Consider the following 576,716-nt stretch of genomic DNA (forward strand, 5'->3'; position numbering starts at 1 on the left):
AATGGAGACGTGTCGTCTTCAGCGATGAGAGTCGCTTCTGCCTTGGTGCCAATGATGGTCGTATGCGTGTTTGGCGCCGTGCAGGTGAGCGCCACAATCAGGACTGCATACGACCGAGGCACACAGGGCCAACACCCGGCATCATGGTGTGGGGAGCGATCTCCTACACTGGCCGTACACCACTGGTGATCGTCGAGGGGACACTGAATAGTGCACGGTACATCCAAACCGTCATCGAACCCATCGTTCTACCATTCCTAGACCGGCAAGGGAACTTGCTGTTCCAACAGGACAATGCACGTCCGCATGTATCCCGTGCCACCCAACGTGCTCTAGAAGGTGTAAGTCAACTACCCTGGCCAGCAAGATCTCCGGATCTGTCCCCCATTGAGCATGTTTGGGACTGGATGAAGCGTCGTCTCACGCGGTCTGCACGTCCAGCACGAACGCTGGTCCAACTGAGGCGCCAGGTGGAAATGGCATGGCAAGCCGTTCCACAGGACTACATCCAGCATCTCTACGATCGTCTCCATGGGAGAATAGCAGCCTGCATTGCTGCGAAAGGTGGATATACACTGTACTAGTGCCGACATTGTGCATGCTCTGTTGCCTGTGTCTATGTGCCTGTGGTTCTGTCAGTGTGATCATGTGATGTATCTGACCCCAGGAATGTGTCAATAAAGTTTCCCCTTCCTGGGACAATGAATTCACGGTGTTCTTATTTCAATTTCCAGGAGTGTATGTACTGACTTGGCAGAAAATCCTAAGAAATTTTGGTCTTATGTCAAAGTGGTAGGTGAATTAAAACAAAATGTCCAGACACTCTTTGACCAAAATGGTACTGAAACAGAGGATGACAGACTAAAGGCTGAAATACTAAATATCTTTATCCGAAGCTGTTTCACGGAGGAAGACTGCACTGTAGTTCCTTCTTTAGACTGTCGCACAGATGACAAAATGGTAGATATCGAAATAGACGACAGAGGGATAGAGAAAGAATTAAAATCGCTCAAAAGAGGAAAGGCCGTTGGACCTGATGGGATACCAGTTAGATTTTACACAGATTACGCGAAGGAACTTGCCCCCCTTCCTGCAGGGGTGTACTGTATGTCTCTAGAAGAGCGTAGCGTTCCAAAGGATTGGAAGAGGGCACAGGTCATCCCCGTTTTGAAGAAGGGACGTCGAACAGATGTGCAGAACTATAGATCTATATCTCTAACGTCGATCAGTTGTAGAATTTTGGAACACGTATTATGTCCGAGTATAATGACTTTTATGGAGAGGTTGTAACAATGGAAAATTGTACTGAAATTCAGGAGGATCTGCAACGAATTGACGCATGGTGCAGGGAATGGCAATTGAATCTCAATGTAGACAAGTGTAATGTGCTGCGAATACATAGAAAGAAAGATACCTTTTCATTTAGCTACAATATAGCAGGTCAGCAACTGGAAGCAGTTAATTCCGTAAATTATCCGGGAGTACGCATTAGGAGTGATTTAAAATGGAATGATCATATAAAGTTGATCGTCGGTAAAGCAGATGCCAGACTGAGATTCATTGGAAGAATCCTAAGGAAATGCAGTCCGAAAACAAAGGAAGTACGTTACAGTACACTTGTTCGCCCACTGCTTGAATACTGCACACCGGCGTGGGACCCGTACCAGATAGGGTTGATAGAAGAGAGAGAGAAGATCCAATGGAGAGCAGCGCGCTTCGTTATAGGATCATTTAGTAATCGCGAAAGCGGTACGAAGATGATAGATAAACTCCAGTGGAAGACTCTGCAGGAGAGACGCTCAGTAGCTCGGTACGGGCTTTTGTTGAAGTTTCGAGAACGTACCTTCACGGAGGAGTCAAGCAGTATATTGCTCCCTCCTACGTATATCTCGCGAAGAGACCATGAGGATAAAATCAGAGAGATTAGAGCCCACACAGAGGCATACCGACAATCCTTCTTTCCACGAACAATACGAGACTGGAATAGAAGGGAGAACCGATAGAGGTACTCAAGGTACCCTCCGCCACACACCGTCATGTGGCTTGCGGAGTATGGATGTAGATGTAGATGTAGATATGAGTGCGTCCCACCCTTAGTTGTGCAGGAATACTAAACACTGTAACAACATCACAATGGTACTGAAACAGAGGATGACAGACTAAAGGCTGAAATACTAAATATCTTTATCCAAAGCTGTTTCACGGAGGAAGACTGCACTGTAGTTCCTTCTTTAGACTGTCGCACAGATGACAAAATGGTAGATATCGAAATAGACGACAGAGGGATATGATACTATGATACTGTTGTGAATGACGGATGAGAAAACTGTCAACGTTGGAGCTCTATAACTGCGATAAGCTTTACATTCTTCTTAGCTAAAGAACATTGTATTACCAGCTTGGGGACTGTAATATACAACTACAGAATGAATTGTGTGTTTGACCCTGTGCAAGACCATTTAATTGTTTAAAACTCTAACAAACAGCATTTACATTGTGCTTCCCAGCCCTGTTCTATCCTCTCGCTGGCAGTACACAAAGGGATTCATATGCTGGCGATGATCTGCTTTGGTCGGTGTCGGATTCACAATGATATACTGTTTCAGGTCTGCAGAAGTCAAACGTATTCTAGAAAATGCTGACTCCTGGAACAAGAGCGAAATAGTTAACTATTCGTCAACAGAACGGCCAGTAGCATGCTACGGCCATAGGCAGCACTTGCCAGGCGGGTGGACATTATGTGACCTGTTGGGCGCAGTGACAGGCGGCTGCTGAAGCCGTTGTGGGCGGCCGCTATTCAGTATGCTGGTGCCGACCAATCTACTGCCGCCGTCCGCTCCAGCAGTCTCTCATTGCCCGAGCACTCAAAGTTAGTGTCTGTGGACGTCACGTACACAAATTGTCATGCAAATGGATATTACTTACATTTTAGACGCATAAATATCACTACAGAACAGCTGTTTTCATGCTATCTATTCACAAGTTGGAAAAAAAACCAACAGTAATTTTTAAACCTGACAGCAGGCTACAATTCGCATCCATCCCTCCTAGTTATCTCGTAACATCCAAACTAGAAACTTGGTCTATGATACTGTTGTGAATGACGGATGAGAAAACTGTCAACGTTGGAGCTCTATAACTGCGATAAGCTTTACATTCTTCTTAGCTAAAGAACATTGTATTACCAGCTTGGGGACTGTAATATACAACTACAGAATGAATTGTGTGTTTGACCCTGTGCAAGACCATTTAATTGTTTAAAACTCTAACAAACAGCATTTACATTGTGCTTCCCAGCCCTGTTCTATCCTCTCGCTGGCAGTACACAAAGGGATTCATATGCTGGCGATGATCTGCTTTGGTCGGTGTCGGATTCACAATGATATACTGTTTCAGGTCTGCAGAAGTCAAACATATTCTAGAAAATGCTGACTCCTGGAACAAGAGCGAAATAGTTAACTATTCGTCAACAGAACGGCCAGTAGCATGCTACGGCCATAGGCAGCACTTGCCAGGCGGGTGGACATTATGTGACCTGTTGGGCGCAGTGACAGGCGGCTGCTGAAGCCGTTGTGGGCGGCCGCTATTCAGTATGCTGGTGCCGACCAATCTACTGCCGCCGTCCGCTCCAGCAGTCTCTCATTGCCCGAGCACTCAAAGTTAGTGTCTGTGGACGTCACGTACACAAATTGTCATGCAAATGGATATTACTTACATTTTAGACGCATAAATATCACTACAGAACAGCTGTTTTCATGCTATCTATTCACAAGTTGGAAAAAAAACCAACAGTAATTTTTAAACCTGACAGCAGGCTACAATTCGCATCCATCCCTCCTAGTTATCTCGTAACATCCAAACTAGAAACTTGGTCTATGATACTGTTGTGAATGACGGATGAGAAAACTGTCAACGTTGGAGCTCTATAACTGCGATAAGCTTTACATTCTTCTCAGCTAAAGAACATTGTATTACCAGCTTGGGGACTGTAATATACAACTACAGAATGAATTGTGTGTTTGACCCTGTGCAAGACCATTTAATTGTTTAAAACTCTAATAAACAGCATTTACATTGTGCTTCTCTGTAGTCTCTACCAATCACAATCATGCAGTGCCATCTAACAAATACCTTATAGAACAGCTGCTGCATGGGTTTCAATAACATTCTGCATTATGTCTATTCAGGTAAACTGTCTGCTGTCTTGAGTGCTTTCATGGAAAGAGAACTAGCAAAGACAACCATCTGCCTCTAAATTGACTTGGATCTGTGTTGAAAGATAATAGAAAGTAGATGGAGTAATTGGTTGAGAGGGGATGTAACAAGATAGACTGGTGATGCATTCTAGGGAGAGGAAGATGTTGTGGCAGGTCATTTATTACTCATTTAACCTTCTTTTCTGTTGTTCTCTTGGGCTGTATCAGGTCTGTGGTATAACCTGCATTCGACTCAGATACAATTAATTTCTTTCTTCTGGGTGTTACATAGAGCATTATCAACCTGCAATTGTTAACAGTAAATCTCCTCCATATCACAACTGTCAGAGGACTTACAACTCATGTGTGATGAATCATGTCCACTAAACCGATGGAAAACCTCTTTTGTTACCCTCCTCTAGATGAATGAAGATGCATGCGAAGTACACTATTTCCCCACTACATAAGAAACTATACTCTTTTTGTGTAGAATGTAGTAGTTTTTTTATCACCTTTAAGTTTGTCGCCATAGTGAGTGGGATGAGTGGGATAGAAAACCTGCAGGTTTAATGTATGTCAGGAGTTGAAAATATATTTCCTGCATTGCATTATTAGCAGTGCTGCAATTCTATAACTAATATATTGGAAACCACATTACTTTAACCTTATAGCATGTTTAAGTGCAGAACAAAGTAGCATTAGGAGTGTGTGTTTACGTTCAATGATCATTTCTCTCTTTCCAGTATCTTCTTGGTATGGAGTCCAAACACTAGAACAATACTCCAGAATTAATAGCACAAGTGATTTACATAAAATGTTTCGAACTCCTTGTTTCTAGAGCACCATCATGCATAAACCATGTTTTTCTTCTTCTTCTTGAGCATCTGTTATATCACCACAACACTCTCAAACATATCAGGCTCGTATCAACAGTCTTTTCAGAACGGCAGTAATGGTGTTCAAATAAGACTATCGGTCTATATCACTAGCATAAGTTGGTTGTACAAGTTTGGAACACATCTTATATTATTTCCAAACACCAAACATTGAAGTGTATTGATTATGTGGAAGTCAGCTTGTTCTGTTCCTTCATGAGACCTCGAATGTAGTGTGTGTAGTACCCTCCTACTTCTGGTCAGTTCCAAATTAAATTGGATACAATGTTCCAGGGAGGGTTGGTTAATGACAGAGGAAAACTTATGAGATGAATAGATAGATACCACCTAGAGTCTTTCCAGGATCCTTAGCCCATAGGTTCAATGAATGGGCAACTCGTTTCTAAATAGAGGGCAGAGAGCTGCTATTGATATGATTCGTTTATTCCAGTGATAATCATCAAACGTTTTGGTGAGATCTTTCAATCTCAGTCTTTATCCTACAAATGCGACAGTACTTTGAGATTCCCATCCACATAGGCAGAGATGACCAATCGTAATAAAATGAAATGTTCCAAAAATGGCTCCAAACACTATGGGACTTAACATCTGAGGCCATCGGTCCCCTGGACTTAGAACTACTTCAACCTAACTAACCTAAGGACATCACACACATCCATGCCCGAGGTAGAATTCGAACCTGCGACTGTGGCAGCAGAAGTGTTTCAGCTAATGGTTGTAGTTTTTGGACATCTTCCCTGCTGCTGGCTATTTCCCATGCTACGAAACAGTATTTGTGTAATTGTTATAGAGCTCCAACCTTGGCAGTTTGCTTATCCATCATTGACAATAGTATCATAGGCCTAGTTCGTGGCTTGACTCAGCTGGATGTTACGAAATAACGAGGAGGGAGAGATGCGAATTATAGCTTGCTGTCGGGTGTAAAAGCTACTGTGTTTTTTTTCTGACATGCAGATAGTGTGTGTAATAGCTGGTGTTCTCTATTGACATTTATAAATTTGAAATGTATGCAAACGCCACATGCATGACAGGTTATTTGCATGACTTCCACAGACACTAATTTTGAGTGCTGAGACTACGAGAAGCTCCTGGAAACGGATGGCGGCAGGAGTGTGGTCAGCACCAATGTACTGAATAGTGGCCGCCCACAGTGGCTTCAAGGCCGCTGGTCACTGCGCCCGCCTGGTCACAGCATCCATCCATCTGATGGATGCTGCCTCTTCCCACCAGGAGACATAGCCGAGGAGCCTTCTTTTTTAACATTACACAACACTTCATTAGCAGAGCAAAGACAGAAAAATAGATGTAGCATGCTATCGGCTGTTCCGTGCTGAGTAGTCAAGTATTTCGCTCTTGCTCCAGGGGTCAGCATTTCCTAGAAATACATTTGATTTCCGCGAACCTGAAACAATATATCATTGTCAAGCTGTTACTGACCAAAGCAGAGCACCTGCAGTGGATTGAGTTCTTTGTGTACCATCAGTGACATGATAGAACAGGCCTGGAAAACCAGTATACCTACCTATGGGAGGTGGGAACGGGGAGAGTGAGGGAGTAGGTGAGGTAAGACTTGATCTAAGCTGCTTAATCTCTGTCCATACATCGAGCTGAAGACGTGTGCAGTGTTCTGGGAGAATTTTTTTTTCATTAGTTGTGTGATGTTATTACAGTGTTTAGTCTTCCTGTAGAAGCAAGGGTGGGATGCACTCATAGCATAACATAGTTGTGCTACTGTGTTTTTTTTAACAGCTGCACACTTACAAGGGGCTTATGTCTTTCTCCTCCTAAGACACAGTGGTACCACTCATGAGAAAAAAGTGTCTATCCATCACACAATCTTCGCTTAATGTTAATTATCATGTTGTTGTTTGGTCCTACCAGCATTATGTTATTGGTTAAGTCTTCGACTCACCACAGGGTGTGGAAATTGCAAGCTGAATGTACGTTTAAGGACTGCTGCATTCTGTTAAGTGCCTATTTTGTAGTATATTCAATGCAAGATTCAATGCTCTTGGTTCAATAATAGTTGTAGCAAGCATAAGTTCATAGCATGAGTGTGAGTTTACTTATATTTTGCTGGAGATTTAACTGATTTAGCTGGAAACTTCATTGATGGTATTGCTATATCCGCTATTTGCACTTTTGCCACCACAGTATTCATTTTAGAAATGTAAAGCTACATCATTTATATGATGTGGGGGTTATCTTGTGAGTGTAAACCGACTGCATAAAAATAGTTACTTACCCTGCAATGGGACTCTCACGATTAATTTAATTAATTACTCAATCAGTTCGATGTTAACGACATGCTACCAGGTGAGTGGAAGTGAGGGCGAGAGAACCTATGATTCACGAGTTGGAGTGGTAATGAGACATTTTTCGTTCCGGTGAAATCTTTTAACGAAATTTCCATCTCCCACCTACACAGGCAGAGATGACCATCACATTAAAATCAGTTATATCAGCAAATTTATAATTTGATATGTAGTGTTAACCTGATATTTAAAACTCCTCTGTACTGCTACCTTGAAAGACTTTATAGGCGACAAGGCATCTGGCCATGTTAAGAGAGACTGAAAGTGAGGAGGCATCCTATGACAGAGCTAGAGCATGCTCTTAGCACTCCATCATGAGCCAAAAATGAGTTTAATATTCTAGTCCTGTGATGCAGCATGTAACAAACAACAAGCTGATAAGAACAGATATCATTTTTTAGCTGATGAGAGAATACTTAGAGGAAATACAGGCTATGGTATATGCTGTACAGAAGTTTCAGAACAAGTAACGAAACTTTAGCAATGTGAAAACATGTGTATGCTTTGATTTCTTCTGGCTTCAAAGATAACTCTAGAAGGATGAATCTACATTTTGCAAGATCAATTCGGGGTGTACTGACTACAACATTCCTGTTTTGGATTGGGTAAAGTGGATTTTTTAAACTGCAGAGAGTCTATGTTGGGGTTAGAAGTACAGTTAGAACTATATGTCCAAGTCATGTTACAGTGGCATGGCCAGCTGCTGACCAGAAGCCACAGCTTAGCCTGGGGTGACTGGTGGGCACAAGGAATGTTACTCACATCTGTGTGGGCAACACCAGGTGGCAGCCCTCATGGTACCCTCTGGATAGCTGAATAATGAACTAGCCAGTATGCTGGTTGAGCAGCGACAGAAATCGGTGCATGTATTATGTGAGAAGGTTTAATATGGGCAAGTATTTGTGCAGGAAATTTAATTACTTGATTTGCAAAATGTTTGCATCTGATTCTCAAATGCTGAAAATATGTTTTATTATGAAGAGGAATCATCGTAAGATGGTGTTGAGCGTTTTAAGTGATCTGCTTGACTCCTGTAAATTTTTAAACAAATAATTTGATAGGGTAATGCAAATGGACTATTTTGTGCTATTTTAGATATTGCAATTGCACAAGCTATCCCTTTGTCCCCAGCCTATGAGAACACAGTATATTCTGAGCAGGGATGAAAACCTCCGTCCGCATGTTTGAACTCATGGGTTCATGCATGTGTTCACACGAACAGGAAGTAACCACTTTAAAGAGACAGAGACAGGTAGCGAGTCTGGAATTTTCCGATCAAAGGAATGCTGCCACCTGTTGCTAGGGTCCATGAGATCAAAGGAGGCGTACATCAGGTCTGCAGTCGGTGGTATTTAGTATTGTGATTTGTAATTAGGACATTGGGCGTTTTTCAGCCTTTGTGCTGGCCCCTGGATGACAGACACACGACAATTTTTTCGCATGGACGAACCAGTACACCACATTTCATTCCACTCCTCAATGCTCACAATTATTATGTTATGGAAAGTGCAGATGTGATTTCTACCAAAGTGGGGATAGCCCTGTCTCCTTCAAACTGATTGAACAAAGAATATGCAAATTCAATTGAACAATATATTTTTGACTTTAATTTGAATTTTGTGTTATGAGATCCTTCCTCTCCAGCACAGACTGATACTTTTTCCCACAAATTCCGAAATGGGCAGGGGGGGGGGGTGGCGATGGCAAGTGGGGGTGTATGTAGGACAACAGGGTAATACACAAATGAACACAGACAATACCTTACATCAAATGGCTCTGAGCACTATGGGACTTAACATCTGAGGTCATCAGTCCCCTAGAACCTAGAACTACTTAAACCTAACTAACCTAAGGACATCACACACATCCATGTCCGAGGCAGGATTCGAACCTGCGACTGTAGCGGTCTCGCGGTTCCAGACTGTAGCACCTAGAACCGCTCGGCCACTCCGGCCAGCGACCTTACATCCTTCCTGTCCAGTGGCTCAGCACAGACTGTCTGTTTCTCACAAATTTCGTGGTGGGGGAGGGGACGGGGAAGTGTGAGAGGGGAGAGAAGGGCTGGGAGATTTCCCAGGAGGGTGAAAAGAGGCTCGGAATGGGGAAGGGGGTGGCCACAAAAGTGTCCCTTTTCCCGGAGAGGTTGGGGTGGAGGAGAGGGAGGGGTGGGGGTTTCTCAGAAGGAATATCCCCTGGGGTCATAAATCAATTAGCATAATACTAGGTATCCCCAGGGAGTCATAAATCAGTTAGTATAACAATACGTAAAGGGGAGGAGGAGGGGGTAATTTATCCCTGAATATATGTTTGTCCCTGAATGTATGCAAACAAAAAGTCCTGGAAATCTCTTTGCTCCACTACTCATGTCTCTCTTCTTCCTTCAAGGATGGCAACAAACAGTTGCCAATTCGGTGGGGAAAATGTGTTGCAAATTCAGGAGGCTATGCAGAAATGTGAGGTGGGTGTATTTTTGGTTTGGTTGATTCAATAAAGTTAACAGAAAACAAAACTGGTTTAAATTTGACCTTCTGTTGTACAGTCCCTGGTGAATACTTCTTTCCTTATTACTCTTGCATACACCTCACTTACTTCCCCCATAAACTAGAAGTTTTTAGAGAAATGGACAGTCTGTGATAAACAGATCTACTTACGCCGTCCTTTTGCGAACAATGGAGTTAGACCGATGTAAGTTGGGCCACGGAACTGACAGCCTTCTCTGTCTTTTCATTTCATCTTCTGCTGAATGTGTAGTTATTGGAAGTAATATGTCTCCTGTCTGAAAGGATACAGAAGCAGAGCTGTATTACCACTTTTGTATTTTTGATTGCATATTTCTGTTTTGATCAGTGTTACTAAGAAACGGATATTTTCATTACAGATCTTCAAACCAATGTGCCATGGAAGAAACATAGCTTACATCGAATTATGAATTTAAAAAATAGTAATCTGCTTACTTTTCAGTACCTTTGTGGATTTCTTAGAACTTTTATTCAGCCCTGTTGTGCTGTTCACATCTGGGAAATACTGAAACTGTCGTTTATCACTATGGGGCAGCTCCGTTATGTGATTAACAGATCCTGAAATTGTACATACATTTTTTAATATACTGCAGCTTACTGTAATGTAGCATAGCGCAGGCAATCTTTATTCACATTCTCAATAAATATAAAGTGAACACCATAATGTACTTCTAGTGAAAGAGCTAGAATCATTTTATATATGAGTTTTTGTGGTACAGGTTATGATGTAGAAGTGTATAGACCCCTCCAGCCATTATTTTGAGTACAGTTGATCAAATTCTACTTCAGACATAGAATACATATGTTATTAATATTTCTGTGCTTACACATAATTGTGGTGTTAAGATGGTGACGCAGTGAATAAGAAAGAAGGACCATTAACGGAGTTGTTAGGGGTGGAACACAAGCTTGGGGATGGAAAAATGCAGGAGGGTATTGTCTGTGTCCTTTTCAAATGAAACATCTCAGCATTCAATGTAATTTAGATCAAGGATGGAAAAAGTAAGATTATGTACATTTAGGGGGTAATGTGTGAAGTAGGTACCGATTTACTGAAAGGGGAAACTGAAAGGGGAAATGGAATCTAGAAGCTATGTGAGTGTTTCTCTGATAGATGAAGAACATATGAAAGTTGAGATGAGGATCCCGAACTAAGATATCAGAAAAAATGGGTCTGAGGAGTGGAACTCTGATGTAAGAACAAAAGTCAGAATATTTTAAATGTGAATGATATGGAGATGTTCAGACAGATAGCGAGAGGCTACTAAACATTTATAGTGAGGTGATGTGGAATGTGTGTGAGCAGATATAATACTGAGGGAGAGTACTTGTGCAGGCATGGTGAAGTCGTCCCTGGAAGTAGTCGGAATATGACTGAGTTGTTGGCATCAAGTTTGTCAGAAGAGTGGGATAACTGTAGACATTTAGTGGAAAAAGGAAGGGAGGAGGATTTTGTACTTTGGTAGAGGATCCATGTTGTGGTGGGCAGGTGTGTAAGGGAGGAAATCAAGACACAGCACGTGACATTTTAAGGAATTACAGTGTTTTAGGAAAGCTCAAATCGAGGCAACATTTGCATTAAGGAGGAAAAGTTTTATCAAGCCTTCGTAGATATCGAAGGTATTGGAGGGATCCAATCCCTTTGTTCGGATTATTGCTAATTTTATTTTATTGTGGGCCTCTTTCTGGATAGTTAGTAGATGGAGTGGAGGGGATGTTATACCACCGTTTATTATCAAAGATATTTAAATGTGAAGTGTTTACCCTTCATACTTTAAAATTTAGTTAGTTTGTTGTTTATGGGCATCCAACCACGACATTATCAGCGTCTCAGAGTTTTCAACAAGCGAAATCTTATATATTCGGTTATTGCACACGCTCTTGTCAGATTATAAGTGTCATCTTTTTCTTTCATTCATTATACACAAGCTAATCTCTGGTCGATGTTACTGCTTTCTTATAAGTGGCAGTCAAATGAAAACGAGAGAGACGGAAAAGACGCAAGGAAGTTCTATTATTTCAATGTGGTTCAAGTGGTTGAAATGGCTCTGAGCACTATGCGACTTAACTTCTGAGGTCATCAGTCGCCTAGAACGTAGAACTAATTAAACCTAACTAACCTAAGGACATCACACACATCCATGCCCGAGGCAGGATTCGAACCTGCGACCGTAGCGGTCGCTCGGTTCCAGACTGTAGCGGCTAGAACCGCACGGCCACTCCGTTATTTCAAAAGTAATCGCTATGACTGTTTATACATTTATTCATGATTGTTTTTAGCTGTGTTTTCTTAGTATTATACACTCCTGGAAATTGAAATAAGAACACCGTGAATTCATTGTCCCAGGAAGGGGAAACTTTATTGACACATTCCTGGGGTCAGATACATCACATGATCACACTGACAGAACCACAGGCACATAGACACAGGCAACAGAGCATGCACAATGTCGGCACTAGTACAGTGTATATCCACCTTTCGCAGCAATGCAGGCTGCTATTCTCCCATGGAGACGATCGTAGAGATGCTGGATGTAGTCCTGTGGAACGGCTTGCCATGCCACTTCCACCTGGTGCCTCAGTTGGACCAGCGTTCGTGCTGGACGTGCAGACCGCGTGAGACGACGCTTCATCCAGTCCCAAACATGCTCAATGGGGGACAGATCCGGAGATCTTGCTGGCCAGGGTAGTTGACTTACACCTTCTAGAGCACGTTGGGTGGCACGGGATACATGCGGACGTGCATTGTCCTGTTGGAACAGCAAGTTCCCTTGCCGGTCTAGGAATGGTAGAACGATGGGTTCGATGACGGTTTGGATGTACCGTGCACTATTCAGTGTCCCCTCGACGATCACCAGTGGTGTACGGCCAGTGTAGGAGATCGCTCCCCACACCATGATGCCGGGTGTTGGCCCTGTGTGCCTCGGTCGTATGCAGTCCTGATTGTGGCGCTCACCTGCACGGCGCCAAACACGCATACGACCATCATTGGCACCAAGGCAGAAGCGACTCTCATCGCTGAAGACGACACGTCTCCATTCGTCCCTCCATTCACGCCTGTCGCGACACCACTGGAGGCGGGCTGCACGATGTTGGGGCGTGAGCGGAAGCCGGCCTAACGGTGTGCGGGACCGTAGCCCAGCTTTATGGAGACGGTTGCGAATGGTCCTCGCCGATAACCCAGGAGCAACAGTGTCCCTAATTTGCTGGGAAGTGGCGGTGCGGTCCCCTACGGCACTGCGTAGGATCCTACGGTCTTGGCGTGCATCCGTGCGTCGCTGCGGTCCGGTCCCAGGTCGACGGGCACGTGCACCTTCCGCCGACCACTGGCGACAACATCGATGTACTGTGGAGACCTCACGCCCCACGTGTTGAGCAATTCGGCGGTACGTCCACCCGGCCTCCCGCATGCCCACTATACGCCCTCGCTCAAAGTCCGTCAACTGCACATACGGTTCACGTCCACGCTGTCGCGGCATGCTACCAGTGTTAAAGACTGCGATGGAGCTCCGTATGCCACGGCAAACTGGCTGACACTGATGGCGGCGGTGCACAAATGCTGCGCAGCTAGCGCCATTCGACGGCCAACACCGCGGTTTCTGGTGTGTCCGCTGTGCCGTGCGTGTGATCATTGCTTGTACAGCCCTCTCGCAGTGTCCGGAGCAAGTATGGTGGGTCTGACACACCGGTGTCAATGTGTTCTTTTTTCCATTTCCAGGAGTGTATATCTTAAATTTCATGTACGTGTTTTTTATTTGAGAGGTTTAGCGTTTTGTAACTAAAGTGTAAATTCATTTAGTCTGTAGCGCAGTAGTTGCTCATTGTGTGTTTTGAAGACAAGCGACCGTTCGTTCAGCACAGTAGGCTAGTCAGTCAGGGTCCAGCTGTCGCCTGTTACACATCTCCACAGCGACAAATTACGTATTTATCTTTTCCTGTGTTTTCCTGGTAGTATCTTTCTTCAGTTTCGTGCGTGTTTAAAATTTAAGAGGTTTAATCTCGCGCTTTTTAATTGTAAGTGCACATTCAGAAAGTCTTTAGCGCAGTTTTCATTTCTTCTGAGCAGCTAGCTACACATCTCATTAAGGCGTCAGCGTCCATTGGTGAAACGTCATTAGGGTATCAGGTTGCATTTCTAGGTTTCTGTCTGCCTTAATTATTTATTCCTTCAACTAATCTTGCTAGGATGGGTAGAATGTGCGCGTGCTGTGTGCGGATGCAGGAGGAGCTGGCCGCAGTTCACGAACAGCTGAATGCGCTTTCTGCTACTGTCAGCCGTCATCAGGCTGCTGCTTCGGGGTGCAGCGGTGGCGGAGAATCGGCGCATCGCACCGGACACCTCAGCACTCGTTTGTTTCGCCCGCAGGCTCTGCTGCTGAGGCACCAAGGCGGTGTACCTGCCCTCAGAACAGGGTAAGTGGCGGGTGGTAAGGCGTTCGCCTCGCTCGAGGTGGAGGACCAATGTGGAGGATGGGTGTCTGGTCTCGCATGTTCGCCCTGTGAGCGAACAGGTGGCCGTTCCTTCAGCAGGGTCCGAGCAGGCACACGTGGGCGGGGGTTTGCTAATTTTCGGGAGCTCCAACGTTAGACGCGTTGTGGAGCCCCTTAGGAAGATCGCGTTTAGGGCTGGAAGGAAAGCCAATATGCACTCGTTATGTCTGCTTGGGGGCAGAATCCGAGATGTGGAAAAGGCCGTGCCTCTGCCTACCGAGCATTCAGGGTGCAGTTGTCTGCAAGTTGTGGCTCATGTCGGCACTAACGAAGTCTGTCACATGGCTTGCGAGGCCATTCTCAGTTCATACAGGCGGCTGGCGGAAGTGGTGAAGGCTGCTGGCGGCCTCACGCATGGGATGCAAGCAGACCTTGCAATTTACAGAGTTGTTCCCAGAGTTGATCGGGGTCCAGTGGTTAGGAACCGAGTAGATGGTTTCAACGAAAGGCTTCGTCAGCTCTGTGACGCTTGTGGTTGCACAGATATCAGGACCTGCGTTATAGGGAAGGGAATTTTAGGACTCTAGGAACCTCAGACTGCATCCAGAGTAAAAATATTTCGACTTTAAAATTTTATCAGTAAACTGTCGAAGTATTCGTAAGAAATGTCCAGAATTTTACTGCCCTCCAGGAAAGTTCTCAGGCTCAAATTATTCTTGGAACCGAGAACTGGCTGAAACCCGAAGTAGAAAACTCTTGAGATATTTAGCGAGTCATGGACAGATTAGACGCCATAGGCGTGGGAGTGTTCTTCGCAATTGACAAAAATATTGTAGGACTCTCCTCGACAGGTCAGGGGTGCACTATACAAAGGAAGCAGCTACTCGGGTAGCAGAGTACTTGTGGAATGCCATGGACGTTTTTTAGGCTAGGCGGTAGTGTAAGGTACTCTGATGAACACTCGCCAGGCGGCACGCAGTTAGCGAAATCGGACAGCGTTCAGTGTAAAAACACTTCGACTATCAAACTTTTATCAGTAAGTTCCCGAATTTACTGCCCTCCGGAAAGTTATCGCGCTCAGATTATTCTTGTGACCGAGAGCTGACTGAAACCCAGAGCAGAAAGCTCTGAGATATTTAGTGAGTCATGGAAAGTATATTGGAGAGACCGATTAGACGCCAAAGGAGCAGGAGTGTTCATCGTAGCGGAAAAAAAATATTGTCCCTAATTAGGTCTAAACTGAGTGTGAAAGCGAAGTTATCTTGTCGCGTATAACAAGTGTAGGTGAAATCAAGTTAATTGTTGGATGTTTTTACCGGCTGCACGATTCCGCTGTGACAGTTTTGGAGTCATTCAAAGAAAGTCTACGGTCAGTAACGGCTAATTAAACAGATCATGCAACAGCCGTTGGCGGCGACTTTATCCTACCGAGTATAGACTGAAACGTCTATGGATTCATTGAAGGGGTTACAGACAGTCTTGCGAAGTACTTTTGAAAATGTTTTCCGAAAATTGTCTTGAGGTGCTAGTTCGACAGCCCACACGCAGCGAAAATATTTTGACCTTGTAGCTACAAACAGGCCTGATCTTATCGATGGCATTAGTATAGAGACGCGGATTAACGATCATGATGTCATCATAGCGACTATGGTTGGAAAACTTAATAAATCAGTCAAGAAGGCTAGGAGAGTGTTTCTGCTAGAAAGAGCAGATAAGCAGTTGTTAGCATCTCACTTAGACAAGGAACTGACATCATTTATTTTCAGTATGATGGACGTAGAGTAATTAAGAGCGAAGTTTAAACAGATTATAAATCGTGTTCTGGAGCAGTATGTGTTTAGTAAGTGGATTAACGCCGGAAAAGATCCAGGAATTTGCAAAATGCTGAGGAAGCAAAGACTGTTGCACTCTCGGTTCAAAAGAGAACGCGTAAAAGACGACAGTCAAAGGATAATAGAGATTCGTTCGTCTCTAATAAGATCTATGCGCGAAGAATACAAATATCACCGTCATACCTCAGAAAAAGACCTGGTCGAGAACCTGAGAAAATTCTGGTCCTCTATAAAAGTCTAAGGCTTCTATACAGTTATCCAGTTACTCGTTGAGCAGTCTGGTGTTCAAAAATTCAAATGGCTCCGAGCACTAAGGGACTTAACATCTGAGGTCATCAGTCCCCTCAGCCTGGTGTGGCAGTAGAAGACATCAAAAGGAAAGTCGAAGTTTTAAACTTCGCGTTTAAAACATTGTTCACGCAGGAGAATCGTACAAACATACCGTAGTTTAACGATCGCACAGGCTCCCGTATAAATGACATAATCATAGGATTCCCTGCTGTAGACAAACAACTGAAAGAGTTAAAAACAAATAAGTCGCCAGGTTCGTAAGGAATCACAATTCGGTTTTACTAAGAGTACTCCACGGAATTGGCCCCTTACTTCGCTTGCATTTATCGCGAATCTCCCGCCCAGCGCAAAGTCCCAAGACACTGAAAAAAACCGCAAGTGATTCCTGATATTAGAAGGATAAAAGAATGGACGTGCACAATTGCAGACCAATATACTTAACATCGTTTTTCTGCAAAACTCTATTCTGAGTTCGAATATAGTAAATTTCCTTTCCAGAAAAGCTTCTGTCCAAGAACCAGCATGGGTTTAGAAAACATCGCTCGTGTGAAACTCAGCTTGCCCTTCCCTCACGTGATATATTGCGAACATTGGACGAAGAGCAACAGGCAGATTCCCTATTTCTAGATTTCCAAGAAGCATTTGACATGGTGCCCCACTGCGGACTGTTAACGAAGATACAAGCATATGGAATAGGTTCCCAGATATGTGAGTGGCTCGAAAACTTCTTAAGTTATTGAACCCAGCATGTTGTCCTCGACGGCAGGCACTCGTCGGAAACAAGGGTGACGTCAGGAGTGCCCCAGGGAATTGTGATAACATTTCCAACATACAAAAATTATCTGATGGACAGGGTGGTCAGCAATCTACAGCTCTTTGCTCATGATGCTGTGGTGTACGGGAAGGTGTTGTTGCGTGACTGTTTTAAGATGACTTAGACACAATTTCTATTTGGTCTGATGAATGGCAGCTAGCTCTAAATATAGACAAATGTAAGTTAATGCAGATGAGTAGGAAAAACAAATCCGTAGCGTTCGAATATAGTATTAGTAATGTGCAGCTTGATAGAGTCACGTAGTTTAAATGTCTGAGCGCAAAGACTGCAGAACAGTTCTACAACCCCCAACGTACATTTCGCGTAAGGATCAGGAAGGTAAGATAGAAGAAACTAGGGCTCATAGGGAGGCATACAGGTAATCGTTTTTCCATCGCTCTATTTCCGAGTGGTACACGAAAGGAAGTGGCAAGCAGTGGTACAGGGTTCCCCCCGCACGCATCGTGCTGTGGCTTTCGCAGTATGTATGTAGATGTAGATGTACACACCCGTGCATCTCTTCGTCCGAAGGAAATCGACGGCCAGGAATGTCTCTCTTCAGCGCCCCAAAAATATGGAAATCATATGCGGAGAGATGAGAACTGTATGGAGGATGTGTAAGGGCTTACCAGAGAAACGTCTGCAGTGTTGTCGAAACAACTTTGGCAACACGTGGGCCCGCCCATGAAGGCATTGACCGTGTTGTCTCACAGTGGGACAAATAAATTAACAGTTACGGCAATTACGTTTGAAATAGCAAACACGTTACTTCTTTTTTTATATCTGCCTCGTTTTCATTTGACTGCCCTTGTACATAAAACAGGACATAGCTATAAATTACAATTTTTTTCAAATATTCCCTTCGGCATCTTTTTATAACACACTGGCGACACATTTCTTGTATATTTAAAGAACGTCATGATGGTAGCCACCAAAAGCTGCTGTAATGTGTATTTATTCACGGACAACAAAATTTGGTGAAGCGACCATCTTCAAGTCGCAGATGAGCGTAACGCGTCTTATCCATAATTATTATCAGTTGCAGCATAATGATTATGTTGACACAAAAGAACCTTCCATGAACATGATGTGTTGTTCATCCGTGACTTGAAGATAGTCGCTTCACCGAAACTGTTTTTAAATAAATCCGCATTAGAGCAGCTTTTACGCCAACGGCCGTACCTCGTTGAATGCACGGGTTCTCATCACGTCGCCAAAGTTGGGCTATGTTGGGCATGGTCAGTACTTGGGTGGGTAGCCGCCTGTGTACACCACGTGCTGTTCCCTGTTTTCCCTTCGAAAGTTTGTAAAGCATTCTGTCAAAGGAGTATAAACAGCGATAGTAAAGAATATTAAAATTCAGTAAAACAGTCTGTACACATCCTCGTACCGTAATTATACCCATTGATGGTGACTTGCCGTCGCCGCGCGGTATTAGCTGAGCGTTCTAAGGCGCTGAAGTCATGGACTGTGCGGCTGATCCCGGCGGAGGTTCGAATCCTCCCTCGGGCATGGGTGTGTGTGTTTGTCCTTAGGATAATTTAGGTTAAGTAGTGTGTAAGCTTAGGGACTGATGACCTTAGCAGTTAAGTCCCATAAGATTTCACACACATTTGAACATTTATTTTGTGACTTGCCGTCGAGGACAACAAAAAAACGGTTCAAATGGCTCTGAGCACTATGGGTCTCAACTTCTGAGGTCATTAGTCCCCTAGAACTTAGAACTAGTTAAACCTAACTAACCTAAGGACATCACAAACATCCATGCCCGAGGCAGGATTCGAACCTGCGACCGTAGTGGTCTTGCGGTTCCAGACTGCAGCGCCTTTAACCGCACGGCCACTTCGGCCGGCGAGGACAACATACTGGGTTCTTTCCACCAAATATTTTAGGATTTTGATATAAAATGGTTTGACAAACTGTTTTCTGTCATAGCCATTCATTCTCTTACTGGCGCTTATTTTACATATACCATACGTGATTCTTGTATTTACGCGAGATATGTCGGTAGTTAACGTGGTGACAAATTTATATTTTTTGGAGTACCTTATATTCATGTTATTTCACACACAATTTATTTATATTACCAATGTATTATTATACTGTACGAAATATTTCGTCAATGCTTAATAGTACACAGAGATTTTGGAGCCAGAATTTGTCCAAGTTTATAACTAGGTTCTTTGACACTGATGTACAAAAATGAGCACTATGGGACTTACCTTCTGAGGTCATCAGTCCCCTAGAACTTAGAACTACTTAAACCTGACTAATCTAAGGACATCACACACATACATGCCCGAGGCAGGATTCGAACCTGCGACCATAGCGGTCTCCCGGTTCCAGACTGTAGCGCCTAGAACCGCTCGGCTACTCAGGCCAGCAGTGATGTACAGTCCATGCGAGTGATCACTCCAGTGGTTTGTTCTGACCACTGGAGACCGAATTGTGGCAGTCAGTCTCTTCGCTACTATCGTGTATCAAAGCTGAAACACGACGTTCGACATCAGACAGTGGCTGCCTCCTCTCTGCCATGGTACCTGTGGTGGGCCTCGCTGGAGAGTAATATCGATACCAGCAAGCCATTGATATGGTAACCAAATACAGCTATCTGTGCTACTACTACTTTCCACGAGTTCATACAAATGCCCATAGAGGGCGGTCTACACACAAAAACGATCAAATAATGTCTGTTAGTTTCCTTCTTTTTTAAATTAATTACGATAGGATTTGTCGTGAACCTTTATGTGTTTAATTTTTGTATATATTTCTATATCCATTCCTCTTGTAAATTCGAATACACCATTCAAATTCACCTCACGTTCGGGGTGACAATTATTGAATTATATGAAATAAAATGGCGTAACTTCTGAATGGTTTTCGCTAGAACGTTGAATCTGCACGGTTCGCCGCGGGGCATGATGGGAATTAGTATGCGCTGTATGGTTTGGTTTAGCGACGAAGCCCAATTTCATTTGGATGGGTTCGTCAATAAGCAAAATTGGCGGAATTAGGGGACTGAGAACCCGCATTTCGCGATCGAGAAGTCCCTTCACCCTCAACGGGTGATTGTTTGGTGTGCAATGTGTGGTATCGATAGCCACGATGCGACGGCGTAGGTGCAAGTTCGTAGGTTGGCACTACGACACCGACACAGACAACATCGCCCTCTAGCCGTCGCTGTGCAGCTCTACGAGAGCCGCTCCAGATTGAGCCAATTTGATTCCGAGTAGGACAAAAAATGGCTCTGAGCACTATGCGACTTAACTTCTGAGGTCATGAGTCGCCTAGAACTTAGAACTAATTAAACCTAACTAACCTAAGGACATCACACACATCCATGCCCGAGGCAGGATTCGAACCTGCGACCGTAGCGGTCGCTTGGTTCCAGACTGTAGCGCCTAGAACCGCACGGCCACCGAGTAGGACACCAAGCAACATTGTTTCTATTCCGTAGTGGGCGAGCCTCTACAGATTTTGCCTTTGAAACGTCTAGCCGATGTTAGATCTGACTGATGTATAGCTTCGCACCTACGTCTTCATCTCAGCCAAAGTTAAGTTACAATTTATGTATTGACATTCTTCCTATAGTAAAGGTGCTTTCAATTTAAACGCAGTACCGAAGCATTTCACCTTTTCCTGCTCCTACTCACTTCCAACATTCGGCCTACCCTTCAGTTTACATGAGCAGACCCACGCGCCGCCTCCCAGGCGGGATACAAAACAATGTCCAGTCACGGAATAATCGGTGCGATATTCCTTGATGGCACCGCGACTACCGAACAGTACATGAAGGTTTTGGAAGATGATTTCATCCCCATTACCCAAAGTGACCCTGATTTCAACAATATGTGGTTCATACAAGACGGAGATCGAACCCACCGAAGCAGTAGAGTGTCTGATGTCCTGCAGGAGTGCTTTAGGGACGATATTCTGGCTCTGGGGTTCCCAGAGGCCACTGGCTTGGTCCTTGATTGGCCGCCATATTCTCCGGATCTGAACACACGCTATTGCTTTTTGTGGAACTGTATTAAATACAAGGTGTACATCATTAACTCCAAAACTATTGCTGAACTAAAAACAGCCATTCAGGAGCTCATCGTCAGCATTGATGTTCTGACGCTTCAGCGGGTCATGAAGAATTTCGCTATTCGTCTGCACCACATCATCGCCAATGATGGCAGGCATGTCGAACACGTCATAAACTAAATCCGAATATCTGTAGTGACGTTTACACGTTGAATAAAGTGTGCACGCCGTAGTTTGTTACTAATTTCTGTTTTTTTCATATACTTCAATAATTGTCACCCTGTAAGAGGTTCATGATTGGTTGTCAATGATGTAATGATGTATGCGATGGGCGGAGCTTGCATTAATACAGGGTGAGTCACTAACTGTTGCCACCTAGAATAACTCTGAAAGTATGATAGTAGCTGAAAAGTTTGTGGGACAAATGTTGCATGGGATAACAGGGGCCATAATATGGCGGTTTTTTGTTGGTAGGTGGTGTCGCATCAGAAATATGAAGATCAACTTTGTTTTTTTAAGTGGGATGCTATAGTTTGGTACTTATTTTCTGACAGCTGCTATCGAGACGAATTCAGTTACGGGTAACAGTAAGGTCTTTGAAGGCCAACGAAGATCAAAAAGGTGGCATGAACGTCCATTTACAGAAGGTGTTCGAAGTGATGACCATTGGTATCAATGCAGTGCTCCAATCTTCTTATCATGGATTGCGTGGTATTCCCTATCACTTCGGCACTTATCGAACCACATGCTCTGACAATTCTCTCTCGTATATCGTGCAAGTAGTAAATATTCGTCGAATACGGCGTATCCATCAAACGTGCCATTGACATGTAAACACCATTCTAAAGTTTCACAATACAACACTAATAGGAACGGTAAGACTAGTATCGTCGAATCAAGCGAATGTGAATGATGTATTCCTTCGAAGAACAAGATGATATGCTTCTCATTTACGAAGGATGCCAACGAAATTCAGTGAGAGCTAGAGTCTTATGCGCTGAAAGATATCCTCAACGTACTCATCCTCAAGTCGTACATTTAAATATGTGTATGATAAATTGAGAACAACTGGATCTTTAACGCATCGGAAACATATCCGGCAAAGGAAAGTTACTAAGGAGGAAACGGAAACTGGTACTCTTGCCACTGTGGTTCGAGATCCTTGTATTAGTCGCGTCAAATCGCAAGGGAATCTGGCACGAGCAACAGTAGTGTTGTTCTACCATATCAGTCTCCACCAAGAATTAACTGGTACGGATTGTATGCGTCGTATTGAATTCTGCCGATGGGCTCAACTTCGGATTCAGAAGGATGACAGCCGGCCGCGGTGGCCGAGCGGTTCTAGGCTCTCAGTCCGGAACCGCACGACTGCTACGGTCGCAGGTTTGAATCCTGCCTCGGGCATGGATGTGTGTGATGTCCTTAGGTTAGTTAGGTTTAAGTAGTTCTAAGTTCTCGGGGATTGATGACCTCAGATGTTAAGTCCCATAGTGCTCAGAACCAACGTGGTATCAACACTATGGGTGTCCGGCGCAGTTTTCGCTGATGGCTAGAAATGAGTTGCAGAGACAATTCCGAAATCGTTGGATTGGACGCGGAGGAGATGTGTCGTGGCCGGCTCGTTCGTCTGACTTGACGCCTCTGGATTTTTGCTTTGTGTAAAAGACATTGTTTATAAAGACGTTCCAACTACACCTGAAGATATGCGAGAGAGAATTGTCAGAGCATGTGATTCGACAAGTGCCGATGTGATAAGGAATACCACTCAATTCATGATAAGAAGAGTGCAGCATTGCATTGGTACCAATGGTCATCACTTCAAACAACTCCTGTAAATGGACGTTCATGCCACCTTTGTGACCTTCGTTGACCTTCAAAGACCTTACTGTTACACATCATTGAATTCGTCTCCATAGCCGCTATCAGAAAATAAGTACCAAACTAGAGCATCCCATTAAAAAAAAACCCACACAAGTTGACCTTCATACCTCTGAAGGGACCCCACCTAGCAACAAAATACCAACGTCATATTATGGTCCTCGTTATCCCATACAACTTTTGTCCCACAAACGTTTCAGTTCCTGTCATACTTTCGGAGTTATTCTTCGTGGCAATAGTTTGTGACTCACCCTGCATATCCTCGAGTGTTGCTGCGTCACTCAACAGTAGATGTCCATGCTGTTACGGATAAAGCTCCTTCCACTAGCCACCAGCCGGCATCATGGGTAGAAAAACTTACTTTGTTATTATTTTAGCTTTTATTTCAGAGGTTTTTTTTACCCATATTACCATATATTTGTACAGAAATCCCTCTGAATATGTATTGCTATTGTACTGCAGTAATTTCGGCCTGAAGATAATCTAAACTCTAGACCGAAATCGGTTACCAACCAAAATAAACATTTGTTGCAATCGAGACTGTTTTACTGAATTTTAATCTTTACCCTTTGCCTTTACGTCAAAGTTGAGGAGAGGTGATGGCGTAAGGTCACTAGGCTTTGCAGAAATGTCTTGGATTGAAGTCCAAACCTCTCAACAGCATCTCGTGAAATGAGGGCATGTAACAATGTCGATGGTGATCCATCCGTCGTCTGGGCACGTTAAGCACGGGGGCTATTCGAGAGGGACAGGGTATGTGACGGCACTGGGTTTCACCCTCTCCCTTCTCTCATCATCATCCAGCACAAAAATGACACCACACTACACACACTTACACTTGTGCTGTACACTTATACATACAACTCTCATAGTTCCCGAAGGAAAGGTGTCATTGTGAAGGAAGGACAGAAAAACCTCTCCAGTTTAGACGACTGAACCTGCCGTTCGGAACGCTTTCGACACAAAATATTTTCTCATGTATAGAAGATAAAAAAACGATAACTGACAACGTACCACTGTGGTGAAAGTGAAGTCGAGAAGAACAAATTGACACAGGACACTTACGGTTCATCAAATCGGAAAACAGCATCAAATTGGTCACGAAAGCCACGTGACCTGCACCGCATGCGCGCCGGCCAGATTTCAGCTAAAATCGTCCTTGAATACTGAAAACCCCTTGTTCTTTCACTTACAAAATCTGATTTTGACGTTTGGGTAAATCTTACCTCAACATATAGCGAATCTTAACAGGGTACGATCAACAGGTAAATGGTTTTGTTTGTCAGGTCTTCTAACTACGATATTGTCCGCCCCCGGTAGCTGAGTTTGTCAGCGCGACAGAATGTCAATCCTAAGGGCCCGGGTTCGATTCCCGGCTGTGTCGGAGATTTTCTCCGCTCGGGGACTGGCAGGGACTGGGTGTTGTGTTGTCCTCATCATCATCATTTCATCCCCATCGACGCGCAAGTCGCCGAAGTGGCGTCAAATCGAAATACTTGCACCCGGCGAACGGTCTACCCGACGGGAGACCCTAGTCACACGACTACTATCTATATTGCTGCGCTCGTAAGGGAGAAGTTTAGATCGAATGGTAAACGTAATTAGTTTTTGCATAACATTTACAAAAGTTGTTTTTCTTTCGTTACCGTCAGGGGAAAGTTTAAATGAATAATTTTAACGAAGTAGCCGACTACGCCGGTGCCATAATAGAGCGAGAGGATATTGAAAATCTTGCGCGGTGCTCACGTACTGTAGCTTAGATGGCTTTTGTGGACGAATTTGAGATTATTCCCCAGCTTGGAACACCACAAATATCCTAAATCAAATTCTTTGTTTCGACTTTCCCTGCACCACTGTGATACGTTGTAAACAATTACCGTTTATATCCTGTATCTCGAAGCAACTGACGCCATCTTGCTTTCCCGGGACTTTATTGTTATTACTTACAAGGGAAACTCCCCATCGCACCCCTCTCAGATTTAGTTATAAGTTGGCACAGTGGATAGGCCTTAAAAACTGAACACAGATCAATCGAGAAAAACAGGAAGAAGTTGTGTGGAACTATGAAAAAAGAAGCAAAATATACAAACTGAGTAATCCATGCGCAAGGTAGGCAACATCAGGGATAGTGGGAGCTCATCAGTGCCGTGGTCCCGTCGTTAGCGTGAGCAGCTGCGGAACGAGAGGTCCTTGGTTCAAGTCTTACCTCGCGTGAAACTTTAATTTTTTATTTTCAGTTTATGTGACAAACTTTTATGTTTTCATCACTTTTTGGGAGTGATTATCACATTCACAAGAAACCCTAAATCGGGTACGGTAGAAGAATCTTTTTACCCATTCGCCAAGTGTACAAGTTAGGTGGGTCGACAACATATTCCTGTCATGGACGCACATGCCGTTACCAGTGTGGTATAGAATATATCAGACGTGTTTTCCTGTGGAGGAATCGGTTGACCTATGACCTTGCGATCAAATGTTTTCGTTTCCCATTGGAGAGGCACGTCCTTTCGTCTACTAGTCGCACGGTTTTGCGGTGCGGTCGCAAAACACAGAAGCTAAACTTATTACAGTGAACAGAGCGTCTTTGAACGAACGGACAGATCATAACTTTGCGAAAATAAAGAAAGTAAACCTGTCCATTATAATTATCCGGGCTGTTATGCCGTGGTCGGTTGATTAATTTTGTCTCAATTCCCAACGTTTCGTCTCCGACTGCGGGAGACATCTTCAAGGGGGTCCGTAGGTCGATGGAAGGTCCAACACACCCACTGGCTCGCTACTGACTGCCGCTAAATTTCGTGTCCGCGCGCTCCCGCGCCGCGGTGTGACGTCACGTGTTTTGAAAACGTCAGTGCAATTGGCCGCTGTCCGTCGCCGTCGATCGCCGTTGCCATCACCCAGTAGTGGACGGGTGGTACACATCTTCTTTAACACCGGCATCCATATACCGTTTAATTTCACGCCCTCCTCCTTTCGGTTGAAATTATTTTGGTGTTTAGCGATTTCGATTGCCTCCCTGTAGAGCCTTTCGTAGTATCCGCTTGTGGCCGCTAGTACTTACGTCTCCTGGAAACGAATATTGTGGTTCCCTGGCTGGAAAGCATGCTCCGCAACAGCTGACCGATCCGTTTATCCTCTTCTGCAATTTCCCTTGTGCTCTTCCAAACGTTTAAAAACATTTCTTTTAGTGGTACCCACATAAACATCACCACAACTGCATGGGATCCTATACTCTCCAGCTTTTTCCAAAGGTTTGCGAGCGTCCTTGGCAGGCTTAAGGTATTCCTGTATCTTCCTGGTGGGCTTGTAAATTACGGTAATATTCCGCTTCGTCAAGATCCTCCCTATTCTTTCCGTTACATTTTTAACAAACGGCAGGAAAACCTTAGATTCTTCAGTAGCCTGTACGTCAGTATGATTTCTGCGTGGCTGCCTCAACGCACGTTTTATTTCGGCGGACGAATATCCGTTCTTCATTAGTGCATTGTGGAGATGTTCCATCTCAGCATCGAGCAACTCAGGTTCACAAATATTTCTAGCTCTGTCCCCTAACGTCTTGATAACACCCCGCTTCTGTTGTGGGTGGTGGTTCGAATCCCGGTGCAAATAACGGTCCGTGTGCGTGAGTTTGCGGTATAATGAGTGGCCCAAACTATCATTTTCGTTTCTAAAAACAAGCACATCGAGGAAATGTAATTTGCCGTCTACCTCCTCCTCCATAGTAAACTGAATTCTCGAGTTTATGCTGTTCAGATGTTCGTGGAACCGGCTTAGTTCCTCCCTACCATGTCTCCACAGCACAAACGTGTCATCCACGTATCGGAACCATACATCTGGGTTTTTGCTGGCAGTACCTAAGGCCTGTTCTTCGAATTTCTCCATAAAGAAGTTTGCAATTACGGGACTTAGGGGGCTTCCCATAGCCACGCCATCCGTTTGCTCATAAAACTGTTCATTCCACTTGAAGTATGTGGTCGCCGGCCGCTGGTGGCCGAGCGGTTCTGGCGCTACAGTCTGGAACCGCGCGACCGCTACGGTCGCAGGTTCGAATCCTGCCTCGGGCATGGATGTGTGTGTTGTCCTTAGGTTAGTTAGGTTTAAGTAGTTCTAAGTTCTAGGGGACTTATGACCTAAGATGTTGAGTCCCATAGTGCTCAGAGCCATTTGAACCGTAACATAATGGCGTGTTTCCGATAACGGCCACGGGAGGCCATTTGAAGTATGTGGTCGTCAAACAACACTTAAACAGTTCTGAAATATCGGCAGGAAAAATTCGATCCAGCTGTTCCAATACATCATTAAGTGGAACCATGGTAAACAGCGATACCACATCGAAGCTGACCAATATGTCCTCCGGCTGGACCACTATGCCATTCAATCGGCTGATGAAATGTGTCGAATTCTTTATATAAGAGTCCGAACGGTCCACATGTGGTTTCAACAGCGTAGTCAAAAAGTTGGCTAACGAGTAGGTTGGCGAACCAATGGCACTTAGTATCGGTCTTAACGGCACATTTTCTTTATGAATTTTGGGCAATCCATAAAGCCTCGGTGGTAGCGCAACCGAATTGCAGAGACCTTTCTGTACACTCTCTTCAATGGAGGACTTTTTTATTAACCACGACACAGTTCTGAGAACGTTGTTAGTGGGGTCTTTATTCAGCTTCCTATATGCTTGCGGATCCAGTAGATCAGTAATTTTACTCTGATAGTCGGCCACATCCATAACCACCGTTTCGCTTCCTTTGTCAGCTGGGAGAACCGAAATACTATCGTCGTCATTCAGGATAATTATAATGGACATGATATTTCCGGCCGTGAAAGTCTACATTTTAGAAAGTAAACCTTTCACTCGAGGGAAGACTTGAACCAAGGACCTCAAGTTCCGCAGCTGCTCACGCTAACCACGGGACCACGGCACTGCTGGGCTCACACTATCCTTGACGTTGCCTATCTTGTGCAGGGTCTACTCAGTTTGTATATTTTGCTTATTTTTTTCATAGTTCCACACAACTTCTTCCTGTTTTCTCGATTGATCTATGTTCAGTTTTTCAAGGCCTATCCACAGTGCCAACTTATAACTAAATCTGAGAGGGATGCGATGGGGAGATTCCCTTGTTAGGTCTCTTGCTTTCCACTCGCTACGGACGTCTTATGTCGGAATGCAGCATCTCGCCGAAGCTATGCGCAAAATTACGGCCAGAATGGTAATAAATAAGGGAGTAAAGGAGGAGGAGCAGAAAGGAGGCGAGTTACGTACGCTGAGCGCGGCTGCGCAGGGTGAGCGTGAAGCGCGGCTGGCTCGGGGGCAGCGCCGGCGGCGGAGGCTGCGGAGTGGCGACGAGGCAGCCGCTGTTCTCCTCGCCCACGCCGGAGTCCGACTGGCTGGTCACCGCGCTGTGCACGCACGCCGGGAACGACAGCCGCATCTCCAGCTCCTCGGACTGGTGCAGGTTGGCCGCCACCGTCACTGACCATCCTGCGGCACAAACTCTGCCTGTAGTGGTCAGCTGCGATTGGGACGGGCTGCCTCATTAATACCAATAAGGTCTCAATGACTTAATAAACGTATGCAGAATATTAAAAAAATGCACGAGCGCACTACAGAAGTCCATGTATCGAGTAGAATCCTGCGGTTTACCTTTTACCAAGCTACAGTTGTTACGATGAACAGAGGCCGAGTGCTTCGCTCGTACAGTCCAACTCGAAAGCGCGTGGTAAATTCGCTTGAATGTAAAATGACTTTTTTTTATAATAAAATCAATATTTATATATGTGTTTGGAGAGAGAGAGTGATTGATTTTTGATTGAGATTTTTACTTTAAGTCGAAACTGGTACCTGAATTTTGGTTGCTGCCTCCTTGAATCATCAGTTTCTGCACCAGTTGTTGACGTATTGCAATTTGGAGGAAGTTATTGTTCTTTGTGGTTTAAAATACGACTCTGTTAGTTACTTGGCCGTATTGCGGATAGCTCTGACCCCAAGTTTTCGTAGCTTTTCGTACCTAAGGGACCACTGTTGTAAGCAAGTAAGATCGAACAGCAATCTGCTTTTCGTGAGAAAAGGAGATTCTTTGGCACACAAACTTCCTTCAAACTACACGTCCTGCTACATCAAAATTGGTCAGTGGAGTTCAGCACCATACTATTGTACAAGAACATAATCCAATTACTGTAATTAAGAAATTATGAGAGGTTGTCACTTATTGAATGAAAACTATAGAGAATGCATTTCTTTTCCTGTGTTTTAGTGAACTTTGTACACTTACAATTCTGTCGACTGATAGAATTCCATGTAATTTTTCTCCCATCGGAGAAGTATTGTAAACTGTGCTAAGCTACTGCAAATGCCGTATTGCGTGTCTCCATCTTTTGCTATGCCTCATCTCTTGTGGTTATTTGTAAATGCTAACTTACCCGAACAATGCTATTCACCGAGATCACTTCTAAACTAAAACAACTTGGTCACTTTCATGAAGAAACAACGGAAGTCCCAACCGAACCCGGTATCGCCAGAACATTTTAGCGTAACAGATAAAACCAAATCGTAAATTTGTTTGCTTATGCTAGAAAAAAAAATGGCTCTAAGCACTACGGGACTTAACATCTGTCATCAGTTCCCTAGTCTTAGAACTGCTTAAACCTAACTAATCCAAGGACATCACACACATCCATGCCCGAGGCAGGATTCGAACCTGCGACCGTAGCAGCAGCGCGGTTTAACACCGACGTGCAGGGAAAACAATCGACACGACATGGTATCCAGGCAGGAGTACCCCAAGGAAGCATCCTAGGGCCCTTACTGTTTAACCTCTACATTAACGACCTCCCAGCTACACACAACACAACGGTGGCAATCTACGTGGATGACACTGCCATCCTTGCACAAGACTGGAAGCCGTCTAACATTAACTCACGACTACAGACTGCATTAAGAGCGGCAGAGCCTTGGCTGGTGAAATGGCGTGTTAGAGTAAACGTCGACAAGTGCGTAGTCGTTCTGTTCACTAGAAGACCGAAACTACTGCGCAGACATCAGCACTGGAACCCAATAATACTACATGTACGCCCAATACGTTTCCGCGAGAAGATCAAATACCTCGGTGTCTGGCTGGACCGGAAACTACTCTAGGGGGGGGGACCACATTCAACACATGACCAACAAAGCAAACGCGAGGCTCAAACAACTCTACCGTGTGCTTAACAGGCGTAGCACACTGAATAGGAGGGTGTCTAGATCGATGTACATGAAACTTATCCGACCACTGATGACGTACGCAGCCCCTGTCTGGGGATACGCTGCGCCCACACGCCTGCGCCGTCTGCAGCTCATACAGAACAAAGTACTCAGAATCATAAGCAACGCTCCGCGCTACACACGTACCGCGGACCTTCACCGGGAGTACCGGCTACATACCATCTTGCAGGTATTCCAAAAACTCTCTACACGACTGTACAATAACGCGAGAGACTCGTGTAACCCGTTTATCCGTTCTCTGGGTAACTACGACCACAACCATAGGTGGAAACATAGTAGACCTAAGACACTATTGGCAAGAAACTAAACATCTATGGTCCAAAGCACGCCAACACGACAGTACTGGCCAGCCCCTGCAACACAGCTACTACTGGTAACCCCAGATGCTCGACCCGCCGAAAAACAGGCAATCGAAGGGAAACCGTACTGTACTCAGCACGCAAACCAGCCACCCCCCCCCCCCCCCTTACACTGTGTGCTGATCTATGACCGATCGCCCACTAATGTATGACGACCTTGAACTGTTACAGGGACGCAGCAACTGCAGCAAGCCCTACAACGAGCTTCCGCAATGGCAAAGGTAACGATGCACGATAACTCGCACTAACACAACCACACCTTGCATGCACTGTCGCAGCTAGCAAGCCGCTACTGCCCTTACTACCCGTCCTACCGTCGCAGAGGTTTTGTTCCCTTGGCGCTTGCCCTGGCGCCAGTGACAGTAGAACCTTTGGTTTGGTCCCCACGTTGGTGTGGGCGTGGAGGGGCCCCATCCTTTCTTCTAGCGCGGTTCCAGACTGAAGCGCCTAGAACCGCTCAGCCACAGAGGCCAAACTAGAATAAACGAAGCAACGGTGCACTAACGATTGTTTTAGTGTGTGTGTGTGTGTGTGTGTGTGTGTGTATGTGTGTATTGGAGAGTGGAGGGAGCAATCTTGTTCAGTGATTCCGTCTGAATCACGCATACATATTAGGCAGTCAGTGCTGTGTTGTTCTACGTATACACTGTCCAGTCAAATTAATGTGACCACCTGTCAAGCCGGCCGCTGTGGCCGAGCGATTCTAGGCGCTTCAGTCCGAAACCGCGCTGCTGCTACGGTCGCAGGTTCGAATCCTGCCTCGGGCATGGATGTGTGTGATGTCCATAGATTAGTTACGTTTAAGTAGTTCTAAATCTAGGGGACTGATGACCTCAGATGGTAAGTCCCATAGTGCTCAGAGCCATTTGAACCATTTGAACTACCTGTCAAAAGATCTAATAATCAGCTTTTGCAGCGCGGACCACTACGAGACGTGCAGGAGAGTGTCAATGAGTTTCGGGTAGGTGCAGACGGGGATGTGGAGCCATGCCGACTTCAGTGCCGTAGCCGGCTGCGCTAGTTTTATCGGTTGAGGATCTGTGGCACGAACAGCCCGCTCAAGGTTGTTCCAAAGATTCTCGATTGGGTTTTAGTACAGGGAGTTTGGTGGCCTGCAGAGTAGAGGTAAACTGTTCCTGGTGCTCACGCCACGTACACTGTGAGCTGTGTGACATGTTGTAGATGCCATCATCCCGAGAAACAAACTGCATGTAGGGGTGGACATGCTCCCCAAGGATGGATGCGTACTTACTTTGATCCACAGTGCCTCCCATAATGATGAGATCGCCCAGAAAATTCCAAGGAAACATACCACACTCCCTCCTCTGGCCTGGACCCTTCTGGCGACAGTTGCAGGGTGTTTGCTTTCAGACGTTTCACACCGTACACGCCAAAGGCCATCTGTCCAATGGAGCATAAAATGTGACTCATCTCAAAAGGCCACCTATTGCCATCCAGTGGATGTCCAGTTGCGATATGGGCTTGCAAATTCCAATCTTCGTCGCCGATGAAAAGCAGTGAGCGCACGAACCAAGAGCCAGTAGCGGAGGCCCATACACAACAACGTTCGCTGAGCAGTCGTTGAAGAGACATTGTTGGCAGCCCCTTGATTCATCTGGGTGCTCAGCTGCTCAACAGTTGCACGTCCATTTGTCGGTACACACTTCTGCAGCCGTCGTTCACCCCCGCATCTATGGCCCATGGGGCCCAATATTCGCCTCGTCGCCGGTTTTGGATAGAGCCATTTTGCGACGCACGGTATACTTTAACCACGGAGGCACGTAAATAGTTTACAAACTTAGCCGTTTCGGAAATGCATCTACATCTACATCTACATCCATACTCCGCAAGCCACCTGACGGCGTGTGGCGGAGGGTACCTTGAGTACCTCTATCGGTTCTCCCTTCTATTCCAGTCTCGTATTGTTCGTGGAAATAAGGATTGTCGGTATGCTTCTGTATGGGCCCTAATCTCTCTGATTTTATCCTCATGGTCTCTTCGCGAGATATACGTAGGAGGGAGCAATATACTGCTTGACTCTTCGGTGAAGGTATGTTCTCGAAACTTTAACAAAAGCCCGTACCGAGCTACTGAGCGTCTCTCCTGCAGAGAGACCCTTGACCCTAAAACCAATGACGATGAATTTTTGGACGTCAGATAAATCGCTCCGTTTCCTCATCATGACAACGAATGCACTTATTTTTATATGAAAAAGAGGATGAAGAAAGAAAGGGTAAGGATGAGTGGGAAACTTCTGACTTCCAGCAGCACAGGGCACTGTGATAAAGCAATGCCGAAACTGAAAATTTGTGCTGGCTCGGGACTCGAACCTGAATTTACCGCTCATTAACCATTTCGGCCTTTCGGACACAGTACTTGACCGACTCAAATTTCCAACTATTACACGCTGCAGTGCAGGGTCCCTTGTCCATTAACCTTCTACTCGTAATTATTGATTTCCATAGGAGTTCCAACACTACCAGTGAATCCGCACTTTAATAATGTCAAGAATTTGTCGCGTTCTCACATTCAGGGTGTATCATAATTAATGGCATAAACGCGCACAGTTGAAAGTACACGATACTAGAAGCAAAAAGTATCAGTAAACATAGGGTCGAAAATGCATACCTTAAGAGCCACGAGCAATTTTTCATCTTCGATACTGTGAAACAAATCTCTTCTACTGCAAGCTCTTTGCTTACCATATTTTGGGAAGTGGCAGTATGGACCAAAACAAGAAAAAATGTCCAGTGACATTTCATTTCCGAAATCGTTAAGGAATTCAATATTTCGAGATCTACAGAGTCGAGAGTGTGCCGAGAATAGCATATTTCAGGCATTATCTCTCACGACGGACAACGCTGTAGCCGACGGCCTTCATTTAACGACCGAGAGCAGCGGCGTCTGTGTAGAGTTGTCAGTGCTAACAGACAAGCAACACTGCTTGAATTAACTGCAGAAATCAATGTGGAACGTACAACGAGCGTATCCGTTAAGACAGTGCGACGAAATTTGGCGTTAATGGGCTACGGCAGCACACGACCAATGCGAGTGCCTTTGCTGATAGCACGACATTGCGCGCAGCGCCTTTCCTATGCTCGTGACCGTATCAGTTGGACCCCTGAACGACTGGAAAACTGTGGCATGGTCGGATGAGTTCCGATTTCAGGTGGCAAGACGCCATGAAGCCATGGACCCAATGCACTCCGTCTTCAGGCCACAAGTGGCCCATCGGGACCATCCGACCGCCGTGTCATCCTCAGCGGAGGATGCGGATAGGAGGGGCATGTCGTCGGCACACCACTCTCCCGGTCGTTATGATGGTTTTCTTTGACCGGAGCCGCTACTAATCGGTCGAGTAGCTCCTCAATTGGCACCCCGAAAAATGGCAACAGCGCATGGCAGCCCGGAAGGTCACCCATCCAAGTTCCGGCCACTCCCGACAGCGCTTAACTTCCGTGATCTCACGGGAACCGGTGTGCCCACTACGGCAAGGCCGTTGCCCCATGGACCCAAGCTGTCAACAAAATACTATACAAGCTGGTGGTGTGGACTGCGTTTACATGAAATGGACTTGGTCCTCCTCTCAAATTTAACTGATCATTTACTGGAAACGGTTATGTTCGGCTACTTGGAGACAACTGCCGTGCGCCACGTCACTGGGTCGCAATTTTTAACGATTGGTTTGAAGAACAATGCTGTCAGTTTTCAGTTTCGCGAGAATGATTTGCTATCCATATCGCCGAAATAAAGTCCATCAATCGTATATGGAACATTTTCGAAAGGCCTGTTCGTGCACAGAACCCTGAACCGGCACCGGTTTCGCTACCAATATTTCTGCAGGGGAATCCCAACGACTTGTTGAATCGATGGCATGTTGAAATGCTGCACTACTCCAGCCAAAAGGAGGTCCGTCACGATATTAGGATGTATCCCGTGACTTTTGCCACCTCAGTGTATTTATCCAAGTTCCGAGAGGAGCCAAAGCTATTTTGAATGCCGACGGTTTCACTTCCTATGTTCGTGTTACCAGAGATACAGTTGCGTGTGATCGGACGTTTGGGTGGCTCGTTACAGCAGAAGAGGACAGCGGGAGGCGAGAACATGCCCAACCTGTGGCAGCTGCGCACGCCGGAGAGGCAGGAGAGGCGGGTCGCGGCAGCGGGGCGGGCTGCTGCCGGGGGCGGTGGCGGCGGCGGGCCGGCGGGGGCGGCGGGGGCGACGGCGGCGAGTCGCTGCTGTACGCTGGCGACGATTCCACGGCCGTCGCGGCCGCGGGTGTGGGGGCGGGGGCGGGGGCGGTCAGCTGTCGCCCGCCTCCTGCAAGATACAGACGTAACCAACAATACACAGACCAACAATATCCAACCTATAGTACACCCACACCTTCACAGTTATATTTATTTGCGTTAAACTAAACTAAAAATTTTTTTATTTCAAAAATAACACAAGAACTTAATCCAAAAATAATAAAAATTAAATTTCTTTTATTGAAAAGTAAGTGATGAAGGAGAAGTAAATATTACATACAAAAACGTATTTAAACATACTGTATAATCAGGCTTAGCTTAGCCGCTAACGTTTCGTGCAGGGTCTGTACTAGATTCTGAAAGACCTAGATAATGGCCTAGGAAGGTGGATAGATGAACTCTAGAGGTTCCCTTTGTCTGCAAATGGGTATCAAATGGTACATAACCATGATGGCACTGATGTACCATAAATAAGATCATACACTACTGGCCATTAAAATTCCTACACCAAGAAGGAATGCAGATGATAAACGGGTATTCATTTGACAAATATATTATACTAGAACTGACATGTGATTACATTTAAACTTAGTTTGTACGCATAGATCCTGAGAAATCAGTACCCAGAACAACCACCTCTGGCCGTAATAACGGCCTTGATACGCCTGGGCATTTAGTCAAACAGAGCTTGGATGGCGTGTACAGGTACAGCTGCCGATGCAGCTTCAACACGATACCACACTTCATCAAGAGTAGTGACTGGCGTATTGTGACGAGCCAGTTGCTCGGCCGCCATTGACCAGACATTCTCAGTTGGTGAGAGATCTCGAGAATGTGCTGGCCAGGGCAGCAGTCGAACATTTTCTGTATCCAGAAAGGCCCGTACAGGACCTGTAACATGCGGTCGTGCATTATTCCGCTCAAATGTAGGGTTTCGCAGGGATCGAATGAAGGTTAGAGCCACGGGTCGTAACACATCTGAAGTGTAACGTCCACTGTTCAAAGTGCCGTCAATGCGAACAAGAGGTGACCGAGACGTGTAACCAATGGCACCCCATACCATCACGCCGGGTGATACGCCAGTATGGCGATGATGAATACACGCTTCCAATGTGCGTTCACCGCGATGTCGCTAAACACGGATGCGACCACCATGATGCTGTAAACAGAACCTGGATTCATCCGAAAAAATGACGTTTTGCCATTCGTGCACCCAGGTTCGTCGTTGAGTACACCATCGCAGGCGCTCCTGTCTGTGATGCAGCGTCAAAAGTAACCGCAGCCATGGTCTCCGAGCTGATAGTCCATTCTGCTGCAAACGTCGTCGAACTGTTCGTGCAGACGGTTGTTGTCTTGCAAACATCCCCATCTGTTGACTCAGGGATAGAGACGTGGCTGCACGATCCGTTACCGCTATGCGGATAAGATGCCGGTCATCTCGACTGCTAGTGATACGAGGCCGTTGGGATCCAGCACGGCGTTCCGTATTACCCTACTGAACCCACCGATTCCTTCTGCTAACAGTCTTTGGATCTCGACCAACGCGAGCAGCAATGTCGCGATACGATAAGCCGTAATCGCGATAGGGTACAATCCGACCTTTACCAAAGTCGAAAACGTGATGGTACGCGTTTCTCCTCCTTACACGAGGCATCACAACAACGTTTCACCAGGCAACGCCGGTCAACTGCTGTTTGTGAATGAGAAATCGGTTGGACACTTTCCTCATGTCAGCACGTTGTAGGTGTCGCCACCGGCGCCAACCTTGTGTGAATGCTCTGATAAGCTAATCATTTGCATATCACAGCATCTTCTTCCTGTCGGTTAAATTTCACGTCTGTAGCACGTCATCTTCGTGGTGTAGCAATTTTAATGACCAGTAGTGTATTACGGCAGGGGCTAGCCAAACTTGTGTCTGCGTAAGCCTCACACCTCAGCTGACAGGGAATTTCGCTGTGTTTCCAATGAAACAATATGGAATAGCATTCCTGAAAAGCTTAGCATGACGCCGCGTGGCCCTTGAGTTTTTGTTTTTGTCTTTCCTCTTGCGCCCTGTTCGGTTACAATGAAAATCCAAAAAGATATACGCCTGATCTACGTAGACAGACACAAATATTGAGCATGAAGACATCGAATTTGACCGTTCCAGCAGGATTAATTTAGGAGTTGTCTCATAAGAAATAACCAGATTCATCACTAGTGAACTGATCAATAGGATGACTCAGTGAACACAAACTCTAGATGACAAAATTTCAATTTGGGGATCGAGTGAGGTAGCGTCGTGGTAAGCCACTCTGCTCGCATTCGGCACAGCAGTGGTTCGAATCCCTGTCTGGCCATCCACATTTAAGTTTTCCGTGACTGTCCTAAACGGCCTAAGGCAAATACTGTGATGGTTCCATTGAAACGGCGCTGACAAGTTTCTTCGTCAATCGGAGCTTGGGCTCCGTCTCTGATGACCTTGTCTACGACGGAGCTTTAAACCCTTATCTTTCTTCCCTTTCTCTAGTTTAGACTCAATGAACAGTTGTGTGTTACGCATTAAATAAACACTATCAAAGCACACCACAAACATAACCGAGCGAGGTGGCGCAGTGGTTAGCACACTGGACTCGCATTCGGAAGGACGACGGTTCAATCCCGCGTCCGGCCATCCTGATTTAGGTTTTCCGTGATTTCCCTAAATCGCTCCAGGCAAATGCCGGGATGGTTCCTTTGAAAGGGCACGGCCGACTTCCTTCCCCATCCTTCCCTAACCCTATGAGACCGATAACCTCGCTGTTTGGTCTCTTCCCCCAAACAACCAACCAACCACAAACATAAATAATAAATAGAACTGAAACTGTAACGAAGAGTGTATAGAAAAACAGTAATCTGCTTAATAACAGTAAACAGGTAAATTCAATTGCTCCATCAAATAGAATCCCTACGGGGTGCATCATTAATCCGCAAGCCCTTAACACTCGAAAAGGATCTAAATAACAAAAGAGACATCAGTTGACTAAGAGTGACTTCGCGAATTACGAGTGGCGTTAGTGCTGTAGGAGGCAGATTACCTGGACACCACATCTCGTGCAGTTAGTGACATATATTCTTCTGGGGATGCATATTTTGGTTCCCGTAATTATTCAAATACACTCTAAGACAGAAAAAAGACACATCACGAAGGAATTACCCGAATGGGATGGGAATTGGTAGATGTGACGTACGTGTACAAACAAACAAATATGTACAATTTCTGGAAAGATTTGAGGATTTATGCAAAAGAAAGAGCTTCATTATGAAGCAAGTCAGTAACACGTTGGTCCACCTCTGGCCCCTACGCAAACAGTTATTCGGATTGGCATTGATTGACAGAGTTGTTGGATGTATTCCTTACGCATATCGTGCCAAATTCTGTCCAATTGGCTAGTTAGATGGTCAAAATACCGAGCTTGTTCGGGGGTCCTGCCCATAATGCTCCAAACGTTCTCAACTGGACAGAGATTCAGCGACCTTGCTGGCCAAGGTAGGGTTTGGCAAGCACGACAACAAGCCGTAGAAACTCTCGCCGTGTATGGGTGGACATTATCTTGCTGAAATGTAAGCCTAAGATGGGTTGCCATGAGATGCAACAATCGGGGCGTAGAATATCGTTGACGTACCGCTGTGCTGGAAGGGTGCCGCTAATGACAACGAAAGGAGTCCTGTTGCGAAAAGAATTGGCCTCCCGGACCATTACTCGTGGTTGTCGGCCCATTGGCGTGCGACAGTCAGGTTGGTACCCTACCGCTGTCCGGGGTGTCCCCAGACACGTTTTCGCAGGGATCGGAGTTCAGTTCGAAGCCGGGCTCATTACTGAAGACCATTCTACTGCGGTCAATGAGATTCTAAGTTTTTTTCGATGTCATTACAGAAATCTCTGTGCTGGGAGTTAATCATTTCAGTTCTTAAAGGGAACACATACTATATATACCACAACAGATCCAGAAATTAACAGGGTATCAGCAAACTCTGTTCAACGTTATTTGTTTACTGTTCTGTACAACATTATACAGTCACAATGCAGCTGCACTGTGAATGCTGTTCTCGGGCATGGGATGAGTTAGTTCCTGCTCGTAAGCAGTTGGAAATCGTCCTGACTGCTGTCACTGCAAATGAGAGTGTTGGGAGGGCTACAGAGAGACATGTACCACGGATACGACAGGTATCACAGACACTATCCTCTCCTGTGGAAACTGATTCCTCTACAGGAATTACAGAATGTATGAAAATTCGTCCACTAAACTGTGAGTGACGTCATAGGTGCTATCGTGCAAATAAATTGAAACTGAGTAAGTGAGACATACTTCATCTGTTGGGAAACCTGCGATGTCCAACGTGAAGGGAAGCCAAACGCAGAAGAGCAGGGGTGTATTATTTGTCAGCGGCTCCAATGTACGGAGAATAAGTGTTCCTCCTTAGGAAAATGGCAGCAAGTGATTGGAAGAATCAACATTCAACATGTTGAAGAGATTGTTCCAGCAGCCATTGAGGGAAAAGGGGGCAACCAGTTGCGGATTGTGATGCACCTTGGATCAAACGATGACTGTTGTTTGGGCTCCAAAATCATACATGGATCACTCCAACAAATGGCAGAGAAGTTTGAGAAGACCAGCCTTGATCGCAGAACTTCATCCAAGCTCACTATCTGCAGCAATGTCCCCTTAACTGATGGTAGCCGGCTGGTTCTGAGTGTGTTGGATTACTTAAACTAGAGACTTCGGAGGTTCTGTGACAAGCTAGGTCGCGGCTTCCTAGGTTTGCTTCATATGGTTGAGAGCTGTAGGGTCTACTTAAATGGATTAGGAGTGAGGTACAGATCCGAGGTACGGAATGAGGGGGGTCGAGAGGGTCACGATCCTCCCCACCAAACAATAGCTTGCCAGAGTAACCTTATTTTTAGATATACCAATTTCCAAATTTTCAGCCAGCTTCTAGAAAATAATGAAGCAACATAAAATCCGTGACCCTCGAAAATGACAAGGAAGATCACTAGCACGATGCTGACTAAGTCAAGACAGAAAGGTAGAGACCCTCCACTAACATAAAATAACACAGTCTCAGCTTCCCGAATATATGTGGAAGATACAGCATTCCTCATAACCTCATAATTTACAAGTCGCATAGTCTTCGTCTGCAGACCTGTGTTCTCAGTCTCAGTGCTAAGTGAAATGCTGATAATGCTGAGTGCACATTTCGATGTTACGTCGTGTAAATTAAGACGTTGCAAAAGTTATGAGAGTTTTTTGCTATTAAAGCTCTTGAATCAATCGTGTGACACATGTAAACTTCAATTTTTTTAAAGTATGTTATTCAAATTATTATATTTAAATATTTTATATTGTTATACTATTAAAATCATAAACATCTGTGGAACATTAAACGTTAAGGCGTCGACAAGTTATATTAGCTTAGTGTGTGTGTGAAAGGGGGAGGGGGAGGCTTGTCAGGCCCAGTAACAAACTATTACCCCTCACTTCTAGATCCGGCGTCTGTCTGCCTGTCTGCTATTGTAGTCGACTAAGTCACTTTCCGGCTGCAGGGAGAAAGGGTTTTTTTGGGCATGAAATGAACTGGACTTTTCCTAATCCTCCTAAATGAGTGGCGGTCGGAGCTGACTAAGACTAGATTAGCTAGCCGGAGGAAGTGTTGGATGAAAGTGACGGATTTGGCTATGGTGCATTCATGTCAACAAATTTCATTTATTTCCATGCCAATTCGAGAGTAATGATTTCGTGTAATTCTTTCCCCATTAACTTGAAACTGTATTCCTGTTTTGCTGTTCTGGTGAATATCAGTGAGATCTGCTAATGGCCAGTTGGAGGCAGCGTATGAAATGTTAGTGGTACACTACTGGCCATTAAAATTGCTACACCACGAAGATGACGTGCTACAGACGCGAAATTTGAGCGACAGGAAGAAGATGCTGTGATATGCAAATGATTAACTTTTCAGAGCATTACCACAAGGTTGGCGCCTGTGGCGACACCTACAACATGCTGACATGAGGAAAGTTTCCAACCGATTTCTCATACACAAACAGCAGTTGACCGGCGTTGTCTGGTGAAACGTTGTTGTGATGCCTCGTGTAAGGAGGAGAAATGCGTACCATCACGTTTTCGACTTTGGTAAAGGTCGGATTGTAGCCTATCGCGATTACGGTTTATCGTATGGCGACATTGTTGCTTGCGTTGGTTCAAATGGCTCTGAGCACTATGGGACTCAACATCTGAGGTCATCAGTCCCCTAGAACTTAGAACTACTTAAACCTAACTAACCTAAGGACAACACACACATCCATGCCCGGGGCAGGATTCGAACCTGCGACCGTAGCAGTCACGCGGTTCCGGACTGAAGTGCCTAGAACCGCACGGCCACCGCGGCCGGCGTGTTGCTTGCGTTGGTCGAGATCCAATGACTGTTAGCGGAATATGGAATCGGTGGGTTCAGGAGGGTGATACGGAACGCAGTGTTGGATCCCAACGGCCTCATATCACTAGCAGTTGAGATGACAGGCATCTTATCCGCATGGCTGTAACGGATCGTGCAGCCACGTCTCGATGCCTGAGACAACAGATGGGGACGTTTGCAAGACAAAAACCATCTGCACGAACAGTTCGACGACGTTTGCAGCAGCATAGACTATCAGCTCGGAGACCATGGTTGCGGTTACCAAATGTTCAAATGGCTCTGAGTACTATGGGAGTTAACATCTGTGGTCATCAGTCCCCTAGAACTTAGAACTACTTAAACCTAACTAATCTCAGGACATCACACACATCCATGCCCGAGGCAGGATTCGAACCTGCGACCTTAGCGGTCTCGCGGTTCCAGACTGAAGCGCCTAGAACCTCACGGCCACACCGGCCGGCTGCTGCGGTTACCCTTGACGCTGCATCACAGACAGGAGCGCCTGCGATGGTGTACTCAACGACGAACCTGGGTGCATGAATGGTAAAACGTCATTTTTTTGGATGAATCCAGGTTCTGTTTACAGCATCATGATGGTCGCATCCGTGTTTGGCGACATTGCGGTGAACGCACATTGGAAGCATGTTTTCGTCATCGCCATACTGGCGTATCACCCGGCGTGATGGTATGGGGTGCAATTGGTTACACGTCTCCGTCACCTCTTGTTCCCTTTGACGGCACTCTGAACAGTGGACGTTACATTTCAGATGTGTTACGACCCGTGGCTCTAACCGTCATTCGATCCCTGCGAAACCCTACATTTCAGCAGGATAATGCACGACCGCATGTTGCAGGTCCTGTATGGCCTTTCCGGATACAGAAAATGTCCGACTGCCGCCCTGGCCAGCACATTCTGCAGATCTCTCACCAACTGAAGACGTCTGGTCAATGGTGGCCGAGCAACTGGCTCGTCACAATACGCCAATCGCTACTCTTGATGAACTGTGGTATCGTGTTGAAGCTGCATGGGCAGCTGTACCTGTTCACGCCATCCAAGTTCTGTTTGACTCAATGCCCAGGCGTATCAAGGCCGTTATTACAGCCAGAGGTGGTTGTTCTGGCTACTGATTTCTCAGGATCTATGCACCCAAATTGCGTGAAAATGTAATCACATGTCAGTTCTGGCATAATATATTTGTCCAAAGAATAACCGTTTATCATCTGCATTTCTTCTTGGGGTAGCAATTTTAATGGCCAGTAGTGTATATTCCAATCTACTGGTCGGACTTCGGATTCCCTCTGAATGTAGTTGGACTGATATAGCGGTTGATAATGGTATTGGAATAGTGAGGAGCTTAACCTTGTCTCACCTGTTAAAGTGAGGCTGGCGGCCACTATTTGGAGTGTCTGACAGTGCAGCAGAATAAATCAGGTGCCGCCAATAAACGTTTCCAATTAAGTCTTCGGTGCAGTGAGTCGCGTAATTTGTTTCGCGCTCTGCGTATCACCTAGAGGACGTCGATTCTTGCCGCGTCCACGAGTCTGACTTCGCGCGACGCCACGTAAACCCTGAGGCAGGGACGAAAGAAACTTTTCAGTACTAGCGTAAGATCCGCAGAAAAGTCCGCCACAGGCGAGAGTATTATTACCCTAGATATCAACTGCAGACCTATTCGCAAGAAGGTGTCGGAACTTGAAATGTCCCAAGAAATCAATGCAGCTCACATAGTAGTAGGTACAGAAATATGGTTAAAACCCGAAATCGATACCACTGAGGTTTTTGGGGGAAATTTAGATTCATATCAAAAGTATAGGCTAATGGGAAATGTAGGTGCTGTATTTATCGCAGCAGACAAAAAACTGAAACACACTGAGATAGAAATTTAAGCTGCCTGCAAGATTGTTTGGGTAATACTCAGTACCAATTGTGGACATAAAATTATAATTTAATCCTTTTGTTGACCACCTCAATTATCTTCAGATGTAATCAAAAGCTTTAGAGAAAACCTAAGTTCGCTAGTACATATGTTCCCCAATCACATTCTCGTCATCGGAGGAGACTATAATCATCCAACAATCAACTGGAATAATTACAATTATACAATCGGTGGGCGTGACAAGATATACTGAACAACTATAAAAAATGCCTTCTCTGAAAAATACCTGAAATAGGTCGTTCGAAAGCGCACTCATGATGGGAATATATTGAATCTAATGACAACAAATGGACCTGACCCCTTTGAAGATGTCCAAACTGAAACTGATATTAGTGTCCATGAGGTAGTTGTAGCAACTACGTATGATTACTAACGTACGAATGGCAACTAAATCTGGTAGAAAAGCTTATATGATCAGAAAACTATATAAAGAGACTGTGGTGTCATATCTCATTGAGAAAGTTGAAACAGCTAGCTGCGAACAGGTGCATGAATAAGAACTGTGGCTTAGGTTTTAAAAAATAATTGGCCATGGACTGGATAGATATTGTGCACCTGTGTATCTTGCCCTGGTACTTTAGTATCAGATATACTTGGTGGTTCTCATACTTTTTATAGATAGGTAATATACAACATTATGTTTATGCTATTTCAAAAGCTTAACTGAAAAGTGACGAAGTACTTACGTTCATCTAGTGGCGTGTCTTCCAGTCGATTCTCTTTCAGAAGGTAGAAATTGATCCATCCCTTAGAAATGGAAAGCAGGTCGTTCTCGTTGGAAAGAGCCTCTTTCCCCTTGTAAGATTCTATGTTTTCCAGCTCCTTCTTGGTGAGTTTGTTGCAGAGTGACGATTGCCTCGACCTGTCTGCCACGCTGCGGACCGTATCTTCGTTCGACGAGTCGAGAGAAGCGCTTCTCTCTTCAGGAATTACCTCGAACCTGTGGCAGTACGTGCTGGACAGCAAATTGTTGGAGCACGGTGAAGGAGCTGGTGGGAGTAGCCTCGAAAGCTTTCTAACGGGCAACCGGGACGGTTTGCGAGAATTTGGCCGTACGATCGCATCACTGTCGGGCACTTTCTTTCCGTACATTGTGCTCGTCCATTTCTTAACGGGAACAGCTGATTTTAACAAAGGTTTCGTGGGAATTACTGATTTTAACAAGGGCTTGGGGCAGTTTGTTCGATCACGTGTGTCTTCAGCCGGGGCTAAATTCCGAAATTTGTCTGTTCCGCTTACAGAATTCGTTTCTGGCTTGCATTGGCTAGTAACGCCTGCTGACTCCAAAGGCACTTCAATTTTCTCCTCTTTTTCATTGTAACTGTTATCTGGAATAAGTAAAGGCACATTCTCTTCCTCGATGACATTTGGCTCAAGTGGCTCAAGAGTATCTAATATTGGCGTTTCAGTTTTTGTAGGCGGAACCACAACTGCAGTATCTCTTCCATCTGCGGATATGGGCTTCGCGGTTTCATTATTGGCCCTTTTTATTTTCTGTATACTATCAGAAGTACGTCTAGAGGTCCTTAGTTTAGGTCTCGGTGATGCCGACATGTTATTGATGCATGAGTGTCTACGAATTACTTTGGCACTGTCTCTCTGGGAAGTCTTTGTGTCTAAGCGATGTCTAGGTGGAGGTAGAAACGTTGTGGCACAATTGTGGCGTTTCTCTTGAGTCTGTATTTCTGAAGAGACACCCATTTTTTTGGGGCTATCTTTGTCTGTCGTGGGTTGCCGGTCCTGAGGAAGTGGTGCAACAGAAGTACTTTTCCAGTTGGCTTCGGTGTGGTTACTTTCTGCCCTCTTGGCAGATTCGTTGTACACTAGTGGACTGAGTCTTCTGCAGGCACGCCTGGGCTGGTTGATATCTGGAAGACTGAGCGTCGGTTTTTTGTGCAAGTGCGCACTCGCGTTGAGTTTTGACGCCGGCCTCGCGTCCCGCTTTTCGGTAACTGGAGCGGAGAGCTTGTGCTGCTCTCTGCAGCGACGCTGCCTCTCGATGAGCTGACGGCGGCGCTCGGAGAGCTTCCGGTGTAAGCTGCGAGGCAGGCTGAGAGCCAGCGCCCTCTCCGTGGCGGGCCGCGGGCCGGACCCTCCGACTGGCACGAAGAACGCTTTCAGCTGCGTGTCTTCGAGGCTGTCCACCAGGCTCAGCCCGCTTTCCGAGTCCTCCTCGTCACTGCTGCTGCTACACTCCGCAGAGGATACATTAACCAACATGGAGACGGAGCGTGGCAAGGCGGAGTAGCGTGCAACGCAAACTTGCGCCCTCTCTCCCTCGCAGTAGCTACTACCCGCAATCACATCGCATCCCCCACCCACCTCCGGCAACACGTTGACACTGATGGCCTTGTCCGCTCTCGAAACACATCCCGACCCACCGGTAAAACTGTTGAACGCTGCACACGGATCCACTGAGTCTCTGCCGCTCACTTGGGCACACACCCTCGAGTCTCGTTTTGAGCACGCTGAAAACGTATCGCGTGCTCTCTGAACGTCCGTGATCGTCTTTACACTGGCGCTGCTGCTCGAGGAGGGCGTAGCTGGGCGATCTACGAACTGTAGATATCCGCCGTTGCTGCTGGACGACTTGCTCCTGGGATTGGACGTCGAGCAGCCACTGGTGGGGGTCAAGGGCTCCATGCCTTTATCTGCGCGTTCGAGAAAGCGGACACACTCTGCCAGAAAGGTGTCCCCGTTGTGCGACGCAGGCAGTGCTGCAGTTGCTGAGGATGGTGTTACGTCGCTCTCGGCGCAACAGTTCCGGGGCCCGACTTCGGCATTAACATTTATCGCAGTACGAAAACTGCTGCTCACTGTTGTCGACGGCTCACCACTCTGACAGCCCACCGAGGCTCGGCTGCTGGGACACGATACGCTGACGGGCGATGCTCCCGGGCAGCACGGCTTGCAGTTGATGACAGTTGGCAGCTCGGGAACTCTACTGTTGGCCTCAGTTCCCGAACTGGACGTACGGCCAGCGCTGTCCAGGATCTCGAGGTTGCCTTCGGAATGAGGGCTATTGTTGTACGGCAAGGTGGTACTCCGACTGCTGCCTGAGCGGCCGGTATTCCACTCGCTTCCTGTACAAAGTTGACACGTGTTGTACTTCCCTACTACATACAGATACGTTAAAAAATAAACGAGTAATATATGTCTTACGTTGGTGCATAAGTTCGTAGCGTTTTTCTATAAGTTTCATAAACAAAACAGATACACATAACAGTGACTTTAGTCATAAATACACTACTGGCCATAAAAATTGCAACACCACGAAGATGATCCCAACGGCCTTGTATCACTAGCAGTCGAGGTGACAGGCATTTTATCTGCATGGCTGTAACGGATCGTGCAGCCACGTCTCGATCCCTGAGCCAGCAGATGGGGACGTTTGCAAGACAACAACCATCTGCATTCTGCACGAACAGTTCGACGACGTTTGCCGCAGCATGGACTATCAGCTCGGAGACCATGGCTGCGCTTACCCTTGACGCTGCATCACAGACAGGGTGCCATTGGTTACACGTCTCGGTCACCTCTTGTTCGCATTGACGGCACTTTGAACAGTGGACGTTACATTTCAGATGTGTTACGACCCGTGGCTCTACCCTTCATTCGATCCCTGCGAAACCCTACATTTCAGCAGGATAATGCACGACCGCATGTTGCAGGTCCTGTATGGCCTTTCTGGATACAGAAAATGTTCGACTGCTGCCTTGGCCAGCACATTCTCCAGATGTATCACCAACTGAAAACGTCTGGTCAATGGTGGCCGAGCAACGGGGTCCTCATAATACGCCAGTCACTACGCTTGATGAACTGTGGTATCGTGTTGAAGCTGCATGGGCAGCTGTACCTGTACACGCCATCCAAGCTCTGTTTGACTCAATGCCCCGGCGTGTCAAGGCCGTTATTACGGCCAGAGGTGGTTGTTCTGGGTACTGATTTCTCAGGATCTATACACCCAAATTGCGCAAAATGTAATCACATGTCAGTTCTAGTATAATTTATTTGTCCAAGAAATACCCGTTTATCATCTGCATTTCTTTTTGGTGTAGCAATTTGAATGGCCAGTAGTGTATATCACCACACGCGGAGTTTTGTGATTTTGCCTTGGAGCTTGCGGTATCTATACACGCGATTTTTGAACCTGCATGAAAATGTCGCATGATGGTGGAATGATCAAAGTTCACATTTGCCGTTTTTCGGGTACACTGACGTGGATCATTATGGATTAATGCGTTTAACTGATCATCAAACCCCGAAAGTCTTCCTGAACACGGAGAGTCTCTGTAGTGTGTCGGTAAACTGAAGAGCGAGCGAGCGAGTCCCCACTCTGCCAACCCAGGTACGTCACAAGGAGCTTCTACAGGCTGTTTCACAACGTAGTACCGGCCCTGCCGCAGCGCGCGCTTCAAATGTGTGGCGAAGCCCTGTACGGATACGTCTCGGCTGCGTTTATTTTTAGACAAATGCATTAAGACCATGAGGAATACAAAAAGCGATAGCTTCTTCCGAAACACAACATTATAAAGTAAATAATATTAACATAAGAACGGAAGTCAGGATTCTACTACAAACATAGAACCAAATACCTGTTCATGTGAATGTATGTTCCTTTATTGCTATTCGTAAAACGAACCCCATCTAATGCAATCAGTCTGTAGAATTTAAGGCTTGTTCTTATTTTGTGTTTCTAATAAAAGGTAGAAATTTTCTTTGAAGGACTGCATTGAAACTTAAAAATTCTTGCAAGACAAAGAGTGTTTAAAAAGTAAGCAGAAATTTATAATTTTGTTTGTTGTGTTAGTCTGATTTGCACTACTTTTTTGTTACTGTCTTCGTAAACATGCCTCAAAATTATGTGTTCAGTGTTATGCATATTGGGTATTTACTCTGTTGTCAGCTGTCAGAAAGGTTACATGTGTTTTGGTAGCATCAACGATTATTTGTTTTGTATAAAAATAAATTATAGAATCTGTATTAAATTTTGTTGTGAGAATGGAATGGGCAACGGCCTTGTCACAGTGGATACATCGGTTCCCGTGGCCGGCACTTGGATGGGTGACTATCCAGCCGCCATTCGCTGTTGCCATTTTTCGGGGTGCACTCAGCCTCGTGATGCCAATTGAGGAGCTACTCGACCCAATAGTAGCGGCTTCGGTCAAGAATACCATCATAACGACTGGGAGAGCGGTGTGCTGACCCCACGCCCTTCCTATCCGCATCCTCCGCTGAGGATGACACGGCGGTCGGATGGTCCCGGTAGGCCACTCGTGGCCTGTAGACGGAGTGCTTTTTTTTATAAGAATGAAATAAAGTGTATGAAATTTTTAGAAATGGTAAATATTGCTTTTGGTAGGCCTGTTATGAGTAAACCAAGGGCTGACAAGTGGTATAAACATTTCAAAGCAGGCCTTAAAGGACAGCGGTTTTACTAGCATGGATGAGATTAAAAATGCACTGTTAAGAGACCTATAAACTATCCCGTAGAAACCGTTCCTAAAGTGTTTCGGGAATTGGAAAAAGCACTGGCATAAGTGTATAGTATGTGATGGGAATATTTTGAAGAGGTTAACATTTCTGTAGATTAGCAAATAAAGTTCTTATCAAAAAATAAAAATTAATATGTGAATGCACCTCGTATGTCAAGCTTTTTGCTTAGAAGTCCAGAATCGGTGTACATGTTTCGAAGGAAATTTCTGCAGTGTTTAGAATAGCTATTGCGCACATGTTTTAAGCAATATGTCTTAGAATCAGGTGAATAGTGACCGACACAGAGATTTAGTGTTCCATAAGCATCACAGGTTTTACGTGATTTTGAAACTGTCTATAACGATGGGTTTCCTCCCAAAATTATTAGTTTTCCTTCGTGGCGATTCCAGTAAACCATGCGGCTTATTTTTCCATTCCTTACTTATGCGTCCTATTAGGTGAGGCTGACGTTTGCATAAATTGCAGCCCTTTCATTGGGACTGGTAATATTAGCCAACAGTTCTTTTTGGGTCGCCTCTTTAATACACGCTGTAATAACATTAGAGACGATTGAACGCTCGTTACTCCCCAAATACCTCCTCTTCTTCGTATTCTGCACATTTTCTTGCGATGCTAGACGATTATCCATCACTTCCGGATATCGAAGTACATCAGTAAGTATACAAAGTTAGCTCACTGACACTGGCAACTAAGATCCCACGAACAGAAACGACGTATGTCACTGCACGCCGATTTACATTGCTAGACGGATAACGGGCTACAGATTTTGTGTACCCCTGTACGCCGGTGGCAGCGTTCTTCCGGGAAAGGCCACTTCCCCCACCAAAATCGTTGCTCGCTCTTGAGTTTACATACAGACTATAATGTCGAAACGATCCTCCTAAAAAACGAAAAACAATTTTCTTTCTGTGCTCTGCCCAATGGCATTATCCCCATACACGGCGCAAATGTTTATGGCTGCCTCTGCTGTTGTCACCCCTCTACTGAACTCAAACGGAAGACTACGACGGAAATGTTTCGATTTCTCCACTTGGCACTCCATTTTCTAGCGTCCACATCTCCATTCACTGGCTCCAAATGAAAAAATGACAATATGTAAACTCACAAGGCAACAGTTACTACAAATAAAAAACGACAGTCGATGAATAAACCCATAGCAACCAGAATACCAACATGCAAAACAAGAACCCTACGAACTTATGCACGAACCTACAAAATTGCATAATTTGCCTCATTTCAGTTAATTCTACAAAAGTAACTTGGTTAGAGACACAGTTCTTTTCAAGGTGTGAAGAATGCACCTCATACAGACTTCGTTGCTCATGAGCAAAAACTTGAAATCATTTAGAAATACTACACGTAAAAATAAATCCATGAGCCAGATCTCCGTGAGCGCTTACAGTCTTTCAAAGAGGACACATCCGAAAGAAAATATGACTTTCAGGTATCTTAAGGCGTGTTTCTCCATGTAAGAAGGGGCTGTACAATAGTTTAGTTACCATTCGAATCTATTGCCCGCTGTCACCAACGATAAAGCGGCACAAAATGACCTCCCTGGATAGCGAAAATCTCCTCTGTAGGATCAAAATGGATTTCGCAACCAAAGATCGTGCGAAAGCCAGCTCTGTTTGTTCGTCCACGACATCCAGAAGGCAGCAGATGTGGGGACGCAAATTGATGTCCTGTTCTTTAACTTCCAGAAGGCATTTGATACAATTCTACATGAAGAAACTACGAGATTTGTGATTGAATTCAGAAGTTCCCAGCAAACAGAACACGGTATGTCAGTCTCGACGGAGAGAATTCTTCAGAAGTAAAAGTAATTTCGTGCGGTCCCTTAGTGAATGTTATAGAACATCTACTGTTCACGATATACGTAAATAATCCAGTAGAAAACGTCGGAAGCTTCATGAACCTGTTAGGGGGTGATGGTGGTCTGAACAGAGTGGCCGGCCGGTGTGGCCGAGCGGTTCTAGGCGCTTCAGTCTGGAACCGCGCGACCACTGCGGTCGCAGGTTCGAATCCTGCCTCGGACATGGACGTGTGTGATGTCCTTAGGTAAGTTAGGTAAGTAGTTCTAGGTTCTAGGGGACTGATGACCTCAGATGTGAAGTCCCATAGTCCTCAGAGCCATTTGAACCATTTTTTGAACAGAGTGATTCATAAAGTTGCACACAAATTGAAGCAGCTAACAAAGGATTCGAAATTCAACAACTTTGCAGCAGGAACTTACGGTCCTGGGAGTAATCGTGATCCAGTGAAAGCTTCTGAATGTCAGGTACAACAAGGACAATCAATGCACATGCGCCTTAAGTTGAGCAAAGATAATGCACTGTTTCTGTGCACTTACAGCTCACTGTCGTTCAAGAAGATGTAGATGCAGCTACACAGAGTACCCGCACACGTTTCTGTGCAAGTATCTAACGTACTTGCACAGAGAAGTGTGCGGATACACTATGTAGCTGCTTCTACATCTTCTTTAACGACAGTGAGCTGTACGTGCACAGAAACAGTGCATTCTGGAAGTGGCAGGGGTAAAATACAGGGAGCGAAAGGCTATTTACTATTTGTACAGAAACCAGATGGCAGTTATGAGTCGAGGGACATGAAATGGAAGCAGTGCCGGCCGAAGTGGCCGTGCGGTTAAAGGCGTTGCAGTGTGGAACCGCAAGACCGCTACGGTCGCAGGTTCGAATCCTGCCTCGGGCATGGATGTTTGTGATGTCCTTAGGTTAGTTAGGTTTAACTAGTTGTAAGTTCTAGGGGACTAATGACCTCAGCAGTTGAGTCCCATAGTGCTCAGAGCCATTTGAACCATTTTTGAAAGGGAAGCAGTGGTTGGGAAGGGAGTGAGACAGGGTTGTAGCCTATCCCCAATGTTATTCAATCTCTATATTGAGCAAGCAGTAAAGAAACAAAAGAAACATTCGGAGTAGGAATTAAAATCCATGGAGAAGAAATAAAAACTTTGAGGTTCGCCGATGACATTGTAATTCTGTCAGTGACAGCAAAGGACTGGAAGAGCAGCTGAACGGAATGGACAGTGTCTTGAAAGGAGGATATAAGATGAACATCAACAAAAGGAAATCGAGGATAATGGAATGTAGTCGAATTAAATCGGGCGATGCTGAAGGTATTAGATTAGGAAATGAGACGCTTAATGTAGAAAATGAGTTTTGCTATTTGGGGAGCAAAATAACTGATGATGGTCGAACTAGAGAGGAAATAAAATGTAGAATGGCAATGGAAAGGAAAGCGTTTCTGAAGAAGAGAAATTTGTTAACATCGAGTATAGATTTAAGTGTCAGGAAGTCGTTTCTGAAAGTATTTGTATGGAGTGTGGCCGTGCATGGAAGTGAAACGTGGACGATAAATAGTTTGGACAAGAAGAGAATAGAGGCTTTCGAAATGTGGTGCTACAGAAGAATGCTGAACATTAGATGGGTAGATCACAAAACTAATGAGGAGGTATTGAATAGAATTGGGGAGAAGAGTTGTTTGTGGCACAACTTGGTTAGAAGAAGGGATCGGTTGTTAGGACATGTTCTGAGGCATCAAGGGATCACCAATTTAGTATTGGAGGGCAGCGCGGAGGCTAAAAATCGTAGAGGGAGACCAAGAGATACACTAAACAGATTCAGAAGGATGTTGGTTCAAATGGCTCTGAGCACTATGGGACCCAACTGCTGAGGTCATTAGTCCCCTAGAACTTAGAACTAGTTAAACCTAACTAACCTAAGGACGTCACAAACATCCACGCCCGAGGCAGGATTCGAACCTGCGACCGTAGCGGTCTTGCGGTTCCAGACTGCAGCGCCTTTAACCGCACGGCCACTTCGGCCGGCAAGGATGTAGGTTGCAGTAGGTACTGGGAGACAAAGAAACTTGCATAGGATAGAGTAGCATGGAGAGCTGCATTAAACCAGTCTCTGGACTGAAGACCACAACAACAACAACAACAACATCTAACGTACGCAATGCTACACATCTCAGACGGTGGACTGGAAGGGAGCATTGTATCCCGAACGTTAAGGCAAGGGCCGCTGGTGGCCGAGCGGTTCTGGCGCTACAGTCTGGAACCGCGCGACCGCTACCGTTGCAGGTTCGAATCCTGCCTCGGGCATGGATGTGTGTGTTGTCCTTAGGTTAGTTAGGTTTAAGTAGTTCTAAGTTCTAGGGGACTTATGTTCTAAGTTCTAGGGGACTTATGACCTCAGCAGTTGAGTCCCATAGTGCTCAGAGCCATTTGAACCATTTTTCGTTAAGGCAAGATTTTTGTATCTATTATATATCTGATTATTAACTCATGGTAACGGTGCTAGTAACGTATAAAACAAGATGGCTGTCATATCAGTCGTAGCATGATGTGTCTCCATGTTTAGGCATCGTCTTGTTAAGGGAAAAGTAATTACTGACTGTCGGTGTTTACTTTCGCAGACAGCAAAGGTGTCTAAACAATATACAGTGCAAATACGCAGTATTTTTACTTCAATTTTTGAAATGTAATGGTCCACCGCGTGCTAGTCGGCCGAGTGCATGTCGTGTTCCGGTGAAGCGTCAAGGCGGGTCCACACTGAGCGCGCCGTGCCTAGCCGCGCTGCGCTAAACGGCTCCGCGCGCTCAGTGTGGACGGCGAACGGCGCTGCGCCGCGTCGTGCCGCGCCTCGCAGTTTTCTGGCTGTTGTCGGTACATCAAAGGAAGTGGCGCGTTTGCGCGCGCTCAGTTAAGAGGGGGTTTCGACTCGCTCTATCTTCAGACCAAGCGCTCGCTCCAACTGGAGCGGCGCACTCCTCTCTGTTACAGCTGTGCGCGGGGTGCAGCAGCGCGGCGCGGCGCGCTCAGTGAGGACCCGCCTTTCAGGAGTGAGCACACATCGTCAGCTGCAGCCAGCAGTGTGAGGCGCTGCGTCCAGCAGACGCTTCACCTACCATGCCACCTGCTGTCTTCCCGCCAGCTGCAGCCAAAAAAAAAAATGGTTCAAATGGCTCTGAGCACTATGGGACTCAACTGCTGTGGTCATAAGTCCCCTAGAACTTAGAACTACTTAAACCTAACTAACCTAAGGACATCACACACATCCATGCCCGAGGCAGGATTCGAACCTGCGACCGTAGCAGTCGCACGGTTCCGGACTGCGCGCCTAGAACCGCGAGACCACCGCGGCCGGCAGCTGCAGCCACACCCGCTTCTGGCGACACTCCACGACTGCATTTTAAATTACAAGGGAGTCATCAGGTCTGTTAATAACGGGTTTCCATGAGTCAGGTGTATTGTAGAGCTGGGGTGCTCAATCATTTTAGGCTTGAGATCTACTATATGCAATTTAGTCCATTTTGATATCTACTGACTAAAAAATTCTCTCCTCTCACCGCAGCCCCTCTCACAACGCGAGTAGTAACCTCACCATCCATAAGGAAAGATTGTTGCTTGTGGCCAGCGTTAAAGACGATGAAATGCAAAAAATGGTTCAAATGGCTCTGAGCACTATGGGACTTAACATCTGTGGTCATCAGTCCCCTAGAACTTAGAACTACTTAAACCTAACTACCCTAAGAACATCACAAACATCCATGCCCGAGGCAGGATTCGAACCTGTGACTGTAGCAGTCGCGCGGTTCCGGACTGAGCGCCTAGAACCGCTAGACCACCGCGGCCGGCTATAAAATGCAGATGGAGACGAAATAGGCAGAGACGGTGTTGTCAGATTTACCGCCTACACATACGGTGCGAAATACTCATTGTTAACAAACTGCTATTTTATAAACAATTTCATGTAACCAGATTTCTTACAAAGGTTTGAAAGACCGACTCATAAAGCCATGGCGGTCTATGGGTTGAACACCTCTGTTGTAGAGGGAGTGTTCTGAGAACACTATGTGACCAAAACTATCCGGACACGCTCAAAAGCATACGTTTTTCATATTAGGTGCATTGTGCTGCCACCTACTGCCAGGTACTCCATATCAGCGACCTCAGTAGTCATTAGACATCATGAAAGAGCTGAATGGGGCGCTCCGCGGAACTCACGGACTTCGAACGTGGTCAGGTGCCTGGGTGCCACTTGTGTCATACGCCTGTCCACGATGTTTTCATACTCCTAAATATCCCTAGGTCCACTGTTTCCGATGTGATAGTGAAGTGGAAACGTGAAGGGACACGTACAGTACAAAAGCATACAGGCCGACCACGCATGTTGACTAGCAGAGACCGGCGACAGTTGAAGAAGGTAGTAATGTGTAATAGGTAGACATTTATTCAGACCATCACACAGGAATTCCAAACTGCATCAGGATCCACTGCGAGTACTATGACAGTTAGGCGGGAGGTGAGAAAACTTGGATTTCATGGTCGAGCGGCTGCTCATAAACCACACATCACGCCGCTAAATGCCAAAACGACGCCTCGCTTGATGTAAGGAGCGTAAACATTGGACGATTGAACAGTGGAAAAACGTTGTGTGGAGTGAAGAATCACGGTACACAATGTGGCGATCCTATGGTAGGGTGTGTGTATGGCGAATGCCCGGTGAACGTCATCTGCAGCGTGCGTAGCGCCAACAGTCACATTCGGAGGCGGTGATGTTACGGTGTGGTCGTGTTTTTCATGGAGCAGGCTTGCACCCCTTGTTGTTTTGCATGGCACTATCACAGCACAGGACAAACATTGACGCTTTAAGCACCTTCTTGCTTCCCATTGTCGGAGAGCAATTCGGGCATGGCGATTGCATCTTTTAACACTATCGAGCACCTGTTCATAATACACAACTTGTGGTGGAGTGGTTACGCGACAATAACATACCTGTAATGGACTGGCCTGCACAGAGTCCTGACCTGAATCCTATGGAACACCTTTGGGATGTTTTGGAACGCCGACTTCATGCCAGGCGTCACCGACCGACAAGTCTGAAACCGCGCGACCGCTACGTTCGCAGGTTCGAATCCTAACCGCGCGACCGCTACGGTCGCAGGTTCGAATCCTGCCTCGGGCATAGATGTGTGTGATGCCCTTAGGTTAGTTAGGTTTAAGTAGTTCTAAGTTCTAGGGGACTGATGACCACAGAAGTTAAGTCCCATAGTGCTCAGAGCCATTTGAACCACTGACCGACATCGATACTTCTCCTCAGTGCAGCAGTCCGTGAAGAATGGGCTGCCATTTCCCAAGAAACCTTCCAGCACCTCATTGAACGTATGTCTGCGAGAGTGGAAGCTGTCAGCAAGGCTTAGTGTGGGTCAGCACGATACTGAATTCCAGAATTACCGATGGAGGGCGCCACGAACTTGTAAGTCATTTTCAGCCAGGTGTCCGGATACTTTTAATCACATAGTGTACATGGCTTTTCATACAACGTCCCTAACGTCCGAGAAATCGATGTTGACGCTTTATAATTACCTTCTACACTGAAGCGCCAAAGAAACTGGTATAGGCATGCGTATTCAAATACAGAACTATGTAAACGGGCAGAATACGGCGCTGCGTGGCAACGCCTATATAAGATAACAAGTGCCTGGCGCAGCTGTTAGATCGGTTACTGATGCTACAAAGGCAGGTTATCAAGATTTAAGTGAGTTTGAACATGGTGTTATAGTCGGCGCACGAACGATGGGAGACAGCATCTCCGAGGTAGCGATGAAGTGGAGATTTTCCCCTACTACCATTTCACGAGTGCATCATGAATATCAGGAATCCGGTAAAATATCAAATCTCCGACATCGCTGCGGCCGTAAAAAAGATCCTGCAAGAACGGGGCCAATGACGACTGAAGAGAATCGTTCAGCGTGACAGAAGTGCAACCCTTCCGCAAATTGCTGAAGATTTCAATGCTGGGCCATCAACAAGTGTCAGCGTGCGAAACATTCAACGAAACATCATTGATATGGGCTTTCGGAGTCTAAGGCCCACTCGTGTACCCTTGATGACTGCACGATACAAAGCTTTACGCCTCCCCTGCACCAGTCATAACCGACACTTGACTGTTGATGACTGGAAACATGTTGCCTGGTCGGACGAGTCTCGTTTCAAATTCTATCGAATGAATGAACGTATACGGTGATTGAGGCAATCTCATGAATCCATGGACCCTGCATGTCAGCAGGGGATTGTTCAAGCTGGTGGTGGCTCTGTATGGTGTGGGCCGTGTGCAGTGGAGTGGTATGGGGCCCCTGGTTCGTCTAGATACGACTGTGACAGGTTCAAAAATGGTTCAAATGTCTCTGAGCGCTATGGGACTTAACATCTGTGGTCATCAGCCCCCTAGAACGTAGAACTACTTAAACCTAACTAACCTAAGGACATCACACACATCCATGCCCGAGGCAGGATTCGAACCTGCGACCGTAGCGGTCACGCGGTTCCAGACTGAAGCGCCTAGAAGCGCACAGTCACACCGGCCGGCTGTGACAGGTGACATGTACCAAAGCATCTTGTCTGATCACCTGCATCCATTCATGTCCAATGTGCATTTCGACTGTCTTCGGCAATTCCAGCAGGACAATGCGAGACGCCACGCGTCCAGAAATTCTATAGAGTGGCTACAGGGACACTTTTCTGAGGTTAAACACTTCCGCTAGCTACCAAACTCCCCAGACATGAACATTATTGAGCATATCTGGGATGCCTTGCAACGTACTGTTCAAAAGAGATCTCCACCCCTCGTACTCTTACGGATTTATGGACAGCCCTGCAGTATTGATGGCGTCAGTGGCCTCCAGCACTGCTTCAGGCGTCAGTCGAGTGCATGCCACGTCGTGTTGCGGCACTTCTGCGTGCTCGCGGGGCCCTACACGATATTATGCAGGTGTACCTTTTTCTTTGGATGTTCAGTATGTATCCGTAACGTTACTCATAGTTTGACAAAGCGAACTTAACGCAGTGTTTGATGATTATGGCTATCACGCTGGTGGTACCAGTTCAAACCTTCTCTGTGCAGTTTTTATTTTTCTCAGTTTCATGGTAGAGAATATCATTCCATAGTATAAGTCAGAAGTAGTCATTTTTGCTGTAGTTATTTCATTAATAAATCAGTCATTAAAAGTTTGTTACAGATTACAGAATAGCCTTAGTCCCTATCGCTGCCAATGTGTTCGAACAGAATTGTGGATGGTATTTGTTGTAGGAGCAACCGAAACACTAATTCGTAGAGCACGAAGCACATTTAATAAAAGCTACTGACCTGCAGACACACGGATTTTGTAGAATCGATAACCGAAAACAGCTCATTAAAATTCAAAAAATTGTTCTTTCTCCGATCAACTAAAACGCGAACCACGCGTTTTTTATCATTCCTGTAAAAGGACTTGCACTAAATACACGCAGAATTAAAGAATGTATCTTCCTTCGAAACGATTTATCTGTTAGTCCTTAGCATATCTGGAGCAGTTTGAACTGTTTTTGTGAAAGTTTTAACATGCCTGTGAAAGCAAGCCTGACAGGTTGGCGAATCCGCCGTACCGCCAGCGCGTCAGCCGTCAAGCTTAGCCACTGCGTTACGCTCAGTTGGTCGAAAGATGACTAACGTTACAGGTATAGGAGGTGCACATACGACTTCAACATCGATTTTGTCGGAAAATAGGGGCCTTCGCATGGAAAGCCGCTAGCATGGTACTCAGGACAGGTCCCTCTGCAACATACCGAAAGTCACCAAAGTCCGTGATTACCAGGTCTGATGGTCTCGTTGTTAGTTTCCGAGACGCAGAGCGCAGTTTCTGGGTGTGCCACAGGTCATCCTAAGTCTGGAATTTGATAGCGGTGACGTCAACTGAAGCAGCAGCTCTAAGTGTACTAATACAGCCAAAATTCTTTAATCTTAGAATTGTGGTAATACGGCCTTTCTAGAAGACGATAATGCCAGCGAAGGGGGACGATTCTCCCTGTTTCTTTGCCTAAGAACACAGTTCAATGCTATTGTCACGATCTCTTACAATTGTTGAAGATACTCTAGCAACTTTGAAAAAATCAGAGGACGTGAATGTGTTACAGAAACTCACAGATTGGGCACTATTTCAGTCCAGTTCGAAGGTCCTTTTCATTAGTATGTTTGCCATTCAGCAAGGGAAATTATGTAAAATAAATGCATAAAATCATACCAATAAAATAAAAGAGAGCACTTGCCCGAGAAAGGCAAAGGTCCCGGGGAGTTCGAGTCTCGGTCTGCCACACAGTTTTCATCTATCGGGAAGTTTCATATCAGCGCACACTCCGCTGCAGAGTGAAAATTTCATTCTGGAAACATCCCCCGGGCTGTGGGAAAGCCATGTCTCCGCAATGTCCTTTCTTCCAGAAGTGCTAGTTCTGCAAGTTCCGCAGGAGCGCTTCTGTGTAGTTTGGAAGGTAGGAGACGAGGTACTGGGGGAGTTAAAGCTGTGAGGGCAGGTCGTGAGTCGCATTTGGGTAGCTCAGTCGGTAGAGCACTTGCCCGCGAAAGGCAAAGGTCCCGAGTTCGAGTCTCGGTCTGGCACAAAGTTTCAATCTGCCAGAAAGTTTCATATCAGTGCACACTCTGCTGCAGACTGAAAATTTCATTCTGGAATCATACAAATAGTTAGGAATACGGGTGTGACACGCACGTAGTACAAAAAACTCGATCAAAAATTAAAGACAGAACACGTGTCCAACATATTCAGAATACAAGAAAGCTCAAAAGTCCCAAACCTACAAACATACACGACACTATCCGATGAAAAGTATCCGGACACCTTATGTACGAGGGCATTTCGAAAAGTAAAGATACAATGGCTCGCAGTCCTTAAATAGAACATTTATTTAAAAAAACGTCAGTTACATCTTATTAACTTGATAATTTGTTATTTTTCGACATAATCACCCCCGTTATCAAAACATTTGTTAAGTCGGTGCACAAGCTTTTGTATCCCGCAGTCATAGAAGGTTGCCACCTGTTGTCGGAACAACATTTCAACTTCATCTTTGATCTCTTCATCGTCGTGGAATGATTTTCCAACAAGATGTGACTTCAGGTAACGGAAGACATGGAAGCCGGTGGGCGCAAGGACTGGGCTGTATGGCGGATGGTCCAATACGTCCCATTTCAATTGTTTGAGTAGTGCTTTGGTTATGAACGCTGTGTGAGGCCGAGCGTTGTCATGAAGCAAGCGGACTCCACTTGTCAGCATTCCCCTGCGTTTTTTTTTTTTTTTTTTTTTTGAATAGCCCTTTGAAGATGTTTCAAAGTCTGGCAATATGCAGCAGAATTAATTGTCGTTCCAGGAGGCATAAATTCCAACAGAAGAATGCCTCGTCGCCCGCCCGGTTGGCCGTGCGGTTTAACGCACGGCTTTCCGGGCGGGAAGGAGCGCCTGGTCTCCGGCACGAAGCCGCCCCTCGGATCTGCGTCGAGGTCCGGTGAACGGGCCAGTCTGTGGATGGTTTTTAGGCGGTTTTCCATCTGCCTCGGCGAATGCGGGCTGGTTCCCCTTATTCCGCCTCAGCTACACTATGTCGGCAATTGCTGCGCAAACAAGTTCTCCACGTACGCGTACACCACCATTACTCTACCACGCAAACATAGGGGCTACACTCGTCTGGGTGTGAGACGTTCCCTGGGGGGGTCCACCGGGGGCCGAACCGCACAATAACCCTGTGTTCGGTGTGGGGCGGCGGAGGGGTGAAGTGGACTGCGGCAGTCGTCGTGGGGTTGTGGACCACTGCGGCTGCGGCGGGGACGGAGCCTCTCCATCGTTTCCAGGTCCCTGGTTAACATACAGTACAATACAATACAATGCTTTGTCTGTCCCAAAAAACAGAAGATATGATTTTGTTCGCTGAAATCGACGTTTTGCATTTCTTGGCTTTTGGTGAATTCGAATGGCGCCATTGCATTGATTGTTGCTCTAATTCAGGTGTATGGTGATAAACCCACGTCTCGTCACCTGTCACAATATGATCAAGGAACTCATCACCTGCTGCAGCATAGCTTGTGAGGAAGTCGAGTGCAATGCCCATCCTTTTCTTTTTGTGTTTCAGTTAACAGTTTTGGAACCCAGCGCGCGCACAATTTCCTGTACCCTAACTTGACAGTCACAACGTCATAAAGAGTTGTCACTGACACGTCCGGTATGATCTGATGCAATTCTTTCAATGTGAGACGTCTATTCGCACGAATTGCTTCCTCCGTTCTCCGAAGAAGGGCATCAGAGATCACAGATGGCCGACCTGTTCTTTGTTCGTCATAAACATCGGTCCTACCTTCAGAGAAATGACGACACCATTTCGTTACATTTTGTCGATTCATAATGTTCCCATAAACAGAAACAATTTCTTTGTGAATATCCGCTGGTCGCTGACCTTTGGATGAAGAAAACGTATGACGGAGCGCACTTCGCATTTGGCGGGATTCTGAATCGGCGCAGCCATTTTAAACACGACCTACTCCAACCAGAAGCAACGTTCAACTGCCGAACGACCGCGAGGAGAAAGCTAACGGTTCAAGGCTAACACCAGTCATGCCAACTTGGTCGCCAAAACTTTTCTGTTCCTCTGGCGTACGGTGTATCTTTACTTTCCTAAATACCCTCGTATTTCGGAACTGACCACTAGATATCACGAGAGGCGGACCCGCCACTGTAAAACGAGGCAGGGCGTACTGTGCCGTCAGTAGGGATGCAATAAGAACGGACTGGGTCTGTCAGCAGAGATTAGTGATTTCGAACGTGGACTAGTCACTGGATGTCACGTGAATAACAAATCCATCAGCGACATTTCAGCCCTTCTAAAGCTGCCCAAATCGACTGTTAGTGGTATGATTGTGAAGCGGAAGGCACAACCACACCTAAAGCAAGATAAGGCAGACCTCATGTATTGACGGACAGGGACCATCGAGCATTGCGGAGGGTTGTTGTACAAAATCGCGTCAAATCACCAGAAGGAAAGATTCGTGAGTTCCAAAGTGCTACCAGCAGTCGTGCTAGCACAATGACTATGCACAGGGAATTAAAAAGGATAAGGTACACTGGCCGACAAGCTCCTAATAAGCCACGCCTTTCTGCAGTCAGTGCTACGCAACGCTTGAGGTGTTTGACTGGAAACGAGTGATTTCGAGGCATGCATAAAGCGATGTCCTGTGGCAGTCCAATGGAAGGGTTTGGATTTGGCGAATACCTGGAGAACGTTACCTGCCATTATGGGTGGTACCAACAGCGAAGTACAGAGGAGGTGGTGTTACGGTATGGGGGTGTTTTTCGTCGTTGGCATGTGATACCCTTACGGAGCTTAAGAAAACGCTAAATACGGAAGGATATGAACACATATTACAGCCCTGTGTACTGCGACAGTAGAGGAACAACTTGGAGACGGTGGTTATTTGTATCAGCTTCGTAATGCACCCTATCACGAAGCGGCCTGTGCGAGGCAATGGTTTGTGGAGAATAACATTCCTGAAATGGACTGCCTACCCAGAATCCCGGCCTGAAATCATTGGAACACATTTGGGATGAGTCAGAACTTCGACTTCACTCGAGACCCCTCTTCCAGCGTCATTACCTTCTCCGGTTTCGGTTGTTGACGGAGAATGGGCTACCATTCCTCCACAGACATTCAGACACTTCATTGACTGTGTCTCCAGTAGAATTCAGGCCGTGATAAGGGAAAAGTGTGGACACACAACATATTAATGTCGACTGACAGGTGTCCGGATACTTTTGATCAGATAGCGTACACGATAACAGCACCAGACCGAACTAAGTACCTAGCACACTACGACTTACGACTCTTAAATTAACGCACAGAGTGACAAACGTACTGAAGAAACAGGGCCTCCTCAAAGCATATACAATTGCGCAAACTCTCAAAACAAACTTATGCAGCCAATAATCAAGGGAGACAAATTCCACGGATTAGCAATATACAAAGCTGAATGTCAAAGTTGTGACGCAGTTTACATAGGAATGACTTGCAGGCATTTTAAAACACGTTACAAAGAATATATCAGGTGTTGGAAGTATGAAACAAACCATCCGCATTCGCAGAGCACGTAAGGCAGCATAATAATCATCCTACCAACCTAGGACAAGAGGTCAGGATAAATAACCACAACATATTCTTTATCCCAACGCGGAAAACTAACACAACCGGAAAGCCACTGCACAGAAGAAACAGGTGATGCAACCTCAGGCATATTAACACAAACTCAAGGTAAAAAGAAACAATGTCCATATATGTACTCAACCACTCTAAAACCAATGCAAATTCTCTCTCTCTCTCTCTCTCTCTCTCTCTCTCTCTCTCTCTCTGTTACACACACACACACACACACACACACACACACACACAACAGACATCACAGATAACACAAACACATATTCCACATTCGGCAATGGGCAATAACATTCAACAGTTGGCATCAACATCCAAAACACAATATTAAGTCAATGTATATTGCTTTCCTAGTGGTGGGCAAATGAAATTTTGATTGGTAATAAGAAGAAGAACAGATCCAAAACTGGAACGAGAACACATGTAGTGCAGCAGCATACACAAAATTTGTAAGTAGAAATTTAAAGTATTGTTACGTCACTGAAAATCAGAAAGTCCCCGAACTGTTTATAAACTCAATGTAAATAATATAAAGACAAATATATATGTATTTCAGGTTCTTCTGATGCCGTTTAAACAATAAATGCGAAGCGCGTGTGACACAAAAAAATCGTTTTATTCAGTTGTAATTAGACGGATCTAAAGTGAATCTACCGTATCTACGATAAAATTTAATAGGTTACGTTTCATACTTAAGTTTCATATCATTGCAAGTACTAGTCATGATCAATTGACGACAGAGATTTAACTGCATAATGATTGTACGACAATTCTCTTACAAAACTCACTTACTTCTCAGGAACAATGGTTTTCTGATACCCCTAGCTGTAAACTCACGAGCGTGCAACTCTATTGGTGGGGGAAGTGGCTTTTCCCGGAAGAACGCTGCAGATGGCCTGCAGGGGCACCCAAAATCAGTGTGCTCTTAACCGTCTAGTGGTGCAGTTCAGCGTGCAGTGATTTACGTTGATTCTGTTCGTGGGATTTTAGTTACCAGTGCCAGTCAATTTACTTCGTATGCATTTTGGTATACTTAGTTATCCAGAAGTGATGCGTAAAAATGCTACATCGCAAGAAAATGTGCAGAATAAGAAGAGGAGGCTTTTGGGCAGTAACGACAGTTCGGTCGAATTTAATGTAATTGTAGCTTGTGTTAAGGGGCGTTTCGAAAAGAGCTGTTGGCTAATATTGTCAGTCCCCACCAAGGGGCTGCCTCGCCACAATAGGTCGCATCAGAAAGGAACGTGAAAATAAACCACATGGTTTACCGGAATCGCCGCAAAAGAAAACTAAGAATTTTAGGAGGAAACTCATCGTTATAGACAGTTTTCGAAACAGGTCATTTGGCAAACGATGGAGCACTTTTAAATAAACGAAAAAAATGGTGGCTACATTACAGACCTTATTTACTGCTGTAAAAAAAAAAAAAAAATTCCTTGGCATACAGATGTTCTACACAAGACACCTCGAGAAATGCGATTACCATGGAGAGATCTGAAGGTAAAAGATTCTGGTAGAGTGAACAGATATAACTGACTGGATATTTAAACACTTGATCCAGGTAAGGAAATTAAGGGAGCCGGTCAGTAAGTTCTCTTATACTGACGAAACTTGGGTGGACAACAACGTTACTTACAGAAAATGTTTCTAGGGTTCTGGTTAGTGGAAGCAACAAAATTATTGGGGTCAACATTGGATCCAAAGATCGATTTTCACCTAACACACATATCATTTATAAAGCGGGATGTGCAACAGAAGACTACCACAGCCAAATGAATTACGAAAATTTTTCAAACTGGATCTCGGCTTAAGTAATTTCGAATCTGCCATTCAACTGTGTTTGTGTTATAGACAATGCTTCATACCAGAATAAGGAGCATAAGAAAGCTCCAGTGACTGAATGGTTGTTAAAAGATAAAGTCGATGCTAATTTTTAATGAGAAAAATAAAATTATTTGACTTAATTAATTATACAACATAACCCGGAAGACAAAGTATTTGAAATTAATAGAATACTTGAAGCTAATGAACACACTGTGCAGCGGCGTCTGTTCAGTGATTCGGCGATCATTCCTAGTCAGTTATTTCAATTTTTCCGCGCTTTCATCGGTTGACGTGCTGGGCCTCCAGGTCGTTCGTCATTATCAACTTGGCTGCCTTCTAAGAAAAGCCTACGAGTATTCCATTCTTAAACCCCCGTTTTACTCATCGCAGACTTACTAAAACCGATATTTAACGTTTCTAAAGCTTTGATGTCTTTTGTTCTGTTCGTACAGCAAAATTTAATATAAATTTTCTGATCCACTTTTACAAAAAAATAAATAATCGCTGCTGCTGCGAAAACACAAGTAATATTTTTGACAGCTGTCAATAGACTAAATATCCGATATGGCTAACATTGCACAGATACTTTTCAAATTACAAATTCCCCGTTACTTTTCGAGCCTTCCTCTCATAATAAGAATTTTTGAGTTTCATCGTCGCCCATCGAAGAAAATTCTACCTCTTAGCGGGAACAAAAAGAATAAGCCTTAAAAAATTTCTGTAAATTGGAATATATACATCGGTTTATGAGGAGATAGTACTCGAACATGCATTTAGAGGAACATTCATTCTGTTCTATGTAGAGGAACATTCATTCTGTTCTATGTTTGTAGTAGATATATGTATCCTGATTTATGACTACCGTTCCTACATTAATGTAATTTACTCTATAATGTTGTTTTCTCTAAGAAGGTAATAGTCTTCTTTATTCCGTATGGTGTTAACTAATTTATCTATAAATAAACGCTGCCCAAAGTGTCTGTACACAGGGCGCGCATGGAAGGGCCGGTACGGCGTTGTGAAACAGCTTGTAAAAGCACAATGTGACGTAGCGGGATAGGCAGAGTGGGTCTCGCCTGCTCACTCATGAATTTACGGACAGACTGTACCTATACTGAGTCTTCTCATTGTGAAATTACAACTGCTCCGTTCGACGTAGTCAAAGTTGCGATGTTCCAGTCATCGGGACAGATCGTGTAAGGTTAAGATAGAAGAATGGGAACAGTTCCGGCTGAAAAGTTTATCAGTTTTCAGCTTCTCAACCATGATGCAGTTTGGCTGGTCCAACACTGTGTAATACCCCAGCCTATTAGCATACTGGCAGTGAAGACATTACATGAACGTTTATTTCAATTTTTACAAGCTAAGAATGCGACAGGGGACAGAATCTTGGTTTTTTTGAAATTTCGTAATTGATCGATAGCATAGACATCGTATTGTAAGGTCTTATGAGTGCACAAAATGCACAGAAGGAAAAGAAAGATATTGGTCAACTAGGAAACTAAAATCAGTGCATTATTTTTTACCAGGCCATGTGCCAGAGACAGGTCTTACAAATATCAAACTTCCTGGCAGATTAAAACTGTGTGCCGTACTGACTCGAACTCGGGATCTTTGCCTTTCGCGGGCAAGTGCTCTTTCAGCAGTGCTAGTTCTGCTAGGTTCGCAGGAGAGCTTCTGTAAAGGTTGGAAGGTAGGAGGCGAGGTACTGGCAGAAGTAAAGCTGTGATGATGGGACGTGAGTCGTGCTTGGGTAGCTCAGTTGGTAGACAACTTGCCCGTGAAAGGCAAAGGTCCAGAGTTCGACTCTCGGTGCGGCACACAGTTTTAATCTGCCAGGAAGTTTCATATCAGCGCACACTCCGCTGCAGAGTGAAAATCTCATTCTTACAAATGTCAACTGTATCTCTGCTGCCAAACACATCTTAGCCTTTTTCTTAGAAGAAATCAGAAACTGTGTCATACAATGAATCAATCGTGGCAGACCTGTGATATGATGCGCCTCTAAGCAACAACTGATAACTGGTATATTGTGGGATCGTTCTTTCTGATGGTAGAAATGAACTTGGTTTTGGCGCAGCGTAATTGTTACTCTTTTTGAACGCTAAACACGAACGAGTATCTCAGACATTGCACTGAACACGTTTTCAGAAGAGGAGTCCATATCCCTGCCGTGGTGTTGCCAATTAAGCTGTCCGTAGTGTTCCAAATCAATTTGAGACGCATGCAGGGACGGCTTCATAAAAACTACCGAAAGTCAAGGCTCGAGTTCCTGTAAACATATGAGGAAGTCGATCGATTTCGCATGCCGTCAGGTAAGACTGCTGTCTCATTGAGCTGATCTACCTATGAACTTCCACAAAATTTACAGCTGAAATCTGCACATCACATAATACCGTATGCTAGGGAGTACCTTTCATTCCATCGCGTAATAAGGGTTCTTTCCATACGTATTACGAGAGGTATGTTCGAAGGAAGGTATTTATATACCTGTAAGCTGAAACCTTGTAAGCTAGTCCTAGCCTTTAACTTATAGCAATTTTACTCTGAGCTTATGAAGAAATTAATACATATTCTGTCGCCGTCAAACATACAAAAGAAACTGCTCCTAGTGGCCCTGAAATTAAAAAAATGTTACCTGCGCAACGGTAGATAGCTCTGCAACAATAAGGCGCTCAGTCCGGAACCGCGCGACTGCTACGGTCGCAGGTTCGAATCCTGCCTCGGGCATGGATGTGTGTGATGTCCTTAGGTTAGTTAGGTTTAAATAGTTCTAAGTTCTAGGGGACTGATGACCACAGATGTTAAGTCCCATAGTGCTCAGAGCCATTTGAACCATTTTGCAACAGTACCTGAAGTATAATCATCTGCACCTGAAATAATTGACGCTGCTGCGCAATGCGACTGGGCTTGTTTATACAAGGTGATTTTTCAGTAGTAAATGGGAGGTATGAATTCGAAAGGTGCTGTGAACCACAGTTTACTTCAGTATACCACTTACATTGAAACTAGAAAAACATATCATGGTTAAAGGGCTCTATTTACATTTTAAGTTACAAGTGCATGCCTCTTTAGAAAAACTGTCATGACCACGTGGAGCCGCGCGGGATTAGCCGAGCGGTCTAGGGCCCTGCAGTCATGGACTGTGCGGCTGGTCCCGGCGGAGGTTCGAGTCCTCCCTCGGGCATGGGTGTGTGTGTTTGTCCTTAGGATAATTTACGTTAAGTAGTGTGTAAGCTTAGGGACTGATGACCTTAGCAGTTAAGTCCCTTAAGATTTCACACACATTTGAACATTTCACACACATCAAACATGAAATACAGAAGCGAAGCTACTATAACACCTCACATATTCATCGAAAGATTTATAGGTGAAACATGTTTCAATTCCCAGAAGGAATAGGATGAGACAACAACTTTCTGAATATCTGTGTGGCGAGAAATCACTGGCCGTCCGCTAAGTCCACAGCACGTAGCCACTATCTGAACACACCAAATCTCATCAGTGAGTGCTTAGAATGAAGGTATGACTCCAGGAAATAATTAACATGACAAAAAGATGATTTTCAAATAATGAAAGTCGGTCCACTCGAAGCGGCCTCCCGGAAGCAAGTGTGTTTCCCCGCCAAATTCTAACTGTCCGTTAACTTAGTCGGAAAACCTCTGACATCAGCTGTTACCAACCCCACCAAGTCCACACAGAGGTATACACCATGTGTGCGTTCCGAAACAAAGTTCTTCGAAAAGTGCAGCCACCTGTCGAAAGGGGCAGCTGTGGACCATATTTTATCGTCACAGGCGATACGCGAGTTTCTGATAGGGGATATAAGAATGTATGTGAATACTGACTTGGAATCCGAATCTTTGAAATTTATAAGCAGATTTTCATGAAATAGGCCACTTTCTTCAGACGTCCCGTGATGTAACAGGGATGCGGGTGATGTAACAGGGATGCGGGTAAAATATTGTGGTACCAGAAGTCACAGCGTGACGTGGTTTGCGGAGTACAAATGTAGGCGTGACATTCTTCTACTCGGCGCAAGTATCAAGTGAAACACTTACAGACCCCGTCCTAGCTCTCTGCCGTGTTACGAAATAGAGCGGAAGCTATTCGGCTAAGCCACCAAGACAGGGTGCTTATAATTAAACTTTCGCTACCCGAGCGGGTGTAGACGAAAATTATTTACCGTATGAGTGTCCTACTTTAGAGGGAAGACATTCAGACTGTGCGCTACAGGATTTTCGTTGTTAGTTGTATTGGTGTTATGAATTGCCGTTAGGCGCCGGCACCGGTACGGCGATGTAGCATTGAAACATAAGCATCAGAGTGTATTACAATTGCAGATAGCCAACATGGGTGTGGACAAGGTGAGTTAAGCTTTACTCGTGAAGCTGTTTCATCAAAACAACAGCAATAGTGCTCCTGCTCTTCGCGGGTATCGACGCGTTAAAGCATATGAAGAAGTCCTCTTTCCGAACCTAGGTTGAAGAACATGATTTGGAAGTTCGAAGTAACTGCCGATCTGGAAATAGCTCCTGGGAGAGGCCGACGACTAATCGCGAGACAAATTGTTGAAGAATTTTCTGTAGCTATGGCTGAGTATGCTGGACGTAATGTACGATCTTCAAGCAGTGCACGAGCTGTGTCACGAGAGCTGAACATTCCATGCTCCACCGTTCGAAAAGTGCCGCGAGCAATTGTGAGATGGTGCGTTTCAAGGCTGTCGTGGACGCAGATGGTCGTCACATTGAGCAAAGTTTGTATGCCTATGTGGTGGTCGAGATGAATGAAATCAGACTGCCAAATACTGAATGATTTGGAATATTCAGCTGCCCCACTGTTCTGTCAATGAAATGAATCTACGTCCATCTCTGACGTGAATTTCTCGGTAAAGTTCTACTTTTTATTTTTGTTCTTACTAAGGCGTGCGGAATTTCTCGAAGGTGTTTTAAGCATATTGTTCAGATGGTCGTCACATTGAGCAAAGTTTGTAACCTGGAACGTAAACATGTTACGCAGTTAACAAATGTTAACGTCACATGTGGAAATTAAAATGTATTTCTTTCAATTCTTTCTTCGTTATTACTCTTCCGCATGTCCTCACGAATGTTTCCACAGAGTTTCATTGCCTTGGTATCACTCGCTTGTCATGGAGGCCGTTTCAAGTACTTACAACCACCCTACATAAAATGGATCACTAACAGAACCATTCCAACCCGCGATAACTATATTTCACGAAATGAAAACAAACGTATAAAGAATAATGACGTTTAGGAAATGTTGAAGAAAATATATTAATTATATAACGTACCAATACACAGGGTGTCCCACGTGCTATCTACTCCTAGAAATATGTCTACCCTCTGTAAAATGAAAAGTGTGTGGCAGATTGCCACATGGTAATTTTTTTTTTTTTTTTTTTTTTTTTTTTTTTTTTTTTTTTTTTTTTTTTTTGCTTATTCATTCACACTCGGAGAGTCTGAAAAATGCTTGTACGCCTCTGCACGAGGTGTTGGTAATATACTTTCGTACCTATAGAGGAGTTGTAAAGTGTTGGAGAAAACAGGAAGAAGTTGTGTGGAACTATGAAAAAATAACCAAAATATACAATCCGAATAGTCCATGGGCAATATAAGGCAACATCAAGGATAACATGGGCACAGGAGCGCCGTGGTCCCGTGGTTAGCGTGAGCAGCTGCGGAATGCGAGGTCCTTAGTTCAAGTCTTCCCTCGAGTGAAAATTTTACTTTCTTTATTTTTGCATAGTTATTATCTGTCCGTTCGTTCATTGACGTCTCTGTTCACTGTAATAAGTTTAGTGTCTGTGTTTTGCGACCGCATCGCAAAACCGTGCGATTAGTAGACGAAAGGACGTGCCTCTCCAATGGGAACCAAAAACATTTGATCGCAAGGTCATAGGTCAACCGATTCCTCCACAGGAAAACACATCTGATATATTCTATACGACACTGGTAACGGCATGTGCGTCACATGACAGGAATATGTTGTCGACCCACCTAACTTGTACACTTGGCGAATGGGTTTTTTACCCATTCGCCAAGTCTACCTTGCCCGATTTAGGTTTTCTTGTGGATGTGATAATCACTCCCAAAAAAGTGATGAAAACATAAGAGTTTGTCACATAAACTGAAAATAAAAAATTAAACTTTTCATTCGATGGAACATTTGAACCAAGGACCTTTCGTTCGGCAGCTGCTCACGTTACCACGCGACCACGGCGCTCCTGCATTCCCAGTGTCCTTGATGTTGTCTATCTTCCCATGAACTACTCAGTTTGTATATTTTGCTTATTTTTTCACAGTTCCACACAACTTCTTCCTGTTTTCTCAATTGATCTGTGTTCAGTTTTTCAAGGCCCATCCACTGTGCCAACTTATAACTAAATCTGAGGGCGGTGCGATGGGGAGGTTCCCTTGTAAGCAGAGGACCCGGTAGAGCCTGGGGTTTTGTCTTGGTGAGAGGACTGCGACGGGATGCACTCTGGCTCACGGTGCCAACTGAGGAGCTGCTTGAGTGAGAACTAACGGCTCCAAGGTCTGGGAAGCTGAAAATGGCCGGGAGACGGGCAGAGCGGTGAGCTTACCCTTTAAAGCATTAGGATGACGTCATTGGCAGATAACAGCGGCCAACGGTACCGGATGGTCCGTCAGGGCGCTTACGCAAATCTGGTTACGAGTACAAGGAGCACCTCCATCGCAATGGCCTGGATACTTCTTCCCTTAGAGCGAGCGGAACAGAGGATATCAACGACTGTTTTTCCTTGCCTAAAAGCTTTCATCTTAATCGGTGCTGCGTACGAAATCTAGTGAAATTTCATTGCCAGTTTCCATAAAAACGTACAAACGTTGCTATCGGAACAGAACTGTAAATGTGTGTGTGTGTTTGTGTGTGTGTAGAGAGAGAGAGAGAGAGAGAGAGAGAGAGTGAGAGAGAGAAAGACTAGAAGTTAATAATAACATATAATTTAACAATATGTAATGCAATATATTGTGCAGTTGGCTGTAACAGCTGCTGTTCTGAACTTTTTTTTTTTAAGTAGGTATGCCAGATGGTAGAGCCTCGGTAGGGAAGTGCCTGCCGGTGGAAGAGGGCGAACCATTGCGTTGCGTGCAGGTATTTCGTTCAAAACCAAAAATAATTATACTGAAGAGATAAATAGTGTGATTTTGATAAATGACTGAAATAACAAAATTTTTACACCTGTTACGTTTCTACGTGCGTACCAAAACATGTTTCAGTACCTTATTCCTATTTTCCAGTACTATGGCAGTTACGTACCTTCAATTTGACGTCTGCGTTTTGGCTGTTCTGAGTCGTGTCACTGCAGTCGGCTTTCCATATTCGCACGGCATTGCGCGTTCTCCTGCACTCAGAAACTCGTGCACACGTAACACATCTTTCATAGCCCTTTTTTTACGTCACATAGACATTCTATTCAGGATTACTTAACTTCCACAACACTTGGAAACTGGAGTAAACGCCTCAAACGCATTGTGCTACGTACGAAAAAAACATGACGAGTGCTAGAACTTTGTTATTTGAAGCAGTAAAGACACAGTTGCAGACCTTCAACATCATTTAAGATGGATAAAATTAAATTTTCAGAAGCCGTTCGAAACACCACAAATAACGAATTTGCAAGCCAGTCACTAAAAAATGTTCAAATGTGTGTGAATTCCTAAGGGACCAAACTGCTGAGGCCATCGGTCCCTAGACTTACACACTAATTAAACTAACTTATGCTAAGAACAAAACACACACCCATGCCCGAGGCAAGACTCGAACCTCCAACGGGAGGGGCAGCGCAATCCATGACAGTGCGCTTGAAACCGCAAGGCGCCAGTCCCTAATCGTGATTGTTAATGCCCCGTATCATTATCTGATTTCATGATAAGTCACCACCGTTGGCAATAAAAAAAGGCAAAATTATTGAATAACTGAAGATACGAGATGCGGATTCCAAAGTAGATGTGAAGAAGGTTGGACTATTCGAAATTGCGGGACTAAAGAAGCCATAATACATCTTTGACGAAATTGCGAACGATACAAAGTCATGACATTTGGCTACCTCCATGTCACTGTCATTTCACACTATTGAGGGTCTAGTGCCACAAATAAAAAAAGTGCCTCACCATGTATAGAAATATGTTTACGATCTCCGAAGTTAAGAAACTCCTTGTGGAAACTGGACAATAACTGCACAACTTCTCAACGGCGGAAGAGTATAATATCCAACAGCATCTTATCAGATGGCAGCCAAGAACGGAGGCGTCGTCGAAGACATCTGGGAGGTAGCAGTAGTATTCCTAACCGTGCAGAAGAAATAGTCACAATCAGCAACTATGCAAATCGAGTGTTTCAACTACAGTAAATACAATACTGTCGTGATTTTAATGACGACTGGGCCGTCGATAAAACAGCGAATTGTGAGTGCGTTAGTGAGAGTGTAAGCCAAAGGATTATTACATCGATCTTGGGTAGATCAATTTCATTTTTGGCTGCTGTAATATATTAGGAAACTGGTTTCCGTTGTCGTTACAAATTATAACAAGTTACTGTAAGCTACTTCAGCACATTGGATATTGAATAGCCCTATGCAGGAGGACGATTACCTGTAGAAGGCGTCTTGGACGTGCTGGATGACGAAACAACCCCACTGAGTATTACACGTGCATTTAACTTGCATCGTCGCTGTGCGCTACGCTGTTTGCCACAATCGTCGCCAGGCGATATCAAGTTGGTGTATTATTGGAGCAGCGACCATCGCCGGCCGTCCTGAAACTTGACCTGCGATTGGCTGCTTCAGAGTCACGCTTGCCTGCCGTTGTTAAGATGAGAACTGCTCCTCGTTTAAGGGGAGCCGGATTGGTCAAATCCAAAAAATGACGATTTTTTTTTTTTGCTGCCGAAAATTAATTGGAATATTCCTCTTTAATGTAAACTTTGAATTATTGTTCTACTCGCCCTAGAAGTGGAGTTATTACAATTTTCCCCCACGCCTGCAGAGGAAATGGGCGGCCGCTGAATGCATCTAACACCCTCTCGTGACTTCCTGGCGAACTGCTTGGGATTTTCTCGGCCTGTTATGCATACAGCGCCTTATGTTACGCATACAGCGAGTGTGCAAGGGTTGGCTACATTGTTTTCTGTGACAAATGAAGCGCTAAGAGCGCGTAACACCGTCTCTTTGCTGTTTACCGTTTCGAATTAGTTCAGTGTTGCGCCTGTTGTTGGTAGTATTATACTTCTTGTGGAAAGCGTTGTTCTGGTTACGATGCCACGTTTTAGTAACCGTGTATATAAGACGAGGAAGAACGTAGGGAAAAGAAAATTAACACTAATACCAAGTTGCGATAATACAATTACTGAAACTGCGTTCTTCTGCTAAGCAACACATGGCCCGCCATAGCCCTGTGACATCTTCTAGCAAGAAGCTGACTGGTGGAAGTGACAGATTTCGTGAATATGTTAGTGACAGTGATGATATTAACGAAGTACTGAATAGTGGATTATTATCTTCTGTGCTGAAAGAAAGTGTTCTGTGCAAAATGTGTTCAAGTGTAGGAGTGGGACTAGAGATAACAAAGCACTTTGGTTTAGCTTGTGAGATGAAGATAATCTGTGCATGTTGCAAGTATCAAGTGACTTTCTACAATTCACATGCCAGTCTCTTTGGTGAAAATGGACGATCTAGAGTGTTTGATGTGAATGTTCGACTTGTGTATGGTCTTCGATCCATTGGAAAAGGGTCTGCTGCTGGTAAACTGTTTTGTGGTATTATGAACTTGCCATCGCCTCCAAGCAAATTTGGGTACTACTGTGAACTGGTAGGGCCCTCTGTTGAAGATGTGGCTTTGAAAACCATGAAGGAAGCGGTGGAGGAATCTGTAGAAATGAACGGTGATTCTAGGGATTTGGTAGTGGCATTAGATGGTTCCTGGCAAAAGAGGGGTCATAAATCCCTGAATGGGGTTGTAACTGCTACTTGTGGTGATAGTGCAAAAGTGATAGATGTTGCAATATTATCAAAACATTGTAGGTGCAAAAATAAAATCAAAGGAGAGCACAGTGGAACCTGTGAGGCAAATTTTAGTAGATCAAGTGGAGCAATGGAAGTGGATGGAGTGAAACAAATTTTTGGATGTTCAGTTCACAGATACAACGTTAGGTACAAATACTACCTTGGGGATGGTGACTCCAAAGGTTTCAAGACTATAGAGGAACTGAAACCATATGGAAATAAATTTGTAGTTGAAAAGTTGGAATGCATTGGACATGTGCAAAAGCGTATGGGTGCACGGCTTCGAAGGCTCAAACAAACTTTGGGTTCAAGTAAGCTCAGTGATGGAAAGACAATAGGAGGGAGAGGCAGGCTTACTGATGAGGTGATTGAACGTCTACAGAGATACTATGGGTACGCTATAAGGCAAAATACTAGTAATGTTAGTGACAAGCGAAAAGCAGTGTGGGCATTGTTCCTTCATACTGCCTCTTCCAATGAATACCCTCAACACAGCCTGTGCCCAAAAGATTCCTGGTGCAAATATAATGCAAAAAAGGACTATGATCACAAACATGGTTTGCCAGCAGCTGTGATAAATGCAGTAAAACCAATTTTTCATGACTTAGCACAGCCAGAATTGTTACACAAATGTCTACATGGAAAGACGCAGAATCCTAATGAGAGCGTAAACAATTTGATTTGTAAAGTGATTCGTAAAAGGGTGTTTGTAAGCATAACAACACTGCACTTTGGCATTTATGATGCAATAGCAACCTACAACCAAGGGAGCAGAGTGAAGTGTGAAGTTCTGAAGGCATTTGGATTTACAGCTGGGGTGAACACTGTACGAGCACTAAGAAATATTGACAGAGAAAGGATAAGAGGAGCAGAAAGAAGAGAAAGGCATATGAAGTATGATGGAACAACAGGCCAGAAAAGAAGACAGAAGAGGAAGCTTTTGGAGGATGGAGAAGAAGACCCTGATAATCCATCCTATAGTGCAGGAATGTATTGAGAAACTTTGATAGCCATTTCCCGTAAATTAGAATTTTTCGAATATAAGGAACATTTTCTCAAAATCCACTCAAGCTAGAGAGATGACATTTTTATACAGCACTCCTAGTGGTCAAACGTACATTGTACCACAGCCATTTGGCAAGATGTTCAGTAGTTTCAATTCAGTTTAATTATAAAGCAATTATTTGTAAAAAAATTTGGGTCATTAATAAAAAAAATAATTGGAAGGAAACTAGAAAAGATACTCCAAAATCCCTCTGTCATAACTGCAATACTAAACCACTCTATATGTAAAAAATATTCAAATTTTTCTATTTGGTAGTTTATTCATAAATGTTCCTCAAACTTAGTGATTTTAACATGGGCAGCATAGGCACCTCCAGCTCCCCTTAAGCGGTTCCTCTGGCGGAATACACCTAAATCTACATTCATACTCTGCAAACAATTGTGTAGTGCATGACAGAGTGTACGTCCCATTTTACCGCATGTTACCGTATTTTTATTTAGCGTATGGAGCGAGGGAAAGTGATTGCTTAAATGAGTTCAGGTTTTTCGGCAATTCCATGACGTTCTCCCATGTGTCACATAAATCTGTGATTATTCGTGCTACCCTTCGTTGTATAGCCGCTGAAAGTTTTATATGGTATGAATCCCACATACTTAGGCAGTATTTTAGAGTGGTTTGCGTGAGCAAGCGATACCTGCGGTAGACTGGCTCCATTTTCCTGGCATCTTACCAAGGAATCTATTTTAATCAGACAGTAGCGCTTGTTTTCAGTTTAGGAGATAATTTCAGTTGTAAGAAATACAAGTGACAACTGTGAAAACACACGCGCTTCAGCCGTTTTTCAATGCAAAGCTATCTGAGACCCGAGAATATAGATAATCATACCCTCTTCATAAAAGGGAATATTACACTACCGGCCATTAAAATTGCTACACCACGAAGATGACATGCTACAGACGCGAAATTTAACAGACAGGAAGAAGATGCCGTGATATCCAAATGATTAGCTTTTCAGAGCATTCACACAATGTTGGCCCCGATGGCGACACCTACAACGTGCTGACATGAGGAAAGTTTGCAACCGATTTCTCATACACAAACAGCAGTTACCGGCATTGCCTGGTGAAACGTTGTTGTGATGCCTCGTGTAAGGAGGGGAAATGCGCACCATCACGTTTCCAACTTTGATAAAGGTCGGATTGTACCCTATTGCGATTGCGGTTTATCGTATCGCGACATTGCTGCTCGCGTTGGTCGAGATCCAATGACTGTTAGCAGACTATGGAATCGGTGGGTTCAGGAGGGTAATACGGAACGCCGTGCTGGATCCCAACAGCTAGCAGTCGTGATGACAGGCATCTTATCCGCATGGCTGTAACGGATCGTGCAGCCACGTGATCCCTGAGCCAGCAGATGGGAACGTTTGCAAGACAACAACCATCTGCACGAACAGTTCGACTACGTTTTCAGCAGCATGGACTGTCAGCTTGGAGACCATGGCTGCGGTTACCTTGACGCTGCATCACAGACAGGAGCGCCTGCGATGGTGTACTCAACGACGAACCTGGGTGCACGAATAGCAAAACGTCAATTTTTCGGATGAATCCAGGTTCTGTTTAAGCATCCGTGTTTGGCGACATCGCAGTGAACGCACACTGGAAGCGTGTATTCGTCATCAAAAAATGGTTCAAATGGCTCTGAGCACTATGGGACTCAACTGCTGAGGTTATTAGTCCCCTAGAACTTAGAACTAGTTAAACCTAACTAACCTAAGGACATCACAAACATCCATGCCCGAGGCAGGATTCGAACCTGCGACCGTAGCGGTCTTGCGGTTCCAGACTGCAGCGCCTTTAACCGCACGGCCACTTCGGCCGGCCTATTCGTCATCGCCATACTGGCGTATCACCCGGCGTTATTGTACGGGGTGCCATTGGTTACATGTCTCGGTCACCTCTTGTTCGCATTGACGGCACTTTGAACAGTGGACGTTACATTTCAGATGTGTTACGAACCGTAGCTCTACCCTTCATTCGATCCCTGCAAAACCCTACATTTCAGCAGGATAATGCACGACCGCATGTTGCAGGTCCTGTACAGGCCTTTCTGGATACAGAAAATGGTCGATTGCTGCCCTGGCCAGCACATTCTCTAGATATCTCACCAACTGAAAACGTGTGGTCAATGGTGGCCGAGCAACAGGCTCGTCACAATACGCCAGTCACTACTCTTGATGAACTGTGGTATCGCGTTGAAGCTGCATGAGCAGCTGTACCTGTACACGCCATCCAAGCTCAGTTGGACTCAATGCCCTGGCGTATCAAGGCCGTTATTACGGCCAGAGGTGATTGCTCTGGGTACTGATTTCTGAGGATCTATGCACCCGAATTGCGTGAAAATGTAATCACATGTCAGTTCTAGTATATTATATTTGTCCAATGAATACCCGTTTATCATCTGCATTTCTTCTTGGTGTAGCAATTTGAAAGGCCAGTAGTGTATGTGCATATGGCTACCGCGTGACTTTGTCAGCTGAGTGTAATAGTGTTGTAATAGCTGTCAATCGCTGCCAGTCGTTGTTTCACAGCTCATGTAAACTGTCGGTGTTGTCCAGTGGGCTGAAAGGAACTTTTTTTGCAAAAATATACTATCCAACACAGGAGAAACACAGTTGACTAAATCTACGGGAATCTTGTTTGACTCCAAGACCATAAAAATTTATTTTCCAAATTTTTTTGGTATTGTGACTGCACACTCGAAGCGTTACCACTAAATTCGGTATCAAATGCGCAGGACAAATTAAGACGACTTGGAGAGCGAACAGTTTCAAACACTTGGGAGATCCATGGCGGTTACCTGGGTTGCAGGCGCTTGGCCTCCGAGAGTTGCATGTGGCTACATTTTCTCTACAAATGACTGATAGAGGCAAGCCTTCAAGTGGGCGAAACATTCTAAGGGTTTTAAGAAAAACGATTAAACGCGAAATACAAAGAAACGTGGAATGAGAGATAAGTTCATAAAATAAAACGATGAAGAGCGACATAAAAAAGAATCGTAAGAACATAGAGATAAATGTAATGCTCATTATCACACAATCAATTCATCAGAAACTTTCAGAAGGTGTCGCACTGGGGTCGAATTCAGGACAAACTCCGTCCGAACGGGCCTTGGGGGGGGGGGGGGGGGGGCAAACGGTACCGACCGACCCAGCGCGTCATTCTCAGACGATGTGCGTTATTGATGAGCATATAGCCGGGCACCCATCCAAGTGCTATCCTAGCGCGGCTGTGCTTAACTTCGGTGCACTGGTGGGATCTGTTGTTTCCACTGCGGCAAGGTCGTTGGCTGAATTCAGGAAAAGCGCGATTCAAATCCCTGGGTTGTTAAACCTCGCTCTTCTTTGAATCTTATCCATAGCGGATGCTGTTGAACTCCATGACTGTTTCTTTAGAGGGTGTAGAAAAATTTCCGCTACTAGTCACAATAAAAGGTTATTTATTTGTCACACGACCGGTTTCGGGCTTATGCCCATCCTCAGGTGTTTATACATTCATGTACATGTTTATATTGCTGGAGATCACTGTATAAATACAAAAGAATTCGACAAACGCTGCCTTCCACTTACAATTGCCCCCTTCTATCTGTTCAGCCACCAGCAAATAATTTTTTTTGCATTTATTCGGTGATCTCCAGCAATATAAACATGTACACGAATGTATAAACACCTGAGGAAGGGCACAAGCCGGAAACCGGTCGTGTGACAAATAAAGAACCTTTTATTGTGACTGGTAGCAGAAATTTTTCTACTCACTCTTCTTTCCTTCCTTTCTTTAATAACACTGCTGTGGAAGAAACGTTCAGCTCTAAGCTAAATTTTGTTTTTCCAAACTATAGTGTCCCTTAAAACGATGTGAAATTCTTAATGAAGTCCGTCACTTAGTCTCAGCATCAACCAATGAAGATCTCTAGGCTATTTTATACGTTCCTCAAGGGCAACATTGGCTAAATCACAAAGCTATTTAATGTAATTCCCATTCTGGGTATGATTCTCGATAATGGAATGATACTAAAAATATCATGTTTCCAAAAGTAAAAGAATCAAATAGTTCTAGAAAATAAAACCATTTCCGTTCAAAGAACTGAGAGAGCTTCTTGTTGAAAAGTTACTGTAATAATATCCGCCCACGAACGCAAAGGAAATGTGGGTGATACGCAGGTGATATTCAAGAACGCTCATGCTTGAAGCGACCCCTACTTTGTGTAATTTTTTTCTGTGAAACAGTTATTATTTGTAAACCAAAGTATCCTCTTGTTTCACAGATTATTGAAATGCATTTTGGTATGTATATTACTTGCAATTCACTTTAAATTTAATTGAAAAATTGAAGGTTAATCGAATCACTGTGAACGTGTTCTGCGACAGTAGCAGAAAGCCATATAATGGGAACGGTGACACCTCTCGTCAAGAACTGTAATGTTTTTTTTTTTCTTGATTCAGCTTTTTTTCCTAGAGGAGATATGCAGCAAAGTCTTAAAGCTAACAAATGAATCGAGAGTACACTTAGGCGACAATTGTCTGGCAATTAAATCATCATGGATTGTTAAACTCTGTGACCGTGGTTGCATAAAATATGATCACATTCTAGCAAACATAGTTATATATTTGTCTTTACCTAAACACATTTCATCACAGTTATGGTACACCCAGTGGCTGCTTATTTATTTCCTCTTTGAATTAAAGTATTGGACTGATGCCCTTAGATGTTTAAAGTCCCATAGTGCTTAGAGCCATTTGAACCATTTGATTAAAGTATTTCTTCTTTAATTCCCTCTCTGATCGAACCACAGATCTATAACAAACGCAGCACACCATTGTTGTTATAGTGGACCTGCTCTGAACCTCTTGAAAGAATGTCTTAGAGCGCCATTTGCATTTTTGGTAATACTCGTACTTGTTAATAGTATTATGGCTGCTGACCGTTTGACAAGACAATTACTGTAATAACACGAACCATAGCTAAGTAACTTGGAAAACGGCGAACTAGTGTTGAAAATACGTCGCCTAGGTATCTGAAGGTGTCACAAGGCTCAAAGTTTTGCAGAATTTCATATAAACCTGAGGTATTAATGGACAGAATGACACAGAATAAAGCTTAAAGTAATCTAAAAAGAAAATTAATTAACACCCACTCAGAAAGCAACAAACTTGTCGTACAGAATCTGCGAAACATTAATCGGCAAGATCCAAAAGTAATGGCAATGCAGTCAGATTTGTTGAGTTTAGCTGTGGACGTCAAACAAGTGCGAAGTTAACTCTTCAGGACACTTTGATTGACGGCGTCAAGCATCAGCACTTAGGGATCTGGGGGATGCTAACTATAGCTGGACCCAAAACTGTAAAAATTCGACTCTGAGATAAAACTATGAAATATTGGTAAAAGAAATGCCTCACTTTTTAGCGGCAACCTCCACATCAAATTGCTTCTACATGTATTTCAGATTTATAATTGCCTGTCCTCATGGGAAACACAACAGATTCTTAAAACAGAACGGCTCCAATAGCCTTAGGGCCTGTTTCGGAATTACGCTACTCATTGCTGTGCTCTTCCTGGGCGTGTGTATTACCTACGCAAACTCCCACAGGCGGAGTTTGAGGAAGGGAGACATATATGTCAACATAGTTCACCAACATTGTTTACCACAGCGTTTTGTTCCAAGACGAGTCAAGAGACTCCTTCAACATGCACCTCGATTACCAATACGCAGGGTACGCTCCACGGAGCATGGTTGTAGATTTATATTCTATTGACGTTCACGGAGAAGACATGGGAGATCTTCACGATTAGACTACTGACAATCATTCAGAAAACGAGACTTCAGTCTGAGTAGCTGAGAACAGGATTATATTTCCTCAAGAAGAGATTAGGCTAATTACAGCGCACATAAAGGGAGTATAAGCAACCATTTGTCCCAACGCTAGATACGTGAATGGGAAGAGAAGAAGCCCCAATAACTTATACAATGGCAGGCACCCTCTGTCAAGCACTTCACATCTGAGTGGCACGTAAACGAAAACTCTGCCCACAGACCTTGGCTGCCCTCTCGGTACCCACTGACCGCCGTCTCATACTCAGACAATGGCGTCACTGAATGCGGCATGGAGGAGTGTGGTGTCAGCACACGCTCTCCCAGCCCTTGTCCGTTTCCGTGTCCCGGAACCGTTACTTCTCAATCACATAGCTCCTCAATTGACTTCACCAGGCTTAGTGCACACCTTTTGAGTCCTCCCATCACGGAAAAATCCCTGGTAACACAGGAAATAGAACCCGAGTTCTCCGTATAGCAATCATCCGCGCTAACCACTAGTGATGCGAACAGTCGAATGAAAACAATCGACTCAGTCGGTTGTTGGCAACTGAGTTATTCATTCTTTCTTTTCAAGTGAAACCAGTCCTTAGTTTTTCCGTTGATTGAAGCGTTTATTTATTCGTTCATTCAGCTGAAACCGCTGTTGTTTAGTTTAGTGGTTTAGTTGGAGTTATCCCGCCGCGCGGGATTAGCCGAGCGGTCTAGGGGCTGCGGCTGGTCCCGGCGGAGGTTCGAGTCCTCCCTCGGGCATGGCTGTGTGTGCTTGTCCTTAGGATAATTTAGGTTAAGTAGTGTGTAAGCTTAGGGACTGATGACCGTAGCAATTAAGTCCCATAAGATTTCACACACATTTGAACATTTTTTGGAGTTATCCAGTTATTCTTCTAAGTGAAATCAGACTGTATGTTTTCATTAGGTGAAGTAAACCAGTGTGGTACACTATACAAACCGGAGCGCACATACCCCCAGAGCTGAGGAAGCACAGAAGTTCTCTTAGAGGGTCCTCACACGTTCAATAATATTGTCAAACTGTCAATATATTGACCCTCTGAGGGCGCCTATTGATATATTGTCAATACTAGAAATGTTGACGAGCAGTATTGATGGTCCTCAAAATATTATCAGTATTGTCAATACGTACTGAACGTGTGAGGTCAACTATTGTCGAGCTGACAATGTTTTCCATTCATAATCAGTACGAGCGCTAGATACGTGAAGACGATGATGAGGATATTATGGATGCTGTTCAACGTAGCCCGGGTACCAATACACGACGTATATGTCAACGATTAGGCATTTCACAATCTAAGGTATGCCGTATACTGAAGTATAATAATCTGTATCCGTACCATAAACAAAAAGTGCATCTTTTACATCCGGGAGATCCTGCCCTTCGATTGCAGTTGTGGTTCAAATGGCTCTGAGCACTATGGGACTTAACAGCTGAGGTCATCAGTTACCTAGAACTTAGAACTACTTAAACATAACTAAGCTAAGGACATCACACAAATCCACACCCGAGCCAGGATTCGAACCCGCGGCCGTAGCGGTCGCGCGGTTCCAGACTGAAGCGCCTAGAACCGCTCGGCCACACCGGCCGGCCATTGCAGTTGTGCAACTGGTTAAATACTAATCGGCAGTTGCACAAATATATTTTATTTATTGATGAGGCACAGTTTACTTGAGATGGTATCAACAATTTACATAACGAACACGGATGGTCTGAAGCAAACCCACATGCAAAAGAGCAACGCAATTTCCAGCAGCGATTTAGCACAAATGTGTGGTGTGGTGTAATCAACACACACTTTATTGGACCATTCATTTTCCCAGGACGTCTGACTGGCGAGACGTACTTACAATTCCTTCAAGAAGAAATGCCCCGCTTGCTCGAAGATGTTCCACTTGCTACGCGATTGCAAATGTACTTTCAACATGATGGCGCGCCTCCACATTTCACCATCGCCGTTTCTACACATTTAAATGAACATTTTCTCCAGAAATGGATTGGTCGTGGTGTTACACGTCTGTGGCCACCAAGATCGCCCAATTTAACACCAATGGATTTTTGTGTAAGGGGATGGATGGAAGACATCGTTTATGAGGACAAAGTCAATACACGTCAGGCATTAATTGCTCGAATTATGAATGCAACAGACGAAGTTAAGAACAACTCTGTGAAACTGAAACGAGCAACAAAATCTGTTCATGCACGTATAACTAAATACATTGAACTCGGTGGAGACATTTTTAACATTTATTGTGAATGTATTGTGAAATTGTATGTACACTGTACAACTTCCTTAAAACTGAGCTTTGTTTTTTCAGGTTTAACATGAATCCACGTGTGCTATGGTATTAATTAAAGCAGATTACCTAAGACATTAATACAGTTTCAGTTAGCGTTATTACCATCATTTTTCTAAAATTAAATTATCTGCAACTTCTGTTGAAAACTTTGTGCAGTTGTCTGGAATTTAAAAAAACAAATTGGGCCAAGTAATTAATAAATTAAAAATTTTACGAAATTACTTCTTTGCGTCTCTGGATGTTCTGGAAAACCACTGCAGATACACGTCTGGGACATGTTTTATTAGATTCACCTTTGCCAGGCGGATATAATTCCTTCACAAGTTTCCATAGAATTTTAGTAGCTGTGTTTGCTGATATTACAGAACTAGACTTCGAGCATTCGAATGACCTACATGTCGCCAGGAATCTCAAAGTTAGTCCTAAACTCTCGATGACTGCGACTGCCTCTCTCATTAACGTATCTCGCTTCTCTGTTTTCTCTCGTTTGCACATTAATAACTTATTGTACCGCTACAGTGTATGACTCATCGGAATGTTACGGGTGCACAGATCTGATTGTCAGTCAGTAAGTTAACATGTGGCCAGCCGCTCCTTTTTATCTGCCATTCTCAGACCCATTTCCTCTTTCTCGCTGTCTTCCGTTGCTTGCAAGCTATACCTCGTAATATAACTGCAGCACACGCTTTCTTTTGGGTGTTGACATCTTAGCCTTGCAAAACCGCGTTGTCGACTGACGATTTTTGTCAATATGATTTCTTGGGGTGAGGTCGCTTCAATGGTTTGACAAACTCATACTGTCAATAAATATTGGACTTTAGCAGGCCCCTTTCTTAGGGATACGTGACGAAGAAAGGAACATTGCCAAATGTTTGCGACTGTTTGCATTCCGTTTTACTGAAAAGGTGTGATGATGTCCATTCGATTAATTAAATTAATTAATTAATTAATATCCGCACGTCAGCGCGTGCTGCTGTTAGGACTAGGGGGGCAGACGACGCGAGGAGGTAGCTAGCACAGGTCCCGGCTGTACTGTGGTCGCACCGGCCACTGCGTTACCTCCTCGCGCCGGCTACTACCCTGGCCCTAACAGCAGCAGGAGGAGAATCAGCATGCTACAACAGAGCATGCATGTATGTGTATAAATTTAATGTATGTGGTTGTTTAATCACTACAACAAACCACTCATCTACGGAGACGGACTATTGTTGTCTATTATTAGCATTTGAAAATGGGGGTTCGATTGAATACGCGGTTGCGCGTGGGTATTGTGGAAAACGCGACATACAGGTATAATAAATAATTTGGCTCCGGTAAGAACTAGTAAGTAGTTAGCACTCACTATGCATGACAGTTGAATGTATGCATAGGCAGTTAGTTATAAAGCTGCAAAGCATAATTCATTTGTGAATAACTTTTATTTTGCGGATGCATACTTTTCGTGTAATACAGGCCTACTTAAAAGGAGAGAAAGAAAGAAAGACTCCTGCAACTCCATTGAGATAATACCCAGTCCCGTGGTCAAAACCAGCAAAATACTTGGGTGTCACCCTTGATAGGCGATTGACATGGCAACCTCATATAGAAGATACTCGAGAGAAAGCCAGGAGAAGAATGGTACAGCTTTACCCATTATTAAATCCAGCGTCAACACTACCATCAAGACTGGGGGTGATATTGTAACTTACACTGGTGCGACCAATTTTAGACTACCCCGCTGTCGTGTGGGGCAATGCTGCTCCAACCCACATACAACGGCTACAAAGAATTCAGAATCGTGCTCTGAAAAGAGCACTCCATCTGCCATACCGGTTCCCAACGAATTAACTTCACCAACTCGCAGGGGTACCCTATTTGAAAGACCGATTCAGAACCACTGCAAAAACCTTTTATGAAAACACACAACAGTCAGATAACGAAGATGTACGAGAACTTGGACACAGGGTGCACTACCTGGCCTCCACCAGATGGCCCGATGACCTACGCGAATAACAAGACTACACATCTTGTGTATATATTTTTTATATAATTTTAATAATTTTTAACAATTTTAATAATTTTACTTTTACTTTTTATTTTTATTTTTTAATCCTAATTTTATTTTAATTATATTTTAATTTTCTTTTATTGTATTTATTATTTATTTATTTATTATTATTATTATTTTATACAAAAAAAAGGTGAATGAATGAGTGTGAGAATGTGTTCACTGTAATATGGATGTGTGAGTACAATGTATATATTATGTGAATGTGTGAGCGAATGGAAAAAAAATAAAAAAATAAAAAAATAAAAATAAAAATAAATAAAAAAATAAAAAATAAAAAATTTACCATACAGCTAATGTATTTTTAAGTCATTTAAAAGCAGAAAAAAACATGACAACCAAAAAGCTATTGTTTTAATGTCAATTTTTATTATTGAAGGCGTAGCCGCATGGCTTGAACTTCTATTCTCAGACCGGGCAATCCTTGTTGCCCCAATATCTTCTGCAGCGCGACTCCTGCAACTGTGTCGGATGAATCTTGTCGCCCAACAGTAGTGAGTGAATGCTCACAGAAGACTGTTTCGGTACATTCCTTCCTTACTGCATCCCATTTCAATCGAGCGATTGCTGTAGTCTACTCGCTATTTTCTCGAATTCACCGGCCTGTTCGAAAATAGAAGATGGACTGCAAGTCCTCAAGCTGTATCTATTCTATTGCTTCAGCTGAAAACTCCTTGCTACGTAATAACCTACAATTTTATGTAATAAAAGTTGGTTATAATGTAATATATCAGACACTTATTGCCACAGCATAAACTCGGCCGGTCGTGTGGCCGAGCGGTTCTAGGCACTTCAGTCCAGAACCGCGCTGCTGCTACGGTCGCAGGTTCGAATCCTGCCTCGGGCATGGATAGGTTAGTTAGGTTTAAGTAGTTCTAAGTGTAGGGGACTGATGACCTCAGATGTTAAGTCCCATAGAGCTTAGAGTCATTTGAACCATTATGCGCATAAACTTGCTTGAAATCATCCGTCCTTTACCACATCGATCTTTTTAGTTGTATTTACATTGTCATTTTCATTTGTGTGGTTAAAATTTCCAGAAATTATCCCCACCTCAATAACATGTACTGGAAGTCAGAACCGCAGTGACATAACAGGTTTTCCTGGTGATGGCTTCCATGATCTCGTTCCATGTGGGAAATGCTAATCTTAACTTTGACACTTTTTTAGAAACGTCTTTTGAACCAACTGAGAAATTGCAATTAAAGCACGAGGTAAAAAATATCACCGTTTTGATTATCTTCAATTAAAATACATATTTTAAGTACCATTAATTAGTTAGCAAAGCAATAAAGATACATCTTTTACGGCCATAGTGCTTTACCTTGAGAAAATCGAATTTCAATGTCGTAGTACCCTGATTAAACGGAATCGTTGGATATACATCACAATAACACTGATTTTTATTTTGACATTTTTCTAGTGATTATTGTCTTTGTAGGGTTTAGCTTTTCCAGCCGCCTTTCAGCTAAACTCAGCCAATAAACACTCCTGGAAATTGAAATAAGAACACCGTGAATTCATTGTCCCAGGAAGGGGAAACTTTATTGACACATTCCTGGGGTCAGATACATCACATGATCACACTGACAGAACCACAGGCACATAGACACAGGCAACAGAGCATGCACAATGTCGGCACTAGTACAGTGTATATCCACCTTTCGCAGCAATGCAGGCTGCTATTCTCCCATGGAGACGATCGTAGAGATGCTGGATGTAGTCCTGTGGAACGGCTTGCCATGCCATTTCCACCTGGCGCCTCAGTTGGACCAGCGTTCGTGCTGGACGTGCAGACCGCGTGAGACGACGCTTCATCCAGTCCCAAACATGCTCAATGGGGGACAGATCCGGAGATCTTGCTGGCCAGGGTAGTTGACTTACACCTTCTAGAGCACGTTGGGTGGCACGGGATACATGCGGACGTGCATTGTCCTGTTGGAACAGCAAGTTCCCTTGCCGGTCTAGGAATGGTAGAACGATGGGTTCGATGACGGTTTGGATGTACCGTGCACTATTCAGTGTCCCCTCGACGATCACCAGTGGTGTACGGCCAGTGTAGGAGATCGCTCCCCACACCATGATGCCGGGTGTTGGCCCTGTGTGCCTCGGTCGTATGCAGTCCTGATTGTGGCGCTCACCTGCACGGCGCCAAACACGCATACGACCATCATTGGCACCAAGGCAGAAGCGACTCTCATCGCTGAAGACGACACGTCTCCATTCGTCCCTCCATTCACGCCTGTCGCGACACCACTGGAGGCGGGCTGCACGATGTTGGGGCGTGAGCGGAAGACGGCCTAACGGTGTGCGGGACCGTAGCCCAGCTTCATGGAGACGGTTGCGAATGGTCCTCGCCGATACCCCAGGAGCAACTGTGTCCCTAATTTGCTGGGAAGTGGCGGTGCGGTCCCCTACGGCACTGCGTAGGATCCTACGGTCTTGGCGTGCATCCGTGCGTCGCTGCGGTCCGGTCCCAGGTCGACGGGCACGTGCACCTTCCGCCGACCACTGGCGACAACATCGATGTACTGTGGAGACCTCACGCCCCACGTGTTGAGCAATTCGGCGGTACGTCCACCTGGTCTCCCGCATGCCCACTATACGCCCTCGCTCAAAGTCCGTCAACTGCACATACGGTTCACGTCCACGCTGTCGCGGCATGCTACCAGTGTTAAAGACTGCGATGGAGCTCCGTATGCCACGGCAAACTGGCTGACACTGACGGCGGCGGTGCACAAATGCTGCGCAGCTAGCGCCATTCGACGGCCAACACCGCGGTTCCTGGTGTGTCCGCTGTGCCGTGCGTGTGATCATTGCTTGTACAGCCCTCTCGCAGTGTCCGGAGCAAGTATGGTGGGTCTGACACACCGGTGTCAATGTGTTCTTTTTTCCATTTCCAGGAGTGTATCATAAACACGATTTGCTTGCGAACAGAACCTGGAATTTGTGACGGACTTCGACTGTCATTTAGATGCTGATTATCTATACAGGGTGTTACAAAAAGGTACGGCCAAACTTTCAGGAAACATTCCTCACACACAAATAAATAAAAGATGTTATGTGGACATGTGTCAGGAAACGCTTAATTTCCATGTTAGAGCTCATTTTAGTTTCGTCAGTATACACTGTACTTCCTCGATTCACCGCCAGTTGGCCCAATTGAAGGAAGGTAATGTTGACTTCGGTGCTTGTGTTGACATGCGACTCATTGCTCTACCGTACTAGCATCAAGCACATCAGTACGTAGCAGCAACAGGTTAGTGTTCATCACGAACGTGGTTTTGCAGCCAGTGCAATGTTTACAAATGCGGAGTTGGCAGATGCCCATTTGATGTATGGATTAGCACGGGGCAATAGCCGTGGCGCGGTACGTTTGTATCGAGACAGATTTCCAGAACGAAGGTGTCCCGACAGGAAGACGTTCGAAGCAATTGATCGGCGTCTTAGGGAGCACGGAACATTCCAGCCTATGACTCGCGGCTGGGGAAGACCTGGAACGACACCTGCAATGGACGAGGCAATTCTTCGTGCAGTTGACGATAACCCTAATGTCAGCGTTAGAGAAGTTGCTGCTGTACAAGGTAACGTTGCCCACGTCTCTGTATGGAGAGTGCTACGGGAGAGCCAGTTGTTTCCGTACCATGTACAGCGTGTGCAGGCAGTATCAGCAGCTGATTGGCCTCCACGGGTACGCTTCTGCGAATGGTTCATCCAACAATGTGTCAATCCTGATTTCAGTGCAAATTTTCTCTTTACGGATGAGGCTTCATTCCAACGTGATCAAATTGTAAATTTTCACAATCAACATGTGTGGGCTGACGAGAATCCGCACGCAATTGTGCAATCACGACATCAACACAGATTTTATGTGAACGTTTGGGCAGGCATTGTTGGTGATGTCTTGATTGGGCCCCATGTTCTTCCACCTACGCTCAATGGAGCACGTTATCATGATTTCATGCGGGATACTCTACCTGTGCTGCTAGAACATGTGCCTTTACAAGTACGACCCAACATGTGGTTCATGCACGATGGAGCTCCTTCCTGCACATTTCAGTCGAAGTGTTCGTCCGCTTCTCAACAATAGATTCGGAGACCGATGGATTGGTAGAGGCGGACCAATTCCATGACCTCCACGCTCTCCTGACCTCAACACTCTTGACTTTCATTTATGGGGGCATTTGAAAGCTCTTGTCTACGCAACCCCGGTACAAATGTAGAGACTCTTCGTGCTCGTATTGTGGACGGCTGTGATACAATACGCCATTCTCCAGGGCTGCGTCAGCGCATCAGGGATTCCATGCGACGGAGGGTGGATGCATGTATCCTCGCTAACGGAGGACATTTTGAACATTTCCTGTAACAAAGTGTTTGAAGTCACGCTGGTACGTTCTGTTGCTGTGTGTTTCCATTCCATGATTAATGTGATTTGAAGAGAAGTAATAAAATGAGCTCTAACATGGAAAGTAAGCGTTTCCGGGCACATGTCCACATAACGTATTTTCTTTCTTTTTGTGTGAGGAATGTTTCCTGAAAGTTTGGCCGTACCTTTTTGTAACACCCTGTATACAACCTGACAACTTGGCCTCCCGTGGCCGTTATCGGAAACACTCCATTATGTTACGTTAAATACGGAAAACGCATCGCATTGTGAATGATTTCAAGAGAGCAGTTCATATACTATCAAGCGGTTCAGCGTGTCCTTGTAAAACATCACGTAAAAGCTCACGACAAGCCGATCGAAGCGCCCTCATTCCCAGGTGCAATAATATTGTGGCCGACTAATAACTGGCCATTAGCGTGACTTAAAGTTACAATTTGACTCATACGACACGTCGTAATTGTATCATAGCACTCGTTTGACGCCATCGGAATGACGTCACAAGACATCAGATTAAGAAAAGCAGCCTCAGCTGGAAAGTGGGCAGTTGTGGTGCCGGCCATGGCAAGGTATCGACGGGAGAAGCAACTAGGCGCTTTGACAGCTACATGCGCATATTTTCAAGATGGTATTGCTTAGTATTTGCCTCGTGTGAAGCTGGCAGCACTAATGCAGGCAGATAGTTCAGTGGATATCACTAGTTTTGATGTTTATGCCTAGAAACCAAATAAACAAACATTCAGAAAAAATTTTGTTTACCCCGTCAGCCCCAAAAACTTTCGAAACTGGATTAACAAAAAAATAGAGAAAAGTGCATTTAAGGTTTCAGGTGTTCTACCATTTGAGTACAACGCACAGAACGCTCATACAACCATGCGAAACTGTCAAAATCTTTCTTTGTAATGTTGTTCATTTCGCGCGTCCCATTGACTCGAATGTCGGTTGCGTCGTGAAATCGTTGGCCCGTCATGTGAATTTGTGCGGTCTGTCGTTATGCCGTAGGTCCGTATTGATAATAGCAACTCTCGTAACCTGTGATGATTATTTCCAGAAAAAAATTATGTACGTTTTGCATTTCAGTCAAGTCGCGGTAGGCTTCCATGCGCCGTATTTGTTCGGGTTCCAAAGTGTTCAGGACAAACTTGGCACACACTTTTCTCGAACACTTGATTTAGAGATGTTGCTCCACTGTGATTTGTTGCCGGCCGGAGTGACCGAGCGGTTCTAGGCGCTACAGTCTGGAACCGCGCGACCGCTACGGTCGCAGGTTCGAATCCTGCCTCGGGCATGGATGTGTGTGATGTCCTTAGGTTAGTTAGGTTTAAGTAGTTCTAAGTTCTGGGGGACTGATGACCTGAGAAGTTAAGTCCCATAGTGCTCAGATCCATTTGAACCATTTTTTGTGATTTGTGACAGGACAGTGTTGACACACTGCGCCTGCACGTCCGCTACTTAACACTGGCTGGGCGAATGCACATAAGTGTTGCCAATTCTTACTCTGAAATAATTGATAGATGGTTTCTTTAAGAAGACGTGATAGTAACAAAAGAGGCTAGATATAATTGATAATAATTTATACGCTAGTGCTGCCAGGATTTGGTTGTGGGGCAGTTCTTCACTTTTTTAAAGACTTGATCAACTTATTAATACGAGTTCTTCTCTTCCACTGTCAGATATTAGAAGCACACCTATGTTACAGACTATGAAATAATCAAATAAAAGCTTATTATAGCCGCTGAACAAATATAATTGCACATATATATTTTTTAGCCTTAATATCACAATTGCAAAACGTATACCGGGCTTTTGAAGCATCCGAGGGAACTCCCAAAATCCAGTCCTCGAACTCATTGTTCGAAAGCCACTGTTTTCGAAACCGCTGTTGGTACTGAGGCGCCATACTAATGATTAAAACTTTTCTAATTGTCTGCAAAACAGAAAAATAGAATCCACTACATTTAAGCATCATTTATTGCACAATAAAATTATTATACTATGTTCACAAGATATTTCTCCACTAGATTGAGGAGAATCTTGCTTCTGTGTTCGTATACAGATTCATGCATTCACAGTCTAACTAGCAGTGTGTAAGTAGAGTAGTGAATCTCGTCGTAATTATTCGTTATCGTTGAGTTTTACCGTGTACGCGTATGTAAGATTTTTTCCCCCTTCTCCTTTTCCTGCAGAGTAAACGGAAATATAAGCACACACTGCAACCATCCAGTTAGTGCAACGCAGTTCAGTTTCAAATTACATGGGGAATAACCATAGTCAATAATCGTTGTCAGTAGATTCATGTTGCATAGTCAAAGCGTAGTTAAAATTATGCTATTTAGGCTGGACTTTGGCACAGTGTGTTATTTAAATAGGCTAGATTTCAGGCTATAGCCACGTTGTGAATTTGTATGGCTAAACGCTATTGTGAATATGCTAGATTAAGCTATAAAGTAGCTAAGCTGGCAACAGTGACCCACATTTGTTGTTTACAGTTGTTAGTTCATCTACATCTACATCTACATTTACACTCCGCAAGCCACCCAACGGTGTGTGGCGGAGGGCACGTTACGTGCCACTGTCATTACCTCCCTTTCCTGTTCCAGTCGCGTATGGATCGCGGGAAAAACGACTGCCGGTAAGCCTCCGTGCGCGGTCGAATCTCTCTAATTTTACATTCGTGATCTCCTCGGGAGGTATAAGTAGGGGGAAGCAATATATTCGATACCTCATCGAGAAACGCACCCTCTCGAAACCTGGACAGTAAGCTAAACCGCGATGCAGAGCGCCTCTCTTGCATAGTCTGCCACTTGAGTTTGCTAAACATCTCCATAACGCTATCACGCTTACCAAATAACCCTGTGACGAAACGCGCCGCTCTTCTTTGGATCTTCTCTATCTCCTCCGTCAACCCGACCTGGTACGGATCCCACACTGCCCGGGTTCGATTCCCGGCGGGGTCAGGGATTTTCTCTGCCTCGTGATGGCTGGGTGTTGTGTGCTGTCCTTAGGTTAGTTAGGTTTAAGTAGTTCTAAGTTCTAGGGGACTTATGACCACAGCAGTTGAGTCCCATAGTGCTCAGAGCCATTTGATTTGGATCCCACACTAATGAGCAATACTCAAGTATAGGTCGAAAGAGTGTTTTGTAAGCCACCTCCTTTGTTGATGGACTACATTTTCTAAGGACTCTCCCAATGAATCTCAATCTGGCACCCGCCTTACAAACAATTAATTTTATATGATCATTCCACTTCAAATCGTTCCGTACGCATACTCCCAAATATTTTACGGAAGTAACTGCTACCAGTGTTTGATGCGCTATCATATAATGATACAATAAAGGATCCTTCTTTCTATGTATTCGCAATAAATTATATTTGTCTATGTTAAGGGTCAGTTGCCACTCCCTGCACCAAGTGCCTATCCGCTGCAGATCTTCCTGCATTTCGCTGCAATTTTCTAATGCAGCAACTTCTCTGTATACTACAGCATCATCCGCGAAAAGCCGCATGGAACTTCCGACACTATCTACTAGGTCATTTATAGATATTGTGAAAAGCAACGGTCCCATAACACTCCCCTGTGGCACGCCAGAGGTTACTTTAACGTCTGTAGACGTCTCTCCATTGAGAACAACATGCTGCGTTCTGTTTGCTAAAAACTCTTCAATCCAGCCACACAGCTGGCCTGATATTCCGTAGGTTCTTACTTTGTTTATCAGGCGACAGTGCGGAACTGTATCGAACGCCTTCCGGAAGTCAAGGAAAACGGCATCTACCTGGGAGCCTGTATCTAATATTTTCTGGGTCTCATGAACAAAAAAAGCGAGTTGGGTCTCACACGATCGCTGTTTCTGGAATCCATGTTGATTCCTACAGAGTAGATTCTGGGTTTCCAGAAATGACATGATACGCGAGCAAAAAACATGTTCTAAAATTCTACAACAGATCAGTTCAAGTTGCCAGAGTTGCTACTGCGCTGACGTCAGTCATATGCCACAAATAAAATCAGTCTGAGAACCTTTTTTACGGACAATGTATTATATCCAGTCTCAGCTATCATTTCAAACATACGAGGGGCGTTCAACAAATATTGCAACACTTTTTTTCTGAAAGTAGGTTGGTTTTATTCAGGATTAAATGCACCATATTAATTGCCACTCTTTTGGCTAAAAAACCCTATTTTTCAGAATGATCTCCCTTCAATGCGACGGCCTTACGCCACCTTACTCGGAGGGCCTGTGTGCCCGTATGGTACCACTCTAGAAGTTGACGTTGGTGCCAACGACTTGTTGTGTCAGTAGCCTACCCATCATCCACGTACTGTTTCCCGAACATTGCATCCTTCATTGGGCCAAACAGATTGACTTTAGTGTTTATGGTCTTCTATTGGGCGGCGAGGAACGCAGTGGGCACTCACTTTTGAATAGCCCTACTGGTGGGTGAGTGTGTCAGCACTACCAAAAGCGACGTACAGATGAGCAGCGAGGTGTTTGTTTTTAATCCGTTGATCGCCTCGAATGAGAGTGTCCGCACGTTCCAACATTGCAGGAGCCACTGCTATGTGCGACCAGTCAGAATGCGGGACATCGGACAGTTTTCAAGAAAATGGTTCAAATGTCTCTGAGCACTATGGGACTTAACATCTGAGGTCATCAATCCCCTAGAACGTAGAACTACTTAAACCTAACTAACCTAAGGACATCACACACATCCATGCCTGAGGCAGGATTCGAACCTGCGACCGTAGCAGTCGCGCGGTTCCAGACTGAAGCGCCTAGAACCGCTCGGCCACCAACCGCCGGTTCGGACAGTTTTGCGCGACCTTGTTCCAGTGATGCCAGACGCCTCGCCCAACGACTCACTGTGCTTTTGTTCACTACCAGCTCTCTGTAGACCTTCTGTAAGCGCGTGTGAATATCTGCGATGCTCTGGTTTACTGTCACAAGAAACTCAGTGACAGCTCTCTGCTTGGGACGTCCTCCGTTACAGACGCCAGTTTGAAGGCTACATATAGCGCCACCCCTTATCGAAACTTCTTGAAACTATAGGGGCTGACGTGGAAATATTAGATGATGTCCCACAACAAATTTCGCATTTTTTCAGCCGAAACTGGCCGAGAAAAAATGTGTTTCATTACTTACTGAACGGCCGCTGTAAATGAATCGGTTGACCTGCAACTATGAATAATTTTTTTTTTCTTTATTGGATTTCAATTCTCTCCCCCCCCCCCAAGAGAGGGGGGGCGGGCTGGCAGCAGCGTAATATGCTGCTCTACAGCCTACAGAAAAGTTAAAAAACATAATGAGAATAGAAACATACAAGAAAAAGAAGTGATAAAACGGTGAAATTGTAAAAAACTGTAAAATTGCGGTAAGTTGTGGAATTTAAATTATAAAAACATTGCGGTGACGATGCGGATGAGGACACACCAGAAGTAGACAGGCACAACTAAAAAACACAGCAAAAGTCTGGTTTCTGTTCGCACGAGATAAAAAACACAACTAGCGATAGTATGGCGGCTGTTCGCAACGCTGACAGTGGACGCACATCACTGAACACTCACTTATAACAGCACTATACAGGTGACACGGCGGCATGTAGGGAGGGAGGAGGACCCGGACCTTTGAGGGGGAAAAGGGGGGAGGGGAGGAAAGGGGAGGAAAAGAAAAAAGGGGGAGCCGATGGAGGGAGGGGACATAGAAAGGGGGGGGCTGGGTGGACACGAGAAGGAGTGGGAAAGTGTTGTGTACATAGTTCCGCGTAGTCAGCGCGTACACAATTTTTCCACTAGAGCGCGCCCCGCTAAGCACAACAGCGCAGGCGCAGTGCTCGTCCGTCTCCGCACAACCACATGGCGCTGCCATAGAGACGGACCAAATTCTGCTTCCGCCGATCCGCATATTAATATGTAACGCAGCCAATGAGATTGCTGCTAACGTAGAACCTTATCTCCTCGCAGATCACACTCGCGCAGTGATACATGTACGCGCGAGGTATTATAACGAGTGTACAGACCTCTGATTAGTCAGTCTGCATTTGTCTGCATCAGTCTGTACGAGTTCTCCATTTGTCTATACCAGTCTATAGTCAAGTTTCAGTCTGCGCCTAATAAGATTACCATATTCCTGTACATAGCCATGAAGATAAATGTATAAACACTTTTGTCAAGTATCAGAGATATGTGAGAATAAGATTAACGTACCAATACCAAAGGAACTTCAGATTGTCAATTATAAATAGCATCCAGAACCAAGTTAAGTAATTTTTATGCTTGTTATTATTTTAATAAATGTGTGTGAAAATTAATCAAGTTCTGTTTAAAGTCGGTCACTGTCAATCTGCTACTCTAAGCATGCAAGTGGCATTTCTATCGTCTGACCTAACGGCAGAAGATAAACACGCCACGATAAGACCACGAGACATATTGCTGACACACGGCTACTTCGTTAGAGCGACAGGTCAAATAATCTGATGGTGTGTGTACTGAAGGTTTTACAGTACGCACACCACAGAAAGGCAGTGGAGGGGACAGCAGAAATGACTCAGGGGAGAGAAGGAAAACAGAGAGCGGGTAGGCGGGGAAAAAACAGGATGGCAGGGGGGGGGGGGGGGGAGAAGAGGCAGCCCCAGGGAAAGGACAGAGGAAAGGAGGGGGAGGTGAGGATCAGAGTTGATAGGAGGGATAAATGGAGGGAGAGAGGGCATCATCTGGGAGGGGGAGTTGATGGAAGCCACCTTGGGAAAGGAGATGAAGGGTGTAGAGATGGAGGGGGGACACAACAGTGAAGGCACAGCAGAGGATGGGGGTTGGAGAGGAGAGGAGCAACCAGGGGGTGAGGGGGATCAAGGCGGCGGGAGGTGTAGAGTATGCGGATATGTTCGAGGACTATAAATAACTAACGAGCAGGAGATAAAATTCTCCACAGTAGTTGTGGATTTGGGATCCGTCGTTATTAGTGTGGGCTCGTATTAAGGTCATTTCAGATCGACATAGATAGATGTGAGGTCGGTGTTACGAAAGCTGAGAGACCTGTGGCGGGCGGACTGGGCGCAGGCTCGGAGGCCCTGGCGTCCTCGCTGTCGTCGGACTGCGCCAGCTGCACGGCGTAGCGCCGCATCACCGCCTCGGGCAGCGACAGCCGCCGCTGCCACCGCGGGCCGCCAGCGCCGGCGCCGGCCCGAGCCATGCCCTGCTGCCTGCAACACCACACGCGCCCTGCCAGCGAAAACTAACCCCTACAACACACTTATAGCAGTTTTTGTATTAAAAAACGTTGAATGCAGCATTTATTAAGGTTTATTATTTAACTGCAAAAAGAATTATTATATAAGGTTGTTGCATAAGTTCGTAGCGTTTTTGGTTCAAATGGTTCAAATGGCTCTGAGCACTATGGGTCTCAACTGCTGAGGTCATCAGTCCCCTAGAACTTAGAACTAATTAAACCTAACTAACATAAGGACATCACACACATCCATGCCCGAGGCAGGATTCGAACCTGCGACCGTAGCGGTAGCGCGGTTCCAGAGTGTAGCGCCTAGAACCGCTCGGCCACTCCGGCCGGCGTAGCGTTTTTATTTTGCATATTGGTACTTCGGTTGCTAATGTTTTATCTATAGATTCTCATTTTTTATTTGTAGTCCACTTTGCTATTTGAGCTTACATATTGTCATTTTGAGATAGTGACTGGAGCAGTGGACGCTAGAAAATGGAGTGCCAAGTGCAGAAATCTGAACATTTCCGACGTAGTATTCTGTTCGAGTTCAATAGAGGAGTAACGGCAGCGGAGGTAGCCAGAAACTTTTGCGCCGTGTATGGGGATAATGCCATTGAACAGAGCTGGCAATAAAATGGTTTTCTCGTTTTAAGGAGAATCGTTTTGGCGTTAGAGACTCTCCATGTTCAGGAAGACCTTCGAGGTCTGATGAAGATCGTTTAAACGCATTAATCCACAATTATATACGTCTGTATACTTGAGAACTGGCAGGTGTGATTAACTGTCATCATTCCACCTTGTGGGACGTTTCCACGCAGTGAGGAAGGTTCATTCAAAAACCGGTTGTACGGGTACCGCTCGCTTTAATCCAAAATTACAAAAAACAGTAGGTAGCTACTTGCTCGCTATCAATTGGCTCCTGAACAAAACCGACCGTTCCTACCTTGTATCATTACTGGAGATGAGAAATGGTGTCTTTACAGTAACATGCCGGAAAGAAAGGAATGGTTGATCCCAAAAAAGCAGCAGCTCCCCAAACAAAGACCTGCGCACGTCCACAGAGGATAATGTTATGCATATGGTAGAACTGCGACGGTGTGGTTTACTACGAATTGCTTTCCCGAGGTGTAACCATCGCTGCTGACATTTACTGTCAACAACTTGTATACGTATTCCAAGAACAACGACCAGGAAGACTGCGTGAAGTGATGTTGCTCCACTATAACGCCCGCCCGCATTCTCCTAGACTGACAAATATTACTATACAGGAATTGGGTTTGGTAGTCATTCCCCGCACCCACATTAGTCACATGATATTGCACCCTCAGATTTTTACCTTTTCCGCTCTCTATCAAACAACCTCGACGGAACTTCCTTTCCAGATGAAAATAGTTCGACGAGTTCTTCGCTTCAAAACCACGTGATTTCTACTGTCGCGGAATCGAGAAGTTACCCCAACAATGGCAGACTACTGTAAATAGTGAAGGAGAATATATTATGAATGAATAAACTCTCTATTATGTTTATCTGTTGTATTCATTAAGTTTATGGAAAAATGGTACGAACTTATGCACCAACCCAAACAAGTTAAGATCTACACTCATGCTCATAAATTAAGGATAAATGCAGAATGTGCTGCCACACAACGTGGCACTACACAAAACTGGCGCTAATAGCATAGGCACATAGGGAACACGCACGACACAGATCTGTAAGTCCACGGTATTGGTGATAAGTTGAGAAAACCGTCGCGAAACGCATGTGCTACAAAACGCCACTGTTTCCTGCTCATGTACCCCGACATCAATATGGGATATGATCACCGTGCACACCTACGCAGGCCGCACAACGAGTTGGCATTCTCTGGATCAGGTGGTTGAGCAGCTGCTGGGTATAGCCTCCCATTCTTGCACCAGTGTCTGTCGGAGCTCCTGAAGTGTCGTAGGAGTTTGAAGACGTGCAGCGATAGTCGACCGAGAGCATCCCAGACGTGCTCGATGGGATTTAGGTCCGGAGAACAGGCAGGCCACTTCATTCGCCTGATATCTTCTGTTTCAAGGTACTCCTGCACGATGGCAGCTCGGTGGGGTCGCGCGTTATCATCCATCAGGAGGAAGGTGGGACCCACTGCACCCCTGAAAAGGCGGACATACTGGTGCAAAATGACGTCCCGATACACGTGACCTGTCACGGTTCCTCTGTCAAAGACATGCAGGGGTGTATGTGCACCAATCGTAATCGCACCCCACACCATCAAACCACGACCTCCATACAGGTCCCTTTCAAGGACATTAAGGGGTTGGTATCTGGTTCCTGGTTCACGCCAGATGAAAACCCGGCGCGAATTGCTGTTCAGACTATACATGGACTCGTCCGTGAACATAACCTGGGACCACTGTTCCAATGACCATGTACTGTGTTCTTGACACCAGGCTTTACGGGCTCTCCTGTGACCAGTGGTCAGTGGAATGCACCTTGCAGGTCTCTGGGCGAATAAACCGTATCTGTTCAGTTGTCTGTAGACTGTGTGTCTGGAGACAACTGTTCCAGTGGCTGTGGTAAGGTCCCGAGCAAGGCTACCTGCAGTACTCCGTGGCTGTCTGCGGGCACTGATGGTGAGATATTGTTCTTCGTGTGGTGTTGTACACTGTGGACGTCCCGTACTGTAGCACCTGGACACGATTCCTGTCTGCTGGAATCGTTGCCATAATCTTGAGATCACACTTTGTGGCACACGGAGGGCCCGTGCTACGACCTACTGTGTTTGACCAACCTCCAGTCGCCCTAGTATTCTACCCCTCATAACGTCATCAATATGTGTTCCTTGAGCCATTTTCAACACACACAGTCACCATTATCACGTCTGAAAACCTCTGTACACTTACTCGCTGCACCGTACTCTGAAATGCACCAACACACCTCAGCGTATGTGGACTGCAGCCAGGGCCACCGTACGATGACCGCAGCTCAAATGCACCGCATGGTCATACCCCGAGGTGATTTAAACTCGCAAACCGCCCACCAGAGTGTTGTTTCACCATGTATCAGCATTATCCTTAATTTATGAGCATGAGTGTATAAATGATGAAATAGAAAAAATCAAAGAAATTCCTCTTTCATTTTAATGAGATTAGTTTGCGGTTTATGACGGTACTTGTTCGTACAGTGCAATGCGCAGAGTGCTAGGTTACCAGATAGGCAGGGGAACCACACCCGGATCCTTCGACAGATTGACGACTGTGGCCGCTGCAGGAGCCAGATTGAGTGTGGTTTCTAGGCGGTTTTCCATGCTCGTCGAAGCGAATGCTGGGTTCGTCCCCTATTTTCGCTTCATAAAATGTGATACACAAACAGTTAAAATACGATGACACACAGAGCAAAGTTTACGCAGTTCACATGCAGATGACACGCATGACTTCCCTCCCTTAGGTTATTGACGACTGCGGTCACAGGAACGGCATCCGGCCGCAATTAATTAAAACAAATTTGCCAAAGGTGAGTATAGGAGTGTTCACAGCTAGATAGAATAATCGCTAACGAAAAGAAGAAGAATTTATTAGTTTACTGCGGACTACAATAATAGATTACCATTTTAAGATAATGTTAGTTTTACATTTGATTTTACGTTATTATTACACTGAAGAACCAAAGAAACTGGTACACCTACCTAATATCGTGTAGGGGCCCGCGTGCACGCAGAAGTGCCGAACGCGACGTGGCATGGACAGGTCAACTGTCTGAAGTAGTGCTGGACGGAATCGACGCCATGAATCCTGCAGGCCTGTCCGTAAATCCGTAAGAGTACGAAGGGGTGGAGAGCTCTTCTGAACAGCACGTTGCAAGGCATCCCAGATATGCTCAATAACATTCATGTCTGGGGAGTTTGGTGACCAGCATAAGTGTTTAAACTCAGAAGACTGTTCCAGGAGCCACTCTGGATGTGTAGGGTGTCGCTTTGTCCTGCTGGAATTGACCAGAGTGCACAATGGACATGAATGGATGCAGGTGATCAGATAGGATGCTTATGTACGTGTCACATGTCAGAGTCGAATCCAGACGCATCAGGGGCCCCATATAACTCCTACTGCACACGCCCCACGCCATTACAGAGCCTCCACCAGCTTGAACAGTCCCCTGCTGACATGCAGGGTCCATGGATTCATGATGTTCTCTCCATACCCGTACACGTCTATCCGCTAGATACAGTCTGAAACGGGACTCGCCCGGTCAGGCAACATGTTTCCAGTCATCAACAGTCCAATGTCGGTGTTGACGACTCCAGGTGAGGCGTAAAGCCTTGGATCGTGCAGTCATCAAGGGTACACGAGTTGGCCTTCGGCTCCGAAAGCCCATATCGATGATGTTTCGGTGAATGGTGACACTTGTTGATGGCCCAGCATTGAAATCAGCAGCAATTTGCCGGCTGGAGTGGCCGTGCGGTTCTAGGCGCTACAGTCTGGAACCGCGAGACCGCTACGGTCGCAGGTGCGAATCCTGCCTCGGCCATGGATGTGTGAGGTGTCCTTAGGTTAGTTAGGTTTAAGTAGTTCTAATTCTAGGGACTGATGACCTCAGAAGTTAAGTCCCATAGTGCTCAGAGCCATTTGAACCATTTGTCCAGGAAAATGAAATTTTCACAGAAGATGTTTGCCAGAACTCTATACTACTAAGGGCGCGTTTACAGTCATCACTAGACCGCGGATTTTAGGTAAAAACCTATTTTGTTCCTGAGTTCCTATTTGCATAAAAATTTGTACTTACGCGTTTCATGACTATTTACACTTAATAGCGTTAATTCTATAGGACCTAAAAAAGCCTATTTCGACGTTAGTGCCTATATTTGCCTATTTCGGCTTTAATATCCTAAAAAGTGCCTATTTCATTATATAAGACAGTGGCTCCAAGTTTTTCCACACTATACGACAGATGGAAAAAAATATTTTCTGGCCAGTGTGCAGCAAGGTGGCTAGTTGATATGCGCTCATGCTTCGTATGTGCCTAACACTTCGGTCATTTTTTATTTTTTTATATTGCTATCCCTGTTAATACCAAATACTCTTTATAGATGTTTTATTATTCATATGTAAAAAATAGGTAAAAAATAGATCACGGATCTTTAGGTTGAAACCTATTTTTTTTTTTTCCTAAGCTCCAATTTGCATATAAGTTGGTACTTCATGACTAACTAAACTGAATCCCCTTAGTTCTATAGGACCTAAAATTGCGTATTTCGACGTTGACGCCTAATTTTGCCTATTTCGGCATCAAAATCCTAAAAAGTACCTATTTCGTTAATGTGACATAGAGTTCTTGTGTTTTCAAAGTTTAGAAAAAGGAAGTAGACTTAGGGCTTTACGTCTGGTCGAAGGCGAAGGTCGTTAGAGACTGTTTACAATCCCTTTGCTTGCCTTACTACCAACAGCACTCGGCACGGTTGAACGGCCATCCATCCAAGTACGCGCCGAGCGCGACAGTGCTTAACTTCGGTGAGCGAATGGGAACCGGTCAAAGATTTGAGTTACACATTAGAATCGAACGAGGGAGTACTAAATGTTATATTTGAAAATATTTCGTTCGTAGGATTCTGGCCAGCTGTGTATTTTCGCAAAGAAACGGTTTCATAGGCCTCAAGCTGAGCACGGATTAAAAAATCACAATGTTAATCGTAGACGCCCTCTATAGCTAAATTACTGCCCTTCGCACATTTTCTCGCTGCTGTCTACAGGCAGTCCTATCAAACTGCTCTGTTTCGTGAAAGGTATTATACGTGAATTTTCCAGTTCGAAAAATAATTTGCCAGTAGTTTTCATCAGAAGCACCGGTAGATTCCATTCGCTTGTTCAGAAGGGGCGGCCATCTGTCAGGTGCCATATGTCCAGCAACGCTCCCATGCACCGCAGTAAAAATCGTTCACTTTTTCCCAGCGAAAACAAATCAGGACATTGTGTAGCGACCGACGTGTTAAGTGTTACTGACGTTCTAAGTGCAAAATAAATTCTAGTTTCTGTGTGAGAATACTACGCCATGCCGAAAACAGCTAGTTCAAAGTCTACTCATATAAGGCAGTCGCTGCAAGATTTTCCGCATTATACAACAGATGGGAAAATTATTTTCTACCAAGCATGCAACAAGGAGGTTAGTTGATGTTTTTCTTAGACTTCTTATTTTCCTGTCGCTTAGGATTTTTTTTATCGCTATCCTTTAGTAATACGAAATACTGTTTATATGCGATTCTAAACTGCATTTCCCTTTTCTCTCGTATTAGGTTTCGAGTGTCAAGAAATCTCACTTAACTCAGCATGCAGATGGAATCGCACATAAAGCTAATGTTGAACGAAAGTTAAAATTGAAGCAAACTCTTTTAACAAATAAATTTTTGTTAAGTCACAATCAAGAATACAGGCATTCGAAGAACAGCTTCCAGATGTCCCATTGCCGCCAGAGCCTGTTGTCACCCGCTGGGGCACGTGGCTGATAGCAGCAGAATACTATAGTACGCATCTCTCAGCTGTCCAGAAGGTGGTTGAAAATATACCGGAGGATGCTGCATCCGTAGCTGCAGCAGTGGAGTTACTCAAAGATTCTTCTTTAAAACTGCACTTATCTTACATTAGGGCCCACTACACATTTATGGCAAGAATAATTTCACAATTAGAAGGCTCAGGGAGACCGATCTACGGCAATATTTCTTTGCTTGGAGAAGCAAAATGAAAATTAATGAAGCAAACGGTTTTGCAGATGAACACTGGCCTGAAGGAGTTGTGTGCAGCTGCCGACATACTTAGTGGAAAATCCAGCACTCCTGACTGCAGCATTCCTGTCCAACATGTGCCGAAAATGAAGTATGCCCCTGTCACATCTGTTGATGTAGAACGTTCTTTTTCAGCGTATAAATTTATTCTGATTGACAAGCGCCACAGTTTTTCACTAGAAAACCTAGAAAAGATTTTGGTTATTTATCGTGAAGCCAACTATGGTCAGAATATGTGAAACTACGAATGTATTAATTAAACCATTGCCACATCTTTTTTACGGAGATCTTTATCTTGCAGGAACTCAAAAATATTTGGAGTTATGTTCAACATTAATGGTGTAGATTGCTGTGCTCTGTAACTGTGAAAATATTCATTCTGCTTGTTTTAATGACTAATAAGATATTCATACTATCAACACTGTGTATTTTAATTTTTTTTTATTTTCTCTGCATCATTTTTATTAGAGCCTATTTTAGGTTTTATATAGCCTAAATGAACTACTGAAGGTGCCTAAAACACACTTTTTTACGACCTAAAAATCCGTGGTCTAGTCATCACTCAGCGGCCGCTGAAGTTCTGTTCTCGGAATAGCACGGAAGACGCGTTGCACGAACACGTAATAACGCCTAACCGGAGAATAAATGCGAGGTAACTGAAACGGTCATTCTGGCAGGGTTAGTGAAGTTAACAGGAGAATAAGTTTTGACAATAGCAGGAATAGTTACAGAATTAGGGTGACAAGATTGTTTGTTAGAACGAGGAAGGAGAAGAAATTGGGACATCACACAAATTATATGGAATAATATGAGGATTCCAAATTTATACAATAATTCAGTATAATTACTACTTTTCGATCTCATGCTTGAGAAACTGGAGCATGAATGTGAAACTATTTCCTAATGTAAAACGTTTTGCTTGTAGTACGCCTAATAGGCATTTGATATTGGTACTTAGTGTCCCAAAACAGTCTCTCTTATTTGGCGTGTGTTACAATTGCTGCAATATTAGAAAGGCCTATTTCATGGCCGAGCTGTGTAGCCGCGTGGTCTCAAGCGCCTTGTCACGGTCCGTGAAGCTCCCCCCGTCGGAGGTTCGAGTCCTCCCTCTGGCATGGGTGTGAGTGTTGACCATAGCGTAAGTTAGTTTAAGTTAGATTAAGTAGTATGTAGGCTTAGGGACCGATGACCTCAGCAGTTTGGTCCCATAAGACCTTACCACAAATTTCCAAAACTTTGCCTAGCAGACAGTGACAAGATAGACGTAATCAAATCCTGGGTACTACTCGTATTAACGGCTTTTTCAGTAATAGACAACGATATTTTGTTTTTTGAAGTAGCAAAACGTTGGACGAACTTTTATGAGGTAATAGATTCTTTCGCAGGAAGGAAAGCACGCCGTGTAAAGCTGTAACAAGATTAGAGAGAAAAAATGCTGCGACCTAATGATTCAAGAAATGTGTATTGTCATGCATGTCTCTCGTCTTTACTGCTTTTATGTTTTCTATATTTAATTTTATGTCACACAAAAGAGAATCTTATTAGCTACTAGACAATAAAGAGTGCAAATGTTCTGAAGAGTTCTTATTCTCCCCGCCACAAATAATCCCACCCAGTGTTAATTGTGAGGTTTTTTAATTTTTTTAAAGGGTTCTGGATGTCAAACCGGCCCACTTGGAGCAGGAAAGACACCACAGGACATTTCAATTTCCACTGTCCTGAGTGTAGGTTTGATGGCCTCCATTGCAAAATGCACACTTTTGAATTCCACAGAACAAAATATAGTGACGTGTGAAAGAAGAATGCCGTTTGAAGGGGTGTGGCACTGCACTTTGCCACACTTAAGACCAAATAACATATCCTACATTTCCTCGAACGTATATGTTTTATATATCAAACTCTTCATAAAGATGTGCGCTAGAAAATGAACATGTTTTTGAAAAATCGGTTTTTTAAATTTTTGGCGTCCTATCCCGAATGCTCGTGGAAAGGGGGGGGGGAGGAGGGAGGGGCGCCACCATCACGTTTTTGCCCTGGTTCAGAAATATCGTAGATCCGGGGCCAGTTCTATCCAACAGTGTACAAGTATCTCTATCACACTGTATTGTAAACTATACATGCCTTTCCGGTCCATTTCTGTTTTTGTTTTCTACTTTCCATGCCATATGCTAGTCTTGCCTTATTAGGCAACTTCTCGCTTTTTTTCTGACCAATCAACGTCTTCTTTATGGGGTGGTTGTAATTAAACTTTCGCTACCTGAGAGGACCCCAACGAAAAACTAGAGATCGTAGTACAAGGAAATTTTGTGGAAACACTTATAAGAACATGCGGAAGAAAATTAACGAAAAGAACAATGAAAGAAACACATTTTAATTTCCGCATGCGAGGGTAACATTTGTTAGTTGCGTAACATGTTTACGTTCGAGTTTACAAACGTCACGCTACGGTCGCAGGTTCGAATCCTGCCTCGGGCATGGATGTGTGTGATGTCCTTAGGTTAGTTAGGTTTAAGTAGTTCTAAGTTCTAGGGGACTGATGACCACAGCAGTTGAGTCCCATAGTGCTCAGAGCCATTTGAACCATTTTTACAAACGTCACGTGCAGGAGTTGGTAATTTGAAGTTTTCATAGTTACCATTTCACAATATTTCTTAGCACTTTTCCAACAGTGGACAATGGAATGTTCAGCTGTCGTAACACAGCTCGTGCACTGCTTGTAGATCGTACATTGCGTCCAGCATTCTCAGCCATTAACAGTATAATTTCAACAATTTGTGCTGCAGTTGGACGTTGGCCTCTTCCAGGAGAAATTCGCAAATCGCCAGTATTCATTGGACAAATATATTATACTGGAACTGACATGTGATTACATTTTCACGCAATTTGGGTGCATAGATCCCGAGAAATCAGTACCCAGAACAACCACCCCTGGCCGTAATAACGGCCTTGATACGCCTGGGCATTGAGCCAAACAGAGCTTGGATGGCGTGTACAGGTAAAGCTGCCCATGCATCTTCAACACAATACCACAGTTCATCAAAAGTAGTGACTGGCGTATTGTAACGAGCCAGTTGCTCGGCCACCATTGGTGAGAGATCTGGAGAATGTGCTGGCCAGGGCAGCAGTCGAACATTTTCTGTATCCAGAAAGGCCCGTACAGAACCTGCAACGGGCGGTCGTGTATTATCCTGCTGAAGTGTAGGGTTTCGCAGGGATGGAATGAAGGGTAGAGGCACGGGTCGTAACACATCTTAAATGTAACGTCCACTGTTTAAAGTGCTGTCTATGCGAACAAGAGGTCACCGAGACGTGTAACCAATGGCACCCCGTACCATCACGCCGGGTGATACGCCAGTATGGCGATGACGAATACACGCTTCCAATGTGCGTTAACCGCGATGTCGCCAAACACGGATGCGCCCATCATGATGCTGTAAACAGAACCTGGATTCATCCGAAAAAATGACGTTTTGCCACTCGTGCACCCAGGTTCGTCGTTGAGTACACCATCGCAGGCGCTCCTGTTTGTGAAGCAGCGTCAAGGGTAACCGCAGCCATGGTCTCCGAGCTGATAGTTCATGCTGTTGCAAACGTCGTCGAACTGTTCGTGCAGATGGTTGATGTCTTGCAAACGTTCCCATCTGCTGACTCAGGGATCGAGACGTGGCTGCACGATCCGTTGCAGCCATAAGATGCCTGTCATCTCGACTGCTAGTGATACGAGGCCGTTGGGCCGGTTAGAGTGGCCGTGAGGTTCTAGGCGCTACAGTCTGGAGCCGAGCGACCGCTACGGTCGCAGGTTCGAATCCTGCCTCGGGCATGGATGTGTGTAATGTCCTTAGGTTAGTTTGGTTTAATTAGTTCTAAGTTCTAGGCGACTGATGACCTCAGAAGTTAAGTCGCATAGTGCTCAGAGCCATTTGAACCATTTGAACGAGGCCGTTGGGATCCAGCACGGCGTTCCGTATTACCATCTGGAACCCACCGATTCCATATTCTGCCGGCCGCGGTGGCCGTGCGGTTCTGGCGCTGCAGTCCGGAACCGCGTGACTGCTACGGTCGCAGGTTCGAATCCTGCCTCGGGCATGGGTGTATGTGATGTCCTTAGGTTAGTTCGGTTTAAGTAGTTCTAAGTTCTAGGGGACTTATGACCTAAGATGTTGAGTCCCATAGTGCTCAGAGCCATGTGAACATCCGATCAGGTCCACACAGCATATTATGACATGGCGGAAAACTGTTTCGTTGTGAAGTTTTTAGACCAGATACAACTGGAGAAAATTTTGGTGAATACTGGTGGGAAAGCAGAGTTCAGACATCGCGATCATATTCCATATTCTGCTAACTGTCATTGGATCTCGACCAACGCGAGCAGCAATGTCGCGATACGATCAACCGCAATCGTGATAGGCTACAATCCGACCTTTATCAAAGTCGGAAACGTGATAGTAAGCATTTCTCCTCCTTACACGAGGCATCACAACAACGTTTCACCAGGCAACGCAGGGTCAACTGTTTTTTGTGTATGAGAAATCGGTTGGAAACTTTCCTCATGTCAGCACGTTGTAGGTGGCGCCACCGGCGCCAGCCTTGTGTGAATGCTCTGAAAAGCTGATCATTTGCATATCACAGCATCCTCTTCCTGTCGGTTAAATTTTGCGTCTATAGCACGTCATCTTCGTGGTGTAGCAATTTTAATGGCCGGTAGTGCAGTTTTCCGTCTACACAGGCTCAAGTAGCGAAGGCTTAATTAGAAGCACCCTGTATACCGATTCCTTCTGTACTGCTACCACACACTTCTGTTACATGTCGCTACTCATATGTGACAAGTACATAATGGGAATATTGCTTAACGTAAGGGTAATAAGTTTTACATTTTTTAAATTCCATGTGCTCATTACTATATATATTTTCATTTATTATTATTATTATTATTATTTCTTTACTTTCTCAGACGTTACGTCTGGTTAAAAATGGAAAGTGACGCGGACCTTGATCAAGCGTCACTTCCTATTAACTGTACGGTATGTGTTATATTGCATTTAGGAACTTTCGGGTAACTGAACATGTATCAATAATTACGGATTTCTGTAGTTGTATATATATGTTTGGATGTAGCTGTATTGCATTGATGTACTGGTGGATATTGTGTGATATGACTCCTGTAGTTGATAGTATAATTGGTATGATGTCAACTTTGCCGGCCGAAGTGGCCGTGCGGTTAAAGGCGCTGCAGTCTGGAACCGCATGACCGCTACGGTCGCAGGTTCGAATCCTGCCTCGGGCATGGATGTTTGTGATGTCCTTAGGTTAGTTAGGTTTAACTAGTTCTAAGTTCTAGGGGACTAATGACCTCAGAAGTTGAGTCCCATAGTGCTCAGAGCCATTTGAACCATTTGAACCATGATGTCAACTTTATCCTGATGCCACATGTCTTTGACTTCCTCAGCCAGTTGGATGTATTTTTCAATTTTTTCTCCTGTTTTCTTTTGTATATTTGTTGTATTGGGTATGGATATTTCGATTAGTTGTGTAAATTTCTTCTTTTTATTGGTGAGTATGATGTTAGGTTTGTTATGTGGTGTTGTTTTATCTGTTATAATGGTTCTGTTCCAGTATAATTTGTATTCATCATTCTCCAGTACATTTTGTGGAGCATACTTGTATGTAGGAACGTGATGTTTTAAAAGTTTATGTTGTAAGGCAAGCTGTTGATGTATTATTTTTGCGACATTGTCATGTCTTCTGGGGTATTCTGTATTTGCTAGTATTGTACATCCGCTTGTGATGTGATCTACTGTTTCTATTTGTTGTTTACAAAGTCTGCATTATTTATCTGTTGTGGTATTGGGATCTTTAATAATATGCTTGCTGTAATACCTGGTGTTTATTGTTTGATCCTGTATTGCAATCATGAATCCTTCTGTCTCACTGTATATATTGCCATTTCTTAGCCATGTGTTGGATGCGTCTTGATCGATGTGTGGCTGTGTTAGATGATACGGGTGCTTGCCATGAAGTGTTTTCTTTTTCCAATTTACTTTCTTCGTATCTGTTGATGTTATGTGATCTAAAGGGTTGTAGAAGTGGTTATGAAATTGCAGTGGTGTAGCCGATGTATTTATATGAGTGATTGCCTTGTGTATTTTGCTAGTTTCTGCTCGTTCTAGAAAGAATTTTCTTAAATTGTCTACCTGTCCATAATGTAGGTTTTTTATGTCAATAAATCCCCTTCCTCCTTCCTTTCTGCTTAATGTGAATCTTTCTGTTGCTGAATGTATGTGATGTATTCTATATTTGTGGCATTGTGATTGTGTAAGTGTATTGAGTGCTTCTAGGTCTGAGTTACTCCATTTTACTACTCCAAATGAGTAGGTCAATATTGGTATGGCATAAGTATTTATAGCTTTTGTCTTGTTTCTTGCTGTCAATTCTGTTTTCAGTATTTTTGTTAGTCTTTGTCTATATTTTTCTTTTAGTTCTTCTTTAATATTTGTATTATCTATTCCTATTTTTTGTCTGTATCCTAGATATTTATAGGCATCCGTTTTTTCCATCGCTTCTATGCAGTCGCTGTGGTTATCCAATATGTAATCTTCTTGTTTGGTGTGTTTTCCCTTGACTATGCTATTTTTCTTACATCTGTCTGTTCCAAAAGCCATACTTATATCATTGCTGAATCCTTCTGTCATCTTTAGTAATTGGTTGAGTTGTTGATTTGTTGCTGCCAGTAGTTTTAGATCATCCATGTATAGCAAATGTGTGATTTTGTGTGGGTATGTTCCAGTAATATTGTATCCATAATTTGTATTATTTAGCATGTTGGATAGTGGGTTCAGAGCAAGGCAGAACCAGAAAGGACTTAATGAGTCTCCTTGGTATATTCCACGCTTAATCTGTATTGGCTGTGATGTGATATTATTTAAATTTGTTTGGATATTAAGTGTGGTTTTCCAATTTTTCATTACTATGTTTAGGAACTGTATCAAATTAGGATCTACTTTGTATATTTCCAATATTTGTAGTAACCATGAGTGGGGTACACTATCAAAAGCTTTTTGGTAATCAATGTATGCGTAGTGTAGCGACCTTTGTTTAGTTTTAGTTTGATATGTCACCTCTGCATCTATTATGAGTTGCTCTTTACATCCTACTCCTCCTTTGCAACAGCCTTTTTGTTCTTCATTTATAATTTTGTTCTGTGTTGTATGTGTCATTAATTTCTGTTTAATGACTGAAGTTAATATTTTGTATATTGTTGGTAGGCATGTTATGGGGCGATATTTAGCTGGGTTCGCTGTGTCTGCTTGATCTTTAGGTTTCAGATAAGTCATTCCATGTGTAAGTGTATCAGGGAATGTGTATGGGTCTGCAATGTAACTGTTAAATAATTTAGTTAGATGTGAATGTGTTGAGGTGAACTTCTTTAACCAGAAATTTGCTATTTTATCATTTCCAGCGGCTTTCCAATTGTGAGTAGAATTAATTGCTTGGGTGACTTCATGTTGCAAAATTATCACTTCAGGCATTTGTGGTATCATCTTGTATGTGTCTGTTTATGCTTGTATCCATCGTGCATGTCTGTTATGTTGTACCGGGTTTGACCATATGTTGCTCCAGAAGTGTTCCATGTCTGTTATGTTTGGTGGATTGTTTATTTTAATGTGTGTTTTATCTATTGTCTGGTAAAATTTCTTTTGGTTTATGTTGAATGTTTGGTTTTGTTTCCTTCTATTTTCACTTTTTTTGTATCTTCTGAGTCGTTTGGCTAATGCTTGTAATTTCTGCTTCTTTTCGTCTAACTGCTCTGTCGCTTCTTGTTGTGAGATTTTACCTAACCTTTTTCGTTTTTTTTCCGAGATTTCATTTCTTATAAATTGTGTTAGCTGTCCGATGTCTTTTCTCAGTTTTTCTGTTTTGATCTGTAGCCTGTGTTGCCATGCTGGTTTTGTGGGTTTCTTCTGTGTGTTGGTTGGTTCTGATCTCTGCCTAGTTTGTATATTTAGTGTAGTGAGTGCTCCTATATAAACCAGTAGTTGTAACTCCTCCATAGTTGTGTTTTCATTTATTTTGTTGTGTATGATTGTGTTGATAGTTTTTATTGTTGTTTCGACTTGTGGGTTATTTGGTGGTCTATGCAAGAATGGTCTAATGTCTGTATTTGTGTCTTTGTATTCTCTATATGTTAGCTGAAATTTTTCTTCTATATCTAACATCTGTGTCACTTCGTGTTCTATTTGTGCTTGTTCTGGTGGCTGTCTTAAGATTTCGTTTTCCTCTGATTGTTTAATTGGTGCGTGTTGTTCTTTGTTTGTTTGCTCAGGGATGTTTGAGTCCATTACTGTATTTTCTTCTTCTTCTGATTGCACATTATTTTGTTCCAGTATTTGTTGTACTTGTTGTTTGATGTTTTCTAATTCTGACTGGGGTATCCTGTTATTTTTGATTATTACACGGATCTGATCAGCTAGTCGTTGTTCTGTTAAAATTTTTAATTCTGGGTATCTGGTAATAAATGTTGTGTATACTTGTGATCTGTATCCAGTTGTGTTGGTTCCTAGGTTTGTTCAAATGGTTCAAATGGCTCTGAGCACTATGGGACTTAACATCTATGGTCATCAGTCCCCTAGAACTTAGAACGACTTAAACCTAATTAACCTAAGGACAGCACACAACACCCAGCCATCACGAGGCAGAGAAAATCCCTGACCCCGCCGGGAATCGAACCCGGGAACCCGGGCGTGGGAAGCGAGAACTCCTAGGTTTGTTGCTTGGTAATAACAGAACATGAGGTGTCGATTAACTTCATCTGACCATCTCATCCTCTGTCTTTGTTTTCCTTCTAGGGTGGTTGCAGGAAGCATATCCTGCAAAACACCTCTATTTGGATTTAAATCATTTTCCAGTTGGCTAGCAGTGTCGTTACCATTGTGGGCGGGCATAGGGTTCAAGCGTCGTCCCCGACCATGACGGCGCTTGTCCGAGGCTTCTTTAGTTCTGTCCTGAACCAACTAATCACACTAAAAGGGGGGTTAGCCCTATTAGTGGTTTGTTCTTTTCGTCGCCTTTTACGACTGGACGGCGCTTGTCCGAGGCTTCTTTAGTTCTGTCCTGAACCAACTAATCACACTAAAAGGGGGGTTAGCCCTATTAGTGGTTTGTTCTTTTCGTCGCCTTTTACGACTGGCACAACATATTATTATTATTATTATTATTATTATTAAATGTTACCTCGCTAAGGATGTCTGGTTAGTTGTGAAAGAGAGCCTGAAGGCCCTACTATTACCAGGTGAAATAATGCATAATTAAATAAGAAGTCGTAAGATAGGTAATAACACCAGCGCTGCAAATAGCAGGGAGAAATTTATTTTCCTTCTCAACATTCTCGCCCTGTAAATTACAACAGTTATCAAATCCCTTGACTAGGTCTTACAAGAATACAGCAAGGATTTCTTGTGGCAGCTGCTGCATCCGAGTGATCTCCTAAATTATTTGCTCATCGTCTACAAACTGCTGTGCACCCAGGTGGTTTTTAAGGGGCTCAGGCAGATGAAAATCAATAGTGGCTAAGTCGGAGATATATGGTGGATATTTGCAGTAACCTCTGGGTTTGTTTTGCTGCGTGAGGGTGGGCAGAAGAATCACGCCCCCTATCACTCTATCAAGGTCGTTTTCAGCGCCTGTAGTAGTTCACGCAGTGTGGCGCAATGGGAGCGGTGTTAAGTCTCAAGATGAAGCTGGAGTATCAGTAATAAGACACCCTGGATATCACAAAACACAGTCACTCTCGTCTTGTGTGCCGACGGATGTTAGGTGAGGTTTTTATTTATTTATTTACGCTCACTGACAAAAAAAGAGTACCCAGAAGACATGGCCGACTGTCAATGTAACTTCGTACACGTACACACCAGCGGCGAGTATGTAAATGATTAGAGTTTCCACTCTCTGTGACATGTAGAACGGCCACCAGAGTGCATAAATGTTGTTCACGTTTACTGTTGCTACCTGGCCTGACAGGGTATATAACGGACGTGCAGAGCGTCAGATGAGTGATTATTTTGAAGGACGCGGAGGTGCCGCATACTCGTGTGAGAGGGCGTTACCAGCTCCTGATAAGGTTTGAAAGATGCCTCATTGTTGGTCTTCATTTGGCCGGCTGGTCGAACCGTGCAATATCCAGAGCTGTGAGGCATTCGAATGTGACAGTGGCCCGATGCTGAACTTCAAATGGCTCTGAGCACTAAGGGACTTGTGAGGTCATCAGTCCCCTAGAACTTAGAACTACTTAAACATAACTAACCTAAGGACATCACACACATCCATGCCCGAGGCAGGATTCGAACCTGCAACCGTAGCGGTCGCGCGATTCCAGACTGTAGCGCCTAGAACCGCTCGGCCACTCCGGCCGGCAACTTTGAACTGCACGGAAACGTGAGAGCAGGCATTCTCGTCCTCAGCGTTCCGGTGGACCACGTGTGACCACCACGTGGGAGAACCACCGTATTATGCACCAAGCGCCTTTTATCGCATTCACATCTGCGCCTGCCATTCGAGAACAAATAATAGACTCCCTCCAACATTCTGTGTCATCTCGCGCCACTGGTCGAAGACTATCAGCAACTGGACTAGGGAATTAGCGTGCCATGCGTAGGCTGCCGTTAAAAGAACACAAACTGCTACGTTTGGAATTGTGCCGTGATCAGAAAGTATGGACTCTTGATGAATTCCGTCGTATTGGATTCAGCGATAAATCGTGGGTCTGTTACCACCAAGGATGACCAACGTTGGCCAGCGTGTCAGCAGCCTGGGGAGAGATCTCATTCCTCGAATGTTTTGGAGCGGTGCAGCGATGTTGCTCCTGGCGTTGTGGTGTGGGGAACCATCGGCAACGACTTCCAGTCACAGCTGATACTGATTAAGGAAACCCCAACAGAACAACAGTACATCACAGGCATCCTGCGCCCTTATGTGTGTAGCCGGCCGCTGTGACCGAGCGGTTCTAGGCGCTTCAGTCCAGAACCACGCTGCTGCTACGGTCGCAGGTTCGAATCCCGCCTCGGGCATGGATGTGTGTGGTGTCCTTAGGTTAGTTATGTTTACGTAGTTCTAAGTCTAGGGGACTGATGACTTCATATGTTAAGTCCCATAGTGCTTAGAGCCATTTGAGCAATCCTCATGTGTGTGACCTCTCATACGACGGTATCATCATGCCATTTTTCAACAAGACAATGTTCGTCCACACATAGCACGTGTCTCTATGCACTGTCTGCGTGATGTTGTGTTTCTGTGGCCAGCAAGATAGCCAGATCTGTCCCTGATAGAACATGAGTGGGGCAAGCTCGTCTGCCAACTACTTCCCAGTGCCAGTGTCCACGGTCTCAAGGACCAGTTATAACGGTTATGCTCCAGCTTGCTTCAGGAGAGACTACAACGAGTTTACGACACCCGTCCCAACTGAATAAGTGCATGCATCCAGGCCAGAGGGGCTGCAATGTCAAACTGGTAAGCAGGTTCATACTGCCGAGTTCTTTGTAAATTTGATTCGATTTTGTAATCACTGAAATAACCTCACATATGCCCTCAACCTATGAAGTTTCATTTCGTCTCTTCCTTCCCATATGACTGCTTCACTATCTTTGTCAGACAGTGTATTTTGCTGGAGAGGAGGGATGCTTCTATTCCATACCGTGGAGAATCACTATGTCTCGGGTTGGTACTGGTGGACACCTGAGTCGTCCCCTGTAATGATATGCGATGGGAAGTAACCTCTACCTCAACTACAGTGCGTGAGGCTCGACTTCGATAGGTCCATTCAGTTCCATCTGCGCTCCGAATTCAGAAGTGTAAAAACTTCACGAAAATTGAGCCGTTCATGAAGAACGTTGCACGCGGCTCTGCGAGAACAACTGAGAGCACGCGCCACGTCTCGATTTCACATTGCGATCTTCGCGGATCATCTCGTCCATCTATTTCAATGTCGGATCACTAATAAATTCCACTGGGCGACCAGGAGAGTTCACGTCTGTGATGCTGCTTTCTCATTCTTTGCTGAATTCTTGTGTCCAATTAAAAACAGCTTCCCTTGCAACGAAATTCTCGGCATAATAAGGAACTCATTTCACGAAAAACCCTCTTTGTGATCAGCCCTTTGGTCAAGAAAAATCGTACAGCTGCACGCTGTTCTAGTAGATTACATTCCAGCAACACAACTGTCATACAGAATGAGATTTTCACTCTGCAGCGGAGTGTGCGCTGATATGAAACTTCCTGGCAGATTAAAGCTGTGTGCCGGACCGAGACTCGAACTCGGGACCTTTGCCTTTCGCGGGCAAGTGCTCTGGTAGGAAATTTCATATCAGCACACACTCCGCTGCAGAGTGAAAATCTCATTCTGGAAACTTCCCCCAGGCTGTGGCTAAGCCATGGCTACGCAATATCCTTTCTTTCAGGAGTGCTAGTTCTGCAAGGTTCGCAGGAGAGCTTGTGTAAAGTTTGGAAGCATGGAGACGAGGTACTGGCAGAAGTAAAGCTGTGAGGACGGGGCCTGAGTCGTGCTTGGGTAGCTCAGATGGTAGAGCACTTGTCCGTGAAAGGCAAAGGTCCCGAGTTCGAGTCTCGGTCCGGCACACAGTTTTAATCTGCCAGGAAGTTTCAACACAACGGTCGTCTTGTACTGGAAGTTGACTGATCGTTGACTGTGGAACACCGTGTAGCGACTATTGTTCACCTCATATGTACTGCTATCTTCTAGAAACACACGGAATAGACATTTAAAACGGTATGCAGTATTCGGGCATCTGGTATAAACGGCTTAGGTAGGACACAATGTTCGTTTTTTCGGGCTGTCACAGAAGACGCAGCTGTATTGCGCAGTTAAAAAACTGTAATGAAGTGTAGAAAGGCAGGGATGGACAAAAATATGGAAACATCGCAAACGCAGCACATTACCATGTCTTATAGGGTGTAGGAAAGCCTAGGCATTCAAAACAGCTTCCAGTCGTGTCGGAATGGATAAATACAGGTACTGTATAGTTTTCAAGTAAATTTTATACCTTACGTCCTCCAAAATAGTGGCAGGTTTAGGTAACGATGAAGAGGAGGATAGCGATCGAGCATCCTTCTCTCCAAAGTACAGGCTCAGTAATACTGAGTAAGATAGAGAAGATTTCTGAACCGTTCAAGTGATTACTAACTTGTGTAACAAATCTAGGTCGGTCTGACCTTAAATAGTCTGTAACGACGCTTCTTCACAAAAAAGGAGAGATAGGTCATCTTGATACTAGAAGTCTGTATCACTGTTACTAGGATTTTCAAAAAATCTCGAAAGGCAATATATAATAGTGAAGTTACTTTCCCTGCAGTTCGATTTTAGGAATGGCCCTCCAATTTGTGAGACTACAGTTGAGCATTCAGCATTGCCCTGAATGCCAACTAAATCTAACTAGATATGACCATACAGTGAAAAGATCACACCGTAAGATCAGGTGAAGTGTTTAGACAAGGTCGCGAATGGAAACTATTAAACATCTGAATTTAAGCAGGGGTGGCCCAATTAAACGGGAAGTACTGGTACCATAGCTCACATAGCTATAATGACAAAGGGTTTCATCAAACTGTGGAACGCAATTAAAGATCACAATAAAATCCTGTTTCTTGCTAAGATGCATTAACTTGATTCCAATCACTGACTATGTAATATAAGTAATTACAGAGTCCACAAAGGTTCAAATTAATTGCTAATCAAATAAGAAAATACCCTGGTACAGGTGGTTGGAATGGAAATTAAATTATATAATTAGCTACGTCCGTGTAAAACGCCATTGATTACTGAATTAGTGGCAGGTTAAAGGAAAGGCCCAGAAAAGTACATATATCACAACGTATGCAAATGCGGCTTCTGCTTGCCACCGTTCTAAAACTCAAGTGCAGAGGCTGGCTGCAATGAGGCTGAGAAATATAAGTTCAGCCAGGCATCTGTGATCAGATCTCGGACGAAGTCCTCTCTCTCAAGATTCAAGACGAAGTGTCTATTAGCTTTCTTTCTCAAAATCTTGCTAGTTCTGCCAGCACCCGATTCACTTTAGTCGATCACTGTATATCTTCCGAGCTCAGACCAAGAAAAAAATTATAAAAATTACAACAATCTGCCTTACCCTAAAGAATCTGCTGTCATTAATCAGTAGTACAAATTTCTCTCTTAGACTGGGGCAGAAAGCAGAAATTCTCTTCCACTGTGAGGGTGGTCTCTTGTTTCAGCCAATGACAGCGGCTGCAGACACGCACTTGCAAGTCTTCATCCCATGCTGCAAAAATAATTTTGGTGAACCGATCCGGGACTACCTTACAGAATTTAATCATCAGTTACTGCTAGCCTCCTTGGGGTCCAACAGATTCTTCTCGCTCTAACTTGTGTTTTCCCATAACCTTTCAGATCTCTGTCTCTTTAGAAAGCATTCTTTACGCTGATTCTCACAATGGAAGTTTACAGCCTGCCAAATGATGCTGTCTCCAATCCCCTGCGAGGCTCTTATCCCTGACAGCGCCTGTCCCCCGAATGTATACCTAGCTCGGGACTCTGCCTTTCTGTGGGGGACAATTTTACAATTCGCTTGCATTTGTAGCCCTCCGATCCTCACGCTCTCAGTCGTCAGTGGACCCAGCTTACAGAAAAACATTACACAATCCTTTACCGTATAGAAATTAAATGAAGAACTACTTATTAAATTCGTAAACATTGGTGTTTGCTTCATTCATATCTGCACTTTCGTGCATCGTTACCAGTTTGAATTGATTTGGCAATCTAATTTTTATAGTGAGTTATAAATTAGGTTATGGAGCAGTTTCGGGAAATACTGGTGGTGGTGGTAAGTTCCTGTGGGACCAAACTGGAGATGTCATCGGTCCCTAGGCTTACACACTACTTAATCTAACTTTAACTTACGCTAAGGACAACACACACACCCATGCCCGAGGGAGATCTCGAACCTCTGACGGGGGGAGCGACGCGAACCGTAGCAAGGCGCCCGAGACCACGTGGCTACCCCGCACGGCGGGGAAATACTGTCCGGTAAGTAGTTCACCAGACAATATTGTCCTTCCTGCACGAAATGGCGGAAGATATTGATAATAAACTGCAGCCGTTCGAACGTCTGTGACTTAACTAAAGCTTTTAAGCGTGCATATCACGGTACATTGTTTAAAAGAATACTTATGCAACTAAACATAACGCTTTTGGTTGGTTTCTGTTGTATGTGAGTTGCAGTACGCGGAACAGTGTTATACGCTCTCAGGTAATTACAAATCCGTTTGGGGTACTGCAATATCGAAATGGGACAGGTCCTTCACAACTTGGATTCACTTTGTTTTATTTTGTTCTTTTCAGTCACACAGCGAGGCGACATAGTGAGGGCACTGTGTGGTGGGGCGGTTGTGATTGTAGTAGGGCATACTCATGAAATGCAAAACTGAAGTCCCCGTGAACGGAAAATGGAGTCAAGACACCAATGCACACAAGCAAATTTTCTTTTAAAAAGTAATGAAACAAGTCGCGCAAAGGATAAAGCCTTATTAAAACTGAATTTAACAGCTGTAGGACCACCTTCAAAAGTTAATATTCATGCATGAAATACACAGATCAACTACCACACGACACCACATATTTGTTAAGGATGGCATCTAACTACTGAATGAAAATGCATGTGCATTCAAGTGGGAAAACCTTCAACAAGATGACAATGAATGCAAAGGTAAAGAAACAATAACATTTAATTCAGATTTTGGTACCAATTTTGGGATCGCGTAAAGGATATTGCCAATGGTCAAGCGAAACACATCTCAGAAAGTGTTAATGATAAGTGAACGCGGAACAGCAAACAACGTTCAAAGATGCAAAGCGCATCCTGTAAATCAAACAATTAACTGCAGTCATCAGTTACCGAAGCGGCTAACTCCGCCAAGATGACAAATACCAGGCCCCTGAGTTATACCACGGAAAAGCATTGCTGCCCGAATCTTACCAAATAACTTCCAGTGTGCGCGTCGGCCGTGTCTGGCAGTTAACAGCGTTCGGTACCCATTTTCGGGTGCGCGGTTTACCATAATTCTGAAGTGTCTCTAGTTTTGGAAAAGCTCCAAGTCATCCACTAATGACAGTAATGGTTCCGAAAGACGTACAATCTGTAACAAAGTTTTGCCTAGATTACAACCACCGCCCTAATGAAATTTCAGTATTTCGACACAGCGTCTGCAAGGGAGAGGTTTTCTGTTTTATTTTCAGAAGGGGCAAGAGAAGAAGCTAGCCGTCTTTCTAGGCATGTCCCAAAGCAGCCATTGAGACGCCGTGTCTTTCAGTTCCCACAGCAGGCTTCCATCCGCCACTTTTTTAAGTAACGGAGAAATTCCTTCACGTAGCCCCCGCACCTTTGCACGAACGCCTGTCCCCCGTCGCGTTAACATGGCCAGCCCAGAGCCGGGCGAAACAGCGAGGGTGGAGGTAGCTTCGGCCCTGAAGCTACACATTTATGACTGGGCCGAAGGTCGCTTGCTTGCTTCCCACCGCCGCCTCTCTGCTAAGCTGATGTGCCAAATAAACGAAAAAATACAGCCTCTCACAAACAGAAATGAACAGCTAATTCGGTTTCTAGCTCGACCGTAGGCAATACGTGGAGTTACACATGCATTTTGCAAGTAATAAAATTAATTATGAAAAGAACATCTCAGTTACCCATTTATTTGTTAATAGACCTGGGGAGTACTATGAGAGCATAAAAGTATGAATGAAAATATGTGGGGTGGCGCTACATGAATAATTAAGCTACCTCACAGCAGGCGATTCCCTTTTAAGGGAAGTAGGGTTCAGTTCCCCGTCCAGCCATTCAGGTTTAGCTTTTCCACGATTTCCCTTAATCGACTGTGCCACTGAAACGAACATGGCCGATTTCTTTCCTCATCTTTGTCTAATGTGATCTTTTGCTCCGCTTCTAATGATCTCGCCCTAGTTAGGGATTAAAACACAATGTTTCATCCCACCTTCACTTCAGTAAGGGTTACCTCCTGGACGTAAAGTTTAAAATTCAGTTTTCAGCAGCAGTGAGCGCTACTGTAGCTCTAGTTCACTTCCAATGTTCATAGAAGAAGTTACTTTATTAGGAACATCCCATTTCAATTGGCTCAAGATAACAGTGCTTACATGCTGTACATATGACAAATAGAGACGGAACATGTATAATGCGATTTCTGTTGACGTCACTGTGGGTATTTGGTGAAGCTTTAATAAATAGAAACAACGCACTATTTTGCCAACCGCCAACCGCACGCGACGCTGCAAGCGCAACGCTTCGAATTCAGCCGAGTATGATTACTCCAGTCTGGGCGCTAGCAGACGCAGCTCCGTCAATCGCCGCAAGAACGACGGGTGGCCGCTAATGGCCATACCCACAACGGAGCAGGTTGTATCCTTCCGCGCCTCTTTATAAATCGGGGACAGCGTAAATACGACCGAAGACACGCAGAAAAAACGCCGAAGATACGCAGTACCAAGAAAGCCTGCTGTGGTGTCACCGCCAGACACCACACTTGCTAAGTGGTAGCTTTAAATTGGCCGCGGTCCATTAGTACATGTCGGACCCGCGTGTCGTCACTGTCAGTGATCGCAGACCGAGCGCCACCATACGGCAGGTCTCGAGAGACGGACTAGCACTCGCCCCAGTTGTACGGACGACTTAGCTAGCGATTCACACTGACGAAGCCTCGCTCATTTGCAGAGCAGATAGTTAGAATAGCCTTCAGCTAAGTCAATGGCTACGACCTAGCAAGGCGCCATAGCAATTGATAGTTATCGTATGAAGCATGTCTCATCAAGAACGATGTATAAAAATGATGGATTAAAGTTAAGTATTCCAGAAGCTACGTACTTTTCTTTATAGCATTCATTACGTATCCTGTTTCAGACCTCACGCCATCCTGCGTGAGCTTATAGCGTGCATTCGGCCTCCTCAACCAAGTAGTGTGCGTAGTGTTGGCTAACTGCTAACACTACACCTGCCATCGACGCCTGCGCCTCAGTGATCTGTTACTGGAAACGACTAATCAGGACCAGTAATAGTTTTACGCAAGACAAACCATTGTAAATCGCACAGAAGAAGGTAAGCACTTGCCTTTGCCGGGTAGGCTACATGTAAACATTGTAAATACGAGTGTGTGAGTTTCATCCATGGATCTGTGTGGCTTTGTGTTTGTAATACAAATATCTACATAGAATTCGCCACTAACAACTGCACACACCATATGTTTATGGAAGATGAAGACAATAAAACGACCATTACATGTAACTGCAGAGAAAATGATACCACAGTAACACAATTTAATGAAATACTAGACGAACTGGAGACGCCATTGTATCAGGAATAAAAATAACTTTGTGGTTAATAGATTGCCGTGGTGGAGAAATGTTAATGGCATTCCACTCTTGACAATGCTCTGCATGTACTTAGAAAACAGACAACACGGGGAGCACGTGAGACACGATAAAAGGATTACTATTGATTGATAGTTGGCCTCTATCAGTCTACTCGTCGAAACATCAATCACTAACTTATTTTAATCGTAGTATACCAAATGAGGTGATGTCTAAAGAAAATACGAAGTAACATATACAGCTACCACTGGAAAGTTAGAAAAGTAGACACTTTATGAGAGACTGCAGCTATACAAGATAACCGAACTTTACATGAATGTTCCATACATATATTTCTGTAATAAACTTGCTAAAACTGTACAAGGTGTCACTAAAAGAAAAAATGTATATCACTGTATTTGAAACAAAAGCCGGCCGCGGTGGTCTCGCGGTTCTAGGCGCGCAGTCCGGAACCGTGCGACTGCTACGGTCGCAGGTTCGAATCCTGCCTCGGGCATGGATGTGTGTGATGTCCTTAGGTTAGTTAGGTTTAAGTAGTTCTAAGTTCTAGGGGACTGATGACCTCAGCAGTTGAGTCCCATATTGCTCAGAGCCATTTTTGAAACAAAATAAATCTTACATAGATCAATGATACCGTATCAGGGAGCAACGTTACCCTCTAATGGCTTACCTATTCACAATACATGCTGCGCTCCATACCATATGTCATAATTCTTCAGCATGTGCAAATTAACTTCGGAACCTTACTGTAATGTTATGCATTTTCAACCATCTGCACCATATTCATGATTAAATACATTAAGATGTAAGCATTATAGCTACAACTATCCAGCCTTTAGTTCAAGTGTCCATTCCAAGCTGGCATTGGTGGTAAATTTAAAATTCCAAGATGGTGGTGGCGGAACTAACCCAGCTGTGTAGCTGAAAATTTAAAAAATCCAAGATGACAAAAGTTGCTTGTGTTAGCGGTTATTATGATACCATGTTCAAAAGTATCGGAACGAGGTGTATTATTTATGACAATATGTAAGCTTAACGGCCGGCCGTGGTGGTCTACCGGTTCTAGGCGCGCAGTCCGGAACCGCGCGACTGCTACGGTCGCAGGTTCGAATCCTGCCTCGGGCATGGATGTGTGTGATGTCCTTAGGTTAGTTAGGTTTAAGTAGTTCTTAGTTCTAGGGGACTGATGACCACAGATGTTAAGTCCCATAGTGCTCAGAGCCATTTTGTAAGCTTAACGTAAATTGCTGAAATTGGCGCCATGTTCTAAAGCATTTGAATGATCTGAATTTTGTGTCATGTTCGAAAATATCATAATGATATGAATTTTTACGCCATGTTCAAAAGTATGTGCACATCCTGATTTTGTGCCATGTTCAAAAATATTCGAACGATCAGAATTTTGTGCCATGTTCAAAAGTATCTGAACCATCTGAATTTTACTTCATGTTCATAGGTACCCAAACAACTTCAATTTTGTATCAATATACGTAAGCCTCACCTTGTTGTTGTTGTGGTCTTCAGTCCTGAGACTGGTTTGATGCAGCTCTCCATGCACCAACCACTTTCAGGGATCTACGCCGAATCGCCGTTGAGGAGTGGGACAATCTGGACCGACAATGCCTTGATGAACTTGTGGATAGTATGCCACGACGAATTTAGGCATGCATCAATGCAAGACGACGTGCTGCTGGGTATTAGGGGTACCGGTGTGTACAGAAATCTGGACCACCACCTCTGAAGGCTTCGCTGTATGTTGGTACAACATGCAATGTGTGGTTTTCAAGAGCAATAGAAAGGTCGGAAATGATGTTTATGTTGATCTCCATTCGAATTTTCTGCACAGGTTCCGGAACTCTCGGAACCGAGGCGATGCAAAACTTTTTTTGATGTGTGTATAATCCTACACGTGGTAAGACATTTATCCCACTGGTAGTCGAGACGATCAATTCCTGTTTCGTCTGACTGGCAGGGTTGAAGCGGACGTTATAGTCCGTCCGACAGCCCGAGGGCAAACGTCAAAGCCAACAGTGCAAGCATCCCACATCATTCCCCCCCCCCCCCCCAAAGAAAGCCAAAGCTGACCACTTAAATTCTGTAAGGTCATGGTGACCTCCTTCTTCGTCTGTAGGGTCTCTCTGCTTCGAGTTCGTGTTCGGGTGGAAGCACAGTCGATGCGCAGCGCTGTGAAGACACTTCGCTGAAACTGCGTCGCCATAAAGTCAGAACGCCCAGGAATGTTGTCAGAATGAATATCCTGCTACATGACAACGCCCGCCCCCAAACTGCCAATCGGACGAACGCTAAGCTTGAACGATTTGGTTGGGAAACGTTGCAATATCTACCGTACGACCAGGATCCTTCGCTGTGTAACTTTCACGACTCTGGCGACCTGAAGAAAGACATGCGTGGACGTCGGTTTCAGCTGGACGAGAACTGCAAGAGTGGGTGCTATTGTGAATCTGTGAGCAGTCGACCTACTACTATGAAACAGGAATTGATGGTCTCGCCTCCCAGTGTGATAATTGTCTTAATGCGTGTGGTGATTACTTTTGAATGGAACCATTCCATGGTCCCGTTGTGGCGGATGTTCGGTTTTCTTTTGGCTGCCCCTTATATAATGCCAGTGACAATACTTTGTAATACAAAATATCTGTTATGTAATACTGATACCGCCGACGATGGGCAATGCCCGAAACCAGTCTGGTAAAATAAATTACTACCAACAAGCGGCTTCCGTCAAATAATTAATGATTTATATGACATATTTACTATTCCTAAGCCGGCCGAAGTGGCCGTGCGGTTAAAGGCGCTGCAGTCTGGAACCGCAAGACCGCTACGGTCGCAGGTTCGAATCCTGCCTCGGGCATGGATGTTTGTGCTGTCCTTAGGTTAGTTAGGTTTAACTAGTTCTAAGTTCTAGGGGACTAATGACCTCAGCAGTTGAGTCCCATAGTGCTCAGAGCCATTTGAACCATTTTTACTATTCCTACAAGCTGCAGAGGATCAAATGTAGCAGACATTCTTGTATTTATATCACTGAGACAGATTGTTAAGGTATTTTCCATGTTATCCTCCGTTAACCTTGTCCTATATTGCATTTTCATGAGAGAAAAAATTGTTCACGCGTATATGTGCTTCCGAAAACACAAATTTTCTTTCTAGAAAATGATCTCAATCGTGGATTTTCAAAAGTTTAATAAGTTCCCTTTGAAACTTTACTGGGGCCTTTTCTACGTCTTATTGCATTGGGTTAGCAAATAAAGTAAAAGTGCTCTCTACATTCCTGAAATCACAATGATCTTGTGACAAACTGCATTACTAATTATATCCGTTCATCAGTATAAATAACACAACCAACATTTTCTTGAGATGACCCTGTCGGAAAATGGTAACAGTTTCCAGCTCTTTTCTGCTTTTCCCAAAGGCAGATAACAGCTGGAAACTGTTACCATTTTCCGAGTTCTGAAAAGCTGTCTGATGGCTTTATAATTCGTGAACTAACTGTCATTGTTTCTGGAGTTTGTAATTTAAGTCATTTAAATGACCTGTAATGTCCAAGAGAAATGCTAAATCACAAATACAATGGGGCTCATTTCCTTCGGCTAATGGTTTCTCATTAATAGCCATAAAATCTACTATTTATTTTCGAAGATCGTAACAACGTTTCAGCAGTTTGTCTTTGCTCAGACACCTTATTCTCCAATGATAAGTGAAATCATCATGATGGAAGCATAGGTCGTTCAAATTTCCTTGGCATTGGTGGTGATTTAGTGTGTGGTAACCACATCCATTAACAGTTTTCTTTTTAATTGATTTACTTTGTTGGTGAATAGATTGCCAATTTGGCTTTCTCAATATTTCATTCAGCAGATTTTTCATTTAATGCGCCAAAAAAACTCTTCCGTAAAGCGACCATTGCAGGCGTTCCATCAGAATAAACTCCTGTGAGCTGACTCCACCGCATATTGAAAGTTTCGATGACTTTTCCACTTCTTCAAAACTCACCAGTAACTGTGTCCGCCCCGATAGCTGAGTGGTCTAGCAGTTCCGCTTGGGACGCGACAGCGATCGGACATGTCGGTACTTCCGCGTAGTCGTAGCGCCGCAAGCCGTGTTTATAATAATTCTTGGATTGTGACCTGTGATATTCTCAGTGCTTCCTCACTACCGTCGTACACAAGCTTCTTAATTCACTCACAGCGGTCCCGACCGCTCATAAAGTGCAGTTATGGCTCCCAGTGTACCTCGTAAGAATACCCTGTGTTTTGCATTTGAGAAATCTTCCAGGAATGTGCAACCGAGTTCTCTAGAAATCCATGACTGGATAGTAGATATTGTTGGCATCACATCCGATCAGGTCCACACAGCATATTATGACATGGCGGAAAACTGTTTCTTTGTGAAGTTTTTAGACCAGATACAACTGGAGAAAATTTTGGTGAATACTGGTGGGAAAGCAGAGTTCCGACATCGTGATCAGTCGGTGAGTACAGTTTCAATAACTAACGCTGACATTGAGTATAAACAAGTGCGAGTGTTCAATTTGCCACCTGAGGTTGAGAATTGTTTTCTTAGAGATGTCCTCGCCAAATACGGTGACATCCGACAGATTAGAAACCAAAAATGGTAAACCAAAAATGGTCGAGCCGTCACAAACTCCAATGTTATAGAGGGGTTCGCTCAGTCGACATGGCCGTTAAAGTCAATATCCCATCCTATATAATGGTTTGTGGTTATAAAGCTCATGTCATTTACGAGGGGCAAGCAGGCACTTGTTTCATCTGTAACACGAGCGGCCATTTACGAGAGGATTGCCCACAGCGAGTTGTCGTACTTCGAAACAATCTGCAACAACGACAGAGATTAACATTGGCTGATGTCCTAACTCAAAATCAGACGCCTTCTGTGACTGACTCCCAACCGAGTGCATCTGTGTCAGAGGACAACGATCTCGGTAACAGCACCTTCCCACCCTTGCCTCAAAAACCCGTGGCCAGTCACCCCTTAGCCACCGGTGTTGCATTATCTGTCGGTAACAAACGACGACTTACTATAAGTGACGGTAGTGGTTCAGGCGACCAGGTAGTAAAAAATCAAACCGATGACGCGGAGCCACGGGTCTCCACACAGGAAACGCATGTGTCGGATGGCTCAGTTAAGACCCGCCAAATTCCCATTCAACCGCCCGACGCAGAAACTGTCAATGCGAGTGTAGCCGAGTGTTTACAGCAATCCGTTCCGATGCCGCTTGCCGACTCGCCGCAGGTGGCCAACACACAAGAGGCGGCAGTCAGTCAACTGCAACTCGTAAACACGGCGGATGAAGCACGCAGTGTAGAGCATAACATAAAACAGCCGCCACCTCGAAACTGCTTCCAAACAACACGAGGACCCGGACAGCTGTATACAAACAGCCAGTGCAGCTCCAAACAAACACAGCCGCGTCTTCAGACTTGCCGTCACCCGTTCCGAAGCAAGGACTTTCACATACTGCTTACAGCCATGACTCGCCGACTCCGCCGTCTTCAATGACACTTCGGACGACTTTGCGACGGCAAAATAAAGTTAAACCAAAGGACTCCGTGGCTGGAACTAACTCAAAAAGCAAAGTCAGCGCAAAAATTGGTACAAAACCTGCGGATGTAGGTTCGAAGTCCGACGGTGAGATGGACTGGGCTTCCTACGCTTCCCATCACCCACAAGTCTCGGACGATCATGAATCAAGCTTATAAGTTTTTGTCCCTGAATATTAATAGAGTTAGGACAGATTTAAAATTAGCAATGCTACGGCAGTTTATCTATGAGTCCGAAGCTGATATAGTTCTGTTACAGGAAGTGTCTATCTTAAGTTTTCATGTATCAGGATTTGCAACAATCGTAAACATCGTGGCGGACGGGGGTACAGGTACGGCCATTCTATCACGAGACGGAATCCCAGTGAGCAATTTCGAAATGTTGGACTCCGGTAGAGGCATAGCTTGCCAAATTTTTGACGTCACCCTCGTCAATATCTATGCTCCATCTGGAACGACCTTAAAATCAGAAAGAGCTAACTTCTTTAAACAAGACATCATATACTTGCTACGCCGCAATCCAACCCAGTTACTGTAGGGAACTACATGATCTGGTGCGTCACCTGCAGCTGAAGGATGCGCGAGAACTAAAATTTCCTACCCTGGTAAAGTACACGTACCTGACCACCACCGCATGTAGCCGTCTAGACCGTTTGTACATCTCTGAGAACATTTGCCAACATGTTCTGGACGCCGATGTCGTTCCGGCTAGCTTCTCCGACCACTGCGCCCTCTGTGTCACGATAAATCTGGCCAAACAGCATACTAAATGGCATAGGATTCCTTGGAGCCTAAATGTTTCTATTCTCGCCGATGCCTTGCTACAAGATGTCATCTCCACGTTATGGGCGGATTGTCTCAAGCAATGCTGCAGATATCCGAGCAAGATAGCCTGGTGGAATGCTGTGGTCAAACGATATCCTTAAGAAACTACAGTTGGCAACGGGCGCAAGATGTCAAACGCACGATTGATTTTTACCAAACAGTTCTGCGAGAGTTGTATGCGACTACGACACCAACCAACACACAGCTGACGACCATCAAACAAATAAAGGCGAAGCTTATAGGTATAAAGCGAACGCAGCTTGAAGGACTGAAGATCAGATCTAAAGCAAAATCGCTTCAAGAGGACGAACTTGCATCGCTGTATCACCTCATAAATCATCCTGCCCATCGCAAGCGAGCTTTTATCGGGGAGCTGGACACAGATGATGGACTCCGTTTGACCCGACAGTGTGATATTCTTACTGCAGTTTACCGGTACTTCACGGATCTGTACTCGCAATGCGATACATATGGTGATGACGGCGGCGATATCGTGAGTGCTCTGCCCACCGTAGTCACGCCTGCGGACAATTCGGCGGTCGTACACGATTTTGCTCCAGACGAAGTCCTTGAACTGATTTCTGGCTCGCCATCGAATAAATCCCCTGGCCCTGATGGTTTGCCACGGGAATTTTATGTGCGCTTCTGGCCCATAATCGGACACGCATTTACAGATGTTCTCAATGAAGTGATGCGAGGGAGTGACGTGCCGGCCGAAATGAAGGAAGGCCGAATTGTATTGATACCAAAAAGCAAACACCGAAAAACCTTAGATAACTTCCGACCTATTACTTTACTCAATTTTGATTACAAAACCTGCGCCAGAGCACTCAACAGCAGATTGTCTCCGTTAATGAAGCAAGTGATTCACAACCATCAATCATGCATCCCTGGTCGCACTATTATGACGCCCCTTTCGGAATATAGAGATGTAATAGCCATAGCGTCAGTCACTAACGTGAATCTCGCATTGCTGTTTATCGACTTTTGCAAGGCTTTTGATCGCGTCCGCCACGAGTACCTCCTACAGCTACTGCAGCGTGTGGTTTCATTTCGTCACGGGCATTAAAACCAGAATCAGCGTAAATGGACAGCTTACTCAACCCGTCGAGGTCCAAAGAGGAGTACCGCAGGGGAGCTCTCTCTCCATGATGTTATTTGTTTTATCGCTCGAGCCGCTCTTACGCTCTATTCATGACAAACTTGCAGGCCTTTCGATCGCCGGGACGTCCTTCGTGGTTCGTGCTTACGCCGACGACGTCGGAGTGTTATTGCGCAACGACGGAGACGTATCAACCCTCAAGACCGCGGTAGACGAGTACTGTCGTGCTTCCGGTGCTAAAATCAACGCCGGTAAATGCACCTTTGTCAACATTCGACGCAGTTAATATACCTTGGGCGAAGCATGTCGAAACCCACATCATTCTGGGGATGATTATCGACAAGTGCCCGCTAAAAATGAATGCAAAAAATTGGGAGCAGGTCACCAATAAAATGCAAGGGGCCATCTATGATAACAATTGGCGATCCGTTAACATTCTCCAACGCATACGACTCCTCAGCAGTTATATATTCAGTAAAGCGTACTATATGGCCCAACTATTTCCAGTCCCCAAGATGCAGGCCAAACACGTGATGAAACTCATTAATAGATTTATCTGGCAAGGGCATCTGTTCAAAGTGAAATATACCACGCTGACGTCTTCCAGACAGGCCGGCGGACTAAACATGCCTGACATTAACCGAAAGTGTACTGCGTTATATATTAAACGAATCACCCATTTGTTGGACAAGGAACCTCTCAACGTAACCAGTTGGCTCTTCCGAACCTCACAACCCACCGATATGCATCCACCCATTGATGTAGGTAAAATACATTACAAATTACGACATGTCAAGCAGTTTTTTCTTGAAGTAAGCTATATTGATGGACATTATTTCACGCAGGATTTACCGACGACGCACCTGTTATTAAAAAGATGGACATCTCCAATAGTCCGGAATCCCATTGAACTTAAATACCCGATTGTTCATTGGAAGGCAGTTTGGGACAACATAAGTTTAACTGTCCACACTGCTGAAGTGGCGTCCACATGGTATAAAGTGGTAAACGATGTTATACCCACTAATGAAAGGTTGCAGGGAATCGGTTTAAGTGACAGTGATAAATGCGTCCGCTGTGGTCTGATCGACACCTTACGCCATCGCTTTACCTGTGGCGGTCATCTCATTAACTGGAAATGGGTGCAGCAGAGGCTGGGCCTGATTACCCGCAGCAGCCCAGCCAGCCACTGCACCGACATCCTGCTCTGACCGGACGCGAAACATTTTCCCGCTACCAAGAACAACATCGTGATGTGGCTGTTAGGACAGTTTGTGACATATATCATCATCCACAATAGTGAAGATAATCTCATTAGTTTCGAGGCTTACATGAGAACGGCACGCTGGAAGATGAAACGTTACCCAAATTACAGGAAGATGTTTGCTAACATGTTAGACATAATTTTTGAAAAACAAGGCGTAGGGTAATTCTCGATGCCGGTAAGGACACAAATCACATGCAAGACTATGTAGCGAACAAAATACACAACGAATAAGGGGTTATACCAGTTCCTAGGACTACTCCCGACTTCTCAATGGTGTTATTAACTTCATTACGACGTTTTCATTAATTTATGTTCCTGTGCATCTCTTGTTATCAGTTTGTGTGCTCCAAATGACTTTGAGTTTTGGACGGTTATGAATCAAATGACAGAACTGTCATTCCAGTTAAGACAATCAATTATGTATATGTTTGCGTTTCGGATCTATGTCTCTGTCTGGATTGAAGAGGCTATTGTCAGTTTACTATTTATGTTCTATTTTGTAAGCTTACAAATGGCACTATATTGAAATGTATTCTTCAGTCTATTGTAGGACACAATTCGTGTTGAATCAGTTCCAGCACTTCAATATTTTGTTTTTGTGCTTATGTACATATATGGTTGTTTTAATAAAGGGAAAAAAAAGTGGTCAGCGTGACGGATTGCCGTCCTACGGACCCGGGTTCGATTCCCGGCTGGGTCGGAGATTTTCTCCGCTCAGGGACAGAGTGTTGTGTTGTCCTCATCATCATTTTATCCCCATCCGGCGCCCAGGTCGCCCAATGTGGCGTTGAATGTAATAAGACCTTCACCAAGGCGTCCGGACCTGCCCGACAAGGGGCCCCCCGGCCAATGACGCCAAACGCTCATTCCCATTTCCACCAGTAACGGTTCCCTTTAATGACTGCAATGCTAACAATTTTTCCGTTATGTTGAACTCCAAATCAACACCATGAACAAAACTTGCTAATTCAGCTGTGCTTGACAAAGTGCTCACACCCGAAGCGATCGCAAATGCTTCGAATGTGGCAGCACGAGCACACAAATTTATCGGGACATAGCATATCTGTGATGTCCAAGAGTCACTCTTTAAAGATTTGGCGATTTTTCACTCACTGTAAAACTTGCTTTAACCGAATTACCACATTGTGTCCTCGGTTTAGCAACCATTTACAGTTGCTTGTCCAAAATGGAAACCAATATTTTAATGAAATGATAATTAAATGGACACCCTAGCTGCAAACAGGCGTTGATGTACTTCATTGGGGACATGTTGAAAATGTGTGCCCCGACCGGGACTCGAACCCCGAATCTCCTACTTACATGGCAGACGCTCTATCCATCTGAGCCACCGCGGGCACAGTGGATAGTGCGTCTACAGGGACTTATCCCTAGCACGCTCCCCGTGAGATCCACATTCCCAACATGTCCACACCACTACATTCGTAGTTGCGGGACTTGGTAGATTAATCTGCCACGAGTAATGAGTATGATGGGCAAACATCTATTAGGCGCACTACGAATGTAGTGGTGTGGACATGTTGGGAATGTGGATCTCACGGGGAGCGTGCTAGGGATAAGTCCCTGCAGACGCGCTATACTCTGTGCCCGCGGTGGCTCAGATGGATAGAGCGTCTTCCATGTAAGTAGGAGATTCCGGGTTCGAGTCCCGGTCGGGACACACATTTTCAACATGTCCCCAATGAAGTACATCAATGCCTGTTTGCAACTAGGGTGTCCATTTAATTGTCATTTCATTTCTAGCAAAACTGCATGCATGGTCATCCACGGTAACTGTTCTTTCGGGAACAGATACTACCGTCATATATAACCAATATTTTAAATTTGTCTTTCGAAATTGCTCTCTGAGCTGTCGCTGTGCCCATTTATTTCGTGGAAAAGTACCTTCTCATATTATACTCCTTCCCAACAGAAAGTAGTTCACTAAACAACAAGCAAACAGATGTACCTTTGTAAATAGTAAAGAAATAATCCTCCGTCCATTTCTCCTGGAATTAGCGACATTCAGCATCTACTTTTCCCTTCTTAATCCGAGTCATTTTACGGATAAACTCAGTACAGACGCAAGGAAACGGCTGCATGAGATTAACAAACCACTAACACAGAATTTTACGCGCGAACCCACTGTAGATAACTAGTTTCTTCATTAAATAGTCACATTTCGCGAGTAGTCGGTAAACTTCGTGTCATTGTTGCCTACTACCGACGTCTGCGATCTGTCAATGTGCAGTACAGACGTGGACAGTAAACACTAAATAATGTTTGTGTGTCATGAGCACTGATCCAGAGACGAAAACACTTCTCCCTGCACCCGTTCAAGGGACGGAGCTGTTTCTCCCACTCTCCGCAACGCACATGAGTACATGGGCCATAACTCTGGATTCAGACTGCAAACCGGCCGAAGTGGCCGTGCGGTTAAAGGCGCTGCAGTCTGGAACCGCGAGACCGCTACGGTCGCAGGTTCGAATCCTGCCTCGGGCATGGATGTTTGTGATGTCCTTAGGTTAGTTTGGTTTAACTAGTTCTAAGTTCTAGGGGACTAATGACCTCAGCAGTTGAGTCCCATAGTGCTCAGAGCCATTTTGAGCCAGACTGCAAACGTGTTTCTGTTTGTTGTTGATATACAGCAGTGGCGAACTGGCATTGTGCTAGCGCGAAGTAAGCAAAACCTTCACTAGACTGCGTCATGAGGTGGTGAGCCGAGCATCGGTGCAAACATTAAAAATGCATCCCGGGCAGCATACCCACTCTCTCTCTCTCTCATGGATCACTTCTGCGGACTGATTATTATCGACATACTACAGCAGAACTGTAACAAATCATTCCTGTTATAGCACAACTGTAACAAACAGCTCGACTCATCGCTGTGTTACAGCAAAATTGTAACAAAATAACCCTATACATCACCATTGTTACACAAAATTATGGGAAATTAGGGCAATGATGTTCAGAATAGTTGACATATGGTGAGTAACATTACCCTGAACTTAGGGTTAATACAACTGTGCGGCAATAATTGGCAGTTGATATATTGTTACTGCTGTTACCAAATGGTTCAAATGGCTTTAAGCACTATGGGACTGAACATCTGAGGCCATCAGTCCCCTAGAACGTAGAACTACTTAAACCTAACTAACCTAAGGACATCACACACATCCATGCCCAGCGGTCGCGCGGTTCCAGACTGAAGCGCCTAAAACCGCTCGGCCACACCGGCCGGCTACTGCTGTTACCCCATGGACACACAATTAGGGCAGTGATGGTCAATTGACATGGTCATTTCTGTTACTCCAATCATGGTGACTACTGTCACATAGTGTTGTAACAGCAGAAGGTCAGTGCGCGCGAGTGTGTGTGTGTGTGTGTGTGTGTGTGTGTGTGTGTGTGTGTGTGAGCTAGCTTCCTGTTATGGAAGAAAAATAAACCGTTATAAATGAAGCCAAAAGGAGAGCCAGTATGAAGGACGATTATCAAGCCACCCTTCCCTTTTGCCACTGTGTGACACACATTAACTCATGTTTAGTCCAGCCACACAATGTCTTCAAATGAAACATTCCTCACGGCATGCAGATATCGGCCCTCTCCAGGCCACTATCCACTTCTTTCGGTGATAAATGTCGAGGACAAAACATTTTCGTGCCGGGAACCAAGTTCCTGAAGACAATTTTGAAGTGATGACTTACTTCCATCGAACAGCTTTCCTTCTTTGAGGATGAAAAGAAGTTTATTGAAAAAGGGGGGGGGGAGTATTCCTTATGTTGATAATAAGACTACACATGTCTGTGCATTGCATCCTGTTCTTACCTGTAACTTCCAGTACAGAATGAGCTGGTGTTGCTTCATCATTCACCTCTTCCTTTTCCTTTTTTTTTTTTTTTTTTTTTTTTTTTCCTCTCCAGTTCTCAGCACTATAGACAGGTGAGTATTAAGTGTAGCAGCTGTTCTGTCCATCACCCTTGTAGCATCTAATATCGGACTGCCATTTTTCCACTCTTGTTGAAAATAACTGCACATAGAGCACACAAATTCGTGGCCTTGTCCACGGATCGGAATTCCCCTTCCAACGCTTGATATCTTTGGAACCAGTGAACGTGTTCTTGGATGACTACTTTTATTGGGACTCTCTTGTTCATACATGCTGTAACGCAACACCGACACAAAATACTCGTTCACAACACCTGACAAAAGCAGAATGCTTCAATAGCACTTCACAACAAGAGCTGATGAACATGGATGCATCTAATTCACGACGCCACATGGTACTGTTTATTCAGAGTGTGGCGACAGGAGCATTTCATCAACCGAACCGCTTGGGACACGGTAAAGAGAGCCGGTTCACTATTGGTGTTACTGGTAAAACGGTGTTATATCCCACTTTGGTGAACCAAATGTCGAAAGTCTCAACTAATTTTAAATGCACTATTTGCAGGTTGAGATTTGTTCCTGGAAGTTGCGACTTGGTCCAACAAGCAAAGGTGATTAGCCAGAAAGCAGAGACTTGTCAGTGTCAGGAAGTTTGGACTTCATGATTTAAATAATGAAAAACTGCACTAGTTACTTGCTTTTTCATGCTTGGCACAAGGCGATTTCAGAATTTATTCTCATTTCCAAGAGCTTTTGTTTACATAAATATTTTTTCTGATATTTGCATGTGTGACTTTCTGCCTCTCTTGCACTGTAGTTACTAGTGCAGATTTCCATTATTTAACTCATGAATTACACAGTACATCGATTATGATGAACGAAATTAAGATAGGACTTGTTCCAACAAGCAAACCGTTTACTCAAATTTGTGATGTCACATGTACAGAAAGGTACCCTATCCAAGACATCACAGACAATGCCCAATTACTTTGATGTCATAATGACATTATGTGCTGGTCATTGCTTTGACCTCATGACATCAAAATTAGAGATGGCAGACACTTGTTTCATTTTAATGGTCAGTAAAAATATTATACTGTGCTGTGAATGTTTCTTGTTCATGGCTGGTATAATAGCCGCTGTTTTAGTCAGGCAGTAATTTCAATTATATTTTTCTAGTGTAAAACATCATGCTTATTTTCGTCCCCCTAAAATAGTGCTTCGTGAGGTGAAGCATTACTGAAAAACGACAAGTAATGAAAGTTCGAGACATGAAACCGCCAGTAACATAGCTTCAGATCGAAATGGCAATATCTTTATATATTTTGTTAAGTATTACAAACACTTTTAGAGCCTTGGGACCATTGTTCCAATCAGTAAATTCGCACCCATCGTTGGAAGTTCGTTTTTGTACCACTAATGTAACATAACCTCATGTATATATAGATCAAATATAACTAAAAGCAATATTAGTTAGTCAGTATCATCGATTCCATCTTTCTGCTTCAAAACACGATGCATTAGCTTCTTCTCGCCTAAAATGGTAATTGGTGAGGTGAAGCATTACTGAAAAACTTCTATAAATTTCAATGTCTCATAGTTCAATCTTTGTACCACGAGTAACATAGCCTCAAGAAAATCTATGACTGAAATGGCAACAGCCTTTATGTATTTTGGCAGATATTTGAGACACTGATATATCATTGTATCACTTGACATGAGCACTGTATCTGTTACTGACATATTTTTGACACATGTTTCAGTAATATAAATAATGTAAATTACAATCTTTACATAGACTGATGGACATTTTAAATGTGAAAATAACATTGTGACACTTTACATAAACATTGTGTTATATTCTTCTACCCTAAAATGATGTTTGGTCAGAATTGTTTTTGTGCATAGTCTTATTTAAGGCAAGGATAAAACATCAGCTGCCTGCTTAGCATGTTATTTTAGCAGAGCACATGTGTTTTGTCCAATTATAGAACAATCTAGATGTAGAAATACTGTAAATAACACTCTTTACATATTTTAGATGGGGAAAATAACACTGTGACATTTGACATAAACAGTGTCTTGCCAACATATTTTACACATACATTTTAGACATGGAAATACTATACATTACACATTTTCGATGAACAGTACAGGTCATTCAGATACTTTGAACATGACGCCAATTTACGAAGTTTGGGTGAGGCTTACGAATGTTTGATAAATAATACAAGCAATTCGGCTACTTCCGAACATGGCACAAAATTCACGTCCGTGTGTGTGTGTGTGTGTGTGTGTGTCGCTGAACGTTTGAACATGGTCCAATAATTCAGACCCCTTCGAACATGGAACGATAATGACTGCTAACTCGATATGAGATAGTTCCACTATCTCGAATTTTTTGAATTTTAAACTTTTTTGTGTTTCCCACGAGAACAACTGGGTTAGTTCCGCAATGTGGAATTTGCCGCCATTGCCGTATTGCACTGTTAAAATTCCAATCAGTACCATCTATGGTTTAGAATTTTCGCTAGTGCCGTTTTGGTTTGCGGGACTGCAGTGCTGACTAGCGGCGAATGTTTCAACTGTGTATTGGATAGTACGCACTGTACTGCTGATGTATACTGTTTATTTGAATCTTGAAAGTTACACATGAAACGTGTCAATGCTTTGTAATAAATATCGATCGAAGAAGAAACAAATTTTCTTTTAATCAAATGCTTTAGAGATAGTTCTGATTTTTCTTCAGTAGTTATGGACTCCCGGATGTAACTTGATTTTCCTCTTGTGTTCCTCCGCCACAGTGTGAATCACTTGGAACTGAGATTCGTTTAAGCTGAAGCTTACCTTGAATACTTGATTAGGAATCTCCATACACAGAATCTATTCACCAACCTATTCACCGTGTGTACTTCACTTTTCATGTGCATTCTTTACCATGGACACATCTTTCAGCACTTTTATATTGTCCACACTGTGGAACAAACAACGTTTCTGAATTGCGAAGCAGACTCAAAGTATTAATGCAACTATGTCGGTAGGAGCTACGTGAGTGCTGAGGCATTGTCCGCCCGATTGCAGAGGCACACTTGCTCTGCAATGCCTCTCTATCCCACTACGTTTACACCAACTCTGAAATCCGCTTTCCCGTAAACTGATTTCTCAGTACTGCTTCTCGCTGGTCATGTACGTGCTCCAACATCGTTTATGGAAATGCAGTTCTGGTTGTGGTATTTCAAATCTCAAGATAGATTTCATTCGATGTAAACGCTCTGCAGCACTTCAATCATATTTGTGTTGTCTGGTTGTTACTCGCTTTTTAAAATGTTAGCTAATATGGATGAAGTGATTTTATGTAGAGGGGGAAGAAAAGAAGTATTTCACAGAGCAAGTAGTTATTCATTCTGTTTTTTAATTGGCGAGAAGCTTATTTTATATTTTTTGACAGAGATACTTAATTGATGATATAGTAGCTGAATTAGCAAAATCGAAAGATTTAGTAGAAACCTTATATAGTGTGTAACTGATTAAATTGTAAATTGCTATGCCCATTCTCGCTTTTAGTAACAAAAGCTCTTGTAAACAATCAATGGCTGATGAAAAAATATTCGATAATTTTGTGCACAGGATGAAGAATGTGTCTTAACTAGTCATTCCAAGTTTTCAAAACATTAGAGTGCAATAACGTTCCAGCAGCGCTCACATCGCACTTTCTCCACAACATGTGTGATCTAGGTGGGTGTACAAAAAAACGATTTCGCGCATGTTAATTGTCAAGCATAAGGTTTTTAAATATCTTTTTTGAACGAGTTTTTAAGAGTTCATTGACGTCCGTAAGGATATCGTACTCTCTCTTTATTGTTATCGTTATTGACGTTTGATCCTTATTAGGACACAAGATGTACAGCAAAGGGCATTTTCAGAGTTTTGTTTGTACTATTCTTTGCGAGTTGGGCTCTTTTCAGATCGTCAGACCAATTTGTTCTGGTTTTCTTTGGATTTCTGACGAGCCAACTGTCCGGTAGTGAACTTTTTGTCTAAAAGTTTTTCTGTGGGATATATTAAATTTTGTTATTCCTGAATGAGATTTTCACTCTGCAGCGGAGTGTGCGCTGATATGAAACTTCCTGGCAGATCAAAACTGTGTGCCCGACCGAGACTCGAACTCGGGACCTTTGCCTTTCGCGGGCAAGTGCTCTACCATCTGAGCTACCGAAGCACGACTCACGCCCGGTCTCACAGCTTTACTTCTGCCAGTATCTCGTGTCCTACCTGGTAGAGCACTTGCCCGCGAAAGGCAAAGGTCCCGAGTTCGAGTCTCGGTCGGGCACACAGTTTTGTTATTCCTGTTTCCTTCATGTCTCTTTCACTGTACTGATCTATTTCATTTTTTTTTTCAATTTTTGCTTCACTGCGCCTTTCGTAGAATTCCACAATCTGTCTAGTTAATCTGGTGGTTCCATTCTTTTAAAACTCCTATAAAGTTTTAGCCTGCATTACTTTCATATTCACATATTTTTAATTTCTTTATTTGGTCTTAGTCTTGAATATAATTTGGTCCTAAAATTATCTGATTACTTTTCGTTCGATATTTTGAATTTCTTCAGTGATAATTTCACATCCTTTACTCTCTATATACGTAAATGATCTGATGGACGGGGTGGTCAACAATCTGCGGTTGTTTGCTGATGATGCTGTGGTGTTCAGGAATGTGTTGCCGTTTAGCGACTGGAGGAGGGTACAAGATGACTTGCGTAAAATTTTTAGTTGGTGTGATGAATGGTAGCGCGCTGTAGATGCAGAAAAATGTAAGTTAATGCAGATGAGTAGGAAAAATAATCCCACAATGTTCGAATACAAACAACATTGGTAGTGTACCATTTGACACAGCCACTCGATAGTTAAACATCTAAACGTAACGTTGCAGAGTGATTTGAAATGAAACGAGCGCGTAAGAACGTCGGTTTATTGGGATAAGTTTAGGGAAGTGTGGTTCATCTGTAAAGGAGACGGCGTGTAACACACTTTCTTAAACTGATCACAATAACCCGACATTCTTACATACTCGTTCCATTTCATATCACTTTGCTACGATACGTTTAGATGTTTAATGGACTCCAGTGCTACGCATTTTTGATTACTGATCGAGTGTTTGGGACCCCCACAACATCGATTTAAGGAAGACATTGAAGCACTTCAAAAGCAGACTGCTAGATTTGTCACCGGTAGGTTCTACCAACACGCGAGTAGTAAAGAGATGCTTTGTGAACTCAAACGGGAACCCCTGAAAGGAAGACATCTCTCTTTTCGCAGAACACTATTGTGAAATTTTAGAGAACCGCCGTTAGAAGCTGACTGCAGAACGATTCTACTGTCGCCAATGTACATATCTTGAAAAGTACCACGAAGGTAAGATAAGAAATTAGGTCTCATACGGAATCATAGGTAGTCGTTTTTCCCTCGCTCTATTTGCGAGTGGAACAGGAAATGAAATGGCTAGTAGGAGTGCAAGGTACCCTCCGCCACGCACAATATGGTCGTTTGTGGATGTAAGTATATGTAGATGCTACTTGATTATAAACTAGTTGCCTTCTCAGTGCTGTCATATTTATAATGATGCTTCGAAGTTATGTAACACATCCGTTTAATTCATAGTTTGCACTGAAAAATGGGGTAGCTGTTTACATTACGTCTGACACACTATAGATAATAGTTTCCTGTGTAAGAAGTGCAGTAAACTCTCTTTATTTCTTAGCGTTTATTCCGTTGTGTGTCGTCCGCTGTTTTCATGATTTGACATACATATTTCATTTTAACTTTCGTGCGTTGATGTCCTTCACGTGGACACAGTCGACATTTAGCCTAGGGCCCAATTCCACAGAAATGGCGTGGAGCGGACGCCAGGCGGTGGGGGGAGTTAGGGTCGTGGTGCGGACAGGACGTGACCAATTCGCACTGTAATGCTAGGCGCAAATTGAGAGGCGTATTGCGCGTGTGGCGCGACGCAGCGCAGCGCCCATTTTTGTAACTACACAGGTTCAAATGGGATCGCGGAAATTGCAAACGCGACGCGCCTGTGCCAGGTCGCGCGGCGTTGTTGTTGTGGCACTGTTTCGCGCGTCGCGCGTGCCTCGCTAGCACCGTGGGAAATTTGAGGCGGAGAGCGGAAAAGTAGCCCGGCCATATGCTCACATCTGAACGGCGCATATGAGCAGTGGTAGTATTGGCCGTACGATAAATTTTGCGTTACTGTATACTAAATTCTATTGCCTTTGGGTAGTGTTTGGTTTTTCGCCATTTAAACGCTTCAGCTTTCTTCGTTCGTACATTATACTTTTCTGTTATTTATATCTGTATAGTTTTGTTTTGTTTTTCTTCTGCCAAGAAAAATGCATACTTCAGTAACTGGTGAGCCGTTGGCCGCTGGAATTGTATCATATGCCTCGGCGATGTTTTCAGATCGCAAGAAAGGAACAGAGGGTTGCGAATAAGGAAGCAAGGAATATTGTAAAGTCATGTGATTAAGAAGCAAGGCAGGAAAGTGAAACAAGGTTATCTTCTCGCTGCCTAGTATGCTGGCGTATCTGTACGATCTGTTACAAGAATTTAGAAAGGGATAATCTCCACAGGTGTGATCCCTTTGTGCTCCTGGTAAAAAGCATCCAAGATCTGAAGTACAGAAGTCTCACTGTGATTACTTGGATATGGCTGTAATAATGTAAATGCGACAAACTGTACTACATGCATGTGAACATCATATTTCCACTACAATCTAGAAACAGTCGAAAAGCAGTCACAAATAACAAATTTTAATTGGTTCGCCGTGATGAGAAAAAGCGTTTCGTTGTTGCACGCACATTGTCAGCATTAATAAACTAATTATACAACAGCCCACACAAATGAAAAAAATTGGTCGGTATTATTACGAAAGTAAGAATATCCTAAAAGAGTGTCATGATTAGATATATTTAATTTGTTGAAATGTACTGCTGACAAAGGCAGATCTACTTTCATGACAATGTTTTTCGAACTCCAGCTCACAGGGCACACATGGCTAGCTTGAGTATTCCTGTCGCGCGCATTATGCTCCGTTCCTGACAGTACACTGACCATTGTGTTGTGCGACAGATCAATTGTTTATTTTTCTCAATAACAACTATTTTATTCGCGATCACACATTGTCAGTTTGGCAAGCCTCAGGTGAGTAACCAGTATCTGGCATGCGCCTAGCATTCCGCCTGAAGGAACGCTCGTCATTATTTTAATACTGCTCAGATCAAGAGAAGGAATAAAGTCCTTTGGTAAGTTTCCCTTCCAGTCGCACAGTGTTAAAATACGATGGGTTACGGGGATTCCACCAAAATTCCAACAGAACTGGCAATCCATTTTTGTGTGAGATGTTAACCTTTTCTCATTGGAAGAAGCATCACCGTTTGTGAGTAACGGCCACATTTCTCTTGGTGACTGGTTTAATTGTACTTCCTTTGTCACAGTGTAATTTGCCAAACTCATCTCACAACAGCCATTGCGACAGAATTCCGAAACGGAGTGCCTCATTAAACAAATAATTGGCAATCATAGAGCTCAATATCTTACGAAAAACCTCATAGTGTCGCTTTTCAGTAACATAAAAGAAGAAATTTCAAGTTTATTTTCATAGTAGAAAGCTCTTGTTTCGCTAGCTGTCGATAACGCTTAAAAATTGCAGTCACTGGAGTGAAATAAATAAAAAGGGAAGTATAAGTACTGATATATTGCCATAAATAAGAAAGTTTCGCGTTTTTAAGAATTGGCAAAACACTCTCCTCCTTGTGTGCTATCATTCGCCAAACGTTCGTCTCGAGCGGTTTAGGAGATGTGAGAGATGTTGCGAGTATTTCATTCTCGCGGGCGTGAGATCGGAAGTGAGCGCGCTACATAGGATCCATTTTCTAGAGTTCGGAGGCAGATAGAGACCTCCTTCCAAGTCTGAACAAAAATTCGACATGTTAGCTAAATTTCATACGCAGCAACATATGGTGTAATACGCACCAAACGCAAAATCATAGCGACCCCTAATTTTCGTTGCAAACTTTTTGAGTTTTGCGTAGTGTCTTACTAAAATGTGCACATCACAATAAGAATCCGAAAGGTCGTGCTACGAATGGATTACAATACGTCATTTTCATCGGACGAAGATACTGATGCATTCTATGTTTTGTAACTCGTAAATGTTGAGCAGCGAGTAACATATTCGTTACATCCGTTATTGTTGGAAAAAGGCAAAAATTTGACACATTCGATATAATAAAAAACTGAACACGTATCCCGCAAGTTTCCAGCGTTTTTACAGAATGTCTCAAAAGTGTTTTTATATTGCGTTAGACAAAGTGAAGGACAGCATTCAGAGAAAAGCAACGAATCTGGAATATTTTGATCATAATTCCTATTTTTCATGTGATTTTCATTTGTACAAAAGCATACAAATTGCTGATTTTATACAGATGCTCAAAAATATTAGGACACTTTGTAAGGCATCTGGATTTTACTGCCTTTGCATGAGCTTGATCCATAACGACAGTACGATACAGTATGAGATCCTCAGAAAATAATAATGATATTATATCAACAAAAGGGAACTGCAGTAACCTCATGTACCGAAAACCAGCAAAAAAATATCTACCAATATATGGAAAGAGGCATGAATAAACAAGTTAAAGTGAAACGCATTTTGCAAACGAACCGAGCAGGTCCTTAATGGCACCGGAAAACCCCACTTAACAAGAGAACGGCGAGCTTCGGCGCAGAAAGGGATAAGGCCAGAACAATACATTATTCCTTTTAACATAAATATGGCTGGGAATGACAAGGGGAGGCCGCCAATTGTGAAATTCAGATTCGATTCATACTGCGCATAATAAAACCTCATGGCGAGAGGTGTAATGTGGCAAAGCACCAAGATGCACTTCTCAGCCGTTGTCGAGAAAATCGACAGTTAAAAGAAACCGTTGCGGTGAAATACTCTCTACGAGTAACAATTTTCTACAGCGTCGTGGCGCAGCGGCAAGCGCTCGGGTTCGTAATCCGAAAGTCGCCGGATCGAATCTCGCGCCATTCAATTTTTTTATTATTAAATTTTTGTAATATATATATATATATATATATATATATATATATATATATATATATATATATATATAAACTATTAATGAATTGCTTATGCATCTTGGTGAAGGCGGATCGCTCTCCAATTGTACCGCCTCCATTTTTCCGTTTGTTTAACAGGGCGTACCAAAGCTCTCACGTCCGCACTGATTATATATATATATAATTCCCGGCAATCAGTTGCAACAATTATGCATATAATAAGTTGTTGAAAGTCGTTTGTCGTGGAAAAACTGGCGTCTTCGAACATCATTTGTATTTCACAAATGTTATTAATTGTCTTCATAATGTTAACCACGTATAGTTAACGGAAGACGTAGAAACGATATTCCGAAACGAATACGTATAGCGTAAGTCAAACATTCGAATTTGAATAGAGACCCCACGAACACAAATTTGCTGTGGCAGGTATGAAATATAAACTCCGCTACTCGCTCGTTACACTTGAAGGACAGATATTGAATGGGCCGAAACGAGCCGCCGCATAACAGCGTAGTTGCCTGCTAACTTCGAAAGAAGGTGGATGCGGTCCCTAGCGCAACTTATAACATCGTCGAAAATCAGTGCGGACGTGAGAGCTTTGGTACACCCTGTTAAACAAACGGAAAAATGGAGGCGGTACAATTGGAGAGCGATCCGTCTTCACCAACATGCATAAGCAATTCATTAATGTTTGAATTACAAAAAACTAATAATAAAAAAAAATTGCATGGCGCGAGATTCGATCCGGCGACCTTCGGGTAACGAACCCGAGCGCTTACCGCTGTGCCACGACTCTGTGGAAAGTTATTAATCGTAGAGAGTATTTCACCGAAACGGTTTCTTTTAACTGTCGACTTTCTCGACAACGGCTGAGAAGTGCATCTTGGTGCTTTGCCACATTACACCTCTGGCCATGAGGTTTTATTATGCGCAGTATGAATCGAATCTGAATTTCACAATTGGCGGCCTCCCCTTGTGAGTGTAAGTGGCTGGACGGCCTTAACAGGGCTAGTCTGCGACCTGGTCTAGGCGCTGCAGTCCGGAACCGTGGGACTGCTACGGTCGCAGGTTCGAATCCTGCCTCGGGCATGGATGTGTGTGATGTCCTTAGGTTAGTTAGGTTTAAGTAGTTCTAAGTTCTAGGGGACTGATGACCTAAGATGTTAAGTCCCATAGTGCTCAGAGCCATCTGCGACCTAGCAAGAAAAATAAAATTCACCTATAACAAACTGGGCGACGCAGATGTGACACAGTGGGAGATCCCCATTATATAAAAGCATTTTGAGAACTAAAATTTCTAGATACCTCTCTCGCCTCGCGGCGGATCGCTCAAGTGTGTGGAAAATAGCAAGGGTGTTACGAGCTTTGCTTTCTGCGAAGCGTGGACGATATGAGTCACGTATCGTGGCGACAGATAGCAAAGAGGTAGTTAATTATTCCTGCGGGAATTTTTTCAGGCAAAGAAATTGTGCACGTCGCTCCAAACCTTAGCGAGTGTGCAATAGCCATTACTTCGACAAGGGAAAAATTAACCTCGTGATGACTGGGTGTTGTGTGATGTCCTTAGGTTAGTTAGGTTTAAGTAGTTCTAAGTTCTAGGGGACTGATGACCATAGATGTTGAGTCCCATAGTGCTCAGAGCCATTTGAACCATTTTTTTTTTTTTTGTAATATTAACATTCTACAGAATGCAGGAAAGTTGAGACTGAGTGAATTCAGTCAAGGCCAGAGTAGGGAATTAGCGTTTAAGAGCCAGCATGGAGACAAGGCCGTTGCAGGTGCCGCTAGGTGAAGTATCATCATGCATTAGGTCACAGTAAATGTTGAGTCGAGACTTTTCTCACTCCAGCTTGTTTACACTTTGACCACTGAATATCAAAAGCTAGGATATTAACCTACCCTCACATTGAGTACATGAGAGTTTCTTCATTGGTTCAAAAAGTAAATTTATTCTCCACCAACTGAGTGCATTGAACAGCAACGACATCATACATGTAAATGAGCTAATGAAGATTTTTATCATTCTTTCCTGTGATAAAAAGTTTTTCATATGTAGAGATAACGATTTTAATAATCGTCAATTCAATATGTCCAAGAGATAAATATTTTGTTATTGCGTGTTGAAAGTAATTGAAGATGATTGTTGTGTATCACTTGACCCACGAAAGCACAGTTGATAAATTATATGTATAATAAAAAAGGTAATAGCTGTTTTGTCTTTCTAGAATAGACCCCAAACTTTCACTTTTATTAATTCATGCATTCTAGTTAAGAGACAGTAGCATTGCTAATGATTTTTGTTACAATCCACACATGATGTTAGCTGACATACAGGGCCAGGTTCATATTTATACAGGGTGGTCCATTGATAGTGATGGTGCCACATATCTCAGGAAATGAGCATCAAACGAAAAAACTACAAAGAACGAAACTCGTCAAGCTTGAAAGGGGAAACCGGAAACCAGATGGCGCTATGATTGTCCCGCTAGATGGCGCTGCCATAGGTCAAACGGATATCAGCTGCGCTTTTTAAATAAGTACCCCCATTTTTATTACATATTAGTGTAGTATGTAAAGAAATATGGACCACGTTTTTCGCTTTTTGATAGATGGCGCTGTAATAGTCACAAACGTATAAGTACGTGGTATCACGTAACATTCCGCCAGTGCGGCGGTATTTGCTTCGTGATACATTACCCGTGTTAAAATGAACGGTTTACCAATTGCGGAAAAGGTCGATATCGTGTTGATGTATGGCTATTGTGATCAAAATGCTCAGTATCCTGGACGACATCATCCAAGTTTCTGGACAGTTCGCCGGTTAGTTATGTTATTTAAGGAAACAAGAAGTGTTCAGCCACATGTGAAACGTCAACCACGACCTGCAACAAATGATGGTGCCAAGCAGGTGTTTTAGCTGCTGTCGCGGCTAATCTGCGCATCAGTAGCAGACAAATTGCTCGAGAATCGGGAATTAAAAAACGTCGGTGTTGAGAATGCTACATCAACATCTATTGCACCCGTACCATATTTCTATGCACCAGGAATTGTATGGCGACGACTTTCAACGACAGTTCTGCCACTGGGCACAAGAGAAATTACGGGACGATGACAGATTTTTTGCACGTGTTCTGTTTAGCGACGAAGCGTCATTCACCAACCCCGGTAACGTAAACTGGCATAATATGCACTATTGGGCAACGGAAAATCCACGATGACTGCGACAAGTGGAACATCAGCGACTTTGGCGGGTTAATTTATGGTGCGGCATTATGGGAGGAAGGATAATTGGCCCCCTTTTTATCGATGGCAATGTTAATGGTGTAATGTATGCTGACTTCCTACGTAATGTCCTACCAGTGTTACTACAAGTTGTTTCACTGCATGACAGAATGGCGATGTACTTCCAACATGATGGATGTCCGGCACATAGCTCGTGTGTGGTTGAAGCGGTATTGAATAGCATATTTCATGACAGGTGGATTGTTTGTCGAAGCACCATACCATGGCCCGCACGTTCACCGGATCTGACGTCCCCGGATTTTTTTCTGTGGGGAAAGTTGAAGGATATTTGCTATCATGATCCACCGACAACGCCTGACAACATGTGTCAGCGCATTGTCAATGCATGTGCGGACATTACGGAAGGCGAACTACTCGTTGTTGAGAGGAATTTCGTTACACGTATTGCCAAATGCATTGAGGTTGACGGACATCATTTTGAGCATTTATTGCATGAATGTGGTATTTACAGGTAATCACGCTGTAACAGCATGCGTTCTCAGAAATGATAAGTTCACAAAGGTACATGTATCACATTGGAACAACCTAGATAAACTGTTCAAACGTACCTACGTTCTGTATTTTAATTAAAAAACCCTACCTGTTACCAACTGTTCGTCTAAAATTGTGAGCCATATGTTTGTGACTATTACAGTGCCATCTATCACAAAGCGAAAAAAGTGATCCAACTAAAAAATTCATATTTCTTTACTTATTACACGAATGTGTAATAAAAATGGTGGTTCCTATTTTAAAAAAACGCAGTTGATATCCGTTTGATCTATGGCAGCGCCGTCTAGCGGGCCAACCATAGCGCCATCTGGTTTCCCCCTTCAAGCTAGACAAGTTTCGTTCTTTATAGTTTTTTCGTTTGACGCTTATTTCGTGAGATATTTGGCCCGGTTACGATCAATGGTCCAACCTGTATATAATGTCTGTTTAACAGCCTGGGGTTGAGAAGACAGTTCAGATGTTTTGTCCATTTGCGCGCTAAGTGGTGAGCTAAGTTTGCACACATCAGTTCACTCACTGTGCAGATACAAAGTGTGGGCAAACTCAGAACTTTTCCAAAATAAGATCACCTGTAAATAATTCACTGCTGTAGACAGAAATTAGCCATTACAGGGCATAGTTTACAACCATGTTATAGAGATTTCGCCCTTACAGAGTGGAACAAAATATTATTTCACCCTGAAACTGGCTTCCCCTCACTGCCAACGTCAAGAACAATGGATTCCTTATGTGCACGATGGAGCCAGAAGCTTTCAGGGATCTTAGCATACTGGACCCCGGGTTGCACAATGGCACATTCTAAACAGCTGAGTATGTCTGGCTACATATTTCATTTGACAACCCCACTACACTAAGGGCAAGGAAAAGTCATAATATCCAGAAACCATGGACTTGTCAAAGAATTGCAAAGAAGCTGCGAGGTACTGGGAAAAGAAATATGCCGCAATATAACATTACAGTTTTCCCTATCTGGTGTGATAAAATTCTGTCACGAAAAAGAGCCAAGAAGAAAGTCTTACTTGACAAGCGACCGTATACCCCAGATGAATAACGGAATTTCTGGGAGTAAGTACCAAGTGAATAGCGTATTTGCATATGCGTCAGGCAAAACCAGGACAGAAAACACAATGTCCACTGCACATGTTTGTGTGACTGTAACAGGAATGCTGTTAAATGTTTTCGTTTCATCTGATGCAGCTTATGCAGACATGTATTACAATAAACATTTTATGTTTTGACCTGTGCTGTTGTAGTTTCTCAAAATAAGATTTCTATATCTGCAATAAGTAACACAGAAGTACCGAAGTGTCTCAACAGCACAACGTTAAACTACGAAGTCAACATTGTTCGTCCAGAAAAATAAAATAGGAGTGTATCTTTTTAAAAATGGTTCAAATGGCTCCGAGCACTATGGGACTCAACATCTTAGGTCATAAGTCCCCTAGAACTTAGAACTACTTAAACCTAACTAACCTAAGGACATCACACACACCCATGCCCGAGGCAGGATTCGAACCTGCGACCGTAGCAGTCCCGCGGTTCCGGACTGCAGCGCCAGAACCGCTAGACCACCGCGGCCGGCGTATCTTTTTAAAAAGATGAAATAAGAAAATGTGTAATAACTGTTACAAAATCATGCAAAATAACATTTTACTTCATACACACTGTTTGCGTCAAGAAAGGCCAAAAACGTAAGCACAAAATAGATAAGGAAACAGGGGAGCATTAAAAAATCCAGAACAAAGAATACAGGGTGGTTACAATTAAACTGACCGTGTTCCGAGCGCTGCATTTTGGGCTGTATGCATCACAGGATGGTAAACGTTTTAGGTATGTTCATTAATGGGTGGAGTATACTGAAAAAAATAGTACTTCCAATTCTTTCTTTAATTACATCAACAGAAAAATCCCAGTCCGCATTCATTGACTGCTGGAACACAAGCAATTTCTTCGACAATATGCGAACTAAAACAGTTACTGAATATTTCGTGAATGAGAATGTTACTGTAGACAAGAAAAATTTTCGTATATAGTATATAGCCAACTCTGCCACTGGATCTACAAGTGTCTATCTCTAGGTTTAAAATGAAAATAACTCTTCTACGTCTACATCTACATCGATACTCTGCAAATCACACTTGAGTGCCTGGCAGAGGGTTCATGAAACCACATTCACAATAATTCTCTGTTATTTCACTCTCAAACAGCGCGTGGAGAAAACGACCACCTATATCTTTCCGTGCAAGCTCTGATTTCCCTTATTTTATTATGATTATCGTTTCTTTCTATGTGGGTGGCGTCAACAAAATATTTTCGCATTTGGAGAAGGAAGTTGGTGATTGAAATTTCGTGAGAAGATCCCGCCGCATCGAGAAACGCCTTTGTTTTAATGATGCCCACCCCGAATCCTGTACCATGATCGTAACACACTCTCCTCTATTTCTCGATAATAAAAAACGTGCTGCCCTTCTTTGAACTTTCTCATTGTACTCCGTTAGTCGTATCTGATAAGGATCCCACACCGCGCAGCAGTACTCCTAAAGAAAGCGGACAAGAGTAGTGTAGACGGTCTCTTTAGTAGATATATTGCACCTTCTAAGTGTTCTGTCAATAAAAAGCAGACTTCGGTTCTACTTCCCAACAACATTCTCGATGTGTTCTTTCCAATTGTAATTCCTAGGTATTTAGTTGAATTTACGGCGTTTAGATTTGACTGATTTATCGTGTAACCGCTCATGTGGATGACCTCACACTTTTCATTATTTAGGGTCAACTGCCTATTTTCACACCATACAGATATCTAATCTAAATTTATTTATTTATTTATTTACACGTCAAGTTCCTTAGGACCAAATTAAGGAGCAAATCTCCAAGGTCATGGAACGTGTCAGTACATGAAATAACAACATGAAAGTGATAACAGATAAAAATAAAATGTTTATGAACCCGAAAAAAGTCAAGCCATAAGTTTAAGTAAATGCAATCAACAACACAACAAGAGTGAGCTTAATTTTTCAAGGAACCCCTAGACAGAATAGAAGGAGTGACGCATGAGGAAACTCTTCAGTTTCAATTTGAAAGCGCGTGGATTAATGCTAAGATGTTTGAATTCTAGTATAAGCTTATTGAAAATAGATGCAGCAGTATACTGTATACCTATCTGCACAAGAGTTAAGAAAGTCCAATCCAAATGCAGGTTTGATATCTGCCGAATATTGCCGGCCGAAGTGGCCGTGCGGTTAAAGGCGCTGCAGTTTGGAACCGCGCGACCGCTACGGTCGCAGATTCGAATCCTGCCTCGGGCATGGATGTTTGTGATGTCCTTAGGTTAGTTGGGTTTAACTAGTTCTAAGTTCTAGGGGACTAATGACCTCAGCAGTTGAGTCCCATAGTGCTCAGAGCCATTTGAACCATTTTTGAACCGAATATTAATTGAGTGAAAGCTGCTTATTCTTGGGAATAAGCTAACATTGTTAACAAGAAACGACAGTAAGGAATATATATATATATATATATATATATATATATATATATATATATATAGGCCAACTTCAAAATACCACGAATAGTGAACAGGGGTCGGCAAGAGGTTCGTGAACTTACACCACTAATTTCCCGAACCGCCCGTTTCTGAGCCGAAAATATCCTTTCAGAATGGGAAAAGTTACCACAAAATATAATACCATACGACATAAGCTAATGAAAATAAGCAAAGTAGACTAATTTTCGTGTCGAACGATCACTCACTTCAGATACCGTTTGAACAATAAAAATGGCAGCATTAAGTCTTTGAACAAGATCCTGAACGTGGGCTTTCCATGACAGTTTACTATCTATCTGAACATCTAGAAATTGAACTGTTCAGTTTCACTAATCACATGTCCATCCTGTGAAATTAGAACGTCAGGTTTTGTTGAATTGTGTGTTAGAAACTGTAAAAACTGAGTCTTACTGTGATTTAGCGTTAGTTCATTTTCTACAAGCCATCAACTTATGTCATGAACTGCACTATTTGAAACCGAGCCTGTGTTGCACACGACATGCTTTACTACCAAGCTAGTATCATCAACAAACAGAAATATTTTAGAGTTACCCACAATACTAGAGGGCATATCATTTATACAAATAAGGAACAGGAGTTTTCCCAACACTCATCCCTGGGGCACTCCCCACTTGACCGTACCCCACTCAGACCCCACATAAGAGCCATTCTCAATCCTGTGACTAATGACCTTTTGCTGTCTGTTGCTAAAGTAAGAGGTGAACCAATTGTGAGCTACTCCCCGTAATCCGTAATGGTCCAACTTCCGGAGCAATATTTTGTGATCAAAACAATTAGATGCCTTAATTAAATCAAAAAATATGCCATGCGTCCGAAACCTTTTGTTTAGCCCATACAGTACCCCACAGAGAAAATAGAATACAGCATTTCCAGTTGTTAAACGACTTCTAAAGCAGAACTGTACATTTGATAGCAAATCGTGTGATATAAAATGGTCGATTCTCCTTACATACACAGCCTTTTCAATAACTTTAGCGAACACTGTTGGCATAAAAATAGGTCTAAAATTGTCTACATTATCCCCTTCTGCCGGCCGGTGTGGCCGTGTGGTTCTAGGCGCGTCAGTCTGGAACCGCGTGACCGCTACGGTCGCAGGTTCGAATCCTGCCTCGGGCATGGATGTGTGTGATGTCCTTAGGTTAGTTAGTTTAAGTAGTTCTAAATTCTAGGGGACTGATGACCTTAAAAGTTAAGTCCCATAGTGCTCAGAGCCATTTGAACCATTTACCCCTTTCTCCCTTTTTATAAAGCAGCTTTACTACTAAGTACTTAAATCGTTCAGGAAACTGATCATTTCTAAAGGAAAAATTACAAATATGGCTAGAAACAGAGCTAATATGTGCAGCACAGTACTTTAATATTCTGCTAGGCACTCCGTGATATCCATGAGAGCCCTTAGTCTTCACTGATTTAATTGTTGACTCAATCTCCAAAAAAATGGTTCAAATGGCTCTGAGCACTGTGGGACTAAACATCTGAGGTCATCAGTCCCCTAGAACTTAGAACTACTTAAACCTAACTAACCTAAGGACGTCACACACATCCATGCCCGAGGCAGAATTCGAACCTGCGACTGTAGAGGTCGCGCGTTTCCAGACTGAAGCGCCTAGAACCGCTCGGCCACACTGTCCGGCGACTCAATCTCCCCCTCATCTGTATCACAGAAGAGTATTTCAGACATCAAACTCAGAAAGGCATTTGCCAAGAGAGTTATATGATTTCCTGTAGTAACTAAGTCACCGGTAATGCTCAGAAAACGATTGTTAAATGGTGCACATAGCCTATATCTGATTTCTCAGTAACAGAAATATTTTTACAAGAAATTGACTTTATATCGTCGACCTTGTGCTGCTGCCGAAACACTTCCTTCACAACTGACCATTGGTTTCAATTTTATCCTGTGAATTAGCTATTCTATTTGCATACCACATACTCTTTGTCTTCCTAATAACATTTGTAATGGGCTACTGTAGATGAGTGTGACTACTTCTAACATTTTGATATCATTCCTGCTTTGTTCTACATGATATCCTTATCCCACTAGTCAGCCACCTGGGCTGCCTATTACTGCTAGTACCCCGTTTAGAACGTTCTAATGGAAAGCAACTCTCAAAGAGCATGGGTAATGTGTTGAGGAAAGCATTATACACTCCTGGAAATGGAAAAAAGAACACACTGACACCGGTGTGTCAGACCCATCATACTTGCTCCTGACACTGCGAGAGGGCTGTACAAGCAATGATCACACGCACGGCACAGCGGACACACCAGGAACCGCGGTGTTGGCCGTCGAATGGCGCTAGCTGCGCAGCATTTGTGCACCGCCGCCGTCAGTGTCAGCCAGTTTGCCGTGGCATACGGAGCTCCATCGCAGTCTTTAACACTGGTAGCATGCCGCGACAGCGTGGACGTGAACCGTATGTGCAGTTGACGGACTTTGAGCGAGGGCGTATAGTGGGCATGCGGGAGGTCGGGTGGACGTACCGCCGAATTGCTCAACACGTGGGGCGGGAGGTCTCCACAGTACATCGATGTTGTCGCCAGTGGTCGGTGGAAGGTGCACGTGCCCGTCGACCTGGGACCGGACCGCAGCGACGCACGGATGCACGCAAAGACCGTAGGATCCTACGCAGTGCCGTAGGGGACCGCACCGCCACTTCCCAGCAAATTAGGGACACTGTTGCTCCTGGGGTATCGGCGAGGACCATTCGCAACCGTCTCCATGAAGCTGGGCTACGGTCCCGCACACCGTTAGGCCGTCTTCCGCTCACGCCCCAACATCGTGCAGCCCGCCTCCAGTGGTGTCGCGACAGGCGTGAATGGAGGGACGAATGGAGACGTGTCGTCTTCAGCGATGAGAGTCGCTTCTGCCTTGGTGCCAATGATGGTCGTATGCGTGTTTGGCGCCGTGCAGGTGAGCGCCACAATCAGGACTGCATACGACCGAGGCACACAGGGCCAACACCCGGCATCATGGTGTGGGGAGCGATCTCCTACACTGGCCGTACACCACTGGTGATCGTCGAGGGGACACTGAATAGTGCACGGTACATCCAAACCGTCATCGAACCCATCGTTCTACCATTCCTAGACCGGCAAGGGAACTTGCTGTTCCAACAGGACAATGCACGTCCGCATGTATCCCGTGCCACCCAACGTGCTCTAGAAGGTGTAAGTCAACTACCCTGGCCAGCAAGATCTCCGGATCTGTCCCCCATTGAGCATGTTTGGGACTGGATGAAGCGTCGTCTCACGCGGTCTGCACGTCCAGCACGAACGCTGGTCCAACTGAGGCGCCAGGTGGAAATGGCATGGCAAGCCGTTCCACAGGACTACATCCAGCATCTCTACGATCGTCTCCATGGGAGAATAGCAGCCTGCATTGCTGCGAAAGGTGGATATACACTGTACTAGTGCCGACATTGTGCATGCTCTGTTGCCTGTGTCTATGTGCCTGTGGTTCTGTCAGTGTGATCATGTGATGTATCTGACCCCAGGAATGTGTCAATAAAGTTTCCCCTTCCTGGGACAATTAATTCACGGTGTTCTTATTTCAATTTCCAGGAGTGTATTATCGTCAATGTTATCGGCACTATAAACATCCTGCCACTCTTGTTCCATGACGAGTATAAAAAACTCTCTATTGCTGTTGGATTAACTTTCTTACATAATTTGTAATTATATGTGACATTTGTTTCAGTAAAAAGGCCTTCTAGTGTTAAAATTTGTGCATCATGGTCTGAAAAGCAATTCACCCTTTTACTAACAGAATGCCCATCTAGTAATGAAGAATGAATAAAAACTTTGTCTATGGCTGTGCTATTGTTCCCCTGCATCCTAGTTGGAAAAAACACAATCTGCATTAGATCATATGAATTTAGGAGATCTGCCAACATCCTTTTTCTTGCACCATCATATACAAAATTTATATTGATGTCACCACATATAACTAATTTCTGGTACTTCCTATAAAGTGAATCAAGAACCTTCTCTAGCTTGAGCAGAAATGCTCCGAATTCAGAGTTATGGGCCCTATAAACAACAATTAGAATTTTAGTTTCTCTAAATTCAACTGCCCCTGAACAACATTCAAATATCTGTTCAGTGCAGTGCCGTGATGTGTCTATGGACTCAAATGAAATACTGTTTCTTACATACATAGCAACTCCGCCACCCCGCAAGGAATTCCTTGAAAAACAGCCAGCTAATCTGTATCCTGCTAAAGGAAGCCTCTGAATTGTCAAATTATTTAAGTGGTGCTCCGGTGTACCAATAATTTCATAGTCAACGTCTATAAGCAGTTCACTAACTTTATCTCTAATAACTCTTATATTTTGATGAAATATGCTAATTCCTTCTCTACTTGGAAACATGATGTCCTCTGGAGGTGAGCCTTCCTTTAAGCAGGTATACATAACAGCTAACTTCAGTTTAAAAAAGGTGCAGCTCTAACACCAACTACTATAGGAATATTTCCATGAGTGATCCCACCACCACCTACTACGCTGTCACCTACCAGCTTTGCCAGCCTCCCCTTCCCATATCTATTGAGGTGCTGGCCATGCCTTGTGAAACCCGATCTAGTCATAGACTCAACTGGCACCACTGAAATATGGCCCATGCCCTCTGCCATCAGTGCCTTCTCCAGCCCCATGACAATGCGCCTAACTGCCGCATTAAGATGAGGCCGATCATGACGCTGAAACAGTTGCACGATATGCACATTAGTGCCACCAGTTTGAGTAGCTATCTTTACCAGGTCACCACCTACATCATATTCCCCGTCCCTATCAAGACTGTTCCCTGCTCCACCCACTATCACTATCTGATCCTCCTTCGTAAGATTCCTACATAGCTCCCCTGTGCTGTCAGTCACCTGAGCCAACCCTGCAGTGGGCTTCACAATGCTGGTTACCTGGTACTCACTCCCCAACACTTCCTGCAACTGCTGGCCCATACCTCTACTGTGCGAACTACTTAGCAGTAGAACCTTCTTCTTTCTGTTAGACTTTACCACTGACCTAGGCCTCCTAACTGCTGAGGACTGCTGCATGTTCCCTACACCTACAGCTACCAGAGGCTCCTCTCCACCAAACTCTGACACTTGGTCGAATCTATTGCATGTACGCAAAGCATAACTGTCATAATCCTCCTCCTAGCTGCCTTCTAGCCAACTGCTAGTTCCCATTCCCCAGCACCCTTCACCCTTCTCAACCTATCTAGTTCATTCATTGCGTGTTGTAATTGCACCTGGCACAGATCTTACGCTCCTAATCCTCTATCAACTTATTTCTACTACAGATTCTGCATTCCCAGGAGAGGATCTCGCTAGAATGACCACTGGCTTCCCCACTGCACTCCCCCCAATGAAAATACTTCGCACAAATCCCACACCGTAACCCACTACTCACAAACCTACGACGGAGCTCACACCTCTCACTCATGGTAAAATTTTACAGTTACTGAAAAAAAACTATACGTCTACGTTACCTAAATTCAGTTACACCAGTAGAACTGTTCATAGGACTAACAATAGCGTTCTCGAAATTCTCTGTCAACTAAGAAAGCAACTACTTGTATTAATACTACTAAACCAGAACTAATACCAATACGCGTCCGGCCATCCTGATTTAGGTTTTCCGTGATTTCCCTAAATCGCTCCAGGCAAATGCCGGGATGGTTCCTCTGAAAGGGCAGGGCCGACTTCCTTCCCCGTCCTTCCCTGATCCGATGAGACCGATGAACTCGCTGTTTGGTCTCTTCCCCCCCCCCCCCCCCCCCCGCCAAACAACCCAATAATACCAATACCAACAAAACCTCACAAAAAAATTCAAGCGGTCATTGGGACAATGACCGAAGTTAAAACTCTGAATGAAAATTATACTGAAATATTTCACTACAAACAATAAGAAACGTCAGCTGAAAGGTAAAGCACGAAATTTACTAAACGACTTCAACGCACAGAAGACCCCCCCAAAAAAAACCACAGCGAGCGAACGTTTCCAAAAGTTTATTAAGTCGTTATTTCCCCAGAAACAGCACGAAACACCGCTGAAAACTATTAAATTTAATAACTGTATAACAGTGCACAAATAACTTTGTCAGTACTTAGCTTTATAACCGTGATATAAATAAATCGTTTTGCTATTTCCCCCCCCAAGAGCCGTGGACCTTGCCGTTGGTGGGGAGGCTTGCGTGCCTCAGCGATACAGGTAGCCGTAGCGTAGGTGCAACCACAAAGGAGGGGTATCTGTTGAGAGGCCAGACAAACGTGTGGTTCCTGAAGAGGGGCAGCAGCCTTTTCAGTAGTTGCAGGAGCAACTGGATGATTGACTGATTTGGCCTTGTAACACTAACCAAACCGGCCTTGCTGTGCTGGTACTGCGAACGGCTGAAAGCAAAGGGAAACTACAGCCGTAATTTTTCCCGAGGGCATGCAGCTTTACTGTATGGTTAAATGATGATGGCGTCCTCTTGGGTAAAATATTCCGGAGGTAAAATAGTCCCCCATTCGGATCTCCGGGCGGGGACTACTCAAGAGGATGTCGTTATCAGGAGAAAGAAAACTGGCATTCTACGGATCGGAGCGTGGAATGTCAGGTCCCTTAATCGAGCAGGTAGGTTAGAAAAAATGGATAGGTTAAAGTTAGATACAGTAGGAATTAGTGAAGTGCGCTGGCAGGAAGAACAAGACGTTTGGTCAGGCGAATGCAGGGTTATAAATACAAAATCAAATAGGGGTAATGCAGGAGTCGGTTTAATAATGAATAAAAAAATAGGATTGCGGGTAAGCTACTACAAACAGCATAGTGAACGCATTATTGTGGCCAAGATACACACGAAGCCTATGCCTGCTACAGTAGTACAAGTTTAAATGCCAACTATATCTGCAGATGACGAAGAAATTGAAGAAATGTATGATGAAATAAAAGAAATTATTCAGATAGTGAAGGGAGACGAAAATTTAATAGTCATGGGTGACTGGAATTCGAGAGTAGGAAAAGGGAGAGAAGGAAACGTAGTAGGTGAATATGGATTGGGCCTAAGAAATGAAAGAGGAAGGCGCCTGACAGAATTTTGCACAGAGCACAACTTAATAATAGCTAACACTTGGTTCAAGAATAATAAAAGAAGGTTGTATACATGGAAGGATCCTGGAGATACTGACAGGGTTCAGATAGATTATATAACGGTAAGACAGAGATTTAGGAACCAGATTTTAAATTGTAAGACATTTCCAGGGGCAGATGTGGACTCTGACCACAATCTATTGGTTATGAACTGTAGATTAAAACTGAAGAAACTGCAAAAAGGTGGGAATTTAAGGAGATGGGACCTGGATAAACTGACTAAACCAGAGGTTGTACAGAGTTTCAGGGAGAGCATAAGGGAACAATTGACAGGAATGGGGGAAAGAAATACAGTAGAAGAAGAATGGGTAGCTTTGAGAGATGAAGTAGTGAAGGCAGCAGAGGATCTAGTAGGTAAAAAGACGAGGGCTACTAGAAGTCCTTGGGTAACAGAAGAAATATTGAATTTAATTGATGAAAGGAGAAAATATAAAAATGCAGTAAATGAAGCAGGCAAAAAGGAATACAAACGTCTCAAAAATGAGATCGACAGGAAGTGCAAAGTGGCTAAGTAGGGATGGCTAGAGGACAAATGTAAGGATGTAGAGGCTTATCTCACTAGGGGTAAGATAGATACCGCCTACAGGAAAATTAAAGAGACCTTTGGAGAAAAGAGAACCACTTGTATGAATATCAAGAGCTCAGATGGAAACCCAATTCTAAGCAAAGAAGGGAAAGCAGAAAGGTGGAAGGAGTATATAGAGGGTCTATACAAGGGCAATGTACGAGGACAATATTATGGAATTGGAAGAGGATATAGATGAAGATGAAATGGGAGACACGATACTGCATGAAGAGTTTGACAAAGCACTGAAAGACCTGAGTCGAAACAAGGCCCCAGGAGTAGACAACATTCCATTAGAACTACTGACGGCGTTGGGAGAGCCAGTCCTGACAAAACTCTACCATCTGGAGAGCAAGATGTATGAGACAGGCGAAATACCCTCAGACTTCAAGAAGAATATAATAATTCCAATCCCAAAAAAAGCAGGTGCTGACAGATGTGAAAATTACCGAACTATCAGTTTAGTAAGTCACGGATGCAAAATACTAACGCGAATTCTTTACAGACGAATGGAAAAACTGGTAGAAGCCGACCTCGGGGAAGATCAGTTTGGATTCCGTAGAAATGTTGGAACACGTGAGGCAATACTGACCCTACGACTTATCTTAGAAGCTAGATTAAGGAAAGGCAAACCTTCGTTTCTAGCATTTGTAGATTTAGAGAAAGCTTTTGACAATGTTGACAGGAATATTCTCTTTCAAATTCTGAAGGTGGCAGGGGTAAAATACAGGGAGCGAAAGGCTATTTACAATTTGTACAGAAACCAAATGACAGTTATAAGAGTCGAGGGACATGAAAGGGAAGCAGTGGTTGGGAAGGGAGTGAGACAGGGTTGTAGCCTCTCACCGATGTTGTTCAATCTGTATATTGAGCAAGCAGTGAAGGAAACAAAAGAAAAATTCGGAGTAGGTATTAAAATCCATGGAGAAGAAATAAAAACTTTGAGGTTCGCCGATGACATTGTAATTCTGTCAGAGACAGCAAAGGACTTGGAACAGCAGGTGAACGGAATGGACAGTGTCATGAAAGGAGGGTATAAGATGAACATCAACAAAAGCAAAACGAGGATACTGGAATGTAGTCGAATTAAGTCTGGTGATGCTGAGGGAATTAGATTAGGAAATGAGACACTTAAAGTAGTAAAGATGGACAGTGTCATGAAAGGAGGGTATAAGATGAACATCAACAAAAGCAAAACGAGGATAATGGAATGTAGTCGAATTAAGTCTGGTGATGCTGAGGGAATTAGATTAGGAAATGAGACACTTAAAGTAGTAAAGGAGTTTTGATATTTGGGGAGCAAAATAATTGATGATGGTCGAAGTAGAGAGGATATCAGATGTAGACTGGCAATGGGAAGGAAAGCGTTTCTGAAGAAGAGAAATTTGTTAACATCAAGTATAGATTTCAGTGTCAGGGAGTCGTTTCTGAAAGTATTTGTATGGAGCGTAGCCATGTATGGAAGTGAAACATGGACGATAACTAGTTTGGACAAGAAGAGAATAGAAGCTTTCGAAATGTGGTGCTACAGAAGAATGCTGAAGATTAGATGGGTAGATCATATAACTAATGAGGAGGTATTAATAATTTTTTTTAATGGTTCAAATGGCTCTGAGCACTATGGGACTCAACTTCTGAGGTCATTAGTCTCCTAGAACTTAGAACTAGTTAAACCTAACTAACCTAAGGACGTCACACACATCCATGCCCGAGGCAGGATTCGAACCTACGATCGTAGCGGTCTCGCGGTTCCAGACTGCAGCGCCTAGAACCGCACGGCCACCTCGGCCGGCTGAGGAGATATTGAGTAGGATTGGGGAGAAGAGAAGTTTGTGGCACAACATGACTAGAAGAAGGGATCGGTTGGTAGGACATGTTCTGAGGCATCAAGGGATCACCAATTTAGTACTGGAGGGCAGCGTGGAGGGTAAAAATCGTAGAGGGAGACCAAGAGATGAATACACTAAACAGATTCAGGAGGATGTAGGTTGCAGTAGGTACTGGGAGATGAAGAAGCTTGCACAGGTTAGAGTAGCATGGAGAGCTGCATCAAACCAGTCTCAGGACTGAAGACCACAACAACAACAATTGGTTTTCATCTTCTGATGACTTTACTAGACGATAAACGAGAGCAACATTAAGTGATTTAAGTTGCTTCACTACTCCGAGGATGTATACTTCTAAGTTACTCATGTTGGCAGTTGTTGTTGATTTCAATTCTGCGATATTTACTTCGTCTTCTTTGTTGAAGGAATTTCAGAAGCCTTAGCAGTACTGTCATCGATAGCATTTCCATTGCTACCGCGCAAGAGAAGGCATTGAATGTGTCTTGCCTTTACCATACTTTACATACGACCAGAGTCTCTTTGGATTTTCTGCCATGTTTCAAGATAAAGTTTCGTTGTGGAAACATCTCGCATTGAAGTTCGCGCTAAATTTCGAGCTTATTTAGAAGATCGCCGGTCTTGGGGATTTCACGTTCCTGTATATTTGCTTTGTTGTTTTCGTTGTTTCTGCAACAGTATTCTCACCTGCTTTGTGTACCATGGGGGATCAGCTCCGTCGTTTGTTAATTCATTTGGTATAAATCTCTCATTTGCTGTCGACACTATACTATTTTTTTGAACTGAAGCCACATCTGGTCTACACTTACATTGTTAATTTGGAAGGAGTGGAGACTGTCTCTCAAGAAGGCACCACACGAATTTTTACCTGCTTTTTCGAATAGATATATTTTTCGTTTACTTTTGTAGGTATTCAGTCTCCCTACGACAAACCTGTGCGAATTTTTACCTGCTTTTTCGAATAGATATATTTTTCGTTTACTTTTGTAGGTATTCAGTCTCCCTACGACAAACCTGTGTTCCCTAAACCCTGAATCCGTTTTGACACTCGTTATTAGCTCAGGATCATCAGCTGTATTTTCACAACCGTTTACCATTTGAATGGGCTCATGAACTAATTGCTCAAAATAATTTTCAGAGAATGCGTTTAGCACAGTTTCAGATGATGTTTCATGCGTATCTCCGTATTTAGACCCATATTTTCGCCAACATATCAAGGGTAAATTGAAGTCACCACCAATTATAATTCTTTGAGTCCGGTAAGTGTTTGAAATCAGTCTCAAGTTTTGTTTGAAGCTTTCAGCAACTGAATCATGTGAGTTCGAAGGTCGGTAAACGATCTAGTTATTATCTTACTCCGGTTGCCACTACCCATACAAACTCACAGAAACTATCTACTTCAATTTCGTTATAAGATAAACTACGTCTAACAGCAAAAAACATGCCAGCGCCAGCTATATTTAGCCTGTCCTTTCTGAACACCGTCAAGTGTTTTGCAAAACTTTCGGCCGGCTTTAGCCAGTTCTCACTGCCTATAATGATTTAAGCGTCAGTGCTTTCTATTAGAACGTGGAGTTCTGGTACATTCCCGACACAGTTACGACAGTTTAAACTGTTATACGGATGGTTCCTAGATCTACGTTCTTCCTATGTTCAATCTGCACCATTTGAGACTGAAGCCCTTTTTGTATTTCCACGAGACCCTTGAACCTAAAAGACTGCCCAGTCCACGCCACACAGCCCCTGCTACCCGTGTAGCCGCTTCCTGCGTCTAATGAATGGACTCCTGACCTATTTAGCGGAACCTGAAAACCCACCACCCTATGGAGCAAGTCAAGGTACCCGCAACCTACAGTCAGAACCGTCTGAGGGTCTGATGCAGACACTCCACTCGGCTCTGTACCAGAGGTCTGCAGTCGGTCCTGTCGACTACGCTTCAAATACAATATTAACTTAAAATGTGATTCTAACTGACTTGCTAGACCACATACGAAAGAGGAACATGAGCCACAACACCGCACAGCGTGTGGCCATAACGACGAGTGCTGAGCATCGTAGATCAGCGCGGCCAAACGTCAAAATATATCACTTATTTACTCGGGATTGGAAAGAGTTTTACCACTTTCCTTCCACCGATACGTTAGATATACTTCGTACACAGCAATCTATGTTCTAAAAACCCCTAAATGTAAAATAGCTTGCGAATACTTCGATATGTTAGATATGCAGGGTGGTCCATTGATCGTGACGGGGCTAAATATCTCACGAAATAAGCGTTAAACGAAAAAACTACAAAGAACGAAACTTGTCTAGCTTGAAGGGGGAAACCAGATGGCGCTATCGTTGGCCCGCTAGATGGCGCTGCCATAGGTCAAACGGATATCAACTGCGTTTTTTAAAATAGGAACCCCCATTTTTTATTACATATTCATGTAGTACGTAAATAAATATGAATGTTTTGGTTGGACCACTTTTTTCGCATTGTGATAGATGGCACTGTAATAGTCACAATCGTGTAAGTACGTGGTATCACGTAACATTCCGCCAGTGCTGACGGTATTTGCTTCGTGATACATTACTCGTGTTAAAATGGACCGTTTACCAATTGCGGAAAAGGTCGATATCGTGTTGATGTATGGCTATTGTATTCAAAATGCCCAACGGGCGTGTGCTATGTATGCTGCTCAGTATCCTGACGACATCATCCAAGTTTCTGGACAGTTCGCCGGTTAGTTACGTTATTTAAGGAAACGGGAAGTGTTCAGCCACATGTGAAACGTCAACCACGACCTGCAACAAATGATGATGCCCAAGTAGGTGTTTTAGCTGCTGTCGCGGCTAATCTGCGCATCAGTAGCAGACAAATTGCGCGAGATTCGGGAATCGCAAAAACGTCAGTGTTGAGAATGCTACATCAACATCGATTGCACCCGTACCATATTTCTATGCACCAGGAATTGTATGGCGACGACTTTGAACGTCAGTTCTGCCACTGGGCACAAGAGAAATTACGGGACGATGACAGATTTTTTGCACGTGTTCTATTTAGCGACGAAGCGTCATTCACCAACCCCGGTAACGTAAACCGGCGTAATATGCACTATTGGGCAACGGAAAATCCATGATGGCTGCGACAAGTGGAACATCAGCGACCTTGGCGGGTTAATGTATGGTGCAGCATTATGGGAGGAAGGATAATTGGCCCCCATTTCATCGATGGCAATCTAAATGGTGCAATGTATGCTGATTTTCTACGTAGAGTTCTACCGATGTTACTACAAGATGTTTCACTGCATGACAGAATGGCGATATACTTCCAACATGATGGATGTCCGGCACACAGCTCGCGTGCGGTTGAAGCGGTATTGAATAGCATATTTCATGACAGGTGGATTGTTTGTCGAAGCACCATACCATGGCCCGCACGTTCACCGGATTTGACATCCCCGGATTTCTTTCTGTGGGGAAAGTTGAACGATATTTCCTATCGTGATCCACCGGCAACGCCTGACAACATCCGTCAGCGCATTGCCTATGTATGTGCGAACATTACGGAAGGCGAACTACTCGCTGTTGAGAGGAATGCCGTTACACGTATTTCCAAATGCATTGAGGTTGACGGACATCATTTTGAGCATTTATTGCATGAATGTGGTATTTTCAGGTAATCACGCTGTAACAGCATGCGTTCTCATAAATGATAAGTTCACAAAGGTACATGTATCACATTGGAACAACCGAAATAAAATGTTCAAACGAACCTACGTTCTGTATTTTAATTAAAAAAACCTACCTGTTACCAACTGTTCGTCTAAAATTGTGAGCAATATGTTTGTGACTATTACAGCGCCATCTATCACAAAGCGAAAAGAGTGGTCCAACTAAAACATTCATATTTCTTTACTTATTACACGAATATGTAATAAAAACGGGGGTTCCTATTTTAAAAAAAACGCAGTTGATATCCGTTTGAGCCATGGCAGCGCCATTTAGCGGGACAACCATAGCGCCATCTTGTTTCCTCCTTCAAATTAGACAAGTTTCGTTATTTGTAGTTTTTTCGTTTGACGCTTATTTCGTGAGAAGTTTCCCCCGGTCATGATCAATGGACCACCCTGTATTTGTTATACAGCAACCTATGTTTTAAACCCTCCTCCCCCCCCCCCAAATTTAAACTAGCCTGCGAATACTTTCTTCACTGCAAACTGTACAAAAAATGCCTGGTGGTTTACTTATTTGGGAAGTATCACAATAACTATGACCAATAACGGGAACAAAACCAGTTTATTATCGAACCCTGATGTCGGACCACAAGATGCTGAAAAAATAATTGTTACCGATCAGTGTCCTCAAAATTCGAATGAAAAAGACTGCATAGCGGAGAACAGGCGCGAATCCAACTATAGTGTTTTTTAATTTTGTACGCGAAAAGTAAAAGTTTTACTGAGATACTACGGATGTACCTTTGTTTCATCTACATAAATAAGTTTTCTGGGTACGTCGAATGCCTTAAAATTAATGAAAACAGCAGCAAGCCACTTGAACATCTTCGCCACGTTGGCTTCAACGCACCACTCATGGCTGCAAACCGACGTGGCGAGGACCACGAAGCGACGCGTCTCCACCACGCCGCTTCTGTGTGAATTGCCTCATTTGTAAACATGAAGGTGCCGGGAAACATCTCTAGGTCCATAACAGACGTCCGCGCCACGCCATTTCTGTGTGAATTCGGCCTACGGGATAGAAGGTTCTTGTGCCATCTCTCTGTAAATCGTGTAAATCTTGTTCTGTTTGTGTATGGAATTTTTTGCGCCAGAGATTGACGACTTATCTAGCATTCTCCTAAACGAGGGTGGAAGATCGACTAAAAACCACCTACAGGGTGACTGATGTACCAGACAGACAGTCAGTCGTTAATCTGCCTCGCAGATTCAATCCGGGTATGGCTTATCTCGCAGTCTCGCAGTCCAGGGCGCTGCGCATTAAGCTGTACGAGCACGTCAAGAAATGTGTCTAAATCCCAAATTATTGCCGGCGGGGGTGGCAGAGTGGTTCTAGGTGCTACAGTCTGGAACCGCGCTACCGCTACGGTCGCAGGTTCGAATCCTGCCTCGGGCATGGATGTGTGTGATGTCCTTAGGTTAGTTAGGTTCAAGTAGTTCTAAGTTCTCGGGGACTGATGACCTTAGAAGTTAAGTCCCATAGTGCTCAGAACCATTTGAACCCAAATTATTCTTAAAGCTGAATTAACAGCCATATATGCAGGGTTTTTGAAGAGGAATGGCCAGTGTTCAAGGATATGACAGGAATGATCATTCGAAGCACAAAAGCCTAGTAAACATGGGATCTAAAATGTATACCTTGAGAGCTATGAGAACTACGAGGGCTGTTCGGAAAGCGAGGTCCGATCGGTCGCGAAATGAAAACCACAGTGACAATCAAATATTTTTTATTCGCAGCAGTTAGCCGCACCTTCCAGCTACCTCTCTAAACAGTCGCCGCTCCGATTTAGACATTTGTCTTGGCGTTGTACAAACTTGCCAGTACTCACAGAAAGCAGCCACCTGTGCTTTCCGTTACGCTGGCCTACCTTCCTTTGTTTGTGGCAAAATGTTGTCTTCGTAGCCAGCGGTTGATGTGAGCAGAGATGAACATCAGAGGCAGCCAATTAACGGTTGTATTGTAGGTGATCAAACACTCCTCATCGAAAACTCTGCAGGAGCGTCTTCATTGCCTCTGAAGGATGCGGCTGAAAATTGTCTTGAAGAAAGAAACGCATGAAAATTATGTTATATGGGCTGCATAGCTTCAGGCGAAATCTCTCACCAGATCCACGTACTTGGCGGAAGACACTGTTGTTTTAGGCATTTCTACGTGATCACTTTGCGCTCTGAACTGAAAAGAGCGACGTCAAGCGCTCGACAGGCACACTAAAGACACTGCCCAACACAACTGTGCAAAGTGCCATCGGATTTTCACAGTAGTTTCCATTTCGCGCCTAATGGGACCTTACTTTCCGAATACGCCTCGTACATCTTCATTACTGTGAAACAAATCCCTTCTGCTGCAAGCTCTATGCTTTCCATGTTTTTGGAGGAGGTAATATGGACTAAAACAAAAAAATAACATCTACTAAAAATGCACTTAGTACATACTTTAAGAAGTATGAGCACTTCTTCAGTAGAAGAAGTAGTAAGATGAACAAGTGCTCATTGCTCTTAACGTATGCGTTTTAGAGACCATGATTACTATTTACTACTTGATTCAACAAGTACGTTAGACAGTGCTAATGCAGCGAACAGAACCACAGAAAGCTTTACAGACATTTAACATTATTTTGTGATGTTTATAAATTTATACACATTTCGATTTTAAAATATGTAATATTTGTGGAGCTATGATTCGTGATACAAGCGTGTTAGGCAGATTAATAGCTGTTAAACCTTAACGTTGACGCGAGTTTTTCAGTTTCATAGGAGAAAAAAAAACCGTTCGCCTACATATATTGAACCAAACATTGAAATAACTTTAGCGAATGCTCTGTGCAATGGAAGATATTCCTCTTGGGGTAACATTTGAAAAGAGTCTTGTAAATTCCTGGACTGGAGAAACAGATCATTGTATGTCTATCAGCTCGAGTTCGACGTAACGAGGAGGTACGTAAGCAGCCAAAAGTGAGAACGGTCTAACAAATAAATCGAAACCAGTCTTCAATGTGCAAAATCTTGAAGTCTGAGAACTCATTAAGAAATATTTCAGTTATTGAAACGTAGTCATTCATGTCCGGTTCACAAATGACTGCCTTGACTTTCGGGAAATGTTCAACGTCACGAAATTGAAGCTAATTTTTCCATAGGATTAATTTCTGTTTGATAGCATCAATCTTGTCCGCCATATCTGTTACCAAATGTATCTCCCCTTGCATTAAAAGACTTCATAAACTCAAATTATTGGTTACGTCGACCATAAGATATTGTCACTGCTGTATTTACTCGTGATGTTTCTTCCTTAGTGGCTGCCTTAAGTTCAGCCGGCATTCAATGCCTTAGATCAATAACGTAAAGTACAACAGACTCATCTAAAAAGAAAGAACGAAAAATTCAGTCATTGTGCACAGTTGCAACGCACTGTATCGATTGTCTTCATTCGGATGCACCCATCGACTGACTTCACTCAAAAGAACTGAATGAGAAATAGTCTAAATGACACGCAATGCAACTTACTGATTGGATTGTATTCATTTAGTTGTTGCTTTAGACTGGTTCGACTCACAAGAATGAACAATTCAACCGACAACCGAATGAATCGATGTTTTTCCAAACAGCCGACCGAATCAACTGCTTTGATTCGGTTTTTCCCATCACTTCCTAACGCAAAATACAGGGTGTTTCAAAAATGACCGGTATATTTGAAACGGCAATAAAAACTAAACGAGCAGCGATAGAAATACACCGTTTGTTGCAATATGCTTGGGACAACAGTACATTTTCAGGCGGACAAACTTTCGAAATTACAGTAGTTACAATTTTCAACAACAGATGGCGCTGCAAGTGATGTGAAAGATATAGAAGACAACGCAGTCTGTGGGTGCGCCATTCTGTACGTCGTCTTTCTGCTGTAAGCGTGTGCTGTTCACAACGTGCAAGTGTGCTGTAGACAACATGGTTTATTCCATAGAACAGAGGATTTTTCTGGTGTTGGAATTCCACCGCCTAGAACACAGTGTTGTTGCAACAAGACGAAGTTTTCAACGGAGGTTTAATGTAACCAAAGGACCGAAAAGCGATACAATAAAGGATCTGTTTGAAAAATTTCAACGGACTGGGAACGTGACGGATGAACGTGCTGGAAAGGTAGGGCGACCGCGTACGGCAACCACAGAGGGCAACACGCAGCTAGTGCAGCAGGTGATCCAACAGCGGCCTCGGGTTTCCGTTCGCCGTGTTGCAGCTGCGGTCCAAATGACGCCAACGTCCACGTATCGTCTCATGCGCCAGAGTTTACACCTCTATCCATACAAAATTCAAACGCGGCAACCCCTCAGCGCCGCTACCATTGCTGCACGAGAGACATTCGCTAACGACATAGTGCACAGGATTGATGACGGCGATATGCATGTGGGCAGCATTTGGTTTACTGACGAAGCTTATTTTTACCTGGACGGCTTCGTCAATAAACAGAACTGGCGCATACGGGGAACCGAAAAGCCCCATGTTGCAGTCCAATCGTCCCTGCATCCTCAAAAAGTACTAGTCTGCGCCGCCATGTCTTCCAAAGGAATCATTGGCCAATTTTTCAGATCCGAAGCGATTACTGCATCACGCTATCTGGACATTCTTCGTAAATTTGTGGCGGTACAAACTGCCTTAGACGGCACTGCGAACACCTCGTGGTTTATGCAAGATGGTGCCCGGCCACATCGCACGGCCGACGTCTTTAATTTCCTGAATGAATATTTCGATGATCGTGTGATTGCTTTGGGCTATCCGAAACATACAGGAGGCGGCGTGGATTGGCCTCCCTATTCGCCAGACATGAACCCCTGTGACTTCTTTTTGTGGGGACACTTGAAAGACCAGGTGTACCGCCAGAATCCAGAAACGATTGAACAACTGATGCAGTACATCTCATCTGCATGTGAAGCCATTCCGCCAGACACGTTGTCAAAGGTTTCGGATAATTTCATTCAGAGACTACGCCATATTATTGCTACGCATGGTGGATATGTGGAAAATATCGTACTATAGAGTTTCCCAGACCGCAGCGCCATCTGTTGTTGAAAATTGTATCTACTGTAATTTCGAAAGTTTGTCTGCCTGAAAATGTACTGTTGTCGCAAGCATATTGCAACAAACGGTGTATTTCTATCGCTGCTCGTTTAGTTTTTATTGCCGTTTCAAATATACCGGTCATTTTTGAAACACCCTGTACTTGCTCTACAGCAGAGTAACAACCTACGCGCTTCTATTGAAGAACAGCGCAACTCCTGCAAAAGTACTTCACTTTAACAGTGTCAGCTTCACAATCCAAAGAAAATAACACACAACAGGGATGTTAATAATTAAACAGCACAACGCTACTTGTTTAATGACACACTCATTCGCATCATTCATTTACACTGCATTTTTGAACAAAGCACGTTACCAACGTCAAAACGGTATTTCACTGAATGTTCAAAGTGATCTGGGCGATCACTGCAGTAGCCGCTTTGATAACAAACGTATTGGAAGACTGTCCGAAACAAAGATACCCATAATTGTCTGTAAATAAGAGACTTCGTTTGATGGATGGTCTTACACTGGCCGAAGTTCATATCGACGCCCAGAAGTCGTGTCGAGATGGTAAACTTGCGGACAAAACCCAGATACATCCAAAGGTTGAGAGTATGTTGTTCCATCTGTTGATATCATCAACACGCTTACTGCAGGGCCTTCTTCTCCGTTCTCTTCATGCACTGAGAAGCTTCTGTGGCCGGAAAATGAATCTACGATTAAAAGTGTTCTGCTGTCATCTTGTACGATTTCAGAAAACACCTTCCGTCGCCACATCCATAAATGTTCTTTGTTGACTTCTCCAGTAAATGAGGTGACTGTTAAATTATCGTCGGCATGAAACAAACTTTGACTGATTCGCGGGCCAAACGCCGCGGTCGCCCTTTTAAAACTACAAAGACAGACAACAACAAGATACCGTTGGCATTTTTGTGTAGCTGTGCGTCGTGTTACTGACGGATTAAACGGCTCCGTCGACGTATTTCGGTCCTTTTTTGGCAAGAGTTCGACTGAACGTGATTTCTAAATTAAATCTGCTGTGACTTATATTGTGCACATTCTCTCTAGCTCACGTTTCAGTGACAAACGTTTCACAAGCAGTAAGTAGGGATGTCTCGTACCTTGCTTTTTAGTTGAAGCAAGATGGGTTATTTTTCGCGACACAATAACGTATTTCTTCTTGGAAGCGTGCATCCACCTATCAGATGTTCCAAAATAAATTTACTGCTACCTTCAGTGTAGTTCGAAGGCCCCACTACCGCATATTAACGTCATAGATCGTCATCATTTTGCTGTGTGCGTTATTAAATTTATGCAGGCAGTCTGTCTTGACCTTAGAAAGCTTTCGTTGATGCGTACCCTGTTTTTGTATAAATAATAGTACAAAATAAGCCCCATAAACTGTCGTTTGCCTTGTATAAAATTTAGGCAGTAGCCACATATAAAGGTGCTTACCAGTCACCATTTTCAGGAGTTCTCGTTCTTGGACGTTTAAGCGCTGCAATTTGACCGATATTCCGTACCGCCCTTGGAGGTGCTGCAATAACGCTGGTGGGTTCACGGGCATTATAACTACAAACCTCTACCCGCTCCACCGTCAAGTTAATCGTGTTCAGGTATGAAGCGGACAGAGTGGGGTGGAGCAGTGACAAACAAGCAATGCGTGCGTGTGTTCGAAAGTTGTGCTTTCAGGTCATAACTGTGTACGATCAGAATAATGGCCCACTTTTTCGGACGGGATCGATTGCTGGGGCTGAATTCTTGCATGTGTACTTTTTACACCTTAAAATAAGAAGTAAAGTTGGTGATGTTTCCTTGTTAGTCGATAATACCGGCAGAGCTCCAAGATTGTTCGTGGCTGTTCATGTTTCGTGTAGAGTGTTAATATCTCTAGTTGTGGTATCAGGAAGGACTTGACGTACAATAGACACCTGCTGTACGGGCAGGCAGTTCGGAAATAAAAGTTTACATAATACGCGTAACTGGACTAATGTCCATTTGCTATTTCATTTTAATATGAGGGACAGCTCTCTAGAGGCAACGACTTTTGAATGCCACGGCGCGACTGTTTGGAGCGAGGTAGAGCAGTATACCACATATGAATTTTTTTAGTAGGGAAAGTAAATGCACGACTCCGTTTCATTGGAAGACTGGTTGAGGTGATGCTTCCCGGTGAGCGAATTAGTTTACAAGATGGATTAAATCTTTCACTCTGCAGCAGAGTATAGGTAGTGAAGGTACTTCGTGACATCTCAAAACTGTGTACTAGGCCCAAGACTCGAATCTCGACCCTAAATTTTTGCGTGTAATGTTCTTACCAACAGAGTTGTCCTGGAACGAATCACGACCCGCCTCAGAGTTTCAATCTTCCAGCTGCTCTCTCCTAACTTCCAAATACTGCAGAAGTTCTTCTGGATACTTGCTGGACTAGCACGGCATACTTATAACGTTAGTGCATACGAAAGTATTGCACGAGCTACCAATTTTTATACGAAATTTTTTTCGGTTGAATTGGTTCAAATTTGTTATGAAAATGTTCACGAAACAACCCTTAAGTGACTATGAATACCGTGACGACGTCCGGGCATCGGTGGAGAGCATATTGACCTCCATGGCGTTAAGCAATGTTGGTCTGAACTCTAGAGACGTGATTCGATCTTGCCCTCCTCCGATCTGTTCTAGTGAGGTCTGAAGCTTAACCCAGAGGTTACTAACTGGACACTAACCAACATCTACTACGCAACTAGATTGTTGTTGTTTGCAGATGTGAAATAGCGATTAACGTCACTAAATAAAAAATCAAGTAATCGGCTAAGGCTGATTTTCAAACCGATGCAAGCTAAATTACATTCTAAGAATAAATAAATAGATAAATTTACGAATGGGACGGAAATCGGTAGATGTGATGTACATGTACAGACACGCAAATGATCTTAATTTCAGAAAAATTGAATGGTTTATTCAAGAGAAAGAGCTTCACAAAGTGAGCAAGTGAATAACGCGTTGGTCCACCTCTGGCCCTTATGCAAGCAATTATTCGGTTTGGCATTGATTAATAGAGTTGTTGGGTGTCCTCCTGATGTATATCGTGTCAAATTCTGCCCTGTTGGCACATTAGAGCGTCAAATTCTCAAGCTGGTTGGAGGGCCCTGCCCATAATGTTCCAAATGTTCTCAATTGGGGAGCGATCCGACCAACTTGCTTACCAAGGCAGGGTTTGCCAGGCACCAAGACAAGCAGTAGAAACTCTCGCCGAGTTTGGGCGAGTATTATCTTTCTGAAATGTAAGCATAGAATGGCTTGCCATGAAGGGTAATAAAACGGGGAGCAGAATATTGTAGACGTACCGCTGTGCCGTAAGGGTGCTGCGATGGTTGGAGGGCCCTCCCCATAATGCTCCAAGCGTTCTCAATTAGGGAGCGATCCGGTCAACTTGCTGGCCAAGGCAGGGTTCGCCAAGCACTAAGACAAGCAGTACAAACTCTCGCCGAGTGTGGGCGGGTATTATCTTGCTGAAATGTAAGCATAGGATGGCTTGTCATGAAGGGTAATAAAACGGGGCGCAGAATATTGTAGACGTACCGCTGTGCCGTAAGAGTGCTGCGATGACAACCAAAGGGATCCTGCTATGAAAAGGAAGAGCACCCCAGCCAGACCATCACTCATGGTTATCGGGCCGTATGGCTGGCGACAGTCAGGCTGGTATCCCACTGCTGTCCGGGGCGTGTCCAGACACGTCTTCGCTGGTCATCGCAGCTCATTTCGAAGCGCGACTCATCACTGAAGACAGTTCTACTCTAGTCTACGAGATTCCGGGCGGAAGACGTGTCTGGAGAAGCTGCGGACAGTGGTGAAATACGAACCTCAGCGTCGCCCGCCATACTGCCCAACAGCCAGGAGTGGTGATCTGGGCTGTCATTTCTTTTCATAGCGGGAGCACTTTGGTTGTCATCCGCCGCACCCTTACAGCACAGCGATACGTCGACGGTATTCTACGCTCCATTTTGTTACTTTTCATGGCAAGCCATCCTAGGCTTACATTTCAGCAAGATAATGTCCGCCGGACACTGCGGGAGCTTCTACTGCTTGTCTTCGTGCTTGCTACACCCTGTCTTGGCCAGCAAGGTCGCCAGATCTCTACAAAATTGAGAACGTTTGGAGAATTATGGGCAGGGCCCTCCAACCAGCTCGAGATTTTGACGATCCAACAAGTCAATCGGTCAGAATATGGCACGATATATCTCAGGAGGACATCCTACTAGTGATGGGCAGACTCGTTCATCCCCGGGAACTGGTTCACTGGTCATCGCTCATTTTTGGGAACGGTTCATTTTTACTCGTTCACCGTTCATTTGTGCTTGGTATACGGTTCTTATGAAAAACTGAAAATTAGTAGCATAGGTGACTGAATATGGAAGGCGCTAAGAGGGGGCACTTGCCTCCGCACTGGAGTACAGAATTTTTATTCATAACAGAATTCTCACACACTTTTAATTTTCGTGATTCTACAAAACCTCTCGTTTAGCCAACTGTAGCGTCATGTGGTTGATCGCAGTGAAATAATATAAGGTGGCGCACGAAAATCCGGCCACTCTGGCCGAGCGGTTCTAGGCTTTTCAGTTTGGAACCGCGCTGCTGCTACGGTCGCAGGTTCGAATCCTGCCTCGGGCATGGATGTGATTGATGTCTTTAGGTTAGTTAGGTTTTAGTAGTTCTAAGTCTAGTGGACTGATGACCTCAGATGTTAAGTCCCATAGTGCTTAGGGCCATTTGAGCGCACTAAAAACCGGCCCCGAGTACAGACTGCTCGCCAAATGCGCAGGATTTGTTGACCGCTACGAGCAGTATAGATAAACACGTAATAATTAGGCAGTGAAGAAATAAAAAATAAGCTAATGCAAACAACGACTTCGAAACAACAGATGACGATTGGTAGGCGACAATGAGCTGTCCAGTACTCGGGGCCGAATTTTCGTGCGCCACCTTGTACCACTGGAATAATATGTGTTTACAACATATGACACTAGACCCTCAATTATGGAACACGGACTTCATTCGGCTGTAAGTCGGTCTGCCTTCCATAACAATAAACATGCTTTTTTACCTTGTATCGAAAAAAGACGGAAAATGGCCACTCATGTGTGCCGTGACGACTTCCTTTGCATGTGTAATTAAAAAATCTTGCCTTTTTACAAGTATTTCTTCTGCTGTTTATCGAAATAGTGAAGTCTGATATGCCATTTTGTTACCTGAAAAGATATATGTATTACATACCACGTAATTATATGCAATTTACGTAATTATAAAATGCATTTTAATTACTGGTCATGGACGGTGAATAGAATACGAAAAGAACCAGAAGTTCAGAGTTCAAAAAAGGTGTGAAACAGATCTAGAATGGGCGTGCGCAGCGAACGAAACGAACGACTTTATACTGAACAAACTATGAGCAGTCGGCAGTGGAACTGCGACGAGTGGCCACGCAAAGAAGGACGAGTTCGGCCGAGCGAGACCGAGACAGGGTGGGAACGGGACCGAGGCTGGAACGAGACCGGCCGACGTGCCGTTGCGGGAATGATACCGACCGTTTCCCGTTCCCGGGAACTATAAGTAGAAAGCCGCGACCGAAGTGAACTATGAAAGACCGTTCCTTAAAATTCTTTCATCACTCGTTCCGTTCATCTTGATGAACCGTTCCTTTGGACCCGTTAGTTCGCGAACGACCCATCTCTACATCCTACAACTCTTATCAAACAGTGCCAAGATGAATAACTGCTTGCATAAGGGCCAGAGGTGGATCAACGCGTTATTGACTTGCTCAATTAGTGAAGCTGTTTCTCTTGAATAAATCATCCAATTTTTCTGAAATTGTAATCTTTTTTTGTGTCTTAGAAGATATGCTGAAAAACAGTTCCTACAAATATGAGCGGTTACGTAAATGGTTTTCTGATTAAAATACCCGTCGAGCTGAGAACGTTCAATTTATTATTTATTTATTTATTTAAATCCACTTGATTTCGTTAAGTGCCCATACAACCACCTCAACAGTGGAAAGACGATACGACAGTGTGCTTCGACAGTTCAGAATATTCATTAGGGTCGAGCCGTAAGCTGGTATGAAGTACATAGGCTTAGACTTGTCATGTGACTCCATGCCGTCGATTTTCGTGTCAGTCATGACGAGACGAAGATAAGAACAGCACAACACCCAGTCCCAGAGCAGAGGAAATCTCCGACCCGGCTGGGAATCGAACTCGGACCCCTTCGGTTAGCAATCTGTTGCGCTGATCCCACAGCTACCTAGGCGGAAATCTCAGATTATTTGAAAATATGTGATTAGCTAGTTCCACTCAGAGATAAATATTAAGAAGCTCAGGCATCTTGTCTACATTTGTTACACGTCCACCTACCAACTCTATTTTCTGCAAAGCCCGATTCTGATACTTTGGACGGGTTACGAAAGAGAGTGGTGGTGCTCCTGACAGAAAAACTGTATATGGTTTTTAAAAAACAAAAACAAAGAAACGTTTGTAGCTAGCATAGTGACGAAAGACTGTGAGGAGCTCAGTTGCTAAAACTTTTACAGAGAAAAATAAATACTATTTACCCGTTTTTATTTGTATATTGAAGCAAGTGTATTTAATGTACTTAATTGATGTTTATTTAGAAACCACAAGGATTCAGCTTCAGAGGCAAATAATTGGGGGAGGGGAGGGGGGAGAGGGAAAAGTGTAGATGTACGGTACAACCACAAATATATCATCTGAACGTGGGAAAACTGTTCATCTATTCAGCACGGGATACGAAAATAACTCAGCTGACATGCCTGTCTTTTAGTTTTCTCAGATTGTTCCAAAAGTGTGGAAGATGTGTTTGGAAGAGAGACCAGGTCAGAATTTTAGCATTAGTTTGACCTAAATGGAAAAATACAAACAAATATCTTTTACTACAGAGCGCTGAAACACATTCTGTGATCGGTAAGTGTACCTTTCTTTGGGTCTGATCAGCTTCTTTGTCTATGTCAAGCTTGCAACGAAGACGAGAAGTTACTTTGTTCATGTAAGATTATTCGTTTTTCCATGCCAGGAATAAACACTTACCTGTCGAGGGAGCTGGCGTCGGATTCCGTCCAGACTTCCCGTATGGTGCGAAGAACCCGGGAGAGAGTGGGACATCCGCCTCTACCTGTAACACACGACCCACATTTCTTACATTTAATTTCTTTTATCGCAAAATCATTTTCTTTAGCCAGATTTTGAGCATGTTACTTGTAATAAAATGACTGCTGAAAATGTAACTAAGCTTAATTTTTATTCCTCTCCGTCTTAAGCTACCGAGCTATTTGGCAGTTTAGTTGAGACACTGGCCTCGTATCCTCGAATCACCTTTAATGACATCGTCGTCGACTGAATTTTAAACTCCGATCTTCCATCCTTTTTATTCACAAGGAACAGCGTTCAAATCATGGTCTGACAATCCTGACTTAAGCGTGCCAGATATAGACTGGGACACTCAGATGTTTAGGACGGGTGGTAGGGACAGAGCATCGAGTGACATTATACTGAGTGCACTATCCGAAAATTACCTCGAGCAGTTAAACAGAGAACCGACTCGTGGAGATAACATCTTGGACCTACTGATAACAAACAGACCCGAACTTTTCGACTCTGTATGTGCAGAACAGGGAATCAGTGATCATAAGGCCGTTGCTGCATCCCTGAATATGGAAGTTAATAGGAATATAAAAACAAGGGAGGAAGGTTTATCTGTTTAGCAAGAGTAATAGAAGGCAGATTTCAGACTACCTAACAGATCAAAACGAAAATTTCTGTTCCGACACTGACAATGTTGAGTGTTTATGGAAAAAGTTCAAGGCAATCGTAAAATGCGTTTTAGACAGGTACGTGCTGAGTAAAACTGTGAGGGACGGGAAAAACCCACCGTGGTACAACAACAAAGTTAGGAAACTACTGTGAAAGCAAAGAGAGCTTCACTCCAAATTTAAACGCAGCCAAAACCTCTCAGACAAACAGAAGCTAAACGATGTCAAAGTTAGCGTAAGGAGGGCTATGCATGAAGCGTTCAGTGAATTCGAAAGTAAAATTCTATGTACCGACTTGACAGAAAATCCTAGGAAGTTCTGGTCTTACGTTAAATCAGTAAGTGGCTCGAAACAGCATATCCAGACACTCCGGGATGATGATGGCATTGAAACAGAGGATGACACGCGTAAAGCTGAAATACTCAACACCTTTTTCCAAAGCTGTTTCACAGAGGAAGACTGCACTGCAGTTCCTTCTCTAAATCCTCGCACAAACGAAAAAATGGCTGACATCGAAATAAGTGTCCAAGGAATAGAAAAGCAACTGGAATCACTCAACAGAGGAAAGTCCACTGGACCTGACGGGATATCAATTCGATTCTACAAAGAGTACGCGAAAGAACTTGCCCCCCTTCTAACAGCCGTGTACCGCAAGTCTCTAGAGGAACGGAGGGCTCCAAATGATTGGAAAAGAGCACAGGTAGTCCCAGTATTTAAGAAGGGTCGTCGACCAGATGCGCAAAACTATAGACCTATATCTCTGACGTCGATCTGTTGTAGAATTTTAGAACATGTTTTTTGCTCGAGTATCATGTCGTTTTTGGAAACCCAGAATCTACTATGTAGGAATCAACATGGATTCCGGAAACGGCGATCGTGTGAGACCCAACTCGCTTTATTTGTTCATGAGACCCAGAAAATATTAGATACAGGCTCCCAGGTAGATGCTATTTTTCTTGACTTCCGGAAGGCGTTCGATACAGTTCCGCAGTGTCGCCTGATAAACAAAGTAAGAGCCTACGGAATATCAGACCAGCTGTGTGGCTGGATTGAAGAGTTTTCAGCAAACAGAACACAGTATGTTCTTATCAATGGAGAGACGTCTACAGACGTTAAAGTAACCTCTGGCGTGCCACAGGGGAGTGTTATGGGACCATTGCTTTTCACAATATATATAAATGACCTAGTAGATAGTGTCGGAAGTTCCATGCGGCTTTTCGCGGACGATGCTGTAGTATACAGAGAAGTTGCAGAATTAGAAAATTGTAGCGAAATGCAGGAAGATCTGCAGCGGATAGGCACTTGGTGCAGGGAGTGGCAACTGTCCCTTAACATAGACAAATGTAATGTATTGCGAATACATAGAAAGAAGGATCCTTTATTGTATGATTATATGATAGCGGAACAAACACTGGTAGCAGTTACTTCTGTAAAATATCTGGGAGTATGCGTGCGGAACGATTTGAAGTGGAATGATCATATAAAATTAATTGTTGGTAAGGCGGGTACCAGGTTGAGATTCATTGGGAGAGTGCTTAGAAAATGTAGTCCATCAACAAAGGAGGTGGCTTACAAAACACTCGTTAGACCTATACTTGAGTATTGCTCATCAGTGTGGGATCCGTACCAGATCGGGTTGACGGAGGAGATAGAGAAGATCCAAACAAGAGCGGCGCGTTTCGTCACAGGGTTATTTGGTAACCGTGATTGCGTTACGGAGATGTTTAATAAACTCAAGTGGCAGACTCTGCAAGAGAGGCGCTCTGCATCGCGGTGTAGCTTGCTCGCCAGGTTTCGAGAGGGTGCGTTTCTGGATGAGGTAACGAATATATTGCTTCCCCCTACTTATACCTCCCGTGGAGATCACGAATGTAAAATTAGAGAGATTAGAGCGCGCACGGTGGCTTTCAGACAGTCGTTCTTCCCGCGAACCATACGCGACTGGAACAGGAAAGGGAGGTAATGACAGTGGCACATAAAGTGCCCTCCGCCACACACCGTTGGGTGGCTTGCGGAATATAAACGTAGATGTAGATGTAGATGTTTCTCTAAATTACTTTAGGTAGAAGGGGAGTTGTTGCTTAAATAAGAAGCCATTTATTACCTGATCTTTGTTTATTCGTTTTGTAATTAGTCTCTAATGACCTGAACGTCGTCAGGATGTCAAAGAGTAAACTTCCTTCCTTTCACGACGTTAGTTGTTTAAATTTTTAATGTGAATGGAAGTTTCTCGAAGACGCAATCTGACAGATATGACAACTACTTTTCTGTAGTATAAGTATGTTCATACTACATGATTCTTCAACGGTTTACAGCAACAGGTACGTTGAACTTGTTACTCATTAGAGCAAGTTTCACACAACGTTGACAAACTCCACTTTGCAGCGCCAGTCCTGAAGATGATCTGCAGTGCAGATTGAAACCGGTTGTCGGTAAATAAAAAGTTGTGATCCGGACGTTTTTTTTTTTTATTTACTACACCTTAGAACTTTTGAGCACACAGCTTATCACGTTACACGTTTCCTTTGCGTGAAAGAAACCTGTCTGCTGAATTTAAACTGCTGCATTATAGCTTGCTGGTACCGTGTATAAGAAGCAAGATGAAGTGACAACATACGTTACAGGGACTGAATGATGATCGTTGTTAGCGCTGATAATTTCGTTGAATAAAATTCAGCAAGAAAATCTACTTTATAGGTTTTAACGATCGATCAATTACATAAGCAATATTAACAAGTGTGAGTAATTTTTCATTATGAAGTAGTCAATAAAATGTTAGACGTTTGGGACACGTGCAATATGGCTACATGAGCATAACAAATATCAAATACGAGAAAGACTGGTGAAGATTCACGACAATTTTTGGTTCGTGTGTCATGAAACAAAGACATACGCAAAATCTACAGAAAACCGCTCCGGATTGGAATCTGACCGCACAGATCACAATAGGAGGCCTATGATACTAAAGATGGCAGCTATTTCACTTGTTTCGGCCCGCATCTCGTGGTCGTGCGGTAGCGATCTCGCTTCCCACGCCCGGGTTCCCGGGTTCGATTCCCGGCGGGTCAGGTATTTTCTCTGCCTCGTGATGGCTGGGTGTTGTGTGCTGTCGTTAGGTTTAAGTAGTTCTAAGTTCTAGGGGACTGATGACCATAGATGTTAAGTCCCATAGTGCTCAGAGCCTTTTTTTTCACTTCTTTCGAAGGATGGCAGCCATTTCGCTTCACAGTCTGAAGTCATGCATATCTCTCGTTACGCCGAATTGTGGAATCACGTATCGATATCACCCTACCGGCGTCAAAGTTGGCAATGGAACTGGAAGTTTCCGTCAGACGCTGATAGAGGCTGCGTGGGATTTGGCGGAACACACGCTGTGCGTCCGCTGAGCCACGCCTCCAGCGGCTCCGTACTATGAGTGCGCCTCTGCCACTACGGTATTCACTATGTGATAAACAGTACCGAGACACCTGGCTAAAAATAACTTTAAAGTTCGTGGCGCCCTTCATCGGTATTGCTGGAATTCGATATGGCGTTGGCCCACCCTTAGCCTTGATGACAGCTTCCACTCTCGCAGGCATACGTCCACTCCGGTGCTGGAAGGTTTCTTGGGGAATGGCAGCCCATTCTTCACGGAGTGCTGCACTGAGGAAAGTTATCCATGTCGGTCGGTGAGGCCTGGCACGAAGTCGGCCTGTTGCTGATTTGTCACATGAATTTTCGGGCTTTGGAGATTTATATATATAACTGGGTGTATATTTTGCCATTCGGAGGAATTTGTTTTGCATAATTTATGTGTTCTCGAAATTGGTAAGCGTAGCGGATTGATTGAGTGATTGATTGAGGGAGTTAGGGGACTAAACAGTGAGGTCATTGAAACCTGGTAGTCAAGGAAGGCAGGATTCGGTTACGATTGTGGACGGGGCCGTAATCAGTTGCTATTGGTTCCCTTTTGCAGTTATACACGTTTATTTTAAAACTCTAATTCCAGACTCAGCAATAAATAAAGATATCACACGTTATTAATGAAGGAATAAACAACTGTGTAATTAATGGTGCTTTCAGTGTGTTACAATTTACCAAATGAGCATATAATACAGACACAGCAAATACGTTTTAAAAACAAGCCAACGTGATCCCAATTAGAATCTTAAGGCAAGTAACCACAGTCACGGCTGAAGGCCTTTAACACCAAGAATGGCAATTATAAAAAAAAAGTTAACAAACATACTGTAAAGCAGCAATGCAATAGCAAAGGTTAATTTAAAAAAACAAACAACTGATCACCAAATGGGTGAGACAAAATGATGGCAAACTTGGTAGCAAACCATTTAAACCTGCTGTAACACCAAGAATAGCACTTGTATAAAAAAAATTAGAAACATACAATACCTTTAATGTAGGCATCTCAAGGTATTTCAGTAAATAATACAATAATAAAACACAAGGGCCAGTCACAGACGGTGCTCCAGGGAGCGACCTCTGAATAGGTCCAGCAAAAAACACTTTCGCGAGCGATAAGATAGGCAGCCAAGAGCTGCATTCACTTCAGAAGATGGTAACTCATGCTAGTGGCAGTCTAACGAATGACTAATGATAATCTTGCTGAAGCTACCTGACATCCAGTAAACCAAATGCAAAGACGTAAAATACGCCAAAGCCGGAACCGGCGGCCTGGATTCCGCCCGCAGAATACTGTGCTTAGAGCGCCCAGAACGAGAAAGGAATCACTACCACCAGAGTAGAAGAATCGCCAACCAACCTACAATCAAGAAGGCTGTCAAAACTACACGCCTCACCGGACAGCAGCGGCAGGGTGAGGAAACGTACACTGCCGTTACATACAATAACCCCCATGGCAGGTAAGTAGTGCATTAGCGGCCACGAGGCAGGAAAAATACCGCTGGTTGAACTTAACAAATAGTAATAAACTGAACGCAATAAACAGTAATTAGAAGTCCAGGAAAGCTAATCAGGTCCGCCTTACCCAAGCACTCCACTCGCTGCTCTTCGCCTCGGCAACACTGCGAGCAACAACACGAACCCAAGTCACTGGAGAATCGCAAGATCTCACAATGGTGGAGATTTCTCTACTTGAATCCAAATGCACTTAACTTAAAGCTTGCAGGATCCGGTTTACGACCAGATCGTGCACCCTCGTGACCACAGGCCTCCGATCCGGCAGTCCATGCACGCCGCCAGCGGTCCCGGCGTGTTCTTGCCCTGTGTGGACCTGGCTCCTCCTCAGTCTCCAACCGAACTGCACACTGACTAGACCCGGAAGAACCATGACGTCGCACCAGAGATAGGGCCACAGTCACTACATATCGATAACAGCCACTGCTGCCACTAGTGGACAAACAACGCTTGCGAAACCAAGTGACGCCATTCAACACGAGAAGAAGACAAACAACCGCAACCATGTCAACTAAACGATACGGTCTGGCCTACAACAGAGGACGGAAACCTACAAACAGCACTAACGCGAGCCGCGGTACGGCCCAGTCATCAGTCCCGAAGCTTACCAGACAAAAAATTAGTCACTCCAGTGCACATGCACAAATGAATCGTTAAGCTATATATGACGGTAGTATCTGTTCCCGAAAGAACAGTTACCGCGGATGACCATGCAGCTTTGCTAGAAATGAAATGATAATTAAATGGACACCCTAACTGCAAACAGGCGTTGATGTACTTCATTGGGGACATGTTGAATATGTGTGCCCTGACGGGGACTCGAACCCGGGATCTCCTGTTTGCACGGCAGACGCTCTATCCATCTGAGCCACCGCGGGCACAGAGGATAATGCGTCTGCAGGGACTTATCTATTGCACACTCCCCGTGAGATCCACATTCCCAACATGTCCACACCACTACAATGAAGTACATACATCAACGCCTGTTTGCAGCAAGGGTGTCCATTTAATTATCATTTCATTTCTAGCAAAGCTGCATGGTCATCCACGGTAACTGTTCTTTCGGGAACAGATACTACCGTCATATATAGTTAAAATATGACTTCCCGGCCATTGACCTTCTTGTGCGAACGCACACGCTGCCACGAGTAATGAGTATGATGGGCAAACATCTATTAGGCGCACTACGAATGTAGTGGTGTGGACGTGTTGGGAATGTGGATCTCACGGGGAGCGTGCAAGGGATAAGTCCCTGCAGACGCACTATCCTCTGCGCCCGCGGTGGCTCAGATGGATATAGCGTCTGCCATGTAAGCAGGAGATCCCGGGTTCGAGTTCCGGTCGGGGCACACATTTTCAACATGTCTCCAATGAAGTACATCAACGCCTGTTTGCAGCTAGGGTGTCCATTTAATTATCATTTCATTAGAATCGTTAAGCCTTTACAAGTCGGCTAGAAAACATCAAACGTGGACATTAGCCGACTGGCGAAACGCAGTGTGGCCTGACGAATCATGTTTTAACCTATTTTCAAATGACACACGTCGTCGCGTGCACCGAAGGCCAAATGAAGCATTTCATCGTAAATGTGTGAAAAGACAGGTTCAAGCCGGAGGTTGTTCTGTGACGTTTTTGGGATCGTTTTCTTATCATGAATTGGGGCTGCTCACTGAGGTGATCACCGACATGAACCAGAATATTTATTTAAACATTATGAATAATCAGATGTTGATTTTACAGCCAACATCGGCATGATGAGTATGCTATTGATACTCCTATTTTTCAAGACGACAACAGCAGAGTTCATCAGACTGGAAGAACGTGTGACTGGTTAGCTCAACACTCCTCCACCGTATTACATCTCGATTTGCCTGCAAAACCACGTAATTTGAAATCCATAGCAAATCAATGGGACATATTGGAGGAGCGGGTAAAATGCCGACATCAGCATCCCCACAAGTTGGATAAAATGCGCCACCAAATGCTCAGTGAGTGGCTGAACCTGGATGCTATGTACCTGCACAATCTTGTGGACTCACTTCCTAACCGAAGCCAGGAGGTTATCAAGTCCAGGGGCGGAATTACACGGTATTAAACGATACTAGGAATGACTAATTTTTTGTACGGTGAGGTTATTTGCTGTTACGGATTACATTTCGAGTCATCAGGCTCCTTTATGCACACAGAACACCCTTCACGTCACTACCACCTGATTGCGAGTTTCTTTAAATACAGGTTGTTCATTGATTCAAAAGTTTTCCAGTTACTGGGTTGCAGCCTGACGTAATTTTTTATTTGCCCTTACTGCCGTGTTTCGTGTGTCGGTGCTTACGAATTTTTCAGTGTTGGTTGCTATTTATATTTTTGTCAAAAGACTGAGTAAGGAATAAAATCGCCAAGAAACGGCGTTCCACTAATTCAGTCAATATTCAAAGGCATCGACACAGCAACACGTGAGGAAATAAGACAATAGGTCCACCAATGGTTCCATTAGTGGGGAAATCAACAACTACTTGGATCAAAAGCTCTCGGATCTACATTCACATAGACAACAACTTCATTTGCATACTTAAAATTAGTAAACTCACAACTTTGTAAGTGTTTCTAGCACAATAAAACGTTGGTGAAGTCAAACTCACGTCGATTTCTGCAAAATACAGCAAAGAACCAAAAAAACTGGTACACCTGCCTGATATCGTGTAGGGCCCCCGCGAGCACGCAGAAGTGCCGCAAAACGACACGGCATGGACTCGACTAATGTCTCAAGTACTGTTCGAGGGAAATGACACAATGAATCCCACAGGGCTGTCCATAAATCCGTAAGAGTACGAAGGGGTGGAGATCTCTTCTGAATAGCACGTTACAAGGCATCCCAGATATGCTCAATAATGTTCATTTCTGTGGAGTGTGGTGGCCAGCGGAACTGTTTAAACTCAGAAGAGTGTTCCCGGAGACACTCTGTGGCAATTCTGGGCCTGTGGAGTGTCGCATTGTCCTGCTGGAATTGCCGAAGTCCGTAGGAATGCACAATTGACATGAATGGATGCAGGTGATCAGACAGGATGCTTACGTACGTGTCGTATCTTGACCTATCAGGGATCCAATATCACTCCAACTGTACACGCCCCACACCTTTACAGAGCCTCCACCAGCATGAACAGTCCCCTGCTGACATGCAGGGTCCATGGATTCATGAGATTGTCTCCATACCCGTACACGTCCATCCGCTCTATACAATGTCAAACGAGACTCGTCCGATCAGGCGACATGTTTCTAGTCATCAACAGTCCAATTTCTGTGTTGATGGGTCCAGGCGAGGCATAAACCGTTGTGTCGTGCAGTCATCAAGGGTACACGAGTGGGCCTTCGGCTCCGAAAGCCCATATCGATGATGTTTCGTTGAATGGCTCTCACGCTGACACTTGTTGATGGCCAGCATTGAAATCTGCAGCAACTTGCGGAAGGGTTACACTTCTGCCACGCTGAACGGTTCTCTTCAGCCATCGTTGGTCCTGTTCTTGCAGGATCTTTCTCCGGCCGCAGCGGTGTCGGAGATTTGATGTTTTAGCGGATTCCTGATATTCACGGTACACTCGTGAACTGCTCATACGGGAGACTCTCCACTTTAAATCGCTACCTCAGAGATGCTGTGTCCCATCGCTCGTGCGCCGACTATAGCACCACGTTCAAACTCACTTAAGTATTGATAGCCTGCCATTGTAGCAGCAGATACCGATCTACACTACAGTCCATTAAAATTGCTACACCAAGAAGAAATGCAGACGATAAACGGGTACTGCTTGGACAAACATATTACACTAGAACTGACATGTGATTACATTTTCACTCAATTTGGGTGCATAGATCCTGTGAAATCAGTACCCAGAACAACCACCTCTGGCCGTAATAACGGCCTTGATACGCCTGGGCATTGAGTAAAACAGCTTCAACACGATACCACAGTTCATCAAGAGTAGTGACTGGCGTATTGTGACGAGCCAGTTGCTCGGCCACCATTGAAAAGACATTTTCAATTGGTGAGAGATCTGGAGAATGTGCTGGCCAGGGCAGCAGTCGAACATTTTCTGTAGCCAAAAAGGCCAGTATAGAACCTGCAACATGCGGTCGTGCATTATCCTACTGAAATGTAGGGTTTCGCAGGGATCGAATGAAGGGTAGAGAAACGGGTCGCAACAAATCGGGAATGTAACGTCCACTGCTCAAAGTGCCGTCAATGCGAACAAGAGGTGACCGAGACGTGTAAACAATGGCAACCCATACCATCACGCCGGGTGATACGCCAATATTGCGATGATGAATACACGCTTCCAATGTGCGTTCACCTCGATGTCGCCAAACACGGATGCGACCATCATGATGCTGTAAACAAAACCTGGATTCATCCGAAAAAATGACGTTTTGCCATTCGTGCACCCAGGTTCGTCGTTGAGTACACCATCGCAGGCGCTCCTGTCTGTGATGCAGCGTCAATGGTAACCGCAGCCATGGTCTCCGAGCTGATAGTCTATGCTGCTGCAAACGTCGTCGAACTGTTCGTGCAGATGGTTGTTGTCTTGCAAACTTCCCCATCTGTTGACTCAGGGATCGAGACGTGGCTGCACGATCCGTTACAGCATGCGGATAACATGCCTGTAATCTCGACTGCTAGTGATACGAGGCCGTTGGGATCCAGCACGGCGTTCCGTATTACCTTCCTGAACCCACCGATTCGATATGCTGCTAACAGTCATTGGATCTCGACCAACGCGAGCAGCAATGTCGCGATACGATAAACCGCAATCGCGATAGGCTACAATCTGACCTTTATCAAATTCGGAAACGTGATGGTACGCATTTCTCCTACTTACGCGAGGCATCACAACAACGTTTCACCAGGCAACGCCGGTCAACTTCTGTTTGTGTATGAGAAATCGGTTGGAAACTTTCCTCATGTCAGCAAGTTGTAGGTATCGCCAACCTTGTGTGAAAGCTCTGAAAAGCTAATCATTTGCATATAACAGCATCTTCTTCCAGTCGGTTAAATTTCGAGTCTGTAGCACGTCCTCTTCGTGGTGTAGGAATTTTAAGGGCCAATAGTGTAACTACTGTTAACATTTATTATCTTATATAGGCGTTGCCGACCGCAGCGCCATTTTCTGCCTGTTTATATACTCTATGTGATACGAAGTATCCGCACACCTGGCTAAAAATGACTTACAAGTAGTTCGTGGCTCCCTCCATCGGAAATGCTGAAATTCAGTATGGTGTTGGCCCACCCACACCCTTGATGATACAGCTTCCACTCTCGCATGCATACGTTCAAACTGGTGCTAGAAGGTTTCTTGGAGAATGCCAGCCCATTCTTCACGGAGTGCTGCACTGAGGAGAGGTATCGATGTCGGTCGGTGAGGCCTGGCGCGAAGTCGGCGTTCCAAAACATCCCAAAGGTGTTCTATAGGATTCAAGTCAGGACTCTGTGCAGGCCAGTCCATTACAGAGCTGTTACTGTCGTGTAACCACTCCGTCACAGGCCGTGCATTATGAACAAGTGCTAGATCGTGTTGAAAGGTGCAATCGCCATCCCCGGATTGCTCTTCGACAGTGGGAACCAAGAAGGTGCTTAAAACATCAATGTACTGTGATAGTGCCACACAAAACAACAAGGGGTGCAAGCTCCCTCCATGAAAAACACGACCACACCATAACACCACCGGCTCCGAATTTTACTGTTGGCACTACATATGCTGCCAGATGACGTTAACCGGGCATTCGACATACGTACACCCTTCCATAGGATCGTCACATTATGTACCATGATTCGTCACTACACAACGTTTTTTCACTGTTCAGTCGTCCAATGTTTACGCTGCTTACACCAAGCGAGGCATCGTTTGGCATTTAGCGGCGTGATGTGTGGCTTATGAGCAGCCGCTCGACCATGAAATCCAAGTTTTTTCACCTCTCTCCTAATTGTCATAGTACTTGCAGTGGATCCTGATGCAGTTTGGAATTCCTGTGTGACGGTCTGGATAGATGTCTATTACACATTACGGCTGTCTTCAACTGTCGGCGGTCTCTGTCAGTCAACAGACGAGGTCGCCCTGTAAGCTTTTGTGCTGTACGTGTCCCTTCACGTTTCCACTTCACTATCACACGGGAAACAGTGCACCTAAGAATGTTTAGGAGTGTGGAAATCTCGCGTACAGACGTATGACACCAGTGGCACTCAATCACCTGACCACGTTCGATGTCCGTGAGTTCCGCGGAGCGCCCTGCTCTGCTCTCTGACGATGTCTAATGACTACTGAGGTCGCTGATATGGAGTACATGGCAGTAGGTGCAGCACAACGCATCTAATATGAAATGAGTATGTTTTTGGTGGCGTTCGGATACTTTTGATCACATAGTGTATCTCCGTATTTGAATACGCATGCCTATACCAGTTTCCTTGGCCCTTCAGTATAAATTCCGTTCGGTGAGCTGCAATGTCCAATGACATTCCTCCGAATTTTCTAGATAAGCATTTTCTCCATGTTACGCGATTCATACAGGTGGTTCAAATTAGGGTCAATCTCTCACTATTGGATTCTCAAAAATACTAAGTACAGGTTGACATTTATTGAACCTTATGCAGAAAAATGTAAACTAGTTACAAACTACGGCGTGCACACATATTATTCACATCTAAACGTCCCTACAGATATTCCGATTTAGGTTGTGCCATGTTCGATGAGCCTGCTATCATTGGCGATGATGTGGCGCAGACGAATAGCGAATTTCTGCGTGACCCGCTGAAGTGTCGGAACATCGATGCTGTCGATGACCTCCTGAATGGCTGTTTTTAGCTCAGCAATGCTTTTGGAGTTATTTCGGTACACCTTGTCTTTACTATAGCCTCACAAAGAGAGTCACATGTGTTCAGATCCGGAGAAAACGGCGGCCAATCTATGCTCATGCCAGTGGCCTCTGGGTTCCTCAGAGCCAGACTGGGGTCCACAAAGTGCTCCTCCAGGACATAAAATACTCTCCTGCTTCGATGAGATCGAGCTCCATCTTGCATGAACCACATCTTGTCGAAATCTGGGTAGCTTTGGACAGCACCGATTATTCCGTGACGATATTGCACACCATGCAGTCACCTGTTAAGTGTGAAGAGACTTCTCGATCGCGAAATGCGGATTCCAAATGAGCCAATTTTGCTTGTTGACGAATCCATCCAAATGAAAGGGGGCTTCGTCGCTAAACCAAACCATACAGCGCATAATAATTCCCATCACGCCCCGCGGACAACCGAGCAGCTTGAACGTCCTAACGCAAACCGTTCAGAAGTTATGACGATTTCAGTTCATATAGTTCAACAATGTCAACAATTGTCACACTGTATATTAGTTCTGCTTTCCATTAAATAATGTCGGATTCTTCACAATTTAACATTTTTATTCTTAGTTTTTATGTACTGTTCGGCCACACTGCGCTGGAAACAACTGCAGAGTACTGTCCCTTTTCTGTCATTTCAGTGATTCCATCTGCGGTGTCGTCGATCATCGGTAATGTGACACCAGCAGTCGACCAAAGCATGGATGCTGCATGTTAAAGCAGCGGCACGGGCGGCGGCAATCCGGATGAAGTTTGACCCTCGCCTTCCAGGAATTGTGAGTCGCCGCCGCCGCTCAGCGGTTGTGAAATACGACCGCACGGGACGAGCGCCGCAGTTCCGTCTGAAGTTCAGATCGAATTTACTTCTGCTTCCAATGGAAACAGACCCCGTGTCATCACTCTGCCGACCTTATGTCAAACTTGTGTGTACCGAGTATCTAGGTGTTCCCAGTGGTCGAGTGTTGTAATAACTGTAATTAGAACGTTCAGAGTTCGAGACCTACAGACTTGCCATATAGCGCAGCCCAGTGTTTTCGGATGCTTCTTTGTCTGCTTGGCATTCAAGAGTCACATCTGCATACAATGAGATGACAAAAGTCATGAGATAGCAATATGCACATAGTCTGCCCCCGGTAGCTGAGTGGTCAGCGTGACAGAATGTCAATCCTAAGGGCCCGGGTTCGATTCCCGGCTGGGTCGGAGATTTTCTCCACTCAGGGTCTGGGTGTTGTGTTGTCCTAATCATCATCATCTCATCCTCATCGACGCGCAGGTCGCCGAAGCGGCGTCAACTCGAAAGACCTGCACCGGGCGAACGGTCTACCCGACAGGAGGCCCTAGCCACTCGACATTATTATAATATGTACATACACAAATGTCGGTATTATCGTGTACACAACATATAAAAGGGCAGTGCATTGGCGGGGCTGTCATTTGCACTCACGCGACTGATGTAAAAATGTTTCCAAACGCGGAATGGTAGTTAGAGCTAGGCGCATGGGGCATTCCATTTCGGAAATCGTTAGGGAATTCAATATTCCGAGATCCACAGTTGCAAGAGTGTGCCGACAATACCAAATCTCAGGCATTACCTCTCACCACGAACAACCCAGTGGCCGACGCCCTTCACTTAACGACCGAGAGCAGAATTCTCAGTGCTAACAGACAAGCAACACTGCGTGAAACTGCAGAAACCAGTGTGGGACGTACGACGAACGTATCCTTTAGGAAAGTGCGACGAAATTTTGTCGTTAATGGGCTACGACAGACGACCTACGCGGTGCCTTTGCTAACCTGCAGCACCTCTCCTGAGGTTGGGCCGTAGACGACTGGAAAACTGTGGTCTGGTCAGATGAGTCCCGATTTCAGTTGTTAATAGCTGATAGTATGGTTCGACTGTGGCGCAGACCCCACAGAGCCATGGACCCAGGTGGTCAACAAGGCACTGTGCAAGCTGGTGATGGCTCCATAATGGTGTGGGCTATGTTTACAGGGAATGGACTGGGTCCTCGGTTACGTTCGGCTATTTGGATACCATTGCCAGCATGTGCACCATGTTTCCAAACAGTGGAATTTTTATGGATGACACTGCGCCATTTCATGGACTTCAGTTGTTCGCGATTGATTTGAGGAACATTCTGGACAAATCGAGCGAATGACTTGACCACCCAGATCCCCCAACATGAATCCCATCGAACATTTACGGGACGTAATCGAGAGGTCAGTTCGTGCACAAAATCCTGCACCGGCAACAATTTAGTAATTGTGGATGGTTATAGAGACAGCATGGCTCCATATTTCTGCATGGAACGTTCAACTTGTTGAGTCTATGCGACGTCGTGTTTCTGCTCTACATCGGACAAAATGAGGTCCGACATTATATTAGGAGGTATCCCATGACTTTTGTCACCTCAGTGTAATTAGTTCACGCGTGTTTAATTCCGGCACAGGAATGGAGACCTATGAAAGTTATTGTGATATTTGACTGTGTGTATGTTAATTGACTGTCCTCTTTGTCCACATGCATATACAAAAGGGGAACACAACGCTTTCTTATCTAACACAGAGGCTCCGCCAATTTACGTGGAATGACATTTTATAGTTTTCATATATATATATATATATATATATATATATATATATATATATATTAACGCAGACAAAAAATTATGAGAGACGTATAAATAAAAATATGGATATTATGTGGCACATCTCTAAACCTATTTTATGGCTTCATATGTGGAGAATATGATTCGAAGTGTGAGATGATTCTTCTTCTGAGTTTGTAGTTCTTTTTCTAATGCTAGGAACGTTCGCTTAACCAGGCATTTTGAATGAAGGATAGACCAGCGGGTTCATCGTAAAACAGTAGAAGAATGTGCCGGTCACTGTATGGGCAGTAAGTAGGGGAAAGGTACTGTAGCAAGTGCTAGGAAGACTTCCGATATTGCTTCTTATGTTTCAATAAACAAGACGAGGTAACCTTAAACATGGCAGAGATTGTTGCTTATGATCGCCAGAGCAAGATAATATTACACGATGAAATAACTTCTGTTATCTTGAATTGTGTACGTATAGTGGAGTTTCCTTATCATTTATCAAATTGTCTTCATATTTCTTTCTCATTTCTACACGAAAGAGCTGGGTAACAGATCACAAACACTTGTTCCTGTAACTACAGGGTTCTCTTCAGTCCACCACTACCAATAGTCTAGGAACGCACTACCTTAGTATTTTGTTTTTATATTTATTTTAGCTTCCGGTTTTGATTTTATAGTACGGTAAGTATTAATTTTACTAGGAATACGCTAATTATTAACCACTCACTGGTCGCGCCAGTATTTGTCACATGAGCGGTCCGCGTTGCACAAAATACAGTACGTTGTCTTGATGCAATTATTGGTCTTATTTTAGATTAAATGTGTCGAGTAACATATTAACCATTTTTCATTTGAAGTGGAATGTGTTTTTGGGTATATAGTTGTATTAACAAATTGTATAATATTAAAAAGAACAAAGTTTCAAAAATACTTCATCTTGAGGTACGGAATTTCTACGTATTCTCTTTGCATCAGGTAAAATTTCTACTATATTTTTCTTAATTTTTGAAGATTTGAATAAACTTCATTTGCACCATTTCGTAACTTTATCCTTCCCAACATAAATATCTTCAGCCGAGTCCCATCATCGTCCTCTCCATCACTACCCTGAAGTTCAGCTTTGGAATTGTGGTCAACGTTTGTTATTTCTTTCTCACGCAATAGCTTTCCCCAACATTTCGAGCTGATTGCTTTTGAGTTTTTCTTTCATTCTCTGCTTCTTCTAATTCATGCAAAATCCTAGGAATATCTTCAAGTTTTACCGGGCTCCACCTAATAAAAACATTCTGAATATGTGCTAATCTACTCACTAACACTAAAAACAAGAAGAAACAAAAAAGAATTGTACTTATGTAGTGGACTGACAAGGCAGCCAGTCCACAGTGACGGGTAGCCGAAAGGGCGCACGTACACACACGCCGACTGGCGCGAAGTCTGGAACAGGATTCGTAATGAATGTGATAAAGAAAAGAACGTAGCTACTAGAACACTTAACTTTTATATCGTCCTTTGGTATACAGCATTCTTGATGATACAAGTGAGACTATCTTGAGATACATGCAATGGTACAAATGGCGCCTTGCTAGGTCGTAGCCATTAACTTAGCTGAAGGCTATTCTAACTGTCTCTCGGCAAATGAGAGAAAGGCTTCGATCAGCGTAGTCGCTAGCAATGTCGTCGTACAACTGGGGCGAGTGCTAGTACGTCTCTCGAGACCTGCCTTGTGGTGGCGCTCGGTCTGCGATCCTGACAGTGGCGACACGCGGGTCCGACATGTACTAATGGACCGCGGCCGATTTAAGCTACCACCTAGCAAGTGTGGTGTCTGGCGGTGACACCACAACTTACATTACGTAAGAAACTGTGTAGTGAGGAATAAAGGCGACGGAAAACACTCAGAACGAGAGCGGTCGCGCGTTGTATTCCATACAACATAAAAGCAGTTACTGGCTAAATTGTTTATGGGCAGTAAAGTAAGCGCAAAACGGGAGTGGAGAGGGTCAGACGGCAAGAACAGTATTATCGCGAGGAATAAGGAATAGCAGCCGCCAGTATTCCGAGAAGCTGACCGGAAACGATGGGAGTTAAAATAAGCCAAGTGTTGTACAAAATACAACGGCGCTGTTATCTGCATATACTTACTTCCCATTATCTTTTCGTCTTTAAAACCTTTAGTGTTTCCACTATCTCCAGGGTGGCTGTGGTTCACGTATTAATGTATTTAAGCAGGGAAACTGCCGTGTTTTCTTCCATTTCTGTTCCTACCGGCCTTTACCTTCGTGAGATGGGGTCTTCCACAGATTGTGACACTTTCTTTACTTCTAGCTCAGTTGAATCCAAACCAAAATTACTCGTTGCTTCCCAGTCTCTCGTCACTCAGCAAACAATCTCCTGAATATTCTTTACTGACAGACTATGACTGTACTGCATATGACCAACAAAGTTCATTCAGCACATTATTTAGTTTTACCAATCCCCTTCTCTTTTATTGTCGAGAAGTCGAATAACGCGCTTACCGTTAAGTTCATTTCTTGCTAATGAATCATGTACATACGTACATTCATAGCTCCAGTCACCACGGCAAAGGTGTGCACGTGGTGTCCTAGGTGCCTACTGCGTTGAAGAAGACTGTTAGCATAGGACGTGTCACCTGTGTTACAACGTAAACCTCGCACAACAAGGCTCACACCGATGGTGGAAATATGTGATATTTCTGATCACGCCTGTTACTTATTATTGTCGGACTGTGCCCAGTATGTAATTTATTAAGAGCTGTCGTCTGCAGGAAGTTTCTATTTCGATAGTACTGGTAGTTCTCACGCGAGAAGGGCTAAGCTGGACCGTCTGTCGCTGTGTGTGTCAGACCGGGAAATGGGGCAACTGCCAGTGTGAAGTCGGCAGCACTACAACTATGTGTCTATCAAATTAACTAACAGTAAGTGACTGACACTCGAGCATGGTAGGGGTGACGTTGGCAGTGCGCACAATACCGCTGCGGCAGCTACAGCTGTGCGCTTCAGTTCTAGAACGTCCACACGCTCCCCGTCAACGAGCGGTATTGGGTTTGATTGAAGACAATTTGTTCACGCGATGACTCTTTCCTCGTGAGCAATCGCAAACGCACGGGAACTGAAACGCATGCACCAAAATCAGTAGAAATAGCGCACGTGTTCTCGTGTCCACACGTCGCCTTATTGTTCAAACAGTCTGCTAAAGATGACTTAAGGTAAACAGTATCTAAATCACACAGATACGAGATATACAAAGTGACGGCCACGCTCTGTTCGCAAATTTCAGAAGAAGGTCACAACGAGATTTTAGCTTTTCTAGTGGAAAACTGCAGCGATGAGGCTAGCGTTCGCAAATTTCAGAAAGAGGTCACAACGAGATTTTAGTTTTTCTAGTGGAAAACTGCAGCGATGAGGCTAGCAATAACATATCTTTAGGTGCTAACCGGCGACTTATATACCAGTTCCAGCTATTTATTTCGCATTTCAAAACAAAGCGGCTCAGTGAGTATTCCTGAAACTGAGAGATACTTAAGGGAGGTTGTTCATCGTAATGTGAAGTGTAATTCTCTTTTAATACGTAATTTGCGTTTTATTTCACACAAAGTTGCCTCCACAACTTCAATCGGAAAAGTTTACGTGTTAACATCCTCAGACTCGACAAATTCAGGAATGCTGTAGACATCAGAATCCACTAGAACGGAGGATGTGTTTTCCAAATTGTGTATTTTTTCCGTTATCGATATCCTTCGTTTCAGTTTCTGGCAGTTTGTTGAGGAGCTCCACTTATCCCTTGTTTTCTTTTGTTCAGACGCCAGGCTCTTCAGTTGTGCTATTACGTTGACATAAAATGAACATTCGAATGCAATTTTAATGTGCACCTTTCATAAATTTCAACGCTTCTTCTTCTATGTTTTCCTACTTCGAGACGAATCGTATTCTTCACAGTAATATGATGGGAGAGTTCTTATCTAATACTCGTTCAGGGCACCAATTCTCAACCTTTTATTTAGATAATCATTCCAAACGATATGTCTTTGTCTGTGTATTGTTGTTGTTGTTGTGCTCCTCAGTGCAGCTCTCCATGCTACTCTATCCTGTGCAAGCTTCTTCATCTCCCAGTACCTACTGCAACCTACATCTTTCTGAATCAGTTTAGTAAATTTTCTAACCTACCTGCCCGATTAAGGGATCTGACATTCCACGCTCCGACCCGTAGAAAGCCAGTTTTCTTTCTATTGATAACAACGTCCTCGTGAGCAGTCCCCGCCCGCAGATCTGGATGGGGGACTATTTTATCTCCGGAATATTTTACGCAAGAAGACGCCATCGTCATTTCATCATTTAAGCATACAGCAAAGCTGCATGCCCTCGGGAAGAATGACGGCTGTAGTTTCCCCTTGCTTTCAGCCGTTCGCAGTACCAGCACAGCAAGGCCGTTTTGGTTAGTGTTACAAGGCCAGATCAGCAATCATCCAGACTATTGCCCGTGCGACTACTGAAAAGGCTGCTGCCCCTCTTCAGGAACCACACGTTTGTCTGGCCTCTCAACAGATACCCCTCCGTTGTGGTTGCACCTACGAGCGGGTCTGTGTAATGATTCATAAATTTCAACGCACTTTGTTTAGAGTCTGCAATTTACAGCAAATGGTTCAAATGGCTCTAAGCACTATGGGACTTAAGATCTGAGGTCATCAGTCCCCTAGACTTAGAACTACTTAAACCTAACTAACCTAAGGACATCACACGCATCCATACCCGAGGCAGGATTCGAACCTGCGACCGTAGCAGCAGCGCGGTTCCGGACTGAAGCACCTAGAACCGCTCTTCCACAGCGGCCGGCTAATTTATAGCACATAAATTGCCTTACAGCATCACTTCAACACAATACACTATGGAATACACTTGGGGCACAGATGGTGGTAGCCTGCCAAACAGGGCGCTATGACGCCCGCCCTCCAATTTGAGAAAAATGCGCATGCACAAATACGCGTACGTGCATAGACTGTTGGGAATGTAAGCGCATGCGCAAAGTCGAACAGTAATGAGGGATCGTGTGAACACACCTTAACGGGTTAGCCTTTTCAATTTCCCGCGCATTTTCGCAACCAGTTTCAGAGACTGTGTCCCGTAAAATTAATTGTCGCCAGGTAAACAATACAAACAACCAAAACAGATCACTGTTAGTTTACTGGCTTTAAAGCGTCGTCTGCAACTTACTGTCGTAACTATAGTAGCGTGGGTGAAAGAAGCTCGCTGACAGTTGCAGTGGGCCTGGCACGGCTGTTTTGCTCCGCTATCTCAAACAGCCACTGATAAAGGTGCCGTTTCTATTACACTGCTGGCGGCTGCGGCCATCGCAGTCAAAGAGCGGTTCCCGTGAAGCAGCTGTGGCTTGCGGCTGACAGCGGTACACACAGATTAAGACCACCTGTTCAGTATTGTGTTGTTCCATTTTTCAAACAAAACGCAAAAAGATTCTGCTTGGAATGAATTCTAAAAGTCGTTGACAGGATTCCAGAAGTAAATGGCACCAAACGTCTACACACAGGTCAAGCACTTCCCGCAAATTACGGGATGGTTGTTCACTCGCACACAGCTGGCGCCCGATATGTGGTCCAGTGGATACAGATCAGGCACATTTGTTGGCCAAGACATCAATGTGAGTTCACTATAATGCCCTTCAAACCAATGTAGCACGATTCTGACTTTGCCACATTGAGAGTTATCCTGCTGAAAGATGTCATTGCCGTAGTGGAAGACTTCAAGCATAAAGCGATGCAGGTGTCCGCAATAATGTTCACGTGGTTCAAATGGCTCTGAGCACTATGGGACTTAACATCTATGGTCATCAGTCCCCTAGAACTTAGAACTACTTAAACCTAACTAACCGAAGGACATCACACAACACCCAGCCATCACGAGGCAGAGAAAATCCCTGACCCCGCCGGGAATCGAACCCGGGAACCCGGGCGTGGGAAGCGAGAACGCTACCGCACGACCACGAGATGCGGGCAATGTTCACGTGGTTCACTGCTGTCATGATGACTTCGATTACCGCCACAGATCCCATGGAAGCCCAACTCAATGTACCCCACTGCATAATTCGGCCCTCACCGGCCTGCAGCTCTGGCGAGATGCATGTTCGCCGGCCGTTGTGGACGAGCGGTTCTAGGCCCTTCAGTCCGGAACTGCGCTGCTGCTACAGTCGCAGGTTCGAATCCTGCCTCGGGCGTGGATGTGTGTAATGTCCTTAGATTAGTTAGGTTTAAGTAGTTCTAATTTCTAGGGGCCTGATGACCTCAGAAGTTAAGTCCCATAGTGCTCAGAGCCATTTATTTTGTTATTCCGAATTACGATGCACGCATGTGCGAAGGAACTTTGCATCGTAGTTCGGGGTAACACAGGCACTGTAATACCATATTTGTCCGTCGTCACCGGGCAAGTGGCTTTCAAGTTACCGCTCGAGACATCGAAACGACATTTTGGCTAATGATAGCACACATGGAGCAGAGTATATTGCCAATTCGTAAACACAGGGAACGTTTTTATCTATGGCGATATATCAAAACTTATACTTCCTATTTAATTTTTTCACTCCAGTGACTGCAATTTCCGAGCATGAAAATAAACATGAAATTTCTTCTCTTATGATACTGCAAACCGACACAATGAGATTTTTATTGTCATGGAGTTATATTGTCATGGAGTGGTGTGAAGCAACGTTTTCAACCCGAGCGTGCAGCGTCGCACCGAAAAAAACAAAGCATGGAATCTGCACTTTCCGGTGGAAAGGATTCAAATCTTGTACCTTCGTCTCCGCCGTCTGCCGGTATTGCGGAGGGCGGAACGTGATGCTTAAATTCTTTTCTAGTTCTACTTTCATGCTTTAGGCTTAACGCAAATTAAGACGCGTATAGCATGTGTGACGTGACACGACACTACACGGCAACGCGCACGTTCCGTAAGTGGCGCGCTGGTCCAGGGCCGTAATGGGACGCGTACACATTCTTTGCATGCACAGGTTGGCGACGCTCTGCGCTGACAGAATCGAAGCGCGCGCACCCTGTAATCTTTCTGAAACAATTTTAGAGAAACTATTAAGTAAAAATATTTTAATTTTGTCTTACTTGTAGCGCGATATGTCAGCTTCGTGGTGAAGTGCCCATCATCTCGCTAATAGTCATACTAATTGTGATATACACATTTTAATAAGACGCTACGAAAAATTCGAAAAGTTTGCAATGAAAAATTGGAGTTGTTAGTAATTTGAGTTTGGTGCTTATTACACGATATGTTGCTGCTTATGAAATTTAGCTAACATATTGAAATTTTCGTTAGACTTGGGAGGAGGTCTCTATCTGTCTCCGGCCTCGAGAAAATGGATCCTATGTAGTGCGTTCATTCCCGATCTCACGCCCGCGAGAATGAAATATTCACAACATCCCTCATATCTCCTAAACCGCTCGAGACATCGAAACGAGATTTTCGCAAATGATAGCACACATGGAGGAGAGTATATTGCCAATTCGTAAACACAGGGAACGTTTTTATCTATGGCGATATATCAAAACTTATACTTCCTATTTAATTTTTTCACTCCAATGACTGCAATTTCTTAAGAGTTTCCTAGCATGAAAATAAACATGAAATTTCTTCTCTTATGAGACTGCAAACCGACACAATGAGATTTTTCGTAAGCTATTGAGCTCTCTGGTCGCCAATTACTTGTTTAATGAGACAATCTGTTTCAGAATTCTAGCGCAATAACTGCTGTAAGATGAGTTTGTGGAAATTATAGTGTGTTTTGGCAAAAGAACTACTATTAAACTTGTCAACAAGAGAAATGTGGCCGTTACTCATAAATGGTGATTCTTATTCGAATGAGAAAAGGTTAACAATTCGAAAATAAATTGACAATTCTGTTGGAATTTTGGTTGAATTCTCGTAACCCGTCACGTTTTTGTCACTGAACGACTAGAATAGAAACTTACCCCAAAGGATTTTATTCCTTATCTTCCTCTGAGAGCAGTATTAGAATAATGAGGAGCGTTCTCTTCAGCCGGAATGAAAGGCACGTGCCAGATTCTGGTTACTCACCTACGGCTGGTCAAACTGAAAACGTGTGATTCGCGAATATTATAGTTGTTATTGAGAAAAATAAACAATTGATACGTCCCACAACACAGTGGTCAGCAGTTGAGAATAATGCGCGCGACAGGAATGCGGAAGCTAGCCAGGTGTGCCTTGTGATCGGGTGTACACGTCTTTCGAAAAACATCGTCATGAAAGCAGATCTGCCTTTGTCACCAATATATTTCAACAAATTAAATATATCAAATCAACAGACTCTTTCGGGTTACTCATACTTTCGGAATAATACCGACCGTTTTTCATTTGCGTAGCGTGTTGTATAATTAGCTTATTATTGCTGACAGTATGTACGTAACCATTGAAATTCTTTTTGCTGTCACGACGAACCAATTAAAACATAGTTATTCGTGAGGGCTTCTCGAATGTTTCTAGCTTGTAGTGGAAATGTGTTGTCCACATGTCTCTTATTACATTCATATCCAAGTAATTATAGTGAAACTTATGTACTTCATACCCTGGTCGCTTTTTGCCAGGAGCACAAAGGGATCATACCTGTGCAAATTACGCCTTTTCGACTTTTTGGTTCAAATGGCTCTGAGCACTATGGGACTCAACTGCTGAAGTCATTAGTCCCCTAGAACTTAGAGCTAGTTAAACCGAACTACCCTAAGGACATCACACACATCCATGCCCGAGGCAGGATTCGAACCTGCGACCGTAGCGGTCTCGCGGTTCCAGACTGCAGCGCCTAGAACCGCACGGCCACTTCGGCCGGCTCGACTTTTTGGAACATATCGTAGAGATACGTCAGCACAACAGGCAGCAAGTGGTTAAACTTCTTTCACTTTCCTGCCTTGCTCCTAGGTCACATGATTTTATAATATTCCTTACTTCCTTATTCACTACCCTCACGGTGAATCGTCTGTCCCTTCTTAAGATCTGAAAACATTGCGGAGGCAGAACATAAAGCTCAGTGGCTAATGGCTCACCAGTTAATGACGTGTGCATTGTTCTTGACAAAAGAACAAACAAAACAAAAAACTTTACAGATATATGTAACTGAAAACTATTATGTACCAACGAAAAGAGTTGGAGCGCTTAAACGGCGAAAAACGAAACACTACTCAGTTACAATGAAATTAGTATACTGTAAGACTGTATTTTTCGGATGCGCAATACTTCCACTGCCCATATGAGCCATGCCGAAGTGAGCATATGGCAATACTGCCTAACCCCCCCCCCCTCCCCCCCTAGTGCACAGTGCTCGCACGGCGCGCGGCGTGAGAAACTGTGCCACGACCACAACGCAGTGCGACGTGGCTCAAGCACGTGTCGTTCAAATTTGCGCGGTCCCATTTGAACCTGTGAAATTACAAAAATTCGCGCTGCTCTGCCCCACACGCGCTATATGCGTCTCAATTTTCGCCTAGCGTTTCATGTGTTCAAAATGTTCAAATGTGTGTGAATTCCTGAGGGACCAAACTACTGAGGTCATCGGTCCCTAGACTTACACACTACTTAAACCAACTTATGCAAGAGCAACACACACACCCATGCGCGGGGCAGGATTCGGAATCTCCGGCGGGAGGGGCCGCGCAGTCCGTATATGGCGCCTAAACCGCGCGGCCACTACGCGCGGCGTTACATGTGTTAACTAATGTTTCTTACCCCAAACGTTAACAGGATAAGCTCTCCATTACGGTTTGATGCATTACGACAGTTTGTTTATGATTCCCAAGCTGATTTTGTGTGTTTACAAGAAGTGTTATTTGATGTGTTTTGTCTCCCTGGGTATTATATGATTTTGAGGGTTGCGCGCGGAAGTTCTACTGGTATGACAGTGCCTTATAGGGATGGTAATTTCGTTTGCGGTCCCAGGATGTCGTTTTTATGATCTCGCCATAATTTTTCTTTATTCTCCATCTGCATCTGTTCGTACATATGACCAATTTCATAAGGAAGATGTCATTTGCTTACTTCGTCAAAATCCTTGGAAAGTTTTGGTGAGAGAGGGGAGGGGGGAGGGGGAAGATTTCAAATGCGTCTCACGTCCTGTCGATCAAACTCCCATTTATAACTATTGTCGTGAACTTATGATATGGTGGCATCGTAGACTCTAAGGATTCTTGGGTCTGCACATATCCCACATTAGCGCGTTTTACCTATTTTGCAGCTATTTCTAATAGTCGTCTGGAACGTTTTTACTTGTCTGCTTCCCTATATGGCCAAATTTTGTCGATTGATGTAATTCCTGCCAGTTTCACTGACCACTGTGCTGTTTCAGTAACTCTTAACAACGACCCACGGCGGCTACATCTTTCTCGCCCTATTTGGAAGCTAAATATTTTACAACTGGCTGACCTCTTCTTGATGATATCCTCGCTTCCGTGTGAGGGCGGGAAACCCGTTCCCAAGTGCGTTATGGAATGGTGGGTTGCCACTGCCAAACCTCGCATTCGCACTGCACTCATGCGCTCTAGCGTTGATACAGCGGCTGAAATGAGGAGGACTCAGGAATTTTATACTATCCTTCGTGACATTTATGATAGTACTCGTGACGTCCCATAAGAGTTGTGGGAATTCACCGCTTGAATGCGAAACTTTTGTAATTCGAAAGACTACAGTTACATGGTTTCCGTTTGCATTCCCAGCCACATTCGATCCTTCAGGATGAGTTGGCGTCTCTGTATCGTCTAATTCGGCTTCGAACGCGATCTCAAAGGTCGTGCCTCACTACCATTCGTTGTGTACTTGGCAGTGAGTGGTCATCCCAGCCGGATATAATGCGTGAACTTTCCCGGTATTTTTCCGATCTGCTGATTTTACTTCTTTCCTTGATAGTGTTGTTATGCCAACTCTCCACGAGAAATTTTTGACAGCTTTTCACCATGGCCGGCCGCTGTGGCCGAGCGGTTCTAGGCTCTTCAGTCCGGTACCGCGCTGCTGCTACGGTCGCAGGTTCGAATCCTGCCTCGGGCATGGATGCGTATGATGTCCTTAGATTAGTTAGGTTGAAGTAGTTCTAAGTCTAAGGGACTGATGACCTGATATGTTAAGTCCCATAGTGCTTAGAGCCATTTGAACCTTTTTTTCCCACCATGATGAGGTATCAGACATTGCAGTTCGCTGTCCTTTCCGCAAACTGCCGTGTTTGGATGAGCTTCCCAAATAATTATATGTTCGGTTTTGGCCTCTGACAGGAGATACGATAGAGCTGGTGCAAGGGTACATATCCCGTCTTCCTTTAAGGCCGCAAAAATTGTTTTAATTCCGAAAGAGACGGGACGTTTGTCCGTGGATGAGGTCTGACCGATAACGCTACTCAATTTTGATTGCAAAACAGTAGTGCGGGCTACAAGCAGCCGTTTGTCAGTTTTGCTTGCTGGCATTGTAGCGCGTTACCAGAGTTATCTCCAGGGTCACACTCTCCTGACTCACATTGCTGAATGTCGTGGTGTCATTTTGATTGCTTCCTGTGTCGGAAGCTTTAGTTTTTATTGATTTTAATCATGCGTTTGACCGAGTTAGTCATGATTTTCTGTTGAGAGTGTTGACGGTGGTTGGTTTTAATGAAGCTGCACGATGGATATTCACGTCTCTAATTACTGGCAATTAATTCAGGCGTCTATTGACTGGCGGTGGGGGTGGGGGTGGTGAGTGGAGGGGCGGGGGGGGGGGGAGAAGGGAGGCATTGTGATCAGAGCTCGGGATTTGACACCTGCCCGCCTTGTCTCCACCCAGTCTGAAGTTGATTTTGTACGCTCTTCCCTGCCGCTATAAGCCCAAAAATAGAAAAAAAAGTGGAGACTGCTGGGACATTAAACCCAAATTCACCATGGCACTATGGTTCTAATCCTCGTCAGGTTCCTTGTTTGTATTTTAGGAAAAAAACTAGTAAGTGCATTCGGCGACGCGGGTTCAATTCCCACTGCTGCCTTTTTTATTTTATTTTATGCCTCGCATTGTTACACAATTAATTATGAAACTGAAATATATTACATAGTTCAATTTGTTTACATAATATTAATACATTCAATTTAGTTACGATTACTAGCATGGTAAGTATAAAGGCTGTAGGAAACCACATTGTAGCACACTGGTAAAATTTTGCACGAGCCACCACTGCTGTAAAGCCTGATATAACAGTGGATTTAATCACTGTAATCTGTCTGCCCAGACCACTTAGGGATTATTTTACCCGGATAGCAGCAACAAACCGTATTATGACACAAAGCAAACTGAGCCACCTCCATCTAAAAATCATATCTTTTTCCAGGGGTGATTGCTTTGTGCATATAAAAGATTTCCCTGTGCAAGATTGATACATGAAATATTTGAACAGACTTGCATGGGTGGTAGCCTCGTAATATTATCAGTTTCCTAGCAGGTATTAGAATAGTTATTTCTGATTATGTAAAGTTTGATATAATTTTAGTGTACATTGCTAATAAATAATACAAACCGAGAGAACACAGTATTGTTCGTGCTTGATTTCTGGACAAATTGTCCAGTCTCATTCCAGGCACTGTCTTTCACGTTTTGAACTTTGTACGCAGCACTGACCACATAAAAAAATACAGGGAAACTTGGACAATATTTCCACAACTATTTCGTCTTTTACAACTGTACACGACACTATAGTAATGGACATTGTCATTAAGGCCGGTATTACACTATCAAATTTTTTTGTCAAATATCTTTGTCAAAGATATTTGATGGTGTAATAGGAACTTTGTCAAATGTCGTCCAATATTTGATCAAATCTAGGGCCTCGCTGTAGATTTGATCAAAGAAATCGCTTGTCTTCTGTTCACTGCAATGTAACATGTTACCACATCGAGCGCTAGCATCGCTGCAGCGTTCTGTCGTCTGTAGTGTTTTTATAAACATTGGCGGTAAATACAATTGGTGTGTGCCGACAACTAAAAAATTAATAGAGATGTATGAAGCTGATGGGGCGCTTTACAACGTGAGGCACCCTGAATACAAAAATAGATTAAGAAGATTGGAGACCTGACCCGACCCGACCTGACCTGACCTAACCTAACATAACCCTCTCCTGTAGCAAGGAATCGGAGTGTTACAGTGAGCCTGTCTTCTGAAGATGTAGCAGTTCTTAAGTGAATATTGTGCTTTGTGAAATGAGGATACACTTCACTGAGCACATACAGAAATGTATGCTCACTCATTCTTAAGTAATTGATGTACGACTTGACGTCTTCCACTGTAACTTCACGTAACAAGTTTTGTTGAATGCTTTTATCGTGTCGTCGTAAAATCCACGGCTTCACCCAGATTAGATTAGTTTTTCGTTTTTTTAAGCTGAAATAACAATACTAATAGTATGAATAAATACAATACATCATTTGTTTCTATTAAAAATTTCGCCAATGGAGTAGAAGGAGTTGGCCACTAGTAAGTCTTTCAGGCTCCTTTTAAACTGATCTTTATTTATAACTAAATTTTTTATGTTTGCTGGCAAATTATTGAAGATGAGTGTTCCTGAGTAGTGGACTCCTTTTTGAACTAAAGTAAGTGCTTTTAAGTCCTTGTGCAGATCATTTTTGTTCGTGGTATTGTATGTATGAACTGAGTTGTTTGTTTGAAAAAGAGATATATTATTTAGGACAAATTTCATTAAGGAGTAAATATGCTGAGAGGCAGTAGTTAGTATACGCAGTTCTTTGAAGAGGTTTCTGCAGGACGTCCGTGAATACTACACAAATAATACGTATTACACGCTTTTGGACTCTGAAAACTTTTGTTTGACTCAAAGAGTTACCCCAAAGTATTATACCATATGACATTATGGAATGAAAGTAGGCAAAGTATGCAAGCTTTTTCATTTTTATGTTGCCTATGTCTGCTAACACTCGAATTGCAAATACAGATTTGTTAAAGCGTTTTTGCAGTTCTGTGGTGTGCTCCTCCCAACTGAATTTATTATCAAGTTGTAATCCCAGGAATGTAAGACTGTCAACTTCGTATGTATGGTTCCTTTTTTTTCCCCCACTTCTTTTCCGCATGTGCACACAATGCAATTGCGGTACGTGCAACTGCTGAGGTTAATAACAAGTTGTTTTCAGCCATCTTGAACTTTGACGAAAAATTCTATGATAGTGTAATACCCCTTCTAGCGCTACGTCAAAGATCTTTGTCAAATATATTTGACGGAATATTTGATCACTTCTTTGATCAAATCTTTGACAAAGAAATTTGATAGTGTAACACCGGCCTAACAGATTCGGCAACAGCAGTGTACTTGGGCTGAATTTACACTGCCCGCGATGCAATGCCGAGCCAAGCCGTGCGATGGCACGCTGAAATCGCATCACAACTGGGCGATTGGTTTAATAACGGAACAGTGTGGTGCCCATTTAGACTGCAGACTGAGCAGAGCTATGCGATGCGATGTAGTCGCACGGGAGACTCTCTTTCCTGTGATCGTTTGACGCGGTTTCTTGCGACTGACTTCGGCAAGCTCATTAGTAATGTGTGTGAACGTCCAGTGTTGTGGGATCAGAAAAACAAACATTACCACAACGAGATCTGGCACGTCGAGGTTGCAGTGAAGTAGCTCAAGATTGTTGGGCAGACAGGAAGCATGAAAGAGTAAACTAAATACAAGGGCGTGCTCAAAAGTAATGCCACCGAATTTTGTATGTGAAAACCCTTTAAGCTTTTTAAATAAAACAAATGTTATTAACATTCAACATCTTTATTCTTCCTGCCTACATATTTGCAGCTCTCAGTCGCTAGAGGATTCCGAATTGTGGCGTGTAACAGGGTAGTGTGCAACGTAAGTACGTTGGTGCATGAGAAACAGCGTACTTTAATCGATTTTCGAATTCGAAGAGTTCGTCCACACATGAAACACCTTCTCCTTCAGCATGATAATGCCAGATCACACATTAACGCTGCGACATCTGCAACAATCCTACGCCCTCGATTCACTGTCATCGATCATCCTCCACACAGCCCCGGCTTGTCCCATACATTTTTCGCATGTATCCAAAAAAAGAACACCTTCGAGAACTTTACTTTGGTAGTGATGAAGTAGTGCAAGCAGAGGTGATGTGGCTACATCAACAAAGTCAAACATTCTACAGTGACGGTATCAAGAAACTCTCTCGTTGGGAGAAATATGTTCGTCGCCATGGTTACTGTCCAGAAATAAATATGTAGACATTAAGAATAAAGATGAAGGTTAATGACGTTTCATTTATTTAAAAAGCTTTACAAGTTTTCACATAGAAAATTCGGAACATTATCTTACAGCACGCGCTCTAATTACAAAACTAATAGAAATAATTAACAAAAATGGCTCTGAGCACTATGGGACTTAACATCTGAGATCATCAGTCCCCTATAACTTGAAACTACTTGAACCTAACTAACCTAAGGACATCACACACATCCATGCCCGAGGCAGGATTCGAACCTGCGACCGTAGCGGTCGCGCGGTTCTAGACTGAAGCAGCTAGAACTGCTCGGCCACAGCGGCCGGCAATAATTAACACAAAAGTTTTGTATACTATCACATCTAAATGATGAACTGATTTTATCATATTGATAATGTAAGGATGGCCATAATAGTTACAGTATTCAATAAACCTGTCATAGAACGTTCAGGAGACGAAAGCGGCTCTCCAGCGACCCAGTCTAATTGGTCATGGCACGAGGTACTGACGTTTTTGACACACATTCTGACACCATGGGAGATGAAAGCAACATTTCACACAGGCAAAGAATACGACGACGTACAGTTGTCAACGGCTGTTAAGATACACAGAGTGTTTCAGTTGACGAGAGCAACCAGTGTTCATTGGAGGCGAGGCCTTTAAGGCTGTCAGAAAGTTCAGAGAACAGTGTTTCAATGCTTCCAGCCTCACTCTCTCCATACGCAGACAACCATGATAAGAGACAAAGGAAGTCTACAAATACGGAGTTACTGAATGCAGAAAAACAAAATCGAAAGCTTATGGAGCAACAAATGTCAAAACCGATTACAGCTATCTTTTGCACTGAGTTTGCTGCCCATTATGCGAAAATTCAGTTGAGGGCTAGAATTAAAACGCAACAGGTTTTATTGGAAGAACGGCAACATTCTTCAACCCGTTCCACTGCAAATTATTTCATTTCGTGTTACGGGCCTTAAAATTATCAACATGATAGCATCTTTTCATACCCCCAAGCTTATGGAAAGTTCGATACTTTCAGTGAACTGTCGTGAACATTATTTCGGCCTCTTTTCAGCTACGTTGAAATTTATAAAATATGGTGAATGTATCACTAATTTTACGGTATATTGATAATTTTTTACTTATGGACCGTCTGACAGCAACTGAATAAAACACAATTTTAGTGCCATACGCGTTTCGCCTTTATTTTCTGCAAGGCATCATCAGTGGCCTGGAATATGTACATATGTTAAATGATTTCGATTTTTGTGCCACTGTACACGTTGACGTTGACAAAAGTTGAAGATGTATCACTAATTGTACGTAAATTTCTGATGATGAAAAGTGTTCTGTAAACTTAATACCTGATGGTGACCATAAGTTTCTTTAGCGGTAATAGCCCTCCTGAAATTTGTGTCTTGCTTCTGTAATCTACTTGAAACAGACGACACCACATAATCAAATGTCACTGTACTAATTATGTAGTAATTATAAAATTTGCCGGCCGCTGTGGCCGAGCGGTTCTAGGCGCTTCAGTCTGGAACCGCGCGACTGCTACGGTCGCAGGTTCGAATCCTGCCTCGGTCATGGATGTGTATGATGTCCTTAGGTTAGTTAGGTTTAAGTAGTTCTAAGTTCTAGGGGACTGATGACCTCAGATGTTGAGTCCCATAGTGCTCAGATACATTTGAGCCATTTTTTAATATAAAATTTGTCTTCACCTTTTATCAGCTCACAAATGATGGGATTCTCCTGTAGTCTTCCTCTCCTTGTTGATCTTACTCACCCGTTCATGACTGCCTTGAATTCTGGGAGCACTGTTTTCTGCTATAAACGAATTTGCAGGGTCGAGGAAAAAAAGACATCCTTCCGAGACTGGTCGACAACTGCTGCTCCCCGTCGGCCACATCGGGCTGTAAAGCGTGCAGTGTGAGCACTCGAGTAAACTCTTTACACGCGTCCTAATGAACAGACACCACGCGAAATCCGCAGCTGTAATACATATTATGAAAATTGAAGATGGAGGGGGAAGAAAGAAAAGTTTAGGGAATGAATTAATGATGTCAGCTGCATCGGAACTCTTATCCAGAATCAGCGGCGACAAGTGAAAATACCTCCTGCTTATTAGGCAGTTGCGTTAACCACTGCAGCACCCGTGCACAGTATTTACCGCAAATATGCGGACTATCTGGGCATGCTCCCTGGTCGACTCACATTCCCAACTAGTGCCGCCTATCCGCAGTCCCCGACCATATCCTGTATGATCGCTAATATTAGATTCCCACTGGAGGTCGAACGTAAATGTGCATCCACACTGGAGGTTGTGGATTCAATGCCCATCGAGGCGAATCGATTACATAAATGTGTGATGTGTGTTCGTTGGGACGATACCTAGTAAATCAGCAGATCCGGGGTTCGATCTCGTCCTGGTATACATTTTCACTCGTCGCCGCTGATTCTGCATAAAATTCCCGATGTAGCTGATATCATTAGTTCCTTCCGTCACCTTTCCTTTCTCCCCCCACTCCCCTCTCCCCCCAATGCACCGCCAGTTTACATGAAGAGTAAATTCTGGCTAAGCTATGGCTGCGTCTGTACAGACAGCGCATGAAAACGCGGCGCAGTATCGCTCGCCTTCGCTGAGTACGCGGTCCGGTATCGCGGGCACAGGAGCGTGGCGTGGGAATGGCAGACGTCACTCTTCGAGAAGGAGCTGCGGAGACTTTAACTGTCGAACCGGACACGTGCGGGCCAGAGACAACCAGAGCGTGGAGCTGGGCGAGAGTATCGCAGTATCTTAACGTAGCGGCAGGCTACAAATTGTCACGGGTTTAAACGGAACATGAGCGGTTGACGAACGGGGCCCAGCGATGGTCATTGTGCAATGACTGCCATCACAAAAGATGCTGTGTTGAACAAATGATTACTAAATATCTACAGAATACAGCTTTCAAATTCGAGACGTGATAGTATTTGATTAATCGAATTGCTTCGTTGGTGAAGGATTTTTTTAATAAATCGATATGTTTGGTTTGTTCGTTAACTTCACGCAAAACTGCTTTCATGAAACACACATGAATGTGTTTATTGCGACTGTTTCAGGTGGTTGTTATGTTCAGTGTCAAATTGAACCGCGCGGGATTAGCCGAGGGGTCTGGGGCGCTGCAGTCATGGACTGTGCGGCTGGTCCCGGCGGAGGTTCGAGTCCTCCCTAGGGCATGGGTGTGTGTGTTTGTCCTTCGGATAATTTAGGTTACGTAGTGTGTAAAGCTTAGGGACTGATAACCTTAGCAGTTAAATCCCAAAAGATTTCACACACATTTTTAAGAATGAAATTTAATTTGATGGATCATCGTACGATGCTTGATTTTCTGGCAGTTCCTGCGTTAAGAATTTTACAAACGACATACTTCGTTTCTCATTTCTTCGTCAGTCTTTTTTTATTGTTATTGAGCGTCAATAACCGTTTTATAGCAGAATTTTCAAATGTCTTCTATGCCTTTCTCTGTATTTGATTTTTTGTCAAATTGACGTGTAGAGCATTGCTTGTTTATAAGGAGAAGCATTAACTGGAATGAACAGACATAAATGCAAGGAAAGTGGCACTTGTCAGGCGTTGCAACTTCTAGCGCTGATAAAATATCCATTAAGGACAAATGTGTTTTGATATGTGGAACAGACCTCTGATTTTTTAACATTGTAAGTGGTGAGGGATTCATAAGCTTAGCTCAAGAGCTGATAAGTACAGGGGCAAATTATGGGCAAATCAACGCCCAAGAAGTGCTGCCTTCCCCGATGACTGTAGCACGACAATTAAGGATTTATACGATATTGTGATGCCTGTGTTGTTCAGAAGTACGATGCAAAGTTCCTGTATTCCTGTCTGGAGGAACAGGCACTGCGGCGACTACAGCCATTAGGAAATACATGAAATGTATTCGCTGTTGAGAATACGGACAACTATCAACCGTAACAGTGAAAATTTATGCCCGACGTGGACATAACCCGGATTCTTCGCATATCGCCAGCGATGGCCTTTTTTTAACATTTTTTATGTTTTTTTATTTTTATACTGCTCCACCACTTTTTTTTCGCTGGACAGGAAAGGGAAACTACAAAAAAAACTCTACTTACCACCGCCACTTGTGCCCTAAAAAAAAGAAAATAAAATAAAATGCACCGCCTCAGGCGTTGGCGCCTATCTACGCCTATCCCTAAACAACTAACCTATTATTACAAGGGTGTATGAAAGGAAGGAAGTACGGGGCAAGAATTTAGAGAGTAGCGATGAAAATCAAAGTAGTTGTGTACGGGCTTTTGTTTTTTTAGTTTATTGTATTGCTTTTTTTGTTTTGTGCGTTCTTTTGTATGTATATTTTTATTTTATTTTGTTTATTTATTTATTTTTATGATTTTTTAATTTATTAAATTAGTCTATGAACCAGAATTGCCGGACGCTGTGGTAAAGCGGTTCTAGGCGCTTCAGCCCTGAACCACGCTGCTGCTACGGTCACAGGTTCGAATTCTGACTCCGGCATGGATGTGTGTGACGTCCTTAGGTTAGCTAGGTTTAAGTAGTTCTATGTGTAGGGGACTGATGACCTCAGATGTTAGGTCCCACAGTGCTTAGAGCCATTTGAACCATTCTGAACCAGAATTCCAGGAGTCGCTAGCGCCTTCCAATTGGCGGAACATCCAAAGGTGTCTTCTCGAAATTTTAATGGAGATTCCGTCTGTAGTGCGTTCAGAACATCATGTCGGCCAAAAAGCATCAGCATCTCATGGCCTGGACGTTCCAGCTGGAAGGCCGGTGGCCGAGCGGTTGTAGGCGCTTCAGACCGTAACCGCGCTGCTGCTACGGTCGCAGGTTCGAATCCTGCCTCGGTCATGGATGTGTGTGATGTCCTTAGGTTGTTTAGGTTTAATTAGTTCTAAGTCTAGGGAACTGATGACCTCAGATGTTAAGTCCCATAGTGCTTAGAGCCATGAAAGGCGCTCCCTAGAAAATTGGAAAAGAACTGCTTGCATCTGGGGTTGCGACCAAGTGCACAGTGTCGATCGTTAAGGTACGTCCAATAACCTAGTTCTGACTTCTCATCGGGGCCAAAAAGGTAGCTGACCGTATGACCGCGTATCCAACTCACAGCGTTAGTTTCTCTTGCGGGGTAATGAATCACATCCGGGAATAAAAGTGTCAGTAAAGTGATCTGAGCAGGTGTCTGTCGGGTAAGGAAAGCCGAGATACGCTGCTCGAGCCTCCAGACGTCAGACGACGAACCACATGAGAATCGATGAGCGTCTGTGTCATCTACACCACAGTGAACACAGAGGGGTGTGTCAGCAAAGCGGATGCGGTTGAAACGAAACTGGTTGACCTGTTTGCCATTGACGGTGATATACCAGGTGGACTGAACGCTGGTGTCGAGATTACCAGCATGCACCGCTTTCCACACACAACGCCATATGATCTGGGGAAGCTTGTGTTTGATGGAGCTGGGGGGTTTGACAAATTTGTAAAGTGTCATGTACAGTCTTTGTCTAGAGTATATGTCGAAGGGGTAAGGAGAGCAGGAGGTAACTTAATTCAAGGAAGAAGTGCCGAAAGTGATAAATGTCTGAGGCTGTACAACAGAAGCGGTTCCCATGCAATGTCCGGCCCCCCAGACGTAGACGAAGCCCCTGGACCGGCCGAAGTGGCCGTGCGGTTCTAGGCGCTGCAGTCTGGAACCGCGTGATCGCTACGTCGCAGGTTCGAATCCTGCCTCGGGCATGGATGTGTGTGATGTCCTTAGGTTAGTTAGGTTTAACTAGTTCTAAATTCTAGGGGACTAATGACCTCAGAAGTTGAGTCTCATAGTGCTCAGAGCCATTTGAAGCCCCTGGAATAGGGACTCTAATGCCAAAGCATACAGTGTCGTGGAAAGTGGGCAACCTGTCGGACAGAGCGCTCGATCGCTAGAGGCGCGGTGAGGCAACCATTACAGAGTATTCTTGAAGTCTCGCCGCATTACCACTGTTATTGCCGGAAAACCCATGTGTTGGAGGACCGATTTCAGAAAGGTATGGTCCACATGGTCGAATGCCTGACTGAGGTCAAGCGATGCTAATGCGTCAGGTAAAAGTTGCGACCGCGCGAGCGCTAGCATGTTCCTGTAGCGGCAAAGGGCCGTATGGATGTTGTTGTCACCACCCAGCGAAGTCTGTTCAAGGGAGGTGACGTATCTTGCTGCCGTCTTGAGTCGTGAGGCCAACAAACGGGTAAAAATTTTCATATCACTGTTGAGTAGAGTGATGGGCCGGTAATCACAGATCCGTGGTCGCCCATGTGGCTTAGGGACCAGGATGATGACCCCATCAAGGAAGGTGGCTGAGATCGTCGTTGTGGTTGACAAAACTTCACGATAAATGGACGTCCAAGTAGGTACAAAAAGATAGCTAAAACACTTGTAAAATTCGAGGGGGAGCCCGTCAGGTCCAGGGGACTTTTTGGTAGCTCCCACCTTGATAGCATGTAAGACTTCATCGGGGACCACTTGTTCCTGAAGTTCTTGAGCAGCATCCTCTGTTATGGTGTTGACAGTCACTGCTGCTACCTCCTCAGTTAAGGTCGGGGGATGTTGGGACGGCAGTGTACAGCCGGCGGAAATGAGAATAGAAAGCGTGACTAACGGCGCATTGCGTAGTGTATCGTCGTCCTTCCGCATCGGTGGTCGTGGATGAGAGCTCGACGACGACGTCGGCGTTCTGTGAGGAGTTGGTACATCGACGGCGTTTCGTGAGACATATGGTCACGGGTGCAGGATCTGACAAGAGTCCCTTCCAAGCGTCATCGCACGAGTGAAGTGATCTGCGCTTTAGCACGATGCGCTATCGTCTGACGGACAGGAGAGAATGCCATCGAAGTGCAGTCATGAAGCACCGCATGATAAAAGTCCATGGTGACCGCATAATAAAAGTCCATGGTGCTGGCTTGCCAATCTTTGAAGTCTTTGCCATATCCCATCAGTGCCCTGCGTAGAGCTGGTTTCGCGCAGGATAGCCACCAGGATAGGGTGGATGTGTATGCGGGCCGACGTCGACGATAAGAGGGCCCACGCATCCTCAACGATCCGCCGGCAATCAGGGACAGTCGGGTGGGAAACGATTAATTTCCACAGGCCGCGGCTGTGCCACACCTGTTGGCGGGCGAGGACGACATCACAGATGTAGGCGTCGTGGCCAGAGGAAGCCAGAGGCCATACTTCGGCATGTCGAGTGTCGGCAGGAAGGGAACGTGTGCAGTATATACGGTCGAGGCGACAGGATGAATGCGCCGTATAGTAAGTGAAACCTGCACGGGTGCCGTGAACCTTTGTTCATGTGTCAACAAGCTATCGATGATGAGAGAGAGGGCCACATACGGGGAATGACGTGGAAGTTGGTCATCAGGCCCTTGTGTGGAGCTGAAATCGCCACCGAGAACCATTTCATCCAGGGGACCCTCAAAAAGTGGCGTTACCTCGTCAGCAAAGAAAGTGTGTCGATCACGATGTCGAATGAAGCCGGACGGCGCGCATATACATTGAGGATGCGAACGCCGAACAGCGTGAGAGCCATACCTCTAGCATTAGGAAGCTACACTACATCTTCAGCAGGGAGTCCAGGACGGAGGAGGATGGCGACTCCACTACCATTGTCAGAAGCATGGGAGATGTATGCCGTGTAGCCAGTGGAGGCGTAGAAATCAGCGACGATCGCTTCTTGGCGGAGGGAAATGTCGACATCAGCAGTATAAATGGTCTCTCGGAACATTGCCAGTCTGTGGGAAGCCAGAATGGTGGCCAGATTCATCATCGCGATGGGATAGTGTTGTGGGTGTGCCCTCACCGTTGGCACTGATGTTCCAACAGAGATGTCTGGCTGGCGTGTAACGTCCGACGCAGTCACTGTAGCCGCAAACACTGGGTGGAAGGTGGGTCAGGGATCTCCAAGGTGCACTGTCTAACGGGAGGGCCACCATCTCGATCTCCTCCATCATCGACATCATCAGCCCAGGAGAGTGGAACAGGTGGAAAGCGACTGTCACACTCATCGAGGGCGAGTTGTGGTGACGCTGCTGTAGCGGGGTCCAGGGACTCTCCCTCCATGGAATCCATCGTTGTCAGGTGGGATGGTTCCTCAGATGGGACATCAGGAGCGGCCACTCCTGTAGTCAGGGCGCTCTAAGGGAGATCACTTTCATCGAGCTCTGGAGAGTTAGTGGTGTTGTAGCCGTCGGAGGAGATGGTGCCGGTGAGGCCGTGGCAGCACCGTCAGTTTCAGCGGGGAATGCAAAGGAGAGAACAGGCGCTTCTTGAAATGACGCATCGGGGCTGCGTACGGCTGTGTCGTAGCTGTGTGGCAAACAAGTGACCGTCATTTTGGGAGCTGAGTCACTGGCCGGGACCTGGAGAAAACGTCGGCGGAGGCAGTCTGACCGAACATGGTCGTCTTGTCCGCAATCGGCACACATCCGCGGCTGGCCAACATACATAACGATGGCTCGCAGCCACCTATCAGCAGATAGGATGGTACATGTTTGGAGAGTTCGATTTTGATTTGGCGGACACCATTCAACACGTGGTATGTCGTGAACATCTGCCATTTTTCCGCGATGTGCCCCACAACATTGCCGTAGGGTCGGAAAGCTTCGACGACCACGTCTTGTGGCACTTCGAAAGGGAGTTCAACGACCCGAAGTGTTCGAAGACAGAAACCAGCGTGATCTACCGTTACTTCTCCAATATGACCGTCAGAATGCTTGGACTTGAGTCCATGTGCGTGTTGTCGAACTACCTCAGCACATGCTTCCTCTGTCGTCGTTCAAATATCAGTCCCCTAGAACTTAGAACTACTGAAACCTTAACCTAAGGACATCACACAACACCCAGTCATCACGAGGCAGAGAAAATCCCTGACCCCGCCGGGAATCGGACCCGGGAACCTGGGCGCGGGAAGCGAGAACGCTACCGCACGACCACGAGCTGCGGGGTCGTAGTCTTAATATAGAAGATGCTGCCAGTGATAGAGAAGTGAATACCTATCACTTCCTAGGGGTCTAGACTTAGCTCTTCGCGAATTAATTGTTCAATTTGATAAGTGCGTGGTCGTGCATGTTCGGCTTGGAAGGTTACTTTAAGTGTCGCTCGGCTGTAACAGTGCGACATGAGGTGCAGTAGTAACGGACACTACACAACACGAAATACCGTGATGCGGAAGTAAACAGCTGCGGTGCGCTGTCGGGCGCGGAGCCGGTCCGTACGCGACCACAGCGGAAAGCCGACTTTCCTAAAGCACGACGCACGGCCAAACCCAAATTCCATAATCGTCAACCAAGTATCTTCAACCTGTACTCGTACATCCATTATGTATATTTACGTACAGGGGAGACATTTTAATTGAAAGTCGCTTGTCCGGTTTCGGCGGATAAATACGATATTGCAGTGCCTGTGTTGTTTCAGACATGCATGCATGCAAGCCCTCTCCCACAAAAGAATTCAAATTGGCGAACATCCACCCCAAAATCGAACGATGAGCCTGAGAAATATATGGACACGGAGCATCCACACGATGTCTTCACAGATCTTCTTTCATGGTGGAAAATAAATGCTTGTGCCCTTTTCCGTATACTTGCCTGTAGTGGCTCTAGTGAAAGAAAATTTGGTAAGTCAGGAATGTTATTGACTCAGGAAAGACGTTCTGTAGTTTCTGATCGCGTTAATGATATTCTTACCAACTATCACAATAAAAGAACTAAATCAAGCTAAATTTGAAGCGCAGAAGCACAGGCAGCTGACAACAACTCAACTACTGAGACGTTGTGTATGTAATCAAATATAGTGTTGAGGAGTGAAAAGTAATGATTGGACACAAATGTAGTGGATATCGCTTAGTTCATATTAAGTAATGCGAATTGTTGTACACATATGGTACGAGCAGAAGAACACAATCAACTGTACTGCAATAGGTTCGAAATATGGGACAACTAGACTAAGATTTCAGATTAATATGCCGAACTATATTGTATGTTATTCCTGTTGACTATGTACTTGTTCTTGTAATTAAAGGGATTTACCATTGTGTACTGTAGTCGTCTACATTACTTGCTTAGGAGGAAATTTGTTGGTTGTTGCTATTGTTACTGCTGTTGCTGTACGATTGTGCAGCAACAACATGGTGTTCTGTTGTTCACATACCGCAATTCTCTTTGTTGAATTAAAGTATCGTCGGTGCTATTTTCTTTCAGCTTCATCAAGAGGACAATCCGACTTTTTGCAGTTTTACTTACGTTTGTTGTTGTGACTTGTGTGTGTCTACTCAGAAAACACACCACACACAAACACAATTGCAAAGCAGTGACGGTGAATGATTGGGTATAGAACTATGACAAACGGTGATCACGTCCAGTGATTAATCCTGTAAGCACTCAGGCCCCGAAACACTTCAAAATGTTGTCTATTTCTACAGGCGTCCACAGTATGTAGCTACAGAACCTGCGAGAAGAGTGTTCATAAGTCCATTCCCCTACCTTATCGAGCACTGTTCCTTTACAGCGTCATTGCGAAAGTAAAATGGCTCAAATGGCTCTGAGCACTATGGGACTTAACTTCCGAGGTCATCAGTCCCCTAGAACTTAGAATTACTTAAACCTAAATAACCTAAGGACATCACACACATCCATGCCCGAGGCAGGATTCGAACCTGCGACCGTAGTGGTCGCGCGGTTCCAGACTGTAGCGCCTAGAACCGCTCGACCACCGCGGCCGGCCGAAAGTAAAACATCGTCTACACAACTACAACAAAATGACTATGAAATAACAAAAGTTACCGTCAACAACTGGCTATCACTGGCTGCAATCTTTAATGCTGTCGGACGTCGCAGAGAATACAACGAACCGTATTATTTCGCCAAAGATGTAGAAACAACGGAATAAGTCTGTAGCTAAATAAAGGAGGAGAAATAATAATAAACATTAAGGAGATAAACTTCAAAACTAATTTAAAGGCTGAAATTTCTGGGTGGGAGAATAACTGTGACATTGCCGACTTTGGAAATTTTGGAGAAGGCTTAACAAGTATGAAACAGGAAACATTTATAAAAAGAAAAGTCAGTTTAACAGTTGTAAGTACTTCACACACACACACACACACACACACACACCATTCAACATCAATATTTATGGTACAGGTAGGTGCTACTGCAAGAAATAATTTGGTGTTAATTTTTAGATGAGTCCCTACAAAAGTACATCTACATCTACATCCATACTCCGCAAGCCACCTGACGGTGTGTGGCGGCGGGTACCCTGAGTACCTCTATCGGTTCTCCCTTCTATTCCAGTCTCGTATTGTTCGTAGAAAGAAGGATTGTCGGTATGCTTCTGTGTGGGCTCTAATCTCTCTGATTTTATCCTCATGGTCTCTTTGCGAGATATACGTAGGAGGGAGCAATATACTGCTTGACTCTTCGGTGAAGGTATGTTCTCGAAACTTCAACAAAAGCCCGTACCGAGCTACTGAGCGTCTCTCCTGCAGAGTCTTCCACTGGAGTTTATCTATCATCTCCGTAACGCTTTCGCGATTACTAAATGATCCTGTAACGAAGCGCGCTGCTCTCCGTTGGATCTTCTCTATCTCTTCTATGAACCCTATCTGGTACGGATCCCACACTGCTGAGCAGCATTCAAGCAGTGGGCGAACAAGCGTACTGTAACCTACTTCCTTTGTTTTCGGATTGCATTTCCTTAGGATTCTACCAATGAATCTCAGTCTGGCATCTGCTTTACCGACGATCACCTTTATATGATCATTCCATTTTAAATCACTCCTAATGCGTACTCCCAGACAATTTATGAAATTAACTGCTTCCAGTTGCTGACCTGCTATTTTGTAGCTAAATGATAAGGGAACTATCTTTCCATTTAATCGCAGCACATTACACTTGTCTACAATGAGATTCAATTGCCATTCCCTGCACCATGCGTCAATGCTCTGCAGATCCTCCTGCATTTCAGTACAATTTTCCATTGTTACAACCTCTCGATACACCACAGCATCATGCGCAAAAAGCCTCAGTGAACTTCCGATGTTATCCACAAGGTCATTTATGTATATTGTGAATAGCAACGGTCCTATGACACTCCTCTGCGGCACACCTGAAATCACTCTTACTTCGGAAGACTGCTCTCCATTGAGAATGACATGCTGCGTTCTGTTATCTAGGAACTCTTCAATCCAATCACACAATTGGTCTGATAGTCCATATGCTCTTACTTTGTTCATTAAACGACTGTGGGGAACTGTATCGAACGCCTTGCGGAAGTCAAGAAACACGGCATCTACCTGTGAACTCGTGTCTGTGGCCCTCTGAGTCTCGTGGACGAATGGCGCGAGTTGGGTTTCACACGACCGTCTTTTTCGAAACCCATGCTGATTCCTACAGAGTAGATTTCTAGTCTCCAGAAAAGTCATTATACTCGAACATAATACGTGTTCCAAAATTCTACAATTGATCGACGTTAGAGATATAGGTCTATAGTTCTGCACATCTGTTCGACGTCCCTTCTTGAAAACGGGGATGACCTGTGCCCTTTTCCAATCCTTTGGAACGCTACGCTCTTCTAGAGACCTACGGTACACCGCTGCAAGAAGGGGGGCAAGTTCCTTCGCGTATTCTGTGTAAAATCGAACTGGTATCCCATCAGGTCCAACGGCCTTTCCTCTTGTGAGCGATTTTAATTGTTTCTCTATCCCTCTGTCGTCTATTTCTATATCTACCATTTTGTCACCTGTACGACAATCTGGAGAAGGAACTACAGTGCAGTCTTCCTCTGTGAAACAGCTTTGGAAAAAGACGTTTAGTATTTCGGCCTTTCGTCTGTCATCCTCTGTTTCAGTACCATCTTGGTCACAGAGTGTCTGGACATTTTGTTTTGATCCACCTATCGCTTTGACATAAGACCAAAGTTTCCTAGGATTTTCTGTCAAGTCAGTACATAGAACTTTACTTTCGAATTCATTGAACGCGCCTCGCATAGCCAATTCATTGAACGCGTCTCGCATAGCCCTCCTCACACTACATTTCGTGTAATTTTTGTTTGTCTGCAAAGCTCTGGCTATGTTTATGTTTGCTGTGAAGTTCCCTTTGCTTCCGCAGCAGTTTCCTAACTCGGTTGTTGTACCACGGTGGCTCTTTTCCATCTCTTATGATCTTGCTTGGCACATACTCATTGTACGATGGTTTTGAACTTAGTCCACTGATCCTCAACACTATCTGTACTTGAGACAAAACTTTTGTGTTGAGCCGTCTGGTACTCTGTAATCTGCTTTTTGTCACTTTTGCTAAACAGAAAAATCTTCCTACTTTTTTTAATATTTCTATTTACGGCCGAAATCATCGATGTAGTTACCGCTTTATGATCGCTGATTCCCTGTTCTGCGTTAACTGTTTCAAATAGTTCGGGTCTGTTTGTCACCAGAAGGTCTAATATGTTATCGCCACGAGTCGGTTGTCTGTTTAACTGCTCAAGTTAGTTTTCAGATAAAGCACTTAAAAAAAAAATTCCACTGGATTCTTTGTCCCTGCCAGCCGTTATGAACGTTTGAGTCTCCCAGTCATTATCCGGCAAATTAAAATCTCCACCCAGAACTATAACATGGTGGGGAACTCTGCTCGAAATATTTTCCAAATTATCCTTCAGGTGCTCAGCCACAACAGCTGCTGAGCCAGGGGGCCTATAGAGACATCCAATTACCATGTCTGAGCCTGCTTTAACCGTGACCTTCACCCAAATTATTTCACATTTCGGATCTCCATCAATTTCCTTCGATACTATTGCACTTCTTATCGCTATAAACACGCCTCCCCCTTCACTGTCCAGCCTGTCTCTGCGGTATACATTCCAATCTGAGTTTAGGATTTCATTACTGTTTACGTCTGGTTTCAGCCAACTTTCTGTCCCTAGTACTATATGGGCATTGTGACCGTTTATTAATGAGAGCAGTTCTGGGACCTTTCTATAGACGCTCCCGCAGTTTACTATTAGCACATTAGTATTGTTATTCCCTGTTGCGTTTTGCCTACTACTACCTTGCCGCGTCTCAGGAGGCGTCTTGTCGGGCCTAGAGAGGGAATTCTCTAACCTAAAAAACCCACATGTGCACTCCACACGTACTCCGCTACTCTTGTAGCCGCTTCCGGCGTGTAGTGCACGCCTCACCTATTCAGGGGGACCCTACATTTCTCCACCCGATAGCGGAGGTCGAGAAATTTGCACCCCAGATCTCCGCAGAATCGTCTGAGCCTCTGGTTTAAGCCTTCCACTCGGCTCCAAACCAGAGGACCGCGATCGGTTCTGGGAACGATACTACAAATAGTTAGCTCTGATTCCACCCCGCGAGCGAGGCTTTCCGCCTTCACCATTTCCGCCAATCTCCTGTACGAACTGAGGATGACCTCTGAACCCAGACGGCGGGAGTCATTGGTGCCGACATGAGCAACAATTTGCAGTCGGGTGCACCCAGTGCTCTCTATCGCCGCCGGCAGGGCCTCCTCCACATCTCGGATGAGACCCCCCGGCAAGCAGACAGAGTGAACACTGGCCTTCCTCCCCGACCTTTCCGCTATTTCCCTAAGGGGTTCCATCACCCGCCTAACGTTGGAGCTCCCAATAACTAATAAACCCCTCCCCCCGTGTGCCTGCTCGGACCTTGCTGAAGGAGCGGCCATATGTCCACTCACAGGCAGAGCGGGCGATGCCACACGGCCAGGCTCCACATTGACTCTCCGCCTCGTGCACCGCGAACGCCGCTGAACCCGCCACTCCCCTTGGGGAGAGATTGGCCCAACCGCGCCTCGTACCCGCGAAGATGTCTCGACAGCAGGGACAGTGGGTGAAGCATGTAAACCCTGGGGTGTACCATGCGACGCATCAGACTCCCCACTGCCGCTACACTCCGAGGCAGCAGCCTGAAGACGGCTGACCGCGGCCATCAACACGTTCAGCTGTTCGCGAATAGTGGCCAGCTCCTCCTGCGTCCGTACACAGCAGTCACACATCCTATCCATCCTAAGAAATCAGTTTACTGTAGAGAGTTAATCAACTTTTAACTAGACTGCTAATTCACTAAAGGCGGCTGATTATTGACTAAACTGTGATTGCTCGCCACTTCTTGTAGAAAGCAATGAAAATAGCACTACCTGTCTCTGGACTGTATTGAAAACAAACACTAGCACTACTGGCACTATGGTTGACTAAAGGGAGTCTCTCTGACTGTATTCAAAACAAACACGAAATCTATGGAACACTATTACTAGCGCACGACAATTAAAGCTTCCTAAAAGCAAAAACACACGGAAGAAGAAGTGACAAGCAAGAAAGTATGAAATAGCATCTTCATGTAGAAAATCGTCTTCAGTTTTCATTTCCCGCTTTATCACAAGGTTTCAGGGTTTTCCTCATTGCTGTTATATGACTGTTCCTGAGTAATCAGAATACCGGCATTGATGATTCGACAAATGGCACTGGTACACGAAACCTTTGACAGTTTTACAGCCGGCCGCTGTGGCCGACTGTTCTAGGCGCTTCAGTCTGGAACCGCGCGACCGCTACAGTCGCAGGTACGAATCCTGCCTCGGGCATGGGGGTGTGTCATGTCCTTAGGTTAGTTAGGTTTAAGTAGTTCTACGTTCTAGAGGACTGATGACCTCCTATGTTAAGTCCCATAGTGCTCAGAGCCATTTGAACGATTTTTGAGCAGTTTTACATCAATAATTTACTTGGTCTGGATTCGTTCAAATGTCCCAGTTCTGATTCGTTTGGTCAGTATGTGTCTCAAGTTTTGCAAAAGACATTCATCCATACCAGCAAAGCAACTACGACATGTCACAGGTGCGTGTTGCTTACTAGTATGTTTGTACCATACACTATGTGGTCAAAAGTATCCGAACACCCCCCAAAACATACGTTTTTCATATTAGGTGCATTGTTATGCCACCTACTGCCAGGTACTCCATATCAGTGACCTCATTAGTCATTAGACATCGTGAGTGAGCGGAATGGGGCGCTCCACGGAACTCACGGACTTCGAATGTGGTCAGGTGACTGGGTGTCACTTGTGGCATACGTCTGTACGCGAGGTTTCCACCCTCCTAAACATCCCTAGGTCCACTGTTTCCGATGTGATAGTGAAGTGGAAACGTGAAGGGACACGTACAGCACAAAAGCGTACAGGCAGACGTCTGTTGACTGACAGAGACCGCCGACAGTTGGAGACTGTGGTAATGCGTAATAGGCAAACGTCTATATAGACCATAACACAGGAATTACAAACTGCATCAACATGCACTGGAAGTACTATGACAGTTAGGCGGGAGGTGAGAAAACTTGGATTTCATGGTCGAGCGGCTGCTCATAAGCCACACAACACGCCGCTAAATGCCAAACGACGCCTCGCTTGGTGTAAGGGGTGTAAACATTGGACGATTGAACAGTCGAAAAACATTGTGTGGAGTGACGAAGCACGGTACATAATGTGGCGATCCGATGGCAAGGTGTGGGTATGGCGAATGCCCGGTGAACGTCATCTGCCAGCGTGTGTAGTGCCAACAGTAAAATTCGGAGGCGGTGTTGTTATGATGTGGTCGTGTTTTTCATGGAGTAGGCTTGCACCCCTTGTTGTTTTGCGAGGCACTATCACAGCACAGGACTAAATTGATGTTTTAAGCGCTTTTTTGCTTCCCACTGTCGAAGAGCAAATCGGGGACGGTGATTGATGTTTCAACACGATCGAGCACCTGTTCATAATGCACGGCCTGTGGCGGAGTGGTCACACGACAATAACATCCCTGCAATGGACTGGCCTGCACAGAGACCTGACCTGAATGCTCTAGAACACCTTTGGGATGTTTTGGGACGCCTACTTCGTGCCAGGCCTCACCGACCGACATCGACACCTCTCCTCAGTGCAGCACTCCGTGAAGAATGGGTTTCCATTCCCCAAGAAACCTTCCAGCACCTGTTTGAACGTATGCCTGCGCGAGTGGAAGCTGTCATCAAGGCTATGGGTAGGCCAACACCATATTGAATTCCAGCATTACCGATGGAGGGCGCCACGGACTTGTAAGTCATTTTCAGGCAGGTGTCCGGACACTTTTGATCACATAGTGTATTTCAGTGCCTGTGTTATTCCGAATTACGATGCAAAGTTCCTATGGACATGATTGAATGTCCAAAGGAAGACGCAATGCGTCGACTACAGCCGTTATGAAATACATTAAATGCATTCACAATTGGACATATGGACAAACATCAGCTGTAGAATGGAATGAAGACAATGAAAATTTTGGCCGGACTGGGGAACTCGAACCCGTATTGCCCGCTTATTGCGAGCGCTCGCCTTGTTATTTGGCTCTCTGTATACGACTCACGGCCAGGCCCAAACTTCCAGATGTTGTGAAATATTCGTCTACAACCTGTAGAACTTTGCCTCGTAATTCGGAATAACACAGACACTGCATATCCGTATTTATACGCTGACACCTGGCATGCTACTTTCAAGTAAAATGTCTCGCCAACACGGGAACATACACAATGGATGTACGAGGAAACACTGTAGACTCAAGGTTGACAACATATGGAAGTTTTGGTCTCGCCGTGAGTCGTGCACGGATAGCCAAATGGTCTATCTCGTCTCGAAACTGAACTATTTCGCGTATGTCCTTTCCTTGATGGTTACGACGGCCGACAGATTTCAAGCAGCATATAGACACTTCATGAGCGCCGTTCTTGTTTTTAAGGTCCGATACGCCACCCTGACATTTGCCGCAGCGGACGGGCGGTATCGGTTTAATATCTATAGCCGTGCGCATTCGCTCTATCTCAACATTATGCGTCGCACGTGGACTACTGCCCACGTCAGTCTGACGGGCACCGTGATAGCTGAAGTAGTACCACACTCTCTGCATCCACTAGTTTCTGTAGGACACATTTCACCGGCACTCGCCCACATCAGAGAATTTTTGATCGATCTCAGCTACTTACGATCAGACCTTCCATCACCACGGGATGCCCAGCACGAAATACTACACTCCTGGAAATGGAAAAAAGAACACATTGACACCGGTGTGTCAGACCCACCATACTTGCTCCGGACACTGCGAGAGGGCTGTACAGGCAATGATCACACGCACGGCACAGCGGACACACCAGGAACCGCGGTGTTGGCCGTCGAATGGCGCTAGCTGCGCAGCATTTGTGCACCGCCGCCGTCAGTGTCAGCCAGTTTGCCGTGGCATACGGAGCTCCATCGCAGTCTTTAACACTGGTAGCATGCCGCGACAGCGTGGACGTGAACCGTATGTGCAGTTGACGGACTTTGAGCGAGGGCGTATAGTGGGCATGCGGGAGGCCGGGTGGACGTACCGCCGAATTGCTCAACACGTGGGGCGTGAGGTCTCCACAGTACATCGATGTTGTCGCCAGTGGTCGGCGGAAGGTGCACGTGCCCGTCGACCTGGGACCGGACCGCAGCGACGCACGGATGCACGCCAAGACCGTAGGATCCTACGCAGTGCCGTAGGGGACCGCACCGCCACTTCCCAGCAAATTAGGGACACTGTTGCTCCTGGGGTATCGGCGAGGACCATTCGCAACCGTCTCCATGAAGCTGGGCTACGGTCCCGCACACCGTTAGGCCGTCTTCCGCTCACGCCCCAACATCGTGCAGCCCGCCTCCAGTGGTGTCGCGACAGGCGTGAATGGAGGGACGAATGGAGACGTGTCGTCTTCAGCGATGAGAGTCGCTTCTGCCTTGGTGCCAATGATGGTCGTATGCGTGTTTGGCGCCGTGCAGGTGAGCGCCACAATCAGGACTGCATACGACCGAGGCACACAGGGCCAACACCCGGCATCATGGTGTGGGGAGCGATCTCCTACACTGGCCGTACACCACTGGTGATCGTCGAGGGGACACTGAATAGTGCACGGTACATCCAAACCGTCATCGAACCCATCGTTCTACCATTCCTAGACCGGCAAGGGAACTTGCTGTTCCAACAGGACAATGCACGTCCGCATGTATCCCGTGCCACCCAACGTGCTCTAGAAGGTGTAAGTCAACTACCCTGGCCAGCAAGATCTCCGGATCTGTCCCCCATTGAGCATGTTTGGGACTGGATGAAGCGTCGTCTCACGCGGTCTGCACGTCCAGCACGAACGCTGGTCCAACTGAGGCGCCAGGTGGAAATGGCATGGCAAGCCGTTCCACAGGACTACATCCAGCATCTCTACGATCGTCTCCATGGGAGAATAGCAGCCTGCATTGCTGCGAAAGGTGGATATACACTGTACTAGTGCCGACATTGTGCATGCTCTGTTGCCTGTGTCTATGTGCCTGTGGTTCTGTCAGTGTGATCATGTGATGTATCTGACCCCAGGAATGTGTCAATAAAGTTTCCCCTTCCTGGGACAATGAATTCACGGTGTTCTTATTTCAATTTCCAGGAGTGTATTATCGCCTTTACCAACAGCAGCAACCTGTCAATACGGTCGCATACAGTCACCCCGACGTTGGCTGTAACACCGTGTGGCGAGCAGTACACACGCCTTCTCTACCTACGACGGTCAGTTCATTGCGGTACGTGATTGTGAACGGGAAGTTCGCTACTCGTCAGGGACTACATTAAATTCATCTGACGGACGGCCCCTTGTGCCCGACATGCTCAGTCGTTGATTCGGATGCACACCACCTATTTTGTGCCGCAAAATCAGCGAGTGCTGGCTACTCACGCAGCGTATGCTGGCATTACTCTTGCGGCGATTGCCGGATCTATCTGCCCTGATGATATCCTGCGCCCCGACAGCGTATACTTTCCACCAACCGGAACGAACGCCGTTAACTGGGTAACATGCATGGCCCTTTACTATATATTTCCTGATGCTTACAGAGGAAGACTCGACCTTTGGTCCCTACTGATGACGACACATGCAGCTTTCAGCCTCCACCCGAAGTACAGAACCCACTTCGCTAATTATTTAGGTTCATTATTTGCGGACCCTCATGCTGACTGGGGCGTTCGGGTATGAGACGCTGTACCTGAAGAAGAATCCTGGAGTACTGATCCACTACGGACGGAATAGGGGGTAACCCCTACCAACAGACGAGAAGACGACTCGGACGCTCGGCTACGGCAGTTGTAGGGTCTTTTTTACTACAAAAAATTAATAAAAATAAAAAAAAATAATATAGACAAATCCGCTAAATCCTCTCCCTGATCCTTTGATCCTAGAACACGTTGCATGGGCATGGCGACGGGATGGCCAGGCCACGGGCGGCGACCCCTGCCCTACCCGTCGTCCTGCTCCTGCAGCGTTTCCCTAGATTAAAAAAAAAATGGTAAGGCGACCGCTGGCGACAAGCGGGAAATCCGGGCTCGAGTCCAGTTCCAGCAGAAATTTTCATCGTCGTCATTCCATTCTGCAGCTGATGGCGGTCCATTTTCGCAGCTGCGAATAAATTTAAAGTTTTTTTGTAAGGCGGTAAGCCATATGCACTACGACACCGTGTTCAGAACCGCCCCATGTGATCGGCGGCGGTTATCGTGACCGTGCTCTCGGAACGCGACAATCACACAGGCAGCATTCTCGCTGGTCTGTCTTGTTTATGAGAACGAGCTGGAGTACGGCGACAAGGCCTCTACTGGGCTGCCGTCCGACCGATGTCACCGCAGGCTGCAGACGCTGCTAAGGGGACGGCCATTAATTACGTGATCTCAGTGGGGGAGTGCTCTGGCAAAATCTCACCAGATCTAATTTAAAGGGGAGGAGGGGCAATGAAAATGTCTTGTCAACTTTTCAGTTCAGAAAATATGTTGTTGTTGTTGTGGTCTGCAGTCCTGAGACTGGTTTGATGCAGCTCCCCATGCTACTCTATCCTGTGCAAGCTTCTTCATCTCCCAGTACCTACTGCAGCCTACATCCTTCTGAATCTGCTTAGTGTATTCATCTCTTGGCCTCCCCCTACGATTTTTACCCTCCACGCTGCCCTCCAGTACTAAATTGGTGATTCCTTGATGCCTCATAACATGTCCTACCAACCGATCCCTTCTTCTAGTCAAGTTGTGCCACAAACTACTATTCTCCCCAATTCTATTCAATACTTCCTCATTAGTTATGTGATCGACCCATCTAATCGTCAGCATTCTTCTGTAGCACCACATTTCGAAAGCTTCTATTCTCTTCTTGTCTAAACTATTTATAGTCCATATTTCACTTCCATACGTGGCTACACTCCATACAAATACTTTCAGAAACGACTTCCTGACACTTAAATCAATACTCGATGTTAACAAATTTCTCTTCTTCAGAAACGCTTTCCTTGCCATTGCCATTCTACATTTTATATCCTCTCTACTTCGACCATCATCAGTTATTTTGCTCCCCAATTAGCAAAACTCCTTTACTACTTTAAGTGTCTCATTTCCTAATCCAGTTCCCTCAGCATCACCCGACTTAATTCGACTACATTCCATTATCCTCGTTTTGCTTTTGTTGATGTTCATCTTATACCCTCCTTTCAAGACACTGTCCATTCTGTTCAATTGCTCTTGCAAGTCCTTTGCTATCTCTGACAGAATTACAATGTCATCGGCGAACCTCAAAGTTTTTATTTCCTCTCCATGGATTTTAATACCTACGCCGAACTTTCTTACATTACTATGACGGATAACATTTTCTTTTACATAATTAATCTCGTGCGTAGAAAGTGTTAAAGGACCCACCAGTATCAGCATATCGACAAGCGCCGGCACGAAGACGAAGATCGCAAGAGCATAGAAGGCTGTGAGACGTCAGCCAACAGCCCGCTGACAAGGACTGCGCCACGACAGAAGCGCCCTATAGCCGAAGAGAATATAAGAGCCGCTCCTGCCAGCCTCGGCCGCATAGTACTAGATCGGGAGACGCGGACCATCACAGTAGTAGCACAGTACTAGCGGAGAGCAATACGATAGCAGTGACATGTGATCTACACTGCTGGCCACCGTAAATGCAACACCCTGAAGGAAGCATCCGAATCAAGTGAAATTTACACCATGAGTTTGCAGCGATGAGATATGCAACTGATTAGAATTTCAGCGCAGACGCACATCACGCGCGCCTGTGGCGCCACCTCATAGCGCCATTTAAGGCTTGGCGATTTCGACGAGTGTACGTTCGGCACGTGTGTTTACCTTGTGGTTGTTTCACAAGACGATCAGTTATGCCTCGTAGACAACAGCGAACATCTTTTGATCAAGTATCCGAGTTCGACAGAGGAAGGATAGTGGCTTACCGAGATTGTGGATTATCATACAGAGAAATCGCTAGTCGTGTTGGACGAAACCAAACAACTGTAATGCGGATATGTGACCGTTGGATGCAGGAGGGTACGACGGACTGACGTGGTCGGTCGCATTCACCTCGGTGCACCACTGCACGTGCTGATAGGCAAATTGTGCGCATGGCAGTGACGGATCGCTCAGTGACATCCCGAACCATAGCACAGCACATTGCGTCTGTAACGCATCATCCAGTGTCTCCGCGTACCATTCGACGCCGTTTACAGCAGAGTGGTCTGTCCGCAAGACGTCCATTGCTTCGTCTACCATTGACGCAGAACCACAGACGTCTCCGTCGCCAATGGTGTGATGACAGACGGATGTGGACGGCAGAATGGAATGACGTTGTCTTTACTGACGAGGCACGCTTCTGTCTGCAGCACCACTATGGTCGGATTCGAGTGTGGAGACACCGTGGAGAGAGGATGCTGGACAGCTGCATTATGCACCGCCACACTGGTCTTGCACCGGGTATTATGGTATGGGGCAGTATTGGATATTACTCGCACGCCTCTAGTACGCATTGCCGGTACTTTAAATAGCCGGCGCTACATATCCGAGGTGCTGGAGCCAGTTGTCCTTCCTTACCTTCAGGGCTCGGCCACAGCCATATTTCAACAGGATAATGCGCGACCACACGTGGCACGCATTGTCCAAAGGTTCTTCGTCAATAACCAGATTGAATTGCCTCCCTGGCCGGCTCGCTCTCCGGATCTTTCGCCGATAGAAAACATGTGGTCCATGGTTGCTCAACGAGTGACCCAGATTACATCCCCAGCTGCCACACCAGATGATCTTTGGCAACGTGTGGAAGCTGCTTGGGTTGCTGTACCCCAGGAACACATCCAACGTCTCTTTGACTCAATGCCGAGACGTGTGGCAGCTGTGATCTCCAACAATGGCGGCTACTCTGGCTACTGATTCTGGCAGGAACCACATGTCACAGACGTCTGTAAACGTAATCATTTGATACTTGGTAAACATGTTATCTACTAAATTAATTTTGTTGTGCTACCTCTTGTCTTTCTTGGTGTTGCATTTACGGTGGCCAGCAGTGTATATCAATTGCTTACATGGACCTTGTCTACAGCAAAGGAATTTGACTGTTTGCATGTCGCCCATCGCTTACGACACCGTTGTATTTCAAAGTTAAGGGGGGTAGGACGTCAAACGGGCCGACTTGGAGCAGGAGAGGCATCACAGGACATTTTAATTTGCAGTGTCTATACTTTTGCAAATAAATTCATAAAACTTTGTCAGCATCACCAGGAAGGATACAGGATTCACGCTCATTGCAGTAGATGTTCGAAAACATAACACAATATATTTTTTTGCGTGTGAAAATTCATCATTTTTTCACTTACTAATGGCTGCATTTGTTGCTATAGGTACACTTTTCTTTACATACCATACTTACAGGTGTATGAAACTCTAGAATATATTTAATTTATGAAAAAACGAATGAGCTGTTATATTTTAAACTTCATGATTAGAAAAAAACACAAATTGTATAGTTATTTACCTCAAGTTTTACCACAGTTTTTAATAGATTTGGAAAATTCTAGAGTTTCATACACCTTTAAGTATGAGTGTGAATTCTGAATCCTTCCTGGTCATGCTGACAAAGTTTTATGAATTTATTTGTAAAAGTATAGACAGTGGAAATTAAAATGTGTTGTGGTGCCTCTCCTGCTCCAAGTCGGCCCGTTTCACGTCCTACCCCCCTTAAGTATTCTCAATATTCTTTATTGAAATAAAACCATTAATGTGATTTGCTTCAATTGTTCTATAACTATGCAAGAATGCAGCATCCTTTAGGCACCCTATAATCGACGAGTGGGTAGGACCGCACACCACCAGTCCACAATTTGAGGCAAGTGACGCACGCTTGTACTCTAGCCACTCGAAATCACTGAATCGCTTCTACATCCGATGTCATTGTGTTCAACACGAATTTGTATCAAAACTTTTACGGTGCGTATGTTCAGCGGCATGCGGAAATGTCCAAACAGACGTGCGAGTAAGAAGTTAATCGTCTGTGGAAAGAAGCTTCGCTGAAGTTCACCGACAAGAATTCTCCTAGTGATCATATAAATCAAGAGATGAAAAGGTACATAATCATACGGTTCAAAGGAAGGAACAAACAATGTTGTCTTCCGTCTGCAATGTGAGTGAAGGTTCAATGACGTATAATGTGTATGATATATCAATAAAAGTTCAATTCTTTAGGGGTCCGTCAAAACGGTTAATACCATTTCCGTGGAGCCTTTTCATCCGTCTCTCTCTCTCTATGTCTGTTCGTCTGAATACTAGTCAGGGCTGGCATGTTTAAAAGTGTTTTTAATCACGTGAACGCTGGTTTTATTGAAGTGTTCTAATCAACGTTTAGAACAAATTTTTAAAATTTCATGTTTGTGTTTTTACATGGCTACAGGGTAAACCTCATGTGAGGGGGCGGGGCGTCCCACTACCCCACACCAAATCCCGCACCAAGGCGAAGGGGAGAGGGTCGAAATTTTAAAGAAAACCCCGCACGTAATTAATGGATGTCCCCTAAGGAACTTTTCTGATACTTTACAGTGTAGTGGGAAACGTCAGGTGCCGCATGATAAGAACCACCTCCTCAGTGTTGTTGCATATCCGTAGACGACCATTGTTTTCGCCTGTAGCTGTTCACGTCTCGCAAAATTGGTAATAGTGCTGCGAGATGTCAGGGATCTTCTTTCGGCAACTCTGCTGTAGCACTTGAGGTAGCAGAGCGATGTGACAACCGTGAACACAAGAGAAGGCGTGACCAAGCACACTCCCCGTTTGATTGGTGATATGGTAGCTGTTCTTTAAACAATTAGTTGTTTATCACTTTGTTATTCTGATTCAAGTACGGATAGCCTTTATTGTATTGTATGTTAACTGGGGGCCTAGAAACGACGGAGAGGCTCCGTCCCCGCCGCAGCCGCAGTGGTCCACAACCCCACGACGACTACCGCAGTCCACTTCAGCCCTCCGCTGCCCCACAACGAACCACTCTTTCAGGGTTATTGTGCGGTTCGGCCCCCGGTGGAGCCCCCCTGGGAACGTTTCACTACCAGACGAGTCCCATATGTTTGCGTGGTAGAGTATTGGTGGTGTACGCGTACGTGGAGCCCGCATTCTTGATTGTCATTCTTCGTTTTGTTAATAACGACACTTATTATCAATAAAACCTATGCGTAGCAAGAACTGATACGACAGTGGTTGAACAGAGACATTAAGCTGTACAATGGTTAGGTTGGTAAGTACACACTGAAAACTGTTCGCCACCTAATACTCAGCTCAACACTCCACCCCTGTTAGCCTAGACTCTGTTTAGCTTTACGAACTATTGTTAATGTATTATTACTTGATATAATTTTTCGTAACGTACTTAAGCCGGACACTGTGCACCTTCACTGCAAAAAATGAATATTTATCGAGCAATAGTAGCAATCTGACAGAATAAAGTAAAAGTTATTAATGCAGGTTAGAACCCGGAACAAGTTAACACAGATTCGTGTGGGTTCTTACATGATAAGCAAAACCCAAGAGCGGGTCTCAGCCTTGCGCATCTGGACAGCATCAGCTATTCATATTTAACACAACAGTGTAGAGGTTGCCGAGAGACAAAATGTCGTCGCAGTTATCATAGACTAAGGATTCTGGTGTCTTCGCCTTTCTTGCAGTGAACAGAGGTTGTAGTACAGTTATCAGGGTGGGGCTTTACTACCACGCAAATTACACGCTGGAATATATTTTAATAGGCCGCCAATATAGAGAAAGGGATATAATACTTTTGAAAATTCTGTTATAAAACGGTTATTGACGTTCAATAACAATAAAAAAAATGGTTCAAATGGCTCTGAGCACTATGGGACTCAACATCTTAGGTCATAAGTCCCCTAGAACTTAGAACTACTTAAACCTAACTAAGGACATCACACACACCCATGCCCGAGGCAGGATTCGAACCTGCGACCGTAGCAGTCCCGCGGTTCCGGACTGCAACAATAAAAAAAGACTGACGAAGAAATGAGAAACGAAGTATATGGTTTGTAAAATTCTTAACGCAGGTAACTGCCAGAAAATCAGGCATCGTACGATGATGCATCAAATTAAATTTCATTCTTTTCGCATCTCCATTCGTCAGCTATTGCCCACGAAATGCCGCTGAAAATCTAGGCGTGAATGCCTGACCCGCTCTTTAGAAGGCGATGGCCAATATCCCAACCAATTCTCTTGCAATCCGAGATTCTGCTCCATCTCTAATGACTAGAATGTCGAGGGTGTTTTAAGGTCTAATCTTCTTTTCTTCCTTTCTTCATCTGTCTGCAGTAATAAGACACATACTTAATTAACCCTCGAGCGGGCGTGCCGTTTTTCGTAACACGAGCGGGCACGCTGCACACTTTGTACACATGAAAAGAATAGGTTTCCTTATGTTACCTTTCAACAAGGAGAAAATAAACTTGCATAATATGAGCTAAACTACTGTTTTATTAAACAATAATGAAATAAATTTTCACTATAACTCTCTGTTGCCAAGGACAGGTGTCAAGAGACATGGATGACGCATTCGAAGCATTAAGCAGTGTAGTTTCATCAGATCGCGGTCAGCTGCTTATTCGATCACCAATTATCTCGTAGACAACTGCCTCAATGTGGGATTATGTTACTAGTTCGTAACTGGGGTCATTTTTTTTAACTGATCGTAAATTTTTTTCTCGCCAAGCTCACTTTGTATTTTATATTATTGCTGCTCCCTTGGACGTACGACAACGCAATTTATCGCTGTGTTACCTGAAGCAATATTGAAGGAATAGGTACAAGTTTACAGTTGTGAAACAAAAGTGGAACTGCACAAAATGATTTTATTTTTGGTTGGCCCACTTTATACACAGGCGCGTCCGCTCGAGGGTTAATATTTAAGCATTTAGTCAGAATAAACGAAAACTATAGCTTTCTTAGAACTGAAGTTGTGTTTTTCACCTTGTTTTGCGAGTACGCTGTATCACTGCAGCTAGCGTGAACGAGGATGCAAATGAGCTATAGCACGGTATCATGTACAGCGACTACGCTGTCACGCAAAAGGGGTTGCACCTGTTAGATCTTCGGCTAGCGCTGGCAGCATAATACAAAATGCATGAGAAGTAACTGAAAGCCAGTGACTGCTGGATAATATTGATAACCGAACGGCTGATAGAATCTCCAAACCGGCAAATGACGAGAGAGATCAGCTCCACTGCGGAGCTCAAATGGCTCTGAGCACTATGGGACTTAACATCTGAGGTCATCAGTCCCCTAGAACTTGGAACTACTTAAACCTAACTAACCTAAGGCCATCACACACATCCATGCCCGAGGCAGGATTCGAACCTGCGACCGTAGCAGTCGCGCAGTTCCGGACTGCAGCGCCTAGAACCGCGTGGCCACCGCGGTCGGCCACTGCGGTGCAACTCCAACGTGAGGTAAGTAATAGTGTACTGACACAGTCTAAAGTAAGGATATAAAATATTCCATAACGAATGTCGATTCCCATTTTCAACGAAATAATGAGGAAATTATAGCAACCGGAAAAAATAAAAGTAAACGAAGTTCGCTTGGTCGCAAAACGCCAGTGTTCTCTTTCCTGTGCGGTTAGTTTCTGCTAAACTGCGGACCTGCATGATAGCCTTCGTGACCCAGACGTCACCTTTCATATCTTACTGGCAGGTTTTGCTTAAACACTATTATCATGATTAATGCTACTATTAGAAATAAAGAACAAGTGGGAAGTTTAGAACACTACTCAAGTAAGACCAATTTTCAGCCTAATACAGACAGATATGTTCCAATCTTCAGTTATACGTAGAAAGACGCTCACTGGCATATGCAATCGCACTGAACTATGTATCAAAGAGTGCTTAAGTTGTACAACATGAAAGCAGAATAGATCTGGGCGTCATTACCTGGTTAAGTAAAGAATAAAAATCAGAATAAAGAAAGACTCATGATAATTAGGCGAGCAACAGAGAGATCGTCAAATAATGATACAATGACAGTACAACACCGGGCGACGAGATGGATCGCGACTAACGAGTAATAAGATGATTAAAATGGTGGTCGCCAAAGTTCGGTTTTTGAGGCTTTAAAACTCAGGTAAACTTGTACAGGGATGGCACATAACCTATCGTCCACAGGCTGCCAATACCGATCACAGAAGCTCGTACTGTTCCCTAAAATATCAATTGAAACGTAAGAGCGAATGGTCTCTACGGCTCCTACTTAAAGCTTCTCTCGCTGAGAAAAACGGTAGGTGAAGGCAAGTTTTTATCACACATAAACTTGATCTTAACGGAAATCGCCATCTTAGCGATCATTTTCAAGTTTTGGTGCCATTATACTAGATGTTCAAAAATTCAGTGCTTAAACTAAGATGAATGGTACAGGAGACAGAAAGTATATATATATCGTAAAACAACCATGTGTCAAAAACAGAAACAGATATTGCGTGAGTGCTGAGCATGCATAGATAATACACGAGTGGAACAAATAAAAGTCGTTGTGTCTAATAATTTTAAACTGCGCAAGTGCAGGACACACCACGCATTTTCCAGCGAACATTGGACTCTGTGCTATGTCGATACCGGCTGTGAGAGGTTAATGGCGCTCATTTTGAACATTTATTGTAATGTAATAGTAATGCCGGCCGTGGTGGCCAAGCGGTTAAAGGAGCTACAGTCTGGAACCGCGAGGCCGCTACGGTCGCAGGTTCGAATCCTGCCTCGGGCATGGATGTGTGTGATGTCCTTAGGTTAGTTAGGTTTAATTAGTTCTAAGTTCTAGGCGACTCATGACCGCAGAAGTTAAGTCGCATAGTGCTCAGAGCCATTTGAACCATTTTGTAATAGTAATAAGAACAATAACGCAATGAAAAACATACGACACTGCTACATTGTCAATCACACACATAACCTCCTGCGTATTCAGTACTCCGAAAACTCTGTACGAAATACACTGAAGATACAAAGAAACTTCTTCACGTGCCTAATATCGTGTAGGACCCCCGCGAGCACGCACACGCAGAAGTGCCGCAACACGACGTGGCATGTACTCGACTAAGGTCTGAAGTAGTGCTGGAGGGAACTGACACCACGAATCCTGCAGAGCTGTCTATAAATCCATAAGAGTATGAAGGGGGTGGAGATCTCTACTGAACAGCACGCTGCAAGGCATCCCAGATATTCTCTATAATGTTCATGTCTGGGGAGTTTGGTGGACAGCGGATTGTTTAAACTTGGAAGAGTGTTCCTGGAGCCACTCTAGCAATTCTGGCCGTGTGGAGTGTCGCATTGTCCTACTGGAATTGCCGAAGTCCGTCGGAATGCACAATGGACACAAATGGATGCAAGTGATCAGACAAGATGCTTACGTATGTGTCACCTGTCAGAGTCGTATTTAGACATATCAGGAGTCCCATATAACTGGACTGCACACGCCTCACGCCATTACAGAGCCTCACCATCTTGAACACATCCATCCGCATGATACAATTTGAAACGAGACTCGTCCGACCAGGCAACATGTTTCCGGTCATCAACAGTCCAACGTCAGTGTTGACGGGCCCCAGGTGAGGCGTAAAGCATTTGTCTTGCAGTCATCAAGGGTACACGAGTGGGCCTTCGGCTCCGACACCCCATACTCATGATGTTTCGTTGAATGGTTCGTATGCTGACACTTGTTGATGGCCCATTATTGAAATCTACAGCAATTTGCGGAAGGGTTGTATTTCTGTCACGTTGCACGATTCTCTGTATTCGTCGTTGGTCCCGTTCTTGCAGGATATTTTTCCGGCCGCAGCGATGTCGGAGATTTGATGTTCTACCGGATTCCTGATATTCACGGTACACTCGTGAAATGGTCGTATGGGAAAATCTCCAATTCATCGTTATCTCGGAGATGGTGTGTTCCATACCACGTGCGCCGACTATAACACCACGTTAAAACTCACTTAAATCTTGATAACCTGCCATTGTAGCAGCAGTAACCGATCTAACAACTGCGCGACACTTTTCTTATATACTGTAGGCGTTGCCGACCACAGCGCCGTATCCTGCCTGTTTCATATCTCTGTATTTGAATACGCATGCCTGAACCAGTTTCTTTGGCACTTCAGTGTATATACGAAATAATTTGTTTTTGTCTCCGGCATCTTTCCTGTTAGTTTGGGCATTCAATTTCTGAACACCCTGTATATCGACTCGCATATATCAGGGACAAATTCTGCTAAACCTGTGGAATACCACTGTTTTATGACTCGGTTCCCCTTGTAATACACATAACATTATTATTCACTTATTGTACTCATTAATTAATAAAGGTTTTTCCGTAACTTTTGGCCTGAATGACTTCTCTCACGTAATTCTACGTAATTATAGAATGTAGCCTTGATATAGCCACCCGTTGAGTGTATGCCATCACACACACATCTGGTTTGTCGGCCGTGGTGGTCGAGCGGTTCTAGGCGCGTTTGTCCGGAACTGCGCGACTGCTACGGTCGCAGGTTCGAATCCTGCCTCGGTCATGGATGTGTGTGATGTCCTTAGGTTAGTTAGGTTTAAGTAGTTCTAGGGGACTGATGACCTCAGATGTGAAGTCCCATAGTGCTCAGAGCCATTTGAACCATTTTTTTTACTATATGGTTCAAATGGCTCTGAGCACTTTGCGACTTAACTTCTGAGGTCATCAGTCGCCTAGAACTTAGAACTAATTAAATCTAACCTAAGAGCATCACACACATCTATGCCCGAGGCAGGATTCACTCACTCACTCACTATACTGACGGGCCTGCCTTGGCCCGAGGTAGCGGAGTTTAAGCTGTTTGAGATGTTCCTTCTGAAGTCCTCTCTGTTTTTCTTCGCGTGTTAGTCTGGCCTCTGGTTTCTGTGGATGCAGGAGCTTATCTGCCGGCTGATTCCGGCGGCTTCTTGTTCTTCTTCTTCTTACTGCTTCCTGGCTGCCCGAATTCTATTTTCTTCAGGCGGGAGTAGTCCACTGGCGGCGTCTGTGTTCGGATGTACTTGACTGCTTCCTCAGTCGTGTATTTCCAGTCCTCGTCCGTGAAGATCGGGTGCTTGTTTATGAGCTCCAGATCTGCACGCCTGACGATTTCCCTCCCGTGCAGCTTCTGGTTGAAGGGTTCGCACCTCCAGTGAAAAGGATAAGGTTTGTGAGGAAGGGGAGGGATGTTATCTACCTTAAAAGGGTAAGGATGATCATGATGGGGGTAGCTACCGTCTCGCAGGGAATCGGCGATCTTGGTGAGCACCTCCCTCACACAGTTCTTGTTTTGGAGGGGGAGGCACTCGAATGGCTCGTCTTCTTCTTCTCCCTCGGTCTCCATCGGCACTTCCTGTGTCGTCTGCGTTTCCGCAGAGACAGGAGTGATGACTGCTTCCGAGGGTGCCGTTTGCTTGTTGTCGGAGGTTTTCCCCGACTGTATGACCACCTCCCTAGCAACCTGCGTTGCCGCGTAGGCCAGGGAGGCGGTCGTTTGTGCTGCCGCGTCTACCCCCGTACTGGTGGGGGTCGGTGCCACGTCCGGCGTCGTACGGGACGCAGTGTACAAGGCGACCCTCAGTTGAGTCACCTCCCGACGCGTCTCTTCGAGTTCTGCTCTCTGGGCCGCTCTCTCCTCCGCCATGGCGGATTTGAGCGCGGTGATTGCGTCCTCGTTGGCTTCCCGCAGTGCTTGGCGGAGGGCGTCCACGTCGCCTTGGTGGCGCAGCCCGCTTCCCCTACTAAGGCAGGATCCCCCGCTTCCCCTACTAAGGCAGGATTCGAACCTGCGACCTTTGCGGCCGCTCGGCTCAGACTGTAGCGCCTAGAACCGCATGGGCACTCCGGCCGGCACACATCTGGTATTTTCTCTCATACAACAGACGTATTTCATAGTAACCGGCTCGACACACCAGCCCGTCTTCTGATGGCGGCATGCATTACATTACTCTAGTGAAATTTTCGCTGAATCTCTCCCGTAGAGAAAATAATATTGCTCTTACCTACGTTCTGCCCGTATAATCTATGACAGGTGACAGATTAGACTGTATGATTTAAGGATACGCCTGCCATAATCATACACGTTTTGGAGGGAATTATTTCTCAACGAGCTGATGCTGTAGAGCGCTGTTGTACATGAGAAACATAATGATCCCCTTAAAAAGAGACGACTAAACATCATTAGCACCCTGTGACAGTCCTTTGTTATTTTAGTGGAGGAAGTTAGGCTGCACAACGCATGATTATAAGTTACAAATGCGCCCGTGCAGTTGGCTAAACATATACGAGGTAAAATGAGAGCTCTCCCTGACTTTCAACGCAATTATTATTTCGTCTCAGAAGGCGGATTGTTACAAACAATAACATACGGGAGAGAAGAAAAGTGAAATAACACAAATATCCACAAAATAGCTCATGAAAATTCGGTCCATCAACCAAAGATAGCAATTATCTATGCAGTGGCTTGAGTCAGGTCTTGAAATGCTTGCTTAACAGGGTAGAAATGATACTCACACATACGTTAAGTAATTTGTAGTTCTTGCTAGTCCCAGTCACCCAAGAGGTACTCCAGGCAACTTCATTTGTTGGTTGTTGCCTTTGATTTCACCAACACTTCCTAAGTGACCCAGTGTCTTCTAAGATGTCCGTTCCAGCTGATGTCCGGAAGATGAAGGTTCAGAAAGCAGCATTTACTCTGCCAGACGTCTTATTCTGGCTCACCATAGGTTTCGACGTAGTACTGTCGTGGGGTTTATACAGGCCACTGGAGATTTGGAAGGAAATTTTACTGATACTAAATTTTCCAGGTGGAGCTTGGTGTCTAAACAATGATTGAGTAACGCTGAAATTTACCTTTGTCTCGTCATGCCTTGTAGCCATCTGTCAATGTGTGACTGAGGATACGATATGTGCAAATCAGTAAAGTTTTTCGGTGGGTGTTAGTTGCAGACATCTGGTAACAACTTTGCAGCTTCTCTGTGTGAACCGAGCTGGACCACACGCACCTTACACAACGCCACTGAACAACTGAGGCTCATAAAATACTTGTGTCGGCTCCAGATTTGCTGAAAACGTAAAGGTGCAGAGCGCGTCTGGTAGGCATTCACAAGACACAGGCATCCCCAGTGAATATTCAATTAGGGGATTAAGTTTTTCGTGGACGATAATGAGGTTTATTCCTTGTACTGAGTACAGTTGGGCGTGCCCAGATTGGTTTACAAGGCCGTCAGCGTTAGGCTCACAGTAGATTAAAAGGCGTTGCACTGAATTGCTACAGTCAGTAGAAATAACGCAGCTCATGCGATTTCGTCTCGATTAGTTGTTCGTGTAGATCACGGGTGGGCAACCGACGGCCGGATCCGGCGCGCGATTGATTTCAATCCGACCCGTGGACGATATCCGCGGGAAAAAACTAGGAACTCACGCTATACTCCGCCCGGGACGCATTTCCCGGTATTCCTGCCAACGCTCAACTAGGCTCGGCGCAGGTTTGCAGATCATGATGCAGACGCAGTGAAAATCTTGCTTAAAAGATTTGTCCAGACAGAACGCAGCCTGGTGGCACGTCTCAGGCCGTGGCCTGTGTTTTCAAGGCAAGGGACGCCACACAGGTGAGAGCTAGCCACAGCGATTGGCTGATGCAGCACCAGCTGTCGCTGTGGAAGCAGCCGATACCTCATTAACACCTTGCATGTGTAGCGCGGTACACAGCTGCCTCCCGGCGCTGGTGCAGCATAGCAGTCAAATGCCCACGTTATGTACGGCTTAACGTTTGTGCTACACACTGATAAAACGCAAACGTTTGTAGTGGGCAACAATGCCAGTAAAATTACCGACTGCCCGGGAAATGCGCCGACTTTAACAACGGCAGCAGGTGCTGCTGTACAAATAGTTCTCTGTTGTCAATTTACACGTGAAGTTCTATGCTAGTTGTTTCTTAATTTCGTGCAAGTGTCTCTGTGCGTCGAGTTTATTCACAAAATGTCTGGCGCTAAGAAGACGAAAGTAGATGATGAATGTCGTCAATTTCAGGAGAAATGGACTGAGGATTACTTCTTCACGATGTACAACAATAAACCAGTTTGCTTGTTGCGTAGTGAATCATTATCTGTTGTGAAAGAAGATAACATGAAAAGGCACTTTTCTACGAAATACACTGCTCAACAACAGATTACAGGGTAACTGCGGAAAGACAAAATTAAGTTATTAATTTTTAATTCGGACAAGCAACAGCAAATGTTTTCGAAACCGAGATCAAAGTGCGGCAATTTGGTTAAAGTTAGCTTTATAGAGAGCAGAAACATTGCCAAGTCATTAAAGCCTTTTTCTGAAGGCGAATTCATGAAGGAGTGTCTCTTAGACATTGCAGATGTACTATGTCCCGACAAAAAAAGTGTTTGGACAAATAAGTTTGTTTCCACGGGCAGTGGTTCGACGAACTGAGATGATGGCTGGTGACATTAAAAAAAGTTTGTGTGGTCGAGTTGCCACATTCGAACCATTTTCCATTGCTTTGCACGAGAGCACTGATTTGTCAGACGCAACTCAATTAGGGATTTTCGTTCGTGGTGTAGATGTGGACTTCAAAATAACGGAAGAATTATTAGCATTACAGCCATTAAAATGAACCACTACTGGTGAAGATGTTTGTCGCGAAGTTGAAAAAATTATCGAAACCTTCAACCAGCAATGGAGTCAACTCTCTGGAGTTTGTTTTTATGGAGCACCTACGATGGTCGGTTCACGAAACGGTTTTATTGGTATATTAAATGAAAATTCTTCTGAACTAAATATTATCAAAGAAAATTTAACAATTCTTCACTGCATTATTCACCAATAGATTCGTGCGCTAAATCAATTAAAATGAAAGATGTCATGGTCGTGGTTACCACGAGCATCAATTTCATTAAGTCTCACGCACTAGGTCACCGTCAGTTCAAACAGTATTTGGAAGACCTGTGCTCCGAACATGAAGATTTAGCTTACTACTGTTATGAGGGTTGGCTGAGTAAGGGCTCCAATGGATTTGTGGTTTAGCATTTCTGGTTGACAGCACAGCTCACTTAAATGACTTAAATTACAAACTCCAGAAACAAGGGCAGATAATTCACAAATTATATGACGCCAAACGCTCATTTACATTTTTCATTTCCATTGACTGTGCAGTCTGTAAAACCTCTGCTGTCATTGGTGTGAGCAGTTTCGGCCTTTTCGTGAAATGTAAACAACGTACGATTATGTGTACAATAGCAGTGACACAAGTTTCTAACGGAAGTCAGGAGATCTTCAACCGTTCAATACTATTCTCAATACGTCAGTTAATGACCGTCTGAGGGCGAGTGTTATCTTATTGTTAATACTAGAAATATCGAGGAACAGTACTGATACCATCCAAAACATTCTCAGTATTCCCAGCCTTTATTGAGCGTGCGAGGACAATTATTATCAATTTGACAATGCGCCATTCTGTTCAAATGTATACAGTTCTTACTGATATAAACATCAGCAACTAGTTCTTGGCTGCTGTGGACGTATTACGTAGAACACTGCAGCTGTTGAAATTTTTGGTAATTTATAATTAATTATCTGCAACGATTTACTTTCATAGGAATTTATTTCTCCATGATGACATTTCAAGATGCCTGCCTGGCATCTCATCATCACATAATTTCATTTGTTTACATTTCATGAGCATACCTTCTTAACCAAAGGTGTTGCAGAATTTTACAATGGAAGTTTTAAGCCAGCTAGTGTAAAAAGTCATAGATAAAGACGCGTTTACGACACGCAAATGAAAACTTGAAGATTACGTGAATATAAACTTACATTCAAGAATGCTATTTTCGAGTCATAATTTGTTGGCATGGCTTGTTGGGAAAGGGGTGTCATTCACATCGGTCCGTTACCAGGTAAACATTTCCGTCACAGACGCATTAGTTTTGACTCTATGTGTTAGGAGCACATTTTTTAAGGAGTTAGTTCAAATGTTCAAATATGTGTGAATTCCTAAGGGACGAAATTGCTGACGTCATCGGTCCCTAGACTTACACACTACTTAAACTAACTTATGCTAAGAACAACACACACACCCATGCCCGAGGGAGAACTCGAACCTCCGACGGGAAGATCCGCGCAGTCGGTGACATGGCGCCCCTAACCGCGCGGCCACCCTGCGCGGCAAGCAGTTAGTCATAATGTGTTACGTCATCAGTATGTATCCCCTTGTGTCTAACTGAAGAGGTTATGCGTCAAAGTGCTTCCTTATTGCCTACTTCCTGTCATTAAATTTGTGAGTGGTTCTGTTATCATGGCTGTTGTGGACTCATAATCTTCGCTCAAGTATTGTTGATCTCAGAGGATGAATCACAGAAAAGAATATTTCAAATTTTAAAAATAAACAAGTACATAGTATGTAATGAAACCTTCAGATATGAAGCTTTTATTGCCTTGATAGCGTACAGGTACATTGGAGCACTAGTTTCGGCAAAACTAAGCTGCCACCTGCGGATCAACAGTGTACACGTTATGAAACTCCGCTGTGCTACAAACTGCACGTTAGTTTTCGGACCATCGTAACGGATTCTTAATAAAAGGAGAGCAGAACATTAAAGAAAATGGAAGTGTGTCCTCGTGGAAGACAGCGTCATGCAAGTGCGGCACATCAAGAAGTGCCGCCTCTGTCTGGGTTGGCTGCCCACAACATACTCATTGTAATTAAAACGCTATTTTATAGGAGTAACAAAAAGGGAGCAATCTAGACAAGTTATCAAAGCCAACTGCGACTCCACATGGGCAAATCCCTTTGCCCCAACCCATTGGTTTGGTGAGGAAAATTGGAAATTGTGCGCGAGACCGCTACGGTCGCAGGTTCGAATCCTGCCTCGGGCATGGATGTGTGTGATGTCCTTAGGTTAGTTAGGTTTAACTAGTTCTAAGTTCTAGGGGACTAACGAGCTCAGAAGTTGAGTCCCATAGTGCTCAGAGCCATTTCTGGAAATTGTGGTAAGGTCTTATGAGACCAAACTGTTTGGTGAGGATGAGAGGCCAAATGCCAATGTGTTGGCGACCAACGGTCGGCTGTCGTTTGTTGGGTCAGTGTGTACGCGCCTATTCGGTACACGCATGTACGGAGCGTATTCTGCAGAAAATGACAAGCTGTCTGCTGTCCGCCGTGGACAAGAATAAATTAGCGCCGTCGTCGCCCGCCTTCTGTTCGACCCAACCGATGAGGGATGCGACGCAATACAGTGCATACGGGATTTTCCCTCAGTAGTCCAAACATTCTGAGATGGCCTCATGTTATATTTGCAAATATTATTACCCGAAAACAAAAAATATGAGCGTATGGGAAATTAAATTTTAAACAGAGTTTCCGTTTCATAAACTCGATCCCGGATGGCGAACTTGGCCGAAAAAATCAGCAAAGTTGCAAAAACTGTTTTTCTTAAATAAGAAAAAATTATAGCTCCGATCTAAAAGTGTTAAATGAGAAAGTTGTAGGGCTAAAAATCTGTCGATTGCTTTTTGGAAGTATCCACTGATTTGTTACGTTCCGAAATAAAGTTTGAAATCTCCTAAACATTCACGTTCCCATATCTGCTATTTACTGTTACTGCAGCCCGTGGTAAGGGCTTTCAGAGAGGTCACAGTTCGTAGTGATAAACGGTAAATCATCGAGTAGAACAGAAGTGATATCTGGCGTTCCGCAAGGTCCTCTGCTGTTCCTGATTTACATAAATGATCTAGGTGATAATCTGAGCAGCCCTCTTAGATTGTTTCAAATGACGCTGTAATTTACCGTGTACTAAAATCATCAGACGATTAATTCCAGTTACAAAATGATCTAGAGAGAATTTCTGTATGGTGCGAAAAGTGGCAATTGGCACTAAACAAAGGAAAGTGCGAGGTATCTACATGCGTGCTAAAAGAAATCCTATAAATTTTGGGTATACGATAAATCGCACAAATCTAAGGGCTGTCAATTCGACTAAATACTAGGAATTACAATTACGAGCAACTTAAATTGCGAAGACCACATAGATAATATTGTGGGGAAGGCGAAACAAAGACTGCGCTTTGTTGGCAGAACACTTAGAAGATGCGACAAACCCACTAAAGAGATAGCTTACATTACACTTGTCCATACTCTGCTGGAATATTGCTGCGCGGTGTGGAATTCTTACCAGGTAGGATTGACGAAGGACATCGAAAAAGTGCCAAGAAGGGCAGCTCGTTTCGTGTTATCGCGCAATAGGGGTGAGAGTGTCACTGATATGATACGCGAGCTGGGGTGGCAGTCACTAAAACAAAGGCAGTTTTCTTTGCGGCGAGATCTATTTACGAAATTTCAATCACTAACTTTCTCTTCCGAATGCGAAAATATTTTGTTGACACCCACCTACGTGAGGAGAAATGATCAGCATAAAATAATAGAAATCGGAGATCGAACGGAAAGATTTAGATTTTCCTTTTTCCCACGAGCCATTCGAGAGTGAAATGATAGAGAAGTAGTATGAAAATAGTTCGATGAACCCTCTGCCAGGCACTTAAGTGTGAATTGCAGAGTAACCATGTAGATGTAGATGTATTTGCGTGCTGTCACTTTTCAAAATCTCGTATCGATATCTCGAACGATTTAGGATATGTGAGGGATGTTGTGTTAAATTTCATTCGCAATAACATACGGTGTAATATGGACCAAACACAAAATCATAGCGATTTCCATTTTTCATTGCAAACTTTTCGTGTTTCACGCAATGTCGCACTTAAATGCGAATATCACGTTTTTTATGACTGTTATCAAAATTTTGGGCACTTCATCACAAATCTTACACATAATGCTATAAGTAACATGAAAATCAATTTTTTTACTAATCAGTTTCTATTAAATCGTTTGAGAACGATTGCAGGGCGTGCGCCTCGATTCTTGCAGCACAGCGCGTCGCCACCCGGGAGGCGCGTGGCAGCGCCAGTAGGCCCCGCCACCGTGCTGCCGCATTAGATAACAAGGACAAATTTTCCGGCCTAGGTCAAGCCGCCTGCGCAGGCAGCCTGCTTGTCTCTCTGTGCGCACCATAACGCAAGCGCGCGACTATTACAATCAGTTTTCAGAGTGAGCGCGCACTAGTTCCCCCAACTGCAGCTGACTCACTCCGCGCTTGGACACTTCACTTTTAACACCCAATTGCTAATACTTAAAATCAATGAAACACATGCTGGTATTTTTTTTTTCTTGAAAATATAAGCATTCAGTATAAACGTCCATCAAACTCATCGCTATAAATGTTAAATGCGTACAGTAGATTTTTTTTTTTTCCTTTATTTAAGTTATCTCGGATCCAGAAGGTCGCAGCCGGCCGCTGGTGGCCGAGCGGTTCTGGCGCTACAGTCTGGACCCGCGCGACCGCTACGGTCGCAGGTTCGAATCCTGCCTCGGGCATGGATGTGTGTGTTGTCCTTAGGTTAGTTAGGTTTAAGTAGTTCTAAGTTCTAGGGGACTTATGACCTCAGCAGTTGAGTCCCATAGTGCTCAGAGCCAGAAGGTCGCAGAAATTTCGTTTTCTTTTAGGTTCTTGTAAAAATATCAGCAGTTTCTTTCTTTAAAAACTATTTTCATAAAATAACACTGAGATAGTTAAAAAACACGATCAACAAAAGTACAAGTTCTTCAAAGTCATTTTTTGTTCTTTACAATTAACAAAATCGTAAAAATTATTTACGAGCATGGCAGCACAAGTGTCTGCAAAGGAAATAAACCTAAAACTGTTACTGTAAAAACACCTGCTGAGAAGATCTGGATCATTATCGAGAGCTTCTCTTTTTCCAAAAAAATGGTTCAAATGGCTCTGAGCACTATGGGACTTAAATTCTGAGGTCATCAGTCCCCTAGAACTTAGAACTACTTAAACCTAACTAACCTAAGGACATCACACACATCCATGCCCGAGGCAGGATTCGAAACTGCGACCGTAGCGGTCGCGCGGTTACAGACTGTAGCGCCTAGAACCGCTCGGCTACTCCGACCGGCGGTGTACTAAACAACGACAGTGCTACACATAGACCATCACTGAGTTCAAAGGTTATTGATGATGTTCGAAGCTGCTTGGAGAACTGTCCAACGAAATTGTTGCGTCCGTTGAGCCAGGAGACAGGCTTTCATATGGCACATGTCAGAGAGCTGCGAAGAAATCGGCATTGCGATCATACACATTGCAACATGATGCAAGCATTGCTAGAAACATATCATGAGAAAAGAATGCGTTACCATCCATGATTTCAGGGGTTTATTATTCAACGTCCAGACACTCCTCCTTAAGTTGGTTTGCAGATGAGGCTTGGTTCCATCTGTCAGATTATACCAACACTCAAAACAGCAGATACTGGGCTGGTATAAACCCCCATACCATCCAGGAAATACCACTGCACAATGAAAAGGTTGGAGTGCGGCGCACGGTATCAGCTTCCAGGATTGTTGACCCCATTTTGATTGACACGACCGTAGATCCTACAGTTTATACGGGCATTTTCAATACATTTTTGGAGCAGCTGGATAACATCGAACTTGCAGAAGTTTATTTCCAACAAGATGGAGCAACTTTTCACAAGTCTAACGCTTCCGACAACTTGTAACCAGTTTCTTTACTCACCGCATAATCTCAAAAAATTTGTGCTCCCCCGATCAAATGACCTACCCTCCCCTCTACACCGGAGTTTTTCTTGTGGGGGTGTGTTAAAAGCTGAGTGTACAAGAAAAGACCACGTACAATCGCCATTACATACGAAATAAGCGGAATATGGCGAAACGAGTAAAGATGTGCATCGATGCTGGTGGAGGGCACTTTCAACATATACTGTGTAGATTTTGTATGTATGTATGTGTTTTCCCACTTGCGTATTATCATCTCCCAAAATTGCGAATGTGTCCCATTCTTGGTTCAAATGTTATAATTCGCTAAACTGGTTCAGGTTTGTATGGATACCACTGTACATAAATTCCATTTTCTCGAGATTCGAGAGAGGTAGGGACCTCCTCCCAAGTCTAAAGAAAATATTCAACACCTTAGCTAAATTTCGTTCGCAGCAACATACGGTGTTTCGCAGCAACATATGACGTAATATGCACAAAAAGCAAAATTATAGCGACCAATATTTTTCATTGTAAACTTTTTCGAATGTCGCGCAACGTCTTACTTAGATACGAATATCACAATAAGCATGATCATAAGCAAGATGACAGGCAATTCACCATGAAACTCACATATAAAGCCACACGTAACATAAAAATCAAATTGTTTGAATAGTTTCTGTAAAATCGTGTGAGAAAGACAACAGAGGTAACCGAGGGCGCATGACGTTCTACCCGTAATGGCACTACTGCACCCTGACTAGGACGCTAACCAGCGTTCCCTGTGTGCATCCGTAGGCGTGTATAACGGCACTGGCGCGGCGAATCGGCACGCACACTGCAGGCTTTCTGTTTGACTTCCCTTACTCAGTAACAAAATCAAAAAGAGGCAATTTAAAAGCATATCCTAGGTGCCACTATTTCTCGAAGGAATAGTAGTTAAAGGTTTACTAAAAATGCAACCAATTTACCCAAGTGTGTGATGCTTACAAATTGTAAACAAATACGTGTCATCAAGCCACTTGACTGTGGCTCATTTTATTTCAGCAACAAAAGACATTCTCGATACTGTTGCTCGCCATGGGTGATTCACACCACAGACTTACGTTCACTGACGTTCGAGCAAACAGATCGCCAGATTAATCTGTGTTCACGAATTGATTGCTTCATAAAAGGTTAAGTGACAATGAAACTAAATTTACTCAAAGCAAGCAGTTGTAGAAGACTGTGATTGCTTTCCTCGTGTACAGGTTGGTGATTAAGGTTTCGGTATGTCATCTTTCTTTTCAAAGAACTTTCAGATGCAGTCTCTGTAGGGCTAGAAGATACGTTTAATGTGTTTTTAGCATTCTTGAAAAAGAGAACAGAATTTTTGATCGATATTCGAATGTATCTCTAGAATGTGCTGAAGATATTATAAAAACTTGCTTTGTGTTGCACAGTTTTGTTCGTGATCGAGTCAGACACAGATTTCAAGACAAAATGAATACTTTTGTGTTACATGTCAGCACACCGAACACAAGTGGGAAGAAATGTGAGTGACGCCAACCAATCACCGTCGTCTCTGGAGGACGTTTGCTTCCAACGTCCAGTGAAAACTAAAATTTTCTGCAGTTTATCTCAACATTTCTCACACTACATGACGCATGGATGTTTTTCAACTTCAGAGATGAAATATTCTGTATTGACCTCCAGACCGTACTACAAAATAACGAGCAACAGTTCCAATACATCACGAGCCGACTGTTAACCCTTAACTCGCGAGGTCAGTTTTCTCTAACGTGTACTACAAGGTGCGGTCTCTGGGACCCCTACGTCTCAACTGAGATTTAATGCATAAATCGTTTGAAAACTTTAACTTACGTTATATAACATTTATTTGTACAATTAATTACGTCTTGTTTAACTACACTTCGCTGATTTTAATGGACTGAATAAGGACTGCAGTATTTGACTTTTCATCAGGCAAAATCGCGGATTTTTAAAGACTACACATAAACGAACTGTTAGAGAACTCATTTTACATTCTGAAATATTACAGTATCTCTGTAGCAAGTAAATTATCACACAAAATTAAGTTCTATTTTTTAAACATGCACATAAAATTGCACTCATTGGATAAAAAAAAAAGAAATTCTACAAAACTGAATTCAGATTCCCGGCTGGAAGCCCGAGAACTCTTCGCCAGCCAAACTGAATTCTGTTCTAAAATTTACATTTCACTTTACTACCACTCGAACATTTTTAATTTGAACTAACACTTGTAAGTATTTCTTTGGAGATACAGGATGGTGCCCATCGGCACGGTCCTGAAGTTCTTCCTCTGAATAACCCTCTTGTTCGATAGGAGAATTATGATCACTGGCTATTGCAAAATCGTCATCTTTTTCGTCTGCTTCTTGATCTTTCTCGCTGGCCTCTATCTCCATTCCCGACTAACCATTTCATCAAACTTAGTATCTTTAAAATTGAAAGACTCCTGCGAACACATTTTGTACTATACTGATGAAAACAGGTACGTAATTCACGAGGCGCGGTTTGGAAAACACCAATGCGTGTCAACAACACGAGTCAACAACAAACAATGAAAGTGAAAATACAATTGACAGTAAAACATTGTCGGTTGGCGGTCAATCGAAATTGATCTTTGATGGCGAGTTCGAAACTTCTCCCGCCGCCTGAGAGATCACACCTCGTGAGTTACTGGTTAACATGCAGCGTTACCCGCTGCCTGACCTAGTCTGCAGTACTTCCCGGTGGTGTCTTGTGCGTGCCGCTGTTGGAAGCAGTGTTCCGTCAGCGGCGGCCCACACAGAAGCGCGTTGGCGCTGCGCCCATTTAAATCAATGCTTCGCCAGCGATAGCGCCACTGGGAAGTGGTTCCCACTAGCCCTGTATGAAGCCGGCTTATTGTCTCTGATATCTCGGCGCGCACCGTCGTTTGCCCAGAAACCAGGAAACTTCCAGAAAGGCCCTTCACCCGGCGACGCCAGCATATAGTACCTCACCTCTGTCTACGAGCGAACTACAGACTAGAACCGAATTTGTTTTGTGATTAATTTACGAAATAGTGATCAGTGCATTACAAAACGTACATGAGCCACAAGTGACAAGATATAAAAAAAATGACTTTTGGTGAGTGTCACTAATGTCTTAGAACATACAGGGTGTTACAAAAAGGTACGGCCAAACTTTCAGGAAACATTCCTCACACACAAATAAAGAAAACATGTTATGTGGACATGTGTCCGGAAACGCTTAATTTCCATGTTAGAGCTCATTTTAGTTTCGTCAGTATGTACTGTACTTCCTCGATTCACCGCCAGTTGGCCCAATTGAAGGAAGGTAATGTTGACTTCGGTGCTTGTGTTGACATGCGACTCATTGCTCTACAGTACTAGCATCAAGCACATCAATACGTAGCATCAACAGGTTAGTGTTCATCACGAACGTGGTTTTGCAGTCAGTGCAATGTTTACAAATGCGGAGTTGGTAGATGCCCATTTGATGTATGGATTAGCACGGGGCAATAGCCGTGGCGCGGTACGTTTGTATCGAGACAGATTTCCAGAACGAAGGTGTCCCGACAGGAAGACGTTCGAAGCAATTGATCGGCGTCTTAGGGAGCACGGAACATTCCAGCCTATGACTCGCGGCTGGGGAAGACCTGGAACGACACCTACAATGGACGAGGCAATTCTTCGTGCAGTAGACGATAACCCTAATGTCAGCGTCCGAGAAGTTGCTGCTGTACAAGGTAACGTTGCCCACGTCACTGTATGGAGAGTGCTACGGGAGAGCCAGTTGTTTCCGTACCATGTACAGCGTGTGCAGCCAGTATCAGCAGCTGATTGGCCTCCATGGGTACACTTCTGCGAATGGTTCATCCAACAATGTGTCAATCCTCATTTCAGTGCAAATGTTCTCTTTACGGATGAGGCTTCATTCCAACGTGATCAAATTGTAAATTTTCACAATCAACATGTGTGGGCTGACGAGAATCCGCACGCAATTGTGCAATCACGTCATCAACACAGATTTTCTGTGAACGTGTGGGCAGGGATTGTTGGTGATGTCTTGATTGGGCCCCATGTTCTTCCACCTACGCTCAATGTAGCACGTTATCATGATTTCATACGGGATACTCTACCTGTGCTGCTAGAACATGTGCCTTTACAAGTACGACCCAACATGTTGTTCATGCACGATGGAGCTCCTTCCTGCACATTTCAGTCGAAGTGTTCGTCCGCTTCTCAACAACAGATTCGGAGACCGATGGATTGGTAGAGGCGGACCAATTCCATGACCTCCACGCTCTCCTGACCTCAACACTCTTGACTTTCATTTATGGGGGCATTTGAAAGCTCTTGTCTACGCAACCCCGGTACCAAATGTAGAGACTCTTCGTGCTCGTATTGTGGACGGCTGTGATACAATACGCCATTCTCCAGGGCTGCATCAGCGCATCAGGGATTCCATGCGACGGAGGGTGGATGCATGTATCCTCGCTAACGGAGGACATTTTGAACATTTCCTGTAACAAAGTGTTTGAAGTCACGCTGGTACGTTCTGTTGCTGTGTGTTTCCATTCCATGATTAAGGTGATTTGAAGAGAAGTAATAAAATGAGCTCTAACATGGAAAGTAAGCGTTTCCGGACACATGTCCACATAACATATTTTCTTTCATTGTGTGTGAGGAATGTGTACTGAAAGTTTGGCCGTACCTTTTTGTAACACCCTGTATAGGTCTATGATTCAGAGAGTCTAAAAAAAAATATTCTACACATACATGATTTTCTACGCGAATAACTTCTGCACGGAAATGCACAACACGAAAATTCTCTACATATATTTTTCATAATATTACACCACTGCAGTGGAGCATTACAACACTACTACGAATCGCAACAGCAAGAAGGAGTTGTGCGACATAAATGAAAGTTGGTACACGTGTTTCAACATCTGACATGCTGCCTATTAAAAATTCGCGCCGGTCTCATGAGAATGGCGCGACTATGACGATGCAGCTCAGGTTTACTTTAAATGGATGGTGTAACGGTCGTGAGCGTTAGTTACCTTTGAGATTGGACGTGTTGAGCTGATGTTATTCAAGAATGTCTTTAACCCTCTAGCGATCGCGTTGGTTGACTGAGTCAACCAGAGTTCCTTGTTTTGCCTTGAATTCTAATTACTCATTGTTGGACTGCTGGCAGTTTCACCTATATTTAAGGTGGGCTCTGTGAGTCGTCTGTGTTGCTGCTAGAGTTGTAGCGAGAAGACGTTAGCTATAATTGCAGCTTACTTTTGTCCGCGCTCTGTTTGGTGTACAGAGTCAACCACGCGATCGGTAATGTAAGAAAATTTTTTATATTAGTGATTTACTCCGCCAATGGCCTTTCAGCAGTGGTAACACAGGTTCCCGTCAGATCACTGAAGTTATGTGCTGTCGGGCTTGGCTAGCACTTGGATGGGTCACCATCCGGTCTGTCGAGTGCTGTTGGCAAGGGGGTGCACTCAGCCCTTGTGAGGCCAATTGAGGAGCTGCTTGAGTGAGAAGTAGCGGCACCGGTCACGAAAACTGACAACGGCCGGGAGAGCGGTGTGCTGACCTCATGAACCTCCTTATCTGCATGCGGTGACGCCTAAAGACTGAGGATGACACGGCAGCCGGTCGGTACTGTTGGGCCTTCAAGGCCTCTTCGGACGGTGTGTTTTTTTTAATTATTTATACCATTGTTTTTGTGGGTTAAAATCGCTCATTATCAAATAAGTTTCATTTTCGTTTGTACTTTTAGGGCTCATTTCGGAAAAGGGTTCTTAGGTGAGGAAATTAAAAAGCTTCTAAATGACGATTTCGATGAAAGCAAATATTCTAAACTTGACTGGTCCGACAGGGAGGAAGAACAAATACGAGTTAGCGATCACAATAGTGAATCAGAAATAGGAGTGGGTCCCTTAAAGGGAAATGAACACATACATCTTGGAGAGGAGAAAATGCAATGTCATGAAAAAGAAGATGTTGTTGGTGATGACGATTTTGATTTTATTTGAGGGGTCTTTTGTCGGTAAATATGGTAAAACTAAGTTAGCCAAGGAAATTGCTTCAACCAAAACAGTAAAAATGCCCTCAGAAAATATAATACAAATCGTTTCTGGTCCAAAGTGGTCTGTTAAGGGTGTTACACAGGAAGTGCTGGCGTACAACAAGATTATTAGTGATGGCATGATTGATTCACTTGCGGGTTACACTAACTTGCATACTACAAACCTACTATCACTAAACTATTCTTTAGAGAGGGATATAAAGGAGACTTCGAGGGAAGAGATCTGTGCTCTTATTGGAATCCTTATTTTGATTGACTTGAAGGACGGAAATAAAACAAATGTTGAAGAACTTTAGTGTAATAATGGCACTGGTATGACGATTCCCAGAGCTTGTATGTCATACAAACGGTATTATTTCTCCTCATAAATTTAAGATTTGATGATAAATTGGAAAGAACACAAAAGCGTAAGAAAAATAAATTAGCAGTGAACAGGTCACGTTTCCATAAATTTGTCACAAACTGTAAGCAAAGCTATAGTTTGAGAGAGTTTGCAACCATAGACGAGATGCTGACACCTTTGAGAGGAAGATATTTGTTCAATACATATCACACAAACGAGCTAAGTATGGCTTGAAATTCTTTACTGTTTGTGATGCCAAAACATTCTACACAGTATCAGCTAAGTTATATTGTGGAACACAGCAGTAGTAAATGGGTCAGTTGAGTGCACTTGGAGATTATTCGCCGAGCAAGCCCATCGTGTTCACAAAATAAGTAATAAAAATAAACATAAAATGAAATGATTTTAATTAATAAATTAATTTATTTTAATATCCATATGGCACTGTATAATAATTTTCCAGACCTACTCGTTTATCATACTGATATGAGAACTCCTTCTTAACCTGTTTGGTGAGTAGACTTTTCGTATCAACATCTCTAGTGATTCACTGCACTCTAATTGTATCTTCTCTTTCACTTCAGTCTCGATTATTCTTATCATAGGTTTGCCATTAAGCTTTTGAATAATCTTATAATTTAATGTGAATCTCTTTACCTTCACCTGTGTTTTTTTATCATTTTCTAATAATAACTTTTCTGTCCAGTGAAAGCCCAGTCTGTAATCCAGTTATTTCCTAATTCATCAGTACATTCAACTAACATGCAACCTGTTTCCATAGTATTTTTACCATTATCAGTATATATAATACTGTCTGTATAAAAATATATAAAAGATTCTCCTAGCTTATCTAACATAGCATACAATCTAAGCCTTGCATTTGCTGTAGTGAATGCTGCTATAAAAATGTTTGTAGCTGTTTACTTTCCATTTAATAATCCTTGAAAATGTATTTCATCTGAACCATATTCTCATTAATAAAATTGATATTTTCTAATCGATCATTCAGTAGTATTTCGTAAAATTCTTCTAAATCTGCCACATACTCAGTTTTACTCATATTTTACCTTTGTCCAAATTTTCCCCATAATGAATTCTGATATATCTTAGCAACAGCACATTTTCCTAGATTTTTTAAAAACTGTATTAGGATCTAAGTCATATCCATTTTTTCTTCCACTGCTTTAATATACATCTCATCAGATTCAAAATCATGTAGACTGGTTTTTAATTTTATTTTTATAAAATCTTTCACATAATTACTAAACAACATGCTGCTTTTATTTCTAAAATCCCATAGTTCATAGACATCTAAAATTTTAAATCCTTCACTTCATCAGTTGCCCAAGTTCCAATAAAACTCCTTTCCTCATCATTGTGATGCATTTATTTACTTTTGTTGAGCATTTTTGACACACAAAGGAAACAATAATTTGTCATTTTTATCAGTTTCTATTTTTATTGGTGAAACAAGATGACACAGTCGTTTAGGTGACACTTCTTTGCATTTTATTAAACCATACCATTTTTAGTACAACACCAAGGTCTGTATATTTGTCTCAGATGTCATTCAGGATAAAAATGATAAAATTGCACAGTACGATAAGGAATACATACGTCAATATATTTTATTTTTGTGCTAACACTATCTGCTTTAGCTTTTAATTTCATTGCATTTGTTTGGCCATCATAAAAGTCATCTCTTGGATTTAAAGGTTCAACAATTTCAGGTAGCCTGTTTTAATTACTTAAGATTTTTTATATTCTGCTGAGTTAAGCCAATCACATTCCCACATCTCCACTAAATTATATTCTGGATTTCATATTTCTGTACTTCTTGTTAAAGTCTTTTGATATAGGTCATCCATTATTTCTTTATTTTTATTGTTAATTATCTCTCTCTTAAAAAATTTTTTTGCAACCATGCCAAAAACTGCCATTATATTGATAAACAGTATTTCTTTCTTTATCAAAACTGCCTACATTTCCCAACTGTTTTTAATTCTCCACCATTAAGTGCACATTGGATATTTTTATTGCTTAAACTATTTAACTAACCTATACATTCTTTTTGTTCTTTATCCAATACAGCAATTGTGTATTCAGGTGAATATATAGATCTGTAAATAGTCATACAAACTCCAGCAGTTGTTAAATAACAGAATGAATCAATATTAGTTATTTCTAGAAATTTTTTTCTCAGTTTTGAACAACCTCTTCTCAAAATATCAACATCAGACTTACAATACTCATTAATATCTTCTTCATATTGAAAATATAATTTTCTTTAACTCTGCTGCTACACCATTTGAGAAATATTTCTCTATCTTTTGGTTTCATAGTGTGAACAAAATAATATTTGTTATCAGGAAGCGGTCACATCTAATGTTCATTTTCTTGTGTATTGAGCAAATTTGGAAAATATACTTTCTTCAATTCTTTCAAACCAAATGTTTTTGCAAAACTATTAAGTGGCCCCTGTATGAAATTACTGCTATGTATGATCTTTAGACCCAACTGTTTTATCACCAATAACATCAATTTAGTTCTTGTGTAGACAGTATATGGTTTTATTGTTTTTTCACCACAATACTTCGGTATGAATTGTGACTCGTGTCCTTTAGCATATTGAGCTATGAATGTATAATTCCTGTTTTCTTCAGATATCATCCAACGATAGAATTCATCATTTGGCTTAAATTTATAAGCCGTATCTCGATTAAAATTGTGCGCTATTATGAGATTTGAAATATTTATTCCAGTTTCTTGTTGAGCTTCATAACCAAACCATATGTATCTTTCTGTATAGGTACAGTTCACTCTTATATGTAATCCATTGTTGCAACACTCAAACTGTTTACTGGTAACTATATTGCCAAAATTGGAAAACATAGTAGTCTTGGGATTCTCCATTAATATAACAACCATCTTTATTGTGCAATTTGGACAACCTTTGACTATAAAATCCTCACCAAATTTTCTTTCGCAAATAACGCTTTTTTCAATCTGTATTGAATGTAACGTTTATGATTTTTCACTACTTGTTTACAGTTTCTACATAGTTCATAACCACATTTATGTTCTTTAGATCTGAAACAAATCTTTTTACATTCTTCACATTAATAAACTATATCACAAATTTCTTGGTGGTTTTAAAGGATATGGTGATGTTAAAGGAGAAAGTTCTCGGGTTGAAAAAGATCTGTCGACTGCTTTTTTAGAAGTATCGATTTATCTGTAACATTTTGACATGCATCGAAAATACTATAAAAAGGCTCATTAACATATTCCAGCACTTGTCATTTCCTGAAGTATAGCCTAGGGAAAGTCCCCGGGGCAAGATAAAAAAATATCTCAGTACAACGGAAAAACAGCCGAAAAAGTAGATTTCACATTTATTTACTTGATGACTAGTTATGGGTCAGAACCCATTTTCAACTCATCCAGGTAGTCAAAATGGTCTTTCTCAAAATATAACCACCATGTTAAAATGACAAACTTGCATAACAGAGTGCAAATGAACAGTTCCAAAGCATAGAGATAACTAATTTGCACTTTGTTATAATTATATGTTTGTTATCTTGGCATGGATCTAATATTTTGAGAAACACGGTTTTGAATCTGAAAATGGATCCCGACCCGAACCTGCCATCAAGTAAATAAAAGTGAAATTTGCAACTTTGGCTGTTTTCCTGTTGTATTGATTAACAGAAGTAGCTGACCTCCAAGTACTCCAGCATGGTGAAGGATCGTAAAAAAAGCATCTGTGTGAAAAAGTAAAAAATATTACTTATTTTTCGATGTATATAATATCTTTTTTAAAAAAGACGTTCTGAGTAATTGCTAGATCTTCTCAGCGGATTAAGCTACAGTAAGGGCTTGAGGTTTATTTCGTTCGTGATGAGTTGTACTACCATGGTAATAAATAATTTTTTTTCGATTTTATTAATGGTAACGACCAAAAAGTGGCTTCAAAGAACTTGCAGTTTTGTTGGGTGCGTTTTTTAACTAACTATCTCAATTTTTATTTTATGAAAACAACTTTTAAGGAAAGAAATTGATAACATTTTTCATGAATTAAAAAAGTTTACGGCCTTCTGGAGCCGAGATAACTTTAAAAAAAATTATAGACGCAGTTAACATTTAATAGCGGTACGATTTATGGGGGTTAATATTGAATTCTTATCTTTTAAAGAAAAAATACTGGGATGTGTTTCATTGATACAGTAGAAGCTCCATATACCTCGGTCCGATATACCGCTGATACGGATATAACGCGATATAAAGTATGTCCCCCAAAATAAAATTTCTTTTATGAATGATTTTTGCACTCTTATTATACTTTCATAAACTCGAAAAAAAATCTTATTGCAGTCTGCACGTAGTCTTTCTGCAGTATAATTTGCTGCTGCAAATTCCAAGCTCTCTAAACAATAGCGAAAATAGATGGATGAAATTAAACTCAACCTTTGCTTTCTGTTATCAACATATCAGGATTGTTGCTGGACAGAAGCTTTGAATACACATCTAACTGTTAACATTGAGACGTAGTGAATAAAGTGACTATGCAACAGTGTTTGGCAATATCGATATCAATACAACCATCATGTGGCTCACAAATTATTCGTTCATTTCTGTGTGCTGTTACGATGTCACAGGAACATAAAGCGTATTCTATGAGTGATTAATTAAAAATTACTGATCGTTTGAGGAATGGTGAGACTAAAGCAAGTTTATCATGCGAGTGTGGTGTACCTGAAGGAACAATCAGAGGATGGGTGAAAGAAGAGGATAAACTTAGGAGTTTTGTTAACCAGTTGAAAGTGATATGGGAATAGACAGAAAAAGGATCAAACTAGGAAACGACAGTGAACTTGACGAATGCCTTTATAGGTGACTTTTAATAAAGAGAAATGAAGGTGTGCCTTTTTCCAGGCCAGTTATTAAAGCCCAAGCTGAAAAATTTCACACTGATTTACGTGAAACAAAGATTTTATAGCTTCCAACGAATGGTTTTCAAGATAGAAAAGTCGCCGTGGAGTTCACCAAACGACCATTGAAGGAGAAACAAAGTATTGAGACAGTGAATCTGTTTCACAGTTTCCTGAAATTCTACACAAAGTAGTGGTAGATGAAAATTTAAAACATCGTCAAGTGTATAAATGTGAAGAAACTGCGATTTATTATCGATTGCTTCCAACCAGAACTCTCGATACTAAAAAATTATAAGATAAGACGGATTTGAAAGTGAATAGAGCCAGAATAACCCTCCCCTTTCCCACAAATAAATTGGGCAGCCATAAGCTGAAGCTTCTTTGTATAGGTAAAAGTAAAAGCCCGAGATGTTTCAAGCATTTAAACATGACATCATTACAATTCCCTGTGACATTTTCACCAGTTGGTTTCAAGAAGAGTTTGTACCGTCGGTAAGAAAGCACCTACTGTCACTTAAGTGAGAGAAGAAGCTCTACTAATCCTTGATCACCGTCCAGCTCATCCACCTGCTGATGTGCTGGAATCAGAAGATGGAAAAATAAAAACCTTGCTTTTGCTAAAAAAACGCTACTGCATTAATTTAGTCGCTGAATCAGGGCATCATACGAGCATTTAAAGTTCATTATTGCCATGAACTGGCCGGCTGGGGTGGCCGAGCGGTTCTAGGCACTACAGTCTGGAACCGCGCGACCGCTACGGCCTCAGGTTCGAATCCTGTCTTGGGCATGGATGTGTGTGATGTTCTTAGGTTAGTTAGGTTTAAGTAGTTCTAAGTTCTAGGGGACTGATGACCTCAGAAATTAAGTCCCATAGTGCTCAGAACCATTTGAACCATTTTTTGCCATGAACTACTCAATACAAAAAAACGCTACTGCATTAATTTAGTCGCTGAATCATACGAGCATTTGAGGTTCATTACTGCCGTGAACTACTCACTTCAATAGTAAATGCAGATGAGAAAAGGGAAATGTTCTTGAAATTTGTAAATCTTAAGAGTGATGCTATAACGTACCTCTATCTCTTCTACTGCTGGCAAAAGTGATAATTTGCGCAACGGATATTTTAACGCGACTGGAGTCGCCCTGACACTTATACGTTCTTCAGTAGCAGTACGTTATTCTCATTAGTTAAGTCAATTGTGTGATAGCCTAACTGTTTCCTAATCGTATCCTGTGGATGCGATTGAATGTCAGGATAAGCCGACAAAATTCAGTTCTCTTTTAACGAATAAGTTAAAACATGTATAAAATGTTCACTAGTGACAAGATTAATTAGCACAGGAAAATATTATCTACTAAAGGATAAATGCCGTTATTTTAACATGTTTATTTATCATCAACACAATTCAAAGATGCTAAGCAATAATTACAACTCTCAGGTTCTCCCTGAATTAATATTGGCCCTTAAACTGTCTGGCTCTGCCCTATAATGCACTCGCGATCTGTGATTAGGCGTGGAGTAACTGACATTCTCCGTTGTACTAAATGGCAAGAAGGAACTACTATCTCAATGAGTAGTGTGAAACCTCAGTGCAGAAAGGAGTAGAACACGTGATTCACCAATGCGAATTTACTTTCCTACACGCCGGTGCATAAGCAAGATCACCATAGTGATCAGACGTTACAGTCGCAGAACTTCTCGCTTCACCAAAAGTACTGGCCGAGCGTTTCTAGGCGCTACAGTCTGGAACCGCGTGACCACTACGGTCGCAGGTTCGAATCCTGCCTCGGGCATGGATGTGTGTGATGTCCTTAGGTTACTTAGCTTTACGTAGTTCTAGGGGACTGATGACCACAGCAGTTAAGTCCCATAGTGCTCATAGCCATTTGAACCTTTTTTTTTAACCAAAAGTACAGCCGAAGACGCCCGTCGACTGCCGTGGTCCGCCATGACGACCATCTCGTTCCACGGCCCAGCAACGACACTCTAGCTCCACGTCCAAGAAACGACCTCTCAGCTCCATACCCCAGGAACGACAGCTCTAACTTTCCTCCACTTTTTCCCAGCTCAAAGTCTTTTCTCCCCCCTTAAATTCGGCTGGCGAATCATCTTTCCGGAAGGCGCTCGTTTCCGAACGCCGACCGATCTCAGTTTAAAATTCAGACCGAAGTTTCTGGAAGTTCCTTCTACGTCCGTAGGAAAGTTCGCGAATACTTGCTGCCACGTGTTTTTGGCGGACCCGCTGCTTTCTCACGCCTGCCCGCCGGACACGTGTTCTCGTTTTGCACGTTGTCCAGCTCACGGGCGTCCCGAGATTAGCAACGGAAGCGGCTCCGTCGTCCTATTGTCCGAAGGAATTGTAAGTAGACTGTTTAGGTTTTTATGTTGGTAACCAAAGAGAGAAATGTCTGAGTACGTTCAGTTTTGCTCAGCTGTTGAAAATCAAATAACGTAAGGGGTTTACCAGCACAGTAATTCATAAATTTTTCTAAGGGGACGCTTTAAGAATGTGTGAGCTCCCTGTGTCCTACCGTTCTACCACGAGATTCACAGCTCTGCTTGTTCCCCAGTCACACAGCATGCACACATTCGTGGTCTCGCGGTAGCGTTCTCGCTCCCGAGCACGGGGTCCCGGGTTCGATTCTCGGCGGGATCAGGGATTTTCTTTGCCTCGTGATGACTTGGTGTTGTGTGATGTCCTTAGGTTAGTTAGGTTTAAGTAGTTCTAGGGGACTGATGACCATAGCTGTTAAGTCCCTTAGTGCTCAGAGCCATTTGAACCATTTTTTTGCACACATTATACAATAAATTAAGTGTACTGGACGATGTCAGTCACATACATGTTTTTATTGAGCGAGCTCAAACCTGTCTCCTCTGTCACTGAAGGGGATTGATTGTGTCGTATTGGATGTTACACGGTTTGTAAAATGACGCTACGTTACAATGCGTATTCTGTCGGCCTGCGATGGCAGTGCATCAGACCTACCACTATTAGTAATTTCTGGAACAAGTGTTCCATTGAAGAAAATGCAACAGATGAACGCTATAGTGAAATAGATTTCAACAGCAGTGATATCCAGTCTTCATGTGATGTTGTAAAGTGCAATAATTATCTTGAAGACTTGAATCGTTGGCTAGTCGTCGACAAAGAAGAACCGATTTCGGAGCTCATAGATAACATGGTCTTCGAAATGAAAGTAGTGAAGCAGCCGAGGATTTGGGTGATGAAGCTGAAGAAGAAAGTGTAGATGATGTTTCCAGTACAAGTGAAATATTGTATAACATAAATAAAGCGATTACTTGAGTGACAAAGTGAGCCAAATCTAATTGGGTTGGCGCACTTGATGAGCATCAAGGGTGGAGGCCCATACGCAGCAACGTTCGTTGAACGTTCATTGAGGAGATACTGTTAGTAGCTCCTTGGTTCATATGGTCGGTCAGTTGCTCAACAGTTGCGCGTCTATTCGCCCGTACACATTTCCGCAGCCGTCGTTCGACCTTGTCATCTACGGCCCGTGGTGCAGCACAGTTACCTCGGCGCCGGTTTTGGATAGCACCATATTGCCATGCACGGTATACTTTAACAACGGCAGCACGTGGACAGGTTACATACTTAGCCGTTTCCGAAATGCTTCCACCCTTGGCCCGAAAGCTAATGATCATGCCCTTATAGACGTTTCAGCAGTACGACAACGAGTGCACTGTTCCCCGCGTCCCCCCGACATGCTTTATATATCCTCCAATTAGTGATGGGGAGCTCGTGAATGAGTCGTTCAAATGAACGCTTCACTCCTGTGAAGTGTGAGCTAACCACTCAATTTCAATGAACTGGTACTTCAAACTCTTCACAGATAGCAAACTCCACACTTTTTTCTAGTTCACTCACTCTCTTCCCCTCTCCATCCTCCCTTCACTTCAGTCCTCTCTGTGCTGCCTGTCGACGAATCACGCGGTGTTTGTGGGGAAAGATAGGTTTAGGAGGGGCGGGGGAGGTGAGGGGCGAGGGGAAGGCAGCGTCAGCTGCTACCTGCAGTGCTGACATCATTACCCGTGACTATTTGTGCAGTTAAACTTCGCGTCTACGGGTAGCCTACCGTTGGCAGCGCTTGAAGACAAATGAATATTAAAGATAGAAACGAAGAGGCTATCTGTGAAAGCACGCACAGCCAACATGAAAATAAAAGGTTTGTTAATAACACTGAAAGAGGGATTTTACCTGAAATCGTACCAATGACTACAGGTGACAGTTTACGTTTTGAATCTGGTGGGTTATTATTGTCAACAAAAATAAAATCTACAGGAAAACATCTGAATAATTACTTAACGTAGGTATATAGACTTTGTGACAGTGTTAAACATACTCATTCTATTTTGGATTAAATTTTAAAAGGAAAATAAAATTGGACTGCATTTCGTTGGTAGCCCTATTTTTCAGTCCATGAATACAACAAATAATGTTTCATTTGGCAGATAAAGACTTTTTTGGGCGCTTCATGAGAAAATGTCGAGCAAGATTAAATGTAGTACCTTCTTTATATGTGACAGGCTTCTCTGTTTATCTTTCCTTTGTCCCCTTCGACCATGATCTATTTAAGTTAACTCAGACGCTGTAAGAGCGTAAAACGTTGCGTGCACATTACGCCATAGTTCCGCCATCTGTTGGTAAAATTGTGAAGTATTACGAAGCTTTATTGTACAAGCGAGGCGAAGCGAGCGTAGCAGCGGCTGAGCGGCGAACTGGGCAACTTCGACAGGCTTCCGTGCTTCACGAATGAACTACTTCATTTGAACGCTTCACGGCAAAGAGTGAAATGAATGAAGTAGTTCACGGGAATGAACGAGTTCGACCCATCTCTACCTCCAATGCTATTATTGCTGCCACCTGCCGTCTGTGAGTGGTGAAACGAAATGATCGTATGGCATTGTTGTTCGGGAGGTCCCGTTATTGCACGTTGACGTCGAACATAGGCGGTGGTTACATTAATGTGACGGCTTGGCAAGTGGAAAAGAGACATTGATAGCGAGAGGGATCGTGTGCATGATAAATTCCTGCCCTCGAGAATTTCCCTTCTTCATACCTGCTCTGTGTTACCACAGATGGTCACTGATATCATTTGTACTGCGATTGCAGTATACGCGAGGTGCCTCGTTGCTTCCACCGCCCTGAGTGGGATGCATAAGTTCTGAATAATGTTCACTAACATGCAGTCTGCTATAGTTATTGTCCCCTGCGCAGAAAACAACACGTAGGTCGTTAGTCCGTTATCTTGAGGCTGTAGTAAAACGTCAGCGATGAACTGGTATTGTATAAATAATTATATTTTCAATTAGTTTGTCTATATCAGATACCACTCAATTTTTATTAGCGGAATACGAGAAACTGCACAATTGTATTCCACTGTACGAATCACAATTAATTTCAATTCTTCACACTTTCTCAGGAAATAAACAAAATAATGACTTGTGAGTTTGCTTAATTACTATCACACTAGTTCTCAGTTACATGTAAAAAAAAAGAAAGAAAAAAACAGACTTTTAGTTAAATTCTTAACCAGTACCGACCGCGGCAGACAACATATCTGTCTTCCGAGGCTGCCGAACCAACTCTGATCTTACAGTCGAACCACTTCACTCTCCATCCATTTTAGGCGCGTTCGGAAGATCGAAGTGCTTCGTCTGCCTTTTCGTTAAGTAATTGTTTATTATTCCGCTGGTAATTAACACTTTAGAAATAACGGAATGATAGCTTGCTATTGAGAGATGTTTTTATGTGAAATGCAAGTAAATTCACTGTGTAGTTTTTCTAATATTAATAACAGCAGTTTATCATTTTGGCACGCTTTTTCCGAAAACTGCAGCCAGCCGCCAAGAAGAACCACAATTTAGGAGGTCTTTCTCACGATACCCGTATGTGTCATCGGTACTTCACACCACATTACGTCATCTTCCGACTGCTGCCTTCTCAACTGCTCCAAGATGAGCTTCTTGTAGCTAAATATGATGGCTGTAAAGCCAGAAATATTACAAATGGACCGTGTAAGATTTCATAAAATGAGATGGTCGATGAGCAGTGGGTGCGTTCTGGTTCGAAGCGCTGTGCGCGGCCACCACACTTAGCTTTAGGCTTCGTGCGATACTTCCCCTGCAGCACGGTAGCAGTCAGCTGTCAAAGTAACCTCCTTCCACTACAGCTGTACCCTCACTGGCGCAGCAGTTGGCAGCCAATTTATTTTACATGTCCTGCTCACGTTATGACATAAAATAAAATGCTTTAGGAGAAAAGAATGTGTTTGATTTATGTAATTTTTTAAGAAATTGGTTTTTAACAATGACTTTTATTACACAAATAACTGTGTTCGTGTCTACACTCGCACGAAACATTTCAGTAACAACCACGCAAACTAACTATTCGGTGTATTTTCATCATCAATACTACAACAGACCTAAGCAAGAAAGTCAGTTATATACTCGAGCCATGAATTGGTAGCGAATAGGGAGACTGACTACACATTTTATCAACCCTGACTCGGATGTAGCTAACCTATGAGATTATTATTATTATTATTATTACTGTGTGTGTGTGTGTGTGTGTGTGTGTGTGTGTGTGAGAGAGAGAGAGAGAGAGAGAGAGAGAGAGAGAACTTTAGTGTTGGTGCTTCTTGAATTTCCACAACTTTTCTCAGTATTTTTTTCCTTATATACAGTTCAAATGACTCTGAGCACTATGGGACTTAACATCTGTGGTCCCTTATATAGACGGTACCTACATATCATTTGTATACATATATTTCAGCCTTTACTTCAACTTATGAACATTATTTTTTATACAACTTTTCTAAAATTAGTCGTGTTATTTATGTGGAAAATTACTTCGACGAAACGGTGATTTATTGCGGCGAAAATGACAGACCGTATCCCAATTAGCATCGAATTCAAATATATTATCCCTGTGAAAGGTATTTAGAAAAGAAAAATAAGTTTTACAGTGATTAGTTAATTCAACTGAAGTTTCCCTTAACTTTCAGCGAAAGTTAAATTTTTATCTGATTCGTAAGCCGCACCCAACCTATTAGGATAGGTACACTGCCCAGCTAACTACGGATGTCTAAAAGAGTAATGGGTCGTATAGGTATTGTTAACAATAGGCAACGTGCTAAACAGGGACTATTTAGTACTGTCAATTAGAAAAATTAAAAAAGAAAACTGTGCTTACCTTATTCGTGCTTCTTTCTCCACCTGCGTAAGACTATAAAAATAATCATCGACAGCAAGTTTATGCCGTTCATTAACTAAATGAAAAAGGATTAGGGACTGGTACTGAGAAACGAGTTACATCACAGTTGCCGGGAAAGGTTATATCGATAAACAACCATCGATCAATATGCGTCTTGTCCAGCGTGCGAGGGACCGAGCGAGGTGGCGCAGTTGTTAGCACACTAGTCTCGCATTCAGGAGGACGACGGTTTGCCCGCGCTCGGTCATTCTGATTTAGGTTCTCCGTGATTTCCCTAAATCGCTTCATGCAAATGCCGGGATGATTCCTTTGAAAGGGTACGACCGACTTCCTTCCCCATCCTTCCCTAATCCGATGCGACCGATGACCTCGCTGTTTGGTCTCCTCCCCCCGAATCAACCAACCAAGTGCGAAATCTCGTCAGTGAAACGCACCGGGCGAGACGCCGCTTGGACTCCCGTGTATGGGTAACTCACCCATGGCTGCCGGCTCTCTTTCTTCTATAGAGGAACATGGCGAAGAGTCTGTGACACTTGGACTGAGTGACACTTGTACGGTGAGGGAATGTGTTTGCATTTTCACGGAGCCCAGGACACGATAGATAGTGGTCAGGGTGTTCCACAAGTAGGTCACCGGCCTGTCTGCCGCTACCTGTAACGTATCCTGGAGTAGACCAAAGCCCATTTCCTGCACCTGTTCGTATTGTGTGTGCCTTTCTCCCAGAGATCAATACTGCAGTTGACCTCTGATTGGAAAGTAGTGTTCCGTGTTTTTAGTGCTGAGATAACTGAGTTCACTGAGACCACTAAAGGGAATCCTTTATTGATGTACAACGGGCATCAGTGTACAGTGAACTAAAGACAAACAAGAACTGACTTCACGGCGTTGTGAAAACTTTCAAAAGATGAATGCAAAGAAAGACTATCCACAAAAAACACAGTTTTAGGGGGAAGGTAGCCACATTTGTTTGGCAGATGAAGCAGCAAATGGAGCGCGAAAACATTTTGTCAGCGTACAGAAACGGGCAAAAGAAACGGACAGTACAGTTTCATCAGTTTACATTGAAGTAGTAGAGCAGTTCTTCACGCTGTTCTCATTTCTGCTATTTCTAATTACTTTCGTCTTTCTTCGATTTACCCTCAGTCCATATTCTGTACTCGTTAGACTGTTCATTCCATTCAGCAGATCATGTAATTCTTCTTCACTTTCACTCAGGACACATACGCATTAAAAATTACCAGCACCATAACGTTTTCCCTTCCTGCTTATATGAGGCTGCTTCTTGTAATTTCAAGATCAGAGTAGCCTCTTTCTTTAATTTTCTAATTAAAAATTTACTCTCATTCTTCTTGAGGAGGTGCAGTGGTAGTGATATCTGATTGTAACCCAATCCCTATTTCGTTGGAGCTTATTGATTATAATGAACAGGATTTCAGTGTATTCCCTAAATTTATATTTACACAGCCAACAGGCAAAGCAATTGATTCCCAGTGACTAGCTCCCAACTTTTTCGTTTCAGTTTTCCTGGAAATCTTGCAACACAGCCAAATCATTTTGGGATCTAAGAATTAACACTTTAAAGTTGTGAACTAGCAATTAATTGTGTTTAAAAATTGAAGTTTTAGGCTGCAGTCTCCCCGTAAAATGGAGAGTTGTTGTTTTGAAAGGGATGAGAAGAAGTATGATGGTCGGGTTAGAAACTTCAAAACGGTCAGGCTCATCACCATCAATATCAGTGCAGGATACCAAGTCTATGTTTACTCTATGTGATGGTGTCTTAATACGCTTCATGTTCTATTAATGCGCTTCAAAACTTTCAGCACTAGGAAGAAATTCAGTTTACAACAACATTGCGAGAGATTCCATGGAAAAGTTTATGGTCACTTGGAAGATGAACAGCGAGAAGCCGACGTGAAAAAAAAAAAGGCCTCTGCATTTAGGCAATATGACTGAAGAAAGTATTCATCATATTAGAGTAGAGAAACAAATGTCTCAATAATTTTCCCAACATTTTCATTACGCAAATACATTTTTGTTTCCAGGAGGAACACTCAGTCAATGAGTCTGCAGTTAGCTGAAGTTACCATATTGCTTTTCAGCTTGCAAAAAGTTGCGCAGTTTCGTTAATTTCCGGTCTATGTTGATGGTGTGGAAACTCGTCTACAGTTAGAACTTATATACCTACGTTTGCGTGATAAGTTTCACAGCAAAATTAGTCTCCTAGATTTCTGTTTCCTCATTGTAACTTTTCACGACTTCACAAGTCTGCGGCCATGATTATGTCGATGTTTAGACTTACATGTACATGCCGCTTTTTTTCTCAATGAAGAGAACAAAAGCCATCCACAGAAGCTCACTGGCAGACTTCAGCTTAAGAGCTTGTCTTCGAATTAGCATTAACCGAAAAGTGGTACCAAATGTTCATACTTTAGTGAAAAGAATAAGTAATATTCATTGACATTCTGTGTTTTTAGATTTAGCGTTTAAACAAAATTGTAGCGAAATATAAATTTTTCAATTTAAATTTCGTCTTAGAACGGCAGTCACCACAAGGCTGCAATAGTCATAACAAATACCATGTGTCTTACTTAGCTGCCCCTCGTTCTTTGCATCATCAAAATATTAAGAGATATTGAATTTCATTGTCAGTTCTCATTATACTGAATTTCATTGTCAGTTCTCATTAACACAACAGTCTCAAAAATAAATTGTCACGAAACGCGTTAGTGAGCCTTCCTGAAGCGACACGTGGTTGCTCATTGCGGTAGTGTGAGTGTGAACCAGCTCGCGTGAGCAGCTGTGCTGAACTGCTAGACTTCTTAGTGTGTCTGTACCTGTGAAAAGCCATTTAGCCCGGCAAGAGTCGCAGGTTCCATGCAAGTCACACACCATGCCAATGTCACTCTATGCAAGTGTTCCAACCCCCATGGGGAACTCCCTTCGCAAGTACCTGCTGTTGCTCAAGTGGTTCGAATCTGCAGATGTTTTGTATTTTAATTCCAACAGTTAGAAATACGTTGCATTATTATGAGATAATGGAAACAATAATAACTGTGGCACGCAGATATGCACAGATTAAAATGAGTGAACATAACAAGTCGGCTGAATTTGCCGCCCTCCCCCATCCTTCACACTTGCCTGGGGGTGCCGCCCGAGGGCAGAGCCCGCCTTGCACGCACGGGGCCAGCGGCCGTAATGACCAGCAAGCAAAAAGCAGAAATAAAATAAATGAACTGGCATCTGTAATGTTTCACCCTCTAGTTGGCAATATGCATTATCGTTTTCAGCGAAGGTTCTGCATATCAAATTTTAATGGAAGATTTCATACGAAGAACGGCGTTGAAATATCACAACACAGAAACCATGAATGGTTGACAAGAACGCGAAAACACACTTCTGAACACGGAGAGTGTTCTCGGGCTACACGCTGGATGTGTACGTGCCTGAACTCACGGGTATCAAGGCGAAATAACAGCGGAAACGTTCAGCGTCACGAATATTACGACGAGTATAAAACGTTTATTGAAACGCTCGCCTCCTGAAACAGTTTACGGCCGTCGAGTCGAACAATGGCCGCCTCGCAGCTGGCTGCAGCGCAACGACGCACAAGTTCATGCGACACAACTTCACTGCTCTTGCCCATTAACATTTTCGTTGAAATGCCGTCGAATAGCTCTAATATCGATAACCATTTAAGTGGTCAGAGATGTGAATATTCAGCTCGTGCACTTTGAAAAGGCCTTCGACATCCTCGCCAAGAGTCTGTACATGCAATCACGCTATACGAAAGGTTAGCATAACAAGCTGAGAATTTACAAGAATGATCAAAAGATCCAAATGAAACTTCATTCATCTTGTGTCTTGTAGGCCTTCTCCAAGTTGAAACTACATTGTGAGTTTTCCCTAGGTCGACTACTATGCTGTACAGAAAATGTTTAATGTTCTCTGCAGGCTTTTAAATAAAAACAGTGGCTGTAAGTTTTGTTGCAAACATCAATTTGTTCATCGCATAAACCATAACAATGTTGCGAGTACTTCAATATACAGAGGACATTTCATTTACGTCTGTTGATTAACAAATCTAAACAGCTTCTGTCTTCTTGAGATAAAACATCACATAGAATGACGAAAACATTTCGTGTCAGTTAGATGCTTACATTCTGACATTCTTACACAGGAAAACTGAAAAGTACAACATTTATGATAAAAACGTATCAGATGATTGTACTTTCTACGAACTGATTCAGTATTTAAACAACCATCGTTTTTATGTGGAAATATAATTTATCGTTTCTGCATTTACAAGTGCAGGTAATATGATTGCAGAATTTGTTCTGGGAGTTGGCAAAGCAGATTTATGTTTTAAAGCATGTATTTCTCTGGGAGAGGTTTCTTTGAGTGTTTTGTGTTATTTTACTGGGGCAAAAAGACAAAAGGAATAACAGTATTAACAATTTTTTACACTACTGGCCATTAAAATTGCTACACCAAGAAGAAATGCAGATAAACGGGTATTCATTGGGCAAATATATTATACTAGAACTGACATGTGATTACATTTTCACGCAATTTGAGTGCATAGATCCTGAGAAAGCAGTACCCCGAACAACAACCTCAGGCCGTAATAACGGCCTTGATACGCCTTTGCATTGAGTCAAACAGAGCTTGGATGGTGTGTACAGGTACAGCTGCCCATGCAGCTTCAACACGATACCACAGTTCATCAAGAGTAGTGACTGGCATATTGTGACGAGCCAGTTGCTCGGCCACCATTGACCAGACGTTTTGAATTGGTGAGAGATATGGAGAATGTGCTGGCCAGGGCAGCAGTCGAACATTTTCTGTATCCAGAAAGGCCCGTACAGGACCTCCAACATGCGATCGTGCATTATCCTGCTGAAATGTAGGGTTTCGCAGGGATCGAACGATGGGTAGAGCCACGGGTCGTAACACTTCTGAAATGTAACGTCCACTGTTCTAAGTGCCGTCAATGCGAACAAGAGGTGACCGTGTCGTGTAACCAATGGCACCCCATACCATCACGCCTGGTGATACGCCAGTATGGTGATGAATACACGCTTCCAATGTGCGTTCACTGCGATGTCTCCAAACACGGATGCGACCGTCATGATGCTGTAAACAGAACCTGCATTCATCCGAAAAAATGACGTTTTACCATTCGTGCACCCAGGTTCGTCGTTGAGTACACCATCGCAGGCGCTCCTGTCTGTGATGCAGCGTCAAGGGTAACCGCAGCCATGGTCTTCGAGCTCATAGTCCATGATGCTTTAAACGTCGTCGAACTGTTCGTGCAGATGGTTGTTGTCTTGCAAACGTCCCCATCTGTTCATCTGTTGACTTAGGGATCGAGACGTGGCTGCACGATCCTTTACAGCCATGCGGATGAGATGCCTGTCATCTAGACTGCTAGTGATACGAGGCTTTTGGGATCCAGCACGGCGTTCCGTATTACCCTCCTAAACCCACCGATTCCATATTCTGCTAACAGTCATTGTATCTCGACCAACGCGAGCAACAATGTCGCGATACGATAAACCGCAATCGCGATAGGCTACAATCCGACCTTTATCAAAGTCGGAAACGTGATGGTACGCATTTCTTCTCCTTACACGAGGCATCACACCAACGTTTCACCAGGCAACGCCGGTCAACTGCTGTTTGTGTATGAGAAATGGGTTGGAAACTTTCCTCATGTCAGCACGTTGTAGGTGTCGCCACCGGCGCCAATCTTGTGTGAATGGTCTGAAAAGCTAATCATTTGCATATCACAGTATCTTCTTCCTGTTGGTTAAATTTCGCGTCTGTAGCACGTCATCTTCGTGGTGTAGCAATTTTAATGGCCAGTAGTATAATTGGAGTGTGTGTTGGAGTTTATAATTGCGACGCTACATTGAATGTTTTGTATTTCAATATTAACTCTGTCCTGCAAGTTTGACAAAATATGAAACGTATTCCGAATACTTCGTCTCCTAAGCTTTCTGATGGTATATAAATTCTCAAAAAAGGATTGCCATTTCAACGACAAGTGTTATTTGCTAAAGTCGAGCATAAAAATCTCACGTGAAGAGATCGATACCCAGTAATCTGTGAACCAGTGCTCTATAAAAGACCAGATTACATAGTGCATCGACTGATACCCGGCCCAAAGCGTTACAGCTTCCACAAAAGGGGAAGCCACAGCATGGTAATGGAAAGGAAACAGTATTCTGCTAGGTACCCGGCCGGCCGCGGTGGCCGTGCGGTTCTAGGCGCTGCAGTCCGGAACCGCGGGACTGCTACGGTCGCAGGTTCGAATCCTGCCTCGGGCATGGATGTGTGTGATGTCCTTAGGTTAGTTAGGTTTAAGTGGTTCTAAGTTCTAGGGGACTGATGACCTAAGATGTTAAGTCCCATAGTGCTCAGAGCCATTTGAACCATTTTTTTGCTAGGTACCAAAATTTGTCAGATCCTAGGGAAATTGGGAAAGTGGTGCAGCAGCTAAGTGAGCTTTGCCAGGGACACGCAGCAGAAGAATATACTGTTCTGATCGAGAATCGTTTAAGCGTTCTGTGGTGTGATGCACTATACGATTCCGTACAGAAATTGCCCCACTATACTAACTCATGTGGGTACTTTTCCATCACGGAACTGCGTCATACCAGTCTGTCGGAGTGCCACTCTACCGTACGATCCCGTCCAGAGAGTGTGTATGGATGGCACTCTTTTTAACGAAGTTCTAGCTTGCTGTCTCTTCCATGGCACAATCTGGTCATATCCTTCTTTAATACAGTTCTTAATTTAGTCATTAATCCTATATTACATTTAGCAGATGACATTTCCTCCATGAACCACGTATGTTTTTGTAGCACTAGATACAGTGTCTTTAGCTGATCTGTGAAGGTTGTCCCCTATTTGCTTTCGTTGAAAGTCTATTAGGTCCGAAATTATGGCCTATTGACATCAACACAACGGTAACAGGTGGACTGCTAAAATGTAATCCGGAATTACGCTCCAGAGGGCCAAGTCCCCCCATCTCTGATTCTATAATTAGCACCATTAGGCTTGTGGAAATTCACTTGAAATTTTCAGTTTCCTGCCATTTTTGAACTGCAGTTTTTTGGAACTAATCGAATGATTATATTTAACGATCATTCATTTGCTAAAGTATGAATAATGTGGAAATCGATAGGGCACACTCAAACATAACTATTGTACAAACAAATTTTGACATAAAATTCACTGATTTCGACATAAAATTCATTGATTCTACGCAAACTTCACTGATTTCGACCAAAAGTTGGCAGTTCGTTACAATTTCACTGTAACAGGGGCAGTTTGTTGGAATTTTGCTGTGTAAATACGCCTCGACTAAAGACTTAAACCGTTTCAAACATAAAGGTTTTAGACTGTCTCAGACTCATTCTGTACACCGTACACAATAGGGAAATAACATTTCAGTGTTTCAGACCGCACGTCGTAAGATTTTTTAAGACTTATGCAAGTTTTAACCGTTAAAGATCCCATTCTACTAACATGTATGACATATGATCTCATATCTATTATGGTAGTGTATGACGACAGGTGCTAACGACAGCATGTGTCCTTCCAAAGACGGATGACATCTGCATCGACCATGTTCGTCTGCATGCAATGTGACTTTGCCTTTCGACGTCACACTTCGCTACGGTGTTTCCATGAGATACACACCTCTCGATAGTGATCTAGTTAAAGTAGTCACACTGGTATTCGACAGAAATGATCTCAAAATCCTATGGAAACATCCGATGTCTATATCACGTTTACAGATTCATATTCCGCAGACTAATGCAGTCATTTGTTTTCAGTTCAAGTAGTTCTTCCATACTTCCCCATAGGCAGTTTCCGAGATCTTTTTCTATTTGACTCGTGTGTACACAACGATGACGTGAGGGACGCGATTTCTGACTTTTTTTTGGCATGGTTGGCTGATCGTATGTTTTCATCTTTCTGTGTAAACGATTCCACTTTTCTCACAATATTTCAGCAACTAAATTAGTCGTCTGGTTAACGTGTTCCAGTCAGGTGTGTTCGTATCTGTGTCACTACAAGTTTCTGGCGATAGCACCTACCTGTATACAGATATGTCTTCTGCTTGCAGTTTCACAGGGCTACAGACGTTTCTCATTCCTTCCATACTTCCTTATTTGTGTTCTCAGAGCATCGGTGTTACATTTTTATATGAGCATATTTATCTGTTATGATCCAGTTCTAAATTCGTTCGATAAATGCTGCCATGCCTACTTGATAATTACACCAAACCAGCGGATGAGTACTCCATAATTGAGTACATGTACAAACTGTTACTTGGATGTCACATTTTCTCATTTATGTCTGTTTTTCCGAGAACTTTCATTCCAAAAATATTAAGTCAGCTATATCAGTGCTCTCCATTTAAGATTTTACTGGGTCTTAGTTACTATGCACTCTTAAGTGTATGTCTTAGTTAACTATTAAGAGGCACTGGGGCCGGACTCTGGCTATGGCTCCTGAGTAGAGAGGGCGGCGGAGGCGTGATGGGGGTGGCAGCGAAAGAGCAAGTCGCCACGATTGAGAGTCGCCATTTAGAACAATGACGCAACCCACCCCATCGCCTGCCTGCCTTTTCGATGGCAGTGTAGAAGGTTCAACAGGTCACGGCTGCAACTGATTGGAACTATAAATTTGTTGAACCCGACCAACATCCACAAACAACTGCCAACCTTCGTGAGCCACCACTACACCTGGCAGTCGCTCCTGTTGCCAGCTGAAAGACCAGGCAGCCTCATGAGGAAAACACGGCGGGACTATGTCTGCGGCATGCCACTCAGGCTGCAACAAATAGAGAAGGCCCCGTGGCAGGTCCCCATGCAAATGTTCCGTTGGACTGTACCTGTTAACTGGCGTCACCCAGTACTTCGTCTTGTTTCGTGCACAGACCTCACAAGCTTGTACAGGGTGTTCAATAATGTGATCGGTCGCCAGTCAGTATACTTGACGATGTACCAAATCGTTCATACGAGTCCTACCACAGTGCGATGGATACGGTAAATGGGGTATGTGAGGATGCAACGCAGGAGGGACAACTAAAGGATTGCCTTGTCCCTCCGTGTCAAGCATAAGGACCGCCTGGACGAGGCTGAGTCGATCACAGAGGAGAAAACAAACGTATGCCACGCCGAATCTACTCCTGAAACAGCGTGCTCTGGCCATCCCACCTGAACAGCTGAAACGATTTCGGGAAAAGTGCCGCAATCTCCCGTATCTTCAGAGGAAAATGTAGCAAAACCTTAAGGCGAAAACCGGAGCCTTGTATTGGCCGAACTCCGGATCCGAGCCCGCTGGCAATCGCGATAAAGCGTCCACAAATGAATGCTGGGTGTTGGACAACTATCGAATGTGATAATAGTAATTACTGAGGGCGAGCACCGATCTCTGCAATTGGTGGGCAGTCCTATCCAGCAGCTAGGAACAAGGACCGAATAGGGAAACCAGTGCCTTGTGGTCAGTGACGAGTAGGAGCTTTGCCCCACACAAAAAAGCGAAACTCTTAATTGCGAAAATAATAGCCTGTGTCTCCTTTTCCACCTGTGAATAATTGTGTTGCGTTGCAGAGAGCGTCTTTGATGTATGAGCTATTGACTGCTAATGCCATCCACGTTCTAATGGGACAGGACCACGCCAACGCTGTATTGAAATACGTCACAGGCCCTGATTAAAGGTTTATCTCTTGTAAAAAAATCCAAACAGGCAGCAGAGGACAAATATTACTTGAAGGACTGAGAAGCCTGTTGACAGCCCGCAGACCAAACAAATCTGATGCCCTTTTGGCGAAGCTGGTTAACATAATGGCAGATATGCACGACCTGGGGAACAAACTTAGTAAAATAAGAAATTTTGCCCAAAAAGGGTTGGAGCTCTTCAGGTTCTTGGGCACTGGCAACCTAACAATAACTTTGATGCACTTGTTAGAAGTAGGACAAAGCTGTCATGAGCGCGTTTTGTTAGTGCGGGTTGCCTACATCAGCGGCAGGTATGCACTCAGGGGCAAACCTATTGGTCTCCTTTCATTGACAGTTACTTAACCTATTGTTCTCCTTTGATTGACAGGTACTTAACCTATAGTTCTGCTAAAAGGATTCTTCCTTTTGATTGACAGGTCCTTAACCTATTTTTCCCCACCCCTTCCCCCCACAACAACCCCTCAGGAAACATCCAACCCATCTCCTCCTCCTCGCTGCTACAGGTACACTTTCAGGTCTGAGTTATTGGAATAGCTCGTCTCACTCTTATAATTAAATTGATCAATTACTTAACCCCTCCCCTTCTGGTAACCCCCCCCCCCCCGTCCCCCGCCTGGAAATTGGCGGGAGACAGACTCAGTTGATCGGTCATTTGGAGGGAATTCGATTGCAGTTTATGGAACATTGTTTAAACAATTTAGACAATGTATAGAACATTGCTGAAGTATTTACGGCAGTGTATGGAATATAGTTTATGTATTTAGTTAAAGAATTTGTCAGGAAATCGATTGCAGTGTATGGAATATTGTTTAAACAATTTAAACAATGTGTGGAATATTGTTTATATAAACAATTTATGGGATTCAAGGCAGTGTATGGAATATATCGAAACTGGTGGCTCTTTGGCGGAGAGGAAGGATCTCATAACAGGAAATTCAAGGGTATATTGTTTATTTATAAAAAATTATGTTTGTGGGGGTTGGATTTCCCTTGCTCATCATTCTGTCCTGTTTGGAAAGATGTAGGTCTTGTGAGAAGTAATTACATGGGAGCAAATATGTTGCATAACCTAATGTTTGGCACTGTACTCTGTGTGTCTTAACCTAATGTTGGGCCCTTTGTAAGCACTTAACCTATTGTTCTGTTAAGTAGTTTTCCATGTCACCCCCATCCCCTTTAACTACTGTGCTCCTTTGATACCAAATTAAGTAATTAGTTATGTCCTCTCACAATTTTCTGGTACACTTTTCGAATTTCACACGGTTTTGAACGCCATTTATGTCGCACTCTTCTTTGTCACCCACCCCCACCACCACCCTCTTAAACTATTGTGCCGCGTTTTACATGAAAGATTATGCAAATTAACATAGTGTTCTTCACTTAACCTGCTGTTCTGCTCCATGTCACCCAACCACCCACGCCCTCCCCTTAACCATTGTACTGCTAACACCACATTGATATAAAAGATTCATGCAAATGAATTATGCGAATTAATTAAATCGATGTTCTTCACATGTGTGGGGTAGTTTTTCTAATTCACAGCATCCTATTGGTGGGGAAATCGATGGACTATAGTTTAAACAAGAGATCACTAATAAAAAAAAATCCTGCCACCCGACGCCGACGGTTACCCCCTTAGAACTTCTCCAACAATTCGTTTGGCTGCGGAACTGGATACGAGTCTGTGATACACTGCACGTCGACCATCTATTTAAAACCGCCAGAAAGGCGCACGGCACCGTCCGGCTTCTGAATCATCACCAAAGGGATGGCCTACTGACTCGGCGAAATAGGAGAAACAGCGCCGAGGTCCTGTCAAAGCTGCGATTCGGGCTTGACCTTCTCGTGCACTCTGAAGGGAACAGGGTGGAGGAAACAAAATTTAGGTGTTGCATAGCGCTTAAGGAAGACGTGTGTATCAAAATTTTCTGCCCGCCCAGGGTATTCTGAAACAACTGGTCTCATCAAGGGTTCTAAAGACTCGAGACCTTGGAAGGGGAATGAATGAGACACTAAATGTACTTTGTCAGTTATCTGGAAACCAAAAACGGAAAAGGCATCTAATTCAAACATATTCTGGGCCTGTGGTGAATTAACCACTGAAAACGTAAGTTGCCATTCCACTTTCTCATAACGAGAAGAAACCGAATTGTCGCCTCACAAGAATACACTGTTTACTATAAGACACAATGTTACTTAGTGGCTGGTGCAACGCAGGGCAGTCCAAGGCCTGCTCATACCTAAGTTAATGAGGCTAAGCGTCGCTCCCGTGACTACCTGAAGGTCTGTCGGTCATCCATGTACTACTAACGTCAATAAAATACAATGGGCGACGCTTTTGGTGCATCAGGACAACTTCCGAGACCAGGGGACACACTGTGTGGCCTCTGATGACAGTTGTGCGGCTTGCCTACTGTCACAAACTGTTGCCAAATGGCCTGCTTTGCGGCATGCCCTACACACGGCATCTATATGCGGTCAATTCCGTCGAACATGCACAAAATGACTATCGGGACAGAACTGCCAGCTGGCCCATTGAGCAGGTACAAGTTCGGAAGAGGAGGGACGCCGAAATTCCGAAAAGCATTATGACTGCGGATTATGACGCTTCGATTGACGCGTACCCGTCGAGCCCGTCATGGGTGGTGACAGGGAGTTGCGTGACGTCACTGCACTCTGATGGAGGCCCACGAGAAAGACAGGCCACGGCGCGTACGTCACGAAGGTAGTCCTGAACTCGCTCGCTCGATAAGCTGAGCAGACAAAATGCGTTTCTAAACCTGTTAACTCGCAGCTGGGCGTGTAAGTTCTACCGAGAATTGCATCTTCCACTGGAATCTGCTATTATATTGATTAACACTACTACAGCAAAAAAATATTGTGGAGTTACACTCTTTGTGTAAACCAAGTTGACCATGTGAAGCATGTGGTGTAAGCATCAAAGTAGCCCTCAGCTCTTCTTAAATGGTATAACAGTTTGTTTATAGCATTTAGTCTCTTCTGCTTAACAGTACTCATTACATGCTGGAAGTGGTGCCTTATGCAACTGATAATCATTTTAGGATGGTTTTATTTTATTGTACGCCAGCACAGCCGTAACAAATTATAAGTAGGCCCCTGGTCATCACATCATTATAGGGCTAATAACAGTAAGATTCCATAATAGCGGATTCCAGCAGAACATTTGGTTTTCGTTTGTACAGACACGCCTAGTTACGAGTTAACAGGTGTAAAAACGTAGTTTGTCTGCTGATTTGAGCGAGCGAGCGAGCACAGGACTACCTTCGTGACGTACGCGCTGCAGCCTGTCTTTCTCGTAGGGCTCTACTCAGATCGTCCACAGCATCAACACACAGGAACTGAGCGGAAGGCAACGCCGCCTGGCTCACCGCACAGAACAGTGGGGGTTGTTTGCCATGCACCTCTAGCTTTGTTGCCTGCCAAATATGGAGAGTTTGTCCCTTGCCACTGCAGTAAGTTCATTTGGCGAATTCAGCTAAAGAAGGGTAGGACAAGGCTGAAAGGTCTCTGTTGGATTCCTTTCATGTTAATTTCTTAAATATGTTGTCATTTACGGCATAAATTCCTCTTCTAAATTTACTGTGGTGTTTCTGACTATCTGGGAGGAGACTGAGCAGTGAAACGTGTTACTTTTACACATAAACAAGAACGATCTGCCACACTACTACACTTTAAAACACAGTTTATATGTATTTCATGTCACACAGTCTCATACAGAACCTACATCCGCTTTCTTTTATATACTGTATATGATAAGATACTGTCATCCCCCTTCCCTTCTGTGTGAGAAGATGAATGAGCAAATGTATTTCTAGTTGCATGCTTGATGGTAGCAGACAAGCCTGTCTGCTAGAGAACAGTAGGACCAACGTCGGGACAGGTAGCTACGCTTTCTAAAAGCAGAGAGGTTTCTATTCTTAGTATGGTCCTGTCCGTCCCTTGTCATGTTGGTATAGGAAGCTTCCTCTCTGGTCACTTCCGTTTGTATCTGTTAAGCAAGCTCGGTAGGGGCCCAGGTCAGTCTGTCCGCGGCGAGCGTCTGAAGTGGTACGATCTCCGGCTAAGCGCGTGTCTGCTAAGTCCGTAGGACAATGGATTTCTTAAGTTCAGCCTAACTGAAAATTTAATCACCTTTATTTGAGGTTTAGCTCTAAAATATCTAATGTTATCTTAAATTGCAACGCAGTGTAATTCGAGTGTGAAGTTCAGAATGTCTTCCGGTAGTTGCTTTGTCACTACTTTGTGAGTAAAGTGGAACCACGTGTTGATCAGTAACTCTAACTAAGATCATCAGTCTTAAATGCGAATATGCGTGAGATTATAACGTCTCGTCTTGACAATTTTTTTCAATATAGCAACTTTTCTTTATGTTCAACCCACGTGGGGTGTACTTTGTGAGACCAGTACCACGTGCTTATACGACTGTTTGACCCATCAGGTTAACAGTAAGACGATAGTAACCAGTTCAAGGTTTTTCTTTTGTAAATTGCGTTTCGATGTAATTTATTTTAATTATCAAAAAAATATTGTGGAGTTACACTCTTTGTGTAAACCAAGTTGACCATGTGAAGCATGTGGTGTAAGCATCAAAGTAGTCCTCAGCTCTTCTTTTTGGGAAGATTTCACAGAGAGTTAGTATGAATTTAGTATACCAGGGTGTGGTAATTTCATGACGGACGGGATTGCGCTACGAACGTAACTTCTTTGGGTGCAAATTGAATCGGTTGGTTGTGGTTGATTCCCTCTTGGATGTGTTTCAATGTTCTTCGTGTGTTATTTTATGAATGCAGTGTTGTATGTAGTCTCCCAATCTTGGCTCCCTATTTGATGTGGTGCGTAAGATTACAAACTCACATTTTCACAATCCTAAATAAGGCACCAGTTTAGTTATGAATCAAGTTTGATATGCTGAAATTTTAACGGAACAATGATCAATGCTAAAATAAATGTCTAAATATAAACTGATTTATTTCTTTTATTTAATTTTTATATATATATATATATATATATATATATATATATATATATATATATATTATTAGCGAATGTCCCCATGGGAGAACGATAAGCAGGTGATTAACATTTCTTAATGTTCTTCTTATTTTCCCAGTATTTCTTCATTGCCTCCCCAAAGGCCTTCTTCCTTTCTTCGGTCCACTTTGGTCGGAAAGGTTTAGATTCCGTCTCTGGAGTAAACTTCCACTTGTCGATTTTTCTTCTGAATGTATCCCGGTCTGATGTGTTTGTTATGTCAATTTTTGCCTTTTTCAAATCCTTCTTAACTTCAGTTACCCAGGGTATTGTTGCCTTAAGTGATGTCATATAGTCCAATAGACGTTTAGTTAACCTGTTTCCAGGTAATCTGTCTATATGTCCATAAAACTTCATCCGCCTCTTCCTGATATCTGCCTCGATGTTTGATATTTTTTCGGTTGTCTCGGTAGTCTGCAGCCTGTATCCATCTTGTGTGTATCGTGGTCCTAGGATTTTTCTAATAATTTTTCTCTCTACTTTCTTAATTTCGTGTAAATCTAATTTTCTATTCAGGGAGAGTGTTTCACTTGCATATGTGACTGTTGGTTTGATGACTGTGTTGTAGTGTCTGATTTTAGTGCCTTTTGATAGACATTTCTTGTTATATATATTTTGAATAAGTCCGAATGCTTTCTTGATTTTCTGTAATCGGTTTTTTTGTGCTATTTTCTCAAGTCCTGTTGGTTCAATAACTTCACCGAGATACTTAAAGTGCTTGACTCTAGTTATTTCACCATACTTTGTTTTTAGTTTCGAAATATCTAATTTTGAGCAGATGAATTCTGTCTTCTCAAAGGAGATTTGCAGGCCGACCTTCTCAGCACATTCTTTAAGTGTCTCAATTTGTTTTACTGCTGCTTCTTCACTGTCAGTTATAATTGCCAAGTCATCTGCAAACGCTAAATAAGGGATGTTCAATTTTCCTTTACCTCTTCCTAGTTCAATTGGCTTCCACAAGCTTTGTTTCCTTAGTGTTACTTCCCACTCTTTCATAACTTTGTCCAAAACTATATTGAATAATAGTGGTGAGATCCCATCTCCTTGTCTTACTCCTGTTTTAATTGAGAATGGTTCCGAAATTTCCCCTCTGAATTTAATTTTTGATTTGGTTTCTGTTAGTGTTTGTTCAATTAGTTTTCGGGTTTTAGTGTCTAGGCCTCGTTCTTCGAGAATGTGACATAGAGACTGTCTGTCTATGGAATCGTATGCCTTTTTGAAATCAACGAATGTGCAGATTATTGGTTTTGACCTGATTGCTTTAATCTTTAAAATAGTTTTAAGGTTGAATATCTGTTCCGGGCATGATCTATTAGGACGAAAGCCTGCTTGGTAATCTGAAATTGTATGTTCTAGTTGTTCTTGTGCCCTCTTTAGGAGACATGCAGATAGAATTTTGTAGGTAACTGGTAAAAGTGAAATGCCTCTGTAGTTGTTTACGTCTGATCTCTCTCCCTTTTTGTGCAATGGGTGAATTAGTGCACACTTCCACTCTTCTGGGATATTTTCTGTCTGCCAAATTTCTTGGATGATGCTAGTGATCTCTTTTAACGAATTTGGACCAAGGTTTTTCAGTAGTTCAGCTACAATTCCATCTTCTCCCGATGATTTATTATTTTTGAGTTTTCTAATGTGACTATAAATTTCTTCTTGAGATGGTGGTAGTGAAGTCTCATTCGTGTGTTCTGGTATATATATATATATATATATATATATATATATATATATATATATATATATATATACTCCTGGAAATTGAAATAAGAACACCGTGAATTCATTGTCCCAGGAAGGGGAAACTTTATTGACACATTCCTGGGGTCAGATACATCACATGATCACACTGACAGAACCACAGGCACATAGACACAGGCAACAGAGCATGCACAATGTCGGCACTAGTATAGTGTATATCCACCTTTCGCAGCAATGCAGGCTGCTATTCTCCCATGGAGACGATCGTAGAGATGCTGGATGTAGTCCTGTGGAACGGCTTGCCATGCCATTTCCACCTGGCGCCTCAGTTGGACCAGCGTTCGTACTGGACGTGCAGACCGCGTGAGACGACGCTTCATCCAGTCCCAAACATGCTCAATGGGGGACAGATCCGGAGATCGTGCTGGCCAGGGTAGTTGACTTACACCTTCTAGAGCACGTTGGGTGGCACGGGATACATGCGGACGTGCATTGTCCTGTTGGAACAGCAAGTTCCCTTGCCGGTCTAGGAATGGTACAACGATGGGTTCGATGACGGTTTGGATGTACCGTGCACTATTCAGTGTCCCCTCGACGATCACCAGTGGTGTACGGCCAGTGTAGGAGATCGCTCCCCACACCATGATGCCGGGTGTTGGCCCTGTGTGCCTCGGTCGTATGCAGTCCTGATTGTGGCGCTCACCTGCACGGCGCCAAACACGCATACGATCATCATTGGCACCAAGGCAGAAGCGACTCTCATCGCTGAAGACGACACGTCTCCATTCGTCCCTCCATTCACGCCTGTCGCGACACCACTGGAGGCGGGCTGCACGATGTTGGGGCGTGAGCGGAAGACGGCCTAACGGTGTGCGGGACCGTAGCCCAGCTTCATGGAGACGGTTGCGAATGGTCCTCGCCGATACCCCAGGAGCAACAGTGTCCCTAATTTGCTGGGAAGTGGCGGTGCGGTCCCCTACGGCACTGCGTAGGATCCTACGGTCTTGGCATGCATCCGTGCGTCGCTGCGGTCCGGTCCCAGGTCGACGGGCACGTGCACCTTCCGCCGACCACTGGCGACAACATCGATGTACTGTGGAGACCTCACGCCCCACGTGTTGAGCAATTCGGCGGTACGTACACCCGGCCTCCCGCATGCCCACTATACGCCCTCGCTCAAAGTCCGTCAACTGCACATACGGTTCACGTCCACGCTGTCGCGGCATGCTACAAGTGTTAAAGACTGCGATGGAGCTCCGTATGCCACGGCAAACTGGCTGACACTGACGACGGCAGTGCACAAATGCTGCGCAGCTAGCGCCATTCGACGGCCAACACCGCGGTTCCTGGTGTGTCCGCTGTGCCGTGCGTGTGATCATTGCTTGTACAGCCCTCTCGCAGTGTCCGGAGCAAGTATGGTGGGTCTGACACACCGGTGTCAATGTGTTCTTTTTTCCATTTCCAGGAGTGTATATATCACCGGTTATCGTAAGATGAGTACTAAAAGATTATAATTAATGTTAGTCTGGTTGGGAATTTGGTAAGGTAGACTGGATACCTGGTGAAACAGTTGCGCAGTAATGCAAGGTTAACTTCCTCACATAGCTCACAGCTTTTAACCCACTTTTATGGTCTTGAATATCAGCACCGCTTTCAGAACAACATTACAGGGCCAATGCCCTAATTTAGTCCTGTGGGTCGGCTGTTAACCGATCACGTCCCTAATGAGTGAGTCTGCATACGTGGTAATATAATGGGGAGACTCAAACCGACTCTTATGCGAGAGACCTTGCAGGTCGGTCATCCACGCAGCACAGAATTGTCCATGGCGATTATGATGCTGGTTAAACTGTAACTGCGAGCCACTACATACGTTTGAGAACCGAAATACTGCATGAGCAACTGACGAAGTTCATCAAACACAAGTTTCTCAGGATCGCTAGAGGGTTTCAAATTCTGGACAATTTCAGAGAATCACAAACTGCTGGACAGTAATAAGGCAGCTTCATGAAATGGATCGACGATACGCCTTACCTGGCTGTGCGGCATGAACCGGCGCAGGTAATTCTCTCACCTCTCTGTCGACTCGTCGAACTGGCAAAAGGCCTCAGGAGTGGCGTTGGTGGGCGGCGAGGGGGGGGGGGGGGTGCTTCTCGGCAGGCGCCGGCCAGATATCAGCATGGCCCGAGTACGGAGCAATTTCACATTTGGTTTGAGCAGTTTCTGCATCTGCTCCTGCTGCACCTTTTGTTGCTGCTCTTCGAGGCGCAACTGCTTCTTCCAGCACCGCAAAAATTCCATGGTGACCATAATTTAACTCTATGAAAAAAGTAAATAAGAACGTCACACTTGTAAGAAAGTCCCACGCCGTCGCTTTAGTATGCACGGAAGGCGTGACAATGCTGCGAACTGTCTACATCTACACGACTACTCACCTTCAGACTATTTCTCCACCGTTCCACTCTCTAGCAGCGTGTGGAGAAATGAACTCTTCAGTCTTTCTGTAGGAGCTCTGATTTCCCGTATTTTATTGAGATAATCATTTCTCCCTATGTAGGCTGGCGTCAATAAAATATTTCCACATTCAGAGGAGAAAGTTGGTGATTGAAATTCCGTGAAAAGATCTCGCCGCAACGTAAAACGCTTTTGTTTTAATGATGTCCACCCCAACTCGCTTATCATGTCCGTGACACTGTTCCCCGTATTTCGCAATAATACAAAACGAGCTGCCCTTCTTTGAGCCTTCCTTGAACTTTTTCAATGTCCTTCGTCAAACCTATCTGGCGAGGATCCCATACAGCAAAGCAAAACTCTAAGAGGACGTACAAGCGTAGTGTGGCCAGCCTCCTTAGCAGATCTGTTGCATCTTCTATTCTGCCAATAAAACGCAGTCTTTGGTTCGCCTTCACCACAACATTATCTATTGGTCGTCCCATTTTAAGTTGTTGGTAATTGTAATTCCTAGATATTCAGCCGAAATGACAGCTTTTAAATTTGTGGATTTATCGTGTAATTGGAATTTAACGGATTTCTTTCGTACTCATGTGGATTACCTAACAGTTTTCCTTATTGAAAGACAATTGTCACTTTTCGCACCATTCAGATATAGCGTCGAAGTCATTTTGCAATTGGTGTTGATCTTCTGATGACTGTACTACACGGTAAATGACGGTATTCCAGAATGAGATTTTCACTCTGCAGCGGAGTGTGCGCTGATGTGAAACTTCCTGGCAGATTAAAACTGTGTGCCGGACCGAGACTCGAACTCGGGACCTTTGCCTTTCACGGACAAGTGCTCTACCAACTGAGCTACCCAAGCACGACTCACGCCCCCTCCTCACAGCTTTACTTCCCGCGAAAGGCAAAGGTCGCGAATTCGAGTCTTGGTCCGGCACACAGTTTAAATCTGGCAGGAAGTTTCATATCAGCGCACACTCCGCTGCAGAGTGAAATTCTCATTCTGGAAACATCCCCCAGGCTGTGGCTAAGCCATGTCTCCGCAATATCCTTTCTTTCGGGAGTGCTAGTTCTGCAAGGTTCGCAGGAGAGCTTCTGTGAAGTTTGGAAAGTAGGAGACGAGGTACTGGAGGAAGTAAAGGTGTGAGGACGGGGCGTGAATCGTGCTTGAGTAGCTCAGTTGGTAGAGCACCTGCCCGCGAAAGGCAAAGGTCCCGAGTTCGAGTCTCGGTCCGGCACACAGTTTTAATCTGCCAGGAAGTTTCAATGTCGGTATTATCTGCAAACAATCTAAGAGGGCTTCTCAGGTTATCTCCTAAATCGTTTATGTAGATTAAGATCAGCAGAGGGCCATAACACTTCCTTGGGCAACGCCGAATATCACTTCAGCTTTACTCGATGACTTTCCGTCAATTACTACGAAATGTGACCTTCCTGAGAGGAAATCTCGAATCGGTATGAATGTAGACTATAAAAGCCGATGCTGGCTCGACAACAAACCGAGAGTTGAACCGGGGAAGAGGGAACGAAACTCGACGTGCGAATCAATCAGTGGGGGAGCAGAGAGTCCGAACACAATGCAGAGATCGATCACGGACGAAAAGCACAACGCGGGACCAGCACGAGCGATAGATAATTGAACACATGGAAACGGAGGTGAAGGCTTCGTCCACAGTCCACAGGCGCTGAAATCAGCGCGGGGCCAGGCCTGTTGCCGGCGGGGGGTAAACACCTGGGTGGGTAGCTATGCCTATGTCAGGCTTCGCTCGAGCCGTCCGTCACAGCGTTCTATATTATTCTGTTGCAATAATCACGCTAGAGTTCGCTGCATCAGTCTCGATGTCCGCTGAAGGGGATACTAAAGTTTAAATAAAACGCAATCTCAGGTTCCTATCCCACTGCAAATGTTTGAACAGCACTCAGCTTTAAACGTAGGGAAAGTCAGCTCTTTGGGTCTACACTTAGGGCGGCAGTTATTTTAAACACGCAAGCTATGTCAGCGAACAATGACATCAGAAGTTTCGGGGAGGGGGGGGAGAGATTGTTTAAACATGCAATATCCACCAGTGGCCTACACTGTTTTAAATCTAGGGCACACTGATTCGTAATACAAATGAACTGTGAAGTCACAGGAGTGGGGAAAACTTGTGATTTATGGATTTCCTACCATTTTACAGTATGAACACGATTTTTTAAACTTAGCACGATCTACCTAGCAACCATGCAGTCTCCACTAGTTAGATGGCAAATCTGACAACCATGCAGGCCTTGCCAGTATATTCGAACTGACCAGCTTGGCTTCTGATATCATAGAAATGGTAAAGTCTGACAACTATGCAAACTGCACCAGTATCCCCAGGTATACCATCTTGGATTCCATATTAAGCAAAAGGAGCCACCTTGGACTTTTTAAATTTCCCACTAATGAGATAATTCCCCATCTTGAATTTATTGAATTTCCCGCCATTTTATATGTAGGGAAAGTGGCTTGTGACATTATAGGTGTGGGGAATGGGAGAAATCTGGCAATGTTGCATGGTGACAACATAGATGATATCATGAGAAATCTGACAACAATGAAGGCTGTGCCACAGTCCGCCAGTCCCCTTTCATATATGGAATTTAACTGATGAAAGGAGAAAAGATAAAAATACGGCATGTGAAGTAGGTGACAGGGAATACCGACTTATAAAAAAAAGATTGACAGAAACTACAAAACTGCTTAGGAATAACGGCTAGAGGACAACTGCAAGGCTGTAGAAGCATGTATAACTAGGGGAAACACAGATACCACCTATAGGAGGAGATGTGGAGGAGGCCCTGCCGGCGGCGATAAAGAGCACTGGGTGCACCCGACTGCAAATTGTTGCTCATGTCGGCAACAATGACTCCTACCGTCTGGGTTCAGAGGTCATCCTCAGTTCATACAGGCGGTTGGCGGAGTTGATGAAGGCGGAAAGCGTCGCTCGCGGGGTGGAATCTGAGCTTACTATTTGTAGTATCGTTCCCAGAACCGATCGCGGTCCTCTGGTTTGGAGCCGAGTGGAAGGCTTAAACCAGAGGCTCCGACGATTCTGCGGAGATCTGGGGTGCAAATTTCTCGACCTCCGCTATCGGGTGGAGAAATGTAGGGTCCCCCTGAATAGGTGAGGCGTGCACTACACGCAGGAAACGGCTACAAGTGTAGCGGAGTACGTGTGGAGTGCACATGTAGGTTTTTTAGGTTAGAGAATTCCCTCCCTAGGACCGCCAAGACGCTTCCTGAGACGCGGCAAGGTAGTAGTAGGCAAAACGCAACAGGGAATAACAATACTAATGTGCTAATAGTAAACTGCAGGAGCGTCTATAGAAAGGTCCCAGAACTGCTCTCATTAATAAACGGTAACAATGTCCACATAGTACTAGGGACAGAAAGTTCGCTGAAACCAGATGTAAACAGTAACGAAATTCTAAACTCAGATTGGAATGTATACCGCAGAGACAGGCTGAATAGCGATAAGAAGTGCAATAGTATCGAAGGAAATTAACGGAGATCCGAAATGTGAAATACTTTGGGGGAAGGTCACAGTTAAAGCAGGCTCAGACATGGTAATTAGATGTCCCTATAGGCCCCCTGGCTCAGCAGCTACTGCGGCTGAGCACCTGAAGGATAATTTGGAAAATATTTCGAGTAGATTTCCCCACCACGTTATAGTTCTGGGTGGAGATTTTAATTTGCCGGATATAGACTGGGAGACTCAAACGTTCATAACGGGTGGCAGGGCCAAAGAATCCGGTGAAATTTTTTTAAGTGCTTTATCTGAAAACTATCTTGAGCAATTAAACAGAGAACCGACTCGTGGCGATAACATATTAGACCTTCTCGTGACAAAGAGACCCGAACTACTTGAAACAGTTAACAAAGAACAGGAAAACAGCGATAATAAAGCGGTTACTGCATCGATGATTTCACCCATAAATAGAAATATAAAAAAAGGTAGGAAGATTTTTATGTTTAGCAAAAGTGACAAAAAGCAGATTACAGAGTACCAGACGGCTCAACACAAAAGCTTTGTCTCAAGTACAGATAGTGTTGAGGATCAGTGGACAAAGTTCAAAACCATCGTACAATATGCGTTAGATGAGCATGTGCCAAGCAAGATCGTAAGAGATGGAAAAGAGCCACCGTGGCACAACAACCGAGTTAAAAAACTGCTACGGAAGCAAAGGGAACTTCACAGCAAACATAAACATAGCCAAAGCCTTGCAGACAAACAGAAATTACGCGAAGCGAAATGTAGTGTGAGGAGGGCTATGCGAGAGGCGTTCAATGAATTCGAAAGTAAAGTTCTATGTACTGACTTGGCAGAAAATCCTAAGAAATTTTGGTCTTATATCAAAGCGGTAGGTGGATCAAAACAAAATGTCCAGACACTCTGTGACCAAGATGGTACTGAAACAGAGGATGACAGACTAAAGGCCGAAATACTAAATGTCTTTTTCCAAAGCTGTTTCACAGAGGAAGACTGCACTGTAGTTCCTTCTCTAAATTGTCGCACAGATGACAAAATGGTAGATATCGAAATAGACGACAGAGGGATAGAGAAACAATTAAAATCGCTCAAAAGAGGAATGGTCGCTAGACCTGATGGGATACAAGTTCGATTTTACACAGAGAAGGCGAAGGTACTTGGCCCCCTTCTTGCAGCGGTGCACCGTAGGTCTCTAAAAGAGCGTAGCGTTCCAGAGGATTGGAAAAGGGCACAGCTCATCCCCGTTTTCAAGAAGGGACGTCAGACAGATGTGTAGAACTATAGACCTATATAATGTCGATCAGTTGTAGAATTTTGGAACACGTATTATGTTCGAGGATAATGACTTTTCTGGAGACTAGAAATCTACTCTGTAGTAATCAGTATGGGTTTCGAAAAAGACGATCGTGTGAAACCCAGCTCGCGCTATTCGTCCACGAGACTCAGAGGGCCATAGACACGGGTTCCCAGGTACATGCCGTGTTTCTTGACTTCCGCAAGGCGTTCGATACAGTTCCCCACAGTTGTTTAATGAACAAAGTAAGAGCATATGGACTATCAGACCAATTGTGTGATTGGATTGAAGAGTTCCTAGATAACAGAACGCAGCATGTCATTCTCAATGGAGAGAAGTTCAAAATGGTTCAAATGCCTCTGAGCACTATGGGACTTAACATCTATGGTCATCAGTCCCCTAGAACTTAGAACTACTTAAACCTAACTAACCTAAGGACAGCACACAACACCCAGTCATCACGAGGCAGAGAAAATCCCTGACCCCGCCGGGAATCGAACCCGGGAACCCGGGCGCGGGAAGCGAGAACGCTACCGCACGACCACGAGCTGCGGACAATGGAGAGAAGTCTTCCGAAGTAAGAGTGATTTCAGGTGTACCGCAGGGGAATGTCGTAGGGCCGTTGGCTATTCACAATATACATAAATGATCTTGTGGATGACATCGGAAGTTCACTGCGGCTTTTTGCGGATAATGCTGTGGTATATCGAGAGGTTGTAACAATGGAAAATTGTACTGAAATGCAGGAGGATCTGCAGCGAATTGACGCATGGTGCAGGGAATGGCAATTGAATCTCAATGTAGACAAGTGTAATGTGCTGCGAATACACAGAAAGAAAGATCCCTTATCATTTAGCTACAATATAGCTGGTCAGCAACTGGAAGCAGTTAATTCCATAAATTATCTGGGAGTAGGCAATAGGAGTGATTTAAAATGGAATGATCATATAAAGTTAATCGTCGGTAAGGCAGATGCCAGACTGAGATTCATTGGAAGAATCCTAAGGAAATGCAATACGAAAACAAAGGAAGTAGGTTACAGTACGCTTGTTCGCCCACTGCTTGAATGCTGCTCAGCACTGTGGGATCCGTACCAGATAGGGTTGATAGAAGAGATAGAGAAGATCCAACGGAGAGCAGCGCGCTTCGTTACAGGATCATTTAGTAATCGCGAAAGCGTTACGGAGATGATAGATAAACTCCAGTGGAAGACTCTGCAGGAGAGACGCTCAGTAGCTCGGTACGGGCTTTTGTTGAAGTTTCGAGAACATACCTTCACCGAGGAGTCAAGCAGTATATTGTTCCCTCCTACGTATATCTCGCGAAGAGACCATGAGGATAAAATCAGAGAGATTAGAGCCCACACAGGGGCATACCGACAATCCTTCTTTCCACGAACAATACGAGACTGGAATAGAGGTACTCAAGGTACCCTCCGCCACACACCGTCAGGTGGCTTGCGGAGTATGGATGTAGATGTAGATGTAGGAAAATTAATGAGATCTTTGGAAAAAAGAGAAGCAGCTGGATGAATATCGAAAGCTGAGATGGAAAACCAGTACTAAGGAAAGAAGGAAAAGCTGAAAGGTGGAAGGAATGTATAGAGAGGTTCTATATAGGAAATGGGCCCTGGAGTGGATGACATACCTTCAAAACTATTGATTTTCCTGGGAGAGCCAGCCATGACAAAACTATTCCACCGTGAGTACACTATCTATGAAAAGGGGAAATACCCTCAGACAACTAGAAGAATGTAATAATTCCAGTTCTAAAGAAAGCAGGTGTTGACAGGTATGAATATTACCGAACTAATTTCATAAGTCATGCTTGCAAAATACTTACTTACGGTAAAATGGAAAAATTGGTGGAAGCAGACCTCTAAGAAAATCAGTTTAGGTTTCGGAGAATTGTAGGAACACACTAGGCACTACTGACCCTACGACTTATCATAGAAAACAGGTTAAAGAATGGGAAACTACGTTTATAGTATTTGTACACTTAGAGGAAACTCTCAACATTGTTGAACGCTGTTCAACACGACACTGCACGTTTCACCTAGATATTAATGTCCGTTGTTGTTGTTGTTGTGGTCTTCAGTTCGAAGACTGGCTTGATGCAGCTCTCCATGCTACTCTCTCCTGTGCGAGCCTCTTCATCTCCAAATAGCTACTCCAATCTACATCTCTTGGTTTCCCTCTACGATTTTTACCCCCCACACGCTTCCCTCCAATACTAAATTGGTGATACCTTAATGTCTCAGAACGCGTCCTATCACCCGATCCCTACTTTTGGTCAAGTTGTGCCAAAGATTTATTGTCTATCCAGTTCTATTCAGTACCTCCTCATTAGTTACGTTATCTATCCACCTAATCTTCGAAGCTTCTATTCTCTTTTTGTCCAAACTGTTTATCATCCATGTTTTACTTTCACACAAGGCTACACTCCAGACAAGTACTTTCAGAAAAGACTTCCTAACACTTAAATCTTTATTCGATGTTAGCAAATTTCTCTTCTCCAGAAATGCCTTTCTTGCCATTGCAATTCTACATTTTATATCCTCTCTTCTTCGACCATCATTAGTTATTTTGCTGTCCAAATAGCAAAAGTCATCTACTGATCTAAGTCTCTCGTATTCCTGTAACATCACCTGATTTAATTCGATTACATTCTAGTATCCTTATTTTCTTTTGTTGATGTTCATCTTATTATGAAGGTATGATGGTTTCCCATTCTTTAACCTGTTTTCTATGATAAGTCGTAGGGTCAGTAGTGCCTAGTGTGTTCCTATAATTCTCCGAAACCCAGACTCATTTTCTTAGAGGTCTGCTACTATCAATTTTCCATATTTCAGTAAGTATTTTTCAGTAAGTAATTTGCAAGCATGACTTATGAAATTAGTTCGGTAATATTCACACATGTCAGCACCTGCTTTCTTTAGAACTGGAACTATTACATTCTTCTAGTTGTCTGAGGGTATTTCCCCTTTTCATAGATCCTGTACGCGTGGTGGAATAGTTTTGTCATGGCTGGTTCTCCGAAGAATATCAATAGTTTTGAAGGTACAACTTAATGTAGACAAAATATTTATGCAAAAATTACGATTTCGAAATTGTTGTGGCTATGCCTGAAATTAGTGTGTGTGTGTGTTTGTGTGTGTGTATTTACATTATGTTTCACTTACGTTTCCTTTTTTCCTCATCTCCTTCACATCATTTTTCGAATGTAGATTAGTACTGGTACTATTTAAGAGTACATAGGTATATTACAAAGGCGGACCCCACCCAAAAACATATGTTTATCGTCCAAGTTTTAGTGCCGTACAAGGCTACACGTCATTCAAATACCTTCAGGAAATGCGTTTTACATTCGATTTTAACAGATTTCTCTTCTTCATAAACGCTTTTCTTGCCACTACCAGACTGAATTTTATAATTTTTCTACTTTCGTCATCATCAGCTATTTTGCTGCCCAAATAGCAAAACTCGTCTACTACTTTTAATGTCTCACTTCCTAATCTAATTACCTCAGCATCGTCTGATTTAATTACAATATATTCCATTACCCTTGTTTTGTTTTTGTGAGAAGTTCATCTCATATCCTCCTTTCAAGACACCTTCTAACTGCTCTTCCAAGTCCTTTGCTGTCGAATTACATTTTTGAAGTGCACATAAAATTATGTATTCATACCCCTTTACCACATGGTTTTCCTTCTGTATTAGCCGGCTGGTATGGCTGAGCAGTTCTAGGCGCTACAGTCTGGAACCGCTCGACCGCTACGGTCGCAGGTTCGAATCCTGCCTCGGGCATGGGTGTGTGTCATGTCCTTAGGTTGGTTAGGTTTAAGTAGTTCGAAGTTCTAGGGGACTGATGACCTCAGAATTTAAGTCCCATAGTGCTCAGAGCCATTTGAACCTGCTGTATTATGTTTTTATTGTGTCTGTTTTCTTTAACAGTTTGTCATATGCAACCATATACAACTTAATGTAGACGAAATATTTACGCAAAAATGACGATTTCGAAATTGTTGTGGCTATGCCTGAAATTAGTTAATTTTATGTGAAACGTTGTGTGTGTTTATATTTACATTATGTTTAACTTACGTTTCCTTTTTTCCTCATCTCCTTCACATCATTTTTCGAATGTCGGTTAGTACTGGTACTCTTTAAGGGTACATAGGTATATTACAAAGCAGGACATTGCCACTACAACTTTTGCAAAACAAACACAAAACAGAAAAATTACTTACTGGTTCCAGTAGTGATTACATGGTTTTTAATCACAGATGAGTACACGTACTTATATATGTGTATATATGCAGATACGTCATCTCGTACTGTGCTTAAAAGCCATATATCCACTACTGGAAACGGTAAGTAATTTTGCGATTTTGTATCAATTTTGTAAAAACTGTAGTCACAATGTGCCACTTTGTACTAAACCTATGTACACTTAAGAGGATTAATCGCAACCAAATTCGAAAAATCATGATCAAGTCCCTGAGGATGAGCCCTCAGGACTCTAAATGCATCGGGTATTGAAATAAAAATCACGACTTGTGACTGCAGGCGATTTGTTTTTTATTTTAGGATATCATCTTCCTGGAAGAAAAGTCTGTGCTTGCAGAGAATGACGCCTATTTTGAAAATACGTCGCTTGGCTGGTGCTTTCAGCCTGATGCGGAAACAGCTGGCAGCTGGCGCGAACTGCAGGCCTTATCAGCGTGAGCGGGTGGCCGTTAAACTGTCCAGAACGGCCGTTAAGGGTTTAAATGACCGTCGCCGCTGATGCCCATTGGAGGAAACGGACTGTGACGGACTGGCACTTGGAAGAAGAAAGAACGCTTCCCGAAACGTCGCTGATTCACTGCAGATTTATGTCATTTCAGCGAAAACCTTCGACTGTAAATCTTTTCTTTCATCTTCCGAGAGCTTGTAGAGCTGCCTTTGTTATACTGTTCCTAATATTCCTCCACTCGTCGTATACTGTGTTATGTGATCAGAGTATACTTTGAACGCAGTTATACGACTGTTAATACATATATTTGATGCTATCCACGTTTAACACAAAATGTCAAAAAAAAGTAAAACGATGGCAATATAATGCAGTCGAATGAAAACAGTCGAAGCAGAGGGAAATGGCTCTGAGCACTATGGTACTTATTCTACTGGCCATTACAATTGCTACACCACGAAGATTTCGCGCTACAGACGCGAAATTTAACCGACAGGAAGAAGATGCTGTGATATGCAAATGATTAGCTTTTCAGAGCATTCACACAAGGTTGGCGCCGATGGCGACACCTACAACGTGCTGACAAGAGGAAAGTTTCCCATCGATTTCTCATACACAAACAGCAGTTGACCGGCGTTGCCTGGTGAAGCCGGCCGAAGTGACCGTGCGGTTAAAGGCGCTGCAGTCTGGAACCGCAAGAGCGCTACGGTCGCAGGTTCGAATCCTGCCTCGGGCATGGATGTTTGTGATGTCCTTAGGTTATTTAGGTTTAACTAGTTCTAAGTTCTAGGGGACTAATGACCTCAGCAGTTGAGTCCCATAGTGCTCAGAGCCATTTGAACCATTTTTTTTTGCCTGGTGAAACGTTGTTGTGATGCCTCGTGTACGGAGGAGAAATGCGTACCATCACGTTTCCGACTTTGATAAAGGTCGGATTGTAGCCTATCGCGATTGCGGTTTATCGTATCGCGACATTGCTGCTCTCTTTGGTCGAGATCCAATGACTGTTAGCAGAATATGGAATCGGTGGGTTCAGGAGGGTAATACGGAACGCCGTGCTGGATCCAAACGGCCTCTTATCACTAGCAGTCGAGATGACCATCTTATCCACATGATTGTAACGGATCGTGCAGCCACGTCTCGATCCTTGAGTCAACAGATGGGAACGTTTGCAAGACAACAACCATCTGCACGAACAGTTCGAAGACGTTTACAGCACCATGGACTATAAGCTCGGTAACCGTGGCTGCGGTTACCCTTGATGCTGCATCACAGAGAGGAGCGCCTGCGATGGTGTACTCAACGACGAACCTGGGTGCACGAATGGTAAAACGTCATTTTTCCGGATGAATCCAGGTTCTGTTTACAGCATCATGATGGTCGCATCCGTGTTTGGCGTCATCGCGGTGAACGCACATTGGAAGCGTGTATTCGTCATCGCCATACTGGCGTATCACCTGGCGTGATGGTATGGGGTGCCATTGGTTACACGACACCCTTGATGCTGCATCACAGAGAGGAGCGCCTGCGATGGTGTACTCAACGACGAACCTGGGTGCACGAATGGTAAAACGTCATTTTTCCGGATGAATCCAGGTTCTGTTTACAGCATCATGATGGTCGCATCCGTGTTTGGCGTCATCGCGGTGAACGCACATTGGAAGCGTGTATTCGTCATCGCCATACTGGCGTATCACCTGGCGTGATGGTATGGGGTGCCATTGGTTACACGACACGGTCACCTCTTGTTCGCATTGACGGCACTTAGAACAGTGGACGTTACATTTCAGATGTGTTACGACCCGTGGCTCTGCCCTTCATTCGATCCCTGCGAAACCCTACATTTCAGCAGGATAATGCACGACCGCATGTTGCAGGTCCTGTACGGGTCTTTCTGGATACAGCAAATGTTCGACTACTGCCCTGGCCAGCACATTCTCCAGATCTCTCACCAACTGAAAACGTCTGGTCAATGGTGGCCGAGCAACTGGCAACTGAACTGTGGTATCGTGTTGAAGCTGCATGGGCAGCTGTACCTATACACGCCATTAAAGCTCTGTTTGACTCAATGCCCAGGCGTATCAACCAGAGGTGGTTGTTCTGGGTACTGATTTCACCCAAATTGCGTGAAAATGTAATCACATGTCAGTTCTAGTATAATATATTTGTGCAATGAATATCCGTTTATCATCTACATTTCTTCTTGGTGTAGCCAATTTAATCGCCAGTAGTGTAACATCTGACGTCATCAGCCCCTTGAACTTAGAACTACTTAAACCTAACTAACCTAAGGACATCACACACATCCATGCCCGAGGCAGGATTCGAACCTGTGACCGTAACGGTCGCGCCGTTCCAGACTAAAGCGCTTAGAATCGCTCGGCCACACCGGCCGGCTGAAGCTGAGAGAATTAGGTAGAAAATGAGTCACTAAGAGTAGGAGATGAGGTTTGTTATTTGGGTAGTAAAATGACTGACAGTGGCCCAAGTAGACGGGATATAGCAAGGAAAGCAAGCAACATTAAGGAAAGCATTTTTGGGAAAGAGAAATTAGTGAACATCAAATATAAATTAAGGACCGTTTTAACAAAACTAAACAAACTCCATTTTTTTCAAAATACGTTTTTTAATGGAACATTAACATGAACCTCACACAATGGCAAACAAAAAATAGGACAATCGTGAATATTTGCCTTTGTAAAAGGCGGCTGAATACAGCAAATTTTCACAAAACTTGACATATCCATTTTTCAAGATTCCACAAAACTCAAATAATCGGTCTTTTATACTGTATAGTTGAAACTCAGAACATAAAATTTAAAAGTTAAATGTAAATGCCTTTACACTTTTGTGGGTGAATTGTAGGGCAATCACCCAGCACCATACAAGATAAACCAACTGTTTGCTAAGCACAATGCACAATGAACAATGTCCAACTACTGCTCTTTAATGTTCAACCACTGTTTCAATGTAAGATTAGTAGCTGTAATAGAACGTTCTTTTGGAAGATCATTATTAAGATGATAGAAGAGTCAGAATATTCTGAAACAGTCCAGGAGATGAAAAGTGGAAGACAAAGAAGGAGTCTTTAACGTCAAATGAGTAAGCAGTACACCGTTGCACCTTCAAATGAAGATCTGAATATAGAGTGGAATCACATTCGAAAAACAAAGGAAATAACGTGCAAAGCACGATGGTTGTGCTTCGATTCATTTTAGAGATAGCTTGTACATGAATCAGACAAAAGTTGAAGTGGACAATTTCTTACTGAGGCATATGCGAGTAAACTAGCCTAAGAGACTCAATGGGAAGGGAGACGACAAAAATAAACAAAGATCTGTGTCAGTCTCATACTTTACAAGGGAAGAAGACGGCATAGAGATTTCTGTACGTGCTTCAAAAAGCAGACAAGTGACAGGTAAGAATTGAAGAATGAAAATAATTGTCTGAACAGGCTATATATATATATATATATATATATATATATATATATATATATATATATATTTTCCAGAAGAGTCCGGAGACAGACTCAGGCATCTTGCCAAAAGACATAAGCTGGATGGTGTACTACCAAACGAAAATCGAAGTGGACGAGCTCGCAAGCTGCTGGAAAGGGACGAAAAGCAGACGGAGTTCTGCGAGAAGGAGACACGTAAATATAAATGAGATCTTCTAATTACTCAAGAAATAAAGTCAAGTGACCATATCTTCAAACAGAGTTAAATCTTAAAAAAAAAGTGCATGACAGGTACAATGCCTCTCGAGTTAAACAATGGTTATTGGGCTGCTCTCTTTCAAAGTGTAAAAAGGTATTCTACGAATGTTTCAACCTGGGCTTTGGAAATCCCCATACCGATAGTTGCTCAGCTGTCCACACTTTATTGTGCAGCGAAAGTCATCTCAAGATTTTCAATTGAAAAATAATATAAGAATAGATTATTGGTTGCACAAAATAAAGGCAAAAATATTTTTCAGTATTTTGACTGAAAATAAAAACAATACTACGACAGTTCGTTTTGATTTCCAGCAGAATCAACTCTTACCCAAACTATCTTCTGAAGGAGTATTTTGCTTCAGACAAGTCTGGTTGTATAATTGTACGATTTTAAATTATTCACAACAGAAATCACACAAAATAGAAAACTACACGTGGCTTGAGAATGACTCAGGACGGGGGGCAAATCAGACTGCGATTGCTATGAGAGACTGTTAAATTTCCTTAGACCCAGATCTAATGAAAGAAGGGGCAAAAATCTTAGTCCCACATTATGTTCATGTTCTTGTGCATCCCAAAACAAAACCTCCACAATGATGGCAACGCTTCTGATTACATTGAAAGCTCAAACGTACTTCAAGGAATTGAGCATTATTTCCCGATATGTGGGCATAGCTATTTGCCTCCTGATAGAATTTTTGGCCTTATTGAAATAGAACTAAGGAAACACGAAGCAATCACTTTGTCCTCAGATATGAAATCAGTTTCCAGGCGTGTAATGAAAGCCAAATTATCTTTTAAGATATCTGAGGAGAGAGTACTGAATTATGTTAGAAGACCTAAGAGAAGGGCACAATGCCTTTTTTAAAACACTTACTTTGCTTAACAGATAGACGTTGAGGTGCTGAAAGCTGGACAGAGACGTGCTTCAGTAATAATGTTTGAAGCACCTCAACTTGCATCAGTGAATCACTAATGCACAAATAAAGGTAATGTCGTGAAGAAGTTGATGTCCTGTTTCGAAAATAATTTGGAGGAAAGTAAAAGGTTCTACTTAAAAGCTGTACAGTGGAATGCTAATGACACAGAAGTCAAAATTCTGTATTATACTGAGGCTTTACGTTAGAGAGAAATGTTTCGGTATTGTTTCGGATTTCACGCCGCATTAAATATAAACATTGTATTGAAATATGTACTGTTGCTTTCTTTTGTCATTTAAACGTATCACTTTGAGTTTCATAATAGATTTAAGGCGTGAGAAACAGTTTTTGTTACTGTGAAAACTTCTGCTCATGTGTTAAATCGCAAGAAAAATATGACTTTACTAAAACATTATCTACAAAATGTAAAATATGTAAAAACCCATTGCATTTTAATGCTTAATATGTATATTTATAACACCTAGCACAATAAAGTAAAGAAGACATGTACTAAAAACAGGATATGTTGAGTTTCGTAAAAAATCTGTAATTTGGCTCTGAGCACTATGGGACTAAACATCTATGGTCATCAGTCCCCTAGAACTTAGAACTACTTAAACCTAACTAACCTAAGGACAGCACACAACACCCAGACATCACGAGGCAGAGAAAATCCCTGACCCCGCCGGGAATCGAACCCGGGAACCCGGGCGTGGGAAGCGAGAACGCTACCGCACGACCACGAGCTGCGGACAATCTGTAATTTGTAACTTTTTTCTCAATAATGGCTGTTACTGATGAACTTAAATTATTCCTTCATCAATCCCTATCTACAAGAAGGACCAGTATTAAATTTTTGAAATTTTTTGAATCAGTGATATTGAGCACAATTAAAAAATACCTCTCCTATAACATTTTTTAGATGGCGTTTGTTGAGTTTCGTTAAAACAGTCCTCAATTGAAGTGTTAGGAAGTAATTCCTGAAGGTATTTGTCTTGAGTGTAGGCTTGCACAGAAGTTAAACAGTTCAGAGAAGAAAAGAATGGAATCTTTTGAAAACTGGTGATACAGGTGAAAGCTGAAAATTAGGAGGTCAGATCGGATAACTGATAAAGAGGTACTACATCAAATGGGGAAGAAAATAAATTTATGGCACAACTTGACTGAAAGAAAAGATCGGTTGAAAGAACATACCCTGTGTTATCAAGAAATACCCAGTTTGGTGATTATAGGAAGTGAGGGGAGAGGGAAGGGGGAAGAAGGGTAAAACTTTCAGAGGGAGATGAATGCTTTTCTGCAGTAAACACGATCAAGGGAATGTGTTTTCAGTAGAGTACGGGAGGAACCGCAGGCTTGCCCGAGTGGGATTAAGCCTGAACGCCTCTAAGGCTGATCCTGTCCAGCCATTGTGACAACGATATCGCTAAAGAGTCCCCTATGGTCGAAAGGCTCAAAAATGCGTTACTTTTTTAAAAAAAATGGCTCTGAGCACTATGGGACTTAACTGCTGAGGTCATCAGTCCTCTAGAACTTAGAACTACTTAAACCTAACTAACCGAAGGACATCACACACATCCATGCCCGAGGCAGGATTCGAACCTGCGACCGTAGGCGTTACTTTACTAGGAGTTTGAATTCCTGAAACAATTCCGATAAACTAGATATGTCACACGACACAGTTTAGTGAAAATGTACGAATTATTTGTGGTGTCACCGCCAGACACCACACTTGCTAGGTGGTAGCCTTTAAATCGGCCGCGGTCCGCTAGTATACGTCGGACCCGCGTGTCGCCACTATCAGTGATTGCAGACCGAGCGCCGCCACACGGCAGGTCTAGAGAGACTTCCTAGCACTCGTCCCAGTTGTACAGCCGACTTTGCTAGCGATGGTCCACTGACAAATTACGCTCTCATTTGCCGAGACGATAGTTAGCATAGCCTTCAGCTACGTCATTTGCTACGACCTAGCAAGGCGCCATTATCATTTGCTATTTATCTTGTGATGCATGTACCGTCAGACAGATGTTCACCAATTATGGATTACAGTTAAGTATTCCAGCAGCTACGTACTTTTCTTGATAGTATAATTACTTTACCTGTTCCAGACCTCACGCCAGCCTGCGTGAGCTTAAACGCGTGCCTTTCGGCTTCCTCCAAACCCCGTGAATTGGCTCCTGCCAATTCACAACATTATTGATAGACAAATCGAATAAATAAGCCAGAATTTCGTGACTATGAACCACGAACACTCACACTAGTAATTGCACGCAACTAATTTCCAAGACCCGAGGTATGAGACGCATTTCTGAGGGAACGAGCATTTTACGACGGCAACGCGCATCTCAATGTTAGGCCGAAAACCTTCACAGCGGGACATCTAGCGGACACAATGAGACGCCAGAGCCGATGTACAGGCCGTCGGCAAAAAGCCGCCCTTGTCTCTGCTTTTAACGACGACCCTTCGGAAAGCCTTTCTCCAGAAACACGGCTGGAGATGGCAGATAAACGTCCGAAGAAATCCAACTCAAAACATTGTGGCCACCTGCGTAAAAACCAACGTGGAAAGAAGCGACTTATCTCAGTATTACGTACAGAGGTTAAACTCTGCCCTGCGATAGATAGATGAGAACAAGTCTCACACATGTTCTATTATTTCGAAGTGGTCCAAACATTAAACGCAAATATACCTTTCAGAAGGATGTAGGTTGCAGGAGGTACTGGGAGATGAAGAAGCTTGCACAGGATAGAGTAGCATGGAGAGCTGCATCAAACCAGTCTCAGGACTGAAGGCCACAACGACAACAATCTCCAATTAAAAATTAAGAGAGAAGAAAAACTGTGGTTAATTGATTGTTGAAGTACAAAGGAACAATATGCCGAAATCTAAAATCGGGTGCAATAATTCTGAGAAGATTTTATTATTTTCTGAAGATAGCCGCAGCCATTAAATTCAGACAAAAATTGGAACAGCCCTTCTTCTTTCAAATGGAGGCGCTGTACTACAAATATAACTGTGTTTCGACAGTTGGAACTACGGCAGAAATGGAGATCTCTGTGGCAAAAGATGGTGATGTTCTCTAGGTCCCGCAGGCAGTCAATGAACGCAGCCACTCCCAGTAGTTGATACTAGCCCTATTTTTTGAGATCAGAAGCACATCAGTGACCCTCAGTTTGAGGCCTTCTATTTGGATCAAAGGTTGCAGCAGGACAACTAAGACGTACATGTGGTGTGCCCTCAGCACATGCCTCCCCCCCCCCCCCCACCCTTAATGAGTGAGAATAATGTTAGTCTGCTCGTTACTTAAGAAGACCGTAGGATTGTTCATCGTGTTTGGCCGCCACAGTTTACAATCGACGAGCGTGACTCCTGTACATAGGAGTGGTGAAAGAACGTCCCCGCAACATTACAGACCAATATCCTTAACATTGCCAGAATGAGATTTTCACTCTGCAGCGGAGCGTGCGCTGATATGAAACTTCCTGGCAGATTAAAACTGTGTGCCCGACCGAGACTCGAACTCGGGACCTTTGCCTTTCGCTGGCAAGTGCTCTACCAACTGAGATACCGAAGCACGACTCACGCCCGGTCCCACAGCTTTACTTCTGCCAGTATCTCGTCTCCTACCTTCCAAACTTTAGAGAAGCTCTCCTGCGAACCTTGCAGAACTAGCACTCCTGAAAGAAAGGATATTGCGGAGACATGGCTTAGCCACAGCCTGGGGGATGTTTCCAGAATGAGATTTTCACTCTGCAGCGGAGTGTGCGCTGATATGAAACTTCCTGGCAGATTAAAACTGTGTGCCCGACCGAGACTCGAACTCGGGACCTTTGCCTTTCGCGGGCAAGTGCTCTACCAACTGAGCTACCGAAGCACGACTCACGCCCGGTCCCACAGCTTTACTTCTGCCAGTATCTCGTCTCCTACCTTCCAAACTTTAGAGAAGCTCTCCTGCGAACCTTGCAGAACTAGCACTCCTGAAAGAAAGGATATTGCGGAGACATGGCTTAGCCACAGCCTGGGGGATGTTTCCAGAATGAGATTTTCACTCTGCAGCGGAGTGTGCGCTGATATGAAACTTCCTGGCAGATTAAAACTGTGTGCCCGACCGAGACTCGAACTCGGGACCTTTGCCTTTCGCGGGCAAGTGCTCTACCAACTGAGCTACCGAAGCACGACTCACGCCCGGTCCCACAGCTTTACTTCTGCCAGTATCTCGTCTCCTACCTTCCAAACTTTACAGAAGCTCTCCTGCGAACCTTGCAGAACTAGCACTCCTGAAAGAAAGAAAGGGTTCGCAGGAGAGCTTCTGTAAAGTTTGGAAGGTAGGAGACGAGATACTGGCAGAAGTAAAGCTGTGGGACCGGGCGTGAGTCGTGCTTCGGTAGCTCAGTTGGTAGAGCACTTGCCCGCGAAAGGCAAATGTCCCGAGTTCGAGTCTCGGTCGGGCACACAGTTTTAATCTGCCAGGAAGTTTCATCCTTAACATTGGTTTGCTGCAGAATTCTTGAACATATACTCAGTTCCAATATAATAAATTTGTCTGTGACAAAAAAGCTTCTGACTACGAATCATCACGGTTTTAGAAAGTATCGCTCTTGCAAAACTCAACTGGTCCTTTTCTCACATGATATTCTGCGAACTATGGATGAAGCTAACAGGCGGATTCCATATTTCTAGATTTCCGTAAAGCATTTGACACGATGACCCATTACAGAATGTTGATGAAGGTCGAGCAAACGGAAGCTCGAAGACTTCTTAAGTAACAGACCCAGTACTTTGTCCTCGACGGCGAGTGTTCATTATGGACACGGGTATCGTCAGGAGCGCTCCAGGGAAGTGTAATAGAATCTCTATAATTTTCTATATACATAAATAATCTGTCGGACAGTCTGAGTAACAGTCCGCGGCTTTTTGCTGATTATGCTTCTGTGTACGGGAAGGTGTCGTCGTGAGTGACTGTAAGAAGATACAAGCTGACTTAGACAAAATTTCTAGTTGGTTGATTAATGGCAGCTAGCTCTGAATGTAGAAAAATGTAAGTTAATGCAGATGAGTAGGAAAAATAAACCCGTAATGTTCGAATCGGCATTAGTAGTGTGCTGCTTGACACAGTCACATCGATTAAATACGAGGGTAATCCGAAAAGTAAGGTCTCCTATTTTTTTTATAAGTACATAGCCAGCCGGAGTGGCCGAGCGGTTCCAGGCGCTACAGTCTGGAACCGAGCGACCGCTACTGTTGCAGGTTCGAATCCTGCCTCGGGCATGGATGTGATTGATGTCCTTAGGTTAGTTAGGTTTAAGTAGTTCGAAGTTCTACGAGACTGATGACCGCAGAAGTCCCATAGTGCTCAGAGCCATTTTTTTTATAAGTACATAGACCTGTTTATTTCTACAGTGGTTTACATCAGTTTACAACTTGAAGATTTAGCTATTTTTCGACATAATCACCATTTCTGTCGATGCATTTTGTTGACGCTGTGTCAGTTTTTGTACGCCCTTGTCATACCAGTTCGCCGCCATGTTGTTCAGCAAGTAATGAACCTCTTCTTTCACCTCGTCGTCGGAGCTGAATCGCTTTCCGGCCAAATGTTCTTTTACCATAGGGAACAGGTGATAGTCACTGGGCGCCAAGTCAGGACTATAGGGTGGGTGGGTGATTACGTTCCACTGAAATTGTTGCAGGAGAGCAACGGTTTGCCGAGAGATGTGTGGGAGAGCGTTGTCATGGAGAATGTGTACGCCCTTGCTCAACATTCCTCTTCTCCGGTTCTGAATTGCCCGTTTGAGTTTTTTCAGAGTCTCACAGTGCCTGTCAGCGTTAATTGTGGTCCCAGTGGGCATAAAATCGACCAACAATACTCCTTTCCGATCCCAAAAAACAGTTGTTATGACTTTACCAGCAGACTGTTTGTTTGAATTTCCGCGGCTTTGGCGAAGAAGGATGCCGCCACTGGCGTGATTGTTGCTTGGTCTCCGGTGTAGAGTGGTATGCCCAGGTTTCGTCACCCGTGACAATTGAGTCCAGAAAGTTGTCCTGTTCGGCTGTAAGGCGGTGAAGAAATGCGCGGGAAGCATCAACTCGTGGCCGCATGTGGTCCTCAGTCAGCATGCTTGGCACCTGTCTTGCGCACACCTTCCGGTAGTTCAATGTTTCCGTTAAAGTTCTGTGAGCGGTGCTTCCGGAAACCTCAGGAACCAACGTGCAGAGATCATCCAGGCTGATCCGCCGATCTTCACGCATGCTTTGCTCAACATGCAACACTGTCTCCTCAGAAATTGACGGTCTCCCGCTCCTTTGTTCGTCGTGAATTTCGGTCTTACCAGCTGCAAACACTCTACACCACTTACGAACATTTTTGACATCCATGCACGACTCACCATACACTTCCGTCAATTGGCGATGGATTTCAATCGGCGCAGTGCCCTCTGCGTTCAAAAACCGAATAACTGTGCGCAATTCGCACTTGGCGGTAACATCCAACGGGAGCTCCATTCTCAACGGCTGCCAAGCGAAGACTGAGTGCCTCAGCGAGGCGTGTTCATGTTTACACACAGCGCGTGAAGCACTCTTCATAACAGTGTGACCAACTGCCACACAAACAGAGTTCTGTACTTATAAAAAAATAGGAGACCTTACTTTTGGGATTACCCTCGTATCTGGGCATAACGTTGCAAAGCGATACGAACTGGAGCGAGCATTTAAGGATTTCAGGAGGGAACGTGGATGGTCGACTTCGTTTTATTGGAATTTTTCGATACCACATATAGGAAAATAGTGCGACACATTCCTGAGGCCTCTGTCTGAGGACCACACCTGATAGGAGTAAAGGAAGACCTCGACGCAATACAGAAGCTTGCTGCTAGATTCGTTACTGGTAGTCTCGAACAACACGCAAGTGTTGCGGAGACGCTTCGGGAACTCAAATGGGAATCCCTGGAGGGAAGGCGACGTTCTAGTCGAGGAACACTACTGAGAAAATTTAGAGAACTGGCATTTGAAGCTGGCTGCAGAATGATTCTCTGGCAACGTGCATTTCGCGTACGGATCACGAAGATAAGAGAAATTAGAGCTCGTACGGACGCATATAGACAGTCGTTTTTCCCTCGCTCCATTTGCGAGTGGAACAGGAAAGGGACTGACTAGTAGCGATAGAGGATACCCTCTGCCACGCACCATACGGTGGCTTGCGGAGTATATATGTAGATGTAGACGCAGATGTAGACTACGTCCGCTCTTGCAGTGAGACGATGCACTCCGCCACGTGCTAAGTCGTTATCTCAAACACACCATTTACGTCACCTCGATCGCTGCCTCATGGGTTCTGCACTATCTGTAATACGTTACAATTCTCACGTGAGTAAATCTCTCTCCCGCATTTTAAAATACAAGGGACGTTTAAATTACTTTGATAATTATATATGTGAATCCTTACATTCATTGACTACTATCTCTGTATTTCATTCAGTAGTTTATCTGGTCAGTGAACGCTGCTCGCGGCTACATTTTTCAAAATTCTAAAGGACTATATCCTATTGTTTCACATTTGTCTGTTTCAGTTAAAATTGTATCCTCAGAGTACTTTCGTCAGCCTGCTAATGAATTTCCATCCGGTGCAAGCAGGAACAATGTTGACACCCTTCCACGGTCGGGACTGTGGTACATCACCACTGGAATTTCTGGTGGTTTAGAAATGTCCACATAAGAGGCACAAACTGTGTGGCGAGCTATTTACGCTGGGCCGGTCGACGCTTAATGGCGCTGCAGCGGGGTACAAGGGCACGAAAAAGTCTTTTTATATTATTATACACTCCTGGAAATGGAAAAAAGAACACATTGACACCGGTGTGTCAGACCCACCATACTTGCTCCGGACACTGCGAGAGGGCTGTACAAGCAATGATCACACGCACGGCACAGCGGACACACCAGGAACCGCGGTGTTGGCCGTCGAATGGCGCTAGCTGCGCAGCATTTGTGCACCGCCGCCGTCAGTGTCAGCCAGTTTGCCGTGGCATACGGAGCTCCATCGCAGTCTTTAACACTGGTAGCATGCCGCGACAGCGTGGACGTGAACCGTATGTGCAGTTGACGGACTTTGAGCGAGGGCGTATAGTGGGCATGCGGGAGGCCGGGTGGACATACCGCCGAATTGCTCAACACGTGGGGCGTGAGGTCTCCACAGTACATCGATGTTGTCGCCAGTGGTCGGCGGAAGGTGCACGTGCCCGTCGACCTGGGACCGGACCGCAGCGACGCACGGATGCACGCCAAGACCGTAGGATCCTACGCAGTGCCGTAGGGGACCGCACCGCCACTTCCCAGCAAATTAGGGACACTGTTGCTCCTGGGGTATCAGCGAGGACCATTCGGAACCGTCTCCATGAAGCTGGGCTACGGTCCCGCACACCGTTAGGCCGTCTTCCGCTCACGCCCCAACATCGTGCAGCCCGCCTCCAGTGGTGTCGCGACAGGCGTGAATGGAGGGACGAATGGAGACGTGTCGTCTTCAGCGATGAGAGTCGCTTCTGCCTTGGTGCCAATGATGGTCGTATGCGTGTTTGGCGCCGTGCAGGTGGGCGCCACAATCAGGACTGCATACGACCGAGGCACACAGGGCCAACACCCGGCATCATGGTGTGGGGAGCGATCTCCTACACTGGCCGTACACCACTGGTGATCGTCGAGGGGACACTGAATAGTGCACGGTACATCCAAACCGTCATCGAACCCATCGTTCTACCATTCCTAGCCCGGCAAGGGAACTTGCTGTTCCAACAGGACAATGCACGTCCGCATGTATCCCGTGCCACCCAACGTGCTCTAGAAGGTGTAAGTCAACTACCCTGGCCAGCAAGATCTCCGGATCTGTCCCCCATTGAGCATGTTTGGGACTGGATGAAGCGTCGTCTCACGCGGTCTGCACGTCCAGCACAAACGCTGGTCCAACTGAGGCGCCAGGTGGAAATGGCACGGCAAGCCGTTCCACAGGACTACATCCAGCATCTCTACGATCGTCTCCATGGGAGAATAGCAGCCTGCATTGCTGCGAAAGGTGGATATACACTGTACTAGTGCCGACATTGTGCATGCTCTGTTGCCTGTGTCTATGTGCCTGTGGTTCTGTCGGTGTGATCATGTGACGTATCTGACCCCAGGAATGTGTCAATAAAGTTTCCCCTTCCTGGGACAACAGCCGGCCGAAGTGGCCGTGCGGTTAAAGGCGCTGCAGTCTGGAACCGCAAGACCGCTACGGTCGCAGGTTCGAATCCTGCCTAGGGCATGGATGTTTGTGCTGTCCTTAGGTTAGTTAGGTTTAACTAGTTCTAAGTTCTAGGGGACTAATGACCTCAGCAGTTGAGTCCCATAGTGCTCAGAGCCATTTGAACCAACCAACCTGGGACAATGAATTCACGGTGTTCTTATTTCAATTTCCAGGAGTGTACATTTCTCTGGTTTCAGTTTTTGCAGCTTTTGGCGTAATTTTTACCTGTTTTTAGCATCATTCTTTTGTCTTACAGCGTTTTCTAGTATTAAGTTGAAAACGAAAATCAGTCCATCAGTCGCATTATCTTTATTAAACAATATAGATTATATTTGTTTAAAATTGATTGAGAAGAGAAAAGATATTAATTTGAGAAAAAAATAAGTTTCATGACACATAGGCCAGCATGGTTATAATTTCTAAGTTCTTTTATGGAAAACTGTACAAGTGATGAGACAGTCCCTCTCTGTCGGGTGTAGAAAAATATCCGCTACCAGTCATAATAAAAGGTTATTTATTTGTCACACGACCGGTTTCGGGCTTGCGCCCATCGTCAGGTGTTTATACAAACATTTTTGTATGTAAACATAGTGTATTTCACGAGTGCACCTCATAATAATGAAATATGAACTATACTGCCGGCCACGGTGGTCTAGCGGTTCTAGGCGCTCAGTCCAGAACCGCGCGACTGCTGCGGTCGCAGGTTCGAATCCTGCCTCGGGCGTGGATGTGTGTGATGTCCTAAGGTTAGTTAGGTTTAAGTAGTTCTAAGTTCTAGGGGACTGATGACCACAGATGTTAAGTCCCATAGTGCTCAGAGCCATTTGAACCATTTTTTGAAGCTATACTAGGGAAAACTGAAATATGCACGTGAAAATGACAATAAGTGTGTAACTAAGTGGCAAAACTGTCACCATAGCATAACTGTAATAATGGTGCTTCATCTTTATTGATCTCCAACAGTATAAACATGTACATGAATGTATAAACACCTGAGGATGGGCGCAAGCCCGAAACCGGTCGTGTGACAAATAAATAACCTTTTATTGTGACTGGTAGCGGATATTTTTCTACACCCGATAAAGGAACAGTTACTGAGTTCGACAGCATCCAATATGGATAAAATTCATTTAGTACCTCACCGTGTTGTGGAAATAACAGTTTTCTCGTATTCGAGCATGGAAGCCATTCTACCTCCTATGCTGTAATAAGACGAGGATTAACGATTTTAGGGCCTACGGATATTTAGAAATATCAATATTTCGTGATGGATTGGAAAGCTGTATTAAAATTAAATTCTGAGCAGTGGAACTGACTTGGCTGAATTCAGATTGAGTGGGATCGTCACGTGGCCATCAGAGTCACAGTAGTTACCCCGAGAAAACTACGCCTAAAATTAAATTCTGAGCAGTGGAACTGACTTGGCTGAATTCAGATTGAGTGGGATCGTCACGTGGCCATCAGAGTCACAGTAGTTACCCCGAGAAAACTACGCCTGCAGTTCACACAACGAAGTGCTAAAATTAGATATGGCGGTCTATAGATCACAAAATTAAAATCCATAATTAAATATTTACGGCCTAGGTATTACCCGAAGCCCTGCATAATCTACAAGTTCATTCGTTGATACACATACATACGTACGTTGCAGATTCTTTATCAGTGTTACTTGTTCTGGCGTGGCTTTCGTACAGGAGGTGTTTGAGGAATGGGAACAAGGCTTGTGACGAGAGAGAATTGGTTGAACTGGTGCTCTGTAGGTGTGACTTTGGAAAGGTCGCCATCACGTGAGCCGCTGCCCGCCACTTAAGACAATTAGCTCCGTCCTACAGACCAGAGGCCACTCTTGGCCCTGTTAACGAGTGACCTACCGAGGAAAGATTCGCAAAGTTTCCTATTCAGTCTTGATACATCAATTGTGGTACGATTTTCTCAGGATTTTCTTTGCTCACAATAATTCATTATCCGATCGATCCTCATGCAAGAATGCGTTAGTTCATTCCCTCAACAAATTTTACAGTAAATGAAGTTGAAGCTATCTGTTTGGACATGATAAGTATTAAAATTTTGTTTGTGACCACATCCTTGCATCATAAAACTTCATCTTTCCCTAAATTACCATCTGTTTCTTGCAGCTTTCTACATCCCTATAACATGTAGATCCGATGCACGCCAGTGAAAATACTTCGTGGCTCGGACAAGCTTTCAGTGTTCGTCACTGACAAGGTTTATTTATTTACGATACCACCCATGTAGAGGTATGCGTTTAGATACGTTACCGTGTTCTAGCACGATAACTCTGTTAATACTTGCAGCCACTCTTCCCCAGTCGTTTACTTCAGTTATGTTTGTCACGTAGATGAGATCAAATCCAACTTTTGCAATTAAATGTTTCTTTGGTTTTTTCCCCAAGTATACTACACATCATCAGTGGTCTGTAATATAAGGAGAATTATTTAAGCACACATATTTTGTTAGGAGATGGGTAGTGTTTCTTGGCAGCACATTTAACTTATCTATTTACCATTACAGGGTTGCGATTTATTACTTACTTTCATTTTCCTATTCTTTTTATGGGTTCACTGGTTCTTCTGTAGGCTCTGGATGCACAGAATACAGGTTTCCAACTGATAGTATGCCACACTGATATATTTCACTACATATGGCTTTCCCTGCTACATAGTGCTCATGACATTGCTCACTTGCTGTAGACATGAATGAAGGATGTTGGGTGGGGGTTGTAAAACATCTGGTCAGTGCACATCTCTTTTTCATCATTGGAGAATCCGATATAGATTAGTTTGCAACGCGACCCAACCGAATCAAAATCGTAACTTTGTGTTTATTGCAAATCTGATTATATAACTCAGTCTTAATTTTTTTGTAAATATAAATGAAACATGGAACTGACATGTGATTTGATTTTAAGAAAATATAACCGCTTTTCATATTTTCAGTTTAATCTGAAATCATAATTACACTAGAAATTGTCATTATTGTTTTATTTGTAGCTAATTCTGAAAATAATTAATAAAGGAAATGACAAATAGTAAATTTAGGTTCTCCAAATGCAATATCAATAGCTGAACATATTTTTTATCTGCAACTAAAACGCAGTTAATGCTTAGTTTAGAGCACTAGTGATCAATAATAAATTTTCGAACTTTTGTTTTTAACAGTTTAGTGACGGTAGAGGGGTTAGACTGTTAGAGGGTGGAAGGAGGGTGAGTGATGGGAGCTTTCTCTCTCTCTGTTTCTCTCTCTCTCCACATATGTGTGTGATTTAACTTTATTTGTTACTTTTTAATTTCTTAAAAAGGGAAAAAACGCACACACGAGGAAGAGTGCCCCCCACTTTGGGTTACAGACCACTGATGATAGCTAGTACAAATAGGCAACAGGTTTGGTTAAAAACAAAATAAACATTCAACTGCGAAAGAAATATTTGTTGTACCCTGCATGATAAACATCTGTCTGCTATCGTTGTTCACATAATCCAAGATACGAGAGAACAACGCGCGTATCGGTGTTACAGCAAGGCTCAAAATGTTCTCTAGCTCAATACATCACCTCGGTCTGTCAACAAAAGATTTCATCTGCCAACAGAGAAATCACCAACATGATGGGTGATTTCCTTAGCAAATGGGGTTACTGTACCACTGATGACGAGGTCTTTATAGTCGATGCTCAAGCTCACACTGGACAACGATTGTCAAAGAAATCGGCCGTGAGCTTGTCAAAAGAGCAAACCCGGCATTAGGAAAACGGCGGCTAGTATGGGGCAGTGCCAAAATTGGTATTGTTTTGTGAGGTATAACTCTATGGAGATTTCTCTACTATGGTTCATTTGTCGATGTTGTGGCCGCTTCAATGGAAACGGCCGGCTATCAGCATCTGATATCTCCATAGTAGCTAACTACTTCGTACATCTTGGAATGTCGTCTATCGGACGCGTGCTCTGCGCCCACAAACCATAGGAATTGTGTGATCTGTGCGCAGATATCGTCTGGAAACATACTAAGGACTTTCGAATCCATACCACACAGAATCGCTGCTTTATTGCGTTCCAAAGATAGGCTTCCCCTAGTTCACCTAAGTCGTTTAATGTAAAAATCGGTATCATTCCATTGAAAAGATGTTCCAGGCCATCTCAAATGACTTTGTAGTCGACAGGACGTTACATCCTAATGGCCAAAAACTTTACTAAGATTGTTCCACATTGAACATGGTTGGTCCAGTCTGCTTTTGCAGAAATCGCCCTTGACCAACTACGGCAAGTGTAAGTAGCGACGATCGCTACCTCCCATAATCAGAACCGACATCTCTGTCATCATCTCTATACACGGTTATACGACTATTTTGTATTTACAAGCGGCTGTATAAGATTCTGAGATTGCTGTCCAGGATAATCTTTCCGTATGCGTAGGATGCTGTTATTATTATTACATACAGCACAGAACCTATATACTGTCTGAACAGAAGTTCCTCACCTGAGAACATTCTTTCGGAATATTCATTTATCAGCTCACAATGAATTACGGTCTCTCGTACGAAAAGAAATTAAGCAAAGTTTGAAATTCAACTCAGGACACCGGCGTCCATCCTTTTCTATCAGCAAAAATATGGGGATGAAACCTTCCTCTACCATCAAGATTTGAGCTGTCTACCTGCAAACCATGGGACACAAGTCGTCACTTGCCAATCGAACTCAATGAATGAGCCTTACAGCAAATAAGGGTACTGTAAGGAAAGAATTGCGCTGCAACAGTAAAGTTTGATTTGCCATGCCCTCAGCACTATCTGGAGAGTATTTAGTTAGGTGTATATGTTTCTTGTTCAAAGTTTTGTGGCTAGAATTTACCACCAGACTTTCCTGACCAAATTATTTAGTTCTTTGAATCAATTTTCTTGTGCATAATAAAACGTGAATGTGATTACATTTTTTAGTGTACTATGGAGCGTAATTCGTCAAATGAGTTAGGATTTTGTAAATAAGAGTGCACTTCGTACGTCCCAGGCCTCTCGTAATGTCCCACAATGTCGTGGAAGGATCTAATTTCAGAGAAATCTCGGAGTGAGTAGAAACGATTTCGTGTCAAATAAACATGTAACTTAAATGGTTCAAATGGCTCTGAGCACTATGGGACTTAACATCTATGGTCATCAGTCCCCTAGAACTTAGAACTACTTAAACCTAACTAACCTAAGGACATCACACAACACCCAATCATGTAACTTAATCATGGACTTGGCACTGAGATAGATAAGAGCTCAGTTTCGTCTGCGCATCGCCATTGATAGCTATCATTTGTGAGAGATCATCATCATCATCATCATCATTTAAGACTGATTATGCCTTTAGGCGTTCAGCCTGGAGCATAGTCCCCCTTATAAAATTCCTCCATGATCCCCTATTCAGTGCTAACATTGGTGCCTCTTCTGCTGTTAAACCTATTACTTCAAAATCATTCTTAACCGAATCCAGGTACCTTCTCCTTGGTCTACCCCGACTCCTCCTACCCTCAACTGCTGAACCCATGAGTCTCTTGGGTAACCTTGCTTCTCCCATACGTGTAACATGACCCCAGCATCTAAGCCTGTTCGTCCAGACTACTACATCTATAGAGTTCATTCCCAGTTTTTCTTTGATTTCCTCATTGTGGACACCCTCCATCCATTGTTCACATCTGTTAGTACCTGCAATCATCCTAGCTACTTTCATATCCGTACCCTCAACCTTATTGATAAGGTAACCTGAATCCACCCAGCTTTCGCTCCCATACAACAAAGTTGGTCGAAAGATTGAACAGTGCACAGATAACTTAGTCTTGGTACTGACTTCCTTCTTGCAGAAGAGAGTAGATCGTAGCTGAGCGCTCACTGCATTAGCTTTGCTACACCTCGCTTCCAGTTCTTTCACTATGTTGCCATCCTGTGAGAATATGCATCCAAAGTACTTGAAACCGTCCACCTGTTCTAACTTTGTTCCTCCTATTTGGCACTCAATCCGTTTATATCTCTTTCCCACTGACATTACTTTCGTTTTGGAGATGCTAATCTTCATGCCATAGCCCTTACATTTCTGATCTAGCTCTAAAATATTAGTTTGCAAACTTTCAATCGAATCTGCCATCACAACTAAGTCATCCGCATATGCGAGACTGCTTATTTTGTGTTCACATATCTTTCTTAATCTCACCCAGCCAGTCTATTGTTTTCAACACATGATCCATAAATAATATGAACAACAGTGCAGATAGGTTGCAGCCTTGTCTTACCCCTGAAACTACTCTGAACCATGAACTCAATTTACCGTCAACTCTAACTGCTGCCTGATTATCTATGTAAAGACCTTTAATTGCTTACAAAAGTTTGCCTCCTATTCCATAATCTCGTAGAACAGAAAATAACTTCCTCCTAGGAAACCGGTCATATGCCTTTTCTACATCTATAAAGCATAGATACAATTCCCTGTTCCACTCGTAACACTTCTCCATTATTTGCCGTAAGCTCAAGAGATTCAGTTACAATTTCATTAAATGTTGCGGAATACCCACATTTTGCTGAAATTCTACTGAGATGCTCTTCATGCTTTGGCCTTCGTTGCAGTGAGATTTCATGCGTGATAGTCAATCCTTTTACTCAGTCGATTCAAAAGACATTAGCTGCTGGACGGAGAAGTCTGAAATAAGACCCTAATTCATTTTTGTGCGGAGGTCTTATGTCAAATTCAACGCTTAATTTCGAGTCTACGCTGAAGTCGATACAACTAGAATATTCTTTTCGGATTGGAACTATTGATTGTGACATTCGTGAAGGATGTATGCTTCTATACTCGAGGGACCATAAATGTGCCCTCCAGGACGAAAAAGAATGAGGCTGCCAGAAACAACTACTATATCCTGTTACGTACGATTTTTTACCGTGCAGTACTCTTTCCAATGCAGAACGCAAATTCAGGTACTGTATTCGTGTATCTTCTATTGTATATATTTTAGGGATGACCTCTTGCAACATTTTCCACTGTAATATTGTGAACAGTACTTAATTACGATTTACTGATTTGTTTGAACTGTTTCCAATCGAGAAACGTCGCTACTCTGTCCACTTACACAAACAGTATGTGAACTGTCGCCCATTTAGTTGACGCAGTACTAATATAAAAGTGCAGGAATGTTGTACCCACCTGAAGGGAGAGGGGCGTACGACGAAGTCTATAAGGCAATTTCGAAAATTAATTAATAATAAATGTCCCAATATGACACAAAAAAGCGAGAAAGAAAACTTGGAATAAAACGGTTGTAGGCAGCGATGAACGAAAACCGTCCGGTAGTTATCAAAGACGCCATGACAGATGTGAACTATGTGATCAGTACTGTGTGTCACCTGTATGCCTTCGTGCTTGATGTATTCCCCGACGGCGATGGCATATTCCAGCAGAATAACTGTCTGTCTCGCGCTACAGTGGTTTGAAGAGCATACTATCACGTCCATGCATTGGAGTACAAACCACTGTCCAAACTTCTTGCTCGAAGTCCTGAACGTTCCATCCGCAAAGAATGAAACACAGTTTTTGCTGCAAACACCAGTATTCTGTCATTTGGCCCCTGCTATCATTTGTGAGTAAAAAATTGCTACCATCAGTAAATTATTTTCTTGGAAGGATACTCCTGCAGAATAGGTGGGATCTTGTGTAGTAATTCCCATATATTTTCATCTAATGCGGTGTAAACGATTGTTTCGCACATCCGTGTGATGGTAATGATGTTAATAACAAGGGAACCTCCTCATCGCACCCCCCTCAGATTTAGTTATAAGTTGGCACAGTGGATAGGCCTTGAAAAACTGAACACAGATCAATCGAGAAAACAGGAAGAAGTTGTGTGGAACTATGAAAAAAATAAGCAAAATATACGAGCTAAGTAGTCCATGCGCAAGATAGGCAACATTAAGGAAAATGTGAGACGAGGAGCGCCGTGGTCCCGTCGTAAGCGTGAGCAGCTCCGGAATGAGAGGTCCTTGGTTCAAGTCTTCCCTCGAGTGAAAAGTTTACATTTTTTATTTTCGCAAAGTTATGATCAGTCCGTTCGTTCATTGACGTCTCTGTTCACTGTAATAAGTTTACTGTCTGTGTTTTGCGACCGCAAAACCGTGCGATTAATAGACGAAAGGACGTGCCTCTCCAATGGGCACCGAAAACGTTAGCTCGCAAGGTCATAGGTCAACCGATTCCTCCACAGGAAAACACGTCTGATATATTCTATACAACACATGACAGGAATATGTTGTCGACCCACCTAACTTGTAAACCTGGCGAATGGGTAAAAAGATTCTTCTACCTTGCCCGATTTAGGTTTTCTTGTGGATGTGATAATCACTCCCAAAAAAGTGATGAAAACATAAGAGTTTGTCACATAAACTGCAACAAATGAATGCAACAGTTTCACAGTCGCACAGTTTCCCCTGTGCTCTGTCAAAACATATGTTTTTAACGTTTTTTAAATATTTCCGTGTGCAGACCGTCAAATCCTGCATGTGTCCAAGCAAATCTGAACATGTCCTGGAATTTTGGAGAGCGAAGTAGATCATGTTTGAGTGCATGAACTTTGATAATTGTCTGAAAATAAAAATTAAAACATTTCACTCGAGGGTGGATTGAACCAGGGACCTTACGTTTCGTAGCTGCTCACGCTAACCACGGGACCACGGCGCCCCTCAGTTCAGGATTTCCTTGATGTTGGCTGTCTTGCGCACGGACTACTCAGTTTGTATATTTTGCTTATTTTTTTCATAGTTCCATACAACTTCTTCCTGTTTTCTCGATTGATCTGTGTTCAGTTTTTCAAGGCCTATCCACTGTGCCAACTTATAACTAAATCTGAGGGGGGTGCGATGGGGAGGTTCCCTTGTAAGTCGTAGTCTCGATTGTAGAGCTGCCCTGCTTCTTCAACGAAAACTGATGAAACTGTAGCGTCTGTTTCTTTTCGCCGCCTCTTAGCGCTGACAGAATGTTTTCGTACTTTATGTTCTGCTTCATCTGGAATACAAATGTGGCTACCATCCCCTAAAACTGTGTTATTTTTTGTGGGTACTTTTCCTTTGAGTTATTGTTTTTGAAGTTAACACAGCCTCAGTAAGTCACTTCATGTTTGTGTGTATAGCACACCCGGCGTAGGTCTTCCCTTTGGTGGTCTCGGTGAACTCCGTTATCTCAGCACTAAAACACGGAACACTAATTGCCAGTCAGAGGTCAGCTACAGTATTGAACTCTGGGAGAAAGCCACGCACAGTACGAACTGCTGCGGGGACAGGGAACTTCGTGTAAGAAATGCGCTTTGGCCTTCTCCAGAATACGTCGCAGGTAGTGGCGGAAGGGCCGGTGTATCCTAGTTCTGGAACACCCTGTCCACTACCTACAGAGTCCTCGGCTCCATGCAGACGTCAACACATTCCCTCTCAGTACAAGTGTAGCTCCGTGCAGGTGTCACAAACCCGACGAGCGTTCCGTGAGCACGGTTAGGCAAATAAATTTAATTACCATCAAAGTTCATGTCCACTGTGTCTGTCAGAGTGTATTTGTGAAAATAATATCAGTATCAGTTCAGAGGTTTAATACCAGTAAAAGATTTCAGTAAAGTGCTGTCCCGTGAATTTCCAAGCAGTTTTATCAGAAAGTCTGACGTGTTAATTTCTACGTTCATTTGCTGTGTAATTACAATAACAATTCTGGTACAGTGATTGTTTGCAAGACTGAAGATAAAGATTAGGAATATTCGGGGCCAACATTTTAAATTGAGTCATTTTGTTTTTCAATCTGGCGGAGTACGTAAATTTCATTGATAATGGGTTGCTTTTTCGTAGACGACATGTTTGATATACCAGCTAGTCTGGATTTCGCATCGTGTAGCGTAAACTCTGTAGTGTCGGCAGACTTGCCAACACTACGCACACTAATTGAAAGAGGCGGCCAAGATGCACGCGCTAACTCACGAAGGATGGAGTGAGGTCTGAAACAGGAGACTTAAAGAATGCTATAAAGAAAATACGTAACTTCTGGGCTACTTAACTTTTAATCCTTCCTTTGTATACATCGTTCTTGAGGAGACATCTGGAGATTGTGGCGATACAAGTGAGACTCTTTTGATACAAGCTATCTAAGGCTAATGGCGCCTTGCTAGGTCGTAGACATGAACTTAGCTGATGGCTATTCTAACTGTCTCTCGGCAAATGAGAGCAAAGGCTTCGTCCGTATAGTCGCTAGCAACGTCGTCGTACAACTGGGGCGAGTTCTCGTACGTCTCTCGAGACCTGCCGTGTGGTGGCGCTCGGTCTGCGATCACACAGTGGCGACACGCGGGTCCGACATGTACTAATGGACCGCGGCCGATTTAAGCTACCACCTAGCAAGTGTGGTGTCTGGCAGTAACACCACAAACTCCACATACACTCCTGGAAATGGAAAAAAGAACACATTGACACCGGTGTGTCAGACCCACCATACTTGCTCCGGACACTGCGAGAGGGCTGTACAAGCAATGATCACACGCACGGCACAGCGGACACACCAGGAACCGCGGTGTTGGCCGTCGAATGGCGCTAGCTGCGCAGCATTTGTGCACCGCCGCCGTCAGTGTCAGCCAGTTTGCCGTGGCATACGGAGCTCCATCGCAGTCTTTAACACTGGTAGCATGCCGCGACAGCGTGGACGTGAACCGTATGTGCAGTTGACGGACTTTGAGCGAGGGCGTATAGTGGGCATGCGGGAGGCCGGGTGGACGTACCGCCGAATTGCTCAACACGTGGGGCGTGAGGTCTCCACAGTACATCGATGTTGTCGCCAGTGGTCGGCGGAAGGTGCACGTGCCCGTCGACCTGGGACCGGACCGCAGCGACGCACGGATGCACGCCAAGACCGTAGGATCCTACGCAGTGCCGTAGGGGACCGCACCGCCACTTCCCAGCAAATTAGGGACACTGTTGCTCCCGGGGTATCGGCGAGGACCATTCGCAACCGTCTCCATGAAGCTGGGCTACGGTCCCGCACACCGTTAGGCCGTCTTCCGCTCACGCCCCAACATCGTGCAGCCCGCCTCCAGTGGTGTCGCGACAGGCGTGAATGGAGGGACGAATGGAACGTGTCGTCTTCAGCGATGAGAGTCGCTTCTGCCTTGGTGCCAATGATGGTCGTATGCGTGTTTGGCGCCGTGCAGGTGAGCGCCACAATCAGGACTGCATACGACCGAGGCACACAGGGCCAACACCCGGCATCATGGTGTGGGGAGCGATCTCCTACACTGGCCGTACACCACTGGTGATCGTCGAGGGGACACTGAATAGTGCACGGTACATCCAAACCGTCATCGAACCCATCGTTCTACCATTCCTAGACCGGCAAGGGAACTTGATGTTCCAACAGGACAATGCACGTCCGCATGTATCCCGTGCCACCCAACGTGCTCTAGAAGGTGTAAGTCAACTACCCTGGCCAGCACGATCTCCGGATCTGTCCCCCATTGAGCATGTTTGGGACTGGATGAAGCGTCGTCTCACGCGGTCTGCACGTCCAGCACGAACGCTGGTCCAACTGAGGCGCCAGGTGGAAATGGCATGGCAAGCCGTTCCACAGGACTACATCCAGCATCTCTACGATCGTCTCCATGGGAGAATAGCAGCCTGCATTGCTGCGAAAGGTGGATATACACTGTACTAGAGCCGACATTGTGCATGCTCTGTTGCCTGTGTCTATGTGCCTGTGGTTCTGTCAGTGTGATCATGTGATGTATCTGACCCCAGGAATGTGTCAATAAAGTTTCCCCTTCCTGGGACAATGAATTCACGGTGTTCTTATTTCAATTTCCAGGAGTGTATTTACGTGCAAAATTAAATTTTCATATAGCTCTGTTGCCCTGCACTGAGATTTACAGTCGGCCAGAGTGTCCGTGCGGTTCTAGACGCTACAGTCTAGACGCTACAGCTCCGGTCGCAGGTTCGAATCCTGCCTCGGGCATGGATGTGTGTGAGTGATGTCCTTAGGTTAGTTAGGTTTAATTAGTTCTAAGTTCTAGGCGACTGATAACCTCAGAAGTTGAGTCGCATAATGCTCAGAGCCATTTTGAACCATTTGAGATTTACATATTTCGATATCAAAAGAAGTTTTACACATTTCTAAAATACCAACTTAAACTTACGTCCACATATTTAAATATATGTGAAACTTCCACCTTGCACGGAAATTTAATAACAATTCATTCAATGATTGGTGACTCGGTAATGTGCAAAATACTAAAGAGGTATGTCCTTTAAGTGTTGCGCATTTAGTTTCGTTGATAGAAACAGCCAGTTTGCAAAATATTTTCCATCTAATTCGCATACAATGAAACTCACGTTGAAGAAGGAAACGAATCATCGTTTAGCTTTTCTTATCTACTGGTGATACGCTGGAAACCTGTCTGGGAGGACTGATTGCAGGGGTCTGCATTTTCGTTGTAAGTTATGAAATACTTCATGTGGGTGGCTATTGTCTGGTTTAAATGCAAATGTTCTACGTTCACTAAGTTCAGACTTTCCTGCTGGTGGTCGCAATAAGAGAAGCAAATGGTAACGCGAAGTCACTAGCGTCTCTGGAATTTCCTTCTTCATCGAAGTAAAGTAATCATCATGTCGAAGCTGTATGACCAGCGAAGTGCCTACTCTGGAACCTCGAGCAACTGGATATGTAGAATCTGAGCTTCCGCATGTACTGGCAGTTTTTAAAAACGAAGCATTTTGTCAGAAAGTACTCTCATGTCAAGTACCAGAAAATCATCAAATGAAAAGCTATTTTAAACGTAAACATTTTGGTTAGGCTTTACCGTGTCTGTTGTTGACATCGAATGATACAATTAGTTTACCGTTACCAGTCGCTATTTATTTATTTCGAAGACGCGTTTCGGAGTTTTAAATCTCCATTATCAGGTGAATTTATGTGGATTGATATATGACATGTCAGTGTTGTGTCACGACTTTGAGATAATTGTGGCATTTCTTGTAGAGAAGAAGACAAAACTCTGCTTAAATAAATAGCACATAGTTTTGTGGATGTGTTTGGCTGAAAGAATGGACGAAAATATAAATGTGAAAGTAAAAATAAAAGTTGGTACGTGTTCGTGTGTGACTGTGCATATGGAAAAGAGCGGGATTGAGAGATAAGATAGTTAAAGGAGTGAGAGAAGGAGAGCACAGTTGTTCATGTTACTTAAATCATAAGTCATGTCTTACCTCAACAGTTACTTAGATACTGCACGTATTAGTTGCAAACTCTGTCATAACAAAAACTGTGCACTATTCTTCTCAGTCATTTCACCCTCCATCTCTCAATTCCCCCCCCCCCCCCCCCCCCGGACACACACACACTAACAATGTCACATAGTAATAATAATTCAATTGTTGTTTACATATAAATTTTGAAACAATTGGCAACATAACTCATAAACTTAATGATTCTAACGTATCATCCTAATTTCTTATATGTGTACAAAGTATTAAGTTATGTTAACTAGACAGAAAAGAATCTGTGACCAATAGAGATGTTTCGGTTCATCTGTGCAATCAAAGATCTCGACAATGCTTCGAGGCTTGGCCCAAAACAGTGTTTTGCTTTTCTATGTGTTTTTTGCACTTGTTAGAGTGTAGGCGACACTTTGGTCATTTCAGTGTTATGGTGTATGTGACGTAACACGACAGGAAAAGGTAGAAGAAAGTGTTGTTTACATATAAATTTTGAAACAATTGGCAACATAACTCATAAACTTAATGATTCTAACGTATCATCCTAATTTCTTATATGTGTACAAAGTATTAAGTTATGTTAACTAGACAGAAAAGAATCTGTGACCAATAGAGATGTTTCGGTTCATCTGTGCAATCAAAGATCTCGACAATGCTTCGAGGCTTGGCCCAAAACAGTGTTTTGCTTTTCTATGTGTTTTTTGCACTTGTTAGAGTGTAGGCGACACTTTGGTCATTTCAGTGTTATGGTGTATGTGACGTAACACGACAGGAAAAGGTAGAAGAAAGATTAGTGTTTAAAATCCCGTCAATAAAGAGGTCGTTACAGACGGAGAACAAGCTCGGATTAAGGAACGATAGGGAAGGAAATCGGCTATGCTCATTCAAAGCAACCATACCGCCATTTGCCTTAATTGATTTAAGGAAACCACGGAAAACCTAAATCAGGATGGCCGAACGCGGATTTAAAACTTCGCCCTCACGAATGCGAGGCCACTACGGTAACGAGTGCGCTACCTCGTTCGTTGACACTTTCACACTTACATTTTCGTTCATCCTTTCAAAGATCTCGACAAAACTATGAGCCATGCACTAAAATGGTGTTTAGTCATTTTGCCTTCTAGACAATCCCGCAGGTTACCCCAAAATCGTAACACAACACTTACATGCCATATTAATCCACCTTATGGTGGAGGTTTAAACTTTCTAAACGTGTTATGAAAATAAATAAATAGTGCCTGGTTACAGCGGCCTTGTCGCTGTTTCATTCATTGACAGATGCAATGATGGAAGACGCATTATTGCCATTATACACTCCTGGAAATGGAAAAAAGAACACATTGACACCGGTGTGTCAGACCCACCATACTTGCTCCGGACACTGCGAGAGGGCTGTACAAGCAATGATCACAAGCACGGCACAGCGGACACACCAGGAACCGCGGTGTTGGCCGTCGAATGGCGCTAGCTGCGCAGCATTTGTGCACCGCCGCCGTCAGTGTCAGCCAGTTTGCCGTGGCATACGGAGCTCCATCGCAGTCTTTAACACTGGTAGCATGCCGCGACAGCGTGGACGTGAACCGTATGTGCAGTTGACGGACTTTGAGCGAGGGCGTATAGTGGGCATGCGGGAGGCCGGGTGGACGTACCGCCGAATTGCTCAACACGTGAGGCGTGAGGTCTCCACAGTACATCGATGTTGTCGCCAGTGGTCGGCGGAAGGTGCACGTGCCCGTCGACCTGGGACCGGACCGCAGCGACGCACGGATGCACGCCAAGACCGTAGGATCCTACGCAGTGCCGTAGGGGACCGCACCGCCACTTCCCAGCAAATTAGGGACACTGTTGCTCCTGGGGTATCGGCGAGGACCATTCGCAACCGTCTCCATGAAGCTGGGCTACGGTCCCGCACACCGTTAGGCCGTCTTCCGCTCACGCCCCAACATCGTGCAGCCCGCCTCCAGTGGCGTCGCGACAGGCGTGAATGGAGGGACGAATGGAGACGTGTCGTCTTCAGCGATGAGAGTCGCTTCTGCCTTGGTGCCAATGATGGTCGTATGCGTGTTTGGCGCCGTGCAGGTGAGCGCCACAATCAGGACTGCATACGACCGAGGCACACAGGGCCAACACCCGGCATCATGGTGTGGGGAGCGATCTCCTACACTGGCCGTACACCACTGGTGATCGTCGAGGGGACACTGAATAGTGCACGGTACATCCAAACCGTCATCGAACCCATCGTTCTACCATTCCTAGACCGGCAAGGGAACTTGCTGTTCCAACAGGACAATGCACGTCCGCATGTATCCCGTGCCACCCAACGTGCTCTAGAAGGTGTAAGTCAACTACCCTGGCCAGCAAGATCTCCGGATCTGTCCCCCATTGAGCATGTTTGGGACTGGATGAAGCGTCGTCTCACGCGGTCTGCACGTCCAGCACGAACGCTGGTCCAACTGAGGCGCCAGGTGGAAATGGCATGGCAAGCCGTTCCACAGGACTACATCCAGCATCTCTACGATCGTCTCCATGGGAGAATAGCAGCCTGCATTGCTGCGAAAGGTGGATATACACTGTACTAGAGCCGACATTGTGCATGCTCTGTTGCCTGTGTCTATGTGCCTGTGGTTCTGTCAGTGTGATCATGTGATGTATCTGACCCCAGGAATGTGTCAATAAAGTTTCCCCTTCCTGGGACAATGAATTCACGGTGTTCTTATTTCAATTTCCAGGAGTGTATGTTGCTTTGTATTAGGTTGCAGCATAAGTTCGTAGAGTTTTTCCATAAGTTTAATAAATACATCAGATACACACAACAAAGACATTAGTCATCAATCACATATCCTCCTTCACTATTTACAACAGTCTGGTCACGCGGAGGTAACTTTTCGATTCCGCGACTGTAGCAATCACGTGGGTATGGGGTGAAGAACTCGTCGAGCTAGGTTCGGAGCATATTTTCATCCGGAAAGGAAGTTCCTTGAAGACTGTTTGATGGAGAGCGTAAAAGGTGAAAATCTGAGTGTGCAAGATCAGGTGAATAAGATGAGTAACAAATGACTTCCCACCCTAATTCCTGTGTAGTGTTTTCTGTCAGTCCAGCAGAAAGCGTGCAGGCGTTCCCGCATAATTCCTGGGCATTGTTTTCGGCTCGCGTCTGTAAGACGTCTCAATTGCTGGTAATAAATGTCAGCAGTGATTGTTATACCTCGGGGAAGCAATTCGCAGTACACCACACCGTCATTGTTTCACCAGATGCATAGCGTTCTCTTTTGTGAAGGCGCGCACGTCTTTTACGGGGAGTTGCTGTTTTGTTTGGGCTCAACCATTTCTTTCCTTTCCTTATGTTAGCATAACGAAGCTAACTAGTAACGATGCGAGATAGGAATTGTCGGTGTCGTTCAAGAGCCAGCTGATGACGAGAAAGCAGAGGCGCACATAGGTCACACATTGATTTTTGTGATTTTGGCTTAGAGCTTGCGGTACCCACACACACCATTTCTGAACATTCCTCACTGCGTGCAAATGTCGCATGATGGTGCAATGATCATAGCTCATCACATTTGCGAGTTCTCGAGTACACGACGTGGATCATTGTGGATTAATGCGTTTAAACGATCTTCGTCAAACCCTGAAGATCTACCTGAACGTGAAGAGTCACAAATGTCAACACGATCCTCCTTAAACGGAGAAAACAATTTTGTTTCTGTTCTATGTCCAATGGAATTATCCCCATCCGCAAATATTTTTGGTTGCTTCAGCTGCAGTCACCCCTCTGCTGAACTTGAACAGAGGAACACGTCGGAACTGCTCCGATTTCTCCACTTGTCACTCCATTTTCTAGCGTCCATAGCTCCACTCACTATCTCCAAATGAGAAAATGACAATACGTAAGCTCAAATAGCAACAATGAACTACAAACAAAAAAATGACAATCGATAAATAAATCCACAGCAACCGGAATACCAACGTGCCAAACAAAAACACTACGAACTTATGCACAACCTAATACTATACAAACTACAATGTTGATTCGCTAAGGATGTCTAGTTAGACGTACGAGAGGGCAAGAAAGCCCTGATCTTGCCCGATGAAACAAATGTAGAAATAAACAAATAAAAAGGAAAATCGTGGGTAAAAGTATTGCCCAACATTTGTACGACTACTGCAGAAACTGTATTTATAACGTTAGTTATACCAGCGAGCTTTGTATATTCCTTTCATTTATGCTTACTCGATTTCACTAATTCGAGTAAATTCCAGTTTACCGTAATTATACACTGTTGCCATATGGAAATATATCTCCCGTTCACACTAAACAGCCGTATAACATAAAAATCCCTCAAGACACTACTCTCGAAAACGTGAACAAGATACAAGACTTGCATTTGAGATAATAAAAAAGCACTGCATCCAGTTCCTATTGCTCGTAACATGTGCTTAACAATGGTCACTCTTGTGGTATAACTGAGCAAGCATTGTCTCACACGCGACGATTAACACAGAAATTGAGTTAACAGTTTAACTTCATTATTTACATATTCGTTACGCTACAGTCAGATCTGTTTCATAATAGTCATGGGGAAAAAAATTATGACATTTTTCCTATGAACGCGTTTTCAACATCCTATACATTACAGTGAGAACGGGACGCCATAGAGATTAACTCTTCGTTGGATGCGACAGAAATACAGACGCCAAAAGCTTGCGCATCTCCTTTATGTTTTGTCGCTTAATTACCGCAGTGAAAAGAGGTTTGTGCGCTCGTGACTTCGACAACACTGCTAATTGTAGTTAAAACTGAACTGTATAAACGCAGCTGTATTATGTAATTTTTATTAAAGACGACCGGTTTCGGTCATATACCTGACCATCTTCGGGTTCCAGGAAAGTATTATTCAAATATGCAATGTACAATTACATTCTTTTAAAATTTTCCGCCTGAAACAGAGAACTGAGTTTTCACAAGCTTGTTTGACGCTTACTAGAGTGACTGTTACACATACGCAGCTGTGTTAAGTATGGAACAATTCGAATTCCTTTGTGCACTGAAATTGTGCAATGCATATCTGAATATTTTTTTGGGACCCGAAGATGGGCAAATAACCGAAATCTATAGTCTTTGATAAACAAAAAAGGGAACAGCTGAATAAAGTACAATGCAGTGTTTAACCTTCAACGAATCCGTCCAGCACCGCCTGCACAGGATATTATTTATGTGAAGCGTAACTGATTTTGAGTCACGGTAAGCTCATGGTTCAATCGAAAACTCACTTTTAATGCAGCGTATAGACTTATAGAAAACAATGATGGGACATTATACTTAGCTGATTGTTTCTTGTACGAGTATAGCTTGTAAGTGGTCACATTCTTCCTCGTGACATTAACCCGCGCGCAAATCACGGAATACGGAGAATATTAGCACGTAAACAGTTTCTCTTGCACTGTACTGTAAGTTTAGCGTGCCGTACGATGTCTGTGAATATAGACGCCAGATTGCAAGGTGAAGCGTGTGCGACAAGATAAAATCTTTGATCCTGAAGGGAGAAGCAAATGAGTTCAGTTGTACGAAATTGCTTAAGTGCATGTATCGCAGGCATAGCTGAAAGCGAAGCAAAGCGGAGCTGTAATGTATAGAGAAGCGACGTCATCGGTATTTCTCTTGTCGATATCCGACTTACATAAGACATAGAGGCGCATACAGAATCCCCTGTGGGATCGAAGACGTAAGGAGTGGTGGCGGCCGCGTCTGTCAGCGCACTGACCGTTGGCGGCAGGCGCTGCACGTTGCCCGTTGCGCGGCACGACGCTCGGCGAACTCCTCCGAAAGCTGCGCCGGTCGTAGACCCGCCGGCGCGCCGCTAGAATAGACTCAACAATTGCGCCCCCTTAGATACTCGAGATAAGGCGTGGGGCATTGCGCACACGGCCTACTGACGGCCGCTGCTACTGCGCACCTCACTGCCGATGAAAGCGCACGAGGTCGAAAATCGCGATGTATGCGCACGTACAGGGTTTGAACAAAAATATGGAAACACCGCGGGAAGTGCATACTTGACCGTAAATGCAGATGGCAGCCAAGTCTGCAGGTGGCGCTGTTGTATTTGACCACGTGTGGCACTTATGTAATGCCCTAATTGCATTACAATTGTCATTCTTGGTCAGGACAGTGATCAGTGTAGTTGTGAGGGTATTATGTGGGAGCTAAATTAATTCGAACGTCGGCAAATTGTTGGTGCTCGTATTGTGGTGCTTCCTTAACCGAGGTAGCCGAAATGTTACGTGTTTCGTGAGGCATTGTATCGAAGATTTATACCGCGTACAGGGAAAGCCGAAAAACATTATCCGCTAAGTCACAACGTTGACGAAAGTGTAGGTTGATAGATAATGACAGATGATCATTGAAGAGGATTGTGACGAAGTACACTATTGATAAGAAGTATCCTGACACCCCCAAAAACATACGATTTTCATATTAGGAGTATTGTACTGCCACCTACTGCCAGGTACTCCATATCAGCGACCTCAGTAGTCATTAGACATCTTCAGAGGGCAGACTGGGGCGCTCGGCGGAACTCACGGACTTCTAATGTGGTCAGGTGATTGGATGTCACTTGTGACATACGTCTGTACGCGAGATTTCCACACTCCTAAACATCCCTAGGTCCGCTGTTTCCGATGTGATAGTGAAGTGGAAACGTGCAGGCACACGTACAACACAAAAGCGTACACGCCGACCTCGTCTGTTGACAAACCGCCGACAGTTGATGAGGGTCGTAATGTGTAATAGGCAGACATCTATCCAGACCGTCACACAGGAATTACAAACTGCATCAGGATCCACTGCAAGCACTATGACAGTTAGGCGAGAGGTGAGAAAACTTGGATTTCATGGTCGAGCGGCTGATCATAAGCCACACATCAAGCAGTTCAATGCCAAACGACGCCTCGCTTGGTGTAAGGCGCGTAAACATTGGACGACTGAACAGTGGAAAAACGTTGTGTTGAGTGACAAATCACGGTACACAATGTGGCGATCCGACGGCAGGGTGTGGGCATGGCGAATGCCCGCTCAACGCCATTTGCCAACGTGTGTATTGCCAACAGTAAAATTCGGAGGCGGTGGTGTTATGGTGTGGTCGTATTTTTTATGGAGAGGGCTTCCACCCCTTGTTGTTTTGTGTGGCACTATGACAGCACAGGCCTACATTAATGTTTTAAGCACCATCTTGCTTCCCACTGCTGAGGAGCAATTCGGCTATGACGATTGCAGCCGGCCGCTGTGACCGAGCGGTTCTAGGCGCTTCAGGCCGGAACCGCGCTGCTGTTACCGTCGCAGGTTCAAATCTTGCCTCGGGCTGTGTGTGATGTCCTTAGGTGAACAAACTGCCTATTGGCTTTTGTCTCGGGTTCTTCGGCCGACGTTCATCTAATGATTTTTCTGACGTTTCGCCAGCACGAGTGGCTGGCATTGTCAAAGCTTCACCCTCCATTGCCGGTGGTGAACAGGGTGAAGCTTTGACAATGCCAGCCACTCGTGCTGGCGAAACGTCAGAAAAATCATTAGATGAACGTCGGCCGAAGAACCCGAGACAGAAGCCAATAGGCAGTTTGTCAACAAGTGGCCACGAAAGCCTCAACAATTTTGTCCTTAGGTTAGTTAGGTTTAAGTAGTTCTAAGTCTAGGGGACTCATGGCCTCAGATGTTAAGTCCCATAGTGCTCAGAGCCATTTGAACCATTTTTGATAGCGATTGCATCTTTCAACACGACCAAGCACCTGTTTATAATGCACGGCCTGTAGCGGAGTGATTACACGACAATAACATCCCTGTGATGGACTGGCTTGCACAGAGTCCTCACCTGAATTCTATAGATCACCTCTGGGATGTTTTGGAACACCGAATTCGTGCCAGGCCTCACCGACTGACATCGATACCTCTCCTCTATGCAGCACGCCGTGAAGGATGGGCTGCCATTCCCCAAGAAACCTTCCAGCACCTGCCTGCGAGATTGGAAGCTGTCATCAAGGCTAAAGGTGAGGCAACACCATACTCAGTTCCAACATTACCGATAGAGGGCGCCACGAACTTGTAAGTCATTTTCAGCCAGGTGTCCGGATACTTTTGATCTAATAGTGTATGAAGACGACAGCTGCAAAGGTCACTGAAGAACTGAATGTCGCACTTGCGAACCCTGTCAGCAATAAAACAAAGGGAGAACCACATGCTGAGAATTGCATGGTGAGCTGGAATTCCAGAACCACACATCAGTGACAATAGGAAAATGTGGCGCGAAATTCATAAATCCTGGGCTATGGAGCAACAGAAGAAAGTCATTTGTCGGATGAGCCATGTTTCAGTGCATTTCCAAATACGGCCGAGTTTACGTTCAAGAGTGAAACATGACGGTGGGGGGCGGGGGGGGGGGGGGGGCAGCGCTGATGATTTGGGCAGCCATATCGTGGTATTCCATTGGACCCATGGTTACTCCACTAGGTCACGCTACTATCAAGGAAAATGTGACAATTTTGATTAATCAGGTCCATTTCATGGTACAATGTTTGTTCCCTTAGGCTGATGGGCGTCTAGACGTGGTTTTGTGAGCGTGAGGATGAATTTTCGCATCTCCTCCGGCACTACAGTTACCAGATCTCAGTAATATCTTTGTGTTTTGCTTTGGAGAGAAAGGTGCGTGATCGCTATACACCTACATTATCGTTACCTGAATTTGCTACTATTCTGCAGTAAGAATGGTATGACATTCCCTTGGAAACCACACAGGTCCTGTATTTATCCATTTCGAGACAACTGGTCGCTGTTTTGAATGCCAACAGCTTACCTACACTGTATTAGGCATGGTAAAGTGTTGTGCTTTTGGCTTTTCTATATTTCTGTCCACCGCTTGTATATACATAGAGGCATACACTCTCAGTAAGCCACCATACAGTGCATGGCGGATGATGCCTTGTAGACAACTGCACGTCTTTCCCCTTCCTGTCCTACTCACAGATGAAGCGAGGAAAAAACGACCGTCTTTATGCTTCCGTACGAGCCCTGATATCTCGTATCCAGTTTTTGTGGTTCTTACGAGAGATTTACGGTCGCGCCAGTAACATCGATCTCAGTCTGTCTCAAATGCCGGTTCTCTTAACTTTCTCAGTATCGTTCCCTCCAAGGATTCCCATTTGTGTTCACGAGCCAGCCGGTGTGGCCGAGCGGTTCTAGGCTCTTCAGTCTAGAACCGCGCGACCGCTACGGTCGCAGGTTCGAATCCTGCCTCGGGCATGGATGTGTGTGATGTCCTTAGGTTAGTTAGGTTTAAGTAGTTCTAAGTTCTAGGGGACTGATGACCTCAGTCCCGTACAGCTCAGAGCCATTTGAATCATTTGTGTTCACGAAGCATTTATGTAATACTCACTTGTTGATCGAACTTGCAGGTAACAAATCTAGCAAGACGCCTCTGAATTACTTCGATGTCTTCCTTTATTCCGACATGGTGGGGATCCCAAACATTCAATTAATACTCTAGAATGTGTCGCACAAGTGTTCTTCATAGACGAGTTACATTTTCCTAGAATTCTCCCAATAACCACTCTCGCTCTATTGCGGTACACCACTAATACTGCATTCGAAGATTATAGAATTAGTTTTCCTACTAATTTACATTAACTTACTTTTTTCCACATTTAGAGTAAGCTGCCATTCTTCGCACTAAGCAGAAATTCTATCCAAGTCACCTTGCGTCCTCCTACACGCGCTCAGCGACACTTTCTCGTAAATAAAAACAAACATTCGCAGAATGCTGCTCACTTTATCCGTCAGATTGTTTATCTAGTGGCTGGATTATGGGAAAACTGTGAGTACAGGAAACTCAGACCAAAGTCAAACCACGGGAATGTTGAAAAACTGGATTAACGGAAGCCTTCGTTACCGCTTCGCCAAATCACAACCAAACTGTCTCGGTCCACGCCACGCAAGAACCTTTCACCACGACCTACATTCTAAAAAAAACAATATGGATGCAAAAAAATACTGCCGGTGGTCTGTCCTTTTCCTGTCTGCGCACTTATGACGTCACGGTCCACAACCTCATTACGCTACGGGACGAACTCTACATCCGGTATCGGTAGGTTCGGTCCATTCGAAAAACCTTGATTGGCTGAATTTTGAAGAAAGACGCTAATTATTCCCTGAAAACCTACTAACGAAGTTTAAGAACCAATATTACTTGAAGAATGTAGAGCTATTCTTCAGCCCCTTCGTATCGCTCCCGTAGGGACCATGAAGATAAAATCAGAGTAATTACAGCACGCACAGCGGCATTTAAGCAGTCATTGATCCCGTACTCTATACGGGACTGGCACGGAAAGAAAGTCTAACCTGTGGTACGATGCTCAATATCCTTTGTCATGTACTAAACAGTGGTTTGCTGAGTTTGTGTGTAGATGCAAAAAGATTCATCTGGCTACATCTGCGTAAACACTCAACTACCAGATGTACAATGTAGGGTACTGAATGCTTGGTAGCAATGTCTATCACCAACCTTTCCTATTCCATTGACGTACGGGGCGGAGAGAAAGTACTTTTTATACTGTCTGAAATATTCATACACAATGTTCTCGGCCCACTAGTCGCGTTAAATGGAAATCGACCAGCAAATTTGTCTCGAAAGGCTTCGTGGTTATATATGAAATACTTGTTTTCTAATTTTTGTTTCCGACGGCGTTTCGCGAGAAGAACACCTCCTTGCTTGCAACGATTTCCATGTCTCTTCACCGAGCATCTACGTCGCACTTTGGTGTGGAAATGGTTGTGACAACTAGAGCCGTAGCAGCACGTTGCTGAGTCGCTCAATCTCTTTCTAAAGCCCGATATAATGATCACTCCAAAGACCCGAGCAGTATTCAAGAGCAGATTATATGCATCTACTTTGTAGAGTTGCTACATTTTCCTAAAATATTTTCTATGGATGTTCGTCTCATTACAGCCTACGCAGAACGCTTTTTCCACTTTATATCGCTTGGTATCTTTCTCTGTACATATTAAGTAAATGTGACAGAGGTCAAGGGGCTTTTCGCTAAGTTTGTAATTGGACGCTGTGGGAACGTTTTATCTTGATTGTGGTCATTTATTCAAGGTCGAGGGAACTGGTTTTCAACTAAAACAAGTGACACTTTTTTAAAATGTCCTACAATTATTTACCAGTGATATTTTTCTGTAGCCATAGCCAATAAATAAACTGAGAAGACTGCTTCCTCTGACTGACAAATAATTTAGGTACATTGACAAGATAAGTTGTCGAATCACGTTGCCTAGAAGTACATCAAATGATAAATTTGTTTGTAAAGAATACTCTCGCTCGTGGCCTATGTAACATCCTCCATCCATCACTTGTTCGGGAAGATAAAGGAAAAGATGAAGTTATATGTTATTCTTGCCTGGGAGATCCCGAAACGTTGTTAAGCAGACATCAACAGTGTGACTTGCCCCCACTTCGTCAGACACAGCCGAGATGGTTGGAACTTAATCCAGCATACTAGCGCTTACGCTAACACGTCTCCTCCCTTATCGGTCAAATGCTGATGGTGAAAATTTCTTTCACGGTTAGGATTCACTCCAGCTACTTCTGAGTTGTGCGCCATCGTACAAGAGATCCCGGTTACGGAGGTCGACTGCTTGGCATGGTGTAAGGCCGCCGTTGAGAAATTTGGGAAAAAATTCTTTCGACGTGAGCAATCTTCTTGACACAGTGGCCCATATGACACATGTTAGAGATTTAAAATACTGTTTGTCAGTGTCAACACAGACAACAGATGCTTATAAATGTATTAAAATGGATAATAAAATGCATAGTTGGGTGTGCTCGTATCTGTATGCACATTCATCCAACGTTCATCTATAGAAAAACTATTATATGGTATTGACATAAAATGATAATCAGGTAAAAACGTGGTACTGTGTTTTCGCATTACAGATCATTCTTCCTGGGTGTTGCTATTTTCACAAAACATAGTGTACATAAGTGACTTGCAAAGAAAAGAGTGATAGTTAGCAAAGCTGTGCAAGGAGTGAGGCAGTTTTCACATTTTAGTTTGATGCAGCTCACAGCCAACAACATTTATTTAACCAAAAACGTTATCGAAACGATAATTTTCGTGTACAGCGCGAAATAGCTAGGCTTGGAACAAGGCTTAGAACTGAATTCCGTATCTGCAGTTGCATCTACAGCTCTAAGGATTACAAACTATTATTGAGTACCTGGAAGAGGGAACTTTTTATTGTACCGTGTATTAAGGCTATTTTTTGGCCGACTCACAGATCGTTTGAGAAAAGGAGTGCACTTATGTAATAGATTTTAGTATACTTCTATCTTCACTCTGCGTGAGCGATATGTAGCGCGCAAAAATATTCGTACATCTCGACTGTTGAAATTTACCTACTGTCTAGCAAAATGGTTCAAATGGCTCTGAGCACTATGGGACTTAACTTCTGAGGTCATCAGTCCCCTAGAACTTAGAATTACTTAAACCTAACCAACCTAAGGACATCACACACAGCCATGCCCGAGGCAGCATTCGAACCTGCGACCGTAGCGGTCGTGCGGTTCTAGACTGTAGCGCCTAGAACCGCTCGGCCACTCCGGCCGGCTACTGTCTAGCAGTTCACAGTTTACAACACATCGTTTAAGGAGTACTGTCTTTTGCAAACAGGCTGTACTTTCTCAGCATCCTTTCAGCTGACTGAAACCTACTTTTTATTCTACCTCTAAGTATAACTGGCCATTCAATTTCAAATCCTCAAAAGCTGGTGGTTTCAGGTATTTGTTTGACATGACTGACTCTAATTGTGTATCATTAGTCTCGTAGGCCAAAGCAACTACATTTTTACATTTTGTGTAGAAAAAATTTCTTACTGTGTCAGCATCGAAGGGATCCGGAAAAATATTTTATACAGAAATTATACTCATTATTGTACTCGTTGACTTGTACCTTAAATATCCTTATACTGAAACCGCGCGACTGCTACGGTCGCAGGTTCGAATGCTGCCTCGGGCATGGCTGTGTGTGATGTCCTTAGGTTAGTTAGGTTTAAGTAGTTCTAAGTTCTAGGGGACTGATGACCACAGCTGTTAAGTCCCATAGTGCTCAGAGCCATTTGAACCATTTTGAACCTTATACTGAGATGTTCAAAGAAGCAAAATGTTGTCTTTGTACTTGCGAAAGAATGTAACTTATTTGCAGGTTGAGGATACCATTATTAACGAATAGCAGCACTCCGTCTTCAGGCCACACATCGGGACCATCCGACCGCCGTGTCATCCTCAGCTGAGGATGCGGACAGGAGGGTCGTGTGGTCAGCAAACCACTCTCCCGGTCGTTATGATGGTATTCTTAACCGAAGCCGCTACTATTCGGTCGAGTAGCTCCTCAGTTGGCATCACGAGGCGGAGTGCACCCCGAAAAATGGCAACAGCTCATAGCGGCCCAGATGGTCACCCATCCAAGTGCCGGCCACGCTCGACAGCGTTTAACTTCGGTGATCTGATGAGAACCGGTATATCCACTGCAGTAAGGCCGTTGCCTTTATTAACGAATAACTATTACATATTTTACAGCGGAGATTTGTACGAAATATATTGCTTAGTTTCCATGTCTCATTAAAGTTGAAAATTAGTCAGACTATAAAACTAAACATGGTATTCACAAACGGCGAAGGACCGCCGGCTCCTCACTTCCGAGACAGCGCAGGGCGAAGTATGGCCGGCTTTGAATCTCCCAACATAGCTTTGTTAGTCGTGTGGAACTGAGAACCACCCGGAAGGAATTAGAACAAAAGAAGACGTTTGCCTCTGCGAGCAGCTAGCAGGAAGCCACAAGCCCTTCCGCTAGAGATCTGTCGTCACCCACGCTAATCACTGCTCAGAAATTGTGCTCAGTATTCAATAAGGCTAGTACAAGCAACGTGCTATCGACCTTCTTGTGAATCATCGTCGTATGCGGCTGCCGTGACCAGAACACCGCGGCGCACCTTAATCAGAAAAGCCAGCTGGCAAACCTGATACGTCATCGCTAGAGCCTGCGTGCGCTGCTACCGCGGCCGCTCACGCAACGCCTTCCGTCGATACAAACACTCGGCCACATCGTTCAGCGCCGCCGTGCCCTACTTATTGTTTCCCCGTCTTGTCACGCTCTTCCCAAAACTGGGATATTCCTTACATGAGATTTCACAAACGAAAGCTCACAGATTCTCTGTTTAGTAAAATCGGCCTGATAGCCAAACAGTTGCAATGTTGAGGGGCACTGTATGGTGACAAGATTCCACTGTACTCTCCACAAGATGTGCTCACCAAGTCGTAGCAGTCTCCTGCTTTAGGAGCCAGATTGTGCATGTCAGTGCTGGAAGGTTGTTCCTAGTGTTGCACGGAGCACTTTCCTCGAGAAGCATAAAATTGAAGAAGAAATGCTAGGAATGTTGAAGGTTTCGATTCCCACAAAGTGTTTCTTGTATTATCTTAGGCTATTTCTCTAGGGCTTAGTCGCCAAAAACTCAGCAGCTGTGTCCATATAAACACTGTATTTATTTCTCAACCTGGGCTTACCGGCCCAGTGTGTTTTTAAATACTTTGCTCCTGACAGTGTCAAAGGCGTTAAGAACGACTTCTTGCTAAGAATACGCTTGAACCTTCTCAAAGTAGTCATTTGCTTTTTCTCTGACGTTTCGAAGGATATTTTCAAATTTCCTGTTGGAATGTGCAGGTACAATGACTCGTTTTGGTTCTTTTTTCAATAAAATAAAACAAAATAAAGGTCGGTGGTCAATGTGTAATTTTATGAGTTTGTCAATGCGTCTTCAGATTAGTGTGGTGTGATATTCAGTTCAAGAATTAATAATATCTGTTAAACTGCTAACTGTCATATTAAAGGCACATGCCACCTTCTCGAAATCGAAGACAACTGAGAAAATCTGAACAAAATTGAAAAAAAATTAAAATAGTAGCTGTCATGGAAGAAATTGAAATATTTAGCCGTAGTACAAAAGATGGAGAGAGTATTCTTAATATGATAACTGAATTTAAAAACTCGAACTCGTTTGGCAGCCGTAAATCGCTTGTAATGCAATACATTTAAGACGCACCGGTGTCACAAAGAAGTCCGTTAGTATCGCGAATATCTGAAAGAAGCGATAGTCGATACCCAGCCGCACACTACAATCCCGCCACACTGTTGTATAACGTTTATTTCCGTAATAAAAACCTGTTCAGCAGTGAAATAATCCTAGCGAGTGCCATTGCTTAAGTTTAATGGTACACAACAGTACCGCCAGTGTATGAGAAGGAAATACGTACAATAGGAATGAATCTATGGAACGCCAAAATCGTAAGTGAACAACTGACACGTTAAAAGTGTGTCACACCGCATTGTTATTGAGCCATAGCAACTGATGCAAACCTATGCGCACGCATGCCACACAACCTGTGTTTCAATAAACAACGAGAGACTTTATGAGCCCCACAAAAATTGTGCTGCCGAAAACATTTAAAATATTTTTGAACTACTGAGGCCTTTCTCTTGACTATGCACCTGATATTACATTTCAGACAATATTTAGTTTGTCATGAGAACGACGCTTTCGATGGACGCTCAGTGTTAGGCGAAACACCTTAGCAGCAGCCTCTGAGTGAGGTGATTCCGAAACCCCACAGGAAAGGCACCTGACGCGTGTTGGGACTCATACCACGTATAACTGCTGCTATTCTCTCTCTGTTCACATAGATACTGAAGAGCAGAATGCGTCTGTTTTGGTGGAAGTTATGTCGGGTACCGCTACTGAACTTCTGCACGGGAGTATCCTACGGCACGGAACCACCCTTCAGTTACACTACTGTAGTATGTCACCTAACGGAACGTTTATACACATCTACATCTACGTCTACGTAGATACTCCGCAAGCCACCGTAAGGTGCATGGCGGAGGTTACCCTGAACTACTGCTTGTCATTTCCCTCCTGTTCCACTCATAAATAGAGCAAGGGGAAAACGATTGTATGCCTCCGCATGAGCCCTAATTTCTCGTATCTTATCTTCGCAGTCCTTACGCGCGGTGTATGTTGGCGGCAGCAGCATCATTTAGCAGTCAGCTCCATATCACTGTATTTTCTTAATAGAGTTTCCCGAAAAGAACGCAGCCCTCCCTCCAAGGATTCCCCATTGGAGGTTCCGCAACATTTCCGTAACACTTACGTTATGTTCGAACCTATCGGCAATAAATCTAGCAGCCCTCCTCTGAATTGCTTAGATGTCTTCCTACAATCCGACTTGGTACGGATCCCAAACACTCGAGCAGTACTCAAGAATAGGTTGCACCAGTGTCCTATATGCGGTCTCCTTTACAGATGAACCAGTCTTTCCTAAACCATTTGTCTTTCACATGTTCGTTCCACCTCATATCGCTTTGCAACGTTACGCCCAGATATGTTCAAATGTGTGTGAAATCTTATGGGACTTAACTGCTAAGGTCATCAGTCCCTAAGCTTACACACTACTTAACCTAAATTATCCTAAGGACAAACACACACACCCATGCCCGAGGTAGGACTCGAACCTCCGCCGGGACCAGCCGTACAGTCCATGACTGCAGCGCCTGAAGCCGCTCGGCTAATCCCGCGCGGCCCCAGATATGTAAACGATTTGACTGTGTCAAGCTCGACACTAGTAATACTGTATCCAACATTACGAGTTTGTTCTTCCTACTCATCTGCATTAACTTACATTTTTTTCAAATTTACGGCTAGCTGCCATTCATCACACCAACTGGAAATTTTGTCTAAGTCGTCTTGTATCTTCCTACAGTTACTCAAGTTCGACACCTTACCGTACACCACGGCATCATCAGCAAACAACCGCAGACTGCTGCCCACCGTGTGCGCCAAATCATTTACGTAGCCTATATAGAGAACAACAACGGTCCTATCACACTTCCCTGGGGCACTCATTGCGGTACCCTTGTTTCTGATGAACATTCGCTGTCGAGGACAACATACTGGGTTTTATTATTGAAGAAGTCTTCGAGCCGCACACATTTCTGTGAACTTATTCATATGCACGTACTTTCATTAGCAGCCTGGAATAGGGCACCGTGTCAAATGCTGTCCTGAAATCTAGAAATATGGAATCTGCCTGTTGCCGTTCATCCCTAACACTCAGTATATCATGTGAGAAAAAGATAAGCTGGAGTTTCGCACGAGCGATGCTTTCTAAAATCATGCTTATTCGTGGACATAAGCAGCTTAGCCTCAAGAAAGTTAATTATATTCTAACTGAGAATGTGTTCAAGGATTCTGCAGCAACCAGAAGTAGGGACATTGGTCTGTAATTTTGGGGGCCGTTCTTTTATCTTCCTTATATACTTGAGTCACTTGCGCTTTTTTTTTTACAGTCGCTTGGGACTTTGTACTGGGCGAGAGATCCACGATGAATGCAAGCTAGGTAAGGCACCAGTGCCGTAGAGTACTCTCTCTAAAATCGAACTGGGATTCAATCCGGACCTGGTGATTTATTTGTTTTCAAATCTTTAAGTCGCTTCTCTATGCCAGGTAAGCCTATTTCCATGTCGTAAATACACGAGTCTGTCCAGTGCTCGAATGACGGTATGTTTGTAAGGTTCTCCTGCGTGAACGATTTCTTGAACGTGAAATGTAAAACTTCGGCCTTCGTTTTCCTGTCTTCAGCTGGCACACCAGACTGGTCGACAAGGGACTGAATGGAAGCCTTAGACCCGCTTAGCGATTTTGCATATGACCAGAATTTTCTGGGGCTCTCTGCCAGATCTTCTGCTAAGGTTGGACGGTGGTAGTTGTATGCTTCGCGCATAGATCTTTCCACAGACGCACGAATCTCTACTAACCTTCGCTTGTCGTCGTTTGTGCGTCCCCTTTTGAATCTAGATGTAACAGCCTCTGCTTCCTCAGCATCTTACGAATTTCGTTTTTAAACCATGGATGGTCTTTTCCATCCTCTGTCCACTTACTAGGCTCGTAAATCTCTAGACCACGATTTACAGTCTGCTTAAACTTTGCCCATAATTCCTCTACACCCATATTACTGGTACTGAGTGATGTCAGTTCACTAAGTTAGCTGTTAATACCCGGCGGAGGTTCAAGTCCTCCCTCGGGCATGGGTGCGTGTGTTTGGCTAAATGGTTCAAATAGCTCTGAGCACTATGGGACTTAACATCTTAGGTCATCAGTCCTCTAGAACTTATAACTACTTAAACCTAACTAACCTAAGGACATCACACACATCCATGCCCGAGGCAGGATTCGAACCTGCGACCGTAGCAGTCCCGCGGTTCCGGCCTGCAGCGCCTAGAACCGCATGGCCACCGCGGCCGGTTGTGTGTGTTTGTCCTTAGGATAATTTAGGTTAAGTAGTGTGTAAGCTTAGAGACTTATGACCTTAGCAGTTAAGTCCCATAAGATTTCACACACATTTGAACATATAGCTGTAAATAACTGCTTATCTGCTCTATCTAGCAGAAACACTCTCCTAGCCTTCTTGACTGATTTATTAACTTTCGTAGTCATAGTTGCTATAATGACATCATGATCGCTAATCCCCGTTTCTATACTGACATTGTCGATAAGGTCCTGCCCATTGGTAGCCGCAAGATCTAAGATATCTTCGTTGCGTGTGGGCTATTGAGCTAGCTGCTCAAGACAATTTTCAGAAAACGTGTTCAAAAATATTTCGCATGACTGTCTGTCTGTACCTCCCGCAGTGAATCCATAGACATCCCAGTCTGTACTCGGCAGACTGACTGTGGCCCTTATCACTAAGGCTGAAGTTGACACGATGCATCATATTCCAAAATAATTCCTATCAAGTCCAACATAAATGAGTGAATGAATAGGGTAAAAACACCTTTTGAAATAACTGATGCGATTGTAAGCAACTATAAATTTATTACACCGACAGAGAACGACATTGGACATGAATAGATATAAACAACATCGATTACAAGCAAGCTTTTGTATAATGAAATGAATTGTGTGTAGTGACGTTCGGTTGACAAAGTTGGGGAGTGGGTGGAAAATTAACTGCTACTCCGATATTAACTGTGGATAACGCGATCTAACTGAAATTAGTTTGTGGGTAATGACTGAGAACTGCAAAGATGCAAACTACCATGGAATGCAAATTGGACAGCGACTGCTGCTGTATGAAAGCGCTCCCCATGCACGGGGAAAAGTGACCTTACAAATTCCTACTGTGCCAGAGTTGCGGAATGTTCATCAAACACTGGTTGGAGTCAGCAATTCGGCGATCAGCGCACCTCTGCGTCGACTAGAACGTTGGACCTCTGTCTCGTTCGCCGCGTCCAAGTCGTGAATCCTCGCTCTAACACATATCGTGGTCCATAGTCGACAACTCAATCCAACGCCTTCCGCGGCCTAGGCTGAATATTACTTGCATTGTGGCCTCTGCCCAAATGTCCTCTCCATCTCTTCACTAAGATTTTCCGAAACCACCGCATGTGGAGTACACTCAAAAAGCTGAAATAACCAATAATAATGTGTCAGCGCTTCCATACGCCTATCACAAAATTCTCCGCTCTCCATAAAGCCTCCCCCGAGAAGAATGCCAAATTCTTCTCCTCCATTCCTATTATTATACGTGACAAGAAATAAGCGCCCACCGACACGTCCTCTGACGTCACAGTCGGCGTCCCGTTCAAGAAACTCTTCTCCGTGTTTGCGGGAAGCAGCTTGGCGAGGGTGTCTGCGTGACTCTAAAAAACGCGAAAGCTGTCCCGGCGACATTGTGACGGGTATCCTGCCGTGCAGGCCTATTTCAGCCACCGTGCCGAAGTGTTTTTCACGATCCTACCAGATACTGATCTCTGCAGGAAATCCCACGGGAAACATCACGTGGATACCTGGAGATTCAGAAGAATGCTCTCTCCCTGGCGACGGACACTTATCAGGGGGCCAGGCCACCGCGACTCGACTAAAGAAGTTGTAAAAGTTGTCTAGAGCCTCTGGGACAATGCACTGCGCCCCGCTCCCTGAGGCTACGGGATCCCTGCTGTTCGGCCCGTGTCTGCCAGCATGAGTTCCACTGCGCGAAAGCGGCAGCCACGATTCTCAAAGCAACCCACTTCGCCACCTACACGCCGCTATCTTTCCTTCGCCTTGCCCCAGCCGTAACTGTCCACCATAACATTACTACACTAAATAAATTACTAATGAACTTAGCACTCAGTCACTGCCAACCCACATTAACAGACGTGATATCGATCACAAAGTCTTCAGGACTCGGTCTTCAAATTTGTAGCAAAGATATTTGCTTCATCTGTTTTCAAGGTCGAGGGATGGGTGGTTCGAATCATGAAGATTGAAGAAATTTGTTAGTCGGTGGGGGCAGGAGTGTTCGAGACCACTAGGCTGTGCCTGGTTTAAATTCAAAAAATCAGTCCTCTAATATTGACGGACCTTCTGGTGATATTGGAAAGCATTACTCTATGTATTGGGACTGGATTTCATCAGGTGCCTTCATTTAATTTCCAGAATGACCCACAACAACTATGTGCTGCACAAGAAATGTAAAACTCAGATACCTAGGTGCCATACGTGACTGGTGAAAGAAGAGACTGTAACTCTGTCCCGTAAACACCCATAAAATGGCTCATACGGATTGGGTTCGAACTACTTCCTAGGTATTTTCGCTTCGAATTAGCTCGTCAGAAACGAATACGTTCACCTCCAAGGATGCAGATGATATTCTGAGGGTCATTACTTACATACATCTGACACATTTTAAAGCAAATTACCGTGCTACGGACGAATGGTGCATCTGCTTTCACTGTAATGACAGCAATATGTATTCCTAAAGTACAAAGGAACCATTCTCATTGACGCCCACCCAAACACCGCAGGAAGCTTATGGAGGTTTGATGGAATTGGGTCATAGCCTAATTTCTCAATCGGTGGTGGCCCAGATGTGCTCAGTAAGGTTGATTTCAGATGGCACGCAAACACTTTCACATCGGCAAAATGTCTTGGTGTCTTGCAGCGATATTGATATCGAGCCTCCAGACACGTTAATACAACTAAGGAGAAGAAAAAACCTTGAGCAGTCATAACATCCAGTACCATCTTTTCTCTATGGGTTACAGACACTCCACACGAGTACCTCTATTTCTTGTACCAGTAGTTTACGCGGTATGGAGAATATCATGAACGCATGAACACCATCAGACATGCAAGGCATGGAATAAGACTATAATGTCTGATGAATCACGGTATACGTTGGTACGTGCCTATGGAAGGTTACAAGTACGTCGAATACACTTTATACATGCCATTTCCTCAATGGACACCATTCACTCAGGTTGTGGAGATATCCACGTTTGGGAGATATTTGCATGAGATAGCATGATGCATTAAGAGTGCGCCATCGTCTCTCGCCAGCGGATGGTTACAACAGATTACAAAAAAATGGTTCAAATGGCTCTGAGTACTATGGGACTTAACATCTGAGGTCATTAGTCCCCTAGACTTAGAACTACTTAAACCTAACTAACCTAAGGACATCACACACATCCATGTCCTAGGCAGGATTCGAACCTGCGACCGTAGCAGTCGCGCGGTTCCGGACTGGAGCGCCTAGAACCGCTTGGCCACCGCGGCCGACACAACAGATTACAGGTAAACTGTACCTTCAGCAGCACAATCGTCCACCACAGAGCTTCAGAATTTTTCAGGAAGGTTTGAGGAACACTGTTGCGTTGGCACTATGCCAATATTTATGGAAGTTTAAAATACCGCCCGAAATCTTATCTACACTGCCTGCAAAAATGTGAAGCACCCAGAAGGGGAAAATGAACCACAATGAAATTTCGCGTGTTGATAGCGTATGTGATTTTATTTCAGTGCTTAAAAAATCAATCATATTTACAAACGACTAACATTAATCAGTATGACGCTGCACCAACTCTGACTTGGATGTATGCACTGGTTCTGTTAGGATGGGCGTCTTAAAGCCGTTGTATTCTCACCTGAGGAAAACTGGCCCATAAGTGTTGTAACTGGTCCTTCTTATCTTGGATGCCGGCACTGAGATGAATTTGACGTCCGAGCTGGTCTCACATATGTTCTATTGGGAAAAGCTCTGAGGATCTTGCCGACCATAGGAGTAACTCAAAATCGCGCAGACAGTTTATAGTGCCAGGTGTGACCGAGCGTTGTCCTGTTCAAAAATGGCACCACAATAATTGTAGCGCATGAGCTTGCAGAAATTCCGTGACGTACCATTGTGTAATCAGAGTTCCCTGAGTTTCGATCGGTCATGACTTGCAGTCATACCCAATGGCTTCCCACACCATGATGCCAGATGTAACACCTCTGTGCCTCTCCAAAACTTTGAAAGATAAGGACTTCTCCCAAAGTAGCCTCCATACTCGTCGTAGTGCAGAACCGCGATTCATTACAAACACATTGTGATGTTATTTATCAGCATCCCATGCTTACCAGCCATGGCACCACTCCAAGTGCAGCCGTTTGTATTGTGGTATTAATGGTAGCCTATACAGGAGACGGCAATTTCCTTGTCCGGCCGCTGCTAGCTTTCAGCCAATGGTGCGTAATGACAACAGAATTCTGCAGGGAGATCATTACTTGTTCACAGTCGGCAGGGGAGAAATGAAGGGGTTATGATGTGCTTGCTGCAAAATACGACGATTTTCCGCTGTGGTAGCCAGACGTGGTCGACCAGCACCAAGACAACGAGTATATCTGCCCTTACATTCCCATGCAGTTCGACTTCAGGCCACTGTCGCAACTGAATGGCCCACAGTTCTGGATATTGCACGATGCGACCAGCTGGCCAAGTAAAGATCCCCATGAGGCCCCGTTCAAGCTCTGTCAGGTGCTGATTATGCTGTCTCATACGAGTACACGGTAACTCCGTATCCCTCATGGTGTTCCTTCAACACCTGGCAATGTTCAAACCCTTTACACAACTTACCAGACCTGCACTTTGCTGCCTGTTCCACCTGTCACAAAGATATACATACTGCTCTGAATCATTCACATAGCCGCCAATGATGTTTACTTCTATGAAAAAAATGGCTCTGAGCACTATGGGACTTAACATCTGTGGTCATCAGTCCCCTAGAACTTAGAACTACTTAAACCTAACTAACCTAAGGACATCACACACATCCATGCCCGAGGCAGGATTCGAACCTGCGACCGTAGCAGTCCCGCGGTTCCGGACCGAGCGCCTAGAACCGCTAGACCACCGCGGCCGGCTTACTTCTATGAAATTATGTTGATATACGACCGTGGCTTCTGGGTACTTCACATTTTTTGTCAGACAGTGTACAAGTATATCCGCGTTAGGTAAATGGCATGAACACCATGGACGTCAAACTTGTGGCCTGCGGGCCGCATGCGGCCCTTAAAGGTTATATGCGCGCCCGCCCCACCTATGTAATGGTATGTAAATAAATATTGTGTCCCTTACGCTCAGGGGCACAAATCCCGACTAGCAGTGAATATTTTGGTAGGCGACTATTGGATTACAGACCTAAAGAGTATAAAAGGAGGTTCTATTGGGATGTTCCTCACATTCCTCCCTTCTGAGTGCGCTGCAGTCGGCCGCGTGGAGCAACAATGATTACTTTTAAAACAGATGAATGCACTGCTGCGCATTCAAGCACATACAATAGATCTATCTCGAACTCTAACTTTGTCAATACAGTTTATGGCCGTAGTTGTATCGCTTTTCTCCCTAGGCCTGCTCGACAGATATCGGTACAAGTCGGTAGTCTTCGTGACTGTGGCTGTGACTGTGACTGTGGTGCTAACACACCAGCGTTCAAACAGCTGCGGTATTGTAGCCGCTCTGTGAATGGGCGTCCAGTATTAATTAACAAAGCAATTAGCTGTTCCTGGCCCATCGTGGTTATATTTACCATTACAACTGAGTAACACATTTGAACATGAGCGACCCTATAATACGCTTCCACGAAACGTTGTTACTTCTGTATGTCATTTCTACCATTGCAGCTGATGGCATGTGGCGCCTGTTGCTAGCGATGTAGGTTAAAGAGAAAAACATTCCCCCCTGTCAGTATACCACACCCTGCAGAGGCCGAGATTTATTCCTCGTCACCCACCTCATACGACACAGCTACGATGGACTTTAGTCTTGTACAAATTGATTTGTTCGGTGGACGAAAATAAATTATATTTCGATGTCGGAAAACCGTTATCAGTTTGTGCAATTATTCAGCATCTGCTAAATTAATATTCAAGAAATACACTGGTGCACAAAATAAAAGCAACAAACGGAAATTTTGCAAGGTAGCGTCTATTTTGCCACAGCAGTGCAACAGGTGGTAGTAAAGTAGAAACAACGTAAAAAATAAAGAAGTTAAACAACTGCAACATGCGTAATGGAAGGCAAAAATGTTCTTCGTTTTTCCCAACTTGGCGGATTTGCACACACATTCTGACAACTGCTTAATGTGCTCTATATATGGTGTGACCACCTCTAGCAGCAGAACAGTCCTGACAACGACGGGGCATGCTGTGAATGATGTCATAAATCTTATGTTGAGGCAATAACACCCATCCTTCTTGCACAGCTGCTCGCAAGCCTTGTACAGTGGTTGGTGAATGCTCCCGTGGTGCAATCCGTCTCCCTCGTGCATCCCAGACGTGCTGTATGGGATTCAAATCGGCGGAGCGAGCTGGCCACACCATGCGTGCAATATCTTCTGTTTCCAAGAAAACATCAAGCACCCGTGCTCTATGAGGTCGAACATTATCATCCATCAGTACGAAGTCTGCGTCCACAGCCCCTCGCAACAACCGCACATGACGCTCCAAGGTCTCATCAAGATACCTGACAGCAGTTAAACCCTGCCGATGCACCTGTACAATTTCATGAAGAGATGTTCCAGTGGTCAACATAATCCCTGTTCATATCATTAGGGATCTACCTCGATATCGGTCTCTTTCCACAGTGTTTGGGTCCCGAAATCGAGTTAGACGTTCCCTCCAGATGCAAATCCGTCGAGAATCACTCTGCAGACCAAATCGGAACTCAGCTATAAAAATAACATTGGCCTACTGTTCGATCGTCTAGATGGCATGTTGACGACTCCACTCTAGACGCTCTCTTCTCTGAAGACGCGTTAGAGGTACACATACAGCAAGTCAAATTCAAATGGCTCTGAGCACTATTGGACATAACATCTGAGGTCATTAGTCCCCTAGAACTTAGAACTACTTAAACCTAACTAACCTAAGGACATCGCACGTATCCATGCCCGAGGCAGGATTCGAACCTGCGACAGTAGCGGTCGCGCGGTTCCAGACTGAAGCGCCTAGAACCGCTCGGCCACATATGCCGGCTACAGCAAGTCTCTCACAATAAAGATCACTCTACCTAAGCCTTCTGTACACCGTTTTCCTCAATACAACACGTCCAGTGGACGCAGCGAGATTAGATGCCAATTGCCGTGCAGTACTAAGGCGGTACCGTTATGCCATTACAGCCAAATAACGGTCCTCTCTTTCTGAAGTCACACTTGGTCGGCCCTGTCCTGGTCTTCGGGATAGAGAAACAACAGAACGATTCACGTTAAGCCGTGGGAAACTGGAAATTTGTGGTAAGGTCTTATGGGACCAAACTGCTGAGCTCATTGATCCCTAAGCTTACACACTGATTAATCCAACTTGCGCTAAGGACGGCACACATTCCCATACCCGAGGGAGGACTCGAACCTCCGACGGGGGAAGCTGCGCGGACCGTGACTAAGCCGTGGAGCCACATCAGTTTGCAACTGTCCGATTTCCATTCTTCCGATGGCCCTCCACCGCAGAGAGTCTGGTAAGCGTCTTCTCTGTGCCACACTGCACCATCTGTAACTCTGCACACAGTGATTCCGAATGTGGGGCTACCCTGGAACACTACCCCATTTGACAGATGCCTTCACGTCATCGTTGACATGGTTGACCGGAATCCTATCTTCCGTGCAGAATAAGATCACACGGACATCTGTTGGCAGTGTGTATGATAATATTGTGAATCAGACAATCGACGGGGAAATCGCGGTTTGTTGCTTTAATTTTGGATACCAGTGAATGTTATTTTTTTGTTAAAACCTAGTGTTTAACAATTTTAATGATTATTCATTTATTTTGGCACTTTGCATTCAGCATGCCTCTATCGAAAGGAAGTGGTAGTAAAAATAAACGAAACGTTGCAGACGAAAATCGAAATTTCTGAGAATGTTGAGAACTGGAATTCCTTTGCTGTGAAGTAAATAATAAAATATAACGCTTTACATGTAGTAATACTGTTAGTGTACCAAAATTATACAACGTTAGTAATCATTATGAAGAATTACGGCAAGTTGAAAAACGGAGTTGGTGAGACAGGGAGATATATACATGCGTATGATAAATCCCTTCCCTCGAAAATTTCTGTCATTCATACCTCCTCTGTGTTACCACAGATAACATGTCTCTGATCTCATTTGTACTAATACTGCAGTACACACAGAGTGCCTATTTGCTTCCGTCGCACTCAGTGGCATGCGTAATAAATGTTCACCAACCTGCAGTATTCTATAGTTGTTGTCCCCTGCGCAGAAAATAGCACGTAGGTCCTGAATTCGTTATCTTGAGGATCTAATAAAGTCTTAGCGAGGAACTGTTATTTTAAAAATTATGAATTTCCAATCAATTTGTTTATACGTGCCACTTGCTTTTTATTGGCAGAACACGAGAAATTGCACAATTAAATTCCACTTTAGAGTCACAAATAATTTGCATTCTTCAACAAAATAATGAACTGCGTATTTCCGTAATTACTGCCACATTGTTCTCAACCACATGCCCAAATAATCATAAATTGCTAATAAAGGCTTAACTGACGCCGAGCGCGGCATACAACATGTCTGTCCTACAACACTAGTGTACCAGCTCTGATCTTACAGACGAACCACTTCACCCTCCATACAATTTAGGCTCGATCCGATCACCGAACTGCTTCGGCTGCCTTTTTGTTTAGCAGTTGTTTATTATCCTGCTGGTTAGTAATACTTGTGAAGTAATGGAATGATAGCACGCTATTGACAGATGCTTCAGTTCGAAATGCAAGTAAATACACTGTTCAGTTTGTCTAATATTAATAACAGAAGATTATTACTTGGGCGCGCAGTTTCTGAACGCAGCAGCCAATCGCGGAGAAGGACCACAATTTAGGCGGTCTTTCTCACGATACCCGTATGTGTCCTCGTTACCTCACATCACATCACATCACATCACGTCATCTTCCCACTGCTGCCTTCTCAACTGCTGTAAAAAGAGTTTTTTGTATCTGAATATGATGGGTGCAAAGCCAGAAATATTACACATCCCCCTCCTTTTGAGATTTCCAAAAATTGGGATGTTCTTGTAGACAACTATCAGTTTTTGAAGGAAACTAATTTTTACTCAAGTTTTAATAATTTTTTCAGTTGTCGTCTCTCAAGAGCCATAACATTCCACTATACTTGTAATTTATTATCGCTTTTCAAAACTAGAATCTATTTTATAAATTTTCATTCTCAGATTATTAGTCAACTTACATGATCAAAGACTTCATGATTTTGTGATTAGAAAATACTGATTGTTACCCTCAATAAAGTAGTGTACCGCCTTTATTACCAAAATCATTAATCTTTAGTTACAGTTTCTATACTAATTACATCATTCTTTAAATAGTAAAGATTTTCGAAGTAGCATTATTCAGCATATTTATGTTGTTAGTAGTCCGCTGCTAACTTGCAATCTATCATTTCTGCTAGAATACTCTATAGCAGTCCACTATCTCCTAGTCAAGTTTCAATCACAAAATTTTGTACTGCAGTTAAACTACTACCGGCACATAGTTGTCCATTAAATTCAACAAAATATTTCTTGTAAAGAGGTTAAATAGCTGTACCACTACTATCCGCGCATTGCCGTCCTTTCATTTCGATGAAACCCTCTTTACACTTTTCCTCACTATTATGTCACCATCATGCCGTTCTGCACTTATTTATATTTGAATGCGTCATAAAGACGTCCACTTTATGTGGTTACAAATAAAACAAACACAGCACCTATACGTTTCACAAATACATGGAGACGGAAGAAATTTACATTCACACCTTTTACCAGAACATACGCAAGCAGCCCATATCAGCAACCCATATTGATGATTCTGTTGTCCAAGATGTGGTCTTGTATTGTGAAACTCCAGACTTTCCCAACTAGTGTTGAGTTCAGCAACTGTCAATCTATTCTTCCATCTCCAACCTAGGCATACAGCTCCAGTACAATTCCACGAAACAGTACAATGGTTTTAAATGAGAAAGGAAAGTAGAATAAAAATCTAGCTAAGAATTTTTAAACATATTTTAAATGAACATGTTTTCATACACTATTACAGTTAAAGATATGATACGTAATGATTTGTTTTGATTTTGGGTGTTTATAAACAATGCCACTGTTTACACCGTACTACGACAGTGGTCCATCAATGTTTTTGTTTTGGTCACCGCTGTAGCTACATACAGCTGGGCACTGCCCTTCGCACTCTTTAAGAGCTATTAACCATCTGTTACTATATTCTGTTCATCATAAGAATAAACCTCATGTAAACATTACGCCATGTATTCTTCCGCGTTTGCTTGAATCTCACTGAATTTCGTTTCACGTGGAGCGGAAGCCAAGCTGTGACCAGTAAAGTCAAGTACGATCATAAGCATACGTTTTATGCTGCGTTTCACGCACATAGACTGAGCGATAATGCGGGACAACAGCTTCACCGAAGCATTAAACTTTGACAGCATTGGCCAGCCAGCGGTCCAACTAACCTGCAATGATGTGAGCAGTTGCAGTTCAGACGTAAAGAGAGACGAGCAAAGAAACAATATAGCTTCGAATGTCATTTAATTTTTAAAGAGAATGAAATAATATTCGGTGAAACTCTGTCACTACTGCGTGCTTCTTAGGTGACCAGACGGAAAGCAGAAAATGCACTCGTCCTCACCTGACACAGTATTCTAATTACAAACAAGAGTGATGAAACTTAAACATAGGGTAATTTTTCTGAGCGAGCTGTGTGTAATACGAAAGCATATTGCAGGGATTTCACCGTACTGTTGAATACTGAAGCCACTGAAGGTATTAATTAGTCAGTCGCCTGGTGATCTCTTAGCTCCTTCCTTATCCGAATCCGAGAAATACATTTCAGTTCTGAAAGTGTCACCTGCTACGATGATAACGACCCTATCAACAACAGAATCCACGAAGCCAACCAGGCGCCGCATAATCTCTCTTTCTTTTATGATGAGCCGTTCTATATCCCGCCAGCGTTCAGCAGTGACATGTGAAAAAGCTGCGTGCATTAGTTCCAGTACGTCTGGCAGCTTAACAGTCTTGTTATTACTCCGGCCAAATCCCGCAACTTGGCTCCAGGTAAGTTCTGTTGGGTTCATATTGTAATGGTACAGTAGCAAATGTAAAAATTCAGCATTTGTATGATGTGCTCGAGGCTGTGAAAATGTTTCTACGATACTTATCTACCTCTGTGGTAAAAACGATTGACATAGTCCACATAAAGAGGATTTGTTTTTCCATTTTTGCCTTAAAAATTAAATTGTCATGTTTTCTTAATTTAAACAACTTTTATGAACAGTCTTTCATAAAACATCGATAATTAAGAATTTGTATTTGAAATGAAAACAGGAATTTCGCGTCCAATATGTAATTAGAAACAAAAAGACGTGAATTATTCACAAAAAAATGTATGTGGTCGTAGCGGACATCACATGACATCGGTCGAAGTTCGTTTTTGATCCTTTCACTCAGTTCTTCTATTACAGAGGTGGGACAGCTCTCTGACTGATCTACCGTGCCGGCTGTGGGGGAGATGAACCCTTAACCGTATTTGGTTAACAATCCATTACACTACGGACTGTGCTACACGTAAGATGTGATTTTATGCATCGACTGTAGTGTGCAGTGACTGGGAAAACATTTAAGCTGATTATCTCCGTAAATTTATGAAAAACTTTAAGGACAGCCTATTTCTCGGCATTTTTAACGGTATTCCATACGAGTGTTTCACTACGGAACAGAAAGCAGAGTCAGCCATTTTCATACTGCGCATTAACAGCGCGACAGTCAGAGCACAACGCTGCAGAGGCTGTGACTGCACACGATTTTTGAAATAAAATCTACGTAGCTAAAGCGTGATTAAGAAAAACGTTGATGGCTGTTAATACATCTGAATATCTTAAAGTTTCATTTAACGCAACTTAGTAATAATATATCTAATAGATACGTACGACCTACTTCCAAGAGCGTAACAATACCAGTGAAAGTGTGCTACTGCTTCTGACCAATCATCGCGTTTGTGTTTGTTTACATCAGGTTTATTCTTATGATAAATTGATTATAGTGACCAGCTTCGGTAATGACTCATGCCGCTAGCCGGCGCTCCTGCTATGCTCTTTAAATCTTACCTAAGGAGGCTTACAACTGTGATTGTCAGATGCATCGAGAGAACCATTTAGAATTTTGCTTCAGACATCATGCAAAATCGCTCATTTATCATATCATTGCTTCATTCCACGGCGTGATGCATCATTCTTTCTACATTTTAGTATCATTGTACCTACAAACCGTACTAGTGGAACTGTATTCATATAATGACTGACTTTCATATACGAGCATTATGTGACTTTGTAATATGTAGGAGCTAATTAGTTTATTCTTAGCTAGATCTTTATTCTACATTCCTTTCTCATTTGAAACCATTGTGTGTTTTTACTCTCTGTACTTCATATCACGTGGTGTCCATGTAAACCGTATTTACTACGTTTATGTCTTCTATGAGATTTCCATGTCAGTGTTGTGTCTTATGTCGACAGTATAACTTGCTCCCTTTTACTTTATAAAATAGTCAGTGGAAACCACTTAACGGCCGACTTACACGTCGACTTTTGTCTTTCCTCCCTCACTCTTCATTAACGACTGGCCGACTTTTCCATCGCCTAACAATAGCACTTCACCTTTCTCCGTTACTTCAGCAGTGTTATGTATTATAGCCCTCGTCTTGCCTCTCTATTTTTAAAGTATTTTCAAACATGAAGGTTGATTTATCGTTGTTGTAATACTAAAAAAGTTGTTCCACTACATAACTTATACAAAGTTTTTGTTATGTCCATTCATATGGTACTGGTGTCTTGTTGGAATTATATACTGTGTTCTCTTGCTGGTGTATCTGTAATCCTACACTTCGTATACTCGGGCCTGTCCATATATATATATATATATATATACCGTGAAAACTCGGTTTTTTCACCTGTGATATGCAGATGTTTGTTCTGCTGGGCTACTTTCTTTGTGTCAAGCTTGCTTCTTTGTTGTCACATTCAGTATAAGAAAATTTCCACGTAACCTTGATAGTGAAGAATCTTAAGGAAGACAGATATAGTTCTGAATGAAAGAAGGCGAAGAACTAACAGCAGGAAAAGAAAATGAAGTATGCTGTCAGGTTAACTCGGGCACCTGGTAATCGTCAATTACCTAGCAATACAAAGAATGTTATTGCCCTCTGAGGTTAGTATTAATAATATTTTGTCATGTCACTGATTGACATTTAATCTAATAATTGTTGTGGCGGTATTTCCGTGGTAGAATGAGGCACTTCATTCAAAATTTTCTCAAATTCAACCACGTAATCTACCCTTTTCAGAACTGAACTGGTAACTTTGTCTCTCACAGACGAATGCAGTATACATTCGACCATTTTTGCTAGAGGCCTCTGACAGAAGCTGGCTGTCAAGTCCCTGTTTATTACTATCTTGACGCCACTGAACTTTGCTAAGGGGCCTTCTAGTAACTTTGTTTTGCTGTTGTCTTACATTCCTAATGTCATTAATTGTTATTTCAATCATCCTGTCATTAATTGTTATTTCAATCATCCCGTTTTGTTCCTGCAAATTCTATCCTTTTGTGGTGTAATGACTTTTCCACCATCAAAATTTTTGTCCGCAAATATTTCACATCCCGCTCTATTTTGTGTGCTGCCAAACCAGTATTGATTCAAGAATGCTTGAACAAATTCTTTATATGTTTTACATGTGTTACTGACCTCTGTTCCCCATGGTTTTGCTTCTCCTTCTAATCTACTGGCCACGAATTTAATTTTTTGTTGTGCACTCATGTTTTCAGAAATGATGCTATCAAACTGTCTAATGAAGGCTACTGGATATATAGATCTCTTACTAGAGAAATGATGTAATTTACAAGCATTAGCGTTATTTGCTACATCACTTACACGAACAACACCTTTATTTCTTAGTTGTTCACACTAAATTCCTACTTTCTGTTTAATATCATTTTCTATTTTTTTCTTGCACCTCAGGAAGTACTTTTTGCGCTATTTCTCTCAGTTCACCCTGAATCATATTTGAGCTCCCTTTACAAGAGGATTCTAGATGAGGAATATTAAGATTAATTATTTCCTGGTCATTTTGGTTCTCTGTAAATTACTCGTGATAACTTTGTTTTGCTGTTGTCTTACATTACTAAAGTGCGCGTCATTTATGTTGGCGGCCGAGTTTAGGTTCGTTCTGCGCATCTGACGTCACAAAACACAGTCAGCCAATGAACAGAGAACGACGTTACCAGATCTCGACTGCAGTGCAGAGCACGGACGAGTGTCTCCAGTTTTAGAAACGTTCAGTCATAAATAAAGTAATAGAACAAAAGCAATGTCATGCTAGCAGACTTTCTTTTATAGAAAGTTTGGAAAAAGTGTTCTTTATACCAATTGCTTCATATTACATTAATTAATCAAACTAAACAAGCAATAAGACTCCTAATTCAGGCGATAGCAAGGGAAGGTGTTTGTATCAATCTCACGGACCGCTTTTTCGCAATAAAGAACAGCGGTAATTGTTTATTTCCTATTGTACTTCGACGAAGCATGAGTAATTCAGTCATACCAATAGTGTTTGTCAGTATTTTGCTTGACATGTTAGAGTCCTTATGGAGTTTTATTGCCTGATGAGCTGCGTTAGCGTAACGGTTAAAGTGTTGAGCTACTAAGCAAAAGGTTATGGGTTCAAACCTTGTGTGGTGCTATTTAAAAACAATATCGAAGTGTCTTACTTCACGAATTTTATTCGTTTGAATGGAGTTTTTTGAAATTCCTAGTGCTTTGTCTCTTCTTTAATCCTTTCGCTGCTGCAGACACGTGTTCCCCGCATTCCGCGCTGTGCGTGATTTTGTTATCACTGCACTGCTCGCCTGTGCAGACACATGGTGTTCCCACTGCTTTGACACACTTATCATTCGATTTCACAAAAACTATTTGGCCCAAAAATTTGATTTTTACACATCATCTTGACTGATGCCTTCCCCCCCATAAATGACTAAATTTTGTTTCGATGTTCAACGCAGTTATTGTGCAGCATTAAATGTAGTAAACCATTGCACGAAATTTTGAAGAGTTTGCAGAGGTAAAAGTCCATAGCGTATATTTTCCGTATGGTCGATTTTAGTTGCCACAATGTTGAGAATGAAATGTGGACAAGATACCTAAATTTCATATAAAATTTACTGTATAACAATATCTCATTTAAGTACCACATAGGTGTCGTATGTAATATTGAGAAATATTCCGTCTTTCGCGACTGTAATAAAAGTTTTATTTACACCAGGCGCTTTTGGCTTTATTTTAAAGCGGAATGCAGGGAGCACGTCTTTGTAGCAGCGAAAGGGTTAATGCGTCCGTGATGGCTCTACTTCATGAACTGCGCGCTCTCCCCTAGACGTAAGCTTGCGAACTATGCTATACTATGGCGCTGCTTCTCTTGACGCGTGCGTCGTGTGCAACTGGCAACGCAGCAATCTCCCGCGTCTGGACGGGCATGCGCGAGCCGCCAAGATAAAAGAATTGAACTATAATGTCAGTAATTGTTGTTTCAATCATCCCAGTCTGAGCCTGCAAATTCTTATTTAGCTTTTTCAGTTCATGTTCAACATTGTGATTTAGTTATGACTTACTAACTTCTAATTTTTTACCCCATTCTTTTGGTTAATAATCTATTTTTCTTCAATATCCCTCAGTTTTAGCTTCAAGATTTGTAACATTTTGTTCCAAGGCACTGAACATACCGTTACTTTGAGCTATTGGCACTGACTTCTTTTAACTTTTATCTATTTTATTTTGAGTTTTACTTAATTCCGCCTTATTTTCTTTTTGATCTTGTAAACTTAAAATTAATTTACTTAATTCCTCATTATATTCTTTTCATTCTTGCAAAATTAATTTTAGCGTAGATCTTATACCCTGATCATCCTGAGTTGGCAAAGTGTCAGCTATTGCTGTATCATGACATAATGTACGTAACTCAACTATTGGCTCATTAGTAATGTCAACGTCAGGGTCTTCTTCTCTGGCATCGTCATTCCAATGAATCATTTCATTTTGACTAGGTACTGTAAATCCTGGGTATACATTCTCATTGTTTGCCACTAAATCAACATTTCCACTGCTCTACATTTCCAGTGAAATCATTCATGGGTCTGAGCGATCTGAGGCGGTCTGCCACGGCTCGCGCCGGGGGTTCGAGTCCACCATCGGGAATGGGTGTGTATATTGTCCTCAGCGTAAGTTAGATTAAGTAGTGTGTAAACCTAGGGACCGTTGACCTCAGCAGTTTGGTCCCATATGAACTTACCACAAATTTCTAAAATTTCCATTCATGGCTACTTCAGAATTCTCAATGCGATTACTGGTTATTGAATTTGCTATTTCGGAGTCATCACCAAAGTTTGAAATTATATTTTCACTTTGGTTATTTGTGACTTCATTTGACATATCACTAAACCCATATCTCACTTCACCACCGTTTGTTTGTATCTCTCTACCACACCGTCACTACTACTGGGAGATTGAACTCCTGTATTTCTCAGATCGTATCTTACTTGCTTCTCCCCAGACATTTTACTAATATTAATGTTCCAATTACAAATATTAGACTGCTATATGCAAGTGCAACACTTACACTACTTTTATTCCTCGACGTTCTGCCGCGGATACTCGAAGCTGTGGGCTACACCGCTGGCTACAACTCCGCTGCCGTGATATGCTGAAGTTGACTCTTTAAACGCGCCCTGTACTGCTAACTGCGCCAGCCTCTGTTTGCTGCAGCCGCACCTGTTGTCTGGGCCTGCCTCACGTTGCATTGTCTCGTAGCATGAAGAATCTTGAAGTGATGGTTTGTAACGTAATCCCATGGTCCGCGCACACAACGTTAACTTTTATTATCGTAGCACTTCAGCACTTCCTATTCCAGAATTACCGACACTACTTTCATTTTAACGGAAAATTTGATTTTGTGGCATCAGATATTATAGTTCAAATAAGGTTAAAAAAACAGTTCAAAGTCTACTTATCACAGTTTTCATGCAGTTCTCTTGTCATTCACAATTCACCCGTATCATAAGTCTTACACAGTTCGCTGGTCGGTTGCAGTTCACAGTTCTCTCTAATAAAACGAGCATCATAATTCCATAATTCAAATATTTCTTCCTCCAGGGGTGCAATGTACGGCAAGTTGAAAAAGAGAGTGAGTGAGAGAGACTGATATATGCTGAAGCGCCAAAGAAACTGGTACAGGCATGAGTATTCAAAGACAGAGGTATGTAAATAGGCAGAATACGGCGGTCGGCAACTCTTATATAAGACAACCAGTGTCTGGCGCAGTTGTTAGGTTGGCTAACTGCTGCTACAGTGTGCCGGCCATTGTGGCCGAGCGGTTCTAGGCGCTTCAGTCTGGAACCGCGTGACCGCTACGGTCGCCGGTCCGAATCCTGCCTCGGGCATGGATGTGTGTGATGTCCTTAGGTTAGTTAGGTTTAAGTAGTTCTAAGTTCTAGGGGACTGATGACCTGAAATATTAAGTCCATAGTGCTCAGAGCCATTTGAATCATTTGCTGCTACAGTGACAGGCTATCACGATGTTAGTGAGTTTGAACGTGGTGTTATACTTGGCACACGAGCTATGGGACTCAACATCTCCGAAGTGTCAGCGTGCGAACTATTCAACCATCATCGATATGGGCTTTCGGAGTCGAAGGCCCACTCGTGTCCCTTGATGACTGCACGACACATACTTTTCGCCTCGCCTGGGCCTGTCGACATTGGACTGTTGATGACTGGAAACATGTTGCCTGGCCGGAGGAGTCTCATTTCAAATTGTATCGAGCGGATGGACGAATACGGGTGTGGCGACAACCTCATTAATCCATGGACCCTGCATGTCAGCAGGGGACTGTTCAAGTTGGTGGAGGATTTGTAATGTTGTGGTGCGTATGTAGTTGGAGTGATATAGGACCCTTGATACGTGTAGCTACGACTTTGACAGAGGACACGTACGTAAGCATCCTGTCTGATCAGCTGCATCCATTCATGTCTATTGTGCATTTCGACGGACCAGGGCAATTCCAGCAGGACAATGCGACACTCCCTTACGTCCACAACTGCTACAGACTGGATTCAGGAACATTCTTCCTAGTTTAAACACTTCCGCTGGCCACCAAAATCCCCAAACATGAACATTATTGAGCATTCTGGGATGCCCTGTAACGTGCTGTTCAGAAGAGATCTCCACCCCCTCATACTGTTACGGATTTATGGACAGTTTTGCAGAATTAATGGTGTCAGTTCCCTCCAGCACTACTTCAGACATTAGTCGAGTCCATGCCAAGTAGTGTCGCGGCGCTTCTGCGTGCTCGCAGGGGCCCTACACGACATTCGGCAGGTGTACCGGTTTCTTTGGCTCTTCAGTGTATATGTACGTATGAAAGACCCTGTCCCTCGAAAATTTCTCTCTTTCATACTTCCTCTATGTTACCACGGATAACGTGTCACAGGTCTCATTTGTACTAAGATTGCTGTACACAAAGTGCCTATTTGCTTCCATCGCCCTGAGTGGCATGCGTAAGTTCTAATAAATGTTCACCTACCTTCAGTCTTCTATAGTTGTTGTCCCCTGCGCACAACAAAACACGTAGATCGTCAATCCGTTATCTTGATGCTGTACTTATATGTATGTCATCCGCGACTGTCGAACCACCTCACATATTTAAAAACCATAGATTTCTAATTAAGTCTTAATTGACAACGACCGCGGCGGACAACGTCTGTCCTCCGACACTGCCGTACCTGCTCTGATCTTACAGCCGAACCACTTCGCCCCCCATCCAGCGTATTTACTTGCATTTCAAACTGAAGCATCTCTCAGTAGCGTGCTATCATTACATTATTTCACAAGTATTAATAGCCAGCAGAATAATAAACAACTGCTAAACGAAAAGGCAGACGGTCTAATATTTATAAAAGAAGATTATTTGGGCGCGTAACTTCCGAATGCAGTAGACAATTTGCGTAGAAGGACCACAATTTCGGCGGTCTCTCTCACGAATAAACCAAGTGTCATCGGTACCTCACACCACGTGATGTTATCTCGCCTCTGCTGCCTTCTCAACTGCTCCAAAAAGAGCGTCTCGAACTTGAATATGATGGCTGCAAAGCCTGAAATATTACACAATGTAAGAACGTATAATAATTACTAAGGATTAATGGAGATAAGAAAAGATGAAAGAGCTCTAGCTGCAGTTGCACAAGCAACAGTTAATGTTAAAACCAACAACACAAGAAATTAAAGGGGAGGTGCACACAGGATAAGATTTGTCGGAGCTGATAGAAAAACACTCGGAACCTTTTTCTGCAATTGATTTCATAAAAGATTGATTACTGAAACCGCAGAAATTGTTTGTTCAGGAAATGTGAGGGCTTTAAAGGAATCCCTTTACCTCAAAATACGTTGCGGAAAGCGTTACTGATTTGGCTGACAGTTTTAGTATTCAGATGAATTCAACATCATCTAGTTTCTCATCTTTTGCCATTGTCTGTGATGAGAGTACAGGCACTAGAAGCTTGCCTAAATTATCGAGGAGTTATTGGAACTAGTTCTCATGTAAAACACATGTACAAATTTAGCTTCTGTTACTACACATGCAGCTCCTTCGATGACTGAAAAAAAGTTGTTTCGTTGCACTGATAAAAAAAACGAAGTGAAAATATGATGGATCCAAGATTCTTCATGCGCTTTGTATTACACATCAAGAAGAATTATGTACAAACATAATGAAACTGAAACATGTGATAAAACCTATAAAAAAACATCAGTTTCATTAATATTGAGGTTCAAATCTTCGAGAGTTCTCTGCTTCCTTACATGAAAGAAACACCGATCATTCGGATTTGTCACATTATACCGAGGTACGTTCGCTATTCTGCACCACAATTCTTAAACAATTCTGGAACTTGATAGAGGAAATATGCCAGACCTTAGCAAGTAAAAATCAATGTACAAGACAATTCTTTGACAAAATATGGCTAGAAAATTTATCCTTCATGGTTGATACAACAAAACCTTCATATTATTTGAATCTGAAATTAAATAAAAAATCAGGCCATCATGAACATGTGTGACAAAGTTAAAGGACCCAAATGTAAGACAGTTTTACGGAGAAACACTTGAAGAATGAAAACGTAAAGCACTTTCGACAGGCAACATGAACCAATTTAGTTGGGTGAAACAGCATCAAGGAAATTTACGTAGAGAAAAAATTTTGCTTTAGAAATGAGTTTAAACACAGATTTACAGATTTTAAATAAATAGAAAACAAGTTTCCTGTGTTCTCCTAGATTTATGCAACAAGGTAGAATCAATACATAATCAAATGTAAGAGAGGTCGTTGAAAACCAGTGCAATTCAGATTTGAAGACATAATTTTGTGGAGTAGGAGTATCTGAATTACGTAAATATTTTCCTGCCAGGTTTGAAAATTCTCGAAAATTTGCATATGAAATTATTTCCATGAGTGTAAGTGCTTATCGACGTAAGCAACTAGTTTCAATCATGTAAGGAAATAAATCTCGTGTCAGATCCAAAATTTCAGACATTTACCTTGGTCAGTTTTCACAGTAAATGTTCAAATGTGTGTGAAATCTTATGGGACTTAACTGCTAAGGCCATCAGTCCCTAAGCTTACAGACTACTTAACCTAAATTATCCTAAGGACAAACGCGAACACCCATGCCTGAGGGAGGACTCGAACCTCCGCCGGGACCAGCCACACAGTCCATAACTGCAGCGCCATTGACCGCTCGGCTAATCCCGCGCGGCGACAGTAAATACTGTAAATATATTTTCTCCTGGTGTAGGGCAGACAGTAGCAGAAAAAATTGTGAAGCGTCTGGAAGAAAACATCTTTATTATCAGTGTTCTTGTGCTCTGCGCTATATTTTTTCTAGATACCTTAATGTTTGTATGAAAACAGATTTTTTTTCGCCTAACCTTCTTGAAAATTCTAGAATGAAATTTTCACTCTACAGCGGAGTGTGCGCTGATATGAAACTTCCTGGCAGATTAAAACTGTGTGCCGGACCGAGACTCGAACTCGGGACCTTTGCCTTTCGCGGGCAAGTGCTCTACCGACTTTTTTTTCCATTTTGTTCGTTGTTGATCGTTGTGTTTTGGTGATTGCGGACGTCACATGACATCCGTTCGAGTTCGTTTGTTGATCCTTCCACTCAGCTTTTTATTACAGAGGCCAACCAGCTCTCTGACCGAACACGCTGATCTACCGTGCCGGCATCCAACTGAACTACCCAAGCATGACTAACGCCCGTCCTCAGAGTTTTACTTCTGCCAATACCTCGTCTCCTACCTTCCAAACTTTACAGAAGCTCTCCTGCGAACCCTTTCTTTCTTTCAGGAGTGCTAGTTCTGCAAGGTTCGCAGGAGAGCTTCTGTAAAGTTTGGAAGGTAGGAGACGAGGTATTGGCAGAAGTAAAACTCTGAGGACGGGGCGTGAGTCGTGCTTGGGTAGCTCAGCCGGTAGAGCACTTGCCCGCGAAAGGCAAAGGTCCCGGGTTCGAGTCTCGGTCCGGCACACAGTTTTAATCTGCCAGGAAGGTTCTTGAAAATTGTTTATTCGGCCGAGGTCAGCTTTTGAGTGTGTCGCCCTTGCTGCATACCAATACATGAAAGGCGACGGCCAGCACTGTAATCGTTGTAAGATGTCGCAGGTTAATGCAGAAGCTGAACTGGTTCTGGCGTTGGTTATTTACCCACACACTGATACTAGTGGACAGGCCGAAGAGAGCGTGGCCTATGAATGCGGCGGTCTGTGCCTGGCTTTCGCAACGGTGCCCTCTCACAGATTACAGAACACTGGATTTGTGAGTGATCTGCAGCTCTATGAAGCTGCAACAATACACCATAATTCGCTTGCGTCATCCAATGATTGTGGCAGAAATTAGTTGATCCTAACAGTGGCGGTTTTCCCCGAATCGATAATCCTACTACCTGGAGTACTCCATGCAGTGGGGGTACCTACAGTCTGACCGTATTCATATTAGGACTGTTGATATTTTTCAAAACATCGGGAGTCCGGTATTTCGATATTTAAGAAAATATCGTTATCGATCCTCGATATATCAAAAAAGTGTCCTATATCGATGTATCAACGGAAAAAATATCGACTTAACTGCCGATAAAAATATCGGCTGCACATTGTAAATATGATGCCTGTTTTGGAGCTGCATATTTAAGTATTTATTTATTATAAGATATTCTGTACATCAACGAGATAGCAGCCCGCCTATCCCCTTTAGAGCAAGAACTGAATGAAAACGTTCACGCTTGGCGTTAACAATAACCACTTTGCTAGTAATGGAACCTGCAGTTAAGTAGCACAGTAAAAGGTGTCCGATGGATCCGTCGTTTGGTTTCGCCACATATCGGATTTGTCTGGAACGCTTCACGTCGACTTCCCGGTTTATTCATTTCTGCCAACGGTAGCGACCTAGCAGTTATGGTGTCAAAACTGCGTGGTGAAGTTAAACGTTGCAGTTTCTGTTGGTAGCGCCGAGTGCTAATTACACCAGCATTTCCCCTCACACGTCCTCGCCCACCGCAAAGACCAATGTTGTCATTTACGTTTTTGTTAATCATTATCAGCAACTGTTTTTGAAGAATGATGCCGTGAAGAAATAGTACACTTGTTGCGTTAAAAATTGTTTTTTAACGCACTGGGTGCGCTATTTCTTAACATTGGAGATCTTGTTATTCCATTCACATCGCCCCTCCCCCCACCCCACCCCCAAGTGAAATCGACCTTCTTCTTTGAGCCACCTATACTTGCTTCATAAAAAGTAGTAACACTCCTTCACACATGAAAGTAAAATTATGTTCTACTACAATTTCAGGGGTAAAACACAGGGAGCGAAAGCCTATTTACAATTTGTGCAGAAACCAGATGGCAGTTATAAGAGTCGAGGGACATGAAAGGGAAGCAGTGGTTGGGAAAGGAGTGAGACAGGGTTGTAGGCTCTCCCCGATGCTATTCAATCTGTATATTGAGCAAGCAGTAAAGGAAACAAAAGAAAAGTTCGGAATAGGTATTAAAATCCATGGAGAAGAAATAAAAACTTTGAGGTTCGCCGATGACATTGTAATTCTGTCGGAGACAGCAAAGGACTTGGAAGAGCAGTTGAACGGAATGGACAGTGTCTTGAAAGGAGGATATAAGATGAATATCAACAAAAGCAAAGCGAGGATAATGGAATGTAGTCGAATTAAGTCGGGTGATGCTGAGGGAATTAGATTAGGAAATGAGACACTTAAAGTAGTAACCGAGTTTTGCTATTTAGGGAGCAAAATAACTGATGATGGTCGAAGTAGAGAGGATATAAAATGTAGACTGGCAATGGCAAGGAAAGCGTTTCTGAAGAAGAGAAATTTGTTAACATCGAGTATAGATTTAAGTGTGAGGAAGTCGTTTCTGAAAGTATTTGTATGGAGCGTAGCCATGTATGGAAGTGAAACATGGACGATAACTAGTTTGGACAAGAAGAGAATAGAAGCTTTCGAAATGTGGTGCTACAGAAGAATGCTGAAGATTAGATGGGTAGATCATATAACTAATGAGGAGGTATTGAATAGAATTGGGGAGAAGAGGAGTTTGTGGCACAACTTGACTAGAAGAAGAGATCAGTTGGTAGGACATGTTCTGAGGCATCAAGGGATCACCAATTTAGTATTGGAGGGCAGCGTGGAGGGTAAAAATCGTAGAGGGAGACCAAGAGATGAATACACTAAGCAGATTCAGCAGGATGTAGGTTGCAGTAGGTACTGGGAGATGAAGAAGCTTGCACAGGATAGAGTAGCATGGAGAGCTGCATCAAACCAGTCTCGGGACTGAAGACCACAACAACAACAACATCGCCATATTGTGGGAAAATATCGCCAATATATACCGACAATTTTTGGAAAAATGTCGGTATATCGATATTTTATCAACAGATCTAGTTCAAAAGTGGTGACGTCGCACGTCTTGCCAATCCCTCGCTCGAATGTCACACCGACGGCGAATACAATGTCTGACGCAATCGCTTTAAGTGACACGGCTAAGCTGTCTATGAGGAGTGGCGATAGTAGCGCTTTCTGCGCAACGCAGTAACTATCACTAATTTAGCTGCCCATGAGTGTAATGTTACTATAATTTAAATTCAAAGTGTCTATTTCCTAAAGGTGATCGTTGATTCCTGTACTCAGTTTTTTTTTATTACAGAGGGCGAGCAGTCCTCTGACCGAACACGCTGAGCAACCGTGCCGGCATCCATCTGAGCCACCGAGGACACAGAGGATAGTGCGACTGCAGGGACTTATCTCTGGCAGGCATCCCGCGAAACCCACATGCTCAACGTATTGTCCAGCACTACATTACATACATGTCCGAAAGAACAGATGCCATCTTAGTATATAAACAGTTAAGGCTCACCGGCCGTACTTTACCGGATGTCATGTGACGTCCGCAACGAACAAACACAACGATCAGCAACGACCAAAATGGAAAAAAAAGATGGATAGAGCGTCTGCCATGTAAGCATGAGATCCCAGGTTCGAGTCCCGGTCGGGGCACACATTTTCATATGTCCCCGTTGACGTATGTCAACGCCTGTAAGTAGCTAAGGGTTTTCATTTCATTGTAAATTCGATGTATTTGTTTGGATGTGGGCCTCACGGTCCTAATCTGGCCAGGTTAAAAAATCAATTAATTTAAAAAATTAAAACTATCCTGATTAGTACAAACGGAATGAAATGTTCCACTGACGGCGTAGTCTGTATAGAAAGAACACTTACTTAGCTAAGGATTGGGAAAGAAGCAGGCTGTGGCTCAATTAAAGAAACCATGCCAGCACGCACCTGAGGTAACTTAAAGAAATCGACTCCTTCTTAAGGTCGTTTAAAAATATTGTTACTCGTTCTTTTCTGAAAGCTTAGCGTAACTTATTTGATACAGTGTTTCTTATGCCCGAATGCAAGAAAATCTGTAATCCTAAGCCTTTTTTCACATTACAGGTACAGCCGGTTGGTAATTGTTGTTAAGAGTTGGATTTGACCTGATACTGAGAGTTGCCTCCGTTTGGTTCCGTGTGATGTGGCCTTCTTTCGCTGCAGCAATAATTTCAATCGTTATCGCGGTACGAGGTCGCCCGGAGCGTGACTCATATTGACGACTTTGCATTCCACGCTAAATCCGGTAGACCCAGCGCACACAGTAGCAAGTGACGCGGTCAGGCTTCCTGAAGACTACTCCAATCGTTCGTGACATTGGTCTCAATTTAAATTAAATCCAAAATGTTAAAAAACAAGCAACGTAAATCAAACTCTATTACTGGATCCGAACTAAGTGCCAAAAACAAGCAACGTAAATCAAACTCTATTACTGGATCCGAACTAAGTGCCACTCACCTCCCTAAATTAGCAATTAACAGAGTTATTACTGAAGAAAACACAGTTTTTCAGTTTATGTTTCAGAATTTTTAATTTCACACCATCTACGTTTCGGGCTACAAGCTATTTTTGTAAGGTCATTTTTTCAAAGATGTTATTCAAGTCTCTTGGTGTGAAGCTATTAGTCTACAAACGCAAACGACGGTAAGTTATAATTGAAAATTCATCGAAATTTTATAATATACAACACAGGAATTATATTATGTTATGAGACATCAATGAAGCAGTATGTAATAGATTCTCAGAACACAGTATTGACAATGTGGTTCTATTTACCACACAACAGTTACACATAATTGTTTCAGTAATTTTCGCAGTATTTAAGCTAGGAGTTTTCGGTACAAATTATGCAACTGAACAGCACAAGGTGGGAGGGGAAGAAGGAGAGATCAGTTAGGTTTTCCTTAAACTATGTTGGCAATATCCAGAAGTGGTAAGAAAGCAAAATCTGTGTGGTCGTTGCTCAGCACACGCTCGACTACAAGATAATTAAAAAAAACAGTAATTTTTTTGTTCTCATTAATGCCCGACTGAGAGGCTTATGTCTTAAATAGCGGCGTATACATAATACTTCAGTAAAGTGTCACCAAATTGTGACTGTTATCTGTTATTAAGAAGATATTCAGAAGGTTGTTCCACTGGATAGGACACACTATCTAGCGCAGTTACATGGCCGGATTTAGAGTATGTTAAAATTTTCGTAACGGCAAACGAATACCTCAAGGCGATTCTAGAGCTCCGAAGAGTGGTCGGAGAACTTATAAAAACCTAAACAGGGGTTCAGTCAAAGCATCGTCCAACTGAAGGAAATATATTTCAGTATAGTATACGAAAAATATATTATTTAAACTCAAAATATGTGGAGAACAGATGTAAAAATTAATTTCCTGAATAGAATGTACACTACCTCGAAAAAGTTTGCGACAAGGAGGGCATCCGACCACCTTCTGCTACTAACATGTCCGTCTCCACAGCTGAGTGGTCAGAACGGTAGAAATGCATGCGACGGGCCTGAGTTCGATTTCCGGCCGGATTGGAAATTGTCTCCGCTTGGGGACTGAATTTTGCGTTGACTTCATCATCATTTCATCCTCATCGTCACGCAACTCGCCAAAGTTGCATCACATAAAAAGACTTGCACCCAGGCGACCGGCCTACCCGACGGGAGGCCATAGCCACAAGCACATATCATAAACTAACACTGCCGATTCCATAGTAACATGCTGACCCTGTGAAGACGCGGGATAATACCAGTAAAAAGAATAATCTATATTGTCAGAAGCATATCCTATATTGTTCATGTGATGGTTCAAATGGCTCTGAGCACTATGGGACTTAACATCTATGGTCATCAGTCCCCTAGAACTTAGAACTAATTAAACCTAACTAACCTAAGGACATCACACAACACCCAGTCATCACGAGGCAGAGAAAATCCCTGACCTCGCCGGGAATCGAACCCGGGAACCCGGGCGCGGGAAGCGAGAACGCTACCGCACGACCTGTTCATGTGAGCAACTATGGTATACTTACTGGGAGTGTTGTATCTAAATGAATTTATGTGTTCCTTAAAGCTAGTTCGAAAACTTCGTGCAATCTGACCCCATCCTGTACCGGACCCTCACTGTGCATTATCTTGTAGACGCTAGAGTTGGAAAATTTGTCTTTATCGCTTTTTACGTTGTGTCGACTTGAAATTTTTATCTGCAACATAAAACATGGGCAGAACACACTCAATGACGAAGCTGTGATAGTGGCAATGAACTTTCTTAGAACCTTCTCGAGCCTACTAGACGACAGTCACTAACCTTTACTACCATCTTCTCTTTAGTAACCTAAATCATAAAAACAACTGGCAAATCATCAGACCGATACATTAACAAATAAATATGCTGGAATATAGGTTTACAAGTTTTTGTTTTCGTTCGTTAGCAAAAAAATTGTAAAAATAATTTTAAATAATAATAAAGCTACTTGTATGATGTTCGCTGTAAATATACATTTTCATCATTAGATGTCACACAGAAGCGAAACTACAACAGAAATAGCCCAACAACTATGCAGATGTGGAAATACCGTGCCTTGTAAGAGAAATAGCATTGCCAGCTTATATTGCGAAGCAAAGGTACAGAATAACGTACGTACACATAAACATGCGCATACACACACACACACACACACACACACACACACACTATTTGTGTTGTTGTTTTACTTCTGTGAGCCATCTAATGATGTATGTGTGACAGTGTACGCGTATGCCTATGTGTGCGTGCGTTACTCTGTATCATTCTGCATCGTTACTTCGCGACGTAAGTTGGCGATGCTATTTGCCTTACAAGGCACGGTAATTCCACATATGTATAATCTCTGGGCTGTTTGTGTTGTTGTTTTCGTTCTGTGGGCCATCTAATGATGAAAATGTATATTTATAACGAACATCTTGTAAGCAGCTTTATTATTATTGCAAGAAAAAGTGCAAACTATACCTTATTTGTAGCAAAGTGAAGTTCAGAACGACCAACTGGCTATATCCAAGAAACAAAAATGTAATATAATCCACTGATCCCCTTGAAGATGGGGGAAATATTCATGCATAATAAAAATACTGCATAATAAGAATATTGGACATATGCTTGTATGGGAGGAAAGTATTGCAGGCTGAGGTAATGATGAGATTGGTAGCTGTGTCCTCAAATATTTCAAAACAACACCCATCTCTGAAAAAAAACTTGGTGTATTTTCTGATAACTGTGGGGTCAGAATAAGAACTGGAATATAATAGCAGTTTTGAGTTACCTGATCCACACAAAGCGGTTTGAAGAAATTGAGGATTATTTCCTTATTCCTTGACACACTTACTTGCCCTCTGATAGAGACTATGCTAAAATTGAGAACTATCGGAGGGGACAACCCAACGTATGCTCTCCATCACATTCGAGAGAAATAATTGCCCCTTGTGAGCGTAAACACAAGTTCAGTGTCACAAATATGGGAAGTCGTGATTTCTTTAATGTAACTGGACTCTAAAATAGGCTGCTTAATACTAATAGGAAACACTGTGTTAGTGGTGTTCAGCTTAAATTCTCAGAGGCCGTATGCTTCAGATTTGAACAAAACAAGCCATGGGTTATGAAACTGAAAAACAGAATGAATATGGGAGTTTGAAGAGGTACCTACAAGGAAGAAACGGAACACAAGTACCATGGCTCTAAGACCGAAATACAGTGGACCTGTTGAAATTAAGAAAATCAAGCTGAATGGTGTAATGAAGCTAATGGATTATGTTCCACCAATCTACCACGATTTTAATCGCAATTTGCTGCCTGCTGCTGTTAGTGATGAAGATAATGAAGAAGAAGATGTAGAAGAAGTATTTTAGGTCATTGTTAACCTATTTTTGAAATGCAGCATTATCTGTTAAGAAAGAAAGTAAATAAACATTTGTTTTAAAGCGCTTATAATGTTAGTAAAATATTTGTCTAATGTAGGTTACGTTTTTTGTTCAGCATAGTGCCAAGCAATATATCATCTTATTTTAAAATATTGGTTTCTATATAATGTGGTTTAAAATATTTATATTATGTCTCATTAAACAAAATAAAATGTACCAGAGAAACATATTACATGTGTTCAACCAAAATTTAATAATTCACGTGATTTGAGCATTTGCTGAAACATTAATATGGCTTTATCTCGAAAGCATAAAAATGTGGCTTGGCACTTTCTTGCCGGGACCCCCTCAATTTACTAAATGGAAAAGTAATCTCATTCGTTAAACTTTTTCAACAGCGTCCTAAAGTTACTGGTGAATATATAATAATACTATTACATGTGTAAGATGATATTAAAATCTCATATAATAATAACAATAAGAATCTAGTTGCAAATTCCTTAATATATTGATATCACAGATCTCAACGCAAATTTTACAATTCCCTTCATAGTCACTGTTATAAAATTTTTAACCGTGATCACACTACTGACTGATTAACTCTGACAACATACTGATGAACCAAGACATTATGACCATATGCTTGATAGCGCGTTGGTCTACCTTTGGAACGGAGTACAGCAGCGATTCTGAGTGACAGATTCGTCAAATGCTTGGTAAGTGGAAACACTGATTCGATTGTACGAGCTGTGCATCCATCTAGCTTTTAACTCGTTTTGGGTAACAGAGAGCCCGCCAATGTTAGTGAAAGGCACAGGGTAATGAAGCTGATGTAATTGGTGGCATTCTGCGAGACGTCTTTGACAAAAGCTTTTTCGAAATTAACGGCCACGATTTGGCACGACACCTTTAACTCGTGGAAACGTATGTTCCACTATGGCGACTGCTTAGAAGTAGGCACAGATACGGTACCATTTTGGGTTTTAGTGTTGCGGTCAACGTCCGTATTGCAACGACAATATTTCATTAACTATTACCAATACAAATTTGCAACAAATCACCTCTCATACAATTCCAGAGTAAAAATATGGCTTATTCTACTTGGTGCCTTTAAACATATTTTACAGAGTCATTCGAATCACTGTATGGGTAAACTTCTTGAACTCCTGTGTCTCCTTCCATTCTCTTAAATTAACACAGTAATTACGTGAAGCAACTGGTGTTTATAAACGTATCAGACCGTGACTACTGGACTAAAGGTTTTCTTGGAAGAAGCATTGCAAGGGCACATGAAATGAAGGAATCATGTAATTCCGGTTTTCAATAAAGCAAATGTGTTGCCCGAATTATTTCGTACAATATACTGCCAAAACAACTGACGTACGAACGAGTATGACAACAGATTGCTTTCGTTATCTGTCCTGATATACAGTGATAGGTGAAAACATTATGAGAACTGATATATTATCAGTTGATGAACATCTGGAACCCAGTACAGTAGTGACTCTGCGTGGAATGAATTCGAAATGTCGTTGGCAGGTTTCCGAATGTATGTGGCACCATATGTCTACCCACACTTCAGCAAATTCTCCTAAATTACAAACCCATGGTTTGTGACCCAGCTGTATTCCATTGTGTTCAGATCACGCGAATTTGGTGGTCAAGAAATGAACATGAGTTCACTGTCACGCTCGTCAAACCACTGTTGGGGAGCCCGGGGGAATACCGGAGTACCAGGAAATAACTATACAATCATTTATTCTGTTTCATTTGAGTAACGCTGCAGTCAGTGAGCAGTAGTGCTGCAGCATAGCAGACGATGCCAGAACTAGGGTGCGGCGGTAACGAGATCTTGTAAGTGACATTCTTGTTACGGCGCTAAAAATTAATTTTTATCGAATGTCGATGTTAGTTTTGGTTTATGCTTAAACTGCGGTAAGCGTTTCAGTACCTTTTTAACTGTATTTACAATAATGTAGGTAGATAGTATGTTTTCTGGTGTGTCTTTTAGCTTGAGTTTTGTTAATTTTCGAGCATTAGGAAAGCCTTTAATGTCTGCTCTCCGCCATGATGTCTGACTGGGGTAATGTCGACAAAGTGAATATGGGGCAATGTTGACAGGGTGTCGATATTTCTCCATGTTCTAAACTTAAAAAAAAAAAAACGTAGTTTACACTTATGTAACGTCTTATATCTGATTTAGAATTGCGAGGACAAGAAAAAGAAAAGCAGAGACGGATAAGTGGACTTAAGAAACTCTAAAAAGGACATTAGGTTTATTGAAGTCAGTGCGATCACTGAACAGCGTATCAGAGCAGCTGAACATACAAGTATTACACTTTATGGGCGATTAAAATCAAATTCGCACACGTTTCCTTCTTTGGAGAGAAGATCCATTTTTGCTTCTAAACAAGTACAAGAATTAGTCAACCATGTGACTACAGTGGCACAATTATTCTGTGGCATTTCCTTGGTTGAGTTTCTGCGAATTGCCTGTGAGCATTCTACATCTACATCTACATCTATACTCCGCGAGCCACCTTACGGTGTGTGGCGGAGGGTACTTATTGTACCACTATCTGATCCCCCCTTCCCTGTTCCATTCACGAATTGTGCGTGGGAAGAACGACTGCTTGTAAGTCTCCGTATTTGCTCTAATTTCTCGGATCTTTTCGTTGTGATCATTACGCGAGATATATGTGGGCGGTAGTAATATGTTGCCCATCTCTTCCCGGAATGTGCTCTCTCGTAATTTCGATAATAAACCTCTCCGTATTGCGTAACGCCTTTCTTGAAGTGTCCGCCACTGGAGCTTGTTCAGCATCTCCGTAACGCTCTCGCGCTGACTAAATGTCCCCATGACGAATCGCGCTGCTTTTCGCTGGATCATGTCTATCTCTTCTATTAATCCAACCTGGTAAGGGTCCCATACTGATGAGCAATACTCAAGAATCGGACGAACAAGCGTTTTGTAAGCTACTTCTTTCGTCGATGAGTCACATTTTCTTAGAATTCTTCCTATGAATCTCAACCTGGCGCCTGCTTTTCCCACTATTTGTTTTATGTGATCATTCCACTTCAGATCGCTCCGGATAGTAACTCCTAAGTATTTTACGGTCGTTACCGCTTCCAATGATTTACCACCTATGGCATAATCGTACTGGAATGGATTTCTGCCCCTATGTATGCGCATTATATTACATTTATCTACGTTTAGGGAAAGCTGCCAGCTGTCGCACCATTCATTAATCCTCTGCAGGTCTTCCTGGAGTACGTACGAGTCTTCTGATGTTGCTACTTTCTTGTAGACAACCGTGTCATCTGCAAATAGCCTCACGGAGCTACCGATGTTGTCAACTAAGTCATTTATGTATATTGTAAACAATAAAGGTCCTATCACGCTTCCTTGCGGTACTCCCGAAATTACCTCTACATCTGCAGATTTTGAACCGTTAAGAATGACATGTTGTGTTCTTTCTTCTAGGAAATCCTGAATCCAATCACAAACCTGGTCCGATATTCCGTAAGCACGTATTTTTTTCACTAAACGTAAGTGCGGAACCGTATCAAATGCCTTCCTGAAGTCCAGGAATACGGCATCAATCTGCTCGCCAGTGTCTACGGCACTGTGAATTTCTTGGGCAAATAGGGCGAGCTGGGTTTCACATGATCTCTGTTTGCGGAATCCATGTTGGTTATGATGAAGGAGATTTGTATTATCTAAGAACGTCATAATACGAGAACACAAAACATGTTCCATTATTCTACAACAGATTGACGTAAGTGAAATAGGCCTATAATTATTCGCATCTGATTTATGACCCTTCTTGAAAATGGGAACGACCTGTGCTTTCTTCCAGTCGCTAGGTACTTTACGTTCTTCCAGAGATCTACGATAAATTGCTGATAGAAAGGGGGCAAGTTCTTTAGCATAATCACTGTAGAATCTTACGGGTATCTCGTCTGGTCCGGATGCTTTTCCGCTACTAAGTGATAGTAGTTGTTTTTCAATTCCGATATCGTTTATTTCAATATTTTCCATTTTGGCGTCCGTGCGACGGCTGAAGTCAGGGACCGTGTTACGATTTTCCGCAGTGAAACAGTTTCGGAACACTGAATTCAGTATTTCTGCCTTTCTTCGGTCGTCCTCTGTTTCGGTGCCATCGTGGTCAACGAGTGACTGAATAGGGGATTTAGATCCGCTTACCGATTTTACATATGACCAAAACTTTTTAGGGTTCTTGTTTAGATTGTTTGCCAATGTTTTATGTTCGAATTCGTTGAATGCTTCTCTCATTGCTCTCTTTACGCTCTTTTTCGCTTCGTTCAGCTTTTCCTTATCAGCTATGATTCGACTACTCTTAAACCTATGATGAAGCTTTCTTTGTTTCCGTAGTACCTTTCGTACATGATTGTTATACCACGGTGGATCTTTCCCCTCGCTTTGGACCTTAGTCGGTACGAACTTATCTAAGGCGTACTGGACGATGTTTCTGAATTTTTTCCATTTTTGTTCCACATCCTCTTCCTCAGAAATGAACGTTTGATGGTGGTCACTCAGATATTCTGCGATTTGTGCCCTATCACTCTTGTTAAGCAAATAGATTTTCCTTCCTTTCTTGGCATTTCTTATTACACTTGTAGTCATTGATGCAACCACTGACTTATGATCACTGATACCCTCTTCTACATTCACGGAGTCGAAAAGTTCCGGTCTATTTGTTGCTATGAGGTCTAAAACGTTAGCTTCACGAGTTGGTTCTCTAACTATCTGCTCGAAGTAATTCTCGGACAAGGCAGTCAGGATAATGTCACAAGAGTCTCTGTCCCTGGCTCCAGTTCTGATTGTGTGCCTATCCCATTCTATACCTGGTAGATTGAAGTCTCCCCCTATTACAATAGTATGATCACGAAACTTCTTCACGACGTTATGCAGGTTCTCTCTGAGGCGCTCAACTACTACGGTTGCTGATGCAGGTGGCCTATAGAAGCATCCGACTATCATATCTGACCCACCTTTGATACTTAACTTAACCCAGATTATTTCACATTCGCATTCGCTAATAACTTCACTGGATATTATTGAATTCTTTACTGCTATAAATACTCCTCCACCATTCCGAAAAACTAGATGTCAAGCACAATTTCTATAATATTACCAAGTGGTTGGAGAAGACCGGGGTTATGGTTTTAAAAAGGCACATCCTAAAATGATCTTAAGAAAATCAGCAGCAACAAGTATCAGCTGAGTTCTAGGTTTCATTAAAGCAAAAGTTGATTTATTTTTTTCCAACTTGGACACCAATTTCGAAAATATACTGTGTACGTATTTTGATATACAGGGTGCTTGTTTTAAACTGAGACAACATAATATCTCGAAAACGACGCATCGCACGAAAAAAACTTTCTCGATGAAAAGGTAATAGTAGTCAAGGGGACATCTTTATGTGCTACAACTGGCCACTTCCTAACCACCGCTCCTACGTGGGCGGGGTCAGCTTTGTATTTTCCAATGGGAACCACCTATTTTTATTGCATATTCGGATTCTACACCACAAGCTATATACAGCTTGCAAGAAACATTGTTTTTCATTGGTGGTAGATGGCGCTGTAATCTACAAATGTTAAGTGTGCCAGTTTTTGCAATTAAGATCCGATGCATTTGATTCTACATTTCATTTACGATGTAAATATAACCTTTATATTCTAACGTTTGATATTTACGGTCGAAATTTACTTTTCTGTTGCAGATTTGATTGTAAAAAACATTGTTAACCGCTTCAATGTCTGGTTAGAAACTACGTTTGGTGTGGTCCGAGAACAACAACGTGGAAGTAATAATTTTCGTTTCCCATCGAGATGCTTGATATCGGTGAGTATCCTTGCCTCTCACCATTGGGGTGTTTGATTTCGGTGAGTCTCCTTGCCTCTCGCCACTGGGGTACTTGATTTCGGCGGGTCCCATTGACTCTCGCCATTACTATAATTCACAATTAATGGTCTTAAACTGACAACGTTCCATTTCGGTTCATTTTTTAATTTGTGCGTGGACTGCATGTACACAACTTAAAAGCATGTCCGGTGGAATGTTTGCGGAGGCATTTCTGATACGTTCTGTCATGTTCTGTCGAGTAGTTGGTATCGGGTGGTTATAATTAAACTTTCCGTATTTAACACGTTATAACATGGAAACTAATTACCGTACGATTACCAAACTTGGTAGCATTAATGTCCAGAGTATGGGGTGCACGATTTCCATGCGACACAGCGCACCGTCCAGTTCCAACTATGGCCACCAGGTGCCGTGAACAGTCATCGTGATTCATAGTCTCACACACCTGACCAATCGCAGTGCACTTGTTGATGTGGCAGCATCAGCTTGGACAAAAGGAACAGGGCATTATTTTTGAACCTCTGTCATCAAAGGCAACTATAACGTTGCAGCTGCACTTCGAGAATATTGCCGGCTGGAAGGATTATGGAAGGGTCTTTTTCTTCACCTGCTGTGCGGAGCACGATGAAGAAGTTCGGATCAACTGGAGAATTGGGCGTCGCTCCAGGAAGAGGCCGACAACCGGTTTCACCACAGGTGACTGATGGAATCGCTGTTGCTATGGCAGACAACGCTGCGCGCAATTCCCGATCATCAGGCAGTGCGCGTGCTGCGTCACGACAGTTGAACATCCTGTGTTCCACTGTACGGAAGGTGCTTCGAACCATTCTCAAATAGAATCCGTACAAGATCCATATCGTACAACAGCTTGCACCACAGGACGTACAACGACGTGTTGACTTCGCTCTCCACTTTCTCGCACGGATTGAAGCTGACGAGGGCCATATTATAGACAGATGAAACTCACTTTTCCCTGACGGGTGCCCGCAGCTCGTGGTCGTGCGGTAGCGTTCTCGCTTCCCGCGCCCGGGTTCCCGGGTTCTATTCCCGGCGGGGTCAGGGATTTTCTCTGCCTCGTGATGGCTGGGTGTTGTGTGATGTCCTTAGGTTAAAGTAGTTCTAAGTTCTAGGGGACTGATGACCATAGATGTTAAGTCCCATAGTGCTCAGAGCCATTTGAACCATTTTTGAACCCTGACGGGTGAGGTGAACACACACAGGGTGAACGTGTCGCCGTATGGTGTGACTTCACGGCTACAGTTATGATTGGTTCAAAATGGTTCAAATGGCTCTGAGCACTATGGGACTTAACATCTATGGTCATCAGTCCCCTAGAACTTAGAACTACTTAAACCTAACTAACCTAAGGACAGCACACAACACCCAGCCATCACGAGGCAGAGAAAATCCCTGACCCCGCCGGGAATCGAACCCGGGAACCCGGGCGTGGGAAGCGAGAACGCTACCGCACGACCACGAGATGCGGGCATACAGTTATGATTGACTCATTCTTTTTTGAACAGGTCAAGGACCAAAGACGTGCAGTGTGACTGGCCAGCGTTACTGCGATAAACTTCGCCAGTATGTCATACTCGCCCTACAAGAGATGGTTCAAATGGCTCTGAGCACTATGGGACTAAACACCTATGGTCATCAGTCCCCTAGAACTTAGAACTACTTAAACCTAACTAACCTAAGGACATCACACAACACCCAGCCATCACGAGGCAGAGAAAATCCCTGATCCCGCCGGGAATCGAACCCGGGAACCCGAGCGTGGGAAGCGAGAACGCTACCGCACGACCACGAGATGCGGGCCCTACAGGAGAGAGACACATTAAATTCAACAGTTTTCATGCGAGATGAAGCTCCACCGCACATCGCTCGTGAAGTTCATCTGCTTCCCCGAAACACATTTGGAACGGTCGAATTATCAGCCGATCGTTTGCAAATGCTTAACCACCTGATCTCACTCCCTGTGCTTTCTGGTTGTGGGGCTACCTGAGGGACACGGTTCGTCATGGGAACATTCACACATGTGCTGATCTGAAACACAGCGTATGAAGAGAGGTAGCCAGCATACTTACGGACATGCTTCGTTCTGCTGTGCAGAATGCAATTCTGTACACTCTTCTGGACACTGATGGGTGCCATATTGAGCCCCTTTTGTAGCAGTAATGTACCGCTATGTAAAGGTATGATGTACCACAGCAGCACATTAAAAGTGTTTCAATTGAACTGATTCTGCATTATTTCTCTTCCCCATGTCCTTGACATTAGTGCTGCCAAGATTGGTACTATTCAAATGGTTCAAATGGCTCTGAGCACTATGGGACTCAACATCTTAGGTCATAAGTCCCCTAGAACTTAGAACTACTTAAACCTAACTAACCTAAGGACATCACACACACCCATGCCCGAGGCAGGATTCGAACCTGCGACCGTAGCAGTCCCGCGGTTCCGGACTGCAGCGCCAGAACCGCTAGACCACCGCGGCCGGCCAAGATTGGTACTCGTACGGTTATTAGTTTCCGTGTTAAATAGGGAAAATTTAATTATAACCACTAGATACTTCTGCATACACTTTGACCTTCAAATAACCCCAAAAGGAAAAAATCCGGCTGCGTAAGGCCGGGTGATCTGGCAGGCCACGCACGTACCTGATCATTTCGACCGATCCAGCGACCATTGAAATCGCGATTCAATGCTCGTGCCGGACAATCGTCATGTTGCAACCAAATGTTCAGTCACACTACGAGGGGTACACCTTCCAACAGAATGGGTAGCCTCTCTTGCAATAACTTACGATATATTTCCCCATTCGACGTGCCTTCCACAACAAGGGGGACGACTACTTTGTTGTCTGTGGACAGCGCTGTTCGATATTATGACGAATTGCGCCAACAACGAGGTGGTCTACGAGTCTGTCGATACAGACTCGCTGATCTGCTTTCGGGCCGCAAAAGTGGCCGACCAAAGGGCGATCAAGGTCGCAGTGGCCGACCACATTGTCGACGCGCCGCCGGCGCGTGATAAGGCACCTTCCGTAGGAAGGATGAAGACGACCGAGGCACTCCTCAAGGGGTTGCCTTGGTGCTGTGACGAGGCAGCGGTCCGGGAAGGGCTGCTGCGAGCAGGGTTAGGTAATGCAACCGCAAGGTTGCACAACCGCACCAACAGGAAGAGGGCGCCGCTCTATGCCGTGACCGTGCAAACGGCCGACGGCGAGAGCGACATCTTCGACTTGCGGAAGCTGCTGGGCTTCCCGGTTACGACAGAGGCTCTCCCGACCGCCACGGACTCCCAGCTCCAGTGCTTCAGGTGCCAGGGCGAGGGCCATGTCGCGAAGTATTGCCGCAACGCGGCGCGGTGCGTTAAGTGCTCAGGCGAGCACGACAGTCGCGCCTGCGACCGCGGCAGTAATAAGGCCTGGCCAGACAGAATCCGGCCTGCCGCTGCGACGGACGGCGCAGCGGTGGGCAGGACCCGTCAACGGCCAGGGACGCCACACAGGCAAAGGCCGGCCGGCCGCAGCGACTCTTGATGCGTCAGCAGTGTTACACTGTGGAAGGGGCCGAATCCCATTGTTAAGCTTGCATGCGTAGCGCGATTGTCTTGCGTTAGACGATTTGGAAGCTTCACGCGGGACACGTTATCTTTGTGCGAGTTCATTTTTTTTTTTAATTGCAGAAATGAGTAGCTTGCACTAGCGATACGAAATGGCACCTAGAAGAGGAGATGTTGGGTGCACGACATTGATAGCAAGAGAGAAAGCTTAGGAGAATACCATCCTCTGTGTATTGATCTAGAGTCTGACGAAGATAGGTTCTTCAAATATTTTCGTATGTCGCGAGAATGTTTCGAGGAAATGCATCGCCTGATAAAAAGGTAGAACCGAGAAGTGCACAACGAACTGGAGAAAGCCAATTGATACAAGGCACAGGCTAACCATTTGTTTGAGGTACGTTTTACCGTTTGTAGCCTCTTTGTGCTTCAAACAGAAGTCATATAAATTATTCCATTTCAGTTTTGCTGTATCATATGAAAGGTTCGGCGGAAGAAAGTTCTATCTCACAAAGTAGTTACGAGTGGAGTGATAAATTTATTTGCAGTGTTTACGAATACAGCAAACGATAGTAACATCTAGTTCCGTATGTCCCACTAGAGAGACCTTTCTACTTAATAGTTTGTTTTGTTTCATGGTATTCATAACATTGTCATTGAATTTAAACAAACATATCTTTGGTCGTTAACTTATCCATTCGTTCTATCGGCATAACAGATTTTAATCTTTCCCAGATACTTGACTACAGGCGACAGTCACCAGGCCTTTTTTCGGTTAGGACGTTCAACAGTCTCAGATATTGTGAAATAAGTGTGCCAGGCAATATGGACTGTTCTACAGCCCAAGTATTTATTTACATACTCCTACAACAGAGATGTGGAAGAAATCTGAAGAAGGATTTCTAGAACTTTGGGGGTTTCCGGACTGCCTTGGAAGCATAGACGGAAAGCCTATCAGGTTAAAATGCCCGAAGGATAGTGGATCCCAGTTCTTCTGTTACAAACAGTTCTTTTAGTTAGTTCTCCTGGCGATCGTTGATCCATACTACGGAGTTTACAGTAGTTGATATTGGAAGTTATGGACGTCACAGTGACAACACTATTTCTGAGAATTCAGCTTTCTATCAAGAGTATATCGAGGGCAAAAGTATTCTACCTCCAAATGAGGATCGTGTGTATCATACAAAAAGTTCTATTCTCTCACCTCCTCTGTTAAAGTCTTTGTGTGTCCATGATGCGTGCACTACGAGCTGCAAGACAAAAACCGCCTCACGCCGCTGCTTCGTGTGACAGCAGAGCAGTTGAATGCGCCAACAGAGGCAAGCAGCCGCTCCGGCTTGCGGCGAATCTGTAATCTGTGACAACTCGGCGGCGGCCGGTGCGGCAGGCCGCATGCCGGTGCAGCAGAGCCGCACCCTGTGTGACCGCCGCCATACAGTAAAGAGCGATTCAACAGTGCGGCCTGCCGGCTGAGGTTCAAGGCCACAGGCCGGACGGCCAGGCCGCATTCTGTCTGGCCAGGCCTTAACGTTCTGCCGACTGCGTCGGGTGTGGCGGCCCGCACGTCGCCAGCTGGCGCGGTTGCCCGGCTTTCTCAAGCTGCAACTGTGCTGAAGGCGACGCAGCGGATGAAGAGAAGACGACGTCGGCAACGACGTAGTGCGCAGACAAGCCCGGCGCAGCTGCGGGACAGCGCAGAAGCAGCTCCACCTGCCAAGATCGGGAACGACCGCCCGGATACGGGCAGTCGGGATGCAGCTCGCGCCCCCGAAAAGAACTGTGGCCTCGAACTCGGCACCGCCGTGAAGGAGGCCACTGCAGCCCTCAAAGCAGTCATGGCGGCAGAGAGGGCTACCTTCGCAGCCGCCGTGGCTGTAGAGAAGGAAGAGGCCTTGAGGCAACTGCGTGCAGTCTCCGCCCAAGGCCTCCGTGCAGCAGTACCTGCGAACACTCCTGCGACCTCGCAGAAGGACGTTCGCGTGCCTGTCCCAGCGGCTGCCGCAGCAGCACCGCAGGCGAAAGGTGCAAAGAAGACAACAGCCACCCCAACGGTACCGGCAGCGACGCCGACCGCCGCGGGGCTGGCCCCCGCAAGGGACCGAGAAGACAAAAAGGCAACCCTCATCGCACGAATGTGAGCGAACGGCGTGCATTTCTCCGACGCTGAAGCGGCGCAGTTTTCCGACTAAATGGAGCCGCTCGAGGCTCAGGTGCAGAAGAGCTGCGCTGTGCAGTAGAGGAGGACGCCGAACGGCGGCCGGCCGCCGCCGTTCTGCGCCAGCCTGATGAAGCTGTGCCAAGTCACTGAAAACACAGCGCAGTAGAGGGCGTAATAGCAACACATGCGTTGCCGCACTGAATTCCTCTGCTACAGGGAAGAAGCTAAGCCAGTGCAGCGGGCCCAGGAGACTCCACACGAGCCCAGCCGCAGCACCCGGACTGACTCAGCTTTAACGAACACGCAGCAACATAGGTAACGATGCACGATACCTCACACTAACTTTACCTCACCTTGCATGCTCTGTCGCAGCTAGCAAGCCGCTACTGCCCTTACTACCCGTCCTACTGTCGCAGAGGTTTTTTTCCCTTGGCGCTTGCCTTGGCACTTATTTTCCTCTTCCCTTACAACTGCTACCCTTCGATCGTTTTCGACCACTTCTATCTCCTGATGGACCATGTAAATGAGTAATCTTACCCAGACACATGGATAACATCACAGCCCACATCCTGTGACTCCTGATTCAAAAACTAACATGTTGTACGGAGGTGACAGTAGAACTTTTGGTTCGGTCACCACGTTGGTGTGGGCGTGGAGGGGCCCCATCCAAACTTTAAGCTGCGGTGGGCAACGCCCATCAACAAGTGTCTGCCACAGTTGTTAGATTGTTTATTGGTGCTACAATTCCAGGTTATCAAGATGTTAGTGAGTTCGAAGGTGGTGCTATACTCGCCGCACGAGCTATGGGACACACCATCTCCGAAGTGTCTGCATGTGAACCAATCAACGAAACATCATCGAAATGGGCTTTCGGAGCTGAATGCCCACTCATGCACCCTTGATGACTGCACGACACAAAGCCTTTCATCTTGCCTAGGCCCGTCAAGACCGACATTGGACTGTTGATGACTGGAAACATGTTGCTTGATTGGTCGTGTCTCGTTTCAAATTGCGTCGAGCAGATGGGCGTGTACGTGCGGGTATGGAGACAACCTCACGAATCCATGGATCCTGTATTTCAGCAGGGACGGTTCAAGCTGGCGGAAGCTCTGTAATGCTGTGGGGCATGTGCAGTTGGAATGATATGGGACCCCTGATATGTCTACATACCACTCTGACTGGTGACACATGCGTAAGCATCCTGTCTGATGACCTGCATTCACTCATATCCAGTGTACATTCCGACGGACTTGGGCAATTACAGCAGGACAATGCGACACTCCACACGTCCAGAATTGCTACAGTGTGGCTTCAGGAACACTCTTCTGTGTTTATCCACTTCCGCTGGAGGCCAGACTCCTCAAACATGAACATTATTGAGCATATCTGGGATGCCTTGTAACGTGCTGTTCAGAAGAGATCTCCACCCCCCTCATACTCTTACGGGTTTGAGGACAGCCCTGCAGGATTCATGGTGTCAGTTCCCTCCAGCAGTACTTCAGACATTCGTCAAGTCCATGTCACGTTGTGCTGCAGCATTTCTGTGGGCTCGCTGGGGCCCTACATGGTATTGGGCAGGTGTAACAGTTTCTTTGGCTCTTCAGTGTACTACGTGCTTGATAATGACCAGTGAGTGTGACATTGACCAATTGCAAGTGTAATTACAATTACACACAAGTGTAATTACGATTGAATACAGCTTAGGCAGCAAAATGTTCTCTGTTTACATGTTATGCTAGGACTCTATGTGTAGTGGGACAAAGAGAGCATCAGGGTGTTTTGTCAGGGGGTTTTGTTAGTGTGGGTTGCGTACATCAGGAGCAAGTACACACTCAGTGTTAAACCTATTGTTCTCTTTTGATTGACATCTCTTTAAACTATTGTTCTGCTAAGTGGATTTTGACCCCCTGGGGGTAATCTGTCCTGAGAAACTTCCCCCTCCCCTCCCTCTTCCACCTCCACCTCCTCCTGCTACCCCCTTTGGGTACCTGTAAACGTCCCCCTCCCCGTCAATGTTACAGATACACTTTCAGGGCTGTTTATTCGAATAGCTCCTTCCCACTCTATCAATTTGGTTGCCTAATTAATTAAACTGATAGATAAATTAACCCCTTCTCCTCTGGTAAATTCCTCAACTTTCCCCTCCCACCCATTACTAGGAAATTGGCGGCTCCGTGCTGGAGAGGAAGGATCTCACGACAGGAAATACAATTACACAGGAAAAGGTATACTGTTTATTTATAAAAAATTCAGTTGGCAGGGGTTGGATCTCTGTTGCTCATCACTCTCTGACATTTTGGGAGATGCAGGTCTTGTAAAATACATCGAAAAGAAGTAACGAAATCGATCGATTTTCTATATTTCGATCGTGCAAGGAATACCATCATGAAACAGTCATCACACGTAATTCCACTGTTAAAAATCCTTCTACCGCGAAGCACACACCATACTCACCGAACAAAAGTCAAATGCCAGCATCCCTCTGATATATATATATATATATATATATATATATATATATATATATATATATATATATATATATATGTCTCTCTTTCTCTGCCTCTCTGCCAAGCCGTCTCGTCCTGTCACGTGCCACTGTCGGGCCTGCATACGCCATCACTCGCGGTCGGGCTGAACTGCAAGCAAAGCAGCATTTACCTGGTAAACCCCCAAGCCTCACCCTGCAGAATACCAACGTGAGAACTCGTTACAAGGCAAATGGCTGATTGACAGTCGATCCAGAAATACTGCTGAAGTCAATAAATTGATTGAGTAATTAATTTCTGGTCACACGATCGTGATGTAGGGGATATAGGCGGACACAATAGCTCACCGTTCCCAGTCACAGTCAATCTTTGGATGAAGAAGAACCTTGAAGGTTCGCCAGCAGTCGAGATCCTCATCTGCCTCTCTATCACAGAGGAAGTGTAAAAGTAAGTAATCACTACATATCGCTGCTACTGTTACCGCACGTAGGGGTTCCTCCTCCTCTTCTTTGTCAAGTTTCCTTTGCTTGTACCACTCTGTGTCATTGTCTGTGGATTCTTATTGTTTTTTCTTCTTTGTTCTGCGGCCCATGGGGTATCTGGACCAGCAGCAGCCACCATCAGCTCTTCGGGACTTGCAGCAAACTCTGGCCTGTCAGTATCAGCAACAATAGCAGCAACATGGGATCCTGTATTGCACCTGACCAACATGTTGGAGCATGACAGCGAACGGCTATTATCCATCCTGCTCGTTGGTTTAGACACCCAGAAAGTCCCAGACTTTCACAAAAACTGTTCTGGATGTCCTACACCACATGGTGTGGGTCTGTACTGGTTTCCAACAGATGCACCATCCCAGAACATTCCGGTGTTACTGCAAGAACAGAGTGTTGATGTGGTGAATGAGAAGCACTACTGCTTTTCACTTCAACTTATAATGTAACAGCTTGTAGTTCAAAGCGCCTAAATACTGGGATAGGAGCATCAGTGGACTGTGACTGGGGTGCTGCTTTGAAGGTTGATAACGCATCGAGTAGTGTTAAAATTCAGTTTACGGAGCTGGAATGGGATGAACTGTGTAGTGCAGAACACTACATCAACCAACAGATGACTTCCGAGTATTCCCTGTCTCCATACATTTACTGTGCTGGTCTGAAATTTTTGTAACATCATTTAACAATGGCGTGACACTTATAGTGAGATCTGGAGGTCGATCCATTTATCTGCAGCACTCCACCGGTACAAACCGGTCGGTCTGCGGATGGTGGCATCCCTTGTGCTGGAAAGACTTAACCGTGGGCTGCCATAAGTTCAAACTGTGTATAAAGACATCGTGAAATACATCTGTATGTATAGTGTACATGCAGATGATTTATAACAGTGCATCAATATGGTGTCAAAAGAAGAACCTAAAGGAACTCCCATCAGTTTGAGAGAAATACATGTTGAATTTACTGCATACAAGAAACAGTTATTCGGAAAATACTGTAAAAAATGAATCAATTGTTTTTGTTGTCGATGATGTAATGCAGCATATGTACCATTGCTAAAATGTAAATAAAATAGATATAATCGTAAATCTTTGTTGTTTTTCTTATTTAACCTCGTCCTTATATAATGTAAGGTGTAGCTCACTTGGTAAGATGATTGCGCGATAGTGGCTATATACTCGTATATTATTATTATTATTATTAATAATATTACTACTATTACAAGCGTTCATTTTTTCTATAAAAGCCCATTGCACACCAAAACCTGACATAGTCGGTATAATGGCTAGGTGAGTAAAGCTTCAGGACTTTGTTGTAAGTGACTGGTCCTGTGATGGTGCAGAAAAAGACCTGAAGAAGAAGAAGAAGACGAAGAAGAATAAGAATGGAGTACTCCTCTCCATAACATAAGAGCGATAATTGTAGGTCCATCCAACTGTGGCAAGACAAAAGTTCTCATGTCAGTACTAACACACCCGTATGGAGTCTGGTTTGAGCATGTATGTGAATTTTCAAAAACGCTGTTTCAACCCAAGTACCAGCTACCGCAAAAGATACTAGATGATGTTGATGGTGTAATATACACGACATTTGGTCAAAGCAGATAGATTCTCCCACCAGAAAAAGTAAAGCCAAACACAGTGTTTATATTTGATGATGTTGCTGTGGAAAACCCAGGTAAAATTCTACATTATTTCTGTATTGGTCATCATATAGTTATTGATATATTTTGTTTGAGGCAGACATATTCCAGAATCACGAAACAGTTGGTGAGGGATAATGCAAATCTCATTATAGCTTTCAGGCAAGACAATTTATCTGCCACATGTAAGAACCGTCATGACATTCAATGATTTTATAAAGATAAATGCATATTGGTGGAATCACACACAGTAAATGTTTCTAGTTATTGATAAGTCAAGAAAACTGAATGATGGAATTTATAGGAGTTTCTATACATATAGCTATGAAAAAAGTGATGATTATGTCAGTATACATCACACCATGGATGAAATCGCACGTATGTCATGCACTCATCCTGAGAGGATAGGTGTACATAGAGAGAGAATGCGTCTATACACTGATGAAAAATTTCAGTCTCTCGAATGTAAAACTGAGTAGCTAATGATGTATGCCAAGACACTTCTAAGACTGATCAATGAATTAGATACTACCGTTAAGGAACTAGACACGTACACCCACGTCATTCTTGAAAAGAAAGTAGATGACTTAGCTGTAAAGGTTGATGCAACTGAAAAGAAAGTACATGACTTCTCTGTAAAAGTTGAGCGAAATGTAAACAAGGTGCAGCCTGTGAAGCACCCTGCTTAGTATATAGCAAGATGTCAGCTAAGCATGTCACGGAAGCCCGTTCAAGAGAAGGTATGGTTGCTGAGATTAGGACATTTGGATCGAGAGCAGACATCGCGAGAAACGTTTACACCAATTACTGAATCTCTTGATGAACTCTCTGTGAAATTACACAGCGATGACGATCATGCTATTGCCGGTTTCATTAACGGTCATAGCAACGCTAGAACAGACAAAACATTCACCACTGCTATACCCATCATCTAATAATAATGGTTTTATAATGTCTCTGTATTTCGCACTGCATTTGTTTCCTGCTTTCCTTTGTACACTGGTTAATTGTAGTAATTCACTATACATCTATAGATCTTTGGGTGAAAAGTTTACTGTTTCTGAGGCTTTGAGGAAAATCAGGTTCAGTGGACCTGGTGTGCTTTGAAATTCCCTATCCCCTATCTGTACTGTTTTTTCATTTAAAGTTACAGGCTGTGTGCCTAGCATGTATGGTTTTTCGCCACTGACACCGAATGTTTTGTCTGTTCTAGCGTTGCTATGACCGTTAATGAAACCGGCAATAGCATGATCGTCATCGCTGTGTAATTTCACAGAGAGTTCATCAAGAGATTCAGTAATTGGTGTAAACGTTTCTCGCGATGTCTGCTCTCGATCCAAATGTCCTAATCTCAGCAACCATACCTTCTCTTGAACGGGCTTCCGTGACATGCTTAGCTGACATCTTGCTATATACTAAGCAGGGTGCTTCACAGGCTGCACCTTGTTTACATTTCGCTCAACTTTTACAGAGAAGTCATGTACTTTCTTTTCAGTTGCATCAACCTTTACAGCTAAGTCATCTACTTTCTTTTCAAGAATGACGTGGGTGTACGTGTCTAGTTCCTTAACGGTAGTATCTAATTCATTGATCAGTCTTAGAAGTGTCTTGGCATACATCATTAGCTACTCAGTTTTACATTCGAGAGACTGAAATTTTTCATCAGTGTATAGACGCATTCTCTCTCTATGTACACCTATCCTCTCAGGATGAGTGCATGACATACGTGCGATTTCATCCATGGTGTGATGTATACTGACATAATCATCACTTTTTTCATAGCTATATGTATAGAAACTCCTATAAATTCCATCATTCAGTTTTCTTGACTTATCAATAACTAGAAACATTTACTGTGTGTGATTCCACCAATATGCATTTATCTTTATAAAATCATTGAATGTCATGACGGTTCTTACATGTGGCAGATAAATTGTCTTGCCTGAAAGCTATAATGAGATTTGCATTATCCCTCACCAACTGTTTCGTGATTCTGGAATATGTCTGCCTCAAACAAAATATATCAATAACTATATGATGACCAATACAGAAATAATGTAGAATTTTACCTGGGTTTTCCACAGCAACATCATCAAATATAAACACTGTGTTTGGCTTTACTTTTTCTGGTGGGAGAATCTATCTGCTTTGACCAAATGTCGTGTATATTACACCATCAACATCATCTAGTATCTTTTGCGGTAGCTGGTACTTGGGTTGAAACAGCGTTTTTGAAAATTCACATACATGCTCAAACCAGACTCCATACGGGTGTGTTAGTACTGACATGAGAACTTTTGTCTTGCCACAGTTGGATGGACCTACAATTATCGCTCTTATGTTATGGAGAGGAGTACTCCATTCTTATTCTTCTTCGTCTTCTTCTTCTTCTTCAGGTCTTTTTCTGCACCATCACAGGACCAGTCACTTACAACAAAGTCCTGAAGCTTTACTCACCTAGCCATTATACCGACTATGTCAGGTTTTGGTGTGCAATGGGCTTTTATAGAAAAAATGAACGCTTGTAATAGTAGTAATATTATTAATAATAATAATAATAATATACGAGTATATAGCCACTATCGCGCAATCATCTTACCAAGTGAGCTACACCTTACATTATATAAGGACGAGGTTAAATAAGAAAAACAACAAAGATTTACGATTATATCTATTTTATTTACATTTTAGCAATGGTACATATGCTGCATTACATCATCGACAACAAAAACAATTGATTCATTTTTTACAGTATTTTCCGAATAACTGTTTCTTGTATGCAGTAAATTCAACATGTATTTCTCTCAAACTGATGGGAGTTCCTTTAGGTTCTTCTTTTGACACCATATTGATGCACTGTTATAAATCATCTGCATGTACACTATACATACAGATGTATTTCACGATGTCTTTATACACAGTTTGAACTTATGGCAGCCCACGGTTAAGTCTTTCCAGCACAAGGGATGCCACCATCCGCAGACCGACCGGTTTGTACCGGTGGAGTGCTGCAGATAAATGGATCGACCTCCAGATCTCACTATAAGTGTCACGCCATTGTTAAATGATGTTACAAAAATTTCAGACCAGCACAGTAAATGTATGGAGACAGGGAATACTCGGAAGTCATCTGTTGGTTGATGTAGTGTTCTGCACTACACAGTTCATCCCATTCCAGCTCCGTAAACTGAATTTTAACACTACTCGATGCGTTATCAACCTTCAAAGCAGCACCCCAGTCACAGTCCACTGATGCTCCTATCCCAGTATTTAGGCGCTTTGAACTACAAGCTGTTACATTATAAGTTGAAGTGAAAAGCAGTAGTGCTTCTCATTCACCACATCAACACTCTGTTCTTGCAGTAACACCGGAATGTTCTGGGATGGTGCATCTGTTGGAAACCAGTACAGACCCACACCATGTGGTGTAGGACATCCAGAACAGTTTTTGTGAAAGTCTGGGACTTTCTGGGTGTCTAAACCAACGAGCAGGATGGATAATAGCCGTTCGCTGTCATGCTCCAACATGTTGGTCAGGTGCAATACAGGATCCCATGTTGCTGCTATTGTTGCTGATACTGACAGGCCAGAGTTTGCTGCAAGTCCCGAAGAGCTGATGGTGGCTGCTGCTGGTCCAGATACCCCATGGGCCGCAGAACAAAGAAGAAAAAACAATAAGAATCCACAGACAATGACACAGAGTGGTACAAGCAAAGGAAACTTGACAAAGAAGAGGAGGAGGAACCCCTACGTGCGGTAACAGTAGCAGCGATATGTAGTGATTACTTACTTTTACACTTCCTCTGTGATAGAGAGGCAGATGAGGATCTCGACTGCTGGCGAACCTTCAAGGTTCTTCTTCATCCAAAGATTGACTGTGACTGGGAACGGTGAGCTATTGTGTCCGCCTATATCCCCTACATCACGATCGTGTGACCAGAAATTAATTACTCAATCAATTTATTGACTTCAGCAGTATTTCTGGATCGACTGTCAATCAGCCATTTGCCTTGTAACGAGTTCTCACGTTGGTATTCTGCAGGGTGAGGCTTGGGGGTTTACCAGGTAAATGCTGCTTTGCTTGCAGTTCAGCCCGACCGCGAGTGATGGCGTATGCAGGCCCGACAGTGGCACGTGACAGGACGAGACGGCTTGGCAGAGAGGCAGAGAAAGAGAGACATATATATATATATATATATATATATATATATATATATATATATATATATATATATATCAGAGGGATGCTGGCATTTGACTTTTGTTCGGTGAGTATGGTGTGTGCTTCGCGGTAGAAGGATTTTTAACAGTGGAATTACGTGTGATGACTGTTTCATGATGGTATTCCTTGCACGATCGAAATATAGAAAATCGATCGATTTCGTTACTTCTTTTCGATGTATTTTACAAGACCTGCATCTCCCAAAATGTCAGAGAGTGATGAGCAACAGAGATCCAACCCCTGCCAACTGAATTTTTTATAAATAAACAGTATACCTTTTCCTGTGTAATTGTATTTCCTGTCGTGAGATCCTTCCTCTCCAGCACGGAGCCGCCAATTTCCTAGTAATGGGTGGGAGGGGAAAGTTGAGGAATTTACCAGAGGAGAAGGGGTTAATTTATCTATCAGTTTAATTAATTAGGCAACCAAATTGATAGAGTGGGAAGGAGCTATTCGAATAAACAGCCCTGAAAGTGTATCTGTAACATTGACGGGGAGGGGGACGTTTACAGGTACCCAAAGGGGGTAGCAGGAGGAGGTGGAGGTGGAAGAGGGAGGGGAGGGGGAAGTTTCTCAGGACAGATTACCCCCAGGGGGTCAAAATCCACTTAGCAGAACAATAGTTTAAAGAGATGTCAATCAAAAGAGAACAATAGGTTTAACACTGAGTGTGTACTTGCTCCTGATGTACGCAACCCACACTAACAAAACCCCCTGACAAAACACCCTGATGCTCTCTTTGTCCCACTACACATAGAGTCCTAGCATAACATGTAAACAGAGAACATTTTGCTGCCTAAGCTGTATTCAATCGTAATTACACTTGTGTGTAATTGTAATTACACTTGCAATTGGTCAATGTCACACTCACTGGTCATTATCAAGCACGTAGTACACTGAAGAGCCAAAGAAACTGTTACACCTGCCCAATACCATGTAGGGCCCCAGCGAGCCCACAGAAATGCTGCAGCACAACGTGACATGGACTTGACGAATGTCTGAAGTACTGCTGGAGGGAACTGACACCATGAATCCTGCAGGGCTGTCCTCAAACCCGTAAGAGTATGAGGGGGGTGGAGATCTCTTCTGAACAGCACGTTACAAGGCATCCCAGATATGCTCAATAATGTTCATGTTTGAGGAGTCTGGCCTCCAGCGGAAGTGGATAAACACAGAAGAGTGTTCCTGAAGCCACACTGTAGCAATTCTGGACGTGTGGAGTGTCGCATTGTCCTGCTGTAATTGCCCAAGTCCGTCGGAATGTACACTGGATATGAGTGAATGCAGGTCATCAGACAGGATGCTTACGCATGTGTCACCAGTCAGAGTGGTATGTAGACATATCAGGGGTCCCATATCATTCCAACTGCACATGCCCCACAGCATTACAGAGCTTCCGCCAGCTTGAACCGTCCCTGCTGAAATACAGGATCCATGGATTCGTGAGGTTGTCTCCATACCCGCACGTACACGCCCATCTGCTCGACGCAATTTGAAACGAGACACGACCAATCAAGCAACATGTTTCCAGTCATCAACAGTCCAATGTCGGTCTTGACGGGCCTAGGCAAGATGAAAGGCTTTGTGTCGTGCAGTCATCAAGGGTGCATGAGTGGGCATTCAGCTCCGAAAGCCCATTTCGATGATGTTTCGTTGATTGGTTCACATGCAGACACTTCGGAGATGGTGTGTCCCATAGGGGATAGGGAATTTCAAAGCACACCAGGTCCACTGAACCTGATTTTCCTCAAAGCCTCAGAAACAGTAAACTTTTCACCCAAAGATCTATAGATGTATAGTGAATTACTACAATTAACCAGTGTACAAAGGATAGCAGGAAACAAATGCAGTGCGAAATACAGAGACATTATAAAACCATTATTATTAGATGATGGGTATAGCAGTGGTGATGATTGGTTCAAGTGGCTCTGAGCACTATGGGACTTAACGTCTGACGTCATCAGTCCCCTAGAGCTTAGAACTAATTAAACACAACTAACCTAAGGACCTCATACACATCCATGCCCGAGGCAGGATTCGAACCTGCGACCATAGCGGTCGCGCGGTTCCAGACTGTAGCGCCTAGAACCACTCCGCCACTCCGGCCGGCATGGTGATGATATTGACATTCAGCATAAAAGAGTCATCATTCAGTCTCCTCCGTGTATATACTATGACGACCCCAATGAGATAATAAAAAATCAAATGGCTCCGAGCTCTATGGGACTTTACATCTTAGGTCATCAGTCCCCTAGAACTTAGAACTACTTAAACCTAAATAACCTAAGGACATCACACACATCCATGCCCAAGGCAGGATTCGAACCTGCGACCGTAGCAGTCCCGCGGTTCCGGACTGTAGCGCCTAGAACCGCACGGCCACCGCGACCGGCAATGAGATAATAGATCGACTACAACTGCACATGGCATCAGCTGCTGCGGGCAATATGGCTCGATCGAATGAGGTTGTCTCAATAATTCCAGAGCTTAGAGAGAGAGAGAGGTGTAATCGAATAAATATAGAAACAGTAGTTCAAGAACTGCACAAACCAGTATGCAAAACATACCCTCGTAGGCACGTTATGATTAAAGGTTTGGATGACTTATGGCAGGCTGATCTTGCAGATATCAGGGAATATTCAGATGAGAACAATGGATTCAAACATATTTTAATGGTTATACCTGGGCAATAGCCCTTAAAACAAAAACGGGCAGAAATGTCACGAATGTGTTTGATCGTTTGTTGCTGACAGGGACGAATCGATGCCTGGACAACCTCCAAACCGTACATGGTGGAGACTTTTACAATAGGTATTTCAGGACTGTGATGCAGCGGTATGGCTACATCACTACTCAACATTCACTCAGCTGAAGGCGAGTATCATGGAACGTCTGAAAAGAGCAATGAAAGGTCAAATGCGGATGCGTTTTAATTTTCGCAACTCATACAAATGGAAAGATATCCTCCCATAAATAACTGCGCAGTGTAATCAGGCACAATAAAAATGAGAATAATCAATGTTCATGATAATGGACTCATGGATACGGTGTACTATCGTATTAATATGCTGGATCCACGAAAACAGATATTATTGTAGGTGATTCGGTATATATCTCAAAACACAAGACAGCATTTGAGAAGACTTACTTCCGAAACTGGTCGAGTGAAATATTCACAGTTTCCAAAGTGAACAGAACAAATTCTAGAACTTACATACTAAAGGAGAGCAATGGCACTGAAATTTCAGGATGCTTTTACACCGATGAAATGCAGTAGAGCTCAGAATCACTCGTGATTCTCATGGAGTGTGCCATAAAAAGTCATGGGGATAGAGTACTAGTTAAATGGCTTGGTTTTCCCGTGATACAAAACAGTTAGATTGACGCTAATGATTTGCTGTATAATGAGGTGCACAGAGCACAACCAGCACAGCAGCATAACATGGGTGGTAGGAGACGCATTATAGGAGGCGGTAGTATTCTAGACAAACTGCCAGCGGAATTGCGCATTCCAGGATATAACTACCGTGGACCTAGTACAAAGCTTCAAAAACGTTTGACCCGCGGTGATAAGGGGATTAACCTGCTTGACGAGGCGTGTTTGGAACACGACGCTCCATACGCAGAACGTAAAGCTCTCCCAGGAGGTCACGCGGCAGATCGAACTTTATCTGGTAATACCAAAGCGATAAGTAGAAAAAAGGATATTGGTATAGGACAGCGCATTGCTGCATTTGTAGTTGATGAAACCATGCGTGGTATAATTACGTTGCTGGTGGTAAACCTTTCGGGATGGGAGGTCGTGGTCCAAGAAACTCTTCTGTTCCTGACATTTCGTACAGGACTGCGCTGGATATCTTCAGAGGCGTTCCTCCGCTGAGTCTTGCCGACTGACTGGTCGGACGTCTGAGAGCGACATATATACTTTAGGAAAGGGGACGTCGTCGAAGCAACACGTGGTGAGCAGAGATATCTACATCTACATCATACTCCGCAAGCCACCTAATGGTGTGTGGCGGAGGATACTTTCGGTATCACTATCTGATCCCTCCAACGCCGCTCCAATCGCGATAAGTGTGTGGGAAGGATGATTGTCGGTAAGCCTCTGTACTGGCTCTAATTTCTCGAATTTTCTCCTCGTGGTCAATACGCGAGATGTATGTAGGGGGGACTAATATGTTGTTCGACTCCTCCTAAAAAGTGCTGTCCCGTCATTTCAATAGTAAATCTCTCCGTGATGCACAACGCCTCTCTTGTAACGCTCTCTCGCCAGCTAAACGACACCGTAACGAAATGCACCGCTCTTCGTTGGATCTTCTCTGTCCCCTCTATCAGTCCAATCTGATAGGGATCCCAGGTAGATGAACAATACTCAAGAATCGAGCGAACAACCGCCTTATAAGCCACTTCTTTCGTGGATGAGTTACATTTCCTTAAGAGTCTTCCGATGAATCTGAGTCTTGTGTCTGCTTTTCCCGCTATCTTTTTTTTATGATAATTCCACAAGGTCGCTCTGGATAGTTACGCCTAGATATTTTACGGCAGACACTGTCTCCAGTTGTTAGTAATCAATAATGTAGCTGTACAGTAGTGGATTTCTTTTCCTATGTATGCTCAATATGTTACATTTATTCATGTTCAGGGTCAACTGCGAGAGTCTGCACCATTCATCAATTCTCTGCAGATCGTTTTGCAAATTCTTCTATCTCCTGGCATTGCTACTTTGATATAAACAACTGCATCATAAACAACTGCGAATAATCCTTGTCAAAGATAAAACTTAACTATCGATTGTCGTCTTGTCAAACATAAAATTGTCTAGCGATTCTGCAGATCTACTGTCCATATGTCGCTAAGTTTCATTGCCTCCTCTTTTCTATTAAAATTATCCTGATGCTTATAAATTTCGATGGCTTCTCTACGTAGCCGTGGATAATAATTTGCCGTTGTAGTTAAAATTTCTATTTCAGAAAACTTCACTTCCTGGTTTCCTGACTGAAGAGCATGCTCTGCTACAGCTGATTTCTGTATTTTTCCTAGTCGGGAAATACTTTTATGCTCTTTTAGCCGAGTATTTACGCTCCTATTGGTAGTGCCAATATAAACTTTACCACGCATATACGGAATTTTGTATACACCACATGTCGACAGAGGTGGGCGTTTATCCTTCACAGATCGGAGTACTTGACTTACTTTTATTAGCGATCGCAGGACCTAATGGGTTACCCATTGCTACACCGTCCTGCAATCGCTAATTTCTATATGGAGAAATTCGAACAATCGGCTCTGGACAAAGCAAATAAGAAACCATCCCGCTGGTATCGGTTTGAAGGTTACACGTTTGTGGTTTGGTCCCATGGTAAAAAGGCTTTGGACGAATTCTTTTCTCATCTAAATTAAATTAATACGATAATCCAGTTCACCATGGAAATGTAAAATGAAAATAGAATATCTTTCTTGGATGTTTTAGTTATGAGACGGTCCGATGGAAGTTTGGAACATAAAGGTATTTGGATAAAAACTCCAACCACCATCCACAACAAAAAAGAGGTATCATTAAAAATCTTGTCGATAGAGCCGAGCGGATATGCACATCGGAACACCTGGACGCTGAAATAAAACATTTGAAGCAGGCCTTCGAGAAAAATGGCTACTCAGAGAAAGGTAAAGAGAATTTTGCGACGAAGAAACAGAAGACCGAAGGACAAGGATGAATCACAACGACGGAGAAATACAGTGTCTCTCCCTTTTATTAAAAAAGTAACGGATCAGATCGGTAAGATTTTACAGAAACATGACATCAGACCGATATTTAGACCAACCAAGAAAATAAGTCAAGAACTCCGATCTGTGAAGGATAAACGCCCTCCTCTGTCGACATGTGGTGTATCCAAATTTCCGTATACGTGTGGTAAAGTTTATATTGGAACTACCAAGAGGAACGTAAATACACGGCTAAAAGAGCATAAAAGTCTTTGCCGACTAGGAAAAATAGAGAAATCAGCTGTAGCAGAGAATGCTCTTCAGTCAGGAAACTACGAAGTGAAGTTTTCTGAAACAGAAATTTGATCTACAAAGTCAAATTATTATCCACGACTATTGTAGAGAAGACATTGAAATTTATAAGCATCAGGATAATTTTGATAGAAAAGAGGAGGCAATGAAACTTAGCGACATATGGACAGTAGCTCTACAGAATCGCTAGACAATTTTATCTTTGACAAGACGACAATCGATAGTTAAGTTTTATCTTTGACAAGGATTATCTCTGCTCACCACGTCTTACTTCGACCACGCCCCCTTTCCTACAGTATATATGTGGCTCTCAGACGTCTGACCAGTGAGTCGGCAAGACGCAGTGGAGGAACGCCTCTGAAGTTGTCCAGTGCAGTCCTGGACGAAACGTCAGGAACAGAAGAGTTTCTTGGACCACGACTTCACATCCCGAAAAGGTATACCAGCGGCTATGTCATCTGGTCGTAAAAGCCTCCATTCTAAAATTAAGTTGGCTTTGGGGGTGGTGAATTTCAAGCAAGTTATGAATGCTCCACATCGTGCTCTGAAGAAAAAGAAGACAACGATGAAGAAGAGGAAGAAGGGGTATTTAAAAAACTGTACCCTGACAGCGATGTATACAACTCTGCCCTGAATCATAAAGGTCCGCTTAAAGCACCCAGGGTTGTGCCGATGCCCAAGACATCAGGTGGAATTATTCCCTTCCTCATTCCTGCCCTCGCAGGTCTCTCCGCGGTGGGTTCACTGGCTGGTGGTGCTGTGGCTGTTGCCAGAACAGTGAAGAAGGCACAGAACTTCCAGGAACAGCTAGAGGAAGCAACGAGTCATAATCGCATGATGGAAGCAGCAGCGATCGAAAAAGAACTATACTTGAAAGCATGCAGGAAATGACTTGGTCTCTTCATAAATAATATACCGGACAGACCGCTTACAAGTACAGATCTGCTCAATTTGTCAGGAAAAAATTCCGAATTCCAAGATTCTGTGGTGTATTTATACAGGATACGTTACCGAAGACTATGTGAAGATCCGGAGAATGTGGAATTGTGAATTTAGATGTTGCTGGGAGACCAAGAACCCACTGGGTGGCGTATGTTAAGAAAAGTATAAATAACGTATACTATTTCGACTCATTGGAGACTTGCAACTGCCAGAAGAGTTACAAGGATACTTCACCGACAGAAGACGTGTGTCTACAATTTTCATCACTACCAAGACTTTAGTACTTACTTATGCAGGCACCTGTGTATCATGTTCCAGTAACGTTTACGAAGAAGCATAAGAAGGTGCATTAAGAATCCGCCTATCTGTCGAGGTTCAGATGCAATGTCGTATACTCTGACTTTAAAAGAACGATCGTCAGTATTACGTGCGAATTACTTCACTCCGATCGCTTTAAGCAACAGGGAGTCGAGTACTGCACTGATTGGACTGGGGACTTACAACAGCTTTCCGAATATAACAGAGAGTAACTATAATCTTCATCTGAAAATTAATGGGGAAAAGAAATTGCGTAAATAGAACCTGGTTCATACGATATTCATGATTTAAACAAAGTTTTAAAACAGTATGTAAAAGGGATTGCGCTACAAGCAAGCATCAATACACTTAAATCTGAAATAAAAATAACTAGTGCAACGATTGACTTTAACCAAAAAGGCTCAATAGGACGGCTATTGGGTTTCACAAAAGGACAGGTTTTGAAGAAGGATACTAATAAATTCTACAGATAATATCAGTCAGTGAATATACTCCCTGGCAGTACAATCTGTGTCGGGTGTAACATTGCAACGATCCAACAATTTACCGATTCTTCCCATCAGTAAGAACAGGGTACAAGATTGTTGAGATCCCTATCAATGCTCTTTGCTTCCCAGTAATAGTTCAGGCTTTGGACTATCTGGAACCACGTATTGTGGACCGGGATAATCAACTTGGCGATTTTCACGGCAAGGAAATCATTGTACGGCGGCACCTAAAAGCTTAACCAGCACCGACCTTGAACCTGCAGAGACCCAGAAGCGGTGGCAGCGAGCTTCAACCAGTCAGAAGATCACAGCAGCCCCGTATTCGTATTGTCAACGAAGACAAAGTGGGCGTAAGGCATAAAACCAAAGTATGCTACGTGCAGCGTGGCACTTCACTACAGAACAGCATGGTGATAACACGTGCAAACTATGAGTTTCTTAAATCAGTGGGTCTGAAACCGCGCAATGACGTTGTTCAACTAACTAGCCCAGTGGAGTAGGACGTATTGTACGTCAGGAATACTTCTTGCATAAGCCTTATGCGTCAACCACATTTAACAAGAACGATGAAATTAGGATTGTCATCCAGCACCAGGACGCTTTAACCCTCCCATGCAAGAGCTTCATATACCTTGATGGACCATTTATGAAAAGGGATTGTACTGCTACAACAGTATCGAACCTTATACGTAATGCTTTAGCGTTCGTTTCATGAGATACGATATGAACTTAATGGCGCCGAGATTGACCGTACACATGAGTTTCAAAGATGCTATGATATATCGTAACATTTGAAGATGTCCTATGTTTGGAAAAGGATCATATATTCACTTATGCAACTGAAGTGCCTTTTACACTAGTACAGAGACATTGATTTTTTGAGTTTTTGATACTCATATCTTTGTAAGCTCTTTGTAAGTATCAAAACATATGGTGCGTGGTAGAAATCTTCTCAGTGACAAATCTAAAGTGTTCAGTGAGAAAAATTTACGTGTGCAACAATAAGAATGCAGTGGGAATGTATTCACATCTGTTGGACGAATGTTATGAAAACAGACACTCCAAACCGACATTTCACGTAAGTCACATCCAACGAAAATCTGTAACGCAACCATCTGTGTGTGGCATACTTATAATTATGTATTATTTATATTTTATATTTTAGGACAATTAATCTGTAAAAAAACGCACCACATGTTATAAGGAAAGCGTGTAAACCGTCAGAAGATGAATCATTTCGAAACCGGTAACAGTACCCTTTGAATAAAGGAACTGAAAGTAAATTTGTGGCTGGTTGCTGTCCCAACACCATCAATACAGATATTCTCAGCAAATTTTACATCACTGAGGTCGTCCACGGATGTGAAGTGAGCTAAAACGGGGAAGAGTGCAAAGTGGTTAACACATTTCTACCATGGAATTCACTGGGACGATTTTGGCATATCCTATAAAGATATGGTAACATCGCTTCGAATATTCGACCACACGGATACCATCACCTACATGAAGGGGAAGGAGAAGATCTTGTGGATGTGTCAATTCCTCAAATATGCTACTGTTCGAGATCTGGAATTCTATGGTTGTCCTGCTCTCCTTCGACTCAACAAGAAAACGTGTGAAAATAGTGTTCTGTAGTTGCTTACGAAAATGTAAAATTACTTTTAAATTGAATGAGACATAAATGAATCTTTACCTCAACATCTGTGTGCTTTTACTTTTCCACATTGTTCCCCCTTTGATAGCACCCAGTTTTACCCAGATACTATGTCTGTGGCTTTCTTCAAGCACAGGAAATGAAATTTTAGATATGTTTGCTACATGTCTTAAGAAGTGGACCTGGTCACGTGTCTCCTGCTCCCATAAACCAATTCGTGCTGCATGACCGGCGTAATCCCATGCAACCATTTTATATATTTTGTTATCTTTCACTTTAACCTTCACCTCCTTAATAGCACAATCGTCAAATAACTATCATTTGTGTCATGCACATCCTTTTTGTAAACGCAATGCAACAGGGGATAGGTTTTTTTGTAAGTAACAACAAATACGTATGGTAACGAATTTTTCCATTTTTCACTTGTCACAGATACAATTTCATTATTGAGATACATTTCAGTTCTTGAGGTACAATTCAGTTCTTGAGGTACAATACAGTTCTTGAGGTACAATTTGACTCTGCTATTCCAATGTAGAGATACTTTTACCTTATATGCTACAACACTAACACTGGCCGAGAATACTATTTTTACAATTTTTTTTCCAGTAGCACAAGGTGAGAATGTCTACAGTTTTCCCACATATATAAATCCACACTAAAAACTAATGTGGAGATACTATTTTTTACTACTGCAGCTAAACTCCGCAGTCCCAGTAACATAGCTTTTACAATAATTCTGATGGACTGTACACTTAGAAACTAATTTTCTCAGTCTCAATAGCAAAGGTTTTTACAATAATTATGGTGGACTCTGAGCTATATAGATGTATACACTGTAATGACACATTCCTATGCAGAGACATACAATATCTTAAAAGCTGCGCCAAAGATAAATTGAGAGGCATGTTATATTATAATCTTTGTAAAGTTCACATTGGATTCTCTTTTGTTTGATACTCCAAGGAGCTAAGGAACACTTTCGATTGTTGCCTTGTGGAGGATGGACGTGATTTTTGGACTGTGCGGAAAGGCAGCCATATAGTTAGTAATTATGGTTTGTGCGACGAGCAGAGCAAGTTTTATTGTCTTGTGAATAAAAAATAGTGAAAAGTATCGAAGTGTTACGAAAATTATTTATAGCGACGTAGCATTGTATTCCTTGGTTTCCACCGTCTTCGTGAAGTGAACCGATGCCGACTCATGATGGTACACACGGTCAACAAAGAGAAGAACATCGATGGCGACTAATGAATTAATATTGTGGCAGAAGGACTAATTCTACGTCTAAGGTGAGAACTCTGATTAAATCAACAATGACGTGGAATTTAAAATGTAAAATGTTTTTTATTTATTTCGCCACACTGGCGACTGTGACAGGACAGTGCTGGTGGAACAAAGAGTAAGTACTTCATTGTTGTACTACAAATGTACTTGTACTAATTACTGTTTCTCTGTTACATGACGCACATGGAAAATGACGAATAAGGTGAAACAATATTAACTGTATAAACGGATGGCACAATAACCAGAAGGAACAAGGACAAGGATTTACAAACCTAACGTAATCGTGAGTGACGCAGCTCAGCCGTAATTAAGGTAGGAAACCGCAAACGCATGCAGTGGCTGCACCTGGCTTAGCTCCACTTAAAGCAGAACCTTTTCCTTTCCATATTAAAATTCTGGTAGTGTTTGTGGCAACACACAATTACACTTTGATAATTACTTTTTTATGTTCAACAACCGCAGAATTAGAAGAAGTAGTGCGCCATCTTGTAAATTTCCGACGCGCTATAAATAACAATCGCGAGATATTTTTATTAATTCAACTGCGAGAGAGTTTAAAGATTTAGATTCAGTAGAGTACAGATAAAAACAATATCTTCACAATGGAATCGGAGAATTTTAATTTGACAAATGTTCATGGACACGTCACCGATTCTGACAATAGTGACGTAAATGATGACGCAATTAGTTTTTCAGCACAACATAATGTAGAAGTAAATACAATTCAATTGCACTCCACAGGGATTAACAATAACGAACCACTTGCAAATGAAACCTTGTACACAGTCGATGAAGCATCGATTACCAGATCAGATGAAAATATTTCGCGTGAAATCAGTGAAACTAGCCCGGTTTCGATTCAATCAGACCGTGACAGAGAAACAATGGCAACAAATAATGGCATAAATACAAACACACAAGCTTCGTCAGTTACGCTTGAGGCACTATATAGTCTGATGTCAAACGTGAGCGAGCAATTATCTGATTTAAAGATCAGTCACAACACAACGAACACAAAACTGGCGAATCTAGAGATCAGTCACAACACAACGAACACAAAACTGGCGAATCTAGAGATCAGTCACAACACAACGAACACAGAACTGGCGAATCTAGAAATCAGCCACAACATGACAAACACAAAATTGTCAAACATGGAAATTGGGTTCCAACAGCAGTTTTCAAGTGTAAACACGCAATTTGAAAACATGCACAGACATTTCGATCAACGCTTAAATAAACTCACCAATGAAATCGATCAAAAGATCGAAGACAAAGTCATTAAAACAGTCAATAGTGTATACAATGTATTGGCAAATGATTTAGAAAAGAAATTCTCAGATCTTACAAACAAACAGGACCAGGAACTGTCAGAAATAGTAGAAACACACAATCAAACACACACCGTACAAAAAGAAATACAGGAAAACGTACAGGCTATTCAATTACATTTAACAAGAGTGCAGTCCGCATGTGAAGAAATACCTGACCAGGTTAATAAAGTTAACGAAGAAGTCGGTTTTCTGAAACAGGAGACTCGACGTATCAACGCGGACATTATCAAATTAAATGAAACTTTAGAAAACGGTAATGTAAATGAATCAATAACTGACCGGGAAACAAAACTTTTTGAAAAATTAGGTAATGAAATCAAAGTAGCCGAGGACAGAATACGTAAGGAAATCGCGGGTAGACTGAATGTTTCAAATGACTTGCCTACGTCAAGCAATAGGCAGCGCGACACTTATTCGCCCGTGCCAGATTACGATGTCAATAACGCAAAACATCACGCGCCCAGTCCGGCGTATGTGCACGCACCGGCACAGGCAAACAATGGCTATTCGCCAAACGCGGTGCTGCAACAGGCAGTAGGCGTGTCGCCTTGCATCTCGACGATTCTAGTCGATGAGAGCCTGTTGAAACATAGTTTCCAGTTTTCTCCACAGAATCCAGAAAAACTCATCCAGTCGTATTTGTAAGAGCATTTAAAAATGTCTTACCAAGAAACTGAACTGAGGCACAGAAGATTAGATATGTAGTAGGCTTCACACAAGGCGACGCACTTTTGTGGGCCACAGACATGGCTGAACAGTGCGTCACCTACGAACAATTTGAACGGGCTTTCTTGGAGAAATATTGGTCTGCTGGGGTCCAAGAAAGACTGCGACGTGAGGTATTCAACCCACAACCGTTCAACCTCAAAAACGGCGGGTTGAGAAAGTATTTCGAAAAGTACTTGAATAAGACGCGCTATTGGAACAATCCAATACCGCACGTAGATGTTCTCAAAATTCTGAAAAACAGACTACCCGCGAACTTACGCGAAAAATTGGTAACCATACCGGAGAACGACCTTGAATACTTTCTTTCCGTGCTTGACTCAATTGATCTAATATACGAAGAAAAGCCGAGCACAAGTAATCGGAATGAATATTCCGGAACAAATCAAAACAACGGTAACGGATATCATTTTAATGGCAGTGGACAAAACCCACACAGTTGGCATCCGTATGCGACAAGGCCAAATAATGGAAACTGGAATTACGGAAATCGGAGGAATTCGGCGCCACAGAGACGTGAAGACCGAAGATATAGTACAGATTACGGTCCACGCCGGTATGGAAATGATAGAAATCACGTGAATGATTGGTCAGGCCCGCGTGATGAAAGGCGGCACACAAATGAAAATTACAATAGTTACGGTAATAGAAATGACAGACCAAGGAGGAATAGCGACGACCGGTCGCAAGAAAATGTTGCACGCAGCGGTCCAGAAACTAATTGGCGACAGAATAACCACTCAGTACACTTCGTAGAGGAAACGGACAGTAATGAAGCAACGCCGTTGTCTCCCCAGGTAAACAACAATCGGTCGTAATGAGCCCCCACCGGCCGACCGATTTGACAACAGGGGGCACAAACAAGCACACATTACATCTTGAACAATTATTTTTAAGATATGATCAGGATGCTACCGTAGAAGATGATCTATGTGAAGAAGAGGTGAAAGCACCGGACAAGGTAAGTGACCTCGTGCAGGCTGTAATAACAGCAAAGATAGGAACTATAATTACCAACGTAATTTTAGATACAGGCGCATCTACGAATATTATTTCTAACAGTTTATTTAAAAAAGTTTCGAAAGCATTAAAAGTACCAGTGTTGCCAACGGAAAATTGTAAAATCTTGACAGCTGTAGGTAACAAGTCAAAAAGTATTAAGTGGCAGACGCAAATACCTGTTACCATTAGCGATGTCACGATAAACTGTACCTTCTTAATCGTTGACAAATTAATCGTCAATTGTATTTTAGGTATGGAAGTTTTCCGGCAGCATAAAGTAAACATCGACATAGGCAGTGGACTTTGCTATTTCCGAGTGGGCAGTCGTAGTGTGAAGGTCAATCTTGTAAAGTCAACAATAGATCGTAATGGCCAATTACAGGAACAAGCTGAAGTAAAATTAGTTTACCCACAAGTGTTATTGATAGATATTCCTTTCCCCGAACAATTAGACACGGAAATAATTAACGAACAGGCCGCCCACGAGAAGGTAGGAAAATCCACTGGTCTTTCAGAGACTCAACAAAATGAACTAGCAGATCTTATTTATGAATACCGAGACATTTTTAGAAAACAGCCGACAATAATCAAAAATTATGAATACAAAATGGAAGTCTACCCACATAAAACGTACTGCCATAAATCATATGCGATACCATGGGCAAAGAAGGAAGCGGTTCGCAAAGAAATAGATAGAATGGTTCTGTGGAAGGTGATAGAACCTTCACATTCACCGTACTGCAGTCCCATCCTAGCTGTTAGCAAACCTGACGGATCAGTCAGATTAGTACTTGATGCGCGGGAAATTAATAAGATCATCGTACCAATACGCACTAGGCCGGAGAACTTAGATGAGCAATTGCTTAAATTTCATGGAGTGAAGTATTTAACATCCGTTGACATGAAGGCTTCGTATTGGCAAATAGCCCTACATAGTGATAGCAGAAAATATACTGCGTTCATTCATGCTGGCAGAAGCTATCAATTCCAAGTACTGCCATTTGGACTCAACGTGAGTGCTGGGGTGTTTATAGAGGCTTTAGACAGAGTATTGGGTCCAGAACTGATTAGCAAAGTGACGTTGTATGTAGACGATCTATTGATAGCCACGGAGACCTGGCAAGAGCATGTAGAACTGGTACACAAAGTGTTCCAAAAGTTCCGAGAATATGACGTCACAGCAAATTTTAAGAAGTCCGAATTCGGAAGGGATCAAATAAAATTTTTAGGCCACATTATTTCACCAGGTGGAATTTTACCAGATAAAAAAAAGCTTGATGCCATAGAATATTTCCCCTCACCACAAACACGTAGACAATTGAAAGCTTTTCTGGGGCTCACGTCATTTTTTCGAAAATTCGTGCCCAAACAGTTACTGAATAGTGATTCCCTACTCAACCTTTTAAGGAAAAACCACACATGGTTGTGGACAGAAAAATGTGAGGAAGATTTCGTAAAAATCAAACAAGCACTCATAAACGCACCCATTCTGAAGCATCCTAACATGAACTACAACTTTTGTTTGAGCACGGACGCCTCATGTCAGGGATTAGGCTCTTGTCTGTTCCAATTAGTAGATGATAATGGAAAACAGAAAGTAAACATAATTAGTTTTGCCAGTAGAACGTTAACGGAATGTGAAAGAGCCTATTCGGCAACTGAACTTGAAGCGTTAGCTGTAGTGTGGGCTTTCCGCAAATTCCAGTACTATCTCTGGGGGAGGCATACACGAGTGTTTTGTGACCATCAAGCATTATCGTTTTTACTCACATGCAAATTGTTGCACAAACGGATTGCACGTTGGTGTTTATTCCTCCAGGAATTTGATTTCGAGATAGTTTATATCAAGGGTGAACAGAATGTAATTGCCGACGCATTATCGCGCTTGCCACAAGGTTTGAGCGAGTTCAATGAATTGATCGAACAGACTTCCGATTTTAGAGTTTTTCTGATGCATGATGGCACATTTCAACCATATTACAGAAAGATGTGTAAAGACATGAGCAAACTACAAAAGGAAGACAATAGATGGAGACAAGTTATACAAAAACTGCAGGCAGATGACAATAATACACTGAAACAATATTACACAATGTCAAACGATGTTCTTTTCTACAGGCGCAATCCACAATCCAACACCTGGTGTGTCTGCATCCCGGAAGAATACATAGACAATTTGATAAGACACACACATAGAGTATGGGGACACTATGGGGTATCAAAATGTACAGCGAAAATATCAACGTATTGTTACTTCCCGAACCTCAGACGCAGGATTGAACAAATAATAAAAAAGTGTACAATATGTCAGAAGGTTAAACATCTTAATAGATCTTGTTTGGACGTATTACACCCTATCATTCCAACTAGACCAAGAGAACTAGTTTCCGTGGACGCAGCAGGACCATATCCACGAGCTAGGGGAGGAGTCAGATATGTGATCGCATTTTATGATGCCTTCACAAAGTACTTAAAAATGTATGCTATAAAAGCAGTATCGTCGGGATCAATGATCAAACGCATGATAGAAGACTACATACCACTAGTGGGAAAACCGAAAATTATATTAACTGATAATGCAACAAACTTCACTAGTAATAAATGGAAAACATTTCTCGAATCTCAAAACATAAAACATATATTGGTATCCAAATTTCACCCAGAATCGAGCCCGGTTGAGAGAAATTTTAAAGAATTTAATCGCTTTATAGGAACTTATATACCAAATAAACAGACAAAGTGGGTGGAATACATAGCCCCCTTTCAGCATATTGTAAATAATTTAATTCATACTTCAACAGGCTTTACACCTACAGAGTTAATGTTTCAAGGCACAGAACTTGACGAATGGGCTAAACCTTTACCTAAATTAGCCACAAAGCAAATAAAACTAGATGAAAAGGTACGTCAAGCATTACTACAGATGGAAGAACAAGCAGAAATAAGGAGAAAGCAGTTCAACAAAAAGATAAGAAAGGTTACAGAATTTAACATTGGACAGGAAGTACTATTATGTACCCACCCAAAATCCTCTAAAATTAAGGCATTAAACAAAAAGTGGCAGTTGTTGTATGATGGCCCTTTCATTATAATAGACAAACCTCACCTAGGATGTTATCTGTTAGGTAACACACGAACGAGCAAGGTGAAAGGGTTATACCCCCACAAGGATATCAAGGAATTTTTTCATTAAAGGTTATATGTTATTTTAGCAAAATTGAAATTACACAACCTTGGATCACACAGTAAAATTGCTGTCATTAACCTAAGAAACTTGCGAACAACTGGGGGCATATGCCAGCTTAAAAACGCATATTTAACCAAACCTAATGAAACATGTGTTACTGTGAGTCTTAACACTATAAAATAAACCATACGGTACTTTTGTAGTCTAACTCAGTTATTTAAGAGAGGGGAACAAAGACAAATTAGCGCGAAGGTCAGAGTTTGTTCGCTTGAGACGAGCAACAAACCACACGTCGAAGTTGCAATCCAACGCTCCGCTAATGAGCACGTGATAGCTGCATGTCAAGACGAGGTCATTGGCCGCGCTGTAGGCAGCGAGCCGGGGAGAAATCTTCCCCCCTTCCCTGTCCGATCAGCTGAGCGTATACAAAGCGCGAAGGCGCATGCGCAGTCGAGTCCAGACGACACGTGACTCATATTACACGATGGCGGCTATCACGAATAATGTTCACCAACAATGCAGAGTTTTCCCCGCGCCTACAGTCCAGTCGTGGTACGTAAGCGCGCATGCGCGGAACGTTTAAAAGTTTTGAGACCATGCTTACTATGAGACACAGAGACGAAATCCATTCAAAAACAAGAAAGAGAACGGTACACAAGTCTTGTAAATAGTAACTTAGAAAATTTAATTATAAGCTGGTATTACGTAATAAAAGTGAACATACAAGTACATACTGGTCATGGACGGTATTGTAATATTATATTATACTGAGTAAAAATCTTAGCTTGTACGGAAGGAGAAAGAAAATAGAACAAAAAAAATGCAGATATATAACCGGAAGAAAGGCTATGTACACGAGAACAACACACAATTACATATAGGGAAAAAGCAGCAAAGAGGAAATCAAAGAGATAACGCATACATTTACATTACACAGTAGCTAGCGATTTTCAGAATGAACAACAAGGTAAACGTGGGAATTTTTGTGACTAAGGAAAAGAATGACAAGCTTTAAAATAGGAAAATAATAAACTGATCTATGCAGCGTGAGTAATGAACTGAATCGCTCTCAAAACAAATACCTAGGATTTATAGAGAGAGAAACACATTAACGTTAGGAAACACCTAAAGCACTCAGCAAACAACTTTGTAGAATATATAAGCTATACACGAGGTTACATGTACGAAAGCTAAAGTGTAAAGGAGGAAAATATGGAATGATTGCGCATTAATGGACCGTAAGGCAGTTATGTATGTAAGAAGAAATATTTAGTTGTATCATTAGTATAAGGGACGATGCTCAGCACACCCTGAATTATTTTGGAATATTGAGGGAATGGTGCAGGGTACCGAAAAAGGGCCCCACCAGCAAAGTGTATATTGTACTGGTAGATGTTTTTTTGTGGGTATAAACGTATGTATGAATGTGTGAAAGGCGAAAGAAGCTCTGTACATGTACGGAACCTAAACAACATAGAAGTTTTAAGGAACATTAATCTCTAAGACAACCTCGTATAAACATGTATACCTAACGTCAAGAAATAACTAAAACCGTAAGACTCTACGAGTTTACGAGAAAATACGAAAAACCTGATACCCAGTGCAACATTAGCGATGCTTCACTCATGTATGCAAAAGGAAGGTATGAATTACTTTACCCACTTGAAACATGAAAGGAAAAATCATGTCAAAATTATATCTTTCACACATATAACAATTTACAGTCACAAAGAATGAAAATGATATCGCCGCTATACGAGAAACAGGTAAGTAGCGTGATCGACGACCTGTAAGCAAAGGAATCGTCTATAAAATGAATTATGAACAGAAAACGTCATACAGAATATCATGCCGCACTGAAGCTATGAAAGTCTGATTATTCGTGTACATAGATTTTCATGACAACCGATGCATTAAAATGTCTGTATTTTTTCTCCCATGATAACACAAGACGCCTATAAGCGCACTTTAATTGAAGATGATCCACGCACACAAGGGCGGGCCGCTATTATGAAACACTGTACATATTAATAGTAGTTACACCCTGAACTTCAAAATCTTATGCTTATATGTCCATGTTAAGGTAGGAAGTTTTATTAGGGTTAATGATTTACAAGCACACCAGAATGTGCTTACGCCCAAAACACTGTACATATTAAGGTTATGCTGCATATAAATGATTATTTCGTGCATTTTCAGATTTTATACGTAAAAAACCGTAGCATACACGTAGTCGTTGCCATTACCCTAAGTAGAAGGTAGAAAATTCCCTTCCCAAGGTGCAGTGGAGCGGCTACAGGTGTGTTCTCTGCATGCTGATGCATGTCGTTGCGTATGAAGAATACGTAACGAAGGTAAACCTTAACATATACTAGAGTTCAAGAAGGAAAACAAAGGACTTGTTCCTTCTAACTGATTAATGGAAAAATGTGTGTGTGTCAGTAAAATCCAAGACGAAGAAGCCACTTCGAGTGGTCAAAAATTTTTCAATTTTCGTCGGTAGTTTTTCCTGTAATTAATGTAACCAATGTATTGTATGTGTTATTTGTTATTCAATTGTATGTGATGTATTTTGTATTTCATGCTAAGTCCTGTGACTTACAATTTTGTGAATATTTATGTACATTGACCAGAAGTATTGAGGGAAATGAATCTCGGTACAATAGGTAAAAGGGGTTAATGCGAAGAAAAAAGTGAAGTGAAAAGAAAGTCTCGATCGCAATACTCGCGGTTAAAGTGGTGTGTGTAGAAATTAAAATTGTGCAAAGTAGTGCTACATTGCAAGTGTCAGCGAGCCTAAGCAAGTGACATCGAAAATTGAAGTTTGTATCGTCAAACGACCCATGGCGTCACAATAAGAAAAGACAATGCCAAACAAGTTTGACATGGTACGCTTCTTACCAGGAGCTGCATCGACGGTATCGTCCTCCGCCTCGCACATAGTGTGGTGTGTTCTTCGGGGCACATATTCCAATGTACCTCGTCGTATCCAGTCTAAGTACTGGAAGGAACTACAAAAAGCACACGCATACTGAGGTTCGGAAGTCTCGACGGTACCCGCACGTCGGTGTATATTCAGTGCACTGGCGCGCGCATTCAACCAACGTCGCCCGCTAACGGACGACCAAACAATCAGGCGCGCGTATCACACGCCCATATTCAACACTGCGGATAGCGAACAAAGCTCGTCGTCCCAGAATAAATACAGAAAGCAAGACAAGGACTTAATTTTCACCTCTGATGAGGAAGGAAACATTTGCATGTAACGTTGTATTCATTGTATATTTTATTGTACAAACTTTACTACATGATGTCATTTTCTCAGTATTAACCAGAACTTTGTATGTTAGGATTAAGGTTTGTAAATATTAGCATAAGTATACCAAAAAACTGACACACACTCAGAAATACCAAAGAATTCACAGTGCCATGAAAATGAGACAAAAAAAAGAAGTTTGTAAATAAACGACCCCCAAACCTATCAATTGCAAGGTCGACTACAGTATCCTGTCAATCAAATAAAATTTTCTAGTGACAGTATACAGTAGGGGGGCAGTTGTAATGACACATTCCTATGCAGAGACATACAATATCTTAAAAGCTGCGCCAAAGATAAATTGAGAGGCATGTTATATTATAATCTTTGTAAAGTTCACATTGGATTCTCTTTTGTTTGATACTCCAAGGAGCTAAGGGACACTTTCGATTGTTGCCTTGTGGAGGATGGACGTGATTTTTGGACTGTGCGGAAAGGCAGCCATATAGTTAGTAATTATGGTTTGTGCGACGAGCAGAGCAAGTTTTATTGTCTTGTGAATAAAAAATAGTGAAAAGTATCGAAGTGTTACGAAAATTATTTATAGCGACGTAGCATTGTATTCCTTGGTTTCCACCGTCTTCGTGAAGTGAACCGATGCCGACTCATGATGGTACACACGGTCAACAAAGAGAAGAACATCGATGGCGACTAATGAATTAATATTGTGGCAGAAGGACTAATTCTACGTCTAAGGTGAGAACTCTGATTAAATCAACAATGACGTGGAATTTAAAATGTAAAATGTTTTTTATTTATTTCGCCACAACACTTAAAACAGATATGATTTGGATGGCTTGTGCAGGTGAAAACTTACGAACTATTCTACGAGTACATACAAGATGCACATGGTGCATAGATGTGTCTACATATACGTGGGGTACACATGCATTGTGTAAAAATAGACAAATATACAATTTTTTCGGTTTACTCTTTTTTTAATAAATATAAATATATTATTTTGTTTATGCTGTTTTTAACTTTTTTAATTTTCCTCATACGTGGTGTGCATATATATTTACATTTTTTTTCCACACGTGGTATGTGTGTGTGTGTGTGTGTGTGTGCGTGTGTGTGTATACACATATACATACTACACATAAATAAATAAATATTTACACCACACACACACACACACAAACAGACACACACACACACAAAATTACTTACACTGTGATAAAAGAGTCATACTACTACTCTGCAGACACTCCCTGTCTCTCTGTTTGTCTGTCTCTCTGTCTCTCTCTCTCACTCACTCATTTTCTCCTTCTCACTCAATCAGAGTAACCCACCCCTTCTCTCGCTACAACTGGGTAGTGTGAGTACGTGAGAGTTTCAGTCCTGTCATCAAAATGACCCTTTTATCGACGTGAATCGACAGGCCGATTTTAGACTGCAGCACAGTGTACACTTCATATCCTCTCAATCGAATACTAGTTTGCCGTACCATATGCTGCAGCTGCAATGCAGTACCGCGAACACTGCTCTACAGGCACCGCAAATAGTCTTTGGTAGAGAGGGCTCTTGTTGCCATACACTGTACACTCTTAGCCCGCTTCTGAGTGGCGCCTTCCAATGTGTGATACGTATACATTTTTGATCGTAGACCTACAAACTCGATAAACAGCAAACGGCAATACATTTGCCTTGTCTTTCATAAGAACGATAACCTTCTTGTTCAGTGGAACAATACCATAATGATTATCGGCCCTGTATGGTGACGTGTCGAATTCATTACCGTGATACATCATTACTTCAGCTCTTAGAGTTTCCATGTGGTGTATGTCTTCCACATTTTTGTCAATAAGAAACACCACATCTGTCATTTATTTCAACCATCCCGTGCGTTGTGAGAGCAGCATAGTTTTCACTTGCTATGTCCAGTTGTGTGTGGGAGCCAATGGATAGAAATGTGTTAATGTTGGTTTAGCACCTGACATAGACCTCAAAGTCATAGTAGAAAAACAAAATGTATGGCGTTGTACACAGCTGTAGTCATACATTGCTTTGATGTGTTACAGCAAAGAACAATGTATGAAACTGCTTATGAAACAATAAAACAATAACCCTCTCCTTACGACTGATAGTCTGTAGGATATGGTCTTCCTCCAGTACAGGTGACAAAACCTTAGATAGGTCTGTGGAAGCGATTCGATCACTGGCTGCCTGCTCCAGTGTACCAATACATGTATAATTAATGGTATCACCACTTATGGTCGACATCAACAGACAAGCAGTATTTGTTTCCGATATATCAGAAGAGAGAGACGTGATAAAATCTTATTGAGTTCTCTAACAGGTGCAGTTAGCAACGTTTTTATAGTTTGTAGTTTTACTCCTTTGCATGTTACAAAAATAACAGGGTGAATGAGTGAGAGAAAAAGTGTGTGTGTGTGTGTGTGTGTGTGTGTGTGTGAGAGAGAGAGAGAGAGAGAGGATGTTCTGTCGAGAGAATTAGCAGGGGTCTGTGACTCTGCTGGGGGTATCAGTTCTCCCTGCTCTGGCAAATGCCAACTATCGTGCAAGAACGTATGTAACATAAATAAAAGACACGAGGGCTCTTTAATTGTAATTCCGTCCTTTCTTCCTCGACGAATGTGTGATAATGACAATGTCGCGGGAGAGTTTTGCTACTGGGAAGCTATGGCAGGCTGTGCAAATGTGGACATACCATAATTTTTCGGGCACTATACACCTATAAATGATTATAACGCTATTTGTCGGAAATTTTATGCTTTCGGAACGTAAAATTCCTATGATGAGTGTTCCAGCGTATCGCCAGACGTGTGCAGGAAGTGATCAGACTACCATTCCTGAAAAAAATTACTTGTGTCTAGCCGTAAGGGGAGGACAGATTTGACGTGGGAATTGTGGTTTCAGCGCATTGACGAGTATATCTGACCATAAGAGGTGATAGCTTCAGTTCATAAACAGCTACATAATACAGGAAAGCAAGGTTTCAATTGGATCTGCTATAGATGAACATGGCAGGAAATACAGCTATAACAAAACTGATACACTGAACGTCCTCTTATTGGCTCCCCTAAGCGGATCCTCAGATGTTCTTTGTCGCACTATCGACTGCAGTGTTTATTACAGTACACCAACATACGCTGAAGCGCCAAAGAAACTGGTATAGGCATGCTTATTCAAATAACAGAGGTATTTAACAGGCAGAATACGGCGCTGCGGTCGGCAACGCCTGTATAAGACAACATGTGTCTGGCGCAGTTGCTAGATGTGTTACTGGTGCTACAGTGGCAGGTTATCAAGAGTTAAGTGAGTCTGAACGTGGTGTTATAGTCGGCACATAGGCTATGGGGCACAGCATCTCCGAGGTAGCCATGATTTGGGGATTTTCCTGTACGACCATTTCATGAGTGTACCATGAATACCAAGAAATCTCGTAAAACATCAAGTCTCCGACATCGCTGCTGGCAGAAAAAGATCCTGCAAGAACAGAGTCAACGACAGCTGAAGAGAATCGTTCAGCGTGACAGAAGTGCACCCCTTCAGCAAATTGCTGCAGATTTCAATACTGGGCCATCAACAAGTGTCAGTGTGCGAACCATTCAAAGAAACATCATCGATACCGGCTTTCGGAGCCGAAAGCGCCCACCCGTATACTCTTGATTACTGCACGACATAAAGCTTTACGTCTCGCCTGGGCCCGTCAACACCGACATTGGACTGTTGATGACTGGAAACATGTTGCCTGGTCGGACGAGACTCATTTCAAATTGTATTGAGCGGATGGACGTGTACGGATTTGGAGACAACCTCGTGAGTCTGTGGGCTCTGCATGTCAGCAGGGGACTATTCAAGCTGGTGGAAGCTCTGTAATGGTGTGGGGCGTGTGCAGTTGGAGTGGTATGGAACTCCTGATACGGCTAGATACGACTCTGACAGATGACACGTGCGTAAGCATCCTGTCTGATCAACTGCATCCATTCATGTCCATTGTCCATTCCGGCGGACTTGGACAATTCCAGCAGGACAATGCGATACCCCCTTACGTCCACAATTGCTACAGAGTGGCTCCAGGAACACTCTTCTGAGTTTTAAACACTTCCACTGGCCACCAGATTTCCCAGACATGAACATTATTGAGCATATCTGGGATGCCTTGCAGCCTGCTGTTCAGAAGAGATCTCCACCCGCTCGTACTCTTACGGATTTATGGACTGCCCTGCAGGCTTCATGGTGTCAGTTCCCACCAGCACTACTTCAGACATTTGTTGAGTCCATGCCACGTTGTGGTGCGGCACTTCTGCGTGCTCGCGGGGGCCCTACACGATATTAGGCAGATGTACCAGCTTCTTTGGCTCTTCAGTGAATATTGGTGACCTTTCAAAACCTTTCGTCCACTGGAGCACTGTTGATTATCACATGGTGCCACATGCCTGTGCTTTACAACAATTGTTTGGGAGAGTCTTGCAGAATACTACCCCTGAAAGTACTGAATGAAAATACCTGCAGTCTATCCTCGAATCTGATTGCCTGGAAGACTTAAATGCCAAATAATTTCCTAGAGCTGAGGAGAATTGAGACACCTAGCCGGTGTGAATGTGGATATATCATAATTTTTCGGGCGCTATAAACATATACACAATGATTGCACTGCTTGTCTGAACTGTGTAATTATGTTGGAGTGTTAAGTTACTGCGGTCAGTGTTCCGACATGTGCAAAGAAAATGATGTGGGTTGTACTATGTCAGGTCGCAAGGGAGGTATAGATTTGACGTGGAAAACTGCGATTTCAATGCATCGACAGCCGCAAGGGTTATGAAAGATTTTACGTTGAAAATTATGTCGAGTCATAAGAAGAATATAGATTTACATGGGAAATTGATATTTCCAGTGCCACAGTCGTTGGGAGGAGGTATTTCCGACACTTCGCTCATTGTCGAATGTTACCAGATGGCGCTAAGATCGTAATATTTAATTGTAATTACAATGATAAATATGTGGCTGGTTTCCTAGGACGTCTGTACCTGGTATTCAGTTGTATGGCAGAGGTATGTGGTGACGGGAAAAAGTGCACTTGTGTTTTTGGGATCTTTGTGTTTCCACAAGCCGGCCGGGGTGGCCAAGCGGTTAAAGGCGCTACAGTCTGGAACCGCGCGACCGCTACGGTCGCAGGTTCGAATCCTGCCTCGGGCATGGATGTGTGTGACGTCCTTAGGTTAGTTAGGTTTAAGTAGTTCTAAGTTCTAGGGGACTGATGACCTTAGAAGTTAAGTCCCATAGTGCTCAGAGCCATTTTTTTGTTTCCACAGTATATGTAGGAGTGCCTGGTGGTCGACAGCCATACGCAGGATGCAGAAGTGATGATTTTGTATGGTGCAGTACATACATTGTGTTTATTACAGCGACATAGTGATGTTGCATGGTGGTACAATTGTTTGTGGTGATATAATCTGGTTGGAGAGTGGTTTTATGCCGAAAAACTCAAGCTTTCCTCGGCAATAGCAGAGCAGTGTAACTGACTATCTTTGGCTATAGTTTCCATGTTTCATGATCTGTAGACGACTTTTACCAGGTTTAACTATCAGTGCAATATGACTACTGTATTTTTTTTTTCGATCTGTGGAAGCCGGCCGGTGTGGACGAGCGGTTCTAGGCGCTTCAGTCTGGAACCGCGTGACCGCTAAGGTCGCACGTTCGAATCCTGCCTCGGGCATGGATGTGTGTGATGTCATTAGGTTAGTTAGGTTTAAGTAGTTCTAAGTTCTAGGGAACTGATGACCTCAGATAGCGCTCAGAGCCATTTTTTTTATCTGTGCAAAAACAGTTTTCCTTTGAAATTCTCGTAATTTGTCTGTCTATAGAAAGTGATAGACAGTGCTCCCACACCAGAAGTAGCGTTTTGGTGGGTAAATTCAGTAAGAACCAATGAGGATACTTCATTCACAGGAAGTTCCATGATGTCTGAGAGTCACAAGATATCCTTGGTGGGGGCATATGAGTCTCTACAGACTGGTTCGAACAAGACATGAGCAGAACAAGGCATGTGATGTCTTCTCTCTTCGAGTGTTCAGTGACAAGTCCAGGCAGACCAACTCGCCAATGTGGCCTTCCAGGCCGGCAGTTGTAGGACACCGGAAATTCTAGCTATTTTTCTCATATGTAGTACAGTGCTTAGAGTTATAGAAGAATCTTTCAGATCACTCTGCTGTGCGTCTGTGCTTAGACACCAGTGTGGGTTTCCCATTGTGGAATTGTGCTTCGAAAACTGGGGATAGTAAAAAATAAGTTCCTTAGCACATCTGACTTTAGCAGCACATATAAACTAAGCCCATTCAGCGTTTCATTTATTTCGACTTGTAGGTGAAGGGAACATCCTATGTAGAGTTACTATCTACACTCCTGGAAATTGAAATAAGAACACCGTGAATTCATTGTCCCAGGAAGGGGAAACTTTATTGACACATTCCTGGGGTCAGATACATCACATGATCACACTGACAGAACCACAGGCACATAGACACAGGCAACAGAGCATGCACAATGTCGGCACTAGTACTGTGTATATCCACCTTTCGCAGCAATGCAGGCTGCTATTCTCCCATGGAGACGATCGTAGAGATGCTGGATGTAGTCCTGTGGAACGGCTTGCCATACCATTTCCACCTGGCGCCTCAGTTGGACCAGCGTTCGTGCTGGACGTGCAGACCGCGTGAGACGACGCTTCATCCAGTCCCAAACATGCTCAATGGGGGACAGATCCGGAGATCTTGCTGGCCAGGGTAGTTGACTTACACCTTCTAGAGCACGTTGGGTGGCACGGGATACATGCGGACGTGCATTGTCCTGTTGGAACAGCAAGTTCCCTTGCCGGTCTAGGAATGGTAGAACGATGGGTTCGATGACGGTTTGGATGTACCGTGCACTATTCAGTGTCCCCTCGACGATCACCAGTGGTGTACGGCCAGTGTAGGAGATCGCTCGCCACACCATGATGCCGGGTGTTGGCCCTGTGTGCCTCGGTCGTATGCAGTCCTGATTGTGGCGCTCACCTGCACGGCGCCAAACACGCATACGACCATCATTGGCACCAAGGCAGAAGCGACTCTCATCGCTGAAGACGACACGTCTCCATTCGTCCCTCCATTCACGCCTGTCGCGACACCACTGGAGGCGGGCTGCACCATGTTGGGGCGTGAGCGGAAGACGGCCTAACGGTGTGCGGGACCGTAGCCCAGCTTCATGGAGACGGTTGCGAATGGTCCTCGCCGATACCCCAGGAGCAACAGTGTCCCTAATTTGCTGGGAAGTGGCGGTGCGGTCCCCTACGGCACTGCGTAGGATCCTACGGTCTTGGCGTGCATCCGTGCGTCGCTGCGGTCCGGTCCCAGGTCGACGGGCACGTGCACCTTCCGCCGACCACTGGCGACAACATCGATGTACTGTGGAGACCTCACGCCACGTGTTGAGCAATTCGGCGGTACGTCCACCCGGCCTCCCGCATGCCCACTATACGCCCTCGCTCAAAGTCCGTCAACTGCACATACGGTTCACGTCCACGCTGTCGCGGCATGCTACCAGTGTTAAAGACTGCGATGGAGCTCCGTATGCCACGGCAAACTGGCTGACACTGACGGCGGCGGTGCACAAATGCTGCGCAGCTAGCGCCATTCGACGGCCAACACCGCGGTTCCTGGTGTGTCCGCTGTGCCGTGCGTGTGATCATTGCTTGTACAGCCCTCTCGCAGTGTCCGGAGAAAGTATGGTGGGTCTGACACACCGGTGTCAATGTGTTCTTTTTGTCATTTCCAGGAGTGTATTTTGAGTCTGCCTGATACTAGTTTCGAGTGAAATTGTGAATATTTTCCAGCAGAATAACACCAGTTGTGTGACATCACCAATGTTGAGCCGTATTGTGATTTTAGAAATTAATAAACTATGTGAAAGCCATCCCTGCAGATTGTTTAAATAAACAATGTTCCGCACTGCCTTGGCTCCCACAATTTGTTTCAATAAACGACATCCCTGCAAATTGTTTAACCAGTACTTCAATGCCTTAAATTGTTCAGTGCAATGTGACTGACGATATATTAGCCTACTGTCGTGAGATCTTCCCAGTCTAACATTCCAACAGAGACCGAGTGAATTTTCCCACTATTTTTTCTTAAGGCAATGGGGAGGGGAAGGAAGGGGCAGGGTTTTACCAGTGAGGTGGTGGGGGAAGGGGACATGTGCCGGCTGGGGAAAACCCATGACGTAAACAGGGGTTAAGGGTACCTCTCACAGACACCGGCGCTAGCGTTTCTACGACTGCCAACGCGCGGTCGCGGACCGTGGTGGGAGCGGCTTGCGGGGCAGGGGATACTATTCGCCCGCGCGCCCTCAGGAGCTCACTTCGTCGGCGTATCTCACAATGGCGACATGCCTGATCGCCGAAATGTTGTGCCCGTTGGACTCTATGAATCGGCAGTACACACGTAGACAGTTCGGCCAATCGTCTTGTGGTCTACGTGTTATGCTACACCAACACATGTAAAAATGAATAAACTTTTCACGAACCTGCTATCAGACATACCTCATAAATGTGGCCATGTGGGGGAAAGAGAAACTTAGAACACTGAAGAGCGGAAAATGTTACATTGTTACCAAATCATGGTAAAATTTACGACTCTATATTTTATTCTAAGGAAGTCATAACTTATAGTTTATGCACTAGGTAATGTCAGGTATAAGGTTTCCACTGGTATGTCCCTCACAAAATAAGTATAAAATGTTCTGTTTTGCACCCTATACTGAAAATATCCGATTAGCGGGAACCGCGAATTGGTACCAACTGCAATCGCAAATTTTACAAGTGTTTTTAATCTGAGGTTGATGACTTTACCTCGAATTCTTGACAGTGAAACGTTGATAGTGCGGCGGGGCGGGGTCGGTCGTCTGCTTTTCTGTTAACGCTATTGTTCAGTCCACCTACCTCGATAGGATTCTTACCGATATCCCTTCACTCTGGTAGCAGATACGTGCTAGGCAGTGTAAAGCAGCGTTGATGAAACCACTACCTAATACCTACCACACAGAGGCCACGGAAATCTAGTTGAAAGTGAGTTCCTGAAAATTCATGATTAAAAAATCGGGCGTTCGGGATCTTCAGTATACTTGCAGAAATGCGTTTAAAATTAGATTAACTCTGCTGTTTATTCATACTGAAACACATGAAATGGCTATTAAGTCCGTATTTAATATGGAGAAACGTTATCATTCGAAGTTCACTGTCTGCATAACAAATATTCACACTGAAAGAAGCCAGAATTTTAGTAAGTCTGACCCGACTAATTTTCACGCTCTACCAGTCACAGACCCACAACTATCCGCGAGGTAAACATTTGTTGGTTTCAGTGGTCTTCTTCATAAGAAGTGCTCGCCAAAATATTCCGTACAGAGCACGAAACACGGCACCCGGAGTTGTTACTACGACCAGAAAGTTCACACGTTCATATCTCTCAAACTATTTAATTCATAAACACCAAACTTTCTTTAAAATGTTCATAACTCCAGTCGTTTCAGTCACGGTATGTTCGAACCGAAATTGGCTCACTATTTCTTCATCTTACAGAGTATTTTTAAGGACTGGTCTAACATCGTGTTATCTGTAGACCGGCTAGCAAGCGACTCATCTCGAGGTTTTCTCCTATAAGCGTACTCCTCTTTTCGTGCGGTAAGAGCTTAATTCTGAATGGCTGTTGATCTAAACGATCAATCAGAACGTTCCATCCAGATCATTCTCGCGGAAAATCTTGCCTTATCCAATCACTAATTTGATAGTAATTAATGTCAACAAAACCTAAATTTCTGATATTTTGTTTAATCAAAATAAACAGAGTGCGAAATATATTTCAAATTGATAAATAAACTTATTGCGCCTCTCACTTCCATTCTGGCTGCTTTTATACAAAGGCAAGCACACACCGGCATACGTCACCTGAATCGTGGTTGCAACATAACTTTCCCACGGTTCGTTTGTACAACGTTTTACGAAAAATAAAATATTACATTTTAACGTATTTCCCACGTACACTGTCTCAATCATTCTCACGCCCTCCCACGGAAAAAAGTAATCAAATTATAATTTTGACCGATTTTTGTATTACGTAATGCACAGTGACTAAAGTTTTGAAATAGAGTCCACATTGGAATGGCTTCAAATGATAATGAAAGTCGATCTGTTATTTTTCCTAACTTGGTTTTAAAAAACATGCGTAGGTTTTAGGAGTTTCAGGTAATTCTCTTTATCTCCAGAGCTATAATAAATAAAAATCTGAAATTTTGAAAGCAGGATTCCATTAATAACAAAAGGCTGTGTACCAAATTGAACAAAATCGGATAATAACTGATATGGATTATTTAGATTCGTAGAGGGTATGAATCTTCGTATTGACTGAATGTTACGCTATACAGTTCTCACGGTAGGCAGCGTCAGCTGTGCTGTGAAAAAAAAGGGAAAAAAAGGACATAGCCATCCTGCAGCCACCTAACTAGACGGCTGTGTGCCTTACGGCAACGAATGTCATCTCGTAATAACTTGCTGCGTTACAATATATCTTAATAAATGGTATCTATACGATAGAAAGTATTTCATTTATAATTACAATTATTCCTACTGTGATGTGATTTGGTCTTTACTTCAAACCATACAAAATTTGGTGCTATTATCTAACATTAATGAACTTCTGGGAGTATTATGGGCGACCAGTTGTTAACGTAAGCGATGTATCGTTATCCCAGGCTGTTAGACAATGCGTACTTCTTTGTCGTCTATGGCCCAGAATTGTGTAAACACGGGGGTATGAGAATCTATGTCCGAGTGGTGTTTCAGGGTAGGGGCTGTCTGGGCTACCGGAATGAGGGGGGGCTCTGAGCACTATGCGACTTAACTTCTGAGGTCAGCAGTCGCCTAGAACTTAGAACTAATTAAACCTAACTAACCTAAGGACATCACACACATCCATGCCCGAGGCAGGATTCGATCCTGCGACCGCAGCGGTCGCTCGGCTCCAGACTGTAGCGCCTAGAACCGCACGGCCACTCCGGCCGGCCTACCGGAATGTGCAAGTGATCGGTATGCCATACGGTGAACGCGTGAAACTAATATGATGGAGGACCTCGTGTCAAGCTATAAAAAAGAACCAGCGCGGACATTACAGAAATAAAGTTTCACATCTTCGAATAATGTTACAGAAATTCCAGATACACAAAAATGTTCGCATCAATGGGACAAATACATTTCCGCATAGCCAATAGCTGTATTACGAAAATTAAGAAATTAACGACTATTTGTATGAATAAGTACTTATACAAAATATTTACAAAATTCGTAGCACGCAGATCCATACACCCATAGTGAAGAACGAGGTCTCAGGCGGGCAATGAACGTGTCAGTTGTCACCAATATTACTGTTTCCAGTCTTAGACCATATTTTAAATATATTTAATTATGTAACTGTGCCAGAAAGCCTAATTCTCCATACACATACATAATATGAATACAAAATTGTTTAGTCTCGTATAATATATGCCGATTCAAGTTCTATCTGATAGATAAACGTATAATTAACTACACTCCTGGAAATGGAAAAAAGAACACATTGACACCGGTGTGTCAGACCCACCATACTTGCTCCGGACACTGCGAGAGGGCTGTACAAGCAATGATCACACGCACGGCACAGCGGACACACCAGGAACCGCGGTGTTGGCCGTCGAATGGCGCTAGCTGCGCAGCATTTGTGCACCGCCGCCGTCAGTGTCAGCCAGTTTGCCGTGGCATACGGAGCTCCATCGCAGTCTTTAACACTGGTAGCATGCCGCGACAGCGTGGACGTGAACCGCATGTGCAGTTGACGGACTTTGAGCGAGGGCGTATAGTGGGCATGCGGGAGGCCGGGTGGACGTACCGCCGAATTGCTCAACACGTGGGGCGTGAGGTCTCCACAGTAGATCGATGTTGTCGCCAGTGGTCGGCGGAAGGTGCACGTGCCCGTCGACCTGGAACCGGACCGCAGCGACGCACGGATGCACGCCAAGACCGTAGGATCCTACGCAGTGCCGTAGGGGACCGCACCGCCACTTCCCAGCAAATTAGGGACACTGTTGCTCCTGGGGTATCGGCGAGGACCATTCGCAACCGTCTCCATGAAGCTGGGCTACGGTCCCGCACACCGTTAGGCCGTCTTCCGCTCACGCCCCAACATCGTGCAGCCCGCCTCCAGTGGTGTCGCGACAGGCGTGAATGGAGGGACGAATGGAGACGTGTCGTCTTCAGCGATGAGAGTCGCTTCTGCCTTGGTGCCAATGATGGTCGTATGCGTGTTTGGCGCCGTGCAGGTGAGCGCCACAATCAGGACTGCATACGACCGAGGCACACAGGGCCAACACCCGGCATCATGGTGTGGGGAGCGATCTCCTACACTGGCCGTACACCACTGGTGATCGTCGAGGGGACATCCAAACCGTCATCGAACCCATCGTTCTACCATTCCTGGACCGGCAAGGGAACTTGCTGTTCCAACAGGACAATGCACGTCCGCATGTATCCCGTGCCACCCAACGTGCTCTAGAAGGTGTAAGTCAACTACCCTGGCCAGCAAGATCTCCGGATCTGTCCCCCATTGAGCATGTTTGGGACTGGATGAAGCGTCGTCTCACGCGGTCTGCACGTCCAGCACGAACGCTGGTCGAACTGAGGCGCCAGGTGGAAATGGCATGGCAAGCCGTTCCACAGGACTACATCCAGCATCTCTACGATCGTCTCCATGGGAGAATAGCAGCCTGCATTGCTGCGAAAGGTGGATATACACTGTACTAGTGCCGACATTGTGCATGCTCTGTTGCCTGTGTCTATGTGCCTGTGGTTCTGTCAGTGTGATCATGTGATGTATCTGACCCCAGGAATGTGTCAATAAAGTTTCCCCTTCCTGGGACAATGAATTCACGGTGTTCTTATTTCAATTTCCAGGAGTGTATTTTCGCCATTAATAGAGATATATGCTAATTGACTAAATTGCAGGCTATGTAAATTCTGAGAGTACCCTTGAAAAGAGATCAAAGAGAAGCTCAAAATAATCAGGACATTTAGTTACATTTAAAAATTTTGTTATTGTTGAAGTAATGAGCACATGTGTGCGAATTATATATTTTACTTGTTTATTGATGAATCAGTTGACTTCGAATAACGTGTGTGACTCGAAAGTGACCAGCAAGACGGGTGCTCCCCTCATAACGTTAACTGTACGCCTGATTTATCGTAAATTTCAGTGTGGGCCATATTCTCAAATTTCGGCTGTTACGTTGGAGACTGGTACGCTAGAAGTATATAAGGCTGAACGACGTTAATACTTCCTCCAACATATTTCTTCACCTACTGTGCCTGTACCTTCAATAAAGTTTACTGCTCCGTTCTTAGAAGGACTGCCGTCAAGTGACGGTGTTTTTTATTGAAAAAAAAAAAACATGAATATTTTACTTGGGGTCTTAAATGTGCAACTGCCTGGTTTAATCATTTTAAAAACATGTACGTATTTTATACTATCAAATCTTTTACAAAGTATGTTTGTATATTTTATTAATGCACTCGATTGAAGTGCAGCAACATAGCACTGTCAACCCTGTCAGAACAAGGAAATAAATTAACAGTGCGATGCAGGGAACAAAAACGCCACTCAGCGGGATAGAATGTGTGCCGCTTTGAGTTACGTTCAGATGTTTGGCAATGGATCTGCCGTGCTGGTTTCGTACTTTACTAGTTTTCGAATGATAGTCTCTGGACATCATCACGGAAGTTAGACCAATTCGCTGTCGTTCTGTGATATTAACTGGCCGTGAGCCAGCACTGAAACATTTTGCGAGTGGTAGACTCGCGTGGTTTAAATACGTTATCATTTCACGAATGAAATGGGAGACAGTACTTTGAGACATTGACTGTATTTTAATGTATTAACTGTTGGTCTTTGGTGAATCTGAGACGCTTTGGAAATTTTTATTTGCGCGCTATTTAAATAAACGGTAGTTCATGGGTATCTGCTAGCACTTGTTCGCGTCTATGCAAACCTTACTGCTCTCTAATATTTCGTATGTTTAGATAGTGGTCAACATGTATTCGCCATCTGAAGCGCTGTAAGATCACTATTCATAAGTTTTACTTGAAAGAATAAGAATAAATAATTGCTTTTAATTTATCCATGTATTTTTGTGTTGGCTACTATAACTGGTCCTCCAGGACCAAAGACATTTGTTTTCTAATTTCATTTGACTGTATGACGATGTGTTAAACTTGTTGTTATTTCAGCTAAGACAGCAGTAGTACATGTACGTAAAAGTGTGCTACCCACCCATAAGACGACGTAAACGAGGACCTGTTATTCAGGGTGGTACATTCGCCCAACCCACATCAACTTATTTCTGGTTGCATTCGTTTGCAGGAGATATTACAAGTAGAAACTTATTAAGTTGTGAACCGTGCGAGGCTTGAGTGAATTGAGGAATTATGATGGAAAATTGCGTCATCTGCATCCACTGTAGCTTAGATACATTACCATTGATTGACGAATACAGTTTTCATGAGCAATATTATGTTCTTTGAGTAATTAAAATCTACAGGATACGACCCCAGAATGACAGTGCCCCCTAATACAGTTCTCTAACCTATATTTTTGGTAAACAACTGTAAACAATATTCGTATTTATTCATTAGCGCATGGAAAACGAAGTGTCACTCATGTACCCAAAGGATTCGTCATGAAGTCTGTCCCTGTGATGTCTATGAGACCTTCAATGAAAATATGGGTACAATCCTGAAAAAAAAATTACGTTTTCCTTCAATCCAATTTTCTTGATTATCCTGTTTGAAGGATATCCCATATTTAAAAATGCATTTGTGAATGAGTGAGATTAACTACGTTTTGTCTTTTTATTTGGCAAATACGCTGAGAAAACTGGCCCCTTCGTGTTAAAAAGCTGTTATATTGTCTCCCGCCGATGTTTTTCCACTTTTTTCGTGTTTCGGGTGACTCTTCGTTTTAACGGCGATACATATTTTTCTCTTGCACTTCAGAATGTGCTTTACAAATCTGGTAACAAGGCCGCAGGGTCCTGTAGGAAATACATATACCTACATACAAGTTGACGTTTGCGAAACATTAAACAGGAACTTCGCAGCAAGAGCTTTCAGCTTTCTCAATTGTGCCCTTTTTTACAGCAAATTTTCGTTTCCAGCGCAATATTTCACTTCATTGTATACATAAGAGAGAATACGAAGAGAGCGCAACAAACAGTCGCTAGTAGATGACAACGCAGAACAACACACACATGCAAGGCCAATTTATAAAACCCAGTATAACGTAGAATTAATTATTCCTCAAATAATTAAAGCTATGCTTATCATAATTAATTTGAACTTACAGATAAAATGAGGGATTTCCTTGTGACTATATACATTTCATAAAATATTTCATCTTAGAAAACGGCATTCATAAGTCGTCATCTTGTAATGTTTCTGAACTCGTTCGGTTTCTCCCACACAAGCAAGGCTGACGTCATTTCAGCAGTGGCTTTTGTTGCTTGCTGATTTGATTGATCGAGGTTCCACAGCGGTTACTCATTATCTGGAGTAACGGGACTCAGAGCCACATTCGGCCATCCAAATTTAGGTTTTCCATTAATTCCCTCAATCACTTAAGGTGCTGAATGATTCAAAGGTACAGGCAAGAATTGTTCCTTGCGCGTCCTTGTCCTATCCGAAGTTGTGCTAACATACATGGTACATTAAAACTTAATGCCAATCCTTCTTTCTTCCTTATGTAGTTAATGAATAACCTGCCTTTCTTGAAATTGAAAACATTACATTTTTCTTGAAGGCCTGGCGGTATTTCATCTATCTTGCACAGCAGGTAGAATATTTTGGTCATGGCTGGCTTTCATAGGGACCTCACTAATTCTGAGAAAATTTCGTCTCTTCCGGTGGTCTTGTTTCGACTTAGCGCTCTCACAGAACTTATACATTACTGGCCATTAAAACTCCTACACCAATAAGAAATGCAGATGATTTATGGACTGCCCTGCAGGCTTCATGGTGTCAGTTCCCACCAGCACTACTTCAGACATTTGTTGAGTCCATGCCACGTTGTGGTGCGGCACTTCTGCGTGCTCGCGGGGGCCCTACACGATATTAGGCAGATGTACCAGCTTCTTTGGCTCTTCAGTGAATATTGGTGACCTTTCAAAACCTTTCGTCCACTGGAGCACTGTTGATTATCACATGGTGCCACATGCCTGTGCTTTACAACAATTGTTTGGGAGAGTCTTGCAGAATACTACCCCTGAAAGTACTGAATGAAAATACCTGCAGTCTATCCTCGAATCTGATTGCCTGGAAGACTTAAATGCCAAATAATTTCCTAGAGCTGAGGAGAATTGAGACACCTAGCCGGTGTGAATGTGGATATATCATAATTTTTCGGGCGCTATAAACATATACACAATGATTGCACTGCTTGTCTGAACTGTGTAATTATGTTGGAGTGTTAAGTTACTGCGGTCAGTGTTCCGACATGTGCAAAGAAAATGATGTGGGTTGTACTATGTCAGGTCGCAAGGGAGGTATAGATTTGACGTGGAAAACTGCGATTTCAATGCATCGACAGCCGCAAGGGTTATGAAAGATTTTACGTTGAAAATTATGTCGAGTCATAAGAAGAATATAGATTTACATGGGAAATTGATATTTCCAGTGCCACAGTCGTTGGGAGGAGGTATTTCCGACACTTCGCTCATTGTCGAATGTTACCAGATGGCGCTAAGATCGTAATATTTAATTGTAATTACAATGATAAATATGTGGCTGGTTTCCTAGGACGTCTGTACCTGGTATTCAGTTGTATGGCAGAGGTATGTGGTGACGGGAAAAAGTGCACTTGTGTTTTTGGGATCTTTGTGTTTCCACAAGCCGGCCGGGGTGGCCAAGCGGTTAAAGGCGCTACAGTCTGGAACCGCGCGACCGCTACGGTCGCAGGTTCGAATCCTGCCTCGGGCATGGATGTGTGTGACGTCCTTAGGTTAGTTAGGTTTAAGTAGTTCTAAGTTCTAGGGGACTGATGACCTTAGAAGTTAAGTCCCATAGTGCTCAGAGCCATTTTTTTGTTTCCACAGTATATGTAGGAGTGCCTGGTGGTCGACAGCCATACGCAGGATGCAGAAGTGATGATTTTGTATGGTGCAGTACATACATTGTGTTTATTACAGCGACATAGTGATGTTGCATGGTGGTACAATTGTTTGTGGTGATATAATCTGGTTGGAGAGTGGTTTTATGCCGAAAAACTCAAGCTTTCCTCGGCAATAGCAGAGCAGTGTAACTGACTATCTTTGGCTATAGTTTCCATGTTTCATGATCTGTAGACGACTTTTACCAGGTTTAACTATCAGTGCAATATGACTACTGTATTTTTTTTTTCGATCTGTGGAAGCCGGCCGGTGTGGACGAGCGGTTCTAGGCGCTTCAGTCTGGAACCGCGTGACCGCTAAGGTCGCACGTTCGAATCCTGCCTCGGGCATGGATGTGTGTGATGTCATTAGGTTAGTTAGGTTTAAGTAGTTCTAAGTTCTAGGGAACTGATGACCTCAGATAGCGCTCAGAGCCATTTTTTTTATCTGTGCAAAAACAGTTTTCCTTTGAAATTCTCGTAATTTGTCTGTCTATAGAAAGTGATAGACAGTGCTCCCACACCAGAAGTAGCGTTTTGGTGGGTAAATTCAGTAAGAACCAATGAGGATACTTCATTCACAGGAAGTTCCATGATGTCTGAGAGTCACAAGATATCCTTGGTGGGGGCATATGAGTCTCTACAGACTGGTTCGAACAAGACATGAGCAGAACAAGGCATGTGATGTCTTCTCTCTTCGAGTGTTCAGTGACAAGTCCAGGCAGACCAACTCGCCAATGTGGCCTTCCAGGCCGGCAGTTGTAGGACACCGGAAATTCTAGCTATTTTTCTCATATGTAGTACAGTGCTTAGAGTTATAGAAGAATCTTTCAGATCACTCTGCTGTGCGTCTGTGCTTAGACACCAGTGTGGGTTTCCCATTGTGGAATTGTGCTTCGAAAACTGGGGATAGTAAAAAATAAGTTCCTTAGCACATCTGACTTTAGCAGCACATATAAACTAAGCCCATTCAGCGTTTCATTTATTTCGACTTGTAGGTGAAGGGAACATCCTATGTAGAGTTACTATCTACACTCCTGGAAATTGAAATAAGAACACCGTGAATTCATTGTCCCAGGAAGGGGAAACTTTATTGACACATTCCTGGGGTCAGATACATCACATGATCACACTGACAGAACCACAGGCACATAGACACAGGCAACAGAGCATGCACAATGTCGGCACTAGTACTGTGTATATCCACCTTTCGCAGCAATGCAGGCTGCTATTCTCCCATGGAGACGATCGTAGAGATGCTGGATGTAGTCCTGTGGAACGGCTTGCCATACCATTTCCACCTGGCGCCTCAGTTGGACCAGCGTTCGTGCTGGACGTGCAGACCGCGTGAGACGACGCTTCATCCAGTCCCAAACATGCTCAATGGGGGACAGATCCGGAGATCTTGCTGGCCAGGGTAGTTGACTTACACCTTCTAGAGCACGTTGGGTGGCACGGGATACATGCGGACGTGCATTGTCCTGTTGGAACAGCAAGTTCCCTTGCCGGTCTAGGAATGGTAGAACGATGGGTTCGATGACGGTTTGGATGTACCGTGCACTATTCAGTGTCCCCTCGACGATCACCAGTGGTGTACGGCCAGTGTAGGAGATCGCTCGCCACACCATGATGCCGGGTGTTGGCCCTGTGTGCCTCGGTCGTATGCAGTCCTGATTGTGGCGCTCACCTGCACGGCGCCAAACACGCATACGACCATCATTGGCACCAAGGCAGAAGCGACTCTCATCGCTGAAGACGACACGTCTCCATTCGTCCCTCCATTCACGCCTGTCGCGACACCACTGGAGGCGGGCTGCACCATGTTGGGGCGTGAGCGGAAGACGGCCTAACGGTGTGCGGGACCGTAGCCCAGCTTCATGGAGACGGTTGCGAATGGTCCTCGCCGATACCCCAGGAGCAACAGTGTCCCTAATTTGCTGGGAAGTGGCGGTGCGGTCCCCTACGGCACTGCGTAGGATCCTACGGTCTTGGCGTGCATCCGTGCGTCGCTGCGGTCCGGTCCCAGGTCGACGGGCACGTGCACCTTCCGCCGACCACTGGCGACAACATCGATGTACTGTGGAGACCTCACGCCACGTGTTGAGCAATTCGGCGGTACGTCCACCCGGCCTCCCGCATGCCCACTATACGCCCTCGCTCAAAGTCCGTCAACTGCACATACGGTTCACGTCCACGCTGTCGCGGCATGCTACCAGTGTTAAAGACTGCGATGGAGCTCCGTATGCCACGGCAAACTGGCTGACACTGACGGCGGCGGTGCACAAATGCTGCGCAGCTAGCGCCATTCGACGGCCAACACCGCGGTTCCTGGTGTGTCCGCTGTGCCGTGCGTGTGATCATTGCTTGTACAGCCCTCTCGCAGTGTCCGGAGAAAGTATGGTGGGTCTGACACACCGGTGTCAATGTGTTCTTTTTGTCATTTCCAGGAGTGTATTTTGAGTCTGCCTGATACTAGTTTCGAGTGAAATTGTGAATATTTTCCAGCAGAATAACACCAGTTGTGTGACATCACCAATGTTGAGCCGTATTGTGATTTTAGAAATTAATAAACTATGTGAAAGCCATCCCTGCAGATTGTTTAAATAAACAATGTTCCGCACTGCCTTGGCTCCCACAATTTGTTTCAATAAACGACATCCCTGCAAATTGTTTAACCAGTACTTCAATGCCTTAAATTGTTCAGTGCAATGTGACTGACGATATATTAGCCTACTGTCGTGAGATCTTCCCAGTCTAACATTCCAACAGAGACCGAGTGAATTTTCCCACTATTTTTTCTTAAGGCAATGGGGAGGGGAAGGAAGGGGCAGGGTTTTACCAGTGAGGTGGTGGGGGAAGGGGACATGTGCCGGCTGGGGAAAACCCATGACGTAAACAGGGGTTAAGGGTACCTCTCACAGACACCGGCGCTAGCGTTTCTACGACTGCCAACGCGCGGTCGCGGACCGTGGTGGGAGCGGCTTGCGGGGCAGGGGATACTATTCGCCCGCGCGCCCTCAGGAGCTCACTTCGTCGGCGTATCTCACAATGGCGACATGCCTGATCGCCGAAATGTTGTGCCCGTTGGACTCTATGAATCGGCAGTACACACGTAGACAGTTCGGCCAATCGTCTTGTGGTCTACGTGTTATGCTACACCAACACATGTAAAAATGAATAAACTTTTCACGAACCTGCTATCAGACATACCTCATAAATGTGGCCATGTGGGGGAAAGAGAAACTTAGAACACTGAAGAGCGGAAAATGTTACATTGTTACCAAATCATGGTAAAATTTACGACTCTATATTTTATTCTAAGGAAGTCATAACTTATAGTTTATGCACTAGGTAATGTCAGGTATAAGGTTTCCACTGGTATGTCCCTCACAAAATAAGTATAAAATGTTCTGTTTTGCACCCTATACTGAAAATATCCGATTAGCGGGAACCGCGAATTGGTACCAACTGCAATCGCAAATTTTACAAGTGTTTTTAATCTGAGGTTGATGACTTTACCTCGAATTCTTGACAGTGAAACGTTGATAGTGCGGCGGGGCGGGGTCGGTCGTCTGCTTTTCTGTTAACGCTATTGTTCAGTCCACCTACCTCGATAGGATTCTTACCGATATCCCTTCACTCTGGTAGCAGATACGTGCTAGGCAGTGTAAAGCAGCGTTGATGAAACCACTACCTAATACCTACCACACAGAGGCCACGGAAATCTAGTTGAAAGTGAGTTCCTGAAAATTCATGATTAAAAAATCGGGCGTTCGGGATCTTCAGTATACTTGCAGAAATGCGTTTAAAATTAGATTAACTCTGCTGTTTATTCATACTGAAACACATGAAATGGCTATTAAGTCCGTATTTAATATGGAGAAACGTTATCATTCGAAGTTCACTGTCTGCATAACAAATATTCACACTGAAAGAAGCCAGAATTTTAGTAAGTCTGACCCGACTAATTTTCACGCTCTACCAGTCACAGACCCACAACTATCCGCGAGGTAAACATTTGTTGGTTTCAGTGGTCTTCTTCATAAGAAGTGCTCGCCAAAATATTCCGTACAGAGCACGAAACACGGCACCCGGAGTTGTTACTACGACCAGAAAGTTCACACGTTCATATCTCTCAAACTATTTAATTCATAAACACCAAACTTTCTTTAAAATGTTCATAACTCCAGTCGTTTCAGTCACGGTATGTTCGAACCGAAATTGGCTCACTATTTCTTCATCTTACAGAGTATTTTTAAGGACTGGTCTAACATCGTGTTATCTGTAGACCGGCTAGCAAGCGACTCATCTCGAGGTTTTCTCCTATAAGCGTACTCCTCTTTTCGTGCGGTAAGAGCTTAATTCTGAATGGCTGTTGATCTAAACGATCAATCAGAACGTTCCATCCAGATCATTCTCGCGGAAAATCTTGCCTTATCCAATCACTAATTTGATAGTAATTAATGTCAACAAAACCTAAATTTCTGATATTTTGTTTAATCAAAATAAACAGAGTGCGAAATATATTTCAAATTGATAAATAAACTTATTGCGCCTCTCACTTCCATTCTGGCTGCTTTTATACAAAGGCAAGCACACACCGGCATACGTCACCTGAATCGTGGTTGCAACATAACTTTCCCACGGTTCGTTTGTACAACGTTTTACGAAAAATAAAATATTACATTTTAACGTATTTCCCACGTACACTGTCTCAATCATTCTCACGCCCTCCCACGGAAAAAAGTAATCAAATTATAATTTTGACCGATTTTTGTATTACGTAATGCACAGTGACTAAAGTTTTGAAATAGAGTCCACATTGGAATGGCTTCAAATGATAATGAAAGTCGATCTGTTATTTTTCCTAACTTGGTTTTAAAAAACATGCGTAGGTTTTAGGAGTTTCAGGTAATTCTCTTTATCTCCAGAGCTATAATAAATAAAAATCTGAAATTTTGAAAGCAGGATTCCATTAATAACAAAAGGCTGTGTACCAAATTGAACAAAATCGGATAATAACTGATATGGATTATTTAGATTCGTAGAGGGTATGAATCTTCGTATTGACTGAATGTTACGCTATACAGTTCTCACGGTAGGCAGCGTCAGCTGTGCTGTGAAAAAAAAGGGAAAAAAAGGACATAGCCATCCTGCAGCCACCTAACTAGACGGCTGTGTGCCTTACGGCAACGAATGTCATCTCGTAATAACTTGCTGCGTTACAATATATCTTAATAAATGGTATCTATACGATAGAAAGTATTTCATTTATAATTACAATTATTCCTACTGTGATGTGATTTGGTCTTTACTTCAAACCATACAAAATTTGGTGCTATTATCTAACATTAATGAACTTCTGGGAGTATTATGGGCGACCAGTTGTTAACGTAAGCGATGTATCGTTATCCCAGGCTGTTAGACAATGCGTACTTCTTTGTCGTCTATGGCCCAGAATTGTGTAAACACGGGGGTATGAGAATCTATGTCCGAGTGGTGTTTCAGGGTAGGGGCTGTCTGGGCTACCGGAATGAGGGGGGGCTCTGAGCACTATGCGACTTAACTTCTGAGGTCAGCAGTCGCCTAGAACTTAGAACTAATTAAACCTAACTAACCTAAGGACATCACACACATCCATGCCCGAGGCAGGATTCGATCCTGCGACCGCAGCGGTCGCTCGGCTCCAGACTGTAGCGCCTAGAACCGCACGGCCACTCCGGCCGGCCTACCGGAATGTGCAAGTGATCGGTATGCCATACGGTGAACGCGTGAAACTAATATGATGGAGGACCTCGTGTCAAGCTATAAAAAAGAACCAGCGCGGACATTACAGAAATAAAGTTTCACATCTTCGAATAATGTTACAGAAATTCCAGATACACAAAAATGTTCGCATCAATGGGACAAATACATTTCCGCATAGCCAATAGCTGTATTACGAAAATTAAGAAATTAACGACTATTTGTATGAATAAGTACTTATACAAAATATTTACAAAATTCGTAGCACGCAGATCCATACACCCATAGTGAAGAACGAGGTCTCAGGCGGGCAATGAACGTGTCAGTTGTCACCAATATTACTGTTTCCAGTCTTAGACCATATTTTAAATATATTTAATTATGTAACTGTGCCAGAAAGCCTAATTCTCCATACACATACATAATATGAATACAAAATTGTTTAGTCTCGTATAATATATGCCGATTCAAGTTCTATCTGATAGATAAACGTATAATTAACTACACTCCTGGAAATGGAAAAAAGAACACATTGACACCGGTGTGTCAGACCCACCATACTTGCTCCGGACACTGCGAGAGGGCTGTACAAGCAATGATCACACGCACGGCACAGCGGACACACCAGGAACCGCGGTGTTGGCCGTCGAATGGCGCTAGCTGCGCAGCATTTGTGCACCGCCGCCGTCAGTGTCAGCCAGTTTGCCGTGGCATACGGAGCTCCATCGCAGTCTTTAACACTGGTAGCATGCCGCGACAGCGTGGACGTGAACCGCATGTGCAGTTGACGGACTTTGAGCGAGGGCGTATAGTGGGCATGCGGGAGGCCGGGTGGACGTACCGCCGAATTGCTCAACACGTGGGGCGTGAGGTCTCCACAGTAGATCGATGTTGTCGCCAGTGGTCGGCGGAAGGTGCACGTGCCCGTCGACCTGGAACCGGACCGCAGCGACGCACGGATGCACGCCAAGACCGTAGGATCCTACGCAGTGCCGTAGGGGACCGCACCGCCACTTCCCAGCAAATTAGGGACACTGTTGCTCCTGGGGTATCGGCGAGGACCATTCGCAACCGTCTCCATGAAGCTGGGCTACGGTCCCGCACACCGTTAGGCCGTCTTCCGCTCACGCCCCAACATCGTGCAGCCCGCCTCCAGTGGTGTCGCGACAGGCGTGAATGGAGGGACGAATGGAGACGTGTCGTCTTCAGCGATGAGAGTCGCTTCTGCCTTGGTGCCAATGATGGTCGTATGCGTGTTTGGCGCCGTGCAGGTGAGCGCCACAATCAGGACTGCATACGACCGAGGCACACAGGGCCAACACCCGGCATCATGGTGTGGGGAGCGATCTCCTACACTGGCCGTACACCACTGGTGATCGTCGAGGGGACATCCAAACCGTCATCGAACCCATCGTTCTACCATTCCTGGACCGGCAAGGGAACTTGCTGTTCCAACAGGACAATGCACGTCCGCATGTATCCCGTGCCACCCAACGTGCTCTAGAAGGTGTAAGTCAACTACCCTGGCCAGCAAGATCTCCGGATCTGTCCCCCATTGAGCATGTTTGGGACTGGATGAAGCGTCGTCTCACGCGGTCTGCACGTCCAGCACGAACGCTGGTCGAACTGAGGCGCCAGGTGGAAATGGCATGGCAAGCCGTTCCACAGGACTACATCCAGCATCTCTACGATCGTCTCCATGGGAGAATAGCAGCCTGCATTGCTGCGAAAGGTGGATATACACTGTACTAGTGCCGACATTGTGCATGCTCTGTTGCCTGTGTCTATGTGCCTGTGGTTCTGTCAGTGTGATCATGTGATGTATCTGACCCCAGGAATGTGTCAATAAAGTTTCCCCTTCCTGGGACAATGAATTCACGGTGTTCTTATTTCAATTTCCAGGAGTGTATTTTCGCCATTAATAGAGATATATGCTAATTGACTAAATTGCAGGCTATGTAAATTCTGAGAGTACCCTTGAAAAGAGATCAAAGAGAAGCTCAAAATAATCAGGACATTTAGTTACATTTAAAAATTTTGTTATTGTTGAAGTAATGAGCACATGTGTGCGAATTATATATTTTACTTGTTTATTGATGAATCAGTTGACTTCGAATAACGTGTGTGACTCGAAAGTGACCAGCAAGACGGGTGCTCCCCTCATAACGTTAACTGTACGCCTGATTTATCGTAAATTTCAGTGTGGGCCATATTCTCAAATTTCGGCTGTTACGTTGGAGACTGGTACGCTAGAAGTATATAAGGCTGAACGACGTTAATACTTCCTCCAACATATTTCTTCACCTACTGTGCCTGTACCTTCAATAAAGTTTACTGCTCCGTTCTTAGAAGGACTGCCGTCAAGTGACGGTGTTTTTTATTGAAAAAAAAAAAACATGAATATTTTACTTGGGGTCTTAAATGTGCAACTGCCTGGTTTAATCATTTTAAAAACATGTACGTATTTTATACTATCAAATCTTTTACAAAGTATGTTTGTATATTTTATTAATGCACTCGATTGAAGTGCAGCAACATAGCACTGTCAACCCTGTCAGAACAAGGAAATAAATTAACAGTGCGATGCAGGGAACAAAAACGCCACTCAGCGGGATAGAATGTGTGCCGCTTTGAGTTACGTTCAGATGTTTGGCAATGGATCTGCCGTGCTGGTTTCGTACTTTACTAGTTTTCGAATGATAGTCTCTGGACATCATCACGGAAGTTAGACCAATTCGCTGTCGTTCTGTGATATTAACTGGCCGTGAGCCAGCACTGAAACATTTTGCGAGTGGTAGACTCGCGTGGTTTAAATACGTTATCATTTCACGAATGAAATGGGAGACAGTACTTTGAGACATTGACTGTATTTTAATGTATTAACTGTTGGTCTTTGGTGAATCTGAGACGCTTTGGAAATTTTTATTTGCGCGCTATTTAAATAAACGGTAGTTCATGGGTATCTGCTAGCACTTGTTCGCGTCTATGCAAACCTTACTGCTCTCTAATATTTCGTATGTTTAGATAGTGGTCAACATGTATTCGCCATCTGAAGCGCTGTAAGATCACTATTCATAAGTTTTACTTGAAAGAATAAGAATAAATAATTGCTTTTAATTTATCCATGTATTTTTGTGTTGGCTACTATAACTGGTCCTCCAGGACCAAAGACATTTGTTTTCTAATTTCATTTGACTGTATGACGATGTGTTAAACTTGTTGTTATTTCAGCTAAGACAGCAGTAGTACATGTACGTAAAAGTGTGCTACCCACCCATAAGACGACGTAAACGAGGACCTGTTATTCAGGGTGGTACATTCGCCCAACCCACATCAACTTATTTCTGGTTGCATTCGTTTGCAGGAGATATTACAAGTAGAAACTTATTAAGTTGTGAACCGTGCGAGGCTTGAGTGAATTGAGGAATTATGATGGAAAATTGCGTCATCTGCATCCACTGTAGCTTAGATACATTACCATTGATTGACGAATACAGTTTTCATGAGCAATATTATGTTCTTTGAGTAATTAAAATCTACAGGATACGACCCCAGAATGACAGTGCCCCCTAATACAGTTCTCTAACCTATATTTTTGGTAAACAACTGTAAACAATATTCGTATTTATTCATTAGCGCATGGAAAACGAAGTGTCACTCATGTACCCAAAGGATTCGTCATGAAGTCTGTCCCTGTGATGTCTATGAGACCTTCAATGAAAATATGGGTACAATCCTGAAAAAAAAATTACGTTTTCCTTCAATCCAATTTTCTTGATTATCCTGTTTGAAGGATATCCCATATTTAAAAATGCATTTGTGAATGAGTGAGATTAACTACGTTTTGTCTTTTTATTTGGCAAATACGCTGAGAAAACTGGCCCCTTCGTGTTAAAAAGCTGTTATATTGTCTCCCGCCGATGTTTTTCCACTTTTTTCGTGTTTCGGGTGACTCTTCGTTTTAACGGCGATACATATTTTTCTCTTGCACTTCAGAATGTGCTTTACAAATCTGGTAACAAGGCCGCAGGGTCCTGTAGGAAATACATATACCTACATACAAGTTGACGTTTGCGAAACATTAAACAGGAACTTCGCAGCAAGAGCTTTCAGCTTTCTCAATTGTGCCCTTTTTTACAGCAAATTTTCGTTTCCAGCGCAATATTTCACTTCATTGTATACATAAGAGAGAATACGAAGAGAGCGCAACAAACAGTCGCTAGTAGATGACAACGCAGAACAACACACACATGCAAGGCCAATTTATAAAACCCAGTATAACGTAGAATTAATTATTCCTCAAATAATTAAAGCTATGCTTATCATAATTAATTTGAACTTACAGATAAAATGAGGGATTTCCTTGTGACTATATACATTTCATAAAATATTTCATCTTAGAAAACGGCATTCATAAGTCGTCATCTTGTAATGTTTCTGAACTCGTTCGGTTTCTCCCACACAAGCAAGGCTGACGTCATTTCAGCAGTGGCTTTTGTTGCTTGCTGATTTGATTGATCGAGGTTCCACAGCGGTTACTCATTATCTGGAGTAACGGGACTCAGAGCCACATTCGGCCATCCAAATTTAGGTTTTCCATTAATTCCCTCAATCACTTAAGGTGCTGAATGATTCAAAGGTACAGGCAAGAATTGTTCCTTGCGCGTCCTTGTCCTATCCGAAGTTGTGCTAACATACATGGTACATTAAAACTTAATGCCAATCCTTCTTTCTTCCTTATGTAGTTAATGAATAACCTGCCTTTCTTGAAATTGAAAACATTACATTTTTCTTGAAGGCCTGGCGGTATTTCATCTATCTTGCACAGCAGGTAGAATATTTTGGTCATGGCTGGCTTTCATAGGGACCTCACTAATTCTGAGAAAATTTCGTCTCTTCCGGTGGTCTTGTTTCGACTTAGCGCTCTCACAGAACTTATACATTACTGGCCATTAAAACTCCTACACCAATAAGAAATGCAGATGACAAACGGATATTCATTGGACAAATATATTATACTAGAACTGACATGTGATTACATTTTCACGCAATTTGGGTGCATAGATCTTGAGAACAACCACCTCCGGCCGTAATAAAGGCCTTGATACGCCAGGCATTGAGTCAAACAGAGCTTCGATGGCGTGTACAGGTACAGCTGCCCATGCAGCTTCAACACGATACCACAGTTCATCAAGAGTAGTGACTGGCGTGTTGTGACGAGCCACTTGGTCGCCACCAATGACCAGACGTTTTAAACTGGTGAGAGATCTGGAGAATGTGCTGCCCAGGGCAGCAGTCGAACATTTTGTACACAGAAAGGCCCGTACAGGAGCTGCAACATGCGGTCGTGCATTATCTTGCTGAAATGTATGGTTTCGCAGGGATCGAATGGAAGGTAGCGTAACACATCTGAAATGTAACGTCCACTGTTCTAAGTGCCGTCAAGGCGAACAAGAGGTGACCGAGACGTGTATCCAATGGCACCCCATACCATCACGCCGGGTGTTAAGCCAGTATGGCGATGACGAATACACGCTTCCAATGTGCGTTCACCGCGATGTCGCCAGACACGGATGCGACCATCATGATGCTGTAAACAGAACCTGGATTCATCCGAAAAAATGACGTTTTGCCATTCGTGCACCCAGGTTCGTCGTTGAGTACACCATCGCAGGCGCTCCTGTCTGTGATGAGGCGTCAAGGGTAACCGCAGCCATGGTGTCCGAGCTAATAGTCCATGCTGCTGAAAACGTCGTCGAACTGTTCGTGCAGATTTTTGTTGTCTTGCAAACGTCCCCATCTGTTGACTCAGGGATCGAGACGTGGCTGCACGATCCGTTACAGCCATGCGGATGAGATGCCTGTCATCTCAACTGCTAGTGATACAAGGCCGCTGGGATCCACCACGGCGTTCCGTATTACCCTCCTGAACCCACCGATTCCATATTCTGCTAACAGTCATTGGATCTCGACCAACGCGAGCAGCATTGTCGCGATACGATAAACCGCAATTGTGATAGGCTACAATCCGACCTTTATCAAAGTCGGAAAGGTGATGGTACGCATTTCTTCTCCTTACACAAGGCATCACAACAACGTTTCACCAGGCAACGCTGGTGAACTGCTGTTTGTGTACGAGAAATCGGTTGGAAACTTTCCTCATGTCAGCACGTTGTAGGTATCGCCACCGGCGTCAACCTTGTGTGAATGCTCTGAAAAGTTAATCATTTGCATATCACAGCATCTTCTTAATGTCGGTTAAATTTCGCTTCTGTAGCACGTCATATTTGTGGTGTAGCAATTTTAATGGCCAGTAGTGTATAAAGGCAGCTTACCCCTTTAGTAGTAACGATCTTTGATAGGAATGCTCGATGAACCAACTGATTACGTTGAAACAAAACTGTAGATATAGCTACCCACTACTCTTTGTTCCTTTTAACTAGAGAAGTCAGTATCCCTATATCTGATTTTCGAACGTTGCTCATTGAGTGTAAATGTCGTACGAAGGTTAATCACATTTGCCAGTTATTGGTTACACTGATGAGGACAATCGTGGCTCAAACCGTGTAAACATTCTTCATGTGAGCCTGTAGGTATTCCTACCTACTTCTTCTCCTTCTTCTTCTTGTTGCATTACGGCTTCTGTAGGACCACAGGTAGCCCATTCGTGGACTGCATTTTCCTCTTCTTCTCCGACAACCTCTTCATTCTTTCTATTCTTCTTTCCCGCTCTTCTTCCGAGATCTTCAGTTTCCGTTTCTCCTGTTCGGCTCCACTGGTGACACTCTAATCTATTCCTACCTACCTATGTTAAGGTAAATTTTAACTGTGATGTTAGGGTACATACTTCATTATTCCTAGCGTCATAGGCGGTAAGGGCAATGGTCACATCGCTATTAATGCATGATGTCCACTCGGTTTTGTCGAAGAAATTTCGCACTGAAACTCACGCAACAATAATAAATAACTGTATGCTTGCCAAACTGATGGAAGTAACATGCGCTGTAGATCAGGGGGGCACGGTGGCTGAACAGACAGCCACGAGCTCTTCCGCGGATATGTTTTTGGCAGATTTTTCTGTTATTGTTGGGTCATAATATGAAGCTATATTTATGCTTCCATCACACTGATACTTCAGCATACAGACGAAATACCGTTTAAAAGTCAGGTAAGTAATTGATTCGAACTCTCGACTTTCTGTTTACACTGTGTAATGTTTGCCCCCAGAGCACGAGAAGAGAAAGTACCAAAGCTTGTGCGGAAAACTGACGCTTCCTCAAAAAACTTCCGTATCCTACAGTATTGCCAGTTCATGCAGATGGCTGGGTTTAATATTCTGAAGGGGTGTCCAAGTTTATTACTGCTTTAAGAGAACACCTCTGACTTAACCTCTTTGCCAGCTGCAAACTGGAAATTACTCCAGACTATAAATTCAGTATCTCCAAGTCATGAGGTCATCTGTGCTGAATTCATTCTGGTTTTGTACTTAGAGTGAATTACTACCACTATCAACACGTCGGCCATCTAACATGCCGCTCCTACCGCCTCTGGCGCTTCCGTTTCAAATGGTATTGCTCGTGCCATAGAACGAATGCATGATTGTAACTATTCTCTAACAGCAATAATACACTACTGAACATTAAAATTGCTACACCACGAAGATGACGTGCTACAGACGCGAAATTTAACCGACAGGAAGAAGATGCTGTGATATGCAAATGATTAGCTTTTCAGAGCATTCACACAAGGTTGGCGCCGGTGGCGACACCTACAACGCGCTGACATGAGGAAAGTCTCCAACCGATTTCTGATACACAAACATCAGTTGACCGGCGTTGCCTGGTGAAACGTTGTTGTGATGCCTCGTGTAAGGAGGAGAAATGCGAACCATCACGTTTCCGACTTTGATAAAGGTCGGATTGTAGCTTGTCGCGATTGCGGTTTATCGTATCGCGAAATTGCTGCTCGCGTTGGTCGAGATCCAATGACTGTTAGCAGAATATGGAATCGGTGGGTTCAGGAGGGTAATACGGAACGCCGTGCTGGATCCCGACGGCCTCGTATCACTAGCAGTCGAGATGACCGGCATCTTATCCTCATGGCTGTAACGGATCGTGCTGCCACGTCTCAATCCCTGGGTTAACAGATGGGGTCGTTTGCAAGACAACAACCATCTGCACGAACAGTTCGACGACGTTAGCAGCAGCATGCACTATCAGCTCGGAGACCGTGGCTGCGGTTACTCTTGACGCTGCATCACAGACAGGAGCGCCTGCGATGGTGTACTTAACGATGAACCTGGGTGCACGAATGGCAAAACGTCATTTTTTCGCATGAATCCAGGTTCTGTTTACAACATCATGATGGTCGCATCCGTGTTTGGCGACATCGCGGTGAACGCACATTGGAAGCGTGTATTCGTCATCGCCATACTGGCGTATCACCCGGCGTGATGGTATGGGGTGCCATTGGTTACACGTCTCGGTCACCTCTTGTTCGCATTGACGGCACTTTGAACAGTGGACGTTACACTTCAGATGTGTTACGACTCGTGGCTCTACCCATCATTCGATCCATGCGAAACCCTACATTTCAGTAGCATAATGCACGACCGCATGTTGCAGGTCCTGCACGAGCCTTTCTAGATACAGAAAATGTTCGACTGCTGCCCTGGCCAGCACATTCTGAAGATCTCTCACCAACTGAAAACGTCTGGTCAATGGTAACCGAGCAACTGGCTCGTCACAATACGCCAGTCTCTAGTCTTGATGAACTGTGAAATGGTGTTGTAGCTGCATGGGCAGCTGTACCTGTACACGCCATCCAAGCTCTGTTTGACTCAATGCCTAGGCGTATCAAGGCCATTATTACGGCCAGAGGTGGATGCTCTGGGTACTGATATCTCAAATTGCGCGAAAATGTAATTTCATGTCAGTTCTAGAATAATATATTTGTCCAATGAATACCTGTTTATCATCTGCATTTCTTCTTGGTGTAGAAATTTTAATGGCCAGTAGTGTAATTGGTTCGAACTCTCGACTTTGTGTTTAGACTGTGTAATGTTTACCACCAGACCACGAGAAAAGAAAGCACCAAAGCTCGTGCGGAAAACTGCGCTTCCTCAAAAAACTTCCGTATCCTACAGTATTGCCAGTTCATGCAGATGGCTGGGTTTAGGATTCTGAAGGGGTGTCCAAGTTTATTACTGCGTTTAGAGAACAACTCTGACTTAATCTCTCTGCCAGCTGCAAACTGGAAATTACTCCAGACCATACATTCTGTATCTCCAAGTCGGGAGGCCATCTGTGCTGGATTCATTCTGGTTTTGTACTTAGAGTGAATTAGTACCACTATCAACACGTCGGCCATCTAACATGCCGTTCCTACCGCCTCTGGCGCTTCCGTTTCAAACGGTGTTGCTCGTGCCGTAGAACGAATGCATGATTGTAACTATTCTCTAACAACAATAATAATGTGTGCTTCCTTTTTCAATGTTTGTATGTATTTACTTGCTTGAATATTAATTTTTCACAGATGTTGGCGTATGTGACGTTGCTGCTTGGAGAGTCCTCTCTGCAAATGTGGGCTTTCCAAGCACCAGGGATATGAACGCCGTCATTAATAGACGCATGTGGAGGAGATGATATCGAGGCGCCTGCTATTTTGGGGAGTGGTAAGAACTACTTGTATTCTCCCTCTCTCTCTCTCTCTTTCTCTTTCTCTCGTGTGTGCGTGTGCGCGGGGGCATAGATACTAAATGTATCTATGAAGACAGTGACAGAGTCCCCAGCGTGCGATCCTACAGCTGATGAAGAGGATGAACACGTGCAGCAAGTATAGCGGGAATTTAATATACCGAATTTGGGCGAATGGACACAGATGTGCGTGATGTCAGACAACAGCCTCGACACCATGCACTATTACCAACCACTATCACATTACGCCTGGCTTAGAGTGGGACGCAGCTCTCAAGAGCATGCACACTGAGTGGAACTGTGAACTGACATCAATATGCTGCTGTTCTTCGAGCGCGGGATCCGGGGGGAACTTTGTCAGTGTCTTCATAGTTACATTTAGGCAAACAAAGTGCGAAGGGTTGGAACATTTAATTCCAGCCATCAGTGATAGTTACACTAGGCGCCAGGAGCCTTACAGTTTTGGAAGCCCCGGGGCAAATACATAAAGTAGAGGCCCTTGTGCCTCCTACACGCTTACCCCCTCTCCACCCCATTTCTATCTCAACGAAACGTCGCCCACTCGTCGTCTTTCACAGCCAGTCTGCCCCCCCCCCCCCCTCACCTACACACACACACACACACACACACTACATTACACTATTTTCCGCCCGCTCTCCTCCCACTTAAGAACAAAAAGTGAAATAAGTAAGAAAAACCTTACAACCTTCTACTTTACTGTAAATACGTAGGTTGGAACTTAAATAGTGGCAACACTGCTGTGGAGACACTATGCAATGGAATCTACTACTGTCGCTGACAGCACACGTTGTTGACATACCCACCTTATCTCTGAGCAAATAGTCTCGCCCGTTCCACGTCACTGGCGTGCGCACAATCGAGGGAAACACAGTCACTTGTGAGCGAGCGGTCTAACGTAACGGTGTCACCATATTTTCGAAACAGGAACAACGGAGCTGGATCAAGATTGAATGTGCCAGAGGTCGTACAGCACGACAGTGTCATCAAGGTCTTCAAGAGGCGTACGGGGAATCGGCATTACCGTACAGAACAGTGGCACGTTCGGTAAAAGCCTTCAACGAAGGTCGGCAAACTGTGGCAGACATGCATCGGGCAGGTCGTCCTAGCTTCTCTGAAGAAGAAGTGCATGCTGTTACCGCGTTAGTGGACAGTGATCGGCACCATACGATTCGTGAGCTCTTCCACGAAACCGGATTAGCGCATACGACTGTGCTTCGCATCCTGAAGGAACGCTTGGGCATGCGAAAAATTGCATCACGATGGGTTCCGCATGACTTGACGGAAATGCAAAAATGGATACATTACGACGCTGCAGAAATGGATGCGTTACGACGCTGCTCAGACCCACTTGGAGCACTATGAGCGCGAAGGAGAGGCTTTCTTACGCCGCATCGTAACACTGGATGAGACATGGGTCACATCATACGAGCCAAAACTGAAACGCCAATCCAACGAGTGGCGTCATTATGAGTCGCCGCGTAAGATGAAAGTGCGTCAGAGCCCCAGTATGGTGAAAGTTATGGTGGTTCTCGTGTACGACTGTGAGGGTGTTATCCTAACGCATTACGTTTTCCACGGCAGACCGTCAGTGCACAATATTACTGTTCGTTTTTGGAGCATCACCTGCGACCAGCTTTGCGGAAGAAGCGGCGACACTTTCTGCGCAACCCACCCATCATTTTGAACGACAATGGGCGGGCGCATACAGCGCAAGCTGTGGCTGCTCCGTTCAGTCGATGGGACTGGGAAGTACTGTACCATCCACCATACTCCCCGGACTTAAGTTCTCGTGACTTTGATTTGATTCCGAAGATGAAGGAACCACTTCGTAGCACTCGCTTCAGAACTGTTCCAGAGATTCGACAGGCAGTAGACCGCTCCATTCGCACCACCAACAGAACAGGCTCTGCTAACGATACATTACGCCTTCCACATCGCTGGCAACGGGTTATACACAACGCTGGTGACTACTTTGAAGGACAGTATCAGGTGAAGACATGTAACTCTTTTGAATCAGCTGTGAATAAATAGTTGCCACTATTTAAGTGCCGACCCTCGTATAATCGTAACGATTTTCCCCAGATTTATATTGACAGCATAGAGCGGTTCCATCCCTGCAGCATTGCACACAACAAATACTCCACACTGACCTAGGTACATCTTAATTACATACAAAACAAAACCGTTTTGAGAATCATCTTAGGTTCATAATAAAAACTAATTGAAGAAAGTTAATAATCTGATACTGTACTGCAAGACAAGACAAGACTCCGAACTTCCAGCATTCTGAGATAATTTTAGGCCAGAAACTTCAGTTATAGCGCATACAGGTCTGTCTGCTCTGTAACTGTTCGTCTGCAGATTTTTGACATGGCTGTTGCATTTTCGGAAATAGCAATTTCACGATCTGGTATGACGTTCTGAAAATGGGTCCCGACCCGAAACTAGCCATCGAGTAAACAAGAAAAGTGAAATTTGCAACTTTGGCTGGTTTTTCGTTGTACTGAAAACAAGAATGAATAAATAATTCCAAAGAACAAATCTGTCTGTGTGGCCATCCTCCGCAGCAAGCATATAAATACTAGTTTTGTAAATAAAACTGCCTTTTCCTACTGCTAGTTACTTTATTTATCCCATACGCGTTTCGCCTTTTCCTGTTTTAAGGCATCATCAGTGGGATCTATAACGATACAGTGTTGTTAGTTTTAGATTATTAAACAGTTCATTTCGCGATTTTTTTGTAAAAAAAGTAATTACTTACGATTTGCTGATCTGCATTTCCTCACATCTGGTCTGGAGGTCGCACTACCACTTTTATCATTGCCATATAATCACATCTTTGTGTTCTGGTCTTCCTCACACTGTTCACCATGTTTCTCACTTTTTTGTGGTGTACTATTGTTCTTTTGTTACTCGATACAACTATTTCGTCGTACACTGTTTTTCACAACGTAAATATTGCGACTCCATTACGTGTTTCAGCCGCGCGGGATTAGCCGAGAGGTCTAGGGCGCTGCAGTTATGGACTGTCGCATGCCCCTCGGGCATGGGTGTGTGTGTTTGTCCTTAGGTTCAAAATGGTTCAAATGGCTCTGAGCACTATGGGACTTAACATCTGAGGTCATCAGTCCCCTAGAACTTAGAACTACTTAAACCTAACTAACCTAAGGACATCACATACATCCATGCCTGAGGCAGGATTCGAACCTGCGACCGTAGCAGTCGCGTGGTTCCGGACTGAAGCGCCTAGAACCGCTCGGCCACCACGGCCGGCTTGTCCTTAGGATAATTTAGGTTAAGTAGTGTGTAAGCTTAGGGGCTGATGACCTTAGCAGTTAAGTCCCATAAGATTTCACACACATTTGAACATTTTGAACGTGTTTCATCTTCTTTGGTATGTTTACCTATTTGTTGCCAACCTAACGAAGTCTATGTTCGAGACTAACTTCTGTTTATGATGTTTATACCGTGTGTGTGTATGAGAGAGAGAGAGAGAGAGAGAGAGAGAGAGGGAGATACAGAAGGGGTGGGGATAGAGCCGAAGAGATTTTCTTTTTTCTTTTGGGGGGGGGGGGGTTGTCTAGCTGCTAGCGAGTGGTTGAAAACTTTGGTGACAGCTGAGTTGGCTTTTCGTTTCAATATTCTGTGGAGGCGTTCATGGATGAGTGAGTGTAAAGATGTTGGGTTCTATTATTACTATATTGGACAGTATTATTATATTAATCCTTTTTCCGAACGTTATTCTGTTATTTTATCTATTAGTGTAAATAATGTATTACTTGGCATGTTCATTCAACAGGATTTTCCCTTCTGCTTTGGTTTCCTGTATGTGGTAATTTTCTTGTATGGTTAGGAGGTGTTTTTATTGTTGATTCTAATTATTTTTATGTCATATTCTCTAGTGGTTGGTTTGTGATCATTTTCTCTTAGGTGTTCTGCAAATGTGGAGTGGTTTGTCCCATATTTAGGCCCTCATGTGTTCTTTGTATCTGACATCAAATGTTCTACCGGTTTGTCTTCTGTATGTGCCTTCATACGTGTTACACTGCAGTTGATATATACCTGCTTCCTGGTATATGTCTCCGTTTTTTGTCAGTTTTAGGGTGTATTTTTGTATAGAATTGTCTGTTGTGTGTGCTATGTTTATTCCCTGTCTATTGAAAATGTTGGTGATTTTATGGGTGAGTTTGTGTTCGTATGTCATTGTGTACCATCTTTTGTTTTCTTTCATCTATTCCTGATTATCCTGTGTAGTCGTTATGGGACTGCGTGTTTGTGTTTGGTTCTGTTGTGTTGTTGTCTGTGGTTTGGAGCTTTCTGCTATTATTTTACTTTTAATTTTGTTGTTTAGCTTTGTGACTGTGTTATTATGGTAACCATTATTTGGTGCTATCTGCATTATTATGTCCAGTTCTTTTTGATAGCTTTCTTTGGTGAGTGGTACTGTGCTGAGTCTATGGAGCATGTGTCGAAGTGTTGCTTGCTTTTGTGTGTGGGTGGTTCGAGGAACTAGCAGCAGGAAAACGTTGTTTTATTTACAAAACAAGAATTTCAAAGAAGTACATAAGTCTGAATATCCATATAAAAATGTAAATTATTAATGAAACGTATTTGCTTAGTGCTCTAAATTCTCGTGTTACTCAAATGAGTTTTTTTTTCATTTCTTGTAGCCCCTATGTGCAAAATGGTCCACTGCTTTAGAAAAATCAATATTCATGCTCTTTAATTTTCTACCTAATTTACTCATCCAAATCTTCATTTGTAGTCAGCGGATCGCTGTAAATTGCGTGAGGAATCGCTGTAAATTGCGTGAGGATACTTTTTACTAGACCATACGTTAAAGTCTTACCCTCTTCCACTCGTGGATGGATCGTGGGAAGACTGCTTCTGCACCTCTATGCGAGCGGTTATTTCCATAACTTGATCTCTGCGGGATATATACGTAGGGGGCTGAAGAACGTTCGGGGTTTCTATTTTGAAAGGTGAGTCTTGGACTATACCAAGCATGTACTTGAGAGACACGGAGCGTATTTCTCAGAGTACTACAAGTTAAAATTTTCCAAGATTTCCGTTCCACTGTCTCTCCAGTCAACCAAACCGGTAAGTATTCGCGCCACCTTTCTTCTATTGATAGTGTTTACAAAACGGGTACCCATTTCTGAACCGCTGTAGAAAGTGAAAATTTTAGTAGTGTTTCTAGCATACAGAAAGAACCTTCAACTTTTACAACGGTCGGGGGTTCTGTTAGATGCATCAGGATGGCTTTAAATGAAGTTCTTATCAGAGTTTTCTGCACAGAAGAGAAATACCACGGTAAAATGTCATTGAAAAACTTAAGAGCTTCATTTTTAAGACCTTCGTCACAGGCGGGCGGTACGTATGAAAAAAGGGTATATTGCTACGAATGCGTGTGTAACAAGCTTCATTCCTTAAAGCCAGGTACTGAGCTGCGAATAAACGTTGACAATCGCTGGATAAAAAGTGTTACTTTAAGTCCAGTTAGGGCCTGTATCAGCCTCTCGTGCTCGTACAAGATCGCCAAAGTGCTTCTCGACTGCTTTAATTCCCTTGTTATGGACTTAACGCTCGATAGCTCATGTTTCACAGATGTTGAAAGTTTCGCCAAGTAATTTGTCGCATGATTCTTTGATGCTAGCTGCTTCTTAGAGCAACCGAGCGATATGTTGCAATGGTAAGACACTGGACTTCCATTCAGAAAGACGGTGATTCAAATTCCCGTCCATCCATCCACATTGAGATTGTCCGTGATTTCACGGTAAACCGCTCGAGACAAATGCTGGGCTGGTCCCTTTCAAGAGGATATGGCCGACGTTCTTACTCATCCTTTCTCTACCCAACTTGGCGCTCCGTCTCTAATCATCTTGTCGTCGACGGTACTTGAACCCTTACCTTCCATCTTTGTTTTGGACAGTGACTGTGGAGTCATATGTAGCTGCAAAGTCCATACTCTCAGACCGTAAGAACTAATGTATTGGTTTATACTGACCCTGAAAAGGGTAACATTATGTTTTTAAGACCGATTACTATACTTCGTTTGATACATTTCTTATTCTTACGAATGTTTGTCAGAGCTTAATTTATGTATGTGCAGATGTTTCTTATCTGCCAGTCCCGCGCGTTGAAGTTGGTCTCTTTAGCGTTGCTTTGGAAGTTATCAAGGAATACAATTTCAAATCCTACCACCGTAGCATCCTGTGACAAAAAAAAAAAAAAAATGTAGATGTTATAATCTGTTTCGAAATACAGTGATGTTCCTTGATTAGCCTCTTAGCCTCTACAGCGCCTTTAAGGACTGAATTTAAATTATGATTTGATTCTTTTTGCAGACTATTGTACACACCACTCTTGACGGTTGCTGCATCATAGTCTTGGCCGGATTAGTTGCTCACATATAGTCCATTGCGTTCTATACATTCAGTTCAATGATGTCCATATCCTAAAGTAGACTGTTCTTTGACCTGGGTAAAGTAGGCAGATGAATCACATATCCTAACGTCAGAATGGTTTCCAAAACAAACTCATTTTCTTAACCTAGGGAAAACTTCTCTTGATTGATCGATTTTACTAAATTTCACGATTTTCCTCCCCATTTTAATGTTTCCTAATTTTTCCTATTTATTTTAAATTCCAGAGGCACCTCAACCTTCCGGGCACTACCCCTGTCGCCCCCGGCTAGTTATCATGGCTGGATAGTTTCCTAAGAATTTTACACATGTCTGGAAAATCTAAGCCGAAGCAAGGCTGCTGGAGTAGACGACATTCCCTGGAAACTGCTGTTATCCTTGGGAGAACCAGCCATGACAAAACTGTTTCACCCGGTGTGCAATACACACTAAAGAGCCAAAGAAAATGGTACACCTGCCTAATGTCGTCTAGGGCCCTCGCGAGGACGTAGAAGTGCCACAACATGCAGTGGCATGGACTCGACTAACGTCTGAAGTAGTGCTGGAGGGGACTGACTCCATGAATCCAGCAGGGCTGTCCATAAATCCGTAAGAGTACGAGGGGGATGAGATCTCTTCTGTAAAGCATGTTGCAAGTCATCGCCGATATGCTCAATAATGTCATGTCTGAGGAGTTTGGTGGCCGGCGGAAGTCTTTAAACTCATAAGAGTGTCCCTGGAGCCACTCTGTAGCAATTCTGGACGTGTGGGTTGTCGTATTATCCTGCTTCAAATTGCCCAAGTCCGTCGGAATGCGCAGTGGACATGAATGGATGTAGGTAATAAGACAGGATGCTTACGTACGTGTCACCTGTCAGAAATGACGGAAGAAATGACGACACATGGAAGTTTGAGCCTGGCCGTGAGCCGCACACGGAATAGCCAATGCGGTTAAGTCGACCACTTACTTAAAGCGGTAAATCCGGTTTCGAGTCCTGGTCCGGCACATATTTTCATTGTCGTTATTTCGTTATACAGCTGATGGTCGTTCGTATTCACAACTGCGAATACATTTCATGTACTTTAAAAAACTGTGAAATGCAGTAAGAACGCGGAGCAACGATAGCAATCAGTAGGTAAGCCAACAAGAAAAGTCTGAGTTCCGCCAATCCGTGGTGCCCAAAACACAGGCGTCAAATTGAATTTCACCTTCATGAGGACGCATAACAAATTCTCACTAGTATATAAAATTAATGAATATGGAGAGCTTCGACACTGCAGTTACGTTCAACGTAGTTCGATTTTGCGAACGAGTCAGATTGTTTATCAGAGATAGTTTGTGTTGGGTATCCGTTTTTATTCGAAAAGTCGAGCGTGTCTTGAAACGCACGTGTTCCACGCACATATTATAAGAAATATTACTTTTTCATAAGAATTTCTAACGATTATAGTCGAATTGCCGGCCGGTGTGGCCGTGCGGTTCTAGGCGCTTCAGTCTGGAACCGCGTGACCGCTACGGTCGCAGGTTCGAATCCTGCCTCGGGCATGGATGTGTGTGATGTCCTTCAGTTAGTTAGGTTTAAGTAGTTCTAAGTTCTAGGGGACTGATGACACAGATGTTAAGTCTCATAGTGCTCAGAGCCATTTGAACCATTTTATATAGTCGAATTTCAAACATTAGCTGTATTTTTGTCAGAAGATTAGTTTATCTTTTAAGTCATAGGTGTCCTATAAACGGAAAGAAACGCAATTTGTTTCCGCTTACATACGTATAATTAAAGGTTTCGTCTTCGTGCCACTGCAGTTCGTATTATGAATCCCAGTACAGTGTGCCTTCGTTTTCTTGGCTTCTCATCTCTCTAGTACTGGAGCGGTAGATGTTGCTGCAGTTCAAACGGTTAGTAGGAGTATGTTAATTCTTCTCGCTGCCAACTTCGGCGATCAAATGATACCGTAAGCAGTAGACTTGCCATCATAGGCGTCATCGTTTAATGTTGTGTTTCATTTCGGTGATAGGTAATTTTGTAGCAGTGCGATTAGTACATGGCGTCTTATTCCATTGTGTAATTCCTGATCCATCTGTAAGTAGGCTGTTTAGGTTTTTTTATTAGTAACGCCACCTCTGTATGAAAATCACCGGCTGTGCCGTGTGCAGTCTGTGGCTGCTTTGCATTGTTGTAATACTCAACCATTGTAGTGTTAGGCAGCTGGCTGTGAACAGCGCGTAGCGTTGGGCTGTTGGAGGTGTGCCGCCAGCAGTGGTGGATGTGGGGAGAGAGATGGCGCAGTTTTGTAATTTGTCATGATATCAAGGTAAATACATTGTTTGTTCTCTATTAATATCTTTCATTTGCTAACTATCCCTATCAGTAGTTAGTGCCTTCCATAGTTTGAATCTTTTATTTAGCTGGCAGTAGTGGCGCTCGCTGTATTGCAGTAGCTTGAGCAGCGAAGATTTTTGTGAGGTAAGTGATTTGTGAAAGAGATAGTTTAATGTTAGTCAGGGCCATTCTCTTCTAGAGATTTTGAAAGTCAGATTGCGTTGCGCTAAAAAAAAAATATTGTGTGTCAGGTTAAAGCACAGTCGTGTAGAATTGTTAAAAGGGGACGTTTCACATCATAAGAAGTATCGATCGTTCTCTCTGTGAAGACTCTCGGAGAAGTGACTGACGGGAGTATCTGTTTCGATTGAAGTCAAAAGTAGGACAGGAGTAGGCATTCTGAGCGAGATAACGATCTCCTCTCAAGATCACTGAAAAGATAATGGACCAATGAGCTTCATCCACTGCTCCTGACGTCGCATCGACGTCATTATACTCTCAGTCAATCACAATGCAGCATGTGCCCAAATAATTATCATTGCTATTGAAGCAGCTCTTCCCCAGCTTCATATTTTATAACTAGGACACTTGAGTGGGCCCCATAGGGGGAGCTTATGTCTATTTGTTAATACCAAAATACAATACGTCACCTCACTCGAGCTCTAATTGTCAGTAAAAATGTAAATGCCAGCCGTTGTGGCCGTGCGGTTCTAAGCGCTTCAGTCTGGAACCGCGTGACCGCTACGGTCGCAGGTTCAAATCCTGCCTCGGGCATGGATGTGTGTGATGTCCTTCAGTTAGTTAGGTTTAAGTAGTTCTAAGTTCTAGGGGACTGATGACCACAGATGTTAAGTCCCATAGTGCTCAGAGCCATTTTGAACAATTTAATATTTCGTTATTCGAGGCACCAGCAGGGATCACACCCAGGCAGATATGTAAGTACTCTCATTCCTCACCATTTTTACATATTTTCACTCATTTTTGTGTATTCCACAATTTTACGCATTTTATCGAATTACGTGAGTTCGCTCTCGACGTTACGTCAACGTTGCGTAGAGCTGACTCACGATGCTCTCAACCAATCACAATATCACAATGCAGCAAGTGAACGAATTATTTATCATTGCTAAAGCCTAAGGCGCCACTTGATTATTGAAATAAGAACACCGTGAATTCATTGTCCCAGGAAGGGGAAACTTTATTGACACATTCCTGGGGTCAGATACATCACATGATCACACTGACAGAACCACAGGCACATAGACACAGGCAACAGAGCATGCACAATGTCGGCACTAGTACAGTGTATATCCACCTTTCGCAGCAATGCAGGTTGCTATTCTCCCATGGAGACGATCGTAGAGATGCTGGATGTAGTCCTGTGGAACGGCTTGCCATGCCATTTCCACCTGGCGCCTCAGTTGGACCAGCGTTCGTGCTGGACGTGCAGACCGCGTGAGACGACGCTTCATCCAGTCCCAAACATGCTCAATGGGGGACAGATCCGGAGATCTTGCTGGCCAGGGTAGTTGACTTACACCTTCTAGAGCACGTTGGGTGGCACGGGATACATGCGGACGTGCATTGTCCTGTTGGAACAGCAAGTTCCCTTGCCGGTCTAGGAATGGTAGAACGATGGGTTCGATGACGGTTTGGATGTACCGTGCACTATTCAGTGTCCCCTCGACGATCACCAGTGGTGTACGGCCAGTGTAGGAGATCGCTCCCCACACCATGATGCCGGGTGTTGGCCCTGTGTGCCTCGGTCGTATGCAGTCCTGATTGTGGCGCTCACCTGCACGGCGCCAAACACGCATACGACCATCATTGGCACCAAGGCAGAAGCGACTCTCATCGCTGAAGACGACACGTCTCCATTCGTCCCTCCATTCACGCCTGTCGCGACACCACTGGAGGCGGGCTGCACCATGTTGGGGCGTGAGCGGAAGACGGCCTAACGGTGTGCGGGACCGTAGCCCAGCTTCATGGAGACGGTTGCGAATGGTCCTCGCCGATACCCCAGGAGCAACAGTGTCCCTAATTTGCTGGGAAGTGGTGGTGCGGTCCCCTACGGCACTGCGTAGGATCCTACGGTCTTGGCGTGCATCCGTGCGTCGCTGCGGTCCGGTCCCACGTAGACGGGCACGTGCACCTTCCGCCGGCCACTGGCGACAACATCGATGTACTGTGGAGACCTCACGCCCCACGTGTTGAGCAATTCGGCGGTACGTCCACCCGGCCTCCCGCATGCCCACTATACGCCCTCGCTCAAAGTCCGTCAACTGCACATACGGTTCACGTCCACGCTGTCGCGGCATGCTACCAGTGTTAAAGACTGCAATGGAGCTCCGTATGCCACGGCAAACTGGCTGACACTGACGGCGGCGGTGCACAAATGCTGCGCAGCTAGCGCCATTCGACGGCCAACACCGCGGTTCCTGGTGTGTCCGCTGTGCCGTGCGTGTGATCATTGCTTGTACAGCCCTCTCGCAGTGTCCGGAGCAAGTATGGTGGGTCTGACACACCGGTGTCAATGTGTTCTTTTTTCCATTTCCAGGAGTATATATATATATATATATATATATATATATATATATATATATATATATATATATATGTGTGTGTGTGTGTGTGTGCGGTTGACATCATAATGTATGTTACAAATAAACACAGTAGGTATAATGACTCACCTCACATTAATGATGTCATAGCAAATTCTATAAGCACAGCCCATTTCCAGCCAAAGATGCTGTGTGTATAAGAAACACCACACCACGATAGATAAACCTCCTGCTAAGCCACTGCCACATTACTGGATTGTGTGACATCACAGGAAAATTCTGCTGCTTCCAACAAAAGATACTACGTGTGTAGCATAGCGTTAGAAAATACACACCTAGAGATAGTCCTGAGCAGTATCTGTGACCACCCCAGCGAAAAGTAAGGCGCCTGTTGGGGTAGACCCACCCCTCCAATGCTGAAGTGAGATGTACAGCCACGAACACTGCTCCATTGCAGAAATGGCCAAGAAAGTTGCATTGTTACAGGCGTAATCATCTCTGACGTGGTTGTTGGTACAATCATAATTCATTGGCTGAGAGCATCATAACGCCGACGCAATATATGGAACGGTGGGATAGAACTTCCATAGTTGCATAAAGTACGAAAAAGTGTAGAATAATACATAAAATTGTAGAATATACGGAAAACACACGAAAATGGGAGAAAAATACGTAATATTGGGAAAAATACGAAACAGTGAATGAATGAGACTACTTACATATCTGCCTGTGTGTGGCCTCCGCTGGTCCCTCGACTGACGACAATCACATAATATTAAATTCTTGAAACTTCCCGGCTGATTAAAATTGTGTGCCGTATCGAGACTCGAACTCGGGACTTTTACCTTTCGCGGGCAAGTGCTCTACCAACTTAGCTACCCAAGCGCGACTTATAACTCGTCCTCACACCTTCAATTCTGCCAGTACTTCATCGCCTATCTTTCCAAACTTCGCAGAAGCTCTCCTGCAGGCCTTGGAGAACTAGCATTCCTGGAATAAAGGATATTGCTGAGACGTGGCTTAGCCACAGCCTGGGGGATGTTTCCAGAATGAAATTTTCACTCTGCTGCGGAGTGTGCGCTCATATTCACTTGCTTTTGATCACCACCAATCTCAGCAAAGAGCATCTTCACTGAACTACCAAAAAATTTAAACCTTTCAAAGTTCAATAAAATACAACATTTCTGTGACCTTTAACTCAGCATATTACGTCTTGTTTCGTTTACGAGTTCATACTTGCAATGAACACATTATTGTCTGTTAGCTATAGTTGTTTAAATTATTCAAATATCTTTACGTTAGCATAGTTTCCAAAACCAAGTTTGATTATCTTAATGTAGGGAAGGACTCCACCTGACTGATCAATTTTACTAATTATTCAATTTAAATTTTCCGTTTTTTTTCTGTCTGAAATGTGAGGGGCCCCGAATCTTCTAGGGACCCGGGGCATAGCCTTGACTGCCCCACATTTCAGGAACATGGATGTTCATACTAATAGTCACACCATAAAACCGTCACTATATTTTGGAGGGTTCCAGTGTCTGATGTGTGACGAACTCGATGTTAGCTGTGTTAGGGGTTCCAGAAGAGTTTGATGTAGGATATTCACTGATGAGCCAAAACGTTATGACCACTTGCTTAATAGCCTGTTTGTCCGTCTTTGGAACGAATTACATAACTGATTCTGCGTATCAGGGATCCGATAGTTTGTTTGTAGGTTCGTGGAGGTATGTGGCATTATATGTCTACGCACAGGTCATGTAATTCTCGTAAATAATGGAGCCCTGACCGCCCGATAGCGACCCACATGGGTTCCATACTATTAACACCAGGCGAATTTTGTCGCCGAGACATCAACGTGAGTTCATTATAATGCTCTTCAAACCACTGTAGCACGGTTTTGTAACGTATTCAAATCCTGAGACAAGTGCAGACATAAGTAAGGTCAAGTCGTGGACCGATTTGGAAACACAATGTAAAGCAAAAAATAAATTGTTTCAAGGTATTAATCCGTTTTATATTGGACTTGAAATTGCTGGAGATGAACCTGCCAAAAATGATGTTGTTCAAAGTGAGGTGAAATATGTTACATTTGTTGTAAGGAATAGAGTGTACATGACATTTTGTAAAAGAAAGGGTACGGTAACATTCTAAATAAAGGTTATTGTTTACAGCTAACGTCTGCGTTGGAATTTTTTTATGGCAACTGGGACCATATAAGAAATTTCCCGGACGACCTACGCCTGGCCTTCAACGTTCCTACCAGTCAGCAACGCATCGATGAACTAACAATTACATTTTATGGAAACAAAATTAATTATTCTGCTGCTGTTATTGTATTAGAGGAATTGTGGTACTATAAACCTAATTTGCAACCACTGAGTGCTCAATTTAGGGAAGCGTATAGGGAATTTGTGTTTATGCCTAACGGCACTAGGTGCGCTCATAGGTATTACGACTTTAGACAAGGTCGTTATCGGCCTTTATGGTATAATTATTAGAACCACAGTAAATAAAAACCTCAAAGTCCTGCTCAGACACACAGCCGTAGGCCAACCTAGGAAATGGCCTCACCTCCAGTGAGGTCTCCTAATCAGGGTAGAAAAAAATATAGGCTTGTTCACAAGCTGTCTAAAGGGAAAGAACGTTGGCATTGTACATGTCAGTATGATTATTGTTTACACTTTAGGTGGCAATCTTTGGCAAGGTTGTATTATGTGTTGGACATTTCAGGATGGCGTACAACTTGCGTCCCGCTCTGGGATTCACAAGAAGCCAGTATGAAAATGCTACCCGTAGTGTACAACAAGCCCAAGGTGTCCAACATAACACAACTTCTTCTTCAATGGAGCATCGGACTGGTGGCGACGCTGCACATCACTTTGACGACGGATGGGAGATGCCGTTGTCGCGCTTGCCAGCGCACGTACTCGGAGCTGCAGGACCATCCGCTGTGGGTGATCACCTACTGGGGGCCCCATTAGAACCACCTGCATCCCTATGCACGTGGTTCGCAGCTGCAGCGTGTCTTCGATTGCTACAATAGGTCCCATGCAAGCGCAGGAGATAGCATAATACTGCTCCCACCAGCCTGTGCCCTGGTTCAAATGGTTCAAATGGCTCTGAGCACTATGGGACTCAACATCTTAGGTCATAAGTCCCCTAGAACTTAGAACTACTTAAACCTAACTAACCTAAGGACATCACACACACCCATGCCCGAGGCAGGATTCGAACCTGCGACCGTAGCAGTCCCGCGGTTCCGGACTGCAGCGCCAGAACCGCACGGCCACCGCGGCCGGCCCTGCGCCCTGGTCCGCTGCACGTTTCGAGCCGCCGTTCACCTCGATGGCAGCGTTTGTGGCGACGACCATCAACCTAGTGTAGCAAAAATGTTATTCACCCGAAGAGCCGACACGTTTCCATTGATCGACTGTCGCCGGCTGGGGTGGCCGAGCGGTTCTAGGCGCTACAATCTGGAACCACGCGACCGCTACGGTCGCAGGTTCGAATCCTGCCTCGGACATGGATGTGTGTGATGTCCTTAGGTTAGTTAGATTTAAGTAGTTCTAAGTTCTAGGGGACTGATGACCTCAGAAGTTAAATCCCACAGTGCTCAGAGCCATTTGATCGACTGTCGAATACTAATTGTGCCGTGCCCACTGCAATCGTAATTGACGATGTCGTTAGATGAACATGTGAACACGTAAGGGTGGTCCGCTGCGGAGCTCCATGTTCAAAAATGTACGATGAACGAAGTGCTCCGGAACATTTGTACGTGCTCCAGCATTGTGCTCTTTCGGCAGCGATGCGACAGGTCACCATCTATCCTATTTTACAGAGCAGACAAGCCTCCGAACGCCATGTTCTGTGAAGTGTCGTGGACGTCCAACCATTTAGCGCCTAGTGGTAGTTTCACTGTCCTTCTTACTCTTTCCATAGATGCTTACGACAGAGGACGTGAACATTCGACCAGGTTCGCCGTTTCCAAGATACACGTTCACAGGTTCTGCGTAATAATAATCTGCCCTTTGTCAAAGTCGCTTACTTCAATGGATTTCCCCATTTGCGGCCCATATCTTCGCTAGGGTGATCCCTATCTCCCGTCTCTGTCTGCTACGCTTACAAACTTTAGTTGCCGCTTCACGTGCCCACAACACCGCCAGGCGGCATCCAAGGTCGCGGTGAGCAGTGGTCATAATGTTCTGGCTTATCAGTGTATATTGCAGGTAGAGCTTGCGTCACTACATGCTATAAACTAAAGCTCCTTGCCACGTTTTCCTGTCTGTGTGTGAAGGATAATCTCATGAGCTACTACAGGGACTTTGATACAGTTTTCATGAATAAATAGACTGATTTTTGAGGAAGATTTGTGTACATAATTTATTACCTCTATGCCAGACAGGTCATTCGGACGTAGATAATTAGTGCCACCCGTGCAAAGCCGGGTCAGATCATTTGTGTCCTAATAAATTGCATGCACTGCGTAGTGATTTACCGTTATGTCCAGAGCATCAAGTCAAACGGCTCCCTCTCCATGTTATTAAAGAATCTGGGGTGGAACAAAGAGTAAGAGTATCAAAGCAAGCTTTGAAACTTTCTCCATCAATTGGATTACAACCCACAGTTACATACTGGGAAACGAGATTGCCGTTTCTATTGGTAAGGAAGCAGTGATATCCAATAAAGCAGATAATACATGTTCCAACGGAAGATACCTGACCTAAATTAAAAAAAGAGTATTCGTAACAACTGTGGCCAAAATTGCAAGTCTCGCAGATACTGAAAAATGCTGAACGCATAACAGAGAGATACACTCAGTGGTTAAACCGCTACACTCGTATTCAGAGGGAGCGAGACCCAACCTACCCCTTGGTTTTCCTACATAGATTAAGGCGAATGCCGAGATAGTTCCTTTGAAAAGGACAAGGCCAATATCCTTCTTCACACTAGTAAGATCCGGTATTATGCTCTGTCTCTGGTGATCACGTCATCGTCGGGATCTTACGCCCTAATCCTCCGGTCTTCTAGTTACGCGTAAATAATGCTAGTGATGCCTAACAGGCCTTAGATTGTCGGACTCTGCTGCACAAGGAAATTTGCATTTACTTTAGCTGGGCTGACGTTCAATCGTTACAGCTTTGTACAGCACCTGCACTTATCAGCTGAGACGTTATAACCACTGCCCACCGGCAGACTGAATGCCGACTGATGGCACTGCGGCCACATGACAGTGAAATGAAACGATGTAAGCAGAACAGAGACGAAAGGAAAATCACAATTCGGATTCCTACCAAAGGTTTCTGCAGAGCTCCAACTGTTGCAACGTATTGAGCTTACCATAAAGAAGTTTAATCACACAATGTCAACAGCTGTCGTCTTCCTGGACATTGAAGTGCCTATGATTTTGTTGGAGAACCTGCTCAGGAAAATTCAGCAGACCACAAGTATACCGGACTGTTATACCCGATAAATTACCAGGTTCCTCCACAGCAAATGTTTTTCGGTACGTGCGGAGACACGAGAAAAACATTCGTCGTCTAGCCGGCCGGAGTGGCCGAGCGGTTCTAGGCGCTACAGTCTGGAACCGCGCGACTGCTACGGTCGCAGGTTCGAATCCTGCCTCGGGCATGGATGTGTGTGATGTCCTTAGGTTAGTTAGGTTTAAGTAGTTCTAAGTTCTAGGGGACTGATGACCTCAGATGGTAAGTCCCATATTGCTCAGAGCCATTTGAACCATTTGAACCCATTCGTCGTCTCCCACGCCAGTTAGATATAACTATTTAATGGTGCAGAAAGAACAACGTCAAACTGATCGCAGAGAAGACAACTGTGGTCTACTTCAGCAAGAAAAGGACTGTACTTCGTGAGACGTTACGACTGCAAGACAGGAACATCTCAATTAGACCTGCTGTCCGGTACCTAGGTGTAAAACCACACCAATATTTGTTCTTCCTCCAACATGTAGAAGTACTAGGAACAAAAACGCTCATGATGGGAAAGAAACTCATCTTCCTTTTCCTAATGAGCTGAAAGTCTCTACGAAACTTAGACTACTTATGAGTATGATGCTATCAAAGATACTCTATGGCAGTACTGTCTGGAGTTTAACTAGTAAAACCAGTGTCAACGAAATGCAAATAGTCCAAAATAAATGTATTAGATGGATTTTAAGAGGGAACAGATACTCAAGAATCGAAGACGTGCACCAAGCCTCCCACGTGGGTACGTTAGTCAGAAGCGATCAACGAATCCATATAGTAAGATCTACCAGGTCCGTGGGATCGTGAGAGAGCTGGAACACACAGGCATAACGAATCAATGTCACTGGCACTGATTCAAAGCTCCTAAAACATTAGCCCTCATGGCATAAAAAAAATTGAGAACAATATTGTCGGAGGTAAGCTTATGGATCACTTTGGCACTAAAAATCCTTTTCCAAAGTGATATAAGTGAACATAACCCTCCCCTCTTACACACAATGGTGAGGTGAAGGTTGCCTCGAGGCGATGGGACTTCCGACACACTTAGAAAAAAAGGGATAGAGATCTAGCGACAATATGGGCAACAGAAGATAGTCGACAGTTCGCGTGCTATTGTCGTAAGCATCTATGGAAAATGGTTGGTTAAACTACGAGGAGGTTACAGGGTTTGAAACGTCCAAGCCTCATCACAGAACCTGAAGGTTGGATGCCTGACCGCTCTGAAAAGCAGGATAATCGGCAATCTGTGGCAGATCTGATGACAGAGTACAGTTAAAGTGCAGGCACAGGTGTTTCGGAATATATCGTTCAGCGTACAATATAGAAAATGGGGCTTCGCAGCAGACGAAGCCTACATGTTCTCATGTTGAGCCAACGAAATCGTCAATGACGATAACAGTGCGCTGCGCGTGGGATCATTAGACTGTGGAGCAATGGAAGTGAGTTGCTTGTTGAATGAACAACATTCCTTGTTACACGGGGTCGACTGTCGTGTCCCCACATGCCGTCATCCAGGCGAACACCTGCTCGAACGATGCAACGAGCCACGGGTGCATGCGTAAGAGGGCAGTATTATGCTAAGGGGAAGTCACCTGGCCTTTCGTGAAGTCTGTGGTAGTAATCGAATGCACCATGGCATTTGTGAATCACGTGAACATTATAGCAGATATTATTCATCTTTTCATGCTTGATGTCTTCCCCATTGGCAATGTTATCTTCCAGCAGCATAACTGTCCGTGTCATAAAGCCAGAATGATGATACAATAATTTGAAGAGCCTGATAGTGAACTCATATTCGCCTGATCTGAACCCTATGGAACACATCTGGGACGCTACCGAGCGCTAGGTCCGCATTTACAAACCACCGGCCAGTAATTTACGGAATGTGTGTGACCTTTGAGCAAATGTCTGATACCACATACCTCCGGAAACTTATCACGGACTTGTCGAATCCATACCACTCAGAATCACTGCCGCACTCTCTACCAAAGGTCTGCCATTAAGCGAGTTGTCATAAAGTTTTGGTTCATCAGTGCATGACGTATCAGCATAACATCATTTCCACATTCTGATTACGGTGTAGTGGAAGGCACAAATCACTTATTTTTTTAGATGCACCAATTTGTGGGACCAGACATCAGAGATACTAAAGAATTCTATGTAAAAAAAATACTATTTACCGAACTCTATTTGCATATAATTATTGGAAGGAATTTAAAAAATCTGCGTGGTTGCTTTAAAACAGTCGCTAGTTTTTCTGAGTTTGTTTATTGACTGTCATGACGCGTTTCGAGCTTGACCCATAGTCTAACGACCTATTATAAACAGAGAAAGTAACAGATGTTATGCTACAAATTTTTACAGAAACTCAAATGTCTTATAGAAGTCAGTTCTAAGCGAACAATATTTAGGAACAGAACACTTTTGGTAAAGGAATACATATCATTTAGATACAAATACACGAGACTTTAATGTAGAAGTCAAAGACTGTCATCACCAAAATGTATAAAAGAAGTAGCTCCATTAATTGTACAGTTTGACCCTAAGTGTTGAAGTTCCATACAAACAATGACCAGCGTAACCGTGTGTGTTGGGAGGAAGGAGGATTGGGTTTAACGTCCCGTCGACACTGAGGTCATTGGAGACGGAGCACAAGCTCAGATTGAGTCAAGGATGAGGAAGGACCGTCATGGTATTTCCCTAGAGCGATTTAGGGAAATCACGGTAAACCTAAATCTAGATGGCTGTACGGGGGTTTGAACCGTCGTCCTCACGAAAGCGAGTCCACTCTGTCACGCTAGGTGGCATACCCGTGTCGATGCACATTTAAAGAGCGCCACACACATATTCGTGGCCAATGTAAGTATTATACGTAAATGCTTAAGAGACAATTGCGGAAAGTGCGTTTCAGTATATAAAATATTAAAGAATTTCTTGCCCATATACGGGCAAAACATCTCTCTTTCTAATAAATATTCAGGTAAAATGTTACCGTAAAGCCAGCATATAAATCTTTACACTTTCTTTTGCATTATTTCTTAAGAATTTAAATATAATACTTACATTGGCCACGAATGTGTGTGGTGCTCTTTAACCGTGCATCGACACGGTTACGCCACCTAGCGTGACCGAGCCTTCGTCCTAACACACGTGGTTGCGCTGGTCATTCCTTCTATAGGTCTTCAACAGTTAGGGGTATATTGTACATTTAACGGTGCCACCTGCTTTCTGGATTTTGATGACAGTCTTTGACGTCTATATTAAAGTCTCGTGTATTTGTATCACAGTAGTATGTCTTCCTTCATCAAAAAGTGTTTTGTTCTTGAATAGTGTTAATTTAGAACTGACTTTTATAAGACATCTGCATATCTGCAAAAAAAAAAAAAAAAAAAATTCATCTACACAACCAAAGGAACTTCATCTCGACCTTTACCCCTCCTACCACCTTCAAATCAAACCGAAGCGAAACAAGGAAGTCATGTCTCTTACATAAAAACTTCCATTTTATTTTCAACTTTAAAGAGATTTAAATTCATTGTAAATATCTCACCTTTCTGGTTATTATTCTTTGATCTCATTATTATTTTCTTGTTAGTTGACAGAAGAGCGGGTTGACTGTACCACTGACAGCTCACCCCCCCACCCCACCCCCCCACCCCCCATATGGCGTGATGGGAAATGAAATAATAATAAAGAAAAAAATCTGTGGAAATTTGTAACATAACGTCTTTTACTTTATAATAGGTCATCAGATGGTAAACAAATTTAGAGAAAGTAAGCGATTGCTTTTAAGCAACAACGTAGATTTTTTAAAAATTCCTTCCAATAATTATATTTATAATGTTTGCATGCCTCTATAAGGACTTACAATCTGATTTAGGAAACTATTTTCAGCATCAGAGATTGCTGTATACAGGGATTTAGATGAGGAATGGTCAGTATTTAGGAATATTTAGGAATAATCATTCGAACCAAAAGAGTCTAATAAAAACATGGGCTGTAAAATGCATATCTTAGGAGCTATTAGCACTTTTTCACCTTCGATAGTATGAAACAAATCTCTTCTACTGCAAGCTCTTTGCTTTTCGTATTTTAGGAGGATGTAATATGGACCAAAACAAGAAAAAAATTCCTTGTAAACATGAGCTCTAACATACATACCTTAATAGCTATGAGCACTTGTTCAGTAGAAGAGACGTGTTTCACGTTAGCGAACCCAGTACGTTGTCCTCGATGGTGAGTGTTCATCGGAGGTGAGGGTATCATCTGGAGTGCCCCAGGGAAGTGTGGTAGGTCCGCTGTTGTTTTCTATCTACATAAATGATCTTTAAATAGGGTGGATAGAAATGTGCGGCTGTTTGCTGATGATGCTGTAGTGTACGGGAAGGTGTCGTTGTTGAGTGACTGTAGGAGGATACAAGATGACTTGGACAGGATTTGTGATTGGTGTAAAGAATGGCAGCTAACTCTAAATATAGATAAATGTAAATTAATGCAGATGGATAGGAAAAAGAATCCCGTAATGTTTGAATACTCCATTAGTAGTGTAGCGCTTGACACAGTCACGTCGATTAAATATTTGGGCGTAACATTGCAGAGCGATATGAAGTGGGACAAGCATGTAATGGCAGTTGTGGGGAAGGCGGATAGTCGTCTTCGGTTCATTGGTAGAATTTTGGGAAGATGTGGTTCATCTGTAAAGGAGACCGCTTGTAAAACACTAATACGACCTATTCTTGAGTACTGCTCGAGCGTTTGGGATCCCTATCAGGTCGGATTGAGGGAGGACATAGAAGCAATTCAGAGGCGGGCTGCTAGATTTGTTACTGGTAGGTTTGATCATCACGCGAGTGTTACGGAAATGCTCTAGGAACTTGGGTGGGAGTCTCTAGAGAAAACGAGGCGTTCTTTTCGTGAATCGCTACTGAGGAAATTTTGAGAACCAGCATTTGAGGCTGACTGCAGTACAGTTTTACTGCCGCCAACTTATATTTCGCGGAAAGACCACAAAGATAAGATAAGAGAGATTAGGGCTCGTACAGAGGCATATAGGCAGTCATTTTTCCCTCGTTCTGTTTGGGAGTGGAACAGGGAGAGATGATGCTAGTTGTGGTACGAGGTACCCTCCGCCTCGCACCGTATGGATTGCGGAGTATGTATGTAGATGTAGATGTAGATGGACAAGTGCTCATAACTCTTCAAGTATGCATTTTAGAGCCTATGTTTACTTGACTTTTTTGCTTCGAATGATCGTTCCTGTTATATTCCTTAACACTGATCATTCCTCGACGGACACCCTGTGTAAACAACCATAAACATTCCTGGCAGTCTTGCGTTGCTGCCTCTGGATCACGGGGTCCCGGGTTCGAGTCCCTGCCGGGTTGGGGATTTTCTCTGCCTGAGGACTGGGTGTCTGTGTTGTCCTCATCATTTCATCATCATCATCATCATCATTCGTGACAGTGGCTAGATTGGACTGTGTAAAAACTTGGACTGTGAAAAAATTGGGACTTTGTACGGGTGCTGATAACCGTGCAGTTGAGAGCCCCACAAACCAAACATCATCATCATCCTGGCGGAGGCGAAAAAATATGTATGTCGTAACAAGTTAATCAGTATTGTGTAAACCATCCACGTTATATTAATTTATTTTATTCCGTTGCTTACCAGCATCCATGTTTCTTTTTTAAATTTTTTTTATTAAAGTACATTACATGAGTGTCTACTTTACGTAAGGCGGTAGCTGTATGAGCCTTTTTCAAAGGACTCCAAAAGAAAAGTCAGTGACGTTGCTTGTGTTTGATAGGGGTTTGTTTTGATGGCATCCGCATTGCAGTATGCAAACGCTGGATGGAAGAGGATTCCTCAATCACAGATCATCGAAGTACAATACGAGAACGAATAAAGACAACAAGCACGAAATAGCAGCAGGTAGCTGGTACAGACCGAATTTTTTTTAATGTTAACCACACATTGGAAGGAAGTGTATAAAATTGTTTGTCATTTCTGCATAATGTCTCTTGTTTTTCATTTCTGAGAATGTCGGGTACACATCTATGACAAGGATAATTTCATACTACTGCTCTTCACGGTTCGGCAACTACAGGTGAGAATACAATACGCAGTGTGTATTAAAGTGCTTTGTGATGCATATAAGTCAATCGATTTCTACATTTCTTTTATTTCACGTGGATAGCACGAGCGACGTAACATTCAGACTAGAGTACCTTCACAACAGCCGAATACGAGTCGGCCGTCGCCACGACACAAGTGACATCCAGCAGCCACAACAATATCCCGTCGTTCATTGTTGAAGACCTCTGCGTTCAGTGCGTCAAAAGGAAATAAGGATAATCTAGGATGTGATATCATAAAGGAGTGTGGGAAAGACAGAGACAATAAAGTAGCAAAATTTGGAAACGCATGTGGAACATTGAAGAGGTACTGCCGGCCGCGGTGGTCTAGCGGTTCTAGGCGCTCAGTCAGGAACCGCGCGGCTGCTACGGTCGCAGGTTCAAATCCTGCCTCGGGCATGGATGTGTGTGATGTCCTTAGGTTAGTTAGGTTTAAGTAGTTCTAAGTTCTAGAGGACTGATGCCCACAGATGTTAAGTCCCATAGCGCTCAGACATTTGAACCATTTGAAGAGGTACTTCAGAAACAAGATAGAAAAAATAACACGATCGAAAGTTTATAAAGTAACAGCCGTCCCCACACTACTCTACAGAAGACAGTCGTGCGTCGTTTACAAACGACAAGAACATAAGACCCAGGCAGCTGAATAGAGATTTCTTAAGACTGTGACTCTGTGGGTGGCAGTACCACAGCATGAAATTAAAATCAAATGAATACCCTTAGCTGCTTACAGGTGTTGATATAAGTCAACGGGGACAGTTGAAAATGTTTGCCCCGACCGGGACTCGAACCCGGGATCTCCTGCTTACATGACAGACGCTGTATCCTTTTTTTTTTCTTTTTTTATTGTTGTGTTTGGTTGTTGCGGACGTCACATGACATCCGTTCAAGTTCGTTTGTTGATCCATCCATCTGAGCCACCGAGGACACAGAAGAATAGTGCGATTGCAGGGACTTATCTCTTGCACGCCTCCCGTGAGACCCACACTCGCAACTTATTGTCCCGCACTATATTCATAGTCCCCCTGCCCATTATACTCATTACTCGCGGCTTTACTGCCGATTCCAGTAAGAGTTCGGGCACTGTTTGTGCATCCGCACAGAAGAAGATGGTCAAATGGCCGGTGAGCTCTAACTATACGTACCAAAGTAGATAGATTTAGAAACTGAAATGTTACGAAATAATTAAACGTATTTAACGTAAGAAATAAAATTGAGGACAAATGGAGTAAATATCTCCACAGAATTCACTTCGGCAGACTACCTTACGAAACCAGAAGTGATAATCCGGTAGGTCTTGGAAGTATGGAAAGGTCAAGGAGGAGATGGGCACCGTAACAAGCAGAAGCATAAAGGCATGAAGTGCAGAACAAGGAATGTTGTAGCGTGTTATATGCCTGTTTGAGATTCGATTCTTTGTTATTAACCTATGGGTACGTGTATGACCTTATCGCTGGAGTTAATAAATTGAAATTACCACTGTGAACGTACTGAATAGAAAATTTTTCATATAGTATTGTTTTCCATTTTGTGGAATTTGATGCAGTTATAAAATATTACGCAATTTTCCTCAACTGGTAGAGAATACGACAAAACGATAACTGATCCTATTCAAGAAGTTAATAAAACTTCAAAGATTTTCACTGAATTTTCATGAGAATTGCTATAGTAGGGAAAGATGTGTCATTGATTTCCACTATCAAAACAGTTAGTCTAGGTCTTAAAAATAGTAAATTTTCGTCCTCAAAATTCTTGGAGCGAAGGAAAAAGCCTGCATCTTATGCCTTCAATTTACTAATGTCAGAGTCATTTATTAAGTCAAAACAGTGAGGAATAATTTGTTTTACGTACCTGTAACCACTAAATTTGATCACTGCTAAGTACGCTGTCGTATACGAGTGAGATAATCACATCTTCGGACATATTTTGGGATAAATAAATAATAAAATTACAAGTCGTAAAGACTATGTGTGTGTGTGTGTGTTTTAAGAGTGGTAATTTTGTTATTTGTTCGTAAGTGTGATGCGCGTGTGCTTTTGTACGAGGGACTTCAAAAAGTATGTTACACGTTATTATGACAGGGAAAGTCACTTTTATTGACTGCTGTACTACACTTAAAAGTGACACAGGTGCATGACACTATTTTCCAATATAGTCGCAAAGTCCCTGTAAACAACAGTCGGCACGTTACACCAGTCGTTCAAGCCATTGACGATAGAAATCCGCTCCTTGGTCACGTAGCCGTTGGAGATCCACTGGGTAAACGTCCTCATCGTTTGAAAATCTCTTTCCCTCCAGATGTTCTTTCAGCTTGCCGAAAAGATGGAAATCGCATTGTGTAAGACCCGTACTTCCCGATCAGAATCACTAACGTCTATGCGGCCTCAGTCTAATTGTTGGCACCGTTTGGTTCATATACCGCCTGATTTTCACGATGAATCTGTATGCAGTTTAGACGTATTGCACACAATAATCGTACTGTCCCGCGTGGCGTGTGTTCACACTGCATGCAGGAGCGAGAGGTGCCGGGCCGGGCGTGCCTGGATTTCAAACCCGTTGTTTTGCCGCGCCGGCACGCCGGGAGCCGGGCGCGCGCGCCGACGACATCCAGGATGACAAACTGCCTATTGGCTTCTGTCTCGGGTTATTCGGCCGACGTTCATCTAATGATTTTTCTGACGTTTCGCCATCACGAGTGGCTGGCATTGTCAAAGATTCACCCTTAATTGCTGGTGGTGAACTGGAGCCGAGCTCGCGCCCGCAGACTATATGTACCTGGCGCGCCAACGTCCGAGGGCTTCTCCGCGGTCATTTCCGGTGCGGTTCTCCTCTTGCTACCTGCGACGGTCGTTCGCTGCAGTACGGGAAGCCAGGATCCGTTTACCTTAAGGCTTTCCTCTTTCTTGTTCAAACTGTTCGCCTGTTTTTTTGTATTTCTACAGCTTCTCTGAACAAGCGCGTGTGATAGTGCTTCTCTACAGCCAGAACTTCCGTGTCGGCGAATTTTATTACGTGGTCGGTCTCATTCAGTGCGTGCTCTGCCACGGCCGATTTCTCCACCTGCCCCAGCCTGCAGTGTCGCTTATGCTCTTTGATCCTGGTGTTAATGGATCGTCCAGTCATTCCGACATAAACTTTTCCGCATGTGCATGGTATACGGTATACTCCCGACATTGCAAGTGGGTCTCTTTTCTCCTTCGCCGATCTAAGACACTCTTTGATCTTCCTTGTCGGTTTGAAAATCGTCTTTACGCCATGTTTGCGCAATATACGGCCGATTCTGTCCGTCACTCTGGGAATGTATGGCAGAAAGGCCGTACCCGACATTTCTCTTTCTGGTTCCTTACTTCGCCGAGTGTTTGGCTCTGTTACACTTCTAATATAGCTTGTGGAGTACCCATTGCTCCTCAGGACAGTTTCCAGGTGTTGCATTTCTCGTTTGAGATGTTGCGGCTCACATATTCGTCCTGCTCTCGTTACGAGCGTACTAACCATGCCTCTTTTCTGGCTCGGGTGGTGGTTTGACAGTTTGTGCAGGTATCGGTCCGTGTGTGTCGGTTTTCGATACACGCTGTGTCCCAGGTTTTCGCCGTCCCTTGTGACCAGCACATCTAGAAATGGCAGTTTCTTGTCCTTTTCTACTTCCATGGTAAATGTTATGTTTGCATGGAGGCTGTTCAAGTGTCTTAGGAAGTCACCGAGCTGTTCTTTACAATGGCTCCACACCACGAAAGTATCATCGACGTACCTGTACCACACCTTAGGTCTGCAAGTCGCCGATTCCAGTGCCTGTGCTTCGAATTGTTCCATGAAGAAGTTGGCCACCACTGGACTGAGAGGACTACCCATGGCGACGCCTTCCAGCTGTTCGTAGAAATCGCCATTCCACGTGAAATAGCTCGTGGTGAGACATGCATGGAAGAGCTTTCTGATGTCTTGCGGGAAAATGGAACCGATGTGCTCCAGAGCGTCACTGAGGGGCACTTTCGTAAATAACGAAACAACATCAAAGCTGACCAGGATGTCGTTTGGTGCAAGTTTCAGTTTCTTCAGCTTCTCAATGAAATGTCCTGAGTCCTTAATGTATGTGTCGGTCTTCCCCACGTGTGGCTGGAGCAGAGAGGCCAAGTGTTTTGCCAGTTTATATGTCGGTGATCCAGGAGCGCTAACGATCGGTCTCAGTGGAAAGTTTCAGTTTCTTCAGCTTCTCAATGAAATGTCCTGAGTCCTTAATGTATGTGTCGGTCTTCCCCACGTGTGGCTGGAGCAGAGAGGCCAAGTGTTTGCCAGTTTATATGTCGGTGATCCAGGAGCGCTAACGATCGGTCTCAGTGGAACGTTGTTCTTATGGATCTTGGGTAATCCATACAGCCGAGGTGGTAGGGCTTCTATGTTGCGCAGGTTTCTCTGTATGTCCGCCGGCAGAGAAGACGCCTTGATTAATCGATTCGTATTCCGTGTGATACGCTGCGTCGGATCTGCGCTTAGTTTTCGGTACGTCGTCGGATCTAATAGGTCTCCGATCTTTTGCTCATAATCTTCGGTCTTCATTACGACGGTCGCATTCCCCTTATCGGCAGGCAGTACCAATATACTCTTGTCGGCGTTGAGATTCTTAATGGATTGTACCTCTTCTTTCTTCAGGTTGCAAGCTGGTGGTTTTGCTCGGCGCATTATCCTGGCTGTTTCAGTGCGTATTTCCTCTGCCCTTTCACAAGGAAGGGTCCGAATGGCTGCTTCGGTGTTGGCAATGATGTCCTCCATAGGTATAGTTCTCGGGGTGATAGCGAAATTCCCTCCTTTTTGAAGAACAGACACTTCCTCTTTCGGTCAATTGTCGTTCATTGAGGTTGACCACTGTGTGTGACATGTCGGGAATCGCCTTGTCGGTCTGCTTCCGGCACCTTTCAAACTTTTTCTTCTGTCGCTCGGTGCAGCGCTCGAGTTCGTTCTGCATGCTCCTGTGAGTGATGCTGTCGATCTTGTCCCAGTCGTCTCGATGCATTCTGCTACTTAGTTGATAGAAAATGTCTAGAAGTTCCTGATCCGTTCTTGCCAAGTCTCTCCGTGTTGTATGTATTCGCTCACGAAGAAAAGCTCGTTCCATTCTGTCGTAGATACGATGTGCTTGGTGGTTCAAATGGCTCTGAGCACTATGGGACTCAACTGCTGTGGTCATAAGTCCCCTAGAACTTAGAACTACTTAAACCTAACTAACCTAAGGACATCACACACATCCATGCCCGAGGCAGGATTCGAACCTGCGACCGTAGCAGTCGCACCGATGTGCTTGGGCGGTGGTGAATAGGCGCTTACATCTCAAGAACTTCGGTGTAGCACATTCATCTCGGCACGCACTGAATGAGACCGACCACGTAATAAAATTCGCCGACACGGAAGTTCTGGCTGTAGAGAAGCACTATCACACGCGCTTGTTCAGAGAAGCTGTAGAAATACAAAAAGATGCGAACAGTTTGAACAAGAAAGACGAAAGCCTTAAGGTAAACGGATCCTGGCTTCCCGTACTGCAGCGAACGACCGTCGCAGGTAGCAAGAGGAGAACCGCACCGGAAATGACCGCGGAGAATCCCTCGGACGTTGGCGCGCCAGGTACATATAGTCTGCGCCCGCGAGCTCTAATCAGACGCCATTACTGGATATCCAGCTGAAATATACTGCCGAATAACTGGCACCACACAGGGAAGCCGTACCGTACACTGCATGCAAACAAGCTCCACACATCCCCCACACAGTGAGACGATCTATGGCCGATCTCCCACTACTGTATAACGATCTTGATTGTTCCAGGAATGTAGCAGCTGCAGCCACTGGGACACATCGCCATCGCTTGTCACGGTAATGATGCATGATACCTATTCTAACAAATCCAACCTTGCATGAGCTATCGCAGCTAGTAACCCACTACTGCTCTTACTACCCATCCCACTGTCGCAGAGGTTTTTTTCCCACAGCACGAGCCATGGCACTTTTTTCCCTCTGCTCTTCAAATAGCTACCCTCACTCGCGTTTCGTCCACTATCTATCACCTGATGGACCGTGTTAATGCGTAGTCTTACCCAGACGCACGGACAACATCACAGCCCGGCATCCTGTGATCCACTTACTAGATAACTAACATGTTTACGGAGGTGACAGTAGAACTTTTGGTTTGGTCATCACGTTGGTGCGGGCGTGGAGGGGCCCCATCTCTTTATAAGCTCGGCTCCAGTTCACCACCGGCAATGGAGGGAGAAGCTTTGACAATGCCAGCCACTCGTGCTGGCGAAACGTCAGAAAAATCATTAGATGAACGTCGGCCGAATAACCCGAGACAGAAGCCAATAGGCAGTTTGTCAACAAGTGGCCACGAAAGCCTTAACAATTTTGACATCCAGAATGTTTTAATATTCTCGAGGTGAGCCGGCCGACTGCGCAAGCCAGTGGAGCGACGCTTCTGCTTCTGCATCAAACGTATCAGCTGTCTCCCGTCTGTTTTTATCAGAAGCATAACACCAAATGTTCATCAGCCTCTGTCACTGTGCCGTTTCCGTCAATAACTCTAGCTGGAGGAAAGAAAGCTTTGTGATTCTTTTGATTTTAATTCCGTAACATTTCATTGGCGGAACAATTACAAGTATTAGCTATATGCCAAAATACTCTCTCCTTTGCGTTCTATCATTTATTGGAAAGCTTACTCTGATATGTTGAACTGATTATAATATATTTTACAGCCCATGTTACATGAACCAGTGTGTGTAGTGTTCTGGCATAGATCATCACTTCTTGCATCTGTGTGTACCCTCTCCCCGCACACACTTAAATTGTATACTTATATGGATATGGTGTCTGTCCGAAAGAACAGACACCATTGATGACCAGCAGCCGTCTAGAACGAAATTAGAATTATATATTAATACCTTCAGCTGCTGACGAGCGTTGATATATATCAACGGGGACAGGTGAAAATGTGTGCCCGGACCTGAGCTCGAACCCGGGATCTCCTGCTTACATGGAAGATGCACTATCCATCTGTGCCACCGAGGGCACAGAGGATAGTGCGACTGCAGGGACTATCTCGCGCACGCCTCCCGCGAGACTCACATTCTCTTTGTCCGCAAGAACAGACACCATATCCATATAAGTATATAGTTCTGGCAGTACCAGCCATGACCTCCCTCTTCTGTGAAGATGCACACATATTACCAGAAACTCTTACGGGACTTGGTAAGGAAGTCTTCCACGAGTAATGAGTGTGTTAGGGTGGGACACTACGAATGTAGTGTGTGGACATACAAGGTGGGACTGTGGGTCTCGCGGGAGGCATGCCGGAGATAGTCCCTGCAGTCGCACTATCCTCTGTGCCCTCGGTGACTCAGATGGAGCCGGCACGATAGCTCAGCGTGTTCGGTCAGAGGGCTGCGTGCTCTCTGTAATAAAATAACTGAGTCAAGGAATAAACGATAAACATGAACGGATGTCTTGTGACGTCCACCCAGACCAAACCCAACGAACTATATCGAACAAAATGACATAAAAAAGATGGCTAGAGCGTCTGCCATGTAAGCAGGAGATCCCGGGCTCGAGTCCTGGTCGGGGCACACATTTTCACCTGTCTCCGTTGATATATATCAACGCCCGTCAGCAGCTGAAGGCATTAATATATAACCCTAATTTCACTTAAACTGTTGTGGGTTCATTCATGCTATGCACGGTGACATACATGACGGAGGGAAGGGCATCCCCACCAGATGGCAATGCGTTTAAAGTACGTTATTAAGAGAAAAGAAGAAAAATAGTTGTCAAAACACTGAAGAAGAATTTTTATAGCTCTAAAAGGAAAATCAGCTGTGTTGACGCCACACCAAGACGTCATCCAAAATGACGATACTACTTCCTGGTGAGTCTCAGGAGTGTAAAAAACTCCCTTCCTCTTCAGAGTCAAATTTTTGTAAAACTTAAAATGCAAAGGCTTGTGTATAATGAGTTGGAGGCAGTGAGTTTGGTTGAAAGTTCTCCGTCAAAACAATCACTGTGCACTAATTCAACGTAATTCATCGTCATAGACAGTTTTGCTTCCTGTGTTATACTCCTGTAAAAATATGTTCTGTTTAGAAATATTTGTCTTGAACGTTCTTCATCTTATGCTGAAATGTATCATTACTCATTTTGCAATATGAATAAAAGTTTTTCAGGGACGTTGTTTAGTTCTTCGCGTAAAGAAAAAGACTCTCCTAAATGCCAATCCATATTAATGGGGTGAGTCCGTAACTACCCACTCCTTACGAAATTGAGCTGAGAGCTGTTTGAACCATTTGACTGCTGTACTACACTTAAAAGTGACACAGGTACATGACACTAATTTCCATTATAGTCACAAAGTCTCTGTAAACAACAGTCGGCACGTTTCACAAGTTGTTCAAGCCATCGACGATAGAAATCCGCTCTTCACGGCAATGTGAAAACAAAATCAACAGAACAATGTAATCATGTCATGTAAGATGCGTGTAATGGGATAGTGGTGATACACTTTTGTCTGCACCTTTGTAAACTTCGAACTTCAGTTGCGGAAAAATGTGAATCCCTTGCCGCTGGGGACAAGCCCACCAAGCGGGGAAAAAACCTACACGGATACAGACACACACACACAGATTTCTTTCTTTAAACTGGTTAGAACTGCACGAGGATCCAACGCATCGGTCGATAGTAATTCATTTACTTGCCCTGCAATGTTTGGGGCCACGCTGAATCCGCGCATTTTTCTTTCAGTTAAAGAAGAAGTCTCGAAATAGAAGCACCGTATAGACAAAGAGAACTTCATTATTTTGTCACCGAATGATCCAGAAAAACGCCAATCGAAACGCAGTTCCACTTAGCCTTGGTTTCATTTCATTAATTTCCTAAAATAAATACAATTCGTAAGAGTTATGAACAGTTGTTTGAAAATGGAGATAGCGTCGATCCAAAACATGTAATTGGCTCTGAGCACTATGGGACTTAACATCTATGGTCATCAGTCCCCTAGAACTTAGAACTACTTAAACCTAACTAACCTAAGGACATCACATAACACCCAGTCATCACGAGGCAGAGAAAATCCCTGACCCCGCCGGGAATCGAACCCGAAAACCCGGGCGCGGGAAGCGAGAACGCTACCGCACGACCACGAGCTGCGGACCAAACATGTAATTACACTCCTGGAAATGGAAAAAAGAACACATTGACACCGGTGTGTCAGACCCACCATACTTGCTCCTAGGACACTGCGAGAGGGCTGTACAAGCAATGATCACACGCACGGCACAGCGGACACACCAGGAACCGCGGTGTTGGCCGTCGAATGGCGCTAGCTGCGCAGCATTTGTGCACCGCCGCCGTCAGTGTCAGCCAGTTTGCCGTGGCATACGGAGCTCCATCGCAGTCTTTAACACTGGTAGCATGCCGCGACAGCGTGGACGTGAACCGTATGTGCAGTTGACGGACTTTGAGCGAGGGCGTATAGTGGGCATGTGGGAGGCCGGGTGGACGTACCGCCGAATTGCTCAACACGTGGGGCGTGAGGTCTCCACAGTACATCGATGTTGTCGCCAGTGGTCGGCGGAAGGTGCACGTGCCCGTCGACCTGGGACCGGACCGCAGCGACGCACGGATGCACGCCAAGACCGTAGGATCCTACGCAGTGCCGTAGGGGACCGCACCGCCACTTCCCAGCAAATTAGGGACACTGTTGCTCCTGGGGTATCGGCGAGGACCATTCGCAACCGTCTCCATGAAGCTGGGCTACGGTCCCGCACACCGTTAGGCCGTCTTCCGCTCACGCCCCAACATTGTGCAGCCCGCCTCCAGTGGTGTCACGACAGGCGTGAATGGAGGGACGAATGGAGACGTGTCGTCTTCAGCGATGAGAGTCGCTTCTGCCTTGGTGCCAATGATGGTCGTATGCGTGTTTGGCGCCGTGCAGGTGAGCGCCACAATCAGGACTGCATACGACCGAGGCACACAGGGCCAACACCCGGCATCATGGTGTGGGGAGCGATCTCCTACACTGGCCGTACACCACTGGTGATCGTCGAGGGGACACTGAATAGTGCACGGTACATCCAAACCGTCATCGAACCCGTCGTTCTACCATTCCTAGACCGGCAAGGGAACTTGCTGTTCCAACAGGACAATGCACGTCCGCATGTATCCCGTGCCACCCAACGTGCTCTAGAAAGTGTAAGTCAACTACCCTGGCCAGCAAGATCTCCGGATCTGTCCCCCATTGAGCATGTTTGGGACTGGATGAAGCGTCGTCTCACGCGGTCTGCACGTCCAGCACGAACGCTGGTCCAACTGAGGCGCCAGGTGGAAATGGCATGGCAAGCCGTTCCACAGGACTACATCCAGCATCTCTACGATCGTCTCCATGGGAGAATAGCAGCCTGCATTGCTGCGAAAGGTGGATATACACTGTACTAGTGCCGACATTGTGCATACACTGTTGCCTGTGTCTATGTGCCTGTGGTTCTGTCAGTGTGATCATGTGATGTATCTGACCCCAGGAATGTGTCAATAAAGTTTCCCCTTCCTGGGACAATGAATTCACAGTGTTCTTATTTCAATTTCCAGGAGTGTATTTATGGCATGTGGTACTACACTTTCCCGGAACTACAAAAGCGACTATGTCAAAAACAAACATCTTGTGTATTAGTCAAACATAAATTTAGAAATATCTATAAATGTAATTATATTTTTCAGCATTTGCCGTTTTTCATCTCAACTAAAAAGGAATTAGATAGAATGTTGCGCACTTTAATTGAGGTCCATCCACAGCAAAGTCTCAGATTTATTCTTCTCTTCTACTTCCAAATACGAAATGTACATTCTGCTAATTGTAGGAAATAGACAACAAAAAATTGTTTGGCTTTTATAATGTAAGTTGTGGGCCGTTGGAAACCGTAGCAGCTGATTGTCCAGTATAATCGGATGTCACCTGGTAAAAAATTCGTATACATTTAGATTTTTCTAGACATTTATTATTGAAATAACACAAGGGACCGACACTAGACCTGAAATCATCGCTAGTAATTCGTTTTTTATATCCTGTAGTGTTTGATACTACCCTGAAGACCAGCGAACTCTGTAAGCTTACGATTGCAGCATTTAGGCGACTCAATAACTCGTATTTAATTGTGAACGGAGGCAGATAGCACTGTCACTACCATTTCAAATACCTTTTCGTACTTTTAGCTATATTTCACTCGCAATGATGTGTGGTCCAAAACGTATCTAACAGTAAGCTACCCGCTATCAAAGTTTTTTATTACAAGATTTGTAAATCAAGTGCACATGATTGACAAAAAGCATCATTTCACAACGACTGTTCCGAATTATGAAAAGGTAAATGGTTTATTAAGAAGCTAAGATGCTGCTATACCACATATACAAAAATCAGATTTTTTTAAAGGGAATACTTTTTTCAAAATAGATTGAGAAACGTTATGAAACTAAAAAATCACGCGAAACGAAAAGTAGGTGTTTGCTTTTTTTCACGAGGAGAGGAAAGTACAAGTTCATGAACGACGTACCGTAGTCTCATACACCGCCAAGAGTTTTCACAACGTGAAAATCGGGAAGTGAATGTTTCCCTTTTTCGTCCTCCCGGCCCGGCGAGCAATGTGACAGCGGCTTGAGCTAGCTGGGTGCGGGCCGGGATGTAGATATGCACAACAACCCATGTATAAAATAGATCTGCATAATATTTTATTTCTACACGTTTTTTTATATATTCCTGTTGTGTGTTTCATTCAAATGGATAACTCAAATGCCATGCAGCTATCAAAGTCTTGTTGTGGATGGTGTAAACCACCAAAAGCTTGTATATTTGTTGTGAAACTTTATAAGAAGTCTGTTATTTCAACTTTTACAGTTAACAATTAGGTGGTCATACTCCTCTTGGAGATGATCAACCTCATATACCCCAAACCTGCAACCATAGTCGAAAATGTGGAGAAATTGCACAACATCCTGTTGGAATATTGGCGATTAAAGATACAATAAATACGTACCGCCATAGTTAAAAGAAAGGGTACGGTGCATTTTACACCAAGGACTGTGAGGAGCTTTGTGGAATCGATGAGATATATGTTGAATTCCGTGCAAAAGGAAATGAGAGAGTGAATTTCTCGGCTATGTTTGGACCGTTTAGAAAAGAATCCAACTGATTTTGTTCGCCGAATCGTTACTGTGGTAGATGCTTCAGTCTACCACGTCACGTGCCGGAAACAAACAGCAGTCAGAGGAACGGCTGGAAACTGTTGGACGTGAACAAAATGTCGACGTCCGTTCCAGCTGAATTATAGATGCTGGCGGTGTTAAATGTACTACAAAAGGAATTCTTATTGATACCTTTGTAAAAAGTAAAAGAAGAACAATCTAATACTTCGTACGAGTTTTGGGCTAAATAGTTGGGAAAACATGTGAGAAGAGACCGACCTGCATTACAAAAAAAGAGTCCTCTTTTATCAGGATAAAGTACCTGTATCTAAATACACTCCTGGAAATGGAAAAAAGAACACATTCACACCGGTGTGTCAGACCCACCATACTTGCTCCGGACGCTGCGAGAGGGCTGTACAAGCAATGATCACACGCACGGCACAGCGGACACACCAGGAACCGCGGTGTTGGCCGTCGAATGGCGCTAGCTGCGCAGCATTTGTGCACCGCCGCCGTCAGTGTCAGCCAGTTTGCCGTGGCATACGGAGCTCCATCGCAGTCTTTAACACTGGTAGCATGCCGCGACAGCGTGGACGTGAACCGTATGTGCAGTTGACGGACTTTGAGCGAGGGCGTATAGTGGGCATGCGGGAGGCCGGGTGGACGTACCGCCGAATTGCTCAACACGTGGGGCGTGAGGTCTCCACAGTACATCGATGTTGTCGCCAGTGGTCGGCGGAAGGTGCACGTGCCCGTCGACCTGGGACCGGACCGCAGCGACGCACGGATGCACGCCAAGACCGTAGGATCCTACGCAGTGCCGTAGGGGATCGCACCGCCACTTACCAGCAAATTAGGGACACTGTTGCTCCTGGGGTATCGGCGAGGACCATTCGCAACCGTCTCCATGAAGCTGGGCTACGGTCCCGCACACCGTTAGGCCGTCTTCCGCTCACGCCCCAACATCGTGCAGCCCGCCTCCAGTGGTGTCACGACAGGGGTGAATGGAGGGACGAATGGAGACGTGTCGTCTTCAGCGATGAGAGTCGCTTCTGCCTTGGTGCCAATGATGGTCGTATGCGTGTTTGGCGCCGTGCAGGTGAGCGCCACAATCAGGACTGCATACGACCGAGGCACACAGGGCCAACACCCGGCATCATGGTGTGGGGAGCGATCTCCTACACTGGCCGTACACCACTGGTGATCGTCGAGGGGACACTGAATAGTGCACGGTACATCCAAACCGTCATCGAACCCGTCGTTCTACCATTCCTAGACCGGCAAGGGAACTTGCTGTTCCAACAGGACAATGCACGTCCGCATGAATCCCGTGCCACCCAACGTGCTCTAGAAAGTGTAAGTCAACTACCCTGGCCAGCAAGATCTCCGGATCTGTCCCCCATTGAGCATGTTTGGGACTGGATGAAGCGTCGTCTCACGTGGTCTGCACGTCCAGCACGAACGCTGGTCCAACTGAGGCGCCAGGTGGAAATGGCATGGCAAGCCGTTCCACAGGACTACATCCAGCATCTCTACGATCGTCTCCATGGGAGAATAGCAGCCTGCATTGCTGCGAAAGGTGGATATACACTGTACTAGTGCCGACATTGTGCATACACTGTTGCCTGTGTCTATGTGCCTGTGGTTCTGTCAGTGTGATCATGTGATGTATCTGACCCCAGGAATGTGTCAATAAAGTTTCCCCTTCCTGGGACAATGAATTCACAGTGTTCTTATTTCAATTTCCAGGAGTGTATTTATGGCATGTGGTACTACACTTTCCCGGAACTACAAAAGCGACTATGTCAAAAACAAACATCTTGTGTATTAGTCAAACATAAATTTAGAAATATCTATAAATGTAATTATATTTTTCAGCATTTGCCGTTTTTCATCTCAACTAAAAAGGAATTAGATAGAATGTTGCGCACTTTAATTGAGGTCCATCCACAGCAAAGTCTCAGATTTATTCTTCTCTTCTACTTCCAAATACGAAATGTACATTCTGCTAATTGTAGGAAATAGACAACAAAAAATTGTTTGGCTTTTATAATGTAAGTTGTGGGCCGTTGGAAACCGTAGCAGCTGATTGTCCAGTATAATCGGATGTCACCTGGTAAAAAATTCGTATACATTTAGATTTTTCTAGACATTTATTATTGAAATAACACAAGGGACCGACACTAGACCTGAAATCATCGCTAGTAATTCGTTTTTTATATCCTGTAGTGTTTGATACTACCCTGAAGACCAGCGAACTCTGTAAGCTTACGATTGCAGCATTTAGGCGACTCAATAACTCGTATTTAATTGTGAACGGAGGCAGATAGCACTGTCACTACCATTTCAAATACCTTTTCGTACTTTTAGCTATATTTCACTCGCAATGATGTGTGGTCCAAAACGTATCTAACAGTAAGCTACCCGCTATCAAAGTTTTTTATTACAAGATTTGTAAATCAAGTGCACATGATTGACAAAAAGCATCATTTCACAACGACTGTTCCGAATTATGAAAAGGTAAATGGTTTATTAAGAAGCTAAGATGCTGCTATACCACATATACAAAAATCAGATTTTTTTAAAGGGAATACTTTTTTCAAAATAGATTGAGAAACGTTATGAAACTAAAAAATCACGCGAAACGAAAAGTAGGTGTTTGCTTTTTTTCACGAGGAGAGGAAAGTACAAGTTCATGAACGACGTACCGTAGTCTCATACACCGCCAAGAGTTTTCACAACGTGAAAATCGGGAAGTGAATGTTTCCCTTTTTCGTCCTCCCGGCCCGGCGAGCAATGTGACAGCGGCTTGAGCTGGCTGGGTGCGGGCCGGGATGTAGATATGCACAACAACCCATGTATAAAATAGATCTGCATAATATTTTATTTCTACACGTTTTTTAATATATTCCTGTTGTGTGTTTCATTCAAATGGATAACTCAAATGCCATGCAGCTATCAAAGTCTTGTTGTGGATGGTGTAAACCACCAAAAGCTTGTATATTTGTTGTGAAACTTTATAAGAAGTCTGTTATTTCAACTTTTACAGTTAACAATTAGGTGGTCATACTCCTCTTGGAGATGATCAACCTCATATACCCCAAACCTGCAACCATAGTCGAAAATGTGGAGAAATTGCACAACATCCTGTTGGAATATTGGCGATTAAAGATACAATAAATACGTACCGCCATAGTTAAAAGAAAGGGTACGGTGCATTTTACACCAAGGACTGTGAGGAGCTTTGTGGAATCGATGAGATATATGTTGAATTCCGTGCAAAAGGAAATGAGAGAGTGAATTTCTCGGCTATGTTTGGACCGTTTAGAAAAGAATCCAACTGATTTTGTTCGCCGAATCGTTACTGTGGTAGATGCTTCAGTCTACCACGTCACGTGCCGGAAACAAACAGCAGTCAGAGGAACGGCTGGAAACTGTTGGACATGAACAAAATGTCGACGTCCGTTCCAGCTGAATTATAGATGCTGGCGGTGTTAAATGTACTACAAAAGGAATTCTTATTGATACCTTTGTAAAAAGTAAAAGAAGAACAATCTAATACTTCGTACGAGTTTTGGGCTAAATAGTTGGGAAAACATGTGAGAAGAGACCGACCTGCATTACAAAAAAAGAGTCCTCTTTTATCAGGATAAAGTACCTGTATCTAAATACACTCCTGGAAATGGAAAAAAGAACACATTCACACCGGTGTGTCAGACCCACCATACTTGCTCCGGACGCTGCGAGAGGGCTGTACAAGCAATGATCACACGCACGGCACAGCGGACACAGCAGGAACCGCGGTGTTGGTCGTCGAATGGCGCTAGCTGCGCAGCATTTGTGCACCGCCGCCGTCAGTGTCAGCCAGTTTGCCGTGGCATACGGAGCTCCATCGCAGTCTTTAACACTGGTAGCATGCCGCGACAGCGTGGACGTGAACCGTATGTGCAGTTGACGGACTTTGAGCGAGGGCGTATAGTGGGCATGTGGGAGGCCGGGTGGACGTACCGCCGAATTGCTCAACACGTGGGGCGTGAGGTCTCCACAGTACATCGATGTTGTCGCCAGTGGTCGGCGGAAGGTGCACGTGCCCGTCGACCTGGGACCGGACCGCAGCGACGCACGGATGCACGCCAAGACCGTAGGATCCTACGCAGTGCCGTAGGGGACCGCACCGCCACTTCCCAGCAAATTAGGGACACTGTTGCTCCTGGGGTATCGGCGAGGACCATTCGCAACCGTCTCCATGAAGCTGGGCTACGGTCCCGCACACCGTTAGGCCGTCTTCCGCTCACGCCCCAACATCGTGCAGTCCGCCTCCAGTGGTGTCGCTACAGGCGTGAATGGAGGGACGAATGGAGACGTGTCGTCTTCAGCGATGAGAGTCGCTTCTGCCTTGGTGCCAATGATGGTCGTATGCGTGTTTGGCGCCGTGCAGGTTAGCGTCACAATCAGGACTGCGTACGACCGAGGCACACAGGGCCAACACCCGGCATCATGGTGTGGGGAGCGATCTCCTACACTGGCCGTACACCACTGGTGATCGTCGAGGGGACACTGAATAGTGCACGGTACATCCAAACCGTCATCGAACCCATCGTTCTACCATTCCTAGCCCGGCAAGGGAACTTGCTGTTCCAACAGGACAATGCACGTCCGCATGTATCCCGTGCCACCCAACGTGCTCTAGAAGGTGTAAGTCAACTACCCTGGCCAGCAAGATCTCCGGATCTGTCCCCCATTGAGCATGTTTGGGACTGGATGAAGCGTCGTCTCACGCGGTCTGCACGTCCAGCACGAACGCTGGTCCAACTGAGGCGCCAGGTGGAAATGGCATGGCAAGCCGTTCCACAGGACTACATCCAGCATCTCTACGATCGTCTCCATGGGAGAATAGCAGCCTGCATTGCTGCGAAAGGTGGATATACACTGTACTAGTGCCGACATTGTGCATGCTCTGTTGCCTGTGTCTATGTGCCTGTGGTTCTGTCAGTGTGATCATGTGATGTATCTGACCCCAGGAATGTGTCAATAAAGTTTCCCCTTCCTGGGACAATGAATTCACGGTGTTCTTATTTCAATTTCCAGGAGTGTATAATCTGAAAAACTGACGGATTTGAAGTATGAATAGTTCGAAAATCAATGCTGTTAGTCAGATTTGAGACCACTCAATTTTAGCGTATTCCCTCGTCTAAAGAAATTTTTGACTGGAAAACCTTAGGAGCCCAAGATGTTCTGTGTCATCCATTGATGCACATTTCGAGGACACTCAGACTCGCACTGCAGGGATGGAATCTACCAACTGGAGAAACTTTGGAAAAAATTTGCCCTCTTACAAAATTAACAGGACAACAAAAGTAAAAGTTGTTTATTCTTATATTAATTGGATTTTCCTAGCTCTTCTCATTGTTCCGTGGGCCATTTTCCACATCTTGTAGTATCTTACCTGTTGTATGGTTCAAATGGTTCTGAGCACTATGGGACTTAACATCTATGGTCATCAGTCCCCTAGAACTTAGAACTACTGAAACCAAACTAACCTAAGGACATCACACAACACCCAGTCATCACGAGGCAGGGAAAATCCCCGACCCCGCCGGGATTACCTGTTGTACTTAAATGATGCAAATGTACGTTTAAAAGAGGGATTTAAATATATAGTTCGGAGTTTTTCTGATGTCAGGTTCTCCATCATTTGCTAACTGTCATGACTTTGATCTTGGCAGTTGTCTCGAATAACATGCAAATTTTTGCAGGTTTCAGTATCTGCAAGTCATATAAATTGTGTTACTCTATTATTTCTCCTAATTCAAGAGAATTTTACTTTGTGTTTCAATGATGAGACAATGAATCTATTTTTGGGAAGGGCTTGTTGCATTATTCTAAGGCACAACCAGAGGAAGGATTTCCACAGATGCTGCAGTTCAATAACACGTAGGTTTTTGAGCCAAGACATTACACGTGCAAATTAAAGAAAGCAGTTGTACATGCTAATTACAGGAATTTATGTAAAGTGTATACAGAGAGAGAGAGAAAACATGGTAAGAAGCCGCTGCGTATTTTTTCTATAACTAGGGTATTAAGAAGACGAGTTTGTGATTATTTAGACATGTGTCATACTACAAATTCTGATCCTTGTATATGGTTTGCTCTGGTAGTACTTTGCGGACGTGAAAGACGCCGATTTGAACCAAGGCTTGGATTGCACCTTTTGTGGCTGTGAGATATTTTGCAGCCTGGAGAGAGGCAAGGTCATTCCTGTACAGTGTGTGGTAAAGGAACTTTCAAGACGGCGTCTTCTTTAGGCAAGAAACTTAACGTTATTCATGACTCTTATTAATTTTGTAACCAAATAAAATACTATGTATTTTGTATTTTTCTTTAACATTCACGTTGTTTCTTCCTTCATGACGGGAGAACGGTTTCAAAACCGATTAAGATGATCAAAATTATATCTGTATTAACAATGCCATTAAAAGATATTGAACCGCACAACGTTATTAAAACACCCCACATATCATTAGGTTAGTGAATACTAATATGTAACACACAAGCATAAAGTAAATCACTGTAATCATTCAGTGGACTAGGGAATTATAAGACATCGGTTCTCCATAGCCAGACAGTTTGCTAGATGTACTGTTGTTCAAGCGAAAATATCTTATGACTGGTTATACAATACGTCAAACTTGCACTTTAAGGATGTACAGCCACACGCAACAGCACAGAAGCACTTCCATAAATTCATTATAACAGAAGGTATTGGCAACGGTGGCAGCACCGTCGCGCGTCAGTGAGGGGAGACAGTAACAGCGTACACTCCAGGATTCTTACAAGTGGAGTGCTGGCACGCGCCACACAACATGCCCATAACAGTGCCCTCGATAGGATAACAATAAAACACTGACCGCCGCTTTTGTTTGACTTAAATTTATCCATGATATGTGGAAAGTTTTGAGCACTCTGACTATTGTAAATTTGTGAAATAATTTCTCCCGCTTTAGTGACTTATTACTAATATGTAATTAGCACTACGCGTTTCGGCAGCATGCTGCCATAATCAGGCCCATTCTAGTTCCATGAACATTATATTAATCTAAAATGTGATTAGGTTCATTTGATGTAAATGGAATGTGTGTTATGATGACATTATGCTACCGAAACGAGTCATGCTAATTAAATACTAGTAAAAAGTGACTGAAGTAGCAGAAATTTTTTCGTAAATTTTGGTTTGACCATACATTTGACGCATTATCAAGATAAACCGCCGGCCGGAGTGGCCGTGCGGTTCTAGGCGCTACGGTCGCAGGTTCGAATCCTGCCTCAGGCATGGATGTATTTTATGTCCTTAGGTTAGTTAGGTTTAATTACTTCTAAGTTCTAGGCGACTGATGACCTCAGAAGCTAAGTCCCATAGTGCTCAGAGCCATTTGAACCATTTTTGAACGATAAACATTTATTCACAGTGTAATGTGTAAATCAGTGCCCGCATTAATTCTGGGGCTTCATTTTTTTGTAAAAATTTAATGCAGCATCCTTTTTTAAAATTACATCGTCCCATTAACACATTATGACTTGTTCATTGTGTCACATTTTACAAGAAAATCCCATAGGCTGAAAATTTGTTCAGCCGGCCGGTGTGGCCGAGCGGTTCTAGGTGCTACAGTCTGGAACCGCGCGACCGCTAAGGTCGCAGGTTCGAATCCTGCCTTGGGGATGGTTGTGTTCTAAGTTCTAGGGGACTGATGACCTTAGAAGTTAAGTCCCATAGTGCTCAGTGCCATTTTTTAAAATTTGTTCTCAGAATTTCCTTGATAGTCTTGATGTCCAGTCATGTGCAACAAAAGCAGTGAGGTTTCCGCAATATTCGTGTTTCTTTGTACTGTTCATAATATCGCAGAAATTGCAGCTCTATCCCCAATGGGACATTTTTTGTAACCATTACTTATTTTTGTGGTAGAATCTTGTATTCCACTCCTTTTGACATCGCGTCCTTCCTTCCCCAATTTGGACACCTTTTGGGTCTGCACTGCCACTCCTTTGTCATCGTCAATAAATTGAAAGACGCTAACGGCAGGTCGCCGCGTCCGACTGCGAAGGTATTTTCCGCAATCGCTTTCTTTGCTTGCACTACGACGTCAAACACGCACTACTGGGACGAATCTGTAGTTTACCATGTGACAAAGTTATTTCCTGCTAAGACTCACTTTTCCGAGTACGAAATAATAATAAATAACAATAGTGTTCAAGCTTACACTGAGAACGTATTCTGAGGGATGCACTGTATAGCGGCTCTCTGTGTCCGCCTCTTTTCCTACACTGTACTTTTTCCTTCCCTTATCAACCAGCTATAGTGTTGTAATTGGTTTTGTCGTAAGTGAAGGTGGAGGTTGACGTCTTGACGCCTTTGTTCGGCTGTTGTGGACAGCTCCCGCGCCAGGGGGAACGCAGCGATCGATAGCTTATTTATAAGCGCTTCTCGCAACGCAGCCGAGCCGGGGCCAGGCGGCTGACCTCGCAGCGATTTCTTTGTGCGCCACCTCTACGGATTTCTCGTAAGGTAGCCACTGTACATGGCTAGTGTCAGTAAGGTGTCGTGCGTACGAAGGCTGTCGTGGCGTTTCGAAGCACGTACTACGCTTGACAGCAATAACGTTGAGACATCTTCCGCAATTTAATTAAAAACCTGTTTCCAGAACTTCATACTTTCCGCTCGGTTTTCTCTTTCAAAGTAGCAGCGTTTACGGCTACGCACGATCCCACTAGAATGCTTTGTATCATTTACAGATGATTATACCGACATGGTATAAAACAACCTTAGTCAGCATCAATTAGGAACTCGTTTTCACTCTATCAGCTATCTTAAGAACGTTCAGAAATTCCTGAAGTAAAGTTTACACTCTTTGAACATTCATACTAAGAACGCAGGTAACAACAATCATGCAGTCAATGTACGTAGCGATTTTGCGAGTAAAATGGTGGCGCACTGTTATTTTTTTAAATTCTTTTTTAATCTTATGGGACTTAACTGCTAAGGTCTTCAGTCCCTAAGCTTACACACTACTTAACCTAAATTATACTAAGGACAAACACACACACCCATGCCCGAGGGAGGACTCGAACCTCCGCCGGGACCAGCCGCACAGTCCATGACTGCAGCGCCTTAGACTGTTATTTTGATAAGGAATGGTTTTTTAAAATGTTGCCAGAATTACTGAAACGTAGTAAGGCACTATAGCCTTGTGAAACCTCATTCGCCTGTTCTAGCTCCTCTAAAGAACAATGTTTTTATATTCCCCGCAGTTTACATACTACACCAAATTATTGACTCCGGAATCTTGCTTTCCTACAATTTGGGATAATTTCATGCATCAATACGCAACTGTTGTGGTTGAGAGTTCCAGACTTTGTTCGCACTTTCCCAGTAAAACTTGGAAGTCCATTTTTGTTCTCTACACTTCTCTCGGATATGCAGCCGGATGACGATGCTAAAAGCGAACAGTATTTCCTACCATTAAAAGAATTTTATGGCATCATCAGATGATGTGGAAACGTAATGAAGACTCTGAAACAAAAATTTCAAACTAGAGATAAGTGATATTAAGCAAGAAATGATTCTTGGTATGGAGTATTGTGGTCCACTGAACTGCTTATATAACATAAATGTACTACAGTAACAACATAGTTATATTTTTTATGTCCCCACCTTTGAGATATCATTATCAAATAAAAGATTCAAATTACGCAACATTACAACAGCTTGCGACAAAACAATGCCTGAAATACATTTTTCTATGGTGGTCTACTTTACATTTTGTAAATAAATAACAATAACGCTATCCATTTGTTGACATTCGAACTTACTTAAAAATTAAATGCTTCCACCACGTGCATAGGCCAGTCAGCGACCGGGACGCTCTTCCTCCCTCCCACGCTTACTCGTGAAGGGTGACGCAACCCTTTTTCAGGGTCGTGTTAGAGACAGAAGCTCTGCTGTGCGACACACAGCGTTCCTTAATGCGTCACTGGGAAAATCCCGCCTGTGTGGCCAATGGTGCAATTCGTGCGGAGAATATTTCCCAAATATTCAATATTTTCTAGGAAAGATTTCACTTACGAACATTGACCGCGGTACTGTATTCGGTCTTTTTTTACATTTTTATGATACAGAGATTGGCATAATGTTCAAGCTGGGTGGTAACCGTTAATGTATGGTCACCTGAATAATTAATACAAGGAAGCATCTACGTTAGCTGCTCCAGAATAACGTCTGGATAATGACCAGTACACTCGCTATGCACAAGGACACTGTTTTGTGGCAACAGAGCAAAAAGAGGTGCTATGGTTTATTGAGTACTGTTGGAAGAGAAGCGTGAGCTAAATCGGTTTTGAAGAAAAATTTTCCCGCACTAGATTTCGGCAATAATTCCTCTGGCCGCTACTGGGTACTATTTGACTACGTGTCTGACCGCTGGTAGTTGTTTTAAAATCTCTACAGAAAATGCGGGGTTATATGGAACGACTCCGATGAGGCCCAGTACTTGCAGCTGACCGAATTCGGCTTTGACAAAGAGTTTTAGGGCATATGGGATTGGGCAAATGCGGCATAATTCAAAGAAAAATGAAGCTTTAATGGTAATATGTGCTTCGAAATCTGTTTCGTATCCTTGAGTAGTAGCAAAATGGCGTGTGCGTGTGTGTGTGTGTGTGTGTGTGTGTGTGTGCGAGAGAGAGAGACCATTGGCGCAAGTAGACACACATCCAATTTTTTAAACCTGTCACAGAGTCTCTGACTCCTTCTCACTTTTTATGTTAAATGGCCAGCCAGTCACATAATCTGTGAACAGTTTTGAATACTTTTATATTATAATAGAACAGCCAAGTGAAAAAAAAATTTCGTGACTACCAGAGTTTAAAAACTGTGAATTTTGTGAGTATTAGTCCCACTCGCCGGCAAGCATTTTATACGAGCGCAGATAATTTCTTTGTTGAACCCCAGTCGCGGCCGGACTCGCCTACAACGTAGGCTGCCCGCCGAGAAATCTCTCTTGTAGTCCACCATTGGATTCGGTTCACGTTAGTTAAATCTAACTTTCAATATCGCTCTCAAGCTCATGTTCCTTTAGCACCTAATGTGCCAGGACTTGGCCTGGTAAAAAATTGTGTACTTTTACCGACCTCGACAGGAATGTAAACAGCTACTACTTCAATACGATATAATAAAGTCCACACGACTCGCGTCGACGAAACGTTAAGCCCAAATCTTTCTTTTTTACAATTTCCGTGGCTCGAAAGTACGATATTTTTCTCATTAATTTTAGCTATAGCTATGATGGTGCCGTTAGTGCAAGAAAACTGCAATAAAAATGGCAGACATCTACACAAACTTGCTTAACATAACGTTGTCATCGTATGACATACAAGTAGCCCCAATATATCGCATCTTATGAGAAACAGTCGAAATGTATAAATTAGTCGTGGGACATACAGCGCAGGGTAGTCATGAGGTTGACGTCAGACTGACATAGCCTCGCAATCATGGTTACTATTTTAAAACATGTACAGGACTCACTGGAGTGAAAGGTCGACTACGTCTTAGGCAACCATCTGCACCAATTACTGTGTGCCTGATAGTGCACTGATGACTAATGCCCAAATCGGTAAGAATGTGAGGTCGACTGTGTGGAAACACGAATGAACGTGGTAGTCGATGTACAAACCAGATGTCTGCCTGTGGCCACGACTCAACATGCAACAAAACAATGGCGTTCATCCACAAATAAATGCGGATTTGCGTCGCCGACAACCTCCGAAGCTCGGACAGGAACACGATCGTCAGCATGTGCAGTGTTTCTCGTTCATATCTCATTACGTGGTTGTCCAGTGCCAACAAAATGGTAACAGTGGTGACCGCAAGATGTTACTCTTATTTTCATCTACCCTCTATATAAGAAACACAAATTAACAAGGAGGAAACAAAATAGAAAGAAAAAGACGAACAATGTTGGCAGAGAGGAAGTAAAAGTTCGATCTGGATCAGTATGAGGCAGGAAACCGCCTGCGAGGTCTTCAAGGAAACCATCCTGATACGCACCGTAAGTGATTTAAGTAAACTGCAGAAAACCATATTCTGAAAGTACACGCAGATTTGAAACTTGCTCCTTTCGTATACGAGCTAAGTCGTTTCCTACTGTACCAACTTGCTCAGTTTATGTAGAATGAGAGACGTGTTTGTTGCACGTCCATGTGAGCAAAGTTCTTATAAGCGAACGCGTGCACTTGTCTGTCTCTGCCTCTCTCTCTCTCTCTCTCTCTCTCTCTCTGTGTGTGTGTGTGTGTCAGAGAGAGAGAGAGAGAGAGAGAGAGTGTGTGTGTTATTCGAACATTTTATCGTATTTACGTCACTGAAATTTTACGATGAACAAGCATACCAATAAAAGCACCTCATACAAATGATAACAAAAAGAAGTAGCAAACCTTATGCGAGAATACTTCACCGAGGGAAACAGTTTTCGTGTTTTTGCGTAGGTTGGCATAACTCAAGTCATCAAACATCAGAACGCAACCCATAACTTATGTTTGTTGCATGATTTAATAAAACATGTAATCCATGATCATACATAGCTTTGAACACGGATCAATGAAGTACTAATCTATGTGTCATTTCGTCTTGAAGAAGTTCGTAGCTCGCTTTCTGTTTCTTAGTTTCATTACTTAGTTTCACCCATTAATATTTGGATCAACATTTGTAAAACTCTTAATTCCTCTCTCTCAAACCCCACCCTATGGGGAGAGAGGGAGAGTTTTAGTTTTAGCGAATCAAAATTTACGAAGTTAATAAGAATTTTTTATTTATTCGTAAACATTTTCCACGAAAAAATGAGAACATGGATTTTCTTGAATTACAGCGCCAACAACCAAGAATCAAAACAAATGTTTAAGGAAAAATGTACCTAGTTTTTTATGTAGAATCTGATTCTGCAATAAAAAATGGGGGTTCCCATTTGAAATTTTAAAGTTGCCTCCCGCCCCACCCCCAGTGGGCTGGGGTGGCGGGCTAATTTTAGCACCAGCAGATGTCCCCCTCGAAAATAATCAACTTTGGATTCTACACATTTTTTTGTGTGAAGCTTATTTTTCGAGTTATTCTGGTTTGACAACTTAAAATTTACACCCTGTATATTGAGAATTCTCATGTCTCTCTTCTGTCATTTCTATTAATTTTTCAAAGGCTTGTCACGACATATTGCTAGACTGCCTCTTTTTGTGCAAACAGACTGGACTTGGGAATGTCCTTCAAACCACGAACAAATAGCAAAGGTTAAACAGCGTTGACACCCGATTCTGTCGAACTGAAGAGTTTGCCAACCGAAATATGACACACTGCAATACTCAGTGAAATGTCACGCTTTTCCGACTGCTCCAGAGAAGGACCGAGTAAAGCCGAGAGAGGCCGGGCTTTGGCCCGCGTAGAGCCCTCTCACCTTGCACACGTGAAGTTTGGCACGCCGTGGCCGGCCCTGGTGTAAAGCTAGTGTGCGGAGATAATTTCTAGTCTCTAGTGTTTCATTGGTAAGGCAATGGAATCGCATTTGGGAGGCAGACGGTTCAAGTACCCGACCGGACATCAAGATGCAAACAAAAAAAGTTTTATATCAAAAAGCACTTGGGTTATTTTTGCGCTATAACCTTGATTGCAGGACAGGCAAATTTTAAAAAATCTGAAGTATACAAAATTAACTGTGGCTCGTGTGATAGCTTTTACATAGCGCAGACTGGAAAGTATTTTACCACACGTTTTAGGGAGCACACTTATAAAAACAACAGTGCCCTAGTTTCAGATTTTAAAAAATGAGGGTCACGTACTATCATAGATCAATGACAAAATGAAAATCTTGTATATTGAGTCTAAAGATCGGTATCTGGGGATTCTTGAGGAGCTAGAAACGTTCTTATAGTCCTTCGAAAGTTGTTAACAAAGAAACAGGATTGGATCACCAAAGGTTTATCAGTGTATTTTATAGTCTTTTGCTCACATAAATAATTTCAAGGCTACACAGTACATCGTGCCTACTATTTTTCCTGCACAGGTTCATTTTTCTGAATGTGGTTCTTGTGGCGGCAGTCTTCCTCCCTTTTTATTTTTTATTTCCAAGCACTGTCATGCCTTCCACTGGATGTTTTCTCTATACTTAGCATTCATAAATAACTTATATACACCTACGTAAACCTAATTTAGACTACATTTCCGATTAACATTTTTTAACGTATATGCATTTGCAACATTATACATCCATCAGCACCTTGTCAACATTTTGCCTACATTCAAGTTCTGACATCCACAAACGCTAATGTAAATTCTTTTGCTCTTTAAGTTTCGCAATGTAGTTACACATACTGACTTCTTTATGTATTTTACTCTCGTTACTTATAGTTAAAAAAGGCATTTATTTTAAGTTTGTACTGCATTACTCTAGTCACTGTCTATGAGTACACGTAATAAATAACGCTTGTCAGTTTGCACCCTTGTCTCACCCTCCTTTCTCCTTGTCCCCCCCCCCCCCTTTCTCGCTACTCTTAATTTTAGCTGCATGTACTCTATTTTACTAGATTAACTTTATAATATTCTTTCTTTGATAAAATGTAATGCATATTGAGTTTCAGTTTTGTGTAATATTATATATGACAACCGTGCACACAGTTTCCTCGACTTACATCTACATCTACGTGATTACTCTGCTATTCACAATAAAATGCGTGGCAAAGGATCAATGAACCACCTTCAAGCTGTCTCACTACTGTTTCACTCTCGAACGTCGCGCGGAGAAAACGAGCACCTCAATTTTTCTGTGCAAGCCCTGATTTCTCCAATTTTATAGTGATGATCATTTATTCCTATGTAGGTGGGTGCCAACAGAATGTTTTCGCAGTCGGAGGAGAAAACTTATGATTGAAATTTCATGAGAAGATCCCTTCGCAACGAAAAACGCCTTTGTTTTAATGTTGTCACTCCAATTCACGTATCATGTCTGTGGCACTATCTCCCCTATTTCGCGATAATACAAAAGGAGCTCCGCTTCTTTGAACTTTTTCAATGTCATCCAGCAGTCCCACCTGATGCGGATCCCACACCGCACAGCAATACACCAAAATAGGGCGGACAAACCTGGTGTAAGCAGCCTCTTTAGTAGACCTATTGCACCTTTTAAGTGTTCTGCCAATGAATCGCAGTCTTTGGTTTTGCTCTAACCACAACACTATCTATATAATCGTTCCAATTTAGGTTATTTGTAATTGTAATCCCTAAGTATTTGACTGACTTATCGCGTGATCGAAATTTCTTTTAGTACTAATATGAATAACTTCACACTTTTCTTTATTCAGGTCAATTGCCATTTTTCGCACCATACAGATATCTTATCTAAATCATTTTGCAATTCGTTTTGGTCATCTGATGACAGCATCATCTGCAAATAATCTAAGAAGGCTACTCAGATTGTCTCCTATGTTCTTAATTTAGATCAGGAACAATAGAGGGGCTATAACTTCCTCGGCGAACGCCGGATATTACTTGCTTTACTCGATGAATTTCCGTCTATTACTACAAATTGCGACCTTTCTAGCCGGCCTCTGTGGCCGAGCGGTTCTAGGCGCTTCAGTCCGAAACCGCGCTGCTGCTACGGTCGCAGGTGCGAATCCTGCCTCGGGCATGGGTGTGTGTGATGTACTTAGGTTAGTTACGTTTAAGTGGTTCTAAGTCTAGGGGACTGATGACCTCAGTTGTTAAGTCCCATAGTGCTTAGAGCCCTGTGAACCAGTTTTTTGTGATCTTTCTGACAGGAAATCTCGAATCCAGTCGCACAACTGAGGCGATATTCTATAGGCACGAAATTTGGTTAGAAGACGCTTGTGAGAAACGGAGTCGACAGCCTTCTGAAAACCTAAAAATATGGAATCAATTTGACATCATCTATAGATAACACTCATTACTTTATGAGTATAAAGAACTAGTTGTGTTTCACAAGAACGATATTTTCTGAATCTGCGCTGACTACGTGCCAATAAATCGTTTTCTTCGAGGTACTTCATAATGTTCGAACACAATATATGTTCCAAAACCCTACTGCAAATCGACGTTAGTGGTATGGGTCTGTAATTCAGCGGAGTACTCCTACTTCCCTTTTTGGTTCAAATGGCTCTGAGCACTATGGGACTCAACTGCTGTGCTCATAAGTCCCCTAGAACTTAGAACTACTTAAACCTAACTAACCTAAGGACAGCACACAACACCCAGCCATCACGAGGCAGAGAAAATCCCTGACCACGCCGGGAATCGAACCCGGGAACCCGGGCGTGGGAAGCGAGAACGCTACCGCACGACCACGAGATGCGGGCTTCCCTTTTTGGGTATTGCTGTGACTTGGGCAATTTTCCGGTCTCTAGGTGCCGATCTTTCTGTGAGCGAGCGGTTGTATATAATTGCTAAATTTGGAGCTATAGTATTAGCATAGTCTGAAAGGAATCCGACTGGTGTACAGTCTTTACTGAAGGCCTTGCCTTTATTAAGTCATTTCAGCTGCTTTGCTACACCTAGGATATCTACTTCTATGTTTCTCATCTTGGCAGTTGTTCTTGACTGGAATTCAGGAATGTTTACTTTGTCTGCTTTGGTGAAGTGACTTCCTTCCCCACCCCCTTCCTTTGTCTTCGATTGCGGTCATATGTCCTCTATAATTCTCTTGTTTGGCATACTACTACGTGTATTGTGTGGTGTTTGTTGTACTACTTAATTTTTAATATGCTATGTTTATTAAATATTTTTATATCTGTATTTGATCTGTCGGACGCCTACAGCGCAACGTTGTGCCACGCCACCTTGTGACTATTTTTGTTACGGTGCATGTAACGTCAAATTTGTTTTTCCCAGTTGTACTCTGAAATTGGTTACCTATACATGACGCCATACTGGGTGTCTAAAGCCCTTTACCTCCTTTAGGATTGAGCGAGATGTGGCAGTGGTTAGAACTCGGGACTCGCATTCGGGAGGACGTCGGTTCAAACCAGAATCCGGACTTCCTGATTTGGGTTTTCCGTCATTTCCCTAAATCGCTTCAGGCAAATGGCGGGATGGTTCCTTTGAAAGAATGCCGGACATTTGCCACGCCGGACATTTGCCACACTTGCCCCTTCGACAGGTAGCGATCCCTCAGGTAAGGGACGCCCTTCCTCGTACTTCTGTCCGCTTTCAAACCGCCGTGTCCACATCTTACTCGATATAACCAGTACGTAAGGGACCTTCTTATTCGACATCTTGGCGAAATACAGAGCTTCTTTTCCGAAATCGAAATATTTATATCTTTTGAGAAACGAAAGCAATGCCGACGATAATGTCAGTATGTAATTAGTTCTGCCAAGTATAAATATGGATCCCTCTGTCTGTACGGCAACTTCCTTTCACTCTTACTGGTTGCGATAGAAACAGTCCATCGCTATAGGAGCAACAAGAAAGGAACGCTGTAAACAGAATGCGAATTTACGCTAATCATTTCTTTTTGATCGCTGCATTTGTGCCTACTTTAATTAATATAACTTCATGCCGAAAAGACAATAAGGAAAGAAGAAATGGTTATGTGAATGTTTGAAAAGAGGAACGACATACTCCATATTAATTTACTGCCGTGCGGTTAAAGGCGCTGCAGTCTGGAACCGCAAGACCGCTACGGTCGCAGGTTCGAATCCTGCATCGGGCATGGATGTTTGTGATGTCCTTTGGTTAGTTAGGTTTAACTAGTTCTAAGTTCTAGGGGACTAATGACCTCAGCAGTTGACTCCCATAGTGCTCAGAGCCATTTGAACCAATAAAGTGTAGCGGGACAATGTTCAAAACATGACTGAAAGTACGTTCATAAACAGAGATAAGAACATCTATGATTGACATGTCATCTAAAGTCGACGTACAATTTTAAAATGTTAGAAATAAGGAAATGAAGTAATACAGAATGCTATGCTTGTACCGCACGTTGTTGTTCTACATTGTTTAGCTCTGGTATTTACAGGGTCACAGAGAAAGCATCCTTGGTTTTGGAGGGAAAAGCCGTAATTGTAATGATCTCCACTACAACAGAAACAAGAAGCACAACTTAAGGAAAAATAATGTAATGTCTGTTCCAGCTCACAAGCGACATTGAAGCAGGTAGTTCCTGTGACTTAGTATGGACAGAGGTTATATTCGACAACCGCAATAAATTAATGGCTCTGAGCACTATGGGACTTAACATCTGTGGTCATCAGTCCCCTAGAACTTAGAACTACTTAAACCTAACTAACCTAAGGACATCACACACATCCATGCCCGAGGCAGGATTCGAACCTGCGACCGTAGCAGTCTCGCGGTTCCGGACTGAGCGCCTAGAACCGCTAGACCACCGCGGCCGGCAATAAATTAATAACTGGCTCCTTTTACTAACCCCCGGTCTCAGATGAAACAGGTGTTGAACATTTCAAAGAAAACTCGAGTCTCATCGCAAATAGGTACCCTACTCATACAATTATAGTTGGTAGTGACTTCAATCTACCTTCCGTATGATGACAAAAATACATTTTCAGACCCTACTGTAGATAGAAAACAACTTCCATAATTGTTCTAAATGCTTTTTATAAAATTATTTTGAACAATTAGTTCACGAGGCTATTCAAATTGTAAATGATTACGAAAACACACTTGATCTCTTAGCCACAAATAATCCTGAGCATCACGACGGGTACAGGAATTAGTGAAAACACAGTCGTAGCGAGGCTCAATTCCGTAACAAAGAAATTCACCAAAACTAAACGCGAAATATATACACTCCTGGAAATGGAAAAAAGAACACATTGACACCGGTGTGTCAGACCCACCATACTTGCTCCGGACACTGCGAGAGGGCTGTACAAGCAATGATCACACGCACGGCACAGCGGACACACCAGGAACCGCGGTGTTGGCCGTCGAATGGCGCTAGCTGCGCAGCATTTGTGCACCGCCGCCGTCAGTGTCAGCCAGTTTGCCGTGGCATACGGAGCTCCATCGCAGTCTTTAACACTGGTAGCATGCCGTGACAGCGTGGACGTGAACCGTATGTGCAGTTGACGGACTTTGAGCGAGGGCGTATAGTGGGCATGCGGGAGGCCGGGTGGACGTACCGCCGAATTGCTCAACACGTGGGGCGTGAGGTCTCCACAGTACATCGATGTTGTCGCCAGTGGTCGGCGGAAGGTTCACGTGCCCGTCGACCTGGGACCGGACCGCAGCGACGCACGGATGCACGCCAAAACCGTAGGATCCTACGCAGTGTCGTAGGGGACCGCACCGCCACTTCCCAGCAAATTAGGGACACTGTTGCTCCTGGGGTATCGGCGAGGACCATTCGCAACCGTCTCCATGAAGCTGGGCTACGGTCCCGCACACCGTTAGGCCGTCTTCCGCTCACGCCCCAACATCGTGCAGCCCGCCTCCAGTGGTGTCGCGACAGGCGTGAATGGAGGGACGAATGGAGACGTGTCGTCTTCAGCGATGAGAGTCGCTTCTGCCTTGGTGCCAATGATGGTCGTATGCGTGTTTGGCGCCGTGCAGGTGAGCGCCACAATCAGGACTGCATACGACCGAGGCACACAGGGCCAACACCCGGCATCATGGTGTGGGGAGCGATCTCCTACACTAGCCGTACACCACTGGTGATCGTCGAGGGGACACTGAATAGTGCACGGTACATCCAAACCGTCATAGAACCCATCGTTCTACCATTCCTAGACCGGCAAGGGAACTTGCTGTTCCAACAGGACAATGCACGTCCGCATGTATCCCGTGCCACCCAACGTGCTCTAGAAGGTGTAAGTCAACTACCCTGGCCAGCAAGATCCCCGGATCTGTCCCCCATTGAGCATGTTTGGGACTGGATGAAGCGTCGTCTCACGCGGTCTGCACGTCCAGCACGAACGCTGGTCCAACTGAGGCGCCAGGTGGATATGGCATGGCAAGCCGTTCCACAGGACTACATCCAGCATCTCTACGATAGTCTCCATGGGAGAATAGCAGCCTGCATTGCTGCGAAAGGTGGATATACACTGTACTAGTGCCGACATTGTGCATGCTCTGTTGCCTGTGTCTATGTGCCTGTGGTTCTGTCAGTGTGATCATGTGATGTATCTGACCCCAGGAATGTGTCAATAAAGTTTCCCCTTCCTGGGACAATGAATTCACGGTGTTCTTATTTCAATTTCCAGGAGTGTATATTTATAAAAGCAACTAAACATTCGGTTGACGTCTTTCTAAGAGACTGTCTCCAACCCTTCCAAACTATGTAAGCGAAGACCATATGTGGCTTAAGTTCAAAGAAATAGTATGAACAGCACTCGAGAGATTCATACCAAATAAATTAATATCAGACGGAACTGATCCCCCATGGTACACAAAACACGACAGAAAGCTGCTGCAGGAGCACCGAAAAAGGCACGTATAATTTAGACGAGCGCAAAATCTCAAAGATTGGCGGAGTTTTACTGTGGCTCGAAATATGGTGCGGATTTCAATGCGAGATGCATTTAATAGTTTCCACAACGAAACTCTCTCTAGAAATGTGTCGAAAAACCATAGAGATTCTGGTCCTATGTTAAGAAAACCAGCGGAAAGGCTCAGTAAGCACCTCTACTGCGGGTCGGGCGGCGAGTAAGGAGGAGGAGGAGGAGGAGCAGAAGGAGGGGGAGACAAGGGACCCACCCGTTCGGAGCAGGTAAAATCGTGGCAAGTGTCCGGCGTGGCAAATGTCCGCACACTCTTTGAAATGGCATTGGACCGATGACCTCGCTGTTTGGTCTTCTCCCCCCCCCCCCCCCCCCCAAATCAGCCAACCAACCTCCTATGGTATGCTCATTTCCATTCATGTTCTCTTAAACTTTTGTCAGTTTATTAGGGGATGGGCAAACGATACTCGCGTTCGAACGGGCTCGAAATTTCCCGACACGCCGCAGCCTTCGATACAGTATCGAGCTTGTTCGAACAATCACGTGCCTTTTGACTAGCGCGGCTCGAGTCCAAGGAATACCAAGGAACTACGAGCTAGCCACTCTAGCTCTGCAGTTTCGTGGAACACTGGAGGAAATAGCATTAAATCCTTCCGCTGCATAAGCTCCTGTTGTATTTGAATAAATTTACGATACGGGTTCTCATACAGTAGCGGTATGTAAAAAATATTAAAATTTATGCTGATTTTTAAGTAAAGTTAACAGACAAAGACGAAAGTATTGTCCGCCAGAAAATATTACTTGACTGAAACCAGTGTAACATTTTATTTGTTTATGGGAGACGGTAATGATAGGTTGAAAATGAACATGTCAGTCCCTTTTTCACATATTAGAATAGCAGATAAAAACTTTACCAGATTTTAATCAGGTTCGACATAAGACAGCAACATTCGGATGAAACAATCAAGACAATTAATTAAGAATTAAGCGCCGAACAAACGAAATGTATCGTTAAATGAAACAAGAAGTTTACTGTTACCAGTTACTGTTTATCTCCACGACGCATTTCAAAGATTTAAACCTCCATCATCAGGTGGATTTACATTTGTTACTATGACGTGTGCGTGTGTGTGTGTGTGTGTGTGTGTTGTGTTACGATTTTGGAGGAACTGTTGGCACTCTCTATTGGAGCAACAAAATTTTATTTAAGAACATGGTTTTCGGTTCCTTTTGGCAAAAAAATAAACATATATCTGACGGTAAAAATAAAACAAGTAAAATAGAGTACCTCCAGGGGTTACAGGTTCGTTTCACTGTCCCAACACATTACATGTATACTGTCATATTTTGTAAACAAATACATCTTCTGGAAACCATTAGCTGTCAGTTAGACCGTCAGCGAGAGCGCATCGCTAGCTCCTGCTACTACTAAGGCGAGTACACCGTTTGCTTCTTACATATTGTACAAACAGCAGCGACTTATTTTCAGTTATCTGTGTAATTACTAGTTTATTTTTGTAATTTCTTGCGTGTTCGAGTGCTTACTAGGTAGAACCTTTTATTTCAATAACAGTGTTTTTGTACTTATTTGCTGCGCTTAGCTTTTAAATAGTTTTTCTGGGAAAACCTAGCGTAGTTTTCGCGTCTCGTATTTCAGTGAGTGTTTCTTGATTATCAGAGTAGCTCATCAGAAGATTATCTTGGGAATTTGTCACCGTATAGAGTAGGGTAAACATAGTCATGTGTAGGGACTGTGGTTGTTGTGAGCGGACGCAAGGAGAATTGGCCACTCTTCGGGGACAGGTGGAGGCTTTGTCTGTTAGGCTCATCGAGCTCGAGGCGCAGGCGTCGGCTCGTAGTGGCGTTGGGGCAACTGTGGTGAGACCTATGCCTACTTCGGTGGCCTTGGAATCACATGGAACCCCTGATGTCGCTGCGTCTTCCGGCAGTGAGCATCTTACCGGTCAGCCATCACTCCAGGGTGAATGGCGGACAGTGGTGGGCTCGCGCGTGCCTGGCCGAAAGGCGAAGGTGGGATCTGGCCGCGTGGCGGCTGCCTTACCCCTTTCCAACAGGTACGGGGTGCTTCCTAGTGGTGATGACATCGTTTCCGAGCCACCACAGGATGCCTCGCCTGTTGGGCCAGTGGCCGATTCTCCGGCAAGGTCCCGACAGTCACAGAGGGCGGGCCTATTAGTTATAGGGAGCTCCAACGTTAGGCGGGTTATGGAGCCCCTCAGGAAAATAGCGGGTAGGTCGGGGAAGAATGCCAGTGTGCACTCGGTGTGCTTGCCGGGGGGTCTCGTCCGTAATGTGGAGGAGGCCCTTCCGGCAGCTATTGAACGCACTGGGTGTGACCGGCTGCAGATAGTAGCACATGTCGGAACGAATGACGCCTGCCGCTTGGGTTCTGAGGCCATCCTTGGTTCCTTCCGGCGGCTGGCTGATTTGGTGAAGACAACCAGCATCGCACGCGGAGTGCAAGCTGAGCTTAATATCTGCAGCATAGTGCCCAGAGTCGATCGCGGTCCTCTGGTTTGGAGCCGTGTGGAGGGTCTAAACCAGAGGCTCAGACGACTCTGCGACTATAATGGTTGCAAATTCATCGACCTCCGTTATTGGGTGGAGAACTGTAGGGCCCCCCTAGACAGGTCAGGCGTGCACTACACACCGGAAGCAGCTACTAGGGTAGCAGAGTACGTGTGGCGTGCACACGGGGGTTTTTTAGGTTAGAGGGACCCCCCCTTGGGCGAAACGATAAAATACCTGACGGCTTACCAGAGAGAACATTATCATCGTTGATAAAGAACGTCCGTTCTCAGAGACCAAAAACAGGAAAAGTTAACGTAATATTGGTAAACTGCAGGAGTATCCAGGGCAAGGTTCCTGAATTAGTATCTCTTATTGAAGGAAATAGTGCGCATATAGTATTAGGAACGGAAAGTTGGTTAAAACCGGAAGTGAACAGTAACGAAATCCTAGACACAGAATGGAATATATACCGCAAGGATAGGATAAACGCCAATGGTGGAGGAGTATTTATAGCAGTAAAGAATTCAATAATATCCAGTGAAGTTATTAGCGAATGCGAATGTGAAATAATCTGGGTTAAGTTAAGTATCAAAGGTGGGTCAGATATGATAGTCGGATGCTTCTATAGGCCACCTGCATCAGCAACCGTAGTAGTTGAGCGCCTCAGAGAGAACCTGCAGAACGTCGTGAAGAAGTTTCGTGATCATACTATTGTAATAGGGGGAGACTTCAATCTACCAGGTATAGAATGGGATAGTCACACAATCAGAACTGGAGCCAGGGACAGAGACTCTTGTGACATTATCCTGACTGCCTTGTCCGAGAATTACTTCGAGCAGATAGTTAGAGAACCAACTCGTGAAGCTAACGTTTTAGACCTCATAGCAACAAATAAACCGGAACTTTTCGACTCCGTGAATGTAGAAGAGGGTATCAGTGATCATAAGTCAGTGGTTGCATCAATGAATACAAGTGTAATAAGAAATGCCAAGAAAGGAAGGAAAATCTATTTGCTTAACAAGAGTGATAGGGCACAAATCGCAGAATATCTGACTGACCACCATCAAACGTTCATTTCTGAGGAAGAGGATGTGGAACAAAAATGGAAAAAATTCAGAAACATCGTCCAGTACGCCTTAGATAAGTTCGTACCGACTAAGGTCCAAAGCGAGGGGAAAGATCCACCGTGGTATAACAATCATGTACGAAAGGTGCTACGGAAACAAAGAAAGCTTCACCATAGGTTTAAGAGTAGTCGAATCATAGCTGATAAGGAAAAGCTGAACGAAGCGAAAAAGAGCGTAAAGAGAGCAATGAGAGAAGCATTCAACGAATTCGAACATAAAACATTGGCAAACAATCTAAACAAGAACCCTAAAAAGTTTTGGTCATATGTAAAATCGGTAAGCGGATCTAAATCCCCTATTCAGTCACTCGTTGACCACGATGGCACCGAAACAGAGGACGACCGAAGAAAGGCAGAAATACTGAATTCAGTGTTCCGAAACTGTTTCACTGCGGAAAATCGTAACACGGTCCCTGACTTCAGCCGTCGCACGGACGCCAAAATGGAAAATATTGAAATAAACGATATCGGAATTGAAAAACAACTGCTATCACTTAGTAGCGGAAAAGCATCCGGACCAGACGAGATACCCTTAAGATTCTACAGTGATTATGCTAAAGAACTTGCCCCCTTTCTATCAGCAATTTATCGTAGATCTCTGGAAGAACGTAAAGTACCTAGCGACTGGAAGAAAGCACAGGTCGTTCCCATTTTCAAGAAGGGTCATAAATCAGATGCGAATAATTATAGGCCTATTTCACTTACGTCAATCTGTTGTAGAATAATGGAACATGTTTTGTGTTCTCGTATTATGACGTTCTTAGATAATACAAATCTCCTTCATCATAACCAACATGGATTCCGCAAACAGAGATCATGTGAAACCCAGCTCGCCCTATTTGCCCAAGAAATTCACAGTGCCGTAGACACTGGCGAGCAGATTGATGCCGTATTCCTGGACTTCAGGAAGGCATTTGATACGGTTCCGCACTTACGTTTAGTGAAAAAAATACGTGCTTACGGAATATCGGACCAGGTTTGTGATTGGATTCAGGATTTCCTAGAAGAAAGAACACAACATGTCATTCTTAACGGTTCAAAATCTGCAGATGTAGAGGTAATTTCGGGAGTACCGCAAGGAAGCGTGATAGGACCTTTATTGTTTACAATATACATAAATGACTTAGTTGACAACATCGGTAGCTCCGTGAGGCTATTTGCAGATGACACGGTTGTCTACAAGAAAGTAGCAACATCAGAAGACTCGTACGTACTCCAGGAAGACCTGCAGAGGATTAATGAATGGTGCGACAGCTGGCAGCTTTCCCTAAACGTAGATAAATGTAATATAATGCGCATACATAGGGGCAGAAATCCATTCCAGTACGATTATGCCATAGGTGGTAAATCATTGGAAGCGGTAACGACCGTAAAATACTTAGGAGTTACTATCCGGAGCGATCTGAAGTGGAATGATCACATAAAACAAATAGTGGGAAAAGCAGGCGCCAGGTTGAGATTCATAGGAAGAATTCTAAGAAAATGTGACTCATCGACGAAAGAAGTAGCTTACAAAACGCTTGTTCGTCCGATTCTTGAGTATTGCTCATCAGTATGGGACCCTTACCAGGTTGGATTAATAGAAGAGATAGACATGATCCAGCGAAAAGCAGCGCGATTCGTCATGGGGACATTTAGTCAGCGCGAGAGCGTTACGGAGATGCTGAACAAGCTCCAGTGGCGGACACTTCAAGAAAGGCGTTACGCAATACGGAGAGGTTTATTATCGAAATTACGAGAGAGCACATTCCGGGAAGAGATGGGCAACATATTACTACCGCCCACATATATCTCGCGTAATGATCACAACGAAAAGATCCGAGAAATTAGAGCAAATACGGAGACTTACAAGCAGTCGTTCTTCCCACGCACAATTCGTGAATGGAACAGGGAAGGGGGGATCAGATAGTGGTACAATAAGTACCCTCCGCCACACACCGTAAGGTGGCTCGCGGAGTATAGATGTAGATGTAGATGTAGATGTATAGGAGAAGAGAAACTCATCACAAAGTACGAAGAATATACGTCGTAACAGTATTATTTCAGAATAAGTTTTAAAGGATTTTGGAGATCTTTGTTTTCAGATGTTGAATACATGTGTTGGAATAAATATTTCTTGAGATATATAAATCCGATGTTCTCAAGATAATATAGTTTAAACTTCATATTCGTTTATATAATCAGGTGACATGTTGCGAACTTTAATTATAATAATTATGTTGGCTACAGTGGTAAGACTATACATAAATAACAAGCTTGATGGGATTCACGGATAGTAATGAAAGGCTGGAGGCAGAGGGAGAGGAAAAGAAACAGAAAGTGAGAGTGAGAGGAAGAGAGAGGATGGAAGGAGTGATTGTATGAGAGCAAACTTTCCAATAAAAATTAGAAAAGATTTGTGGGAGCAGTCATCAGCTCAGCTAAGAACAGCATTCCCCAGGGATTTAGAAAAGATTACGTGCCGGGGTGGAACGAATAGAGTGGGCGCCTCTAAAAACAGTTCCTAGAGCATGGGGATAGGGAGATTGCAGATGACTTATTGCGCAGTCTGGACGCTGCCAGGTGCACTAAATGGATAGAGACTGTTGAGGAAATTGACTTCACAAAATCAAGCAGAAAGGCGTGGTCGCTACTTCGGAAGCTTGGTGGCAGTAGCAGGAACCAACGACCGACCAGCTCTATTTCTCCAAACACAGTTGCGGTGCACATCAGTAAAACCTCTAGAGCTCCAGGGGATCGAACTCATACCATAAAAGTTAAAAACGAACTTAAAAAGTTGAAATCTTTAGTAGGAAACAATTCACTACACTCGCAGCCCTTCTCAATCGAAGAGATAACTCTGGCTCTGAGAGACACCAAGCCACGGAAAGCCCCAGGTTTTGATGGAATTCATCCAGAGTATCTGATTCACTGCGGTAAATTTGCAAAATTATGGCTTGCACAGTTCTTCTCCGGCATGATGGAAACTGGAAGAATACCAAATACCCTTAAGAAAGCAAAAATCATAGCGATACTGAAACCAGGTAAACCGAATGACCAACCAAACAGCTACCGCCCAATTGCCCTTCTTAGAATGATCTACAAACTATTGGAGAGACTTATATGTAACAGAATAAGGCCAGATATCCTAAAGTGTATCCCTGTGGAACAAGCAGGCTTCCGGCCAAACAGGAGCTGCACAGATCAAGTCCTCTCACTAACTTCCTACATCGAGGCAGGCTTCCAAAGACAAGAAAAAACATCAGTGGTATTTATAGACCTGACAGCGGCTTATGATACTGTATGGAGGCAAGGCCTGATTTACAAACTACTCCGCATCGTGCCATGTTTGAAAATGGTTAACCTTACCAACGAGAAGCTCTGCAACAGACCATTCCAGGTGATACTTGGAAATTAGAGGAGCAAAACAATGAAGCTCAATAATGGCTTGCCCCAAGGATCAGTCCTGGCACCGCTACTTTTCAACATGTATATAGCCGATATGCCCAATACTAAATCTGAAAAGTTTGGATATGCAGATGACTGGGCCATAGCTACACAACATCGAGATATGGAGCATACTGAGACTGTCCTGACAAGCGACTTGTCCTTGCTGGGAACGTACTTTCGTGAATGGAGACTACAACCTAGTCCAACTAAAACTAAGGCTATGTGTTTCCACCTGAATAATAAATTGGCTAACAGACGCCTTAAGATATATTTTGATAACAATATTCTGCCTTATAATAAAAATCCAAAATACCTGGGAGTAACATTAGATAGAACCCTGAGCTACAAACAACACCTCATTAACAGTGCTGCAAAGACCCGTACTAGGAACAATATCATTCAGAAACTATGTGGTACCAGCTGGGGTTCCTCCGCCTCTACCTTGCGATGCTCTGCTTTGGGACTTGTCTACTCTGCGGCAGAGTACTGATCCCCTGTTTGGCTAAAGAGCGCTCACACCAACATGGTGGACACAGTACTGAACCAAACTATGAGGTTCACTGGCTACCTGTACTGAGCCACATACCGCCACCTCACTTACGAAGAGAACATGCGCTTCTCAGAGAATTTAAAAAAATACAAGACAACCCGCAACTTCCGATTCACGCTGGCATTGCACTCTAGACATCCACCTCTTATAAGGGCCAAAGATCTGGAGGAAAATGGTTTCTGTCTTGAAGAACGCTGGAAAGTGGAATGGGAAGAATCAGCACCACCACAGGTAAACACCTTACTGAAACCGTCGAACAGACCTCCAGGCTTTGGCTTACCACGTAAAACCTGCACCATCCTCAACAGGATCAGGACGGGCCACGGCCGATGTGCGGACTCTCTACACAAATGGGGAAGAGCACCATCCCCAAAGTGCGACTGCGGCGCTGAGAAGCAGACGATCCGGCACATCATTGCAGAGTGCCCACTGAGAGCCTACTCAGGTCAAACAAAGGACTTCCTGGATGCGACTCGAAGTGCAGTTCAGTATATTAAAAACCTAAATGTTAATTTGTAATTATATATATGTTGTTCATGACATAACTGTATTTAATTCTTAATGTCTTGTTTTTAGTGCCAAATTTATAAAGTTATTGTGGCAGCTTATTTCTCTATAAACGTGATTTGTACTTGCTATACGCTAAATAAATAAATAATTCCAAAGCAGGGGATTCTTAATATTATATCCGTAACACGTAATAAGTTTCAAGCTGACAGGGGGTACAAGCTGTTGGTGTGATGGCATATTTGTAAATGAGGTCAGTGCCTTGTATATTTGAGGGATCTCATGGTAACATAACTAAATATTTATGGTAAATATAAAGGCGCGCGCGCGCGCGTGTGTGTGTGTGTTTGTTTGTGTGCACATTGCAAGTTTAGTAATGTACACAGTTGTTGGAAACAGAGTGATGCTATTGTAAATCTTGCAATTTTTGTCATTTAAGATTGATTCAGGGAGTAGTAGGGCCGATTCGTCACTTCACGGGGCTGTCGGTGCATCCTGACTCCTGTGAGTGTGTGCGGTAGCGTCCTCTGTGGTCCAGTGGACACGGAATGGTGGGATGTGTTTTTTATTAGCGATCTTTTGTTTAAACTGTATTCCATCGATTTCACTGACCAATAGGATGCTGCATATTTAAAAAAAAAAAACTATCCCATGCATGTGAAGAATATCGATTTAATTAATTTGCATAAATTTTTATATCAATGTGGCGTTAGCAGTACAGTAGTTAAGGGGAGGGTGTCCGTGAGTGGGTGACATGGAGCAGAATAACAGGTTAAGTGCAGAACACTAGGTTAATGTGTATAATTTGTATGTAAAATGCAGTACAATAGTTTAAGTGGGTGGGTGACAAAGAAGAATGCGCCAGAACTGGCATTCAAAAGCATGTGAAATTCGAACAGTGTACCAGAAAATGGTGGGAGGACATAAATAATTACTTAATTTGGTATCAAAGGCGGTACAATAGTTTAAGGAAATTGGGGTGACATGGAAAACCACTTAACAGAACAATAGGTTAAGTGCCAACAAAGGGCCAGACATTAGGTTAAGACACCCAGAGTACAGTGCTGAACAATGGGTTATGCACTATGTTTTCGCCAGAGTTATTTGCGTCTCTGCACATCAGTGTACTGCATTATTTACAAGTTGTTTGCAGGTCTGTAGTCTATTTACTGTGACCTCAAGCGCATCAGGGTGAGTGTTTTGTATCAGTGTAATAAACACACTATGTCAAATCCGTCGCTAAATAAATAATTCAGAAATAAATAAAGTACGCTCCTTGCTGTCTCCAGCAGCCCAGAACACGCCGAGTCGTTTTCCTGCCATTGTTGACCCTCCTCAGGAAAGAAGATGGTGCCAGCTGGTGGCAGTACTGTGTACTAGGTCAGTTGGACTCTGGACCTCGTGGTGGACACACTGGATGGCGGTACTGCTTCAAATTGCTTAAATAAATACTGCCTGCAAAATAAAGACTTACGTCCATCCTATACAGCACAGGCTGAGTCCTTTACCCGCCAATTCCTAGGAAGAGGTGGTGGTCGGATGACTTAGGTTAGTGGAGGTAGCCCAAGTGACCTGTTTTCGCGCCATTTCCTTAGGTTAGTGTAGGTAGCCTTCATGTGTTGCATTGTCCTGAAGGAATTTGAACTTCCCGCCATTTTCTGGGGGATGGGAGGGGAGGTGGGGAGAGAAGGGGGTTAGGTTACTTAATTGATCAATTTAATTAAGTAGTCAGTCATATTGATAAAAGTGAGAGGGGCTATTCCAATAACTTAGACCTGAAAAAGTACCTGTAGCAGCGAGGGGCGAGGTTTCCTGAGGGTTGGGAGGGGGGAGGGGAAAGGTGCTGGGGAACAATTGGTTAAGTACCTGTCAATCAAAAGGAAGGATCCTTTTAGCAGAACAATAGGTTAAAGATGTGTCAATCAAAAGAAAACAATAGGTTAAGTACCTGTCAATCAAAGGAGAACAATAGGTTTGCCCCTGAGTGCATACCTACCCCCAGTGTAGGCAACCTGCACAAACAAAATGGGCCACAACATACTTTGCCCTACTACTTCAGGGTGTTTTGTTTGATGTTACTGTATGTGGAATGTTTCAAGGGCAATCAGCTTTTTGCCTTTAGGTTGGATGTGTAGGATGCTGATATCTGTGTTGTTAGCATGGTGTTTTGTTTCATGCAGATGGGTGGCTATTGCTGATGTTTGGTATTTTTTTCTTAGTTTTTTAATGCTGCAATTCAAAGAACACGTGGCAGCACTAAGGCTGCGGAGGCTGACTACGCTACTATTGTGCAGGTAAGTCGTAGATAGGTTCAACCACGCACCCTTGAAAGGTTATCGCTCACTGTAACAGTCAGTGTAGGGGTCCAAGTGGGTTGTGATGTAGCGATTGCCGGCCGAAGTGGCCGTGCGGTTAAAGGCGCTGCAGTCTGGAACCGCAGGACCGCTACGGTCGCAGGTTCGAATCCTGCCTCGGGCATGGATGTTTGTGATGTCCTTAGGTTAGTTAGGTTTAACTAGTTCTAAGTTCTAGGGGACTAATGACCTCAGCAGTTGAGTCCCATAGTGCTCAGAGCCATTTGAACCATTTTTTTGTAGCGATTGTCATTCATATCTTCTCCTGTTGGGACATTGATGGTCGTTCTTATTTTGTTTCTAGCCAACCAGCAGGAGTAAGGTGTTCTTCTTCAGAGAGCAGGCCGTTATGAAATGTTACAATGTGGTGCATCAAGCGGTCGGGAAATGTGATAAAGGAACGTTTAAAACGACTAATTACTCATCAAAATAAATAAATAAATAAATAAAGAACGTGTAACGGAACTATTGGTCAGCGGTATGTCAGTAAGCAATAGGGAAACAAAAGTATCTATTGGACTAGTAATTAAGAGCAGCAGCGGAGTGGCAAAGTAGTACGGCATAAGTACGTCTTGCGCAGAAGTGGCGGCAGTTGCACGGACTCGCGATAACCGATTGCGCACTTCACAAAACACTTCGCGTGGAGCAGCGGTCATAGCCGTCGGATAGCTAGCAGCGAATGCCGAAGGACCGCACGAAGGAGACACCGAGTTCTGGAGGCGCGCGCAGAATTGCCGCTCAAAGAAGACGAGAGTGGCATGGCGGGCGCGGGCGCACCAGCAGTGGACCGAGCAAAGCTGTCGGCCTGAGAGGGGAAGTCTTGGTGGCAGCGGCAGACTGCGCGCCGAAGAAGATCTCGAAATATCACCACAAGGTCATCTACCAATATCAAGGATGGTGGTGAGGAGGTTGCTGACATGTGTTTTATAAAGAGAGAGCTGAGCAGTCCTGGGTGTTTAAGTCCAGACATGCATTCAGCGAATGTTTTACTTGCTGATGAAAGCCAAGTAGTGTGGGGTTAAGGGAGACGGGACGGATAGGTATGACAGCAAACTTGAGCAAATCTAGACCTGTGGGGTTGAGGCTACTCGAAGTAAATCAGACAGTGGTGAATCGTAGGGTTGCCCGCGGTAACAGGGCAGAGAAAAATGTGTTCTTGTTGTCACTGATTGCAACTTTAACGAAATTCCGGTAGCAAATTGTTAAAGATACACTACTGGCCATCAAAATTGCTACACCACGAAGATGACGTGCTACAGACGCGAAATTTAACCGACAGGAAGAAGATGCTGTGATATGCAAATGATTAGCTTTTCAGAGCATTCACACAAGGTTGGCGCCGTTGGCGACACCTACAACGTGCTGACATGAGGAAAGTTTCCAACCAATTTCTCATACACAGACAGCAGTTGACCGGCGTTGTCTGGTGAAACGTTGTTGTGATGCCTCGTGTAAGGAGCAGAAATGCGTACCATCACGTTTCCGACTTTGATAAAGGTCCGATTGTAGCCTATCGCGATTGCGGTTTATCGTATCGCGACATTGCTGCTCGCGTTGGTCGAGATCCAATGACTGTTAGCAGAATATGGAATCGGTGGGTTCAGGATGGTAATACGGAACGCCGTGCTGGATCCCAACGGCCTCGTATCACTAGCAGTCGAGATGACAGGAATCTCATCCGCATGGCTGTAGCGGATCGTGCAGCCACGTCTCGATCCCTGTGTCAACATATGGGGACGTTTGCAAGACGACAACCATCTGCACGAACAGTTCGACGACGTTGGCAGTAGCATGGAATATCAGCTCGGGGACCACGGCTGCGGTTACCCTTGACGCTATATCACAGACAGGAGCGCCTGCGATGGTGTACTCAACGGCGAACCTGGGTGCACGAATGGCAAAACGTCATTTTTTCGGACGAATCCAGGTTCTGTTTACAGCATCATGATGGTCGCATCCGTGTTTGGCGACATCGCGGTGAACGCACATTGGAAGTGTGTATTCGTCATCCGCCGTGATGGTATGGGGTGCCACTGGTTACACGTCTCGGTTACCTCTTGTTCGCATTGACGGCACTTTGAACAGTGTACGTTACATTTCAGATGTGTTACGACCCGTGGCTCTACCTTTCATTCGATCCTTGCGAAACCCTACATTTCAGCAGGATAATGCACGACCACATGTTGCAGGTCCTGTACGGGCCTTTCTGGATAAAGAAAATGTTCGACTGCTGCCCTGGCCAGCACATTCTCCAGATCTCTCACCAATTGAAAACGTCTGGTCAATGGTGGCCGAGCAACTGGCTCGTCACAATACGCCAGTCACTACTCTTGCTGAACTGTGGTATCGTGTTGAGACTGCATGGGGATCTGTACCTGTACACGCCATCCAAGCTCTGTTTGACTCAATGCCCAGGCGTATCAAGGCCGTTATTACGGCCAGAGATGGTTGTTCTGGGTACTGATTTCTCAGGATCTATGCACCCAAATTGCGTGAAATTTAATCACATGTCAGTTCTAGTATAATATATTTGTCCAATGAATACCCGTTTATCATCTGCATTTCTTCTTGGTGTAGCAATTTTAATGGCCAGTAGTATATTAACATGGCAATGATCAAATCAGCACCAGTGTTAAACTCGAAGTGTCAAAATTGTGCTGAGAAGTAAGTCAGATAGCATGGAGAAGTTTGATAAGTGTAAGTTGCAATTGGAACAGCAAGTAGATACCAAAATACAGGTACAGGTCGTAGATAAAGTGGGTAGTGATGTGGATAAAGTGAGTAACGTGTGTGCTGCAGGACACAAAGAGGTGTTAGGTTAAATCACTAAAGAAAATGGAGGTCATGCTATTGCTAATCGCAAATGTACCACTGAACTTGAGATGAAACAGGAAAGTTTTGAGACGAAAATAAATAATGTGATGTGTAACATAAGTGCTACTTTAAAATCTGAGCAAGATGCTAGTTTTAAATTCCATTTGAGTGAGACGACTCAGGCGTAGGGTGCTAGTCGAACAACGTGCGACTCGTTTGAAGAACAGCAAGAAGTCCTTACACCAGATGGATGCTCGACTGGTGAAATATGAACAAGAAATTTCTACGCTATCCGTAGGGACAGGCCATGTTTCGTCTAGCACTTCAGCAGAAGCAGCGTTTATCCGCTGACGGAAATCTAGTAATTTTGAACCACAAAATGATGTGCATCTTAAACTGTTTGTTCTGGAGTTTGATCGTGTAATGCCACTGTATTAGACGGACCAAGAACGAGTTTACTCTGTAGTGGGACACTTAAGAGGCGACGCCGTTAGGTGGGATTACGAGATGTCAACTACCATTTTGTGAATGGTGGTGGCGACGCATAAAACATGTCAATGCAGGTTTGGCGGCCGAGTTATTTGCCGTTCCGTTATTGGAAAGGAATTGTTCGCAGCGACACGACACAACTATGAACGGTATATGACGTTTTTGGAGAGAGTTGTGCGCTTGCATATGTGTGACAATAACCAAGAGGCAGGGGTCTCAAAGGATGGAGCAAGCAAGGCCAGTAAGGCTCCTTAGGAGAGAGCACGACGCGGAGAATGCGAGGGAGGAATAGTCATGCGAACGGGGCGCGTTGGGAGGAAAGAGCCGAGCCGTTACACTAAGCGATGTCTCAGTACTGGATCTGCTAGAGGCGACGAAAGTTAAGGTCCCACATGGCAACAGGAGCTCACGCAAAAGTAGGTGGGAGAAGTGATTGAAAAGAGAAAGAAGAGAGACAGTGGGATTGGTTTTGACAGAGAGCAAGATTCACTGGAAGGGGTAGCAGTGCCACAAAGAAGGCAGTGAGATGCTGCACCTGTGCAAGCTTGCGCACCCAGCAGAAAGGGAGAACGGAAGGAGGCCGGTAGTGGGGTTGCCAGCACACAGCGTGGTATCGCGCACCTGAGACGACAGAAGCATCGCACAAAACACAGGAGGTGAGCAGCGTTACGGCCTAGCGCGCTTATTTGCTGACCCAACGCCACGGCGTGACGGCACTAATGATACAGAGCATACAAGAAAATAGCGTGGCCTTCGGGCCGCGCATGGTGTGTCAAGCTTCAGTCTCCATGTTGATGCCCACAGCTACGTATCGCGTGGTACACGGAGAGCGAAATTTCATGTCATCTGACTTGCCTTTAAAACATTGTCTTACGTAGATGAAGCAAAGCTACATCCGTTTCTATAGTAAGTTTCTCAGTAAAAAATTGAATTTTGAAGTAAAAAACTAATAACCTCTGTTTTGGGATTCGTGCATGTCCTCCGCTGTGCAGTCTTCTTCATTCGATTTTGAGGGAACTATCCCGTAAAAAAAAAAAAAAAAAAAAAAAACAGTTGCGCATCTCATAGCCACATATTGCAGCTTGATAATGAACTTCAAAGAAAAATACAACACTACTCATATTCTGAAAAGTTTGCAGTGAAAACTGTCGCTGACCAGTTCACGTTTGGTGGATTTTAGGACACAGGTTGCTGCGAACGAAATGTAACTAACATATCGAGATTGTTTTAGGGTAATGTCTGTTTCCATATGTGAGATATACTGGAGATTCTCCGTGACGAGACTGGCAGCTACACGCCACACGCACGGCTATTGCCTCCTGCTATGGCCTGCCATGCGGAGTGCGAAGCTGCCCAACGTTTCTCTTCTTCGCATGCTGCCGATACAAGCCGAAGATGGCAGTGGAAGAAAAACTTAATGACAGGGAACGACACCGGGAGTCACCAGCTCATGACGCTGACAGTACGTTTTTTAAGTCTATGCTGCCTGGTTCCAGGAATCATTATTACCTGCGTTATTGAATTTATTTCCACATTTGTTATAACATGTTCACATTACAATTGCTGTTTTAGTTGAGGGCGCTGCGAACTGTTGACACATTCTGCTATTGGTTGTATCGAATGACGCACGATCGATATAATAACTGCTCTCAGTCGTGTAATAGGAAGTATGTTTTAACCTATTACCCTACAACACTGTCAATGGCGCTTTCCGAGCCTTTCGGTCAGCATATGTTTGAATCACATTATGAAAGAGTAATTGCCTTGCCAAATTAGATTCAGTTGCCATGCTACCCAAATATCTGAGACGTTGTTGATGCATAGTTGAGCTGAGACAGTTTTTAACACAAGCCATAGTGCTGAATGACCTTTCTCCTTCATCTGCAGTCACTGGAAGATTGCAAAAGATGCGCAAGGCTACACATGTATTCGGTTACAAGTATGAAACTTTGAGCTTGTGCATTTATTCAATAGCTCTAACGGTTCCAATGTAATGTCTCCGAAGTCTGAAGTATGAACTGTTTTCAAATATTTCATTAGTTCTTCTAAATCTGTTGCGACATCATTGTGGTATTCATGATACATGACTTGCAAGCCTCAGCGACCCGATCGTCAGTCGTCTTCGTGTATTTCCATAAAACTCCAAACGAGTCTTCTAAAATCTTTACTGCTCCATATCGGGTTTTCAAGTTACACACTTGACTGTCAATAATGACATAAAAAAAACATTTGTCTTCAACAAAACTTCTGAATTCACATGTGAAACTTCATTCCTGGTTTCATCATGAAATGATTTCCTTTTCTTAGTGCGTACCTCTGGAAATTCAGGATTGATATTAACTGCACTGGCAACAACTTTATATTCAGAGAGAAAGGTGTCCCAGTTTTCACGAAGATATTTTAGGTCATTTAATAAGCCCTCAGTGTATCTTATCTCAACGTCAATGGCAGTATTTCGAACTTGTAGTAATTTCCTTCTGTACTCAATTGGTAGCAACAACTTTAGCCAAATTGGTGCCAAGATTAAACACTTGAATGATCTCACATAATCCAGAACACCCCCTACCACAAAACGTGTTTCAGATGACAATTTTAACTCACTGAGAGATTCAACAGCAGTGGCAATTTTATTCAAATGAGCTGTTATTGATCTTACAGCAACAATCCGAGCTCTCCAACGGGTATACGACATGAGATATAAAAACTTCCAACACACTGTTTCAGAATTTCTCAACGTTGTGTACTGCAACTGAACAAGTTGTTAAGTTGCTGAATCACTCCGAAAAATGTCTTCCATAAAAAAGTTTGCTTCCAGAGGGGGAGAGGACTACCCACGGAAACACCGTCAATTTTCTCAAAATATTCGCTGTTTTGAGAAAATTGACGATGTTACCACAGGCAATTCTCTCCCCCTCTGGTAACAAACTCTTTTATGGAAGACTTTGAGGAGAGGGCACTTGATTTGGCAGAACTTAGACCAAAGGTCTTCTGACGATATGTGGATGATGCTTTTGTAGTGTGGCCCCACCGTCAAGAAGAACTGTCATGCTTTTTGCAGTATCCGATTTCTATCCACGAGAATATCAAATATGCAATGGAAGTGGAGAAGGGCAGTTGTCTGCAATTTCTGAACGTCTAGGTCTGAAGGAAGCGGATGGATCATTGCGGCATTATGTCAACCGTAAGCCGAGACATACAGATCTGTATATAGAGGCGCCTAGCTGTCACCACCTATCACAAACTATGGCCGTCCATCGAACGTTGGTGCGTCGAGCACACGTGTCTGATGGAGACAGCCTTGCAAAGGAGCTGGAACACCTGCGATCAGTGTTTAAAGATAATGGATATTCCCCACATCAGATCAGTACAGCTTAAAGGAAGTAGAAACATGACCATCCGCAAGAGCAAGAGGAGCCGTTTAAGTTCAGGGCGCTCCTCCCGTACGTCGGCAATATTTCGTCGAAATTAGGCAGGATCTTAAGAAAACATCATGTCAAAGTAATCTTCCGCCCACCTGCAAAGACTTGTGCGCTTCTCGGTTCGGCAAAGGACGATCTGTGGTTGGTCAGACGGCGAGCAACAGTGCGTGAAAGATGCGTTGAACATGATCGCCACACTCGCCTTTCGCCGCCCATTAAGTCAGCCATAGCCGAGCATTGCATCTCCACAGGACATTCCATGAATTATCCTGCCACGGAAATCTTGTCCTCGACGTTAGCCGGCTGCAATCCCGAAACTTCATGGCATACGTAAAAAATTTCCAAACTCTATTTTCTCGAAAACGGTTGAGAGCTGCGTCTTCATGTTTACATATGTTGATGTCCTAGTTGTGCCATACACATCATTCCATATGAATTAGATCAGTGAGGGGATGTTCGTACGGTCCACTTGTTCGTGGAAATTGTAGTGTACTTCTTTCAGAATACGTTTTTTGGCGGCGTTTCGTACTATGATAAAGTTTTTACTCGCGTCCAAGCAGTGACTAACTGTTTCGTTCACTCTCGCCACGGGAGCTATCGGGTCATTGCACTTGCTGGTAGAAAGCGATCGTCCATTCCAGAGCCCACATCAGCTTGAGCTCAACAACCTCTATGTTAGCGAGTGCTGTCGGAAAGCGGCGCATGCTAATGGACGGCTAAACTTATCGCGTAGTCGGTAGACAGTGGCCAGTAAATAGCGCCAACATGCAATTCTGAGGCTCGGAAGACGCTCTACTAAGGGATATGATCTCTCTTGCTCTGCTACGAGTATCGTCGTCGGAAGGAGAGATAAAGGAACGAACAGGCATACGAGGTCCTTGGTCTCATTTCGTGTCTGAATTTGGTGCTGTTCAAAACATTCTTTTGGTAACGCTTAAACACTTTTCGAAGATAACAGCCGTACCATAACCAATCTGGGCATACGCAAGGTAACCCTGTAGTTTGTTTGGCATGCATTTGCTCAGTCTTACAGTGATACAGTTTACTTAGATCCATCGGCAGTAAGCTTACCTATCCATAATGTGCGCTGTGCTCTCAGGTATCTCGGCAACATGAAATTGTATACAAGTGAACACAGTTCCCAAAAATAATGCCATTTAAAGCAAGTTGAAAATCTACGTAACATACCCTCCTTTGCCGTTTTGTCTTCCTGTAATTCGCTAATGAGACGATTGTTGCCACATCCTCAAGTTCTTTACTTACATATGCTTGTAAAATATGTAAATCGAGGCCCGTATAGTTCAGTATATACACGGAAGAGCCAAAGAAACTGGCACACCTACCTAATATCGTCTAGGGTCACCGAGAGCACGCATAAGTGCCGCAAAATGGGGTGGCCTGGACTCGCCTAATGTCTTAAGTAGTGCTGGAGGGAGTTGACATGATGAATCCTGCGGGGCTGTCGATAAATCCATAATTTTACGAAGGGGTGAAGATCTCTTGCGAACAGCACGTTGCATGGCATCGCAGATATGCTCAATAATGATCATCTCTGGGGAATTTGGTGGGCAGCGGAAGTCTTTAAATTCAGATAAGTGTTCCTGGAGCCATTCTGTGGGGTGACGGATTGTCCTACTGGAATTGCCCAAGTCCATTGGAATGCACGATGGACATGAATGGATGCAGGTGATCAGACACAATGCTTACGTACGTGTCATCTGTCAGAGTAGTATCTAGACGTATCAGGGGTCCGATATCACTCAAAGTGAACATGCCCCATACCATTACAGAACCTCCACCTGCTTGAACAGTCCCTGCTGACATGCAGGGTCCATGGATTCATGTGGCTGTCTCCACACCCGTACACGTCCATCCGCTCGATACAATTTGAAACGAGACTCGTAAGATCAGGCAACATGTTTCCAGTCATCAACAAGAAAATGTCCGTGTTGACGGCCTCAGGCGAATCGTAAAGCTTTCTGTCGTGCAATCATCAAGGGTACACGAGTGGGCCTTCGACTCCGAAAGGTCATATCGATTATGTTTCTTAAAATGGTTCGCACACGTACACTTGCTAATGGCCCAGCATTGAAATCTGCAGCAATTTACAAATGGTTCAAATGGCTCTGAGCACTATGGGACTCAACTGCTGAGGTTATTAGTCCCCTAGAACTTAGAACTAGTTAAACCTAACGAACCTAAGGACATCACAAACATCCATGCCCGAGGCAGGATTCGAACCTGCGACCGTAGCGCTCTTGCGGTTCCAGACTGCAGCGCCTTTAACCGCACGGCCACTTCGGCCGGCCAGCAATTTACAGAAGGGTTGCACTTCTGCCACACTGAACGATTTTCGTCAGTCCTCGTTGGTCCCGTTCTTCCAAGATCTTTTCCCGACCGCAGTGATGTCGGAGATTTGATGTTTTACCGGATTCCTGATATTCAAGATACAGTCGTGAAATGGTCGTTCATCGCTACCTCGGAGATGCTGTGTTCCATCGCTCGTGCGCCGACTATAACACCACGTTCAAACTCACTTAAATCTTGATAACCTGGCATTGTAGGAGCAGTAACCGATCTAACAACTGCGCCAGACACTTGTTTTCTTACATAGGCGTTGCCGACCGCAACGCCGTTTTTAGCCTGTTTACATATATCTGTATTTGAATACACATCCCTATACCAGTTTCTTTGGCGCTTCAGTATATATATATATATATATATATATATATATATATATATATATATATATATATATAAGGGACGATGAGAAATTGCGGGTATATAAGCGCCATCACGCAGGCTAGGGGTCAGTGTAGCCTTCGAATGGAAACTTTTTGATCGCTCCTTATTATAACTACCGTATTTCAGATTTACTTTTTTTCTCCACGTACCATATATTTAAACGCAACCTAATGTTCTGTGGGTCATTTTGCAAATATTCACTACTTTCTCTCGAACGCTCATATATATGGAATTTTCTTCATGCATTTTGTCTTTTTCTTTAGCGTTTGTCCCAGCTTTGGCAATATCCACTAATTATGTGCTCTCTTCTCACCACGATATACCAATTATAATAATAATAAATATGTATGAAAAGGCTGCACACAGTATCGCCATTTGGGGGGGAGGTCTTGGTGCTCGGTTGCTATTTGAGAGGTAAGAACAAGGGGTAAAATGTTTTTGGTTTAGCCCTGACCAGCGCCATTTGTATAGCCATTCGAACATCTGTCTTACTGTTGCAATATTACAGTATTATAAGTAAAATTTGAACAACGAACCGGAGCTGCCGCCCACGCAAATTGTGTGAACCGATTACTTCCTTTTGCAAAGTATTTTAATTGGGCTGAAATTAATGCTCGGCTAATGGCAGCATTTGTATGCGCACCGTTCGGATTTTATGTGCAAAAATAGTCTCCCTTATGTAATTCCCGACTGGAGCGAGACTAATGCTTCAAATTTGATCCACCGGTGCAACGGACCTTGGCCTAAGATAAGTTTTAACCGTTTGAGAAAATCTTGCTTCGTTTGGATTTTACGTGCAAAAAAGCGTTTTTCTGGTTGACGTTTGAAGCGCGCCACTTCTATACTTTAAACTTGTACGAATCGGTTCAAAGTCTGTACGAAGGTAGATAAATGGATGAAGTCAAAACTACTTTGTTGTCCAATAATCGTTATCGGTTGTCGAGTTACGATGGTTTAAAGTCGAGCTAAACGCAGCACGTAAAAATCGCTCTTACGTGAACTGAATGGACGGAGACAGTTTAAAGTGAATCATATAAATAAATAATATGTTCTTACGATAATACTGAAAATGCACATACTAAAATCTAGCTTTATTCGGCATTTATCTGCAAAAAGCAAGTTTTTTGTGAGTTTTTTCCTCGTGCCACTTCTCTGTTTCAAACTTGCGCTAATTGGTTCGAATTTTGTAGAAAAGTGGACAAATATACGTAATGAACGGTCGTTTTGTTTTGTGTTGCCACAATACAGTAAGCTAAAGTTTCACATAAAATGCACGTAAAATTCTGTGTTACGCGAATCGCACATGCTGAACCGGTTTAAAGTGAGACGGATGATGATAAAAAATACATTCTTACGGTAATTATAAGAATTGTTTGCAAAAATATTTCATTATTTTGGTTTTAAGTGCGAAAAATCACGCGTTTGCACATGAAACTTTGTTTCGTTTAAGCGTTGCATTTGGTTATAATTAAAAAACTGGTTATTACAGATGATTATCGTTACATTGTCTATAGGTTAAAGATTTTATTCACTACTGCCTTAAAATCATCTAAAAATCTTTGGACATGTAAAACAATGCATTTACCAAACCAGAATTATGCTTAGCCCTGTACGAAATGATATAATGTCTGATCGAGCATTTTATCGATGATCACGCAGAAAATTAAACTAACCCGAATAATTGCTCTAAAAATAATTGTCAGAAAAATAAACCTTATTTCTATTCAACAGAAATTGTTTTACTGCGTTTTCTTCAAAGACTACTATGCTACCTTGTAGAAAATTTGTTTTCGGACAAAACAAGCTTAAATTCGTCACTTTCCTTATATGATTGAAAAGTTGATAATATTTTGTCGTGCGTACATGGTTTCGCGGATCTGCTTATTTCAGTCAATCATGCTCTTACTAAATTCAGATTGGTTGTTGAAACATTTCGCATCAAAATTATGCACGTAATTTTTTTAGCAACAGTTTCTTAATTTTCAATTTTTATTACTTCATACTTCAAAATACATGACAAGAAGTTTAAGATAAGAGGTAATCACAATATTTATGCTTTTTAATAGTTTGCGATATAGTAAGTTGTTAAGTAAGTTTATCCATTTAGTATGATTGTACCGTAAGTTTATCAACGTAATATGAACTGTTTACATACATTATTTCCATAGACTTCACACAGTATTTAATATTTCATTCGGTATCGTATTTATGTTTGCTGTTATTTTGTGCACTGCATTAAGTATTTACGGTTATTTTTCATATGTTTGCTTATACAATCTCATGCACATATGAGTAAAATAGTGTAACTATAGATCAAAAAATTAAAAACAATAAATTAACAAAATTAAAAAATATATAAAATTAAACAACAAAATAATAAAAACAATAAAAAACAAAAATATGAAAAAATTTAAAAATAATACGAAAAACCTCCCTTAGGCATGTGAACTTGACGTGTTGGCGAGGCTTCTGAGTTCTTGTGGCACAGTAGGCTATACTGGGCAAGTTCAACCAGAAGTTAGTCTTGAACATATATTTCGTACTTCGTTAGGTTGGCAACAAGAAGGTAAACAGGCCGAAGAGGAGGAAACACATAATGGAGTCGCAATATTTACGTTGTGAAAAGCAGTGTCCGGCGAAATAGTTATAACTAGCGGCAAAAAAACAATAGAATACCACAAAAAAGAGTGAGAAACATGGTGAACAGTGTAAAGAAGGTCAGAACGCAAAGTTGTGCTTATACGGCAGTAATAAAAATGGTAGTGCGACCTCTAGACCAGATGTGAGGAAACGCAGATCACCAAATCGTAAGTAATTACTTTTGTACAAAGAAAAAACCGCGACGTGAACTGTTTGATAATCTAAAACTAACAAAACTGTATCTTTATAGATCCCACTGATGATGCCTTCGAACAAGATAATGCGAAACGGGTATGGGATGAATAAATCAAGTAGCAGCAGGAAAAGGCAGTTTTATTTACAAAACAAGCATTTACTAAGTATTGCACCAAAAAATCAAGGTCAAGTAAATATAAATGACGACACGACTGAATTTGCAGTCATAATATACTCCAAATTTATTCGGATAATATATGAGAAATTCTCTAAGCACGTCCGACGTTATCTGAATGACACCATTCCAGGACGTTGGATTGGAAGAGGTGGAGCAGAAGATCAACTTCATCGCCAGTGGCCTATCAGGTCTCCAGATCTCACACCTTGTGACTTTTATCTGTGCGGTAACGTAAAGGACCGCGTTTTTGTACCCCCTATAACTGACACTCTTGAAACCCTGCGACATCGCATTGTTGAAGCTGTGAATTCGATAACAAGGGACCAGCTGCTTCGTGTGTGGCAGAAAATGAACCACCGTTTTGATATTTGTCGTGTAACACATGGTGATCACATTTGAACTTTTCTCTTTCCAGGAACGTTGGAATTGTATTTCTATCTTATGTGGTTTGGGAGCAATAAATGTTTGAAATCTGTTCCTTCTTGTTGAACAGCCCTGTAAAGTGGCGAGTTCAGCTAATGCTGATGGAGGTGGATAGCGATCACACAAAGACTCAATAACATTAGGGTCTGGTGACTGTGGTGACGAGGGGTGATTTAACAATCCATTCTCGGGCTCACAAAACAAGTCCTAGATGATGCGAGCCGTGTGAATAGTGGCGCTGTTGTCTTGGAACACAGCTTCACCATTGGGGAACAAATATTCTACCAGGGGGTGGATCTAGTCGGCCAACATGGTCACATAATCCTTGGTAATGATGTGACCTCGCAGATTTCCCATGGTGCTCATGGGGTACCACGATGTGGCTGCCCAAATCATCATCGACCCCCCCTCTCCCCCCCCCCCCCGCCCCCTGCCTCTCCTCCCGCCATGTTTCACTCTTGGGAAGTTAACTCGGCCAGAAGTTGGAAACAGTGTACAGCAAGACTCATCCGCCCTGTAGTGTAAAAATTTTATAATTTTGGCATCCTGTTTTAATGTTACAGGCATTTGCATCTCTGATATGGGGTTTTGGAATTCCAGCTTGCGCTGCCATGCCCAGCTCATGGAGCACTCTTCGTGTTGTGTTGGTACTGACAGGGTTCGCAAGTGCGAAATTCAGTTCTATATTGACTTTTGCAGCTGTCGTTCTGTATGTTTTTCGGCACAGTCCTCTTCAATGACTGTCTGTCACGGTCTACATTACCTAGATGGCAAAACCCAAAAGGTAAAGAAACAAGTTTGAAACTGACGTGGTTGAAAGAATTGATCCTTAATGAAATAGATTGTGTTCCTATAAGATCCTCAGTTGTTCCATAGGAAACGGGGTAATTGCATTTATGAGAGTTGATATCGTTTTCGTTTGAGAGCATAAAAACTTATGGATAAACAGTTTTTAATTGTATTATTCCTGAAGAATAATATAAATTTCAGATCGCCCCAAACAACTAATGCAACGTCGAACATATATAGTTTTTAATTATACTGTGGCATTTATGCACCATTTCAACCCATATTTCATTAAATTTCATAATGCAGTGTAGAAAGGCTTACGCCGCTGTGTGCCAGCAAGCAGTTAGGATTGGTAACAATCCGTTATAGAACAGATGGTCACGAAGCGTGGGAACGGGGGCGCGAGCAGGAACCGTGTCGTATTGGAGCCTACAGAGAATACGGTGAATCATACTGCGAGGCTTGGCAGCAAACATACGTATAACTTTGTTTATTAATTTTAAATGTTTAAATGTTCGTATACGACTCCAACTAGACTATTGATATTGTCTACACTGACAACTTCCTAACCGTGATTTCAATAACTCTAAAATCAACCTCATCTTTTAATTAGAATTTTATTTAGTATTATCTTATTGGCCGAGTAAACAGACCTATCAGAAACGCGCCCTGTGGAGCCAGGCGTTAAACACTGGAGCTAGCACACTACGCTGTTCGTAACCAGCTTTCATGCGAGCAGTATGTGTGCTTCACAAATTCTGGTAGGCTTCAAAAGTGGTTTATTGATTAACAGCGCCTCGGAGAACGTTTATATGCGAATTCACGAGTGTGCGACTTCGAACTGACATTAAAGTGGTGTGAAAATAATTTTACGAGCTTGAAATGGTGCTGGATAAATGAAGATTAGAATCGGCGAACTTCATTTAATCATTACGGTTAGACTGGCCCTAGAAACTATTATTTTCCTTAGTTTTTATTAAAAACAAGGTGGGATACTTGTATTTCAAGACTTTCATTGCAGTAGCTTTGATACTTTCCCAATAGCCACTCCATCATTCACAGTTGATTGTAGACATATTAGCACACCACACGACCAGCAGAGAAGAAGACCATTTGGGACATCGAGACAACTTTACTACATAAGAGATAAGGAAACGTCTTAATGGTGGATTAGAGAACTTGCAGGGGTGTTGGACCTTCTCGTTGAGAGTTCGTCAACGTAGCCCAGCAACTTGCACTGTTTGCATGTCCGACGTAGTAATCTATCATGGTAGGAATTAAGTAATTAGTTAGACTGCGGGGTAAAAATACATATTCAGAAAAAACAGAACACATTGAACGGCTAGAGATAGGACGCTCATAATCACAGGACATGTACCTTAGTATGTTCTGTAGAAATGATTAGCATTTCAGTCACCTCGGTTAAGCATGCGCCTTGTTGCCAAGTAGGCATAGGGTCCGCCCTGGACCCTGATAACTTGTTCCCTGGGTGATGGCATCGACGCATATCAAGCGCGAATGGCGTCCTGTGGTATAGCCATCCATACCCGCACGTACACGTCCATCCGCTCGGCACAATCTGAAACGAGACTCGTCTGACCAGGCAACATGTTTCCAGTCATCAACAGCCCAATCTCGGTGTTGACGGTCCCAGGCGATGCGTAAAGCTTTGTGTCATGCAGTCATCAAGGGTAGAGGAGTGGGTTTTCGGCTCCGAAAGCCCATATCGATGATGTTTCGTTGAATGGTTCGTACGCTGACACTTGCTGATGGCCCACCATTGAAATCTGCAGCAATTTGCAGAAGGGTTGCACTTCTGTCACGTTGAACGATTCTCTTCAGTCGTTGTTGGTCTCGTTCTTGCAGGATCTTTTCCCGGTCGCAGGGACGTCAGAGAGTTGATGTTTTACCGGATTCCTGATATTCACGATACACTCGTGAAATGGTCGCACGGGAAAATCTCCAGTTCATTGCTACCTCGGAGACGCTGCGCCCCATCGCTCGCGCACCGACTATAACGCCATGTTCAAACTCACTTAAATCTTGATAACCTGCCATTTTAGCAACAGTAACCGATCTAACAACTGCATCAGACACTTGTTGTCTTATATAGGCGTTGCCCTGTGCGGCTGGTCCCGGCGGAGGTTCGAGTCCTCCCTCGGGCATGGATGTGTGTGTTTAGGTTAAATAGTGTGTAAGCTTAGGGACTGATGACCTTAGCAGTTAAGTCCCATAAGATTTCACAAACATTTGAACATAGGCGTTGCCAACCGCAGCGCGGTCTTCTGCCTGTTTACGTATCTCCGTATTTGAATAGGCATACACATACGTGTTTCTTTGGTGCTCCTGTGTAAGACAAGCCAAAGCGACATACGTAAGTTTCTATTTAGTCTCGCTGTCACCGTATAGCTCGGTGCCTGGAAGTCGCCTCACACCAGCAAAGGCATACGCAACTATTTCCTATTGTCTGAGAGTGACCTCCCGTAGTGCAGGCAAACGCCGAAATGGCGTTCCTACCTGTACAAAGTTTCCTTCATAAAGAGTAACCCCAGCCGTGGGCTAACTCAATGCGGAATCCGAGAGCCAACATTAAGTTAAGAACTCACCGAGTACTAACAACTGCTCATACTCTGCGTAAGCCAGCCGCGGTGGCCGAGTGGTTCTAGGCGCTACAGTCTGGAACCGCGCGACCGATACGGTCGCAGGTCCGAATCCTGCCTCGGGCATGGATGTGTGTGATGTCCAGTTAGGTTTAAGTAGTTCTAAGTTCTAGGGGACTGATGACCTCAGAAGTTAAGTCCCATAGTGATCAGAGCCATTTGAACCATTTGAATAATGCGTAAGCAAGAAAATCCATCTACATTAGAAACAGGGGATTGCATGCGGGAAATCACATACGTTCATCTTCAACAACTGCTTTTGATAATTTTCATTGTCTTGTGCACTCCCTTCGTGTTAGTGGGGGGGGGGGGGCAGAAATTAAAATGACAGTATCAGGAGTGGTTGCTGAAACGATCCAACTGACAGTTAGCAGAACCCTTTCAGTTAATTTTGACAAATCGTTGATACATCCTGTACTTCAATCATCACTGGACGTATTGTAGCACCAAGTTGCATGTGACAAGTATCTTCGTAGTTAATATCAGTTTTGAATTCAGAACCACTTCTTCTCTAGGTAGCTCTTTAATTGGCAGTACGGGGCTAAAGAGACAACATTCCAACACTGTCACCATGACAAAATGGCCATTCACAGTAAATACAGGCATTTCATTTGGCAGACACTAATATTTACTGATCAGCTACGGAAGGATACGATGGAACCACGTTACTACTAAAAAACATTAATGTACTGTATAACGTCATATCGATCTTCTGTAGTTCAAAACATTCCAAACTTACGGTACAACCACTCACAGCCGTAGGCTCATGATAACTTTACATAAATCTGTGACATGTTTGGCTTCGAAATAAACAACATTTTTCTGAAGAAAATAATGGGTATTCGGAAAACATTACAGTTCCGTATTTGGAATTGATGTTAATATTGCCTCCGTAAAGTGCTGGTCTATGGGTTGGTTGTTCATCAGGGATCGTTTCTTGAGTCGCATATTTGCTTTAGCGCAGTAATTTGAACTAATTAAACTGTGTTTCGGAACGGGTTTTGCCGCGACATTGGATTCTCCAGTTCCTCGATACACATCAATCCATCATCATGCAGTGCGTTAATCAGTATCTACACACATGCTGCACAAGTCGCCTTATGGTGTATGTTGGAGGATACCTTGTACTACTACAAATCATTTCGTTTCCTGTTCCAGCCGCAGACGGAAGGAGGGAGAAACAACAGTAATTCCAAGAGTAAAATCGTGGTCATGGATAGCCTGCCCGTAAAATGAGCAGAGGCGCATGAATCTTGCCACGATAAATAAGTAAATAAAATAACTAAAAACGTAGTGGCTAGTGTGCAGATATGAGATCATCAGTCGTACACTGATGAACGAAAACGTTATGACCCTCTCCTTAATAGCGTGTTGGTCCACCTTCAGAATGCAATACAGCAGACAGTCTGTGGCGTGAATTCGACAAGTCCCCGGTAGATTTTCGAAGGTATGTGGCAGCAGATGTCTACCTACACATCACGCAACTACCATAAATTACGGACTGGTGGTTTGTGAGCGAAGTTGACGGCCGATAGCTCCCATGTGTCTCCAAATGGCTCTAAGCACTATGGGACTTAACATCTGAGGTCATCAGTCTCCTAGACTTAGAACTACTTAAACCTAACTAACCTAAGGACATCACACACATCCATGCCCGAGGCAGGATTCGAACCTGCGACTGTAGCAGCAGCGCGGTTCCGGACTGAAGCGCCTAGAACCGCTCGGTCACAGGGGCCGGCCCATGTGTCTCCCATCGGATTTAAGTCAGTCGAATTTGATGGTCAAGACGAACACGTGAGTGCACTATTAAACTCCTCAAAACACTATAGCATCATTCTTGTCTTGTGACACGATCAGTTATTCTCTTGGTAGATGCCATTGCCATCAGGGAAGACATCAAGGATTTAGGTATGCAGCTGGGCCGCAATAATGTTCCCGCAGTCCACAGTCGTCATGGCGCCTTCGACAGGTCCCTAGAGGTAGAGATGAATGTCTCACACGGCATCATACTGCCGCTATCGGCCTGCCTCCGTGGCGCGCTGCATATTTCGAGCAGCCGTTCGCTCTTGTGGCACCATAATGCCGTGCCTGTGTTAAGGAGAACGACGCAATGTTCCTTCTGACATGCATGAATGTCCGAAGGAAGAGGCACTGCGGCAACTACACCCATTATGAAATACATGAAATGTATTCGCTGTTGCGAATACGAACAACCGTCAGCTGCATAAGCGAATGACGACAATGAAAATTTCTACCAGGCCAGGACTCGCACCTGGATTTTTCGCTTTGCGCGAGCGGACGCCTTAACCGCTTTTGTTATCCATGCACGACTCACAGCCAGACTCAGACTTTCACATGTCGTCGTTCTTGGTGGTGTTGGTGGTTAGTGTTTAACGTCCCGTCGACTACGAGGTCATTAGAGACGGAGCGCAAGCTCGGGTTAGGGAAGGATTGGGAAGGAAATCGGCCGTGCCCTTTCAAAGGAACCATCCCGGCAGTTGCCTGAAACGATTTAGGGAAATCACGGAAAACCTAAATCAGGATGGCTGGAGACGGGATTGAACCGTCGTCCTCCCGAATGCGAGTCCAGTGTGCTACCACTGCGCCACCTCGCTCGGTGTCGTTCTTGCGTCACACCCCGCAGTCGTACAGACATTTTGTAATTCCCATTCAGCGGAGGACATTTTTAATTGAAAGTCACTGTCCGTTGTCAGTGGATAAATCCGATATTGTAGTGCCTGTGTTGCTAAGGAGATCGACGCAATCTTCCTTCAGACATGCAAGCATATACGAAGGATCAGGCACTGCAGCAACTACACTCGTTATGAAATGCATCAAATGTATTCGCTATTGCGAATGCGAACAAACATCAGCTATATAAGTGAATGACGACATGAAAATTTGTGCCGTACCAGACCTCGAACCCGAATTTACCGCTTTACGCGAGCGGTCACCTTAACCGCTTTGGCTATCCATGCACGACTGTGCCAGATCCAAACTTCCATATGTCGTTCTTGCGTCACAACCTGTAGTCGTACACACATTTTTTGATTCCCGTACAGGGGAGGACATTTTTAGTTGAAAGTCGCTGTCTGGTATCAGTGGATAATTCCGATATTGTAGTGCCTATGTTGTTAAGGAGAACGATACTATTCCTTCCGACATGCATGCATTCCCTTATTTCATGTAGTTCCCTTTTATGACGGCGTAGCCTGACACGATCTCCGAACAAGAAACCTGATTCAGCTGACAAGGCGGCGTGTTTCCACTAATCCACGGTCCTTTCTACATGACCTCGTGCCCGTAGCAAACGTGAATGACGGTATCTAAGTGTTCACTATTGTGCAGCCCCACGTTCAATAGTGTGTGGCGAACAGTATGCCCGAAACACCTTGTCACCTGCTCGTGGTTTAACCGTCGGTCAACCACTTCCTACATATGTTTACGACAGTAGTAGGTGAGCAGCAGACCAGCTTCACCGTTTCCGAGATGCTCATTCCCAGACGCCAGGCTGTAACAAGATGTCCATTGTGTCAGTGCATTTCTCTCTGCTCCGGTTATATAATTTCCTTTTATCTAGCGGTGGTAGTGTTTACAGCGTTGTGGCTTGACAGTATAAAATGAATGAAGCGCTCCGCAACCAACACACCAGATTCGTTATTTTTGTTGCGCACAGCGTAACAGTTTCGCCACCGAAGGTATAGGTTGGTTGGTTTGTGGGATTGAAGGGACCATACTGCTAGGGCCATCGGTCGCCGAAGGTATAAAAAGAAAATTAGTTATTACTTTGGTTACTTACACGTCATAGTATCTATGAGATTGTGAAGATGCTATCTCTGAACCAGGCCGCGAATTTCTCACCTTGACCTCTTAAATACTTGTAGTATTATAGGCAGTCAGTAGAAACTGCAGTGTCGTAGGGTTCACGCGTCAGGTTTCTGTCTGTTTCAGACTTATTCACCCGCCGGCCGCGGTGGTCTCGCGGTTCTAGGCGCTCAGTCCGGAACCGCGCGACTGCTACGGTCGCAGGTTCGAATCCTGCCTCGGGCATGGATGTGTGCGATGTCCTTAGGTTAGTTTGGTTTAAGTAGTTCTAAGTTCTAGGAGTCTGATGACCACAGATGTTAAGTCCCATAGTGCTCAGAGCCATTTGAACCATTGGAACTTATTCACTCGCTTCGAAACTATATTAGTCGACTTACAACTGATATATTCCCACAGAGACTAAAAACTAGAGCCATATGTACTGACCATTGAAGTTACTCAAGGATATTTTGATATAAGGGACACGTGGTCTCTGGTGGCTAGTTGAAGAGTAAAGATATGGTTCAAATGGCTCTGAGCACTATGGGACTTAACTTCTGAGGTCATTAGTCCCCTAGAACTTAGAACTACTTAAACTTAAGTAACGTAAGGCAGGATTCGAACCTGCGACCGTAGCAGTCGCGGGGTTCCAGACTATAGCGCCTAGAACCGCTCGGCCACCCCGGCCGGCGTAAAAATATGATTATGGTTTATTGCAGGGATGGGCAAATGCGCTATTGCTGGTGCGGGCGCCCGCGAATGCGCACACCGCTTGCCCGCGGGCGCTGTCGGCGGACTGTTGCTCCTCCACCCCTCTGCTAACGTCTGTCACGTGTTACGGAGGCCCACGAGTGCAGCGCAGCAAGATAGGCCTGTGTGTACTTCGTGTCGTTAATGTTTTCGATGTCGAAGTCTCCTTGGCGTTCGTTGTAGGACAAAATTAGTGTGAGGAAAATCGCTCAAGAGGAATTGTTGTTGTTGTGGTCTTCAGTCCTGAGACTGGTTTGATGCAGCTCTCCATGCTACTCTATCCTGTGCAAGCCTCTTCATCTCCCAGTACCTACTGCAGCCTACATCCTTCTGAATCTGCTTAGTGTATTCATCTCTTGGTCTACCTCTATGATTTTTACCCTCCACGCTGCCCTCCAGTACTAAATTGGAGATCCCTTGATGCCTCAGAACATGTCCTACCAACCGATCCCTTCTTCTAGTCAAGTTGTGCCACAAACTTCTCTTCTCTCCAATTCTATTCAATACTTTCTCATTAGTTATGTGAACTACCCATCTAATCTTCAGCATTCTTGTGTAGCACCACATTTCGAAAGCTTCTATTCTCTTCTTGTCTAAACTATTTATCGTCCATGTTTCACTTCCATACATGGCTACACTCCATACAAATACTTTCAGAAACGACTTTCTGACACTTAAATCAACACTTGATGTTAAAAAATTTCTCTTCTTCAGAATCGCATTCCTTGCCATTGCCAGTTTACATTTTATATCCTTTCTACTTCGACCAAGAGGAATTAAGAACCTCAAAACAACAATCGGTAGATCCCTACGCTTCAACTCACACTGGGCGTACGAATTTTTTTTATTGAAACACAAACTGGACCAAAGTTTTTGCTTTAAAGTGCTATTTTATCGGCGTGGGAGAAGTACATTGTGAAACAGCGTTTTCAATTCCTTCATAAAAAATTCGTGATCACATTGAACACTGAAGAAAGGAACGCCAAACGTCTCGAGTTATAACAGGGAAGAGAGAAAGAATAAGTTCATATAGATATACGTCATTTCATATGCTACTATTATTTCTAAAGCGGTATTTTGTTTTGTCCTAGAGTTTACATCTCCCATGTAACGTATTTACAGTAAGAGAACCGTGTCATCCACAGTGATGCCGCATTGAAAGTGAGCTCTTAAGATAGCTAAAACAGCGAGTCCCTTGAAAGCTTTGTTGCTGCCGCAACATTCTTGGGTCTAACGACTGTACCGGTTTTCGAAAGAGATCCTCTTTCACGGATAATAGTCTGCAGACGCATCGAAGAAATGGCAAACAAAGTGGAAATCCAACTGAAGGATAAGACTAAAGATTTTTTTCTCTCTTTGGCTTTGGATGAAATCACAGATGTTTCTCAGCTTGCTGTATTTGTGACAGGTGTTGACGCTGAGTTCAACTTGATGGAGGAACTCTATTTAGTGCCAGCGCACGATATAAATATAGCCGACGAGATATTTCCTCGCGTAGAAAACATTATTGACAAATGTGACCTCTGTTCCTAAAAGCTTTCGTTGTTGCAACAGATGGAGCTGCCGCAATGATTGATACAAGGTTTGGTGTCGTTGCTTTGATAAGGAAGAAGGTAAAAGAAGTTGGTATCCAACAAGAAATACAAGCGATGTCTTGCGTCCTAACCACGTTCATCTACTGACAAAATCTGCCAAAATACGTGGCGTCATGGATTTTAATTGTAAAAACAATTAATAAACTGATATCCCCCCCCCCCCCCATGAACCATGGACCTTGCCGCTGGTGGGTAGGCTTGCGCGCCTCAACGATACAGATATGCGTACCGTAGGTGCAACCACAACGGAGGGGTATCTGTTGAGAGGCGAGACAAACGTGTGGTTCCTGAAGAGGGGCAGCAGCCTTTTCAGTAGTTGCAGGGGCAACAGTCTGGATGATTGACTGATGGGGCCTTGTAACACTAACCAAAACGGCCTTGCTGTTGTGGTACTGCGAACGGCTGAAAGCAAGGGGAAACTACAGCCGTAATTTTTCCCGAGGGCATGCAGCTTTACTGTATGGTTAAATGATGATGGCGTCCTCTTGGGTAAAATATTCCGGAGGTAAAATAGTCCCCCATTCGGATCTCCGGGCGGGAACTGCTCAGGAGGACATCGTTATCAGGAGAAAGAAAACTGGCGTTCTACGGATCGGAGCGTGGAATGTCAGATCCCTTAATCGGGCAGGTAGGTTAGAAAATTTAAAAAGGGAAATGGATAGGTTAAAGTTAGATATAGTGGGAATTAGTGAAGTTCGGTGGCAGGAGGAACAAGACTTCTGGTCAGGTGAATACAGGGTTATAAATACAAAATCAAATAGGGGTAATGCAGGAGTAGGTTTAATAATGAATAAAAAAATAGGAGTGTGGGTAAGCTACTACAAACAGCATAGTGAACGTATTATAGTGGCCAAGATAGACACGAAGCCCATGCCTACTACAGTAGTACAAGTTTATATGCCAACTAGCTCTGCAGATGTCGAAGAAATTGAAGAAATGTATGATGAGATAAAAGAAATTATTCAGGTAGTGAAGGGAGACGAAAATTTAATAGTCATGGGTGACTGGAATTCGACAGTAGGAAAAGGGAGAGAAGGAAACATAGTAGGTGAATATGGATTGGGGCTAAGAAATGAAAGAGGAAGCCATCTGGTAGAATTTTGCACAGAGCATAACTTAATCATAGCTAACACTTGGTTCAAGAATCATGAAAGAGGGTTGTATACATGGAAGAATCCTGGAGATACTAAAAGGTATCAGATAGATTATATAATGGTAAGACAGAGATTTAGGAACCAGGTTTTAAATTGTATGATATTTCCAGGGGCAGATGTGGACTCTGACCACAATCTATTGGTTATGAACTGTAGATTAAAACTGAAGAAATTGCAAAAAGGTGGGAATTTAAGGAGATGGGACCTGGATAAACTGACTAAACCAGAGGTTGTACAGAGTTTCAGGGAGAGAATAAGGTAACAATTGACAGGAATGGGCGAAAGAAATACAGTAGAAAACGAATGGGTAGCTCTGAGGGATGGAGTAGTGAAGGCAGCAGAGTATCAAGTAGGTAAAAAGACGAGGGCTAGTAGAAATCCTTGAGTAACAGAAGAAATATTGAATTTAACTGATGAAAGGAGAAAATATAAAAATGCAGTAAATGAAGCAGGCAAAAACGAATACAAACGTCTCAAAAATGAGATCGACAGGAAGTGCAAAATGGCTAAGCAGGCATGGCTAGAGGACAAATGTAAGGATGTAGAGGCTTATCTCACTAGGAGTAAGATAGATACAGCCTACAGGAAAATTAAAGAGACCTTTGGAGAAAAGAGAGCCACTTGTATGAATATCAAGAGCTCAGATGGAAACCCAGTTCTAAGCAAAGAGGGGAAAGCAAAAAGGTGGAAGGAGTCTATACAAGGGCGATGTACTTGAGGACAATATTATGGAAATGGAAGAGGATATAGATGAAGATGAAATGGTAGATATGATACTGCGTGAAGAGTTTGACAGAGCACTGAAAGACCTGTGTCGAAACAAGGCCCCGGGAGTAGACAACATTCCATTAGAACTACTGACGGCCTTGGGAGAACCAGTCCTGACAAAACTCTACCATCTGGTGAGCAAGATGTATGAGACAGGCGAAATTCCCTCAGACTTCAAGAAGAATATAATAAATCCAATTCCAAAGAAAGCAGGTGTTGACAGATGTGAAAATTACCGAACTATCAGTTTACTAAATCACAGCTGCAAAATACTAACGCGAATTATTTACAGACGAATGGAAAAACTGGTAGAAGTCGATCTCGGGGAAGATCAGTTTGGATTCCGTAGAAATGTTGGAACACGTGAGGCAATACTGACATTACGACTTACGTTAGAAGAAAGATTAAGGAAAGGCAAACCCACGTTTCTAGCATTTGTAGACTTAGAGAAAGCTTTTGACAATGTTGACTGGAATACTCTCTTTCAAATTCTAAAGGTGCCAGGGGTAAAATACAGGGAGCGAAAGGCTATTTACAATTTGTACAGAAACCAGATGGCAGTTATAAGAGTCGAGGGGCATGAAAGTTCAAATGGTTCAAATGGCTCTGAGCACTATGGGACTCAACTGCTGAGGTCATTAGTCCCATAGAACTTAGAACTAGTTAAACCTAACTAACCTAAGTACATCACAAACATCCATGCCCGAGGCAGGATTCGAACCTGCGACCGTAACGGTCCTGCGGTTCCAGACTGCAGCGCCTTTAACCGCACGGCCACTTCGGCCGGCTGGGCATGAAAGGGAAGCAGTGGTTGGGAAGGGAGTGAGACAGGGTTGTAGCCCCTCACCGATGTTATTCAATCTGTATATTGAGCAAGCAGTAAAGGAAACAAAAGAAAAATTTGGAGTAGGTATTAAAATCCATGGAGAAGAAATAAAAACTTCGAGGTTCGCCGATGACATTGTAATTCTGTCAGAGACAGCAAAGGACTTGGAAGAGCAGTTGAACGGAATGGACAGTGTCTTGAAAGAAGGATATAAGATGAACATTAACAAAAGCAAAACGAGGATAATGGAATGTAGTCGAATTAAGTCGGGTGATGCTGAGGGAATTAAATTAGGAAATGAGACACTTAAAGTAGTAAAGGAGTTTTGCTATTTGGGGAGCAAAATAACTGATGATGGTCGAAGTAGAGAGGATATAAAATATAGACTGGCAATGGCAACGAAAGCGTTTCTGAAGAAGAGAAATTTTTTAACATCGATCATAGATTTAAGTGTCAGGAAGTCGTTTCTGAAAGTATTTGTATGGAGTGTAGCCATGTATGGAAGTGAAACATGGACGATAAATAGTTTAGACAAGAAGAGAATAGAAGCTTTCGAAATGTGGTGCTACAGAAGAATGTTGAAGATTAGGTGCGCAGATCACGTAAATAATGAGGAGGTATTGAATAGGATTGGGGAGAAGTTTGTGGCACAACTTGACTAGAAGAAAGGATCGGTTGGTAGGACATGTCCTGAGGCATCAAGGGACCACAAATTTAGCATTGGAGGGCAGTGTGGAGGGTAAAAATCGTAGAGGGGACCAAGAGATGAATACACTAAGCAGATTCAGGAGGATGTAGGTTGCAGTAGGTACTGGGAGATGAAGAAGCTTGCACAGGATAGAGTAGCATGGAGAGCTGCATCAAACCAGTCTCAGGACTGAAGACCACAACAACAACAACAAACTGATATCGCACGGATTGGGACATCGGCAGTTTAAATCCTTTTTGGCAGAGCTGGGGGGTGATTGTGGCCGTGTTTTTGTGAGGTACGATGGTATTGTCAAGGTGTTGTTTTAGAGCGTTTTTTCATTTTGCGTAAAGACATAGCGTTATTCATGGACATGAAAGGAACGCCAATAAAACAGTCCGATGACAGCCAGTGGAAATTAGATCTTACATTTCTGACTGAATTTACGAAGCACCAGAATGACTTGAGTACAACTTCACAGTGTCGATATAAACCAATTACCGGCGTTTTTGACACCGGCTTTGGTTTTTAAAATAAAATTGCTGCTCTGAATAAGCAGCTTTCAAGAAGGTCATTGGCGCAGTTTTCGAATGTTGCATTTGTAAATGAAATATTGAAAGGAGACACTAAGCGAAGATTTTGATGATTTTTTACGGTGCTGTAGGCTTTGTTACAAAATTTTAATAGTAGGTTCTCTGATTTAAATTGATTTGGACTTGGTTTTAGTGTTTTAAGAACTCCTTTTGCAGTGGACATTGAAAGTGTGCCTCCTGAAATTCAGCTGGTGCTCATTCTCTTTCAGTGTAGTCGTGTGCTCACGGAGATGTTTCACACTGCAGAAAATATTGAAATGTTTTACAAGAACTTCCGTCGAGAGCAGTATCCGTAGTTGTTTCGAATAGCTACTCCAGTTTTCTATCTGTTCGGAAACACACATTTCTGTGAAAGTGTTTTTTTCAGCAACAGAATTAACAAAATCGAACATTAGGCGTAGTCTTACTTTCGCTTATGTGACTGAAGCAATGCGTTATCTGATCAGTCATCTCGCTCCAAACACCGAGAACCTATTTAAAAAATTAAAGGCAACAGCAGTGATGAAAATAGATGTTTCTTTCTTTTTCATAAGAAGTAGGCCAGCTCTGAAGTTAACACTTCTCATTAAGACTAAATATGTTAAGTTAATAGTTGTTTTAAAAAAGCGTGTGTTCTTTGCTTATTACTTTGTGTCTGTGTTCTGTTTATGAAAAGGAAACTAAGTCGACGAGAGTGGTATTTTATTCCTTTTTCTTTAACATTGTACCGTCCCTACCCCATTTCTCTGCTGAAATAAATGACAGATTTTTGAAGATTTCGTACTGTTTGTAATTGCTGTCAGCCTATGCAGTATATCACTCTGCGTCGCTGTATTACTTTGCGGCGCTGCAGTACTCGTTACGGCATTACACAGTAAGACTATTCTTTACTGTCTCTTTCTCGCTGTGTTGTGCCTCTGCAGACGGTCAACTGCTTTTCCATTGTCTGCTATTGTCATCTGAATGTGTGTACCTGCCTTTAGTTTTTCGAATGGAGCTGGGACGAAACGTTCACGCACAGAAGAAAGTGGAACATGACGTACAAACTGGTCGCACAAGGGGAAGAAAGTAAAAAATAATATTTCACTCACTGACAAAGATGTTGTACAACATAATAATTGAGAAGCAAAGCTTTATGCGACGAGATGACGTATGAAAGTATGCATACTAGTATAAATTAATTTGCTTTCCTTCACGACAGGTCTGTTATAAGTTAACTACTATTACTTTTTCATTCGGTGGCACTTTGACTAACAAATTCGTTCTTTAAGGCTTTTTGGCAAAAACTATGCACATGTTATATTGTGTCGCAAGTAAACATTGCATTGTCGTACTGCAATCATTATAGTGGAAAGACGACTAACGTCAGTACAAACTCGAGCGTCAGCTGTCGATCGTGTATTACCGGCAGTCTTCAGTCAATTCGCAGGTGCGCGTGCGTCGTATCCGCACGCCGGGACTCAATAACCACAGTGACCGTGGGAAGCCCCGCGCACCCATTCCTGATTTACTGGGTTTGTCATCCCCCATTGTCTTCGTTTCTGTGAAAATACCATAACAATACTGGAAAATCCTGCAATATGCAATCACCAAAACGTAAAACACAAAAGACAGAGTAATGCAGCAATCCTCATACGAAATACACTCCTGGAAATGGAAAAAAGAACACATTGACACCGGTGTGTCAGACCCACCATACTTGCTCCGGACACTGCGAGAGGGCTGTACAAGCAATGATCACACGCACGGCACAGCGGACACACCAGGAACCGCGGTGTTGGCCGTCGAATGGCGCTAGCTGCGCAGCATTTGTGCACCGCCGCCGTCAGTGTCAGCCAGTTTGCCGTGGCATACGGAGCTCCATCGCAGTCTTTAACACTGGTAGCATGCCGCGACAGCGTGGACGTGAACCGTATGTGCAGTTGACGGACTTTGAGCGAGGGCGTATATTGGGCATGCGGGAGGCCGGGTGGACGTACCGCCGAATTGCTCAACACGTGGGGCGTGAGGTCTCCACAGTACATCGATGTTGTCGCCAGTGGTCGGCGGAAGGTGCACGTGCCCGTCGACCTGGGACCGGACCGCAGCGACGCACGGATGCACGCCAAGACCGTAGGATCCTACGCAGTGCCGTAGGGGACCGCACCGCCACTTCCCAGCAAATTAGGGACACTGTTGCTCCTGGGGTATCGGCGAGGACCATTCGCAACCGTCTCCATGAAGCTGGGCTACGGTCCCGCACACCGTTAGGCCGTCTTCCGCTCACGCCCCAACATCGTGCAGCCCGCCTCCAGTGGTGTCGCGACAGGCGTGAATGGAGGGACGAATGGAGACGTGTCGTCTTCAGCGATGAGAGTCGCTTCTGCCTTGGTGCCAATGATGGTCGTATGCGTGTTTGGCGCCGTGCAGGTGAGCCCCACAATCAGGACTGCATACGACCGAGGCACACAGGGCCAACACCCGGCATCATGGTGTGGGGAGCGATCTCCTACACTGGCCGTACACCACTGGTGATCGTCGAGGGGACACTGAATAGTGCACGGTACATCCAAACCGTCATCGAACCCATCGTTCTACCATTCCTAGCCCGGCAAGGGAACTTGCTGTTCCAACAGGACAATGCACGTCCGCATGTATCCCGTGCCACCCAACGTGCTCTAGAAGGTGTAAGTCAACTACCCTGGCCAGCAAGATCTCCGGATCTGTCCCCCATTGAGCATGTTTGGGACTGGATGAAGCGTCGTCTCACGCGGTCTGCATGTCCAGCACGAACGCTGGTCCAACTGAGGCGCCAGGTGGAAATGGCATGGCAAGCCGTTCCACAGGACTACATCCAGCATCTCTACGATCGTCTCCATGGGAGAATAGCAGCCTGCATTGCTGCGAAAGGTGGATATACACTGTACTAGTGCCGACATTGTGCATGCTCTGTTGCCTGTGTCTATGTGCCTGTGGTTCTGTCAGTGTGATCATGTGATGTATCTGACCCCAGGAATGTGTCAATAAAGTTTCCCCTTCCTGGGACAATGAATTCGCGGTGTTCTTATTTCAATTTCCAGGAGTGTATATATACTTTTTACATGCGCGTTCAGTTTATTTAGTTCAATGTATAATATAGTACGTAACAAATGCAAAAAGTTCCCTTACAGATGATGATGAAAATATCAACAACCATCGTCTCGACAGTGTGTACAGCGACTATTAACTTACAACTAACACTGCCGAAAAACAAATCAGGGACGTAACCGAGCAGTACTAAATTTGCGCTTGAGGGCGAAGACGTAAGTGGGCATTACTGTTGTCACTAACAATTTTGTTTCCGACCAAGAAACACAACGCAATGCACTGTTACGTAGAAATTTTCAGCTCAATGCAGATACAGTAGTAAAAAGGGTAATAAATGAAACGAGATGCAATTACGCCGTAGCGAGCCATCGGTGACGAATTGTCCCTTACACCAAAACACTTGAAAATTTTGTCGTTAGAGTTCGAATTAACACTGTAGATAATGAAAGTACAATATCTCATCAAAAAAGTTTCTGGAAAGCCACACACAATGCCGAATTGATTACTACTCTGAAGCGCCAAAGAAACTGGTATAGGCATGTGTATTCAAATACAGAGATATGTAAATAGGCAGAATACGGCGCTGTGGTCGGCAACGCCTATGTAAGACAAAAAGTGTCTGGCGCAGTTGTTAGATCGGTTACTGCTGCTACAATGACACGTTATCAAGATTCAAGTGACTTTGAACGAGGTGTTATAGTCGGCACACGAGAGATGGGACACAGCATCTCCGAGATAGCGATGAAGTGTAGATTTTCAGTACGACCATTCCACTAGTGTTCCGTGAATATCAGGAATCCGGTAAAATAACAGATCCCCGACATCGCTGCGGGACTGAAAAGAATCGTTCAACGTGACAGAGGTGCAACCCTTCCGTAAATTACTGCAGATTTCAATGCTGGGCCATCAACCAGTGTCAGCGCACGAACCATTCAACGAAACATCATCATCGATATGGGTTTTCGGAGCCGAAGGCCAACTCCTGTACCCTTGATGACTGCATGAAACAAAGCTTTACGTGTCGCCTGGGCCTGTCAACACCGACATTGGGCTGTTGATGACCGGAAACATGTTGCCTGGTCAGACGAGTGTCGTTTCGGATTGTATCGAGCGGATGAACATGTACGCGCGGGTATGGAGACAACCTCCTGAATCCATGGACCCTGCATATCAGCAGGGACTGTTCAAGCAGGTGGAGGCTCTTTAATGGTGTGGGACGTGTGGAGTTGGAGTAATATAGCACTCCTGATAAGTCTAGATACGACTTTGACAGGGGACACGTACGTAAGTATCCTGTCTGATCTCCTGCATCCATTCATGTCCGTTGTGCATTCCAACTGACTTTTTCAATTCCAGCAGGACAATTCGGCACCCCACATGTCCAAAATTGCTACAGATTGGCTCTAGGAACACTCTTCGGAGTTTAAACACTTCCGCTGGCCAGCAAACTCCACAGACATGAATATTATTGAGCATATCTGGGATTACTTGGAACGTGCTGTTCAGAAGAGATCTCCACCCCTTCGTACTCTTAGGATTTGTGGATAGCCCTGCAGGATTCATGGTGTCCATTCCCTCTAGCACTACTTCAGACATTAGTCGAGTCCATGCTACGTCGTGTTGCGGCACTTCTGTGTGCTCGCGGGAGCCCTACACGATATTAGGCAGGTGTACCAGTTTCTTTGGCTCTTCATTATAGATGTCACGAGAGGCGGAAATGGCAGCATAAAAGTAGACACGGTGTCTTATATTGTCAGTTGAGAAACAGCTACAGTAAAAGGGGTCTGCCAGGATAATTCAGTGACTTCAAACGTGAACTGGTCATTGGAAGTCACCCTAGGAACAAATCCATTGGATACATTTCAGCCCTTCTAAAGCTGTCCACGTCGACTGTTGGTGATGCGATTGTTAAGTAGAAAGCGAAGGAACAACGACAGCTAAACCAAGATCTGGCAGACTTCTTGTATTTACAGACAGGGAGCGTCGAGCATAGAGGAGGGTGATTGTAAAGAAACACATGAAATCAGTGGAAGGAATCACTCGTGAGTTCCAAAGTGTTACCAGCGGTAGAGCTGGCACGATGTCTGTGCGTAGGGAGTTAAAAACAGTGGGTACAATGGTCGAGCAGCTCCTCATAAGTCACACATTTCTGTATCACTGCTAAGCTAAGTTTGATCTGGTGTTAGACCGACGCCAATGAACAGTGGACGACTGACAACGATTGATTTGGAGTGATGAATCACGCTGCATCTTGCGCCAAAACCGATGGAAGGGTATGGATTTGGGGAAAGCCTGGAGAACGTTACTTGCCATCATGTGTAGCGGGAACGATCTACATCTACATCTACATTTATACTGCGCAAGCCACCCAACGGTGTGTGGCGGAGGACACTTTCCGTGCCACTGTCATTACCTCCCTTTCCTGTTCCAGTCGCGTACGGTTCTCGGGAAGAACGACAGGCGGAAAGCCTCCGTGCGCGCTCGAATCTCTCTAATTTTACATTCGTGATCTCTTCGGGAGGTATAAGTATATAGGTATATATTCGATACCTCATCCAGAAACGCACCCTCTCGAAACCTGGACAGGAAGCTGTGGTGTCACCGCCAGACACCACACTTGCTAAGTGGTAGCCTTTAAATCGGCCGCGGTCCATTAGTATACGTCGGACCCGTGTGTCGCCACTGTCAGTGATTGCAGACCGAGCGCCACCACACGGCAGGTCTAGAGAGACGTCCTAGCACTCGCCCCAGTTGTACAGCAGACTTTGCTAGCGATGCTACACTGACAAATCCGCTCTCATTTGCCGAGACGATAGTTAGCATAGCCTTCAGCTACGTCATTTGCTACGACCTAGCAAGGCGCCATTACCAGTTTATATTGAGATTGTTATTATGTATCAAGAGCGATGTTCTCCAATTATGGATTAAAGTTAAGTATTCCAAGATCTTCGTACTTTATTTGCAATTCTCAAGACATTGTCCTGTTCCAGACCTCACGCCAGTCTGCGTGAGCTTAAACGCGTGCCTTTCGGCTACCTCCGAGTGGCTTGGCTGTCTTGCCAAGTCACTACACAAGCTACACCGTGATGCAGAGCGCCTCTCTTGCAGAGTCTGCCACTTGAGTTTGCTAAACATCTCCGTAACGCTATCACGCTTACCAAATAACCCTGTGACGAAACGCGCCGCTCTTCTTTGGATATTCTCTATCTCCTCCGTCAACCCGACCTGGTACGGATCCCACACTGATGAACAATACTCGAGTATAGATCGAACAGTGTTTTGTAAGCCACCTCGTTTGTTGCTGGACTACATTTTCTAAACACTCTCCCAATGAATCTCAACCTGGTACCCGCCTTACCAACAATTAATTTTATATGATCATTCCACTTCAAATCGTTCCGCACGCATACTCCCAGTTATTTTACAGAAGTAACTGCTACCAGTGTTTGTTCCGCTATCATATAATCATACAATAAAGGATCCTTCTTTCTATGTATTCGCAATACATTACATTTGTCTATGTTCAGTGTCAGTTGCCACTCCCTGAACCAAGTGCCTATCCGCTGCAGATCTTCCAGCATTTCGCTGCAATTTTCTAATGCTGCAACTTCTCTGTATACTGCAGCATTATTCGCGAAAAGCCGCATGGAACTTCCGACGCTATCTACTAGGTCATTTATATATATTGTGAAAAGCAATGGTCCCATAACACTCCCCTGTGGCACGCCAGAGGTTACTTTAACGTCTGTAGAAGTCTCTCCATTGAGAACAACATGCTGTGTTCTGTTTGCTAAAATCTCTTCAATCCAGCCACACAGCTGGTCTGATATTCCGTAGGCTCTTACTTTGTTTATCAGGCGACAGTTCGGAACCGCATCAAACGCCCTCCGGAAGTCAAGGGAAATGGCATATACTTGGGAGCCTGTATCTAATATTTTCTGGGTCTCATGAACAAATAAAGCGAGTTGGGTCTCACACGATCGCTGTTTCCGGAATCCATGTTGATTCCTACAGAGTAGATTCTGGGTTTCCAGAAATGACATGATACGCGAGCAGAAAATATGCTCTAAAATTCTACAACAGATCGATGTCATAGATATAGGCGCATCTGCTCGACGAGCCTTCTTGAAAACTGGAACTACCTGTGCTCTTTTCCAATCATTTGGAACCTTCCGTTCCTCTAGAGACTTGCGGCACGCGGCTGTTAGAAGGGAGGCAAGTTCTTTCGCGTACTCTGTGTAGAATCGAACTGGTATCCCGTCAGGTCCAGTGGACTTTCCTCTGTTGAGTGATTTCAGTTGCTTTTCTATTCCTTGGACACTAATTTCAATGTCAGCCATTTTTTAGTTCGTGCGAGGATTTAGAGAAGGAACTGCAATGCGGTCTTCACCTGTGAAACAGCTTTCGGAAAAGGTGTTTAGTATTTCAGCTTTACGCGTATCATCCTCTGCTTCAATGCCATTATCACCCCAGTGTGTCTGGATATGCTGTTTCGATCCACTTACTGATTTAACGTAAGACCAGATCTTCCTAGGATTTTCTGTCAAGTCGGTACATAGAATTTTACTTTCGAATTCACTGAACGTTTCACGCATAGCCCTCCTTACGCTAACTTTGACATCGTTTATCATCTGTTTGTCTGAGAAGTTTTGGCTGCACTTAAATTTGTAGTGAAGCTCTCTTTGCTTTTGCAGTAGTTTCCTTACTTTGTTGTTGAACCAAGGTGAGTTTTTCCCGTCCCTCACAGTTTTACTCGGCACATACCTGTCTAAAACGCATTTTACAATTGCCTTGAACTTTTTCCCTGAACAGTCAACATTGTCAGTGTCGGAAGAGAAATTTTCGTTTTGATCTGGTTGGTAGTCTGAAATCTGCCTCCTATTACTCTTGCTAAACAGATAAACCTTCCTCCCTTTTTTATATTCATATTTACTTTCATATTCAGGGATGCTGCAACGGTCTTATGATCACTGATTCCCTGTTCTGCGCTTACAGAGTCGAAAAGTTCAGGTCTGTTTGTTATCAGTAGGTCCAAGATGTTATCTCCACGAGTCGTTTCTCTGTTTAATTGCTCGAGGTAATTTTTGGTTAGTGCACTCAGTATAATGTCACTCGATGCTCTGTTCCTACCACCCGTCTTAAAGATCTGATTGTCCCAGTCAACGGAGGATGAAGTGCGGAGGAGGTGGAGTTACGGTAAGAGGGTGTTTTCCGCGGTTACGGTGTGGTGCCCTTATTGCGCTTAAAAAAAGGCTAAATGTGGTAGGATACGAACACGTTTTAGAGCATTGTGTACTGCGTGCAGTAGAGAAAAAGTTCGAAGACGATGACTGTTTGTGTCAGCATGACAATGCACAATGCAGCATCTCTGAAGAAATCGTTAGTGGATAATAACATTACATACGCTTTCCTACCCAGAATACCAACCTGAACCGAATGTAACGCCTTTGGGATGTGTTAGAAAGTCGTCTTTGCTCCACAGACATTCAGTACCTCACTGAAAATGTTCCCCCCAGAGTTCAAGACGTCATAAAGGTGAAGGGTGGACACACCTCATATTAGTGTCGACTAACAGATGTCCGGATACTTTTGATCAGATAGTAGAGATTCTACATGGAAAAAATGGTCTGTCTTCTCGCAACAAAGAAATATCTGGTTTTTCGCCGTATTTAAATTATATTACTTCTTTCGAATGAGTCCGGCTTAAATGAGAAACCGGAATGTTGCAGTAAATTTGCCTCAAGTCTCTTATTTCCGCTGGCCAGTGTTTGTGCTCTTAAACGTTCCCGAATTTATCAACTAACATCATATTTCTTATGTGTAGGCGACGTGACATATGAAACGTGTCGGTAAAGGAAATTGCTAGCATAGTTAGCAGGTTATAAGTTGACTTTTGTACGATCATAGACCGTAATATTGGAAATTAGGCACACATTCACCTCTAATTTTTTTACGTGAATTCAGTGCTTCCATGCCTGGGAGCTACACACTGCTCAATGATATTAAGATCGTTCCGCTTCGTGAGTAAGATCGGCTTGGCCGTGTTAATTGCGTGACTCGGAAGTTGCGCGCCACTTCGAACAGAGAACGGGCAATTAGCCGTGTCGTCAACTGTTGCAGTTTCCGCACGAGCTGCGAGTTCACTTGCGTTACAGAGAATTCAACACCTATCAGTACAGGCAATATACACCATGTTTGTTCCCCTCACTTCCCTCGGTCTGAGCACACAGGATGTTTCAGATAAGTTGTTTTTCTCTGTAACTTTCTAATTGCTAAGTGATAAAAACGTTAATTTAAGTAAGTAAACGTAAGAAACGTTACCTTTTCTGTGGAGTTATAAACATAATTTATTTACTTATTTTACAGAGAGTTACAAAAACGCGTTGTTATTTTTTAAATAAAACATTATTTCGTATTGGTTAGCTAATGTATTTAAACCAACAACGTACGAGTCACGTTAAATCAGATTACTATCAGTTTTAGTTAGGAAGCAAGAAACGTTAAAGTTTTAGGGGTGGGTACAACTTGCTGTACATAATTGGCTGCGTTCAGATTGATGTTCTGGTGGCGGATGTTCATTACAGTGAGGTGTTCAAACGAGTACCCATTTTCCTGAATACACAATTAAATGCGCTTGCGGGCTTGCGGTAGAGATGGGAAAAACCGACTGGTTATACTCGATACCAGTATTTTAGTTCAGATGAACGGGTATTTTTCGGCATTTTTTAGTATCGGTTATAATAGGTGCTTTTTATTTTTTATTAATGACCTAGTGAAAAACTGAAATATCAATTAGCCATAGAAGCAGTACTAAAATTTTTCGTTCTTAAATAAATCTCTTTTACAAAGGGAGTAATTTTTATTCGTAAAATTTGGATTGATGTGAAATATGCGTTATTATAGAAAATGGGAAAAGCGATCGGTCCTATTTTAATAACAACGCCTACAGAAATAAGCCACTAACACATGGCATAAGAATTGGTACAACATTGCTGAGGCAATAATGTCCTTGTCGCTGTGCGTCGTGGCTTAAGAAGAAAATTATCATAACAGTAATAAATTAAAAACTTAACAACAATTCTTTCATAGTATACAATGAAATAGAAAGTAGCTGTGTGTATAATATGCCTTTATCTGCCCGTAGCCCTTGTTTAAAACGGACAAATTAACACAAAAATAGAATTCTTCACCTCAGTTTTTACCCTTTACCACTGACTATTCGTAATGCCTAAACAGTGGTATAATCCCCGATTACAACATGATTTTTGAGCAAAGTTTCAAAAAATTAGAATCAGTAGGAGAACACCGGTGAATTTTATATTATTCAGTCACTTACCACTTATCGAGAAAAGCAGCGAACGGTGGGCGGACTAAGATTTCTTTTATTCGCCTATTTGATTTACTACGTTGAGTCTATGTATTTTGAAACAGAGTGAATCAAAATTTTTCGGTATTTGTTCGATTTGTACTTTTTATTACAGGAAATAATAGGAATAAAAAACCGTAAGTCGTTTATTCCAAAAACCTGTTACTTTGAGCAGTTTTAACAGTCCGGCTGAACTGGCGCGAAGAAAAACAGTATAACCGAAAACCGGTTGTTTCAGCGACAGCAGCCATCCCTAGCTTGCCGGCGAGATGCAAAGTTGCTTGTGCCACAGAACGACAAGCTTCCTCCACGTGACGTCTGAAGTAATTTGGGGTTGTTTATTCTACGTCAGTATCCGTGGCAGGCGGAACGTCGTGTGTTTGTGCGTTTCCGACCAGCCTTCTACACGGCAGTGTAAGCATAAGTTGCACAATCTAACCGAACATGACTTCAAACAGCGCATGGAGGCAGCCTGTCGGTTCGTCACCAGCATCTTAACATCTCGTTCACAGGCTGTGTAGAAGGCGCATTGAACTATGCATTTGAGAAAATGAACACTCATTTGAACACCTTATTCAAATGATCATCCCGCCACTGGAGCACCCATCTGAACACAGCCAATAATTTGCAGCACGTTTCATCCATTCCTAAAATTTGAACGCTAGCTCCTGAAGTAAAATTGATAGAAACAAGATTGAAATTCATTTGTACACGGTTGGTTTATATACATCAGCTACATGATAGAAAAAAATAATAATGTTGTATTAAAAAATGTATATCTCGTTGCTATAACTGTCTGGAAAATAACTGTACAAATTTTCTTCATAGCTCTGAAAAAAAATTAACGTTTCTTATATTTACATATCTAAATAAACCTACCTTTCGTTTATTACATTGTAAGTTATAGAGCAAAACGGCTTACCTGAAACAACCTGTATAATTATAAAAACAAGACTGCTCACATTCAGAGCGTTCCGCAGTAATTTTTACACTCTTTCAATTCCAGAATTATCTGTGTGGCACGTTGATTAATGCTATGGACACAGGAAGGCATGAGAAATATTAACGCGACTAGCAGTCAAACTGTCTCATGAAATGCAGCTACTGTTAGTCACTCTTCGTGGGAGCGTTGTTCGCAGTTTATTGCACAGAATGACGATAATTTCAAACAACTGAAAACTTTATGGTTGTAATTTATATGAGAAACATACTTTGTTTTTTCGGCTGTGTTAATGCAGAAAGACAGAAAGAAGCACAATTCGCAATCATATGTCATTACAGTCTATTTATTCACAACCCTGATCGAAACTGTGCAGCCTTCCGCGTGGCCGAGCGGCTCTACGCGCTTCAATCTGGAACAGCGTGACCGCTACGGTCGCAGGTTCGAATCCTGCCTCGGCCATGGATGTGTGTGATGTCCTTAGGTTAGTTAGGTTTAAGTAGTTCTAACCTCTAGGGGACTGATGACCTCAGATGTTAAGTCCCATAGTGCTCAGAGCCATTTGAACCATTTTTGAAACTGTGCAGTTAATGGCCGGTTTCGTTTATAATAACGATCGTCAGATGTGATGGAGGTAATAACAAACACAATACGTCAAGACTTCAATCACAGGTATTTTATACCAAAATAATAAACACGTTAGATGTAGAGAAGGAAGGAGCAAGCATAGGAGGCCGGACTGCATCAGAGTTGGTGATTGCACGGTGCTGATTGCAGGTAAAACAATATTTCTTCAGAGAATGCTATTCAGATATGGAGAAGACTTGAAAGGATACGGAATGCAAATCATCACAAAGAAAATTAAGGTGATGTTTGTACACTGACCACCACAAAAAGGCAACATTTCAATTTCTTACAAAAACTGAATTTAAAAAAAAAAATTACGCTACTGGCCATTAAAATTGCTACACCAAGAAGAAATGCAGATGATAAACGGGTATTCATTGGACAAATATATTATACTAGAACTGACATGTGATTACATTTTCACGCAATTTGGGTGCATAGATCCTGAGGAATCAGTACCCAGAACAACCACCTCTGGCCGTAATAACGGCCTTTATACGCCTGGGCATTGAGTCAAACAGAGCTTGGATGGCGTGTACAGGTACAGCTGCCCATGCAGCTTCACCACGATACCACAATTCATCAAGAAAAGTGACTGGCGTATTGTGACGAGTCAGTTGCTCGGCCACCATGGAACAGATGTTTTCAATTGGAGAGAGATCTGAAGAATGTGTTGGCCAGGGCAGCAGTCGAACATTTCCTGTATCCAGAAAGGCCCATACAGGATCTGCAACATGCGCTCCTGCATTGTCCTGCTGAAATGTAGGTTATCGCAGGGATCGAATGAAGGGTAGAGCCACGGGTCGTAACACATCTGAAATGTAACGTCCACTGTTCAAAGTGCCGTCAATGCGAACAAGAGGTGACCGAGACGTGTAACCAATGGGACCCCCTACCATCACGCCGGGTGATACGCCAGTATGGTGAAGACGAATACACGCTTCCAATGTGCGTTCACCTGGATGTCGGCAAACACGGATGCGACCATCATGATGCTGCAAACAGAACCGGGATTCATCCGAAAAAATGACGTTTTGCCATTCGTGCACCCAGGTTCGTCGTTGAGTACACCATCGCAGGCGCTCCTGTCTGTGATGCAGCGTCAAGGGTAACCGCAGCCATGGTCTCCGAGCTGCCGCAAACGTCGTCGAACTGTTCGTGCAGATGGTTGTTGTCTTGCAAACGTCCCCATCTGTTGACTCAGGGATCGAGACGTGGCTGCACGATCCATTACAGCCATGCGGATAAGATGTCTGTCATCTCGACTGCTAGTGATACGAAGCTGCAGCGCCTAGAACCGCGTGGTACCTAGGTCGGCGAAGATTAGGGGTCAACGTCCCGTTGATGAATTCATTTGTACAAGCTCGGTTAGGGCAAGGATGGGAAAGGAAATATTCAGTATCATGTTCCAAGGAACCATCCCGACTATCTCCTTATTCGACTTACGAAAACTGCTAAAACCTGACTCCCGATTGACGCACGGAGATCTGAACCTCGCTTCTACTGACTGGTAATTGCAAAGCTGATGTCATATCTCTACCTGAAAAAGTAACACGGAAACAGCGAAAACACGCAACGCAACAAAAACCAATTTACTCTGCCGCAAACATTTGGTGTGAACGCCTCTGTCCGCAGCTCGTGGTCGTGCGGTAGCGTTCTCGCTTCCCACGCCCGGGTTCCCGGGTTCGATTCCCGGCGGGATCAGGGATTTTCTCTGCCTCGTGATGACTGGGTGTTGTATGATGTCCTTAGGTTAGTTAGGTTTAAGTAGTTCTAAGTTCTAGGGGACTTATGACCATAGATGTTGAGTCCCATAGTGCTCAGAGCCATTTTGAACGCCTCTGTCTGCGCGAGATAATGCAGTAGTTAAGGACAAGTGGAGTTCAAATCCTCGTTCAACCATCCTGATTTAGGTTTTCTGTGGGTTTCCTAAATCTCTTATGATGCATACTACCCTTCCAAAAGGGCATGGTCGATTTACTTCGCCATCTCTGTTCCATCCGAGTTAGTGCCCGGTCTCTAATTTTTATTCTTTCCATCTTTCCATTCTTCAGTCATCCTCTTAGATCAGGGTAAAGTTATGCGTAATCTTTCCAAATATTTCCTCAGAAATAAATGCCACAATCACAATGAGAAAAAACGCATCAGTTGCGGAGTTCGCAATTGGCGGTAAACGCAAGAATGAAAGGACAAAAAATTATTTTCAAAAGTTTACGTGAAACTTCATCTTATTCTAGTGACGTACAACATAACTAAAGATTGTGCAAAATGCAGAAACCAGAAAAAAAATAATTCCACTGAATTCAAGCTCGAAAGATGCATAGAAAACTTCACAAGCAATGTGTTCAAAAATGGTTCAAATGGCTCTGAGCACTATGGGACTTAACTGCTGTGGTCATCAGTCCCCTAAAACTTAGAATTACTTAAACCTAACTAACCTAAGAACATCACACACACCCATGCCCGAGGAAGGATTCGAACCTGGGACCGCAGCGGTCGCGCGGTTCCGGACTGTAGCGCCTAGAACCGCTCGGCCACTTCGGCCGGCAAGCAATGTGTATTTACGACTGCAAAGATTAGTTTAGATGCACCTTTTATTGTACTGATCCATACTGTGGAGATCCTCAAGAATGCAGAAGATATCATACAGCAATACTACGTAATACATATCTTAGAAAAATATCTTCTAATGTCCTTTCCATAGATCTTAAGTGAAATGTTGCTGATGGATGTGGAATAACTCAACAGAATCTTTAATATAATTTCATTCATACAGTAACAACAAATTGGAGAAAAAAATGTACATACATGTACAACACATTGAGGAGTATATGATAATTCTTGGCTATCTTCAAACAGAAAAGTAGTTTACAATACTTATTAGTGTAAGCAACTACACTGAAGAAGTACAGAAGTAATATTTTACATAACATTCATATTGTTTGATAATATTGATAATAAACACAAGTCATTTGGTCCTACTAAGACAGTCGTCATAAAACTGCGGTCAGCCTTCCGTATGCGGGCCGAATTAAGTATTCGTGCGGCCCGAGGTTCTCAGCACTATTTTGTACGAATATGCATTTAGCACCTAACAGCAAAAATTAAAAAAAAAACGTCGACTAACGGTAAGAGCTTCTTAAGAGTGTAGTTTTCCTGTTCAATAACAAACAAAAATACTTACAGATATAGCAATATTTTAAGATGTGCTTCTCTTTAAATGGCCCTGGTGAATTCGGCCGTGAGCTAAGTGCAAATAAAACTGGCAGCCTGCCCCTGGGACAGAGGGGTAACTGGCACGGCCACTGCGGGTTACGGAATGAGGGAGAGAGAATGTACTGTTTGTCTTCCATTACTGACAACTCATGGGCGTGCGTGACTCGTACCGACCAGCTACTATTGTATAAATTTTGATACGGACGTAATACGGATTCGTGAATGTGCATTACAGACAGTCGTCTTCAAATGCGATACTTATTTGTATCAAATAACATTACATTAATTAAGGCTGTTGCAATACAATGCAGTGAGTAGAAAAAAAACTGGTGTTCATTTATCAAACTTTATAAGGACGAATACTATTATTAATCCAAGTCATTCGCTCACATGGTGAAACCGGGGGGGGGGGGGGGGGGGGGTCTTATGGGCGCTCAGCCGGCCGCGGTGGTCTAGCGGTTCTAGGCGCGCAGTCCGGAACCGCGCGACTGCTACGGTCGCAGGTTCGAATCCTGCCTCGGGCATGGATGTTTGTGCTGTCCTTAGGTTAGTTAGGTTTAAGTAGTTCTAAGTTCTAGGGGACTGATGACCACAGATGTTAAGTCCCATGGTGCTCAGAACCATTTTTTTCTTATGGGCGCTCAACATCGAGGTCATCAGCGTTGGTGAAACCAACACTTCACCACGTAACTATAATGTCAGAGCTGTTAGACTGGTCAGGCTGGCAGCAATCTGAAATAGACCACAACAATTGTACCGATATGTAGCGATCAGTAATTTGGGGCTGCCGGACAACTTCTCGTATGTCTACTATAGAGTATTACTGTCAATAACGAAAGTGACCAATAATTACAGAAGTGCAATTTCCGAGTGCTCTTCAAATTATAGAAATCTGTTAAGGACGAGGTTTTATTTAAAATTTTCTCGATGTACTTACCACAGCGTAAATGGCTTAGCACGGACAAATAAGTTTACCCGACGCGTTGTAGATGTTACCTGCAACTACAGTGCGATTAATACTGTATTGCACTTGACAGTTAAGAGCACGTGTTGCCTGGATCTGACTGTGCCAATCATACCTTGCAGTCTAGCATACGAACTCTGCGTAGTTGCCATCTGCCCGCTGTGCGCCCTGGTACAACTGTCGGTGTGCCGCCGCAGGTGGCAACGCAATGCGTCCATTTCATCGGATGACAGATAGGTACAAAGTAATTTTAATCGCACTTCGATGAGAATTCTGTCTCACATTGCAGTCAAAGAACCGCATTTAGAAGACACAATACGGATTGTATTCATTTGAATAGGTGCAAATATGGACGAGAAAGCCAAAAAAGTACATCACAAGACACATTAATTAGATAGTGTTTATACTTAAATTTACAGGTAATGAATAAATACTTACCATTTGCTACTGTTGGCTGTACCTGACATCGCCATCGAACTAAAAATATACTGGATGAATTATTGTGCAAGTGCGAGACGTTGGACGGTCACCTTAGGGACGAAGCTGTGGGCAGGGACAGATAGATTTGTCGTTGCAGGGTAAGGGGGTTCCACAGGAGGAAGGTTTCCTTGCTTATATTCCAGTACTGACAACTCATGGGCGTGTGTTCCTTGTAGTGATCAGCTACTATGGTATAAATTTCAAACGGAAGTAACATGGATTCGTGAGTGCGCGTTACAGAGACGATCATCTTCAAACGCGGTACGTATTTATAGGAACGGATATGAAATTAAACGAATGCTGTTTAATAAAAAACACTGAGTAGGAGAAAAATGACATTCAAAATATTTAGCAAATATTTGTGATCGAGTCTCCCATTGTATGAGGCACTTAAATATAAATACCGTTACTGTTATTAATCAATTAATCATGCGCTTACACAGACAACACAATAACGTATCAGGTACTTACAGTGTCGCAACTTTAGGGTCGCTGAGAGTGGCACCAATCTGAAGTAGAGAACAGCCGACACGAAGTATTCCGCCGATTTTTAACGATCAGTAGTTTCTGACTAGAGGCTAACTTATTGCGACCTTACTACAGCTAGTCTGTTGGTGGCTCTTAACATACTAATTTATATAGGCTACCGAATGATACGATCGATAAATTTGCGGTCCAAGGTGGTGCTCTATAATTTCATTATTGGCTCCTGAGCAAAAATGTTTGACGACTACTGTTACAAGCACCATGGGGAACAGGCATACGTTGCAACAAAAGACATCAGACGCGACAATGCGGTCCAAGATGCATAGGTCAAGCGGAACCTATACTTCGGCCTCCCACATCCCCAGATCTCAATAGACAACAATTACTATACCTCCTAACGGACGTACATGGGAATTACGTCCTCTCAACATCTTCTGCAACTATAAAAGACTTATCCGATCCATCTTCACCTCTGTCCCGGTACACAGTGTTAATCGGCCAGATGTTGAAATCAGGGCACACGCCGCTGCAGAATGAAAATTCATTCTTGTAACGACCAAATTATATATTTGGGCAGCACATCACATGGGTCAGTCTGAAGATGGCTCGAGATTCACAGCCGAAATACCACAAGAAGAGTAGAAGTGGTTTGATTGCATTCCCAGAACTTCATGAATCAAGAAATAACAAATGTATACAAATTACATTTTAAGAAAAAATGTATTCGGATAAGCTCAAAACAGGTGTACCGCCTTCCATGAGTATTATTACAATTCAGTAATTGCTTTACTCAGTGGTGAAACAAATCCGTAATTCGTGCAAGCACCTCAGGGATAGTAGCGTAAGTAGTAATATGAGCGGCAATAGGTCTAACAATGGATAAGAAAGTAGGATTGCGGTTAGGCTACCATGAACAGTATAGTGAACGTATTATCGTAGTAGAAATAGACACGAATTCACCACTCGCCGCAGTTTGAAAAACCTAATGTTTTACCGCCATGAGCTGCTGATAAATATTCTTTATTGAGTAACCAGTTTCTGTCCATATAACCATATAGAATGAATGGCGTCAAATAATAAAACCCATGAATTCGTTACCGTTGTCAAATACTAATATAAATTACAGCGTCAATCATAAAAATTTGCCAAACAGTGTATAGACTCATATTATATAAACAGTCAGCATTAACTTTACGAAGGCATCCTACGTACTGCAATATTGTCGAATTCATGAATTTTATGGAAATGAAATGAGCGTTTGGCATCGTTGGCCGTGAGGCCTCTGGCGGGGCAGGTCCGGCCGCCTTGGTGCAGGTCTTATTACATTCGACGCCACATTGGGCGACCGGCGCCCCCAGATGGGGATGAAATGATGATGGAGACTGCACAACACCCAGTCCCTGAGCGGAGAAAATTCCAGACCCAGCCGGGAATCGAACCCGGGCCCGTAGGAAGGCAATCCGTCACGCTGAGCACTCAGATACCGGGGCGGACATGGATTTTATTATTTGACGTAACTGATCGTCAGGATAAACAGACGTCACGGGTTTTGTATGGCTTCCAACACCAAGCTGTAGTAGTGCATGAAAATTTGTGCCGCACCGGGATTCGAACGCGGATTTCTTGCTTACCGTGAGCGGTCACCTTACTACTACGCTACCCGAACACGACTCACGACCCAACCCAAACTTGCATACGTCGTGAAACATGTGTCTATAAGTTTCAATCGTACATTAATTATTTATATTCTCTTACAGGCGTGACATTTTAATTGAGAGTCGCTTGCCCCGTGTCGGCGGGTAAATAAGATATTGCAGCCCCTGTGTTGTTCAGAAATACGATGCAGTGTTCCTTCGGACTTGCAAGTTGTAGACACACAGTTAACGACGTATAGAAGTTTAGTTCTCGCCGTGAGTCGTGCTCGGATAACCACAGTCTGCTTTCGGCAGTGGTGAGGCGTGCACGCCCTGTTTGCGTCTCGCCTGTTGTGCTGCTTGCGAGCAATTGCGCCTTTGTTTACTTCCTCCGTAGCGGCTTGTCTCAGAGTCCGACTTAATCGACCATCATGGCGTTTTCTTACAGCCAAGCCACAATTAAATTAACTTTTCCTTTGGATCACGAACGACCGAAGGCGTATGAAGTAGAACGTTTTATACGGGATGAAGTGAGTCTCTCGTCACAAGACGTTTTTGGGATTCTTTTTTCGATCCTAAGTACTACTGTGTACAAAATCTGGCGAATGACGAGCCGTGCGCCGACGTTGCGGCGCCACGCTAACGCTCTCAAAAACCAATACTCTGACGGACATATAGGGACTGTCGTGATTGATCACGCTGGTTTTGGCCTCCGAACGTTGCGGGTTTTCAAACTTCCGTTTGAGGTACCGTCGGATGTTGTGGTGGCCGCCTTTAAACCTTACGGCTACGTCGTCAGTCACGTTGCTGAAAAGTGGAAGACGTTCGAGACATCCCGTGTCCTCAGTGGAGTCCGTCAGATAAAAATTGAACTACGGAAACACGTGCCTTCCTACTTGGTGATCGTCGGTTTGCAGGACTGTCGTCATGTACGATGGCCAGCTGCGCATCTATTCAGGTTGTGGTCGGGAAAGCCATGTCCGTTCTGAATGTCTCTGACATAGACTGGTTAAGACGCTGATCGGAGACATCGCTCTTCCTGCGGCGCCCACTATGTTACCTGTATCTTACGCGTCTGCAGCAGTGCTGTCTGCTGCGCCTCCTCTGAATCAGTCGGTACTGGCGTCGACTCCTTTCGACGACGCGATGGACATTTTGTCTGTCTCTCCTACACTCCTGCCGGAGACAATTCAAATGAACGATGATCGTCAGCAAGCATAAGCTGTCTGTCCCGACCCCAATGTTGTTGATCATAGAGCTGTACCGACCGCCGCTTTTCTGCCATCTGGCCACATGTCGGACGATAGCCGCCCGCCATCCCACACGTAACAGCATGTTAGGAAGCAACGGTCGTCTAGGAAACGGAAGAGACAACACCGTACCCCTTCCGGTGACTGCCTCCATCAGCTGTGTGCTCACGACGATGACCCTGCTACTGATGGTGTGCCGGCCGAAGTGGCCGTGCGGTTAAAGGCGATGCAGTCTGGAACCGCAAGGCCGCTACGGTCGCAGGTTCGAATCCTGCCTCGGGCATGGATGTTTGTGATGTCCTTAGGTTAGTTAGGTTTAACTAGTTCTAAGTTCTAGGGGACTAATGACCTCAGAAGTTGAGTCCCATAGTGCTCAGAGCCATTTGAACCATTTGAACTGATGGTGTGCTGTCCTCTGACGCCCCGACAACTAACGACGCGACGTCCTTTCCCTCCTCCACCTCCAGTCAGCGTCCACCTCAGGGCACCTTCCCACCCACCCCACCCCCCGGCGCCACGCCTGCGTCCGATGCGACTGCCTCCCTTTCTGTTTCTGACGCTGCCTGTGGGCGCACCTCTGATAGTGTTCCACTGAACCGGCTCAGTGAGACGTCTGTCTCCTAGGCGGACGACGTAGAGGCTGAGCATGGACATTCTGGAGGTGTACAGAGCGATGGGCCCCCCCTCGGTGGGGTCAGATCCTCCCCCATCACAGTGATGTGCCTTTCCACAGAGGCCTGACAGAGAGTGCTCTGTGCTTCCGCCGTGTTTGAATTGCCCGTCCTTCTGGCGATGGCAGCTTTCCAAACTTATCTCATAGCCACGGTCAATGTCAATACCATTCGCGTACGCCACGAACTGGCTTTACTCCATGACATGCTCTATGCTGCGGAAGTTGACGTTGCTCTCCTTCAGGAAGTACACGTTGCAACGTTCTACGCTTCCCATGATTTTACAGCATACGTCTCTCATGCTTCGCCTACTGGAAATGGGGTGGCGATCCTTTTACGTGATGGTATCTTCGCCTATCTCCCTCATACCAGAGGTATGGCTGTCACGTTCGGTGGCGTCAGGATCGTGTGTCTCCGCGCCATCTTTTTCGGGTTGCCGCCGTGAACGTTCCACCTTCTTCTCAAGCACAATCACGCCTCTTGTCCCAGGTCGTTAGGATGCATTGATCATGGGAGGCGATTTCAACTGCACCCAGGTACCCAATGACCAACTACTACGTCACTCTCCGTGTGCGGCACTAGCGAAAATTCTCCAGCGCCTCAGCCTTGTGGATTCTTGGAAGCATGTTCGTGGCGATCGTCCGGGGTTTACGCATTTCACTAGCCATTCTTCCAGCCGCTTCGATCGTATTTACGTCGCCCGCGATACTGTCAGTGAGGTGCATGCTTCTGAAGTCTGGCCCGCTGCGTTCTCTGACCGTGACGCATATATCTGCGCCATCAATCTCTGCCGCCAAAGGCTGTGGCGCGGCCGTGGACCGTGGAAACTGAACACGATCCACCTTGCTCCACCCAACTGCCGGCAGCTCATCGGGACCACGTGGACAGCTTGTCGTCAACGCCGTAATGCCTATCAGTCTGTCCTGTCCTGGCGGGTGCTCTATGCAAAGGCTGCCCTCCGCAAGGCCTTGATTGTTTACGGAAGGGACGTAGCGGCGTGACGACGTCTAACCCAGGAATTCTATTTCATCATTCTCTGGGAATGTACTATGTTGCCGTATTCACCAGAACGCCAGGCAATGGTGAATCGTGCCAAGGCATAGCTCACACCCCCCTCGCCACCACATTGAAAGATCTATGGTCAGGGCGGGCACACATGACGGGTTAGTGCAGGAGAAATGGTTCAAATGGCTCTGAGCACTATGGGACTTAACTTCTGAGGTCATCAGTCGCCTAGAACTTAGAACTAATTAAACCTTACTAACCTACGGACATCACACACATCCATGCCCGAGGCAGGATTCGAACCTGCGACCGTAGCGGTCGCTCGGCTCCAGACTGTACCGCCTAGAACCGCACGGCCACTCCGTCCGGCGGTGACGATGGATCTGCTTGCTAACGTCACAGGGGACGAAGTCCATGATGCTATCCAGGCGGGTTCTATGGAAAGGCGCTAGCTCTAACGGTCTTCCACTGGAATTTTATCAGACATTTCGTCCCCTTCTGGCGCTAGTGTGGACAGAAATTTGTCAGGACCTCATGTCACCTTTCGTGCCGATTCCAGACGGTTTCCTCGATGTTCTCCTCATTCCCATCCACAAGCCTCGTGGTGCATCACGGATGGTACATCACGGATATGCCGTTACTGCCCCTTGACGTTACTTAATAGTGACACGAAGATCTTTACCCGGCTGTTCGCTGCGTGGCTTAAACGGACGGCACGGTAGGTGGTTTCCCTCGATGAAACTTCTTTGAGAGATGCTAATAACATCCGCACTGCCCTGTGTCGCTATCGGGACATAATCACTCTTGATCACGCTCGTCGTATGCCTGGACTTTTGGTTGCTCTTGACCTGAGCCAGACGCTGGATCGGGTCGATCACGACTACGTGGAAGGTGTAAGTAGGCTGTTTAGGCTTTTATGTTGGTAACGCCACGTAGCGCTCTATGTGAAAATCACTGACTGTGCCGTGTGCAGTCTGTGGCTGGTTTGCATTGTTGGAATTTGCTATTGTAGTGTTGGGCAGTTGGCTGTTAACAGCGCGTAGCGTTGCGCAGTTGGAGGTGAGCCGCCAGCAGTGGTGGATGTGGGGAGTGAGATGGCGGAGTTTTGAGAGCGGATGATCTGGACGTGTGTCCATCAGAGAGAGTAAATTAGTAAGACTGGATGTCATGAACTGCTATATATTATGACCTTTGAACACTATTAAGGTAAATACATTGTTTGTTCTCTATCAAAATCTTTCGTTTGCTAACTATGCCTATCAGTAGTTAGTGCCTTCAGTAGTTTGAATCTTTTATTTAGCTGGCAGTAGTGGCGCTCGCTGTATTGCAGTAGTTCGAGTAACGAAGATTTTTGTGAGGTAAGTGATTCGTGAAAGGTATAGGTTATTGTTAGTCAGGGCCATTCTTTTGTAGGGATTGTTGAAAGTCAGATTGCGTTGCGCTAAAAATATTGTGTGTCAGTTTAGTGTTGATCAGAATAAGTAAAGAGAGAAATGTCTGAGTACGTTCAGTCCTGCTCAGCTGTTTGAAAAGCAAATAACGTAAGAGGTTTTCAAGCACAGTAATTCAATAAATTTTCTAAGGGGACGTTTCAAAGGGATGCTCCGCAATTTCGGATACCCTGATACAATCGTTGGCGTCGTAATGCGTCTCCTTGGTGGAGCCATGTCTCGTGTCCTCTACAACGACCGTCTCACTCCTCGCCTCTCGATACGTCGATCAGTGCGTCAAGGCTGCCCGCTCTCTGCTCTGTTGTATGCTTTCGCCATGGAATCAGCTGCGCTGCTTATGCAGACGATCTCGTCATCGTTCTTTGTAGCAGTGCTGAGGTCAGGGAGTCACTGGTATAGGTGAAGCTTCTGGTAGCTGCCTTAACGTCCGCAAATCGAGTGCCATGGCGGGATTTCCTGCGGGCAGTGCTGCTCCTTTGCGTGTAGCTGATACTATCCGATGCTTAGGACTCGATTTCGCAAGTGATCTGCGGCGCACGATTGTCCTCAACTGCTGGCGCGTACTCTCCCAACTACGTGGTGGGCTCTTAGATCACCGATTACGAGCACTCGATCTTCTGCAACGGACACAATATGTAAATGTATATTTTACCTCACGTATCCCCCACGTGGCACAGACACTTCCTATTCCGCCATCTATGGCCCGCCGCATGCTAGCGGCATTGGGTTTATTTTTTTGCCACGGCTTCCTGTTCGACATACGGTAAGAGATACTCATCCTCCCACGGTGCAGCGGCGGTTTAGGTCTGTACCATGTGCCTGACGGAGCGACAGCCCTTTTCATTGGCTCTCACATGGCGCTGATGGCACCGATGTCCTACGTACCTTACCAGCCTATTGCTGGAAGCCCTTACACCCACACACTCTCTCAGCACCTATCCCGCTTTCTTTTACTTAAATATAACCTCTACCCATACTAACGACAGGAACCAGCTACTTCAATTTCACAGCAAGGTAAACTACTTCTGACAGCAATAAACACTCCACCACAAATTGTATTTGATCTATCCTTTCTGAACACGGCTAGGTCCTTTGCAAAAATTTCGGCTGAATTTATCTCCGGCTTTATCCAGCTTTCTGTAGCTATAACGACTTGAGCTTCAGTGCTTTCTATTAGCCCTTAGAGCTCTGGTTCTTTCTCAAGACAGCTACGACAATTTACGACTACAGTACTGAATGTTGCTATGTCTACCCCTTTTCTGTGTTTGTTCTTTGAGAGTGAAGCCGTCTCAGTGCTTCCCGAAGACCCTCTAACCAAACAAATCCGTCCAGTACATTTCACGCAGCGCCCCCTACCCATGTAGCCGCCTCCCGTCTTTAGTGGACCCCTGACAAACGTAACCTGAAACCGCATCAGGCCATGGCACAAGTCGAGAAATCTACAGCCTGCACGGTCGCAGAACCGCCTGAGCCTGTTTCAGACCCTCTACTCGGGTCTGTACCACAGATCCGCAATCTATCATGTCGACGATGCTACAGATGGTGAGCTCTTTCATCATCTCGCAAGCAAGACTGGCAATCTTTACCACTTCAGATATCAACCCAACACGAGAGACAGCCTCTTCCAGTCCAAAGCGACACACATTATTAGTTACAACATGAGACACCACCTACAGTTGGCTGCACCGTGTGCTCTTTAAGGAGTTCGGAATCACCCATTCGACATCTGGAATGAGTCTTCCCGCTATGCACACAGAGTGCACACTGAATTTCTTCCCCTCTTTGGCAGCCATATCCCATATCTATCTGAACGCAGCAATTACAGTTCCTATCCACAGTAAAGACAGCCGGCCGCGGTGGTCTCGCGGTTCTAGGCGCGCAGTCCGGAACTGTGCGACTGCTACGGTCGCAGGTTCGAATCCTGCCTCGGGCATGGATGTGTGTGATGTCCTTAGGTTAGTTAGGTTTAAGTAGTTCTAAGTTCTAGGGGACTAATGACCACAGCAGTTGAGCCCCATAGTGCTCAGAGCCATTTCAACCACAGTAAAGACAGCGGAATTAAACACTATACAGTTATTAAAGCGCAGAGCTTTGACTACTAGATACACAAACGAGCAAGAGATTAACAATTTAAACTAGAACGCACACAGTAAATCAAAATAATTCGCTTCTAGTTATTAGAATCTTGAACAACTCACAAACGAAATGCGGTGCTCTGATGTGCTGCCGCGGAGACGGAAGCTGTTGCCTAACCAATGCTTACCTTTTCTAAAATTTTCCAGACTGCTGGAAATAGTGAAAATGAGCAGAATGTTGACTGTTTTCCATATCTCCTATCTTATACAGAAGTTTAACTTTAGCATATTTCAGCAAATTGGAAAATGTTTGAGTCATAAATGACTCGTTAGACAAATAAATTAATACGTTACTCAACTCAGAAGAACACACTTTAAAGAATTTTGTTGATGTATTAAAACGGCTTACATATAGTCTCAGACCTGTCTTGTGTTACTAGATGGGTCAGTGTTACGTCAGTGGGAAGCAGTGAAGAGAGAAGTAAATTCTTTAAGCACGTGCACGTATGCTTCTTCGATGTCAAAGGGCTCTGTAATCGGATACGCGTCAGTTTGCAGGAAATAGGTTTACCAAACTGTGACTTTCGCTTAGCAGCGGGTAAGCTGGTAGACAGTGATGTGTGAGGCTAGTGAATAGAAGGCCGCATGTACGGCAAACGGGTACTGTACCATCCAGTATGACCATGGCACAGAGTGAGCGCCATCTTGTCTGTATGGACATGCCAGATCGTTTTGCTTCGTCGGCATTGTTGGATTGGCTCTAGCGCACAGCAGTGAATGTGGATCTTTCAGCGTCGAAGTGTCTACAGCTAACACGGACACCATTCCGTCACCGTATTCAAGAAGTACAAATTTCAAAAATGCAGTGGATACTGATGCTACAAATGGTAAAATGTAATGTTTTCGGATGGGTCCCGCTTCAACCTATCTAACAGTGATGGTTGCATGCTTGTTGAGAGCACATTAATTTAGCGGTCTAAAGTAGCGGTCCATCGGGATTGTTGTATAATTAAAGTTCCAGTTTCAAGGCGCTGTAAAAAGAACCAATGCTCAGAATTATATCAAACTTGAATGGGATATTATCGAAGAAGGGGGAAACATTATGGAAACAGAAACATTAACTAACACTTTACCATTAGATGGCGTTGTAAGCGGTAGAATATGCTAAATAGAAGTCGCGGGGTACAGCTGTTCCTTAGTTTGCGTCTGAGACTCCCGGCATGACTGTCTCAGTGAACGATGGCGCACTGTTGGTAAAGCTCTTTTGCAAAAACGGTAACTGTGTACCAGTAGCTCTGCAGAAGTATCAGACACTGAAGAGTATAAAAAAAAGGCGTTGGTCTGACATCTACCAAGGGTGTGGAGAAAGTGAATACGAAATTCGAAAAGACAGGAGCGCTTGAAGTGCAATGTAGCAGAGAGAGGAAAACAATTGATCCGACATCAGTAGAAGATGTGTTTACTGCATTGTGGGAGGGGTGGAGTGGAGACGTGCAAACATGCAGTGCACAGGGAATTTCCAGAACTTCGGACGTGCCTATGAGCGCAGTGCATAAAATTATGCGAAACACAATGCATTGCTGTCTACATAAAATTACGAGTGTTCAGGAGCTTTTTAATACTGACCTGCTAGTAAGCCAAACGTTAGCTAAAGAATCCATTGCTCGCATGAAAGTGGACGGTGAATGACCATGGAACATTTTGTGGACAGACGAAGCCCATTTGCATGTCGAAGCACACGTCGCAGAATTGTAGAAGATGGCCAACAAAAAAATCCGCTCGCACAACAACCGGCACCGGTTCATTCCGTAAATGTAACTGTGTGGTGCGGGTTGATGGCATCGTTTATCGAAGAGCTTTTTTTTTTTTTTTGCTTTTTTTAATGAGAGTCTTTTGCGCACCAACATCATTCAAACGCTTCAACAGTATGGATGTGTGGGTAGATGGCGCCCCTCCGTGCATTGCACAGTTGCTGAACCAGCTGCAGCAGAGGCGTTTTAGAACTGCTAGAATTATCAGCCGTCATTTCCCTACGGCCTGGCCGTCCATGTCACCTGATCTTAATTCGCATGACTTCTGGAAGTGTTGTTATCTGAGAGATGCTGTGTTCAGTGCTCCGGTTACAAACATGTGTGAATTGAAGATACGCATTGCGCAACGCATTCTGAACGTGACCCCTGAGACACTCCGATCTGTAGTGGAACATGCTGTTTCTCGATTTCAACTTGTGGCAGAAAACGATACGCAGCATATGAAGGGCTTATTTCAGTAGTGGTACAAGTCTATTTTTGTTCATATTGAGATACAGAGTCCAAAAGTTAAATGAGCGCTGAAAAATCTGCAGTTGAGATACCAGAAAAGCCGGCCGGTGTGGCCGTGCGGTTCTAGGCGCTTCAGTCTGGAACCGCGTGACCGCTACGGTCGCAGGTTCGAATCCTGCCTCGGGCATGGATGTGTGTGATGTCCTTAGGTTAGTTAGGTTTAAGTAGTTCTAGGTTCTAGGGGACTGATGACCACAGATGTTAAATCCCATAGTACTGAGAGCCATTTGAACCATTTGATACCAGAAATATTCATGCATATGACTTCTTGCTAGAGATGAACCTTTCTTTCTGTTTGTTTGGATCATTAATTTCAGAAGTATTATAAGCAGAAAAGTGGAGGTAATGGACTGGTACCGCTATTGAAATAAACCCTTCATATATAACATGTCTTGCGTCAGTCTCACGACAATTAGAAACCGTTTCCATTGTTGCTTTTTATGCGGTTTTTGGCCTCAGAACAATTAAGAAATGGTTTTCCCAATCCTATGTGTAAGACTTTGTCAAAAATTTCCGTAACCTGTTACCATTATCTCGTCTTGTCACTCTGTGTGTTTTTGTACACCTCCTCAACTCAAATTCGTCTTTAATGTACGTTAAGGAGTGTCCACAAAAAGTCCCTGCTTGTGCACCAAGCACAGACATGTAAGAAAGAAAAACATATGCGACGAAATTGGCTATATGCACGCGATGAACCTAGGTGTACTGTGATGTCAATGCATTACCTGAGCGTTTTTGCAAGCCCTGTTGGATATCAAAGTAGACTATATAGATAACAAAGAACACACGCGTCTTGGCGAGATGAACGAATAAAACTTCTAACGAGATAAAAGATACGAGCTCCTTGCCAGGTCGTGAAGGCCCAAGGGATGTTTACCGGCCGCCGGGTCATCCTCTGAGTTGCAGAGCCATGCAGATGCGGTAGGAGTGGTATGTGGCCAGCACTCCTCTCTCCCGATCTTCTTGCAGACTTTCCAGACCGTGGAGCCGCTACTGCTCGGTCGAGTAGCTCCTCAGCTGCCATCACGAGCCTGAGTGCAACCTGTACCAGTCCTCCCACTGAGGAAAAATCCGTAATAGTATCGGAAATCAAACCCGAGTCCTCCGCATGGCAGCCATATATGCTGACCACGTAGCTACAGATGCGAACTTATAAACAGATAAGGCTTGCCAAAATACTTTACTACTTTCAACCAGAGATTCGTATGCATGTTTGTGCTATTTATTCGTGTTTCAAAACACAGTCTGCGATTGTTCCTAAAATCGGAAATCACGTAAGAAAGAACCATAAGAAATTTAGTTGTGTTTTGTTCTATTTCTTATTTTGTGTTGAATATGCGAAAAACCTCAGTTAGGGAAAACCTCAATGTTGTTTTCAAGAGTTTGAAACTAATAGCGTGACTGTTACTGGGGTGGTTCTTCAATAGAGCATAGACTGTTTTCTGGAAATCGTCTTAAATTGTTAATAATGTTATTTTATGCTCATAAAATTCTTTTTTCCTTATTGAATTTCAGCTTTGTTTTATAAAAACGGAAATGAAATTTAAGTAATTTGAAAGCCCGCTAAAACGCTCCATTCGAGTCATGTCGTGCCTATGACGTCACTGGCTAGCTCGCTACTCCGACTGTCATAAAGCTAATTCACAGTGATGTCTTGTTTTGAAATTAACGTTTCGGAAAATGGATTACAAATGGTATGTAGTATCACACTGTACAAATACAGCTATAAAAACTCTTGAAAAATTGTTTTTGAGTGTTTCAGAGAATGAGAAGGTGCACAAAAATTAGTTGGACTGCACCGGCAAAATGCCACCACCTCGTTGCCCAAGTTCCCCCACTGAATTAAAAATGTCTTGCACTCTGAAGTTTACATTAATTTCCCTCCGAGATACGTTTTGCCACTGTTATAAAGAAGGACAACGTCAGGCGACGAAATTAAGCTATTTGGAAAAATTATCGTTATACACGCTGCGTTGCACACGAATGGCAGCTTGGTTGGTAGAGCGGTGAACTATCGAATATGAAAAAATGACATCCAGAAGTCCCTGCTTCGAATCTAGCCTACAACAATATTTTAACTTATTTATAAAACAAATCGACAATACTAATTTCACCACACCGATCGGAAACAGAATATCATTGTGTTTTCCTTAGCGTTTACATGCGCTTATATTTGCCATAACAGTTCACACATGTCATGCTTAAAAAGATATTTTCTAGTTAATGTGGCCACATACTTTCTACTTTATTAGAGACAATGCGCTTTTTTTTATCTTCGTACTGTCCAGCTAGGATTCTTCTTGTTTAAGCTTTTGAAGTTTCATCATCTTACAGAAGATGAAGTAAGTCTGCTTCAGACACTGACGTTAGTTTACACTCGTAAGCAGCACAGCCCTTACATTTGTGTTAAATCCATGTTGCACATGCTTTATATCTGTCCGTATACAAAGCCTCATCGCCCTACACCTCGTTGTATTGCGGGAGTATGGTGACATCGTCAATACTAGCCATGCTTTCCAAAAAAGATAATTGTTTGTAAGCAAAGTAGATGCGTTTATCCTCAGTTGTCTATTTCTCAAACAAAGGTTAGTGTGAAGCTGTATATAAAACATTCCACCATCGAAATAACGGCTATGAGTTCTTGCTAACGCTATTTTCATATTTCGTGTAAAACTTTTAAAAATTTGTGACCCTTCCAGGATTCGATCCTGCGTTCTTTTTATCCGTAGTTACATGCGCTATCCGTTGTTCCTCGCTGAGTATCTTGTATAGCGGAAATCAGCACTAACGTTTACCAAGAATAATTTTATTGTGCTTTGGGTCGTATTTCATGACTGATAGCAGACAATCTAGGTATAAGATACGGGCCCATTTGCAAAAGTTCCAAAATTCCTTAGTTTTGAGCGGGTTTAATGATGTTGCAGGGAAAACAATGTCCGTCCTTGCACATATCGCTGCTCTAAATGAGTGGAGCATAAACGCACCAATTTTCGTAATACTTCCACTAGCAGCGTTCACAAAATTCCTTCCTATTGTTATTTAAAAGTTGTAAATGCGTGTTCCATCACTAAATAACTAAATTACTTGCAGAAAATGTACGTGCAGCAAACAGTTCTTTAACACACGTATAGCTTCGTCTTTCTTATTCCTAATCTTTGACGTCACCAGACCGTCAGCCAATAACAGATCATTTTCGATCATGTCAGCAAATCCTAATACATAATGATTTTAAAGCTTTAATTACATAAAAATAAGAGATATCTTGTGAGAATATTGATAGTAAATGCAATCTGAATCTTATAATCATTTCGAATAACAACAATCCGAACCATATTTTTAACATAGGAAAATAGACTATTGCTAAACTTTTGATACGTCACCGACAACTGGCTCTACACGAACCTAGAACGACTATGACGTTTTTGTGAAATTCATTTCGTTGCTGTCAACGCAATCTTCACCTCAACAATTTTACTTGAAATTTCGGTTTACACAGGCTTCCTCAGTCTACTAACACAGTAAATTCTTGGTTTGTGCGCTATTAAGTTTTGTAGCAAGATAATCTTTTTTATCAGAGTTCCAGAAGACATTCTTACAGCCACAGTCTGCGATCTCCGCCGTGATCTCTTGAATGTCGACAGACAGTAGAGCAAGAAGTACACAATAAGCAGTATAAAATACGAGGGTCACTCCAAAAGAAATGCACACTATTTTTTTTTAAATCCATCTTTTATTCTACATGTCTGAAAGTTTTACAGTGTGTACATATATCCTTTAGGAACAATATTTTCATTTCTCCACATAATTTCCATCACTCTCAACTGCCTTACGCCATCTTGGAACCAGCGCCTGTATACCCGCTCGGTAAAATTCTGGACCAACCTGTTGGAGCCACTGTTTGGCAGCGTGCACAAGGGAGTCATCATCTTCCAACCTTGTTCCACGAAGAGTCTTTCAGTTTCAAAAGAGATGATAGTCACATGGAGCCAGGTCAGGGCTGTAAGGCGGGTGTTTCAGTGTTGTCCATCAGAGTTTTGTGATCACTTCCATGGTTTTTTGACTGACATGTGGCCGTGCATTTTAGTGCAACAGCAAAACATCCTGCTTTTGCCGATGTGGTCGAACACGACTCATTCGAGCTTGACGTTTCTTCAGTACCGTCACATACGCATCAGAATTTATGGTGGTTCCACTTGGCATGATGTCCACAAACAAGAATCCTTCGGAATCGAAAAACACCGTAGCCATAACTTTTCCGGCAGAAGGTGTGGTTTTCAAATTTGTTTTCTTAGCTGAATTTGCATGATGCCACTCCACTGATTGCCTTTTCGTCTCTGGTGAAAAATGATGGAGCCATTTTTCATCACCTGTCACAATTCTTCCAAGAAATTCATCTGCACCATTCTCGTACTGTTCCAAAAGTTCGCCGCATACCGTTTTTCTTGTTTCTTTGTGAGCCACTGTCAACATCCTGGGAACCCACCTCGCACAAACCTTTTTTTACGCCAACACTTTCAGTATTCTGCAAACACTTCCTTCCCCTATCCCAACGTAGCGTGCCAATTCGTCCACTGTGATGCGTCTGTCAGCAGACACCAATTCGTTAACTCTCTGCACATTGTCTGTAGTGTGTGCAGTACGAGGCCTGCCGCTGCGCGGAAAAATCCTCAATATTGCCGTGCCCGCTTTCATCACGTAACCTGCTTGCCCACCGGCTAACTGTACTGCGATCGACAGCAGGATCTCCATACACTTTTTCAACCTCTTGTGGATGTTTCCCACTGTCTCGTTTTCACAGCACAGGAATTCTATGACAGCACGTTGCTTCTGACGAACGTCAAATGGCTCTGAGCACTATGGGAGATAACTTCTGAGGTCATCAGTCCCCTAGAACTTAGAACTACTTAAACCTAACTAACCTAAGGACATCACACACATCCATGCCCGAGGCAGGATTCGGACCTGCGACCGTAGCGGTCGCGCGGTTGCAGACTATAGCGCCTAGAACCGCTCGGCCACTAGGCCGGCTGACGAACGTCAAGTGTAGCACCCATCTTAAAGACATGCTGTGACGGCGCCACTAACGGGAACAGGTTGAACTAAGTTTGAAAACAAGCGGGAAGGATATATCTACACACAGTAAAACTTTCACAAATGCAGAATGAAAACTGTATTTTTACAAAAATAGTGTGCATTTCTTTTGGAGTGACCCTCGTACATGTGCTCCTTGTAAACAGGTTGGTTTCACCTAAGTATTATCATATACATAGAGCAAAAGTTTCCCATCAAGGATGGGAAACTATGTGTTTGGAGGACATATTCCGTTTATTACCACGCACATTGATACGTCCCCTTAAAAAATTTAATGAATTACTGTGCTGATAAACCTCTCACATTATTTGATTTTCAAACAGCTGAGCAGAACTGAACGTACTCAGACATTTCGCTCTTTACCTATTCTGATCAACACTAAACTGACACACAATATTTTTAGCGCAACGCAATCTGACTTTCAATAATCCCTACAAAAGAATGGCCCTGACTAACATTAACCTATACCTTTCACAAATCACTTACCTCACAAAAATCTTCGTTACTCGAACTACTGCAATACAGCGAGCGCCACTACTGCCAGCTAAATAAAAGATTCAAACTACTGAAGGCACTAACTACTGATAGGCATAGTTAGCAAATCAAAGATTTTGATAGAGAACAAACAATGTATTTATCTTAATAGTGTTCAAAAGTCATAATATATGTATATATCAGTTCATGATATCCAGTATTACAAATTTACTCTCTCTGATGGACACATGTTCAGATCATCCGCTCTCAAAACTCCGCCATCTCTCTCCCCACATCCACCACCGCTGGCGTCTCCCCTCCAACTGCGCAACGCTACGCTCTGTTCACATCCAAATGCCCAACACTACAATAGCAAACAACAATGCAAACCAACCACAGCCTTCACACAGCACAGGCAGTGATTTTCATACAGAGCGCAACGTGGCGTTACCAATATAAAAACCTAAACACCCTACTTACAACCTAAGCACCCAAGCACCAATCTCATGCCGCTATTGTGCCGTTGAAAGCACGTGCCCAACGTTGAACACAGAAACCATCGTGTGGAAGTATCTTAAACATTTCAACCGCTTTCCTTTTTTTCCTTTCTTCTGCTATCTCCTCCCATCTCCCCCCCCCCCCCCCACACACACACACTTGTACTCGAGCGGAGTGGGGTTCAAGCAGCGACTGGCGAGCATCCAGATTCAAATTTCTCGTTTTTTTCAGATATAACTTAAGTAAAATGTCCTTTGAAAAGACACAGCCGATTTTCTTCGCTATCCATATCAAATTCCCACCTCCTATAAGACGGTGTCCACGGGGAGTTAAACCTTTATATTTGTTCCTCTACCATCTAGCTTATCCATGCTTTTCGCATCACTTCTCAATGCTCTTCTTCTCACGTCTGCCGTATCTCGCATCTCTTTGTTCTTGATATTACCAGCTCATCCTTCCATAGAATTTTGACGTCTCCTGTCACACCGATTGTTTCCGTAAATTTATTTATGTTTTATTCTTCTAGCCATGCAGTATGATTCATACATCTGTTAAATCTATAGTGCGTTGGTAGATACATTGGGTGGAGGCAGCTTGGAGGACCACGTACCGCAACCGCTTAGGAAAGATGGAGAAGGGGAGGGGATAAGGGATATTGTGAGTTGCTGAATGTCGTGTGAATATTTATCTCCACAGCTACATAAAGCATGGGAATATATTTGGAACTGAGAGCCAGAAGTACCATTTTTGGCGGTATAAAATATTTTCGCTAAATGGAAATGGTCTCTGATGGGGACATCAGGCAAAACCATTGAAAGCGTTTCCTATTATTTCCGAAGTTTTATAACAATTCCTGCAAGGATCGAAAACAAAGTATGAAATATAATGACTAAGTACGAACAAATGCATACGAGGTACTGTCTACACAAATTGAGGCGCTGAGTGTCATCAACGCTTCCAATGAAGCCACTTACAAGTACCAGCAGAAAGTCGTCCTCACACGGTACGTGGTTCTTCTCGTGTGACCTGCTATAGTCAAGAATAATACGCGTCGTTTTAAAAACATTTTCATGGGTGCAATTACCTCAGTACTGTAGCTTTCAGTGATTTGACGAGGTTCAAGCAACGTAAATATCGCTGGCCTCTCCTGTACTGTTGCTTTCGGAAGACTGTCGGTCGAATTCTCCATTCGCGTGTGTGTAGTATCAGTTGCTGCTATATAAATAGTTCATTTATTAATATTGGTACCGCGCATGTAACTACAGAAGTTCGTTTTGTGTTGCGATACAAGTTTCATTTCATTAAGTGAAAACATCGCCTCACCCTTACTTTGCTTACACAGGTGATATCATGTCGACATGCACGTTTCACTATGATAGTCCTCTTTGGAAGCGGTGCTGTAAATCAAAAATAGAAGTACTCGCCTTGGCGACACAGCAGGCGCGACGCAGGGTGCAGAGTGGGCGACGGCCGACGCAGCCGCCGTGGCCGTTGCCGCTGACGCTGCGACTGCCGGCATCTGCAACACAAAAAAAAAAATATTCAAATGTGTGTGAAATCTTATGGGACTTAACTGCTAAGGTGATCAGTCCCTAAGCTTACACACTACTTAACCTAAATTATCCTAAGGACAAACACACACACCCATGCTCGAGGGAGGACTCGAACCTCCGCCGGGACCAGCCGCACAGTCCATGACTGCAGCGCCTTAGACCGATCTGCAACACAGCACTAGCCATCTAAGCTAAGCTCAGCGCAGTATCACCACCTACCTAAAGCCCTCAACGTTCTTATTTAACTGTTCAAGCAACAGCTATTCGAAACAGCTGCGCGTTAAAGCCGATCTGTCTGCGCAGCTGTCTGTGCACATCACATCTATGCAGACAGATCGTTGCGAGTGGATTGCAGATCTGCGAGAAATTGTTGGGAATGAAATAATGCATACTACTATTAATCCAGCCCAAACATCCACGGAAGTAGAAAAGTGTTTCACTGCTATAGTTCCTTAAAGGTACCTATTGCACTCTAAGACGATGAAACACAGGCCTGACTGGGCGGGGCGGCATTATAACAGAAATGTGGCAATAGAATAAAAAATAACAAATAATATTTATTAAGAGTGTATTACAAAGTGGTGCTTATCTTTGGTGCAATTTGATGATTGGCAGCCCGCATCTCGTGGTCGTGCGGTAGCGTTCTCGCTTCCCACGCCCGGGTTCCCGGGTTCGATTCCCGGCGGGGTCAGGGATTTTCTCTGCCTCGTGATGGCTGGGTGTTGTGTGATGTCCTTAGGTTAGTTAGGTTTAAGTAGTTCTAAGTTCTAGGGGACTGCTGACCATAGATGTTAAGTCCCATAGTGCTCAGAGCCATTTGAACCATTTTTTTGATGATTGGCATTTGTTGTTCTAAACCTAATGCAATGGAATCTGAATAACATTGATCTCTCTTAGTAGCCTATGATATTGACACTGACTGACAGTAATCTGCAAACACTCTGTTAATGAACCTAGTTTTCCGTCAATAGCGACAGCGAAGTTGGAAGGTAGTCTTCAGAGTCCTGTACTGAGTTGGCTGCAGGCTCTCAGCTGAACTGTCTAACAGTTGAATCAGAACTGTCTGAGTGTCCGCGCCGCATCGAGTCTTGGTGACTGTCGGCCAGCACAAGGCAGAAGCAACCTTGCGAGAGCTTTCGACGCAGGCAATCTTCCAGTTCCCGTGGTTTGTGTCTAGGTAAAAGCCGTTCGAGTGGTGACCAATGGATGGTTGCAACTTGTTTTGACTGATCAGAGGAAATTCTTCTGACTGAATCCAAAGTGTTTCATAATCCTGCTCCAAAGAGATCTCCGCGCGCATGAGCATAGCTTTTTGTGTTCGGTGTTGTAGCACTCTCGTCGAAGAAAGAAGTACTAGTTTCCTGCCAGCCTTTTAAAGGAACGTTGCATCTCAGCCTTGTGAAAATTTGATACATCCTAGTGTAATTTTGTTCCCTTGAGGAATTTTCCCGCGGATATGTGCTTCATATAAAAAACTTAGAGTATCAAAAGCAAAAGGATCTCACTGTCCTCTGTTAACTTCACTTTCAAAGTGAATAAATTTTCCCTCTTCTATACAAGGAGCCGATCACAAGAACCGATAATTGAGGGTCACATACTATATTTCTTGTCATAAATGACATTCACACATTAACGTGGCTTGCTTTAGAGGGGAGGTGGCATAGGTAGGAATGATGCTGCTGTAGTGTTACACGTATATTAGTGGACACATTGCAGCCACTCTGAACCAACTAAACAAACGATAATTTTTCTTGAAATCAGATTATTTCCGGCATTTGCAATGTTTAGGCATTTACTACATTGAAGTTTCTTAACACTGGTGCTACGGTCGCACGTTCGACTCCTGCCTCGGGCATGGGTGTGTGTGATGTCCTTAGGTTAGTTAGGTTTAAGTAGTTCTAAGTTCTAGGGGACTTATGACCTAAGATGTTGAGTCCCATAGTGCTCAGAGCCATTTGAACCATTTAACACTGGTACTAATTATATGCAATGTATTGTTAATCAGCAACAAAATTTGTGTTATCAAAATCAGTCAGACAGGCTTATCAAATTTGCCATCATATGCATATAATCAAAGTATGTAAACGAAAACAGGTTGTTGATAACGAAAGTGGTATCAGGAATAATTAAGAACTTCTTCTGTTAACATTTTTATGACTGTTTCTCCGGGAAGTGCCAATCACAGGTGGGAAGCATAAACATTTGACTCAGTTTCATTCATCATTATCGATGTTTTTGGAAAGGCTGCAACTGTCATTCGTTCTTTAAAGAATGAAACTTGCGAAAATTCACACTGTGTGTGTGTGCGTGTGTGTGTATTTGCATAATGTAGGAGGTAGAGTACGGCACCTTACAACCTCTTAACGCAGTACAGTGCATGAGAGGCACAATACACATACGAACGCCACACAACATACTTATGTAAGTATTTACACTTGACAATGAGAATAAATTCTGGAGACAGGTGGCGATAAGCATAAAAACAATACGTACCGGGTGCACAGTTTCATTATTAAAATCAGAAACATTTGAGCAACGCGGAGAGAGCAAAGGCATCAGCTTGCGGTGCAGGTGGTCAAACAACAAAACACACTAAATATGCCTTTGCGTAAACCAAAAAGGTTCTCACGGTCGAGATTATAGCGAAGCTGCATATGCAATACTTTTACTCGACGGAACCTAATGTAAGTAGTGAGAGCCGGCTGCTGTGGCCGAACGGATCTAGGCGCTTCAGTCTGGAACCGCGATGCTGCTACTGTCGCAGGTTCGAATCCTGACTTACGTTCGTTAGATTTAAGTAGTTCTAACTCTATGGTACTGATGACCTCAGATGTTAAGTCCCACAGTGCTTAGAGCCATTTGAACCATTCTTTAAGTAGTGAGACAAGAGGGGCATCAGCACAATTTATTAGTGCAGATTGCCTACATCAGGGACAAGTATACATTGAGGGGAAAACCTATTGTTCTCTTCTGATTGACAGGTCTTTAACTTCTTGTTCTGCTAAGTAGATTATGGCCCTCTGGGGATAATCTGTCCTTCTGAGAAACCTCCCCCACCTCACCCCCACCTCCTCCTCTTCCCAACCCCTCAGGAAACCTGCAACACTCCCCCCCCCCCTCCCCCAGCTGATACAGGTACACGTTTAGGCCTGAGTTATTCGAATAGCCTCCTCCAACTCTTATCAATTTGATTGACTACTTAATTAAATTGATCAATTAACCAACCCCTCTCCAGTAAATCCCCAACCCTCCCCTCCCACCCCCACCACCTGGAAATTGGCGGCTCTGAGCTGGAGAGGAAGGATCTCATGACAGGAAGTTCAATTACATAGCAAATGATGTACTATTTATTTATAAAAAAAATTCAATTTGTTGGCATTGGATCTCTCTTGTTCATAGCTCTCTGCTGTTTGCGAAGATGCAGTTCTTGTAAAACACGTCGAAAAAAAGTAATGAAATCGTTCGTCTTTTTTAATTCCAATTGTGAAGGAATACTGTCATGAAATAGTCATCACACCGGATTACACAGTTGAAAATCTTTCGATTGTAAAGTATACACCATCCACTGTCAGCCATCTGCTGGCCTGCACATGGTGAGCACGTGGTAGCCGCAAGGGGCCACATACTAATCGCTTCATGTCACGTTGGAAGTACCCATAGTCTTCCACCTCACCCCTGGTACATGGATACCCTTTGTGATTGAACTCTTAACTGCTTCATGGGTTATTACATATGCTGTTTAAGCAATGTGTGGAATATTGTCACATACATAACTTGAAGATGTCACAGGAACTAAATCTACGGTACCACTGCACAAAGAGAGAGAGCGAGCGTTGCAGATGATGCAAGAATATTTAACCAATTCCGAGGAATGTCATCACCGCACTTAAATTAATCACTAAAAGAAAATATCTTGGCACACTTGTGCAACCTCCCAGAGACACTTCGCACGCTTTTGTAGGAAATATCGTCTTTGAGCACGAGCTGCTTCAGGAGTTACTAAATCAAACTAAATACACTACTGGCCATAAAAATTGCTACACCAAGAAGAAATGCAGATGATAAATGGGTATTCATTAGACAAATATATTATACTAGAACTGACAGGTGATTACATTTTCACGCAATTTGGGTGCATAGATCCTGAGAAATCAGTGCCCAGAACAACCACCTCTGCCCGTAATAACGGCCTTGATACGCCTGGGCATTGAGTCAAACAGAGCTTGGATGGCGTGGACAGGTACAGCAGTCCATGCAGCTTCAACACGATACCACAGTTCATAAAGAGTAGTGACTGGCGTATTGTGACGAGCCAGTTGCTTGGCCACCATTGACCAGACGTTTTCAATTGGTGAGAAATCTGGAGAATGTGCTGGCCAGGGCAGCAGTCGAACATTTTCTGTATCCCGAAAGGCCCCTACAGGACCTGCAACATGCGGTTGTGCATTATCCTGCTGAAATGTGGGGTTTCGCAGGAATCGAATGAAGGGTAGAGCCACGGGTCGTAACACATCTGAAATGTAACGTCCACTGCTCAACGTGCCGTCAATGCGAACAAGAGGCGACCGAGACGTGTAACCAATGGCACCCCATACCATCACGCCGGGGATACGCCAGTATGGCGATGACAAACACACGCTTCCAGTGTGCGTTCACCGCGATGTCGCCAAACACGGATACGACCATCATGATACTGTAAACAGAACCTGGATTCATCTGAAATAATGATGTTTTGCCATTCGTGCACCCAGGTTCGTCGTTGAGTACACAATCGCAGGCGCTCCTGTCTGTAATGCAGCGTCAAGGGTAACCGCAGCCATGGTCTCGGAGCTGATAGTCCATGCTGCTGTAAACGTCGTCGAACTGTTTGTGGAAATGGTTGTTGTCTTGCAAACGTCCGCATCTGTTGACTGAGGGATCGAGACGTGGCTGCACGATCCGTTACCATCCATGCGGATAAGGTGCCTGTCATCTCGACTGCTAGCGATACGAGGCCGTTGGAATCCAGCACAGCGTTCTGTAT

At 43.8% G+C, this 576,716-nt stretch overlaps 1 protein-coding gene and 2 pseudogenes across 1 annotated transcript; all 3 read right to left on the reverse strand.

The window, feature by feature from the left end:
- Window positions 1-7,650: 7,650 nt before the first annotated feature.
- On the reverse strand, window positions 7,651-7,821 carry LOC126250444 (U2 spliceosomal RNA; annotated as a pseudogene).
- Window positions 7,822-28,453: 20,632 nt separating this feature from the next.
- Window positions 28,454-328,929, reverse strand: LOC126249227 (uncharacterized). The gene is made up of 6 exons (XM_049950883.1): window positions 328,803-328,929; window positions 177,378-177,462; window positions 97,486-97,652; window positions 44,124-46,520; window positions 35,072-35,138; window positions 28,454-28,727 (listed from the first exon to the last, which is right to left on the reverse strand). The coding sequence occupies exons 1-6, from the start codon at window positions 328,819-328,821 to the stop codon at window positions 28,454-28,456; spliced, it is 3,009 nt and encodes a 1,002-aa protein (XP_049806840.1). The 5' UTR covers window positions 328,822-328,929.
- A 7,657-nt stretch (window positions 328,930-336,586) lies between these two features.
- On the reverse strand, window positions 336,587-336,704 carry LOC126249897 (5S ribosomal RNA; annotated as a pseudogene).
- Window positions 336,705-576,716: the final 240,012 nt, after the last annotated feature.

The sequence above is a fragment of the Schistocerca nitens genome, chromosome 3, assembly GCF_023898315.1.
Source record: "Schistocerca nitens isolate TAMUIC-IGC-003100 chromosome 3, iqSchNite1.1, whole genome shotgun sequence".
NCBI classification, from domain to species: Eukaryota; Metazoa; Arthropoda; class Insecta; order Orthoptera; family Acrididae; genus Schistocerca; species Schistocerca nitens.

What these genes read in the sequence shown, in the direction of transcription:
- LOC126249227 (XM_049950883.1), bottom strand. An exon ending in GACGCCAGCTCCCTCGACAG is followed by an intron (nt 97,653 to 177,377) that starts GTAAGTGTTTAT and finishes GTGGTGTTGCAG; the next exon opens with GCAGCAGGGCATGGCTCGGG. An exon ending in GCCGCGACGGCCGTGGAATC is followed by an intron (nt 28,728 to 35,071) that starts GTCGCCAGCGTA and finishes TTAATGAGGCAG; the next exon opens with CCCGTCCCAATCGCAGCTGA.